The sequence below is a fragment of the Scyliorhinus torazame genome, chromosome 6 (assembly GCF_047496885.1).
Source record: "Scyliorhinus torazame isolate Kashiwa2021f chromosome 6, sScyTor2.1, whole genome shotgun sequence".
Taxonomy (NCBI): domain Eukaryota; kingdom Metazoa; phylum Chordata; class Chondrichthyes; order Carcharhiniformes; family Scyliorhinidae; genus Scyliorhinus; species Scyliorhinus torazame.
This window is the reverse complement of record NC_092712.1, coordinates 2208514-2711013: the sequence shown is the minus strand read 5'-3', so window position 1 is coordinate 2711013 and position 502500 is coordinate 2208514. Positions and strand designations below refer to the sequence as shown.

General features: G+C 55.3%; 1 protein-coding gene across 1 annotated transcript; it reads right to left on the bottom strand.

Moving 5' to 3' along the window:
• Positions 1–72814: 72814 nt before the first annotated feature.
• vps28 (VPS28 subunit of ESCRT-I) lies at positions 72815–322129 on the bottom strand. The gene is made up of 10 exons (XM_072507891.1): positions 322057–322129; positions 258901–258969; positions 257766–257794; positions 252546–252583; positions 218152–218241; positions 206486–206591; positions 205064–205165; positions 201598–201651; positions 79516–79607; positions 72815–73222 (listed from the first exon to the last, which is right to left on the bottom strand). The coding sequence occupies exons 2-10, from the start codon at positions 258935–258937 to the stop codon at positions 73102–73104; spliced, it is 669 nt and encodes a 222-aa protein (XP_072363992.1). The 5' UTR covers positions 258938–258969; positions 322057–322129; the 3' UTR covers positions 72815–73101.
• Positions 322130–502500: the final 180371 nt, after the last annotated feature.

The following is a 502500-nucleotide window of genomic DNA, read 5'->3' as shown; positions in this document are numbered from 1 at the left end:
CTCTCTCAGTGAGCCGTGTGCATGTCTGTGTATCTCTCTCAGTGAGCTGTGTGTGTCTGTGTATGTGTGTCTCTCTCAGTGAGCTGTGTGTCTCTCTCTGTGAGCTGTGTGTCTCTCTCTGTGAGCTGTGTGTCTCTCTCAGTGAGCCGTGTCTGTGTATCTCTCTCAGTGAGCTGTGTGTCTCTCTGTGACCTGTGTGTCTCTCTCTGTGAGCTGTGTCTGTGTCTCTCAGTGAGCTGTGTCTCTCTCTCTGTGACCTGTGTGTCTCTCTCTGTGAGCTGTGTCTGTGTCTCTCAGTGAGCTGTGTGTCTCTCTCTGTGAGCTGTGTGTCTCTCTCAGTGAGCCGTGTGTATGCCTGTGTATCTCTCTCAGTGAGCTGTGTGTGTCTCTCAGTGAGCTGTGTGTGTCTGTGTGTCTCTCTCAGTGAGCTGTGTGTGTCTGTGTGTCTCTCTCAGTGAGCTGTGTGTGTGTCTCTCAATGAGCTGTGTGTCTGTGTGTCTCTCCCTGTGAGCTGTGTGTCTGTGTATCTCTCTGTGAGCTGTGTCTCTCTCTCAGTGAGCTATGTGTCTGTGTGTCTCTCTCAGTGAGCTGTGCCTGTGTGTCTCTCTCAGTGAGCTGTGTCTCTCTCTCAGTGAGCTGTGTGTCTCTCTCAGTGAGCTGTGTGCGTCTGTGTATCTTTCTCAGTGAGCTGTGTCACTCTCTCAGTGAGCTGTGTGTCTGTGTGTCTCTCTCAGTGAGCTGTGTGTGTCTGTGTGTCTCTCTCAGTGAGCTGTGTCTGTGTGTCTCTCTCAGTGAGCTGTGTGTGTCTGCGTGTCTCTCTCAGTGAGCCGTGTGTGTGTCTGTGTATGTGTGTCTCTCTGTGAGCTGTGTGTCTCTCCCAGTGAGCTGTGTGTCTCTCCCAGTGAGCTGTGTATGTCTCTCTCAGTGAGCTGTGTGTGTCTCTCTCAGTGAGCTGTGTGTCTCTCTCTCAGTGAGCTGTGTGTGTCTCTCTCAGTGAGCTGTGTCTGTGTGTCTCTCTCAGTGAGCTGTGTCTGTGTGTCTCTCAGTGAGCTGTGTCTCTCTCTGTGAGCTGTGTCTGTGTCTCTCTCAGTGAGCTGTGTGTCTCTCTCTGTGAGCTGTGACTGTGTCTCTCAGTGAGCTGTGACTGTGTCTCTCAGTGAGCTGTGTGTGTCTGTGTCTGTGAGCTGTGTGTGTCTCTCTCAGTGAGCTGTGTGTGTCTCTCAGTGAGCTGTGTGTCTCTCTCTGTGAGCCGTGTGTATGTCTGTGTATCTCTCTCAGTGAGCTGTGTATCTCTCTCTGTGAGCCGTGTGTATGTCTGTGTATCTCTCTCAGTGAGCTGTGTATCTCTCTCTGTGAGCCGTGTGTATGTCTGTGTCTCTCTCTCAGTGAGCTGTGTGTGTCTCTCAGTGAGCTGTGTGTCTCTGTGTCTGTGTGTGTGTCTCTCTCTCTCTGTGTCTGTGTGTGTGTCTCTCTGTGTGTGGGTGTGTCTCTCTCTGTGTCTCTGTGTGTGTGTGTCTGTGTGTGTCTCTGTGTGTGTGTCTGTGTCTCTGTGTCTGTGTGTGTCTCTCTCTCTGTGTCTCTGTGTGTGTCTCTGTGTGTGTCTGTGTCTCTGTGTCTGTGTGTGTCTCTCTCTCTGTGTCTCTGTGTGTGTCTGTGTGTCTCTCTCTCTGTGTCTCTGTGTGTGTCTGTGTGTCTCTCTCTCTGTGTCTCTGTGTGTGTCTGTGTGTCTCTCTCTCTGTGTCTCTGTGTGTGTCTGTGTGTCTCTCTCTCTGTGTCTCTGTGTGTGTCTCTGTGTGTGTCTGTGTCTCTGTGTCTGTGTGTGTGTCTGTGTCTCTGTGTCTGTGTGTGTCTCTCTCTCTGTGTCTCTGTGTGTGTGTGTGTCTCTGTGTCTCTGTGTCTGTGTGTGTGTCTGTGTCTGTGTGTGTCTCTCTCTCTGTGTCTCTGTGTGTGTGTGTGTCTCTGTGTCTCTGTGTCTGTGTGTGTCTCTCTCCCTGTCTCTCTGTCTCTCTGAGCCCCGCTCTCTCTGTCTCTGCCTGTCTCCCGGGCCGGGTCCGCTCCCCCCGGTCAGTCCCCCTCTCGGCGGGTGTGTCTCAGCCCCCTGTCTCTGTCTCTCTGAGCCTGTGTGTGAGGGTCTCTGTCAGGGTCTGTGTGCCTCTCTCTCCGGTGCCGCTGGTTCCCGGTTCCCAGGGCAACGGACAGGCCGCAATCTCGCGCCTGCGCACTCGCGGCACCGAAACCTCCCTCCCCACCCACGTGACCATTCACCCTGTGCTGTCCCCTGTCCATTCGGCCCATTCACCCTGTGCTGTCCCCTGTCCATTCGGCCCATTCACCCTGTGCTGTCCCCTGTCCATTCGGCCCATTCACCCTGTACTGTCCCCTGTCCATTCGGCCCATTCACCCTGTGCTGTCCCCTGTCCATTCGGCCCATTCACCCTGTGCTGTCCCCTGTCCATTCGGCCCATTCACCCTGTGCTGTCCCCTGTCCATTCGGCCCATTCACCCTGTGCTGTCCCCTGTCCATTCGGCCCATTCACCCTGTGCTGTCCCCTGTCCATTCGGTCCATTCACCCTGTGCTGTCCCCTATCCATTCGGCCCATTCACCCTGTGCTGTCCCCTGTCCATTCGGCCCATTCACCCTGTGCTGTCCCCTGTCCATTCGGCCCATTCACCCTGTGCTGTCCCCTGTCCATTCGGCCCATTCACCCTGTACTGTCCCCTGTCCATTCGGCCCATTCACCCTGTGCTGTCCCCTGTCCATTCGGCCCATTCACCCTGTGCTGTCCCCTGTCCATTCGGCCCATTCACCCTGTGCTGTCCCCCTGTCCATTCGGCCCATTCACCCTGTGCTGTCCCTCTGTCCATTCGGCCCATTCACCCTGTGCTGTCCCCCTGTCCATTCGGCCCATTCACCCTGTGCTGTCCCTCTGTCCATTCGGCCCATTCACCCTGTGCTGTCCCCTGTCCATTCGGCCCATTCACCCTGTGCTGTCCCCTGTCCATTCGGCCCATTCACCCTGTGCTGTCCCCTGTCCATTCGGCCCATTCACCCTGTGCTGTCCCCTGTCCATTCGGCCCATTCACCCTGTGCTGTCCCCTGTCCATTCGGCCCACTCACCCTGTCGTGTCCCCTGGCCATTCGGCCCATTCACCCTATGCTGTCCCCTGTCCATTCGGCCCATTCACCCTGTGCTGTCCCTCTGTCCATTCGGCCAACTCACCCTGTGGTGTCCCCTTTCCATTCGGCCCATTCACCCTGTGCTGTCCCCCTGTCCATTCGGCCCATTCACGCTGTGCTGTCCCCCTGTCCATTCGCCCCATTCACGCTGTGCTGTCCCCCTGTCCATTCGGCCCATTCACCCTGTGCTGTCCCCCTGTCCATTCGGCCCATTCACCCTGTGCTGTCCCCTGTCCATTCGGCCCATTCACGCTGTGCTGTCCCCCTGTCCATTCGGCCCATTCACCCTGTGCTGTCCGACTGTCCATTCGGCCCATTCACGCTGTGCTGTCCCCCTGTCCATTCGGCCCATTCACCCTGTGCTGTCCCCCTGTCCATTTGGCCCATTCACCCTGTGCTGTCCCCTGTCCATTCGGCCCATTCACGCTGTGCTGTCCCTCTGTCCATTCGGCCCATTCACCCTGTGCTGTCCCCTGTCCATTCGGCCCATTCACCCTGTGCTGTCCATTCGGCCCATTCACCCTGTGCTGTCCATTCGGCCCATTCGGCCCATTCACCCTGTGCTGTCCCTCTGTCCATTCGGCCCATTCACACTGTGCTGTCCATTCGGCCCATTCACCCTGTGCTGTCCCTCTGTCCATTCGGCCAACTCACCCTGTGGTGTCCCCTGTCCATTCGGCCCATTCACCCTGTGCTGTCCCTCTGTCCATTCGGCCCATTCACCCTGTGATGTCCTTCTGTCCATTCGGCCCATTCACCCTGTGCTGTCCATTCGGCCCATTAACCCTGTGGTGTCTCCTGTCCATTCGGCCCATTCACGCTGTGCTGTCCCGCTGTCCATTCGGCCCATTCACCCTGTGCTGTCCATTCGGCCAATTCACCCTGTGCTGTCCCTCTGTCCATTCGGCCCATTCACGCTGTGCTGTCCCCTGTACATTCGGCCCATTCACGCTGTGCTGTCCCCTGTCCATTCGGCCCATTCACCCTGTGCTGTCCCCCTGTCCATTCGACCCATTCACCCTGTGCTGTCCATTCGGCCCATTCACCCTGTGCTGTCCATTCGGCCCATTCACCCGGTGCTGTCCCCTGTCCATTCGGCCCATTCACCCTGTGCTGTCCCTCTGTCCATTCGGCCATTCACCCTGTGCTGTCCCCTGTCCATTCTGCCCATTCACCCTGTGCTGCCCCCTGTCCATTCGGCCCATTCACCCTGTGCTGCCCTTCTTTCCATTCGGCCCATTCACCCCGTGCTGACCCTCTGTCCATTCGGCCCACTCACGCTGTGCTGTCCCCCTGTCCATTCGGCCCATTCACCCTGTGCTGTCCCCCTGTCCATTTGGCCCATTCACCCTGTGCTGTCCCCTGTCCATTCGGCCCATTCACGCTGTGCTGTCCCTCTGTCCATTCGGCCCATTCACTCTGTGCTGTCCCCTGTCCATTCGGCCCATTCACCCTGTGCTGTCCATTCGGCCCATTCACCCTGTGCTGTCCATTCGGCCCATTCACCCTGTGCTGTCCATTCGGCCCATTCACCCTGTGCTGTCCATTCGGCCCATTCACCCTGTGCTGTCCATTCGGCCCATTCGGCCCATTCACCCTGTGATGTCCCTCTGTCCATTTGGCCCATTCACCCTGTGCTGTCCCTCTGTCCATTCGGCCAACTCACCCTGTTGTGTCCCCTGTCCATTCGGCCTTTTCACCCTGTGCTGTCCCTCTGTCCATTCGGCCCATTCACCCTGTGCTGTCCTTCTGTCCATTCGGCCAATTCACCCTGTGCTGTCCATTCGGCCCATTCACCCTGTGGTGTCTCCTGTCCATTTGGCCCATTCACGCTGTGCTGTCCCCTGTCCATTCGGCCCATTCATGCTGTGCTGTCCCCTGTCCATTCGGCCCATTCACGCTGTGCTGTCCCCTGTCCATTCGGCCCATTCACGCTGTGCTGTCCCCCTGTCCATTCGGCCCATTCACCCTGTGCTGTGCCCTGTCCATTCGACCCATTCACCCTGTGCTGTTCCCCTGTCCATTCGGCCCATTCACCCTGTGCTGTCCCCTGTCCATTCGGCCCATTCACCCTGTGCTGTCCCTCTGTCCATTTGGCACATTCACCCTGTGCTGTCCCTCTGTCCATTCGGCCCATTCACACTGTGCTGTCCCTCTGTCAATTCGGCCCATTCACACTGTGCTGTCCATTCGGCCCATTCACCCCGTGCTGTCCCTCTGTCCATTCGGCCAACTCACCCTGTGGTGTCCTCTGTCCATTTGGCCCATTCACCCTGTGCTGTCCGTCTGTCCATTCGACCCACTCACCCTGTGCTGTCCCCTGTCCATTCGGCCCATTCACCCTGTGGTGTCTCCTGTCCATTCGGCCCATTCACGCTGTGCTGTCCCCTGTCCATTCGGCCCATTCACGCTGTGCTGTCCCCTGTCCATTCGGCACATTCACGCTGTGCTGTCCCCTGTCCATTCGGCCCATTCCGCTGTGCTGTCCCCCTGTCCACTCGGCCCATTCACCCTGTGCTGTCCCCTGTCCATTCGGCCCATTCACCCTGTGCTGTCCCCCTGTCCATTCGGCCCATTCACCCTGTGCTGTCCCCTGTCCATTCGGCCCATTCACCCTGTACTGTCCCCTGTCCATTCGGCCCATTCACCCTGTGCTGTCCCCTGTCCATTCGGCCCATTCACCCTGTGCTGTCCCCTGTCCATTCGGCCCATTCACCCTGTGCTGTCCCCTGTCCATTCGGCCCATTCACCCTGTGCTGTCCCCTGTCCATTCGGCCCATTCACCCTGTGCTGTCCCCTGTCCATTCGGTCCATTCACCCTGTGCTGTCCCCTATCCATTCGGCCCATTCACCCTGTGCTGTCCCCTGTCCATTCGGCCCATTCACCCTGTGCTGTCCCCTGTCCATTCGGCCCATTCACCCTGTGCTGTCCCCTGTCCATTCGGCCCATTCACCCTGTACTGTCCCCTGTCCATTCGGCCCATTCACCCTGTGCTGTCCCCTGTCCATTCGGCCCATTCACCCTGTGCTGTCCCCTGTCCATTCGGCCCATTCACCCTGTGCTGTCCCCCTGTCCATTCGGCCCATTCACCCTGTGCTGTCCCTCTGTCCATTCGGCCCATTCACCCTGTGCTGTCCCCCTGTCCATTCGGCCCATTCACCCTGTGCTGTCCCTCTGTCCATTCGGCCCATTCACCCTGTGCTGTCCCCTGTCCATTCGGCCCATTCACCCTGTGCTGTCCCCTGTCCATTCGGCCCATTCACCCTGTGCTGTCCCCTGTCCATTCGGCCCATTCACCCTGTGCTGTCCCCTGTCCATTCGGCCCATTCACCCTGTGCTGTCCCCTGTCCATTCGGCCCACTCACCCTGTCGTGTCCCCTGGCCATTCGGCCCATTCACCCTATGCTGTCCCCTGTCCATTCGGCCCATTCACCCTGTGCTGTCCCTCTGTCCATTCGGCCAACTCACCCTGTGGTGTCCCCTTTCCATTCGGCCCATTCACCCTGTGCTGTCCCCCTGTCCATTCGGCCCATTCACGCTGTGCTGTCCCCCTGTCCATTCGCCCCATTCACGCTGTGCTGTCCCCCTGTCCATTCGGCCCATTCACCCTGTGCTGTCCCCCTGTCCATTCGGCCCATTCACCCTGTGCTGTCCCCTGTCCATTCGGCCCATTCACGCTGTGCTGTCCCCCTGTCCATTCGGCCCATTCACCCTGTGCTGTCCGACTGTCCATTCGGCCCATTCACGCTGTGCTGTCCCCCTGTCCATTCGGCCCATTCACCCTGTGCTGTCCCCCTGTCCATTTGGCCCATTCACCCTGTGCTGTCCCCTGTCCATTCGGCCCATTCACGCTGTGCTGTCCCTCTGTCCATTCGGCCCATTCACCCTGTGCTGTCCCCTGTCCATTCGGCCCATTCACCCTGTGCTGTCCATTCGGCCCATTCACCCTGTGCTGTCCATTCGGCCCATTCGGCCCATTCACCCTGTGCTGTCCCTCTGTCCATTCGGCCCATTCACACTGTGCTGTCCATTCGGCCCATTCACCCTGTGCTGTCCCTCTGTCCATTCGGCCAACTCACCCTGTGGTGTCCCCTGTCCATTCGGCCCATTCACCCTGTGCTGTCCCTCTGTCCATTCGGCCCATTCACCCTGTGATGTCCTTCTGTCCATTCGGCCCATTCACCCTGTGCTGTCCATTCGGCCCATTAACCCTGTGGTGTCTCCTGTCCATTCGGCCCATTCACGCTGTGCTGTCCCGCTGTCCATTCGGCCCATTCACCCTGTGCTGTCCATTCGGCCAATTCACCCTGTGCTGTCCCTCTGTCCATTCGGCCCATTCACGCTGTGCTGTCCCCTGTACATTCGGCCCATTCACGCTGTGCTGTCCCCTGTCCATTCGGCCCATTCACCCTGTGCTGTCCCCCTGTCCATTCGACCCATTCACCCTGTGCTGTCCATTCGGCCCATTCACCCTGTGCTGTCCATTCGGCCCATTCACCCGGTGCTGTCCCCTGTCCATTCGGCCCATTCACCCTGTGCTGTCCCTCTGTCCATTCGGCCATTCACCCTGTGCTGTCCCCTGTCCATTCTGCCCATTCACCCTGTGCTGCCCCCTGTCCATTCGGCCCATTCACCCTGTGCTGCCCTTCTTTCCATTCGGCCCATTCACCCCGTGCTGACCCTCTGTCCATTCGGCCCACTCACGCTGTGCTGTCCCCCTGTCCATTCGGCCCATTCACCCTGTGCTGTCCCCCTGTCCATTTGGCCCATTCACCCTGTGCTGTCCCCTGTCCATTCGGCCCATTCACGCTGTGCTGTCCCTCTGTCCATTCGGCCCATTCACTCTGTGCTGTCCCCTGTCCATTCGGCCCATTCACCCTGTGCTGTCCATTCGGCCCATTCACCCTGTGCTGTCCATTCGGCCCATTCACCCTGTGCTGTCCATTCGGCCCATTCACCCTGTGCTGTCCATTCGGCCCATTCACCCTGTGCTGTCCATTCGGCCCATTCGGCCCATTCACCCTGTGATGTCCCTCTGTCCATTTGGCCCATTCACCCTGTGCTGTCCCTCTGTCCATTCGGCCAACTCACCCTGTTGTGTCCCCTGTCCATTCGGCCTTTTCACCCTGTGCTGTCCCTCTGTCCATTCGGCCCATTCACCCTGTGCTGTCCTTCTGTCCATTCGGCCAATTCACCCTGTGCTGTCCATTCGGCCCATTCACCCTGTGGTGTCTCCTGTCCATTTGGCCCATTCACGCTGTGCTGTCCCCTGTCCATTCGGCCCATTCATGCTGTGCTGTCCCCTGTCCATTCGGCCCATTCACGCTGTGCTGTCCCCTGTCCATTCGGCCCATTCACGCTGTGCTGTCCCCCTGTCCATTCGGCCCATTCACCCTGTGCTGTGCCCTGTCCATTCGACCCATTCACCCTGTGCTGTTCCCCTGTCCATTCGGCCCATTCACCCTGTGCTGTCCCCTGTCCATTCGGCCCATTCACCCTGTGCTGTCCCTCTGTCCATTTGGCACATTCACCCTGTGCTGTCCCTCTGTCCATTCGGCCCATTCACACTGTGCTGTCCCTCTGTCAATTCGGCCCATTCACACTGTGCTGTCCATTCGGCCCATTCACCCCGTGCTGTCCCTCTGTCCATTCGGCCAACTCACCCTGTGGTGTCCTCTGTCCATTTGGCCCATTCACCCTGTGCTGTCCGTCTGTCCATTCGACCCACTCACCCTGTGCTGTCCCCTGTCCATTCGGCCCATTCACCCTGTGGTGTCTCCTGTCCATTCGGCCCATTCACGCTGTGCTGTCCCCTGTCCATTCGGCCCATTCACGCTGTGCTGTCCCCTGTCCATTCGGCACATTCACGCTGTGCTGTCCCCTGTCCATTCGGCCCATTCCGCTGTGCTGTCCCCCTGTCCACTCGGCCCATTCACCCTGTGCTGTCCCCTGTCCATTCGGCCCATTCACCCTGTGCTGTTCCCCTGTCCATTCGGCCCATTCACCCTGTGCTGTCCCCTGTCCATTCGGCCCATTCACCCTGTGCTGTCCCGCTGTCCATTTGGCCCATTCACCCTGTGCTGTCCCTCTGTCCATTCGGCCCATTCAACCTGTGCTGTCCATTCGGCCCATTCACCCTGTGCTGTCCCTCTGTCCATTCGGCCCACTCACCCTGTGGTGTCCCCTGTCCATTCGACCCATTCACCCTGTGCTGTCCGTCTGTCCATTCGACCCATTCACCATGTGCTGTCCCTCTGTCCATTCGGCACATTCACCCTGTGCTGTCCATTCGGCCCATTCACCCTGTGGTGTCTCCTGTCCATTCGAACGATTCACCCTGTGCTGTCCCTCTGTCCATTTGGCCCATTCACCCTGTGCTGTCCCTCTGTCCATTCGGCCCATTCACACTGTGCTGTCCATTCGGCCCATTCACCCTGTGCTGTCCCTCTGTCCATTTGGCCCACTCAACCTGTGGTGTCCATTCGGCCCATTCACCCTGTGCTGTCCCTCTGTCCATTCGGCCCATTCACGCTGTGCTGTCCATCTGTCCATTCGGCCCAGTCACCCTGTGCTGTCCCCTGTCCATTCGGCCCATTCACCCTGTGCTGTCCCCTGTCCATTCGGCCCATTCACCCTGTGCTGTCCCACTGTCCATTCGGCCCATTCACCCTGTGCTGCCAATTCGGCCCATTCACCTGTGGTGTCTCCTGTCCATTCGGCCCATTCACGCTGTGCTGTCCCCTGTCCATTCGGCCCATTCACCCTGTGCTGTCCCTCTGTCCATTTGGCCCATTCACCCTGTGCTGTCCCTCTGTCCATTCGGCCCATTCACACTGTGTTGTCCATTCGGCCCATTCACCCTGTGCTGTCCCTCTGTCCATTCGGCCCACTCACCCTGTGGTGTCCATTCGGCCCATTCACCCTGTGCTGTCCCTCTGTCCATTCGGCCCATTCACGCTGTGCTGTCCCTCTGTCCATTCGGCCCATTCACCCTGTGCTGTCCCCTGTCCATTCGGCCCATTAACCCTGTGCTGTCCCCTGTCCATTCGGCCCATTCTCCCTGTGCTGTCCCTCTGTCCATTCGGCCCATTCACCCTGTGCTGTCCCCTGTCCATTCGGCCCATTCACCCTGTGCTGTCCCCTGTCCATTCGGCCCATTCACCCTGTGCTGTCCCTCTGTCCATTCGGCTCATTCACCCTGTGCTGTCCTCTGTCCATTCGGCCCATTCACCCTGTGCTGTCCCCTGTCCATTCGGCCCATTCACCCGGTTCTGTCCCTCTGTCCATTCGGCCCATTCACCCTGTGCTGTCCCCCTGTCCATTCGGCCCATTCACCCTGTGCTGTTCCCCATGTCCATTCGGCCCATTCACCCTGTGCTGTCCCCTGTCCATTCGGCCCATTCCGCTGTGCTGTCCCCCTGTCCACTCGGCCCATTCACCCTGTGCTGTCCCCTGTCCATTCGGCCCATTCACACTGTGCTGTTCCCCTGTCCATTCGGCCCATTCACCCTGTGCTGTCCCCTGTCCATTCGGCCCATTCACCCTGTGCTGTCCCGCTGTCCATTTGGCCCATTCACCCTGTGCTGTCCCTCTGTCCATTCGGCCCATTCACCCTGTGCTGTCCATTCGGCCCATTCAGCCTGTGCTGTCCCTCTGTCCATTCGGCCCATTCACCCTGTGGTGTCTCCTGTCCATTCGGCCCACCAACCCTGAGGTGTCCCCTGTCCATTCGGCCCATTCACGCTGTGCTGTCCCCCTGTCCATTCGGCCCATTCACGCTGTGCTGTCCCCCTGTCCATTCGGCCCATTCACCCTGTGCTGTCCCCCTGTCCATTCGGCCCATTCACCCTGTGCTGTCCCCTGTCCATTCGGCCCATTCACCCTGTGCTGTCCCCTGTCCATTCGGCCCATTCACCCTGTGCTGTCCCGCTGTCCATTTGGCCCATTCACCCTGTGCTGTCCCTCTGTCCATTCGGCCCATTCACCCTGTGCTGTCCATTCGGCCCATTCAGCCTGTGCTGTCCCTCTGTCCATTCGGCCCACTCACCCTGTGGTGTCCCCTGTCCATTCGACCCATTCACCCTGTGCTGTCCGTCTGTCCATTCGACCCATTCACCCTGTGCTGTCCCTCTGTCCATTCGGCACATTCACCCTGTGCTGTCCATTCGGCCCATTCACCCTGTGGTGTCTCCTGTCCATTCGGCCCATTCACCCTGTGCTGTCCCTCTGTCCATTTGGCCCATTCACCCTGTGCTGTCCCTCTGTCCATTCGGCCCATTCACACTGTGCTGTCCATTCGGCCCATTCACCCTGTGCTGTCCCTCTGTCCATTTGGCCCACTCAACCTGTGGTGTCCATTCGGCCCATTCACCCTGTGCTGTCCCTCTGTCCATTCGGCCCATTCACGCTGTGCTGTCCATCTGTCCATTCGGCCCAGTCACCCTGTGCTGTCCCCTGTCCATTCGGCCCATTCACCCTGTGCTGTCCCACTGTCCATTCGGCCCATTCACCCTGTGCTGCCAATTCGGCCCATTCACCTGTGGTGTCTCCTGTCCATTCGGCCCATTCACGCTGTGCTGTCCCCTGTCCATTCGGCCCATTCACCCTGTGCTGTCCCTGTGTCCCATTCACCCTGTGCTGTCCCTCTGTCCATTCGGCCCATTCACACTGTGTTGTCCATTCGGCCCATTCACCCTGTGCTGTCCCTCTGTCCATTCGGCCCACTCACCCTGTGGTGTCCATTCGGCCCATTCACCCTGTGCTGTCCCTCTGTCCATTCGGCCCATTCACGCTGTGCTGTCCCTCTGTCCATTCGGCCCATTCACCCTGTGCTGTCCCCTGTCCATTCGGCCCATTCACCCTGTGCTGTCCCCTGTCCATTCGGCCCATTCACCCTGTGCTGTCCCTCTGTCCATTCGGCCCATTCACCCTGTGCTGTCCCCTGTCCATTCGGCCCATTCACCCTGTGCTGTCCCCTGTCCATTCGGCCCATTCACCCTGTGCTGTCCCTCTGTCCATTCGGCTCATTCACCCTGTGCTGTCCTCTGTCCATTCGGCCCATTCACCCTGTGCTGTCCCCTGTCCATTCGGCCCATTCACCCTGTTCTGTCCCTCTGTCCATTCGGCCCATTCACCCTGTGCTGTCCCCTGTCCATTCGGCCCATTCACCCTGTGCTGTCCCCCTGTCCATTCGGCCCATTCACCCTGTGCTGTTCCCCATGTCCATTCGGCCCATTCACCCTGTGCTGTCACCTGTCCATTCGGCCCATTCACCCTGTGCTGTCCCTCTGTCCATTCGGCCCCTTCACCGTGCTGTCCCCTGTCCATTCGGCCCATTCACCCTGTGCTGTTCCCCCTGTCCATTCGGCCCATTCACCCTGTACTGTCCCCTGTCCATTCGGCACATTCACCCTGTGCTGTCCCTCTGTCCATTCGGCCCATTCTCCCTGTGCTGTCCCCTGTCCACTCGGCCCATTCACCCTGTGCTGTCCCCCTGTCCATTCGGCCCATTCACCCTGTGCTGTCCCCCCTGTCCATTCGGCCCATTCACCGTGTGCTGTCCCTCTGTCCGTTCGGCCCATTCACACTGTGCTGTCCATTCGGCCCATTCACCCTGTGCTGTCCCTCTGTCCATTTGGCCCACTCAACCTGTGGTGTCCATTCGGCCCATTCACCCTGTGCTGTCCCTCTGTCCATTCGGCCCATTCACGCTGTGCTGTCCATCTGTCCATTCGGCCCAGTCACCCTGTGCTGTCCCCTGTCCATTCGGCCCATTCACCTGTGCTGTCCCACTGTCCATTCGGCCCATTCACCCTGTGCTGCCAATTCGGCCCATTCACCTGTGGTGTCTCCTGTCCATTCGGCCCATTCACGCTGTGCTGTCCCCTGTCCATTCGGCCCATTCACCCTGTGCTGTCCCTCTGTCCATTTGGCCCATTCACCCTGTGCTGTCCCTCTGTCCATTCGGCCCATTCACACTGTGTTGTCCATTCGGCCCATTCACCCTGTGCTGTCCCTCTGTCCATTCGGCCCACTCACCCTGTGGTGTCCATTCGGCCCATTCACCCTGTGCTGTCCCTCTGTCCATTCGGCCCATTCACGCTGTGCTGTCCCTCTGTCCATTCGGCCCATTCACCCTGTGCTGTCCCCTGTACATTCGGCCCATTCACCCTGTGCTGTCCCTCTGTCCATTCGGCCCATTCACCCTGTGCTGTCCCCTGTCCATTCGGCCCATTCACCCTGTGCTGTCCCCTGTCCATTCGGCCCATTCACCCTGTGCAGTCCCTCTGTCCATTCGGCTCATTCACCCTGTGCTGTCCTCTGTCCATTCGGCCCATTCACCCTGTGCTGTCCCCTGTCCATTCGGCCCATTCACCCTATTCTGTCCCTCTGTCCATTCGGCCCATTCACCCTGTGCTGTCCCCTGTCCATTCGGCCCATTCACCCTGTGCTGTCCCCCTGTCCATTCGGCCCATTCACCCTGTGCTGTTCCCCCTGTCCATTCGGCCCATTCACCCTGTGCTGTCACCTGTCCATTCGGCCCATTGACCCTGCGCTGTCCCTCTGTCCATTCGGCCCCTTCACCGTGCTGTCCCCTGTCCATTCGGCCCATTCACCCTGTGCTGTTCCCACTGTCCATTCGGCCCATTCACCCTGTACTGTCCCCTGTCCATTCGGCACATTCACCCTGTGCTGTCCCTCTGTCCATTCGGCCCATTCACCCTGTGCTGTCCCCTGTCCATTCGGCCCATTCACCCTGTGCTGTCCCCCTGTCCATTCGGCCCATTCACCTTGTGCTGTCCCCCCTGTCCATTCGGCCCATTCACCGTGTGCTGTCCCTCTGTCCATTCGGCCCACTCACCCTGTGGTGTCCATTCGGCCCATTCACCCTGTGCTGTCCCTCTGTCCATTCGGCCCATTCACGCTGTGCTGTCCCTCTGTCCATTCGGCCCATTCACCCTGTGCTGTCCCCTGTACATTCGGCCCATTCACCCTGTGCTGTCCCTCTGTCCATTCGGCCCATTCACCCTGTGCTGTCCCCTGTCCATTCGGCCCATTCACCCTGTGCTGTCCCCTGTCCATTCGGCCCATTCACCCTGTGCAGTCCCTCTGTCCATTCGGCTCATTCACCCTGTGCTGTCCTCTGTCCATTCGGCCCATTCACCCTGTGCTGTCCCCTGTCCATTCGGCCCATTCACCCTATTCTGTCCCTCTGTCCATTCGGCCCATTCACCCTGTGCTGTCCCCTGTCCATTCGGCCCATTCACCCTGTGCTGTCCCCCTGTCCATTCGGCCCATTCACCCTGTGCTGTTCCCCCTGTCCATTCGGCCCATTCACCCTGTGCTGTCACCTGTCCATTCGGCCCATTGACCCTGCGCTGTCCCTCTGTCCATTCGGCCCCTTCACCGTGCTGTCCCCTGTCCATTCGGCCCATTCACCCTGTGCTGTTCCCACTGTCCATTCGGCCCATTCACCCTGTACTGTCCCCTGTCCATTCGGCACATTCACCCTGTGCTGTCCCTCTGTCCATTCGGCCCATTCACCCTGTGCTGTCCCCTGTCCATTCGGCCCATTCACCCTGTGCTGTCCCCCTGTCCATTCGGCCCATTCACCTTGTGCTGTCCCCCCTGTCCATTCGGCCCATTCACCGTGTGCTGTCCCTCTGTCCATTCAGCCCATTCACCCTGTGCTGTCCCCATCCATTCGGCCCATTCACCCTGCGCTGTTCCCCCTGTCCATTCGGCCCATTCACGCTGTGCTGTTCCCCCTGTCCATTCGGCCCATTCACCCTGTGCTGGCCCTCTGTCCATTCGGCCCATTGGCCCTGTGCTGTCCCTCTGTCCAGTCGGCCCATTCACGCTGTGCTGTCCATTCGGCCCATTCACCCTGTGGTGTCCCCTGTCCATTCGGCCCATTCACGCTGTGCTGTCCCCTGTCCATTCGGCCCATTCACGCTGTGCTGTCCCCTGTCCATTCGGCCCATTCACGCTGTGCTGTCCCCTGTCCATTCGGCCCATTCACGCTGAGCTGTCCTCCTGTCCATTCGGCCCATTCACCCTGTGCTGTCCCCTGTCCATTCGGCCCATTCACCCTGTGCTGTCCCCAGTCAATTCGGCCCATTCAGCCTGTGCTGTCCCCTGTCCATTCGGCCCATTCACCCTGTGCTGTCCCCTGTCCATTCGGCCCACCAACCCTGAGGTGTCCCCTGTCCATTCGGCCCATTCACGCTGTGCTGTCCCCCTGTCCATTCGGCCCATTCACGCTGTGCTGTCCCCCTGTCCATTCGGCCCATTCACCCTGTGCTGTCCCCCTGTCCATTCGGCCCATTCACCCAGTGCTGTCCCCTGTCCATTCGGCCCATTCACGCTGTGCTGTCCGCCTGTCCATTCGGCCCATTCACCCTGTGCTGTCCGTCTGTCCATTCGGCCCATTCACGCTGTGCTGTCCCCCTGTCCATTCGGCCCATTCACCCTGTGCTGTCCCCCTGTCCATTTGGCCCATTCACCCTGTGCTGTCCCCTGTCCATTCGGCCCATTCACGCTGTGCTGTCCCTCTGCCCATTCGGCCCATTCACCCTGTGCTGTCCCCTGTCCATTCGGCCCATTCACCCTGTGCTGTCCATTCGGCCCATTCACCCTGTGCTGTCCATTCGGCCCATTCTCCCTGTGCTGTCCATTCCGCCCATTCGGCCCATTCACCCTGTGATGTCCCTCTGTCCATTTGGCCCATTCACCCTGTGCTGTCCCTCTGTCCTTTCGGCCCATTCACACTGTGTTGTCCATTCGGCCCATTCACCCTGTGCTGTCCCTCTGTCCATTCGGCCAACTCACCCTGTGGTGTCCCCTGTCCATTCGGCCCATTAACCCTGTGCTGTCCCTCTGTCCATTCGGCCCATTCACCCTGTGCTGTCCTTCTGTCCATTCGGCCCATTCACGCTGTGCTGTCCATTCGGCCCATTCACGCTGTGCTGTCCCTCTGTCCATTCGGCCAACTCACCCTGTGGTGTCCCCTGTCCATTCGGCCCATTCACCCTGTGCTGTCCGTCTGTCCATTCGACCCACTCACCCTGTGCTGTCCCCTGTCCATTCGGCCCATTCCCCCTGTGGTGTCTCCTGTCCATTCGGCCCATTCACCCTGTGCTGTCCTTCTGTCCATTCGGCCCATTCACCCTGTGCTGTCCTTCTGTCCATTCGGCCCATTCACGCTGTGCTGTCCATTCGGCCCATTCACGCTGTGCTGTCCCTCTGTCCATTCGGCCAACTCACCCTGTGGTGTCCCCTGTCCATTCGGCCCATTCACCCTGTGCTGTCCCCTGTCCATTCGGCCCATTCACCCTGTGCTGTCCGTCTGTCCATTCGACCCACTCACCCTGTGCTGTCCCCTGTCCATTCGGCCCATTCCCCCTGTGGTGTCTCCTGTCCATTCGGCCCATTCACGCTGTGCTGTCCCCTGTCCATTCGGCCCATTCACCCTGTGCTGTCCCTCTGTCCATTTGGCCCATTCACCCTGTGCTGTCCCTCTGTCCATTCGCCCCATTCACACTGTGCTGTCCATTCGGCCCATTCACGCTGTGCTGTCCCTCTGTCCATTCGGCCCATTCACCCTGTGCTGTCCCCTGTCTATTCGGCCCATTCACTCTGTGCTGTCCCCTGTCCATTCTGCCCATTCACGCTGTGCTGTCCCCTGTCCATTCGGCCCATTCACGCTGTGCTGTCCCCTGTCCATTCGGCCCATTCACGCTGAGCTGTCCTCCTGTCCATTCGGCCCATTCACCCTGTGCTGTCCCCTGTCCATTCGGCCCACTCACCCTGTGCTGTCCCCAGTGAATTCGGTCCATTCACCCTGTGCTGTCCCCTGTACATTCGGCCCATTAAAGCTGTGCTGTCCCTCTGTCCATTCGGCCCATTCACCCTGTGCTGTCCATTCGGCCCATTCACCCTGTGCTGTCCCCTGTCCATTCGGCCCACCAACCCTGAGGTGTCCCCTGTCCATTCGGCCCATTCACGCTGTGCTGTCCCCCTGTCCATTCGGCCCATTCACGCTGTGCTGTCCCCCTGTCCATTCGGCCCATTCACCCTGTGCTGTCCCCCTGTCCATTCGGCCCATTCACCCTGTGCTGTCCCCTGTCCATTCGGCCCATAACGCTGTGCTGTCCCCCTGTCCATTCGGCCCATTCACCCTGTGCTGTCCGTCTGTCCATTCGGCCCATTCAGGCTGTGCTGTCCCCCTGTCCATTCGGCCCATTCACCCTGTGCTGTCCCCCTGTCCATTTGGCCCATTCACCCTGTGCTGTCCCCTGTCCATTCGGCCCATTCACGCTGTGCTGTCCCTCTGTCCATTCGGCCCATTCACCCTGTGCTGTCTCCTGTCTATTCGGCCCATTCACCCTGTGCTGTCTATTCGGCCCATTCACCCTGTGCTGTCCATTCGGCCCATTCTCCCTGTGCTGTCCATTCCGCCCATTCGGCCCATTCACCCTGTGATGTCCCTCTGTCCATTTGGCCCATTCACTCTGTGCTGTCCCTCTGTCCTTTCGGCCCATTCACACTGTGCTGTCCATTCGGCCCATTCACCCTGTGCTGTCCCTCTGTCCATTCGACCAACTCACCCTGTGGTGTCCCCTGTCCATTCGGCCCATTCACCCTGTGCTGTCCCTCTGTCCATTCGGCCCATTCACCCTGTGCTGTCCTTCTGTCCATTCGGCCCATTCACGCTGTGCTGTCCATTCGGCCCATTCACCCTGTGCTGTCCCTCTGTCCATTCGGCCAACTCACCCTGTGGTGTCCCCTGTCCATTCGGCCCATTCACCCTGTGCTGTCCGTCTGTCCATTCGACCCACTCACCCTGTGCTGTCCCCTGTCCATTCGGCCCATTCCCCCTGTGGTGTCTCCTGTCCATTCGGCCCATTCACGCTGTGCTGTCCCCTGTCCATTCGGCCCATTCACCCTGTGCTGTCCCTCTGTCCATTTGGCCCATTCACCCTGTGCTGTCCCTCTGTCCATTCGCCCCATTCACACTGTGCTGTCCATTCGGCCCATTCACGCTGTGCTGTCCCTCTGTCCACTCGGCCCATTCACCCTGTGCTGTCCCCTGTCCATTCGGCCCATTCACGCTGTGCTGTCCCCTGTCCATTCGGCCCATTCACGCTGTGCTGTCCCCCTGTCCATTCGGCCCATTCACCCTGTGCTGTCCATTCGGCCCATTCACCCTATGCTGTCCCTCTGTCCTTTCGGCCCACTCACCCTGTGGTGTACCCTGTCCATTCGGCCCATTCACCCTGTGCTGTCCGTCTCTCCATTCGACCCACTCACCCTGTGCTGTCCCCGGTCCATTCGGCCCATTCACCCTGTGCTGTCCCTCTGTCCATTCGGCCCACTTACCCTATCGTGTCCCCTGTCCATTCGGCCCATTCACCCTATGCTGTCCCCTGTCCATTCGGCCCATTCACCCTGTGCTGTTCCCCCTGTCCATTCGGCCCATTCACGCTGTGCTGTCCATTCGGCCCATTCGCCCTATGCTGTTCCCCTGTCCATTCGGCCCATTCACCCTGTGCTGTCCCCTGTCCATTCGGCCCATTCACCCTGTGCTGTCCCTCTGTCCATTCGGCCCATTCACCCTGTGCTGTCCCTCTGTCCATTCGGCCCATTCACCCTGTGCTGTCCCTCTGTCCATTCGGCCCATTCACCCTGTGCTGTCCATTCGGCCCATTCAAGCTGTGCTGTCCCCTGTCCATTCGGCCCAACCACGCTGTGCTGTCCCCCTGTCCATTCGGCCCCTTCACCCTGTGCTGTCCCCTGTCCATTCGGCCCATTCACCCTGTGCTGTTCCCCTGCCCATTCGGCCCATTCACCCTGTGCTGTTCCCCTGTCCATTCGGCCCATTCACCCTGTGCTGTCCCATGTCCATTCGGCCCATTCACCCTGTGCTGTCCCTCTGTCCATTTGGCCCATTCACCCTGTGCTGTCCCTCTGTCCATTCGGCCCATTCACCCTGTGCTGTCCATTCGGCCCATTCACCCTGTGCTGTCCCTCTGTCCATTCGGCCCACTCACCCTGTGGTGTCCCCTGTCCATTCGGCCCATTCACCCTGTGCTGTCCCTCTGTCCATTCGGCCCATTCACCCTGTGCTGTCCATTCGGCCCATTCACCCTGTGCTGTCCCTCTGTCCATTCGACCCACTCACCCTGTGGTGTCCCCTGTCCATTCGGCCCATTCACCCTGTGCTGTCCCCTGTCCATTCGGCCCATTCACCCTGTGCTGTCCGTCTGTCCATTCGGCCCACTCACCCTGTGGTGTCCCCTGTCCATTCCGCCCATTCACCCTGTGCTGTCCGTCTGTCCATTCGACCCACTCACCCTGTGCTGTCCCCTGTCCATTCGGCCCATTCACCCTGTGCTGTCCCTCTGTCCATTCGGCCCAGTCGCCCTGTGCTGTCCCCTGTCCATTCGGCCCATTCACCCTGTGCTATCCCTCTGTCCATTCGGCACATTCACCCTGTGCTGTCCCCCTGTCCATTCGGCCCCTTCACCCTGTGCTGTCCATTCGGCCGATTCACCCTGTGCTGTCCCTCTGTCCATTCGGCCCATTCACCCTGTGCTGTCCATTCGGCCAATTCACCCTGTGCTGTCCCTCTGTCCATTCGGCCCATTCACGCTGTGCTGTCCCTCTGTCCATTCGGCCCATTCACCCTGTGCTGTCCATTCGGCCAATTCACCCTGTTCTGTCCCTCTGTCCATTCGGACCATTCACGCTGTGCTGTCCCCTGTACATTCGGCCCATTCACGCTGTGCTGTCCGCTGTCCATTCGGCCCATTCACGCTGTGCTGTCCCCTGTCCATTCGGCCCATTCACCCTGTGCTGTCCCCCTGTCCATTCGACCCATTCACCGTGTGCTGTCCATTCGGCCCATTCACCCTGTGCTGTCCATTCGGCCCATTCACCCGGTGCTGTCCCCTGTCCATTCGGCCCATTCACCCTGTGCTGTCCCTCTGTCCATTCGGCCATTCACCCTGTGCTGTCCCCTGTCCATTCTGCCCATTCACCCTGTGCTGCCCCCTGTCCATTCGGCCCATTCACCCTGTGCTGTCCTTCTGTCCATTCGGCCCATTCACCCTGTGCTGACCCTCTGTCCATTCGGCCCACTCACGATGTGCTGTCCCCCTGTCCATTCGGCCCATTCACCCTGTGCTGTCCCCCTGTCCATTTGGCCCATTCACCCTGTGCTGTCCCCCTGTCCATTTGGCCCATTCACCCTGTGCTGTCCCCTGTCCATTCGGCCCCTTCACGCTGTGCTGTCCCTCTGTCCATTCGGCCCATTCACCCTGTGCTGTCCCCTGTCCATTCGGCCCATTCACCCTCTGCTGTCCATTCGGCCCATTCACCCTGTGCTGTCCATTCGGCCCATTCACCCTGTGCTGACCATTCGGCCCATTCGGCCCATTCACCCTGTGATGTCCCTCTGTCCATTTGGCCCATTCACCCTGTGCTGTCCCTCTGTCCATTCGGCCAACTCACCCTGTGGTGTCCCCTGTCCATTCGGCCCATTCACCCTGTGCTGTCCCTCTGTCCATTCGGCCCATTCACCCTGTGCTGTCCTTCTGTCCATTCGGCCCATTCACCCTGTGCTGTCCATTCGGCCCATTCACCCTGTGGTGTCTCCTGTCCATTTGGCCCATTCACGCTGTGCTGTCCCCTGTCCATTCGGCCCATTCATGCTGTGCTGTCCCCTGTCCATTCGGCCCATTCACGCTGTGCTGTCCTCTGTCCATTCGGCCCATTCACGCTGTGCTGTCCCCCTGTCCATTCGGCCCATTCACCCTGTGCTGTCCCCTGTCCATTCGGCCCATTCACCCTGTGCTGTTTCCCTGTCCATTCGGCCCATTCACCCTGTGCTGTCCCCTGTCCATTCGGCCCATTCACCCTGTGCTGTCCCTCTGTCCATTTGGCCCAGTCACCCTGTGCTGTCCCTCTGTCCATTCGGCCCATTCACACTGTGCTGTCCCTCTGTCCATTCGGCCCATTCACACTGTGCTGTCCATTCGGCCCATTCACCCTGTGCTGTCCCTCTGTCCATTCGGCCAACTCACCCTGTGGTGACCCCTGTCCATTCGGCCCATTCACCCTGTGCTGTCCCTCTGTCCATTCGGCCCATTCACGCTGTGCTGTCCATTCGGCCCATTCACCCTGTGCTGTCCCTCTGTCCATTCGGCCAACTCACCCTGTGGTGTCCCCTGTCCATTCGGCCCATTCACCCTGTGCTGTCCGTCTGTCCATTCGACCCACTCACCCTGTGCTGTCTGCTGTCCATTCGGCCCATTCACCCTGTGGTGTCTCCTGTCCATTCGGCCCACCAACCCTGAGGTGTCCCCTGTCCATTCGGCCCATTCACGATGTGCTGTCCCCCTGTCCATTCGGCCCATTCACGCTGTGCTGTCCCCCTGTCCATTCGGCCCATTCACCCTGTGCTGTCCCCCTGTCCATTCGGCCCATTCACCCTGTGCTGTCCCCTGTCCATTCGGCCCATTCACCCTGTGCTGTCCCCTGTCCATTCGGCCCATTCACCCTGTGCTGTCCCGCTGTCCATTTGGCCCATTCACCCTGTGCTGTCCCTCTGTCCATTCGGCCCATTCACCCTGTGCTGTCCATTCGGCCCATTCAGCCTGTGCTGTCCCTCTGTCCATTCGGCCCACTCACCCTGTGGTGTCCCCTGTCCATTCGACCCATTCACCCTGTGCTGTCCGTCTGTCCATTCGACCCATTCACCCTGTGCTGTCCCTCTGTCCATTCGGCACATTCACCCTGTGCTGTCCATTCGGCCCATTCACCCTGTGGTGTCTCCTGTCCATTCGGCCCATTCACCCTGTGCTGTCCCTCTGTCCATTTGGCCCATTCACCCTGTGCTGTCCCTCTGTCCATTCGGCCCATTCACACTGTGCTGTCCATTCGGCCCATTCACCCTGTGCTGTCCCTCTGTCCATTTGGCCCACTCAACCTGTGGTGTCCATTCGGCCCATTCACCCTGTGCTGTCCCTCTGTCCATTCGGCCCATTCACGCTGTGCTGTCCATCTGTCCATTCGGCCCAGTCACCCTGTGCTGTCCCCTGTCCATTCGGCCCATTCACCCTGTGCTGTCCCACTGTCCATTCGGCCCATTCACCCTGTGCTGCCAATTCGGCCCATTCACCTGTGGTGTCTCCTGTCCATTCGGCCCATTCACGCTGTGCTGTCCCCTGTCCATTCGGCCCATTCACCCTGTGCTGTCCCTGTGTCCCATTCACCCTGTGCTGTCCCTCTGTCCATTCGGCCCATTCACACTGTGTTGTCCATTCGGCCCACTCACCCTGTGGTGTCCATTCGGCCCATTCACCCTGTGCTGTCCCTCTGTCCATTCGGCCCATTCACGCTGTGCTGTCCCTCTGTCCATTCGGCCCATTCACCCTGTGCTGTCCCCTGTCCATTCGGCCCATTCACCCTGTGCTGTCCCCTGTCCATTCGGCCCATTCACCCTGTGCTGTCCCTCTGTCCATTCGGCCCATTCACCCTGTGCTGTCCCCTGTCCATTCGGCCCATTCACCCTGTGCTGTCCCCTGTCCATTCGGCCCATTCACCCTGTGCTGTCCCTCTGTCCATTCGGCTCATTCACCCTGTGCTGTCCTCTGTCCATTCGGCCCATTCACCCTGTGCTGTCCCCTGTCCATTCGGCCCATTCACCCTGTTCTGTCCCTCTGTGCATTCGGCCCATTCACCCTGTGCTGTCCCCTGTCCATTCGGCCCATTCACCCTGTGCTGTCCCCCTGTCCATTCGGCCCATTCACCCTGTGCTGTTCCCCATGTCCATTCGGCCCATTCACCCTGTGCTGTCACCTGTCCATTCGGCCCATTCACCCTGTGCTGTCCCTCTGTCCATTCGGCCCCTTCACCGTGCTGTCCCCTGTCCATTCGGCCCATTCACCCTGTGCTGTTCCCCCTGTCCATTCGGCCCATTCACCCTGTACTGTCCCCTGTCCATTCGGCACATTCACCCTGTGCTGTCCCTCTGTCCATTCGGCCCATTCTCCCTGTGCTGTCCCCTGTCCACTCGGCCCATTCACCCTGTGCTGTCCCCCTGTCCATTCGGCCCATTCACCCTGTGCTGTCCCCCCTGTCCATTCGGCCCATTCACCGTGTGCTGTCCCTCTGTCCGTTCGGCCCATTCACACTGTGCTGTCCATTCGGCCCATTCACCCTGTGCTGTCCCTCTGTCCATTTGGCCCACTCAACCTGTGGTGTCCATTCGGCCCATTCACCCTGTGCTGTCCCTCTGTCCATTCGGCCCATTCACGCTGTGCTGTCCATCTGTCCATTCGGCCCAGTCACCCTGTGCTGTCCCCTGTCCATTCGGCCCATTCACCTGTGCTGTCCCACTGTCCATTCGGCCCATTCACCCTGTGCTGCCAATTCGGCCCATTCACCTGTGGTGTCTCCTGTCCATTCGGCCCATTCACGCTGTGCTGTCCCCTGTCCATTCGGCCCATTCACCCTGTGCTGTCCCTCTGTCCATTTGGCCCATTCACCCTGTGCTGTCCCTCTGTCCACTCGGCCCATTCACACTGTGTTGTCCATTCGGCCCATTCACCCTGTGCTGTCCCTCTGTCCATTCGGCCCACTCACCCTGTGGTGTCCATTCGGCCCATTCACCCTGTGCTGTCCCTCTGTCCATTCGGCCCATTCACGCTGTGCTGTCCCTCTGTCCATTCGGCCCATTCACCCTGTGCTGTCCCCTGTACATTCGGCCCATTCACCCTGTGCTGTCCCTCTGTCCATTCGGCCCATTCACCCTGTGCTGTCCCCTGTCCATTCGGCCCATTCACCCTGTGCTGTCCCCTGTCCATTCGGCCCATTCACCCTGTGCAGTCCCTCTGTCCATTCGGCTCATTCACCCTGCGCTGTCCTCTGTCCATTCGGCCCATTCACCCTGTGCAGTCCCCTGTCCATTCGGCCCATTCACCCTATTCTGTCCCTCTGTCCATTCGGCCCATTCACCCTGTGCTGTCCCCTGTCCATTCGGCCCATTCACCCTGTGCTGTCCCCCTGTCCATTCGGCCCATTCACCCTGTGCTGTTCACCCTGTCCATTCGGCCCATTCACCCTGTGCTGTCACCTGTCCATTCGGCCCATTCACCCTGTGCTTTCCCTCTGTCCATTCGGCCCCTTCACCGTGCTGTCCCCTGTCCATTCGGCCCATTCACCCTGTGCTGTTCCCACTGTCCATTCGGCCCATTCACCCTGTACTGTCCCCTGTCCATTCGGCACATTCACCCTGTGCTGTCCCTCTGTCCATTCGGCCCATTCACCCTGTGCTGTCCCCTGTCCATTCGGCCCATTCACCCTGTGCTGTCCCCCTGTCCATTCGGCCCATTCACCCTGTGCTGTCCCCCCTGTCCATTCAGCCCATTCACCCTGTGGTGTCCCCTGTCCATTCGGCCCATTCACGCTGTGCTGTCCCCTGTCCATTCGGCCCATTCACGCTGTGCTGTCCCCTGTCCATTCGGCCCATTCACGCTGTGCTGTCCCCTGTCCATTCGGCCCATTCACGCTGAGCTGTCCTCCTGTCCATTCGGCCCATTCACCCTGTGCTGTCCCCTGTCCATTCGGCCCATTTACCCTGTGCTGTCCCCAGTCAATTCGGCCCATTCACCCTGTGCTGTCCCCTGTCCATTCGGCCCATTCACGCTGTGCTGTCCCTCTGTCCATTCGGCCCATTCACTCTGTGCTGTCCATTCGGCCCATTCACCCTGTGCTGTCCCCTGTCCATTCGGCCCACCAACCCTGAGGTGTCCCCTGTCCATTCGGCCCATTCACGCTGTGCTGTCCCCCTGTCCATTCGGCCCATTCACGCTGTGCTGTCCCCCTGTCCATTCGGCCCATTCACCCTGTGCTGTCCCCCTGTCCATTCGGCCCATTCACCCTGTGCTGTCCCCTGTCCATTCGGCCCATTCACGCTGTGCTGTCCGCCTGTCCATTCGGCCCATTCACCCTGTGCTGTCCGTCTGTCCATTCGGCCCATTCACGCTGTGCTGTCCCCCTGTCCATTCGGCCCATTCACCCTGTGCTGTCCCCCTGTCCATTTGGCCCATTCACCCTGTGCTGTCCCCTGTCCATTCGGCCCATTCACGCTGTGCTGTCCCTCTGCCCATTCGGCCCATTCACCCTGTGCTGTCCCCTGTCCATTCGGCCCATTCACCCTGTGCTGTCCATTCGGCCCATTCACCCTGTGCTGTCCATTCGGCCCATTCTCCCTGTGCTGTCCATTCCGCCCATTCGGCCCATTCACCCTGTGATGTCCCTCTGTCCATTTGGCCCATTCACCCTGTGCTGTCCCTCTGTCCTTTCGGCCCATTCACACTGTGTTGTCCATTCGGCCCATTCACCCTGTGCTGTCCCTCTGTCCATTCGGCCAACTCACCCTGTGGTGTCCCCTGTCCATTCGGCCCATTCACCCTGTGCTGTCCCTCTGTCCATTCGGCCCATTCACCCTGTGCTGTCCTTCTGTCCATTCGGCCCATTCACGCTGTGCTGTCCATTCGGCCCATTCACGCTGTGCTGTCCCTCTGTCCATTCGGCCAACTCACCCTGTGGTGTCCACTGTCCATTCGGCCCATTCACCCTGTGCTGTCCGTCTGTCCATTCGACCCACTCACCCTGTGCTGTCCCCTGTCCATTCGGCCCATTCCCCCTGTGGTGTCTCCTGTCCATTCGGCCCATTCACCCTGTGCTGTCCTTCTGTCCATTCGGCCCATTCACCCTGTGCTGTCCTTCTGTCCATTCGGCCCATTCACGCTGTGCTGTCCATTCGGCCCATTCACGCTGTGCTGTCCCTCTGTCCATTCGGCCAACTCACCCTGTGGTGTCCCCTGTCCATTCGGCCCATTCACCCTGTGCTGTCCCCTGTCCATTCGGCCCATTCACCCTGTGCTGTCCGTCTGTCCATTCGACCCACTCACCCTGTGCTGTCCCCTGTCCATTCGGCCCATTCCCCCTGTGGTGTCTCCTGTCCATTCGGCCCATTCACGCTGTGCTGTCCCCTGTCCATTCGGCCCATTCACCCTGTGCTGTCCCTCTGTCCATTTGGCCCATTCACCCTGTGCTGTCCCTCTGTCCATTCGCCCCATTCACACTGTGCTGTCCATTCGGCCCATTCACGCTGTGCTGTCCCTCTGTCCATTCGGCCCATTCACCCTGTGCTGTCCCCTGTCTATTCGGCCCATTCACGCTGTGCTGTCCCCTGTCCATTCTGCCCATTCACGCTGTGCTGTCCCCTGTCCATTCGGCCCATTCACGCTGTGCTGTCCCCTGTCCATTCGGCCCATTCACGCTGAGCTGTCCTCCTGTCCATTCGGCCCATTCACCCTGTGCTGTCCCCTGTCCATTCGGCCCACTCACCCTGTGCTGTCCCCAGTGAATTCGGTCCATTCACCCTGTGCTGTCCCCTGTCCATTCGGCCCATTCAAGCTGTGCTGTCCCTCTGTCCATTCGGCCCATTCACCCTGTGCTGTCCATTCGGCCCATTCACCCTGTGCTGTCCCCTGTCCATTCGGCCCACCAACCCTGAGGTGTCCCCTGTCCATTCGGCCCATTCACGCTGTGCTGTCCCCCTGTCCATTCGGCCCATTCACGCTGTGCTGTCCCCCTGTCCATTCGGCCCATTCACCCTGTGCTGTCCCCCTGTCCATTCGGCCCATTCACCCTGTGCTGTCCCCTGTCCATTCGGCCCATAACGCTGTGCTGTCCCCCTGTCCATTCGGCCCATTCACCCTGTGCTGTCCGTCTGTCCATTCGGCCCATTCAGGCTGTGCTGTCCCCCTGTCCATTCGGCCCATTCACCCTGTGCTGTCCCCCTGTCCATTTGGCCCATTCACCCTGTGCTGTCCCCTGTCCATTCGGCCCATTCACGCTGTGCTGTCCCTCTGTCCATTCGGCCCATTCACCCTGTGCTGTCTCCTGTCTATTCGGCCCATTCACCCTGTGCTGTCTATTCGGCCCATTCACCCTGTGCTGTCCATTCGGCCCATTCTCCCTGTGCTGTCCAGTCCGCCCATTCGGCCCATTCACCCTGTGATGTCCCTCTGTCCATTTGGCCCATTCACTCTGTGCTGTCCCTCTGTCCTTTCGGCCCATTCACACTGTGCTGTCCATTCGGCCCATTCACCCTGTGCTGTCCCTCTGTCCATTCGACCAACTCACCCTGTGGTGTCCCCTGTCCATTCGGCCCATTCACCCTGTGCTGTCCCTCTGTCCATTCGGCCCATTCACCCTGTGCTGTCCTTCTGTCCATTCGGCCCATTCACGCTGTGCTGTCCATTCGGCCCATTCACCCTGTGCTGTCCCTCTGTCCATTCGGCCAACTCACCCTGTGGTGTCCCCTGTCCATTCGGCCCATTCACCCTGTGCTGTCCGTCTGTCCATTCGACCCACTCACCCTGTGCTGTCCCCTGTCCATTCGGCCCATTCCCCCTGTGGTGTCTCCTGTCCATTCGGCCCATTCACGCTGTGCTGTCCCCTGTCCATTCGGCCCATTCACCCTGTGCTGTCCCTCTGTCCATTTGGCCCATTCACCCTGTGCTGTCCCTCTGTCCATTCGCCCCATTCACACTGTGCTGTTCATTCGGCCCATTCACGCTGTGCTGTCCCTCTGTCCACTCGGCCCATTCACCCTGTGCTGTCCCCTGTCCATTCGGCCCATTCACGCTGTGCTGTCCCCTGTCCATTCGGCCCATTCACGCTGTGCTGTCCCCCTGTCCATTCGGCCCATTCACCCTGTGCTGTCCATTCGGCCCACTCACCCTGTGCTGTCCATTCGGCCCATTCACCCTATGCTGTCCCTCTGTCCTTTCGGCCCACTCACCCTGTGGTGTACCCTGTCCATTCGGCCCATTCACCCTGTGCTGTCCGTCTCTCCATTCGACCCACTCACCCTGTGCTGTCCCCGGTCCATTCGGCCCATTCACCCTGTGCTGTCCCTCTGTCCATTCGGCCCACTTACCCTATCGTGTCCCCTGTCCATTCGGCCCATTCACCCTATGCTGTCCCCTGTCCATTCGGCCCATTCACCCTGTGCTGTTCCCCCTGTCCATTCGGCCCATTCACGCTGTGCTGTCCATTCGGCCCATTCGCCCTATGCTGTTCCCCTGTCCATTCGGCCCATTCACCCTGTGCTGTCCCCTGTCCATTCGGCCCATTCACCCTGTGCTGTCCCTCTGTCCATTCGGCCCATTCACCCTGTGCTGTCCCTCTGTCCATTCGGCCCATTCACCCTGTGCTGTCCCTCTGTCCATTCGGCCCATTCACCCTGTGCTGTCCATTCGGCCCATTCAAGCTGTGCTGTCCCCTGTCCATTCGGCCCAACCACGCTGTGCTGTCCCCCTGTCCATTCGGCCCCTTCACCCTGTGCTGTCCCCTGTCCATTCGGCCCATTCACCCTGTGCTGTTCCCCTGCCCATTCGGCCCATTCACCCTGTGCTGTTCCCCTGTCCATTCGGCCCATTCACCCTGTGCTGTCCCATGTCCATTCGGCCCATTCACCCTGTGCTGTCCATTCGGCCCATTCACCCTGTGCTGTCCCTCTGTCCATTCGGCCCACTCACCCTGTGGTGTCCCCTGTCCATTCGGCCCATTCACCCTGTGCTGTCCCTCTGTCCATTCGGCCCATTCACCCTGTGCTGTCCATTCGGCCCATTCACCCTGTGCTGTCCCTCTGTCCATTCGACCCACTCACCCTGTGGTGTCCCCTGTCCATTCGGCCCATTCACCCTGTGCTGTCCCCTGTCCATTCGGCCCATTCACCCTGTGCTGTCCGTCTGTCCATTCGGCCCACTCACCCTGTGGTGTCCCCTGTCCATTCCACCCATTCACCCTGTGCTGTCCGTCTGTCCATTCGACCCACTCACCCTGTGCTGTCCCCTGTCCATTCGGCCCATTCACCCTGTGCTGTCCCTCTGTCCATTCGGCCCAGTCGCCCTGTGCTGTCCCCTGTCCATTCGGCCCATTCACCCTGTGCTATCCCTCTGTCCATTCGGCACATTCACCCTGTGCTGTCCCCCTGTCCATTCGGCCCCTTCACCCTGTGCTGTCCATTCGGCCGATTCACCCTGTGCTGTCCCTCTGTCCATTCGGCCCATTCACCCTGTGCTGTCCATTCGGCCAATTCACCCTGTGCTGTCCCTCTGTCCATTCGGCCCATTCACGCTGTGCTGTCCCTCTGTCCATTCGGCCCATTCACCCTGTGCTGTCCATTCGGCCAATTCACCCTGTTCTGTCCCTCTGTCCATTCGGACCATTCACGCTGTGCTGTCCCCTGTACATTCGGCCCATTCACGCTGTGCTGTCCGCTGTCCATTCGGCCCATTCACGCTGTGCTGTCCCCTGTCCATTCGGCCCATTCACCCTGTGCTGTCCCCCTGTCCATTCGACCCATTCACCGTGTGCTGTCCATTCGGCCCATTCACCCTGTGCTGTCCATTCGGCCCATTCACCCGGTGCTGTCCCCTGTCCATTCGGCCCATTCACCCTGTGCTGTCCCTCTGTCCATTCGGCCATTCACCCTGTGCTGTCCCCTGTCCATTCTGCCCATTCACCCTGTGCTGCCCCCTGTCCATTCGGCCCATTCACCCTGTGCTGTCCTTCTGTCCATTCGGCCCATTCACCCTGTGCTGACCCTCTGTCCATTCGGCCCACTCACGATGTGCTGTCCCCCTGTCCATTCGGCCCATTCACCCTGTGCTGTCCCCCTGTCCATTTGGCCCATTCACCCTGTGCTGTCCCCTGTCCATTCGGCCCATTCACGCTGTGCTGTCCCTCTGTCCATTCGGCCCATTCACCCTGTGCTGTCCCCTGTCCATTCGGCCCATTCACCCTGTGCTGTCCATTCGGCCCATTCACCCTGTGCTGTCCATTCGGCCCATTCACCCTGTGCTGACCATTCGGCCCATTCGGCCCATTCACCCTGTGATGTCCCTCTGTCCATTTGGCCCATTCACCCTGTGCTGTCCCTCTGTCCATTCGGCCAACTCACCCTGTGGTGTCCCCTGTCCATTCGGCCCATTCACCCTGTGCTGTCCCTCTGTCCATTCGGCCCATTCACCCTGTGCTGTCCTTCTGTCCATTCGGCCCATTCACCCTGTGCTGTCCATTCGGCCCATTCACCCTGTGGTGTCTCCTGTCCATTTGGCCCATTCACGCTGTGCTGTCCCCTGTCCATTCGGCCCATTCATGCTGTGCTGTCCCCTGTCCATTCGGCCCATTCACGCTGTGCTGTCCTCTGTCCATTCGGCCCATTCACGCTGTGCTGTCCCCCTGTCCATTCGGCCCATTCACCCTGTGCTGTCCCCTGTCCATTCGGCCCATTCACCCTGTGCTGTTTCCCTGTCCATTCGGCCCATTCACCCTGTGCTGTCCCCTGTCCATTCGGCCCATTCACCCTGTGCTGTCCCTCTGTCCATTTGGCCCAGTCACCCTGTGCTGTCCCTCTGTCCATTCGGCCCATTCACACTGTGCTGTCCCTCTGTCCATTCGGCCCATTCACACTGTGCTGTCCATTCGGCCCATTCACCCTGTGCTGTCCCTCTGTCCATTCGGCCAACTCACCCTGTGGTGACCCCTGTCCATTCGGCCCATTCACCCTGTGCTGTCCCTCTGTCCATTCGGCCCATTCACGCTGTGCTGTCCATTCGGCCCATTCACCCTGTGCTGTCCCTCTGTCCATTCGGCCAACTCACCCTGTGGTGTCCCCTGTCCATTCGGCCCATTCACCCTGTGCTGTCCGTCTGTCCATTCGACCCACTCACCCTGTGCTGTCTGCTGTCGATTCGGCCCATTCACCCTGTGGTGTCTCCTGTCCATTCGGCCCACCAACCCTGAGGTGTCCCCTGTCCATTCGGCCCATTCACGCTGTGCTGTCCCCCTGTCCATTCGGCCCATTCACGCTGTGCTGTCCCCCTGTCCATTCGGCCCATTCACCCTGTGCTGTCCCCCTGTCCATTCGGCCCATTCACCCTGTGCTGTCCCCTGTCCATTCGGCCCATTCACCCTTTGCTGTCCGTCTGTCCATTCGGCCCATTCACGCTGTGCTGTCCCCCTGTCCATTCGGCCCATTCACCCTGTGCTGTCCCCCTGTCCATTTGGCCCATTCACCCTGTGCTGTCCCCTGTCCATTCGGCCCATTCACGCTGTGCTGTCCCTCTGTCCATTCGGCCCATTCACCCTGTGCTGTCCCCTGTCCATTCGGCCCATTCACCCTGTGCTGTCCATTCGGCCCATTCACCCTGTGCTGTCCATTCGGCCCATTCACCCTGTGCTGTCCATTCGGCCCATTCGGCCCATTCACCCCGTGATGTCCCTCTGTCCATTTGGCCCATTCACCCTGTGCTGTCCCTCTGTCCATTCGGCCCATTCACACTGTGCTGTCCATTCGGCCCATTCACCCTGTGCTGTCCCTCTGTCCATTCGGCCAACTCACCCTGTGGTGTCCCCTGTCCATTCGGCCCATTCACCCTGTGCTGTCCCTCTGTCAATTCGGCCCATTCACCCTGTGCTGTCCTTCTGTCCATTCGGCCCATTCACCCTGTGCTGTCCATTCGGCCCATTCACCCTGTGGTGTCTCCTGTCCATTCGGCCCATTCACGCTGTGCTGTCCCCTGTCCATTCGGCCCATTCATGCTGTGCTGTCCCCTGTCCATTCGGCCCATTCACGCTGTGCTGTCCCCTGTCCATTCAGCCCATTCACGCTGTGCTGTCCCCCTGTCCATTCGGCCCATTCACCCTGTGCTGTCCCCTGTCCATTCGGCCCATTCACCCTGTGCTGTTCCCCTGTCCATTCGGCCCATTCACCCTGTGCTGTCCCCTGTCCATTCGGCCCATTCACCCTGTGCTGTCCCTCTGTCCATTTGGCCCATTCACCCTGTGCTGTCCCTCTGCCCATTCGACCCATTCACACTGTCCTGTCCCTCTGTCCATTCGGCCCATTCACACTGTGCTGTCCATTCGGCCCATTCACCCTGTGCTGTCCCTCTGTCCATTCGGCCAACTCACCCTGTGGTGACCCCTGTCCATTCGGCCCATTCACCCTGTGCTGTCCCTCTGTCCATTCGGCCCATTCACGCTGTGCTGACCATTCGGCCCATTCACCCTGTGCTGTCCCTCTGTCCATTCGGCCAACTCACCCTGTGGTGTCCCCTGTCCATTCGGCCCATTCACCCTGTGCTGTCCGTCTGTCCATTCGACCCACTCACCCTGTGCTGTCCCCTGTCCATTCGGCCCATTCACCCTGTGGTGTCTCCTGTCCATTCGGCCCATTCACGCTGTGCTGTCCCCTGTCCATTCGGCCCATTCACCCTGTGCTGTCCCTCTGTCCATTTGGCCCATTCACCCTGTGCTGTCGCTCTGTCCATTCGGCCCATTCACACTGTGCTGTCCATTCGGCCCATTCACGCTGTGCTGTCCCTCTGTCCATTCGGCCCATTCACCCTGTGCTGTCCCCTGTCCATTCGGCCCATTCACGCTGTGCTGCCCCCTGTCCATTCGGCCCATTCACGCTGTGCTGTCCCCCTGTCCATTCGGCCCATTCACCCTGTGCTGTCCATTCGGCCCATTCACCCTATGCTGTCCCTCTGTCCTTTCGGCCCACTCAACCTGTGGTTACCCTGTCCATTCGGCCCATTCACCCTGTGCTGTCCGTCTCTCCATTCGACCCACTCACCCTGTGCTGTCCCCTGTCCATTCGGCCCATTCACCCTGTGCTGTCCCTCTGTCCATTCGGCCCACTCACCCTGTCGTGTCCCCTGTCCATTCGGCCTATTCACCCTATGCTGTCCCCTGTCCATTCGGCCATTCACCCTGTGCTGTTCCCCCTGTCCATTCGGCCCATTCACGCTGTGCTGTCCATTCGGCCCATTCGCCCTATGCTGTTCCCCTGTCCATTCGGCCCATTCACCCTGTGCTGTCCCTCTGTCCATTCGGCCCATTCACCCTGTGCTGTCCCTCTGTCCATTCGGCCCATTCACCCTGTGCTGTCCCTCTGTCCATTCGGCCCATTCACCCTGTGCTGTCCCTCTGTCCATTCGGCCCATTCACGCTGTGCTGTCCCCTGTCCATTCGGCCCATTCACGCTGTGCTGTCCCCCTGTCCATTCGGCCCATTCACCCTGTGCTGTCCATTCGGCCCATTCACCCTATGCTGTCCCTCTGTCCTTTCGGCCCACTCACCCTGTGGTGAACCCTGTCCATTCGGCCCATTCACCCTGTGCTGTCCGTCTCTCCATTCGACCCACTCACCCTGTGCTGTCCCCGGTCCATTCGGCCCATTCACCCTGTGCTGTCCCTCTGTCCATTCGGCCCACTTACCCTATCGTGTCCCCTGTCCATTCGGCCCATTCACCCTATGCTGTCCCCTGTCCATTCGGCCCATTCACCCTGTGCTGTTCCCCCTGTCCATTCGGCCCATTCACGCTGTGCTGTCCATTCGGCCCATTCGCCCTATGCTGTTCCCCTGTCCATTCGGCCCATTCACCCTGTGCTGTCCCCTGTCCATTCGGCCCATTCACCCTGTGCTGTCCCTCTGTCCATTCGGCCCATTCACCCTGTGCTGTCCCTCTGTCCATTCGGCCCATTCACCCTGTGCTGTCCCTCTGTCCATTCGGCCCATTCACCCTGTGCTGTCCATTCGGCCCATTCAAGCTGTGCTGTCCCCTGTCCATTCGGCCCAACCACGCTGTGCTGTCCCCCTGTCCATTCGGTCCCATCACCCTGTGCTGTCCCCTGTCCATTCGGCCCATTCACCCTGTGCTGTTCCCCTGCCCATTCGGCCCATTCACCCTGTGCTGTTCCCCTGTCCATTCGGCCCATTCACCCTGTGCTGTCCCATGTCCATTCGGCCCATTCACCCTGTGCTGTCCCTCTGTCCATTTGGCCCATTCACCCTGTGCTGTCCCTCTGTCCATTCGGCCCATTCACCCTGTGCTGTCCATTCGGCCCATTCACCCTGTGCTGTCCCTCTGTCCATTCGGCCCACTCACCCTGTGGTGTCCCCTGTCCATTCGGCCCATTCACCCTGTGCTGTCCCTCTGTCCATTCGGCCCATTCACCCTGTGCTGTCCATTCGGCCCATTCACCCTGTGCTGTCCCTCTGTCCATTCGACCCACTCACCCTGTGGTGTCCCCTGTCCATTCGGCCCATTCACCCTGTGCTGTCCCCTGTCCATTCGGCCCATTCACCCTGTGCTGTACGTCTGTCCATTCGGCCCACTCACCCTGTGGTGTCCCCTGTCCATTCCGCCCATTCACCCTGTGCTGTCCGTCTGTCCATTCGACCCACTCACCCTGTGCTGTCCCCTGTCCATTCGGCCCATTCACCCTGTGCTGTCCCTCTGTCCATTCGGCCCAGTCGCCCTGTGCTGTCCCCTGTCCATTCGGCCCATTCACCCTGTGCTATGCCTCTGTCCATTCGGCACATTCACCCTGTGCTGTCCCCCTGTCCATTCGGCCCCTTCACCCTGTGCTGTCCATTCGGCCGATTCACCCTGTGCTGTCCCTCTGTCCATTCGGCCCATTCACCCTGTGCTGTCCATTCGGCCAATTCACCCTGTGCTGTCCCTCTGTCCATTCGGCCCATTCCCGCTGTGCTGTCCCTCTGTCCATTCGGCCCATTCACCCTGTGCTGTCCATTCGGCCAATTCGCCCTGTTCTGTCCCTCTGTCCATTCGGACCATTCACGCTGTGCTGTCCCCTGTACATTCGGCCCATTCACGCTGTGCTGTCCGCTGTCCATTCGGCCCATTCACGCTGTGCTGTCCCCTGTCCATTCGGCCCATTCACCCTGTGCTGTCCCCCTGTCCATTCGACCCATTCACCGTGTGCTGTCCATTCGGCCCATTCACCCTGTGCTGTCCATTCGGCCCATTCACCCGGTGCTGTCCCCTGTCCATTCGGCCCATTCACCCTGTGCTGTCCCTCTGTCCATTCGGCCATTCACCCTGTGCTGTCCCCTGTCCATTCTGCCCATTCACCCTGTGCTGCCCCCTGTCCATTCGGCCCATTCACCCTGTGCTGTCCTTCTGTCCATTCGGCCCATTCACCCTGTGCTGACCCTCTGTCCATTCGGCCCACTCACGATGTGCTGTCCCCCTGTCCATTCGGCCCATTCACCCTGTGCTGTCCCCCTGTCCATTTGGCCCATTCACCCTGTGCTGTCCCCTGTCCATTCGGCCCATTCACGCTGTGCTGTCCCTCTGTCCATTCGGCCCATTCACCCTGTGCTGTCCCCTGTCCATTCGGCCCATTCACCCTGTGCTGTCCATTCGGCCCATTCACCCTGTGCTGTCCATTCGGCCCATTCACCCTGTGCTGACCATTCGGCCCATTCGGCCCATTCACCCTGTGATGTCCCTCTGTCCATTTGGCCCATTCACCCTGTGCTGTCCCTCTGTCCATTCGGCCAACTCACCCTGTGGTGTCCCCTGTCCATTCGGCCCATTCACCCTGTGCTGTCCCTCTGTCCATTCGGCCCATTCACCCTGTGCTGTCCTTCTGTCCATTCGGCCCATTCACCCTGTGCTGTCCATTCGGCCCATTCACCCTGTGGTGTCTCCTGTCCATTTGGCCCATTCACGCTGTGCTGTCCCCTGTCCATTCGGCCCATTCATGCTGTGCTGTCCCCTGTCCATTCGGCCCATTCACGCTGTGCTGTCCTCTGTCCATTCGGCCCATTCACGCTGTGCTGTCCCCCTGTCCATTCGGCCCATTCACCCTGTGCTGTCCCCTGTCCATTCGGCCCATTCACCCTGTGCTGTTTCCCTGTCCATTCGGCCCATTCACCCTGTGCTGTCCCCTGTCCATTCGGCCCATTCACCCTGTGCTGTCCCTCTGTCCATTTGGCCCAGTCACCCTGTGCTGTCCCTCTGTCCATTCGGCCCATTCACACTGTGCTGTCCCTCTGTCCATTCGGCCCATTCACACTGTGCTGTCCATTCGGCCCATTCACCCTGTGCTGTCCCTCTGTCCATTCGGCCAACTCACCCTGTGGTGACCCCTGTCCATTCGGCCCATTCACCCTGTGCCGTCCCTCTGTCCATTCGGCCCATTCACGCTGTGCTGTCCATTCGGCCCATTCACCCTGTGCTGTCCCTCTGTCCATTCGGCCAACTCACCCTGTGGTGTCCCCTGTCCATTCGGCCCATTCACCCTGTGCTGTCCGTCTGTCCATTCGACCCACTCACCCTGTGCTGTCTGCTGTCCATTCGGCCCATTCACCCTGTGGTGTCTCCTGTCCATTCGGCCCACCAACCCTGAGGTGTCCCCTGTCCATTCGGCCCATTCACGCTGTGCTGTCCCCCTGTCCATTCGGCCCATTCACGCTGTGCTGTCCCCCTGTCCATTCGGCCCATTCACCCTGTGCTGTTCCCCTGTCCATTCGGCCCATTCACCCTGTGCTGTCCCCTGTCCATTCGGCCCATTCACGCTGTGCTGTCCCCCTGTCCATTCGGCCCATTCACCCTTTGCTGTCCGTCTGTCCATTCGGCCCATTCACGCTGTGCTGTCCCCCTGTCCATTCGGCCCATTCACCCTGTGCTGTCCCCCTGTCCATTTGGCCCATTCACCCTGTGCTGTCCCCTGTCCATTCGGCCCATTCACGCTGTGCTGTCCCTCTGTCCATTCGGCCCATTCACCCTGTGCTGTCCCCTGTCCATTCGGCCCATTCACCCTGTGCTGTCCATTCGGCCCATTCACCCTGTGCTGTCCATTCGGCCCATTCACCCTGTGCTGTCCATTCGGCCCATTCGGCCCATTCACCCTGTGATGTCCCTCTGTCCATTTGGCCCATTCACCCTGTGCTGTCCCTCTGTCCATTCGGCCCATTCACACTGTGCTGTCCATTCGGCCCATTCACCCTGTGCTGTCCCTCTGTCCATTCGGCCAACTCACCCTGTGGTGTCCCCTGTCCATTCGGCCCATTCACCCTGTGCTGTCCCTCTGTCAATTCGGCCCATTCACCCTGTGCTGTCCTTCTGTCCATTCGGCCCATTCACCCTGTGCTGTCCATTCGGCCCATTCACCCTGTGGTGTCTCCTGTCCATTCGGCCCATTCACGCTGTGCTGTCCCCTGTCCATTCGGCCCATCCATGCTGTGCTGTCCCCTGTCCATTCGGCCCATTCACGCTGTGCTGTCCCCTGTCCATTCAGCCCATTCACGCTGTGCTGTCCCCCTGTCCATTCGGCCCATTCACCCTGTGCTGTCCCCTGTCCATTCGGCCCATTCACCCTGTGCTGTTCCCCTGTCCATTCGGCCCATTCACCCTGTGCTGTCCCCTGTCCATTCGGCCCATTCACCCTGTGCTGTCCCTCTGTCCATTTGGCCCATTCACCCTGTGCTGTCCCTCTGCCCATTCGACCCATTCACACTGTGCTGTCCCTCTGTCCATTCGGCCCATTCACACTGTGCTGTCCATTCGGCCCATTCACCCTGTGCTGTCCCTCTGTCCATTCGGCCAACTCACCCTGTGGTGACCCCTGTCCATTCGGCCCATTCACCCTGTGCTGTCCCTCTGTCCATTCGGCCCATTCACGCTGTGCTGTCCATTCGGCCCATTCACCCTGTGCTGTCCCTCTGTCCATTCGGCCAACTCACCCTGTGGTGTCCCCTGTCCATTCGGCCCATTCACCCTGTGCTGTCCGTCTGTCCATTCGACCCACTCACCCTGTGCTGTCCCCTGTCCATTCGGCCCATTCACCCTGTGGTGTCTCCTGTCCATTCGGCCCATTCACGCTGTGCTGTCCCCTGTCCATTCGGCCCATTCACCCTGTGCTGTCCCTCTGTCCATTTGGCCCATTCACCCTGTGCTGTCGCTCTGTCCATTCGGCCCATTCACACTGTGCTGTCCATTCGGCCCATTCACGCTGTGCTGTCCCTCTGTCCATTCGGCCCATTCACCCTGTGCTGTCCCCTGTCCATTCGGCCCATTCACGCTGTGCTGCCCCCTGTCCATTCGGCCCATTCACGCTGTGCTGTCCCCCTGTCCATTCGGCCCATTCACCCTGTGCTGTCCATTCGGCCCATTCACCCTGTGCTGTCCATTCGGCCCATTCACCCTATGCTGTCCCTCTGTCCTTTCGGCCCACTCACCCTGTGGTTACCCTGTCCATTCGGCCCATTCACCCTGTGCTGTCCGTCTCTCCATTCGACCCACTCACCCTGTGCTGTCCCCTGTCCATTCGGCCCATTCACCCTGTGCTGTCCCTCTGTCCATTCGGCCCACTCACCCTGTCGTGTCCCCTGTCCATTCAGCCTATTCACCCTATGCTGTCCCCTGTCCATTCGGCCATTCACCCTGTGCTGTTCCCCCTGTCCATTCGGCCCATTCACGCTGTGCTGTCCATTCGGCCCATTCGCCCTATGCTGTTCCCCTGTCCATTCGGCCCATTCACCCTGTGCTGTCCCTCTGTCCATTCGGCCCATTCACCCTGTGCTGTCCCTCTGTCCATTCGGCCCATTCACCCTGTGCTGTCCCTCTGTCCATTCGGCCCATTCACCCTGTGCTGTCCCTCTGTCCATTCGGCCCATTCACCCTGTGCTGTCCATTCGGCCCATTCAAGCTGTGCTGTCCCCTGTCCATTCGGCCCAACCACGCTGTGCTGTCCCCCTGTCCATTCGGCCCCTTCACCCTGTGCTGTCCCCTGTCCATTCGGCCCATTCACCCTGTGCTGTCCCTCTGTCCATTCGGCCCATTCACCCTGTGCTGTCCATTCGGCCCATTCACCCTGTGCTGTCCCTCTGTCCATTCGGCCCATTCACCCTGTGGTGTCCCCTGTCCATTCGGCCCATTCACCCTGTGCTGTTCCCCTGTCCATTCGGCCCATTCACCCTGTGCTGTCCCCTGTCCAATCGGCCCATTCACCCTGTGCTGTCCCTCTGTCCATTTGGCCCATTCACCCTGTGCTGTCCCTCTGTCCATTCGGCCCATTCACCCTGTGCTGTCCATTCGGCCCATTCACCCTGTGCTGTCCCTCTGTCCATTCGGCCCATTCACCCTGTGGTGTCCCCTGTCCATTCGGCCCATTCACCCTGTGGTCTCCCTCTGTCCATTCGGGCCATTCACCCAGTGCTGTCCATTCGGCCCATTCACCCTGTGCTGTCCCTCTGTCCATTCGGCCCACTCACCCTGTGGTGTCCCCTGTCCATTCGGCCCATTCACCCTGTGCTGTCCCCTGTCCATTCGGCACATTCACCCTGTGCTGTCCGTCTGTCCATTCGGCCCACTCACCCTGTGGTGTCCCCTGTCCATTCCGCCCATTCACCCTGTGCTGTCCGTCTGTCCATTCGACCCACTCACCCTGTGCTGTCCCCTGTCCATTCGGCCCATTCACCCTGTGCTGTCCCTCTGTCCATTCGGCCCAGTCACCCTGTGCTGTCCCCTGTCCATTCGGCCCATTCACCCTGTGCTATCCCTCTGTCCATTCGGCCCATTCACCCTGTGCTGTCTCCCTGTCCATTCGGCCCCTTCACCCTGTGCTGTCCATTCGGCCAATTCACCCTGTGCTGTCCCTCTGTCCATTCGGCCCATTCACCCTGTGCTGTCCATTCGGCCAATTCACCCTGTGCTGTCCCTCTGTCCATTCGGACCATTCACGCTGTGCTGTCCCCTGTACATTCGGCCCATTCACGCTGTGCTGTCCGCTGTCGATTCGGCCCATTCACGCTGTGCTGTCCCCTGTCCATTCGGCCCATTCACCCTGTGCTGTCCCCCTGTCCATTCGACCCATTCACCCTGTGCTGTCCATTCGGCCCATTCACCCTGTGCTGTCCATTCGGCCCATACACCCTGTGCTGTCCCTCTGTCCATTCGGCCATTCACCCTGTGCTGTCCCCTGTCCATTCTGCCCATTCACCCTGTGCTGCCCCCTGTCCATTCGGCCCATTCACCCTCTGCTGTCCTTCTGTCCATTCGGCCCATTCACCCTGTGCTGACCCTCTGTCCATTCGGCCCACTCACGCTGTGCTGTCCCCCTGTCCATTCTGCCCATTCACCCTGTGCTGTCCCCCTGTCCATTTGGCCCATTCACCCTGTGCTGTCCCCTGTCCATTCGGCCCATTCACGCTGTGCTGTCCCTCTGTCCATTCGGCCCATTCACCCTGTGCTGTCCCCTGTCCATTCGGCCCATTCACCCTGTGCTGTCCATTCGGCCCATTCACCCTGTGCTGTCCATTCGGCCCATTCACCCTGTGCTGTCCATTCGGCCCATTCGGCCCATTCACCCTGTGATGTCCCTCTGTCCATTTGGCCCATTCACCCTGTGCTGTCCCTCTGTCCATTCGGCCAACTCACCCTGTGGTGTCCCCTGTCCATTCGGCCCATTCACCCTGTGCTGTCCCTCTGTCCATTCGGCCCATTCACCCTGTGCTGTCCTTCTGTCCATTCGGCCCATTCACCCTGTGCTGTCCATTCGGCCCATTCACCCTGTGGTGTCTCCTGTCCATTTGGCCCATTCACGCTGTGCTGTCCCCTGTCCATTCGGCCCATTCATGCTGTGCTGTCCCCTGTCCATTCGGCCCATTCACGCTGTGCTGTCCCCTGTCCATTCGGCCCCTTCACCCTGTGCTGTCCATTCGGCCCATTCACCCTGTGCTGTCCCTCTGTCCATTCGGCCCATTCACCCTGTGCTGTCCATTCGGCCAATTCACCCGGTGCTGTCCGCTGTCCATTCGGCCCATTCACGCTGTGCTGTACCCTGTCCATTCGGCCCATTCACCCTGTGCTGTCCCCCTGTCCATTCGACCCATTCACCCTGTGCTGTCCATTCGGCCCATTCACCCTGTGCTGTCCATTCGGCCCATTCACCCGGTGCTGTCCCCTGTCCATTCGGCCCATTCCCCCTGTGCAGTCCCTCTGTCCATTCGGCCATTCACCCTGTGCTGTCCCCTGTCCATTCTGCCCATTCACCCTGTGCTGCCCCCTGTCCTTTCGGCCCATTCACCCTGTGCTGTCCTTCTGTCCATTCGGCCCATTCACCCTGTGCTGACCCTCTGTCCATTCGGCCCACTCACCCTGTGCTGTCCCCTGTCCATTCGGCCCATTCACCCTGTGCTGTCCCTCTGTCCATTCGGCCCATTCACCCTGTGCTGTCCCCTGTCCATGCGGCCCATTCACCCTGTGCTGTCCCCTGTCCATTCGGCTCACTCACCCTGTGCTGTCCGCTGTCCATTCGGCACATTCACCCTGTGCTGTCCCTCTGTCCATTCGGCCCACTCACCCTGTGCTGTCCCCTGTCCATTCGGCCCATTCACCCTGTGCTGTCCCCTGTCCATTCGGCCCATTCACCCGGTGCTGTACCCTGTCCATTCGGCCCACTCACCCTGTGCTGTCCCCGGTCCATTCAGCCCATTCACCGTGTGCTGTTCCTCTGTCCATTCGACCCATTCACCCTGTGCTGTTCCCTGTCCTTTCGGTCCACTCACCCTGTGCTGACCCTCTGTCCATTCGGCCCATTCACCCTGTGCTGTCCCTCTGTCCATTCGGGCCATTCACCCTGTGCTGTCCCTCTGGCCATTCGGCCCATTCACTCTGTGCTGTCCCCCTGTCCATTCGACCCATTCACCCTGTGCTGTCCATTCGGCCCATTCACCCTGTGCTGTCCATTCGGCCCATTCACCCGGTGCTGTCCCCTGTCCATTCGGCCCATTCACCCTGTGCTGTCCCTCTGTCCATTCGGCCATTCACCCTGTGCTGTCCCCTGTCCATTCTGCCCATTCACCCTGTGCTGCCCCCTGTCCATTCGGCCCATTCACCCTGTGCTGTCCTTCTGTCCATTCGGCCCATTCACCCTGTGCTGACCCTCTGTCCATTCGGCCCATTCACCCTGTGCTGTCCCTCTGTCCATTCGGCCCATTCACCCTGTGCTGTCCCCTGTCCATTCGGCCCATTCACCCTGTGCTGTCCCTCTGTCCATTCGGCCCATTCACCCTGTGCTGTCCCCTGTCCATTCGGCACATTCACCCTGTGCTGTCCCCTGTCCATTCGGCCCACTCACCCTGTGCTGTCCCCTGTCCATTCGGCCCATTCACCCTGTGCTGTCCCTCTGTCCATTCGGCCCACTCACCCTGTGCTGTCCCCTGTCCATTCGGCCCATTCACCCTGTGCTGTCCCCTGTCCATTCGGCCCATTTACCCTGTGCAGTCCCCTGTACATTCGGCCCATTCACCCTGTGCTGTCCCTCTGTCCATTCGGCCCATTCACCCTGTGCTGTCCCTCTGTCCATTCGGCCCATTCACCCTGTGCTGTCCCTCTGTCTATTCGGCCCATTCACCGTGCTGTCCCTCTGTCCATTCGGCCCACTCACCCTGTGCTGTCCCCTGTGCATTCGGCCCATTCACCCTGTGCTGTCCCCTGTCCATTCGGCCCATTCACCCGGTGCTGTCCCCTGTCCATTCGGCCCACTCACCCTGTGCTGTCCCCTGTCCATTCAGCCCATTCACCGTGTGCTGTTCCTCTGTCCATTCGACCCATTCACCCTGTGCTGTTCCCTGTCCATTCTGTCCACTCACCCTGTGCTGACCCTCTGTCCATTCGGCCCATTCACCCTGTGCTGTCCCTCTGTCCATTCGGCCCATTCACCCTGTGCTGTCCCTCTGGCCATTCAGCCCATTCACCCTGTGCTGTCACCCTGTCCATTCGACCCATTCACCCTGTGCTGTCCATTCGGCCCATTCACCCTGTGCTGTCCATTCGGCCCATTCAGCCGATCCTGTCCCCTGTCCATTCGGCCCATTCACCCTGTGCTGTCCCCTGTCCATTCGGCCCATTTACCCTGTGCAGTCCCCTGTACATTCGGCCCATTCACCCTGTGCTGTCCCTCTGTCCATTCGGCCCATTCACCCTGTGCTGTCCCTCTGTCCATTCGGCCCATTCACCCTGTGCTGTCCCTCTGTCTATTCGGCCCATTCACCGTGCTGTCCCGCTGTCCATTCGGCCCACTCACCCTGTGCTGTCCCCTGTCCATTCGGCCCATTCACCCTGTGCTGTCCCTCTGTCCATTCGGCCCACTCACCCTGTGCTGTCCCCTGTCCATTCGGCCCATTCACCCTGTGCTGTCCCCTGTCCATTCGGCCCATTTACCCTGTGCAGTCCCCTGTACATTCGGCCCATTCACCCTGTGCTGTCCCTCTGTCCATTCGGCCCATTCACCCTGTGCTGTCCCTCTGTCCATTCGGCCCATTCACCCTGTGCTGTCCCTCTGTCTATTCGGCCCATTCACCGTGCTGTCCCGCTGTCCATTCGGCCCACTCACCCTGTGCTGTCCCCTGTGCATTCGGCCCATTCACCCTGTGCTGTCCCCTGTCCATTCGGCCCATTCACCCGGTGCTGTCCCCTGTCCATTCGGCCCACTCACCCTGTGCTGTCCCCTGTCCATTCAGCCCATTCACCGTGTGCTGTTCCTCTGTCCATTCGACCCATTCACCCTGTGCTGTTCCCTGTCCATTCTGTCCACTCACCCTGTGCTGACCCTCTGTCCATTCGGCCCATTCACCCTGTGCTGTCCCTCTGTCCATTCGGCCCATTCACCCTGTGCTGTCCATTCGGCCCATTCACCCTGTGCCGTCCATTCGGCCCATTCAGCCGATCCTGTCCCCTGTCCATTCGGCCCATTCACCCTGTGCTGTCCCTCTGTCCATTCGACCCATTCACCCTGTGCTGTCCATTCGGCCCATTCACCCTGTGCTGTCCATTCGGCCCATTCAGCCGGTCCTGTCCCCTGTCCATTCGGCCCATTCACCCTGTGCTGTCCCCGGTCCATTCTGCCCATTCACCCTGTGCTGCCCCCTGTCCATTCGGCCCATTCACCCTGTGCTGTCCTTCTGTCCATTCGGCCCATTCACCCTGTGCTGTCCCTCTGTCCATTCGGCCCATTCACCCTGTGCTGTCCCCTGTCCATTCTGCCCATTCACCCTGTGCTGCCCCCTGTCCATTCGGCCCATTCACCCTGTGCTGTCCTTCTGTCCATTCGGCCCATTCACCCTGTGCTGACCCTCTGTCCATTCGGCCCACTCACCCTGTGCTGTCCCCTGTCCATTCGGCCCATTCACCCTGTGCTGTCCCTCTGTCCATTCGGCCCATTCACCCTGTGCTGTCCCCTGTCCATTCGGCCCATTCACCGTGCTGTCCCCTGTCCATTCGGCCCATTCACCGTGCTGTCCTCTGTCCATTCGGCCCATTCACCCTGTGCTGTCCCTCTGTCCATTCGGCCCATTTACCCTGTGCTGTCCCCTGTCCATTCTGCCCATTCACCCTGTGCTGCCCGCTGTCCATTCGGCCCATTCACCCTGTGCTGTCCCCTGTCCATTCGGCCCATTCACCCTGTGCTGTCCCCTGTCCATTCGGCCCACTCACCCTGTGCTGTCCCCTGTCCATTCGGCCCACTCACCCTGTGCTGTCCCCTGTCCATTCGGCCCACTCACCCTGTGCTGTCCCCTGTCCATTCGGCCCATTCACCCTGTGCAGTCCCCTGTACATTCGGCCCATTCACCCTGTGCTGTCCCTCTGTCCATTCGGCCCATTCACCCTGTGCTGTCCCTCTGTCCCTTCAGCCCATTCACCCTGTGTTATCACTGTCCTTTCGGCCCATTCACCCTGTGCTGTCCCCCTGTCCAATCGGCCCATTCACCCTGTGCTGTCCCTTTGGCCCATTCACCCTGTGCTGTCCCTCTGGCCCATTCACCCTGTGCTGTCCCCTGTCCATTCGGCCCATTCACCCTGTGCTGTCCCCTGTCCATTAGGCCCAGTCACCCTGTGCTGTCTCTCCGTCCATTCGGCCCATTCACCCTGTACTGTCCCTCTGTCCATTCAGCCCAGTCACCCTGTGCTGTCCCTCTGTACATTCGGCCCAGTCACCCTCTGCTGTCCCTCTATCCATTCGGCCCATTAACCCTGTGCAGTCCCTCTGTCCATTCGGCCCATTCACCCTGTGCTGTCCCTCTGTCCATTCGGCCCATTCACCCTGTGCTGTCCCCTGTCCATTCGGCCCATTCACCGTGCTGTCCCCTGTCCATTCGGCCCACTCACCCTGTGCTGTCCCCTGTCCATTCGGCCCATTCACCCTGTGCTGTCCCCTGTCCATTCGGCCCACTCACCCTGTGCTGTCCCCTGTCCATTCGGCCCACTCACCCTGTGCTGTCCCCTGTCCATTCGGCCCACTCACCCTGTGCTGTCCCCTGTCCATTCACCCTATGCAGTCCCCTGTACATTCGGCCCATTCACCCTGTGCTGTCCCTCTGTCCATTCGGCCCATTCACCCTGTGCTGTCCCTCTGTCCCTTCAGCCCATTCACCCTGTGTTATCACTGTCCTTTCGGCCCATTCACCCTGTGCTGTCCCCCTGTCCAATCGGCCCATTCACCCTGTGCTGTCCCTTTGGCCCATTCACCCTGTGCTGTCCCTCTGGCCCATTCACCCTGTGCTGTCCCCTGTCCATTCGGCCCATTCACCCTGTGCTGTCCCCTGTCCATTCGGCCCAGTCACCCTGTGCTGTCTCTCCGTCCATTCGGCCCATTCACCCTGTACTGTCCCTCTGTCCATTCAGCCCATTCACCCTGTGCTGTCCGTCTGTCCATTCGGCCCACTCACCCTGTGGTGTCCCCTGTCCATTCCGCCCATTCACCCTGTGCTGTCCGTCTGTCCATTCGACCCACTCACCCTGTGCTGTCCCCTGTCCATTCGGCCCATTCACCCTGTGCTGTCCCTCTGTCCATTCGGCCCAGTCACCCTGTGCTGTCCCCTGTCCATTCGGCCCATTCACCCTGTGCTATCCCTCTGTCCATTCGGCCCATTCACCCTGTGCTGTCTCCCTGTCCATTCGGCCCCTTCACCCTGTGCTGTCCATTCGGCCCATTCACCCTGTGCTGTCCCTCTGTCCATTCGGCCCATTCACCTGTGCTGTCCATTCGGCCAATTCACCCTGTGCTGTCCCTCTGTCCATTCGGACCATTCACGCTGTGCTGTCCCCTGTACATTCGACCCATTCACCCTGTGCTGTCCATTCGGCCCATTCACCCTGTGCTGTCCATTCGGCCCATTCACCCTGTGCTGTCCCCTGTCCATTCGGACCATTCACCCTGTGCTGTCCCTCTGTCCATTCGGCCATTCACCCTGTGCTGTCCCCTGTCCATTCTGCCCATTCACCCTGTGCTGCCCCCTGTCCATTCGGCCCATTCACCCTGTGCTGTCCTTCTGTCCATTCGGCCCATTCACCCTGTGCTGACCCTCTGTCCATTCGGCCCACTCACCCTGTGCTGTCCCCTGTCCATTCGGCCCATTCACCCTGTGCTGTCCCTCTGTCCATTCGGCCCATTCACCCTGTGCTGTCCCTCTGTCCATTCGGCCCACTCACCCTGTGCTGTCCCCTGTCCATTCGGCCCATTCACCCTGTGCTGTCCCTCTGTCCATTCGGCCCACTCACCCTGTGCTGTCCCCTGTCCATTCGGCCCATTCACCCTGTGCTGAGCCTCTGTCCATTCAGCCCACTCACCCTGTGCTGTCCCCTGTCCATTCGGCTCATTTACCCTGTGCAGTCCCCTGTACATTCGGCCCATTCACCCTGTGCTGTCCCTCTGTCCATTCGGCCCATTCACCCTGTGCTGTCCCTCTGCCCATTCGGCCCATTCACCCTGTGCTGTCCCTCTGTCTATTCGGCCCATTCACCGTGCTGTCCCTCTGTCCATTCGGCCCACTCACCCTGTGCTGTCCCCTGTGCATTCGGCCCATTCACCCTGTGCTGTCCCTCTGTCCATTCGGCCCACTCACCCTGTGCTGTCCCCTGTCTATTCGGCCCATTCACCCTGTGCTGTCCCTCTGTCCATTCGGCCCATTCACCCTGTGCTGTCCCTCTGTCCATTCGGCCCATTCACCCTGTGCTGTCCATTCGGCCCATTCAAGCTGTGCTGTCCCCTGTCCATTCGGCCCAACCACGCTGTGCTGTCCCCCTGTCCATTCGGCCCCTTCACCCTGTGCTGTCCCCTGTCCATTCGGCCCATTCACCCTGTGCTGTTCCCCTGCCCATTCGGCCCATTCACCCTGTGCTGTTCCCCTGTCCATTCGGCCCATTCACCCTGTGCTGTCCCATGTCCATTCGGCCCATTCACCCTGTGCTGTCCCTCTGTCCATTTGGCCCATTCACCCTGTGCTGTCCCTCTGTCCATTCGGCCCATTCACCCTGTGCTGTCCATTCGGCCCATTCACCCTGTGCTGTCCCTCTGTCCATTCGGCCCACTCACCCTGTGGTGTCCCCTGTCCATTCGGCCCATTCACCCTGTGCTGTCCCTCTGTCCATTCGGCCCATTCACCCTGTGCTGTCCATTCGGCCCATTCACCCTGTGCTGTCCCTCTGTCCATTCGACCCACTCACCCTGTGGTGTCCCCTGTCCATTCGGCCCATTCACCCTGTGCTGTCCCCTGTCCATTCGGCCCATTCACCCTGTGCTGTCCGTCTGTCCATTCGGCCCACTCACCCTGTGGTGTCCCCTGTCCATTCCGCCCATTCACCCTGTGCTGTCCGTCTGTCCATTCGACCCACTCACCCTGTGCTGTCCCCTGTCCATTCGGCCCATTCACCCTGTGCTGTCCCTCTGTCCATTCGGCCCAGTCGCCCTGTGCTGTCCCCTGTCCATTCGGCCCATTCACCCTGTGCTATCCCTCTGTCCATTCGGCACATTCACCCTGTGCTGTCCCCCTGTCCATTCGGCCCCTTCACCCTGTGCTGTCCATTCGGCCGATTCACCCTGTGCTGTCCCTCTGTCCATTCGGCCCATTCACCCTGTGCTGTCCATTCGGCCAATTCACCCTGTGCTGTCCCTCTGTCCATTCGGCCCATTCACGCTGTGCTGTCCCTCTGTCCATTCGGCCCATTCACCCTGTGCTGTCCATTCGGCCAATTCACCCTGTTCTGTCCCTCTGTCCATTCGGACCATTCACGCTGTGCTGTCCCCTGTACATTCGGCCCATTCACGCTGTGCTGTCCGCTGTCCATTCGGCCCATTCACGCTGTGCTGTCCCCTGTCCATTCGGCCCATTCACCCTGTGCTGTCCCCCTGTCCATTCGACCCATTCACCGTGTGCTGTCCATTCGGCCCATTCACCCTGTGCTGTCCATTCGGCCCATTCACCCGGTGCTGTCCCCTGTCCATTCGGCCCATTCACCCTGTGCTGTCCCTCTGTCCATTCGGCCATTCACCCTGTGCTGTCCCCTGTCCATTCTGCCCATTCACCCTGTGCTGCCCCCTGTCCATTCGGCCCATTCACCCTGTGCTGTCCTTCTGTCCATTCGGCCCATTCACCCTGTGCTGACCCTCTGTCCATTCGGCCCACTCACGATGTGCTGTCCCCCTGTCCATTCGGCCCATTCACCCTGTGCTGTCCCCCTGTCCATTTGGCCCATTCACCCTGTGCTGTCCCCTGTCCATTCGGCCCATTCACGCTGTGCTGTCCCTCTGTCCATTCGGCCCATTCACCCTGTGCTGTCCCCTGTCCATTCGGCCCATTCACCCTGTGCTGTCCATTCGGCCCATTCACCCTGTGCTGTCCATTCGGCCCATTCACCCTGTGCTGACCATTCGGCCCATTCGGCCCATTCACCCTGTGATGTCCCTCTGTCCATTTGGCCCATTCACCCTGTGCTGTCCCTCTGTCCATTCGGCCAACTCACCCTGTGGTGTCCCCTGTCCATTCGGCCCATTCACCCTGTGCTGTCCCTCTGTCCATTCGGCCCATTCACCCTGTGCTGTCCTTCTGTCCATTCGGCCCATTCACCCTGTGCTGTCCATTCGGCCCATTCACCCTGTGGTGTCTCCTGTCCATTTGGCCCATTCACGCTGTGCTGTCCCCTGTCCATTCGGCCCATTCATGCTGTGCTGTCCCCTGTCCATTCGGCCCATTCACGCTGTGCTGTCCTCTGTCCATTCGGCCCATTCACGCTGTGCTGTCCCCCTGTCCATTCGGCCCATTCACCCTGTGCTGTCCCCTGTCCATTCGGCCCATTCACCCTGTGCTGTTTCCCTGTCCATTCGGCCCATTCACCCTGTGCTGTCCCCTGTCCATTCGGCCCATTCACCCTGTGCTGTCCCTCTGTCCATTTGGCCCAGTCACCCTGTGCTGTCCCTCTGTCCATTCGGCCCATTCACACTGTGCTGTCCCTCTGTCCATTCGGCCCATTCACACTGTGCTGTCCATTCGGCCCATTCACCCTGTGCTGTCCCTCTGTCCATTCGGCCAACTCACCCTGTGGTGACCCCTGTCCATTCGGCCCATTCACCCTGTGCTGTCCCTCTGTCCATTCGGCCCATTCACGCTGTGCTGTCCATTCGGCCCATTCACCCTGTGCTGTCCCTCTGTCCATTCGGCCAACTCACCCTGTGGTGTCCCCTGTCCATTCGGCCCATTCACCCTGTGCTGTCCGTCTGTCCATTCGACCCACTCACCCTGTGCTGTCTGCTGTCCATTCGGCCCATTCACCCTGTGGTGTCTCCTGTCCATTCGGCCCACCAACCCTGAGGTGTCCCCTGTCCATTCGGCCCATTCACGCTGTGCTGTCCCCCTGTCCATTCGGCCCATTCACGCTGTGCTGTCCCCCTGTCCATTCGGCCCATTCACCCTGTGCTGTCCCCCTGTCCATTCGGCCCATTCACCCTGTGCTGTCCCCTGTCCATTCGGCCCATTCACCCTTTGCTGTCCGTCTGTCCATTCGGCACATTCACGCTGTGCTGTCCCCCTGTCCATTCGGCCCATTCACCCTGTGCTGTCCCCCTGTCCATTTGGCCCATTCACCCTGTGCTGTCCCCTGTCCATTCGGCCCATTCACGCTGTGCTGTCCCTCTGTCCATTCGGCCCATTCACCCTGTGCTGTCCCCTGTCCATTCGGCCCATTCACCCTGTGCTGTCCATTCGGCCCATTCACCCTGTGCTGTCCATTCGGCCCATTCACCCTGTGCTGTCCATTCGGCCCATTCGGCCCATTCACCCCGTGATGTCCCTCTGTCCATTTGGCCCATTCACCCTGTGCTGTCCCTCTGTCCATTCGGCCCATTCACACTGTGCTGTCCATTCGGCCCATTCACCCTGTGCTGTCCCTCTGTCCATTCGGCCAACTCACCCTGTGGTGTCCCCTGTCCATTCGGCCCATTCACCCTGTGCTGTCCCTCTGTCAATTCGGCCCATTCACCCTGTGCTGTCCTTCTGTCCATTCGGCCCATTCACCCTGTGCTGTCCATTCGGCCCATTCACCCTGTGGTGTCTCCTGTCCATTCGGCCCATTCACGCTGTGCTGTCCCCTGTCCATTCGGCCCATTCATGCTGTGCTGTCCCCTGTCCATTCGGCCCATTCACGCTGTGCTGTCCCCTGTCCATTCAGCCCATTCACGCTGTGCTGTCCCCCTGTCCATTCGGCCCATTCACCCTGTGCTGTCCCCTGTCCATTCGGCCCATTCACCCTGTGCTGTTCCCCTGTCCATTCGGCCCATTCACCCTGTGCTGTCCCCTGTCCATTCGGCCCATTCACCCTGTGCTGTCCCTCTGTCCATTTGGCCCATTCACCCTGTGCTGTCCCTCTGCCCATTCGACCCATTCACACTGTCCTGTCCCTCTGTCCATTCGGCCCTTTCACACTGTGCTGTCCATTCGGCCCATTCACCCTGTGCTGTCCCTCTGTCCATTCGGCCAACTCACCCTGTGGTGACCCCTGTCCATTCGGCCCATTCACCCTGTGCTGTCCCTCTGTCCATTCGGCCCATTCACGCTGTGCTGACCATTCGGCCCATTCACCCTGTGCTGTCCCTCTGTCCATTCGGCCAACTCACCCTGTGGTGTCCCCTGTCCATTCGGCCCATTCACCCTGTGCTGTCCGTCTGTCCATTCGACCCACTCACCCTGTGCTGTCCCCTGTCCATTCGGCCCATTCACCCTGTGGTGTCTCCTGTCCATTCGGCCCATTCACGCTGTGCTGTCCCCTGTCCATTCGGCCCATTCACCCTGTGCTGTCCCTCTGTCCATTTGGCCCATTCACCCTGTGCTGTCGCTCTGTCCATTCGGCCCATTCACACTGTGCTGTCCATTCGGCCCATTCACGCTGTGCTGTCCCTCTGTCCATTCGGCCCATTCACCCTGTGCTGTCCCCTGTCCATTCGGCCCATTCACGCTGTGCTGCCCCCTGTCCATTCGGCCCATTCACGCTGTGCTGTCCCCCTGTCCATTCGGCCCATTCACCCTGTGCTGTCCATTCGGCCCATTCACCCTATGCTGTCCCTCTGTCCTTTCGGCCCACTCAACCTGTGGTTACCCTGTCCATTCGGCCCATTCACCCTGTGCTGTCCGTCTCTCCATTCGACCCACTCACCCTGTGCTGTCCCCTGTCCATTCGGCCCATTCACCCTGTGCTGTCCCTCTGTCCATTCGGCCCACTCACCCTGTCGTGTCCCCTGTCCATTCGGCCTATTCACCCTATGCTGTCCCCTGTCCATTCGGCCATTCACCCTGTGCTGTTCCCCCTGTCCATTCGGCCCATTCACGCTGTGCTGTCCATTCGGCCCATTCGCCCTATGCTGTTCCCCTGTCCATTCGGCCCATTCACCCTGTGCTGTCCCTCTGTCCATTCGGCCCATTCACCCTGTGCTGTCCCTCTGTCCATTCGGCCCATTCACCCTGTGCTGTCCCTCTGTCCATTCGGCCCATTCACCCTGTGCTGTCCCTCTGTCCATTCGGCCCATTCACGCTGTGCTGTCCCCTGTCCATTCGGCCCATTCACGCTGTGCTGTCCCCCTGTCCATTCGGCCCATTCACCCTGTGCTGTCCATTCGGCCCATTCACCCTATGCTGTCCCTCTGTCCTTTCGGCCCACTCACCCTGTGGTGAACCCTGTCCATTCGGCCCATTCACCCTGTGCTGTCCGTCTCTCCATTCGACCCACTCACCCTGTGCTGTCCCCGGTCCATTCGGCCCATTCACCCTGTGCTGTCCCTCTGTCCATTCGGCCCACTTACCCTATCGTGTCCCCTGTCCATTCGGCCCATTCACCCTATGCTGTCCCCTGTCCATTCGGCCCATTCACCCTGTGCTGTTCCCCCTGTCCATTCGGCCCATTCACGCTGTGCTGTCCATTCGGCCCATTCGCCCTATGCTGTTCCCCTGTCCATTCGGCCCATTCACCCTGTGCTGTCCCCTGTCCATTCGGCCCATTCACCCTGTGCTGTCCCTCTGTCCATTCGGCCCATTCACCCTGTGCTGTCCCTCTGTCCATTCGGCCCATTCACCCTGTGCTGTCCCTCTGTCCATTCGGCCCATTCACCCTGTGCTGTCCATTCGGCCCATTCAAGCTGTGCTGTCCCCTGTCCATTCGGCCCAACCACGCTGTGCTGTCCCCCTGTCCATTCGGTCCCATCACCCTGTGCTGTCCCCTGTCCATTCGGCCCATTCACCCTGTGCTGTTCCCCTGCCCATTCGGCCCATTCACCCTGTGCTGTTCCCCTGTCCATTCGGCCCATTCACCCTGTGCTGTCCCATGTCCATTCGGCCCATTCACCCTGTGCTGTCCCTCTGTCCATTTGGCCCATTCACCCTGTGCTGTCCCTCTGTCCATTCGGCCCATTCACCCTGTGCTGTCCATTCGGCCCATTCACCCTGTGCTGTCCCTCTGTCCATTCGGCCCACTCACCCTGTGGTGTCCCCTGTCCATTCGGCCCATTCACCCTGTGCTGTCCCTCTGTCCATTCGGCCCATTCACCCTGTGCTGTCCATTCGGCCCATTCACCCTGTGCTGTCCCTCTGTCCATTCGACCCACTCACCCTGTGGTGTCCCCTGTCCATTCGGCCCATTCACCCTGTGCTGTCCCCTGTCCATTCGGCCCATTCACCCTGTGCTGTACGTCTGTCCATTCGGCCCACTCACCCTGTGGTGTCCCCTGTCCATTCCGCCCATTCACCCTGTGCTGTCCGTCTGTCCATTCGACCCACTCACCCTGTGCTGTCCCCTGTCCATTCGGCCCATTCACCCTGTGCTGTCCCTCTGTCCATTCGGCCCAGTCGCCCTGTGCTGTCCCCTGTCCATTCGGCCCATTCACCCTGTGCTATGCCTCTGTCCATTCGGCACATTCACCCTGTGCTGTCCCCCTGTCCATTCGGCCCCTTCACCCTGTGCTGTCCATTCGGCCGATTCACCCTGTGCTGTCCCTCTGTCCATTCGGCCCATTCACCCTGTGCTGTCCATTCGGCCAATTCACCCTGTGCTGTCCCTCTGTCCATTCGGCCCATTCACGCTGTGCTGTCCCTCTGTCCATTCGGCCCATTCACCCTGTGCTGTCCATTCGGCCAATTCGCCCTGTTCTGTCCCTCTGTCCATTCGGACCATTCACGCTGTGCTGTCCCCTGTACATTCGGCCCATTCACGCTGTGCTGTCCGCTGTCCATTCGGCCCATTCACGCTGTGCTGTCCCCTGTCCATTCGGCCCATTCACACTGTGCTGTCCCCCTGTCCATTCGACCCATTCACCGTGTGCTGTCCATTCGGCCCATTCACCCTGTGCTGTCCATTCGGCCCATTCACCCGGTGCTGTCCCCTGTCCATTCGGCCCATTCACCCTGTGCTGTCCCTCTGTCCATTCGGCCATTCACCCTGTGCTGTCCCCTGTCCATTCTGCCCATTCACCCTGTGCTGCCCCCTGTCCATTCGGCCCATTCACCCTGTGCTGTCCTTCTGTCCATTCGGCCCATTCACCCTGTGCTGACCCTCTGTCCATTCGGCCCACTCACGATGTGCTGTCCCCCTGTCCATTCGGCCCATTCACCCTGTGCTGTCCCCCTGTCCATTTGGCCCATTCACCCTGTGCTGTCCCCTGTCCATTCGGCCCATTCACGCTGTGCTGTCCCTCTGTCCATTCGGCCCATTCACCCTGTGCTGTCCCCTGTCCATTCGGCCCATTCACCCTGTGCTGTCCATTCGGCCCATTCACCCTGTGCTGTCCATTCGGCCCATTCACCCTGTGCTGACCATTCGGCCCATTCGGCCCATTCACCCTGTGATGTCCCTCTGTCCATTTGGCCCATTCACCCTGTGCTGTCCCTCTGTCCATTCGGCCAACTCACCCTGTGGTGTCCCCTGTCCATTCGGCCCATTCACCCTGTGCTGTCCCTCTGTCCATTCGGCCCATTCACCCTGTGCTGTCCTTCTGTCCATTCGGCCCATTCACCCTGTGCTGTCCATTCGGCCCATTCACCCTGTGGTGTCTCCTGTCCATTTGGCCCATTCACGCTGTGCTGTCCCCTGTCCATTCGGCCCATTCATGCTGTGCTGTCCCCTGTCCATTCGGCCCATTCACGCTGTGCTGTCCTCTGTCCATTCGGCCCATTCACGCTGTGCTGTCCCCCTGTCCATTCGGCCCATTCACCCTGTGCTGTCCCCTGTCCATTCGGCCCATTCACCCTGTGCTGTTTCCCTGTCCATTCGGCCCATTCACCCTGTGCTGTCCCCTGTCCATTCGGCCCATTCACCCTGTGCTGTCCCTCTGTCCATTTGGCCCAGTCACCCTGTGCTGTCCCTCTGTCCATTCGGCCCATTCACACTGTGCTGTCCCTCTGTCCATTCGGCCCATTCACACTGTGCTGTCCATTCGGCCCATTCACCCTGTGCTGTCCCTCTGTCCATTCGGCCAACTCACCCTGTGGTGACCCCTGTCCATTCGGCCCATTCACCCTGTGCCGTCCCTCTGTCCATTCGGCCCATTCACGCTGTGCTGTCCATTCGGCCCATTCACCCTGTGCTGTCCCTCTGTCCATTCGGCCAACTCACCCTGTGGTGTCCCCTGTCCATTCGGCCCATTCACCCTGTGCTGTCCGTCTGTCCATTCGACCCACTCACCCTGTGCTGTCTGCTGTCCATTCGGCCCATTCACCCTGTGGTGTCTCCTGTCCATTCGGCCCACCAACCCTGAGGTGTCCCCTGTCCATTCGGCCCATTCACGCTGTGCTGTCCCCCTGTCCATTCGGCCCATTCACGCTGTGCTGTCCCCCTGTCCATTCGGCCCATTCACCCTGTGCTGTTCCCCTGTCCATTCGGCCCATTCACCCTGTGCTGTCCCCTGTCCATTCGGCCCATTCACGCTGTGCTGTCCCCCTGTCCATTCGGCCCATTCACCCTTTGCTGTCCGTCTGTCCATTCGGCCCATTCACGCTGTGCTGTCCCCCTGTCCATTCGGCCCATTCACCCTGTGCTGTCCCCCTGTCCATTTGGCCCATTCACCCTGTGCTGTCCCCTGTCCATTCGGCCCATTCACGCTGTGCTGTCCCTCTGTCCATTCGGCCCATTCACCCTGTGCTGTCCCCTGTCCATTCGGCCCATTCACCCTGTGCTGTCCATTCGGCCCATTCACCCTGTGCTGTCCATTCGGCCCATTCACCCTGTGCTGTCCATTCGGCCCATTCGGCCCATTCACCCTGTGATGTCCCTCTGTCCATTTGGCCCATTCACCCTGTGCTGTCCCTCTGTCCATTCGGCCCATTCACACTGTGCTGTCCATTCGGCCCATTCACCCTGTGCTGTCCCTCTGTCCATTCGGCCAACTCACCCTGTGGTGTCCCCTGTCGATTCGGCCCATTCACCCTGTGCTGTCCCTCTGTCAATTCGGCCCATTCACCCTGTGCTGTCCTTCTGTCCATTCGGCCCATTCACCCTGTGCTGTCCATTCGGCCCATTCACCCTGTGGTGTCTCCTGTCCATTCGGCCCATTCACGCTGTGCTGTCCCCTGTCCATTCGGCCCATCCATGCTGTGCTGTCCCCTGTCCATTCGGCCCATTCACGCTGTGCTGTCCCCTGTCCATTCAGCCCATTCACGCTGTGCTGTCCCCCTGTCCATTCGGCCCATTCACCCTGTGCTGTCCCCTGTCCATTCGGCCCATTCACCCTGTGCTGTTCCCCTGTCCATTCGGCCCATTCACCCTGTGCTGTCCCCTGTCCATTCGGCCCATTCACCCTGTGCTGTCCCTCTGTCCATTTGGCCCATTCACCCTGTGCTGTCCCTCTGCCCATTCGACCCATTCACACTGTGCTGTCCCTCTGTCCATTCGGCCCATTCACACTGTGCTGTCCATTCGGCCCATTCACCCTGTGCTGTCCCTCTGTCCATTCGGCCAACTCACCCTGTGGTGACCCCTGTCCATTCGGCCCATTCACCCTGTGCTGTCCCTCTGTCCATTCGGCCCATTCACGCTGTGCTGTCCATTCGGCCCATTCACCCTGTGCTGTCCCTCTGTCCATTCGGCCAACTCACCCTGTGGTGTCCCCTGTCCATTCGGCCCATTCACCCTGTGCTGTCCGTCTGTCCATTCGACCCACTCACCCTGTGCTGTCCCCTGTCCATTCGGCCCATTCACCCTGTGGTGTCTCCTGTCCATTCGGCCCATTCACGCTGTGCTGTCCCCTGTCCATTCGGCCCATTCACCCTGTGCTGTCCCTCTGTCCATTTGGCCCATTCACCCTGTGCTGTCGCTCTGTCCATTCGGCCCATTCACACTGTGCTGTCCATTCGGCCCATTCACGCTGTGCTGTCCCTCTGTCCATTCGGCCCATTCACCCTGTGCTGTCCCCTGTCCATTCGGCCCATTCACGCTGTGCTGCCCCCTGTCCATTCGGCCCATTCACGCTGTGCTGTCCCCCTGTCCATTCGGCCCATTCACCCTGTGCTGTCCATTCGGCCCATTCACCCTGTGCTGTCCATTCGGCCCATTCACCCTATGCTGTCCCTCTGTCCTTTCGGCCCACTCACCCTGTGGTTACCCTGTCCATTCGGCCCATTCACCCTGTGCTGTCCGTCTCTCCATTCGACCCACTCACCCTGTGCTGTCCCCTGTCCATTCGGCCCATTCACTCTGTGCTGTCCCTCTGTCCATTCGGCCCACTCACCCTGTCGTGTCCCCTGTCCATTCAGCCTATTCACCCTATGCTGTCCCCTGTCCATTCGGCCATTCACCCTGTGCTGTTCCCCCTGTCCATTCGGCCCATTCACGCTGTGCTGTCCATTCGGCCCATTCGCCCTATGCTGTTCCCCTGTCCATTCGGCCCATTCACCCTGTGCTGTCCCTCTGTCCATTCGGCCCATTCACCCTGTGCTGTCCCTCTGTCCATTCGGCCCATTCACCCTGTGCTGTCCCTCTGTCCATTCGGCCCATTCACCCTGTGCTGTCCCTCTGTCCATTCGGCCCATTCACCCTGTGCTGTCCATTCGGCCCATTCAAGCTGTGCTGTCCCCTGTCCATTCGGCCCAACCACGCTGTGCTGTCCCCCTGTCCATTCGGCCCCTTCACCCTGTGCTGTCCCCTGTCCATTCGGCCCATTCACCCTGTGCTGTCCCTCTGTCCATTCGGCCCATTCACCCTGTGCTGTCCATTCGGCCCATTCACCCTGTGCTGTCCCTCTGTCCATTCGGCCCATTCACCCTGTGGTGTCCCCTGTCCATTCGGCCCATTCACCCTGTGCTGTTCCCCTGTCCATTCGGCCCATTCACTCTGTGCTGTCCCCTGTCCAATCGGCCCATTCACCCTGTGCTGTCCCTCTGTCCATTTGGCCCATTCACCCTGTGCTGTCCCTCTGTCCATTCGGCCCATTCACCCTGTGCTGTCCATTCGGCCCATTCACCCTGTGCTGTCCCTCTGTCCATTCGGCCCATTCACCCTGTGGTGTCCCCTGTCCATTCGGCCCATTCACCCTGTGGTCTCCCTCTGTCCATTCGGGCCATTCACCCAGTGCTGTCCATTCGGCCCATTCACCCTGTGCTGTCCCTCTGTCCATTCGGCCCACTCACCCTGTGGTGTCCCCTGTCCATTCGGCCCATTCACCCTGTGCTGTCCCCTGTCCATTCGGCACATTCACCCTGTGCTGTCCGTCTGTCCATTCGGCCCACTCACCCTGTGGTGTCCCCTGTCCATTCCGCCCATTCACCCTGTGCTGTCCGTCTGTCCATTCGACCCACTCACCCTGTGCTGTCCCCTGTCCATTCGGCCCATTCACCCTGTGCTGTCCCTCTGTCCATTCGGCCCAGTCACCCTGTGCTGTCCCCTGTCCATTCGGCCCATTCACCCTGTGCTATCCCTCTGTCCATTCGGCCCATTCACCCTGTGCTGTCTCCCTGTCCATTCGGCCCCTTCACCCTGTGCTGTCCATTCGGCCAATTCACCCTGTGCTGTCCCTCTGTCCATTCGGCCCATTCACCCTGTGCTGTCCATTCGGCCAATTCACCCTGTGCTGTCCCTCTGTCCATTCGGACCATTCACGCTGTGCTGTCCCCTGTACATTCGGCCCATTCACGCTGTGCTGTCCGCTGTCGATTCGGCCCATTCACGCTGTGCTGTCCCCTGTCCATTCGGCCCATTCACCCTGTGCTGTCCCCCTGTCCATTCGACCCATTCACCCTGTGCTGTCCATTCGGCCCATTCACCCTGTGCTGTCCATTCGGCCCATACACCCTGTGCTGTCCCTCTGTCCATTCGGCCATTCACCCTGTGCTGTCCCCTGTCCATTCTGCCCATTCACCCTGTGCTGCCCCCTGTCCATTCGGCCCATTCACCCTCTGCTGTCCTTCTGTCCATTCGGCCCATTCACCCTGTGCTGACCCTCTGTCCATTCGGCCCACTCACGCTGTGCTGTCCCCCTGTCCATTCTGCCCATTCACCCTGTGCTGTCCCCCTGTCCATTTGGCCCATTCACCCTGTGCTGTCCCCTGTCCATTCGGCCCATTCACGCTGTGCTGTCCCTCTGTCCATTCGGCCCATTCACCCTGTGCTGTCCCCTGTCCATTCGGCCCATTCACCCTGTGCTGTCCATTCGGCCCATTCACCCTGTGCTGTCCATTCGGCCCATTCACCCTGTGCTGTCCATTCGGCCCATTCGGCCCATTCACCCTGTGATGTCCCTCTGTCCATTTGGCCCATTCACCCTGTGCTGTCCCTCTGTCCATTCGGCCAACTCACCCTGTGGTGTCCCCTGTCCATTCGGCCCATTCACCCTGTGCTGTCCCTCTGTCCATTCGGCCCATTCACCCTGTGCTGTCCTTCTGTCCATTCGGCCCATTCACCCTGTGCTGTCCATTCGGCCCATTCACCCTGTGGTGTCTCCTGTCCATTTGGCCCATTCACGCTGTGCTGTCCCCTGTCCATTCGGCCCATTCATGCTGTGCTGTCCCCTGTCCATTCGGCCCATTCACGCTGTGCTGTCCCCTGTCCATTCGGCCCCTTCACCCTGTGCTGTCCATTCGGCCCATTCACCCTGTGCTGTCCCTCTGTCCATTCGGCCCATTCACCCTGTGCTGTCCATTCGGCCAATTCACCCTGTGCTGTCCGCTGTCCATTCGGCCCATTCACGCTGTGCTGTACCCTGTCCATTCGGCCCATTCACCCTGTGCTGTCCCCCTGTCCATTCGACCCATTCACCCTGTGCTGTCCATTCGGCCCATTCACCCTGTGCTGTCCATTCGGCCCATTCACCCGGTGCTGTCCCCTGTCCATTCGGCCCATTCCCCCTGTGCAGTCCCTCTGTCCATTCGGCCATTCACCCTGTGCTGTCCCCTGTCCATTCTGCCCATTCACCCTGTGCTGCCCCCTGTCCTTTCGGCCCATTCACCCTGTGCTGTCCTTCTGTCCATTCGGCCCATTCACCCTGTGCTGACCCTCTGTCCATTCGGCCCACTCACCCTGTGCTGTCCCCTGTCCATTCGGCCCATTCACCCTGTGCTGTCCCTCTGTCCATTCGGCCCATTCACCCTGTGCTGTCCCCTGTCCATGCGGCCCATTCACCCTGTGCTGTCCCCTGTCCATTCGGCTCACTCACCCTGTGCTGTCCGCTGTCCATTCGGCACATTCACCCTGTGCTGTCCCTCTGTCCATTCGGCCCACTCACCCTGTGCTGTCCCCTGTCCATTCGGCCCATTCACCCTGTGCTGTCCCCTGTCCATTCGGCCCATTCACCCGGTGCTGTACCCTGTCCATTCGGCCCACTCACCCTGTGCTGTCCCCGGTCCATTCAGCCCATTCACCGTGTGCTGTTCCTCTGTCCATTCGACCCATTCACCCTGTGCTGTTCCCTGTCCTTTCGGTCCACTCACCCTGTGCTGACCCTCTGTCCATTCGGCCCATTCACCCTGTGCTGTCCCTCTGTCCATTCGGGCCATTCACCCTGTGCTGTCCCTCTGGCCATTCGGCCCATTCACTCTGTGCTGTCCCCCTGTCCATTCGACCCATTCACCCTGTGCTGTCCATTCGGCCCATTCACCCTGTGCTGTCCATTCGGCCCATTCACCCGGTGCTGTCCCCTGTCCATTCGGCCCATTCACCCTGTGCTGTCCCTCTGTCCATTCGGCCATTCACCCTGTGCTGTCCCCTGTCCATTCTGCCCATTCACCCTGTGCTGCCCCCTGTCCATTCGGCCCATTCACCCTGTGCTGTCCTTCTGTCCATTCGGCCCATTCACCCTGTGCTGACCCTCTGTCCATTCGGCCCATTCACCCTGTGCTGTCCCTCTGTCCATTCGGCCCATTCACCCTGTGCTGTTCCCTGTCCATTCGGCCCATTCACCCTGTGCTGTCCCTCTGTCCATTCGGCCCATTCACCCTGTGCTGTCCCCTGTCCATTCGGCACATTCACCCTGTGCTGTCCCCTGTCCATTCGGCCCACTCACCCTGTGCTGTCCCCTGTCCATTCGGCCCATTCACCCTGTGCTGTCCCTCTGTCCATTCGGCCCACTCACCCTGTGCTGTCCCCTGTCCATTCGGCCCATTCACCCTGTGCTGTCCCCTGTCCATTCGGCCCATTTACCCTGTGCAGTCCCCTGTACATTCGGCCCATTCACCCTGTGCTGTCCCTCTGTCCATTCGGCCCATTCACCCTGTGCTGTCCCTCTGTCCATTCGGCCCATTCACCCTGTGCTGTCCCTCTGTCTATTCGGCCCATTCACCGTGCTGTCCCTCTGTCCATTCGGCCCACTCACCCTGTGCTGTCCCCTGTGCATTCGGCCCATTCACCCTGTGCTGTCCCCTGTCCATTCGGCCCATTCACCCGGTGCTGTCCCCTGTCCATTCGGCCCACTCACCCTGTGCTGTCCCCTGTCCATTCAGCCCATTCACCGTGTGCTGTTCCTCTGTCCATTCGACCCATTCACCCTGTGCTGTTCCCTGTCCATTCTGTCCACTCACCCTGTGCTGACCCTCTGTCCATTCGGCCCATTCACCCTGTGCTGTCCCTCTGTCCATTCGGCCCATTCACCCTGTGCTGTCCCTCTGGCCATTCAGCCCATTCACCCTGTGCTGTCACCCTGTCCATTCGACCCATTCACCCTGTGCTGTCCATTCGGCCCATTCACCCTGTGCTGTCCATTCGGCCCATTCAGCCGATCCTGTCCCCTGTCCATTCGGCCCATTCACCCTGTGCTGTCCCCTGTCCATTCGACCCATTTACCCTGTGCTGTCCCCTGTCCATTCGGCCCATTCACCCTGTGCTGTCCCCTGTCCATTCGGCCCACTCACCCTGTGCTGTCCGCTGTCCATTTGGCCCATTCACCCTGTGCTGTCCCTCTGTCCATTCGGCCCACTCACCCTGTGCTGTCCCCTGTCCATTCGGCTCATTCACCCTGTGCTGTCCCCTGTCCATTCGGCCCATTCACCCGGTGCTGTACCCTGTCCATTCGGCCCACTCACCCTGTGCTGTCCCCTGTCCATTCAGCCCATTCACCGTGTGCTGTTCCTCTGTCCATTCGACCCATTCACCCTGTGCTGTTCCCTGTCCTTTCGGTCCACTCACCCTGTGCTGACCCTCTGTCCATTCGGCCCATTCACCCTGTGCTGTCCCTCTGTCCATTCGGCCCATTCACCCTGTGCTGTCCCTCTGGCCATTCGGCCCATTCACCCTGTGCTGTCCCCCTGTCCATTCGACCCATTCACCCTGTGCTGTCCATTCGGCCCATTCACCCTGTGCTGTCCATTCGGCCCATTCACCCGGTGCTGTCCCCTGTCCATTCGGCCCATTCACCCTGTGCTGTCCCTCTGTCCATTCGGCCATTCACCCTGTGCAGTCCCCTGTCCATTCTGCCCATTCACCCTGTGCTGCCCCCTGTCCATTCGGCCCATTCACCCTGTGCTGTCCTTCTGTCCATTCGGCCCATTCACCCTGTGCTGACCCTCTGTCCATTCGGCCCATTCACCCTGTGCTGTCCCTCTGTCCATTCGGCCCATTCACCCTGTGCTGTCCCCTGTCCATTCGGCCCATTCACCCTGTGCTGTCCCTCTGTCCATTCGGCCCATTCACCCTGTGCTGTCCCCTGTCCATTCGGCCCACTCACCCTGTGCTGTCCCCTGTCCATTTGGCCCATTCACCCTGTGCTGTCCCTCTGTCCATTCGGCCCACTCACCCTGTGCTGTCCCCTGTCCATTCGGCCCATTCACCCTGTGCTGTCCCCTGTCCATTCGGCCCATTTACCCTGTGCAGTCCCCTGTACATTCGGCCCATTCACCCTGTGCTGTCCCTCTGTCCATTCGGCCCATTCACCCTGTGCTGTCCCTCTGTCCATTCGGCCCATTCACCCTGTGCTGTCCCTCTGTCTATTCGGCCCATTCACCGTGCTGTCCCGCTGTCCATTCGGCCCACTCACCCTGTGCTGTCCCCTGTCCATTCGGCCCATTCACCCTGTGCTGTCCCTCTGTCCATTCGGCCCACTCACCCTGTGCTGTCCCCTGTCCATTCGGCCCATTCACCCTGTGCTGTCCCCTGTCCATTCGGCCCATTTACCCTGTGCAGTCCCCTGTACATTCGGCCCATTCACCCTGTGCTGTCCCTCTGTCCATTCGGCCCATTCACCCTGTGCTGTCCCTCTGTCCATTCGGCCCATTCACCCTGTGCTGTCCCTCTGTCTATTCGGCCCATTCACCGTGCTGTCCCGCTGTCCATTCGGCCCACTCACCCTGTGCTGTCCCCTGTGCATTCGGCCCATTCACCCTGTGCTGTCCCCTGTCCATTCGGCCCATTCACCCGGTGCTGTCCCCTGTCCATTCGGCCCACTCACCCTGTGCTGTCCCCTGTCCATTCAGCCCATTCACCGTGTGCTGTTCCTCTGTCCATTCGACCCATTCACCCTGTGCTGTTCCCTGTCCATTCTGTCCACTCACCCTGTGCTGACCCTCTGTCCATTCGGCCCATTCACCCTGTGCTGTCCCTCTGTCCATTCGGCCCATTCACCCTGTGCTGTCCATTCGGCCCATTCACCCTGTGCCGTCCATTCGGCCCATTCAGCCGATCCTGTCCCCTGTCCATTCGGCCCATTCACCCTGTGCTGTCCCTCTGTCCATTCGACCCATTCACCCTGTGCTGTCCATTCGGCCCATTCACCCTGTGCTGTCCATTCGGCCCATTCAGCCGGTCCTGTCCCCTGTCCATTCGGCCCATTCACCCTGTGCTGTCCCCTGTCCATTCTGCCCATTCACCCTGTGCTGCCCCCTGTCCATTCGGCCCATTCACCCTGTGCTGTCCTTCTGTCCATTCGGCCCATTCACCCTGTGCTGTCCCTCTGTCCATTCGGCCCATTCACCCTGTGCTGTCCCCTGTCCATTCTGCCCATTCACCCTGTGCTGCCCCCTGTCCATTCGGCCCATTCACCCTGTGCTGTCCTTCTGTCCATTCGGCCCATTCACCCTGTGCTGACCCTCTGTCCATTCGGCCCACTCACCCTGTGCTGTCCCCTGTCCATTCGGCCCATTCACCCTGTGCTGTCCCTCTGTCCATTCGGCCCATTCACCCTGTGCTGTCCCCTGTCCATTCGGCCCATTCACCGTGCTGTCCCCTGTCCATTCGGCCCATTCACCGTGCTGTCCTCTGTCCATTCGGCCCATTCACCCTGTGCTGTCCCTCTGTCCATTCGGCCCATTTACCCTGTGCTGTCCCCTGTCCATTCTGCCCATTCACCCTGTGCTGCCCGCTGTCCATTCGGCCCATTCACCCTGTGCTGTCCCCTGTCCATTCGGCCCATTCACCCTGTGCTGTCCCCTGTCCATTCGGCCCACTCACCCTGTGCTGTCCCCTGTCCATTCGGCCCACTCACCCTGTGCTGTCCCCTGTCCATTCGGCCCACTCACCCTGTGCTGTCCCCTGTCCATTCGGCCCATTCACCCTGTGCAGTCCCCTGTACATTCGGCCCATTCACCCTGTGCTGTCCCTCTGTCCATTCGGCCCATTCACCCTGTGCTGTCCCTCTGTCCCTTCAGCCCATTCACCCTGTGTTATCACTGTCCTTTCGGCCCATTCACCCTGTGCTGTCCCCCTGTCCAATCGGCCCATTCACCCTGTGCTGTCCCTTTGGCCCATTCACCCTGTGCTGTCCCTCTGGCCCATTCACCCTGTGCTGTCCCCTGTCCATTCGGCCCATTCACCCTGTGCTGTCCCCTGTCCATTAGGCCCAGTCACCCTGTGCTGTCTCTCCGTCCATTCGGCCCATTCACCCTGTACTGTCCCTCTGTCCATTCAGCCCAGTCACCCTGTGCTGTCCCTCTGTACATTCGGCCCAGTCACCCTCTGCTGTCCCTCTATCCATTCGGCCCATTAACCCTGTGCAGTCCCTCTGTCCATTCGGCCCATTCACCCTGTGCTGTCCCTCTGTCCATTCGGCCCATTCACCCTGTGCTGTCCCCTGTCCATTCGGCCCATTCACCGTGCTGTCCCCTGTCCATTCGGCCCACTCACCCTGTGCTGTCCCCTGTCCATTCGGCCCATTCACCCTGTGCTGTCCCCTGTCCATTCGGCCCACTCACCCTGTGCTGTCCCCTGTCCATTCGGCCCACTCACCCTGTGCTGTCCCCTGTCCATTCGGCCCACTCACCCTGTGCTGTCCCCTGTCCATTCACCCTATGCAGTCCCCTGTACATTCGGCCCATTCACCCTGTGCTGTCCCTCTGTCCATTCGGCCCATTCACCCTGTGCTGTCCCTCTGTCCCTTCAGCCCATTCACCCTGTGTTCTCACTGTCCTTTCGGCCCATTCACCCTGTGCTGTCCCCCTGTCCAATCGGCCCATTCACCCTGTGCTGTCCCTTTGGCCCATTCACCCTGTGCTGTCCCTCTGGCCCATTCACCCTGTGCTGTCCCCTGTCCATTCGGCCCATTCACCCTGTGCTGTCCCCTGTCCATTCGGCCCAGTCACCCTGTGCTGTCTCTCCGTCCATTCGGCCCATTCACCCTGTACTGTCCCTCTGTCCATTCAGCCCATTCACCCTGTGCTGTCCGTCTGTCCATTCGGCCCACTCACCCTGTGGTGTCCCCTGTCCATTCCGCCCATTCACCCTGTGCTGTCCGTCTGTCCATTCGACCCACTCACCCTGTGCTGTCCCCTGTCCATTCGGCCCATTCACCCTGTGCTGTCCCTCTGTCCATTCGGCCCAGTCACCCTGTGCTGTCCCCTGTCCATTCGGCCCATTCACCCTGTGCTATCCCTCTGTCCATTCGGCCCATTCACCCTGTGCTGTCTCCCTGTCCATTCGGCCCCTTCACCCTGTGCTGTCCATTCGGCCCATTCACCCTGTGCTGTCCCTCTGTCCATTCAGCCCATTCACCTGTGCTGTCCATTCGGCCAATTCACCCTGTGCTGTCCCTCTGTCCATTCGGACCATTCACGCTGTGCTGTCCCCTGTACATTCGACCCATTCACCCTGTGCTGTCCATTCGGCCCATTCACCCTGTGCTGTCCATTCGGCCCATTCACCCTGTGCTGTCCCCTGTCCATTCGGACCATTCACCCTGTGCTGTCCCTCTGTCCATTCGGCCATTCACCCTGTGCTGTCCCCTGTCCATTCTGCCCATTCACCCTGTGCTGCCCCCTGTCCATTCGGCCCATTCACCCTGTGCTGTCCTTCTGTCCATTCGGCCCATTCACCCTGTGCTGACCCTCTGTCCATTCGGCCCACTCACCCTGTGCTGTCCCCTGTCCATTCGGCCCATTCACCCTGTGCTGTCCCTCTGTCCATTCGGCCCATTCACCCTGTGCTGTCCCTCTGTCCATTCGGCCCACTCACCCTGTGCTGTCCCCTGTCCATTCGGCCCATTCACCCTGTGCTGTCCCTCTGTCCATTCGGCCCACTCACCCTGTGCTGTCCCCTGTCCATTCGGCCCATTCACCCTGTGCTGAGCCTCTGTCCATTCAGCCCACTCACCCTGTGCTGTCCCCTGTCCATTCGGCTCATTTACCCTGTGCAGTCCCCTGTACATTCGGCCCATTCACCCTGTGCTGTCCCTCTGTCCATTCGGCCCATTCACCCTGTGCTGTCCCTCTGCCCATTCGGCCCATTCACCCTGTGCTGTCCCTCTGTCTATTCGGCCCATTCACCGTGCTGTCCCTCTGTCCATTCGGCCCACTCACCCTGTGCTGTCCCCTGTGCATTCGGCCCATTCACCCTGTGCTGTCCCTCTGTCCATTCGGCCCACTCACCCTGTGCTGTCCCCTGTCTATTCGGCCCATTCACCCTGTGCTGTCCCCTGTCCATTCGGCCCATTCACCCGGTGCTGTCCCCTGTCCATTCTGCCCATTCACCCTGTGCTGCCCCCTGTCCATTCGGCCGATTCACCCTGTGCTGTCCTTCTGCCCATTCGGCCCATTCACCCTGTGCTGTCGCTCTGTCCATTCGGCCATTCACCCTGTGCTGTCCCCTGTCCATTCTGCCCATTCACCCTGTGCTGCCCCCTGTCCATTCGGCCCATTCACCCTGTGCTGTCCTTCTGCCCATTCGGCCCATTCACCCTGTGCTGACCCTCTGTCCATTCGGCCCACTCACCCTGTGCTGTCCCCTGTCCATTCGGCCCATTCACCCTGTGCTGCCCCCTGTCCATTCGGCCGATTCACCCTGTGCTGTCCTTCTGCCCATTCGGCCCATTCACCCTGTGCTGTCCCTCTGTCCATTCGGCCATTCACCCTGTGCTGTCCCCTGTCCATTCTGCCCATTCACCCTGTGCTGCCCCCTGTCCATTCGGCCCATTCACCCTGTGCTGTCCTTCTGCCCATTCGGCCCATTCACCCTGTGCTGACCCTCTGTCCATTCGGCCCACTCACCCTGTGCTGTCCCCTGTCCATTCGGCCCATTCACCCTGTGCTATCCCTCTGTCCATTCGGCCCATTCACCCTGTGCTGTCCCCTGTCCATTCTGCCCATTCACCCTGTGCTGCCCCCTGTCCATTCGGCCCATTCACCCTGTGCTGTCCTTCTGTCCATTCGGCCCATTCACCCTGTGCTGACCCTCTGTCCATTCGGCCCACTCACCCTGTGCTGTCCCCTGTCCATTCAGCCCATTCACCCTGTGCTGTCCCTCTGTCCATTCGGCCCATTCACCCTGTGCTGTCCCCTGTCCATTCGGCCCATTCACCGTGCTGTCCCCTGTCCATTCGGCCCACTCACCCTGTGCTGTCCCCTGTCCATTCGGCCCATTCACCCTGTGCTGTCCCCTGTCCATTCGGCCCACTCACCCTGTGCTGTCCCCTGTCCATTCGGCCTACTCACCCTGTGCTGTCCCCTGTCCATTCGGCCCACTCACCCTGTGCTGTCCCCTGTCCATTCGCCCCATTCACCCTGTGCAGTCCCCTGTACATTCGGCCCATTCACCCTGTGCTGTCCCTCTGTCCATTCGGCCCATTCACCCTGTGCTGTCCCTCTGTCCCTTCAGCCCATTCACCCTGTGTTATCACTGTCCTTTCGGCCCATTCACCCTGTGCTGTCCCCCTGTCCAATCGGCCCATTCACCCTGTGCTGTCCCTTTGGCCCATTAACCCTGTGCTGTCCCTCTGGCCCATTCACCCTGTGCTGTCCCCTGTCCATTCGGCCCATTCACTCTGTGCTGTCCCCTGTCCATTAGGCCCAGTCACCCTGTGCTGTCTCTCCATCCATTCGGCCCATTCACCCTGTACTGTCCCTCTGTCCATTCAGCCCAGTCACCCTGTGCTGTCCCGTCCATTCGGCCCATTCACCGTGCTGTCCCCTGTCCATTCGGCCCACTCACTCTGTGCTGTCCCCTGTCCATTCGGCCCATTCACCCTGTGCTGTCCCCTGTCCATTCGGCCCACTCACCCTGTGCTGTCCCCTGTCCATTCGGCCCACTCACCCTGTGCTGTCCCCTGTCCATTCGGCCCACTCACCCTGTGCTGTCCCCTGTCCATTCGGCCCATTCACCCTGTGTAGTCCCCTGTACATTCGGCCCATTCACCCTGTGCTGTCCCTCTGTCCATTCGGCCCATTCACCCTGTGCTGTCCCTCTGTCCCTTCAGCCCATTCACCCTGTGTTATCACTGTCCTTTCGGCCCATTCACCCTGTGCTGTCCCCCTGTCCAATCGGCCCATTCACCCTGTGCTGTCCCTTTGGCCCATTCACCCTGTGCTGTCCCTCTGGCCCATTCACCCTGTGCTGTCCCCTGTCCATTCGGCCCATTCACCCTGTGCTGTCCCCTGTCCATTAGGCCCAGTCACCCTGTGCTGTCTCTCCGTCCATTCGGCCCATTCACCCTGTACTGTCCCTCTGTCCATTCAGCCCAGTCACCCTGTGCTGTCCCTCTGTACATTCGGCCCAGTCACCCTCTGCTGTCCCTCTATCCATTCGGCCCATTCACCCTGTGCAGTCCCTCTGTCCATTCGGCCCATTCACCCTGTGCTGTCCCTCTGTCCATTCGGCCCATTCACCCTGTGCTGTTCCTCTGTCTATTCGGCCCATTCACCGTGCTGGCCCTCTGTCCATTCGGCCCACTCACCCTGTGCAGTCCCTCTGTCCATTCGGCCCATTCACCCTGTGCTGTCCCTCTGTCCATTCAGCCCATTCACCCTGTGCTGTCCCTCTGTCTATTCGGCCCATTCACCGTGCTGGCCCTCTGTCCATTCGGCCCACTCACCCTGTGCTGTCCCTCTGTCCATTCGGCCCATTCACCCTGTGCTGTCCACTGCCACTTTCAGTGATCGGTGGACATGCACGCCCCGATCTCTCTGCCGGTCAGTACTCGCAAGAGTTCAACAATTTACGATGTAAATCCTACCTGCATCGGACCTTCCAAAGTGCGTTACCTCACACTTGTCCGGATTAAACTCCATCTGCCATTTCTCCGCCCAAGACTCCAACCAGTTTATACGGCATGCTTGCCTTCATTGGCCAGGGCATTAAGTATAAAAATTGGCAAGTCATGTTGCAGCTGTATAGAACCTTAGTTAGGCCACACTTGGAGTATAGTGTTCAATTCTGGTCGCCACACTACCAGAAGGATGTGGAGGCTTTAGAGAGGGTGCAGAAGAGATTTACCAGAATGTTGCCTGGTATGGAGGGCATTAGCTATGAGGAGCGATTGAATAAACTCGGTTTGTTCTCACTGGAACGAAGGAGGTTGAGGGGAGACCTGATAGAGGTATACAAAATTATGAGGGGCATAGACAGAGTGGATAGTCAGAGGCTTTTCCCCAGGGTAGAGGGGTCAATTACTAGGGGGCATAGGTTTAAGGTGTGAGGGGCAAGGTTTAGAGTAGATGTACGAGGCAAGTTTTTTTTACACAGAGGGTAGTGGGTGCCTGGAACTCGCTACCGGAGGAGGTGGTGGAAGCAGGGACGATAGGGACATTTAAGGGGCATCTTGACAAATACATGAATAGGATGGGAATCGAGGGATACGCACCCAGGAAGTGTAGAAGATTGCAGTTTAGTCGGGCAGCATTGTCGGCACGGGCTTGGAGGGCCGAAGGGCCTGTTCCTGTGCTGTATTTTTCTTTGTTCTTTGTTTATTCTGCTGTATCCTCTGACAATCCTCTTCACTATCCGTAACTCCAACAATCTTTGTGTTGTCTGCCAACTTACTAATCAGACCAGCTACATTTTCTTCCGAATCATTTATGTACACCACGAACAACAAAGGCCCCTGAAATGATCCTTGTGGAACGCCGCTAGTCACAGCCTTCCATTCAACAAAGCACCTTCCACTGCTACCCTGTCTTCTGTGCCCAAGCCAGTTCTGTGTCCAACTTGCCAGCTCTCCTCTGATCCCGTCAGTGTGTGCTGTCTCCCCATGGAACTTTTGTACAGTCTACCATGAAAATGAAATGAAATGAATGAAATGAAAATCGCTTATTGTCATAAGTAAGCTTCAAATTAAGTTACTGTGAAACGCCCCTAGTCGCCACATTCCGGCGCCTGTTCGGGGAGGCTGGTACGGGAATGAGTTACCTTGTCAAAGGCTTTACTGAAGTCCATGTAAACAACATCTACTGCCTTTCCCGCATCTGTCATCTTTATCACTTCCTCGAAAAACTTGATCAAATTAGTGAGGCACGACCTCCCCTTCACAAAACCATGCTGTCCATCACGGAGAAGTCCATTTGTTTCCAAATGTGAGTAAATCCTGCCTCTTAAGAATAGTTTCCAATAATTTCCCTACCACTGCCTTGGGAACTCTGCAGGTTCGACCTGGATCAGAATTTCCGGAAAAGGGCCAGACCCATTCAAGTGAAAATACAGTGTGCTGGGCAATGCCTTGAATTGGGGATTTGGTTTAATTGGATTTTGTTATTGAATTGGAACAGCTAAGGGGGAATTCAATAAGTGAAATCAATTACTGTAGCTGGGGGTGTCTTTATGGTTGTAATTGATAAAAATTCTTGCTGTCTTTATATATTATATATGTTAACAACATTCTTCGAATAAACCTTGTTTTGATTGAAGGGTCCAGTTGGTCTGACGAATCACAGCTGCAGTGAAGGCCTTTGTGCTGATCAGAGCCAAATTCAACATAAAGGTTGTCAGTCAGGTGAACTTCATAACACACTTTGGAGTTTGTAAGCCTTGGCCCTTAACAGGAGTCATCACACTGTCCATGGGGAGACTTCACACTGTCCATGGGGAGACATCACACTGTCCATGGGGAGACTTCACACACTGTCCATGGGGAGACATCACCATGTCCACGGGGAGACATCTCACTGTCCATGGGGAGACATCACACTGTCCACGGGGAGACATCTCACTGTCCACGCGGAGACATCACACTGTCCATGAGGAGACATCACACTGTCCATGGGGAGACATCACACTGTCCATGAGGAGACATCACACTGTCCATGGGGAGACATCACACTGTCCATGAGGAGACATCACACTGTCCATGCGGAGACATCACACTGTCCATGAGGAGACATCACACTGTCCATGGGGAGACATCACACTGTCCATGGGGGGACATCACAATGTCCATGGGGAGACATCACACTGTCCATGGGGAGACTTCACACTGTCCATGGGGAGACTTCACACTGTCCATGGGGAGACGTCACACTGTCCATGGGGAGACGTCACACTGTCCATGGGGAGACATCACACTGTCCATGGGGAGACATCACACTGTCCATGGGGAGACATCACACTGTCCATGGGGAGACATCACACTGTCCATGGGGAGACATCACACTGTCCATGGGGAGACATCACACTGTCCATGGGGAGACTTCGCACTGTCCATGGGGAGACTTCGCACTGTCCATGGGGAGACTTCACACTGTCCATGGGGAGACTTCACACACTGTCCATGGGGAGACTTCACACACTGTCCATGGGGAGACATCACACTGCCCATGGGGAGACATCACACTGCCCATGGGGAGACATCACACTATCCATGGGGAGACATCACACTGTCCATGGGGAGACATCACACTGTCCATGGGGAGACTTCACACTGTCCATGGGGAGACTTCACACTGTCCATGGGGAGACTTCACACTGTCCATGGGGAGACTTCACACACTGTCCATGGGGAGACTTCACACACTGTCCATGGGGAGACTTCACACTGTCCATGGGGAGACATCACACTGTCCATGGGGAGACTTTACACACTGTGTTGCCTTCTCTCTGGATTGATTTCTTGGTCCAAAGATCTGCAGGTTAGGTGGATTGGTTGTGCTAAATTGTCCCTTAGTGTGCAAGAGGTTAGGTGGGGTTATGTGGTTCCGGGGATAGGGTGCCTGGGTTTAGGTCGGGTGCTCTATCAGAGCATTGGTGCAGACTCGATGGGCCAAATGAAATGAAATGAATGAAAATCGCTTATTGTCACAAGTAGGCTTTAAATGAAGTTACTGTGAAAAGCCCCTAGTCGCCACATTCCGGCGCCTGTTCGGGGAGGCTGTTACGGAAATTGAACCGTGCTGCTGGCCTGCCTTGGTCTGCTTTCAAAGCCAGCGATTTAGCCCAGTGTGCTAACCAGCCCCTGCTTGTGCACTGTAAAGTCTCTGATTCTAACACCCAGCTGAAATCACTACATTGGTATTCAACGCTGTCCACTGTGTTAAATATCCGGAGGTATTTCAGGAATTTTCCTCATGGATGTTTAAATTTCTTACATGATTTATTCAGCAAGTGAGAACGGAAGCAGCAAATTCAGTGTTGTGGAGCTCGGACTGTTGCCAACACAAGTTGCTGACTCACAAAAGGTGGCGTCATTATTCAACCACAAACTAAATTTAGAGAAATCACCTGACACCAAACAGGTATAATCACAACGCAGATATTTACTAAACATCAGCTGTTCTCAGAGTGGGAAAAATGAGAAATAAACAGAAGGACAATGAGCTACCATTTTATTCAGAGAATTAAAAGCAATCGTACATGGGCCAGAAACAGGGAGCAGATCTATCAGATAGTGGCTACAATATCATCACAGAGGCACAGAAACATGAACATTTGCATTGCCCACAGGAAACACAGAAAGAAGGAGCAGTTTGTGAGAGAGTTACATTCAGTCTGAAAAGCCCATCAAATGACTGGTGGATTTGAAGAAACTGTTAGTGTGGGTGTGAAAGGAGGATCCACTGGGCCCTTCTCCACGTCAGCACCGCACGAGGAGCTCACTAGGAAGAGTGCAGAAACCTGTTGAACGAGTTGTACGCAGACTCCAAGTCAAACAACATCTGTCGCACCTGGTTATCATCCAGTTCATCGGAGGCTGACATCCCCGTCAGCTTCTGTAACCTGCAAACCACCACAACACATTGGAATCAAGTCCCACATTCCAAACCACTGGAAATCACTTCCCATTCTCTGTGAGACTGCGGTGAGTCAGTGCTCATTTAGTGTTGGGGTGTTCCACCATCGAGCTCTCTCCCCAGAGCCCTGTATCAATCTGGAGCTGGAGTTGGAAGAACTTCGGATCATTCGGGAGGCAGAAGGGGTCATAGATAGCAGCTTCAGGGAATTAGTTACACCAAAGATTGGAGATAGGTGGGTAACTGTAAGAGGGACTGGGAAAAAACAGTCAGTGCAGGGATCCCCTGCGGTCGTTCCCCTGAGAAACAAGTATACCGCTTTGGATACTTGTGGGGGGGGGGGGACTTATCAGGGGTAAGCCATGGGGTACGGGCCTCTGGCACGGAGTCTGTCCCTGTTGCTCAGAAGGGAAGGGGGGAGAGGAGCAGAGCATTAGTAATTGGGGACTCTATAGTCAGGGGCACAGATAGGAGATTTTGTGGGAGCGTGAGAGACTCACGTTTGGTATGTTGCCTCCCAGGTGCAAGGGTACGTGATGTTTCGGATCGTGTTTTCCGGGTCCTTAGGGGGGAGGGGGAGCAGCCCCAAGTCGTGGTCCACATTGGCACTAACGACATAGGTAGGAAAGGGGACAAGGATGTCAGGCAGGCTTTCAGGGAGCTAGGATGGAAGCTCAGAACTAGAACAAACAGAGTTGTTATCTCTGGGTTGTTGCCCGTGCCACGTGATAGTGAGATGAGGAATAGGGAGAGAGAGCATTTAAACACGTGGCTACAGGGATGGTGCAGGCGGGAGGGATTCAGATTTCTGGATAACTGGGGCTCTTTCTGGGGAAGGTGGGACCTCTACAGACAGGATGGTCTACATCTGAACCTGAGGGGCACAAATATCCTGGGGGGGAGATTTGTTAGTGCTCTTTGGGGGGGTTTAAACTAATGCAGCAGGGGCATGGGAACCTGGATTGTAGTTTTAGGGTAAGGGAGAATGAGAGTATAGAGGTCAGGAGCACAGATTTGACGTCGCAGGAGGGGGCCAGTGTTCAGGTAGGTGGTTTGAAGTGTGTCTACTTCAATGCCAGGAGTATACGAAACAAGGTAGGGGAACTGGCAGCATGGGTTGGTACCTGGAACTTCGATGTTGTGGCCATTTCGGAGACATGGATAGAGCAGGGACAGGAATGGATGTTGCAAGTTCCGGGGTTTAGGTGTTTTAGTAAGCTCAGAGAAGGAGGCAAAAGAGGGGGAGGTGTGGCGCTGCTAGTCAAGAGCAGTATTACGGTGGCGGAGAGGATGCTAGATGGGGACTCTTCTTCCGAGGTAGTATGGGCTGAAGTTAGAAACAGGAAAGGAGAGGTCACCCTGTTGGGAGTTTTTTTATAGGCCTCCTAATAGTTCTAGGGATGTAGAGGAAAGGATGGCGAAGATGATTCTGGATATGAGCGAAAGTAACAGGGTAGTTATTATGGGCGACTTTAACTTTCCAAATATAGTTAGAGTACAATAGATGGGTCGTTTTTTGTACAGTGTGTGCAGGAGGGTTTCCTGAAACAATATGTTGACAGGCCAACAAGAGGCGAGGCCACGTTGGATTTGGTTTTGGGTAATGAACCAGGCCAGGTGTTGGATTTGGAGGTAGGAGAGCACTTTGGGGACAGTGACCACAATTCGGTGACGTTTACGTTAATGATGGAAAGGGATAAGTATACACCGCAGGGCAAGATTTATAGCTGGGGGAAGGGCAATTATGATGCCATTAGACGTGACTTGGGGGGGATAAGGTGGAGAAGTAGGCTGCAAGTGTTGGGCACACTGGATAAGTGGGGCTTGTTCAAGGATCAGCTACTGCGTGTTCTTGATAAGTATGTACCGGTCAGACAGGGAGGAAGGCGTCGAGCGAGGGAACCGTGGTTTACCAAGGAAGTGGAATCTCTTGTTAAGAGGAAGAAGGAGGCCTATGTGAAGATGAAGTGTGAAGTTTCGGTTGGGGCGATGGATAGTTACAAGGTAGCGAGGAAGGATCTAAAGAGAGAGCTAAGACCAGCAAGGAGGGGACATGAGAAGTATTTGGCAGGAAGGATCAAGGAAAACCCAAAAGCTTTCTATAGGTATGTCAGGAATAAGCGAATGACTAGGGAAAGAGTAGGACCAGTCAAGGACAGGTTTGGGAAATTGTGTGTGGAGTCTGAAGAGATAGGCGAGATACTAAATGAATATTTTTCGTCAGTATTCACTCAGGAAAAAGATAATGTTGTGGCGGAGAATGCTGAGCCCCAGGCTAATAAAATAGATGGCATTGAGGTACGTAGGGAAGAGGTGTTGGCAATTCTGGACAGGCTGAAAATAAAATAAGTCACCGGGACCTGATGGGATTTATCCTAGGATTCTCTGGGAGGCCAGGGAAGAGATTGCTGGACCTTTGGCTTTGATTTTTATGTCATCATTGGCTACAGGAATAGTGCCAGAGGACTGGAGGACAGCAAATGTGGTCCCTTTGTTCAAAAAGGGGAGCAGAGACAACCCCGGCAACTATAGACCGGTGAGCCTCACGTCTGTAGTGGGTAAAGTCTTGGAGGGGATTATAAGAGACAAGATTTATAATCATCTAGATAGGAATAATATGATCAGGGATAGTCAGCATGGCTTTGTGAAGGGTAGGTCATGCCTCACAAACCTTATTGAGTTCTTTGAGAAGTTGACTGAACAGGTAGACGAGGGTAGAGCAGTTGATGTGGTGTATATGGATTTCAGCAAGCATTTGATAAGGTTCCCACGGTAGGCTATTGCAAAAAATACGGAGGCTGGGGGTTGAGGGTGATTTAGAGATGTGGATCAGAAATTGGCTAGCTGAAAGAAGACAGAGGGTGGTGGTTGATGGGAAATGTTCAGAATGGAGTACAGTCACAAGTGGAGTACCACAAGGATCTGTTCTGGGGCCGTTGCTGTTTGTCATTTTTATCAATGACCTAGAGGAAGGCGCAGAAAGGTGGGTGAGTAAATTTGCAGACGATACTAAAGTCGGTGGTGTTGTCGATAGTGTGGAAGGATGTAGCAGCTTACAGAGGGATATAGATAAGCTGCAGAGCTGGGCTGAGAGGTGGCAAATGGAGTTTAATGTAGAGAAGTGTGAGGTGATTCACTTTGGAAGGAATAACAGGAATGCAGAATATTTGGCTAATGTTAAAGTTCTTGAAAGTGTGGATGAGCAGAGGGATCTAGGTGTCCATGTACATAGATCCCTGAAAGTTGCCACCCAGGTTGATAGGGTTGTGAAGAAGGCCTATGGAGTGTTGGCCTTTATTGGTAGAGGGATTGAGTTCCGGAGTCGGGAGGTCATGTTGCAGCTGTACAGAACTCTGGTCCGGCCGCATTTGGAGTATTGCGTACAGTTCTGGTCACCGCATTATAGGAAGGACGTGGAGGCTTTGGAGCGGGTGCAGAGGAGATTTACCAGGATGTTGCCTGGTATGGAGGGAAAATCTTATGAGGAAAGGCTGATGGACTTGAGGTTGTTTTCGTTGGAGAGAAGAAGGTTAAGAGGAGACTTAATAGAGGCATACAAAATGATCAGGGGGTTGGATAGGGTGGACAGTGAGAGCCTTCTCCCGCGGATGGATATGGCTGGCACGAGGGGACATAACTTTAAACTGAGGGGTAATAGATATAGGACAGAGGTCAGAGGTAGGTTCTTTACGCAAAGAGTAGTGAGGCCGTGGAATGCCTTACCTGCTACAGTAGTGAACTCGCCAACATTGAGGACATTTAAAAGTTTATTGGATAAACATATGGATGATAATGGCATAGTGTAGGTTAGATGGCTTTTGTTTCGGTGCAACATCGTGGGCCGAAGGGCCTGTACTGCGCTGTATTGTTCTATGTTCTATAATGCCAAACTAATCCCACTGCCCCGCTCTCTCCCCATAGCCCTGTATCAATCACAAACTAATCCCACTGCCCCGCTCTCTCCCCAGAGCCCTGTATCAATCCCAAACTAATCCCACTGCCCCGCTCTCACCCCATAGCCCTGTATCAATCCCAAACTAATCCCACTGCCCACTCTCTCTCCATAGCCCTGTATCAATCCTAAACTAATCCCACTGCCCACTCTCTCCCCATAGCCCTGTATCAATCCCAAACTAATCCCACTGCCCCGCTCTCCCCCCATAGCCCTGTATCAATCCCAAACTAATCCCACTGCCCCGCTCTCACCCCATAGCCTTGTATCAATCCCAAACTAATCCCACTGTCCCACTCTCTCCCCAGAGCCCTGTATCAACCCCAAACTAATCCCACTGCCCCACTCTCTCCCCATAGCCCTGTATCAATCCCAAACTAATCCCACTGCCCCGCTCTCACCCCATAGCCCTGTATCAATCCCAAAATAATCCCACTGCCCCACTCTCTCCCCAGAGCCCTGTATCAATCCCAAACTAATCCCACTGCCCCACTCTCTCCCCATAGCCCTGTATCAATCCCAAACTAATCCCACTGCCCCACTTCCCCCCCATAGCCCTGTATCAATCCCAAACTAATCCCACTGCCCCGCTCTCTCCCCATAGCCCTGTATCAATCCCAAACTAATCCCACTGCCCACTCTCTCCCCATAGCCCTGTATCAATCCCAAACTAATCCCACTGCCCCACTCTCTCCCCAGAGCCCTGTATCAATCCCAAACTAATCCCACTGCCCCACTCTCTCCCCATAGCCCTGTATCAATCCCAAACTAATCCCACTGCCCCACTTCCCCCCCATAGTCCTGTATCAATCCCAAACGAATCCCACTGCCCCGCTCTCTCCCCACAGCCCTGTATCAATCCCAAACTAATCCCACTGCCACGCTCTCACCCCATAGCCATGTATCAATCCCAAACTAATCCCACTGCCCCGCTCTCTCCCCAGAGCCCTGTATCAATCCCAAACTAATCCCATTGCCCCACTCTCTCCCCATAGCCCTGTATCAGTCCCAAACTAATCCCATTGCCCCACTCTCTCCCCATAGCCCTGTATCAATCCCAAACTAATCCCACTGCCCCACTCTCCCCATAGCCCTGTATCAATCCCAAACTAATCCCATTGCCGCACCCTCTCCCCATAGCCCTGTATCAATCCCAAACTAATCCCACTGCCCCGCTCACTCCCCATAGCCCTGTATCAATCCCAAATTAATCCCACTGTCCCGCTCTCTCCCCATAGCCCTGTATCAATCCCAAACTAATCCCACTGCCCCGCTCTCTCCCTATAGCCCTGTATCTATCCCAAACTAATCCCACTGCCCCGCTCTCTCCCCATAGCCCTGTATCAATCCCAAACTAATCCCACTGCCCCACTCTCTCCCCCGACCCCTGTAACAATCCCAAACTAATCCCACTGCCCCATTCTCTCCCCATAGCCCTGTATCAATCCCAAACTAATTCTACTGCCCCATTCTCTCCCCATAGCCATGTATCAATCCCAAACTAATCCCACTGCCCCGCTCTCTCCCCATAGCCCTGTATCAAACCCCAAACTAATCCCACTGCCCCGCTCTATCCCCATAGCCCTGTATCAATCCCAAACTAATCCCACTGCCCCGCTCACTCCCCATAGCCCTGTATCAATCCCAAACTAATCCCACTGCCCCGCTCTCTCCCGATAGCCCTGTATCAATCCCAAACTAATCTCACTGCCCCGCTCTCTCCCCACAGCCCTGTATCAATCCCAAACTAATCCCACTGCCCCATTCTCTCCCCATAGCCCTGTATCAATCCCAAACTAATACCACTGCCCCACACTCTCCCCATAGCCCTGTATCAATCCCAAACTAATCCCACTGCCCCGCCCTCTCCCCATAGCCCTGTATCAATCACAAACTAATCCCACTGTCCTGCTCTCTCCCCATAGCCCTGTATCAATCCCAAACTAATCCCATTGCCCCGCCCTCTCCCCATAGCCCTGTATCAATCCCCAAACTAATCCCACTGTCCCGCTATCTCCCCATAGCCCTGTATCAATCACAAACTAATCCCATTGCCCCGCTCTCTCCCCATAGCCCTGTATCAATCACAAACTAATCCCACTGCCCCGCTCTCCCCCGATATGGGGGGGGGGGGGGGGGGGGGGGAGAGGGGGATCAGGGTATTGAACTTGATGATCAGCCATGATCAGAATGAATGGAGGAGAAGGCTCGAAGGGCCGAATGGCCTCCTCCTGCTCCTATTGTCTATGCATCTCTCTGTGCATGTTTCTTTCTATATCCTATTTAAATTGATGATCATTAACCAGGAATTCACTATCAAAACTCACCACTGATTGACTCTCTCCTTTCCCTCGAAGTCCGCTGGCAGATTGCTCATCCGATTCATCGTCTCCATGAGTTCCCTGAGATCGGGCTGGATCTGAGGAAGTAGTTAGGTTTAGGAAGATAGGTACACAGATAACATATCTCTAATGGTTTGAATGTAGGTGAATCAGAGAATCCCTACATTCGGCCCATCGAGCCTGCACCAACCCTGCAAATGAGCATTCTACCCATACGCCCCTCTCCCGTATTCCATTAACCCCATAACCTAAATTGCACATCCCTGGATCCAAGGGGCTGGTTTAGCACACTGGGCTAAATCGCTGGCTTTGAAAGCAGACCAAGGCAGGCCAGCAGCACGGTACAATTCCCGTACCAGCCTCCCTGAACAGGTGCCGGAATGTGGCGACTAGAGGCTTTTCACAGTAACTTCATTTGAAGCCTACTTGTTACAATAAGCAAATTTCATTTTCATTTCACAACGGGACAATTTATCATGGCCAATGCACATCTTTGGACTGTGGGAGGAAACCGGAGCACCCGGAGGAAACCCAGGCAGACACGGGCAGAATGTGCAGACTCCACACAGTCACCCGGGGCTGAAATTGACTGCGGGTTCCTGGCGAACCACTGTGCCACCGATAACAGAGAATCAACAATGAAAACAGCACGGGAGGTGAGTGAGCCGGGACATTGAAAACAGCGCGGGAGGAGAGACAGCCGGGACATTGAAAACAGCGCGGGAGGAGAGACAGCCGGGACAGTGAAAAGGGCGCAGGAGGAGAGACAGCCGGGACAGTGAAAACAGCGCGGGAGGAGAGAGAGCCGGCACAGTGAAAACAGCGCGGGAGGAGAGACAGCCGGGACATTGAAAACAGCGCGGGAGGAGAGACAGCCGGGACATTGAAAACAGCGCGAGTGGAGAGTGAGCCGGGACATTGAAAACAGCGCGGGAGGAGAGAGAGCCGGGACATTGAAAACAGCGCGGAAGGAGAGAGAGCCGGGACAATGAAAACAGCGCGGGAGGAGAGACAGCCGGGACATTGAAAACAGCGCGGGAGGAGAGACAGCCGGGACAGTGAAAAGGGCGCGGGAGGAGAGACAGCCGGGACAGTGAAAACAGCGCGGGAGGAGAGAGAGCCGGCACAGTGAAAACAGCGCGGGAGGAGAGACAGCCGGGACATTGAAAGCAGCGCGGGAGGAGAGACAGCCGGGACAGTGAAAACAGCGCGGGAGGAGAGACAGCCGGGACACTGAAAACAGCGCGAGTGGAGAGAAGCCGGGACATTGAAAACAGCGCGAGAGGAGAGAGAGCCGGGACATTGAAAACAGCGCGGAAGGAGAGAGAGCCGGGACAATGAAAACAGCGCGGGAGGAGAGACAGCCGGGACATTGAAAACAGAGCGGGAGGAGAGAGAGCCGGCACAGTGAAAACAGCGCGGGAGGAGAGAGAGCCGGGACATTGAAAACAGCGCGGGAGGAGACAAGCCGGGACAGTGAAAAGAGCGCGGGAGGAGAGAATGCCGGGACAGTGAAAACAGCGTGGGAGGAGAGACAGCCGGGACATTGAAAACAGCGCGGGAGGAGAGTGAGCCGGGACAGTGAAAACAGCGCGGGAGGAGAGAATGCCGGGACAGTGAAAACAGCGTGGGAGGAGAGACAGCCGGGACATTGAAAACAGCGCAGGAGGAGAGTGAGCCGGGACAGTGAAAACAGCGCGGGAGGAGAGTGAGCCGGGACAGTGAAAACAGCGCGGGAGGAGAGTGAGCCGGGACAGTGAAAACAGCGCAGAAGGAGAGACAGCCGGGACATTGAAAACAGCGCGGGAGGAGAGAGAGCCGGGACATTGAAAACAGCGCGGGAGGTGAGTGAGCCGGGACATTGAAAACAGCGTGGGAGGAGAGAGAGCCGGGACAGTAAAAACAGCGCGGGAGGAGAGAGAGCCGGGACATTGAAAACAGCGCGGGAGGAGAGAGAGCCGGCACAGTGAAAACAGCGCGAGAGGAGAGAGAGCCGGGACATTGAAGACAGCGTGGGAGGAGAGAGAGCCGGGACATTGAAAACAGCGCGGGAGGAGAGACAGCCAGGACATTGAAAACAGCGCGGGAGGAGAGACAGCCGGGACATTGAAAACAGCGCGAGAGGAGAGACAGCCGGGACATTGAAAACAGCGCGAGAGGAGAGACAGCCGGGACATTGAAAACAGCGCGAGTGGAGAGACAGCCGGGACATTGAAAACAGCGCGGGAGGAGAGACAGCCAGGACATTGAAAACAGCGCGAGTGGAGAGAGAGCCGGGACAGTGAAAAGAGCGCGAGTGGAGAGACAGCCGGGACATTGAAAACAGCGCGAGTGGAGAGAGAGCCGGGACATTGAAAACAGCGCGAGAGGAGAGAGAGCCAGGACATTGAAAACAGCGCGAGAGGAGAGTGAGCCGGGACAGTGAAAACAGCGCAAGAGGAGAGACAGCTGGGACAGTGAAAACAGCGCGGGAGGAGAGTGAGCCGGGACAGTGAAAACAGCGCAAGAGGAGAGACAGCTGGGACAGTGAAAACAGCGCGAGAGGAGAGACAGCCGGGACATTGAAAACAGCGCGGGAGGAGAGAGAGCCAGGACATTGAAAACAGCGCGAGAGGAGAGACAGCCGGGACAGTGAAAACAGCGCGGGAGGAGAGTGAGCCGGGACAGTGAAAACAGCGCAAGAGGAGAGACAGCTGGGACAGTGAAAACAGCGCGAGAGGAGAGACAGCCGGGACATTGAAAACAGCGCGGGAGGAGAGAGAGCCAGGACATTGAAAACAGCGCGAGAGGAGAGACAGCCGGGACAGTGAAAAGAGCGCGAGAGGAGAGAGAGCCGGCACAGTGAAAACAGCGCGAGAGGAGAGAGAGCCGGGACAATGAAAACAGCGCGGGAGGAGAGAGAGCCGGGACAATGAAAACAGCGCGGGAGGAGAGACATCCGGGACATTGAAAACAGCGCGAGAGGTGAGTGAGCCGGGACAGTGAAAACAGCGCGGGAGGAGAGACAGCCGGGACATTGAAAATAGCGCGGGAGGAGAGACAGACAGGACAGTGAAAACAGCGCGGGAGGAGAGTGAGCCGGGACAGTGAAAATAGCGCAGAAGGAGAGAGAGCCGGGACAGTGAAAACAGCGCGGGAGCAGAGAGAGAGCCGGGACATTGAAAACAGCGCGGGAGGAGAGACAGCCGGGACAGTGAAAACAGCGCGGGAGGAGAGTGAGCCGGGACAGTGAAAATAGCGCAGAAGGAGAGACAGCCGGGACATTGAAAACAGCGCGGGAGGAGAGACAGCCGGGAGATTGAAAACAGCGCGGGAGGAGAGAGAGCCGGGACATTGAAAACAGCGCGGAGGAGAGACAGCCGGGACAGTGAAAAGAGCGCGGGAGGAGAGACAGCCGGGACATTGAAAACAGCGCGGGAGGAGAGAGAGCCGGCACAGTGAAAACAGCGCGAGAGGAGAGAGAGCCGGGACATTGAAAACAGCGCGGGAGGAGAGAGAGCCGGGACATTGAAAACAGCGCGGGAGGAGAGACAGCCAGGACATTGAAAACAGCGCGGGAGGAGAGACAGCCGGGACATTGAAAACAGCGCGGGAGGAGAGACAGCTGGGACAGTGAAAACAGCGCGAGAGGAGAGAGAGCCGGCACAGTGAAAACAGCGCGAGAGGAGAGACAGCCAGGACATTGAAAACAGCGCGGAAGGAGAGAGGGCCGGGACAATGAAAACAGCGCTGGAGGAGAGACAGCCGGGACATTGAAAACAGAGCGGGAGGAGAGAGAGCCGGCACAGTGAAAACAGTGCGGGAGGAGAGACAGCCAGGACATTGAAAACAGCGCGGGAGGAGAGACAGCCAGGACATTGAAAACAGCGCTGGAGGAGAGACAGCCGGGACATTGAAAACAGCGCGAGAGGAGAGACAGCCGGGACATTGAAAACAGCGCGAGAGGAGAGAGAGCCGGGACATTGAAAACAGCGCGGGAGGAGAGACAGCCGGGACATTGAAAACAGCGCGAGAGGAGAGACAGCCGGGACAGTGAAAAGAGCGCGAGAGGAGAGAGAGCCGGCACAGTGAAAACAGCGCGAGAGGAGAGAGAGCCGGGACAATGAAAACAGCGCGGGAGGAGAGAGAGCCGGGACAATGAAAACAGCGCGGGAGGAGAGACAGCCGGGACATTGAAAACAGCGCGGGAGGAGAGACAGCCGGCACAGTGAAAACAGCGCGAGAGGAGAGACAGCCAGGACATTGAAAACAGCGCGGAAGGAGAGAGGGCCGGGACAATGAAAACAGCGCTGGAGGAGAGACAGCCGGGACATTGAAAACAGAGCGGGAGGAGAGAGAGCCGGCACAGTGAAAACAGTGCGGGAGGAGAGACAGCCAGGACATTGAAAACAGCGCGGGAGGAGAGACAGCCGGGACATTGAAAACAGCGCGAGAGGAGAGAGAGCCGGGACATTGAAAACAGCGTGGGAGGAGAGACAGCCGGGACATTGAAAACAGCGAGAGAGGAGAGTGAGCCGCGACAATGAAAACAGCGCGGGAGGAGAGACAGCCGGGACATTGAAAACAGCGCGGGAGGAGAGTGAGCCGGGACAATGAAAACAGCGCGGGAGGAGAGACAGCCGGGACATTGAAAACAGCGCGGGAGGAGAGAGAGCCGGGACATTGAAAACAGCGCGGGAGGAGAGACAGCCGGGACATTGAAAACAGCGCGGGAGGAGAGACAGCCGGGACATTGAAAACAGTGCGGGAGGTGAGTGAGCCGGGATAGTGAAAACAGCGCAGGAGGAGAGACAGCCGGGACATTGAAAACAACGCGGGAGGAGAGACAGCCGGGACATTGAAAACAGCGCGAGAGGAGAGAGAACCGGGACATTGAAAACAGCGCGGGAGGAGAGAGAGCCGGGACATTGAAAACAGCGCGGGAGGAGAGACAGCCGGGACATTGAAAACAGCGCGGGAGGAGTGTGAGCCGGGACATTGAAAACAGCGGGAGAGGAGAGAGAGCCGGGACAGTGAAAACAGCGCGGGAGGAGAGTGAGCCGGGACAGTGAAAACAGCGCAGAAGGAGAGACAGCCGGGACATTGAAAACAGCGCGAGAGGTGAGACATCCGGGACATTGAAAACAGCGCGAGAGGAGAGAGAGCAGGGACAGTGAAAACAGCGCAGATGAGAGACATCCGGGACATTGAAAACAGCGCGAGAGGAGAGAGAGCAGGGACAGTGAAAACAGCGCAGATAAGAGACAGCCGGGACATTGAAAACAGCGCGGGAGGAGAGAGAGCAGGGACAGTGAAAACAGCGCGGGAGGAGAGAGAGCAGGGACAGTGAAAACAGCGCGGGAGGAGAGACAGCCGGCACATTGAAAACAGCGCGAGAGGAGAGAGAGCCGGGACATTGAAAACAGCGCGGGAGGAGACACAGCCGGGACGAGAGACCGCCGCCACATTGAAAACAGCGCGGGAGGAGAGACAGCCGGGACAGTGAAAATAGCGCGGGAGGAGAGACAGCCGGGACATTGAAAACAGCGCGGGAGGAGAGACAGCCGGGACAGTGAAAACAGCGCGGGAGGAGAGACAGCCGGGACAGTGAAAACAGCGCGAGAGGAGAGACACCCGGCACAGTGAAAACAGCGCGGGAGGAGAGAGAGCCGGGAATTTGAAAACAGCGCGGGAGGAGAGAGAGCCGGGACATTGAAAACCGGGCGGGAGGAGAGAGAGCCGGGACATTGAAAACAGCGCGAGAGGAGAGACAGCCGGGACAGTGAAAACAGCGCGGGAGGAGAGACAGCCGGGACAGTGAAAACAGCGCGAGAGGAGAGAGAGCCGGGACAGTGAAAACAGCGTGGGAGGAGAGACAGCCGGGAATTTGAAAACAGCGCGGGAGGAGAGAGCCGGGACAGTGAAAACAGCGCGGGAGGAGAGAGAGCCGGGACATTGAAAACAGCGCGGGAGGAGAGACAGCCGGGACAGTGAAAACAGCGCGGGAGGAGAGTGAGCCGGGACATTGAAAACAGCGCGGCAGGAGAGAGCCGGGACAGTGAAAACAGCGCGGGAGGAGAGAGAGCCGGGATATTGAAAACAGCGCGGGAGGAGAGAGAGCCGGGACATTGAAAACAGCGCGGGAGGAGAGACAGCCGGGACAGTGAAAACAGCGCGGGAGGAGAGAGAGCCGGGATATTGAAAACAGCGCGGGAGGAGAGACAGCCGGGACATTGAAAACAGCGCGGGAGGAGAGTGAGCCGGGACAGTGAAAACAGCGCGAGAGGTGAGACAGCCGGGACAGTGAAAACAGCGCGGGAGGAGAGACAGCCGTGACAGTGAAAACAGCGCGGGGGGAGAGAGAGCCGGGACAGTGAAAACAGCGCGGGAGGAGTGTGAGCCGGGACATTGAAAACAGCGGGAGAGGAGAGTGAGCCGGGACAGTGAAAACAGCGCAGAAGGAGAGACAGCCGGGACATTGAAAACAGCGCGGTAGGAGAGTGAGCCGGGACAGAGAAAACAGCGCGAGAGGAGAGACAGCCGGGACAGTGAAAAGAGCGCGAAAGGAGAGAGAGCCGGCACAGTGAAAACAGCGCGAGAGGAGAGAGAGCCGGGACAATGAAAACAGCGCGGGAGGAGAGAGAGCCGGGACAATGAAAACAGCGCGGGAGGAGAGACAGCCGGGACATTGAAAACAGCGCGGGAGGAGAGACAGCCGGGACATTGAAAACAGCGCGAGAGGTGAGTGAGCCGGGACAGTGAAAACAGCGCGGGAGGAGAGTGAGCCGGGACAGTGAAAACAGCGCGGGAGGAGAGACAGCCGGGACATTGAAAATAGCGCGGGAGGAGAGTGAGCCGGGACAGTGAAAATAGCGCAGAAGGAGAGAGAGCCGGGACAGTGAAAACAGCGCGGGAGCAGAGAGAGAGCCGGGACATTGAAAACAGCGCGGGAGGAGAGACAGCCGGGACAGTGAAAACAGCGCGGGAGGAGAGTGAGCCGGGACAGTGAAAATAGCGCAGAAGGAGAGACAGCCGGGACATTGAAAACAGCGCGGGAGGAGAGACAGCCGGGAGATTGAAAACAGCGCGGGAGGAGAGAGAGCCGGGACATTGAAAACAGCGTGGGAGGAGAGACAGCCGGGACATTGAAAACAGCGAGAGAGGAGAGTGAGCCGCGACAATGAAAACAGCGCGGGAGGAGAGACAGCCGGGACATTGAAAACAGCGCGGGAGGAGAGTGAGCCGGGACAATGAAAACAGCGCGGGAGGAGAGACAGCCGGGACATTGAAAACAGCGCGGGAGGAGAGAGAGCCGGGACAATGAAAACAGCGCGGGAGGAGAGACAGCCGGGACATTGAAAACAGCGCGGGAGGAGACAAGCCAGGACAGTGAAAACAGCGCGGGAGGAGAGACAGCCGGGACATTGAAAACAGTGCGAGAGGAGAGAGAGCCGGGACATTGAAAACAGCGCGGGAGGAGAGAGAGCCGGGACATTGAAAACAGCGCGGGAGGAGAGACAGCCGGGACATTGAAAACAGTGCGGGAGGTGAGTGAGCCGGGATAGTGAAAACAGCGCAGGAGGAGAGACAGCCGGGACATTGAAAACAACGCGGGAGGAGAGACAGCCGGGACATTGAAAACAGCGCGAGAGGAGAGAGAACCGGGACATTGAAAACAGCGCGGGAGGAGAGAGAGCCGGGACATTGAAAACAGCGCGGGAGGAGAGACAGCCGGGACATTGAAAACAGCGCGGGAGGAGTGTGAGCCGGGACATTGAAAACAGCGGGAGTGGAGAGAGAGCCGGGACAGTGAAAACAGCGCGGGAGGAGAGTGAGCCGGGACAGTGAAAACAGCGCAGAAGGAGAGACAGCCGGGACATTGAAAACAGCGCGAGAGGAGAGAGAGCAGGGACAGTGAAAACAGCGCAGATGAGAGACATCCGGGATATTGAAAACAGCGCGAGAGGAGAGAGAGCAGGGACAGTGAAAACAGCGCAGATAAGAGACAGCCGGGACATTGAAAACAGCGCGGGAGGAGAGAGAGCAGGGACAGTGAAAACAGCGCGGGAGGAGAGAGAGCAGGGACAGTGAAAACAGCGCGGGAGGAGAGACAGCCGGCACATTGAAAACAGCGCGAGAGGAGAGAGAGCCGGGACATTGAAAACAGCGCGGGAGGAGACACAGCCGGGACGAGAGACCGCCGCCACATTGAAAACAGCGCGGGAGGAGAGACAGCCGGGACAGTGAAAATAGCGCGGGAGGAGAGACAGCCGGGACATTGAAAACAGCGCGGGAGGAGAGACAGCCGGGACAGTGAAAACAGCGCGGGAGGAGAGACAGCCGGGACAGTGAAAACAGCGCGAGAGGAGAGACACCCGGCACAGTGAAAACAGCGCGGGAGGAGAGAGAGCCGGGAATTTGAAAACAGCGCGGGAGGAGAGAGAGCCGGGACATTGAAAACCGGACGGGAGGAGAGAGAGCCGGGACATTGAAAACAGCGCGAGAGGAGAGACAGCCGGGACAGTGAAAACAGCGCGGGAGGAGAGACAGCCGGGACAGTGAAAACAGCGCGAGAGGAGAGAGAGCCGGGACAGTGAAAACAGCGTGGGAGGAGAGACAGCCGGGAATTTGAAAACAGCGCGGGAGGAGAGAGCCGGGACAGTGAAAACAGCGCGGGAGGAGAGAGAGCCGGGACATTGAAAACAGCGCGGGAGGAGAGACAGCCGGGACAGTGAAAACAGCGCGGGAGGAGAGTGAGCCGGGACATTGAAAACAGCGCGGCAGGAGAGAGCCGGGACAGTGAAAACAGCGCGGGAGGAGAGAGAGCCGGGATATTGAAAACAGCGCGGGAGGAGAGAGAGCCGGGACATTGAAAACAGCGCGGGAGGAGAGACAGCCGGGACAGTGAAAACAGCGCGGGAGGAGAGTGAGCCGGGACATTGAAAACAGCGCGGCAGGAGAGAGCCGGGACAGTGAAAACAGCGCGGGAGGAGAGAGAGCCGGGATATTGAAAACAGCGCGGGAGGAGAGACAGCCGGGACATTGAAAACAGCGCGGGAGGAGAGTGAGCCGGGACAGTGAAAACAGCGCGAGAGGTGAGACAGCCGGGACAGTGAAAACAGCGCGGGAGGAGAGACAGCCGTGACAGTGAAAACAGCGCGGGGGGAGAGAGAGCCGGGACAGTGAAAACAGCGCGGGAGGAGTGTGAGCCGGGACATTGAAAACAGCGGGAGAGGAGAGTGAGCCGGGACAGTGAAAACAGCGCAGAAGGAGAGACAGCCGGGACATTGAAAACAGCGCGGTAGGAGAGTGAGCCGGGACAGAGAAAACAGCGCGAGAGGAGAGACAGCCGGGACAGTGAAAAGAGCGCGAAAGGAGAGAGAGCCGGCACAGTGAAAACAGCGCGAGAGGAGAGAGAGCCGGGACAATGAAAACAGCGCGGGAGGAGAGAGAGCCGGGACAATGAAAACAGCGCGGGAGGAGAGACAGCCGGGACATTGAAAACAGCGCGGGAGGAGAGACAGCCGGGACATTGAAAACAGCGCGAGAGGTGAGTGAGCCGGGACAGTGAAAACAGCGCGGGAGGAGAGTGAGCCGGGACAGTGAAAACAGCGCGGGAGGAGAGACAGCCGGGACATTGAAAATAGCGCGGGAGGAGAGTGAGCCGGGACAGTGAAAATAGCGCAGAAGGAGAGAGAGCCGGGACAGTGAAAACAGCGCGGGAGCAGAGAGAGAGCCGGGACATTGAAAACAGCGCGGGAGGAGAGACAGCCGGGACAGTGAAAACAGCGCGGGAGGAGAGTGAGCCGGGACAGTGAAAATAGCGCAGAAGGAGAGACAGCCGGGACATTGAAAACAGCGCGGGAGGAGAGACAGCCGGGAGATTGAAAACAGCGCGGGAGGAGAGAGAGCCGGGACATTGAAAACAGCGCGGGAGGAGAGACAGCCGGGACAGTGAAAAGAGCGCGGGAGGAGAGACAGCCGGGACATTGAAAACAGCGCGGGAGGAGAGAGAGCCGGCACAGTGAAAACAGCGCTAGAGGAGAGAGAGCCGGGACATTGAAAACAGCGCGGGAGGAGAGAGAGCCGGGACATTGAAAACAGCGCGGGAGGAGAGAGAGCCGGGACATTGAAAACAGCGCGGGAGGAGAGACAGCCGGGACAGTGAAAACAGCGCGGGAGGAGAGAGAGCCGGGACATTGAAAACAGCGCGGGAGGAGAGACAGCCGGGACATTGAAAACAGCGCGGGAGGAGAGTGAGCCGGGACAGTGAAAACAGCGCGAGAGGTGAGACAGCCGGGACAGTGAAAACAGCGCGGGAGGAGAGACAGCCGTGACAGTGAAAACAGCGCGGGGGGAGAGAGAGCCGGGACAGTGAAAACAGCGCGGGAGGTGAGTGAGCCGGGACATTGAAAACAGCGGGAGAGGAGAGTGAGCCGGGACAGTGAAAACAGCGCCGGAGGAGTGTGAGCCGGGACATTGAAAACAGCGGGAGAGGAGAGTGAGCCGGGACAGTGAAAACAGCGCAGAAGGAGAGACAGCCGGGACATTGAAAACAGCGCGGTAGGAGAGTGAGCCGGGACAGAGAAAACAGCGCGAGAGGAGAGACAGCCGGCACAGTGAAAACAGCGCGAGAGGAGAGAGAGCCGGGACAATGAAAACAGCGCGGGAGGAGAGAGAGCCGGGACAATGAAAACAGCGCGGGAGGAGAGACAGCCGGGACATTGAAAACAGCGCGGGAGGAGAGACAGCCGGGACATTGAAAACAGCGCGGGAGGTGAGTGAGCCGGGACAGTGAAAACAGCGCGGGAGGAGAGTGAGCCGGGACAGTGAAAACAGCGCGGGAGGAGAGACAGCCGGGACATTGAAAATAGCGCGGGAGGAGAGACAGACAGGACAGTGAAAACAGCGCGGGAGGAGAGTGAGCCGGGACAGTGAAAATAGCGCAGAAGGAGAGAGAGCCGGGACAGTGAAAACAGTGCGGGAGCAGAGAGAGAGCCGGGACATTGAAAACAGCGCGGGAGGAGAGACAGCCGGGACAGTGAAAACAGCGCGGGAGGAGAGTGAGCCGGGACAGTGAAAATAGCGCAGAAGGAGAGACAGCCGGGACATTGAAAACAGCGCGGGAGGAGAGACAGCCGGGAGATTGAAAACAGCGCGGGAGGAGAGACAGCCGGGACATTGAAAACAGCGCGGGAGGAGAGACAGCCGGGACAGTGAAAAGAGCGCGGGAGGAGAGACAGCCGGGACATTGAAAACAGCGCGGGAGGAGAGAGAGCCGGCACAGTGAAAACAGCGCGAGAGGAGAGAGAGCCGGGACATTGAAAACAGCGCGGGAGGAGAGAGAGCCGGGACATTGAAAACAGCGCGGGAGGAGAGACAGCCAGGACATTGAAAACAGCGCGGGAGGAGAGACAGCTGGGACATTGAAAACAGCGCGGGAGGAGAGACAGCCGGGACAGTGAAAACAGCGCGAGAGGAGAGAGAGCCGGCACAGTGAAAACAGCGCGAGAGGAGAGACAGCCAGGACATTGAAAACAGCGCGGAAGGAGAGACAGCCAGGACAGTGAAAACAGCGAGAGAGGAGAGTGAGCCGGGACATTGAAAACAGCGCGGGAGGAGAGACAGCCGGGACATTGAAAACAGCGCGGGAAGAGAGACAGCCGGGACAGTGAAAACAGCGCGAGAGGAGAGACAGCCGGGACAGTGAAAACAGCGAGAGAGGAGAGTGAGCCGGGACATTGAAAACAGCGCGGGAGGAGAGAGAGCCGGGACAATGAAAACAGCGCTGGAGGAGAGACAGCCGGGACACTGAAAACAGAGCGGGAGGAGAGAGAGCCGGCACAGTGAAAACAGTGCGGGAGGAGAGACAGCCGGGACAGTGAAAACAGCGCTGGAGGAGAGACAGCCAGGACATTGAAAACAGCGCTGGAGAGACAGCCGGGACATTGAAAACAGCGCGAGAGGAGAGACAGCCGGGACATTGAAAACAGCGCGGGAGGAGAGACAGCCAGGACATTGAAAACAGCGCTGGAGGAGAGACAGCCGGGACATTGAAAACAGCGCGAGAGGAGAGACAGCCGGGACATTGAAAACAGCGCGAGAGGAGAGAGAGCCGGGACATTGAAAACAGCGCGGGAGGAGAGACAGCCGGGACATTGAAAACAGCGCGAGAGGAGAGACAGCCGGGACAGTGAAAAGAGCGCGAGAGGAGAGAGAGCCGGCACAGTGAAAACAGCGCGAGAGGAGAGACAGCCGGGACATTGAAAACAGCGCGGGAGGAGAGACAGCCGGGACATTGAAAACAGCGCGGGAGGAGAGTGAGCCGGGACAATGAAAACAGCGCGAGAGGAGAGAGAGCCGGCACAGTGAAAACAGCGCGAGAGGAGAGACAGCCGGGACAGTGAAAACAGTGCGGGAGGAGAGACAGCCGGGACATTGAAAACATTGCGGGAGGAGAGACAGCCGGGACATTGAAAACAGCGCGAGAGGAGAGACAGCCGGGACAGTGAAAACAGTGCGGGAGGAGAGACAGCCGGGACATTGAAAACAGTGCGGGAGGAGAGACAGCCGGGACATTGAAAACAGCGCGAGAGGAGAGACAGCCGGCACAGTGAAAACAGCGCGAGAGGAGAGACAGCCGGGACAGTGAAAACAGTGCGGGAGGAGAGACAGCCGGGACATTGAAAACAGCGCGAGAGGAGAGAGAGCCGGCACAGTGAAAACAGCGCGAGAGGAGAGACAGCCAGGACATTGAAAACAGCGCGGGAGGAGAGAGAGCCGGGACAATGAAAACAGCGCTGGAGGAGAGACAGCCGGGACATTGAAAACAGAGCGGGAGGAGAGAGAGCCGGCACAGTGAAAACAGTGCGGGAGGAGAGACAGCCAGGACATTGAAAACAGCGCGGGAGGAGAGACAGCCAGGACATTGAAAACAGCGCTGGAGGAGAGACAGCCGGGACATTGAAAACAGCGCGAGAGGAGAGAGAGCCGGGACATTGAAAACAGCGTGGGAGGAGAGACAGCCGGGACATTGAAAACAGCGAGAGAGGAGAGACAGCCAGGACAGTGAAAAGAGCGCGAGTGGAGAGACAGCCGGGGCATTGAAAACAGCGCGAGTGGAGAGAGAGCCGGGACAATGAAAACAGCGCGGGAGGAGAGACAGCCGGGACATTGAAAACAGCGCGGGAGGAGAGTGAGCCGGGACAAAGAAAACAGCGCGGGAGGAGAGACAGCCGGGACATTGAAAACAGCGCGGGAGGAGAGACAGCCGGGACATTGAAAACAGCGCGGGAGGAGACAAGCCAGGACAGTGAAAACAGCGCGGGAGGAGAGACAGCCGGGACATTGAAAACAGTGCGAGAGGAGAGAGAGCCGGGACAAAGAAAACAGCGCGGGAGGAGAGAGAGCCGGGACAATGAAAACAGCGCGGGAGGAGAGACAGCCGGGACATTGAAAACAGCGCGGGAGGAGACAAGCCAGGACAGTGAAAACAGCGCGGGAGGAGAGACAGCCGGGACATTGAAAACAGTGCGAGAGGAGAGAGAGCCGGGACATTGAAAACAGCGCGGGAGGAGAGAGAGCCGGGACATTGAAAACAGCGCGGGAGGAGAGACAGCCGGGACATTGAAAACAGTGCGGGAGGTGAGTGAGCCGGGATAGTGAAAACAGCGCAGGAGGAGAGACAGCCGGGACATTGAAAACAACGCGGGAGGAGAGACAGCCGGGACATTGAAAACAGCGCGAGAGGAGAGAGAACCGGGACATTGAAAACAGCGCGGGAGGAGAGAGAGCCGGGACATTGAAAACAGCGCGGGAGGAGAGACAGCCGGGACATTGAAAACAGCGCGGGAGGAGTGTGAGCCGGGACATTGAAAACAGCGGGAGAGGAGAGAGAGCCGGGACAGTGAAAACAGCGCGGGAGGAGAGTGAGCCGGGACAGTGAAAACAGCGCAGAAGGAGAGACAGCCGGGACATTGAAAACAGCGCGAGAGGTGAGACATCCGGGACATTGAAAACAGCGCGAGAGGAGAGAGAGCAGGGACAGTGAAAACAGCGCAGATGAGAGACATCCGGGACATTGAAAACAGCGCGAGAGGAGAGAGAGCAGGGACAGTGAAAACAGCGCAGATGTGGGACAGCCGGGACATTGAAAACAGCGCGGGAGGAGAGAGAGCAGGGACAGTGAAAACAGCGCGGGAGGAGAGAGAGCAGGGACAGTGAAAACAGCGCGGGAGGAGAGACAGCCGGGACATTGAAAACAGCGCGAGAGGAGAGAGAACCGGGACATTGAAAACAGCGCGGGAGGAGAGAGAGCCGGGACATTGAAAACAGCGCGGGAGGAGAGACAGCCGGGACATTGAAAACAGCGCGGGAGGAGTGTGAGCCGGGACATTGAAAACAGCGGGAGAGGAGAGAGAGCCGGGACAGTGAAAACAGCGCGGGAGGAGAGTGAGCCGGGACAGTGAAAACAGCGCAGAAGGAGAGACAGCCGGGACATTGAAAACAGCGCGAGAGGTGAGACATCCGGGACATTGAAAACAGCGCGAGAGGAGAGAGAGCAGGGACAGTGAAAACAGCGCAGATGAGAGACATCCGGGACATTGAAAACAGCGCGAGAGGAGAGAGAGCAGGGACAGTGAAAACAGCGCAGATGTGGGACAGCCGGGACATTGAAAACAGCGCGGGAGGAGAGAGAGCAGGGACAGTGAAAACAGCGCGGGAGGAGAGAGAGCAGGGACAGTGAAAACAGCGCGGGAGGAGAGACAGCCGGCACATTGAAAACAGCGCGAGAGGAGAGAGAGCCGGGACATTGAAAACAGCGCGAGAGGAGAGACAGCCGGGACAGTGAAAATAGCGCGGGAGGAGAGACAGCCGGGACATTGAAAACAGCGCGGGAGGAGAGACAGCCGGGACAGTGAAAACAGCGCGGGAGGAGAGACAGCCGGGACAGTGAAAACAGCGCGGGAGGAGAGACTGCCGGGACAGTGAAAACAGCGCGGGAGGAGAGACAGCCGGGACAGTGAAAACAGCGCGGGAGGAGTGAGAGCCGGGACATTGAAAACAGCGCGAGCGGAGAGACAGCCGGGACAGTGAAAACAGCGGGAGAGGAGAGAGAGCCGGGACAGTGAAAACAGCGCGGGAGGAGAGTGAGCCGGGACAGTGAAAACAGCGCAGAAGGAGAGACATCCGGGACATTGAAAACAGCGCGGTAGGAGAGTGAGCCGGGACAGAGAAAACAGCGCGAGAGGAGAGACAGCCGGGACAGTGAAAACAGCGCGGGGGGAGAGAGAGCCAGGACAGTGAAAACAGCGCGGGAGTAGAGACAGCCGGGACATTGAAAACAGTGCGGGAGGAGAGAGAGCCGGGACAGTGAAAACAGCGCGGGAGGAGAGACTGCCGGGACAGTGAAAACAGCGCGAGAGGAGAGACTGCCGGGACATTGAAAACAGGGCGGGAGGAGAGAGAGTCGGGACAGTGAAAACAGCGCGGGAGCAGAGACAGCCGGGACAGTGAAAAGAGCGCGGGAGGAGAGACAGCCGGGACATTGAAAACAGCGCGGGAGGAGAGAGAGCCGGCACAGTGAAAACAGCGCGAGAGGAGAGAGAGCCGGGACATTGAAAACAGCGCGGCAGGAGAGACTGCCGGGACATTGAAAACAGCGCGAGAGGAGAGAGAGCCGGGACATTGAAAACAGCGCGAGTGGAGAGTGAGCCGGGACATTGAAAACAGCGCGGGAGGAGAGAGAGCCGGGACATTGAAAACAGCGCGGAAGGAGAGAGAGCCGGGACAATGAAAACAGCGCGGGAGGAGAGACAGCCGGGACATTGAAAACAGCGCGGGAGGAGAGACAGCCGGGACAGTGAAAAGGGCGCGGGAGGAGAGACAGCCGGGATAGTGAAAACAGCGCGGGAGGAGAGAGAGCCGGCACAGCGAAAACAGCGCGGGAGGAGAGACAGCCGGGACATTGAAAGCAGCGCGGGAGGAGAGACAGCCGGGACAGTGGAAACAGCGCGGGAGGAGAGACAGCCGGGACATTGAAAACAGCGCGAGTGGAGAGAAGCCGGGACATTGAAAACAGCGCGGAAGGAGAGAGAGCCGGGACAATGAAAACAGCGCGGGAGGAGAGAGAGCCGGCACAGTGAAAACAGCGCGGGAGGAGAGAGAGCCGGGACATTGAAAACAGAACGGGAGGAGAGAGAGCCGGGACATTGAAAACAGCGCGGGAGAGAGAGAGAGCCGGGACATTGAAAACAGCGCGGGAGGAGAGAGAGCCGGCACAGTGAAAACAGCGCGGGAGGAGACAAGCCGGGACAGTGAAAAGAGCGCGGGAGGAGAGAATGCCGGGACAGTGAAAACAGCGTGGGAGGAGAGACAGCCGGGACATTGAAAACAGTGCGGGAGGAGAGAGAGCCGGGACATTGAAAACAGCGCGGGAGGAGAGACAGCCGGGACATTGAAAACAGCGCAGGAGGAGAGTGAGCCGGGACAGTGAAAACAGCGCGGGAGGAGAGTGAGCCGGGACAGTGAAAACAGCGCGGGAGGAGAGTGAGCCGGGACAGTGAAAACAGCGCAGAAGGAGAGACAGCCGGGACATTGAAAACAGCGCGGGAGGAGAGACAGCCGGGAGATTGAAAACAGCGCGGGAGGAGAGAGAGCCGGGATAGTGAAAACAGCGCAGGAGGAGAGACAGCCGGGACATTGAAAACAACGCGGGAGGAGAGACAGCCGGGACATTGAAAACAGCGCGAGAGGAGAGAGAACCGGGACATTGAAAACAGCGCGGGAGGAGAGAGAGCCGGGACATTGAAAACAGCGCGGGAGGAGAGACAGCCGGGACATTGAAAACAGCGCGGGAGGAGTGTGAGCCGGGACATTGAAAACAGCGGGAGAGGAGAGAGAGCCGGGACAGTGAAAACAGCGCGGGAGGAGAGACAGCCGGGACATTGAAAACAGCGCGAGAGGTGAGACATCCGGGACATTGAAAACAGCACGAGAGGAGAGAGAGCAGGGACAGTGAAAACAGCGCAGATGAGAGACATCCGGGACATTGAAAACAGCGCGAGAGGAGAGAGAGCAGGGACAGTGAAAACAGCGCAGATGAGAGACAGCCGGGACATTGAAAACAGCGCGGGAGGAGAGAGAGCAGGGACAGTGAAAACAGCGCGGGAGGAGAGAGAGCAGGGACAGTGAAAACAGCGCGGGAGGAGAGACAGCCGGCACATTGAAAACAGCGCGAGAGGAGAGAGAGCCGGGACATTGAAAACAGCGCGGGAGGAGACACAGCCGGGACGAGAGACCGCCGCCACATTGAAAACAGCGCGGGAGGAGAGACAGCCGGGACAGTGAAAATAGCGCGGGAGGAGAGACAGCCGGGACATTGAAAATAGCGCGGGAAGAGAGACAGCCGGGACAGTGAAAACAGCGCGGGAGGAGAGACAGCCGGGACAGTGAAAACAGCGCGAGAGGAGAGACACCCGGCACAGTGAAAACAGCGCGGGAGGAGAGAGAGCCGGGAATTTGAAAACAGCGCGGGAGGAGAGAGAGCCGGGACATTGAAAACCGGGCGGGAGGAGAGAGAGCCGGGACATTGAAAACAGCGCGAGAGGAGAGACAGCCAGGACAGTGAAAACAGCGCGCGAGGAGAGACAGCTGGGACAGTGAAAACAGCGCGAGAGGAGAGAGAGCCGGGACAGTGAAAACAGCGTGGGAGGAGAGACAGCCGGGAATTTGAAAACAGCGCGGGAGGAGAGAGCCGGGACAGTGAAAACAGCGCGGGAGGAGAGAGAGCCGGGACATTGAAAACAGCGCGGGAGGAGAGACAGCCGGGACAGTGAAAACAGCGCGGGAGGAGAGAGAGCCGGGACATTGAAAACAGCGCGGGGGGAGAGAGAGCCAGGACAGTGAAAACAGCGCGGGAGGAGACACAGCCGGGACGAGAGACCGCCGCCACATTGAAAACAGCGCGGGAGGAGAGACAGCCGGGACAGTGAAAATAGCGCGGGAGGAGAGACAGCCGGGACATTGAAAATAGCGCGGGAAGAGAGACAGCCGGGACAGTGAAAACAGCGCGGGAGGAGAGACAGCCGGGACAGTGAAAACAGCGCGAGAGGAGAGACACCCGGCACAGTGAAAACAGCGCGGGAGGAGAGAGAGCCGGGAATTTGAAAACAGCGCGGGAGGAGAGAGAGCCGGGACATTGAAAACCGGGCGGGAGGAGAGAGAGCCGGGACATTGAAAACAGCGCGAGAGGAGAGACAGCCAGGACAGTGAAAACAGCGCGCGAGGAGAGACAGCTGGGACAGTGAAAACAGCGCGAGAGGAGAGAGAGCCGGGACAGTGAAAACAGCGTGGGAGGAGAGACAGCCGGGAATTTGAAAACAGCGCGGGAGGAGAGAGCCGGGACAGTGAAAACAGCGCGGGAGGAGAGAGAGCCAGGACATTGAAAACAGCGCGGGAGGAGAGACAGCCGGGACAGTGAAAACAGCGCGGGAGGAGAGAGAGCCGGGACATTGAAAACAGCGCGAGAGGAGAGAGAGCCGGGACATTGAAAACAGCGCGGGAGGAGAGACAGCCGGGACAGTGAAAACAGCGCGGGAGGAGAGAGAGCCGGGACATTGAAAACAGCGCGGGAGGAGAGACAGCCGGGACATTGAAAACAGCGCGGGGGAGGAGAGTGAGCCGGGACAGTGAAAACAGCGCGAGAGGTGAGACAGCCGGGACAGTGAAAACAGCGCGGGAGGAGAGACAGCCGGGACAGTGAAAACAGCGCGGGGGGAGAGAGAGCCGGGACAGTGAAAACAGCGCGGGAGGAGAGACAGCCGGGACATTGAAAACAGTGCGGGAGAGAGAGAGAGCCGGGACAGTGAAAACAGCGCGGGAGGAGAGACTGCCGGGACAGTGAAAACAGCGCGGGAGGAGAGACTGCCGGGACAGTGAAAACAGCGCGGGAGGAGTGAGAGCCGGGACATTGAAAACAGCGCGAGCGGAGAGACAGCCGGGACAGTGAAAACAGCGGGAGAGGAGAGACAGCCGGGACAGTGAAAACAGCGCGGGAGGAGAGTGAGCCGGGACAGTGAAAACAGCGCAGAAGGAGAGACAGCCGGGACATTGAAAACAGCGCGGTAGGAGAGTGAGCCGGGACAGAGAAAACAGTGCGAGAGGAGAGACAGACGGGACAGTGAAAACAGCGCGGGGGGAGAGAGAGCCGGGACAGTGAAAACAGCGCGGGAGGAGAGACAGCCGGGACATTGAAAACAGTGCGGGAGGAGAGAGAGCCGGGACAGTGAAAACAGCACGGGAGGAGTGACTGCCGGGACAGTGAAAACAGCGCGAGAGGAGAGACTGCCGGGACATTGAAAACAGGGCGGGAGGAGAGAGAGTCGGGACAGTGAAAACAGCGCGGGAGGAGAGACAGCCGGGACATTGAAAACAGCGCGGGAGGAGAGAGAGCCGGCACAGTGAAAACAGCGCGAGAGGAGAGAGAGCCGGGACATTGAAAACAGCGCGGCAGGAGAGACAGCCGGGACATTGAAAACAGCGCGAGAGGAGAGAGAGCCGGGACATTGAAAACAGCGCGAGTGGAGAGTGAGCCGGGACATTGAAAACAGCGCGGGAGGAGAGAGAGCCGGGACATTGAAAACAGCGCGGAAGGAGAGAGAGCCGGGACAATGAAAACAGCGCGGGAGGAGAGACAGCCGGGACATTGAAAACAGCGCGGGAGGAGAGACAGCCGGGACAGTGAAAAGGGCGCGGGAGGAGAGACAGCCGGGATAGTGAAAACAGCGCGGGAGGAGAGAGAGCCGGCACAGTGAAAACAGCGCGGGAGGAGAGACAGCCGGGACATTGAAAGCAGCGCGGGAGGAGAGACAGCCGGGACAGTGAAAACAGCGCGGGAGGAGAGACAGCCGGGACATTGAAAACAGCGCGAGTGGAGAGAAGCCGGGACATTGAAAACAGCGCGAGAGGAGAGAGAGCCGGGACATTGAAAACAGCGCAGAAGGAGAGAGAGCCGGGACAATGAAAACAGCGCGGGAGGAGAGAGAGCCGGCACAGTGAAAACAGCGCGGGAGGAGAGAGAGCCGGGACATTGAAAACAGAACGGGAGGAGAGAGAGCCGGGACATTGAAAACAGCGCGGGAGAGAGAGAGAGCCGGGACATTGAAAACAGCGCGGGAGGAGAGAGAGCCGGCACAGTGAAAACAGCGCGGGAGGAGAGAGAGCCGGGACATTGAAAACAGCGCGGGAGGAGACAAGCCGGGACAGTGAAAAGAGCGCGGGAGGAGAGAATGCCGGGACAGTGAAAACAGCGTGGGAGGAGAGACAGCCGGGACATTGAAAACAGTGCGGGAGGAGAGAGAGCCGGGACATTGAAAACAGCGCGGGAGGAGAGACAGCCGGGACATTGAAAACAGCGCAGGAGGAGAGTGAGCCGGGACAGTGAAAACAGCGCGGGAGGAGAGTGAGCCGGGACAGTGAAAACAGCGCGGGAGGAGAGTGAGCCGGGACAGTGAAAACAGCGCAGAAGGAGAGACAGCCGGGACATTGAAAACAGCGCGGGAGGAGAGACAGCCGGGAGATTGAAAACAGCGCGGGAGGAGAGAGAGCCGGGACATTGAAAACAGCGCGGGAGGTGAGTGAGCCGGGACATTGAAAACAGCGTGGGAGGAGAGAGAGCCGGGACAGTAAAAACAGCGCGGGAGGAGAGAGAACCGGGACAGTGAAAACAGCGCGGGAGGAGAGACAGCCAGGACATTGAAAACAGCGCGAGTGGAGAGAGAGCCGGGACATTGAAAACAGCGCGAGTGGAGAGAGAGCCGGGACATTGAAAACAGCGCGAGTGGAGAGAGAGCCGGGACATTGAAAACAGCGCGGGAGGAGAGACAGCCGGGACAGTGAAAAGAGCGCGAGTGGAGAGACAGCCGGCACAGTGAAAACAGCGCGAGAGGAGAGAGAGCCGGGACATTGAAAACAGCGCGGGAGGAGAGACAGCCGGGACAGTGAAAACAGCGCGAGAGGAGAGACAGCTGGGACAGTGAAAACAGCGCGAGAGGAGAGACAGCCGGGACATTGAAAACAGCGCGGGAGGAGAGAGAGCCGGGACATTGAAAACAGCGCGAGAGGAGAGACAGCCGGGACAGTGAAAAGAGCGCGAGAGGAGAGAGAGCCGGCACAGTGAAAACAGCGCGAGAGGAGAGAGAGCCGGGACAATGAAAACAGCGCGGGAGGAGAGAGAGCCGGGACAATGAAAACAGCGCGGGAGGAGAGACATCCGGGACATTGAAAACAGCGCGGGAGGAGAGACAGCCAGGAGATTGAAAACAGCGCGGGAGGACATCCGGGACATTGAAAACAGCGCGAGAGGTGAGTGAGGCGGGACAGTGAAAACAGCGCGGGAGGAGAGTGAGCCGGGACAGTGAAAACAGCGCGGGAGGAGAGACAGCCGGGACATTGAAAATAGCGCGGGAGGAGAGACAGCCGGGACAGTGAAAACAGCGCGGGAGGAGAGTGAGCCGGGACAGTGAAAATAGCGCAGAAGGAGAGACAGCCGGGACATTGAAAACAGCGCGGGAGGAGAGACAGCCGGGAGATTGAAAACAGAGCGGGAGGAGAGACAGCCGGGACAGTGAAAAGAGTGCGGGAGGAGAGACAGCCGGGACATTGAAAACAGCGCGGGAGGAGAGAGAGCCGGCACAGTGAAAACAGCGCGAGAGGAGAGAGAGCCGGGACATTGAAAACAGCGCGGGAGGAGAGAGAGCCGGGACATTGAAAACAGCGTGGGAGGAGAGACAGCCAGGACATTGAAAACAGCGCGGGAGGAGAGACAGCCGGGACATTGAAAACAGCGCGGGAGGAGAGACAGCCGGAACAGTGAAAACAGCGCGAGAGGAGAGAGAGCCGGCACAGTGAAAACAGCGCGAGAGGAGAGACAGCCGGGACAGTGAAAACAGCGAGAGAGGAGAGTGAGCCGGGACATTGAAAACAGCGCGGAAGGAGAGAGGGCCGGGACAATGAAAACAGCGCTGGAGGAGAGACAGCCGGGACATTGAAAACAGAGCGGGAGGAGAGAGAGCCGGCACAGTGAAAACAGTGCGGGAGGAGAGACAGCCGGAACATTGAAAACAGCGCGGGAGGAGAGACAGCCAGGACATTGAAAACAGCGCTGGAGGAGAGACAGCCGGGACATTGAAAACAGCGCGAGAGGAGAGAGAGCCGGGACATTGAAAACAGCGCGGGAGGAGAGACAGCCGGGACATTGAAAACAGCGCGGGAGGAGAGAGAGCCGGGACAATGAAAACAGCGCGGGAGGAGAGAGAGCCGGGACATTGAAAACAGCGCGGGAGGAGAGAGAGCCGGGACATTGAAAACAGCGCGGGAGGAGAGACAGCCGGGACATTGAAAACAGTGCGGGAGGTGAGTGAGCCGGGATAGTGAATACAGCGCAGGAGGAGAGACAGCCGGGACATTGAAAACAACGCGGGAGGAGAGACAGCCGGGACATTGAAAACAGCGCGAGAGGAGAGAGAACCGGGACATTGAAAACAGCGCGGGAGGAGAGAGAGCCGGGACATTGAAAACAGCGCGGGAGGAGAGACAGCCGGGACATTGAAAACAGCGCGGGAGGAGTGTGAGCCGGGACATTGAAAACAGCGGGAGAGGAGAGAGAGCCGGGACAGTGAAAACAGCGCGGGAGGAGAGTGAGCCGGGACAGTGAAAACAGCGCAGAAGGAGAGACAGCCGGGACATTGAAAACAGCGCGAGAGGTGAGACATCCGGGATATTGAAAACAGCGCGAGAGGAGAGAGAGCAGGGACAGTGAAAACAGCGCAGATGAGAGACATCCGGGACATTGAAAACAGCGCGAGAGGAGAGAGAGCAGGGACAGTGAAAACAGCGCAGATGAGAGACAGCCGGGACATTGAAAACAGCGCGGGAGGAGAGAGAGCAAGGACAGTGAAAACAGCGCGGGAGGAGAGACAGTCGGCACATTGAAAACAGCGCGAGAGGAGAGAGAGCCGGGACATTGAAAACAGCGCGGGAGGAGACACAGCCGGGACGAGAGACAGCAGCCACATTGAAAACAGCGCGGGAGGAGAGACAGCCGGGACAGTGAAAATAGCGCGGGAGGAGAGACAGCCGGGACATTGAAAACAGCGCGGGAGGAGAGAGAGCCGGAACAGTGAAAACAGCGCGGGAGGAGAGACAGCCGGGACAGTGAAAACAGCGCGAGAGGAGAGACACCCGGCACAGTGAAAACAGCGCGGGAGGAGAGAGAGCCGGGACATTGAAAACAGCGCGGGAGGAGAGACAGCCGGGACATTGAAAACAGCGCGGGAGGAGTGTGAGCCGGGACATTGAAAACAGCGGGAGAGGAGAGAGAGCCGGGACAGTGAAAACAGCGCGGGAGGAGAGTGAGCCGGGACAGTGAAAACAGCGCAGAAGGAGAGACAGCCGGGACATTGAAAACAGCGCGAGAGGTGAGACATCCGGGACATTGAAAACAGCGCGAGAGGAGAGAGAGCAGGGACAGTGAAAACAGCGCAGATGAGAGACATCCGGGACATTGAAAACAGCGCGAGAGGAGAGAGAGCAGGGACAGTGAAAACAGCGCAGATGAGAGACAGCCGGGACATTGAAAACAGCGCGGGAGGAGAGAGAGCAAGGACAGTGAAAACAGCGCGGGAGGAGAGACAGTCGGCACATTGAAAACAGCGCGAGAGGAGAGAGAGCCGGGACATTGAAAACAGCGCGGGAGGAGACACAGCCGGGACGAGAGACAGCAGCCACATTGAAAACAGCGCGGGAGGAGAGACAGCCGGGACAGTGAAAATAGCGCGGGAGGAGAGACAGCCGGGACATTGAAAACAGCGCGGGAGGAGAGAGAGCCGGGACAGTGAAAACAGCGCGGGAGGAGAGACAGCCGGGACAGTGAAAACAGCGCGAGAGGAGAGACTGCCGGGACATTGAAAACAGCGCGAGAGGAGAGAGAGCCGGGACATTGAAAACAGCGCGAGTGGAGAGTGAGCCGGGACATTGAAAACAGCGCGGGAGGAGAGAGAGCCGGGACATTGAAAACAGCGCGGAAGGAGAGAGAGCCGGGACAATGAAAACAGCGCGGGAGGAGAGACAGCCGGGACATTGAAAACAGCGCGGGAGGAGAGACAGCCGGGACAGTGAAAAGGGCGCGGGAGGAGAGACAGCCGGCACAGCGAAAACAGCGCGGGAGGAGAGACAGCCGGGACATTGAAAGCAGCGCGGGAGGAGAGACAGCCGGGACAGTGGAAACAGCGCGGGAGGAGAGACAGCCGGGACATTGAAAACAGCGCGAGTGGAGAGAAGCCGGGACATTGAAAACAGCGCGGAAGGAGAGAGAGCCGGGACAATGAAAACAGCGCGGGAGGAGAGAGAGCCGGCACAGTGAAAACAGCGCGGGAGGAGAGAGAGCCGGGACATTGAAAACAGAACGGGAGGAGAGAGAGCCGGGACATTGAAAACAGCGCGGGAGAGAGAGAGAGCCGGGACATTGAAAACAGCGCGGGAGGAGAGAGAGCCGGCACAGTGAAAACAGCGCGGGAGGAGACAAGCCGGGACAGTGAAAAGAGCGCGGGAGGAGAGAATGCCGGGACAGTGAAAACAGCGTGGGAGGAGAGACAGCCGGGACATTGAAAACAGTGCGGGAGGAGAGAGAGCCGGGACATTGAAAACAGCGCGGGAGGAGAGACAGCCGGGACATTGAAAACAGCGCAGGAGGAGAGTGAGCCGGGACAGTGAAAACAGCGCGGGAGGAGAGTGAGCCGGGACAGTGAAAACAGCGCGGGAGGAGAGTGAGCCGGGACAGTGAAAACAGCGCAGAAGGAGAGACAGCCGGGACATTGAAAACAGCGCGGGAGGAGAGACAGCCGGGAGATTGAAAACAGCGCGGGAGGAGAGAGAGCCGGGATAGTGAAAACAGCGCAGGAGGAGAGACAGCCGGGACATTGAAAACAACGCGGGAGGAGAGACAGCCGGGACATTGAAAACAGCGCGAGAGGAGAGAGAACCGGGACATTGAAAACAGCGCGGGAGGAGAGAGAGCCGGGACATTGAAAACAGCGCGGGAGGAGAGACAGCCGGGACATTGAAAACAGCGCGGGAGGAGTGTGAGCCGGGACATTGAAAACAGCGGGAGAGGAGAGAGAGCCGGGACAGTGAAAACAGCGCGGGAGGAGAGTGAGCCGGGACAGTGAAAACAGCGCAGAAGGAGAGACAGCCGGGACATTGAAAACAGCGCGAGAGGTGAGACATCCGGGACATTGAAAACAGCACGAGAGGAGAGAGAGCAGGGACAGTGAAAACAGCGCAGATGAGAGACATCCGGGACATTGAAAACAGCGCGAGAGGAGAGAGAGCAGGGACAGTGAAAACAGCGCAGATGAGAGACAGCCGGGACATTGAAAACAGCGCGGGAGGAGAGAGAGCAGGGACAGTGAAAACAGCGCGGGAGGAGAGAGAGCAGGGACAGTGAAAACAGCGCGGGAGGAGAGACAGCCGGCACATTGAAAACAGCGCGAGAGGAGAGAGAGCCGGGACATTGAAAACAGCGCGGGAGGAGACACAGCCGGGACGAGAGACCGCCGCCACATTGAAAACAGCGCGGGAGGAGAGACAGCCGGGACAGTGAAAATAGCGCGGGAGGAGAGACAGCCGGGACATTGAAAATAGCGCGGGAAGAGAGACAGCCGGGACAGTGAAAACAGCGCGGGAGGAGAGACAGCCGGGACAGTGAAAACAGCGCGAGAGGAGAGACACCCGGCACAGTGAAAACAGCGCGGGAGGAGAGAGAGCCGGGAATTTGAAAACAGCGCGGGAGGAGAGAGAGCCGGGACATTGAAAACCGGGCGGGAGGAGAGAGAGCCGGGACATTGAAAACAGCGCGAGAGGAGAGACAGCCGGGACAGTGAAAACAGCGCGCGAGGAGAGACAGCTGGGACAGTGAAAACAGCGCGAGAGGAGAGAGAGCCGGGACAGTGAAAACAGCGTGGGAGGAGAGACAGCCGGGAATTTGAAAACAGCGCGGGAGGAGAGAGCCGGGACAGTGAAAACAGCGCGGGAGGAGAGAGAGCCGGGACATTGAAAACAGCGCGGGAGGAGAGACAGCCGGGACAGTGAAAACAGCGCGGGAGGAGAGAGAGCCGGGACATTGAAAACAGCGCGGCAGGAGAGAGCCGGGACAGTGAAAACAGCGCGGGAGGAGAGAGAGCCGGGACATTGAAAACAGCGCGAGAGGAGAGAGAGCCGGGACATTGAAAACAGCGCGGGAGGAGAGACAGCCGGGACAGTGAAAACAGCGCGGGAGGAGAGAGAGCCGGGACATTGAAAACAGCGCGGGAGGAGAGACAGCCGGGACATTGAAAACAGCGCGGGGGAGGAGAGTGAGCCGGGACAGTGAAAACAGCGCGAGAGGTGAGACAGCCGGGACAGTGAAAACAGCGCGGGAGGAGAGACAGCCGGGACAGTGAAAACAGCGCGGGGGGAGAGAGAGCCGGGACAGTGAAAACAGCGCGGGAGGAGAGACAGCCGGGACATTGAAAACAGTGCGGGAGAGAGAGAGAGCCGGGACAGTGAAAACAGCGCGGGAGGAGAGACTGCCGGGACAGTGAAAACAGCGCGGGAGGAGAGACTGCCGGGACAGTGAAAACAGCGCGGGAGGAGTGAGAGCCGGGACATTGAAAACAGCGCGAGCGGAGAGACAGCCGGGACAGTGAAAACAGCGGGAGAGGAGAGAGAGCCGGGACAGTGAAAACAGCGCGGGAGGAGAGTGAGCCGGGACAGTGAAAACAGCGCAGAAGGAGAGACAGCCGGGACATTGAAAACAGCGCGGTAGGAGAGTGAGCCGGGACAGAGAAAACAGTGCGAGAGGAGAGACAGACGGGACAGTGAAAACAGCGCGGGGGGAGAGAGAGCCGGGACAGTGAAAACAGCGCGGGAGGAGAGACAGCCGGGACATTGAAAACAGTGCGGGAGGAGAGAGAGCCGGGACAGTGAAAACAGCGCGAGAGGAGAGACTGCCGGGACATTGAAAACAGGGCGGGAGGAGAGAGAGTCGGGACAGTGAAAACAGCGCGGGAGGAGAGACAGCCGGGACATTGAAAACAGCGCGGGAGGAGAGAGAGCCGGCACAGTGAAAACAGCGCGAGAGGAGAGAGAGCCGGGACATTGAAAACAGCGCGGCAGGAGAGACAGCCGGGACATTGAAAACAGCGCGGTAGGAGAGTGAGCCGGGACAGAGAAAACAGTGCGAGAGGAGAGACAGACGGGACAGTGAAAACAGCGCGGGGGGAGAGAGAGCCGGGACAGTGAAAACAGCGCGGGAGGAGAGACAGCCGGGACATTGAAAACAGTGCGGGAGGAGAGAGAGCCGGGACAGTGAAAACAGCGCGAGAGGAGAGACTGCCGGGACATTGAAAACAGGGCGGGAGGAGAGAGAGTCGGGACAGTGAAAACAGCGCGGGAGGAGAGACAGCCGGGACATTGAAAACAGCGCGGGAGGAGAGAGAGCCGGCACAGTGAAAACAGCGCGAGAGGAGAGAGAGCCGGGACATTGAAAACAGCGCGGCAGGAGAGACAGCCGGGACATTGAAAACAGCGCGAGAGGAGAGAGAGCCGGGACATTGAAAACAGCGCGGGAGGAGAGAGAGCCGGGACATTGAAAACAGCGCGGAAGGAGAGAGAGCCGGGACAATGAAAACAGCGCGGGAGGAGAGACAGCCGGGACATTGAAAACAGCGCGGGAGGAGAGACAGCCGGGACAGTGAAAAGGGCGCGGGAGGAGAGACAGCCGGGATAGTGAAAACAGCGCGGGAGGAGAGAGAGCCGGCACAGTGAAAACAGCGCGGGAGGAGAGACAGCCGGGACATTGAAAGCAGCGCGGGAGGAGAGACAGCCGGGACAGTGAAAACAGCGCGGGAGGAGAGACAGCCGGGACATTGAAAACAGCGCGAGTGGAGAGAAGCCGGGACATTGAAAACAGCGCGAGAGGAGAGAGAGCCGGGACATTGAAAACAGCGCGGAAGGAGAGAGAGCCGGGACAATGAAAACAGCGCGGGAGGAGAGAGAGCCGGCACAGTGAAAACAGCGCGGGAGGAGAGAGAGCCGGGACATTGAAAACAGAACGGGAGGAGAGAGAGCCGGGACATTGAAAACAGCGCGGGAGAGAGAGAGAGCCGGGACATTGAAAACAGCGCGGGAGGAGAGAGAGCCGGCACAGTGAAAACAGCGCGAGAGGAGAGAGAGCCGGGACAATGAAAACAGCGCGGGAGGAGAGAGAGCCGGGACAATGAAAACAGCGCGGGAGGAGAGACATCCGGGACATTGAAAACAGCGCGGGAGGAGAGACAGCCAGGAGATTGAAAACAGCGCGGGAGGACATCCGGGACATTGAAAACAGCGCGAGAGGTGAGTGAGGCGGGACAGTGAAAACAGCGCGGGAGGAGAGTGAGCCGGGACAGTGAAAACAGCGCGGGAGGAGAGACAGCCGGGACATTGAAAATAGCGCGGGAGGAGAGACAGCCGGGACAGTGAAAACAGCGCGGGAGGAGAGTGAGCCGGGACAGTGAAAATAGCGCAGAAGGAGAGACAGCCGGGACATTGAAAACAGCGCGGGAGGAGAGACAGCCGGGAGATTGAAAACAGAGCGGGAGGAGAGACAGCCGGGACAGTGAAAAGAGTGCGGGAGGAGAGACAGCCGGGACATTGAAAACAGCGCGGGAGGAGAGAGAGCCGGCACAGTGAAAACAGCGCGGGAGGAGAGAGAGCCGGGACATTGAAAACAGCGTGGGAGGAGAGACAGCCAGGACATTGAAAACAGCGCGGGAGGAGAGACAGCCGGGACATTGAAAACAGCGCGGGAGGAGAGACAGCCGGAACAGTGAAAACAGCGCGAGAGGAGAGAGAGCCGGCACAGTGAAAACAGCGCGAGAGGAGAGACAGCCGGGACAGTGAAAACAGCGAGAGAGGAGAGTGAGCCGGGACATTGAAAACAGCGCGGAAGGAGAGAGGGCCGGGACAATGAAAACAGCGCTGGAGGAGAGACAGCCGGGACATTGAAAACAGAGCGGGAGGAGAGAGAGCCGGCACAGTGAAAACAGTGCGGGAGGAGAGACAGCCGGAACATTGAAAACAGCGCGGGAGGAGAGACAGCCAGGACATTGAAAACAGCGCTGGAGGAGAGACAGCCGGGACATTGAAAACAGCGCGAGAGGAGAGAGAGCCGGGACATTGAAAACAGCGCGGGAGGAGAGACAGCCGGGACATTGAAAACAGCGCGGGAGGAGAGAGAGCCGGGACAATGAAAACAGCGCGGGAGGAGAGAGAGCCGGGACATTGAAAACAGCGCGGGAGGAGAGAGAGCCGGGACATTGAAAACAGCGCGGGAGGAGAGACAGCCGGGACATTGAAAACAGTGCGGGAGGTGAGTGAGCCGGGATAGTGAATACAGCGCAGGAGGAGAGACAGCCGGGACATTGAAAACAACGCGGGAGGAGAGACAGCCGGGACATTGAAAACAGCGCGAGAGGAGAGAGAACCGGGACATTGAAAACAGCGCGGGAGGAGAGAGAGCCGGGACATTGAAAACAGCGCGGGAGGAGAGACAGCCGGGACATTGAAAACAGCGCGGGAGGAGTGTGAGCCGGGACATTGAAAACAGCGGGAGAGGAGAGAGAGCCGGGACAGTGAAAACAGCGCGGGAGGAGAGTGAGCCGGGACAGTGAAAACAGCGCAGAAGGAGAGACAGCCGGGACATTGAAAACAGCGCGAGAGGTGAGACATCCGGGACATTGAAAACAGCGCGAGAGGAGAGAGAGCAGGGACAGTGAAAACAGCGCAGATGAGAGACATCCGGGACATTGAAAACAGCGCGAGAGGAGAGAGAGCAGGGACAGTGAAAACAGCGCAGATGAGAGACAGCCGGGACATTGAAAACAGCGCGGGAGGAGAGAGAGCAAGGACAGTGAAAACAGCGCGGGAGGAGAGACAGTCGGCACATTGAAAACAGCGCGAGAGGAGAGAGAGCCGGGACATTGAAAACAGCGCGGGAGGAGACACAGCCGGGACGAGAGACAGCAGCCACATTGAAAACAGCGCGGGAGGAGAGACAGCCGGGACAGTGAAAATAGCGCGGGAGGAGAGACAGCCGGGACATTGAAAACAGCGCGGGAGGAGAGAGAGCCGGAACAGTGAAAACAGCGCGGGAGGAGAGACAGCCGGGACAGTGAAAACAGCGCGAGAGGAGAGACACCCGGCACAGTGAAAATAGCGCGGGAGGAGAGAGAGCCGGGACATTGAAAACAGCGCGGGAGGAGAGACAGCCGGGACATTGAAAACAGCGCGGGAGGAGTGTGAGCCGGGACATTGAAAACAGCGGGAGAGGAGAGAGAGCCGGGACAGTGAAAACAGCGCGGGAGGAGAGTGAGCCGGGACAGTGAAAACAGCGCAGAAGGAGAGACAGCCGGGACATTGAAAACAGCGCGAGAGGTGAGACATCCGGGACATTGAAAACAGCGCGAGAGGAGAGAGAGCAGGGACAGTGAAAACAGCGCAGATGAGAGACATCCGGGACATTGAAAACAGCGCGAGAGGAGAGAGAGCAGGGACAGTGAAAACAGCGCAGATGAGAGACAGCCGGGACATTGAAAACAGCGCGGGAGGAGAGAGAGCAAGGACAGTGAAAACAGCGCGGGAGGAGAGACAGTCGGCACATTGAAAACAGCGCGAGAGGAGAGAGAGCCGGGACATTGAAAACAGCGCGGGAGGAGACACAGCCGGGACGAGAGACAGCAGCCACATTGAAAACAGCGCGGGAGGAGAGACAGCCGGGACAGTGAAAATAGCGCGGGAGGAGAGACAGCCGGGACATTGAAAACAGCGCGGGAGGAGAGAGAGCCGGGACAGTGAAAACAGCGCGTGAGGAGAGACAGCCGGGACAGTGAAAACAGCGCGAGAGGAGAGACACCCGGCACAGTGAAAACAGCGCGGGAGGAGAGAGAGCCGGGAATTTGAAAACAGCGCGGGAGGAGAGAGAGCCGGGACATTGAAAACCGGGCGGGAGGAGAGAGAGCCGGGACATTGAAAACAGCGCGAGAGGAGAGACAGCCGGGACAGTGAAAACAGCGCGGGAGGAGAGACAGCCGGGACAGTGAAAACAGCGCGAGAGGAGAGAGAGCCGGGACAGTGAAAACAGCGTGGGAGGAGAGACAGCCGGGAATTTGAAAACAGCGCGGGAGGAGAGAGCCGGGACATTGAAAACAGCGCGGGAGGAGAGACAGCCGGGACAGTGAAAACAGCGCGGGAGGAGAGAGAGCCGGGACATTGAAAACAGCGCGGCAGGAGAGAGCCGGGACAGTGAAAACAGCGCGGGAGGAGAGAGAGCCGGGACATTGAAAACAGCACGGGAGGAGAGAGAGCCGGGACATTGAAAACAGCGCGGGAGGAGAGACAGCCGGGACAGTGAAAACAGCGCGGGAGGAGAGAGAGCCGGGACATTGAAAACAGCGCGGGAGGAGAGACAGCCGGGACATTGAAAATAGCGCGAGTGGAGAGTGAGCCGGGACATTGAAAACAGCGCGGGAGGAGAGACAGCCGGGACAGTGAAAACAGCGCGGGGGGAGAGAGAGCCGGGACAGTGAAAACAGCGCGGGAGGAGTGTGAGCCGGGACATTGAAAACAGCGGGAGAGGAGAGTGAGCCGGGACAGTGAAAACAGCGCGGGAGGAGAGTGAGCCGCGACAGTGAAAACAGCGCAGAAGGAGAGAGAGCAGGGACAGTGAAAACAGCGCGGGATGAGAGACAGCCGGCACATTGAAAACAGCGCGAGAGGAGAGAGAGCCGGGACATTGAAAACAGCGCGGGAGGAGACACAGCCGGGACAGTGAAAATAGCGCGGGAGGAGAGACAGCCGGGACATTGAAAACAGCGCGGGAGGAGAGAGAGCCGGGACAGTGAAAACAGCGCGGGAGGAGAGACAGCCGGGACAGTGAAAACAGCGCGAGAGGAGAGACACCCGGCACAGTGAAAACAGCGCGGGAGGAGAGATAGCCGGGACATTGAAAACAGCGCGGGAGGAGAGAGAGCCGGGAATTTGAAAACAGCGCAGGAGGAGAGAGAGCCGGGACATTGAAAACCGGGCGGGAGGAGAGAGAGCCGGGACATTGAAAACAGCGCGAGAGGAGAGACAGCCGGGACAGTGAAAACAGCGCGGGAGGAGAGACAGCCGGGACAGTGAAAACAGCGCGAGAGGAGAGAGAGCCGGGACAGTGAAAACAGCGTGGGAGGAGAGACAGCCGGGAATTTGAAAACAGCGCGGGAGAGGAGAGCCGGGACAGTGAAAACAGCGCGGGAGGAGAGAGAGCCGGGACATTGAAAACAGCGCGGGAGGAGAGACAGCCGGGACAGTGAAAACAGCGCGGGAGGAGAGAGAGCCGGGACATTGAAAACAGCGCGGCAGGAGAGAGCCGGGACAGTGAAAACAGCGCGGGAGGAGAGAGAGCCGGGACATTGAAAACAGCGCGGGAGGAGAGAGAGCCGGGACATTGAAAACAGCGCGGGAGGAGAGACAGCCGGGACAGTGAAAACAGCGCGGGAGGAGAGAGAGCCGGGACATTGAAAACAGCGCGAGTGGAGAGTGAGCCGGGACAGTGAAAACAGCGCGGGAGGTGAGTGAGCTGGGACAGTGAAAACAGCGCGGGAGGAGAGACAGCCGGGACAGTGAAAACAGCGCGGGGAGAGAGAGAGCCGGGACAGTGAAAACAGCGCGGGAGGAGTGTGAGCCGGGACATTGAAAACAGCGCGGGGGGAGAGTGAGCCGCGACAGTGAAAACAGCGCAGAAGGAGAGACAGCCGGGACATTTAAAACAGCGCGGTAGGAGAGTGAGCCGGGACAGAGAAAACAGCGCGGGAGGAGAGTGAGCCGCGACAGTGAAAACAGCACAGAAGGAGAGACAGCCGGGACATTGAAAACAGCGCGGTAGGAGAGTGAGCCGGGACAGAGAAAACAGCGCGAGAGGAGAGACAGCCGGGACAGTGAAAACAGCGCGGGGGGAGAGAGAGCCGGGACAGTGAAAACGGCGCGGGAGGAGAGACAGCCGGGACATTGAAAACAGTGCGGGAGGAGAGAGAGCCGGGACAGTGAAAACAGCGCGAGCGGAGAGACAGCCGGGACATTGAAAACAGCGCGGGAGTAGAGAGAGCCGGCACAGTGAAAACAGCGCGGGAGGAGAGACAGCCGGGACATTGAAAACAGCGCGAGTGGAGAGAAGCCGGGACATTGAAAACAGCGCGAGAGGAGAGAGAGCCGGGACATTGAAAACAGCGCGGAAGGAGAGAGAGCCGGGACAATGAAAACAGCGCGGGAGGAGAGAGAGCCGGCACAGTGAAAACAGCGTGGGAGGAGAGAGAGCCGGGACATTGAAAACAGAACGGGAGGAGAGAGAGCCGGGACATTGAAAACAGCGCGGGAGAGAGAGAGAGCCGGGACATTGAAAACAGCGCGGGAGGAGAGAGAGCCGGCACAGTGAAAACAGCGCGGGAGGAGAGAGAGCCGGGACATTGAAAACAGCGCGGGAGGAGACAAGCCGGGACAGTGAAAAGAGCGGGGGAGGAGAGAATGCCGGGACAGTGAAAACAGCGTGGGAGGAGAGACAGCCGGGACATTGAAAACAGTGCGGGAGGAGAGAGAGCCGGGACATTGAAAACAGCGCGGGAGGAGAGACAGCCGGGACATTGAAAACAGCGCAGGAGGAGAGTGAGCCGGGACAGTGAAAACAGCGCGGGAGGAGAGTGAGCCGGGACAGTGAAAACAGCGCAGAAGGAGAGACAGCCGGGACATTGAAAACAGCGCGGGAGGAGAGACAGCCGGGAGATTGAAAACAGCGCGGGAGGAGAGAGAGCCGGGACATTGAAAACAGCGCGGGAGGAGAGAGAGCCGGGACATTGAAAACAGCGCGGGAGGTGAGTGAGCCGGGACATTGAAAACAGCGTGGGAGGAGAGAGAGCCGGGACATTGAAAACAGCGCGGGAGGAGAGACAGCCGGGACATTGAAAACAGTGCGGGAGGTGAGTGAGCCGGGATAGTGAAAACAGCGCAGGAGGAGAGACAGCCGGGACATTGAAAACAACGCGGGAGGAGAGACAGCCGGGACATTGAAAACAGCGCGAGAGGAGAGAGAACCGGGACATTGAAAACAGCGCGGGAGGAGAGAGAGCCGGGACATTGAAAACAGCGCGGGAGGAGAGACAGCCGGGACATTGAAAACAGCGCGGGAGGAGTGTGAGCCGGGACATTGAAAACAGCGCAGAAGGAGAGACAGCCGGGACATTGAAAACAGCGCGAGAGGTGAGACATCCGGGACATTGAAAACAGCGCGAGAGAAGAGAGAGCAGGGACAGTGAAAACAGCGCAGATGAGAGACATCCGGGACATTGAAAACAGCGCGAGAGGAGAGAGAGCAGGGACAGTGAAAACAGCGCAGATGAGAGACAGCCGGGACATTGAAAACAGCGCGGGAGGAGAGAGAGCAGGGACAGTGAAAACAGCGCGGGAGGAGAGAGAGCAGGGACAGTGAAAACAGCGCGGGAGGAGAGACAGCCGGCACATTGAAAACAGCGCGAGAGGAGAGTGAGCCGCGACAGTGAAAACAGCGCGGGAGGAGAGAGAGCAGGGACAGTGAAAACAGCGCGGGAGGAGAGACAGCCGGCACATTGAAAACAGCGCGAGAGGAGAGAGAGCCGGGACATTGAAAACAGCGCGGGAGGAGACACAGCCGGGACGAGAGACCGCCGCCACATTGAAAACAGCGCGGGAGGAGAGACAGCCGGGACAGTGAAAATAGCGCGGGAGGAGAGACAGCCGGGACATTGAAAACAGCGCGGGAAGAGAGACAGCCGGGACAGTGAAAACAGCGCGGGAGGAGAGACAGCCGGGACAGTGAAAACAGCGCGAGAGGAGAGACACCCGGCACAGTGAAAACAGCGCGGGAGGAGAGAGAGCCGGGAATTTGAAAACAGCGCGGGAGGAGAGAGAGCCGGGACATTGAAAACCGGGCGGGAGGAGAGAGAGCCGGGACATTGAAAACAGCGCGAGAGGAGAGACAGCCGGGACAGTGAAAACAGCGCGCGAGGAGAGACAGCTGGGACAGTGAAAACAGCGCGAGAGGAGAGAGAACCGGGACAGTGAAAACAGCGCGGGAGGAGAGACAGCCGGGAATTTGAAAACAGCGCGGGAGGAGAGAGCCGGGACAGTGAAAACAGCGCGGGAGAGAGAGAGAGCCGGGACATTGAAAACAGCGCGGGAGGAGAGACAGCCGGGACTGTGAAAACAGCGCGGGAGGAGAGAGAGCCGGGACATTGAAAACAGCGCGGCAGGAGAGAGCCGGGACAGTGAAAACAGCGCGGGAGGAGAGAGAGCCGGGACATTGAAAACAGCGCGGGAGGAGAGAGAGCCGGGACATTGAAAACAGCGCGGGAGGAGAGACAGCCGGGACAGTGAAAACAGCGCGGGAGGAGAGAGAGCCGGGACATTGAAAACAGCGCGGGAGGAGAGACAGCCGGGACATTGAAAACAGCGCGGGAGGAGAGTGAGCCGGGACAGTGAAAACAGCGCGAGAGGTGAGACAGCCGGGACAGTGAAAACAGCGCGGGAGGAGAGACAGCCGTGACAGTGAAAACAGCGCGGGGGGAGAGAGAGCCGGGACAGTGAAAACAGCGCGGGAGGAGTGTGAGCCGGGACATTGAAAACAGCGGGAGAGGAGAGTGAGCCGGGACAGTGAAAACAGCGCAGAAGGAGAGACAGCCGGGACATTGAAAACAGCGCGGTAGGAGAGTGAGCCGGGACAGAGAAAACAGCGCGAGAGGAGAGACAGCCGGGACAGTGAAAACAGCGCGGGGGGAGAGAGAGCCGGGACAGTGAAAACAGCGCGGGAGGAGAGACAGCCGGGACATTGAAAACAGTGCGGGAGAGAGAGAGAGCCGGGACAGTGAAAACAGCGCGGGAGGAGAGACTGCCGGGACAGTGAAAACAGCGCGGGAGGAGAGACTGCCGGGACAGTGAAAACAGCGCGGGAGGAGTGAGAGCCGGGACATTGAAAACAGCGCGAGCGGAGAGACAGCCGGGACAGTGAAAACAGCGGGAGAGGAGAGAGAGCCGGGACAGTGAAAACAGCGCGGGAGGAGAGTGAGCCGGGACAGTGAAAACAGCGCAGAAGGAGAGACAGCCGGGACATTGAAAACAGCGCGGTAGGAGAGTGAGCCGGGACAGAGAAAACAGTGCGAGAGGAGAGACAGCCGGGACAGTGAAAACAGCGCGGGGGGAGAGAGAGCCGGGACAGTGAAAACAGCGCGGGAGGAGAGACAGCCGGGACATTGAAAACAGTGCGGGAGGAGAGAGAGCCGGGACAGTGAAAACAGCGCGGGAGGAGAGACTGCCGGGACAGTGAAAACAGCGCGAGAGGAGAGACTGCCGGGACATTGAAAACAGGGCGGGAGGAGAGAGAGTCGGGACAGTGAAAACAGCGCAGAAGGAGAGACAGCCGGGACATTGAAAACAGCGCGGTAGGAGAGTGAGCCGGGACAGAGAAAACAGCGCGAGAGGAGAGACAGCCGGGACAGTGAAAACAGCGCGGGGGGAGAGAGAGCCGGGACAGTGAAAACAGCGCGGGAGGAGAGACAGCCGGGACATTGAAAACAGTGCGGGAGAGAGAGAGAGCCGGGACAGTGAAAACAGCGCGGGAGGAGAGACTGCCGGGACAGTGAAAACAGCGCGGGAGGAGAGACTGCCGGGACAGTGAAAACAGCGCGGGAGGAGTGAGAGCCGGGACATTGAAAACAGCGCGAGCGGAGAGACAGCCGGGACAGTGAAAACAGCGGGAGAGGAGAGAGAGCCGGGACAGTGAAAACAGCGCGGGAGGAGAGTGAGCCGGGACAGTGAAAACAGCGCAGAAGGAGAGACAGCCGGGACATTGAAAACAGCGCGGTAGGAGAGTGAGCCGGGACAGAGAAAACAGTGCGAGAGGAGAGACAGCCGGGACAGTGAAAACAGCGCGGGGGGAGAGAGAGCCGGGACAGTGAAAACAGCGCGGGAGGAGAGACAGCCGGGACATTGAAAACAGAGCGGGAGGAGAGAGAGCCGGGACAGTGAAAACAGCGCGGGAGGAGAGACTGCCGGGACAGTGAAAACAGCGCGAGAGGAGAGACTGCCGGGACATTGAAAACAGGGCGGGAGGAGAGAGAGTCGGGACAGTGAAAACAGCGCGGGAGCAGAGACAGCCGGGACAGTGAAAAGAGCGCGGGAGGAGAGACAGCCGGGACATTGAAAACAGCGCGGGAGGAGAGAGAGCCGGCACAGTGAAAACAGCGCGAGAGGAGAGAGAGCCGGGACATTGAAAACAGCGCGGCAGGAGAGACAGCCGGGACATTGAAAACAGCGCGAGAGGAGAGAGAGCCGGGACATTGAAAACAGCGCGAGTGGAGAGTGAGCCGGGACATTGAAAACAGCGCGGGAGGAGAGAGAGCCGGGACATTGAAAACAGCGCGGAAGGAGAGAGAGCCGGGACAATGAAAACAGCGCGGGAGGAGAGACAGCCGGGACATTGAAAACAGCGCGGGAGGAGAGACAGCCGGGACAGTGAAAAGGGCGCGGGAGGAGAGACAGCCGGGATAGTGAAAACAGCGCGGGAGGAGAGAGAGCCGGCACAGTGAAAACAGCGCGGATGGAGAGACAGCCGGGACATTGAAAGCAGCGCGGCAGGAGAGACAGCCGGGACAGTGAAAACAGCGCGGGAGGAGAGACAGCCGGGACATTGAAAACAGCGCGAGTGGAGAGAAGCCGGGACATTGAAAACAGCGCGAGAGGAGAGAGAGCCGGGACATTGAAAACAGCGCGGAAGGAGAGAGAGCCGGGACAATGAAAACAGCGCGGGAGGAGAGAGAGCCGGCACAGTGAAAACAGCGCGGGAGGAGAGAGAGCCGGGACATTGAAAACAGAACGGGAGGAGAGAGAGCCGGGACATTGAAAACAGCGCGGGAGAGAGAGAGAGCCGGGACATTGAAAACAGCGCGGGAGGAGAGAGAGCCGGCACAGTGAAAACAGCGCGGGAGGGGAGAGAGCCGGGACATTGAAAACAGCGCGGGAGGAGACAAGCCGGGACAGTGAAAAGAGCGCGGGAGGAGAGAATGCCGGGACAGTGAAAACAGCGTGGGAGGAGAGACAGCCGGGACATTGAAAACAGTGCGGGAGGAGAGAGAGCCGGGACATTGAAAACAGCGCGGGAGGAGAGACAGCCGGGACATTGAAAACAGCGCAGGAGGAGAGTGAGCCGGGACAGTGAAAACAGCGCGGGAGGAGAGTGAGCCGGGACAGTGAAAACAGCGCGGGAGGAGAGTGAGCCGGGACAGTGAAAACAGCGCAGAAGGAGAGACAGCCGGGACATTGAAAACAGCGCGGGAGGAGAGAGAGCCGGGAGATTGAAAACAGCGCGGGAGGAGAGAGAGCCGGGACATTGAAAACAGCGCGGGAGGTGAGTGAGCCGGGACATTGAAAACAGCGTGGGAGGAGAGAGAGCCGGGACAGTAAAAACAGCGCGGGAGGAGAGAGAACCGGGACATTGAAAACAGCGCAGGAGGAGAGAGAGCCGGCACAGTGAAAACAGCGCGAGAGGAGAGAGAGCCGGGACATTGAAGACAGCGTGGGAGGAGAGAGAGCCGGGACATTGAAAACAGCGCGGGAGGAGAGACAGCCAGGACATTGAAAACAGCGCGGGAGGAGAGACAGCCGGGACATTGAAAACAGCGCTGGAGGAGAGACAGCCGGGACATTGAAAACAGCGCGAGAGGAGAGACAGCCGGGACATTGAAAACAGCGCGAGAGGAGAGACAGCCGGGACATTGAAAACAGCGCGAGTGGAAAGAGAGCCGTTACAGTGAAAACAGCGCGGGAGGAGAGACAGCCAGGACATTGAAAACAGCGCGAGTGGAGAGAGAGCCGGGACATTGAAAACAGCGCGAGTGGAGAGAGAGCCGGGACATTGAAAACAGCGCGAGTGGAGAGAGAGCCGGGACATTGAAAACAGCGCGGGAGGAGAGACAGCCGGGACAGTGAAAAGAGCGCGAGAGGAGAGAGAGCCGGCACAGTGAAAACAGCGCGAGAGGAGAGAGAGCCGGGACAATGAAAACAGCGCGGGAGGAGAGAGAGCCGGGACAATGAAAACAGCGCGGGAGGAGAGACAGCCGGGACATTGAAAACAGCGCGGGAGGAGAGAGAGCCGGGACAGTGAAAACAGCGCGGGAGGACATCCGGGACATTGAAAACAGCGCGAGAGGTGAGTGAGCCGGGACAGTGAAAACAGCGCGGGAGGAGAGACAGCCGGGACATTGAAAACAGCGCGGGAGGAGAGACAGCCGGGAGATTGAAAACAGCGCAGGAGGAGAGTGAGCCGGGACATTGAAAACAGCGCGGGAGGAGAGACAGCCGGGAGATTGAAAACAGCGCAGGAGGAGAGTGAGCCGGGACATTGAAAACAGCGCGGGAGGAGAGACAGCCGGGACATTGAAAACAGCGCGGGAGGAGAGACAGCCGGGACATTGAAAACAGCGCGGGAGGAGAGTGAGCCGGGACAGTGAAAATAGCAGCGCGGGAGGAGAGAGAGCCGGGACATTGAAAATAGCGCAGAAGGAGAGACAGCCGGGACATTGAAAACAGCGCGGGAGGAGAGACAGCCGGGAGATTGAAAACAGCGCGGGAGGAGACAAGCCGGGACAGTGAAAAGAGCGCGGGAGGAGAGAATGCCGGGACAGTGAAAACAGCGTGGGAGGAGAGACAGCCGGGACATTGAAAACAGTGCGGGAGGAGAGAGAGCCGGGACATTGAAAACAGCGCGGGAGGAGAGACAGCCGGGACATTGAAAACAGCGCAGGAGGAGAGTGAGCCGGGACAGTGAAAACAGCGCGGGAGGAGAGTGAGCCGGGACAGTGAAAACAGCGCGGGAGGAGAGTGAGCCGGGACAGTGAAAACAGCGCAGAAGGAGAGACAGCCGGGACATTGAAAACAGCGCGGGAGGAGAGACAGCCGGGAGATTGAAAACAGCGCGGGAGGAGAGAGAGCCGGGACATTGAAAACAGCGCGGGAGGTGAGTGAGCCGGGACATTGAAAACAGCGTGGGAGGAGAGAGAGCCGGGACAGTAAAAACAGCGCGGGAGGAGAGAGAACCGGGACATTGAAAACAGCGCGGGAGGAGAGAGAGCCGGCACAGTGAAAACAGCGCGAGAGGAGAGAGAGCCGGGACATTGAAGACAGCGTGGGAGGAGAGAGAGCCGGGACATTGAAAACAGCGCGGGAGGAGAGACAGCCAGGACATTGAAAACAGCGCGGGAGGAGAGACAGCCGGGACATTGAAAACAGCGCTGGAGGAGAGACAGCCGGGACATTGAAAACAGCGCGAGAGGAGAGACAGCCGGGACATTGAAAACAGCGCGAGAGGAGAGACAGCCGGGACATTGAAAACAGCGCGAGTGGAAAGAGAGCCGGGACAGTGAAAACAGCGCGGGAGGAGAGACAGCCAGGACATTGAAAACAGCGCGAGTGGAGAGAGAGCCGGGACATTGAAAACAGCGCGAGTGGAGAGAGAGCCGGGACATTGAAAACAGCGCGAGTGGAGAGAGAGCCGGGACATTGAAAACAGCGCGGGAGGAGAGACAGCCGGGACAGTGAAAAGAGCGCGAGAGGAGAGAGAGCCGGCACAGTGAAAACAGCGCGAGAGGAGAGAGAGCCGGGACAATGAAAACAGCGCGGGAGGAGAGAGAGCCGGGAATTTGAAAACAGCGCGGGAGGAGAGAGAGCCGGGACATTGAAAACCGGGCGGGAGGAGAGAGAGCCGGGACATTGAAAACAGCGCGAGAGGAGAGACAGCCGGGACAGTGAAAACAGCGCGCGAGGAGAGACAGCTGGGACAGTGAAAACAGCGCGAGAGGAGAGAGAACCGGGACAGTGAAAACAGCGCGGGAGGAGAGACAGCCGGGAATTTGAAAACAGCGCGGGAGGAGAGAGCCGGGACAGTGAAAACAGCGCGGGAGAGAGAGAGAGCCGGGACATTGAAAACAGCGCGGGAGGAGAGACAGCCGGGACTGTGAAAACAGCGCGGGAGGAGAGAGAGCCGGGACATTGAAAACAGCGCGGCAGGAGAGAGCCGGGACAGTGAAAACAGCGCGGGAGGAGAGAGAGCCGGGACATTGAAAACAGCGCGGGAGGAGAGAGAGCCGGGACATTGAAAACAGCGCGGGAGGAGAGACAGCCGGGACAGTGAAAACAGCGCGGGAGGAGAGAGAGCCGGGACATTGAAAACAGCGCGGGAGGAGAGACAGCCGGGACATTGAAAACAGCGCGGGAGGAGAGTGAGCCGGGACAGTGAAAACAGCGCGAGAGGTGAGACAGCCGGGACAGTGAAAACAGCGCGGGAGGAGAGACAGCCGTGACAGTGAAAACAGCGCGGGGGGAGAGAGAGCCGGGACAGTGAAAACAGCGCGGGAGGAGTGTGAGCCGGGACATTGAAAACAGCGGGAGAGGAGAGTGAGCCGGGACAGTGAAAACAGCGCAGAAGGAGAGACAGCCGGGACATTGAAAACAGCGCGGTAGGAGAGTGAGCCGGGACAGAGAAAACAGCGCGAGAGGAGAGACAGCCGGGACAGTGAAAACAGCGCGGGGGGAGAGAGAGCCGGGACAGTGAAAACAGCGCGGGAGGAGAGACAGCCGGGACATTGAAAACAGTGCGGGAGAGAGAGAGAGCCGGGACAGTGAAAACAGCGCGGGAGGAGAGACTGCCGGGACAGTGAAAACAGCGCGGGAGGAGAGACTGCCGGGACAGTGAAAACAGCGCGGGAGGAGTGAGAGCCGGGACATTGAAAACAGCGCGAGCGGAGAGACAGCCGGGACAGTGAAAACAGCGGGAGAGGAGAGAGAGCCGGGACAGTGAAAACAGCGCGGGAGGAGAGTGAGCCGGGACAGTGAAAACAGCGCAGAAGGAGAGACAGCCGGGACATTGAAAACAGCGCGGTAGGAGAGTGAGCCGGGACAGAGAAAACAGTGCGAGAGGAGAGACAGCCGGGACAGTGAAAACAGCGCGGGGGGAGAGAGAGCCGGGACAGTGAAAACAGCGCGGGAGGAGAGACAGCCGGGACATTGAAAACAGTGCGGGAGGAGAGAGAGCCGGGACAGTGAAAACAGCGCGGGAGGAGAGACTGCCGGGACAGTGAAAACAGCGCGAGAGGAGAGACTGCCGGGACATTGAAAACAGGGCGGGAGGAGAGAGAGTCGGGACAGTGAAAACAGCGCAGAAGGAGAGACAGCCGGGACATTGAAAACAGCGCGGTAGGAGAGTGAGCCGGGACAGAGAAAACAGCGCGAGAGGAGAGACAGCCGGGACAGTGAAAACAGCGCGGGGGGAGAGAGAGCCGGGACAGTGAAAACAGCGCGGGAGGAGAGACAGCCGGGACATTGAAAACAGTGCGGGAGAGAGAGAGAGCCGGGACAGTGAAAACAGCGCGGGAGGAGAGACTGCCGGGACAGTGAAAACAGCGCGGGAGGAGAGACTGCCGGGACAGTGAAAACAGCGCGGGAGGAGTGAGAGCCGGGACATTGAAAACAGCGCGAGCGGAGAGACAGCCGGGACAGTGAAAACAGCGGGAGAGGAGAGAGAGCCGGGACAGTGAAAACAGCGCGGGAGGAGAGTGAGCCGGGACAGTGAAAACAGCGCAGAAGGAGAGACAGCCGGGACATTGAAAACAGCGCGGTAGGAGAGTGAGCCGGGACAGAGAAAACAGTGCGAGAGGAGAGACAGCCGGGACAGTGAAAACAGCGCGGGGGGAGAGAGAGCCGGGACAGTGAAAACAGCGCGGGAGGAGAGACAGCCGGGACATTGAAAACAGAGCGGGAGGAGAGAGAGCCGGGACAGTGAAAACAGCGCGGGAGGAGAGACTGCCGGGACAGTGAAAACAGCGCGAGAGGAGAGACTGCCGGGACATTGAAAACAGGGCGGGAGGAGAGAGAGTCGGGACAGTGAAAACAGCGCGGGAGCAGAGACAGCCGGGACAGTGAAAAGAGCGCGGGAGGAGAGACAGCCGGGACATTGAAAACAGCGCGGGAGGAGAGAGAGCCGGCACAGTGAAAACAGCGCGAGAGGAGAGAGAGCCGGGACATTGAAAACAGCGCGGCAGGAGAGACAGCCGGGACATTGAAAACAGCGCGAGAGGAGAGAGAGCCGGGACATTGAAAACAGCGCGAGTGGAGAGTGAGCCGGGACATTGAAAACAGCGCGGGAGGAGAGAGAGCCGGGACATTGAAAACAGCGCGGAAGGAGAGAGAGCCGGGACAATGAAAACAGCGCGGGAGGAGAGACAGCCGGGACATTGAAAACAGCGCGGGAGGAGAGACAGCCGGGACAGTGAAAAGGGCGCGGGAGGAGAGACAGCCGGGATAGTGAAAACAGCGCGGGAGGAGAGAGAGCCGGCACAGTGAAAACAGCGCGGATGGAGACAAAGCCGGGACATTGAAAGCAGCGCGGCAGGAGAGACAGCCGGGACAGTGAAAACAGCGCGGGAGGAGAGACAGCCGGGACATTGAAAACAGCGCGAGTGGAGAGAAGCCGGGACATTGAAAACAGCGCGAGAGGAGAGAGAGCCGGGACATTGAAAACAGCGCGGAAGGAGAGAGAGCCGGGACAATGAAAACAGCGCGGGAGGAGAGAGAGCCGGCACAGTGAAAACAGCGCGGGAGGAGAGAGAGCCGGGACATTGAAAACAGAACGGGAGGAGAGAGAGCCGGGACATTGAAAACAGCGCGGGAGAGAGAGAGAGCCGGGACATTGAAAACAGCGCGGGAGGAGAGAGAGCCGGCACAGTGAAAACAGCGCGGGAGGGGAGAGAGCCGGGACATTGAAAACAGCGCGGGAGGAGACAAGCCGGGACAGTGAAAAGAGCGCGGGAGGAGAGAATGCCGGGACAGTGAAAACAGCGTGGGAGGAGAGACAGCCGGGACATTGAAAACAGTGCGGGAGGAGAGAGAGCCGGGACATTGAAAACAGCGCGGGAGGAGAGACAGCCGGGACATTGAAAACAGCGCAGGAGGAGAGTGAGCCGGGACAGTGAAAACAGCGCGGGAGGAGAGTGAGCCGGGACAGTGAAAACAGCGCGGGAGGAGAGTGAGCCGGGACAGTGAAAACAGCGCAGAAGGAGAGACAGCCGGGACATTGAAAACAGCGCGGGAGGAGAGAGAGCCGGGAGATTGAAAACAGCGCGGGAGGAGAGAGAGCCGGGACATTGAAAACAGCGCGGGAGGTGAGTGAGCCGGGACATTGAAAACAGCGTGGGAGGAGAGAGAGCCGGGACAGTAAAAACAGCGCGGGAGGAGAGAGAACCGGGACATTGAAAACAGCGCAGGAGGAGAGAGAGCCGGCACAGTGAAAACAGCGCGAGAGGAGAGAGAGCCGGGACATTGAAGACAGCGTGGGAGGAGAGAGAGCCGGGACATTGAAAACAGCGCGGGAGGAGAGACAGCCAGGACATTGAAAACAGCGCGGGAGGAGAGACAGCCGGGACATTGAAAACAGCGCTGGAGGAGAGACAGCCGGGACATTGAAAACAGCGCGAGAGGAGAGACAGCCGGGACATTGAAAACAGCGCGAGAGGAGAGACAGCCGGGACATTGAAAACAGCGCGAGTGGAAAGAGAGCCGTTACAGTGAAAACAGCGCGGGAGGAGAGACAGCCAGGACATTGAAAACAGCGCGAGTGGAGAGAGAGCCGGGACATTGAAAACAGCGCGAGTGGAGAGAGAGCCGGGACATTGAAAACAGCGCGAGTGGAGAGAGAGCCGGGACATTGAAAACAGCGCGGGAGGAGAGACAGCCGGGACAGTGAAAAGAGCGCGAGAGGAGAGAGAGCCGGCACAGTGAAAACAGCGCGAGAGGAGAGAGAGCCGGGACAATGAAAACAGCGCGGGAGGAGAGAGAGCCGGGACAATGAAAACAGCGCGGGAGGAGAGACAGCCGGGACATTGAAAACAGCGCGGGAGGAGAGAGAGCCGGGACAGTGAAAACAGCGCGGGAGGACATCCGGGACATTGAAAACAGCGCGAGAGGTGAGTGAGCCGGGACAGTGAAAACAGCGCGGGAGGAGAGACAGCCGGGACATTGAAAACAGCGCGGGAGGAGAGACAGCCGGGAGATTGAAAACAGCGCAGGAGGAGAGTGAGCCGGGACATTGAAAACAGCGCGGGAGGAGAGACAGCCGGGAGATTGAAAACAGCGCAGGAGGAGAGTGAGCCGGGACATTGAAAACAGCGCGGGAGGAGAGACAGCCGGGACATTGAAAACAGCGCGGGAGGAGAGACAGCCGGGACAGTGAAAACAGCGCGGGAGGAGAGTGAGCCGGGACAGTGAAAATAGCAGCGCGGGAGGAGAGAGAGCCGGGACATTGAAAATAGCGCAGAAGGAGAGACAGCCGGGACATTGAAAACAGCGCGGGAGGAGAGACAGCCGGGAGATTGAAAACAGCGCGGGAGGAGACAAGCCGGGACAGTGAAAAGAGCGCGGGAGGAGAGAATGCCGGGACAGTGAAAACAGCGTGGGAGGAGAGACAGCCGGGACATTGAAAACAGTGCGGGAGGAGAGAGAGCCGGGACATTGAAAACAGCGCGGGAGGAGAGACAGCCGGGACATTGAAAACAGCGCAGGAGGAGAGTGAGCCGGGACAGTGAAAACAGCGCGGGAGGAGAGTGAGCCGGGACAGTGAAAACAGCGCGGGAGGAGAGTGAGCCGGGACAGTGAAAACAGCGCAGAAGGAGAGACAGCCGGGACATTGAAAACAGCGCGGGAGGAGAGACAGCCGGGAGATTGAAAACAGCGCGGGAGGAGAGAGAGCCGGGACATTGAAAACAGCGCGGGAGGTGAGTGAGCCGGGACATTGAAAACAGCGTGGGAGGAGAGAGAGCCGGGACAGTAAAAACAGCGCGGGAGGAGAGAGAACCGGGACATTGAAAACAGCGCGGGAGGAGAGAGAGCCGGCACAGTGAAAACAGCGCGAGAGGAGAGAGAGCCGGGACATTGAAGACAGCGTGGGAGGAGAGAGAGCCGGGACATTGAAAACAGCGCGGGAGGAGAGACAGCCAGGACATTGAAAACAGCGCGGGAGGAGAGACAGCCGGGACATTGAAAACAGCGCTGGAGGAGAGACAGCCGGGACATTGAAAACAGCGCGAGAGGAGAGACAGCCGGGACATTGAAAACAGCGCGAGAGGAGAGACAGCCGGGACATTGAAAACAGCGCGAGTGGAAAGAGAGCCGGGACAGTGAAAACAGCGCGGGAGGAGAGACAGCCAGGACATTGAAAACAGCGCGAGTGGAGAGAGAGCCGGGACATTGAAAACAGCGCGAGTGGAGAGAGAGCCGGGACATTGAAAACAGCGCGAGTGGAGAGAGAGCCGGGACATTGAAAACAGCGCGGGAGGAGAGACAGCCGGGACAGTGAAAAGAGCGCGAGAGGAGAGAGAGCCGGCACAGTGAAAACAGCGCGAGAGGAGAGAGAGCCGGGACAATGAAAACAGCGCGGGAGGAGAGAGAGCCGGGACAATGAAAACAGCGCGGGAGGAGAGACAGCCGGGACATTGAAAACAGCGCGGGAGGAGAGAGAGCCGGGACAGTGAAAACAGCGCGGGAGGAGAGACAGCCAGGAGATTGAAAACAGCGCGGGAGGAGAGACAGCCAGGAGATTGAAAACAGCGCGGGAGGACATCCGGGACATTGAAAACAGCGCGGGAGGAGAGACAGCCGGGACAGTGAAAACAGCGCGGGAGGAGAGTGAGCCGGGACAGTGAAAATAGCGCAGAAGGAGAGACAGCCGGGACATTGAAAACAGCGCGGGAGGAGAGACAGCCGGGAGATTGAAAACAGAGCGGGAGGAGAGACAGCCGGGACAGTGAAAAGAGCGCGGGAGGAGAGACAGCCGGGACATTGAAAACAGCGCGGGAGGAGAGAGAGCCGGCACAGTGAAAACAGCGCGAGAGGAGAGAGAGCCGGGACATTGAAAACAGCGCGGGAGGAGAGAGAGCCGGGACATTGAAAACAGCGTGGGAGGAGAGACAGCCAGGACATTGAAAACAGCGAGAGAGGAGAGACAGCCGGAACAGTGAAAACAGCGCGGGAGGAGAGACAGCCGGAACAGTGAAAACAGCGCGAGAGGAGAGAGAGCCGGCACAGTGAAAACAGCGCGAGAGGAGAGACAGTCGGGACAGTGAAAACAGCGAGAGAGGAGAGTGAGCCGGGACATTGAAAACAGCGCGGAAGGAGAGAGGGCCGGGACAATGAAAACAGCGCTGGAGGAGAGACAGCCGGGACATTGAAAACAGAGCGGGAGGAGAGAGAGCCGGCACAGTGAAAACAGTGCGGGAGGAGAGACAGCCAGGACATTGAAAACAGCGCGGGAGGAGAGACAGCCGGGACATTGAAAACAGCGCGGGAGGAGAGACAGCCGGGATAGTGAAAACAGCGCAGGAGGAGAGACAGCCGGGACATTGAAAACAACGCGGGAGGAGAGACAGCCGGGACATTGAAAACAGCGCGAGAGGAGAGAGAACCGGGACATTGAAAACAGCGCGGGAGGAGAGAGAGCCGGGACATTGAAAACAGCGCGGGAGGAGAGACAGCCGGGACAGTGAAAACAGCGCGGGAGGAGAGACAGCCGGGACATTGAAAACAGCGCGAGTGGAGAAGCCGGGACATTGAAAACAGCGCGAGAGGAGAGAGAGCCGGGACATTGAAAACAGCGCGGAAGGAGAGAGAGCCGGGACAATGAAAACAGCGCGGGAGGAGAGAGAGCCGGCACAGTGAAAACAGCGCGGGAGGAGAGAGAGCCGGGACATTGAAAACAGAACGGGAGGAGAGAGAGCCGGGACATTGAAAACAGCGCGGGAGAGAGAGAGAGCCGGGACATTGAAAACAGCGCGGGAGGAGAGAGAGCCGGCACAGTGAAAACAGCGCGGGAGGAGAGAGAGCCGGGACATTGAAAACAGCGCGGGAGGAGACAAGCCGGGACAGTGAAAAGAGCGCGGGAGGAGAGACAGCCGGGACAGTGAAAAGGGCGCGGGAGGAGAGACAGCCGGGATAGTGAAAACAGCGCGGGAGGAGAGACAGCCGGGACATTGAAAGCAGCGCGGGAGGAGAGACAGCCGGGACAGTGAAAACAGCGCGGGAGGAGAGACAGCCGGGACATTGAAAACAGCGCGAGTGGAGAGAAGCCGGGACATTGAAAACAGCGCGAGAGGAGAGAGAGCCGGTACATTGAAAACAGCGCGGCAGGAGAGAGCCGGGACATTGAAAACAGCGCGGAAGGAGAGAGAGCCGGGACAATGAAAACAGCGCGGGAGGAGAGAGAGCCGGGACATTGAAAACAGCGCGGGAGGAGAGAGAGCCGGCACAGTGAAAACAGCGCGGGAGGAGAGAGAGCCGGGACATTGAAAACAGTGCGGGAGGAGAGAGAGCCGGGACATTGAAAACAGCGCGGGAGGAGAGACAGCCGGGACATTGAAAACAGCGCAGGAGGAGAGTGAGCCGGGACAGTGAAAACAGCGCGGGAGGAGAGTGAGCCGGGACAGTGAAAACAGCGCGGGAGGAGAGTGAGCCGGGACAGTGAAAACAGCGCAGAAGGAGAGACAGCCGGGACATTGAAAACAGCGCGGGAGGAGAGACAGCCGGGAGATTGAAAACAGCGCGGGAGGAGAGAGAGCCGGGACATTGAAAACAGCGCGGGAGGTGAGTGAGCCGGGACATTGAAAACAGCGTGGGAGGAGAGAGAGCCGGGACAGTAAAAACAGCGCGGGAGGAGAGAGAACCGGGACATTGAAAACAGCGCGGGAGGAGAGAGAGCCGGCACAGTGAAAACAGCGCGAGAGGAGAGAGAGCCGGGACATTGAAGACAGCGTGGGAGGAGAGAGAGCCGGGACATTGAAAACAGCGCGGGAGGAGAGACAGCCAGGACATTGAAAACAGCGCTGGAGGAGAGACAGCCGGGACATTGAAAACAGCGCGAGAGGAGAGACAGCCGGGACATTGAAAACAGCGCGAGTGGAAAGAGAGCCGGGACAGTGAAAACAGCGCGGGAGGAGAGACAGCCAGGACATTGAAAACAGCGCGAGTGGAGAGAGAGCCGGGACATTGAAAACAGCGCGAGTGGAGAGAGAGCCGGGACATTGAAAACAGCGCGAGTGGAGAGAGAGCCGGGACATTGAAAACAGCGCGGGAGGAGAGACAGCCGGGACAGTGAAAAGAGCGCGAGAGGAGAGAGAGCCGGCACAGTGAAAACAGCGCGAGAGGAGAGAGAGCCGGGACAATGAAAACAGCGCGGGAGGAGAGAGAGCCGGGACAATGAAAACAGCGCGGGAGGAGAGACAGCCGGGACATTGAAAACAGCGCGGGAGGAGAGAGAGCCGGGACAGTGAAAACAGCGCGGGAGGAGAGACAGCCAGGAGATTGAAAACAGCGCGGGAGGAGAGACAGCCAGGAGATTGAAAACAGCGCGGGAGGACATCCGGGACATTGAAAACAGCGCGAGAGGTGAGTGAGCCGGGACAGTGAAAACAGCGCGGGAGGAGAGACAGCCGGGACATTGAAAATAGCGCGGGAGGAGAGACAGCCGGGACAGTGAAAACAGCGCGGGAGGAGAGTGAGCCGGGACAGTGAAAATAGCGCAGAAGGAGAGACAGCCGGGACATTGAAAACAGCGCGGGAGGAGAGACAGCCGGGAGATTGAAAACAGAGCGGGAGGAGAGACAGCCGGGACAGTGAAAAGAGCGCGGGAGGAGAGACAGCCGGGACATTGAAAACAGCGCGGGAGGAGAGAGAGCCGGCACAGTGAAAACAGCGCGAGAGGAGAGAGAGCCGGGACATTGAAAACAGCGCGGGAGGAGAGAGAGCCGGGACATTGAAAACAGCGTGGGAGGAGAGACAGCCAGGACATTGAAAACAGCGAGAGAGGAGAGACAGCCGGAACAGTGAAAACAGCGCGGGAGGAGAGACAGCCGGAACAGTGAAAACAGCGCGAGAGGAGAGAGAGCCGTCACAGTGAAAACAGCGCGAGAGGAGAGACAGTCGGGACAGTGAAAACAGCGAGAGAGGAGAGTGAGCCGGGACATTGAAAACAGCGCGGAAGGAGAGAGGGCCGGGACAATGAAAACAGCGCGGGAGGAGAGACAGCCGGGACATTGAAAACAGAGCGGGAGGAGAGAGAGCCGGCACAGTGAAAACAGTGCGGGAGGAGAGACAGCCAGGACATTGAAAACAGCGCGGGAGGAGAGACAGCCAGGACATTGAAAACAGCGCTGGAGGAGAGACAGCCGGGATAGTGAAAACAGCGCAGGAGGAGAGACAGCCGGGACATTGAAAACAACGCGGGAGGAGAGACAGCCGGGACATTGAAAACAGCGCGAGAGGAGAGAGAACCGGGACATTGAAAACAGCGCGGGAGGAGAGAGAGCCGGGACATTGAAAACAGCGCGGGAGGAGAGACAGCCGGGACATTGAAAACAGCGCGGGAGGAGTGTGAGCCGGGACATTGAAAACAGCGGGAGAGGAGAGAGAGCCGGGACAGTGAAAACAGCGCGGGAGGAGAGTGAGCCGGGACAGTGAAAATAGCGCGAGTGGAGAGTGAGCCGGGACAGTGACAACAGCGCGGGAGGTGAGTGAGCTGGGACAGTGAAAACAGCGCGGGAGGAGAGACAGCCGGGACAGTGAAAACAGCGCGGGGGGAGAGAGAGCCGGGACAGTGAAAACAGCGCGGGAGGAGTGTGAGCCGGGACATTGAAAACAGCGGGAGAGGAGAGTGAGCCGGGACAGTGAAAACAGCGCGGGAGGAGAGTGAGCCGCGACAGTGAAAACAGCGCAGAAGGAGAGAGAGCAGGGACAGTGAAAACAGCGCGGGATGAGAGACAGCCGGCACATTGAAAACAGCGCGAGAGGAGAGAGAGCCGGGACATTGAAAACAGCGCGGGAGGAGACACAGCCGGGACAGTGAAAATAGCGCGGGAGGAGAGACAGCCGGGACATTGAAAACAGCGCGGGAGGAGAGAGAGCCGGGACAGTGAAAACAGCGCGGGAGGAGAGACAGCCGGGACAGTGAAAACAGCGCGAGAGGAGAGACACCCGGCACAGTGAAAACAGCGCGGGAGGAGAGATAGCCGGGACATTGAAAACAGCGCGGGAGGAGAGAGAGCCGGGAATTTGAAAACAGCGTGGGAGGAGAGAGAGCCGGGACATTGAAAACCGGGCGGGAGGAGAGAGAGCCGGGACATTGAAAACAGCGCGAGAGGAGAGACAGCCGGGACAGTGAAAACAGCGCGGGAGGAGAGACAGCCGGGACAGTGAAAACAGCGCGAGAGGAGAGAGAGCCGGGACAGTGAAAACAGCGTGGGAGGAGAGACAGCCGGGAATTTGAAAACAGCGCGGGAGGAGAGAGCCGGGACAGTGAAAACAGCGCGGGAGGAGAGAGAGCCGGGACATTGAAAACAGCGCGGGAGGAGAGACAGCCGGGACAGTGAAAACAGCGCGGGAGGAGAGAGAGCCGGGACATTGAAAACAGCGCGGCAGGAGAGAGCCGGGACAGTGAAAACAGCGCGGGAGGAGAGAGAGCCGGGACATTGAAAACAGCGCGGGAGGAGAGAGAGCCGGGACATTGAAAACAGCGCGGGAGGAGAGACAGCCGGGACAGTGAAAACAGCGCGGGAGGAGAGAGAGCCGGGACATTGAAAACAGCGCGAGTGGAGAGTGAGCCGGGACAGTGAAAACAGCGCGGGAGGTGAGTGAGCTGGGACAGTGAAAACAGCGCGGGAGGAGAGACAGCCGGGACAGTGAAAACAGCGCGGGGAGAGAGAGAGCCGGGACAGTGAAAACAGCGCGGGAGGAGTGTGAGCCGGGACATTGAAAACAGCGCGGGAGGAGAGAGAGCCGGGACAGTGAAAACAGCGCGAGCGGAGAGACAGCCGGGACAGTGAAAACAGCGCGGGAGTAGAGAGAGCCGGCACAGTGAAAACAGCGCGGGAGGAGAGACAGCCGGGACATTGAAAACAGCACGTGAGGAGAGAGAGTCGGGACAGTGAAAACAGCGCGGGAGCTGAGTGAGCCGGGACAGTGAAAAGAGCGCGGGAGGAGAGACAGCCGGGACAGTGAAAACAGCGCGGGAGGTGAGAGAGCCGGGACATTGAAAACAGCGCGGGAGGAGAGAAAGCCGGGACAGTGAAAAGAGCGCGGGAGGAGAGACAGCCGGGAAATTGAAAACAGCGCGGGAGGAGAGAGAGCCGGGACATTGAAAACAGCGCGGGAGGAGAGACAGCCGGGACATTGAAAACAGCGCGAGAGGAGAGAGAGCCGGGAAATTGAAAACAACGCGGGAGGAGAGAGAGCCGGGACAGTGAAAACAGCGCGAGAGGAGAGAGAGCCGGGACATTGAAAACAGCGCGGGAGGAGAGACAGCCGGGACAGTGAAAAGAGCGCGAGTGGAGAGACAGCCGGGACATTGAAAACAGCGCGAGAGGAGAGAGAGCCGGCACATTGAAAACAGCGCGGGAGGAGAGACAGCCGGGACATTGAAAACAGCGCGGGAGGAGAGAGAGCCGGCCCAGTGAAAACAGCGCGGGAGGAGAGAGAGCCGGGACATTGAAAACAGCGCGGGAGGAGAGACAGCCGGGACATTGAAAACAGCGCGGGAGGAGAGACAGCCGGGACATTGAAAACAGCGCAGGAGGAGTGTGAGCCGGGACATTGAAAACAGCGGGAGAGGAGAGTGAGCCGGGACAGTGAAAACAGCGCGGGAGGAGAGTGAGCCGGGACAGTGAAAACAGCGCAGAAGGAGAGACAGCCTGGACATTGAAAACAGCGCGGGAGGAGAGACAGCCGGGAGATTGAAAACAGCACGGGAGGAGAGAGAGCCGGGACATGGAAAACAGCGCGGGAGGAGAGACATCCGGGACATTGAAAACAGCGTGAGAGGAGAGTCAGCCGGGAAATTGAAAACAGCGCGGGGGGAGAGTGAGCCGGGACAGTGAAAACAGCGCAGAAGGAGAGACAGCCGGGACATTGAAAACAGCGCGGGAGGAGAGACAGCCGGGACAGTGAAAACAGCGCGGGAGGAGAGACAGCCGGGGTCAGTGAAAACAGCGCGGGAGCTGAGTGAGCCGGGACATTGAAACCAGCGCGGGAGGAGAGTGAGCCGGGACATTGAAAACAGCGCGGGAGGAGAGACAGCCGGGACATTGAAAACAGCGCGGGAGGAGAGACAGCCGGGACAGTAAAAACAGCGCGGGAGCAGAGTGAGCCGGGACAGTGAAAACAGCAGCGCGGGAGGAGAGAGAGCCGGGACATTGAAAACAGTGCGGGAGGAGAGAGAGCAGGGACATTGAAAACAGCGCGGGAGGAGAGAGAGCCGGCACAGTGAAAACAGCGTGGGAGGAGAGAGAGCCGGGACATTGAAAACAGAACGGGAGGAGAGAGAGCCGGGACATTGAAAACAGCGCGGGAGAGAGAGAGAGCCGGGACATTGAAAACAGCGCGGGAGGAGAGAGAGCCGGCACAGTGAAAACAGCGCGGGAGGAGAGAGAGCCGGGACATTGAAAACAGCGCGGGAGGAGACAAGCCGGGACAGTGAAAAGAGCGGGGGAGGAGAGAATGCCGGGACAGTGAAAACAGCGTGGGAGGAGAGACAGCCGGGACATTGAAAACAGTGCGGGAGGAGAGAGAGCCGGGACATTGAAAACAGCGCGGGAGGAGAGACAGCCGGGACATTGAAAACAGCGCAGGAGGAGAGTGAGCCGGGACAGTGAAAACAGCGCGGGAGGAGAGTGAGCCGGGACAGTGAAAACAGCGCAGAAGGAGAGACAGCCGGGACATTGAAAACAGCGCGGGAGGAGAGACAGCCGGGAGATTGAAAACAGCGCGGGAGGAGAGAGAGCCGGGACATTGAAAACAGCGCGGGAGGAGAGAGAGCCGGGACATTGAAAACAGCGCGGGAGGTGAGTGAGCCGGGACATTGAAAACAGCGTGGGAGGAGAGAGAGCCGGGACATTGAAAACAGCGCGGGAGGAGAGACAGCCGGGACATTGAAAACAGTGCGGGAGGTGAGTGAGCCGGGATAGTGAAAACAGCGCAGGAGGAGAGACAGCCGGGACATTGAAAACAACGCGGGAGGAGAGACAGCCGGGACATTGAAAACAGCGCGAGAGGAGAGAGAACCGGGACATTGAAAACAGCGCGGGAGGAGAGAGAGCCGGGACATTGAAAACAGCGCGGGAGGAGAGACAGCCGGGACATTGAAAACAGCGCGGGAGGAGTGTGAGCCGGGACATTGAAAACAGCGCAGAAGGAGAGACAGCCGGGACATTGAAAACAGCGCGAGAGGTGAGACATCCGGGACATTGAAAACAGCGCGAGAGAAGAGAGAGCAGGGACAGTGAAAACAGCGCAGATGAGAGACATCCGGGACATTGAAAACAGCGCGAGAGGAGAGAGAGCAGGGACAGTGAAAACAGCGCAGATGAGAGACAGCCGGGACATTGAAAACAGCGCGGGAGGAGAGAGAGCAGGGACAGTGAAAACAGCGCGGGAGGAGAGAGAGCAGGGACAGTGAAAACAGCGCGGGAGGAGAGACAGCCGGCACATTGAAAACAGCGCGAGAGGAGAGTGAGCCGCGACAGTGAAAACAGCGCGGGAGGAGAGAGAGCAGGGACAGTGAAAACAGCGCGGGAGGAGAGACAGCCGGCACATTGAAAACAGCGCGAGAGGAGAGAGAGCCGGGACATTGAAAACAGCGCGGGAGGAGACACAGCCGGGACGAGAGACCGCCGCCACATTGAAAACAGCGCGGGAGGAGAGACAGCCGGGACAGTGAAAATAGCGCGGGAGGAGAGACAGCCGGGACATTGAAAACAGCGCGGGAAGAGAGACAGCCGGGACAGTGAAAACAGCGCGGGAGGAGAGACAGCCGGGACAGTGAAAACAGCGCGAGAGGAGAGACACCCGGCACAGTGAAAACAGCGCGGGAGGAGAGAGAGCCGGGAATTTGAAAACAGCGCGGGAGGAGAGAGAGCCGGGACATTGAAAACCGGGCGGGAGGAGAGAGAGCCGGGACATTGAAAACAGCGCGAGAGGAGAGACAGCCGGGACAGTGAAAACAGCGCGCGAGGAGAGACAGCTGGGACAGTGAAAACAGCGCGAGAGGAGAGAGAACCGGGACAGTGAAAACAGCGCGGGAGGAGAGACAGCCGGGAATTTGAAAACAGCGCGGGAGGAGAGAGCCGGGACAGTGAAAACAGCGCGGGAGAGAGAGAGAGCCGGGACATTGAAAACAGCGCGGGAGGAGAGACAGCCGGGACTGTGAAAACAGCGCGGGAGGAGAGAGAGCCGGGACATTGAAAACAGCGCGGCAGGAGAGAGCCGGGACAGTGAAAACAGCGCGGGAGGAGAGAGAGCCGGGACATTGAAAACAGCGCGGGAGGAGAGAGAGCCGGGACATTGAAAACAGCGCGGGAGGAGAGACAGCCGGGACAGTGAAAACAGCGCGGGAGGAGAGAGAGCCGGGACATTGAAAACAGCGCGGGAGGAGAGACAGCCGGGACATTGAAAACAGCGCGGGAGGAGAGTGAGCCGGGACAGTGAAAACAGCGCGAGAGGTGAGACAGCCGGGACAGTGAAAACAGCGCGGGAGGAGAGACAGCCGTGACAGTGAAAACAGCGCGGGGGGAGAGAGAGCCGGGACAGTGAAAACAGCGCGGGAGGAGTGTGAGCCGGGACATTGAAAACAGCGGGAGAGGAGAGTGAGCCGGGACAGTGAAAACAGCGCAGAAGGAGAGACAGCCGGGACATTGAAAACAGCGCGGTAGGAGAGTGAGCCGGGACAGAGAAAACAGCGCGAGAGGAGAGACAGCCGGGACAGTGAAAACAGCGCGGGGGGAGAGAGAGCCGGGACAGTGAAAACAGCGCGGGAGGAGAGACAGCCGGGACATTGAAAACAGTGCGGGAGAGAGAGAGAGCCGGGACAGTGAAAACAGCGCGGGAGGAGAGACTGCCGGGACAGTGAAAACAGCGCGGGAGGAGAGACTGCCGGGACAGTGAAAACAGCGCGGGAGGAGTGAGAGCCGGGACATTGAAAACAGCGCGAGCGGAGAGACAGCCGGGACAGTGAAAACAGCGGGAGAGGAGAGAGAGCCGGGACAGTGAAAACAGCGCGGGAGGAGAGTGAGCCGGGACAGTGAAAACAGCGCAGAAGGAGAGACAGCCGGGACATTGAAAACAGCGCGGTAGGAGAGTGAGCCGGGACAGAGAAAACAGTGCGAGAGGAGAGACAGCCGGGACAGTGAAAACAGCGCGGGGGGAGAGAGAGCCGGGACAGTGAAAACAGCGCGGGAGGAGAGACAGCCGGGACATTGAAAACAGTGCGGGAGGAGAGAGAGCCGGGACAGTGAAAACAGCGCGGGAGGAGAGACTGCCGGGACAGTGAAAACAGCGCGAGAGGAGAGACTGCCGGGACATTGAAAACAGGGCGGGAGGAGAGAGAGTCGGGACAGTGAAAACAGCGCAGAAGGAGAGACAGCCGGGACATTGAAAACAGCGCGGTAGGAGAGTGAGCCGGGACAGAGAAAACAGCGCGAGAGGAGAGACAGCCGGGACAGTGAAAACAGCGCGGGGGGAGAGAGAGCCGGGACAGTGAAAACAGCGCGGGAGGAGAGACAGCCGGGACATTGAAAACAGTGCGGGAGAGAGAGAGAGCCGGGACAGTGAAAACAGCGCGGGAGGAGAGACTGCCGGGACAGTGAAAACAGCGCGGGAGGAGAGACTGCCGGGACAGTGAAAACAGCGCGGGAGGAGTGAGAGCCGGGACATTGAAAACAGCGCGAGCGGAGAGACAGCCGGGACAGTGAAAACAGCGGGAGAGGAGAGAGAGCCGGGACAGTGAAAACAGCGCGGGAGGAGAGTGAGCCGGGACAGTGAAAACAGCGCAGAAGGAGAGACAGCCGGGACATTGAAAACAGCGCGGTAGGAGAGTGAGCCGGGACAGAGAAAACAGTGCGAGAGGAGAGACAGCCGGGACAGTGAAAACAGCGCGGGGGGAGAGAGAGCCGGGACAGTGAAAACAGCGCGGGAGGAGAGACAGCCGGGACATTGAAAACAGAGCGGGAGGAGAGAGAGCCGGGACAGTGAAAACAGCGCGGGAGGAGAGACTGCCGGGACAGTGAAAACAGCGCGAGAGGAGAGACTGCCGGGACATTGAAAACAGGGCGGGAGGAGAGAGAGTCGGGACAGTGAAAACAGCGCGGGAGCAGAGACAGCCGGGACAGTGAAAAGAGCGCGGGAGGAGAGACAGCCGGGACATTGAAAACAGCGCGGGAGGAGAGAGAGCCGGCACAGTGAAAACAGCGCGAGAGGAGAGAGAGCCGGGACATTGAAAACAGCGCGGCAGGAGAGACAGCCGGGACATTGAAAACAGCGCGAGAGGAGAGAGAGCCGGGACATTGAAAACAGCGCGAGTGGAGAGTGAGCCGGGACATTGAAAACAGCGCGGGAGGAGAGAGAGCCGGGACATTGAAAACAGCGCGGAAGGAGAGAGAGCCGGGACAATGAAAACAGCGCGGGAGGAGAGACAGCCGGGACATTGAAAACAGCGCGGGAGGAGAGACAGCCGGGACAGTGAAAAGGGCGCGGGAGGAGAGACAGCCGGGATAGTGAAAACAGCGCGGGAGGAGAGAGAGCCGGCACAGTGAAAACAGCGCGGATGGAGAGACAGCCGGGACATTGAAAGCAGCGCGGCAGGAGAGACAGCCGGGACAGTGAAAACAGCGCGGGAGGGGAGACAGCCGGGACATTGAAAACAGCGCGAGTGGAGAGAAGCCGGGACATTGAAAACAGCGCGAGAGGAGAGAGAGCCGGGACATTGAAAACAGCGCGGAAGGAGAGAGAGCCGGGACAATGAAAACAGCGCGGGAGGAGAGAGAGCCGGCACAGTGAAAACAGCGCGGGAGGAGAGAGAGCCGGGACATTGAAAACAGAACGGGAGGAGAGAGAGCCGGGACATTGAAAACAGCGCGGGAGAGAGAGAGAGCCGGGACATTGAAAACAGCGCGGGAGGAGAGAGAGCCGGCACAGTGAAAACAGCGCGGGAGGGGAGAGAGCCGGGACATTGAAAACAGCGCGGGAGGAGACAAGCCGGGACAGTGAAAAGAGCGCGGGAGGAGAGAATGCCGGGACAGTGAAAACAGCGTGGGAGGAGAGACAGCCGGGACATTGAAAACAGTGCGGGAGGAGAGAGAGCCGGGACATTGAAAACAGCGCGGGAGGAGAGACAGCCGGGACATTGAAAACAGCGCAGGAGGAGAGTGAGCCGGGACAGTGAAAACAGCGCGGGAGGAGAGTGAGCCGGGACAGTGAAAACAGCGCGGGAGGAGAGTGAGCCGGGACAGTGAAAACAGCGCAGAAGGAGAGACAGCCGGGACATTGAAAACAGCGCGGGAGGAGAGAGAGCCGGGAGATTGAAAACAGCGCGGGAGGAGAGAGAGCCGGGACATTGAAAACAGCGCGGGAGGTGAGTGAGCCGGGACATTGAAAACAGCGTGGGAGGAGAGAGAGCCGGGACAGTAAAAACAGCGCGGGAGGAGAGAGAACCGGGACATTGAAAACAGCGCAGGAGGAGAGAGAGCCGGCACAGTGAAAACAGCGCGAGAGGAGAGAGAGCCGGGACATTGAAGACAGCGTGGGAGGAGAGAGAGCCGGGACATTGAAAACAGCGCGGGAGGAGAGACAGCCAGGACATTGAAAACAGCGCGGGAGGAGAGACAGCCGGGACATTGAAAACAGCGCTGGAGGAGAGACAGCCGGGACATTGAAAACAGCGCGAGAGGAGAGACAGCCGGGACATTGAAAACAGCGCGAGAGGAGAGACAGCCGGGACATTGAAAACAGCGCGAGTGGAAAGAGAGCCGTTACAGTGAAAACAGCGCGGGAGGAGAGACAGCCAGGACATTGAAAACAGCGCGAGTGGAGAGAGAGCCGGGACATTGAAAACAGCGCGAGTGGAGAGAGAGCCGGGACATTGAAAACAGCGCGAGTGGAGAGAGAGCCGGGACATTGAAAACAGCGCGGGAGGAGAGACAGCCGGGACAGTGAAAAGAGCGCGAGAGGAGAGAGAGCCGGCACAGTGAAAACAGCGCGAGAGGAGAGAGAGCCGGGACAATGAAAACAGCGCGGGAGGAGAGAGAGCCGGGACAATGAAAACAGCGCGGGAGGAGAGACAGCCGGGACATTGAAAACAGCGCGGGAGGAGAGAGAGCCGGGACAGTGAAAACAGCGCGGGAGGACATCCGGGACATTGAAAACAGCGCGAGAGGTGAGTGAGCCGGGACAGTGAAAACAGCGCGGGAGGAGAGACAGCCGGGACATTGAAAACAGCGCGGGAGGAGAGACAGCCGGGAGATTGAAAACAGCGCAGGAGGAGAGTGAGCCGGGACATTGAAAACAGCGCGGGAGGAGAGACAGCCGGGAGATTGAAAACAGCGCAGGAGGAGAGTGAGCCGGGACATTGAAAACAGCGCGGGAGGAGAGACAGCCGGGACATTGAAAACAGCGCGGGAGGAGAGACAGCCGGGACAGTGAAAACAGCGCGGGAGGAGAGTGAGCCGGGACAGTGAAAATAGCAGCGCGGGAGGAGAGAGAGCCGGGACATTGAAAATAGCGCAGAAGGAGAGACAGCCGGGACATTGAAAACAGCGCGGGAGGAGAGACAGCCGGGAGATTGAAAACAGCGCGGGAGGAGACAAGCCGGGACAGTGAAAAGAGCGCGGGAGGAGAGAATGCCGGGACAGTGAAAACAGCGTGGGAGGAGAGACAGCCGGGACATTGAAAACAGTGCGGGAGGAGAGAGAGCCGGGACATTGAAAACAGCGCGGGAGGAGAGACAGCCGGGACATTGAAAACAGCGCAGGAGGAGAGTGAGCCGGGACAGTGAAAACAGCGCGGGAGGAGAGTGAGCCGGGACAGTGAAAACAGCGCGGGAGGAGAGTGAGCCGGGACAGTGAAAACAGCGCAGAAGGAGAGACAGCCGGGACATTGAAAACAGCGCGGGAGGAGAGACAGCCGGGAGATTGAAAACAGCGCGGGAGGAGAGAGAGCCGGGACATTGAAAACAGCGCGGGAGGTGAGTGAGCCGGGACATTGAAAACAGCGTGGGAGGAGAGAGAGCCGGGACAGTAAAAACAGCGCGGGAGGAGAGAGAACCGGGACATTGAAAACAGCGCGGGAGGAGAGAGAGCCGGCACAGTGAAAACAGCGCGAGAGGAGAGAGAGCCGGGACATTGAAGACAGCGTGGGAGGAGAGAGAGCCGGGACATTGAAAACAGCGCGGGAGGAGAGACAGCCAGGACATTGAAAACAGCGCGGGAGGAGAGACAGCCGGGACATTGAAAACAGCGCTGGAGGAGAGACAGCCGGGACATTGAAAACAGCGCGAGAGGAGAGACAGCCGGGACATTGAAAACAGCGCGAGAGGAGAGACAGCCGGGACATTGAAAACAGCGCGAGTGGAAAGAGAGCCGGGACAGTGAAAACAGCGCGGGAGGAGAGACAGCCAGGACATTGAAAACAGCGCGAGTGGAGAGAGAGCCGGGACATTGAAAACAGCGCGAGTGGAGAGAGAGCCGGGACATTGAAAACAGCGCGAGTGGAGAGAGAGCCGGGACATTGAAAACAGCGCGGGAGGAGAGACAGCCGGGACAGTGAAAAGAGCGTGAGAGGAGAGAGAGCCGGCACAGTGAAAACAGCGCGAGAGGAGAGAGAGCCGGGACAATGAAAACAGCGCGGGAGGAGAGAGAGCCGGGACAATGAAAACAGCGCGGGAGGAGAGACAGCCGGGACATTGAAAACAGCGCGGGAGGAGAGAGAGCCGGGACAGTGAAAACAGCGCGGGAGGAGAGACAGCCAGGAGATTGAAAACAGCGCGGGAGGAGAGACAGCCAGGAGATTGAAAACAGCGCGGGAGGACATCCGGGACATTGAAAACAGCGCGGGAGGAGAGACAGCCGGGACAGTGAAAACAGCGCGGGAGGAGAGTGAGCCGGGACAGTGAAAATAGCGCAGAAGGAGAGACAGCCGGGACATTGAAAACAGCGCGGGAGGAGAGACAGCCGCGAGATTGAAAACAGAGCGGGAGGAGAGACAGCCGGGACAGTGAAAAGAGCGCGGGAGGAGAGACAGCCGGGACATTGAAAACAGCGCGGGAGGAGAGAGAGCCGGCACAGTGAAAACAGCGCGAGAGGAGAGAGAGCCGGGACATTGAAAACAGCGCGGGAGGAGAGAGAGCCGGGACATTGAAAACAGCGTGGGAGGAGAGACAGCCAGGACATTGAAAACAGCGAGAGAGGAGAGACAGCCGGAACAGTGAAAACAGCGCGGGAGGAGAGACAGCCGGAACAGTGAAAACAGCGCGAGAGGAGAGAGAGCCGGCACAGTGAAAACAGCGCGAGAGGAGAGACAGTCGGGACAGTGAAAACAGCGAGAGAGGAGAGTGAGCCGGGACATTGAAAACAGCGCGGAAGGAGAGAGGGCCGGGACAATGAAAACAGCGCTGGAGGAGAGACAGCCGGGACATTGAAAACAGAGCGGGAGGAGAGAGAGCCGGCACAGTGAAAACAGTGCGGGAGGAGAGACAGCCAGGACATTGAAAACAGCGCGGGAGGAGAGACAGCCGGGACATTGAAAACAGCGCGGGAGGAGAGACAGCCGGGATAGTGAAAACAGCGCAGGAGGAGAGACAGCCGGGACATTGAAAACAACGCGGGAGGAGAGACAGCCGGGACATTGAAAACAGCGCGAGAGGAGAGAGAACCGGGACATTGAAAACAGCGCGGGAGGAGAGAGAGCCGGGACATTGAAAACAGCGCGGGAGGAGAGACAGCCGGGACAGTGAAAACAGCGCGGGAGGAGAGACAGCCGGGACATTGAAAACAGCGCGAGTGGAGAAGCCGGGACATTGAAAACAGCGCGAGAGGAGAGAGAGCCGGGACAATGAAAACAGCGCGGGAGGAGAGAGAGCCGGCACAGTGAAAACAGCGCGGGAGGAGAGAGAGCCGGGACATTGAAAACAGAACGGGAGGAGAGAGAGCCGGGACATTGAAAACAGCGCGGGAGAGAGAGAGAGCCGGGACATTGAAAACAGCGCGGGAGGAGAGAGAGCCGGCACAGTGAAAACAGCGCGGGAGGAGAGAGAGCCGGGACATTGAAAACAGCGCGGGAGGAGACAAGCCGGGACAGTGAAAAGAGCGCGGGAGGAGAGACAGCCGGGACAGTGAAAAGGGCGCGGGAGGAGAGACAGCCGGGATAGTGAAAACAGCGCGGGAGGAGAGACAGCCGGGACATTGAAAGCAGCGCGGGAGGAGAGACAGCCGGGACAGTGAAAACAGCGCGGGAGGAGAGACAGCCGGGACATTGAAAACAGCGCGAGTGGAGAGAAGCCGGGACATTGAAAACAGCGCGAGAGGAGAGAGAGCCGGGACATTGAAAACAGCGCGGAAGGAGAGAGAGCCGGGACAATGAAAACAGCGCGGGAGGAGAGAGAGCCGGCACAGTGAAAACAGCGCGGGAGGAGAGAGAGCCGGGACATTGAAAACAGTGCGGGAGGAGAGAGAGCCGGGACATTGAAAACAGCGCGGGAGGAGAGACAGCCGGGACATTGAAAACAGCGCAGGAGGAGAGTGAGCCGGGACAGTGAAAACAGCGCGGGAGGAGAGTGAGCCGGGACAGTGAAAACAGCGCGGGAGGAGAGTGAGCCGGGACAGTGAAAACAGCGCAGAAGGAGAGACAGCCGGGACATTGAAAACAGCGCGGGAGGAGAGACAGCCGGGAGATTGAAAACAGCGCGGGAGGAGAGAGAGCCGGGACATTGAAAACAGCGCGGGAGGTGAGTGAGCCGGGACATTGAAAACAGCGTGGGAGGAGAGAGAGCCGGGACAGTAAAAACAGCGCGGGAGGAGAGAGAACCGGGACATTGAAAACAGCGCGGGAGGAGAGAGAGCCGGCACAGTGAAAACAGCGCGAGAGGAGAGAGAGCCGGGACATTGAAGACAGCGTGGGAGGAGAGAGAGCCGGGACATTGAAAACAGCGCGGGAGGAGAGACAGCCAGGACATTGAAAACAGCGCTGGAGGAGAGACAGCCGGGACATTGAAAACAGCGCGAGAGGAGAGACAGCCGGGACATTGAAAACAGCGCGAGTGGAAAGAGAGCCGGGACAGTGAAAACAGCGCGGGAGGAGAGACAGCCAGGACATTGAAAACAGCGCGAGTGGAGAGAGAGCCGGGACATTGAAAACAGCGCGAGTGGAGAGAGAGCCGGGACATTGAAAACAGCGCGAGTGGAGAGAGAGCCGGGACATTGAAAACAGCGCGGGAGGAGAGACAGCCGGGACAGTGAAAAGAGCGCGAGAGGAGAGAGAGCCGGCACAGTGAAAACAGCGCGAGAGGAGAGAGAGCCGGGACAATGAAAACAGCGCGGGAGGAGAGAGAGCCGGGACAATGAAAACAGCGCGGGAGGAGAGACAGCCGGGACATTGAAAACAGCGCGGGAGGAGAGAGAGCCGGGACAGTGAAAACAGCGCGGGAGGAGAGACAGCCAGGAGATTGAAAACAGCGCGGGAGGAGAGACAGCCAGGAGATTGAAAACAGCGCGGGAGGACATCCGGGACATTGAAAACAGCGCGAGAGGTGAGTGAGCCGGGACAGTGAAAACAGCGCGGGAGGAGAGACAGCCGGGACATTGAAAATAGCGCGGGAGGAGAGACAGCCGGGACAGTGAAAACAGCGCGGGAGGAGAGTGAGCCGGGACAGTGAAAATAGCGCAGAAGGAGAGACAGCCGGGACATTGAAAACAGCGCGGGAGGAGAGACAGCCGGGAGATTGAAAACAGAGCGGGAGGAGAGACAGCCGGGACAGTGAAAAGAGCGCGGGAGGAGAGACAGCCGGGACATTGAAAACAGCGCGGGAGGAGAGAGAGCCGGCACAGTGAAAACAGCGCGAGAGGAGAGAGAGCCGGGACATTGAAAACAGCGCGGGAGGAGAGAGAGCCGGGACATTGAAAACAGCGTGGGAGGAGAGACAGCCAGGACATTGAAAACAGCGAGAGAGGAGAGACAGCCGGAACAGTGAAAACAGCGCGGGAGGAGAGACAGCCGGAACAGTGAAAACAGCGCGAGAGGAGAGAGAGCCGTCACAGTGAAAACAGCGCGAGAGGAGAGACAGTCGGGACAGTGAAAACAGCGAGAGAGGAGAGTGAGCCGGGACATTGAAAACAGCGCGGAAGGAGAGAGGGCCGGGACAATGAAAACAGCGCGGGAGGAGAGACAGCCGGGACATTGAAAACAGAGCGGGAGGAGAGAGAGCCGGCACAGTGAAAACAGTGCGGGAGGAGAGACAGCCAGGACATTGAAAACAGCGCGGGAGGAGAGACAGCCAGGACATTGAAAACAGCGCTGGAGGAGAGACAGCCGGGATAGTGAAAACAGCGCAGGAGGAGAGACAGCCGGGACATTGAAAACAACGCGGGAGGAGAGACAGCCGGGACATTGAAAACAGCGCGAGAGGAGAGAGAACCGGGACATTGAAAACAGCGCGGGAGGAGAGAGAGCCGGGACATTGAAAACAGCGCGGGAGGAGAGACAGCCGGGACATTGAAAACAGCGCGGGAGGAGTGTGAGCCGGGACATTGAAAACAGCGGGAGAGGAGAGAGAGCCGGGACAGTGAAAACAGCGCGGGAGGAGAGTGAGCCGGGACAGTGAAAATAGCGCGAGTGGAGAGTGAGCCGGGACAGTGACAACAGCGCGGGAGGTGAGTGAGCTGGGACAGTGAAAACAGCGCGGGAGGAGAGACAGCCGGGACAGTGAAAACAGCGCGGGGGGAGAGAGAGCCGGGACAGTGAAAACAGCGCGGGAGGAGTGTGAGCCGGGACATTGAAAACAGCGGGAGAGGAGAGTGAGCCGGGACAGTGAAAACAGCGCGGGAGGAGAGTGAGCCGCGACAGTGAAAACAGCGCAGAAGGAGAGAGAGCAGGGACAGTGAAAACAGCGCGGGATGAGAGACAGCCGGCACATTGAAAACAGCGCGAGAGGAGAGAGAGCCGGGACATTGAAAACAGCGCGGGAGGAGACACAGCCGGGACAGTGAAAATAGCGCGGGAGGAGAGACAGCCGGGACATTGAAAACAGCGCGGGAGGAGAGAGAGCCGGGACAGTGAAAACAGCGCGGGAGGAGAGACAGCCGGGACAGTGAAAACAGCGCGAGAGGAGAGACACCCGGCACAGTGAAAACAGCGCGGGAGGAGAGATAGCCGGGACATTGAAAACAGCGCGGGAGGAGAGAGAGCCGGGAATTTGAAAACAGCGTGGGAGGAGAGAGAGCCGGGACATTGAAAACCGGGCGGGAGGAGAGAGAGCCGGGACATTGAAAACAGCGCGAGAGGAGAGACAGCCGGGACAGTGAAAACAGCGCGGGAGGAGAGACAGCCGGGACAGTGAAAACAGCGCGAGAGGAGAGAGAGCCGGGACAGTGAAAACAGCGTGGGAGGAGAGACAGCCGGGAATTTGAAAACAGCGCGGGAGGAGAGAGCCGGGACAGTGAAAACAGCGCGGGAGGAGAGAGAGCCGGGACATTGAAAACAGCGCGGGAGGAGAGACAGCCGGGACAGTGAAAACAGCGCGGGAGGAGAGAGAGCCGGGACATTGAAAACAGCGCGGCAGGAGAGAGCCGGGACAGTGAAAACAGCGCGGGAGGAGAGAGAGCCGGGACATTGAAAACAGCGCGGGAGGAGAGAGAGCCGGGACATTGAAAACAGCGCGGGAGGAGAGACAGCCGGGACAGTGAAAACAGCGCGGGAGGAGAGAGAGCCGGGACATTGAAAACAGCGCGAGTGGAGAGTGAGCCGGGACAGTGAAAACAGCGCGGGAGGTGAGTGAGCTGGGACAGTGAAAACAGCGCGGGAGGAGAGACAGCCGGGACAGTGAAAACAGCGCGGGGAGAGAGAGAGCCGGGACAGTGAAAACAGCGCGGGAGGAGTGTGAGCCGGGACATTGAAAACAGCGCGGGAGGAGAGAGAGCCGGGACAGTGAAAACAGCGCGAGCGGAGAGACAGCCGGGACAGTGAAAACAGCGCGGGAGTAGAGAGAGCCGGCACAGTGAAAACAGCGCGGGAGGAGAGACAGCCGGGACATTGAAAACAGCACGTGAGGAGAGAGAGTCGGGACAGTGAAAACAGCGCGGGAGCTGAGTGAGCCGGGACAGTGAAAAGAGCGCGGGAGGAGAGACAGCCGGGACAGTGAAAACAGCGCGGGAGGTGAGAGAGCCGGGACATTGAAAACAGCGCGGGAGGAGAGAAAGCCGGGACAGTGAAAAGAGCGCGGGAGGAGAGACAGCCGGGAAATTGAAAACAGCGCGGGAGGAGAGAGAGCCGGGACATTGAAAACAGCGCGGGAGGAGAGACAGCCGGGACATTGAAAACAGCGCGAGAGGAGAGAGAGCCGGGACATTGAAAACAACGCGGGAGGAGAGAGAGCCGGGACAGTGAAAACAGCGCGAGAGGAGAGAGAGCCGGGACATTGAAAACAGCGCGGGAGGAGAGACAGCCGGGACAGTGAAAAGAGCGCGAGTGGAGAGACAGCCGGGACATTGAAAACAGCGCGAGAGGAGAGAGAGCCGGCACATTGAAAACAGCGCGGGAGGAGAGACAGCCGGGACATTGAAAACAGCGCGGGAGGAGAGAGAGCCGGCCCAGTGAAAACAGCGCGGGAGGAGAGAGAGCCGGGACATTGAAAACAGCGCGGGAGGAGAGACAGCCGGGACATTGAAAACAGCGCGGGAGGAGAGACAGCCGGGACATTGAAAACAGCGCAGGAGGAGTGTGAGCCGGGACATTGAAAACAGCGGGAGAGGAGAGTGAGCCGGGACAGTGAAAACAGCGCGGGAGGAGAGTGAGCCGGGACAGTGAAAACAGCGCAGAAGGAGAGACAGCCTGGACATTGAAAACAGCGCGGGAGGAGAGACAGCCGGGAGATTGAAAACAGCACGGGAGGAGAGAGAGCCGGGACATGGAAAACAGCGCGGGAGGAGAGACATCCGGGACATTGAAAACAGCGTGAGAGGAGAGTCAGCCGGGAAATTGAAAACAGCGCGGGGGGAGAGTGAGCCGGGACAGTGAAAACAGCGCAGAAGGAGAGACAGCCGGGACATTGAAAACAGCGCGGGAGGAGAGACAGCCGGGACAGTGAAAACAGCGCGGGAGGAGAGACAGCCGGGGTCAGTGAAAACAGCGCGGGAGCTGAGTGAGCCGGGACATTGAAACCAGCGCGGGAGGAGAGTGAGCCGGGACATTGAAAACAGCGCGGGAGGAGAGACAGCCGGGACATTGAAAACAGCGCGGGAGGAGAGACAGCCGGGACAGTAAAAACAGCGCGGGAGCAGAGTGAGCCGGGACAGTGAAAACAGCAGCGCGGGAGGAGAGAGAGCCGGGACATTGAAAACAGTGCGGGAGGAGAGAGAGCAGGGACATTGAAAACAGCGCGGGAGGAGAGTGAGCCGGGACAGTGAAAACAGCGCGGGAGGTGAGTGAGCCAGGACAGAGAAAACAGCGCGAGTGGAGAGACAGCCGGGACATTGAAAACAGCGCGGTAGGAGAGACAGCCGGGACATTGAAAACAGCGCGGGAGGAGAGACAGCCGGGACAGTAAAAACAGCGCGGGAGCTGAGTGAGCCGGGACAGTGAAAACAGCGCGGGAGGTGAGTGAGCCGGGACAGTGAAAACAGCGCGAGAGGTGAGTGATCCGGGACACTGAAAACAGCGCGAGTGGAGAGACAGCTGGGACAGTGAAAACAGCGCGAGAGGAGAGACAGCCGGGACATTAAAAACAGCGCGGGAGGAGAATGAGCCGGGACAGTGAAAACAGTGCGGGAGGAGAGACAGCCGGGATAGTGAAAACAGCGCGAGAGGAGAGACAGCCGTGACAGTGAAAACAGCGCGGGAGGAGAGACAGCCGGGACAGTGAAAACAGCGCGGGAGGAGAGAGAGCCGGGACAGTGAAAACAGCGCTGGAGGAGAGATAGCCGGGACATTGAAAACAGCGCGGGAGGTGAAAGAGCCGGGACATTGAAAACCGGGCAGGAGGAGAGAGAGCCGGGACATTGAAAACAGCGCGGGAGGAGAGAGAGCCGGGACATTGAAAACAGCGTGGGAGGAGAGAGAGCCGGGACATTGAAAACAGTGCGAGAGGAGAGAGAGCCGGGACATTGAAAACAGCGCGAGTGGAGAGAGAGCCGGGACATTGAAAACAGCGCGGGAGGAGAGAGAGCCGGGACATTGAAAACAGCGCGGGAGGAGAGAGAGACGGGACATTGAAAACAGTGCGGGAGGAGAGAGAGCCGGGACATTGAAAACAGCGCGGGAGGGGAGAGAGCCGGGACATTGAAAACAGTGCGGGAGGAGAGAGAGCCGGGACATTGAAAACAGCGCGGGAGGAGAGACTGCCGGGACAGTGAAAACAGCGCGGTAGGAGAGAGAGCGGGACATTGAAAACAGCGCGAGTGGAGAGACAGCCGGGACAGTGAAAACAGCGCTGGAGGAGAGAGAGCCGGGACATTGAAAACATCGCGAGAGGAGAGAGAGCCCGGACATTGAAAACAGCGCGGGAGGAGAGAGAGCCGGGACATTGAAAACAGCGCGAGTGGAGAGACAGCCGGGACAGTGAAAACAGCGCGAGTGGAGAGAGAGCCGGGACAATGAAAACATCGCGAGAGGAGAGACAGGCGGGACAGTGAAAACAGCGCCGGAGGAGAGAGAGCCGGGACAGAGAAAACACGCGAGAGGAGCGACTGCCGGGACAGTGAAAACAGCGCGGGAGGAGAGTGAGCCGGGACAGTGAAAACAGTGCGGGAGGAGAGACAGCCGGGACATTGAAAACAGCGCGAGTGGAGAGACAGCCGGGATAGTGAAAACAGCGCGAGAGGAGAGACAGCCGGGACAGTTAAAACAGCGCGGGAGGAGAGACAGCCGGGACAGTGAAAACAGCGCGAGAGGAGAGACAGCCGGGACAGTGAAAACAGCGCGGGAGGAGAGACAGCCGGGACAGTGAAAACAGCGCGGGAGGAGAGAGAGCCGGGACAGTGAAAACAGCGCGGGAGGAGAGAGAGCCGGGACAATGAAAACAGCGCGGGAGGTGAGTGAGCCGGGACATTGAAAACCGGGCAGGAGGAGAGAGAGCCGGGACATTGAAAACATCGCGAGAGGAGAGAGAGCCGGGACATTGAAAACAGCACGGGAGGAGAGAGAGCCGGGACATTGAAAACAGCTCGGGAGGAGAGACAGCCGGGGCAGTGAAAACAGCGCGGGAGGAGAGAGAGCCAGGACATTGAAAACAGCGCGGGAGGAGAGACAGCCGGGACAGTGAAAACAGCGCGAGAGGAGAGAGAGCCGGGACATTGAAAACAGCGCGAGAGGAGCGACTGCCGCGACAGTGAAAACAGCGCGGGAGGAGAGAGCCGGGACATTGAAAACAGCGCGAGTGGAGAGACAGCTGGGACAGTGAAAACAGCGCGAGAGGAGAGACAGCCGGGACAGTGAAAACAGTGCCGGAGGAGAGAGAGCCGGGACATTGAAAACATCGCGAGAGGAGAGAGAGCCCGGACATTGAAATCAGCGCGGGAGGAGAGAGAGCCGGGACATTGAAAACAGCGCGGGAGGAGAGACTGCCGGGACAGTGAAAACAGCGCGAGAGGAGAGACTGCCGGGACAGTGAAAACAGCGTGGGAGGAGAGAGAGCCGGGACAGTGAAAACAGCGCGAGTGGAGAGACAGCCGGGACAGTGAAAACAGCGCGAGAGGAGAGACAGCCGGGACAGTGAAAACAGCGCGAGAGGAGAGACAGCCGGGACATTGAAAACAGCTCGGGAGGAGAGACACCCGGGACAGTGAAAACAGCGCGGGAGGAGAGACAGGCGGGACAGTGAAAACAGCGCCGGAGGAGAGAGAGCCGGGACAGGGAAAACACGCGAGAGGAGCGACTGCCGGGACAGTGAAAACAGCGCGAGTGGAGAGACAGCCGGGACATTGAAAACAGCGCGAGAGGTGAGACAGCCGGGACAGTGAAAACAGCGCGGGAGGTGAGTGAGCCGGGACAGTGAAAACAGCGCGGGAGGAGAGACAGCCGGGACAGTGAAAACAGCACGGGAGGAGAGACAGCCGGGACATTGAAAACAGCTCGGGAGGAGAGAGAGCCGGGACAGTGAAAACAGCGCGGGAGGAGAGAGAGCCAGGACATTGAAAACAGCGCGGGAGGAGAGACAGCCGGGACAGTAAAAACAGCTCGGGAGGAGAGACAGCCGGGGCAGTGAAAACAGCGCGGGAGGAGAGAGAGCCAGGACATTGAAAACAGCGCGGGAGCTGAGTGAGCCGGGACAGAGAAAACAGCGCGAGAGGTGAGTGAGCCGGGACAGTGAAAACAGCGCCGGAGGAGAGAGATCCGGGACATTGAAAACAGCGCGAGAGGAGCGACTGCCGCGACAGTGAAAACAGCGCGGGAGGAGAGAGCCGGGACATTGAAAACAGCGCGAGTGGAGAGACAGCTGGGACAGTGAAAACAGCGCGGGAGGAGAGAGAGCCCGGACAGTGAAAACAGCGCGAGAGGAGAGAGAGCCGGGACATTGAAAACATCGCGAGAGGAGAGAGAGCCGGGACATTGAAAACAGCGCGAGTGGAGAGACAGCCAGGACATTGAAAACAGCGCGGGAGGAGAGACAGCCGGGACATTAAAAACAGCGCGGGAGGAGCGTGAGCCAGGACAGTGAAAACAGCGCGGGAGGAGAGACAGCCGGGACAGTGAAAACAGCGCGAGTGGAGAGACAGCCGGGATAGTGAAAACAGCGCGGGAGGAGAGACAGCCGGGACAGTGAAAACAGCGCGGGAGGAGAGACAGCCGGGACAGTGAAAACAGCGCGGGAGGAGAGAGAGCCGGGACAGTGAAAACAGCGCGGGAGGTGAGAGAGCCGGTACATTGAAAACCGGGCGGGAGGAGAGAGAGCCGGGACATTGAAAACATCGCGAGAGGAGAGAGAGCCGGGACATTGAAAACAGCGTGAGAGGAGAGTCAGCCGGGAAATTGAAAACAGCGCCGGAGGAGAGAGAGCCGGGACATTGAAAACAGCGCGGGGGGGAGAGTGAGCCGGGACAGTGAAAACAGCGCAGAAGGAGAGACAGCCGGGACATTGAAAACAGCGCGGGAGGAGAGACAGCCGGGACAGTGAAAACAGCGCGGGAGGAGAGACAGCCGGGGTCAGTGAAAACAGCGCAGGAGGAGAGACAGCCGGGACAGTAAAAACAGCGCGGGAGCAGAGTGAGCCGGGACAGTGAAAACAGCAGCGCGGGAGGAGAGAGTGCCGGGACATTGAAAACAGTGCGGGAGGAGAGAGAGCCGGGACATTGAAAACAGCGCGGGAGGAGAGACTGCCGAGACAGTGAAAACAGCGCGGGAGGAGAGACTGCCGGGACAGTGAAAACAGCGCGGGAGGAGAGACAGCCGGGACATTGAAAACAACGCGGGAGGTGAGTGAGCCAGGACAGAGAAAACAGCGCGAGTGGAGAGACAGCCGGGACATTGAAAACAGCGCGGGAGGAGAGAGAGCCGGGACAGTGAAAACAGCGCCGGAGGAGAGACAGCCGGGACAGTGAAAACAGCGCCGGAGGAGAGACAGCCGGGACAGTGAAAACAGCCCGGGAGGTGAGTGAGCCGGGACATTGAAAACAGCGCGGGAGGAGAGACAGCCGGGACATTGAAAACAGCGCGAGTGGAGAGAGAGCCGGGACAGTGAAAACAGCGCGAGTGGAGAGAGAGCCGGGACAGTGAAAACAGCGCGGTAGGAGAGACAGCCGGGACAGTAAAAACAGCGCGAGAGGAGCGACTGCCGGGACAGTGAAAACAGCGCGAGTGGAGAGACAGCCGGGACATTGAAAACAGCGAGGGAGCTGAGTGAGCCGGGACAGTGAAAACAGCGCGGGAGCTGAGTGAGACGGGACTGTGAAAACAGCGCGGGAGGAGAGAGAGCCGGGACATTGAAAACAGCGCGGGAGGAGAGACAGCCGGGACATTGAAAACAGCGCGGGAGGAGAGAGAGCCGGGACAGTGAAAACAGCGCGGGAGGAGAGACAGCCGGGACAGTGAAAACAGCGCGAGTGGAGAGACAGCCGGGACAGTGAAAACAGCGCGGGAGGAGAGAGAGCCGGGACATTGAAAACAGCGCGAGAGGAGAGACAGCCGGGGCAGTGAAAACAGCGCGGGAGGAGAGAGATCCGGGACATTGAAAACAGCGCGAGAGGAGCGACTGCCGCGACAGTGAAAACAGCGCGGGAGGAGAGAGCCGGGACATTGAAAACAGCGCGAGTGGAGAGACAGCTGGGACAGTGAAAACAGCGCGAGAGGAGAGACAGCCGGGACATTAAAAACAGCGCGGGAGGAGAGTGAGCCGGGACAGTGAAAACAGTGCGGGAGGAGAGACAGCCGGGACATTGAAAACAGCGCGAGTGGAGAGACAGCCGGGACATTGAAAACAGTGCGGGAGGAGAGACAGCCGGGAATTTGAAAACAGCGCGAGAGGAGAGAGAGCCGGGACAGTGAAAACAGTGCGGGAGGAGAGACAGCCGGGAATTTGAAAACAGCGCGGGAGTAGAGAGAGCCGGGACATTGAAAACAGCGCGGGAGGAGAGAGAGCCGGGACAGTGAAAACAGCGCGAGAGGAGAGACAGCCGGGACAGTGAAAACAGCGTGGGAGGAGAGAGAGCCGGGACATTGAAAACAGCGCGGGAGGAGAGAGAGCCGGGAGATTGAAAACAGCGCGGGAGGAGAGACAGCCGGGACATTGAAAACAGCGCGGGAGGTGAGAGAGCCGGGACATTGAAAACCGGGCGGGAGGAGAGACAGCCGGGACAGTGAAAACAGCGCGGGAGGAGAGAGAGCCGGGACAGTGAAAACAGCGCTGGAGGAGAGATAGCCGGGACATTGAAAACAGCGCGGGAGGTGAGAGAGCCGGGACATTGAAAACCGGGCGGGAGGAGAGAGAGCCGGGAGATTGAAAACAGCGCGGGAGGAGAGACAGCCGGGACAGTGAAAACAGCGCGGGAGGAGAGAGAGCCAGGACATTGAAAACAGCGCGGCAGGAGAGAGCCGGGACAGTGAAAACAGCGCGGGAGGAGAGAGAGCCGGGACATTGAAAACAGCGCGGGAGGAGAGACAGCCGGGACAGTGAAAACAGCGCGGGAGGAGAGAGAGCCGGGACATTGAAAACAGCGCGAGTGGAGAGTGAGCCGGGACAGTGAAAACAGCGCGGGAGGAGAGACAGCCGGGACAGTGAAAACAGCGCGGGGAGAGAGAGAGCCGGGACAGTGAAAACAGCGCGGGAGGAGTGTGAGCCGGGACATTGAAAACAGCGCGGGGGGAGAGTGAGCCGCGACAGTGAAAACAGCGCAGAAGGAGAGACAGCCGGGACATTGAAAACAGCGCGGTAGGAGAGTGAGCCGGGACAGAGAAAACAGCGCGGGAGGAGAGTGAGCCGGGACAGAGAAAACAGCGCGAGAGGAGAGACAGCCGGGACAGTGAAAACAGCGCGGGGGGAGAGAGAGCCGGGACAGTGAAAACAGCGCGGGAGGAGAGACAGCCGGGACATTGAAAACAGCGCGGGAGGAGAGAGAGCCGGGACAGTGAAAACAGCGCGAGCGGAGAGACAGCCGGGACAGTGAAAACAGCGCGGGAGTAGAGAGAGCCGGCACAGTGAAAACAGCGCGGGAGGAGAGACAGCCGGGACATTGAAAACAGCACGTGAGGAGAGAGAGTCGGGACAGTGAAAACAGCGCGGGAGCTGAGTGAGCCGGGATAGTGAAAAGAGCGCGGGAGGAGAGACAGCCGGGACAGTGAAAACAGCGTGGGAGGTGAGAGAGCCGGGACATTGAAAACAGCGCGGGAGGAGAGACAGCCGGGACAGTGAAAAGAGAGCGGGAGGAGAGACAGCCGGGACATTGAAAACAGCGCGGGAGGAGAGAGAGCCGGGACATTGAAAACAGCGCGGGAGGAGAGACAGCCGGGACATTGAAAACAGCGCGAGAGGAGAGCCGGGACAATGAAAACAGCGCGCGGGAGGAGAGAGAGCCGGGACAGTGAAAACAGCGCGAGAGGAGAGAGAGCCGGGACATTGAAAACAGCGCGGGAGGAGAGACAGCCGGGACAGTGAAAAGAGCGCGAGTGGAGAGACAGCCGGGACATTGAAAACAGCGCGAGAGGAGAGAGAGCCGGCACATTGAAAACAGCGCGGGAGGAGAGACAGCCGGGACATTGAAAACAGCGCGGGAGGAGAGAGAGCCGGCCCACTGAAAACAGCGCGGGAGGAGAGAGAGCCGGGACATTGAAAACAGCGCGGGAGGAGAGACAGCCGGGACATTGAAAACAGCGCGGGAGGAGAGACAGCCGGGACATTGAAAACAGCGCAGGAGGAGTGTGAGCCGGGACATTGAAAACAGCGGGAGAGGAGAGTGAGCCGGGACAGTGAAAACAGCGCGGGAGGAGAGTGAGCCGGGACAGTGAAAACAGCGCAGAAGGAGAGACAGCCGGGACATTGAAAACAGCGCGGGAGGAGAGACAGTCGGGAGATTGAAAACAGCACGGGAGGAGAGAGAGCCGGGACATTGAAAACAGCGCGGGAGGAGAGACATCCGGGACATTGAAAACAGCGTGAGAGGAGAGACAGCCGGGACATTGAAAACAGCGCGGGAGGAGAGACAGCCGGGGTCAGTGAAAACAGCGTGGGAGGAGAGAGAGCCGGGACATTGAAAACAGCGCGGGAGGAGAGAGAGCCGGGAGATTGAAAACAGCGCGGGAGGAGAGACAGCCGGGACATTGAAAACAGCGCGGGAGGTGAGAGAGCCGGGACATTGAAAACCGGGCGGGAGGAGAGACAGCCGGGACAGTGAAAACAGCGCGGGAGGAGAGAGAGCCGGGACAGTGAAAACAGCGCTGGAGGAGAGATAGCCGGGACATTGAAAACAGCGCGGGAGGTGAGAGAGCCGGGACATTGAAAACCGGGCGGGAGGAGAGAGAGCCGGGAGATTGAAAACAGCGCGGGAGGAGAGACAGCCGGGACAGTGAAAACAGCGCGGGAGGAGAGAGAGCCAGGACATTGAAAACAGCGCGGCAGGAGAGAGCCGGGACAGTGAAAACAGCGCGGGAGGAGAGAGAGCCGGGACATTGAAAACAGCGCGGGAGGAGAGACAGCCGGGACAGTGAAAACAGCGCGGGAGGAGAGAGAGCCGGGACATTGAAAACAGCGCGAGTGGAGAGTGAGCCGGGACAGTGAAAACAGCGCGGGAGGAGAGACAGCCGGGACAGTGAAAACAGCGCGGGGAGAGAGAGAGCCGGGACAGTGAAAACAGCGCGGGAGGAGTGTGAGCCGGGACATTGAAAACAGCGCGGGGGGAGAGTGAGCCGCGACAGTGAAAACAGCGCAGAAGGAGAGACAGCCGGGACATTGAAAACAGCGCGGTAGGAGAGTGAGCCGGGACAGAGAAAACAGCGCGGGAGGAGAGTGAGCCGCGACAGTGAAAACAGCGCAGAAGGAGAGACAGCCGGGACATTGAAAACAGCGCGGTAGGAGAGTGAGCCGGGACAGAGAAAACAGCGCGAGAGGAGAGACAGCCGGGACAGTGAAAACAGCGCGGGGGGAGAGAGAGCCGGGACAGTGAAAACAGCGCGGGAGGAGAGACAGCCGGGACATTGAAAACAGCGCGGGAGGAGAGAGAGCCGGGACAGTGAAAACAGCGCGAGCGGAGAGACAGCCGGGACAGTGAAAACAGCGCGGGAGTAGAGAGAGCCGGCACAGTGAAAACAGCGCGGGAGGAGAGACAGCCGGGACATTGAAAACAGCACGTGAGGAGAGAGAGTCGGGACAGTGAAAACAGCGCGGGAGCTGAGTGAGCCGGGATAGTGAAAAGAGCGCGGGAGGAGAGACAGCCGGGACAGTGAAAACAGCGTGGGAGGTGAGAGAGCCGGGACATTGAAAACAGCGCGGGAGGAGAGACAGCCGGGACAGTGAAAAGAGAGCGGGAGGAGAGACAGCCGGGACATTGAAAACAGCGCGGGAGGAGAGAGAGCCGGGACATTGAAAACAGCGCGGGAGGAGAGACAGCCGGGACATTGAAAACAGCGCGAGAGGAGAGCCGGGACAATGAAAACAGCGCGCGGGAGGAGAGAGAGCCGGGACAGTGAAAACAGCGCGAGAGGAGAGAGAGCCGGGACATTGAAAACAGCGCGGGAGGAGAGACAGCCGGGACAGTGAAAAGAGCGCGAGTGGAGAGACAGCCGGGACATTGAAAACAGCGCGAGAGGAGAGAGAGCCGGCACATTGAAAACAGCGCGGGAGGAGAGACAGCCGGGACATTGAAAACAGCGCGGGAGGAGAGAGAGCCGGCCCACTGAAAACAGCGCGGGAGGAGAGAGAGCCGGGACATTGAAAACAGCGCGGGAGGAGAGACAGCCGGGACATTGAAAACAGCGCGGGAGGAGAGACAGCCGGGACATTGAAAACAGCGCAGGAGGAGTGTGAGCCGGGACATTGAAAACAGCGGGAGAGGAGAGTGAGCCGGGACAGTGAAAACAGCGCGGGAGGAGAGTGAGCCGGGACAGTGAAAACAGCGCAGAAGGAGAGACAGCCGGGACATTGAAAACAGCGCGGGAGGAGAGACAGTCGGGAGATTGAAAACAGCACGGGAGGAGAGAGAGCCGGGACATTGAAAACAGCGCGGGAGGAGAGACATCCGGGACATTGAAAACAGCGTGAGAGGAGAGACAGCCGGGACATTGAAAACAGCGCGGGAGGAGAGACAGCCGGGGTCAGTGAAAACAGCGCGGGAGCTGAGTGAGCCGGGACATTGAAACCAGCGCGGGAGGAGAGTGAGCCGGGACATTGAAAACAGCGCGGGAGGAGAGACAGCCGGGACATTGAAAACAGCGCGGGAGGAGAGACAGCCGGGACAGTAAAAACAGCGCGGGAGCAGAGTGAGCCGGGACAGTGAAAACAGCAGCGCGGGAGGAGAGAGAGCCGGGACATTGAAAACAGTGCGGGAGGAGAGAGAGCAGGGACATTGAAAACAGCGCGGGAGGAGAGACTGCCGGGACAGTGAAAACAGCGCGGTAGGAGAGACAGCCGGGACATTGAAAACAACGCGGTAGGTGAGTGAGCCAGGACAGAGAAAACAGCGCGAGTGGAGAGACAGCCGGGACATTGAAAACAGCGCGGGAGGAGAGACAGCCGGGACATTGAAAACAGCGCGGGAGGAGAGACAGCCGGGACAGTAAAAACAGCGCGGGAGCTGAGTGAGCCGGGACAGTGAAAACAGCGCGGGAGGTGAGTGAGCCGGGACAGTGAAAACAGCGCGGGAGGTGAGTGAGCCGGGACAGTGAAAACAGCGCGGGAGGTGAGTGAGCCGGGACAGTGAAAACAGCGCGAGAGGTGAGTGATCCGGGACATTGAAAACAGCGCGAGAGGAGCGACTGCCGCGACAGTGAAAACAGCGCGGGAGGAGAGAGCCGGGACACTGAAAACAGCGCGAGTGGAGAGACAGCTGGGACAGTGAAAACAGCGCGAGAGGAGAGACAGCCGGGACATTAAAAACAGCGCGGGAGGAGAATGAGCCGGGACAGTGAAAACAGTGCGGGAGGAGAGACAGCCGGGACATTGAAAACAGCGCGAGTGGAGAGACAGCCGGGATAGTGAAAACAGCGCGAGAGGAGAGACAGCCGGGACAGTGAAAACAGCGCGGGAGGAGAGAGAGCGGGGACAGTGAAAACAGCGCTGGAGGAGAGATAGCCGGGACATTGAAAACAGCGCGGGAGGTGAGAGAGCCGGGACATTGAAAACCGGGCAGGAGGAGAGAGAGCCGGGACATTGAAAACAGCGCGGGAGGAGAGAGAGCCGGGACATTGAAAACAGCGCGGGAGGAGAGAGAGCCGGGACATTGAAAACAGTGCGAGAGGAGAGAGAGCCGGGACATTGAAAACAGCGCGAGTGGAGAGAGAGCCGGGACATTGAAAACAGCGCGGGAGGAGAGAGAGCCGGGACATTGAAAACAGCGCGGGAGGAGAGAGAGCCGGGACATTGAAAACAGTGCGGGAGGAGAGAGAGCCGGGACATTGAAAACAGCGCGGGAGGGGAGAGAGCCGGGACATTGAAAACAGTGCGGGAGGAGAGAGAGCCGGGACATTGAAAACAGCGCGGGAGGAGAGACTGCCGGGACAGTGAAAACAGCGCGGGAGGAGAGAGAGCGGGACATTGAAAACAGCGCGAGTGGAGAGACAGCCGGGACAGTGAAAACAGCGCCGGAGGAGAGAGAGCCGGGACATTGAAAACATCGCGAGAGGAGAGAGAGCCCGGACATTGAAAACAGCGCGGGAGGAGAGAGAGCCGGGACATTGAAAACAGCGCGAGTGGAGAGACAGCCGGGACAGTGAAAACAGCGCGAGTGGAGAGAGAGCCGGGACAATGAAAACATCGCGAGAGGAGAGACAGGCGGGACAGTGAAAACAGCGCCGGAGGAGAGAGAGCCGGGACAGAGAAAACACGCGAGAGGAGCGACTGCCGGGACAGTGAAAACAGCGCGGGAGGAGAGTGAGCCGGGACAGTGAAAACAGTGCGGGAGGAGAGACAGCCGGGACATTGAAAACAGCGCGAGTGGAGAGACAGCCGGGATAGTGAAAACAGCGCGAGAGGAGAGACAGCCGGGACTGTGAAAACAGCGCGGGAGGAGAGACAGCCGGGACAGTGAAAACAGCGCGAGAGGAGAGACAGCCGGGACAGTGAAAACAGCGCGGGAGGAGAGACAGCCGGGACAGTGAAAACAGCGCGGGAGGAGAGAGAGCCAGGACATTGAAAACAGCGCGGGAGCTGAGTGAGCCGGGACAGTGAAAACAGCGCGGGAGGAGCGACTGCCGCGACAGTGAAAACAGCGCCGGAGGAGAGAGCCGGGACATTGAAAACAGCGCGAGTGGAGAGACAGCTGGGACAGTGAAAACAGCGCGGGAGGAGAGAGAGCCCGGACAGTGAAAACAGCGCGAGAGGAGAGAGAGCCGGGACATTGAAAACATCGCGAGAGGAGAGAGAGCCCGGACATTGAAAACAGCGCGAGAGGAGAGAGAGCCGGGACATTGAAAACAGCGCGAGTGGAGAGACAGCCAGGACATTGAAAACAGCGCGGGAGGAGAGACAGCCGGGACATTAAAAACAGCGCGGGAGGAGCGTGAGCCAGGACAGTGAAAACAGCGCGGGAGGAGAGACAGCCGGGACAGTGAAAACAGCGCGAGTGGAGAGACAGCCGGGATAGTGAAAACAGCGCGGGAGGAGAGACAGCCGGGACAGTGAAAACAGCGCGGGAGGAGAGATAGCCGGGACATTGAAAACAGCGCGGGAGGTGAGAGAGCCGGGACATTGAAAACCGGGCAGGAGGAGAGAGAGCCGGGACATTGAAAACATCGCGAGAGGAGAGAGAGCCGGGACATTGAAAACAGCGCGAGAGGAGAGACAGCCGGGACATTGAAAACAGCACAGGAGGAGAGAGAGCCGGGACATTGAAAACAGCTCGGGAGGAGAGACAGCCGGGGCAGTGAAAACAGCGCGGGAGGAGAGAGAGCCAGGACATTGAAAACAGCGCGGGAGGAGAGACAGCCGGGACAGTGAAAACAGCGCGAGAGGAGAGAGAGCCGGGACATTGAAAACAGCGCGAGAGGAGCGACTGCCGCGACAGTGAAAACAGCGCGGGAGGAGAGAGCCGGGACATTGAAAACAGCGCGAGTGGAGAGACAGCTGGGACAGTGAAAACAGCGCGAGAGGAGAGACAGCCGGGACAGTGAAAACAGTGCCGGAGGAGAGAGAGCCGGGACATTGAAAACATCGCGAGAGGAGAGAGAGCCCGGACATTGAAAACAGCGCGGGAGGAGAGAGAGCCGGGACATTGAAAACAGCGCGGGAGGAGAGACTGCCGGGACAGTGAAAACAGCGCGAGAGGAGAGACTGCCGGGACAGTGAAAACAGCGTGGGAGGAGAGAGAGCCGGGACAGTGAAAACAGCGCGAGTGGAGAGACAGCCGGGACAGTGAAAACAGCGCGAGAGGAGAGACAGCCGGGACAGTGAAAACAGCGCGAGAGGAGAGACAGCCGGGACATTGAAAACAGCTCGGGAGGAGAGACAGCCGGGACAGTGAAAACAGCGCGGGAGGAGAGACAGGCGGGACAGTGAAAACAGCGCCGGAGGAGAGAGAGCCGGGACAGGGAAAACACGCGAGAGGAGCGACTGCCGGGACAGTGAAAACAGCGCGAGTGGAGAGACAGCCGGGACATTGAAAACAGCGCGAGAGGTGAGACAGCCGGGACAGTGAAAACAGCGCGGGAGGTGAGTGAGCCGGGACAGTGAAAACAGCGCGGGAGGAGAGACAGCCGGGACAGTGAAAACAGCACGGGAGGAGAGACAGCCGGGACATTGAAAACAGCTCGGGAGGAGAGAGAGCCGGGACAGTGAAAACAGCGCGGGAGGAGAGAGAGCCAGGACATTGAAAACAGCGCGGGAGGAGAGACAGCCGGGACAGTAAAAACAGCTCGGGAGGAGAGACAGCCGGGGCAGTGAAAACAGCGCGGGAGGAGAGAGAGCCAGGACATTGAAAACAGCGCGGGAGCTGAGTGAGCCGGGACAGAGAAAACAGCGCGAGAGGTGAGTGAGCCGGGACAGTGAAAACAGCGCGGGAGGAGCGACTGCCGCGACAGTGAAAACAGCGCGGGAGGAGAGAGCCGGGACATTGAAAACAGCGCGAGTGGAGAGACAGCTGGGACAGTGAAAACAGCGCGGGAGGAGAGAGAGCCCGGACAGTGAAAACAGCGCGAGAGGAGAGAGAGCCGGGACATTGAAAACATCGCGAGAGGAGAGAGAGCCCGGACATTGAAAACAGCGCGAGAGGAGAGAGAGCCGGGACATTGAAAACAGCGCGAGTGGAGAGACAGCCAGGACATTGAAAACAGCGCGGGAGGAGAGACAGCCGGGACATTAAAAACAGCGCGGGAGGAGCGTGAGCCAGGACAGTGAAAACAGCGCGGGAGGAGAGACAGCCGGGACAGTGAAAACAGCGCGAGTGGAGAGACAGCCGGGATAGTGAAAACAGCGCGGGAGGAGAGACAGCCGGGACAGTGAAAACAGCGCGGGAGGAGAGACAGCCGGGACAGTGAAAACAGCGCGGGAGGAGAGAGAGCCGGGACAGTGAAAACAGCGCTGGAGGAGAGATAGCCGGGACATTGAAAACAGCGCGGGAGGTGAGAGAGCCGGTACATTGAAAACCGGGCGGGAGGAGAGAGAGCCGGGACATTGAAAACATCGCGAGAGGAGAGAGAGCCGGGACATTGAAAACAGCGTGAGAGGAGAGTCAGCCGGGAAATTGAAAACAGCGCCGGAGGAGAGAGAGCCGGGACATTGAAAACAGCGCGGGGGGAGAGTGAGCCGGGACAGTGAAAACAGCGCAGAAGGAGAGACAGCCGGGACATTGAAAACAGCGCGGGAGGAGAGACAGCCGGGACAGTGAAAACAGCGCGGGAGGAGAGACAGCCGGGGTCAGTGAAAAAAGCGCGGGAGGAGAGACAGCCGGGACAGTAAAAACAGCGCGGGAGCAGAGTGAGCCGGGACAGTGAAAACAGCAGCGCGGGAGGAGAGAGAGCCGGGACATTGAAAACAGTGCGGGAGGAGAGAGAGCCGGGACATTGAAAACTGCGCGGGAGGAGAGACTGCCGAGACAGTGAAAATAGCGCGGGAGGAGAGACTGCCGGGACAGTGAAAACAGAGCGGGAGGAGAGACAGCCGGGACATTGAAAACAACGCGGGAGGTGAGTGAGCCAGGACAGAGAAAACAGCGCGAGTGGAGAGACAGCCGGGACATTGAAAACAGCGCGGGAGGAGAGACAGCCGGGACATTGAAAACAGCGCGGGAGGAGAGACAGCCGGGACAGTAAAAACAGCGCAGGAACTGAGTGAGCCGGGACAGTGAAAACAGCGCGGGAGGAGAGTGAGCCGGGACAGTGAAAACAGCGCGGGAGGTGAGTGAGCCGGGACAGTGAAAACAGCGCGAGAGGTGAGTGAGCCGGGACAGTGAAAACAGCGCCGGAGGAGAGAGCCGGGACAGTGAAAACAGCGCGAGTGGAGAGACAGCCGGGATAGTGAAAACATTGCGAGAGGAGAGACAGCCGGGAGAATGAAAATAGAGCGGGAGGAGAGACAGCCGGGACAGTGTAAACAGCGCGGGGGGAGTGACAGCCGGGACATTGAAAACAGCGCGAGAGGAGAGACAGCCGGCACAGTGAAAACAGCGCGGGAGGAGAGAGAGCCGGGACAGTGAAAACAGCGCGAGTGGAGAAACAGCCGGGACAGTGAAAACAGCGCGAGAGGAGAGAGAGCCGGGACATTGAAAACATCGCGAGAGGAGAGACAGCCGGGACATTGAAAACAGCGCCGGAGGAGAGAGAGCCAGGACAGGGAAAACACGCGAGAGGAGCGACTGCCGGGACAGTGAAAACAGCGCGGGAGGAGAGACAGCCGGGACAGAGAAAACAGCGCGAGTGGAAAGACAGCCGGGACATTGAAAACAGCGCGAGAGGAGAGACAGCCGGGACAGAGAAAACAGCGCGAGTGGAAAGACAGCCGGGACATTGAAAACAGCGCCGGAGGAGAGACAGCCGGGACATTGAAAACAGCACGGGAGGAGAGACAGCCGTGACAGTGAAAACAGCGCCGGAGGAGAGACAGCCGGTACAGTGAAAACAGCCCGGGAGGTGAGTGAGCCGGGACATTGAAAACAGCGCGGGAGGAGAGACAGCCGGGACATTGAAAACAGCGCGGTAGGAGAGACAGCCGGGACAGTAAAAACAGCGCGAGAGGAGCGACTGCCGGGACAGTGAAAACAGCGCGAGTGGAGAGACAGCCGGGACATTGAAAACAGCGCGGGAGCTGAGTGAGCCGGGACAGTGAAAACAGCGCGGGAGCTGAGTGAGACGGGACTGTGAAAACAGCGCGGGAGGAGAGAGAGCCGGGACATTGAAAACAGCGCGGGAGGAGAGACAGCCGGGACATTGAAAACAGCGCGGGAGGAGAGAGAGCCGGGACAGTGAAAACAGCGCGGGAGGAGAGACAGCCGGGACAGTGAAAACAGCGCGGGAGGAGAGAGAGCCGGGACATTGAAAACAGCGCGGGAGGTGAGAGAGCCGGGACATTGAAAACAGCGCGAGTGGAGAGACAGCCGGGACAGTGAAAACAGCGCGGGAGGAGAGAGAGCCGGGACATTGAAAACAGCGCGAGAGGAGAGACAGCCGGGGCAGTGAAAACAGCGCGGGAGGAGAGAGAGCCTGGACAGTGAAAACAGCGTGAGAGGAGAGTCAGCCGGGAAATTGAAAACAGCGCCGGAGGAGAGAGAGCCGGGACATTGAAAACAGCGCGGGGGGAGAGTGAGCCGAGACAGTGAAAACAGCGCAGAAGGAGAGACAGCCGGGACATTGAAAACAGCGCGGGAGGAGAGACAGCCGGGACAGTGAAAACAGCGCGGGAGGAGAGACAGCCGGGGTCAGTGAAAACAGCGCGGGAGGAGAGACAGCCGGGACAGTAAAAACAGCGCGGGAGCAGAGTGAGCCGGGACAGTGAAAACAGCAGCGCGGGAGGAGAGAGAGCCGGGACATTGAAAACAGTGCGGGAGGAGAGAGAGCCGGGACATTGAAAACAGCGCGGGAGGAGAGACTGCCGAGACAGTGAAAACAGCGCGGGAGGAGAGACTGCCGGGACAGTGAAAACAGCGCGGGAGGAGAGACAGCCGGGACATTGAAAACAACGCGGGAGGTGAGTGAGCCAGGACAGAGAAAACAGCGCGGGAGGAGAGAGAACCGGGACATTGAAAACAGCGCGGGAGGAGAGACAGCCGGGACATTGAAAACAGCGCGGGAGGAGAGAGAGCCGGGACAGTGAAAACAGCGCAGGAACTGAGTGAGCCGGGACAGTGAAAACAGCGCGGGAGGTGAGTGAGCCGGGACAGTGAAAACAGCGCGAGAGGTGAGTGAGCCGGGACAGTGAAAACAGCGCCGGAGGAGAGAGCCGGGACAGTGAAAACAGCGCGAGTGGAGAGACAGCCGGGATAGTGAAAACATTGCGAGAGGAGAGACAGCCGGGAGAATGAAAATAGAGCGGGAGGAGAGACAGCCGGGACAGTGTAAACAGCGCGGGGGTAGTGACAGCCGGGACATTGAAAACACGCGAGAGGGGCGACTGCCGGGACAGTGAAAACAGCGCGGGAGGAGAGTGAGCCGGGACAGTGAAAACAGTGCGGGAGGAGAGACAGCCGGGACATTGAAAACAGCGCGAGTGGAGAGACAGCCGGGATAGTGAAAACAGCGCGAGAGGAGAGACAGCCGGGACAGTGAAAACAGCGCGGGAGGAGAGACAGCCGGGACAGGGAAAACACGCGAGAGGAGCGACTGCCGGGACAGTGAAAACAGCGCGGGAGGAGAGACAGCCGGGACAGAGAAACCAGCGCGAGTGGAAAGACAGCCGGGACATTGAAAACAGCGCGAGAGGAGAGACAGCCGGGACAGAGAAAACAGCGCGAGTGGAAAGACAGCCGGGACATTGAAAACAGCGCCGGAGGAGAGACAGCCGGGACATTGAAAACAGCACGGGAGGAGAGACAGCCGGGACAGTGAAAACAGCGCCGGAGGAGAGACAGCCGGGACAGTGAAAACAGCCCGGGAGGTGAGTGAGCCGGGACATTGAAAACAGCGCGGGAGGAGAGACAGCCGGGACATTGAAAACAGCGCGGTAGGAGAGACAGCCGGGACAGTAAAAACAGCGCGAGAGGAGCGACTGCCGGGACAGTGAAAACAGCGCGAGTGGAGAGACAGCCGGGACATTGAAAACAGCGCGGGAGCTGAGTGAGCCGGGACAGTGAAAACAGCGCGGGAGCTGAGTGAGACGGGACTGTGAAAACAGCGCGGGAGGAGAGAGAGCCGGGACATTGAAAACAGCGCGGGAGGAGAGAGAGCCGGGACAGTGAAAACAGCGCAGGAACTGAGTGAGCCGGGACAGTGAAAACAGCGCGGGAGGTGAGTGAGCCGGGACAGTGAAAACAGCGCGAGAGGTGAGTGAGCCGGGACAGTGAAAACAGCGCCGGAGGAGAGAGCCGGGACAGTGAAAACAGCGCGAGTGGAGAGACAGCCGGGATAGTGAAAACATTGCGAGAGGAGAGACAGCCGGGAGAATGAAAATAGAGCGGGAGGAGAGACAGCCGGGACAGTGTAAACAGCGCGGGGGGAGTGACAGCCGGGACATTGAAAACAGCGCGAGAGGAGAGACAGCCGGCACAGTGAAAACAGCGCGGGAGGAGAGAGGGCCGGGACAGTGAAAACAGCGCGAGTGGAGAAACAGCCGGGACAGTGAAAACAGCGCGAGAGGAGAGAGAGCCGGGACATTGAAAACATCGCGAGAGGAGAGACAGCCGGGACAGTGAAAACAGCGCCGGAGGAGAGAGAGCCAGGACAGGGAAAACACGCGAGAGGAGCGACTGCCGGGACAGTGAAAACAGCGCGGGAGGAGAGACAGCCGGGACAGAGAAAACAGCGCGAGTGGAAAGACAGCCGGGACATTGAAAACAGCGCGAGAGGAGAGACAGCCGGGACAGAGAAAACAGCGCGAGTGGAAAGACAGCCGGGACATTGAAAACAGCGCCGGAGGAGAGACAGCCGGGACATTGAAAACAGCACGGGAGGAGAGACAGCCGGGACAGTGAAAACAGCGCCGGAGGAGAGACAGCCGGGACAGTGAAAACAGCCCGGGAGGTGAGTGAGCCGGGACATTGAAAACAGCGCGGGAGGAGAGACAGCCGGGACATTGAAAACAGCGCGGTAGGAGAGACAGCCGGGACAGTAAAAACAGCGCGAGAGGAGCGACTGCCGGGACAGTGAAAACAGCGCGAGTGGAGAGACAGCCGGGACATTGAAAACAGCGCGGGAGCTGAGTGAGCCGGGACAGTGAAAACAGCGCGGGAGGAGAGAGAGCCGGGACATTGAAAACAGCGCGGGAGGAGAGACAGCCGGGACATTGAAAACAGCGCGGGAGGAGAGAGAGCCGGGACAGTGAAAACAGCGCGGGAGGAGAGACAGCCGGGACAGTGAAAACAGCGCGGGAGGAGAGAGAGCCGGGACATTGAAAACAGCGCGAGAGGAGAGACAGCCGGGGCAGTGAAAACAGCGCGGGAGGAGAGAGAGCCTGGACAGTGAAAACAGCGCCGGAGGAGAGAGATCCGGGACATTGAAAACAGCGCGAGAGGAGCGACTGCCGCGACAGTGAAAACAGCGCGGGAGGAGAGAGCCGGGACATTGAAAACAGCGCGAGTGGAGAGACAGCTGGGACAGTGAAAACAGCGCGAGAGGAGAGACAGCCGGGACATTAAAAACAGCGCGGGAGGAGTGTGAGCCGGGACAGTGAAAACAGTGCGGGAGGAGAGACAGCCGGGACATTGAAAACAGCGCGAGTGGAGAGACAGCCGGGACATTGAAAACAGTGCGGGAGGAGAGACAGCCGGGAATTTGAAAACAGCGCGAGAGGAGAGAGAGCCGGGACAGTGAAAACAGTGCGGGAGGAGAGACAGCCGGGAATTTGAAAACAGCGCGGGAGTAGAGAGAGCCGGGACATTGAAAACAGCGCGGGAGGAGAGAGAGCCGGGACAGTGAAAACAGCGCGAGAGGAGAGACAGCCGGGACAGTGAAAACAGCGTGGGAGGAGAGAGAGCCGGGACATTGAAAACAGCGCGGGAGGAGAGAGAGCCGGGAGATTGAAAACAGCGCGGGAGGAGAGACAGCCGGGACATTGAAAACAGCGCGGGAGGTGAGAGAGCCGGGACATTGAAAACCGGGCGGGAGGAGAGACAGCCGGGACAGTGAAAACAGCGCGGGAGGAGAGAGAGCCGGGACAGTGAAAACAGCGCTGGAGGAGAGATAGCCGGGACATTGAAAACAGCGCGGGAGGTGAGAGAGCCGGGACATTGAAAACCGGGCGGGAGGAGAGAGAGCCGGGAGATTGAAAACATCGCGGGAGGAGAGACTGCCGGGACAGTGAAAACAGCGCGGGAGGAGAGAGAGCCGGGACAGTGAAAACAGCGCGAGAGGAGAGACTGCCGGGACAGTGAAAAGAGCGCGGGAGGAGAGAGAGCCGGGACATTGAAAACAGCGCGAGTGGAGCGACAGCCGGGACAGTGAAAACAGCGCCGGAGGAGAGAGAGCCGGGACAGTGAAAACAGCGCAAGAGGAGCGACTGCCGGGACGGTGAAAACAGCGTGGGAGGAGAGTCAGCCGAGACATTGAAAACAGCGCGGGAGGAGAGACAGCCGGGACAGTGAAAACAGCGCGAGTGGAGAGACAGCCGGGAAATTGAAAACAGCGCCGGAGGAGAGAGAGCCGGGAAATTGAAAACAGCGCGGGGGGAGAGTGAGCCGAGACAGTGAAAACAGCGCAGAAGGAGAGACAGCCGGGACATTGAAAACAGCGCGGGAGGAGAGACAGCCGGGACAGTGAAAACAGCGCGGGAGGAGAGACAGCCGGGGTCAGTGAAAACAGCGCGGGAGGAGAGACAGCCGGGACAGTAAAAACAGCGCGGGAGCAGAGTGAGCCGGGACAGTGAAAACAGCGTGAGAGGAGAGTCAGCCGGGAAATTGAAAACAGCGCCGGAGGAGAGAGAGCCGGGACATTGAAAACAGCGCGGGGGGAGAGTGAGCCGAGACAGTGAAAACAGCGCAGAAGGAGAACCAGCCGGGACATTGAAAACAGCGCGGGAGGAGAGACAGCCGGGACAGTGAAAACAGCGCGGGAGGAGAGACAGCCGGGGTCAGTGAAAAGAGCGCGGGAGGAGAGACAGCCGGGACAGTAAAAACAGCGCGGGAGCAGAGTGAGCCGGGACAGTGAAAACAGCAGCGCGGGAGGAGAGAGAGCCGGGACATTGAAAACAGTGCGGGAGGAGAGAGAGCCTGGACAGTGAAAACAGCGCCGGAGGAGAGAGATCCGGGACATTGAAAACAGCGCGAGAGGAGCGACTGCCGCGACAGTGAAAACAGCGCGGGAGGAGAGAGCCGGGACATTGAAAACAGCGCGAGTGGAGAGACAGCTGGGACAGTGAAAACAGCGCGAGAGGAGAGACAGCCGGGACATTAAAAACAGCGCGGGAGGAGAGTGAGCCGGGACAGTGAAAACAGTGCGGGAGGAGAGACAGCCGGGACATTGAAAACAGCGCGAGTGGAGAGACAGCCGGGACATTGAAAACAGTGCGGGAGGAGAGACAGCCGGGAATTTGAAAACAGCGCGAGAGGAGAGAGAGCCGGGACAGTGAAAACAGTGCGGGAGGAGAGACAGCCGGGAATTTGAAAACAGCGCGGGAGTAGAGAGAGCCGGGACATTGAAAACAGCGCGGGAGGAGAGAGAGCCGGGACAGTGAAAACAGCGCGAGAGGAGAGACAGCCGGGACAGTGAAAACAGCGCGGGAGGAGAGAGAGCCGGGACATTGAAAACAGCGCGGGAGGAGAGAGAGCCGGGAGATTGAAAACAGCGCGGGAGGAGAGACAGCCGGGACATTGAAAACAGCGCGGGAGGTGAGAGAGCCGGGACATTGAAAACCGGGCGGGAGGAGAGACAGCCGGGACAGTGAAAACAGCGCGGGAGGAGAGAGAGCCGGGACAGTGAAAACAGCGCTGGAGGAGAGATAGCCGGGACATTGAAAACAGCGCGGGAGGTGAGAGAGCCGGGACATTGAAAACCGGGCGGGAGGAGAGAGAGCCGGGAGATTGAAAACATCGCGGGAGGAGAGACTGCCGGGACAGTGAAAAGAGCGCGGGAGGAGAGAGAGCCGGGACATTGAAAACAGCGCGAGTGGAGCGACAGCCGGGACAGTGAAAACAGCGCCGGAGGAGGGAGAGCCGGGACAGTGAAAACAGCGCAAGAGGAGCGACTGCCGGGACGGTGAAAACAGCGTGGGAGGAGAGTCAGCCGAGACATTGAAAACAGCGCGGGAGGAGAGACAGCCGGGACAGTGAAAACAGCGCGAGTGGAGAGACAGCCGGGAAATTGAAAACAGCGCCGGAGGAGAGAGAGCCGGGACATTGAAAACAGCGCGGGGGGAGAGTGAGCCGAGACAGTGAAAACAGCGCAGAAGGAGAGACAGCCGGGACATTGAAAACAGCGCGGGAGGAGAGACAGCCGGGACAGTGAAAACAGCGCGGGAGGAGAGACAGCCGGGGTCAGTGAAAACAGCGCGGGAGGAGAGACAGCCGGGACAGTAAAAACAGCGCGGGAGCAGAGTGAGCCGGGACAGTGAAAACAGCGTGAGAGGAGAGTCAGCCGGGAAATTGAAAACAGCGCCGGAGGAGAGAGAGCCGGGACATTGAAAACAGCGCGGGGGGAGAGTGAGCCGAGACAGTGAAAACAGCGCGGGAGGAGAGACAGCCGGGACAGTGAAAACAGCGCGGGAGGAGAGACAGCCGGGGTCAGTGAAAACAGCGCGGGAGGAGAGACAGCCGGGACAGTAAAAACAGCGCGGGAGCAGAGTGAGCCGGGACAGTGAAAACAGCAGCGCGGGAGGAGAGAGAGCCGGGACATTGAAAACAGTGCGGGAGGAGAGAGAGCCGGGACATTGAAAACAGCGCGGGAGGAGAGACTGCCGAGACAGTGAAAACAGCGCGGGAGGAGAGACTGCCGGGACAGTGAAAACAGCGCGGGAGGAGAGACAGCCGGGACATTGAAAACAACGCGGGAGGTGAGTGAGCCAGGACAGAGAAAACAGCGCGGGAGGAGAGAGAGCCGGGACATTCAAAACAGCGCGGGAGGAGAGACAGCCGGGACATTGAAAACAGCGCGGGAGGGAGAGAGCCGGGACAGTGAAAACAGCGCAGGAACTGAGTGAGCCGGGACAGTGAAAACAGCGCCGGAGGAGAGAGCCGGGACAGTGAAAACAGCGCGAGTGGAGAGACAGCCGGGATAGTGAAAACATTGCGAGAGGAGAGACAGCCGGGAGAATGAAAATAGAGCGGGAGGAGAGACAGCCGGGACAGTGTAAACAGCGCGGGGGGAGTGACAGCCGGGACATTGAAAACAGCGCGAGAGGAGAGACAGCCGGCACAGTGAAAACAGCGCGGGAGGAGAGAGAGCCGGGACAGTGAAAACAGCGCGAGTGGAGAAACAGCCGGGACAGTGAAAACAGCGCGAGAGGAGAGAGAGCCGGGACATTGAAAACATCGCGAGAGGAGAGACAGCCGGGACAGTGAAAACAGCGCCGGAGGAGAGAGAGCCAGGACAGGGAAAACACGCGAGAGGAGCGACTGCCGGGACAGTGAAAACAGCGCGGGAGGAGAGACAGCCGGGACATTGAAAACAGCGCGGGAGGAGAGACTGCCGGGACAGTGAAAACAGCGCGAGAGGAGAGACTGCCGGGACAGTGAAAACAGCGTGGGAGGAGAGAGAGCCGGGACAGTGAAAACAGCGCGAGTGGAGAGACAGCCGGGACAGTGAAAACAGCGCGAGAGGAGAGACAGCCGGGACAGTGAAAACAGCGCGAGAGGAGAGACAGCCGGGACATTGAAAACAGCTCGGGAGGAGAGACAGCCGGGACAGTGAAAACAGCGCGGGAGGAGAGACAGGCGGGACAGTGAAAACAGCGCCGGAGGAGAGAGAGCCGGGACAGGGAAAACACGCGAGAGGAGCGACTGCCGGGACAGTGAAAACAGCGCGAGTGGAGAGACAGCCGGGACATTGAAAACAGCGCGAGAGGTGAGACAGCCGGGACAGTGAAAACAGCGCGGGAGGTGAGTGAGCCGGGACAGTGAAAACAGCGCGGGAGGAGAGACAGCCGGGACAGTGAAAACAGCACGGGAGGAGAGACAGCCGGGACATTGAAAACAGCTCGGGAGGAGAGAGAGCCGGGACAGTGAAAACAGCGCGGGAGGAGAGAGAGCCAGGACATTGAAAACAGCGCGGGAGGAGAGACAGCCGGGACAGTAAAAACAGCTCGGGAGGAGAGACAGCCGGGGCAGTGAAAACAGCGCGGGAGGAGAGAGAGCCAGGACATTGAAAACAGCGCGGGAGCTGAGTGAGCCGGGACAGAGAAAACAGCGCGAGAGGTGAGTGAGCCGGGACAGTGAAAACAGCGCGGGAGGAGCGACTGCCGCGACAGTGAAAACAGCGCGGGAGGAGAGAGCCGGGACATTGAAAACAGCGCGAGTGGAGAGACAGCTGGGACAGTGAAAACAGCGCGGGAGGAGAGAGAGCCCGGACAGTGAAAACAGCGCGAGAGGAGAGAGAGCCGGGACATTGAAAACATCGCGAGAGGAGAGAGAGCCCGGACATTGAAAACAGCGCGAGAGGAGAGAGAGCCGGGACATTGAAAACAGCGCGAGTGGAGAGACAGCCAGGACATTGAAAACAGCGCGGGAGGAGAGACAGCCGGGACATTAAAAACAGCGCGGGAGGAGCGTGAGCCAGGACAGTGAAAACAGCGCGGGAGGAGAGACAGCCGGGACAGTGAAAACAGCGCGAGTGGAGAGACAGCCGGGATAGTGAAAACAGCGCGGGAGGAGAGACAGCCGGGACAGTGAAAACAGCGCGGGAGGAGAGACAGCCGGGACAGTGAAAACAGCGCGGGAGGAGAGAGAGCCGGGACAGTGAAAACAGCGCTGGAGGAGAGAGAGCCGGGACATTGAAAACATCGCGAGAGGAGAGAGAGCCGGGACATTGAAAACAGCGTGAGAGGAGAGTCAGCCGGGAAATTGAAAACAGCGCCGGAGGAGAGAGAGCCGGGACATTGAAAACAGCGCGGGGGGAGAGTGAGCCGGGACAGTGAAAACAGCGCAGAAGGAGAGACAGCCGGGACATTGAAAACAGCGCGGGAGGAGAGACAGCCGGGACAGTGAAAACAGCGCGGGAGGAGAGACAGCCGGGGTCAGTGAAAAAAGCGCGGGAGGAGAGACAGCCGGGACAGTAAAAACAGCGCGGGAGCAGAGTGAGCCGGGACAGTGAAAACAGCAGCGCGGGAGGAGAGAGAGCCGGGACATTGAAAACAGTGCGGGAGGAGAGAGAGCCGGGACATTGAAAACTGCGCGGGAGGAGAGACTGCCGAGACAGTGAAAATAGCGCGGGAGGAGAGACTGCCGGGACAGTGAAAACAGAGCGGGAGGAGAGACAGCCGGGACATTGAAAACAACGCGGGAGGTGAGTGAGCCAGGACAGAGAAAACAGCGCGAGTGGAGAGACAGCCGGGACATTGAAAACAGCGCGGGAGGAGAGACAGCCGGGACATTGAAAACAGCGCGGGAGGAGAGACAGCCGGGACAGTAAAAACAGCGCAGGAACTGAGTGAGCCGGGACAGTGAAAACAGCGCGGGAGGAGAGTGAGCCGGGACAGTGAAAACAGCGCGGGAGGTGAGTGAGCCGGGACAGTGAAAACAGCGCGAGAGGTGAGTGAGCCGGGACAGTGAAAACAGCGCCGGAGGAGAGAGCCGGGACAGTGAAAACAGCGCGAGTGGAGAGACAGCCGGGATAGTGAAAACATTGCGAGAGGAGAGACAGCCGGGAGAATGAAAATAGAGCGGGAGGAGAGACAGCCGGGACAGTGTAAACAGCGCGGGGGGAGTGACAGCCGGGACATTGAAAACAGCGCGAGAGGAGAGACAGCCGGCACAGTGAAAACAGCGCGGGAGGAGAGAGAGCCGGGACAGTGAAAACAGCGCGAGTGGAGAAACAGCCGGGACAGTGAAAACAGCGCGAGAGGAGAGAGAGCCGGGACATTGAAAACATCGCGAGAGGAGAGACAGCCGGGACATTGAAAACAGCGCCGGAGGAGAGAGAGCCAGGACAGGGAAAACACGCGAGAGGAGCGACTGCCGGGACAGTGAAAACAGCGCGGGAGGAGAGACAGCCGGGACAGAGAAAACAGCGCGAGTGGAAAGACAGCCGGGACATTGAAAACAGCGCGAGAGGAGAGACAGCCGGGACAGAGAAAACAGCGCGAGTGGAAAGACAGCCGGGACATTGAAAACAGCGCCGGAGGAGAGACAGCCGGGACATTGAAAACAGCACGGGAGGAGAGACAGCCGTGACAGTGAAAACAGCGCCGGAGGAGAGACAGCCGGTACAGTGAAAACAGCCCGGGAGGTGAGTGAGCCGGGACATTGAAAACAGCGCGGGAGGAGAGACAGCCGGGACATTGAAAACAGCGCGGTAGGAGAGACAGCCGGGACAGTAAAAACAGCGCGAGAGGAGCGACTGCCGGGACAGTGAAAACAGCGCGAGTGGAGAGACAGCCGGGACATTGAAAACAGCGCGGGAGCTGAGTGAGCCGGGACAGTGAAAACAGCGCGGGAGCTGAGTGAGACGGGACTGTGAAAACAGCGCGGGAGGAGAGAGAGCCGGGACATTGAAAACAGCGCGGGAGGAGAGACAGCCGGGACATTGAAAACAGCGCGGGAGGAGAGAGAGCCGGGACAGTGAAAACAGCGCGGGAGGAGAGACAGCCGGGACAGTGAAAACAGCGCGGGAGGAGAGAGAGCCGGGACATTGAAAACAGCGCGGGAGGTGAGAGAGCCGGGACATTGAAAACAGCGCGAGTGGAGAGACAGCCGGGACAGTGAAAACAGCGCGGGAGGAGAGAGAGCCGGGACATTGAAAACAGCGCGAGAGGAGAGACAGCCGGGGCAGTGAAAACAGCGCGGGAGGAGAGAGAGCCTGGACAGTGAAAACAGCGTGAGAGGAGAGTCAGCCGGGAAATTGAAAACAGCGCCGGAGGAGAGAGAGCCGGGACATTGAAAACAGCGCGGGGGGAGAGTGAGCCGAGACAGTGAAAACAGCGCAGAAGGAGAGACAGCCGGGACATTGAAAACAGCGCGGGAGGAGAGACAGCCGGGACAGTGAAAACAGCGCGGGAGGAGAGACAGCCGGGGTCAGTGAAAACAGCGCGGGAGGAGAGACAGCCGGGACAGTAAAAACAGCGCGGGAGCAGAGTGAGCCGGGACAGTGAAAACAGCAGCGCGGGAGGAGAGAGAGCCGGGACATTGAAAACAGTGCGGGAGGAGAGAGAGCCGGGACATTGAAAACAGCGCGGGAGGAGAGACTGCCGAGACAGTGAAAACAGCGCGGGAGGAGAGACTGCCGGGACAGTGAAAACAGCGCGGGAGGAGAGACAGCCGGGACATTGAAAACAACGCGGGAGGTGAGTGAGCCAGGACAGAGAAAACAGCGCGGGAGGAGAGAGAACCGGGACATTGAAAACAGCGCGGGAGGAGAGACAGCCGGGACATTGAAAACAGCGCGGGAGGAGAGAGAGCCGGGACAGTGAAAACAGCGCAGGAACTGAGTGAGCCGGGACAGTGAAAACAGCGCGGGAGGTGAGTGAGCCGGGACAGTGAAAACAGCGCGAGAGGTGAGTGAGCCGGGACAGTGAAAACAGCGCCGGAGGAGAGAGCCGGGACAGTGAAAACAGCGCGAGTGGAGAGACAGCCGGGATAGTGAAAACATTGCGAGAGGAGAGACAGCCGGGAGAATGAAAATAGAGCGGGAGGAGAGACAGCCGGGACAGTGTAAACAGCGCGGGGGTAGTGACAGCCGGGACATTGAAAACACGCGAGAGGGGCGACTGCCGGGACAGTGAAAACAGCGCGGGAGGAGAGTGAGCCGGGACAGTGAAAACAGTGCGGGAGGAGAGACAGCCGGGACATTGAAAACAGCGCGAGTGGAGAGACAGCCGGGATAGTGAAAACAGCGCGAGAGGAGAGACAGCCGGGACAGTGAAAACAGCGCGGGAGGAGAGACAGCCGGGACAGGGAAAACACGCGAGAGGAGCGACTGCCGGGACAGTGAAAACAGCGCGGGAGGAGAGACAGCCGGGACAGAGAAACCAGCGCGAGTGGAAAGACAGCCGGGACATTGAAAACAGCGCGAGAGGAGAGACAGCCGGGACAGAGAAAACAGCGCGAGTGGAAAGACAGCCGGGACATTGAAAACAGCGCCGGAGGAGAGACAGCCGGGACATTGAAAACAGCACGGGAGGAGAGACAGCCGGGACAGTGAAAACAGCGCCGGAGGAGAGACAGCCGGGACAGTGAAAACAGCCCGGGAGGTGAGTGAGCCGGGACATTGAAAACAGCGCGGGAGGAGAGACAGCCGGGACATTGAAAACAGCGCGGTAGGAGAGACAGCCGGGACAGTAAAAACAGCGCGAGAGGAGCGACTGCCGGGACAGTGAAAACAGCGCGAGTGGAGAGACAGCCGGGACATTGAAAACAGCGCGGGAGCTGAGTGAGCCGGGACAGTGAAAACAGCGCGGGAGCTGAGTGAGACGGGACTGTGAAAACAGCGCGGGAGGAGAGAGAGCCGGGACATTGAAAACAGCGCGGGAGGAGAGAGAGCCGGGACAGTGAAAACAGCGCAGGAACTGAGTGAGCCGGGACAGTGAAAACAGCGCGGGAGGTGAGTGAGCCGGGACAGTGAAAACAGCGCGAGAGGTGAGTGAGCCGGGACAGTGAAAACAGCGCCGGAGGAGAGAGCCGGGACAGTGAAAACAGCGCGAGTGGAGAGACAGCCGGGATAGTGAAAACATTGCGAGAGGAGAGACAGCCGGGAGAATGAAAATAGAGCGGGAGGAGAGACAGCCGGGACAGTGTAAACAGCGCGGGGGGAGTGACAGCCGGGACATTGAAAACAGCGCGAGAGGAGAGACAGCCGGCACAGTGAAAACAGCGCGGGAGGAGAGAGGGCCGGGACAGTGAAAACAGCGCGAGTGGAGAAACAGCCGGGACAGTGAAAACAGCGCGAGAGGAGAGAGAGCCGGGACATTGAAAACATCGCGAGAGGAGAGACAGCCGGGACAGTGAAAACAGCGCCGGAGGAGAGAGAGCCAGGACAGGGAAAACACGCGAGAGGAGCGACTGCCGGGACAGTGAAAACAGCGCGGGAGGAGAGACAGCCGGGACAGAGAAAACAGCGCGAGTGGAAAGACAGCCGGGACATTGAAAACAGCGCGAGAGGAGAGACAGCCGGGACAGAGAAAACAGCGCGAGTGGAAAGACAGCCGGGACATTGAAAACAGCGCCGGAGGAGAGACAGCCGGGACATTGAAAACAGCACGGGAGGAGAGACAGCCGGGACAGTGAAAACAGCGCCGGAGGAGAGACAGCCGGGACAGTGAAAACAGCCCGGGAGGTGAGTGAGCCGGGACATTGAAAACAGCGCGGGAGGAGAGACAGCCGGGACATTGAAAACAGCGCGGTAGGAGAGACAGCCGGGACAGTAAAAACAGCGCGAGAGGAGCGACTGCCGGGACAGTGAAAACAGCGCGAGTGGAGAGACAGCCGGGACATTGAAAACAGCGCGGGAGCTGAGTGAGCCGGGACAGTGAAAACAGCGCGGGAGGAGAGAGAGCCGGGACATTGAAAACAGCGCGGGAGGAGAGAGAGCCGGGACAGTGAAAACAGCGCGGGAGGAGAGACAGCCGGGACAGTGAAAACAGCGCGGGAGGAGAGACAGCCGGGACAGTGAAAACAGCGCGGGAGGAGAGAGAGCCGGGACATTGAAAACAGCGCGAGAGGAGAGACAGCCGGGGCAGTGAAAACAGCGCGGGAGGAGAGAGAGCCTGGACAGTGAAAACAGCGCCGGAGGAGAGAGATCCGGGACATTGAAAACAGCGCGAGAGGAGCGACTGCCGCGACAGTGAAAACAGCGCGGGAGGAGAGAGCCGGGACATTGAAAACAGCGCGAGTGGAGAGACAGCTGGGACAGTGAAAACAGCGCGAGAGGAGAGACAGCCGGGACATTAAAAACAGCGCGGGAGGAGTGTGAGCCGGGACAGTGAAAACAGTGCGGGAGGAGAGACAGCCGGGACATTGAAAACAGTGCGGGAGGAGAGACAGCCGGGAATTTGAAAACAGCGCGAGAGGAGAGAGAGCCGGGACAGTGAAAACAGTGCGGGAGGAGAGACAGCCGGGAATTTGAAAACAGCGCGGGAGTAGAGAGAGCCGGGACATTGAAAACAGCGCGGGAGGAGAGAGAGCCGGGACAGTGAAAACAGCGCGAGAGGAGAGACAGCCGGGACAGTGAAAACAGCGTGGGAGGAGAGAGAGCCGGGACATTGAAAACAGCGCGGGAGGAGAGAGAGCCGGGAGATTGAAAACAGCGCGGGAGGAGAGACAGCCGGGACATTGAAAACAGCGCGGGAGGTGAGAGAGCCGGGACATTGAAAACCGGGCGGGAGGAGAGACAGCCGGGACAGTGAAAACAGCGCGGGAGGAGAGAGAGCCGGGACAGTGAAAACAGCGCTGGAGGAGAGATAGCCGGGACATTGAAAACAGCGCGGGAGGTGAGAGAGCCGGGACATTGAAAACCGGGCGGGAGGAGAGAGAGCCGGGAGATTGAAAACATCGCGGGAGGAGAGACTGCCGGGACAGTGAAAACAGCGCGGGAGGAGAGAGAGCCGGGACAGTGAAAACAGCGCGAGAGGAGAGACTGCCGGGACAGTGAAAAGAGCGCGGGAGGAGAGAGAGCCGGGACATTGAAAACAGCGCGAGTGGAGCGACAGCCGGGACAGTGAAAACAGCGCCGGAGGAGAGAGAGCCGGGACAGTGAAAACAGCGCAAGAGGAGCGACTGCCGGGACGGTGAAAACAGCGTGGGAGGAGAGTCAGCCGAGACATTGAAAACAGCGCGGGAGGAGAGACAGCCGGGACAGTGAAAACAGCGCGAGTGGAGAGACAGCCGGGAAATTGAAAACAGCGCCGGAGGAGAGAGAGCCGGGAAATTGAAAACAGCGCGGGGGGAGAGTGAGCCGAGACAGTGAAAACAGCGCAGAAGGAGAGACAGCCGGGACATTGAAAACAGCGCGGGAGGAGAGACAGCCGGGACAGTGAAAACAGCGCGGGAGGAGAGACAGCCGGGGTCAGTGAAAACAGCGCGGGAGGAGAGACAGCCGGGACAGTAAAAACAGCGCGGGAGCAGAGTGAGCCGGGACAGTGAAAACAGCGTGAGAGGAGAGTCAGCCGGGAAATTGAAAACTGCGCCGGAGGAGAGAGAGCCGGGACATTGAAAACAGCGCGGGGGGAGAGTGAGCCGAGACAGTGAAAACAGCGCAGAAGGAGAGACAGCCGGGACATTGAAAACAGCGCGGGAGGAGAGACAGCCGGGACAGTGAAAACAGCGCGGGAGGAGAGACAGCCGGGGTCAGTGAAAAGAGCGCGGGAGGAGAGACAGCCGGGACAGTAAAAACAGCGCGGGAGCAGAGTGAGCCGGGACAGTGAAAACAGCAGCGCGGGAGGAGAGAGAGCCGGGACATTGAAAACAGTGCGGGAGGAGAGAGAGCCTGGACAGTGAAAACAGCGCCGGAGGAGAGAGATCCGGGACATTGAAAACAGCGCGAGAGGAGCGACTGCCGCGACAGTGAAAACAGCGCGGGAGGAGAGAGCCGGGACATTGAAAACAGCGCGAGTGGAGAGACAGCTGGGACAGTGAAAACAGCGCGAGAGGAGAGACAGCCGGGACATTAAAAACAGCGCGGGAGGAGAGTGAGCCGGGACAGTGAAAACAGTGCGGGAGGAGAGACAGCCGGGACATTGAAAACAGCGCGAGTGGAGAGACAGCCGGGACATTGAAAACAGTGCGGGAGGAGAGACAGCCGGGAATTTGAAAACAGCGCGAGAGGAGAGAGAGCCGGGACAGTGAAAACAGTGCGGGAGGAGAGACAGCCGGGAATTTGAAAACAGCGCGGGAGTAGAGAGAGCCGGGACATTGAAAACAGCGCGGGAGGAGAGAGAGCCGGGACAGTGAAAACAGCGCGAGAGGAGAGACAGCCGGGACAGTGAAAACAGCGCGGGAGGAGAGAGAGCCGGGACATTGAAAACAGCGCGGGAGGAGAGAGAGCCGGGAGATTGAAAACAGCGCGGGAGGAGAGACAGCCGGGACATTGAAAACAGCGCGGGAGGTGAGAGAGCCGGGACATTGAAAACCGGGCGGGAGGAGAGACAGCCGGGACAGTGAAAACAGCGCGGGAGGAGAGAGAGCCGGGACAGTGAAAACAGCGCTGGAGGAGAGATAGCCGGGACATTGAAAACAGCGCGGGAGGTGAGAGAGCCGGGACATTGAAAACCGGGCGGGAGGAGAGAGAGCCGGGAGATTGAAAACATCGCGGGAGGAGAGACTGCCGGGACAGTGAAAAGAGCGCGGGAGGAGAGAGAGCCGGGACATTGAAAACAGCGCGAGTGGAGCGACAGCCGGGACAGTGAAAACAGCGCCGGAGGAGGGAGAGCCGGGACAGTGAAAACAGCGCAAGAGGAGCGACTGCCGGGACGGTGAAAACAGCGTGGGAGGAGAGTCAGCCGAGACATTGAAAACAGCGCGGGAGGAGAGACAGCCGGGACAGTGAAAACAGCGCGAGTGGAGAGACAGCCGGGAAATTGAAAACAGCGCCGGAGGAGAGAGAGCCGGGACATTGAAAACAGCGCGGGGGGAGAGTGAGCCGAGACAGTGAAAACAGCGCAGAAGGAGAGACAGCCGGGACATTGAAAACAGCGCGGGAGGAGAGACAGCCGGGACAGTGAAAACAGCGCGGGAGGAGAGACAGCCGGGGTCAGTGAAAACAGCGCGGGAGGAGAGACAGCCGGGACAGTAAAAACAGCGCGGGAGCAGAGTGAGCCGGGACAGTGAAAACAGCGTGAGAGGAGAGTCAGCCGGGAAATTGAAAACAGCGCCGGAGGAGAGAGAGCCGGGACATTGAAAACAGCGCGGGGGGAGAGTGAGCCGAGACAGTGAAAACAGCGCGGGAGGAGAGACAGCCGGGACAGTGAAAACAGCGCGGGAGGAGAGACAGCCGGGGTCAGTGAAAACAGCGCGGGAGGAGAGACAGCCGGGACAGTAAAAACAGCGCGGGAGCAGAGTGAGCCGGGACAGTGAAAACAGCAGCGCGGGAGGAGAGAGAGCCGGGACATTGAAAACAGTGCGGGAGGAGAGAGAGCCGGGACATTGAAAACAGCGCGGGAGGAGAGACTGCCGAGACAGTGAAAACAGCGCGGGAGGAGAGACTGCCGGGACAGTGAAAACAGCGCGGGAGGAGAGACAGCCGGGACATTGAAAACAACGCGGGAGGTGAGTGAGCCAGGACAGAGAAAACAGCGCGGGAGGAGAGAGAGCCGGGACATTCAAAACAGCGCGGGAGGAGAGACAGCCGGGACATTGAAAACAGCGCGGGAGGGAGAGAGCCGGGACAGTGAAAACAGCGCAGGAACTGAGTGAGCCGGGACAGTGAAAACAGCGCCGGAGGAGAGAGCCGGGACAGTGAAAACAGCGCGAGTGGAGAGACAGCCGGGATAGTGAAAACATTGCGAGAGGAGAGACAGCCGGGAGAATGAAAATAGAGCGGGAGGAGAGACAGCCAGGACAGTGTAAACAGCGCGGGGGGAGTGACAGCCGGGACATTGAAAACAGCGCGAGAGGAGAGACAGCCGGCACAGTGAAAACAGCGCGGGAGGAGAGAGAGCCGGGACAGTGAAAACAGCGCGAGTGGAGAAACAGCCGGGACAGTGAAAACAGCGCGAGAGGAGAGAGAGCCGGGACATTGAAAACATCGCGAGAGGAGAGACAGCCGGGACAGTGAAAACAGCGCCGGAGGAGAGAGAGCCAGGACAGGGAAAACACGCGAGAGGAGCGACTGCCGGGACAGTGAAAACAGCGCGGGAGGAGAGACAGCCGGGACAGAGAAAACAGCGCGAGTGGAAAGACAGCCGGGACATTGAAAACAGCGCCGGAGGAGAGACAGCCGGGACATTGAAAACAGCACGGGAGGAGAGACAGCCGGGACAGTGAAAACAGCGCCGGAGGAGAGACAGCCGGGACAGTGAAAACAGCGCCGGAGGAGAGAGATCCGGGACATTGAAAACAGCGCGAGAGGAGCGACTGCCGCGACAGTGAAAACAGCGCGGGAGGAGAGAGCCGGGACATTGAAAACAGCGCGAGTGGAGAGACAGCTGGGACAGTGAAAACAGCGCGAGAGGAGAGACAGCCGGGACATTAAAAACAGCGCGGGAGGAGAGTGAGCCGGGACAGTGAAAACAGTGCGGGAGGAGAGACAGCCGGGACATTGAAAACAGCGCGAGTGGAGAGACAGCCGGGACATTGAAAACAGTGCGGGAGGAGAGACAGCCGGGAATTTGAAAACAGCGCGAGAGGAGAGAGAGCCGGGACAGTGAAAACAGTGCGGGAGGAGAGACAGCCGGGAATTTGAAAACAGCGCGGGAGTAGAGAGAGCCGGGACATTGAAAACAGCGCGGGAGGAGAGAGAGCCGGGACAGTGAAAACAGCGCGAGAGGAGAGACAGCCGGGACAGTGAAAACAGCGCGGGAGGAGAGAGAGCCGGGACATTGAAAACAGCGCGGGAGGAGAGAGAGCCGGGAGATTGAAAACAGCGCGGGAGGAGAGACAGCCGGGACATTGAAAACAGCGCGGGAGGTGAGAGAGCCGGGACATTGAAAACCGGGCGGGAGGAGAGACAGCCGGGACAGTGAAAACAGCGCGGGAGGAGAGAGAGCCGGGACAGTGAAAACAGCGCTGGAGGAGAGATAGCCGGGACATTGAAAACAGCGCGGGAGGTGAGAGAGCCGGGACATTGAAAACCGGGCGGGAGGAGAGCCGGGAGATTGAAAACATCGCGGGAGGAGAGACTGCCGGGACAGTGAAAACAGCGCGGGAGGAGAGAGAGCCGGGACAGTGAAAACAGCGCGAGAGGAGAGACTGCCGGGACAGTGAAAAGAGCGCGGGAGGAGAGAGAGCCGGGACATTGAAAACAGCGCGAGTGGAGCGACAGCCGGGACAGTGAAAACAGCGCCGGAGGAGAGAGAGCCGGGACAGTGAAAACAGCGCAAGAGGAGCGACTGCCGGGACGGTGAAAACAGCGTGGGAGGAGAGTCAGCCGAGACATTGAAAACAGCGCGGGAGGAGAGACAGCCGGGACAGTGAAAACAGCGCGAGTGGAGAGACAGCCGGGAAATTGAAAACAGCGCCGGAGGAGAGAGAGCCGGGACATTGAAAACAGCGCGGGGGGAGAGTGAGCCGAGACAGTGAAAACAGCGCAGAAGGAGAGACAGCCGGGACATTGAAAACAGCGCGGGAGGAGAGACAGCCGGGACAGTGAAAACAGCGCGGGAGGAGAGACAGCCGGGGTCAGTGAAAACAGCGCGGGAGGAGAGACAGCCGGGACAGTAAAAACAGCGCGGGAGCAGAGTGAGCCGGGACAGTGAAAACAGCGTGAGAGGAGAGTCAGCCGGGAAATTGAAAACAGCGCCGGAGGAGAGAGAGCCGGGACATTGAAAACAGCGCGGGGGGAGAGTGAGCCGAGACAGTGAAAACAGCGCGGGAGGAGAGACAGCCGGGACAGTGAAAACAGCGCGGGAGGAGAGACAGCCGGGGTCAGTGAAAACAGCGCGGGAGGAGAGACAGCCGGGACAGTAAAAACAGCGCGGGAGCAGAGTGAGCCGGGACAGTGAAAACAGCAGCGCGGGAGGAGAGAGAGCCGGGACATTGAAAACAGTGCGGGAGGAGAGAGAGCCGGGACATTGAAAACAGCGCGGGAGGAGAGACTGCCGAGACAGTGAAAACAGCGCGGGAGGAGAGACTGCCGGGACAGTGAAAACAGCGCGGGAGGAGAGACAGCCGGGACATTGAAAACAACGCGGGAGGTGAGTGAGCCAGGACAGAGAAAACAGCGCGGGAGGAGAGAGAGCCGGGACATTCAAAACAGCGCGGGAGGAGAGACAGCCGGGACATTGAAAACAGCGCGGGAGGGAGAGAGCCGGGACAGTGAAAACAGCGCAGGAACTGAGTGAGCCGGGACAGTGAAAACAGCGCCGGAGGAGAGAGCCGGGACAGTGAAAACAGCGCGAGTGGAGAGACAGCCGGGATAGTGAAAACATTGCGAGAGGAGAGACAGCCGGGAGAATGAAAATAGAGCGGGAGGAGAGACAGCCGGGACAGTGTAAACAGCGCGGGGGGAGTGACAGCCGGGACATTGAAAACAGCGCGAGAGGAGAGACAGCCGGCACAGTGAAAACAGCGCGGGAGGAGAGAGAGCCGGGACAGTGAAAACAGCGCGAGTGGAGAAACAGCCGGGACAGTGAAAACAGCGCGAGAGGAGAGAGAGCCGGGACATTGAAAACATCGCGAGAGGAGAGACAGCCGGGACAGTGAAAACAGCGCGGAGGAGAGAGAGCCAGGACAGGGAAAACACGCGAGAGGAGCGACTGCCGGGACAGTGAAAACAGCGCGGGAGGAGAGACAGCCGGGACAGAGAAAACAGCGCGAGTGGAAAGACAGCCGGGACATTGAAAACAGCGCGAGAGGAGAGACAGCCGGGACAGAGAAAACAGCGCGAGTGGAAAGACAGCCGGGACATTGAAAACAGCGCCGGAGGAGAGACAGCCGGGACATTGAAAACAGCACGGGAGGAGAGACAGCCGGGACAGTGAAAACAGCGCCGGAGGAGAGACAGCCGGGACAGTGAAAACAGCCCGGGAGGTGAGTGAGCCGGGACATTGAAAACAGCGCGGGAGGAGAGACAGCCGGGACATTGAAAACAGCGCGGGAGGAGAGAGAGCCGGGACAGTAAAAACAGCGCGAGAGGAGCGACTGCCGGGACAGTGAAAACAGCGCGAGTGGAGAGACAGCCGGGACATTGAAAACAGCGCGGGAGCTGAGTGAGCCGGGACAGTGAAAACAGCGCGGGAGCTGAGTGAGACGGGACTGTGAAAACAGCGCGGGAGGAGAGAGAGCCGGGACATTGAAAACAGCGCGGGAGGAGAGACAGCCGGGACATTGAAAACAGCGCGGGAGGAGAGAGAGCCGGGACAGTGAAAACAGCGCGGGAGGAGAGACAGCCGGGACAGTGAAAACAGCGCGAGTGGAGAGACAGCCGGGACAGTGAAAACAGCGCGGGAGGAGAGAGAGCCGGGACATTGAAAACAGCGCGAGAGGAGAGACAGCCGGGGCAGTGAAAACAGCGCGGGAGGAGAGAGAGCCTGGACAGTGAAAACAGCGCCGGAGGAGAGAGATCCGGGACATTGAAAACAGCGCGAGAGGAGCGACTGCCGCGACAGTGAAAACAGCGCGGGAGGAGAGAGCCGGGACATTGAAAACAGCGCGAGTGGAGAGACAGCTGGGACAGTGAAAACAGCGCGAGAGGAGAGACAGCCGGGACATTAAAAACAGCGCGGGAGGAGAGTGAGCCGGGAGAGTGAAAACAGTGCGGGAGGAGAGACAGCCGGGACATTGAAAACAGCGCGAGTGGAGAGACAGCCGGGACATTGAAAACAGTGCGGGAGGAGAGACAGCCGGGAATTTGAAAACAGCGCGAGAGGAGAGAGAGCCGGGACAGTGAAAACAGTGCGGGAGGAGAGACAGCCGGGAATTTGAAAACAGCGCGGGAGTAGAGAGAGCCGGGACATTGAAAACAGCGCGGGAGGAGAGAGAGCCGGGACAGTGAAAACAGCGCGAGAGGAGAGACAGCCGGGACAGTGAAAACAGCGTGGGAGGAGAGAGAGCCGGGACATTGAAAACAGCGCGGGAGGAGAGAGAGCCGGGAGATTGAAAACAGCGCGGGAGGAGAGACAGCCGGGACATTGAAAACAGCGCGGGAGGTGAGAGAGCCGGGACATTGAAAACCGGGCGGGAGGAGAGACAGCCGGGACAGTGAAAACAGCGCGGGAGGAGAGAGAGCCGGGACAGTGAAAACAGCGCTGGAGGAGAGATAGCCGGGACATTGAAAACAGCGCGGGAGGTGAGAGAGCCGGGACATTGAAAACCGGGCGGGAGGAGAGAGAGCCGGGAGATTGAAAACATCGCGGGAGGAGAGACTGCCGGGACAGTGAAAACAGCGCGGGAGGAGAGAGAGCCGGGACAGTGAAAACAGCGCGAGAGGAGAGACTGCCGGGACAGTGAAAAGAGCGCGGGAGGAGAGAGAGCCGGGACATTGAAAACAGCGCGAGTGGAGCGACAGCCGGGACAGTGAAAACAGCGCCGGAGGAGAGAGAGCCGGGACAGTGAAAACAGCGCAAGAGGAGCGACTGCCGGGACGGTGAAAACAGCGTGGGAGGAGAGTCAGCCGAGACATTGAAAACAGCGCGGGAGGAGAGACAGCCGGGACAGTGAAAACAGCGCGAGTGGAGAGACAGCCGGGACATTGAAAACAGCGCGGGAGGTGAGTGAGCCGGGACAGTGAAAACAGCGCCGGAGGAGAGAGAGCCGGGACAGTGAAAACAGCGCGAGAGGAGCGACTGCCGGAGAGTGAAAACAGCGCGGGAGGTGAGACAGCCGGGACAGTGAAAACAGCGCGAACCGGGACATTGAAAACAGCGCGAGAGCAGAGACAGTCGGGACATTGAAAACAGGGCGAGAGGAGAGACAGTTGGGGGATTTGAAAAGCGCAAGAGATGCGAGTCGGAGCAGACATTTTAAAAGCGCAGGAGCTGCGAGTCGGAGCGGAGGTTTAAAAACGCGGGAGCTGCGAGTCAGAGCGGAGATTTATAAAGCGCGGGAGCTGAGAGTCGGAGCAGAGATTTAAAAAGCGCGGGAGCTGCGAGTCGGGGCGGAGATTTAAAAAGAGCGGGAGCTGCAAGTCGGGGCGGAGATTTAAAAAGCGCGGGAGCTGCGAGTCAGAGCGGAGATTTAAAAAGCGCGGGAGCTGCGAGTCGGAGTGGAGATTTAAAATGAGCGGGAGCTGCGAGTCGGAGCGGAGATTTAAAAAGAGCTGGAGCTGCGAGTCAGAGCGGAGATTTAAAAAGAGCCGCAGCTGCGAGTCGGAGCGGAGATTTAAAAAGAGCGGGAGCTGAGAGTCGGAGCGGAGATTTAAAAAGAGCTGGAGCTGCGAGTCGGAGCGGAGATTTAAAAAGAGCCGGAGCTGCGAGTCGGAGCGGAGATTTAAAAAGAGCCGGAGCTGCGAGTCGGGGCTGAGATTTAAAAAGTGCGGGAGCTGCGAGTCGGAGCGGAGATTTAAAAAGCGCGGGAGCTGCGAGTCGGAGCGGAGATTTAAAAAGAGCGGGAGCTGCGAGTCGGAGCGGAGATTTAAAAAGAGCGGGAGCTGCGAGTCGGAGCGGAGATTTAAAAAGCACGGGAGCTGCGAGTCGCGGCGGAGATTTAAAAAGAGCGGGAGCTGCAAGTCGGCCGGAGATTTAAAAAGCGCGGGAGCTGCGAGTCAGAGCGGAGATTTAAAAAGCGCGGGAGCTGCGAGTCAGAGCGGAGACTTAAAAAGAGCTGGAGCTGCGAGTCAGAGCGGAGATTTAAAAAGCGCGGGAGCTGCGAGTCGGAGCGGAGATTTAAAAAGCGCGGGAGCTGCGAGTCGGAGCGGAGATTTAAAATGAGCGGGAGCTGCGAGTCGGAGCGGAGATTTAAAAAGAGCTGGAGCTGCGAGTCAGAGCGGAGATTTAAAATGTGCGGGAGCTGCGAGTCGGAGCGGAGATTTAAAAAGAGCTGGAGCTGCGAGTCAGAGCGGAGATTTTAAAAGAGCCGCAGCTGCGAGTCGGAGCGGAGATTTAAAAAGAGCGGGAGCTGAGAATCGGAGCGGAGATTTAAAAAGAGCTGGAGCTGCGAGTCGGAGCGGATATTTAAAAAGAGCCGGAGCTGCGAGTCGGGGAGGAGATTTAAAAAATGCGGGAACTGCGAGTCGGAGCGGAGATTTAAAAAGCGCGGGAGCTGCGAGTCGGAGCGGAGATTTAAAAAGAGCGGGAGCTGCGAGCCGGAGCGGAGATTTAAAAAGCGCGGGAGCTGCGAGTCAGAGCGGAGATTTAAAAAGCGCGGGAGCTGCGAGTCGGAGCGGAGATTTAAAATGAGCGGGAGCTGCGAGTCGGAGCGGAGATTTAAAAAGAGCTGGAGCTGCGAGTCGGAGCGGAGATTTAAAATGAGCGGGAGCTGCGAGTCGGAGCGGAGATTTAAAAAGAGCTGGAGCTGCGAGTCGGAGCGGAGATTTAAAAAGAGCTGGAGCTGCGAGTCGGAGCGGAGATTTAAAAAGAGCGGGAGCTGCGAGTCGGAGCAGAGATTTAAAATGAGCGGGAGCTGCGAGTCGGAGCGGAGATTTAAAAAGAGCTGGAGCTGCGAGTCGGAGCGGAGATTTAAAAAGCGCGGGATCTGCGAGTCGGAGCGGAGGTTTAAAAAGAGCGGGAGCTGCGAGTCGGAGCAGAGATTTAAAATGAGCGGGAGCTGCGAGTCGGAGCGGAGATTTAAAAAGAGCTGGAGCTGCGAGTCAGAGCTGAGGTTTAAAAAGCGCGGGATCTGCGAGTCGGAGCGGAGGTTTAAAAAGAGCGGGAGCTGAGAGTCGGAGCAGAGATTTAAAAAGAGCCGGAGCTGAGAGTCGGAGCAGAGATTTAAAAAGAGTGGGAGCTGCGAGTCGGAGCGGAGATTTAAAAAGAGCCGGAGCTGCGAGTCGGAGCAGAGATTTAAAAAGAGTGGGAGCTGCGAGTCGGAGCGGAGTTTTAAAAAGAGCCGGAGCTGCGAGTCGGAGCGGAGATTTAAAAAGAGCGGCAGCTGCGAGTCGGAGCGGAGATTTAAAAAGCGCGGGAGCTGCGAGTCGGAGCGGAGACTTAAAAAGCGCGGGAGCTGAGAGTCGGAGCGGAGATTTAAAAAGCGCGGGAGCTGAGAGTCGGAGCGGAGATTTAAAAAGAGTGGGAGCTGCGAGTCAGAGCGCAGATTTAAAAAGCGCGGGAGCTGCGAGTCGGAGCGGAGATTTAAAATGAGCGGGAGCTGCGAGTCGGAGCGGAGATTTAAAAAGAGCTGGAGCTGCGAGTCAGAGCGGAGGTTTAAAAAGCGCGGGAGCTGCGAGTCGGAGCGGAGGTTTAAAAAGAGCAGGAGCTGCGAGTCGGAGCAGAGATTTAAAAAGAGCGGGAGCTGAGAGTCGGAGCAGAGATTTAAAAAGAGCCGGAGCCGAGAGTCGGAGCAGAGATTTAAAAAGAGTGGGAGCTGCGAGTCGGAGCGGAGATTTAAAAAGAGCCGGAGCTGCGAGTCGGAGCGGAGATTTAAAAAGAGCGGGAGCTGCGAGTCGGAGCGTAGATTTAAAAAGAGCGGTAGCTGCGAGTCGGAGCGGAGATTTAAAAAGCGCGGGAGCTGCGAGTCGGAGCGGAGACTTAAAAAGCGCGGGAGCTGAGAGTCGGAGCGGAGATTTAAAAAGCGCGGGAGCTGAGAGTCGGAGCGGAGATTTAAAAAGCGCGGGAGCTGAGAGTCGGAGCGGAGATTTAAAAAGAGTGGGAGCTGCGGGTCAGAGCGGAGATTTAAAAAGAGCGGGAGCTGCGAGTCGGAGCGGAGATTTATAAAGATCGCGGCCTAGTTTCGGGAGCCGTTGAGAGGAGGAGGAGCAGTCTCTGTCAGGGAGAGAACCTGAGAACATCTGAGACCCTCAGAAGGTAAGTAAGTGATTTTTACTCATTTTTACTTTTATACCTTTTCAAATTGTGTGTGTCGGGGGAAACTGAAGTGACATCACAGAAAAGCTGTGACCTGAGTGGCTGGTTGGGAATCTACACTAAATTTAAAAAATTAAGCATTGGTAACTAATTAAACATAATGACTTAATTATAATTTAGAGGGGTATCTAAGCCAGAGATCGGAGAGTACTATATTTAGCTTTCGCATTTCTATTAGAAATCTAGTGCTAGAAAACAGATCGTTAACGGTAACTTAAAAACATTTTTTTTTAGAAAAACTTTTAATTTTAATTTACTAATTAATTGACGCAATGTCAGTTAGAGGGGTGCAGTACTCTGACTGTGAGATGTGGCAGGTCCGGGAGGCTTCCAGCATCCCGGATGGCTTCATCTGCAGAAAGTGCACCCAACTGGAGCTCCTCACAGACCGCATGGTTCGGTTGGAGCAGCAATTGGATGCACTTAGGAGCATGCAGGTGGCGGAAAGCGTCATAGATCACAGTTATATAAATGTGGTCACACCCAAGGTGCAGGCAGAGAAATGGGTGACCACCAGAAAGGGCAGGCAGTCAGTGCAGAAATCCCCTGTGGTTGTCCCCCTCGAACAGGTATACCCCTTTGGATACTGTCGGGGGGGATAGCCTATCAGGGGAAAACAGCAGCAGCCAGAGCAGTGGCACCACGGCTGGCTCTGATGTTCAGAAGGGAGGGTCAAAGCGCAGAAGAGCAATAGTAACAGGGGACTCTATAGTCAGGGGCACTGATAGGTGCTTCTGTGGATGTGAAAGAGACTCCAGGATGGTATGTTGCCTCCCTGGTGCCAGGGTCCAGGATGTCTCAGAACGGGAAGAGGTCATTGTACATATTGGTACTAACGACATAGGCAGGAAGGAGCATGAGGTCCTGCAGCAGGAGTTCAGGGAGCTAGGCAGAAAGTTAAAAGACAGGACCTCTAGGGTTGTAATCTCGAGATTACTCCCTGTCCCAAGTGCCAGTGAGGCTAGAAATAGGAAGATAGAGCAGCTAAACACGTGGCTAAACAGCTGGCGTAGGAGGCAGGGTTTCCGTTATCTGGACCACTGGGAGCTCTTCCGGGGCAGGTGTGACCTGTATAAGGACGGGTTGCATCTAAACTGGAGAGGCATAAATATCCTGGCCGCGAGGTTTGCTAGTGTCACACGGGAGGGTTTAAACTAGTATGGCAGGGGGGTGGGCACGGGAGCAATAGGTCAGAAGGTGAGAGCATTGAGGGAGAACTAGGGAATAGGGACAGTGTGGCTCTGAGGCAGAGCAGACAGGGAGAAGTTGCTGAACACAGCGGGTCTGGTGGCCTGAAGTGCATATGTTTTAATGCAAGAAGTATTACGGGTAAGGCAGATGAACTTAGAGCTTGGATTAGTACTTGGAACTATGATGTTGTTGCCATTACAGAGGTTGAGGGAAGGGCAGGATTGGCAGCTAAACGTTCCAGGATTTAGATGTTTCAGACGGGATAGAGGGGGATGTAAAAGAGGTGGCGGAGTTGCGCTACTGGTTAGGGAGAATATCACAGCTGGACTACGGGAGGGCACCTCAGAGGGCAGTGAGGATATATGGGTAGAGATCAGGAATAAGAAGGATGCAGTCACAATTTTGGGGGTTTACTACAGGCCTCCCAACAGCCAGCGGGAGATAGAGGAGCAGATAGGTAGACAGATTTTGGAAAAGAGTAAAAACAACAGGGTTGTGGTGATGGGAGACTTCAACTTCCCCAATATTGACTGGGACTCACTTAGTGCCAGGGGCTGAGACGGGGCGGAGTTTGTAAGGAGCATCCAGGAGGGCTTCTTAAAACAATATGTGGACAGTCCAACGAGGGAAGGGGAGGTACTGAAAATGAAAATGAAATGAAAATCACTTATTGTCACAAGTAGGCTTCAAATGAAGTTACTGTGAAAAGCCCCTAGTCGCCACATTCCGGCGCCTGTTCGGGGAGGCTGATACGGGAATTGAACCGTGCTGCTGGCCTGACTTGGTCTGCTTTCAAAGCCAGCGATTTAGCCCTGTGCTAAACAGCCCATACTGGACCTGGTATTGGGGAATGAGCCTGGCCAGGTGGTAGATGTTTCAGTAGGGGAGCATTTCGGGAACAGTGACCACAATTCAGTAAGTTTTAAAGTACTGGTGGACAAGGATAAGAGTGGTCCTAGGATGAATGTGCTAAATTGGGGGAAGGCTAATTATAACAATATTAGGCGGGAACTGAAGAACATAGATTGGGGGCGGATGTTTGAGGGCAAATCAACATCTGACATGTGGGAGGCTTTCAAGTGTCAGTTGAAAGGAATTCAGGACCGGCATGTTCCTGTGAGGAAGAAGGATAAATACGGCAATTTTCAGGAACCTTGGATAACGAGAGATATTGTAGGCCTCGTCAAAAAGAAAAAGGAGGCATTTGTCAGGGCTAAAAGGCTGGGAACTGACGAAGCCTGTGTGGAATATAAGGAAAGTAGGAAGGAACTTAAGCAAGGAGTCAGGAGGGCTAGAAGGGGTCACAAAAAGTAATTGGCAAATAGGGTTAAGGAAAATCCCAAGGCTTTTTACACGTACATAAAAAGGAAGAGGGTAGCCAGGGAAAGGGTTGGCCCACGGAAGGACAGGCAAGGGAATCTATGTGTGGAGCCAGAGGAAATGGGCGAGGTACTAAATGAATACTTTGCATCAGTATTCACCAAAGAGAAGGAATTGGTAGATGTTGAGTCTGGAGCTGCCCATCATAATTTTGTAGACCTCTATCAGGTCGCCCCTCAACCTCTGTCGTTCCAGTGAGAACAAACAGAGTTTATTCAACCGCTCCTCATAGCTAATGCCCTCCATACCAGACATCCTGGTAAATCTCTTCTGCACCCTCTCTAAAGCCTCCACATCCTTCTGGTAGTGTGGCGACCAGAATTGAACACTATACTCCAAGTGTGGCCTAACTAAGGTTCTATACAGCTGCAACATGACTTGCCAATTCTTATACTCAATACCCCGGCCAATGAAGGCTAGCATGCCGTATGCCTTCTTGACTACCTTCTCCACCTTGGGTGGTGCCTCTTTCAATGACCTGTGGACCTGTACTCCTAGAGCTCTCTGACTGTCAATACTCTTGAGGGTCCAGTCCTTTGGTATTCTGTCATTCCGTAATCCAGAAAGTACCAAAATCCAGAAATGGTTAGGTCCCGAGCAATCCATGGTGTGGCTGGGTGACAGGCAGGGTGCTGAGGGGGGGGGGCTGCCAGGGAGAAGGGGGGTTGGGGCGTGACTGGGGCGCAGGATGGGGGCGCAGTAGGCATGACGAGGGAGCCGGAAGGGGAGGCGTGACAGGGTGCTGGAGGGAGGGAAGGGTGATGGGGGCGCAGTAGGCGTAATGGGGGAGCCGGAGGGGGGCGGGGATGCTCAATTCTCACAGTTCTCAGCAATGCTGTTTATAAATCTGGACATGGACTTCCGGTTGCAGCTATGCGGAGCTACGCCGCACAAATCGGCAGCTCCCGCGAAGACGGACATTCGGGCTCGATAGAAGAGCCCCAACGGAACTTTTCATATAGCCAACCCGTGGGGAAGAGAGGAGAGAGATCCCCCACTAACCTGTATGGACCGGACCCACAGCGAAACGGCCAAAAAAATGGCACTGGAGCAGCGGGAGAAGAGGGGGAAAACAAACAAAATGGCGGCGGCCGGGGACAAAGAGGAGATGCAGGAATTCATCAAGTGCTGCTTCGAGGAGCTGCGCAAGGAGATGGTGGCGCCTATACTGGCAATAATTGAAGGACTTGGGGCAACCCAGAAAGCCCAAGAGGTGAAGATCCAGGAGATCCAGGAAAAAGTGAGTGAGAACAAAGACGAGCTCTTGGGCCTGGCGGTGACAGTGGAGCGGCACGAGGCGCTGCACAGGATGTGGGCGGGAAGACTCGAAGACCTGGAGAACAGATCAAGGAGAAACAATCTGAGGATCCTGGGTCTCCCAGAAGGAGTGGAGGGGGCCGACGCCACAGCATATGTGGGCACAATGATCGGGGCGCTGATGGGCACGGAGGCCCCCCCCGGGGTTGCTGGAGCTGGAAGGGGCGCAACGGGTGAGGAAGCCCAAGGCAAACGAGCCGCCAAGGGCGATGGTGGTGAGATTTCACCGGTTCACAGACAGAGGGTCCTGAAATGGGCCAAGAAGGAGCGGAGCAGCAAGTGGGACAATGCGGAGATCAGAATATACCCGGACTGGAGCAGGGAGGTCGCTAAGCGGAGAGCGGGTTTCAACCGGGCCAAAGCGGTGCTGCATCGGAAAGGAGTGAAATTTGGAATGTTGCAGCCAGCGCGACTGTGGGTCACATCTAACGGCCAACACCACTACTTTGAAACGCCCGAAGAGGCGTGGACTTTTATACTAGCTGAAAAATTGGACTCTAATTGAGGGTTTGTGAGGGTGGGGGATATTTGAGGGTTGAAGTATGATGGCGGTTGTATATAGGGGGGCAAGCACGCGCAGGTAATGTTATATGGGCTGGGGATGAGAGACAAGGCCGCGACAGAAGCTGCGTCGGGGAGGGCTGGGCAGGCTCTGGAAAGCGCGGGGTTTTTCTCCCGCGCGCGGGAAGAAAGGAGGGAGGGGGAACGTAGGAACGTCTACTGATGGGGAGATTCCCACACAGGGGGGTCAAAGGGATGGCGGGGGAAGCCGGGGTCAGCAGGCGTCAGCTGACTTACGGGAGCGATATGGGGGGGGGGGGGAGCAAAAAAGCTAGACAGGGATCTAGCGCGGGAGGGGGAAACAGGGTTGCTGCTGCACTGGCCGAAAGGGAATGGGACACAGAAGAGGTGGCCGGGAGGGAGGTCCCCCGGTTGGGGGTCTGGAGGGTGAGGGAGACTCGGACGTGGGTGGTGTTGGTAAATGTATACGCCCCGAACTGGGATGATGCTGGATTCATGAAGCGCATGTTGGGGCGCATCCCGGACCTGGAGATAGGAGGCCTGATAATGGGAGGGGACTTCAATACGGTGCTGGATCCAGCACTGGACCGCTCCAGATCAAGGACGGGAAAGAGGCCGGCAGCAGCCAGGGTGCTCAAGGGGTTTATGGACCAGATGGGGGGGGGGGGGGGAGTGGACCCATGGCGGTTTGCAAGGCCGCAGGCCAGGGAATTTTCTTTCTTCTCCCATGTACACAAAGCCTACTCCCGGATAGACTTCTTTGTGCTGGGCAGGGCGCTCATCCCGAGGGTGGAGGGGACGGAGTATTCGGCCACAGCCGTTTCGGACCATGCCCCGCACTGTGTGGAAGTGGGGCTGGGAGAGGAGAGGGACCAACGCCCGCTGTGGCGGTTGGATGTGGGACTGCTGGCAGATGAGGTGGTGTGTGGGAAGGTAAGGGGGTGTATTGAAAGGTACTTGGAGGCCAACGACAACGGGGAGGTGCGGGTGGGGGTGGTATGGAAGGCGTTGAAGGCGGTGATCAGGGGAGAGCTAATCTCCATCAGGGCTCATAGGGAGAAGACACAGTCGATTTCGGCGGGAGAACAGCTGGTGAGTCAGTTTCAGCGGGAGCAGTGCGGAAGTGTCTGCTGGGAGGTAAGTCTGTCCTTTAAAAGCACTTGTCTTTGCAGGGGCAGGCCAGTCGATTTCGGCGGGAGAACAGCTGGCGAGTCAGTTTCAGCGGGAGCAGTGCGGAAGTGGCTGCTGGGAGGTAAGTCTGTCCTTGTCCTGTCCACTTGTCTTTGCAGGGGCAGGCCAGTCGATTTCGGCGGGAGTGGAGCTGGCTGGTTAGTCAATTTCAGCAGGAGCTGAGAATTTTTAAAAAAAAATTTTTAAATTAGTGTTTTAGGCGGGAACAGGAAGTCGACCCGCGGACGTCTGGGAAGACCCTCACCAATAAATTCTGGTGGAGAGGAAACCCGAGACACTACACGTGTAGTGTCTCCCACCCGCCCTCCTCCTCTAACCTAATAATAAAACCCATTGGTCTGAGGTAAGTACCATGTTTTATTATATTATTATTATTTTTTATAAAAAATTTAATTTAGTTGCTAGCCAGGTCTTGGTAGAAAGTTAGAGGAATGGCAGGGAAGGGAGTGCAATGTTCCTCCTGCAGGATGTTTGAGGTGAGGGATGCAGTTAGTGTCCCTGCTGATTTTACCTGCAGGAAGTGCTGCCATCTCCAGCTCCTCCAAGACCGAATTAGGGAACTGGAGCTGGAGTTGGAAGAACTTCGGATCATTAGGGAGGCAGAAGGGGTCATAGATAGCAGCTTCAGGGAATTAGTTACACCAAAGATTGGAGATAGGTGGGTAACTGTAAGAGGGACTGGGAAAAAGCAGTCAGTGCAGGGATCCCCTGCGGTCGTTCCCCTGAGAAACAAGTATGCCGCTTTGGATACTTGTGGGGGGGACGACTTACCAGGAGTAAGCCATGGGGTACGGGCCTCTGGCACGGAGTCTGTCCCTGTTGCTCAGAAGGGAAGGGGGGAGAGGAGCAGAGCATTAGTAATTGGGGACTCTATAGTCAGGGGCACAGATAGGAGATTTTGTGGGAGCGTGAGAGACTCACGTTTGGTATGTTGCCTCCCAGGTGCAAGGGTACGTGATGTCTCGGATCGTGTTTTCCGGGTCCTTAGGGGGGAGGGGGAGCAGCCCCAAGTCGTGGTCCACATTGGCACTAACGACATAGGTAGGAAAGGGGACAAGGGTGTCAGGCAGGCTTTCAGGGAGCTAGGATGGAAGCTCAGAACTAGAACAAACAGAGTTGTTATCTCTGGGTTGTTGCCCGTGCCACGTGATAGTGAGATGAGGAATAGGGAGAGAGAGCATTTAAACACGTGGCTACAGGGATGGTGCAGGCGGGAGGGATACAGATTTCTGGATAACTGGGGCTCTTTCTCGGGAAGGTGGGATCTCTACAGACAGGATGGTCTACATCTGAACCTGAGGGGCACAAATATCCTGGGGGGGGAGATTTGTTAGTGCTCTTTGGGGGGGTTTAAACTAATGCAGCAGGGGTATGGGAACCTGGATTGTAGTTTTAGGGTAAGGGAGAATGAGAGTATAGAGGTCAGGAGCACAGATTTGACGTCGCAGGAGGGGGCCAGTGTTCAGGTAGGTGGTTTGAAGTGTGTCTACTTCAATGCCAGGAGTATACGAAACAAGGTAGGGGAACTGGCAGCATGGGTTGGTACCTGGGACTTTGATGTTGTGGCCATTTCGGAGACATGGATAGAGCAGGGACAGGAATAGATGTTGCAGGTTCCGGGATTTAGGTGTTTTAGTAAGCTCAGAGAAGGAGGCAAAAGAGGGGGAGGTGTGGCGCTGCTAGTCAAGAGCAGTATTAAGGTGGCGGAGAGGATGCTAGATGGGGACTCTTCTTCCGAGGTAGTATGGGCTGAAGTTAGAAACAGGAAAGGAGAGGTCACCCTGTTGGGAGTTTTTTTATAGGCCTCCTAATAGTTCTAGGGATGTAGAGGAAAGGATGGCGAAGATGATTCTGGATAAGAGCGAAAGTAACAGGGTAGTTATTATGGGAGACTTTAACTTTCCAAATATTGACTGGAAAAGATATAGTTCGAGTACATTAGATGGGTCGTTTTTTGTAGTGTGTGCAGGAGGGTTTCCTGAAACAATATTTTGACAGGCCAACAAGAGGCGAGGCCACGTTGGATTTGGTTTTGGGTAATGAACCAGGCCAAGTGTTGGATTTGGAGGTAGGAGAGCACTTTGGGGACAGTGACCACAATTCGGTGACGTTTACGTTAATGATGGAAAGGGATAAGTATACACCGCAGGGCAAGAGTTATAGCTGGGGGAAGGGCAATTATGATGCCATTAGACGTGACTTGGGGGGGATAAGGTGGAGAAGTAGGCTGCAAGTGTTGGGCACACTGGATAAGTGGGGCTTGTTCAAGGATCAGCTACTGCGTGTTCTTGATAAGTATGTACCGGTCAGGCAGGGAGGAAGGCGTCGAGCGAGGGAACCGTGGTTTACCAAGGAAGTGGAATCTCTTGTTAAGAGAAAGAAGGAGGCCTATGTGAAGATGAGGTGTGAAGTTTCAGTTGGGGCGATGGATAGTTACAAGGTAGCGAGGAAGGATCTAAAGAGAGAGCTAAGACGAGCAAGGAGGGGACATGAGAAGTATTTGGCAGGAAGGATCAAGGAAAACCCAAAAGCTTTCTATAGGCATGTCAGGAATAAGCGAATGACTAGGGAAAGAGTAGGACCAGTCAAGGACAGGGATGGGACATTGTGTGTGGAGTCTGAAGAGATAGGCGAGATACTAAATGAATATTTTTCGTTAGTATTCACTCAGGAAAAAGATAATGTTGTGGAGGAGAATGCTGAGCCCCAGGCTAATAGAATAGATGGCATTGAGGTACGTAGGGAAGAGGTGTTGGCAATTCTGGACAGGCTGAAAATAGATAAGTCCCCGGGACCTGATGGGATTTATCCTAGGATTCTCTGGGAGGCCAGGGAAGAGATTGCTGGACCTTTGGCTTCGATTTTTATGTCATCATTGGCTACAGGAATAGTGCCAGAGGACTGGAGGACAGCAAATGTGGTCCCTTTGTTCAAAAAGGGGAGCAGAGACAACCCCGGCAACTATAGACCGGTGAGCCTCACGTCTGTAGTGGGTAAAGTCTGGAGGGGATTATAAGAGACAAGATTTATAATCATCTAGATAGGAATAATATGATCAGGGATAGTCAGCATGGCTTTGTGAAGGGTAGGTCATGCCTCACAAACCTTATTGAGTTCTTTGAGAAGGTGACTGAACAGGTAGATGAGGGTAGAGCAGTTGATGTGGTGTATATGGATTTCAGCAAAGCGTTTGATAAGGTTCCCCACGGTAGGCTATTGCAGAAAATACGGAGGCTGGGGATTGAGGGTGATTTAGAGATGTGGATCAGAAATTGGCTAGCTGAAAGAAGACAGAGGGTGGTGGTTGATGGGAAATGTTCAGAATGGATTACAGTCACAAGTGGAGTACCACAAGGATCTGTTCTGGGGCCGTTGCTGTTTGTCATTTTTATCAATGACCTAGAGGAAGGCGCAGAAGGGTGGGTGAGTAAATTTGCAGACGATACTAAAGTCGGTGGTGTTGTCGATAGTGTGGAAGGATGTAGCAGGTTACAGAGGGATATAGATAAGCTGCAGAGCTGGGCTGAGAGGTGGCAAATGGAGTTTAATGTAGAGAAGTGTGAGGTGATTCACTTTGGAAGGAATAACAGGAATGCGGAATATTTGGCTAATGGTAAAGTTCTTGAAAGTGTGGATGAGCAGAGGGATCTAGGTGTCCATGTACATAGATCCCTGAAAGTTGCCACCCAGGTTGATAGGGTTGTGAAGAAGGCCTATGGAGTGTTGGCCTTTATAGGTAGAGGGATTGAGTTCCGGAGTCGGGAGGTCATGTTGCAGCTGTACAGAACTCTGGTACGGCCGCATTTGGAGTATTGCGTACAGTTCTGGTCACCGCATTATAGGAAGGACGTGGAGGCTTTGGAGCGGGTGCAGAGGAGATTTACCAGGATGTTGCCTGGTATGGAGGGAAAATCTTATGAGGAAAGGCTGATGGACTTGAGGTTGTTTTCGTTGGAGAGAAGAAGGTTAAGAGGAGACTTAATAGAGGCATACAAAATGATCAGGGGGTTGGATAGGGTGGACAGTGAGAGCCTTCTCCCGCGGATGGATATGGCTGGCACGAGGGGACATAACTTTAAACTGAGGGGTAATAGATATAGGACAGAGGTCAGAGGTAGGTTCTTTACGCAAAGAGTAGTGAGGCCGTGGAATGCCCTACCTGCTACAGTAGTGAACTCGCCAACATTGAGGGCATTTAAAAGTTTATTGGATAAACATATGGATGATAATGGCATAGTGTAGGTTAGAGGGCTTTTGTTTCGGTGCAACATCGTGGGCCGAAGGGCCTGTACTGCGCTGTATTGTTCTATGTTCTATGTTCTAAGACAGAGGGCATGGAAAGGGAGAGGTTAGTGGGGGAGATTTTGCGAGTGGACAGGAGATACGCAGAGGCTCCGGAGGAAAGATTACTTAGGGAAAGGCGACGGCTCCAGATGGAGTTTGATCTGTTTACCACAGGGAAGGCGGAGGCAAAGTGGAGGAAGGCGCAGGGGGTGACCTACGAGTACGGGGAAAAGGCCAGTCGGATGCTGGCACACCAGCTCTGTAAGAGGGCGGCAGTGAGAGAAATAGGGGGAGTCAAAGATGGTGGGGGAGCCATGGCCCAGGGTGCAACGGAAATAAACAAGGTATTCAGGGCCTTCTATTAAGAGCTGTACAGATCCCAGCCCCCGGGGAGGGGGGGGGGGGAAGAGAAAGAGGGGATGAGAAGATTCCTGGACCAACTGCGGTTCCCGAGGGTGGAGGAGCAAGAGGTGGCTGGTTTGGGGGCACCAATCGGGTTGGAGGGGCTGAGCAAGGGTTTGGGGAGCATGCAGGCGGGGAAGGCCCCGGGGCTGGACGGGTTCCCGGTGGAGTTCTATAGAAAGTATGCGGACCTGTTGGCCCCGCTACTAGTGAGGACCTTTAACGAGGCAAGCGAGGAGGGGACCCTGCCCCCGACAATGTCGGAGGCGACAATTTCCTTGATCCTAAAGAGGGACAAGGACCCACTGCAATGTGGATCGTACAGGCTGATTTCGCTCCTTAATGTGGACGCTAAGCTATTGGTAAAAGTGCTGGCCACGAGGATTGAGGACTGTGTCCCGGGGTAATCCACGAGGACCAGACGGGATTTGTAAAGGGCAGGCAATTAAATACGAATGTGCGGCGGCTCTTAAACGTGATAATGATGCCATCGGAGGAGGGTGAGGCGGAGATAGTGGCAGCCATGGACGCGGAAAAGGCCTTTGACCGAGTAGAGTGGGAGTACCTCTGGGAAGTGTTGCGTAGGTTTGGGTTCGGGGTAGGGTTTATTAGCTGGGTTAAGCTCCTTTACAGCGCCCCGATGGCAAGTGTAGTGACGAACCGGCGGAGCTCGGAGTACTTTCGACTGTACCGAGGGACGAGACAGGGGTGCCCCCTGTCCCCCCTGTTGTTTGCATTGGCGATCGAACCCTTGGCCATATCACTGAGGGAGTCTAATAAATGGAGGGGGGTGGTCCACGGGGGAGAAGAGCATCGGGTGTCGCTATACGCGGACGACCTGCTGCTGTACGTGGCGGACCCAATGGAGGGGATGGTGGAGGTCATGCAGACTTTGAGGGAGTTTGGGGAGTGCTCGGGCTATAAGCTCAATGTAGGGAAGAGTGAGCTTTTTATACTACAGGCGGGGGACCAAGAAAGAGGGATAGGGGACCTACCGCTGAGGAGGGCGGAGGGGAGTTTTCGGTATCTAGGGATCCAGATAGCCAGGAGCTGGGGGGCCCTACACAAATTGAATCTGGCGAGGTTGGTGGACCAAATGAAGGTGGACTTCAAAAGATGGGACATGTTGCCGCTCTCGTTGGCGGGTAGAGTGCAGTCGGTCAAAATGGTGGTCCTTCCGAGGTTTCTGTTTGTGTTCCAGTGCCTCCCCATCGTGATCACCAAGGGCTTTTTCAAGAGAGTAGGTAGGAGTATTATGGGGTTTGTGTGGGTGAACAAAACCCAGAGGGAAAGGAGAGGGTTCCTGGAACGCAGTAGGGACCGAGGAGGGCTGGCGCTGCCAAACCTGGGGAGCTACTACTGGGCAGCAAATGTGGCGATGATCCGCAAGTGGGTTATGGGGGGAGAGGGGGCGGCATGGAAGAGGATGGAGATGGCGTCCTGTAAAGGAACGAGCCTGGGGGCGTTGGTGACGGCACCGCTGCCGCTCTCGCCGACAAAGTACACCACGAGCCCGGTGGTGGCGGCAACGTTAAGGATCTGGGGCCAGTGGAGACGGCATGGGGTGCAGTGGGAGCCTCGGTGTGGTCCCCGATCAGGGGTAACCACCGGTTTGTCCCGGGGAAGATGGACGGGTTCCAGGGCTGGCACCGGGCGGGGATTAGACGAATGGGGGACCTGTTCATCGACGGGACGTTTGTGAGCCTAGGGGCACTGGAGAACAAGTTTGAGCTACCCCCGGGAAAAGCATTCAGACATATGCAGGTGAGGGCTTTTGTGAGGCGACAGGTCAGGGAATTCCCGCTGCTCCCGACACGGGAAATTCAAGACAGGGTGATCTCGGGTGTATGGGTCGGGGAGGGCAAGGTTTCGGCAATACACCAGGAGTTGAAAGAGGGGGAAGCGCTAGCAGAAGAGTTGAAGGGTAAATGGGAGGAGGAGCTGGGGGAGGAGATCGAGGAAGGTCTGTGGGCTGACGCCCTGGGTAGGGTTAATTCCTCCTCATGTGCAACATCGTGGGCCGAAGGGCCTGTACTGCGCTGTATCGTTCTATGTTCTATGTGCCAGGCTCAGCCTGATACAATTTAAGGTGGTCCACAGAGCGCACTTGACGGGGGCGTTGTTGAGCAGGTTCTTTGGGGTAGAGGACAGATGTGGAAGGTGCTCAGGGAGCCCGGCGAATCACGTCCATATGTTTTGGTCGTGCCCGGCACTGGAGGGGTTCTGGAGAGGAGCGGCGGGAGCAATATCTCAGGTGGTGAAAGTCCGGGTCAAGCCAAGCTGGGGGCTAGCAATATTTGGAGTAGTGGACGAGCCGGGAGTGCAGGAGGAGAAAGAGGCCGGCATTCTGGCCTTTGCGTCCCTAGTAGCCCGGCGAAGGATCTTGCTAATGTGGAAGGAGGCGAAGCCCCCTAGCCTGGAGGCCTGGATAAATGATATGGCTGGGTTCATAAAGTTGGAGAGGATTAAGTTCGCCTTGAGAGGGTCTGCGCAGGGGTTCTACAGGCGGTGGCAACCGTTCCTAGACTATCTCGCGGAGCGTTAGAGGATGGTCGGTCAGCAGCAGCAGCAACCCGACAGGGGGGGGGGGGGGGGGGGAGAGAACCCGAGATTTCTTGAGGGGACGGAGGAGCGGGGGATAACATGGAGGGTGGGGGAAACTGGCACGAACAGGCGAGAGCCAGTGTATAAAGCTATGTAAATATATCATCTTACCATGTATATATTGTGTAGAAGATTGTAAGTTTAGTCGGGCAGTATGGTCGGCACGGGCTTGGAGGGCCGAAGGGCCTGTTCCTGTGCTGTACATTTCTTTGTTGTTCTTTGTTATCTTGCTCAGGGCGATTTTGTGTTATTTTGTTACCGGGGGGGGGGGGGTTTATTGTTTGTAAGGGGAAAAAAATGTTTTGTTAAAAAACTTTAATAAATATATTTTAAAAATAAAAATAAAAATCTGGACATGAACTCATGACCAGCCACCCTTGACCCAGTTGCTACCTGAACCCAGTCACCTCTGACCCTGTTGCTCTCCGAAGTTAGTCTAACCTTAGTGGCCGAGCCTCATTTTCCCCTGACTGTGTTGTTGGGAACATATCCACAAACCTCCCAGAATACCTTGTTCAGCAACATCACCTCACCTCATCCATGGCTCGGATCTCGAGACGCAGTTTATCCATGACCGTAATGAAAAGCTGTGGAGAGAGGGAAACACATCGAGTCAGAGAGAATGCAGAGCCAGGGAGAGGGAAAGATGGACACGGAGTTAATGGTCACTCCTGTGCTGATGGAAACGGAGTTAATGGTCACTCCTGTGCTGATGGACACGGGGTTAATGGTCACTCCTGTGCTGATGGACACGGGGTTAATGGTGACTCCTGTGCTGATGGACACGGAGTTAATGCTCACTCCTGTGCTGATGGACACGGAGTTAATGGTCACTCCTGTGCTGATGGACAGTGAATTAATGGTCACTCCTGTGCTGATGGACACGGAGTTAATGGTCACTCCTGTGCTGATGGACACGGAGTTAATGGTCACTCCTGTGCTGATGGACACGGAGTTAATGGTCACTCCTGTGCTGATGGACACGGAGTTAATGGTCACTCCTGTGCTGATGGACACGAAGTTAATGGTCACTCCTGTGCTGATGGACAGTGAGTTAATGGTCACTCCTGTGCTGATGGACACGGGGTTAATGGTCACTCCTGTGCTGATGGACACGGAGTTAATGGTCACTCCTGTGCTGATGGACACGGGGTTAATGGTCACTCCTGTGCTGATGGACACGGAGTTAATGGTCATTCCTGTGCTGATGGACACGGGGTTAATGGTCACTCCTGTGCTGATGGACACAGAGATAATGGTCACTCCTGTGCTGATGGACACGGAGTTAATGGTCACTCCTGTGCTGATGGACACGGAGTTAATGGTCACTCCTGTGCTGATGGACATGGGGTTAATGGTCACTCCTGTGCTGATGGACACGGAGTTAATGGTCACTCCTGTGCTGATGGACACGGAGTTAATGGTCACTCCTGTGCTGATGGACACGGAGTTAATGGTCACTCCTGTGCTGATGGACACGGAGTTAATGGTCACTCCTGTGCTGATGGACACGGAGTTAATGGTCACTCCTGTGCTGATGGACACGGAGTTAATGGTCACTCCTGTGCTGATGGACACGGAGTTAATGGTCACTCCTGTGCTGATGGACACGGAGTTAATGGTCACTCCTGTGCTGATGGACACGGAGTTAATGGTCACTCCTGTGCTGATGGACACGGAGTTAATGGTCACCCCTGTGCTGATGGACACGGGGTTAATGGTCACCCCTGTGCTGATGGACACGGAGTTAATGGTTACTCCTGTGCTGATGGACACGGAGTTAATGGTCACTCCTGTGCTGATGGACACGGGGTTAATGGTCACTCCTGTGCTGATGGACACGGGGTTAATGGTCATTCCTGTGCTGATGGACACGGGGTTAATGGTCACTCCTGTGCTGATGGACACGGAGTTAATGGTCACTCCTGTGCTGATGGACATGGGGTTAATGGTCACTCCTGTGCCGATGGACACGGAGTTAATGGTCACTCCTGTGCTGATGGACACGGAGTTAATGGTCACTCCTGTGCTGATGGACACGGAGTTAATGGTCACTCCTGTGCTGATGGACACGGAGTTAATGGTCACTCCTGTGCTGATGGACACGGAGTTAATGGTCACTCCTGTGCTGATGGACACGGAGTTAATGGTCACTCCTGTGCTGATGGACACGGAGTTAATGGTCACTCCTGTGCTGATGGACACGGGGTTAATGGTCACTCCTGTGCTGATGGACACGGAGTTAATGGTCACTCCAGTGCTGATGGACACGGAGTTAATGGTCACTCCTGTGCTGATGGACACGGGGTTAATGGTCACTCCTGTGCTGATGGACACGGGGTTAATGGTCATTCCTGTGCTGATGGACACGGGGTTAATGGTCACTCCTGTGCTGATGGACACGGAGATAATGGTCACTCCTGTGCTGATGGACACGGAGTTAATGGTCACTCCTGTGCTGATGGACACGGAGTTAATGGTCACTCCTGTGCTGATGGACATGGGGTTAATGGTCACTCCTGTGCTGATGGACACAGAGATAATGGTCACTCCTGTGCTGATGGACACGGAGTTAATGGTCACTCCTGTGTTGATGGACACGGAGTTAATGGTCACTCCTGTGCTGATGGACACGGAGTTAATGGTCACTCCTGTGCTGATGGACACGGAGTTAATGGTCACTCCTGTGCTGATGGACACGGAGTTAATGGTCACTCCTGTGCTGATGGACACGGAGTTAATGGTCACTCCTGTGCTGATGGACACGGGGTTAATGGTCACTCCTGTGCTGATGGACACGGAGTTAATGGTCACTCCTGTGCTGATGGACACGGAGTTAATGGTCACTCCTGTGCTGATGGACACGGAGTTAATGGTCACTCCTGTGCTGATGGACACGGAGTTAATGGTCACTCCTGTGCTGATGGACACGGGGTTAATGGTCACTCCTGTGCTGATGGACACGGAGTTAATGGTCACTCCAGTGCTGATGGACACGGAGTTAATGGTCACTCCTGTGCTGATGGACACGGGGTTAATGGTCACTCCTGTGCTGATGGACACGGGGTTAATGGTCATTCCTGTGCTGATGGACACGGGGTTAATGGTCACTCCTGTGCTGATGGACACGGAGATAATGGTCACTCCTGTGCTGATGGACACGGAGTTAATGGTCACTCCTGTGCTGATGGACACGGAGTTAATGGTCACTCCTGTGCTGATGGACATGGGGTTAATGGTCACTCCTGTGCTGATGGACACAGAGATAATGGTCACTCCTGTGCTGATGGACACGGAGTTAATGGTCACTCCTGTGTTGATGGACACGGAGTTAATGGTCACTCCTGTGCTGATGGACACGGAGTTAATGGTCACTCCTGTGCTGATGGACACGGAGTTAATGGTCACTCCTGTGCTGATGGACACGGAGTTAATGGTCACTCCTGTGCTGATGGACACGGAGTTAATGGTCACTCCTGTGCTGATGGACACGGAGTTAATGGTCACTCCTGTGCTGATGGACACGGGGTTAATGGTCACTCCTGTGCTGATGGACACGGAGTTAATGGTCACTCCTGTGCTGATGGACACGGGGTTAATGGTCACTCCTGTGCTGATGGACATGGGGTTAATGGTCACTCCTGTGCTGATGGACATGGGGTTAATGGTCACTCCTGTGCTGATGGACACAGAGATAATGGTCACTCCTGTGCTGATGGACACGGAGTTAATGGTCACTCCTGTGTTGATGGACACGGAGTTAATGGTCACTCCTGTGCTGATGGACACGGAGTTAATGGTCACTCCTGTGCTGATGGACACGGAGTTAATGGTCACTCCTGTGCTGATGGACACGGAGTTAATGGTCACTCCTGTGCTGATGGACACGGAGTTAATGGTCACTCCTGTGCTGATGGACATGGGGTTAATGGTCACTCCTGTGCTGATGGACATGGGGTTAATGGTCACTCCTGTGCTGATGGACAGGGTCAGCCTCACCGACACGATGTCTGCAATACAGCGATTCAGATTGCCCTTGTCATCTTTGATTGTGATTGGACGATCCTCCTTAATCCTCTCCATCGCCAATGGACAATCCAGCTGGAAATTAAGATGAAAAAATTCAAACCGGTCCAGCAAATCGCTCCCAGTCTGCCGATCAGACCCCACACACTCCCAATACGACCAATCAGACCCCACACACTCCCAATACGACCAATCAGACCCCACACACTCCCAATACGACCAATCAGGCCCTTACCCACTTCCCATCCAATCACAACCCATCCCCCAATTACCCAACAGCCCTTCACATTGACCAACCCCCCACTGACTCGACACCCCCTCCCCCACCCACACAACCCCCCCACAACCACACCCACCCATCCCCCCCCCACTGACTCGACACCCCCTCCCCCACCCACACAACCCCCCACAACCACACCCACCCATCCCCCCCACTGACTCGACACCCCCTCCCCCATCCACACAACCCCCCCACAACCACACCCACCCACCCCCCCCACTGACTCGACACCCCCTCCCCCATCCACACAACCCCCCCACAACCACACCCACCCATCCCCCCCCACTGACTCGACACCCCCTCCCCCACCCACACAACCCCCCCACAACCACACCCACCCATCCCCCCCCCCACTGACTCGACACCCCCTCCCCCACCCACACAACCCCCCACAACCCCCCCCATCCCCCCCACTGACTCGACACCCCCTCCCCCACCCACACAGCCCCCCCACAACCACACCCACCCATCCCCCCACTGGCTCGACACCCCCTCCCCCACCCACGCAACCCACCCACGCAACCCCCCCTCCCCCACCCACGCAACCCCCCCTCCCCCACCCACACACCCATCCCCTAGATCCCCCACTGACTCGACACCCCCTCCCCATCACCCACACAACCACACACATCCATCCCCCACTACACAAACCCACCCACTCACCCCCATCCACACCCCCACAAAGCCACACACACCCATCCCCTAGACCTCCTCGCACTGACTCGACATCCCCACACACTCACCCACAGAATCCCCCACCCACACAACCACACCCACCCATCATCCAGATCCCCCCACTGACAAGACACCCCCTCCCCCACCCACAACTACACACACACACACCCATCCACACGCCCACCCCCACCCACACACACCCATCCTCCAGACACCCCCCCCACTGACTTGACACCCCCCCCACCCCCATCTACACAACAACCTCCCGACCCCCACAACCCCATCCCCACAACCACACCCCCATCCCACAGACCCCCCCCACTGACTCGACACACCCACACATCCCCACCCCCATCCCACAACCACCCCCATCCCCCACAACCTCCCCCATCCACCACAACCACCCCCACCCCCCAACAACCACACCCACCCTTACTTACCCTGTACTTTCTACAGAACTCATCAATGGTGGTGATATCGGAGCCCTGAACCTGTTTAAATGCTGCTTTGTATTGAACGAGCAGACGGGAGCAAGCCGCTGTGTACCTGTAATGGAAGGCCCCAGACTGTTAGCAGTACAGGGACACAGTGTATCACAGATTGTAAGTTTCAAGTGAGTAAGACAAGGCTGAATGGCCTCTATTTTAATGCCAGGAGTATTACAGGTAAAACGGATGAGTTAAGGGCGAGGATTGACACGTGGAATTGTGATATAGCAGCCATCACGGAGACGTGTTTGGGGGAGAGGCAGGATTGGCAGCTTAACATCCCGGGATACAGAATCTTCATGTTGAAAAGAGGAGGAGGAGGCATTGCATTATTAGTTAAGGAGGCAGTTACTGCAGTAAGGAGAGATGAAAAATTGGAGGGCGCATCAAATAAAGCTTTGTGTGTAGATGTTAGGAATAAAAAAGGGATAACTAGGTTGCAAGGTGTTTATTATAATAATAATAATCTTTATTAGTGTCATAAGTAGGCTCAGTCGCCACATTCCGGCACCTGTTCGGGTTCACAGAGGGAGAATTCAGAATGTCCAAATTACCTAACAGCATGTCTTTCGGGACTTGTGGGAGGAAACCCACGCAGACATGGAGAGAACGTGCAGACTCCACACAGACAGTGACCCAAGCCGGGAATCGAACCGGAGACCCTGGAGTTGTGAAGAAACAGTGCTAACCACTGTGCTACCTTGCCACCCATATAGACCCCCAGAAAGTCAGGGGGATATTGAGGGGCAAATATGTGCGCAATTCGCAGAGGTGTGTAAAAATAATAACAGGGTAATTCATTATATTAGGTGATTTCAACTTTCCGAACATTAATTGGGATCGGCATCCAAAAGGTTTTGGATTGGGGGGGAAGAGTGAATTTAACAAAAAAGGCAGGATCTGGCCAAGGTAGATTAGAAAGAGTTACTTGTTGGGAAATCTACAGAAGAGCAGCGGGGGGTGTTCTGAAGGGAAATGGGGAGGGTACAGGCACAATATGTCCCTCTAGGGTAATAGGAAGGTGTAACAAACCCAGAGAACCATGGATGACCAGAGACATTCAGGATGCGAAGAGAAGGAAGAGAGAGGCTTTTAGCAGGTACAAGGGGAGCAAATCAACAGAGGCATTAGTGGAGTCCGGATGAATTGTGTCCCAGGCTGCTGTGGGAGGCGAGGGACCCAAACTTTTAATTCCTCTCTGGCCTCGGGGGAGATTCCAGAGGACTGGGGAACAGCTAATGTGGTCCTGATGTTTAAGAACGGTTGTAGAGACAAGCCAGGGGACTACAGACCAGAGAGTCTCACATCAGTGGTGGGGAAACTATTGGAGAAGATTCTGAAGGAGAGAATCTATCTCCACTTGGAGAGACAAGGTTTGATCAGGAATAGTCAGCATGGCTGTGTCAGAGGGAGGTCATGCCTAACAAATTTGATTGAATTTTGAGAGCATGTGACCAGGTGTGTAGATGAGGGTAGTGCAGTTGATGTAGTTTACATAGATTTCAGCAAAGCCTTTGACAAGGCCCCACATGGGAGATATAAAGAAGGCAAATGTACCTGGGATACAGGGGAACCTGAGCAGGTGGATTCAAAGCTGGCTGAGCTGTAGGAGACAGAGGGTGATGACAGACGGCTGCGTTAGTGACTGGAAGACAGTATCCAGTGGGGTACCACAGGGATCTGTGCTGGGTCCCCTATTGTTCATCATTTATATAAACGACAGATGACTATGTGGGGGGGCAGGATCAGTAAGTTTGCGATGACACAAAGATTGGCCGGGTGGGTAACAGTGAGAGCGAGTGTCTTGGGTTACAGGAAGATATCGACGGGATGGTCAAATGGGCAGAAACGTGGCAGCTGGAATTTAACCCTGAAAAGTGAGAGGTGTTACACCATGGAAGGAGCAATTTAACAAGGAAGTATTCAATGAAAGGTCTGACACTGGGAAGTTCAGAGCAACAAAGGGACCTTGGCGTGTTTGTCCACAGATCTCTGAAGGCAGAAGGGACAGGTCAAGGAGACACAGCCTGAGTGAGTGAGACACAGACAGAGTGAGAATTTGGTAATTTGGTGCAGTGAGGTAACCAGGAAAGGTAAGTGGTTAATCTAATTTTGCTGTTTTTCAGTTAAAAGTGCAGTGTAGATTAGTGTCTGATTGGCTGAAGCTGCCCCCACCCTAATTGCTGAGAGGCAGTTATCTGGCAGTCACCTGAGGCCTGTTAAGGGGCACAAAGGTACACATTGTATTCTTCTCTTTGATGTTTTAGTGTGAGTCATCCTAAGGTCTGTATAAAAGACAGACAGAAAGCGCACTTAGTAAGCGTTGCGCTGGTCAAAGAGACACAGCCTGAGTGAGTGAGACACAGACAGAGTGAGAATTTGGTAATTTGGTGCAGTGAGGTAATTCGATGAAGAGTGGGAGAAGGTGCTTTTCCCCGACTGTTTTGTTCTCTCTCTTCGGGCCTAATTTCGGGAGCCGTTCGGAGGAGGAGGAGCAGTCTCTGTCAGTATAAAAACCTAACGGTAACTTCCTGTTTTCCAGGTTTTTTTTCCAAAAGTGACGTCAGAGGGAAGCTGTGATCTGATTGGTTGATAGCAAATCTGCCCCAAATCTAAAAAAAAACACAGCTAAACTCGTAAACTTAAATTAAACTAATTAATTAATTAGTGATGGTTGGTCAGGTGATGTCCTTGAGCTGCTTGATGTGGGAGCTGGCAAATTCCATTGCGAGCTGCAGCGACCACATCTGCAGTAAGTGTTGGCTGCTCCAAGAGCTCCGGTTCAGAATTGATCAGCTGGAGTCTGAGCTTCAAACACTGAGGCACATCCAGGAGGGGGAGACTTACCTGGACACTGTGTTTCAGGAGGCAGTCACACCTGCCAGAGTAAGTAGTTTAAATCCTGCCAGTGGCCAGGGACAGCAGGGTGTGACTGCAAGTCAGGCAGGTAAAGGGAACCAGCAGTCAGGAACTCAGAAGCCTCAGCCCTTGACCCTGTCCAACAGGTATGAGGCACTTGCTCCCTGTGTGGATGGCGAACAGGGTTGCAGGAAGGATGAGTCAGCTGACCAAGGCACCATGGTTCAGCAGGCCATTCAAGGGGAGGGAGTAAATAGGCAAGTTGTAGTTGTAGGGGATTCTATTATCAGGGGGATAGATAGTATCCTTTGTGAGCAGGATAAAGAGTCCCGCATGGTATGTTGCCTGCCCGGTGCTAGGGTGCGGGACATCTCTGACCCGCTTGAAAGGATACTGGAGAGGGAGGGGGTGGATCCAGTTGTTGTGGTCCATGTCGGTACCAACAACATAGGCAAGTCTAGAAAAGAGGACCTGTTTAGAGATTATAAAGAGCTAGGATTCAAATTAAAAAACAGGTCCTCAAAGGTCATAATCTCCGGATTACTGCCCAAGCCACGTGCAAATTGGCATAGGGAGGCAAGAATAAGAGAAGTTAACACATGGCTGAAAGAGTGGTGTGGGAAAGAGGGGTTCTTTTTCATGGGACACTGGCATCAGTTTTGGGACAGGGGGGACCTATACCGTTTGGATGGTCTCCACCTGAACCGAGCTGCGACCAGTGTTCTGGCGAAAAGAATAAATAGGGTGGTCAATAGGACTTAAACTAGAGATTGAGGGGGTGAGGGAAAGTCAGGGAACCAAGAGGTGAAGTAATCAGTGGGAAGCGTAGCTGCTTAGGAATACAAAAAAGCACGAAAAGACAGAACTCAGGAGAGGTTACGATAGTCCCCATCCCACAAAATATGACACAATGTATGGAAAGGCTCAGTAAACCAAGGTCCACCACACTAAGAAAACAAAAAGGGACGGTCAATAGAGAATTAAAGGTGCTATATTTAAATGCACGCAGTGTACGGAACAAGGTAGATGAGCTTGTGGCCCAGATTGTGACTGGCAGGTATGATGTGGTAGGCATCACAGAGACGTGGTTGCAGGGGGTTCGGGACTGGCATTTAAACATCCAGGGATTCACAACCTATCGAAAAGACAGAGAGGTGGGCAGAGGGGGCGGGGTTGCCTTGTTAATTAGGAATGAAATTAAATCAATAGCACTAAACGACATAGGGTCAGATGATGTGGAGTCTGTGTGGGTAGAGTTGAGGAACCACAAAGGCAAAAAAAACATAATGGGAGTTATGTACAGGCCTCCTAACAGTGGTCAGGACCAGGGGCACAAAATGCACCACAAAATAGAAAGTGCATGTCAGAAAGGCAAGGTCACAGTGATCATGGGGGACTTCAATATGCAGGTGGACTGGGTAAATAATGCTGCCATTGGACCCAAGGAAAGGGAATTCATTGAATGTTTACAGGAGGGCTTTTTGGAACAGCTTGTGATGGAGCCCACGAGGGTACAGGCCATTCTGGACTTAGTGTTATGTAATGAGCCAGACTTGATTAAAGATCTTAAAGTAAGGGAACACTTCGGAGGCAGTGATCATAATATGGTCGAATTCAATCTCCAATTTGAAAGAAAGAAGGTAGAATCAGATGTAAAGGTGTTACAGTTAAATAAAGGTAACGACAGGGGCATGAGGGAGGAACTGACGAAAATCGACTGGGAGCAGAGCCTAGTGGGAAAGACAGTAGAACAGCAATGGCAGGAGTTTCTGGGAGTAATTGAGGACACAGTGCAGAGGTTCATCCCAAAGAAAAGAAAGGTTATCAGAGGGTGGATTAGGCAGCCATGGCTGACAAAGGAAGTTAGGGAATGCATCAAAGCAAAAGGGAAAGCCTATAACGTGGCAAAGAGTAGTGGGAAGTCAGAAGATTGGGAGGGCTACAAAAACAAACAGAGGATAACAAAGAGAGAAATAAGGAAAGAGAGGATCAAATATGGAGGTAGGCTCGCCAGTAACATTAGGAATGATAGTAAAAGTTTCTTTAAATACATTAAAAACAAACGGGAGGCAAAAGTAGACATTGGGCTGCTCCAAAATGACGCTGGTAATCTAGTGATGGGAGACAAGGAAATAGCTGAGGAACTAAATAAGTACTTTGCATCAGTCTTCACAGTAGAAGACATGAGTAATATCCCAACAATTCCGGAGAGTCAGGGGGCAGAGTTGAATATGGTAGCCATCACAAAGGAGAAAGTACAAGAGAAACTAAGAGGTCTAAAAATTGATAAATCTCTGGGCACAGATGGGCTACATCCTAGAGTTCTAAAGGAGATAGCTGAAGAAATAGTGGAGGCGTTAGTTATGATCTTTCAAAAGTCACTGGAGTCAGGGAAAGTCCCAGAGGATTGGAAAATCGCTATTGTAACCCAACTGTTCAAGAAGGGAACAAGGAAAAAGATGGAAAATTATAGGCCAATTCGCCTCACCTCGGTTGTTGGCAAGATTCTAGAATCCATTGTTAAGGATGAGATTTCTAAATCCTTGGAAGTGCAGGGTCAGATTAGGACAAGTCAGCATGGATTTAGTAAGGGGAGGTCGTGCCTGACAAACCTGTTAGAGTTCTTTGAAGAGATAACAAATAGGTTAGACCAAGGAGAGCCAATGGATGTTATCTACCTTGACTTCCAAAAGGCCTTTGATAAGGTGCCTCACGGGAGACTGCTGAGTAAAATAAGGGCCCATGGTATTCGAGGCAAGGTACTAACATGGATTGACGATTGGCTGTCAGGCAGAAGGCAGAGAGTTGGGATAAAAGGTTCTTTTTCGGAATGGCAACCAGTGACGAGTGGTGTCCCACGGGGTTCATTGTTGGGGCCACAGCTGTTCTCTTTATATATTAACGATCTAGATGACGGGACTGGGGGCATTCTGGCTAAGTTTGCCGTAGATACAAAGATAGGTGGAGGGGCAGGTAGTATGGAGGAGGTGGGGAGGCTGCAGAAAGATTTAGACAGTTTAGGAGAGTGGTCCAAGAAATGGCTGATGAAATTCAACGTGGGCAAGTGCGAGGTCTTGCACTTTGGAAAAAAGAATAGAGGCATGGACTATTTTCTAAATGGTGACAAAATTCATAATGCTGAAGTGCAAAGGGACTTGGGAGTCCTAGTCCAGGATTCTCTAAAGGTTAACTTGCAGGTTGAGTCCGTAATTAAGAAAGCAAATGCAATGTTGTCATTCATCTCAAGAGGCTTGGAATATAAAAAGCAGGGCTGTGCTTCTGAAGCTTTATAAAGCATTAGTTAGGCCCCATTTAGAATACTGTGAGCAATTTTGGGCCCCACACCGCAGGAAGGACATACTGGCACTGGAGCGGGTCCAGCGGAGATTCACACAGATGATCCCAGGAATGGTAGGCCTAACATACGATGAACGTCTGAGGATCCGGGGATTATATTCATTGGAGTTTAGGAGGTTGAGGGGAGATCTAATAGAAACTTACAAGATAATGAATGGCTTAGATAGGGTGGACGTAGGGAAGTTGTTTCCATTAGCAGGGGAGACTAGGACCCGGGGGCACAGCCTTAGAATAAAAGGGAACATAGAACATAGAAAATACAGCACAGAACAGGCCCTTCGGCCCACGATGTTGTGCTGAACCTTTGTCCTAGATTAATCATAGATTATCATTGAATCTACAGTGCAGAAGGAGGCCATTCGGCCCCCTGAGTCTGCACCAGCTCTTGGAAAGAGCACCCTACCCAAACTCAACACCTCCATCCAACACCAAGGACAATTTGGACATTAAGGGCAATTTATCATTGGCCAATTCACCTAACCCGCACATCTTTGGACTGTGGGAGGAAACCGGAGCACCCGGAGGAAACCCACGCAGACACGGGGAGGACGTGCAGACTCCGCACAGACAATGACCCAAGCCAAAATCGAACCTGGGACCATGGATCTGTGAAGCAATTGTGCTATCCACAATGCTACCGTGCTGCCCTTAAGAACAAATAAATCTACACTATATCATTTTCCCGTAATCCATGTACCTATCCAACAGCTGCTTGAAGGTCACTAATGTTTCCGACTCAACTACTTCCACAGGCAGTGCATTCCATGCCCCCACTACTCTCTGGGTAAAGAACCTACCTCTGATATCCCTCCTATATCTTCCACCTTTCACCTTAAATTTATGTCCCCTTGTAATGGTGTGTTCCACCTGGGGAAAAAGTCTCTGACTGTCTACTCTATCTATTCCCCTGATCATCTTATAAACCTCTATCAAGTCGCCCCTCATCCTTCTCTGCTCTAATGAGAAAAGGCCTAGCACCCTCAACCTTTCCTCGTAAGACCTACTCTCTATTCCAGGCAACATCCTGGTAAATCTTCTTTGCACCTTTTCCAGAGCTTCCACATCCTTCCTAAGATGAGGCGACCAGAACTGTACACAGTACTCCAAATGTGGCCTTACCAAAGTTTTGTACAGCTGCATCATCACCTCACGGCTCTTAAATTCAATCCCTGTTAATGAACGCGAGCACACCATAGGCCTTCTTCACAGCTCTATCCACTTGAGTGGCAACTTTCAAAGATGTATGAACATAGACCCCAAGGTCTCTCTGCTCCTCCACAATGCCAAGAACTCTACCGTTAACCCTGTATTCCGCATTCATATTTGTCCTTCCAAAATGGACAACCTCACACTTTTCAGGGTTAAACTCCATCTGCCACTTCTCAGCCCAGCTCTGCATCCTATCTATGGCTCTTTGCAGCCGACAACAGCCCTCCTTACTATCCACAACTCCACCAATCTTCGTATCGTCTGCAAATTTACTGACCCACCCTTCAACTCCCTCATCCAAGTCATTAATGAAAATCACAAACAGCAGAGGACCCAGAACTGATCCCTGCGGTACACCACTGGTAACTGGGATCCAGGCTGAATATTTGCCATCCACCACCACTCTCTGACTTCTATCGGTTAGCCAGTTCGTTATCCAACTGGCCAAATTTCCCACTATCCCATGCCTCCTTACTTTGTGCAGAAGCCTACCATGGGGAACTTTATCAAATGCCTTACTAAAATCCATGTACACTACATCCACTGCTTTACCTTCATCCACATGCTTGGTCACCTCCTCAAAGAATTCAATAAGATTTGTAAGGCAAGGCCTACCCCTCACAAATCCGTGCTGACTATCCCTAATCAAGCAGTGTCTTTCCAGATGCTCAGAAATCCTATCCTTCAGTACCCTTTCCATTACTTTGCCTACCACCGAAGTAAGACTAACTGGCCTGTAATTCCCAGGGTTATCCCTAGTTCCTTTTTTGAACAGGGGCACGACATTCGCCACTCTCCAATCCCCTGGTACCACCCCTGTTGACAGTGAGGACGAAAAGATAATTGCCAACGGCTCTGCAATTTCATCTCTTGCTTCCCATAGAATACTCCCATAGTCACTTTAGAACAGAGATGAGGAGAAATTTCTTCAACCAGAGAGTGGTGGGTCTGTGGAATTCATTGCCACAGAGGGCGGTGGAGGCCGGGACGTTGAGTGTCTTTAAGACAGAAGTTGATAAATTCTTGATTTCTCGAGGAATTAAGGGCTATGGAGAGAGAGCGGGTAAATGGAGTTGAAATCAGCCATGATTGAATGGTGGAGTGGACTCGATGGGCTGAATGGCCTTACTTCCACTCCTATGTCTTATGGTCTTATGGTTAATAGGGGGGTGAAAAAGGCATGTGGGTCACTCGCTTTTATCAATCGGGGCATAGATTACAAAAGCAGGGGGGTCATGTTGGAGTTGTATCGAACTTTGGTGAGGCCACAGCTGGAGCACTGTGTGCAGTTCTGGTCACCACATTACAGGAAGGATGTGATTGCACTGGAGGGGGTGCAGAGGAGATTCACCAGGATGTTGGTGGGATGGAACATTTCAGTTATGAAGAGAGGTTGGATACGCTTGGGTTGTTTTCTCTGGAGCGGAGAAGACTGAGCCGTGACCTGATCGAGGTGGACAAGATTCTGAGGGGCACGGACAGGGTGGATAGGGAGCAGCTGGTCCCCTGAGTTGAAGGGTCAGTTACGAGGGGGCACAAGTTCAAGGTGAGGGGTGGGAGGTTTAGGGGGGATTTGAGGAAAAACCTTTTTACCCAGAGGGTGGAGGGGGTCTGGAACGCACGGCCTGGGAGGGGGGTAGAGGCGGGTCTGGAACGCACAGCCTGTGAGGGGGGTAGAGGCGGGTCTGGAACGCACGGCCTGGGAGGGGGGTAGAGGCGGGTCTGGAACGCACGGCCTGGGAGGGTGGGAGAGGCGGGTTGCCTCACATCCTTTAAAAAGTACCTGGACGAGCACTTGGCACGTTGTAACATTCGAGGCTGTGGGCCAAATGCTGGCAAATGCACGGTGACACAGTGGTTAGCACTGCTGCCTCACAGCGCCAGGGTCTCAGGTTCGATTCCCGGCTTGGGTCACTGTCTGTGCGGAGTCTGCACGTTCTCCCCGTGTCTGCGTGGGTTTCCTCCGGGTGCTCCGGTTTCCTCCCACAGTCCCAAAAGAATGAAAATTAAAATGAAAATCGCTTATTGGCACAAGTAGGCTTCAAATGAAGTTACTGTGAAAAGCCCCTAGTCGCCACACTCCGGTGCCTGTTCGGGGAGGCTGGTACGGGAATCGAACCATGCTGCTGGCCTGCCTTGGTCTGCTTTCAAAGCCAGCGATTTAGCCCTGTGCTAAACAGCCCCTATGTGCTGTTACGGAATTTGGACATTTTGAATTCTCCCTCTGTGTACCCGAACAGGCGCCGGAATGTGGCGACTTGGGGATTTTCACAGTAACTTCATTGCAGTGTTAATGTAGCCTATTTGTGACAATAAAGATAATTTAAAAAATAAAATAAAAATGGGATTAGGTAGGTAGACAGGTCAGGTGTTTTTCATGTGTTGGTGCAGACTCGGTGGGCACCGTGTGATTCTCATATCACAGTGAATGGGAGAGACTGCCAGGTTCAGACCCCACTCGCGTCCCTTTCTCCCAGTCGCTGGAGTTCTCTTTGTGCCTCTCCTGTGCTCCCACCCACTCTAAACTGCTGAAAAATACTTGTCATTGCACAAAGTGCTGTTTCCCTGGTCTACAATCAACATTTGGCAGACAACCTGCATTAACCAATGCTCACGCAAACCCTCAAACATCAACCTGCCCCACCCTGCTGCCACCCAGCCACACAGGGCCGACCAGCCGATCCCTCTCCCCACCCCTCCCAGTGTGTATTCCCAGTGCGATCCCTCTCCCCACCCCTCCCAGTGTGTATTCCCAGTGCGATCCCTCTCCCCACCCCTCCCAGTGTGTATTCCCAGTGCGATCCCTCTCCCCACCCTTCCCAGTGTGTATTCCCAGTGCGATCCCTCTCCCCACCCCTCCCAGTGTGTATTCCCAGTGCGATCCCTCTCCCCGCCCCTCCCAGTGTGTATTCCCAGTGCGATCCCTCTCCCCACCCCTCCCAGTCTGTATTCCCAGTGCGATCCCTCTCCCCACCCCTCCCAGTGTGTATTCCCAGTGCGATCCCTCTCCCCACCCCTCCCAGTGTGTATTCCCAGTGCGATCCCTCTCCCAGTGTGTATTCCCAGTGCGATCCCTCTCCCCACCCCTCCCAGTGTGTATTCCCAGTGCGATCCCTCTCCCCACCCCTGTCAGTGTGTATTCCCAGTGCGATCCCTCTCCCCGCCCCTCCCAGTGTGTATTCCCAGTGCGATCCCTCTCCCCACCCCTCCCAGTGTGTATTCCCAGTGCGATCCCTCTCCCCACCCCTCCCAGTGCGATCCCTCTCCCCACCCCTCCCAGTGTGTATTCCCAGTGCGATCCCTCTCTCCGCCCCTCCCAGTGTATTCCCAGTGCGATCCCTCTCCCCACCCCTCCCAGTGCGATCCCTCTCCCCACCCCTGTCAGTGTGTATTCCCAGTGCGATCCCTCTCTCCGCCCCTCCCAGTGTATTCCCAGTGCGATCCCTCTCCCCACCCCTCCCAGTGCGATCCCTCTCCCCACCCCTCCCAGTGTGTATTCCCAGTGCGATCCCTCTCCCCACCCCTCCCAGTGTGTATTCCCAGTGCGATCCCTCTCCCCACCCCTCCCAGTGTGTATTCCCAGTGCGATCCCTCTCCCCGCCCCTCCCAGTGTGTATTCCCAGTGCGATCCCTCTGCCCACCCCACCCAGTGTGTATTCCCAGTGCGATCCCTCTCCCCACCCCTCCCAGTGTGTATTCCCAGTGCAATCCCTCTCCCCGCCCCTCCCAGTGTGTATTCCCAGTGCGATCCCTCTCCCCACCCCTCCCAGTGTGTATTCCCAGTGCGATCCCTCTCCCCACCCCTCCCAGTGTGTATTCCCAGTGCGATCCCTCTCCCCACCCCTCCGTGTGTATTCCCAGTGCGATCCCTCTCCCCACCCCTCCCAGTGTGTATTCCCAGTGCGATCCCTCTCCCCACCCCTCCCAGTGTGTATTCCCAGTGCGATCCCTCTCCCCACCCCTCCCAGTGTGTATTCCCAGTGCGATCCCTCTCCCCACCCCTCCCAGTGTGTATTCCCAGTGCGATCCCTCTCCCCACCCCTCCCAGTGTGTATTCCCAGTGCGATCCCTCTCCCCATCCCTCCCAGTCTGTATTCTCAGTGCGATCCCTCTCCCCACCCCTCCCAGTGTGTATTCCCAGTGCGAACCCTCTCCCCACCCCTCCCAGTGTGTATTCCCAGTGCGATACTCACTCAGTCGGGGTGACACAATCCTTAATGTAGGTTTTCTCCAGTGCCTGAAGTGTCTTCACTACAGCAAACAGTTCAGCCATGTTATCAAATCTGGAATAGATGCACAGTGTTAACACGGGGTACACACCCATTGGGTACATGTGACCCTGCCGAGTGCACACACATTGTCCATCACCTGAAGCTTGATTAGGAGTCACGTGGAAGCTTAACTGATATGTGAGTCAGCCCAGCCCAATTTAAGTAAAGAGTTTCCAAGTGCACTCATAGTGAGCTTTGCACACAAGCACAGGCAGGGCGAGGCGCAGACGGGCAGGGCGAGGCGCAGACGGGCAGGGCGAGGCGCAGACGGGCAGGGCGAGGCGCAGACGGGCAGGGCGAGGCGCAGACGGGCAGGGCGCGGCGCAGACGGGCAGGGCGCGGCGCAGACGGGCAGGGCGCGGCGCAGACGGGCAGGGCGCGGCGCAGACGGGCAGGGCGCGGCGCAGACGGGCAGGGCGCGGCGCAGACGGGCAGGGCGCGGCGCAGACGGGCAGGGCGCGGCGCAGACGGGCAGGGCGCGGCGCAGACGGGCAGGGCGCGGCGCAGACGGGCAGGGCGCGGCGCAGACGGGCAGGGCGCGGCGCAGACGGGCAGGGCGCGGCGCAGACGGGCAGGGCGCGGCGCAGACGGGCAGGGCGCGGCGCAGACGGGCAGGGCGCGGCGCAGACGGGCAGGGCGCGGCGCAGACGGGCAGGGCGCGGCGCAGACGGGCAGGGCGCGGCGCAGACGGGCAGGGCGCGGCGCAGACGGGCAGGGCGCGGCGCAGACGGGCAGGGCGCGGCGCAGACGGGCAGGGCGCGGCGCAGACGGGCAGGGCGCGGCGCAGACGGGCAGGGCGCGGCGCAGACGGGCAGGGCGCGGCGCAGACGGGCAGGGCGCGGCGCAGACGGGCAGGGCGCGGCGCAGACGGGCAGGGCGCGGCGCAGACGGGCAGGGCGCGGCGCAGACGGGCAGGGCGCGGCGCAGACGGGCAGGGCGCGGCGCAGACGGGCAGGGCGCGGCGCAGACGGGCAGGGCGCGGCGCAGACGGGCAGGGCGCGGCGCAGACGGGCAGGGCGCGGCGCAGACGGGCAGGGCGCGGCGCAGACGGGCAGGGCGCGGCGCAGACGGGCAGGGCGCGGCGCAGACGGGCAGGGCGCGGCGCAGACGGGCAGGGCGCGGCGCAGACGGGCAGGGCGCGGCGCAGACGGGCAGGGCGCGGCGCAGACGGGCAGGGCGCGGCGCAGACGGGCAGGGCGCGGCGCAGACGGGCAGGGCGCGGCGCAGACGGGCAGGGCGCGGCGCAGACGGGCAGGGCGCGGCGCAGACGGGCAGGGCGCGGCGCAGACGGGCAGGGCGCGGCGCAGACGGGCAGGGCGCGGCGCAGACGGGCAGGGCGCGGCGCAGACGGGCAGGGCGCGGCGCAGACGGGCAGGGCGCGGCGCAGACGGGCAGGGCGCGGCGCAGACGGGCAGGGCGCGGCGCAGACGGGCAGGGCGCGGCGCAGACGGGCAGGGCGCGGCGCAGACGGGCAGGGCGCGGCGCAGACGGGCAGGGCGCGGCGCAGACGGGCAGGGCGCGGCGCAGACGGGCAGGGCGCGGCGCAGACGGGCAGGGCGCGGCGCAGACGGGCAGGGCGCGGCGCAGACGGGCAGGGCGCGGCGCAGACGGGCAGGGCGCGGCGCAGACGGGCAGGGCGCGGCGCAGACGGGCAGGGCGCGGCGCAGACGGGCAGGGCGCGGCGCAGACGGGCAGGGCGCGGCGCAGACGGGCAGGGCGCGGCGCAGACGGGCAGGGCGCGGCGCAGACGGGCAGGGCGCGGCGCAGACGGGCAGGGCGCGGCGCAGACGGGCAGGGCGCGGCGCAGACGGGCAGGGCGCGGCGCAGACGGGCAGGGCGCGGCGCAGACGGGCAGGGCGCGGCGCAGACGGGCAGGGCGCGGCGCAGACGGGCAGGGCGCGGCGCAGACGGGCAGGGCGCGGCGCAGACGGGCAGGGCGCGGCGCAGACGGGCAGGGCGCGGCGCAGACGGGCAGGGCGCGGCGCAGACGGGCAGGGCGCGGCGCAGACGGGCAGGGCGCGGCGCAGACGGGCAGGGCGCGGCGCAGACGGGCAGGGCGCGGCGCAGACGGGCAGGGCGCGGCGCAGACGGGCAGGGCGCGGCGCAGACGGGCAGGGCGCGGCGCAGACGGGCAGGGCGCGGCGCAGACGGGCAGGGCGCGGCGCAGACGGGCAGGGCGCGGCGCAGACGGGCAGGGCGCGGCGCAGACGGGCAGGGCGCGGCGCAGACGGGCAGGGCGCGGCGCAGACGGGCAGGGCGCGGCGCAGACGGGCAGGGCGCGGCGCAGACGGGCAGGGCGCGGCGCAGACGGGCAGGGCGAGGCGCAGACGGGCAGGGCGAGGCGCAGACGGGCAGGGCGAGGCGCAGACGGGCAGGGCGAGGCGCAGACGGGCAGGGCGAGGCGCAGACGGGCAGGGCGAGGCGCAGACGGGCAGGGCGAGGCGCAGACGGGCAGGGCGAGGCGCAGACGGGCAGGGCGCGGCGCAGACGGGCAGGGCGCGGCGCAGACGGGCAGGGCGCGGCGCAGACGGGCAGGGCGCGGCGCAGACGGGCAGGGCGCGGCGCAGACGGGCAGGGCGCGGCGCAGACGGGCAGGGCGCGGCGCAGACGGGCAGGGCGCGGCGCAGACGGGCAGGGCGCGGCGCAGACGGGCAGGGCGCGGCACAGACGGGCAGGGCGCGGCACAGACGGGCAGGGCGCGGCACAGACGGGCAGGGCGCGGCACAGACGGGCAGGGCGCGGCACAGACGGGCAGGGCGCGGCACAGACGGGCAGGGCGCGGCACAGACGGGCAGGGCGCGGCACAGACGGGCAGGGCGCGGCACAGACGGGCAGGGCGCGGCACAGACGGGCAGAGCGCGGCACAGACGGGCAGAGCGCGGCACAGACGGGCAGAGCGCGGCACAGACGGGCAGAGCGCGGCACAGACGGGCAGAGCGCGGCACAGACGGGCAGAGCGCGGCACAGACGGGCAGAGCGCGGCACAGACGGGCAGAGCGCGGCACAGACGGGCAGAGCGCGGCACAGACGGGCAGAGCGCGGCACAGACGGGCAGAGCGCGGCACAGACGGGCAGAGCGCGGCACAGACGGGCAGAGCGCGGCACAGACGGGCAGAGCGCGGCACAGACGGGCAGAGCGCGGCACAGACGGGCAGAGCGAGGCACAGACGGGCAGAGCGAGGCACAGACGGGCAGAGCGAGGCACAGACGGGCAGAGCGAGGCACAGACGGGCAGAGCGAGGCACAGACGGGCAGAGCGAGGCACAGACGGGCAGAGCGAGGCACAGACGGGCAGAGCGAGGCACAGACGGGCAGAGCGAGGCACAGACGGGCAGAGCGAGGCACAGACGGGCAGAGCGAGGCACAGACAGGCAGAGCGAGGCACAGACAGGCAGAGCGAGGCACAGACGGGCAGAGCGAGGCACAGACGGGCAGAGCGAGGCACAGACGGGCAGAGCGAGGCACAGACGGGCAGAGCGAGGCACAGACGGGCAGAGCGAGGCACAGACGGGCAGAGCGAGGCACAGACGGGCAGAGCGAGGCACAGACGGGCAGAGCGAGGCACAGACGGGCAGAGCGAGGCACAGACGGGCAGAGCGAGGCACAGACAGGCAGAGCGAGGCACAGACAGGCAGAGCGAGGCACAGACAGGCAGAGCGAGGCACAGACAGGCAGAGCGAGGCACAGACAGGCAGAGCGAGGCACAGACAGGCAGAGCGAGGCACAGACAGGCAGAGCGAGGCACAGACAGGCAGAGCGAGGCACAGACAGGCAGAGCGAGGCACAGACAGGCAGAGCGAGGCACAGACAGGCAGAGCGAGGCACAGACAGGCAGAGCGAGGCACAGACAGGCAGAGCGAGGCACAGACAGGCAGAGCGAGGCACAGACAGGCAGAGCGAGGCACAGACAGGCAGAGCGAGGCACAGACAGGCAGAGCGAGGCACAGACAGGCAGAGCGAGGCACAGACAGGCAGAGCGAGGCACAGACAGGCAGAGCGAGGCACAGACAGGCAGAGCGAGGCACAGACAGGCAGAGCGAGGCACAGACAGGCAGAGCGAGGCACAGACAGGCAGAGCGAGCACGGACAGGCAGAGCGAGGCACAGACAGGCAGGGCGAGGCACAGACAGGCAGGGCGAGGCACAGACAGGCAGGGCGAGGCACAGACAGGCAGTTTGAAGCAGTGGGAATTCAGTGTTTTTTCTCCTTGGTTTGTAATTTTTGAATCTTCAGAGGGGGGTCTAGGCCTGCTGCAGCTGAGGCTACGTGGGAGAGAGCTGATTGGTAAGCAGTGGGTAAGGTTGGTAAGTCTTTACAACTTTCAATCAATTACAGTTTGAAAATAGGTATTATGGGTTTTAATCTGGCTCTACTGCCAGGGTCCGTGATGTCTCGGATCATGTTTTCGGGATCCTTAAGGGGGAGGGGGAGCAGCCCCAAGTTGTGGTCCACATAGGCACCAACGACATAGGTAGGAAAAGGGGATGTAAGGCAGGAATTCAGGGAGCCAGGGTGGAAACTTAGATCGAGGACAAACAGAGTTATTATCTCTGGGTTGTTACCCGTGCCACATGATAGCGAGACGAGGAATAGGGAGAGAGAGGAGTTGAACACGTGGCTACAGGGATGATGCAGGAGGGAGGGTTTCAGATTTCTGGATAATTGGTGCTCATTCTGGGGTCGGTGGGATCTCTACAAACGGGATGGTCTACACCTGGACCAGAGGGGGACCAATATCCTGGGGGGGAAAATTTGCTAATGCTCTTCGGGAGGGTTTAAACTAGTTTAGCAGGGGCTTGGGAACCTGAATTGTCGCTCCAGTATACAGGAGGTTGAGAGTAGTGAGGTCATGAGTAAGGTTTCAAAGTTGCAGGACTGTACCGGCAGGCAGGAAGGTGGTTTAAAGTGTGTCTTCTTCAATGCCAGGAGCATCCGGAATAAGGTGGGTGAACTTGCGGCATGGATTGGTACCTGGGACTTCGATGATGTGGCCATTTCGGAGACATGGATACAGCAGGGACAGGAATGGTTGTTGCAGGTTCCGGGGTTTAGATATTTCAGTAAGCTCAGGGAAGGTGGTAAAAGAGGGGGAGGGGTGGCATTGTTAGTCAAGGACAGTATTACGGTGGCAGAAAGGACGTTTGATGAGGACTCGTCTACTGAGGTAGTATGGGCTGCGGTTAGAAACAGGAAAGGAGAGGTCACCCTGTTTTTAAAAAATATATATTTATTAAAGTTTTTTAACACAATTTTTCTCCCTTACAAACAATAACCCCCCACCTTCGTAACAAAAAAAAAAAACGAGAAATCGCGCAGAGCGAGATATATACCTGGCAAAATGATATATTTACACAGCTTTGTACACTGGCCCTCACCCGTACATGCCAGTTTCCCCAACCCTTCATGTTATCTCTTGCTCATCCACCCTCACAGGTAGTCCCCCCTTTCCCGCCCCCCTCCCCCAAGGTTGCTGCTGCTGCTGACCGACCTTCCTCTAACGCTCCGCGAGATAGTCTAGGAACGGTTGCCACCACCTGTAGAACCCCTGCACAGACACTCTCAAGGCGAACTTAATCCTCTCCAACTTTATGAACCCAGCCATATCATTTATCCAGGCCTCCATGCTGGGGGGCTTCACGTCTTCCACATTAGCAAGATCCTTCGCCGGGCTACTAGGGACGCAAAGGCCAGAATGCCGGCCTCTTTTGCCTCCTGCACTCGCGGTTCGTCCACTACTCCAAATATTGCTAGCCCCCAGCTTGGCTTGACCCGGACTTTCACCACCTGAGATATTGCTCCCGCCACTCCTCTCCAGAACCCCTCCAGTGCCGGCATGACCAAAACATATGGACATGGTTCGCCGGGCTCCTGAGCACCTTCCACATCATTGGATTTCAGCGGGAGCGGTGGGCAAGTGATTTCTGGGAGTTAAGTTTCTCCTTTAAAAACACTTACCTCCACAGGAGCAGGCCAGTCGATTTCAGCGGGAGCGGTGGGCAAGTGATTTCTGGGAGTTAAGTTTCTCCTTTAAAAACACTTACCTCCACAGGAGCAGGCCAGTCGATTTCAGCGGGAGCGGTGCGCAAGTGATTTCTGGGAGGTAAGTTTCTCCTTTAAAAAAACAACACTTGTTTCCGGGTGCGGCGATGACCAGCTGAGTCGCACGTTTCGGCAGCTCCCTGTGAAACGGACTTTTGGCTCTTGATAGGAGCCCCAACGGCAATTTTAACGGCTGAAAACACCGTGCGGTAAACCAGAAGGGTGTTCCCCCTGGACACGGATGGAAAAAGGAGAGGAAAGTGGCCGGATTGCAGCGGATCCTTTGGAACAACGGCAAGGAAGGCAAGCAGAAACCAAGATGGCGTCGGAAGGTGGCAGTTTCATATGGGGCCCTGAACAACAAGAGTTTTTGAACGCTGCGTGGAGGAGATAAAAAAGGAAATGAAGAAAGAGTTGTTGGCCCCGATATTACAGGCGATTGAAGGGCTGAAAGAGAACAAAAGACCCAGGAGCAGGAGCTTCGGGTCGTGAAGGCGAAAGCAGCAGAGAATGAAAACGACATACAGGGCCTGGTGGTGAAGTCGGAGATACAGGAGGCACACCAGAAACGATCTGTGGAGAGGTTGGAGGCACTGGAAAATAACGCAAGGAGGAACAACTTGAGGATTCTTGGCCTTCCTGAAGGTGTGGAGGGGGCGGACGTCGGGGCATATGTGAGCACGATGCTGCACTCGTTAATGGGAGTGGAGGCCCGACGGGTCCGTTGGAGGTGGAGGGAGCATACCGAGTTATGGTGCGAGGACCGAGAGCAGGAGAAGCTCCCAGAGCCATAGTGGTGAGATTTCTCCGTTTTAAGGATAGAGAAATGGTCCTTAGATGGGCGAAGAAAACTCGGTGTAGTAAATGGGAGAACGCGGTGATCCGCGTCTATCAAGATTGGAGTGCGGAGGTGGCGAGAAGGAGGGCGAGCTTTAATCGGGCCAAAGCGGTACTTCACAAAAAAAAGATAAAGTTTGGAATGCTGCAACCGGCAAGACTGTGGGTCACATATCAAGGGAGGCACCACTACTTTGAGACGGCGGATGAAGCGTGGACTTTTATTGTAGAAGAAAAATTGGAATGATTGGACTACGAAAATGAACGTTTGGACAAAGTGGTGGGACGAGTGGGGGGGGGGGGGCGAAGAGGGATTGTATGATTAATCCTGCGGTATGGTAACTTTTCTTTCTCCCACAGGTGGTGATGGGGGAGGTGGGGAGGGAGAGGAGATGGGGCGTTGGCCATGGGAGGCGGGGCCGAGGGAGAGGCGCGGGCTTGGTTCCCGCGCTATGATAATTATGGCGGGAATAGAGAAGCAGGAAGGAGGGGGCGCCGCACGGGGCGAGCCGTGATCACGGGGGGAAGCCGAGGTCAGCCAGAGTTTGCTGACTTCTGGGAGCAACATGGGGGGAGTAATTACGCTAGCGGGGGGTCTAGCGGGGGGGGGGGGGGGGGGGGAGGGGGGAATTACTGGGTTGCTGCTGCTGGGGAAAGGGGGGAGTGGGTGCGGGAAAGGATGGGCGGGGGGGCACCGTCTGGGAGAAATACAGCCGCGTGGGAACTGGGCGAGAAGCTGGAAAAAGATGATGGCTAACCGGCAAGGGGGGGGGGGGGTGGGAAGCCCCCCAACTCGGCTGATCACGTGGAACGTGAGGGGGCTTAACGGGCCGATAAAGAGGGCACGAGTACTCGCACACCTTAAGAAACTTAAAGCAGATGTGGTCATGTTACAGGAAACGCACCTGAAACTGATAGATCAGGTTAGGTTGCGCAAAGGATGGGTAGGGCAGGTGTTCCATTCGGGGCTGGATGCGAAAAACAGGGGGGTGGCTATATTAGTGGGGAAGCGGGTAATGTTCGAGGCAAAGACTATAGTGGCGGATAACGGGGGCAGATACGTGATGGTGAGTGGCAAATTACAGGGAGAGATGGTGGTGTTGGTAAACGTGTATGCCCCGAATTGGGACGATGCCAATTTTATGAGGCGAATGCTAGGACGCATCCCAGACCTAGAGACCGGAAAGCTGATAATGGGGGAGACTTTAACACGGTGTTGGAACCAAGGCTGGATAGGTCGAAGTCCAGGACTGGTAGGAGGCCGGCAGCAGCCAAGGTGCTTCAGGATTTTATGGAGCAGATGGGAGGGGTGGACCCGTGGAGATTCAGTAGACCTAGGAGTAAGGAGTTCTCGTTTTTCTCCTATGTCCATAAAGTCTATTCACGCATAGACTTTTTTGTGTTGGGTAGGGCATTGATCCCGAGGGTGAGGGGAACGGAATATACGGCTATAGCCATTTCGGATCATGCCCCACACTGGGTAGACTTGGAGATAGGGGAGGAAACAAGAGGGCGTCCACCTTGGAGAATGGATATGGGACTAATGGCGGATGAGGGGGTGTGCTTAAGGGTGAGGGGATGCATTGAAAAGTACTTGGAACTCAATGACAATGGGGAGGTTCAGGTGGGAGTGGTCTGGGAGGCGTTGAAGGCGGTGGTTAGGGGGGAGCTGATATCAATAAGGACACATAAAGGGAAGCAGGAGAGTAAGGAACGGGAGCGGTTGTTGCAAGAACTTTTGAGGGTGGACAGACAGTATGCGGAAGCACCGGAGGAGGGACTGTACAGGGAAAGGCAAAGGCTGCATGTGGAATTTGACTTGCTGACCACAGGCACTGCAGAGGCACAATGGAGGAAGGCGCAGGGTGTACAGTATGAATATGGAGAGAAGGCGAGCAGATTGCTGGCACACCAATTGAGGAAAAGGGGAGCAGCGAGGGAAATAGGGGGGGTGAGAGACGAAGATGGAGAGACGGAGCGGGGAGCGGAGAGAGTGAATGAAGTGTTTAAGTCATTTTATAAAAAATTGTATGAAGCTCAACCCCCGGATGGGAGGGAGAGAATGATGGAGTTTTTGGATCGGCTGGAAATTCCCAAGGTGGAAGAGCAGGAAAGGATGGGATTGGGAGCACAGATCACGGTAGAAGAAGTGATGAAAGGAATTAGGAACATGCAGACGGGAAAGGCCCCGGGACCGGACGGATTCCCAGTTGAATTTTACAGAAAATATTTGGACTTGCTCGCCCCGCTACTGACGAGGACCTTCAACGAGGCAAAGGAAAGGGGACAACTGCCCCCGACTATGTCAGAAGCAACGATATCGCTTCTTTTAAAGAAGGAAAAGGATCCGCTACAATGCGGGTCCTACAGACCAATCTCCCTCCTCAATGTAGATGCCAAGGTCTTGGCCAAGGTAATGGCAATGAGAATAGAGGAATGTGTCCCGGGGGTGGTTCATGAGGACCAAACTGGGTTTGTGAAGGGGAGACAGCTGAACACGAACATACGGAGGTTGTTAGGGGTAATGATGATGGCCCCACCAGAGGGTGAAACGGAGATAGTAGTGGCGATGGATGCCGAGAAAGCATTTGATAGAGTGGAGTGGGATTATCTGTGGGAGGTGTTGAGGAGATTTGGGTTCGGAGAGGGGTATGTTAGATGGGTGCAGCTGTTGTATAGGGCCCCAGTGGCGAGTGTGGTCACGAATGGACGGGGATCGGCATATTTTCGGCTCCATAGAGGGACAAGGCAGGGATGTCCTCTGTCCCCGTTACTGTTTGCACTGGCGATTGAGCCCCTGGCGATAGCGCTGAGAGGTTCCAAGGGATGGAGGGGAATACTTAGGGGAGGAGAAGAACACCGGGTATCTTTATATGCGGATGATCTGCTACTATATGTGGCGGATCCAGCGGAGGGGATGCCAGAAATAATGCGGATACTTGGGGAGTTTGGGGATTTTTCAGGGTATAAATTGAACATGGGAAAGAGTGAGCTGTTTGTGGTGCATCCAGGGGAGCAGAGTAGAGAAATAGAAGACCTACCGTTGAGGAAGGTAACAAGAGACTTTCGTTATCTGGGGATCCAGATAGCTAAGAATTGGGGCACATTGCACAGGCTAAATTTGACGCGGTTGGTGGAACAGATGGAGGAAGATTTCAAGAGATGGGATATGGTAGCATTGTCAATGGCAGGGAGGGTGCAGGCAGTTAAGATGGTGGTCCTCCCGAGATTCCTTTTTGTGTTTCAGTGTCTCCCGGTGGTGATCACGAAGGCTTTTTTCAAAAGGATAGAAAAGAGTATCATGGGTTTTGTTTGGGCCGGGAAGACTCCGAGAGTGAGGAAGGGATTCTTACAGCGTAGTAGGGATAGGGGGGGGCTGACACTACCGAGCCTAAGTGAGTATTATTGGGCCGCTAATATTTCAATGGTGAGTAAGTGGATGGGAGAGGAGGAAGGAGCGGCGTGGAAGAGATTAGAGAGGGCGTCCTGTAGGGGGACCAGCCTGCAGGCTATGGTGACAGCCCCATTGCCGTTCTCACCAAGGAACTATACCACGAGTCCGGTGGTGGTAGCTACACTGAAGATTTGGGGACAGTGGAGACGACATAGGGGAAAGACCGGAGCACTGGGGGGTCCCCGATAAGAAACAACCATAGGTTTGCCCCGGGGGGAATGGATGGGGGATATGGAATGTGGCAAAGAGCAGGTATAACGCAATTGAAAGATCTATTTGTGGATGGGAAGTTTGCGAGTCTGGGAGCGCTGACCGAGAAATATGGGTTGCCCCAAGGGAATGCATTCAGGTACATGCAATTGAGGGCTTTTGCGAGGCAGCAGGTGAGGGAATTCCCGCAGCTCCCGACACAAGAGGTGCAGGACAGAGTCATCTCAAAGAAATGGGTGGGGGACGGTAAGGTGTCGGATATATATAGGGAAATGAGAGACGAAGGGGAGACTATGATGGACGAACTAAAAGGGAAATGGGAAGAAGAGCTAGGGGAGGAGATTGAGGAGGGGATGTGGGCAGATGCCCTAAACAGGGTAAACTCGTCGTCCTCGTGCGCCAGGCTAAGCCTGATTCAGTTTAAGGTATTACACAGGGCACATATGACTGGAACACGGCTCAGTAAATCTTTTGGGGTGGAGGATAGGTGTGCGAGGTGCTCGAGAAGCCCAGCGAATCATACCCATATGTTTTGGTCATGCCCGGCACTACAGGGGTTTTGGATGGGGGTGACAAAGGTGCTTTCGAAAGTAGTAGGAGTCCGGGTCGAACCAAGCTGGGGGTTGGCTATATTTGGGGTTGCACAAGAGCCGGGAGTGCAGGAGGCGAAAGAGGCCGATGTTTTGGCCTTTGCGTCCCTAGTAGCCCGGCGCAGAATATTGCTAATGTGGAAAGAAGCCAAGCCCCCGGGGGTGGAGACCTGGATAAATGATATGGCGGGGTTCATAAAGTTAGAGCGGATTAAGTTCGTCCTAAGGGGGTCGGCTCAAGGGTTTACTAGGCGGTGGCAACCGTTCGTCGAATATCTTGCGGAAAGATAGATAGGGGAGAACAAAGAAGGCAGCAGCAGCGGCCCAGGACTTGGGGGGGGGGGGGGGGTGTGGCCTGAGACAAGGCAGTTGCCAATTAGGGCTAGTTTTTATTTTTTGTTATTTAATATTTATTTATTTGTTGTTGTTTTTGTTTAAATTTAAAAAAGGTCATTATTATCTGTATTGTTACAATGTTGTGTAAAGGATGCACAATGTACTGTGTTGGTTGACCAAAAATTTTCAATAAAATATTATTTAAAAAAAAACAACACTTATTTTCTGTTTTATTTTTTTCGACCCGCGGACTTCTCGGAAGACCCCCCCCCCAACCAATAAATTCTGGTGGAGAGGAAACCCGAGACACTACACGTGTAGTGTCTCCCACCCACCCTCCTCCTCTAACCTAATAATAAAACCCATTGGTGTGAGGTAAGTGCCATATTATATTATTATTAGCATTATTATATTATATTATTAGCATTGCGCAGGTCAAGGAGACACAGCCGGAGTGAGAGAGATACAGACAGTGAGAATTTGCTAGTTTGGTGCAGTGAGGTAACCAGGAAAGGTAAGTGGTTAATCTAATTGTGCTGTTTTTCAGTTAAAAGTGCAGGGTAGTGTCTGATTGGCTGAAGCTGCCCCCACCATAAACTTAAATTAAATTAATTAATTAGTGATGGCTGGTCAGGTGATGTGCTTGAGCAGCTTGATGTGGGAGCTGGCAGATCCCATTGCGAGCTGCAGCGACCACATCTGCAGTAAGTGTTGGCTGCTCCAAGAGCTCCGGCTCAGAGTTGATGAGCTGGAGTCTGAGCTTCAAACACTGAGGCACATCCGGGAGGGGGAGACTTACCTGGACACTGTGTTTCAGGAGGCAGTCACACCTGTCAGAGTAAGTAGTTTAAATCCTGCCAGTGGCCAGGGACAGCAGGATGTGACTGCAAGTCAGGCAGGTAAAGGGAAACAGCAGTCAGGAACTCAGGAGCCTCAGCCCTTGACTCTGTCCAACAGGTATGAGGCACTTGCTCCCTGTGTGGATGGCGAACAGGGCTGCAAGAAGGATGAGTCAGCTGACCAAGGCACCATGGTTCAGCAGGCCATTCAAGGGGAGGGAGTAAATAGGCGAGTTGTAGTTGTAGGGGATTCTATTATCAGGGGGATAGATAGTATCCTTTGTGAGCAGGATAAAGAGTCCCGCATGGTATGTTGCCTGCCCGGTGCTCGGGTGCGGGACATCTCTGACCGGCTTGAAAGGGTACTGGAGAGGGAGGGGGAGGATCCAGTTGTTGTGGTCCATGTCGGTGCCAACAACATAGGCAAGTCTCGGAAAGAGGACCTGTTTAGAGATTATAAAGAGCTAGGATTCAAATTAAAAAACAGGTCCTCAAGGGTCATAATCTCCGGATTACTGCCCGAGCAACGTGCAAATTGGCATAGGGAGGCAAGAATAAGGGAAGTTAACACGTGGCTGAAAGAGTGGTGTGGGAAAGAGGGGTTCCTTTTCATGGGACACTGGCATCAGTTTTGGGACAGGGGGGACCTATACCGTTGGGATGGTCACCACCTGAACCGAGCTGGGACCAGTGTTCTGGCGAAAAGAGTAAATAGGGTGGTCAATAGGACTTTAAACTAAAGATTGGGGGGGGGGGGGGGAAGGGAAAGTCAGGGAAGTAATCAGTGGGAAGCGTAGCTGCTTAGGAATACAAAAAAGCACGAAAAGACAGAACTCAGGAGAGGTTACAATAGTCCCCATCCCACAAAATATGACACAGTGTATGGAAAGGCTCAGTAAACCAAGGTCCACCAGACTAAGAAAACAAAAAGGTACGGTCAATAGAGAATTAAAGGTGCTATATTTAAATGCGCGCAGTGTACGGAACAGTAGATGAGTTTGTGGCCCAGATTGTGACTGGCAGGTATGATGTGGTAGGCATCACAGAGATGTGGTTGCAGGGGGTTCAGGACTGGCATTTAAACATCCAGGGATTCACAACCTATCGAAAAGACAGAGAGGTGGGCAGAGGGGGCGGGGTTGCCTTGTTAATTAGGAATGAAATTAAATCAATAGCACTAAACGACATAGGGTCAGATGATGTGGAGTCTGTGTGGGTAGAGTTGAGGAACCACAAAGGCAAAAAAAACATAATGGGAGTTATGTACAGGCCTCCTAACAGTGGTCAGGACCAGGGGCACAAAATGCACCACAAATTGGAAAGTGCATGTCAGAAAGGCAAGGTCACAGTGATCATGGGGGACTCCAATATGCAGGTGGACTGGGTAAATAATGCTGCCAGTGGACCCAAGGAAAGGGAATTCATTGAATGTTTACAGGAGGGCTTTTTGGAACAGCTTGTGATGGAGCCCACGAGGGGACAGGCCATTCTGGACTTAGTGTTATGTAATGAGCCAGACTTGATTAAAGATCTTAAAGTAAGGGAGCACTTCGGAGGCAGTGATCATAATATGGTCGAATTCAATCTCCAATTTGAAAGAAAGAAGGTAGAATCAGATGTAAAGGTGTTACAGTTAAATAAAGGTAACTACAGGGGCATGAGGGAGGAACTGACGAAAATCGACTGGGAGCAGAGCCTAGTGGGAAAGACAGTAGAACAGCAATGGCAGGAGTTTCTGGGAGTAATTGAGGACACAGTACAGAGGTTCATCCCAAAGAAAAGAAAGGTTATCAGAGGGGGGATTAGGCAGCCATGGCTGACAAAGGAAGTTAGGGAATGCATCAAAGCAAAAGAGAAAGCCTATAATGTGGCAAAGAGTAGTGGGAAGTCAGAAGATTGGGAGGGCTACAAAAACAAACAGAGGATAACAAAGAGAGAAATAAGGAAAGAGAGGATCAAATTTGAAGGTAGGCTAGCCAGTAACATTAGGAATGATAGTAAAAGTTTCTTTAAATACATTAAAAACAAACGGGAGGCAAAAGTAGACATTGGGCCGCTCCAAAATGACGCTGGTAATTTTGTGATGGGAGACAAGGAAATAGCTGAGGAACTGAATAAGTACTTTGCGTCAGTCTTCACAGTAGAAGACATGAGTAATATCCCAACAATTCCAGAGAGTCAGGGGACAGAGTTGAATATGGTAGCCATCACAAAGGAGAAAGTGCTAGAGAGACTAAGAGGTCTAAAAATTGATAAATCTCTGGGCCCAGATGGGCTACATCCTAGAGTTCTAAAGGAGATAGCTGAAGAAATAGTGGAGGCGTTAGTTATGATCTTTCAAAAGTCACTGGAGTCAGGGAAAGTCCCAGAGGATTGGAAAATCGTTGTTGTAACCCCCCTGTTCAAGAAGGGAACAAGGAAAAAGATGGAAAATTATAGGCCAATTCGCCTAACCTCGGTTGTTGGCAAGATTCTAGAATCCATTGTTAAGGATGAGATTTCTAAATTCTTGGAAGTGCAGGGTCGGATTAGGACAAGTCAGCATGGATTTAGTAAGGGGAGGTCTTGCCTGACAAACCTGTTAGAGTTCTTTGAAGAGAAATAGGTTAGACCAAGGAGAGCCAATGGATGTTATCTATCTTGACTTCCAAAAGGCCTTTGATAAGGTGCCTCACGGGAGACTGCTGAGTAAAATAAGGGCCCATGGTATTCGAGGCAAGGTACTAACATGGATTGACGATTGGCTGTCAGGCAGAAGGCAGAGAGTTGGGATAAAAGGTTCTTTTTCAGAATGGCAACCGGTGACGAGTGGTGTCCCGCAGGGTTCAGTGTTGGGGCCACAGCTGTTCTCTTTATATATTAACGATCTAGACGACGGGACTGAGTGCATTCTGGCTAAGTTTGCCGATGATACAAAGATAGGTGGAGGGGCAGGTTGTATGGAGGAGGTGGGGAGGCTGCAGAAAGATTTAGACAGTTTAGGAGAGTGGTCCAAGAAATGGCTGATGAAATTCAACGTGGGCAAGTGCGAGGTCTTGCACTTTGGAAAAAAGAATAGAGGCGTGGACTATTTTCTAAACGGTGACAAAATTCATAATGCTGAAGTGCAAAGGGACTTGGGAGTCCTAGTCCAGGATTCTCTAAAGGTAAACTTGCAGGTTGAGTCCGTAATTAAGAAAGCAAATGCAATGTTGTCATTCATCTCAAGAGGCTTGAAATATAAAAGCAGGGATGTACTTCTGAAGCTTTATAAAGCATTAGTTAGGCCCCATTTAGAATACTGTGAGCAATTTTGGGCTCCACACCTCAGGAAGGACATACTGGCACTGGAGCGGGTCCAGCGGAGATTCACACGGATGATCCCAGGAATGGTAGGCCTAACATACGATGAACGTCTGAGGATCCTGGGATTATATTCATTGGAGTTTAGGAGGTTGAGGGGAGATCTAATAGAAACTTACAAGATAATGAATGGCTTAGATAGGGTGGATGTAGGGAAGTTGTTTCCATTAACAGGGGAGACTAGGACCTGGGGGCACAGCCTTAGAATAAAAGGGAGTCACTTTAGAACAGAGATGAGGAGAAATTTCTTCAGCCAGAGTGGTGGGTCTGTGGAATTCATTGCCACAGAGGGCGGTGGAGGCCGGGACGTTGAGTGTCTTTAAGACAGAAGTTGATAAATTCTTGATTTCTCGAGGAATTAAGGGCTATGGAGAGAGAGCGGGTAAATGGAGTTGAAATCAGCCATGATTGAATGGTGGAGTGGACTCGATGGCCGAATGGCCTTACTTCCACTCCTATGTCTTATGGCCTTATGGTCCGAAACGGCTATAGCCGAATACTCCGTCCCCTCCACCCTCGGGATGAGCGCCCTACCCAGAACAAAGAAATCTATCCGGAAGTAGGCTTTGTGTACATGGGAGAAGAAAATTCCCTGGCCTGCGGCCTTGCAAACCGCCATGGGTCCACTCCCCCCATCTGATCCATAAACCCCCTAAGTACCTTGGCCGCCGCCGGCCTCTTTCCAGTCCTTGATTTGGAGCGGTCTAGTGCTGGATCCAACACCGTATTGAAGTCCCCTCCCATCATCAGGCCTCCTATCTCCAGGTCCGGAATGCGCCCCAACATGCGCTTCATGAATCCTGCATCATCCCAGTTCGGGGCGTATACGTTTACCAACACCACCCACATCCCTTGCAGCCTACCGCTCACCATTACATATCGCCCTCCATTGTCCGCTACAATAGTCTTGGCCTCAAATGACACCCGCTTTCCCACCAATATTGCCACCCCTCTATTCTTCACGTCCAGTCCTGAGTGGAATACCCGTCCTACCCATCCCTTTCTTAGCCTGACCTGGTCCGCCACCTTCAGGTGTGTCTCTTGGAGCATGGCCACGTCTGCCTTCAGTCCCTTTAAGTGCGCGAACACTCGAGCCTTCTTCACCGGCCCATTCAGGCCCCTCACGTTCCACGTTATCAGCCGGATTGGAGGGGCTCTCGCCCCCCCCCCCACGCCCCGCCGACTAGCCATCTCCTTTTCTGGGCCAGTCCCGTGTCCACGCCTCCCTCACCCTCCAGTCCCCCAGAGGGGGGACCCCCGTCCCGACCACCTCTTCTGTGTCCCATTCCCTTTCGGCCAGTGCAGCAGCAACCCTTTTCCCCCCCCTCCTTCCCCCCCCTCCCCCCCCGCTAGACCCCTGTCTAGCTTTTTTGCTCCCCCCCATGTCACTCCCGTAAGTCAGCTGACGCCTGCTGACTCTGGCTTCCCCCGCCGTCCCATTGACCTCCCCGCGTGGGAGTCTCCCAATCCACATACATTCCTTCGTCCCCTTCCCGCCTTTCTTCCCGCGCGCGGGAAAACACCCCGCACTTTCCAAAGCCCGCTCCGCCCCCTCTGGCGCAGCTCCTGTCACGGCCTTGTCTCTCTCCCCCAGCCCATGTAACATTTCCTGCGCGTGATTGACCCCCTATATACAACAACCATCACACATCAAACCCCAAAACATCCCCTCCACCCTCACAAACCCTCAGTTAGAGTCCAACTTTTCGGCTAGTACAAAGGTCCACGCCTCTTCAGATGTTTCGAAGTAATAGTGTTGGTCCTTGTATGTGACCCACAGTCGCGCTGGCTACAGCATTCCGAATTTCACTTCTTTCTGGTACAACACCGCTTTGGCCCGGTTGAAACCCGCTCTCCGCTTTGCAACCTCCGTGCTCCAGTCCGGGTATATTCGGATCTCTGCATTGTCCCACTTACTGCTCTGCTCATTCTTGGCCCATCTCAGGACCCACTCTCTGCCCGTGAACCGGTGGAACCTCACCACCATCGCCCTTGGCGGCTCATTTGCCCAGGGCCTCTTCGCCAGCACCCGATGTGCCCCGTCCAACTCCAGCGGCCTCGAAGGGGCCTTCGTGCCCATCATCGCCTCGAGCATCGTGCTCGCGTATGCCCCGGCATCAGCCGCCCTCCACTCCCTCAGGGAGACCCAGGATTCGCAGATTCTTTCTCCTCGACCTGTTCTCCAGGTCTTCCGAGTCTTCCTGCCCACCTCTTGTGTAGCGCCTCATTCTGCTCCACTCTCACCGCCAGGCCCACGAGCTCGTCCTCGTTCTGACTGACTCTTTTCTGTACCTCCTGGATCTTAGCTTCGTGGGCCTTCTGGGTGATCCCGAGTCCTTCAATTGCCGAAAGCATAGGCGCCAACATCTCTTTGCGCATCTCCTCGCGCTGCTCCTCGAAGCAGCGCTTGATGAACTCCTGCAGCTCCCCTTTGTCCCTGGCCGCCGCCATTTTGTTTTCTTTCCCTCGCTTCTCCCGTTGCTCCAGTGCCGCTCCTTTGGCCGTTACACTTCTGGTCCGTTTCATAGAAGTTGGCAGTGTTCGCTTCACCAGTCTGCCCCAAAAAGTCTATGGAAACTCCTGAAAAAGGTCTGAGAGTCCGTTCCAGACGGGAGCTGCCGAATGCACGACCTACTCCTCCATGGCCGCCACCGGAAGCCTCGTCCCTGCTTCTTCAATGGCCTTGGTAGATCTTTTCACAGTTGTTCCCTCTGCTGCTAGAATTCACCTTTGATCCCGTCAAGTCAGATTGCAGCTTTAAGCTTGCCCTTCCCCCGCCTGCATGCTGGAAGAGGCCTTTGTCTATCCCTGCAGCTCAAGCCAAATCTTTTACTGTTTCTGCCGGGTCTGGTAGCCAAAAGACATAACATTCCTGGGGGACACTGTCAGGGGAATGCTGCAGTCTTCTTCCCACACCGGGAAATGTCAAACAAATGCTGTGGGGGCCCTGTAAAAGAGCCCAAAAGTTTGTTCCAAGCGGGAGCTACCGAATATACGGCCTAGCTCTGCATAGCCGCACCCGGAAGTCGAGGTCACCCTGTTAGCTGTTTTCTATAGGCCTCCGAAAAGTTCCAAAGATGTAGAGGAAAGGATTGCAAAGATGATTCTGGACAGGAGCGAAAGCAACAGGGTAGTTGTTATGGGGGGACTTTCCAAATATTGACTGGAAACGCTATAGTTCGAGTACTTTAGATGGGTCCGTTTTGTCCAATGTGCGCAGGAGGGTTTCCTGACACAGTATGTAGATAGGCCAACGAGAGGCGAGGCCATATTGGATTTGGTACTGGGTAATGAACCAGGGCAGGTGTTAGATTTGGAGGTAGGTGAGCACTTTGGTGATAGGGACCACAATTCGATTACGTTTACTTTAGTGATAGAACATAGAACGATACAGCGCAGTACAGGCCCTTCGGCCCACGATGTTGCACCGAAACAAAAGCCATCTAACCTACACTATGCCATTATCATCCATATGCTTATCCAATAAACTTTTAAATGCCCTCAATGTTGGCGAGTTCACTACTGTTGCAGGTAGGGCATCCCACGGCCTCACCCCTCTTTGCGTAAAGAACCTACCTCTGACCTCTGTCCTATATCTATTACCCCTCAGTTTGAAGCTATGTCCCCTCGTGCCAGCCATTTCCATCTGCGGAAGAAGGCTCTCACTGTCCACCCTATCTAACCCCCTGATCATTTTGTATGCCTCTATTAAGTCTCCTCTTAACCTTCTTCTCTCCAACGAAAACAACCTCAAGTCCAGCAGCCTTTCCTCATAAGATTTTCCCTCCATACCAGGCAACATCCTAGTAAATCTCCTCTGCACCCTCCCAAAAACCTCCACGTCCTTCCGATAACGCGGTGACCAGAACTGTACGCAATACTCCAAATGCGGCCGTACCAGAGTTTTGTATAGCTGCAACATGACCTCATGACTCCGGAACTCAATCCCTCTACCAATAAAGGCCAACACTCCATAGGCCTTCTTCACAACCCTATCAACCTGGGTGGCAACTTTCAGGGATCTATGTACATGGACACCTAGATCCCTCTGCTCATCCACACTTCCAAGAACCGTTGGGGATTAGTGACCATAATATGGTAGAATTCTTTATCAAGGTGAATAGTGAGGTAGTTGATTCTGAGACCAGGTTCCTGGACCTAAGTAAAGGTAACTATGATGGTATGAGGCATGAGCTGGCTATGACGGACTGGGAAACATTACTGAAAGGAAGGAGATGTGTGACTTTAACTTCCCAATATTGACTGGGACTCACTTAGTGCTAGGGGCTTGGACGGGGCAGAGTTTGTAAGGAGCATCCAGGAGGGCTTCTCAAAACAATATGTAGATAGTCATCCAGCAGAGGGCAGCAGAGCGGAGCCGCTAATTGGCTGTTGCGGGGAAAATTTGCATCAGTGCATTGTGATCACTCTATCCAGAAGGTGTACCTGAGCAAGACACCCTCTGTGTTCAAGTGAAGGCAAGCATCCAGCAGAGGGCAGCAGAGCGGAGCCGCTGATTGGCTGTTGCGGGGACAATTTGCATCAGTGCATTGCGGTCACTGTATCCAGAAGGTGTACCTGAGCAAGACACCCTCTGTGTTAAAGTGAAGGCAAGCATCCAGCAGAGGACAGCAGAGATGAGCCGCTGAATGGCTATTGCGGGGGAAAAATTGCATTGCAGTCACTGTATCCAAAAGGTGGTTTGTGAAGGAGCTGTTGTCAAGTGACAGTTAAACCCCAACCACGTCTTCAGTGTTTCCCTCCCTACCTCCTCCTCTAACCAAAAAAAAACAATTACTGTAAGGATCCCAGCCGAGTAAAGATCAAGAGGGAGACTCGAGGGCAGGTAGAAGTAGAAAGAAGTTGAACCGTGAGATCACAGCCTGCAGGAAAGTGATTGGCTGGTGAATGGTAAGTAGTTTTTCTTTTCCCTGAGGTGTGTTGATAAGGTAAGGTTTTTCTACTTCGATTTTGTTTATCATGTGATTGGTAACAATTTCTCTTTTTTTTTCCTTTTTCATTTATCTATTATTTGATAATATAGTTGGACTAAGTTAAGCTTAAGATTAAAAATGGCAGGAGATCTCAGACCCGTGTTATGCTCCTCTTGCTCAATGTGGGAGCTCAGGGGCGTGGAAGATGTCACTGGCTCCTTCACGTGCGGGACGTGTGTCCAGCTGCAGCACTTGTTAGACCACATGACGGCTCTGGAGCTGCGGATGGACTCACTTTGGAGCATCCGCGGTGCTGAGGAGGTCGTGGATAGCACGTTTAGCGAATTGGTCACACCACAGATTAGGATTGCTGAGGGAGAAAGGGACTGGGTGACCAAAAGACAGAGAAAAAGCAGGAAGGCTGTGCAGGTGTCCCCTGCGGTCATCTCCCTCCAAAACAGGTATACCGTTTTGGATACTGTTGGGGGAGATGGCTCACCTTGGGAAGGCAGCAGTAGCCAGGTTCATGGCACCGTGGCTGGCTCTGCTGTACAGAAGGGCGGGAAAAAGAGTGGAAGGGCTATAGAAGGCCAACAAGCAGAATTTAGGGAGTTAGGAGCCAAGTTAAAAAGTCAGACCTCAGAGGTAGTAATCTCAGGATTGCTACCAGTGCCATGTGGTAGTCAGAGTAGAAATGAAAGAATAGGCAGGATGAATGCGTGGCTAGAGAGATGGTGCAGGAGGGAGGGGTTCAGATTTTTGGGGCATTGGGACCGGTTCTGGGGGAGGTGGGACTACTACAAATTGGACGGTCTACGTCTGGGCCGGACTGGAACCAATGTCCTTGGGGGTGTTTGCTAATGCTGTTGGGGAGGGTTTAAACTAATGTGGCAGGGGGATGGGAACCAAATGAGGAGGTTAGTGGAGAGTAAGGAGGCAGTAACTAAAGCCTGTAAGGAACTAGATCATTAATTCAGCGTGACTAAGGGGAAGAGTAGGCAGGGAGCAGATGATGAACGCAAAGGGACAGGTGGTCTGAGGTGCCTTTGTTTTACTGCAAGAAGTGTAGCAGCTAAGGCAGATGAACTTAGGGCTTGGATTAGTACCTGGGAGTATGATGTTATTGCAATTACTGATATTTGGTTGAGGGAAGGGCATGATTGGCAACTAAATATCCCAGTGTCTTCAGACGGGATAGAGAGGGGGTTAAAGGGGGTGGAGGAGTTGCATTACTGGTCAGAGAGGATATCACAGCTGTGATTAAGGAGGGCACTATGGAGGACTCGAGCAGTGAGGCGATATGGGCAGAGCTCAGAAATAGGAAGGGTACGGTAACAATGTTGGGGCTGTACTACAGACCTCCCAACAGCGAGCGTGAGATAGAGGTACAAATATGTAAACAGATTATGTAAAGATGTAGGAGCAACAGGGTGATAGGAGATTTTAATTTCCCCAACATTGACTGGGATACACTTAGTGTCAGAGGTCTATTTACCAACGACATAGGTAGGAAAAGGGGTGTGGAGGTAATAAACAAGTTGAGGGAGTTAGGCTGGAAGTTAAAAGCCAGGACAGACAGAGTTGTCATCTCTGGTTTGTTGCCGGTGCCACGTGATAGCGAGGCTAGGAATAGGGAGAGAGTGCAGTTGAACACGTGGCTGCAGGAATGGTGTAGGAGGGAGGGCTTCGGGTATTTGGATAATTGGAGCGCATTCTGGGGAAGGTGGGACCTGTACAAGCAGGACGGGTTGCATCTGAACCAGAGGGGCACCAATATCCTGGGAGGGAGGTTTTCTAGTACTCTTCGGGAGGGTTTAAACTAATTTGGCTGGGGAATGGGAACCGGATTTGTAGTCCAGCAACTAAGGTAGCCAATATTCAGGACGCCAAAGCGTGTAATGAGGCAGTGGGGAAGGGAACACTGACAAAGGAGAGTACTTGCAGGCACGGAGATGGGTTGAAGTGTGTATACTTCAACGCAAGAAGCATCAGGAATAAGGTGGGTGAACTTAAGGCATGGATCGGTACTTGGGACTATGATGTGGTGGCCATCACAGAAACTTGGATAGAAGAGGGGCAGAAATGGTTGTTGGAGGTCCCTGGTTATAGATGTTTCAATAAGATTAGGGATGGTGGTAAAAGAGGTGGGGGGGTGGCATTATTAATTAGAGATAGTATAACAGCTGCAGAAAGGCAGTTCGAGGAGTATCAGCCTACTGAGGTAGTATGGATTGAAGTCAGAAATAGGAAAGGAGCAGTCACCTTGTTAGGAGTTTTCTATAGGCCCCCCAATAGTAGCAGAGATGTGGAGGAACAGATTGCGAAACAGATTTTGGAAAGGTGCAGAAGTCATAGGGTAGTAGTCATGGGCGACTTTAACTTCCCAAATATTGAGTGGAAACTCTTTAGATCAAATAGTTTGGATGGGGTGGTGTTTGTGCAGTGTGTCCAGGAAGCTTTTCTAACACAGTATGTAGATTGTCCGACCAGAGGAGGGGCAATATTGGATTTAGTACTGGGTAATGAACCAGGGCAAGTGATAGATTTGTTAGTGGGGGAGCATTTTGGAGATAGTGACCACAATTCTGTGACTTTCACTTTAGTAATGGAGAGGGATAGGTACGTGCAACAGGGCAAGGTTTACAATTGGGGGAAGGGTAAATACGATGTTGTCAGACAAGAATTGAAGTGCATAAGTTGGGAACATAGGCTGGCAGGGAAGGACACAAGTGAAATGTGGAACTTGTTCAAGGAACAGGTGCTACGTGTCCTTGATATGTATGTCCCTGTCAGGCAGGGAAGAGATGGTCGAGTGAGGGAACCATGGTTGACAAGAGAGGTTGAATGTCTTGTTAAGAGGAAAAAGGTGACTTATGTAAGGCTGAGGAAACAAGGTTCAGACAGGGCATTGGAGGGATACAAGATAGCCAGGAGGGAACTGAAGAAAGGGATTAGGAGAGCTAAGAGAGGGCATGAACAATCTTTGGCGGGTAGGATCAAGGAAAACCCCAAGGCCTTTTACACATATGTGAGAAATATGAGAATGACTAGAGCGAGGGTAGGTCCGATCAAGGACAGTAGCGGGAGATTGTGTATTGAGTCTGAAGAGATAGGAGAGGTCTTGAACGAGTACTTTTCTTCTGTATTTACAAATGAGAGGGGCGATATTGTTGGAGAGGACAGTGTGAAACAGATTGGTAAGCTCGAGGAAATACTTGTTAGGAAGGAAGATGTGTTGGGCATTTTGAAAAACTTGAGGATAGACAAGTCCCCCGGGCCTGACGGGATATATCCAAGGATTCTATGGGAAGCAAGAGATGAAATTGCAGAGCCGTTGGCAATGATCTTTTCGTCCTCACTGTCAACAGGGGTGGTACCAGGGGATTGGAGAGTGGCGAATGTCGTGCCCCTGTTCAAAAAAGGGACTAGGGATAACCCTGGGAATTACAGGCCAGTTAGTCTTACTTCGGTGGTAGGCAAAGTAATGGAAAGGGTACTGAAGGATAGGATTTCTGAGCATCTGGAAAGACACTGCTTGATTAGGGATAGTCAGCACGGATTTGTGAGGGGTAGGTCTTGCCTTACAAATCTTATTGAATTCTTTGAGGAGGTGACCAAGCATGTGGATGAAGGTAAAGCAGTGGATGTAGTGTACATGGATTTTAGTAAGGCATTTGATAAAGTTCCCCATGGTAGGCTTATGCAGAAAGTAAGGAGGCATGGGATAGTGGGAAATTTGGCCAGTTGGATAACGAACTGGCTAACCGATAGAAGTCAGAGAGTGGTGGTGGATGGCAAATATTCAGCCTGGATCCCAGTTACCAGTGGCGTACCGCAGGGATCAGTTCTGGGTCCTCTGCTGTTTGTGATTTTCATTAATGACTTGGATGAGGGAGTTGAAGGGTGGGTCAGTAAATTTGCAGACGATACGAAGATTGGTGGAGTTGTGGATAGTAAGGAGGGCTGTTGTCGGCTGCAAAGAGACATAGATAGATAGGATGCAGAGCTGGGCTGAGAAGTGGCAGATGGAGTTTAACCCTGAAAAGTGTGAGGTTGTCCATTTTGGAAGGAGAAATATGAATGCGGAATACAGGGTTAACGGTAGAGTTCTTGGCAATGTGGAGGAGCAGAGAGATCTTGGGGTCTATGTTCATACATCTTTGAAAGTTGCCACTCAAGTGGATAGAGCTGTGAAGAAGGCCTATGGTGTGCTCGCGTTCATTAACAGAGGGACTGAATTTAAGAGCCGTGAGGTGATGATGCAGCTGTACAAAACTTTGGTAAGGCCACATTTGGAGTACTGTGTACAGTTCTGGTCACCTAATTTTAGGAAGGATGTGGAAGCTTTGGAAAAGGTGCAAAGAAGATTTACCAGGATGTTGCCTGGAATGGAGAGTAGGTCTTACGAGGAAAGGTTGAGGGTGCTAGGCCTTTTCTCATTAGAACAGAGAAGGATGAGGGGCGACTTGATAGAGGTTTATAAGATGATCAGGGGAATAGATAGAGTAGACAGTCAGAGACTTTTTCCCCGGGTGGAACAAACCATTACAAGGGGACATAAATTTAAGGTGAAAGGTGGAAGATATAGGAGGGATATCAGAGGTAGGTTCTTTACCCAGAGAGTAGTGGGGGCATGGAATGCACTGCCTGTGGAAGTAGTTGAGTCGGAAACATTAGGGACCTTCAAGCAGCTATTGGATAGGTACATGGATTACGGTAAAATGATATAGTGTAGATTTATTTGTTCTCAAGGGCAGCACGGTAGCATTGTGGATAGCACAATTGCTTCACAGCTCCAGGGTCCCAGGTTCGATTCCGGCTTGGGTCACTGACTGTGCGGAGTCTGCACGTCCTCCCCGTGTCTGCGTGGGTTTCCTCCGGGTGCTCCGGTTTCCTCCCACAATCCAAAGATGTGCGGGTTAGGTGAATTGGCCAATGATAAATTGCCCTTAATGTCCAAATTGCCCTTGGTGTTGGGTGAAGGTGTTGAGTTTGGGTAGGGTGCTCTTTCCAAGAGCCGGTGCAGACTCAAAGGGCCGAATGGCCTCCTTCTGCACTGTAAATTCAATGATAATCTATGATTAATCTAGGACAAAGGTTCGGCACAACATCATGGGCCGAAGGGCCTGTTCTGTGCTGTATGTTCTATGTTCTATGTCTAGATGGAGCAGAATTCATAAGGAGCATCCAGGAGAGTTTTTTAGAGCAGTATGTAAATAGTCCAACTCGGGAAGGGGCCATACTGGACCTGGTATTGGGGAATGATCCCGGCCAGGTGGTTGAAGTTTCAGTCGGTGATTACTTTGGGAATAGTGATCACAATTCCGTAAGTTTTAGAATACTCATGGACAAAGACGAGAGTGGTCCTCAAGGAAGAGTGCTAAATTGGGGAAAGGCCAAATATAACAAAATTCGGCAGGAGCTAGGGAATGTGGATTGGGAGCAGCTGTTTCAGGGTAAATTCACATTTGAAATGTGGGAGTCTTTTAAGGAAAGGTTGATTAGAGTACAGGACAGACATGTCCCTGTGAAAATGAGGGATAGAAATGGCAAGATTAGGGAACCATGGATGACGGGTGGAATTGTGACAGGAGCTAAGATGAAAAAGGAAGCATACATAAGATCTAGGCGACTTAAAACTGATGAAGCTTTGGAGGAATATCGGGAAAGTAGGACCAATCTCAAAGGCGCAATAAAGAGGGCTAAAATGGGTCATGAAATATCTTTGGCTAACAGGGTTAAGGAAAATCCCAAAGCCTTTTATTCGTATATAAGGAGCAAGAGGGTAACTAGAGAAAGGATTGGCCCACTCAAAGACAAAAGAGGGAATTTATGCGTGGAGTCAGAGGAAATGGGTGAGATTCTTAATGAGTACTTTGCATCGGTATTCACCGAGGAGAGGGACACGACGGATGTTGAGGTTAGGGATAGATGTTTGATTCCTCGAGGTCAAGTCGGCATAAGGAGGATGTGTTGGGTATTCTAAAAGGCATTAAGGTGGACAAGTCCCCAGGTCCGGATGGGATCTATCCCAGGTTACTGAGGGAAGTGAGAGGGGAAATAGCTGGGGCCTTAACTGATATCTTTGCAGCATCCGTGAACATGGGTGAGGTACCGGAGGACTGGAGAATTGCTAATGTTGTCCCCTTGTTTAAGAAGGGTAGCAGGGATAATCCAGGGAATTATAGACCTGTGAGCTTGACGTCAGTGGTAGGGAAGCTTCTGGAGAAGATACGGAGGGATCGGATCTATTCACATTTGGAAGAAAATGGGCTTATCAGTGATAGGCAACATGGTTTTGTGCAGGGAAGGTCATGTCTTACCAACTTAATAGAATTCTTTGAGGAAGTGACAAAGTTGATTGATGAGGGAAGGGCTGTAGATGTCATATACATGGACTTCAGTAAGGCTTTGATAAGGTTCCCCATGGTAGGCTGATGGAGAAAGTGAAGTCTCATGGGGTCCAGGGTGTACTAGCTAGATGGATAAAGAACTGGCTGGGCAACATGAGACAGAGAGTAGTAGTGGAAGGGAGTTTCTCAAAATGGAAAACTGTGACCAGTGGTGTTCCACAGGGATCCGTGCTCGGACCACTGTTGTTTGTGATCTACATAAATGATCTGGAGGAAGGTATAGGTGGTCTGATTAGCAAGTTTGCAGATTACACTAAGATTGGGGGAGTAGCAGATAGTGAAGGGGACTGTCAGAGAATACAGCAGAATATAGGTAGATTGGAGAGTTGGGCGGAGGAATGGCAGACGGAGTTCAATCCGGGCAAGTGCGAGGTGATGCATTTTGGAAGATCCAATTCAAGAGCGAACAATACGGTCAATGAAAAAGCCCTGGGGTAAATTGGTGCACAGAGAGATCTGGGAGTTCAGCTCCATTGTACCCTGAAGGTGGCTGCGCAGGTCGATAGAGTGGTCAAGAAGGCATACGGCATGCTTTCCTTGATCGGACGGGGTATTGAGTACAAGAGTCGGCAGGTCATGTTACAGTTGGATAAGACTTTGGTTCGTCCACATTTGGAATACTGCGTACAGTACTGGTCACCACATTACCAAAAGGATGTGGATGCTTTGGCGAAGGTGCAGAGGAGGTTCACCAGGATGTTGCCTGGTATGGAGGGCGCTAGCTATGAAGAGAGGTTGAGTAGATTAGGATTATTTTCATTAGAAAGACAGAGGTTGAGGGGGGACATCATTGAGATCTACAACATCATGAGAGGTATTGACAGAGTGGATAGATAGCAAGAAGCTTTTTCCCCCAGAGTGGGGGACTCAATTACTTGGGGTCACAAGTTCAAGGTGAGAGGGGACAAGTTAAAGGGAGATATGCATGGAAAGTTTTTTACGCAGAGGGTGGTAGGTGCCTGGAACGCATTGCCAGCGGAGGTGGTAGAGGCGGGCACGATAGCATCATTTAAGATGTATCTGGACAGATACATGAATGGGCAGGTGGCAGAGGGATACAGATCCTTAGAAAATAGGCGACAGTTTTAGATAGAGGATCTGGATCGGCGCAGGCTTGGAGGGTCGAAGGGCCTGTTCCTGTCCTGTAATTTTTCTTTGTTCTTAGTCCAACTAGGGAAGGGGCTGCACTAGACCTGGTATTGGGGAATGAGCCCGGCCAGGTGGTAGTGGAGGGGAGCATTTCGGGAACAGTGACCACAATTCAGTAAGTTTTAAAGTGCTGGTGGACAAGGATAAGAGTGGTCCTAGGGTGAATGTGCTAAATTTGGGGAAGGCTAATTGCAACAATATTAGGTGGGAACTGAAGAACCTAGATTGGGGGCAGATGTTTGAGGGTAAATCAACATCTGACATGTGGGAGGCTCTCAAATGTCAGTTGAAAGGAATTCAGGACAAGCATGTTCCTGTGAGGAAGAAGGATAAATACGGCAAATGTCGGGAACCTTGGATGACGAGAGATATTGTAGGCCTCGTCAAGAAAAAGGCGGCATTTGTCAGGGCTAAAAGGCTGGGAACAGACGAAGCCTGTGTGGAATATAAGGAAAGTAGGAAGGAACTTAAGCAAGGAGTCAGGAGGGCTAAAAGGGGTTGCGAAACGTCATTGGCAAATAGAGTTAAGGAAAATCCCAAGGCTTTTTACACGTACATAAAAAGCAAGAGGGTAGCAAGGGAAAGGGTTGGCCCACTGAAGGACAGGCAAGGGAATCTATGTGTGGAGCCACAGGAAATGGGCAAGGTACTAAATGAATACTTTGCATCAGTATTCACCAAAGAGAAGGAATTGGTAGATGTTGAGTCTGGAGAAGGGTGTGTAGATAGCCTGGGTCACATTGAGATCCAAAAAGACGAGGTGTTAGGCGTCTTGAAAAATATTAAGGTAGATAAGTCCCCAGGGCCTGATGGGATCTACCCCAGAATACTGAAGGAGGCTAGAGAGGAAATTGCTGAGGCCTCGACAGAAATCTTTGGATCCTCACTGTCTTCAAGTGATGTCCCGGAGGACTGGAGAATAGCCAATGTTGTTCCTTTGTGTAGGAAGGGAAGCAAGGATAATCCAGGGAACTACAGGCCGGTGAGCCTTACTTCAGTGGTAGGGAAATTACTGGAGAGAATTCTTCGAGACAGGATCTACTCGTATTTGGAAGCAAGTGGACGTATTAGCGAGAGGCAGCACGGTTTTGTGAAGGGGAGGTCGTGTCTCACTAACTTGATAGAGTTTTTCGAGGAGGTCACAAAGATGGCTGATGCAGGTAGGGCAGTGGATGTTGTCTATATGGACTTCAGTAAGGCCTTTGACAAGGTCCCTCATGGTAGACTAGTACAAAAGGTGAAGTCACACGGGATCAGGGGTGAGCTGGCAAGATGGATACAGAACTGGCTCGGTCATAGAAGGCAGAGAGTAGCAATGGAAGGGTGTTTTTCTGATTGAAGGGCTGTGACCAGTGGTGTTCCGCAGGGTTCAGTGCTGGGACCTTTGCTGTTCGTAGTATATATAAATGATTTGGAGGAAAATGTAACTGGTCTGATTAGTAACTTTGCGGACAACTCAAAGGTTGGTGGAATTGCGGATAGCGATGAGGGCTGTCAGAGGATACAGCAGGATTAAGATCGTTTGGAGACTTGGGCGGAGAGATGGCAGATGGAGTTTAATCTGGAAAAATGTGAGGTAATGCATTTTGGAAGGTCTAATACAGGTAGAGAATATACAGTGAATGGAGAACCCTCAAGAGTATTGACAGTCAGAGAGATCTAGGTGTACAGGTCCACAGGTCACTGAAAGGGGCAACACAGGTGGAGAAGGTGGTCAAGAAGGCATACAGCATGCTTGCCTTCATTGGCCGGGGCATTGAGTATAAGAATTGGCAAGTCATGTTGCAGCTGTATAGAACCTTAGTTAGGCCACACTTGGAGTATAGTGTTCAATAGGTGGTGAAGCAGGGACGATAGTGACGTTTAAGGGGCATCTTGACAAATACATGAATAAGATGTGAATAGAGGGATACGGACCCTGGAAGTGTAGAAGATTGTAGTTTAGTCGGGCAGCATGGTCGGCACAGGCTTGGAGGGCCGAAGGGCCTGTTCCTGTGCTGTACTTTTCTTTGTTCTTTGTTTGTCCTTTCAGAGCGGACAGGCAATGGCAGCATTCATGGAACGACTAGGTGAACTCCAAAAGTTGTTTATTCCTATTTGTTGCAAGAGTGGATCGGGAACTGTGGCCAAACCATGGCTCACAAGGGAAATTAGAGATAGTATTAGATTCAATGAAGAGGCATAAAATTAGCAAGAAAAAGCAATAGACCTGAGGATTGGGAACAGTTTAAAATTCAGCAAAGGCAGATCAAGGGATTGATTAAGGGGAAAGTACAATTTGAGAGTAAACTAGTGGGGAACATAAAAACTGACTGTAAAAGTTTCTTTGGTATGTAAAGAGAAAAAGATTAATAAAAACTAATGCAGGCCCCTTACAGTCATAAACGGGGGATTTCATAACAGCGAACAAAGAAATGGCTGAGGAACTAAATTCGTACTTTGCTCCTGTCTTCGCAAAGGAAGACATGAATAAAGTACCGGAAGTTCTGAGAAACACAAGATTCAGTGAGGAGCTGAAGGAAATTAGGATTTGTAAAGAAATGGATTTGGGGAAATTAATGGGATTGAAGGTGGATAAATCTCCAGGGCCGGATAATCTTCATCCCAGAGTACTTAAGGAAGTAGCCCGAGAAACAGATCCATTTTCCAAAATTCGTTGGACTCTGGAATGGTTCCTACAGAATGGAGGGTAGAGAATGTAACACCGCTACTCAAAAAGGGAGGGAGAGAGAAAACAGGGAACTATAGACCAGTGAACATAATGTTGGTCGTAGGGAAGTTGCTGGAGTCCATTATGGCTGAGGAACTAAATTCGTACTTTGTTTCTGTCTTCACAAAGGAAAACACAATTCTGGTTGCCACACTACCAGAAGGATGTGGAGGCTTTGGAGAGGGTGCAGAAGAGATTTACCAGGATGTTGCCTGGTATGGAGGGCATTAGCTATGCGGAGAGGCTGAATAGACTCGGACTGTTTTCATTGGAACGACGGAGGTTGAGGGGTGACCTGATAGAGGTCTACAAGATTATGAGGGGCATGGATAGAGTGGATGGGCAGGCACTCTTTCCCAGGGTGGAGGGGTCAGTCACCAGGGGGCATAGGTTTAAGGTCCTTGGGGCAAAGTGTAGAGGAGACGTGCGAGGCAGGTTTTTTATGCAGAGGGTGGTGAATGCCTGGAACGCGTTGCCAGGGGAGGTTGTGGATATATAGATACATAGAGGATAGGAGCAGGAGGAGGCCTTTTGGCCCTTCGAGCCTGCTCCGCCATTCATCACGGCTGAGCATCCAACTCAATAGCCTAATCCTGCTTCCTCCCCATAGCCTTTGGTCCCGTTCTCCCCGAGTGCTACATCCAGCCGCCTCGTGAACATATTCAAGTGGAAACAGATACATTAACGGCGTTCAAAAGGCATCGCGACAAACACACGGATAGGACGGGGATAGAGGGACACGGCACAAGGAGGTGCTGAGGGCTTTGGCAAAGGTTGGTATCATGGCTGGTACAGGCTTGGAGGGCCGAAGGGCCTGTTCCTGTGCTGGATTGTTCTTTGAAGACATGAGTTCTGAGAAACACAGGTTTTAGTGAGGAGCTGAAGGATATTAGTATTGCTAAAGAAATGGTTTTGGGGAAATTAATGGGATTGAAGATGGACAAATCTCCAGGGCCAGATAATCTTCATTCCAGAATACTTGAGAAAGTGGCTCTGGAAATAATAGATCCATTGGTGGTCATTTTTCAAATTCTTTGCACTCTGGATTGGTTCCTACAGATTGGAGGGTAGATAATGTAACCCCGCTATTCAAAAAGAGAGGGAGAGAGAAAACAGGGAACTATAGACCAGTGAGCCTAACGTCGGTAGTGGGGAAGTTGCTGGAGTCCATTATCAAGGATTTTATTGCACAGCATTTGGAAAGCAGTGGTGTAATCAGACAGTCAGTATGGATTTACGAAAGGGAAATCATGTTCGACAAATCTACTGGAATTCTTTGAAGATGTAACTAGTAGTGACCAGGGAGAACCAGTGGATGTGGTTTATTTAGACTTTCAGAAGGCTTTCGACAAGGTCTCACATAGCAGATTAATATGTAAAGTTAAAGTGCATTGGATTACGGGTAGTGTCGAGATGGATACTAAGCAGGTTAGCAGACAGGAAGCAAAGAGTTGGAATAAATGGGTCATTTTCTGATTGGCAGGCAGTGACTAGTGGGATACCGCAGGGATCTGTGCTGGACCCTAACTGTTCACATTATACATTAATGATTTGGACGAGGAAACTAAATGTATTATCTCTGAATTTGCAGATGATACAAAGTTGGGTGGGAGGGTGAGCTGTGAGGAGGATGCAGAGATGCTTCAGCGGGATTTGGACAGGCTGAGTGAGTGGCCACATGCATGGCAGATGCAGCATAATGTGGATAAATGTGAGGTTATCCGCTTCGGCCGCAAAAATCGTAAGGCAGATTATTATTTGAATGGGTGTAAATTGAGAGGCGGATACTCAGCGAGATCTTGGTGTCCTCGTGCTTCAGTCGCTGAAAGTAAGCTCGCAGGTACAGCGGCAGTAAAGAAGGCAAATGGAACCAAGCTTGCCAACCCCACATTGATTCTGTATACATCTCCCGCTGCCTCAGGAAGGCAGACAGCAAGAGGAGAGACTAAGTCGGTTCGGATTATATTCATTGGGGTTCAGAAGAGTGAGAGGGGATCTCATCGAAACTTACAAAATTCTAATTGAATTAGACAGGGTAGATTCAGAAAGAATGTTCCCGATGGTGGGGGAGTCCAGAACTAGGGGCCATAGTTTGAGGAGAAGGGTAAACCTTTTAGGACTGATGCGAGGACCGCAGTCTCACGGCGCCGAGGTCCCAGGTTCGATCCCGGCTCTGGGTCACTGTCCGTGTGGAGTTTGCACATTCTCCCAGTGTCTGCGTGGGTTTTGCCCCCACAACTCAAAGATGTGCAGGTTAGGTGGATTGGCCACGCTAAATTGCCCCTTAATTGGAAAAAATGAATTGGGTACTCGAAATTATAAAAAAAAGTGAGGAGACATTTCTCACCCAGAGTGTGGCGAATCTGTGGAATTCGCTACCACAGAAAGTAGTTGAGACCAAAACGTTGTGTAATTTGAAGGAGGAATTAGATTTCGCTCTTGGGGCTAAAGGAATCAAGGGATATGTGGGGAAGGCAGGATCAGGGTATTGAACTTGATGATCAGCCATGATCATAATGAATGGCAGAGCAGGCTCAAATGGCCTCTTCCTGCTTCTATTTTCTATGTGTACATGTGACCCTGTCTGGTACGCACCCGTCCTGTACGTGTGACCCTGTCTGGCATGTACATGTGACCTTGTACACTCTGCCACATTCTCCGTGGAGCTGATCCTGTTGTTTGATGCAAGTGACTCTGACTATGAAATGGATGAATTAAAGAAGTTGTTAACGCTGCTCCCCGCTCCGGTAGATGACCCTCAGACCCCTCCCCATTGAATAATAATATAATAATCGCTTATTGTCACAAGTAGGCTTCAATGAGGTTACTGTGAAAAGCCCCTAGTCGCCACATTCCGGTGCCTGTTCGGGGAGGCTGGTACGGGAATTGAACCGTGCTGCTGGCATTGAGCTGCATTAGAAGCCAGCTGTTTAGCCCACTGTGCTAAACCAGCCCCTAATTAGGGTTAGGGTTGACCTTCCTAAACCTTATTTCTGGATTTTCCAGCCTCTTAATATGAACCCTGACCCCCTCCTGTCAGAATTTTATAACTTGCAATTAAATCACACGTTATCCCTCTACACGCTTGGGAATAAAAGCCTTGATTACTCAATCCCTCCTCAGAGGACAATCCCATTATCCCAAATAAATCTCAAGTGAACCTTGAATCATTCCCACCTACATCCATTTGATGCTTTTCCCAACCACCAGACATCTGGAAGGGTTTGACAATGTTCTGAAGTGTGGTCGGTTGTAACGCTGGAAATGCACAAGGACACGTTTGTGTTTCCTTGGAAACGGAAGGCAGGGTTGTGCGTCATACTATCCCGGAGCGCTCTCGGCGAGGCCGTGCACACTTACAGATTTGCTCCAGTTTGCTCTCACTTCAGCTACCACTCGCTCACCCTGGCTCTGCGTGGCCTGCCTGTGTAATCACAACCATGTCAAAAGCAGCATTACTCACTTTTCCCGCTCCCGGGCGTTTTTGTATAACTTGACTTCCTGAAAAAAATAGAATTAGAATTCAGACTGGATGAATCAGCAACAATGAAACCCCAACCGATGCACAAGATCCAACGGCGCAGAAGGCATTTGATAAGGTGCCACATCCGAGGTTATTGAGGAAAATGAAATCTCAGAGTGTAGGGGGTAACACGGAGTGAAGGTTAGCTAACAGAAAACTGTGGCAGCACAGTGGTTAGCTCTGCTGCTTCACAGCACCAGGGTCCCAGGTTCGATTCCCGCTTGGGTCACTGTCTGTGCGGAGTCTGCACGTTCTCCCCGTGTCTGTGTGGGTTTCCTCCGGGTGCTCCGGTTTCCTCCCACAGTCCCAAAGGACGTGTTGTTCGGTGAATTGGACATTCTGAATTCTCCTTCTGTGTACCCGAACAGGCGCCGGAATGTGGCGACAAGGGGCTTTTCACAGTGACTTCATTGCAGGGTTAATGTAAACCTACTTGTGACGATAAAGATTATTTTTTCATAGAATTTACGGTGCAGAAAGAGGCCACCTGGCCCATCGAGTGTGAACTGGCCCATTATAAATGTATTTTCTGGTTGGCAGGATGTGATGAGCGATGTGCCACAGGGATCACTCTATGGCCACAAATTTTTATGTAAATTTATGTAAATGATTTGGATGAAGGAACTGACTGAGAGGTAGGAGAGTAAATGGTGACGAGGACGTAAGTGAGTGGGAAAAGATCTGGCAAATGGGGGAAAATAGGAAATTGTCCATTTTGGCAGGAAGAATAAAAAGCTTATTATCTAAATGGTGCGAGATTGCAGAGTTCTGAGTTACAGAGGGATCTGGGTGTTCTAGTGTATGAATCACAAAAGGTTAGTATACAAATACAGCAAGTAATAAAATGTTAATGTTTACTGTGAGGGGAAATTGATTGTAAAAGTAGGGAGGTTATGCCTCAGTTGTACAGGGTATCCTTTAATGTGGCAACCAGAATTGCAGAGTACTCACCAAAGTTTTGTACAACTCCATCATGACCTCCCTGCTCTTATAATCTTATGCCTCGATTGATAAAAGCGAGTGTCCATAAGCCTTTTTCATCACCCTATTAACCTGCCCTTCTGCCTCGAGAGATCTGTGGACAAACTCGCCAAGGTCCCTTGGTTCCTCAGGATTTCCCAGTGTCAGACCTTTCATTGAATATTTCCTGTCAAATTGCTCCCTCCAAAGTGTAACACCTCTCACTTTTCAGGGTTAAATTCCAGCTGCCACGTTTCTGCCCATTTGACCATCCCGTCGATATCTTCCTGTAACCCAAGACACTCGCTCTCACTGTTACCCACCCGGCCAATCTTTGTGTCATCGCAAACTTACTGATCCTGCCCCCCACATAGTCATCTGTCGTTTATATAAATGATGAACAATAGGGGGCCCAGCACAGATCCCTGTGGTACCCCACTGGACACTGGCTCCCAGTCACTAACGCAGCCGTCTGTCATCACCCTCTGTCTCTCACAACTAAGCCAATTTTGAATCCACCTAATCAAATTACTCTGTATCTCATGTATATTACCATCCCATGTGCCTTCTTTACAGGGTTTCCATGTGGGGCCTTGTCAAAGGCTTTGCTGAAATCCATGTAAACTACATCAACTACACTACCCTCATCTACACACCTGGTCACGTGCTCAAAAAATTCAATCGGATTTGTTAGGCGTGACCTCCCTCTGACACAATTCATCTGGAACTGGAAATATGTCCACTTTTAATCCCGCCAACACCTCCAATACCTCGTCACTCCCTATGTCAGTTTGTTCAAGGACCTCACAGTCTCTCTCCCTAAGTTCCATACCTCTTCATTCTTTAGGGTGAAGACAGATGTGAAATATTTGTTTAACACCCTACCAATGTCCTTTGGCTCCACCCACAGATTTCCCCCATAGTATCTAATGGGACCTATCTTTCCCTGGATGTAAATAATTATGGCCCCAATATCATCCCTATGGCACTCTAGTTACAGGTTGCCATCCTGAAAATGCCTCTCTGATGCCCAACTCTGTCTTCTATTAGTGAGATAATCCTCTTTCCGTGCTAATGTGCTACCCCCAACACCGTGGGCTCTGATTAAGTAGCCTTTCGCGCGGTACCTTATGGAACGCTTTTTGGAAATCCAAGTATACTACATCTACCGGTTCCCCTTTATCTACCTTGCTTGTTACTACCTTAAAGAATTCTAATAAATCTGTCAGGCATGAATTCCCCTTCATGAAGCCATGCTGAATCTAGTTGATTACGTTATGCATGTCTAAAAGCTCTACTATTACATCCTTTTTAACATTTTTCCAATGATAGACGTTAAGCTAACTGGCCTATAGTTATCTGTTTTTTATCTCCCTCCTTTTTCCATTAAGGATGTTACATTGGTAGTTTTCCAATCCTCTGGGACTTTTCCAGAATTTAAGGGTTCTTGAAGATAATTAGCAGTGAATCCACTATCTCTGTAGCTGCTTCCTTTAATGTGCTGAATGCAATCAATCAGGTCCTGGGCACTTATTGACCTTTTGCCCCATTAGATTCCCTCGTAATTATTCTCTAGTAATCGTTATTTTATTTATTTCTACCTCCCGTTCTGCCCCTTGATTATTTAGTTTTGGATTGTGATTAGTGTTTTCCACTGTGAAGACTGATGGAGTATTTGCCTTTCTGCTATTTCCTGGATATTTCCCCAGTCTCATTCCCGACGGGGCCGGTGTTCACTTTGGCCTCTCTTCCTTTTTATAGATTTTAAGCAGCTAATTTTTATATGGATTGGATTTGTTTATTGTCACGTGTACCGAGGTACAGTGAAAAGTATTTTTCTGCCAGCAGCTCAAACAGATCATGAAGTACATGAAAATAAAATTTAAAAAAATACATAATAGGGCAACACAAGGTACACCGGCATCGGGTGGAGCATACAGGGGAATAATAAGTGACAGGCAAATAAATCAAGGCCAGATTCAAACAGGGCCACAGTGAAAAATATTGGGAGTGGGACAAGTAATGTTAAAACGACAAGCCTTAACGCACGCAAAATTCGCAATGAAGTGGATGAGCTATTCCCACAAATAGATGCAAACGGGTATGATATATTCAGGATTTGCAAGGAGTAATTTAAGAAGGAAGTATACTATGAAAGGTCTGACACTGGGAAGTTCCGAAGAACAAAGAGACTTTGGCGTGTTTGTCCACAGATCTCTGAAGGCAGACGGGCAGGTTAATAGGGAGGTGAAAATGGCATCGGGGACACTCGCTTTTATCAATCGTGGCATGGATACAAAAACAGGGAGGTCACGTTGGAGTTGTGTAGAACTTTGGTGAGGCCACAGCTGGAGCACTGTGTGGAGTTCTGGTCACCACATTACAGGAAGGATGTGATTGCACTGGAGGGGGTGCAGAGGAGATTCACCAGGATGTTTCTGGGATGGTACATTTCAGTTATGAAGAGAGGTTGGGTCGGCTTGGGTTGTTTTCTCTGGAGCAGAGAAGACTGAGGGGCGACCTGATCGAGGTGGACAAGATTCTGAGGGGCATGGACAGGGTGGATAGGGAGCAGCTGTTCCCCTTAGTTGAAGGGTCAGTTACGAGGGGGACACAGGTTCAAGGTGAAGGGTGGGAGGTTCAGTGGGATTTGAGGAAAAACATTTTTACCCAGAGGGTGGTGAGGGTCTGGAACGCACGGCCTGGGAGGGGGGTAGAGGCGGGTCTGGAACGCACGGCCTGGGAGGGGGGTAGAGGCGGGTCTGGAACGCACGGCCTGGGAGGGTGGGAGAGGCGGGTTGCCTCACATCCTTTAAAAAGTACCTGGATAAGCACTCGGCACGTCTGAACATTCAAGGCTATGGGCCAAGTGCTGGCAAATAGGATTAGGATTGGCAGGTCAGGTGCCTTTCATGCAGTGGTGCAGATTAGATGGGCCGAAGAGCCTTTTCTGCGCTGTAGTTTTCTGTGATTCTGTGACTAACATACGAGGAGAGATTGAATCGGTTAGGATTGTATTCGCTGTAGTTCAGAAGAATGAGGGGGGATTTCATGGAAACAGGACTGGACTGGAAGGATATTGAAAATGAAATGAAATGAAACGAAAATCACTTATTGTCACAAGTAGGCTTCAATGAAGTTACTGTGAAAAGCCCCTAGTCGCCACATTCCGGCGCCTGTTCGGAGAGGCTGGTACGGGAATTGAACCGTGCTGCTGGCCTGCCTTGGTCTGCTTTCAAAGCCAGCGATTTAGCCCAGTGCTATACAGCCCGACATCCGGATATTCCGGATGGTGGGTGTGTCCTGAACCAGGGGGCACAGTCTGAGGATACGGGGAGACCATTCAGGACAGAGATGAGGAGACATTTCTTCACCCAGAGAGTGGTCGGCCTGTGGAATTCGCTACCACAGGAAGTAGTTGAGTCCAAAACATTGTCTGTTTACAAGAAGCAGTTAGATATCGCACTGAGGGCGAAGGGGATCAAAGGATCTGGGGAAAGCGGGATTAGGCTATTGAGTTGGATGGTCAACCATGATCATAATGAATGGCGGAGCAGACTTGATGGACCGAATGGCCTCCTCTTGTTCCTATTTGCTAAGCCTCCAATAGCAACACCTCGCACATCCCCACCCCACACTATCTACTGTGCTTTCACTCCCTCAGCACCCAACCATTGCTCCTCTCAACCCCCTTCCAACATCCTGACACCGCCACTCTTCTCCCAACACTGTGGCCCCTCCCTAACACCAACCCCCCTAAAGCTGTGGCCCCCTCACAACAGCGTAGCCCCTCCGCAACACCATCAGCCCCCCCCCGCCCCCCCACCTGGACACGGTGCTAATATCTATCGGCTCTGTTTGAGGAATGTGGAAAACCTTGTCGTTTAAGGTAACAAGGTGAAGAGATCTTGGATATTGATCAGTGACTTAAATCAGCCAGCACTGAGCGTCTATATTAGAATGGAGAAGTATTTTCTGTGGCAAGTAATAAGCCGGTGTCTCAGTGTATTCTTCACAAAGGCTTGGGGATTCCACTGAAGAGAGTGTTTTTCCCTCCCACCCCTCCCCAACACTGTGCTGTACCCCCACCCAGCCGTGTACCCACCCAGCCAAACAAACACCCACCCATATCCCTCTCCGAACACACCCACCTCCCATCACCCTGACCCTCCATCAACAGCACTGTCAATGACTGCTCACCTCGTACAGTTCCGGTTTGTTCCCTTGACCTGAAAATACACAAGAACACAAAGGCTGAGTCTTCAGCGATCAAATCATCAACCAGCTGTTGGAGCGTTCCCCAGGACTGAGTTATCAAAAGCACACCCTCGAGGGTAAAAACTGAGGATTGCACAACATTCAATCTCCTCAGATAATGAAGCAGTCCGTGTCCAAATGCAGCAAGACCTGGACAATATCCGGGCTCGGGGCTGACAAGATGCAGGTTACATTTGTGCCACACAAGTGCCAGACAATGGCCATCTCCTACAAGAGAGGATCTAACCATCGCCCCGTGACATTCAATGGCATTCCCATCGCTGAATCCCCACTATCAACATCCTGGGGGTTACCATTGATCAGAAACTGAACTGGACCCAGCCACAATAATACTGTGGCTACCAGGGCAGGTCAAAGGCTAGGAAGCCTACAGTGAGTAACTCACCTCCTGACCCCCCCCCCCCAAAGCCTGTCCACCATTGACAAGGTACAAGTCAGGAGTGTAATGGAATACTCTCTACTTGCCTGGATGAGTTCAGGTCCAACAACACTCAAGACGCTCGACACTTCCAGGACAAAACACCCCACCCAACTTAAACATTCAAACCCTGCACCACCGACGCACAGTGACAGCCGTGTGTACCATCTACAAGATGCACTGCAGTAACTCACCAAGGTTCCTCAGACAGCACCTTCCAAACCCACGACCACTACCATCTAGAAGCACAAGAGCAGCAGATACCTGGGAACCCCACCACCTGGAGGGTCCCCTCCAAGTCACTCACCACCCTGACTGGGAAATATATCGCTGTTCCTTCACTGTCGCTGGGACAACATCCTGGAACTCCCTCGCTAACAGCACAGTGGGTGTACCTACACCTCAGGGACTGCAGCGATTGAAGAAGGCAGCTCACCCCCACCTTCTGAAGGGTAACTAGGGATGGGCAATAAAGACAGGTCTAACCAGCGATGCTCATCTCCCTGTGAATGAATTAACGCCATCTTGTGTTGCCGCCATTTGCCGCTGGGTGTGATGTGAGCTAGTCCCAGTGGTGTGGGGGGTTTTTGTTGCGGAGTGTGTCCCAGAGACAGAAGAGCGATTGTTTAATAACCTCACCTCCAACAGCAGCATTTGCTGCGATGCCTTGAAACATTTTGTCTGGAAAACGTTCTCTTCCCGTGTAACCTGTATCAGAAAGAGAAATATCAGAGTCTGCGACCTGGGCAGCACCCAACACGTAAACCCCACCCAGCCCAGCTTCCATTCAGAGTTTACAGCACAGAACGAAGCCACTTGGCCCAGCGTGTCCACACCAGTTAACAAAGATCAGACAACATTAATCCCATTTTCCAGTGTTTGCCTGTAGCCCTGGAGATGGCAAGGTGGTGAATTCCTCAATGCTTCTTAAACATTCGGAGAGTTTCTGCCTCCACCACCCTTTCAGCGAGTTCCAGACTCCCACCCCCCTCAAGGTGAAAATGTTCCTCTTCAGATCCCCTCTTACCTTAAATCTCTGCCCCTCCCCGGTTATTGATCCCCCACCAATGGAAGCGGTGCCTTCCTATCCACCCTTTCTATGCCCCTCATAATCCTGTACCGCTCAATCAGGTCCCCTCTCAACCTTCGCTGCTCCAAGGAAAACAGCCCCAGCCTATCCAATCTTCCCTCACAGCTCAGAGCCTCCAGCCCAGACAGCATCCTGGTAAACCTCCTCTGCACCCTCTCCAGTCACATCCTTTCTATAATGTGGCTTCCTATCAATGTACGGTATAGTAGCACAGTGGTTAGCACTGTTGCTTCACAGCGACAGGGTCTCAGGTTCGATTCCTGGCTTGGGTCACTTTCTGTGCGGAGTCTGCACATCCTCCCCGTGTCTGCGTGGGATTCCTCCGGGTGCTCCGGTTTCCTCCCACAAGTCCCGAAAGACGTGCTGTTAGGTGAATTGGACATTCTGAATTCTCCCTCCGTGGACCCGAACAGGCGCCGGACGAGGGGATTTTCACAGTAACTTCATTACAGTGTTAATGTCATAGATCATAGAATTTACAGTGTAGAAGGAGGCCATTCGGCCCATCGAGTCTGCCCCAGCTCCTGGAAAGAGCACCCTACCCAAGGTCAACACCTCCACCCTATCACCACAACCCAGTAACCCCACCCTACACTAAGGACAATTTTGGACACTAAGGGCAATTTATCATGGCCAATCCACCTAACCCGCACATCTTTGGACTGTGAGGGGAAACCGGAGCACCCGGAGGAAACCCACGCACACACGGGGAGGATGTGCAGACTCCGCACAGACAGTGACCCAAGCCGGAATCGAACCTGGGACCCTGGAGCTGTGAAGTAATTGTGCTATCCACAATGCTACCGTGCTGCCTACTTGTAAGCCTACTTGTGACAATAACGATTATTAATTATGTGTCATCCCCAAACTTCTTGATCAAACCCTCTATCCAAATCATTGATGTACACCCCAGGCCCCCGGCACTGAGCCCTGTGGAAGCCCACTGGAAGCAGACTTCCCGTCACAGAAACACCCCTCCGCTTCCTAGCTCTCAGCCAATTCTGACCCCAATGGGCCACTTTGCTGTGGATCCCATGAGCCTTTACTTTCTTGACCAGTCTGCCGTGAGGAACCTTATCAAAAGCCTTGCTAAAGTCCACACTGAAAACAAATGCATGACCCTCATCAACACTCCTGTGCAGCACTCCCTCAGTACTGACCCTCTGACAGTGCAGCACTCGCTCAGTACTGACCCTCTGACAGTGCGGCACTCCCTCAACACTGACCCTCTGACAGTGTGGCGCTCGCTCAGTACTGACCCTCTGACAGTGCAGCACTCCCTCAGCACTGACCCTCTGACAGTGCAGCGCACCCTCAGTACTGACCCTCTGACAGTGCAGCACTCCCTCAGTACTGACCCTCTGACAGTGCGGCACTCTCTCAATAGTGACCCTCTGACAGTGCAGCACTCCCTCAGTACTGACCGTCTGACAGTGCGGCACTCCCTCAATACTGACCCTCTGACAGTGCAGCACTCCCTCAGTACTGACCCTCTGACAGTGCGGCACTCCCTCAGTACTGACCCTCTGACAGTGCGGCACTCCCTCAGTACTGACCCTCTGACAGTGCGGCACTCCCTCAGCACTGACCGTCTGACAGTGCAGCACACCCTCAGTACTGACCCGCTGACAGTGCAGCACTCCCTCAGTACTGACCCTCTGACAGTGCGGCACTCCCTCAATACTGACCCTCTGACAGTGCGGCACTCCCTCAATACTGACCCTCTGACAGTGCAGCACTCCCTCAGTACTGACCCTCTGACAGTGCGGCACTCCCTCAGTACTGACCCTCTGACAGTGCGGCACTCCCTCAGTCCTGACCCTCTGACAGTGCGGCACTCCCTCAGTACTGACCCTTTGACAGTGCAGCACTCCCTCAGTACTGATCCTCTGACAGTGCAGCACTCCCTCAGTACTGACCCTCTGACAGTGCAGCACTCCCTCAGCACTGACCCTCTGACAGTGCAGCACTCCCTCACTACTGACCCTCTGACAGTGCAGCACTCCCTCAGTACTGACCCTCTGACAGTGCGGTGCTCCCTCAGTACTGACCCTCTGACAGTGCAGCACTCCCTCAGTGCTGACCCTCTGACATTATGGTTCTCCCTCAGTACTGACCCTCTGACAGTGCGGTGCTCGCTCAGTACTGACCCTCTGACAGTGCAGCACTCCCTCAGTACTGATCCTCTGACAGTGCGGCTCTCCCTCAGTACTGACCCTCCCACAGTGTCGCACTCCCTCAGTACTGACCCTCTGACAGTGCGGTGCTCCCTCAGTACTGACCCTCTGACAGTGCAGCTCTCCCTCAGTACTGACCCTCTGACAGTGCAGCGCTCCCTCAGTACTGACCCTCTGACAGTGCGGCACTCCCTCAGTACTGACCCTCTGACAGTGCAGCGCTCCCTCAGTACTGACCCTCTGACAGTGCGGCACTCCCTCAGTACTGACCCTCTGACAGTGCAGCACTCCCTCAGTACTGACCCTCTGACAGTGCAGCACTACCTCAGTACTGACCCTCTGACAGTGCGGCGCTCCCTCAGTACTGACCCTCTGACAGTGCAGCACTCCCTCAGTACTGACACTGACAGTGAGGCACTCCCTCAGTACTGACCCTCTGACAGTGCGGCACTCCCTCAGTACTGACCCTCTGACAATGCAGCACTCCCTCAGTACTGACCCTCTGACAGTGCGGCGCTCCCTCAGTACTGACCCTCTGACAGTGCGGCACTCCCTCAGTACTGACCCTCTGACAGTGCGGCACTCCCTCAGTACTGACCCTCTGACAGTGCAGCACTCCCTCCATACTGACCCTCTGACAGTGCAGCACTCCCTCGGTACTGACCCTCTGACAGTGCAGCACTCCCTCAGTACTGACCCTCTGACAGTGCAGCTCTCCCTCAGTACTGACCCTCCGACAGTGCAGCTCTCCCTCAGTACTGACCCTCTGACAGTGCGGCACTCCCTCAGTACTGACCCTCTGACAGTGCAGCACTCCCTCAGTACTGACCCTCTGACAGTGCAGCACTCCCTCAGTACTGACACTCTGACAGTGCAGCACTCCCTCAGTACTGACCCTCTGACAGTGCGGCACTCACTCAGTACTGACCCACTGACAGTGCAGCACTCCCTCAATACTGACCCTTTGACAGTGCGGCACTCCCTCAGTACTGATCCTCTGACAGTGCGGCACTCCCTCAGTACTGACCCTCTGACAGTGCGGCACTCCCACAGTACTGACCCTCTGACAGTGCAGCACTCCCTCAGTACTGACCCACTGACAGTGCAGCACTCCCTCAATACTGACCCTTTGACAGTGCGGCACTCCCTCAGTACTGACCCTCTGACAGTGCAGCACTCCCTCAGTACTGACTCTCTGATAGTGCAGCACTCCCTCAGTACTGACCCTCTGACAGTGCGGTGCTCCCTCAGTACTGACCCTCTGACAGTGCGGTGCTCCCTCAGTACTGACCCTCTGACAGTGCAGCACTCCCTCAGTACTGACCCTCTGAGAGTGCAGCACTCCCTCAGTACTGACCCTCTGACAGTGCGGCACTCCCTCAGTACTGACCCTCTGACAGTGCGGCACTCCCTCAGTACTGACCCTCTGACAGTACGGCACTCCCTCAGTACTGACCCTCTGACAGTGCGGCACTCCCTCAGTACTGACCCTCTGACAGTGCAACACTCCCTCAGTACTGACCCTCTGACAGTGCAGCACTCCCTCAGTACTGACCCTCTGAGAGTGCAGCACTCCCTCAGTACTGACCCTCTGACAGTGCGGCACTCCCTCAGTACTGACCCTCTGACAGTGCGGCACTCCCTCAGTACTGACCCTCTGACAGTACGGCACTCCCTCAGTACTGACCCTCTGACAGTGCGGCACTCCCTCAGTACTGACCCTCTGACAGTGCAACACTCCCTCAGTACTGACCCTCTGACAGTGCAGCACTCCCTCAGTACTGACCCTCTGACAGTGCGGTGCTCCCTCAGTACTGACCCTCTGACAGTGCGGTGCTCCCTCAGTACTGACCCTCTGACAGTGCAGCACTCCCTCAGTACTGACCCTCTGACAGTGCGGCTCTCCCACAGTACTGACCTCTGACAGTGCGGCACTCCCTCAGTACTGACCCCCTGACAGTGCGGCACTCCCTCAGTACTGACCCTCTGACAGTACGGCACTCCCTCAGTACTGACCCTCTGACAGTGCGGCACTCCCTCAGTACTGATCCTCCCACAGTGTAGCACTCCCTCAGTACTGACCCTCTGACAGTGCAGCACTCCCTCAGTACTGACCCTCTGACAGTGCGGTGCTCCCTCAGTACTGACCCTCTGACAGTGCGGTGCTCCCTCAGTACTGACCCTCTGACAGTGCGGCATTCCCTCAGTACTGACCATCTGACAGTGCAGCACTCCCTCAGTACTGACCCTCTGACAGTGCGGCTCTCCCTCAGTACTGACCCTCTGAAAGTGCAGCACTCCCTCAGTACTGACCCTCTGACAGTGCAGCACTCCCTCAGCACTGACCCTCTGACAGTGCAGCACTCCCTCAGCACTGACCCTCTGACAGTGCAGCACTCCCTCAGTACTGACCCTCTGACAGTGCGGTGCTCCCTCAGTACTGACCCTCTGACAGTGCAGCACTCCCTCAGTGCTGACCCTCTGACATTGCGGTTCTCCCTCAGTACTGACCCTCTGACAGTGCGGTGCTCCCTCAGTACTGACCCTCTGACAGTGCAGCACTCCCTCAGTACTGACACTCTGACAGTGCGGCTCTCCCTCAGTACTGACCCTCAGACAGTGCAGCACTCCCTCAGTACTGACCCTCTGACAGTGCGGCACTCCCTCAGTACTGACCCTCTGACAGTGCGGCACTCCCTCAGTACTGACCCTCTGACAGTGCGGCACTCCCTCAGTACTGACCCTCCCACAGTGTAGCACTCCCTCAGTACTGACCCTCTGACAGTGCGGTGCTCCCTCAGTACTGACCCTCTGACAGTGCAGCTCTCCCTCAGTACTGACCCTCTGACAGTGCTGCTCTCCCTCAGTACTGACCCTCTGACAGTGCAGCACTCCCTCAGTACTGACCCTCTGACAGTGCAGCACTCCCTCAGTACTGACCCTCTGACAGTGCGGCGCTCCCTCAGTACTGACCCTCTGATGGTGTGGCGCTCCCTCAGTACTGACCCTCTGACGGTGCAGCGCTCCCTCAGTACTGACTCTCTGACAGTGCAGCACTCCCTCAGTACTGACCCTCTGACAGTGCAGCACTCCCTCAGTACTGACCCTCTGACAGTGCAGCACTCCCTCAGTACTGACCCTCTGACAGTGCAGCACTCCCTCAGTACTGACCCTCTGACAGTGAGGCACTCCCTCAGTACTGACCCTCTGACAGTGCGGCACTCCCTCAGTACTGACCCTCTGACAGTGCGGCACTCCCTCAGTCCTGACCCTCTGACAGTGCGGCACTCCCTCAGTACTGACCCTCTGACAGTGCAGCACTCCCTCAGTACTGATCCTCTGACAGTGCAGCACTCCCTCAGTACTGACCCTCTGACAGTGCAGCACTCCCTCAGCACTGACCCTCTGACAGTGCAGCACTCCCTCAGTACTGACCCTCTGACAGTGCAGCACTCCCTCAGTACTGACCCTCTGACAGTGCGGTGCTCCCTCAGTACTGACCCTCTGACAGTGCAGCACTCCCTCAGTGCTGACCCTCTGACATTGCGGTTCTCCCTCAGTACTGACCCTCTGACAGTGCGGTGCTCCCTCAGTACTGACCCTCTGACAGTGCAGCACTCCCTCAGTACTGACCCTCTGACAGTGCGGCTCTCCCTCAGTACTGACCCTCAGACAGTGCAGCACTCCCTCAGTACTGACCCTCTGACAGTGCGGCACTCCCTCAGTACTGACCCTCTGACAGTGCGGCACTCCCTCAGTACTGACCCTCCCACAGTGTCGCACTCCCTCAGTACTGACCCTCTGACAGTGCGGTGCTCCCTCAGTACTGACCCTCTGACAGTGCAGCTCTCCCTCAGTACTGACCCTCTGACAGTGCTGCTCTCCCTCAGTACTGACCCTCTGACAGTGCAGCGCTCCCTCAGTACTGACCCTCTGACAGTGCGGCACTCCCTCAGTACTGACCCTCTGACAGTGCAGCACTCCCTCAGTACTGACCCTCTGACAGTGCAGCACTCCCTCAGTACTGACCCTCTGACAGTGCGGCGCTCCCTCAGTACTGACCCTCTGACGGTGCGGCATTCCCTCTGCACTGACCCTCTGACAGTGCAGCGCTCCCTCAGTACTGACCCTCTGACAGTGCAGCGCTCCCTCAGTACTGACCCTCTGACAGTGCAGCACTCCCTCAGTACTGACCCTCTGTCAGTGCAGCACTCCCTCAGTACTGACCCTCTGACAGTGCAGCACTCCCTCAGTACTGACCCTCTGACAGTGCAGCACTCCCTCAGTACTGACCCTCTGACAGTGCAGCACTCCCTCAGTACTGACACTGACAGTGAGGCACTCCCTCAGTACTGACCCTCTGACAGTGCGGCACTCCCTCAGTACTGACCCTCTGACAATGCAGCACTCCCTCAGTACTGACCCTCTGACAGTGCGGCGCTCCCTCAGTACTGACCCTCTGACAGTGCGGCACTCCCTCAGTACTGACCCTCTGACAGTGCGGCACTCCCTCAGTACTGACCCTCTGACAGTGCAGCACTCCCTCCATACTGACCCTCTGACAGTGCAGCACTCCCTCAGTACTGACCCTCTGACAGTGCGGCACTCCCTCAGTACTGACTCTCTGACAGTGCAGCACTCCCTCAGTACTAAACCTCTGACAGTGCAGCGCTCCCTCAGCACTGACCCTCTGACAGTGCAGCACTCCCTCAGTACTGACCCTCTGACAGTGCAGCACTCCCTCAGTACTGACCCTCTGACAGTGCAGCACTCCCTCAGTACTGACCCTCTGACAGTGCGGCATTTCCTCAGTACTGACCCTCTGACAGTGCGGCACTCCCTCACTACTGACCCTCTGACAGTGCAGCACTCCCTCAGTACTGACCCTCTGACAGTGCGGCACTCCCTCAGTACTGACCCTCTGACAGTGCGGCACTCCCTCAGTACTGACCCTCCCACAGTGTCGCACTCCCTCAGTACTGACCCTCTGACAGTGCGGTGCTCCCTCAGTACTGACCCTCTGACAGTGCCGCTCTCCCTCAGTACTGACCCTCTGACAGTGCTGCTCTCCCTCAGTACTGACCCTCTGACAGTGCAGCGCTCCCTCAGTACTGACCCTCTGACAGTGCGGCACTCCCTCAGTACTGACCCTCTGACAGTGCAGCACTCCCTCAGTACTGACCCTCTGACAGTGCAGCACTCCCTCAGTACTGACCCTCTGACAGTGCGGCGCTCCCTCAGTACTGACCCTCTGACGGTGCGGCATTCCCTCTGCACTGACCCTCTGACAGTGCAGCGCTCCCTCAGTACTGACCCTCTGACAGTGCAGCGCTCCCTCAGTACTGACCCTCTGACAGTGCAGCACTCCCTCAGTACTGACCCTCTGTCAGTGTAGCACTCCCTCAGTACTGACCCTCTGACAGTGCAGCACTCCCTCAGTACTGACCCTCTGACAGTGCAGCACTCCCTCAGTACTGACCCTCTGACAGTGCAGCACTCCCTCAGTACTGACACTGACAGTGAGGCACTCCCTCAGTACTGACCCTCTGACAGTGCGGCACTCCCTCAGTACTGACCCTCTGACAATGCAGCACTCCCTCAGTACTGACCCTCTGACAGTGCGGCGCTCCCTCAGTACTGACCCTCTGACAGTGCGGCACTCCCTCAGTACTGACCCTCTGACAGTGCGGCACTCCCTCAGTACTGACCCTCTGACAGTGCAGCACTCCCTCCATACTGACCCTCTGACAGTGCAGCACTCCCTCAGTACTGACCCTCTGACAGTGCAGCTCTCCCTCAGTACTGACCCTCCGACAGTGCAGCTCTCCCTCAGTACTGACCCTCTGACAGTGCGGCACTCCCTCAGTACTGAGTCTCTGACAGTGCAGCACTCCCTCAGTACTAAACCTCTGACAGTGCGGCGCTCCCTCAGCACTGACCCTCTGACAGTGCAGCACTCCCTCAATACTGACCCTTTGACAGTGCGGCACTCCCTCAGTACTGATCCTCTGACAGTGCGGCACTCCCTCAGTACTGACCCTCTGACAGTGCGGCACTCCCTCAGTACTGACCCTCTGACAGTGCGGCACTCACTCAGTACTGACCCTTTGACAGTGCGGCACTCCCTCAGTACTGACCCTCTGACAGTGCAGCACTCCCTCAGTACTGACCCACTGACAGTGCAGCACTCCCTCAATACTGACCCTTTGACAGTGCGGCACTCCCTCAGTACTGACCCTCTGACAGTGCAGCACTCCCTCAGTACTGACTCTCTGACAGTGCGGTGCTCCCTCAGTACTGACCCTCTGACACTGCGGTGCTCCCTCAGTACTGACCCTCTGACAGTGCAGCACTCCCTCAGTACTGACCCTCTAAGAGTGCAGCACTCCCTCAGTACTGACCCTCTGACAGTGCGGCACTCCCTCAGTACTGACCCTCTGACAGTGCGGCACTCCCTCAGTACTGACCCTCTGACAGTACGGCACTCCCTCAGTACTGACCCTCTGACAGTGCGGCACTCCCTCAGTACTGACCCTCTGACAGTGCAACACTCCCTCAGTACTGACCCTCTGACATTGCAGCACTCCCTCAGTACTGACCCTCTGACAGTGCGGTGCTCCCACAGTACTGACCCTCTGACAGTGCGGTGCTCCCTCAGTACTGACCCTCTGACAGTGCAGCACTCCCTCTGACAGTGCGGCTCTCCCTCAGTACTGACCCTCTGACAGTGCGGCACTCCCTCAGTACTGACCCCCTGACAGTGCGGCACTCCCTCAGTACTGACCCTCTGACAGTACGGCACTCCCTCAGTACTGACCCTCTGACAGTGCGGCACTCCCTCAGTACTGATCCTCCCACAGTGTAGCATTCCCTCAGTACTGACCCTCTGACAGTGCAGCACTCCCTCAGTACTGACCCTCTGACAGTGCGGTGCTCCCTCAGTACTGACCCTCTGACAGTGCGGTGCTCCCTCAGTACTGACCCTCTGACAGTGCGGCACTCCCTCAGTACTGACCATCTGACAGTGCAGCACTCCCTCAGTACTGACCCTCTGACAGTGCGGCTCTCCCTCAGTACTGACCCTCTGACAGTGCAGCACTCCCTCAGTACTGACCCTCTGACAGTGCAGCACTCCCTCAGCACTGACCCTCTGACAGAGCAGCACTCCCTCAGTACTGACCCTCTGACAGTGCGGTGCTCCCTCAGTACTGACCCTCTGACAGTGCAGCACTCCCTCAGTGCTGACCCTCTGACATTGCGGTTCTCCCTCAGTACTGACCCTCTGACAGTGCGGTGCTCCCTCAGTACTGACCCTCTGACAGTGCAGCACTCCCTCAGTACTGACACTCTGACAGTGCGGCTCTCCCTCAGTACTGACCCTCTGACAGTGCGGCACTCCCTCAGTACTGACCCTCTGACAGTGCGGCACTCCCTCAGTACTGACCCTCTGACAGTGCGGCACTCCCTCAGTACTGACCCTCCCACAGTGTAGCACTCCCTCAGTACTGACCCTCTGACAGTGCGGTGCTCCCTCAGTACTGACCCTGTGACAGTGCAGCTCTCCCTCAGTACTGACCCTCTGACAGTGCTGCTCTCCCTCAGTACTGACCCTCTGACAGTGCAGCACTCCCTCAGTACTGACCCTCTGACAGTGCAGCACTCCCTCAGTACTGACCCTCTGACAGTGCGGCGCTCCCTCAGTACTGACCCTCTGACGGTGTGGCGCTCCCTCAGTACTGACCCTCTGACGGTGCAGCGCTCCCTCAGTACTGACTCTGACAGTGCAGCACTCCCTCAGTACTGACCCTCTGACAGTGCAGCACTCCCTCAGTACTGACCCTCTGACAGTGCAGCACTCCCTCAGTACTGACCCTCTGACAGTGCAGCACTCCCTCAGTACTGACCCTCTGACAGTGAGGCACTCCCTCAGTACTGACCCTCTGACAGTGCGGCACTCCCTCAGTACTGACCCTCTGACAGTGCAGCACTCCCTCAGTACTGACCCACTGACAGTGCGGCACTCCCTCAGTACTCACCCTCTGACAGTGCGGCGCTCCCTCAGTACTGACCCTCTGACAGTGCAGCACTCTCTCAGTACTGACCCTCAGACAGTGCAGCACTCCCTCAGTACTGACCCTCTGACAGTGCGACACTCCCTCAGCACTGACCCTCTGACAGTGCGGCACTCGCTCAGTACTGACCCTCTGAAAGTGCACCACTCCCTCAGTACTGACCCTCCGACAGTGCGACACTCCCTCAGTACTGACCCTCTGACAGTGCATCACTCCCTCAGTACTGACCCTCTGACAGTGCGGCACTCCCTCAGTACTCACCATCTGACAGTGCAGCACTCCCTCAGCACTGACCCTCTGACAGTGCGGCACTCCCTCGGTACTGACCCTCTGACAGTGCAGCACTCCCTCAGTACTCACCCTCTGACAGTGCAGCACTCCCTTAGTACTGACCCTCTGACAGTGCGGCACTTCCTCAGTACTGACCCTCTGACAGTGCGGCACTCCCTCAGTACTGACCCTCTGACAGTGCGGCACTCCCTCAGTCCTGACCCTCTGACAGTGCGGCGCTCGCTCTGTACTGACCCTCTGACGGTGTGGCGCTCCCTCAGTACTGACCCTCTGACGGTGCAGCGCTCCCTCAGTACTGACTCTCTGACAGTGCAGCACTCCCTCAGTACTGACCCTCTGACAGTGCAGCACTCCCTCAGTACTGACCCTCTGACAGTGCAGCACTCCCTCAGTACTGACCCTCTGACAGTGAGGCACTCCCTCAGTACTGACCCTCTGACAGTGCGGCACTCCCTCAGTACTGACCCTCTGACAGTGCAGCACTCCCTCAGTACTGACCCTCTGACAGTGCGGCTCTCCCTCAGTACTGACCCTCTGTCGGTGCAGCACTCCCTCAGTACTGACCCTCTGACAGTGCGGCACTCCCTCAGTACTGACGCTCTGACAGTGCGGCGCTCCCTCAGTACTGACCCTCAGACAGTGCAGCACTCCCTCAGTACTGTCCCTCTGACAGTGCAGTACTCCCTCAGTACTGACCCTCTGACAGTGCAGCACTCCCTAAGTACTGACCCTCTGACAGTGCAGCACTCCCTCAGTACTGACCCTCTGACAGTGCGGCACTCCCTCAGTACTGACCCTCTGACAGTGCGGCACTCCCTCAGTAATGACCCTCTGACAGTGCGGCACTCCCTCAGTACTGACGCTCTGACAGTGCGGCACTCCCTCAGTACTGACCCTCTGACAGTGCAGCACTCCCTCAGTACTGACCCACTGACAGTGCGGCACTCCCTCAGTACTGACCCTCTGACAGTGCAGCGCTCCCTCAGTACTGACCCTCTGACAGTGCAGCACTCTCTCAGTACTGACCCTCAGACAGTGCAGCACTCCCTCAGTACTGACCCTCTGACAGTGCGACACTCCCTCAGCACTGACCCTCTGACAGTGCGGCGCTCCCTCAGTACTGACCCTCTGACAGTGCGGCGCTCCCTCAGTACTGACCCTCTGACAGTGCAGCACTCTCTCAGTACTGACCCTCAGACAGTGCAGCACTCCCTCAGTACTGACACTCTGACAGTGCGACACTCCCTCAGCACTGACCCTCTGACAGTGCGGCACTCGCTCAGTACTGACCCTCTGACAGTGCACCACTCCCTCAGTACTGACCCTCCGACAGTGCGACACTCCCTCAGTACTGACCCTCTGACAGTGCGGCACTCCCTCAGAACTGACCCTCTGACAGTGCGGCACTCCCTCAGTACTGACCCTCTGACAGTGCGGCACTCCCTCAGTACTGACCCTCTGACAGTGCATCACTCCCTCAGTACTGACCCTCTGACAGTGCGGCACTCCCTCAGTACTGACCCTCTGACAGTGCGGCACTCCCTCAGTACTGACCCTCTCACAGTGCGGCACTCCCTCAGTACTCACCATCTGACAGTGCAGCACTCCCTCAGCACTGACCCTCTGACAGTGCAGCACTCCCTCAGTACTGACCCTCTGACAGTGCACCACTCCCTTAGTACTGACCCTCTGACAGTGCAGCACTTCCTCAGTACTGACCCTCTGATAGTGCATCACTCCCTCAGTACTGACCCTCTGACAGTGCGGCACTCCCTCGGTACTGACCCTCTGACAGTGCAGCACTCCCTCAGTACTGACCCTCTGACAGTGCAGCACTCCCTCAGTACTGACCCTCTGACAGTGCGGCACTTCCTCAGTACTGACCCTCTGACAGTGCGGCACTCCCTCAGTACTGACCCTCTGACAGTGCAGCACTTCCTCAGTACTGACCCTCTGATAGTGCATCACTCCCTCAGTACTGACCCTCTGACAGTGCGGCACTCCCTCAGTACTGACTCTCTGACAGTGCAGCACTTCCTCAGTACTGACCCTCTGACAGTGCAGCACTCCCTCAGTACTGACCCTCTGACAGTGCAGCACTCCCTCAGTACTGACCCTCTGACAGTGCGGCACTCCCTCAGTACTGACCCTCGGACAGTGCGGGGCTCCCTCAGTACTGACCCTCTGACAGTGCAGCACTCCCTCAGTACTGACCCTCTGACAGTGCGGCTCTCCCTCAGTACTGACCCTCTGACAGTGCTGCACTTCCTCAGTACTGACCCTCTGACAGTGCGGCACTCCCTCAGTACTGACCCTCTGACAGTGCAGCACTCCCTCAGTACTGACCCTCTGACAGTGCAGCACTCCCTCAGTACTGACCCTCTGACAGTGCGGCACTCGCTCAGTACTGACCCTCTGACAGTGCGGCATTTCCTCAGTACTGACCCTCTGACAGTGCAGCACTCCCTCAGTACTGACCCCCTGACAGTGCGGCACTCCCTCAGTACTGACCCTCTGACAGTGCAGCACTCCCTCAGTACTGACCCCCTGACAGTGCAGCACTCCCTCAGTACTGACCCTCTGACAGTGCGGCACTCCCTCAGTACTGACCCTCTGACAGTGCAGCACTCCCTCAGTACTGACCCTCTGACAGTGCGGCACTCCCTCAGTACTGACTCTCTGACAGTGCAGCACTTCCTCAGTACTGACCCTCTGACAGTGCGGCACTCCCTCAGTACTGACCCTCTGACAGTGCAGCACTTCCTCAGTATTGACCCTCTGACAGTGCGGCACTCACTCAGTACTGACCCTCTGACAGTGCGGCACTCACTCAGTACTGACCCTCTGACAGTGCGGCACTCCCTCAGTACTGACTATCTGACAGTGCAGCACTCCCTCAGTACTGACCCTGACAGTGCAGCACTCCCTCAGTACTGACCCTCTGACAGTGCAGCACTCCCTCAGTACTGACCCTCTGACAGTGCGGCACTCCCTCAGTACTGACCCTCTGACAGTGCGGCACTCCCTCAGTACTGACCACCTGACAGTGCGGCACTCCCTCAGTACTGACCCTCTGACAGTGCGGCACTCCCTCAGTACTGACCCTCTGACAGTGCAGCACTCCCTCAGTACTGACCCTCTGACAGTGCAGCACTCCCTCAGTACTGACTCTCTGACAGTGCGGCACTCCCTCAGCACTGACCCTGACAGTGCGGCACTCCCTCAGCACTGACCCTCTGACAGTGCAGCACTCCTTCAGTACTGACCCTCTGACAGTGCAGCACTCCCTCAGTACTGACCCTCTGACAGTGCAGCACTCCCTCAGTACTGACCCTCTGACAGTGCAGCACTCCCTCAGTACTGACCCTCTGACAGTGCAGCACTCCCTCAGTACTGACCCTCTGACAGTGCAGCACTCCCTCAGTACTGACCCTCTGACAGTGCAGCACTCCCTCAGTACTGACCCTCTGACAGTGCAGCACTCCCTCAGTACTGACCCTCTGACAGTGCAGCACTAACTCAGTACTGACCCTCTGACAGTGCAGCACTCCCTCAGTACTGACCCTCTGACAGTGCAGCACTCCCTCAGTACTGACCCTCTGACAGTGCGGCACTCCCTCAGTACTGACCCTCTGACAGTGCAGCACTCCCTCAGTACTGACCCTCTGACAGTGCGGCACTCCCTCAGTACTGACCCTCTGACAGTGCGGCACTCCCTCAGTACTGACCCTCTGACAGTGCAGCACTCCCTCAGTACTGACACTCTGACAGTGCGGCTCTCCCTCAGTACTGACCCTCTGACAGTGCGGCACTCCCTCAGTACTGACCCTCTGACAGTGCGGCACTCCCTCAGTACTGACCCTCTGACAGTGCGGCACTCCCTCAGTACTGACCCTCCCACAGTGTAGCACTCCCTCAGTACTGACCCTCTGACAGTGCGGTGCTCCCTCAGTACTGACCCTGTGACAGTGCAGCTCTCCCTCAGTACTGACCCTCTGACAGTGCTGCTCTCCCTCAGTACTGACCCTCTGACAGTGCAGCACTCCCTCAGTACTGACCCTCTGACAGTGCAGCACTCCCTCAGTACTGACCCTCTGACAGTGCGGCGCTCCCTCAGTACTGACCCTCTGACGGTGTGGCGCTCCCTCAGTACTGACCCTCTGACGGTGCAGCGCTCCCTCAGTACTGACTCTGACAGTGCAGCACTCCCTCAGTACTGACCCTCTGACAGTGCAGCACTCCCTCAGTACTGACCCTCTGACAGTGCAGCACTCCCTCAGTACTGACCCTCTGACAGTGCAGCACTCCCTCAGTACTGACCCTCTGACAGTGAGGCACTCCCTCAGTACTGACCCTCTGACAGTGCGGCACTCCCTCAGTACTGACCCTCTGACAGTGCAGCACTCCCTCAGTACTGACCCACTGACAGTGCGGCACTCCCTCAGTACTCACCCTCTGACAGTGCGGCGCTCCCTCAGTACTGACCCTCTGACAGTGCAGCACTCTCTCAGTACTGACCCTCAGACAGTGCAGCACTCCCTCAGTACTGACCCTCTGACAGTGCGACACTCCCTCAGCACTGACCCTCTGACAGTGCGGCACTCGCTCAGTACTGACCCTCTGAAAGTGCACCACTCCCTCAGTACTGACCCTCCGACAGTGCGACACTCCCTCAGTACTGACCCTCTGACAGTGCATCACTCCCTCAGTACTGACCCTCTGACAGTGCGGCACTCCCTCAGTACTCACCATCTGACAGTGCAGCACTCCCTCAGCACTGACCCTCTGACAGTGCGGCACTCCCTCGGTACTGACCCTCTGACAGTGCAGCACTCCCTCAGTACTCACCCTCTGACAGTGCAGCACTCCCTTAGTACTGACCCTCTGACAGTGCGGCACTTCCTCAGTACTGACCCTCTGACAGTGCGGCACTCCCTCAGTACTGACCCTCTGACAGTGCGGCACTCCCTCAGTCCTGACCCTCTGACAGTGCGGCGCTCGCTCTGTACTGACCCTCTGACGGTGTGGCGCTCCCTCAGTACTGACCCTCTGACGGTGCAGCGCTCCCTCAGTACTGACTCTCTGACAGTGCAGCACTCCCTCAGTACTGACCCTCTGACAGTGCAGCACTCCCTCAGTACTGACCCTCTGACAGTGCAGCACTCCCTCAGTACTGACCCTCTGACAGTGAGGCACTCCCTCAGTACTGACCCTCTGACAGTGCGGCACTCCCTCAGTACTGACCCTCTGACAGTGCAGCACTCCCTCAGTACTGACCCTCTGACAGTGCGGCTCTCCCTCAGTACTGACCCTCTGTCGGTGCAGCACTCCCTCAGTACTGACCCTCTGACAGTGCGGCACTCCCTCAGTACTGACGCTCTGACAGTGCGGCGCTCCCTCAGTACTGACCCTCAGACAGTGCAGCACTCCCTCAGTACTGACCCTCTGACAGTGCAGTACTCCCTCAGTACTGACCCTCTGACAGTGCAGCACTCCCTAAGTACTGACCCTCTGACAGTGCAGCACTCCCTCAGTACTGACCCTCTGACAGTGCGGCACTCCCTCAGTACTGACCCTCTGACAGTGCGGCACTCCCTCAGTAATGACCCTCTGACAGTGCGGCACTCCCTCAGTACTGACGCTCTGACAGTGCGGCACTCCCTCAGTACTGACCCTCTGACAGTGCAGCACTCCCTCAGTACTGACCCACTGACAGTGCGGCACTCCCTCAGTACTGACCCTCTGACAGTGCAGCGCTCCCTCAGTACTGACCCTCTGACAGTGCAGCACTCTCTCAGTACTGACCCTCAGACAGTGCAGCACTCCCTCAGTACTGACCCTCTGACAGTGCGACACTCCCTCAGCACTGACCCTCTGACAGTGCGGCGCTCCCTCAGTACTGACCCTCTGACAGTGCGGCGCTCCCTCAGTACTGACCCTCTGACAGTGCAGCACTCTCTCAGTACTGACCCTCAGACAGTGCAGCACTCCCTCAGTACTGACACTCTGACAGTGCGACACTCCCTCAGCACTGACCCTCTGACAGTGCGGCACTCGCTCAGTACTGACCCTCTGACAGTGCGGCACTCCCTCAGTACTGACCCTCTGACAGTGCGGCACTCCCTCAGTACTGACCCTCTGACAGTGCATCACTCCCTCAGTACTGACCCTCTGACAGTGCGGCACTCCCTCAGTACTGACCCTCTGACAGTGCGGCACTCCCTCAGTACTGACCCTCTCACAGTGCGGCACTCCCTCAGTACTCACCATCTGACAGTGCAGCACTCCCTCAGCACTGACCCTCTGACAGTGCAGCACTCCCTCAGTACTGACCCTCTGACAGTGCACCACTCCCTTAGTACTGACCCTCTGACAGTGCAGCACTTCCTCAGTACTGACCCTCTGATAGTGCATCACTCCCTCAGTACTGACCCTCTGACAGTGCGGCACTCCCTCGGTACTGACCCTCTGACAGTGCAGCACTCCCTCAGTACTGACCCTCTGACAGTGCAGCACTCCCTCAGTACTGACCCTCTGACAGTGCGGCACTTCCTCAGTACTGACCCTCTGACAGTGCGGCACTCCCTCAGTACTGACCCTCTGACAGTGCAGCACTTCCTCAGTACTGACCCTCTGATAGTGCATCACTCCCTCAGTACTGACCCTCTGACAGTGCGGCACTCCCTCAGTACTGACTCTCTGACAGTGCAGCACTTCCTCAGTACTGACCCTCTGACAGTGCAGCACTCCCTCAGTACTGACCCTCTGACAGTGCAGCACTCCCTCAGTACTGACCCTCTGACAGTGCGGCACTCCCTCAGTACTGACCCTCGGACAGTGCGGGGCTCCCTCAGTACTGACCCTCTGACAGTGCAGCACTCCCTCAGTACTGACCCTCTGACAGTGCGGCTCTCCCTCAGTACTGACCCTCTGACAGTGCTGCACTTCCTCAGTACTGACCCTCTGACAGTGCGGCACTCCCTCAGTACTGACCCTCTGACAGTGCAGCACTCCCTCAGTACTGACCCTCTGACAGTGCAGCACTCCCTCAGTACTGACCCTCTGACAGTGCGGCACTCGCTCAGTACTGACCCTCTGACAGTGCGGCATTTCCTCAGTACTGACCCTCTGACAGTGCAGCACTCCCTCAGTACTGACCCCCTGACAGTGCGGCACTCCCTCAGTACTGACCCTCTGACAGTGCAGCACTCCCTCAGTACTGACCCCCTGACAGTGCAGCACTCCCTCAGTACTGACCCTCTGACAGTGCGGCACTCCCTCAGTACTGACCCTCTGACAGTGCAGCACTCCCTCAGTACTGACCCTCTGACAGTGCGGCACTCCCTCAGTACTGACTCTCTGACAGTGCAGCACTTCCTCAGTACTGACCCTCTGACAGTGCGGCACTCCCTCAGTACTGACCCTCTGACAGTGCAGCACTTCCTCAGTATTGACCCTCTGACAGTGCGGCACTCACTCAGTACTGACCCTCTGACAGTGCGGCACTCACTCAGTACTGACCCTCTGACAGTGCGGCACTCCCTCAGTACTGACTATCTGACAGTGCAGCACTCCCTCAGTACTGACCCTGACAGTGCAGCACTCCCTCAGTACTGACCCTCTGACAGTGCAGCACTCCCTCAGTACTGACCCTCTGACAGTGCGGCACTCCCTCAGTACTGACCCTCTGACAGTGCGGCACTCCCTCAGTACTGACCACCTGACAGTGCGGCACTCCCTCAGTACTGACCCTCTGACAGTGCGGCACTCCCTCAGTACTGACCCTCTGACAGTGCAGCACTCCCTCAGTACTGACCCTCTGACAGTGCAGCACTCCCTCAGTACTGACTCTCTGACAGTGCGGCACTCCCTCAGCACTGACCCTGACAGTGCGGCACTCCCTCAGCACTGACCCTCTGACAGTGCAGCACTCCTTCAGTACTGACCCTCTGACAGTGCAGCACTCCCTCAGTACTGACCCTCTGACAGTGCAGCACTCCCTCAGTACTGACCCTCTGACAGTGCAGCACTCCCTCAGTACTGACCCTCTGACAGTGCAGCACTCCCTCAGTACTGACCCTCTGACAGTGCAGCACTCCCTCAGTACTGACCCTCTGACAGTGCAGCACTCCCTCAGTACTGACCCTCTGACAGTGCAGCACTCCCTCAGTACTGACCCTCTGACAGTGCAGCACTAACTCAGTACTGACCCTCTGACAGTGCAGCACTCCCTCAGTACTGACCCTCTGACAGTGCAGCACTCCCTCAGTACTGACCCTCTGACAGTGCGGCACTCCCTCAGTACTGACCCTCTGACAGTGCAGCACTCCCTCAGTACTGACCCTCTGACAGTGCGGCACTCCCTCAGTACTGACCCTCTGACAGTGCGGCACTCCCTCAGTACTGACCCTCTGACAGTGCAGCACTGTCTCAGTACTGACCCTCTGACAGTGCGGCTCCCTCAGTACTGACCCTCTGACAGTGCAGCACTAACTCAGTACTGACCCTCTGACAGTGCGGCACTCCCTCAGTACTGACCCTCTGACAGTGCGGCACTCCCTCAGTACTGACCCTCTGACAGTGCAGCACTCCCTCAGTACTGACCCTCTGACAGTGCAGCACTCCCTCAGTACTGACCCTCTGACAGTGCAGCACTCCCTCAGTACTGACCCTCTGACAGTGCAGCACTCCCTCAGTACTGACCCTCTGACAGTGCAGCACTCCCTCAGTACTGACCCTCTGACAGTGCAGCACTAACTCAGTACTGACCCTCTGACAGTGCGGCACTCCCTCAGCACTGACCCTCTGACAGTGCGGCACTCCCTCAGTACTGACGCTCTGACAGTGCGGCACTCCCTCAGTACTGACCGTCTGACAGTGCAGCACTTCCTCAGTACTGACCCTCTGACAGTGCGGCACTCACTCAGTACTGACCCTCTGACAGTGCGGCACTCCCTCAGTACTGACTATCTGACAGTGCAGCACTCCCTCAGTACTGACCCTGACAGTGCAGCACTCCCTCAGTACTGACCCTCTGACAGTGCAGCACTCCCTCAGTACTGACCCTCTGACAGTGCGGCACTCCCTCAGTACTGACCCTCTGACAGTGCGGCACTCCCTCAGTACTGACCACCTGACAGTGCGGCACTCCCTCAGTACTGACCCTCTGACAGTGCGGCACTCCCTCAGTACTGACCCTCTGACAGTGCAGCACTCCCTCAGTACTGACCCTCTGACAGTGCGGCACTCCCTCAGTACTGACCCTTTGACCGTGCGGCGTTCCCTCAGTACTGACCCTCTGACAGTGCAGCACTCCCTCAGTACTGACTCTCTGACAGTGCGGCACTCCCTCAGCACTGACCCTAGCAGTGCGGCACTCCCTCAGCACTGACCCTCTGACAGTGCAGCACTCCTTCAGTACTGACCCTCTGACAGTGCAGCACTCCCTCAGTACTGACCCTCTGACAGTGCAGCACTCCCTCAGTACTGACCCTCTGACAGTGCAGCACTCCCTCAGTACTGACCCCCTGACAGTGCGGCACTCCCTCAGTACTGACCCTCTGACAGTGCAGCACTCCCTCAGTACTGACCCTCTGACAGTGCAGCACTCCCTCAGTACTGACCCTCTGACAGTGCAGCACTCCCTCAGTACTGACCCTCTGACAGTGCAGCACTAACTCAGTACTGACCCTCTGACAGTGCAGCACTCCCTCAGTACTGACCCTCTGACAGTGCGGCACTCCCTCAGTACTGACCCTCTGACAGTGCGGCACTCCCTCAGTACTGACCCTCTGACAGTGCAGCACTCCCTCAGTACTGACCCTCTGACAGTGCGGCACTCCCTCAGTACTGACCCTCTGACAGTGCAGCGCTCCCTCAGTACTGACCCTCTGACAGTGCGGCACTCCCTCGGTACTGACCCTCTGACAGTGCAGCACTCCCTCAGTACTGACCCTCTGACAGTGCAGCACTCCCTCAGTACTGACCCTCTGACAGTGCGGCACTTCCTCAGTACTGACCCTCTGACAGTGCGGCACTCCCTCAGTACTGACCCTCTGACAGTGCAGCACTTCCTCAGTACTGACCCTCTGATAGTGCATCACTCCCTCAGTACTGACCCTCTGACAGTGCGGCACTCCCTCAGTACTGACTCTCTGACAGTGCAGCACTTCCTCAGTACTGACCCTCTGACAGTGCAGCACTCCCTCAGTACTGACCCTCTGACAGTGCAGCACTCCCTCAGTACTGACCCTCTGACAGTGCAGCACTCCCTCAGTACTGACCCTCTGACAGTGCGGCACTCCCTCAGTACTGACCCTCGGACAGTGCGGGGCTCCCTCAGTACTGACCCTCTGACAGTGCAGCACTCCCTCAGTACTGACCCTCTGACAGTGCGGCTCTCCCTCAGTACTGACCCTCTGACAGTGCTGCACTTCCTCAGTACTGACCCTCTGACAGTGCGGCACTCCCTCAGTACTGACCCTCTGACAGTGCAGCACTCCCTCAGTACTGACCCTCTGACAGTGCAGCACTCCCTCAGTACTGACCCTCTGACAGTGCGGCACTCGCTCAGTACTGACCCTCTGACAGTGCGGCATTTCCTCAGTACTGACCCTCTGACAGTGCAGCACTCCCTCAGTACTGACCCCCTGACAGTGCGGCACTCCCTCAGTACTGACCCTCTGACAGTGCAGCACTCCCTCAGTACTGACCCCCTGACAGTGCAGCACTCCCTCAGTACTGACCCTCTGACAGTGCGGCACTCCCTCAGTACTGACCCTCTGACAGTGCAGCACTCCCTCAGTACTGACCCTCTGACAGTGCGGCACTCCCTCAGTACTGACTCTCTGACAGTGCAGCACTTCCTCAGTACTGACCCTCTGACAGTGCGGCACTCCCTCAGTACTGACCCTCTGACAGTGCAGCACTTCCTCAGTATTGACCCTCTGACAGTGCGGCACTCACTCAGTACTGACCCTCTGACAGTGCGGCACTCACTCAGTACTGACCCTCTGACAGTGCGGCACTCCCTCAGTACTGACTATCTGACAGTGCAGCACTCCCTCAGTACTGACCCTGACAGTGCAGCACTCCCTCAGTACTGACCCTCTGACAGTGCAGCACTCCCTCAGTACTGACCCTCTGACAGTGCGGCACTCCCTCAGTACTGACCCTCTGACAGTGCGGCACTCCCTCAGTACTGACCACCTGACAGTGCGGCACTCCCTCAGTACTGACCCTCTGACAGTGCGGCACTCCCTCAGTACTGACCCTCTGACAGTGCAGCACTCCCTCAGTACTGACTCTCTGACAGTGCGGCACTCCCTCAGCACTGACCCTGACAGTGCGGCACTCCCTCAGCACTGACCCTCTGACAGTGCAGCACTCCTTCAGTACTGACCCTCTGACAGTGCAGCACTCCCTCAGTACTGACCCTCTGACAGTGCAGCACTCCCTCAGTACTGACCCTCTGACAGTGCAGCACTCCCTCAGTACTGACCCTCTGACAGTGCAGCACTCCCTCAGTACTGACCCTCTGACAGTGCAGCACTCCCTCAGTACTGACCCTCTGACAGTGCAGCACTCCCTCAGTACTGACCCTCTGACAGTGCAGCACTCCCTCAGTACTGACCCTCTGACAGTGCAGCACTAACTCAGTACTGACCCTCTGACAGTGCAGCACTCCCTCAGTACTGACCCTCTGACAGTGCAGCACTCCCTCAGTACTGACCCTCTGACAGTGCGGCACTCCCTCAGTACTGACCCTCTGACAGTGCAGCACTCCCTCAGTACTGACCCTCTGACAGTGCGGCACTCCCTCAGTACTGACCCTCTGACAGTGCAGCGCTCCCTCAGTACTGACCCTCTGACAGTGCGGCACTCCCTCAGTACTGACCCTCTGACAGTGCAGCACTGTCTCAGTACTGACCCTCTGACAGTGCGGCTCCCTCAGTACTGACCCTCTGACAGTGCAGCACTAACTCAGTACTGACCCTCTGACAGTGCGGCACTCCCTCAGTACTGACCCTCTGACAGTGCGGCACTCCCTCAGTACTGACCCTCTGACAGTGCGGCACTCCCTCAGTACTGACCCTCTGACAGTGCAGCACTCCCTCAGTACTGACCCTCTGACAGTGCAGCACTCCCTCAGTACTGACCCTCTGACAGTGCAGCACTCCCTCAGTACTGACCCTCTGACAGTGCAGCACTCCCTCAGTACTGACCCTCTGACAGTGCAGCACTCCCTCAGTACTGACCCTCTGACAGTGCAGCACTAACTCAGTACTGACCCTCTGACAGTGCGGCACTCCCTCAGCACTGACCCTCTGACAGTGCGGCACTCCCTCAGTACTGACGCTCTGACAGTGCGGCACTCCCTCAGTACTGACCCTCTGACAGTGCAGCACTTCCTCAGTACTGACCCTCTGACAGTGCGGCACTCACTCAGTACTGACCCTCTGACAGTGCGGCACTCCCTCAGTACTGACTATCTGACAGTGCAGCACTCCCTCAGTACTGACCCTGACAGTGCAGCACTCCCTCAGTACTGACCCTCTGACAGTGCAGCACTCCCTCAGTACTGACCCTCTGACAGTGCGGCACTCCCTCAGTACTGACCCTCTGACAGTGCGGCACTCCCTCAGTACTGACCACCTGACAGTGCGGCACTCCCTCAGTACTGACCCTCTGACAGTGCGGCACTCCCTCAGTACTGACCCTCTGACAGTGCAGCACTCCCTCAGTACTGACCCTCTGACAGTGCGGCACTCCCTCAGTACTGACCCTTTGACCGTGCGGCGTTCCCTCAGTACTGACCCTCTGACAGTGCAGCACTCCCTCAGTACTGACTCTCTGACAGTGCGGCACTCCCTCAGCACTGACCCTAGCAGTGCGGCACTCCCTCAGCACTGACCCTCTGACAGTGCAGCACTCCTTCAGTACTGACCCTCTGACAGTGCAGCACTCCCTCAGTACTGACCCTCTGACAGTGCAGCACTCCCTCAGTACTGACCCTCTGACAGTGCAGCACTCCCTCAGTACTGACCCCCTGACAGTGCGGCACTCCCTCAGTACTGACCCTCTGACAGTGCAGCACTCCCTCAGTACTGACCCTCTGACAGTGCAGCACTAACTCAGTACTGACCCTCTGACAGTGCAGCACTCCCTCAGTACTGACCCTCTGACAGTGCGGCACTCCCTCAGTACTGACCCTCTGACAGTGCAGCACTCCCTCAGTACTGACCCTCTGACAGTGCGGCACTCCCTCAGTACTGACCCTCTGACAGTGCAGCGCTCCCTCAGTACTGACCCTCTGACAGTGCGGCACTCCCTCAGTACTGACCCTCTGACAGTGCAGCACTGTCTCAGTACTGACCCTCTGACAGTGCAGCACTGTCTCAGTACTGACCCTCTGACAGTGCGGCTCCCTCAGTACTGACCCTCTGACAGTGCAGCACTAACTCAGTACTGACCCTCTGACAGTGCGGCACTCCCTCAGTACTGACCCTCTGACAGTGCGGCACACCCTCAGTACTGACCCTCTGACAGTGCAGCACTCCCTCAGTACTGACCCTCTGACAGTGCAGCACTCCCTCAGTACTGACCCTCTGACAGTGCAGCACTCCCTCAGTACTGACCCTCTGACAGTGCAGCACTCCCTCAGTACTGACCCTCTGACAGTGCAGCACTCCCTCAGTACTGACCCTCTGACAGTGCAGCACTAACTCAGTACTAACCCTCTGACAGTGCGGCACTCCCTCAGCACTGACCCTCTGACAGTGCGGCACTCCCTCAGTACTGACGCTCTGACAGTGCAGCACTGTCTCAGTACTGACCCTCTGACAGTGCAGCACTAACTCAGTACTGACCCTCTGACAGTGCGGCACTCCCTCAGCACTGACCCTCTGACAGTGCGGCACTCCCTCAGCACTGACCCTCTGACAGTGCGGCACTCCATCAGTACTGACCCTCTGACAGTGCGGCACTCCCTCAGTACTGACCCTCTGACAGTGTAGCACTCCCTCAGTACTGACCCTCTGACAGTGCAGCACTCCCTCAGTACTGACCCTCCGACAGTGCAGCAATCCCTCAGTACTGACCCTCTGACAGTGCAGAACTCCCTCAGTACTGACCCTCTGACAGTGCAGCAATCCCTCAGTACTGACCCTCTGACAGTGCAGCAATCCCTCAGTACTGACCCTCTGACAGTGCAGCACTCCCTCAGTACTGACCCTCTGACAGTGCAGCAATCCCTCAGTACTGACCCTCTGACAGTGCGGCACTCCCTCAGTACTGACCCTCTGACAGTGCGGCACTCCCTCAGTACTGACCCTCTGACAGTGCAGCACTCCCTCAGTACTGACCCTCTGACAGTGCGGCACTCCCTCAGTACTGACCCTCTGACAGTGCAGCAATCCCTCAGTACTGACCCTCTGACAGTGCAGCACTCCCTCAGTACTGACCCTCTGACAGTGCAGCAATCCCTCAGTACTGACCCACTGACAGTGCAGCACTCCCTCAGTACTGACCCTCTGACAGTGCGGCACTCCCTCAGTACTGACCCTCTGACAGTGCAGCACTCCCTCAGTACGGACCCTCTGACAGTGCGGCACTCCCTCAGTACGGACCCTCTGACAGTGCGGCACTCCCTCAGTACGGACCCTCTGACAGTGCAGCACTCCCTCAGTGCTGACCCCCCGACAGTGCAGCACTCCCTCAGTACGGACCCTCTGACAGTGCGGCACTCCCTCAGTACTGTCCCTCTGACAGTGCGGCACTCCCTCAGTACAGACCCTCTGACAGTGCGGCACTCCCTCAGTACTGACCCCCTGACAGTGCAGCACTTCCTCAGTACTGACCCCCTGACAGTGCAGCACTCCCTCAGTACTGACCCTCTGACAGTGCGGCACTCCCTCAGTACTGACCCTCTGACAGTGCAGCACTCCCTCAGTACTGACCCTCCGACAGTGCGGCACTCCCTCAGTACGGACCCTCAGACAGTGCGGCACTCCCTCAGTACTGACCCTCTGACAGTGCGGCACTCCCTCAGTACTGACCCTCTGACAGTGCAGCACTCCCTCAGTACTGACCCTCCGACAGTGCGGCACTCCCTCAGTACGGACCCTCTGACAGTGCAGCACTCCCTCAGTACTGACCCTCCGACAGTGCTGCACTCCCTCAGTACTGACCCTCTGACAGTGCGGCACTCCCTCAGTACTGACCCTCTGACAGTGCAGCACTCCCTCAGTACTGACCCTCCGACAGTGCGGCACTCGCTCAGTACTGACCCTCCGACAGTGCGGCACTCCCTCAGTACTGACCCTCTGACAGTGCAGCACTCCCTCAGTACTGACCCTCCGACAGTGCGGCACTCCCTCAGTACGGACCCTCTGACAGTGCGGCACTCCCTCAGTACTGACCCTCCGACAGTGCGGCACTCCCTCAGTACTGACCCTCTGACAGTGCGGCACTCCCTCAGTACTGACCCTCTGACAATGCGGCACTCCCTCAGTACCGACCCTCTGACAGTGCAGCACTCCCTCAGTACTGACCCTCTGACAGTGCAGCACTCCCTCAGTACTGACCCTCTGACAGTGCGGGGCTCCCTCAGTACTGACCCTCTGACAGTGCAGCACTCCCTCAGTACTGACCCTCTGACAGTGCAGCACTCCCTCAGTGCTGACCCTCTGACAGTGCAGCACTCCCTCAGTACTGACCCTCTGACAGTGCAGCACTCCCTCAGTACTGACCCTCTGACAGTGCGGGGCTCCCTCAGTGCTGACCCTCTGACAGTGCAACACTCCCTCAGTACTGACCCTCTGACAGTGCAGCACTCCCTCAGTGCTGACCCTCTGACAGTGCAGCACTCCCTCAGTACTGACCCTCTGACAGTGCAGCACTCCCTCAGTACTGACCCTCTGACAGTGCAACACTCCCTCAGTACTGACCCTCCGACAGTGCGGCACTCCCTCAGTACAGACCCTCTGACAGTGCGGCACTCCCTCAGTACTGACCCTCCGACAGTGCGGCACTCCCTCAGTACTGACCCTCTGACAGTGCGGCACTCCCTCAGTACTGACCCTCTGACAGTGCGGCACTCCCTCAGTACTGACCCTCTGACAGTGCAGCACTCCCTCAGTACTGACCCTCTGACAGTGCGGGGCTCCCTCAGTGCTGACCCTCTGACAGTGCAGCACTCCCTCAGTACTGACCCTCTGACAGTGCGGGGCTCCCTCAGTGCTGACCCTCTGACAGTGCAGCACTCCCTCAGTACTGACCCTCTGACAGTGCGGGGCTCCCTCAGTGCTGACCCGCTGACAGTGCGGCGTTCCCTCAGTACTGACCCTCTGACAGTGCAACACTCCCTCAGTACTGACCCTCTGACAGTGCAGCACTCCCTCAGTACTGACCCTCTGACAGTGCGGCACTCCCTCAGTACTGACCCTCTGACACTGCGGCACTCCCTCAATACTGACCCTCTGACAGTGCAACACTCCCTCAGTACTGACCCTCTGACAGTGCAGCACTCCCTCAGTACTGACCCTCTGACAGTGCAACACTCCCTCAGTACTGACCCTCTGACAGTGCAGCACTCCCTCAGTACTGACCCTCTGACACTGCGGCACTCCCTCAATACTGACCCTCTGACAGTGCAGCACTCCCTCAGTACTGACCCTCTGACAGTGCGGCACTCCCTCAGTACTGACCCTCTGACAGTGCGGCACTCCCTCAGTACTGACCCTCTGACAGTGCAGTACTCCCTCAGTACTGACCCTCTGACAGTGCGGCACTCCCTCAGTACTGACTCTCTGACAGTGCGGCGCTCCCTCAGTACTGACCCTCTGACAGTGCAGCACTCCCTCAGTACTGACTCTCTGACAGTGCGGCGCTCCCTCAGTACTGACCCTCTGACAGTGCAGCACTCCCTCAGTACTGACCCTCTGACAGTGCGGCACTCCCTCAGCACTGACCCTCTGACAGTGCGGCATTCCCTCAGTACTGACTCTCTGACAATGCAGCACTCCCTCAGTACTGACCCTCTGACAGTGCAGTACTCCCTCAGTACTGACTCTCTGACAGTGCAGCACTCCCTCAGTACTGACCCTCTGACAGTGCGACACTCCCTCAGTACTGACCCTCTGACAGTGCAGCACTCCCTCAGTACTGACCCTCTGACAGTGCGGCACTCCCTCAGTACTGACCCTCTGACAGTGCGGCACTCCCTCAGTACTGACCCTCTGACAGTGCAGCACTCCCTCAGTACTGACCCTCTGACAGTGCGGCACTCCCTCAGTACTGACCCTCTGACAGTGCGGCACTCCCTCAGTACTGACTCTCTGACAGTGCGACACTCCCTCAGTACTGACCCTCTGACAGTGCGACACTCCCTCAGTACTGACCCTCTGACAGTGCAGCACTCCCTCAGTACTGACCCTCTGACAGTGCAGCACTCCCTCAGTACTGACCCTCTGACAGTGCAGCGCTCCCTCAGTACTGACCCTCTGACAGTGCAGCACTCCCTCAGTACTGACCCTCTGACAGTGAGGCACTCCCTCAGTACTGACCCTCTGACAGTGCAGCACTCCCTCAGTACTGACCCTCTGACAGTGAGGCACTCCCTCAGTACTGACCCTCTGACAGTGCGGCACTCCCTCAGTACTGACCCTCTGACAATGCGGCACTCCCTCAGTACTGACCCTCTGACAGTGCGGCACTCCCTCAGTACTGACCCTCTGACAGTGCAGCACTCCCTCAGTACTGACCCTCTGACAGTGCGGCACTCCCTCAGTAATGACCCTCTGACAGTGCGGCACTCCCTCAGTACTGACCCTCTGACAGTGCAGCACTCCCTCAGTACTGACCCTCTGACAGTGAGGCACTCCCTCAGTACTGACCCTCTGACAGTGCGGCACTCCCTCAGTACTGACCCTCTGACAATGCGGCACTCCCTCAGTACTGACCCTCTGACAGTGCGGCACTCCCTCAGTACTGACCCTCTGACAGTGCAGCACTCCCTCAGTACTGACCCTCTGACAGTGCGGCACTCCCTCAGTACTGACCCTCTGACAGTGCAGCACTCCCTCAATACTGACCCTCTGACAATGTCGAACTCCCTCAGTACTGACCCTCTGACAGTGCAGCATTCCCTCAGTACTGACCCTCTGACAGTGCGGCACTCCCTCAGAACTGACCCTCTGACAGTGCAGCACTCCCTCAGTACTGACCCTCTGACAGTGCAGCACTCCCTCAGTACTGACCCTCTGACAGTGCAGCACTCCCTCAGTACTGACCCTCTGACAGTGCGGCACTCCCTCAGTACTGACCCTCTGACAGTGCAGCACTCCCTCAGTACTGAGCCTCTGACAGTGCGGCACTCCCTCAGTGCTGACCCTCTGACAGTGCGGCACTCCCTCAGTACTGACCCTCTGACAGTGCGGCACTCCCTCAGTACTGACCCTCTGACAGTGCAGCACTCCCTCAGTACTGACCCTCTGACAGTGCGGCACTCCCTCAGTACTGACCCTCTGACAGTGCGGCACTCCCTCAGTACTGACCCTCTGACAGTGCAGCACTCCCTCAATACTGACCCTCTGACAATGTCGAACTCCCTCAGTACTGACCCTCTGACAGTGCAGCATTCCCTCAGTACTGACCCTCTGACAGTGCGGCACTCCCTCAGAACTGACCCTCTGACAGTGCAGCACTCCCTCAGTACTGACCCTCTGACAGTGCAGCATTCCCTCAGTACTGACCCTCTGACAGTGCGGCACTCCCTCAGTACTGACCCTCTGACAGTGCAGCACTCCCTCAGTACTGACCCTCTGACAGTGCAGCACTCCCTCAGTACTGAGCCTCTGACAGTGCGGCACTCCCTCAGTACTGAGACTCTGACAGTGCGGCACTCCCTCAGTACTGACCCTCTGACAGTGCAGCACTCCCTCAGCACTGACCCTCTGACAGTGCAGCACTCCCTCAGCACTGACCCTCTGACAGTGCAGCACTCCCTCAGCACTGACCCTCTGACAGTGCAGCACTCCCTCAGTACTGACCCTCTGACAGTGCGGCACTCCCTCAGTACTGACCCTCTGACAGTGCGGCACTCCCTCAGTACTGACCCTCTGACAGTGCAGCACTCCCTCAGTACTGACCCTCTGACAGTGCGGCACTCCCTCAGTACTGACCCTCTGACAGTGCAGCACTCCCTCAGTACTGACCCTCTGACAGTGCGGCACTCCCTCAGTACTGACCCTCTGACAGTGCGGCACTCCCTCAGTACTGACCCTCTGACAGTGCGGCACTCCCTCAGTACTGACCCTCTGACAGTGCGACACTCCCTCAGTACTGACCCTCTGACAGTGCAGCACTCCCTCAGTACTGACCCTCTGACAGTGCAGCACTCCCTCAGTACTGACCCTCTGACAGTGCAGCGCTCCCTCAGTACTGACCCTCTGACAGTGCAGCACTCCCTCAGTACTGACCCTCTGACAGTGAGGCACTCCCTCAGTACTGACCCTCTGACAGTGCAGCACTCCCTCAGTACTGACCCTCTGACAGTGAGGCACTCCCTCAGTACTGACCCTCTGACAGTGCGGCACTCCCTCAGTACTGACCCTCTGACAATGTGGCACTCCCTCAGTACTGACCCTCTGACAGTGCGGCACTCCCTCAGTACTGACCCTCTGACAGTGCAGCACTCCCTCAGTACTGACCCTCTGACAGTGCGGCACTCCCTCAGTAATGACCCTCTGACAGTGCGGCACTCCCTCAGTACTGACCCTCTGACAGTGCAGCACTCCCTCAGTACTGACCCTCTGACAGTGAGGCACTCCCTCAGTACTGACCCTCTGACAGTGCGGCACTCCCTCAGTACTGACCCTCTGACAATGCGGCACTCCCTCAGTACTGACCCTCTGACAGTGCGGCACTCCCTCAGTACTGACCCTCTGACAGTGCAGCACTCCCTCAGTACTGACCCTCTGACAGTGCGGCACTCCCTCAGTACTGACCCTCTGACAGTGCAGCACTCCCTCAATACTGACCCTCTGACAATGTCGAACTCCCTCAGTACTGACCCTCTGACAGTGCAGCATTCCCTCAGTACTGACCCTCTGACAGTGCGGCACTCCCTCAGAACTGACCCTCTGACAGTGCAGCACTCCCTCAGTACTGACCCTCTGACAGTGCGGCACTCCCTCAGTACTGACCCTCTGACAGTGCGGCACTCCCTCAGTACTGAGCCTCTGACAGTGCGGCACTCCCTCAGTACTGACCCTCTGACAGTGCGGCACTCCCTCAGTACTGACCCTCTGACAGTGCGGCACTCCCTCAGTACTGACCCTCTGACAGTGCAGCACTCCCTCAGTACTGACCCTCTGACAGTGCGGCACTCCCTCAGTACTGACCCTCTGACAGTGCGGCACTCCCTCAGTACTGACCCTCTGACAGTGCAGCACTCCCTCAATACTGACCCTCTGACAATGTCGAACTCCCTCAGTACTGACCCTCTGACAGTGCAGCATTCCCTCAGTACTGACCCTCTGACAGTGCGGCACTCCCTCAGAACTGACCCTCTGACAGTGCAGCACTCCCTCAGTACTGACCCTCTGACAGTGCAGCATTCCCTCAGTACTGACCCTCTGACAGTGCGGCACTCCCTCAGTACTGACCCTCTGACAGTGCAGCACTCCCTCAGTACTGACCCTCTGACAGTGCAGCACTCCCTCAGTACTGAGCCTCTGACAGTGCGGCACTCCCTCAGTACTGAGACTCTGACAGTGCGGCACTCCCTCAGTACTGACCCTCTGACAGTGCAGCACTCCCTCAGCACTGACCCTCTGACAGTGCAGCACTCCCTCAGCACTGACCCTCTGACAGTGCAGCACTCCCTCAGTACTGACCCTCTGACAGTGCGGCACTCCCTCAGTACTGACCCTCTGACAGTGCGGCACTCCCTCAGTACTGACCCTCTGACAGTGCAGCACTCCCTCAGTACTGACCCTCTGACAGTGCGGCACTCCCTCAGTACTGACCCTCTGACAGTGCAGCACTCCCTCAGTACTGACCCTCTGACAGTGCGGCACTCCCTCAGTACTGACCCTCTGACAGTGCGGCACTCCCTCAGTACTGACCCTCTGACAGTGCGGCACTCCCTCAGTACTGACCCTCTGACAGTGCAGCACTCCCTCAGTACTGACCCTCTGACAGTGCGGCACTCCCTCAGTACTGACCCTCTGACAGTGCGGCACTCCCTCAGTACTGACCCTCTGACAATGTCGAACTCCCTCAGTACTGACCCTCTGACAGTGCAGCATTCCCTCAGTACTGACCCTCTGACAGTGCGGCACTCCCTCAGAACTGACCCTCTGACAGTGCAGCACTCCCTCAGTACTGACCCTCTGACAGTGCAGCACTCCCTCAGTACTGACCCTCTGACAGTGCAGCACTCCCTCAGTACTGACCCTCTGACAGTGCAGCACTCCCTCAGTACTGACCCTCTGACAGTGCAGCACTCCCTCAGTACTGAGCCTCTGACAGTGCGGCACTCCCTCAGTACTGACACTCTGACAGTGCGGCACTCCCTCAGTACTGACCCTCTGACAATGTCGAACTCCCTCAGTACTGACCCTCTGACAGTGCAGCATTCCCTCAGTACTGACCCTCTGACAGTGCGGCACTCCCTCAGTACTGACCCTCTGACAGTGCGGCACTCCCTCAGTACTGACCCTCTGACAATGTCGAACTCCCTCAGTACTGACCCTCTGACAGTGCAGCACTCCCTCAATACTGACCCTCTGACAGTGCGGCACTCCCTCAGTACTGACCCTGTGACAGTGCAGCACTCCCTCAGTACTGACCCTCTGACAGTGCAGCATTCCCTCAGTACTGACCCTCTGACAGTGCAGCGTTCCCTCAGTACTGACCCTCTGACAGTGCGGCACTCCCTCAGTACTGACCCTCTGACAATGTCGAACTCCCTCAGTACTGACCCTCTGACAGTGCGGCACTCCCTCAGTACTGACCCTCTGACAATGTCGAACTCCCTCAGTACTGACCCTCTGACAGTGCGGCACTCCCTCAGTACTGACCCTCTGACAGTGCGGCACTCCCTCAGTACTGACCCTCTGACAGTGCGGCACTCCCTCAGTACTGACCCTCTGACAATGTCGAACTCCCTCAGTACTGACCCTCTGACAGTGCAGCACTCCCTCAATACTGACCCTCTGACAGTGCGGCACTCCCTCAGTACTGACCCTGTGACAGTGCAGCACTCCCTCAGTACTGACCCTCTGACAGTGCAGCATTCCCTCAGTACTGACCCTCTGACAGTGCAGCACTCCCTCAATACTGACCCTCTGACAGTGCGGCACTCCCTCAGTACTGACCCTCTGACAGTGCGGCACTCCCTCAGTACTGACCCTGTGACAGTGCGGCACTCCCTCAGTACTGACCCTCTGACAGTGCAGCACTCCCTCAATACTGACCCTCTGACAGTGCAGCACTCCCTCAATAGTGACCCTCTGACAGTGCAGCACTCCCTCAATACTGACCCTCTGTCAGTGCAGCGCTCCCTCAGTACTGACCCTCTGATAGTGCGGCACTCCCTCAGTACTGACCCTCTGACAGTGCAGCACTCCCTCAATACTGACCCTCTGACAGTGCGGCACTCCCTCAGTACTGACCCTCTGACAGTGCGGCACTCCCTCAGTACTGACCCTGTGACAGTGCAGCGTTCCCTCAGTACTGACCCTCTGACAGTGCGGCACTCCCTCAGTACTGACCCTCTGACAGTGCGGCACTCCCTCAGTACTGACCCTCTGACAGTGCGGCACTCCCTCAGTACTGACCCTCTGTCAGTGCAGCGCTCCCTCAGTACTGACCCTCTGACAGTGCGGCACTCCCTCAGTACTGACCCTCTGACAGTGCAGCACTCCCTCAGTACTGACCCTGTGACAGTGCGGCACTCCCTCAGTACTGACCCTCTGACAGTGCAGCACTCCCTCAATACTGACCCTCTGACAGTGCAGCACTCCCTCAATAGTGACCCTCTGACAGTGCAGCACTCCCTCAATACTGACCCTCTGTCAGTGCAGCGCTCCCTCAGTACTGACCCTCTGATAGTGCGGCACTCCCTCAGTACTGACCCTCTGACAGTGCGGCACTCCCTCAGTACTGACCCTCTGATAGTGCGGCACTCCTTCAGTACTGACCCTCTGACAGTGCGGCACTCCCTCAGTACTGACCCTCTGACAGTGCGGCACTCCCTCAGTACTGACCCTCTGACAGTGCGGCACTCACTCAGTACTGACCCACTGACAGTGCGGCACTCCCTCAGTACTGACCCTCTGACAGTGCGGCACTCCCTCAGTACTGACCCTCTGACAATGTCGAACTCCCTCAGTACTGACCCTCTGACAGTGCGGCACTCCCTCAATACTGACCCTCTGTCAGTGCAGCGCTCCCTCAGTACTGACCCTCTGATAGTGCGGCACTCCCTCAGTACTGACCCTCTGACAGTGCGGCACTCCCTCAGTACTGACCCTCTGATAGTGCGGCACTCCTTCAGTACTGACCCTCTGACAGTGCGGCACTCCCTCAGTACTGACCCTCTGACAGTGCGGCGCTCCCTCAGTACTGACCCTCTGACAGTGCGGCACTCACTCAGTACTGACCCACTGACAGTGCGGCACTCCCTCAGTACTGACCCTCTGACAGTGCGGCACTCCCTCAGTACTGACCCTCTGACAATGTCGAACTCCCTCAGTACTGACCCTCTGACAGTGCGGCACTCCCTCAGTACTGACCCTCTGACAGTGCGGCACTCCCTCAGTACTGACCCTCTGACAGTGCGGCACTCCCTCAGTACTGACCCTCTGACAATGTCGAACTCCCTCAGTACTGACCCTCTGACAGTGCAGCACTCCCTCAATACTGACCCTCTGACAGTGCGGCACTCCCTCAGTACTGACCCTGTGACAGTGCAGCACTCCCTCAGTACTGACCCTCTGACAGTGCAGCATTCCCTCAGTACTGACCCTCTGACAGTGCAGCACTCCCTCAATACTGACCCTCTGACAGTGCGGCACTCCCTCAGTACTGACCCTCTGACAGTGCGGCACTCCCTCAGTACTGACCCTGTGACAGTGCAGCGTTCCCTCAGTACTGACCCTCTGACAGTGCGGCACTCCCTCAGTACTGACCCTCTGACAGTGCGGCACTCCCTCAGTACTGACCCTCTGTCAGTGCAGCGCTCCCTCAGTACTGACCCTCTGACAGTGCGGCACTCCCTCAGTACTGACCCTCTGACAGTGCAGCACTCCCTCAGTACTGACCCTGTGACAGTGCGGCACTCCCTCAGTACTGACCCTCTGACAGTGCAGCACTCCCTCAATACTGACCCTCTGACAGTGCAGCGCTCCCTCAATAGTGACCCTCTGACAGTGCAGCACTCCCTCAATACTGACCCTCTGTCAGTGCAGCGCTCCCTCAGTACTGACCCTCTGATAGTGCGGCACTCCCTCAGTACTGACCCTGTGACAGTGCAGCACTCCCTCAGTACTGACCCTCTGACAGTGCGGCACTCCCTCAGTACTGACCCTCTGATAGTGCGGCACTCCTTCAGTACTGACCCTCTGACAGTGCGGCACTCCCTCAGTACTGACCCTCTGATAGTGCGGCACTCCTTCAGTACTGACCCTCTGACAGTGCGGCACTCCCTCAGTACTGACCCTCTGACAGTGCGGCACTCCCTCAGTACTGACCCTCTGATAGTGCGGCACTCCTTCAGTACTGACCCTCTGACAGTGCGGCACTCCCTCAGTACTGACCCTCTGACAGTGCGGCACTCCCTCAGTACTGACTCTCTGACAGTGCGGCACTCCCTCAGTACTGACCCTCTGACAGTGCGGCACTCCTTCAGTACTGACCCTCTGATAGTGCGGCACTCCTTCAGTACTGATCCTCTGACAGTGCAGCACTCCCTCAGTACTGACCCTCTGACAGTGCGGCACTCCCTCAGTACTGACCCTCTGACAGTGCAGCACTCCCTCAGTACTGACCCTCTGACAGTGCAGCACTCCCTCAGTACTGACCCTCTGACAGTGCAGCACTCCCTCAGTACTGACCCTCTGACAGTGCGGCTCTCCCTCAGTACTGACCCTCTGACAATGCGGCACTCCCTCAGTACTGACCCTCTGACAGTGCGGCACTCCCTCAGTACTGACCCTCTGACAGTGCAGCACTCCCTCAGTACTGACCCTCTGACAGTGCGGCACTCCCTCAGTAATGACCCTCTGACAGTGCGGCACTCCCTCAGTACTGACCCTCTGACAGTGCAGCACTCCCTCAGTACTGACCCTCTGACAGTGAGGCACTCCCTCAGTACTGACCCTCTGACAGTGCGGCACTCCCTCAGTACTGACCCTCTGACAATGCGGCACTCCCTCAGTACTGACCCTCTGACAGTGCGGCACTCCCTCAGTACTGACCCTCTGACAGTGCAGCACTCCCTCAGTACTGACCCTCTGACAGTGCGGCACTCCCTCAGTACTGACCCTCTGACAGTGCAGCACTCCCTCAATACTGACCCTCTGACAATGTCGAACTCCCTCAGTACTGACCCTCTGACAGTGCAGCATTCCCTCAGTACTGACCCTCTGACAGTGCGGCACTCCCTCAGAACTGACCCTCTGACAGTGCAGCACTCCCTCAGTACTGACCCTCTGACAGTGCAGCACTCCCTCAGTACTGACCCTCTGACAGTGCAGCACTCCCTCAGTACTGACCCTCTGACAGTGCGGCACTCCCTCAGTACTGACCCTCTGACAGTGCAGCACTCCCTCAGTACTGAGCCTCTGACAGTGCGGCACTCCCTCAGTACTGACCCTCTGACAGTGCGGCACTCCCTCAGTACTGACCCTCTGACAGTGCGGCACTCCCTCAGTACTGACCCTCTGACAGTGCAGCACTCCCTCAGTACTGACCCTCTGACAGTGCGGCACTCCCTCAGTACTGACCCTCTGACAGTGCGGCACTCCCTCAGTACTGACCCTCTGACAGTGCAGCACTCCCTCAATACTGACCCTCTGACAATGTCGAACTCCCTCAGTACTGACCCTCTGACAGTGCAGCATTCCCTCAGTACTGACCCTCTGACAGTGCGGCACTCCCTCAGAACTGACCCTCTGACAGTGCAGCACTCCCTCAGTACTGACCCTCTGACAGTGCAGCATTCCCTCAGTACTGACCCTCTGACAGTGCGGCACTCCCTCAGTACTGACCCTCTGACAGTGCAGCACTCCCTCAGTACTGACCCTCTGACAGTGCAGCACTCCCTCAGTACTGAGCCTCTGACAGTGCGGCACTCCCTCAGTACTGAGACTCTGACAGTGCGGCACTCCCTCAGTACTGACCCTCTGACAGTGCAGCACTCCCTCAGCACTGACCCTCTGACAGTGCAGCACTCCCTCAGCACTGACCCTCTGACAGTGCAGCACTCCCTCAGTACTGACCCTCTGACAGTGCGGCACTCCCTCAGTACTGACCCTCTGACAGTGCGGCACTCCCTCAGTACTGACCCTCTGACAGTGCAGCACTCCCTCAGTACTGACCCTCTGACAGTGCGGCACTCCCTCAGTACTGACCCTCTGACAGTGCAGCACTCCCTCAGTACTGACCCTCTGACAGTGCGGCACTCCCTCAGTACTGACCCTCTGACAGTGCGGCACTCCCTCAGTACTGACCCTCTGACAGTGCGGCACTCCCTCAGTACTGACCCTCTGACAGTGCGACACTCCCTCAGTACTGACCCTCTGACAGTGCAGCACTCCCTCAGTACTGACCCTCTGACAGTGCAGCACTCCCTCAGTACTGACCCTCTGACAGTGCAGCGCTCCCTCAGTACTGACCCTCTGACAGTGCAGCACTCCCTCAGTACTGACCCTCTGACAGTGAGGCACTCCCTCAGTACTGACCCTCTGACAGTGCAGCACTCCCTCAGTACTGACCCTCTGACAGTGAGGCACTCCCTCAGTACTGACCCTCTGACAGTGCGGCACTCCCTCAGTACTGACCCTCTGACAATGTGGCACTCCCTCAGTACTGACCCTCTGACAGTGCGGCACTCCCTCAGTACTGACCCTCTGACAGTGCAGCACTCCCTCAGTACTGACCCTCTGACAGTGCGGCACTCCCTCAGTAATGACCCTCTGACAGTGCGGCACTCCCTCAGTACTGACCCTCTGACAGTGCAGCACTCCCTCAGTACTGACCCTCTGACAGTGAGGCACTCCCTCAGTACTGACCCTCTGACAGTGCGGCACTCCCTCAGTACTGACCCTCTGACAATGCGGCACTCCCTCAGTACTGACCCTCTGACAGTGCGGCACTCCCTCAGTACTGACCCTCTGACAGTGCAGCACTCCCTCAGTACTGACCCTCTGACAGTGCGGCACTCCCTCAGTACTGACCCTCTGACAGTGCAGCACTCCCTCAATACTGACCCTCTGACAATGTCGAACTCCCTCAGTACTGACCCTCTGACAGTGCAGCATTCCCTCAGTACTGACCCTCTGACAGTGCGGCACTCCCTCAGAACTGACCCTCTGACAGTGCAGCACTCCCTCAGTACTGACCCTCTGACAGTGCAGCACTCCCTCAGTACTGACCCTCTGACAGTGCAGCACTCCCTCAGTACTGACCCTCTGACAGTGCGGCACTCCCTCAGTACTGACCCTCTGACAGTGCGGCACTCCCTCAGTACTGAGCCTCTGACAGTGCGGCACTCCCTCAGTACTGACCCTCTGACAGTGCGGCACTCCCTCAGTACTGACCCTCTGACAGTGCGGCACTCCCTCAGTACTGACCCTCTGACAGTGCAGCACTCCCTCAGTACTGACCCTCTGACAGTGCGGCACTCCCTCAGTACTGACCCTCTGACAGTGCGGCACTCCCTCAGTACTGACCCTCTGACAGTGCAGCACTCCCTCAATACTGACCCTCTGACAATGTCGAACTCCCTCAGTACTGACCCTCTGACAGTGCAGCATTCCCTCAGTACTGACCCTCTGACAGTGCGGCACTCCCTCAGAACTGACCCTCTGACAGTGCAGCACTCCCTCAGTACTGACCCTCTGACAGTGCAGCATTCCCTCAGTACTGACCCTCTGACAGTGCGGCACTCCCTCAGTACTGACCCTCTGACAGTGCAGCACTCCCTCAGTACTGACCCTCTGACAGTGCAGCACTCCCTCAGTACTGAGCCTCTGACAGTGCGGCACTCCCTCAGTACTGAGACTCTGACAGTGCGGCACTCCCTCAGTACTGACCCTCTGACAGTGCAGCACTCCCTCAGCACTGACCCTCTGACAGTGCAGCACTCCCTCAGCACTGACCCTCTGACAGTGCAGCACTCCCTCAGTACTGACCCTCTGACAGTGCGGCACTCCCTCAGTACTGACCCTCTGACAGTGCGGCACTCCCTCAGTACTGACCCTCTGACAGTGCAGCACTCCCTCAGTACTGACCCTCTGACAGTGCGGCACTCCCTCAGTACTGACCCTCTGACAGTGCAGCACTCCCTCAGTACTGACCCTCTGACAGTGCGGCACTCCCTCAGTACTGACCCTCTGACAGTGCGGCACTCCCTCAGTACTGACCCTCTGACAGTGCGGCACTCCCTCAGTACTGACCCTCTGACAGTGCAGCACTCCCTCAGTACTGACCCTCTGACAGTGCGGCACTCCCTCAGTACTGACCCTCTGACAGTGCGGCACTCCCTCAGTACTGACCCTCTGACAATGTCGAACTCCCTCAGTACTGACCCTCTGACAGTGCAGCATTCCCTCAGTACTGACCCTCTGACAGTGCGGCACTCCCTCAGAACTGACCCTCTGACAGTGCAGCACTCCCTCAGTACTGACCCTCTGACAGTGCAGCACTCCCTCAGTACTGACCCTCTGACAGTGCAGCACTCCCTCAGTACTGACCCTCTGACAGTGCAGCACTCCCTCAGTACTGACCCTCTGACAGTGCAGCACTCCCTCAGTACTGAGCCTCTGACAGTGCGGCACTCCCTCAGTACTGACCCTCTGACAGTGCGGCACTCCCTCAGTACTGACCCTCTGACAATGTCGAACTCCCTCAGTACTGACCCTCTGACAGTGCAGCATTCCCTCAGTACTGACCCTCTGACAGTGCGGCACTCCCTCAGTACTGACCCTCTGACAGTGCGGCACTCCCTCAGTACTGACCCTCTGACAATGTCGAACTCCCTCAGTACTGACCCTCTGACAGTGCAGCACTCCCTCAATACTGACCCTCTGACAGTGCGGCACTCCCTCAGTACTGACCCTGTGACAGTGCAGCACTCCCTCAGTACTGACCCTCTGACAGTGCAGCATTCCCTCAGTACTGACCCTCTGACAGTGCAGCGTTCCCTCAGTACTGACCCTCTGACAGTGCGGCACTCCCTCAGTACTGACCCTCTGACAATGTCGAACTCCCTCAGTACTGACCCTCTGACAGTGCGGCACTCCCTCAGTACTGACCCTCTGACAATGTCGAACTCCCTCAGTACTGACCCTCTGACAGTGCGGCACTCCCTCAGTACTGACCCTCTGACAGTGCGGCACTCCCTCAGTACTGACCCTCTGACAGTGCGGCACTCCCTCAGTACTGACCCTCTGACAATGTCGAACTCCCTCAGTACTGACCCTCTGACAGTGCAGCACTCCCTCAATACTGACCCTCTGACAGTGCGGCACTCCCTCAGTACTGACCCTGTGACAGTGCAGCACTCCCTCAGTACTGACCCTCTGACAGTGCAGCATTCCCTCAGTACTGACCCTCTGACAGTGCAGCACTCCCTCAATACTGACCCTCTGACAGTGCGGCACTCCCTCAGTACTGACCCTCTGACAGTGCGGCACTCCCTCAGTACTGACCCTGTGACAGTGCGGCACTCCCTCAGTACTGACCCTCTGATAGTGCGGCACTCCCTCAGTACTGACCCTCTGACAGTGCAGCACTCCCTCAATACTGACCCTCTGACAGTGCGGCACTCCCTCAATACTGACCCTCTGACAGTGCGGCACTCCCTCAGTACTGACCCTGTGACAGTGCAGCGTTCCCTCAGTACTGACCCTCTGACAGTGCGGCACTCCCTCAGTACTGACCCTCTGACAGTGCGGCACTCCCTCAGTACTGACCCTCTGACAGTGCGGCACTCCCTCAGTACTGACCCTCTGTCAGTGCAGCGCTCCCTCAGTACTGACCCTCTGACAGTGCGGCACTCCCTCAGTACTGACCCTCTGACAGTGCAGCACTCCCTCAGTACTGACCCTGTGACAGTGCGGCACTCCCTCAGTACTGACCCTCTGACAGTGCAGCACTCCCTCAATACTGACCCTCTGACAGTGCAGCACTCCCTCAATAGTGACCCTCTGACAGTGCAGCACTCCCTCAATACTGACCCTCTGTCAGTGCAGCGCTCCCTCAGTACTGACCCTCTGATAGTGCGGCACTCCCTCAGTACTGACCCTCTGACAGTGCGGCACTCCCTCAGTACTGACCCTCTGATAGTGCGGCACTCCTTCAGTACTGACCCTCTGACAGTGCGGCACTCCCTCAGTACTGACCCTCTGACAGTGCGGCACTCCCTCAGCACTGACCCTCTGACAGTGCGGCACTCCCTCAGTACTGACCCTCTGACAGTGCGGCGCTCCCTCAGTACTGACCCTCTGACAGTGCGGCACTCACTCAGTACTGACCCACTGACAGTGCGGCACTCCCTCAGTACTGACCCTCTGACAGTGCGGCACTCCCTCAGTACTGACCCTCTGACAATGTCGAACTCCCTCAGTACTGACCCTCTGACAGTGCGGCACTCCCTCAGTACTGACCCTCTGACAGTGCGGCACTCCCTCAGTACTGACCCTCTGACAGTGCGGCACTCCCTCAGTACTGACCCTCTGACAGTGCGGTACTCCCTCAGTACTGACCCTCTGACAGTGCAGCATTCCCTCAGTACTGACCCTCTGACAGTGCAGCACTCCCTCAGTACTGACCCTCTGACAGTGCGGCACTCCCTCAGTACTGACCCTCTGACAGTGCGGCACTCCCTCAGTACTGACCCTCTGACAGTGCGGCACTGCCTCAGTACTGACCCTCTGACAGTGCAGCACTCCCTCAATACTGACCCTGTGACAGTGCGGCACTCCCTCAGTACTGACCTTCTGACAGTGCGGTACTCCCTCAGTACTGACCCTCTGACAGTGCAGCATTCCCTCAGTACTGACCCTCTGACAGTGCAGCACTCCCTCAGTACTGACCCTCTGACAGTGCGGCACTCCCTCAGTACTGACCCTCTGACAGTGCGGCACTGCCTCAGTACTGACCCTCTGACAGTGCTGCACTCCCTCAATAGTGACCCTCTGACAGTGCGGCACTGCCTCAGTACTGACCCTCTGACAGAGCGGCACTCCCTCAGTACTGACCCTCTGACAGTGCAGCACTCCCTCAGTACTGACCCTCTGACAGTGCGGCACTGCCTCAGTACTGACACTCTGATAGTGCAGCACCCCCTCAGTACTGACCCTCTGACAGTGCAGCACTCCCTCAGTACTGACCCTCTGACAGTGCGGCACTCCCTCAGTACTGACCCTCTGACAGTGCGGCGCTCCCTCAGTACTGACCCTCTGACAGTGCGGCACTCCCTCAGTACTGACCCTCTGACAGTGCGGCACTCCCTCAGTACTGACCCTCTGACAGTGCGGCACTCCCTCAGTACTGACCCTCTGACAGTGCGGCACTCCCTCAGTACTGACCGTCTGTGGGCCTCAGTCCGCGGGTCTGGGGTGAAACACTCCCCTGAAGGAGTCGCGCTCGGACACCGGGACACAAACCCCGCCGCCCCGCTCACCCTGACCCCCGGCCACACTCACCCGGTCCCGGCGCCGCTCCTTCTTCTCCCCTCCCGGTACAGCGACCCCCACGGCCTGGTGCGGAATGGCACCTCTCCCCCTCCCGCGTCAGCGGCCCCCGCGGTCTGGAGCGGAACGGCACCTCTCCCCCTCCCGATACAGCGACCCACGCGGTCCGGAGTGGAACGGCACCTCTCCCCCTCCCGATACAGCGACCCACGCGGTCCGGAGCGGAACGGCACCTCTCCCCCTCCCGATACAGCGACCCACGCGGTTCAGAGCGGAATGGCATCTCTCCCCCTCCCGCGTCAGCGACCCACGCGGTCCGGAGTGGAATGGCATCTCTCCCCCTCCCGCGTCAGCGACCCCCGCGGTCCGGAGCGGAACGGCACCTCTCCCCCTCCCGATACAGCGACCCACGCGGTCCGGAGCGGAATGGCACCTTCCCCCTCCCGATACAGCGACCCCCGCGGCCGGAGCGGAGCCGCAGCCCGTACTCCCAAACTGCCCCGCGAGCCGGCCCCGCCCTCAACCGGCAACGGCTTTCCCGCCCTTGGTTTCCCCTGAGTCCCTCATTCTTCCCTCAGTCTCACTCTTCCCTCACCCTCATCCATCTCTCCTCACCCTTCCCTCACTCCTTCCGTCACTCCCTTACTCTTTCCTCACTCCCTCACTCTTTCCTCACTCCCTCACTCTTCACTCACTCCCTCACTCTTCCCTCACTCTTTCCTCACTCCTTCCCTCACTCTTTCCTCACTCCCTCACTCTTCACTCACTCCCTCACTCTTTCCTCACTCCTTCACTCACTCCCTCACTCTTCCCTCACTCTTTCCTCACTCCTTCCCTCACTCTTTCCTCACTCCCTCACTCTTCACTCACTCCCTCACTCTTTCCTCACTCCTTCCCTCACTCCCTCACTCTTCCCTCACTCCTTGCCCCCTCATCCTCACACCTTATCCCTTCTGTCCCTCATCTTTGTTCCTCCGCACCCCCTCCTTCCCTCTCCCCTCCCATCTATCCCTCCCCCTATCTCCCATTAGAGTATGAGAGGAGCCTAGCAGGAAATGTAAAAATGTGTAGCAAGAGTTTCTGCGGATATTTAAGAAGGGAAAGAGTAGATTGACGTGAGTGTCGGTCCCTGCCTGTATGACAGCAGAGAGTTAAACGTTGATGTAGGGAAATAGCAGATGAATTGAACAAAGTTTGCTTCTGTCTTCATGAAAGTTGTTGCAAAAAACATTCCTGTAACAGCTGTACATCAAGCAGTGGAATAGAGCGGTGTAATTATAATCACTGCAAAAACCGATGGAGCCGTGCCAACTACACTGGAGTTCTTTGAAGGAGTATTTGTCAAATTGGATCCAGAATTGGCTGGGTGGCAGGAAGCAGAGGGTGATGGTCGAGGGGTGTTTTTCTGACTGGAAGCCTGTGTCCAGTGGGGTCCCGCGCGGATCAGTGTTGGGGCCTTGCTGTTTGTGGTTTATCTAAATGATTTTGATAAGAATGTAGGAGGGTTGATCAGTAAGTTTGCGGATGATACGAAAATGGTGGGGTGGTAAATAGTGAGGACGATAGCCTTCGACTACAGGAGGATACAGATGGGCCAGTGGCAGGCTGGAAGATTGGGAAACTTTCAAAAATAAACAAAAGGCTACTAAAAAAGTAATAAAAAGAGTTAAGGTAAATTACAAAAGAAAGCTAGCGCAAAATATCAAAAAGGATCGAAAAAGCTTTGATAAAGTACATGAAAAGGAAGAGAGTCGCTAAAGTCAATGTTGCTCCATTGGAAGATGAAACCGGAGATTTAATAGCGGGGAACACAGAAATGGCAAAGATGCTAAATCAATATTTGGCCTCAGTTTTCACGGTGGAGGACACGAGTCCCATTCCTGTTGGAATGGGCAATTCAGAGGTAATAGAAAGGGAGGAACTTGGAACAATCAGCATCAATATGGAAACGGTACTCAACAAACTATTGGGATTAGGGGCGGCATGGTAGCACAGTGGTTAGCACTGCTGCCTCACGGTGCTGAGGATCCGGGTTGGATCCCGGGGTCGCTGTTCGTGTGGAGTTTGCACATTCTCCCTGGGTCTGTGGGTCTCGCCCCCGTGATCCAGGGATGTGCGGGTTGGGTGGATTTGCCACGCTAAATTGCCCCTTAATTGGAAAAAAATAATTGGGTACTCTAAATTTATAAAAAGATAAAAACCCAAACTATTGGGATTGAGGGCAGACAAGTCACCTGGGCTGATGGCCAACATCCTCGAGTGTTAAGGAAATGGAACCATTGGTTATAATATTCCAAAATTCCCTGGACACGTGAAAAGTTCTTGTAGATTGGAAAAATGCTAATGTAACGCCCTTATTCAAAAAGGGAGGGAGGCAGAATGTGCTAAATTACAGACCAGTTAGTTTAACATCTGTTGTTGGAAAATTGTTAGAATCCATTATTAAGGAAGTAATATCAGTACATTTGGAAAGTCAAAATCAGAGTCAGCATGGTTTAGGAAGGGGAAATTGTGTTTGACTAATTTGGTAGAGTTCTTCGAAGATGTAACAAGCAAAGTGGATAATGGGGATCCGGTAGATGTTGTATATCTGGACTGTAGGCGTCTGATAAGGTGCAGCACAGAAGGTTAATACACAAGGTTAGATCACATGGGATAATCTTTATTATTGTCACAAGTAGGCTTACATTAACACTGCAATGAAGCTACTGTGAAAATTAGGGGTAATTTATTAGCTTGGCTAGAAGACTGACTGACGGACAGGAGACAGACAGTCGGGGTGGGTCTTTTTCTGGATGGCAAGATGTAACTAGTGGGGTGCCACAGGGTTCAGTCCTTGGGCCCCAGCTATTTACAATCTATATTTACAATCCCTTGGATACAGGGATAGAGGTTCTAGAGCCAAATTTGCAGGCGTCACAAAAGTAGGTGGAACAGTAAGTTGCAATGAGAAAATACGAACCTTACAAATGGATATAGATAGATTAGGAGAGTGGGACAAAATGTGACAGATGGAGTTTAACATGTATAAGTCATGGGAGTCATCCATTTAGGTCATAAAAATGGAAAGGCAACTTATTATCTAAATGGGGAGAGATTTCGTGGAGCTCCGATGCAGAGGGATCTGGGTGTCCTTGTGCATGAGTCACAGAAAACAAGCATTGCAGGTACAGCAAATAATAAGGAAAGCAAATGGAATGTTGGCATTTATAGCTAAAGGAATTGAGTATATAGGAATAGAGGACTCGTCAACACTAAGGGCATTCAAATGGTCATTGGATAGACATATGGACGATAAGGGAATAGTGTAGATGGGCTTTAGAGTGGTTTCACAGGTCGGCGCAACATCGAGGGCCGAAGGGCCTGTACTGCGCTGTAATGTTTTATGTTCTATAAAGATAAGGAAGTGTTGCTGCAACTGCACAAGGCATTGGTAAGACTGCACCTGGAGTATTGTGCACAGTTTTGGTCCCCTTCTCTGAGGAAAGATGTAGTGGCATTGAAGGCAGTTCAGAGGAGGTTCACGAAATTGATTCCAGAGATGAGGGGTTTGTCGTATGAGGAGAGATGAAAAATTAAATGAAAATCGCTTATTGTCACAAGTAGGCTTCAAATGAAGTTAGTGTGAAAAGCCCCTAGTCGCCACATTCGCCAGATTGAACAGTTTAGGCCGAGACTCTCGAGTGTAAGAATGAGGGGAGATCTAATCGAGGTATACAAGACGCTAAAAGGTCTGGAGAAAGTAGACGTGGAGCTGATGCTTCCTCGTGTGGGACAATCTAAAACCAGAGGTCATAATCTCAGGATAAGAGGTAGCAAATTTAAAACAGATTTAAGGAGAAACTACTTCTGCCAAAGGGTTGTGAACCTGTGGAAGTCGCTACCCCAGAGTGCAGTGCATGCTGGGACACTGAGTAAATTTAAGGAGGAGTTAGACAGATTTTTAATTGGTAATGGGTTGAAGGGTTATGGAGACCGGGCAGGAGGTGGAGTTGAGGCCAGGATGGGATCAGCAATGATCATATTGAACGGTGGAGTGAGGTTGAGGGGCTGAATTGACTGCTGCTGCTCCTAGTTCCTCTGTTCTAAGAAAAAAACTATTCTGTCTAATTCCACCTTCCAGCTCTTGGTCTGTAGCCCTTTGGGTAACAGCACCTCCAGCACAAACCTGGTGTTCTTGATTAATAAGGGGTTAGGGGTTATGGGGAGAAGGCAGGAGAATGGGGATGAGAAACATATCAGCCAGGATCAAATGGTGGAGCAGACTCGATGGGCCGAGTGGCCTAATTCTGCTCCTATGTCTTCTGGTCTTCTGGATGTGATAGCACTGGAAAGGGTGCAGAGGAGATTTACCAGGATGTTGCCTGGGCTGGAGAGTGTTAGTTATGTCGAGAGATTGGATAGACTTGGATTGTTTTCCTTGGAGCAGAGACTGAGGGGGGACAGGATTGAGATGTATAAAATTACGAGGGGCATAGATAGAGTGGACAGGAAGAAACTTTTCCCCTTGGTGAAGGGATCAATGACCGGGGGCAGAGATTTAAGGTGAGGGGCAGGAGGGTTGGAGGGGATGTGAGGAAAACCTTTTCACCCAGAGAGTGGGGGGAGTCTGGAACTCGCTGCCTGAAAGGGGGGTGGAGGCAGAGACCCGCAGAACATTTCAGAAGTATTTCGATGGGCACTTGCCATCCCAGGGCAGACACGGCTATGGGCCAAGTGCTGGGAAACGGGGTTAGAATAGTTAGGTGGTTGTTTTTGACCGACGCCGAGGCGAAGGGCTGAAAGGTCTTTACTCTGCAGTATGACTCTGAGTAACTTGAGTTTTGGACAAAGGGGAGTCTGTAGACGTGCTGGAATTGGATTTCAAGCAGGCTCCGGTTTTGTCCCAGAGTCTAAAGATGTGCAGGTTTGGTGGATTGGCCATGATCAATTGCCCGTAGTGTCCAAAAGAGGTTGGTTGGGGTTACGGGAATAAGGTGGAGGTGTGGGCTTAAGTGGGGTGCTCTTTCCAACGGCCGGTGCAGACTCGATGGGCCAACCGGCCTCCTTCTGCACTGTAAATTCTATGTCTATGTCTATGAGACAAAGAGAATGCACAACGAGGTCTTTCTCTGCTTGGCAGAATGTGGCGAGTGGAGGAAGGGTCTGTGTTGGGGAGCGGAGGGAGGGACTATGTTGGGGAGTGGAGGGAGTGTCTGTGTTGGGGAGCGGACGGAGGGTCTGTGTTGGGGAGCGGACGGAGGGTCTGTGTTGGGGAGCGGAGGGAGGGTCTGTGTTGGGGAGCGGAGGGAGGGTCTGTGTTGGGCAGCGGACGGAGGGTCTGTTGGGGAGCGGAGGGAGGGTCTGTGTTGGGGAGCGGAGGGAAGGTCTGTGTTGGGCAGCGGACGGAGGGTCTGTTGGGGAGCGGAGGGAAGGTCTGTGTTGGGGAGCGGAGGGAGGGTCTGTGTTGGGGAGCGGAGGGAGGGTCTGTGTTGGGCAGCGGACGGAGGGTCTGTTGGGGAGCGGAGGGAAGGTCTGTGGTGGGGAGCGGAGGGAAGGTCTGTGTTGGGGAGTGGAGGGAGGGTCTGTGTTGGGCAGTGGAGGGAGGGTCTGTGTTGGGGAGCGGAGGGAGGGTCTGTGTTGGGGAGCAGACGGAGAGTCTGTGTTGGGGAGTGGAGGGAGGGTCTGTGTTGGGGAGTGGAGGGAGGGTCTGTGTTGGGGAGCGGCGGGAGGGTCTGTGTTGGGGAGCGGCGGGAGGGTCTGTGTTGGGGAGCGGATGGAGGGTCTGTGTTGGGAGCGGAGGGAGGGTCTGTGTTGGGGAGCGGAGGGAGGGACTATGTTGGGGAGTGGAGGGAGTGTCTGTGTTGGGGAGCGGACGAAGGGTCTGTGTTGGGGAGCGGACGGAGGGTCTGTGTTGGGGAGCGGAGGGAGGGTCTGTGTTGGGGAGCGGAGGGAGGGTCTGTGTTGGGCAGCGGACGGAGGGTCTGTTGGGGAGCGGAGGGAGGGTCTGTGTTGGGGAGCGGAGGGAAGGTCTGTGTTGGGCAGCGGACGGAGGGTCTGTTGGGGAGCGGAGGGAAGGTCTGTGTTGGGGAGCGGAGGGAGGGTCTGTGTTGGGGAGCGGAGGGAGGGTCTGTGTTGGGCAGCGGACGGAGGGTCTGTTGGGGAGCGGAGGGAAGGTCTGTGGTGGGGAGCGGAGGGAAGGTCTGTGTTGGGGAGTGGAGGGAGGGTCTGTGTTGGGCAGTGGAGGGAGGGTCTGTGTTGGGGAGCGGAGGGAGGGTCTGTGTTGGGGAGCAGACGGAGAGTCTGTGTTGGGGAGTGGAGGGAGGGTCTGTGTTGGGGAGTGGAGGGAGGGTCTGTGTTGGGGAGCGGCGGGAGGGTCTGTGTTGGGGAGCGGCGGGAGGGTCTGTGTTGGGGAGCGGATGGAGGGTCTGTGTTGGGAGCGGAGGGAGGGTCTGTCGGGGAGTGGAGGGGGGTCTGTGTTGGGGACTGGAGGGCTGGCCTGTGTTGGGGGAGGGTCTCTGTTGGGGAGCGGAGGGAGCGTCTGTGTTGGTGAGTGGAGGGAGGGTCTGTGTTGGGGGGAGGGTCTGTGTTGGGGAGTGGAGGGAGGGTCTGTTGGGGAGCGGACGGAGGGTCTGTTGGGGAGCGGAGGGAGGGTCTGTGTTGGGGAGCGGAGGGAGGGTCTGTGTTGGGGAGCGGAGGGAGGGTCTGTGTTGGGGAGTGGAGGGAGGGCCTGTGTTGGGGAGCGGACGGAGGATCTGTGTTGGGGAGCGGAGGGAGGGTCTGTGTTGGGGAGCGGAGGGAGGGTCTGTGTTGGGGAGTGGAGGGAGGGTCTGTGTTGGGGAGCGGACGGAGGATCTGTGTTGGGGAGTGGGGAGAGGGTCTGTGTTGGGGAGCGGAGGGAGGGTCTGTGTTGGGGAGTGGAGGGAGTGTCTGTGTTGGGGAGCGGAGGGAGGGTCTGTGTTGGGGAGTGGAGGGAGGGTCTGTGTTGGGGAGCGGACGGAGGATCTGTGTTGGGGAGTGGGGAGAGGGTCTGTGTTGGGGAGCGGAGGGAGGGTCTGTGTTGGGGAGCGGAGGGAGGGTCTGTGTTGGGGAGCGGAGGGAGGGTCTGTGTTGGGGAGCGGAGGGAGGGTCTGTGTTGGGGAGCGGAGGGGGGGTCTGTTGGGGCCTCAACTTTTTACAATTCATATCAGTCAGTTCAATGAGAGGAATGAAGACATGGGAGTGAAATGTACAGATCACACACTGATAGGTTGGAAAGAATGTTTTGAAGAGGACAACAGGGGGTTGCAGATGAAGATGGGTTGAGTAAGTTAGCAAATGTTTGGCAAATGGAGTATCGTGTGGGACAATGTGGAGTTGTCCATTGTGGCAGAAATAATAAAAAAGCATTGAGTATTTTTTAAATAGAACATCTGCAGAGTTTAGTCTGCATGTGCAGCATATCGTCCAGAAGGCTAATGGAATGCTATAAATTATTACGAGAGGAATTGGCCATGAAAGTAAGTTATGATTCAGTTATACAGGGTGTGGGTGAGTCCACATCTCAAATACGCTGTACAGTTTTGGTCTTATATAAGGATGGATGTGAATGTATTGGGGGCGGCTCAGAGGAGGGTCAGTGGATTGATACCTGGAATGAGCAGCTTGTCTGATGAGGAATGGTTGGACAGACTGGACTGTTTCCACTGGAGTTTAGAAGAGTGAGGGGATTTGTTATGCTCTCGGTGTAACATAAGTGGCTTCCTTGTGGTGCATTTGACAAAGGAAGGTTCAGACGTGGAGATAACTTCAACACGTTTATTAAACTATTTACACTTCTATTACTCGGGTTCGACACTACTGCTAATCCTACTATAGCTACCCAGACTGACTAACCAGTTGCTGCAATCCACGTGGTGGGTGTAATATTGAATCAACCCTGTGTCTGTTCTTACTCACTGACTGCCTCCACTGGAAAGAGGCAGATCATGTGTGTGGTGTCCTTTATATATGGGTTGGTGTAATGCCCCCCTGTGGTCGTGTCACCTCCGTGTGCATCGTGAATGTCCATTGGTCATCCCCTATCTAACTGATCTATTGGCTGAGTGAGTGTGTGTGATGTTTTTGGTGCTCCCTCTAGTGTCTAGCTAGCCTACGTGTATTTACATTGATGCCCATCACCACATGAGGGGTAAGTTTACAAAAAAAATTTAGAGTACCCAATTCATTTTTTCCAATTAAGGGGCAATTTAGCGTGGTCAATCCACCTACCCTGCACATCTTTGGGTTGTGGGAGCGAAACCCACACAGACACAGGGAGAATGTGCAAACAGCGACCCAGAGCCGAGATCGAACCTGGGACCGCGGTGCTGTGAGGCAGCAGTGCTAACCACTGCGCCACCGTGCCGCCCTGAGTGAGGGGTGAGTTAAATGCAGTTTGTAAGATCCTCAATGGTTTTGACAAGGTGGATGTGGAAAGGATGTTTCCTCTTGTGGGTAAATCTAGAACTAGTGAGCACTGGTTTCAAATTGGGGATCGCCGTTTTCGGACAGAGTTGAGGAGAATCTCTTTCTCTCAGAGGATTGAGACACCTTGGAATGCTCAGCCTCAGGAGGAGCTGGAGCCGGGATCACTGGGTATTTATCAGGCCGAGGGAGATAGACTCTGGTTGAGCAAGGAGCATAGTTGGGAATGTGGAACTCAACACAAACAGATCAGCCATGATCAGATTGAATAGTGAACCAGGCTCGAGGGGCTGAATGGCCTCCTGCTTCTATTTCCTATGTTCCTTTTGCCCCTCACCCACTCCCTCCTCCCTCCCTCACACCCTTTCTCCCCCCCCCCCCTTTTCTCCCCAGATCTGAGTGCCCCTCCCAAGACGCGAGTTTGTCGCTGGGAGTGTGAGGGTGCAGAGGGGGATCCCACTGCCTCCCTCGCTCCTGCTCATAAAGGCTCGTGAGAGCAGCGTTTCTGCTCCGAGGATCAGTCCCCATTTGAGCCCCTGAAGTAGACATCAAAGTGACTCATTTTGGACCTTGTATTTGACCAATGGAGAGGGCGGGACCCAGCATCCAGCGATGTCGCCACGCCAGTGCTGGGGCTGGGCGGGGCAGGTGTGGGACTCTCCATCCTTTGCTGCCTTCTCTGCTCCCCCCGATTGGCTGGCAGTCGTCGGAGTGAGATTTCCACCCTGCTGGAGCTTGTTCTGAGAAGCCTGAACGTGTCGGTAAGTGTCTGATGACCTGATAATAAACGGTTACTCGGTCGTACCGACCTTGAATATTGCTGAGAAGACAAGTGTTGCTGTAGTTTTTCATCTCTCAAAAATCAGGACAAAGAATATCAAATGCTGAAAGATACGAGCATTTATCCGACAGGAGGAAATGGTGCTGATTGCTCGCTCAAACTTTGTCTCTTATTTCCAACAAGCTGAAAGATTCTCTCATTTCACTGCAGCCAATAGTGCTGGTCAGCAAGTCAACTCTGACTGGCCAAGGCCATTGCCGTGGAGAGAACAACTTGATAGTGTTGACATGGCGAGAGAGAGACTGGGTGGGAGTTTCTACCACCCCGTCAACAGAAGGTGCAAACAGCAGGAGACCCCATTGACAGCAGCAGGTCCTGTACAGCCCACTGACCAATGACGGGCTTCCTGGACAGCTGCAGAAGAGGAGGCCACGGAGGGCATGGAAATTCCCACCAGGAAACCATCAGGATTATTTCTGGGACATTGAGACCAACACAAGTTGGGTGCATTCCTGTGCTTGCCCACATGTAACCTACTGTCCACCGGGAACACACCTCTCTGAGACCACCACCGATCACACCCCTCTGAGACCACCGCTGATCACACCTCTCTGAGACCACCACCGATCACACCCCTCTGAGACCACCACTGATCACACCCCTCTGAGACCACCGCCGAACACACCCCCCTGAGACCACCACCGATCACCCCCCCTGAGACCACCACCGATCACACCCCTCTGAGACCACCACCGATCACACCCCTCTGAGACCACCACCACCGATTGCATTCCCACTGATACAGGACTCTAAATCAATCCATACACTCAACTCAAATCCCGTATCCCGACTGGAACACACTCCACAACATTCAAACTGACATCTCCCCACGTCCCTCCCTCAAACTGACCCCCCACGTCCCTCCCTCAAACTGACACCTCCCCACGTCCCTCCCTCAAACTGACCCCCCACGTCCCTCCCTCAAACTGACCCCACCACGTCCCTCCCTCAAACTAACACCTCCCCACGTCCCTCCCTCAAACTGACACCTCCCCACGTCCCTCCCTCAAACTGACACCTCCCCACGTCCCTCCCTCAAACTGACACCTCCCCACGTCCCTCCCTCAAACTGACACCTCCCCACGTCCCTCCCTCAAACTGACACCTCCCCACGTCCCTCCCTCAAACTGACACCTCCCCACATCCCTCCCTCAAACTGACAGCACCCCACGTCCCTCCCTCAAACTGACACCTCCCCACATCCCTCCCTCAAACTGACAGCACCCTCCCCACGTCCCTCCCTCAAACTGACACCTCCCCACGTCCCTCCCTCAAACTGACACCTCCCCACATCCCTCCCTCAAACTGACAGCACCCTCCCCACATCCCTCCCTCAAACTGACACCTCCCCACGTCCCTCCCTCAAACTGACACCTCCCCACGTCCCTCCCTCAAACTGACACCTCCCCACATCCCTCCCTCAAACTGACAGCACCCTCCCCACGTCCCTCCCTCAAACTGACAGCACCCCACGTCCCTCCCTCAAACTGACACCTCCCTACATCCCTCCCTCAAACTGACAGAACCCCCACGTCCCTCCCTCAAACTGACACCTCCCCACGTCCCTCCCTCAAACTGACAACTCCCCACGTCCCTCCCTCAAACTGACACCTCCCCACGTCCCTCCCTCAAACTGACACCTCCCCACATCCCTCCCTCAAACTGACAGCACCCTCCCCACATCCCTCCCTCAAACTGACACCTCCCCACGTCCCTCCCTCAAACTGACACCTCCCCACGTCCCTCCCTCAAACTGACACCTCCCCACATCCCTCCCTCAAACTGACAGCACCCTCCCCACGTCCCTCCCTCAAACTGACAGCACCCCACGTCCCTCCCTCAAACTGACACCTCGCTACATCCCTCCCTCAAACTGACAGAACCCCCACGTCCCTCCATCAAACTGACACCTCCCCACGTCCCTCCCTCAAACTGACACCTCCCCACGTCCCTCCCTCAAACTGACACCTCCCCACAACCCTCCCTCAAACTGACACCTCCCCACATCCCTCCCTCAAACTGACACCTCCCCACATCCCTCCCTCAAACTGACACCTCCCCACGTCCCTCCCTCAAACTGACAGCACCCTCCCCACGTCCCTCCCTCAAACTGACACCTCCCCACGTCCCTCCCTCAAACTGACACCTCCCCACGTCCCTCCCTCAAACTGACACCTCCCCACGTCCCTCCCTCAAACTGACAGCACCCCACGTCCCTCCCTCAAACTGACAGAACCCCCACGTCCCTCCCTCAAACTGACACCTCCCCACGTCCCTCCCTCAAACTGACACCTCCCCACGTCCCTCCCTCAAACTGACACCTCCCCACGTCCCTCCCTCAAACTGACACCTCCCCACGTCCCTCCCTCAAACTGACACCTCCCCACATCCCTCCCTCAAACTGACACCTCCCCACGTCCCTCCCTCAAACTGACACCTCCCCACGTCCCTCCCTCAAACTGACACCTCCCCACGTCCCTCCCTCAAACTGACACCTCCCCACGTCCCTCCCTCAGACTGACACCTCCCCACGTCCCTCCCTCAAACTGACACCTCCCCACGTCCCTCCCTCAAACTGACACCTCCCCACATCCCTCCCTCAAACTGACAGAACCCCCACGTCCCTCCCTCAAACTGACACCTCCCCACGTCCCTCCCTCAAACTGACAGCACCCCACGTCCCTCCCTCAAACTGACACCTCCCCACGTCCCTCCCTCAGACTGACACCTCCCCACGTCCCTCCCTCAAACTGACACCTCCCCACATCCCTCCCTCAAACTGACACCTCCCCACGTCCCTCCCTCAGACTGACACCTCCCCACATCCCTCCCTCAAACTGACACCTCCCCACGTCCCTCCCTCAAACTGACACCTCCCCACGTCCCTCCCTCAAACTGACACCTCCCCACGTCCCTCCCTCAAACTGACACCTCCCCACATCCCTCCCTCAAACTGACACCTCCCCACGTCCCTCCCTCAAACTGACACCTCCCCACGTCCCTCCCTCAAACTGACACCTCCCCACGTCCCTCCCTCAAACTGACACCTCCCCACGTCCCTCCCTCAAACTGACACCTCCCCACATCCCTCCCTCAAACTGACAGCACCCCACGTCCCTCCCTCAAACTGACACCTCCCCACATCCCTCCCTCAAACTGACAGCACCCTCCCCACGTCCCTCCCTCAAACTGACACCTCCCCACATCCCTCCCTCAGACTGACACCTCCCCACGTCTCTCCCTCAAACTGACACCTCCCCACGTCTCTCCCTCAAACTGACAGAACCCCCACGTCCCTTCCTCAAACTGACACCTCCCCACGTCCCTCCCTCAAACTGACACCTCCCCACGTCCCTCCCTCAAACTGACACCTCCCCACGTCCCTCCCTCAAACTGACACCTCCCCACATCCCTCCCTCAAACTGACAGCACCCTCCCCACGTCCCTCCCTCAAACTGACACCTCCCCACATCCCTCCCTCAAACTGACACCTCCCCACGTCCCTCCCTCAAACTGACACCTCCCCACGTCCCTCCCTCAAACTGACACCTCCCCACATCCCTCCCTCAAACTGACACCTCCCCACGTCCCTCCCTCAAACTGACAGCACCCCACGTCCCTCCCTCAAACTGACCCCCCACGTCCCTCCCTCAAACTGACACCTCCCCACATCCCTCCCTCAAACTGACACCTCCCCACGTCCCTCCCTCAAACTGAAACTCCCCACATCCCTCCCTCAAACTGACACCTCCCCACGTCCCTCCCTCAAACTGAAACTCCCGCACTTCTCTCATTCCGCATCTCCTGGTTTACTGCAAAATAAATAACCACAACCCGGTAACTGATGCGAGTTCTGAATCACTCATTTATGGGATGTGGGCGTCGCTGGTTAGACCAGCATTTATTGCCCGTTGCTAGTTGCCCGTCAGAATGTGGTGGTGAGCTGCCTTCTTGAACCTTGAGGTGTAGGTACACCTATTGTGCTGTGAGGGAGGGAGTTCCAGGATGTTGCCCCAGAGACCATGAACGAACACATGTATTTCCCAGTCAGGGTGGTGAGTGACTTGGAGGGGAACCTCCAGGTGGTGGGGTTCCCAGGTATCTGCTGCTCTTGTCCTTCTAGATGGGAGTGGTCGTGGGTTTGGAAGGTGCTGCTGTAGGAACCTTGGTGAGTTACTGCAGTGCATCTTGTAGATGGTACACACGGCTGCCACTGTGCGTCGGTGGTGGAGGGTTTGAGTGTTTGTGGAAAGGGGGAGCAGTCAAGCGGCTGCTTTGTCCTGGATGGTGTTGAGCTTCTTGGGTGTTGTTGGAGCTGCGCTCATCCAGGCAAGTGGAGAGTATTCCATCACACTTGTTATGGGCCAGGGTTTAGAGAACCCCAAAGTGTATCATGGAGTTCACCTGACCCACAACTTTTACTAGATTGTGGTATGGGGAGCACACGGCCCACTCTACAGGTGTGGTACAGCAGAAATGGAAAAATAGTTTTAAAGCAAAAACAATGTTTATTCTATGAACTCAAGTTAACCTTTTTACAACATACAGTGAACATCTTAGCAACCATTAATTCACATACAACCCCCAAAGAATACAACACTAAGTAATCCTTAAGCTGTCCTTTTTTACATCCAGAAGACTGAAGAAACCCCTTTTAACAGAAGCACATTAGGTTTACATTCACGACTGAGAACATTTATAATTCTGAATTCACGAAATGATCAAGAGATAGTCTTTTCATGGCAGAGAGATCAACAGTACACCTGCTCTGTCTGGCTTCAGCTCCAACACTGAAAACAAAACTAAAACACACCCTGCAGCAAACTGCCTAAAACGAAAGTAAAAAGCTGACAGACAGCCCAGCTCCACCCACACTCTGACATCACTGATAAACACCCATTTCTTAAAGGTACTCCCACATAACACCTCCCCCCAAGATGGTTTCATTTTTCACCTTTTCACTATCCTTTAAGAAATGCACACAGTAAATATACTTTTTCGTTTAAAAAAAAACAACGCACGTAAACAGGTATTATAAAAGAGTCCTTTTTTTTTTCTTCTTCGTGCAACTGAAACCCTTCTCGATTGACAGTCTCTTTGAACAAGAAGGTCTCTGCACAATCCGTCCATTTCTCTCCGCCTCGGCATTTCTCTTTAAAGTCAGATACTTTAGTTCAATCTGATCACAGAGTCCCTTGTAATTCTCCAACACAGGAGCATTGGTTACCACAGCTTTCAGGCCGTAAAATGCCTGTTGAAAGTCCGCTGTCCATCGAAATTTTTGACGTTTCTTCAGCAAGTCCATCAGTGGAGCAATCACGCTACAAAAACTTTTCACAAAGGTTCGATCAAATCCACTCATACCAAGAAATCGCATTATTTCCCTTTGTCTTGAGGCTATTGGAAACTCCCCAATAGCTGTTGTCTTCACATCCCGTGGGACCAATCGACCCTGTCCGATTGTATGGCCAAGGAAAGTGACCTGGGCTTTTCCAAATTCACTTTTGGCTAGGTTTATCACCAAACTCGCCTCCTGAAGTCGATCGAATAACTCCATCAGATGTTTTAAATGTTCTGTCCATGTCTGGCTGAAAATTACCAGATCGTCGATGTATACCACACAATTGGGTAATCCTGAAAGGACTTTGTTAGTTAACCGTTGAAATGTGGCTGGGGCGTTTCTCATGCCAAATGGCATCACTTTGAATTGGTTTTTTGTCATGTGAGAGTACCTTTAAGAAATGGATGTTGAAGCAATGTACCTTTAAGGAATGGAGTTGATCATATTGCTGAAGTGATGTCACAGGGGGAGGGGGAGCTGAGCTCACTTCTGCTTTTGGTTTCAGTTTTGCTGAGAGCAGCTGGAAAGTGCCTGGCTGGTTTTGCTGAGAGCAGTTTAAAAGTGCCTGGCTGTTTTGCTGTGAGCTGATTAAAAGGAGAAAGCCAGTTTGAGACAGCAGCTTGAGAAGTTCTGGTTTGCTGTGAGCTGCTTGAAGGGAGAAAGCCAGTTTGAAAAAGCAGCTTGGGTGTGTCTGTGTGTTTCCAGAGAGCTGCAGGAAGAAAGGCAAGGTGCTGGATCTGAAGTCAACCAAGCTAATATATCTCTGCCATAAAACAGAAAATATATATATTCTGTGACCTGGTGTGTTACTGTTTTGAAGTTTGAAGCCTTTTGGATGTTTGAAGGAACATTTTGAGGGATTATTTAGTGTTGTATTATGTTCGGGGTTATCTTTGAAGTAAGGGGAGTTAAGAGATCCAATGTTTATTTAATAGGTTCATTTGAGTTCATGGAATAAACATTGTGTTAAAACTCACGTGTCCATAATTGTAATCCCACCCCTGGGGAACAAGCCGTGTGCTAGGAAAAGCAAACATCCATCAAAGGGGGAGGTTGGTTGAACTCCATGATACATTTTGGAGTTCTGAAAACACCTCACCCATAACAATATACCATCTGGAGTCATAAAAGCTGAAATCTCCTTCGCCTTTTCGGACAAAGGTACCTGCCAGTAACCTTTCAGTAAATCCAGTTTGGAAATAAAATCTGATTGTCCCACTTTCTCAATGCAATCCTCCAAACGTGGGATAGGATAAGAGTCCGTTGTTGTAACTGCATTAACCTTTCTATAGTCCACACACAACCGTTGGGTACTGTCTGGTTTAGGTACCATCAATATGGGGGAGCTCCATTGGCTGCAACCCACTTCAATTATGCCATTTTTAAGCATACTCTCAATCTCTTTGTTAACCTGTGCCAATTTTAAAGGGTTAAGTCGATATGGATGTTGTTTGACTGGAACAGCATTTCCCACATCTACATCATGTATAGCCATTTTAGTACTTCCCAATTTATCTCCACAAACTTGCCCATGTGATATCAATAACTCCTTCAGGTCAGTCCGTTTTTCTCTGGAAGGTAACTCAACAATTTATCCCAATTTTTAAGAACATCTTCATTTTCCAATTTAATTTGAGGTATGTCAAATTCACAGTCATCTGGATTTGGTTCGTCACTTTGAGTTAGAATCATTAAAACCTCCTCCTTTTCCTCTCCTTCCCTCTCAAAGTACCTTTTAAGCAGATTCACATGACACACTCGGTGAGTCTTCCTTCTATCTGGTGTTTTTGCGACATAATTCACCTCACTTAATTTCCTTTCAATCTGATAAGGTCCACAAAACCTAGCTTTTAAAGGTTCACCTACCACTGGTAACAACACTAAAACTTTATCTCCATTGGCAAATACTATGAACTTTGGATTTCTTGTCCGCTACCCAATTCATCACATTTTATGCAACTTTTAAATGTTGTCTAGCCAATTCACCTGCTCCATTTAATCGTTCCCTATAATTTGACACGTAATCCAATAATGTATGTTCCGATTTCTCACCCACAAATTTATCCTTAATCAATTTAAGTGGTCCTCTTACCTCATGACCAAAAATTAGTTCAAAAGGACTGAATTTGATTGACTCATTAGGTGCATCCCTAACTGCAAACAGTACGAATGGAATGCCTTTATCCCAATCTTCTGGGTAATCTTGACAATAAGACAACATTGTCTTTAATGTTGATGCCATCTTTCTAACGCTCCCTGCGATTCTGGATGGTACACAGTTGATTTAAATTGTTTTATTCCTAAGCTATCCATAACTTCTTTGAATAACCGTGAGGTAAAATTTGATCCTTGATCCGATTGTATTTCTGTGGGTAATCTATAGTAAAAAAATTAAGTAACTCCTCCACAATCTTTTTAGCTGTAATATTACGTACTGGAATGGCCTCTGGAAACCCAGTAGACACATCCATTATCGTCAAAAGATATTGATTCACACTTTTAGTTTTAGGAAGCGGTCGCACACAATCAATTATGACCCTCGTAAAAGGTTCCTCAAATGCTGGAATGGGTATTAAGGGCGCTGGTTTTAACACTGCTTGAGGTTTCCCTATCACTTGACATGTGTGACATGATTGACAAAATTTAACTACATCTTTATGTAGTCCAGGCCAATAAAAATGTTTTTGTATTTTAGCTTGAGTTTTCCTTATTCCCAAATGACCTCCCACTGGTACCTCATGTGCAACTCGCAACACCTCCTTTCTATACCCTATCGGCAATACTACTTGATGAACTTCTGCCCACTTTTCATCCGCCTGCATATGTACAGGTCTCCATTTTCTCATCAAGACATCACTTTTACGGTAATAACACTCTGGTATACACGCAGATTCCTCTTCCGTGTATGCTTTCTGATACATCCGTTTTATTTCTACATCTTTCTGTTGTAACTCTGCCAATTTTCCTGAACTAAAAATATCCGCCTCATCCTCCACCTGTTCTTGTTCTTTTTCAACCATCTGATCAAAAATCGTTTCTGATAATTGTACTTCAACTTCATCTTCACTCTTTGATTTCTCCTCTTGTTGAACATGTGACTTTGCGACCTTGTTACTACACAATCCGGAAAAATCCCAGGATATTCGTCCTTCAACACTTCAGTTGTCTGATTTTCCACTGGCTTATCAATCACAGTAGGCATCACTCCCACCTGTGATCCAGCTATATCATTGCCCAAGATAAACTGTATTCCTGAACAAAATAGTTTCTCTATTACTCCTACTACCACTTCACCACTCTTCACTGGACTTTCCAACCTTACCTTATACAATGGAACGCTACTCCTCTTACCCTGAATTCCACATATTACCACCTTTTCTGGCAACATTCTTCCCAAACTACATAACTCCTCATCTCTTACCATTAAAGATTGACTAGCTCCCATATATCTTAAAATTGTGACTTCTTTACCTGCTCCTCCTGATACACATGAGTAAACTTTACCCACACAAGTAAATTCTTTAAAGAGATCTGGCACCTTCTTATCAATCACCTCTTGATCAGGTTGTACAATCTTTTGCACCTCCTTCACTTCACTTGGGCTTTCCTTTTCCACTTTAACAAACCCCACTGCCTTATCCTGTTTTACCACATCAGCCTTCCCAGTGCTTTTCTTCAACCCCCAACACTGTGACTTTACATGGCCTAATTGATTACAGTGAAAACATTTGAAACTTTTCATGTCTCTTCCACCCTCCTGGATTTCTTTTTTAGTCCGCGGTACACTCCCCTTATTATCTCCCATCAGATCACCTTTACCTCGACCACTTGAGTATTTCTCATGTCCCCAGTTTCTACCCCTCACAGACTGAAACTGATGTCGGAAACCAAGCTTTGATTTATGAACTAATTCATAATCATCTGCCATTTCTGCTCCTAATCTCACAGTTTTAACCCTCTGCTCTTCCACATGAGTTCTCACTACATCAGGAATTGAACATTTAAACTCCTCCAAAAGTAAATTTCTCTGAGAGCTTTATACATTTGGTCTATTTTCAAAGCCCTTATCCACCTATCAAAATTACTCTGTTTGAGCCTTTCAAACTCCATGTATGTTTGACCAAATTCTTTCCCTAAATTTCTAAACCTTTGTCTGTAGGCTTCAGGTTCATATGCACCGAAGATGGATTTTTTTCACCTCCTCATACGTCCCAGATACCTCCTCCAGTAGTGATGCAAACACTTCACTAGCCCTACCTATCAGCTTTGTTTGAATCAGTAATACCCACTTGTCCTGTGGCCATTTCATTTTTTTAACTACCTTCTCAAATGAAATGAAAAAGGCTTCTACTTCCTTCTCGTCAAACCTTGGCAATGCTTGGACATATTTAAATAGATCCCCACCAAGCCTTTGACTATGACGCTCTTTCTCACTATCCTCATCACCATCATCCAACTGTACGTTTCCCTTTACGCCTGCCAATTTTAACTGACTGTCATGTTTCATGGCCATTTTCTGAAGTTCAAACTCTCTCTCGTTATCTTTTTCCCTGATCTGTAACTCCCTTTCTCTTTCTTTTTCCTTTCTATCTCTTTCGTATTCAAGCTGCTTTAATTCTTTCTCATGTTCCATTTGATTAATTTGCAAATTAATTTTTGCCATTTCCAATGAGTCAGACTGTATCTCAGGCAACTTTAAATGCTTAGCCACCGCCATAATTACCTAATCTTTTCACATTTTGTCAGGCAATGTTAACTGCAATGTTTTTGCCAAAACTAGCAGTCTGCTTTTAGTCTCTGTCCATAAGGTATTGTGTGTGACCGTCTCCACCCCCAAAAACTTCAGAGCCTCCGAAAGAGCCATTTTCCACAACACACTCCCTACTTAAACTAAAATACCACACCTGAAAAGCAACCACAATATGCTCACCCCTCACTGTCTTTAAATTCACTAAGCCAATCCAATAGATAGACTTTTATCCCGGACGAGCTCCCAATTTGTTATGGGCCAGGGTTTAGAGAACCCCAAAGTGTATCATGGAGTTCACCTGACCCACAACTTTTAATAGAATGTGGTATGGGGAGCAGACGGCCCACTCTACAGGTGTGGTACAGCAGAAATGGAAAAATAGTTTTAAAGCAAAACAATGTTTATTCTATGAACTCAAGTTAACCTTTTTACAACATACAATAAACATCTTAGCAACCATCAATTCAAATACAACCCCCAAAGAATACAACACTAAGTAATCCTTAAGCTGTCCTTTTAACATCCAGAAGACTTAAGATACCCCTTTTAAATGAAGCACATTAGGTTTACATTCACTACTGAGAACATTTATAATTCTGAATTCACGAAATGATCAAGAGATAGTCTTTTCATGGCAGAGAGATCAACAGTACACCTGCTCTGTCTGGCTTCCGCTCCAACACTGAAAACAAAACTAAAACACACCCTGCAGCAAACAGCCTAAAAAGAAAGTAAAAAGTTGACAGACAGCCCAGCTCCACCCACACTCTGACATCACTGATAAACACCCATTTCTTAAAGGTACTCTCACATGACACACTCCTGACCTGTGCCTTGTAGATGGTAGACAGGCTTTGGGGGGGTTCAGGAGGTGAGTTACTCACCGTTGGATTCCTGGCCTTTGACCTGTCCTGGTAGCCACAGTATTAATGCGGCTGGGTCCAGTTCAGTTTCTGATCAATGGTAACCCCCAGGATGTTGATAGTGGGGTATTCAGCGATGGGAATGCCATTGAATGCCAAGGGGCGGTGGTTAGATCCTCTATTGTAGGAGATGGTCATTGCCTGGCATTTGTTGGTATGAATGTGTTGAAATCCCAGTTTCAACATTCCCTGTACAACGTGGCCAACCCTCAATCACTTGAAGACCATTGATGGAAGATGTGTCCTCGTGCTGCAACAGAAGGAACAGCTCCAATTGTCACCGTGGAAAGAGGATAAAGAGACTTAGATTGTGAGGGAGGGAAAGAGGAGGCGAGGGAGGGAGTGAAAGAGGCGGACTGAGAGAGGAAGAGGAGGTACGAGAGAGAGGAAAGAAATGGACAGCGAGAGGAAGAGCGAGAGAGAAGGAATGTGTGGTGGGACTAGTTCACTGGTAGGTGGAATGTTTTCCTTATGACTGTTTTCAGTTCTGTGCCCATAAACTGGTTGATAGGATACAGATGTATGTGCCCCTCAAAGTAAATGAGATCCAGATGTTTGTCTGCTTCGCACTCTTGTTGCCCACTGAGTCCAAAGGAATTTTCCATTTCGGAAAGCAGTAAATTAAGCTTGGAAATCATGTCTTTGCATTTCGTTCTAATTGCAAACTGAAGTTGGAGTGGTTGGACTGAGTGTTCGCGATAGTTGGTGGAATCTCTGCAATGTCGGGCCCTGGTTTGATTTGACACTAACTGAACAAAGTGAGTCACACATGGAGAGAATGTTTGTGTGCGTGAGATGCGTTTCTTTTTTATTTGTGAATGGATTGTGGGCGTCGCTGGCTAGATCAGCATTTATTGCCGATCCCTAACTGCCCTTGTTCAGTGGGCATTCCAGTGTCAACCACATTACTGTGGGTCTGGAGTCACATGTAGGCCAGACCAGGGAAGGACGTCAGATTTCCTTCCTTAAGGGACATTAGTGAACCTGATGGGTTTTAGCGACAATCGACAATAGTTTCATGGTCATCATCAGACTTTTAATTCCAGATTTTTATTGAACTCAAATTTTACCATCTGCCGTGGTGGGATTTGGATGCAGGAGTATTACCCAGGGTCTCTGGATTCCTAGTCCACTGACGATACCGCTGTGGCACCACCTTCCTAAATTGGCCTGTGGAAGATTATCCACTCATTCTATTTTTCTTTGAATAATTTCCCTGCTCCATATTCCAGCTTCAGGGAATTAGTTACACCAAAGATTGGAGATAGGTGGGTAACTGTAAGAGGGACTGGGAAAAAGCAGTCAGTGCAGGGACCCCCTGCAGTCGTTCCCCTGAGAAACAAGTATACCGCTTTGGATACTTGTGGGGGGGGGGGGGGGCTTACCACCATGGGGTACAGGCTTCTGGCACGGAGTCTGTCCCTGTTGCTCAGAAGAGAAGGGGGGAGAGGAGCAGAGCATTAGTAATTGGGGACTCGATAGTCAGGGGCACAGATAGGAGATTTTGTGGGAGCGAGAGAGACTCACGTTTGGTGCGAGAGAGACTCACGTTTGGTATGTTGCCTCCCAGGTGCAAGGGTACGTGATGTCTCGGATCGTGTTTTCCGGGTCCTTAGGGGGGAGGGGGAGCAGCCCCAAGTCGTGGTCCACAGTGGCACTAACGACATAGGTAGGAAAGGGGACAAGGATGTCAGGCAGGCTTTCAGGGAGCTAGGATGGAAGCTCAGAACGAGAACAAACAGAGTTGTTATCTCTGGGTTGTTGCCCGTGCCACGTGATAATGAGATGAGGAATAGGGAGAGAGAGCAATTAAACACGTGGCTACAGGGATGGTGCAGGCAGGAGGGATTCAGATTTCTGGTTAACTGGGGCTCTTTCTGGGGAAGGTGGGACCTCTACAGACAGGATGGTCTACATCTGAACCTGAGGGGCACAAATATCCTGGGGGGGAGATTTGTTAGTGCTCTTTGGGGGGGTTTAAACCAATGCAGCAGGGGCATGGGAACCTGGATTGTAGTTTTAGGGTACGGGAGATTGAGAGTATAAAGGTCAGGAGCACAGATTTGACTTCGCAGGAGGGGGCCAGTGTTCAGGTAGGTGGTTTGAAGTGTGTCTACTTCAATGCCAGGAGTATACGAAATAAGGTAGGGGAACTGGCAGCATGGGTTGGTACCTGGGACTTCGATGTTGTGGCCATTTCAGAGACATGGATAGAGCAGGGACAGGAATGGTTGTTGCAGGTTCCGGGGTTTAGGTGTTTTAGTAAGCTCAGAGAAGGAGGCAAAAGAAGGGGAGGTGTGGCGCTGCTAGTCAAGAACAGTATTACGGTGGCGGAGAGGATGCTAGATGGGGACTCTTGTTCCGAGGTAGTATGGGCTGAGGTTAGAAACAGGAAAGGAGAGGTCACCCGGTTGGGAGTTTTCTATAGGCCTCCAAATAGTTCTAGGGATGTAGAGGAAAGGATGGCGAAGATGATTCTGGATAAGAGCGAAAGTAACAGGGTAGTTATTATGGGAGACTTTAACTTTCCAAATATTGACTGGAAAAGATATAGTTTGAGTACATTAGATGGGTCGTTTTTTGTACAATGTGTGCAGGAGGGTTTCCTGACACAATATGTTGATAGGCCAACAAGAGGCGAGGCCACATTGGATTTGGTTTTGGGTAATGAACCAGGCCAGGTGTTAGATTTGGAGGTAGGTGAGCACTTTGGGGACAGTGACCACAATTCGGTGACGTTTACGTTAGTGATGGAAAGGGATAAGTATACCCCGCAGGGCAAGAGTTATAGCTGGGGGAAGGGCAATTATGATGCTATTAGACATGACTTGGGAGGGGTAAGTTGGAGAAGTAGGCTGCAAGTGTTGGGCACACTGGATAAGTGGAGCTTGTTCAAGGAACAGCTACTGCGTGTTCTTGATAAGTACGTACCGGTCAGGCAGGGAGGAAGGCGTCGAGCGAGGGAACCGTGGTTTACCAAAGAAGTGGAATCTCTCGTTAAGAGGAAGAACATAGAACATAGAACAATACAGCGCAGTACAGGCCCTTCGGCCCACGATGTTGCACCGAAACAAAAGCCATCTAACCTACACTATACCATTATCATCCATATGTTTATCCAATAAACTTTTAAATGCCCTTAATGTTGGCGAGTTCACTACTGTAGCAGGTAGGGCATTCCACGGCCTCACTACTCTTTGCGTAAAGAACCTACCCCTGACCTCTGTCCTATATCTATTACCCCTCAGTTTAAGGCTATGTCCCCTCGTGCTAGCCATTTCCATCCGCGGGAGAAGGCTCTCACTGTCCACCCTATCTAACCCTCTGATCATTTTGTATGCCTCTATTAAGTCTCCTCTTAACCTTCTTCTCTCTAACGAAAACAACCTCAAGTCCATCAGCCTTTCCTCATAAGATTTTCCCTCCATACCAGGCAACATCCTGGTAAATCTCCTCTGCACCCGCTCCAAAGCCTCCACGTCCTTCCTATAATGCGGTGACCAGAACTGTACGCAATACTCCAAATGCGGCCGTACCAGAGTTCTGTACAGCTGCAACATGACCTCCTGACTCCGGAACTCAATCCCTCTACCAATAAAGGCCAACACTCCTTCACCACCCTATCAACCTGGGTGGCAACTTTCAGGGATCTATGTACATGGACACCTAGATCCCTCTGCTCATCCACACTTTCAAGAACTTTTCCATTAGCCAAATATTCCGCATTCCTGTTATTCCTTCCAAAGTGAATCACCTCACACTTCTCTACATTAAACTCCATTTGCCACCTCTCAGCCCAGCACTGCAGCTTATCTATATCCCTCTGTAACCTGCTACTTCCTTCCTCACTATCGACAACACCACCGACTTTAGTATCGTCTGCAAATTTACTCACCCACCCTTCTGCGCCTTCCTCTAGGTCATTGATAAAAATGACAAACAGCAACGGCCCCAGAACAGATCCTTGTGGTACTCCACTTGTGACAGAACTCCATTCTGAACATTTCCCATCAACCACCACCCTCTGTCTTCTCTCAGCTAGCCAATTTCTGATCCACATCTCTAAATCACCCTCAATCCCCAGCCTCCGTATTTTCTGCAATAGCCTACCGTGGGGAACCTTATCAAACGCTTTGCTGAAATCCATATACACCACATCAACTGCTCTACCCTCGTCTACCTGTTCAGTCACCTTCTCAAAGAACTCAATAAGGTTTGTGAGGCATGACCTACCCTTCACAAAGCCATGCTGACTATCCCTGATCATATTATTCCTATCTAGATGATTATAAATCTTGTCTCTTATAATGCCCTCCAAGACTTTACCCACTACAGACGTGAGGCTCACCGGTCTATAGTTGCCGGGGTTGTCTCTGCTCCCCTTTTTGAACAAAGGGACCACATTTGCTATCCTCCAGTCCTCTGGCGGATAGCAAATGGGAGGCCTATGTGAAGATAAGGTGTGAAGTTTCAGTTGGGGCGCTTGATAGTTACAAGGTAGCAAGGAAGGATCTAAAGAGAGAGCTAAGACGAGCAAGGAGGGGACATGAGAAGTATTTGGCAGGTAGGATCAAGGAAAACCCAAAAGCTTTCTATATAGGTATGTCAGGAATAAAAGAATGACTAGGGTAAGAGTAGGGCAAGTCAAGGACAGGGATGGGAAGTTGTGTGTGGAGTCTGAAGAGATAGGCGAGATACTAAATGAATATTTTTCGTCAGTATTCACTCTGGAAAAGAGAATGTTGTGGAGGAGAATGCTGAGACCCAATCTATTAGAATAGATGACATTGAGGTACGTAGGGAAGAGGTGTTGGCAATTCTGGACAGGCTGAAAATAGATAAGTCCCGGGGGCCCGATGGGATTTATCCTAGGATAATCTGGGAAGCCAGGGAAGAGATTGCTGAGACTTTGGCTTTGATTTTTATGTCATCATTGGCTACAGGAATATTGCCAGAGGACTGGAGGACAGCAAATGTGGTCCCTTTGTTCAAAAAGGGGAGCAGAGACAACCCCGGCAACTATAGACCAGTGAGCCTCACGTCTGTTGTGGGTAAAGTCTTGGAGGGGAGTATAAGAGACAAGATTTGTAATCATCTAGATAGGAATAATATGATTAGGGATAGTCAGCATGGCTTTGTGAAGGGTAGGTCATGCCTCACAAACCTTATTGAGTTCTTTGAGAAGGTGACTGAACAGGTAGACGAGGGTAGAGCAGTTGATGTGGTGTATATGGATTTCAGCAAAGCGTTTGATAAGGTTCCCCACGGTAGGCTAGTGCTGAAAATACGGAGGCTGGGGATTGAGGGTGATTTAGAGATGTGGATCAGAAATTGGATAGCTGAAAGAAGACAGAGGGTGGTGGTAGATGGGAAATGTTCAGAATGGAGTTCAGTTACAAGTGGCGTACCACAAGGATCTGTTCTGGGGCCGTTGCTGTTTGTCATTTTTATAAATGACCTAGAGGAGAGCGCAGAAGGGTGGGTGAGTAAATTTGCAGATGACACTAAAGTCGGTGGTGTTGTCGGCAGTGCGGAAGGATGTTGCAGGTTACAGAGGGACATAGATAAGCTGCAGAACTGGGCTGAGAGGTGGCAAATGGAGTTTAATGTAGAGAAGTGTGAGGTGATTCACTTTGGAAGGAATGTTGCCTGGTATGGAGGGAAAATATTATGAGGAAAGGCTGATGACTTGAGGTTGTTTTCGTTAGAGAGAAGAAGGTTAAGAGGAGACTTAATAGAGGCATACAAAATGATCAGGGGGTTAGATAGGGTGGACAGTGAGAGCCTTCTCCCGCGGATGGAAATGGCTAGCACGAGGGGACATAGCCTTAAACTGAGGCGTAATAGATAAAGGTCAGAGGTAGGTTCTTTACGCAAAGAGTGGTGAGGCCGTGGAATGCCCTACCTGCAACAGTAGTGAACTCGCCAACATTGAGGGCATTTAAAAGTTTATTGGATAAGCATATGGATGATAATGGCATAGTGTAGGTTAGATGACTTTTGTTTTTTGACTTCTCATGTCGTTGCAACATCGTGGGCCGAAGGGCCTGTACTGCGCTGTATCGTTCTATGTTCTGTGTTCATTATCCTTCTCAGAACCATTTCTTTCTTTCCAAACCTTGGTCGAAATTCTCCGGAAACGGCGTGATGTCCGCCGACTGGCGCCCAAAAGGGCGCAAATCAGACGGGCATCACGCCGCCCCAAAGGCGCGGAATGCTCCGCATCTTTGGGGGCCGAGCCCCAACCTTGAGGGGCTAGGACGGCACCAGACGAATTTCCGCCCCGCCAGCTGGCGGAAAAGGCCTTTGGTGCCCCGCCAGCTGGCGCGGAAATGACATCTCCGGGCGGCGCATGCGCGGGAGCGTCAGCCGCTGACAGCTTCCCACGCATGCGCAGTGGAGGGAGTCTCTTCATGGTGGAGACCGTGGCGGAGGCGGAAGGGAAAGAGTGCCCCCACGGCACAGACCTGCCCGCGGATCGGTGGGCCCCGATCGCGGGCCAGGCCACCGTGGGGGCACCCCCCGGGGCCAGATCGCCCCGGGACCCCGGAGCCCGCCCGCGCCGCCTTGTCCCGCCGGTAAGGTAGGTGGTTTAATTAACGCCGGCGGGACAGGCATTTTAGCGGTGGGACTTCGGCCCATACGGGCCGGAGAATCGAGCGGGGGGGGGGGGCCCGCCAACCGGCGCGGTGCGATTCCCGCCCCCGCCGAATCTCTGGTGCCGGAGACTTCGGCAACCAACGGGGGCGGGATTCACGCCAGCCCCCGGCGATTCTCCGACCCGGCGGGGGGTCGGAGAATTTCGCCCCTTGTCTCAGTCTTAGGTGTTAAAACCTTCCCATCTTTAAACAACTCCCTTATTAATTACACATTAAACCTTCATTATCTCCAACAATCCTCATCAAACTCTCAGCGTTAGCTAAAAAATTGTTCATTGTTACCTCATCAGTCCCTAATCGGGTCCTTATCATTTCCTCATCTTATGAAAACCCTAATCATCCACCTTCTTCCTCATTTTCAGAAGGAATTGATCACTAATTAATTCACCTCCTTTGCTCTTTGCTTCCTTGAGCTTGAAGAGGCACTGTGGCCTTAAAAGGATGTGGGTTAATCTGCTGTTTGCTTGGTGTCACTTCACAGTCCTTGCTGTCCTCGTCCTGAATAACTGAAGCCATATATGAAGTATATTCTCCTTCACAACAGGCATGCTCTGGGAAATATTTGCATCTGAAGTGGATGGCAATGGGTTTACTGCAAGAGGCGGTAACAAGTAACTTTCAGAAAAGTCCAAGCCACTTTCTTCTTCCAATTTGCTGTCATCTTTTCTAGCTTGGAAGAATTACTTGATGGGCCGAATAGCCTCCTTCTGCACTGTAAATTCTATGAAAAAAAAAAAAAATTTGTTTAAGATCAGTTAGTGACAGGTCTATTCGATAGCAGTTGTTTATCATTTCTTCATAATCAGAATCCAATCTGATTCATAGAAACATCGAAGATAGGAGCAGGAGGAGGCCTTTTGGTCCTTCGAGCCTGCTCCGCCATTCATCACGATCATGGCTGACCATCCAACTCAATAGCCTAATCCTGTTTTCTCCCCATAATTCTTGATCCCATTCACTTCAAGTGCTATATCCAGCCGCCTCTTGTATGTATTCAATGTCTTGCCTCAACTACTTCCTGTGATAATGAATTCCACAGGCTCACCACTCTCTGGGTGAAGAAATGTCTCCTCATCTCTCGTCCTAGAATGCCTACCCCGAATCCTCAGACTGTGACCGCTGATTCTGGACGCACCCACTATCGGGAACATCTTCCCTGCACCTACCCTGTCTAGTCCTGTTAGAATTTTATAAATCTCCATGAGACTTTCCCCTCATTCTTCTGACCTCCAGCCAAAACAATCCTAACCTAGTCAATCTCCCCCCATATGTCAGTCCCACCATCCCCAGAATCAGTCTGATCAATGTCAGCAGAATCAGATTCACTGCCATTGTCATTTGGTGTGTGATTAATATCTTTCAACATTTCTTTCTTGAGTTATTTAATTCCCAATGAGTTTTCCGAATTCCCATCTGTCCTGCCATTGATATCTCATGTGCTATCTGCATTACTTCCCTTGGGCTCTCTGTGATCATGGATGAAGCTACCACCTTCACTCCTACCAAACTATTTCCCAATACTACTCCGTCCACTGGGAATTTCTTAACCACTCTGACAACTACTCGATCTAACACTAAATCACACTCCAATTGTACTTTATACAATGGAACCAGGATATCATCTCCACTTATCCCATTCATGAATACCTTCGCTTTCAGTGAACTCTCTGGAGGGAAAACCAAATCCTTCTCCAGTAAGAGAATTTGAGTAGCCCCCGTGTCCCCTCAGATAGTTCTGGGTTTAGCTACATCAGTTGAGGAAAATGGGCTCATCTTCCCCTCAGACAAAAACGCTGCATACCTTTCCTCATCCTCCCTCGTCACACCTGCTCCCACAGCAGTGTTTACCTCAGGCCTCCTAAGTCCAGTTAAAGCTACAGTCTGTCCTGTAGCATTCTTCATTTTCACTTTTGTTTCCTTTTCAGAATCCTTATAAACCCCACCAATACCATGGGCTTTCCGTGGAAAATCCAACATGCTGAACAAACATGTCCCACCTTGTTACAGTGGTAACACCTTGGCCTTCGACTCTCACCCCACCCTCAGTACCTTCCTTCCTGGTCCGAGGAGGGGATCCCGCAGCATTCCCAGCTTTCAATTCAAAAATAAGGGTGTGTTGGAACAAATCTTTAACTCTATGGATCAGGAGGGGATGGAAGAAATCATGAGGATTCTAGGGGAATTTGGCCGGTTTTCGGGGTATAAGCTTAATATGGGAAAGAGTGAGATATTTGTGGTCCAGGCGATGGGACAGGAGAGGCGACTGGGAGAGCTGCCGTTTAGGTTAGTAAAGGGAAGCTTTAGGTACCTAGGCATCCAAGTGGCGCGGGAATGGGACCGGCTGCATAAATTGAATCTGGCCCAGCTGGTGGACCAAATGAAGCACGATTTTCGGAGATGGGACGCGCTTCCTTTGTCTCTGGCTGGGAGGGTGCAAACGGTGAAAATGACGGTCCTCCCGAGATTCCTATTTGTATTTCAGATTATATTCCATCTTTATTCCGTGGTCCTTTTTTAAGCAGGTCAACAGAATGACCACGGGCTTCGTCTGGGTGGGCAAGACCCCGCGAGTAAGGAAGGTAATGCTTGAGCGGAGTCGGGGAGAGGGCGGACTGGCGCTGCCAAATTTTAGCAACTATTACTGGGCGGCGAATATAGCCATGATCAGGAAGTGGGTGGTGGGGGAGGGGTCGGCATGGGAGCGTATGGAGGCAGCTTCATGTAAGGGCACCAGTTTGGGGGCGTTGGTAACTGCGCCTCTGCCATTCCCGCTGGCACGGTACTCCACTAGTCCAGTGGTGGTGGCGGCCCTGAGAGTTTGGTGCCAGTGGAGGCGGCATGTGGGAGCAGAGGGAGCATCGGTCTGGGCCCCAATCTGTGATAATCACCGGTTTGCCCAGGGGTGTATGGATGGGGGGTTCCGGTTATGGCGGAGAACGGGGATTGAGAGGATGGGGGATATGTTCATAGAGGGGAGCTTTCCGAGTATGAGGGCGCTGGAGGAGAAGTTTGGGTTGGCGAGGGGAAACAAATTCAGGTATCTGCAGGTGCGGGACTTCCTTCGTAAACAGGTGTCAACCTTCCCGCTCCTACCGCTAAGGGGGATTCAGGACAGGGTAGTTTCCAGTGGGTGGGTAGGAGAAGGGAGCATCTCGGATATTTATAAGGAGCTTATGGGGTCGGAGGAGATGCAGACCGAGGAGCTGAAGCGCAAGTGGGAGGAGGAGCTGGGAGGAGAGATAGAGGATGGTCTATGGGCGGACGCGTTGAGTAGAATCAACACGTCTGCAACATGTGCCAGGCTCAGCCTGATACAATTTAAGGTTGTTCACCGGGCCCACATGACAATGGCCCGGATGACAGTGGACAGGGGTTTAGCACAGGGCTAAATCGCTGGCTTTGAATGCAGACCAAGGCAGGCCAGCAGCACGGTTCAATTCCTGTACCAGCCTCCCCGAACAGGTGCCGGAATGTGACGACTAGGGGCTTTTCACAGTAACTTCATTTGAAGCCTACTTGTGACAATAAGCGATTTTCATTTCATTTTCATTTCATTTCATTTTTCATGAGCAGATTCTTTGGGGTGAAGGACAGGTGCGCAAAATGTGCGGGAGGACCGGCGAACCATGTCCACATGTTTTGGACATGTCCAAAGCTTAGGGGATTTTGGCAGCGGTTTGTGGACGTCATGTCCATGGTGTTAATAACAAGGGTGGCGCAGAGTCCGGAGGTGGCGATTTTCAGGGTGTCAGAAGTCCGGGGAATCCAGGAGGAGAAAGAGGCAGACGTTCTGGCCTTTGCTTCCCTGGTAGCCCGGAGACGGATACTATTAGCATGGAGGGACTCAAAGCCCCCAAAATTGGAGACCTGGCTATCGGACATGGCTAGCTTTCTCTGTCTGGAGAAAATCAAGTTCGCCTTGCGAGGGTCACTGTTAGGGTTCGCCCGGCAACCGTTCATCGACTTCTTTGCGGGAAATCAATCATCAGCGGTCAGGGGGGGTAGTTTAGATTGGAGTAGGGGGTCAATAAGGGTGGGACCTGCACAAGAGGTAAATGGCTTTTGCACTATGTTTATGGTTTCATGTATATTGTTTATTTTGTTGTTGTCACTATACCAAAAATACCTCAATAAAATGTTTCTTAAAAACAAACTCTATGGATCAGCTCATCGTCATCAGCCACTATGGCTGCTTATCTCACGGTCATCATCCATTAGTCTTCAACATGGGTTCTTATCATAGAAGGTAGGGAATTCTTAAATTCCTCTAAGAGAATGATCTCTCTCAGAGCCTCACAAGTAGCTGCAACTCCCAATACTCGTAGCCAAACAATCAAAATTGTTCTGCTGAACCATAGCGAATTCAGCGTACGTCTGTCTGTCTGTCTCTTTCTGCTCCAATTCATTCCCATCCAGAATAGCCTTTTTTGCCACCTCATAATCCTTAGACTCCCACTCTGACAGGGAAGCATAAACCTCCTGTGCCCGCCCCGTCAATTTACTCTGCATGGGTAATGTCTACTTTTCTCTCGGCCACTCCATTTGGGTTGTTATTTTCTCAAAAGTCCTAAAAAAATAAGGTTTCTTCCTCCTTCTTCTCATTGAATTTTGGGAGGGGCTGTTTCAATGTAAACACATTGCCACTGGGTTCCGTTCGAAGGTGAAGCTCCCCTCTAGTTCCTGGCAACACTAATTTCCAGTGCCTTAAGCTGGAGCGCTCTCTCTTTTGCATTTCCCTCTCTTTCTATTTCCAACCTCTTCATTTCAATCTCCATTTCCTTTTCTTTTTGCTGCATCTCCATTTCTTTTTCTATTTTTAAAAATTCCTTCTCATGCTCGAACTCCAGCCACTTCTCTCCAGCTCAATTTCCTCACCAGAAAATACTTGATGGTATTTCTGGCATAGAACAAAGAACAAAGAAAAGTACAGCACAGGAACAGGCCCTACGGCCCTCCAAGCCCGTGCCGACCATGCTGCCCGTCTAAACTAAAATCTTCTACACTTCCTGGGTCCGTATCCCTCTATTCCCATCCTATTCATGTATTTGTCAAGATGCCCCTTAAACGTCACTATCGTCCCTGCTTCCACCACCACCTCCGGCAGCGAGTTCCAGGCACCCACTACCCTCCATGTAAAAAAACTTGCTTCGTACATCCCTTCTAAACCTTGCCCCTCTCACCTTAAACCTTTGCCCCCTAGTAATTGACCCCTCTACTCTGTGAAAAAGTCTCTGACTATCCACCCTGTCTGTGCCCCTCATAATTTTGTAGACCTCTATCAGGTCGCCCCTCAACCTCCTTCGTTCCAGTGAGAACAAACCAAGTTTATTCAACCGCTCCTCATAGCTAATGCCCTCCATACCAGGCAACATCCTGGTAAATCTCTTCTGCACCCTCTCTAAAGCCGCCACATCCTTCTGGTAGTGTGGCGACCAGAATTGAACACTATACTCCAAGTGTGGCCTAACTAAGGTTCTATACATCTCTTTCAAATTTAAACTCTGAGCAATCACGTCAGTTACCTCCACCTTCCTCACTCCAGCTGGTACCTCTATTTCTAATTCGACAAGCTTGTCTTTTCGAAGCCCTTTTAAATAAACCAGAGACAAGTCGTCCCACCTGAAGAAAGCCCTGAGCAGCTTCCAGAGCCATCCTGTTATATCACCATAAACCCGGTGTCTCTGTTTGATTTATACTGTAACCCAAGCTTCGCTGTCTACAGTTCCAAAGACCCTAGACACGAGCCCCCAACTTTTGTTCCAACACCTTGGGCTAGAGCACGGTCAATTCCAGCCCCACCTCCTCTGGAGTCCCAACACAAGTGAATTAACCAATAGTTCTTATAAAAATACCCAAAGTCTTTGGTCCTTGGCTGTAAGGTAATTAGTCATCAGGTTTGTAAACACAATTACTGTTTATTTATAACAAGCACTGTAAGGAAATATGCAGCAAATACAACTGGTTAACTGTTATCCAATTCCTAATTCCCCCATTTTAATTGCCTCCACTCTCTATATACACACATACAAGACAGACAAACACAGAGGGGAGGAGAGGGGTGAAAATAACAGGTAAAAGGAAAAAGCCTTTGTTTCAGACGGTGTCTTTAATCATACCCTTCTTCAGAGTTAGCTTTCAGATCCAGGTCTCTGTTTACAGCTGTGATGGTTTCATTGTAGATTCATTCATTCAGGTCTCTGCAGGTTCAGAAATACATAAACTCACAGCCTTTCTGGAGAGAGAGGGAGCATGTCCTTGCCCCTGTGTGTCCACGTCTCAACTCTGCTTTCCTTCGGTCTCTGGAATTCATCCCACTCAGGCAGAATCCAATCACCACCTGTCACCGGGCAGAATACAGCCTTTGTCCAATTCACTGGCCACCAACCTATCAGTCGAGCTGAGTCCCACCCCATCTCTCGGGTGCTGAAAAGTCTGGGTCTTGTCCAAAGCTAGCCTCATTTACTATATTGCCACTTATTGAATCCCCCCCTCCCAACCCCCCCCCCCCCCCCCCCCCCCCCCCGCCTCTGCTTGACTTAAGAGTCTAAGTCCATTAAGCATCCCTGCATCAAATTAATAACAGCGAAAATCAAGAAAGGGGAAATAAGGGAATGAGCAGGAAAGGATGCTGACCGATGATAAACTGCTAGCCATCGCCACCCCAGCCCCGTCGATGCTGACAGGGGTGTGTTGGATACTTTGCTTCCTGAAGTCAATGACCAGCTTTTTAGTTTTGCTGGCATTGAGGGAGAGATTGTTGTCGCTGCACAACTCCACTAGATTCTCTATCTCCCTCCTGTATTCTGAATCATCGTTGTTCGAGATACAACCCATTACGGTCGTGTCATCAGCAAACTTGCAGATGGAGTTGGAGCCATATTTTGCCACACAGTCGTGAGTGGAAAGTGAATATAGTAGGGGCTAAGTAAGCAGCCATGCGGGGCCCCAGTATTGAGGACTATCATCAAGGAGGTGTTGTTGTTTATTTCTTTTTTTTAAAACGTATTTTATCACAAGCATGTACCAAAGCAGGTTACAGCAAATAAACACCCCGGGAAACATACTTCCCAACAATCAACTATACAGTCTGTACAGATTTTTCCCCTTTTTCACCCCCCCTCCCCCAACCCCCTGCGACAAATAGCTCCTCAAACACGGTCACAAACATCCCCCACCTCCTCTCAAACTCCCATGCTGAGCCCCTTAACTCATACGTTATCTTCTCCAACCGCAGGTCACCTAACCAAGCTGCTACCCCCGACGGCGATGCCGGCCGTCACTCCAGCAAAATTCGCTGGCATGCAATCAGAGAGGCGAAGGCCACAACATCGGCCTTCCTCTTCTCCATGAGCTCCTCCTTCTCTGAAACCCAAATATTGCCACCAAAGGGTCCGGGTCCACCTCCTCCTCCACTATCCTGGCTAAGACTGCGAACGCTCCCGGCCAGAATCTTCCCAATTTTTCTCAACCCCAAAACATGTGCGCATGATTCGCTGGCCCCCACCCACACTCATCTGCTACCCTCTGAAAGAACCCACTCATTCTCGCCCGAGTCATATGCACCCTGTGCACCACCTTAAACTGGATCAGGCTCAACTCATCCTTGCACAAGAGGAGGTCCCGTTTACCCTTCGCAGTGCCTCACGCCATACGCCCCAATTGATCTCCCCTCCCAACTCTGCTTCCCATTTCTCCTTGATCTTTACCACCCGCTCACCTCCCTGCGTCCCCAGCCACGTGTGTATATCTTCACCGTGGACTGCACCACTGGGCTCCCTGAATACCTATTCGGAGCCATTGGCAATGCTGCCGTCACCGTAGCCCTCAAACTAGACCCCTGACAAGATTCCTCCTCCATCCTAACCCACTCTACCCCTTCTCCTTCCCGCCACCGCCGCACCTTGTCCATATTCGCCATCCAATAATAATGAAGCAAATTTGGTAACGCCAACCCCCCCTGCTGCCTCTGCCTCTGTAACAGGGTCCTCCCCACCCTCTGCACCTTCCCCACCCATACAAAGTCCGAGATGATCGCGTCCACTTTCCGAAAAAAGGCCTTTGGTATAAAGATTGGGAGAGTCTGAAAGATAAATAAGAATCTCGCCAGAGTATTCATTTTCACCACTTGGACCCTCCCCGCCAGCATCAAGTACAGTGTACCCCACTTCCTAAGATCCTCCCTGGCTTCCTCCACCAGCTTCGTTAAGTTCCACTTATGGAGCCCCGTCCATTCCCTCGTTACCTGAATCCCCAAATACCTAAACCTATCCCTCACTACCTTAAATGGCATCCCCCCTAAATTAGCCTGCTGTGCCAGCTCACTCACCGGGAATACCTTGCTTTTCCCTACGTTCAGCGTGTACCCGAGAACCCTCCAAACGTCCTCAACAGGTCCATAATCCTTCCCATACTCTCCAATGGATCTGAAACATACAGCAAAAGGTCATCGGCATAGAGCGACACCCGATGCTCCCTCTGTCCCGTCATAATCCACCATCACTCTGCTGACCCCCTGAGAGCCATCGCCAATGGCTCTATGGCCAGCGCAAACAGCAGCGGCGACAGCGGGCACCCCTGCCTCGTACCCCTGTGTAAGTCAAAGCTTTGTGAGCTCATATAATTCGTCCTCACCCTCGCTCTTGGCGCCACATACAGCAACCGCACCCATGCCAGAAATCTCGGCCCAATCCCGAACCTTCCCAAAACGTCGAACAAGTTCAGATTTCTGGATAATTGGGGCTCATTCTGGGGTCGGTGGGACCTCTACAAACGGGATGGTCTACACCTGGACCAGAGGGGTACCAATATCCTGGAGGGGAAATTTGCTTATGGTCTTCGGGAGGGTTTAAACTAGTTCAGCAGGGGCTTGGGAACCTGAATTGTAGCTCCAGTATACAGGAGGTTGTAAGTAGTGAGGTCATGAGTAGGGTTTCAAAATTGCAGGAGTGTACCGGCAGGCAGGAAGGTGGTTTAAAGTGTGTCTTCTTCAATGTCAGGAGCATCCGGAATAAGGTGGGTGAACTTGCGGCATGGGTTGGTACCTGGGACTTCGATGTTGTGGCCATTTCGGAGACATGGATAGAGCAGGGACAGGAATGGTTGTTGCAGGTGCCGGGGTTTAGATATTTCAGTAAGCGCAGGGAAGGTAGTAAAAGAGGGGGAGGGGTGGCATTGTTAGTCAAGGACAGTATTACGGTGGCAGAAAGGACGTTTGATGAGGACTCGTCTACTGAGGTAGTATGGGCTGCGGTTAGAAACAGGAAAGGAGAGGTCACCCTGTTAGGGGTTTTCTAATGGCCTCCGAAAAGTTCCAGAGATGTAGTGGAAAGGATTGCAAAGATCCCACCAAGGCAGGTCAAAGACTAGGAATCTTACGGTGAGTAACTCACCTCCTGACCCCCCAAAGCCTGTCCATCATCCACGAGACACAAGTCAGGAGTGTGAGGTAATGCATTTTGGTGCATCTAACATAGAGGGGAAATATCCCATAAATAGCAAAACTCTTGGGAATATAGAAAGTCAGAGAGATCTGGGCGTGCAGGTCCACAGATCTTTTAAAGTGGCAATGTAAGTGGAAAAGGTAGTCAAGAAAGCATAAGAAATGCTTGCCTTCATTGGATGGGGCATCAAGTATATAAACTGGCAAGTCATGCTGCAGTTGTTTCGAACCTTGGTAAGGCTGCACTTGGAATATTGCGCACAATTCTGGTCGCCACACTACCAGAAGGATGTGGAGGCTTTGGAGAGGGTGCAGAGGAGGTTCATCAAGATGTTGCCTGGTCTGGGGGGTGTTAGCTATGCGGAGAGGCTGACTGTTTTCATTAGAACGATGGAGGTTGAGGGGTGACCTGATAGAGGTCTACAAGATTATGAGGGGCATGGATAGAGTGGATGGGCAGGCACTCTTTCCCAGGGTGGAGGGGTCAGTCACCAGGGGTCATAAGTTTAAGATCAGTGGGGCAAAGTTTAGAGGAGATGTGTGAGGCAGGTTTTTTACGCAGAGGGTGGTGAGTGCCTGGAACGCGTTGCCAGGGGAGGTTGTAGAAGCAGATACATTAATAGCATTCAAAAGGCATCTTGACAAACACATGGATAGGATGGGTATAGAGGGTTACAGCACAAGGAAGTGCTGAGGGCTTTGGCCAAGGCTGGTATCATTACAGGCTTGGAGGGTCAAAGGGCCTGTACTGCGCTGTATTGTTCTATTGTTCTTTGTAATGGAATATTCTCCACTTGCCTGGATGATGCAGCTCCAATAATACTCAAGAAACTGGGCAGCCCACGTGATTGCTCCCCCTTTCAAATATTAACTTGATCAAGTTTTTTGAGGAAGTGACAAAGATGATTGATGAGGGAGGGTGGTGGATGTTGTTTACATGGACTTCAGTAAAGCCTTTGACAAGGTCCCCCATGGCAGACTGGTACAAAAGGTGAAGTTCACACGGATCAGAGGTGAGCTGGAAAGATGGATATAGAACTGGCTAGGTCACAGAAGACAGAGGGTAGCAATGGAAGGGTGCGTTTCTAAATGGAAGGTTTTGAGTACTGGCTGGTGTTCCACAGGGGTCAGTGCTGGGACCTTTGCTGTTTGTGGTATATATAAACGATTTGGAGGAAAATGTAACTGGTCTGATGAGTAAGTTTGCGGACGACACAAAGGCTGGTGGAAATGCAGATAGCGATGAGGACTGTCAGAGGATACAGCAGGATATAGATCAGTTGGAAACTTGGGCGGAGAGATGGCAGATGGAGTTTAATCTGGACAGATGTGAGGTAATGCATTTTGAAGGTCTAATACAGGTGGGAAATATACAGTAAATGGCAGAACCCTTAGGAGAATTGCCAGGCAGAGGGATCTGGGTGTACAGGTCCACAAATCATTGAAAGTGGCAACACAGGTGGAGAAGGTAATCAAGAAGGCATACAGTGTGCTGGCCTTCATGGGTCGGGGCATTGATATAAAAATTGGCAAGTCATGCTACAGTTGCACAGAACCTTAGTTAGGCCACACTTGGAATTTTGCATACAATTCTGGTCACCACACTACCAAAAGGATGTGGAGGCCTTGGAAATGGTACAGAAGAGGTTTACCAGGATGCTGCCTGGTCTGGAGAGTATCAGCTATGAAAAGAGGTTGGATAAATTTGGTTTGTTTTCACTAGAGCAACAGAGGTTGAGGGTCGACCTGATAGAAGTCTACAAGATTATGAGGGGCATGGACAGAGTTGATAGTCAGCTTTTTCCCAGAGTGGAAGTGCCAATTACACGGGGATAGAGGTTTAAGGTGCGAAGGGCAAAGTTTAAAGGAGATGTGCGAGGGAAGCTTTTTTAAACAGAGGGTAGTGGGTGCCTGGCACTCGCTGCCGGGGGAGGTGGTGGAAACAGGTATGATAGTGAAGTTTAAAGGGCTTCTTCACAAATGCATGAATAGGATGGGAATAGAGGGATACGGACCCTGGAAGGATAGGGGGTTTTAGTTCAGACAGGCAGCATGGTCAGCACAGACTTGGAGGGCCGAAGGACCTGTTCTTGTGCTATACGTTTCTTTGTTCACTCCCTCTATCACCAATGCACAGTAGCAGCGATACTATCTACAAGATGCACAGCAGGAACTCATCAAGACTTCTCAGGCAAACCCACAACCTCTACAATCTAGAAGGACAAGAGCAGCAGATACCTGGGAATCCCACCACCTGGAGGTTCCCCTCCAAGTCACTCACCACCCTGACTTGGAAATATATCAGCCATTCCTTCACTGTCACTGGGTCAGATTCCTGGAACTCTAGGGCAGCACGGTGACACAGTGGTTAGCACTGCTGCCTCAACGCGCCGAGGACCCGGGTCACTGTCCGTGTGGAGTTTGTACATTCTCCCTGTGTCTGCGTGGGTCTCACCCCCACAATCCAACGATGTGCAGGTTGGGTGGATTGGCCACGCTAAATTGTCCCTTAATTGGAAAAAAACTAATTAGGTACGGCTAAATTTATTTTTTTAAATGTTGAAAAAGATTCCTGGAACTCCCTTCCTAGAAGCACAGTGGGTGTACCTACACCACGTGGACTGCAACAGTTCAAGAAGGAGGCTCACCACCCACCTTCGCAAGGGCAATTAGGGATGGGCAATAAATACTGGGCCCAGCCAGCGACGCCCACATTCAATAAGTGAATTTAAAAAATAATTTATCCTGGTTGGATACAACTGAGTGGCTGAGGATCCGGAGTCACATGTAGGCCAGACCTGATAACGTCAGCAGATTTCCTTCCCTAAAGGACACTACAAAAACTATGGTTATCATTAGACTTCCAGATGCCGTGGTAGAATTTGATCCCCTCCAGCCCAGAACCTCTGTATTATTAACCCAGGCCAATACCACTGTGCCAACACCCCCAATATTATCACTCTCACCAAAATGCTCTTGCCTGTCATGCCTTCCACCAATTTCCAAAAAAACAACCACGGAACCACACCCTCTCTCACTGGAATAAAAACAGAAAATGCTGGAAAATTTCTGCAGGTTTGGCAGCATCTGTGGTGAGAAACAGTTAACGTTTCGAGTCCAGAAAACTCTTCTTCAGACGATTCCTGTTAAACTTGCTACACGCTGGCCAAAACGTTCTCCTGAATTCACCTGAAGAATTCTGCTCCCTCGATTCCTTTCACACTGAAACTATCCCAGTTAATAGATGGATTGGCCATGCTAAATTGTCCAAGAAGGTTGGGTGAGGTTACAGGGATAGGGTGTGGGCTTGGGTAGAGTGCTCTTTCCAAGGTGCAGACTCATGGGCCAAATGGCCGCCTCCTGCACTGTAAATTCTATGATTCTATGAATATCGGGGTGGTTAAAACCCCCGACTTACTGCCTGACTGTTTCTGCACCTCTCAGAGATTCACTGACATATTTACTCTTCAACCTCCCTCTGACTGGGGGTCTGTGGCTCACCCCCGGCAGGGTGACTGCCCCTTGCTGTTTCTAAGCTCTATTGAAATGGCCTCAATTGATGAAGTTTCTCACACATCATCCCTCCTCACAGCTGTAATTGCTTCTCTAACCAAAATTGCAACTGTGCCCTCCCTTTTTATCCCGGTGTCTGGTGCGTCTGAAACCACTGTAACCAGCAACGTTGAGCTGCCATCCCTGTTCCTCTTTAAGCCGGGTTTCTGTAATAACTCTGATATTAAACTGCCACGTTTCTGTCTGTGCTCTCAGCTTGTCTCGTTGATTTGGTTTCTCTTTACATTGAAGTACCTAACTTTCAGCACTGACAAACTCTCATCCTGGTTACCCACCCACAGGATTTTCTATCCTGGCTACCCACCCACAGTGGTCGACAGGTCTTGAAACCGTGTCCAACCCATCTCCCGCTCCTCTGCCCTCAACCCCTCTCCTCCCTCCCAGAACCAGGATAGGGTCCTTCTTGTCCTCACTTTTCACCCCACCAGTCTCCGCAATCAAAGAATTATCCTCTGCCAGTTCCGCCAACTCCAGCATGATGCCACCACCAAACGCATCTTCCCCTCACTCCCCCTGTCAGCATTTTACAGGGACCGTTCCCTCTGCGATACCCTGGTCCCCTCATCCATCACCCCGACACCTCACCCTCTTCCCACGGCACCTTCCCATGCAATCGCAGACGGTGGAACTCCTGCCCCTTTACCTCTTCCCTGCTCACCATCCTAGGGCCTGAACACTCTTTTCAAGTGAGGCAGAGCTTCACATGCACCTCCTTCAATCTGGCCTATTGTATTTGCTGCACCCAGTGCGGTCTACTCTACATTGGAGAGACTAAACGCAGACTGGGTGACCGCTTTGCAGAACACCTCCGGCCCGTCTGCAAGCAGGACCCAGACCTTCCTGTCGCTGCCATTTCAACTCCCCGTCCTGCCCTCACGTCCACATGTCCGTGCTTGGCCTGCTGCAATGTTCCAGTGAAGCCCAGCACAAACTGGAGGAACAGCACCTCATCTACCGATTGGGCACGTTCCAGCCTTCCGGAGTTAACATTGAGTTCAACAACTTCAGACTGTGAACTCTCTCCTCCACCTTCACCAACTTTTTATTTCTATCCATTTATTTTTATTCTCATATCTTCCATTGATCCGTTTTTCGCTCACCATTGTTCCCCCTTCACTCCACTCCACTTTGGCCATCTGTTCCTAGTTACCCTTTGACACACTGCTCACTTTTATTCTGCCATTGCCACATTCTCTCTGGATCTGTAAAGACTTAATTACCTGCAAATTATCACATTCGAAGCATTGTCTTGCGTCTTTGACTTTGTCTATATAAATGTTTCTGGAACCTACCACTTCATTCACCTGAGGAAGGAGCTGTGCGCCGAAAGCTAGTGATTCGGAACAAACCTGCTGGACTTTAACCTGGTAAGAAGATTTCTTACTGTGCTCACCCCAGTCCAACGCCGGCATCTCCACATCAGCCTCGAAACGTTAGCTCTGTTCTCTCTCCACAGATGCTGTCAGACCTGCTAAGATTGCCCAGTATTTTCTGCTTTTGTTTTCATTTTCTATGTTTTCATTCCTCCATTTTCCAGACCCACTCACTGATTTTCTGCTTTCCAGAACTGTCTCTAATCTTTCCCCATCTGAGTCCACAGCTGGACAGCTGGTTAGGGATGCAGAGCGAGCTAAGCCTGATTCAGTTTAAGGTATTACACAGGGCACATATGACTGGAGCACGGCTCAGTAAATTTTTTGGGGTGGAGGATAGGTGTGCGAGGTGCTCGAGAAGCCCAGCGAATCATACCCATATGTTTTGGTCATGCCCGGCACTACAGGGGTTTTGGATGGGGGTGACAAAGGTGCTTTCGAAAGTAGTAGGAGTCCGGGTCGAACCAAGCTGGGGGTTGGCTATATTTGGGGTTGCACAAGAGCCGGGAGTGCAGGAGGCGAAAGAGGCCGATGTTTTGGCCTTTGCGTCCCTAGTAGCCCGGCGCAGAATATTGCTAATGTGGAAAGAAGCCAAGCCCCCGGGGGTGGAGACCTGGATAAATGATATGGCGGGGTTCATAAAGTTAGAGCGGATTAAGTTCGTCCTAAGGGGGTCGGCTCAAGGGTTTACTAGGCGGTGGCAACCGTTCGTCGAATATCTTGCGGAAAGATAGATAGGGGAGAACAAAGAAGGCAGCAGCAGCAGCCCAGGACTTGGGGCGTGGGGTGTGGGGGGGGGGGGGGGGGGGGGTGGCCTGAGACAAGGCAGTTGCCAATTAGGGCTAGTTTTTATTTTTTGTTATTTAATATTTATTTATTTGTTGTTGTTTTCTTTTGTTCTTGTTTAAATAAAAAAGGTCATTATTATCTGTATTGTTATAATGTTGTGTAAAGGATGCACAATGTACTGTGTTGGTTGACCAAAAATTTTCAATAAAATATTATTTAAAAAAAAAAGGGATGCAGAGCGAGGCCAGCAGTGTGGGTTCAGTCCCCGTACCGGGCTGGGGGGCTGGTTAGTGATGCAGAGCGAGGCAGCAGCGTGGGTTCAATCCCCCTACCGGGCTGGGGGGCTGGTTAGTGATGCAGCGCGAGTAGCAGCCTGGGTTCAATCCCCGTACCGGGCTTGTTAGTGATGCAGAGCGAGGCAGCAGCGTGGGTTCAGTCCCCGGACCGGGCTGGGGGGTGATGCAGAGCGAAGCAGCAGCGTGGGTTCAGTCCCCGTACCGATCTGGGGGGCTGATGGGGTGATGCAGAGCGAGGCAGCAGCGTGGGTTCAGTCCCCGTACCGGGCTGGGGGGCTGGGGGGTGATGCAGAGCGAGGCAGCAGCGTGGGTTCAATCCCCGTACCGGGCTGGGGGGTGATGCAGAGCGAGGCAGCAGCGTGGGTTCAATCCCCGTACCGGGCTGGGGGGCTGGGGGGTGATGCAGAGCGAGGCAGCAGCGTGGGTTCAATCCCCGTACCGGGCTGGTTAGTGATACAGAGCGAGGCAGTAGCGTGGGTTCAGTCCCCGTACCGGGCTGGGGGGTGATGCAGAGCGAGGCAGCAGCGTGGGTTCAGTCCCCGTAACGGGCTGGGGGGCTGGAGGGTGATGCAGAGTGTGGTCGTATATATTGGGGGTCATGTGGGACTGGAAGCCCTAATGTCATTGGCTGACAGATCCCGGGTCCTGGTTGGCCGTTGACCTCAAGCTCCGCCCTGAAGGCGGAGTATAAGAAGCCGGAGTCTTCCCCCGCAGGCCAGTTTACTATCGAGCTGTGGGGGAACAGACACGCTTAATAAAGCCTCGTCGACTTCACTCTAATCGTCTCACGGAGTCTTTGTGCGCTACAATTTATTAAGCGTGCCTAAAAAGGACTATGGAGCTCAGGATCATTCCGGAATGCCTGAGGATCAGCCCCCACGCAGTGAACGCGGCAGCAGCCTTCAAGCACTGGCAGACTTGCTTCGAGGCCTACCTCAGAACGACCACCGGCCGAGTCTCAGAAGACCAAAAACTGCAGGTCCTGCACTCGAGGGTGAGCACGGAGATTTTCTCCCTCATCGAAGACTCGGACGATTTCCAGACGGCCTTCGCATCACTGAAAAGTCTCTACGTTCGCCCAGTTAACCAAATCTACGATCGCTACGAACTCGCAACGAGACGGCAAGCTCCCGGAGAATCGATGGACGAGTTCTACGCCGCGCTGCTGATTTTGGGACGAGCCTGCAGCTGCCCGTCGGTAAACGCAAACGAACACACGGACATGTTAATGCGCGACGCTTTTGTGGCAGGTATGCAATCCTCCCAAATCCGCCAAAGACTTCTAGAAAAAGAGTCGCTAGGACTCTCAGAGGCACGGGCCCTGGCAGCCTCCCTAGACGTGGCCGCGCGTAATACCCGCGCCTATGGCCCCGACCGCGCGGCAACCCATTGGGCCCCGTACGTACCCGTCGCGCCAAACCCCCTACCCCCCCCCCCCCCACAGGCTTGCGCGGTCCAAACGCCGAGTCGCACCGGGGGCGCCCGCTGTTATTTCTGCGGCCAGGCGAAACACCCCCCGGCAGCGCTGCCCGGCCCGCGCAGCCATCTGCAAAAGCTGCGGGAAAAAGGGCCATTATGCGGTGGTGTGCCGGTCCCGCGAGGTCGCCGCTGTCCCGGGAGCACAGGGAGCCCTGCAAGCAGTCTACGCGCCCCAACCCCCCCAGCACGCCATGTGCGACCCGCAGGCGCAGCCGCTCTGGGTCCCGACCACCGCGGTCCCGGGAGAACTGGGAGCCCTGCACGCCGCCTACGCCCCCCAACCCCCCTCCCCGCAGCCCATGTATGACCCGCCGCCGGCGCTACCGCTTTGGGTCCCGACTAACACTCTCCACGGAGAGGAGGGAGTTTTCCGCGTCCCTAATGCCACCCTAACCCCCACCGCGCGCCCCACGCCTGACCCGCCGGCGCCACCTACTTGGGCCCCGACCACCGCTGTCCCCGGTGAGGGAGCTCCGCGCGGTCCCAGCGCTCGCGGCCCCACGCCTGACCCGCCGCCGCCGCCGCCGACTTGGGCCCCGACCACCGCTGTCCCCGGTGAGGGAGCTCCGCGCGGTCCTAGCGCTCGCGGTCCTAGCGCTCGCGGTGAGGGAGCTCCGCGCGGTCCTAGCGCTCGCGGTCCTAGCGCTCGCGGTCCTAGCGCTCCCCAGCCCCCCCCAGCACACCATGTGCGACCCGCAGACGCCACCATTTTGGGTCCCGGCCACCACGAGGGGAGGAGGAGCGCCGATGTGCGACCCGCAGACGCCGCCATTTTGGGTCCCGGCCACCACGAGGGGAGGAGGGGCGCCGCCATCTTGGACCGCCCCAGACCTGTACGACGCGTGGGGGCGGCCATTTTGTCCACCCCCGCCGCCATCTTGTGACCCCCCAGCCATGTGGGATGTATGGGGGCGGCCATATTGTTCATCCCCGACGCCATCTTGGACGGCAACAACGGACCCCACTCCACTACTACAACCACAGCTCGCTTCGATTATGCTCGATCAAGCTCGGCCCCGGACACTCCAGACGACGACGACAACGGTACTAATAAACGGCCACGAGACGCCATGCCTAGTCGACTCCGGGAGCACGGAAAGCTTTATACACCCCAACACGGTAAGACGCTGTTCCTTAACCACCTATCCCAGCGCACAAAAGATTTGCCTAGCTGCAGGATCCCACTCCGTACAGATCCAGGGATTCTGCATAGTTACCCTAACGGTGCAGGGGAGGGAGTTCAAAAACTACAAACTAAACGTCCTTCCCCAACTCTGTGCCCCCACCTTGCTGGGATTAGATTTCCAATGCAATCTACAGAGCCTTACGTTCAAATTCGGCGGCCCCATACCCCCACTCACTATCTGCGGCCTCGCTACCCTCAAGGTGCAACCCCCGTCCTTGTTTGCGAACCTCACCCCGGATTGCAAACCCGTCGCCACTAGGAGCAGACGGTACAGCGCCCAGGACCGGACCTTCATTCGGTCCGAAGTCCAGCGGCTACTAAAGGAGGGCATAATCCAGGCCAGCAATAGTCCCTGGAGAGCGCAGGTGGTAGTAGTGAAGACAGGGGAGAAACAAAGGATGGTCATTGACTATAGCCAGACCATGAACAGGTACACACAACTAGACGCGTACCCTCTCCCCCGGATATCCGACATGGTCAATCGGATTGCCCAATATAAAGTCTTCTCCACCGTGGACCTCAAGTCCGCCTACCATCAGCTCCCCATCCGCCCAAGTGACCGCAAGTACACAGCCTTCGAGGCAGACGGGCGATTATACCATTTCCTACGGGTCCCTTTTGGCGTCACAAACGGGGTCTCGGTCTTCCAACGGGAGATGGACCGAATGGTTGACCAACATGGGTTGCGGGCCACGTTCCCGTATCTCGACAATGTAACCATCTGCGGCCACGATCAGCAGGACCACGACGCCAACCTCCAAAAATTCCTCCAGACCGCCAAAGCCTTGAACTTCACGTACAACGAGGACAAGTGCGTTTTTAGCACCGACCGGCTAGCCATTCTGGGCTACGTAGTGCGCAATGGGATAATAGGCCCCGACCCCGAACGTATGCGCGCACTCATGGAATTTCCCCTCCCGCACCGCCCAAAAGCCCTGAAACGCTGCTTGGGGTTCTTTTCGTACTACGCCCAGTGGGTCCCCCAGTACGCAGACATGGCCCGCCCCCTAATACAGACCATGACCTTCCCTCTGTCGACAGAGGCTTGCCAGGCCTTCAGCCGCATCAAAGCGGATATCGCAAAGGCCACGATGCGCGCCATCGACGAGTCCCTCCCCTTCCAGGTCGAGAGTGACGCCTCCGACGTAGCTCTAGCGGCCACCCTTAACCAAGCGGGCAGACCCGTGGCCTTTTTCTCCCGGACCCTCCACGCCTCAGAAATCCGCCACTCTTCAGTAGAAAAGGAAGCCCAAGCCATAGTGGAAGCTGTGCGACATTGGAGGCATTACCTGGCCGGCAGGAGATTCACTCTCCTCACTGACCAACGGTCGGCAGCCTTCATGTTCGATAGTGCACAGCGGGGCAAAATAAAAAACGACAAAATCTTAAGGTGGAGGATCGAGCTCGCCACCTTCAACTATGAGATTTTGTATCGTCCCGGAAAGCTGAACGAGCCGTCCGATGCCCTATCCCGCGGCACATGTGCCAACGCACAAATTAACCGCCTCCAAACCCTCCACGAGGACCTCTGCCACCCGGGGGGTCACTCGGTTTTACCACTTCATCAAGTCCCGCAATCTCCCATACTCTTTAGAGGAGGTCCGTACAGTCACAAGGGACTGCCACATCTGCGCGGAATGCAAGCCGCATTTTTTCAGGCCAGATGGAGCACACCTGATTAAGGCTTCCCGCCCCTTTGAACGCCTCAGTCTCGATTTCAAAGGGCCCCTCCCCTCCACCGACCGCAACGCATATTTCCTTAATGTAGTGGACGAATACTCCCGCTTCCCTTTTGCCATTCCCTGTTCTGACATGACCGCGGCCACAGTCATTAAAGCCCTGAACAGCATCTTCACACTGTTCGGTTACCCCGCATACGTCCACAGCGACAGGGGGTCCTCTTTCATGAGTGACGAGCTGCGCCAGTTCCTGCTCAGCAAGGGCATAGCCTCAAGCAGGACGACCAGCTACAACCCCCGGGGGAACGGGCAAGTAGAAAGGGAGAACGGCACGGTCTGGAAGGCCGTCCTACTGGCCCTACGGTCCAGGGACCTCCCAGTTTCACGGTGGCAGGAGGTCCTCCCGGACGCTCTCCATTCCATCCGGTCGTTATTATGTACGAGCAATAATCAAACGCCTCATGAGCGTCTCCTTGTCGTCCCTAGGAGGTCCTCCTCTGGAACGTCGCTGCCGACCTGGCTGGCGGCCCCAGGACCCATCCTGCTCCGAAAGCATGTGCGGGCACATAAGGCGGACCCGTTGGTCGAAAGGGTTCCCCTCCTCCACGCGAACCCCCAGTACGCCTATGTGGAGTACCCCGACGGCCGACAGGACACGGTCTCCCTACGGGATCTGGCGCCCGCCGGCAACACGCACACCCCCCCGACACCATCACCCCAACCCCCCCCTTCCTACCACCGCCGCACCCCGCGACCGCCCCCTTCCCAGGAGGATCGGTCCCCCTCCCCTCAGCACCGACCGAGAATCAAGCCCGAGCTGAAACCGTACGGCTCCTGGAGGCGACAACACTGGTACAAGCACCACCACCACCGCCGGGGCCGAGGCGATCGACACGGACGACCAGACCGCCCGACCGACTCGTGGCGTCAATGTAAAACAAATATGGACTGTTCACAAGAACATTTTGCTTTTCTTCCTATACACTCTGTATATAGTTGCAACAGGACGAAATTGTCCAATACTGTATTGCCATGTGAATGATTTGTCCTCCCAGGACCAGCCCTGTAAACCCTTACCACCATACGAAGCATCACCCCGCCGGGTTCATTTTAGACAAGGGGTGAATGTGGTAGTATGTATTGGGGGTCATGTGGGACTGGAAGCCCTAATGTCATTGGCTGACAGATCCCGGGTCCTGGTTGGCCGTTGACCTCAAGCTCCGCCCTGAAGGCGGAGTATAAGAAGCCGGAGTCTTCCCCCGCAGGCCAGTTTACTATCGAGCTGCGGGGGAACAGACACGCTTAATAAAGCCTCATCGACTTCACTCTATTCGTCTCACGGAGTCTTTGTGCGCTACACAGAGCGAGGCAGCAGTGTGGGTTCAGTCCCCGTACCGGGCTGGGGGGCTGGGGGGTGATGCAGAGCGAGGCAGCAGCGTGGGTTCAGTCCCCGTACCGGGCTGGGGGGTGATGCAGAGCGAGGCAGCAGCGTGTGTTCAGTCCCCGTACCGGGCTGGGGGGGTGATGCAGAGCGAGGCAGGAGCGTGGGTTCAGTCCCCGTACCGGGCTGGGGGGTGATGCAGAGCGAGGCAGCAGCGTGGGTTCAGTCCCCGTACCAGGCTGGGGGGTGATGCAGAGCGAGGCAGCAGCGTGGGTTCAGTCCCCCTCCGGGCTGGGTGGTGATGCAGAGCGAGGCAGCAGCGTGGGTTCAATCCCCGTACCGGGCTGGGTGGTGATGCAGAGCGAGGCAGCAGCGTGGGTTCAGTCCCCGTACCGGGCTGGGGGGCTGGGGGGTGATGCAGAGCGAGGCAGCAGCGTGGGTTCAGTCCCCGTACCGGGCTGGGGGGCTGGGGGGTGATGCAGAGCGAGGCAGCAGTGTGGGTTCAGTCCCCGTACGGGGCTGGGGGGTGATGCAGAGCGAGGCAGCAGCGTGGGTTCAGTCCCCGTACCGGGCTGGGTGGTGATGCAGAGTGAGGCAGCAGCGTGGGTTCAGTCCCCGTACCGGGCTGGGGGGTGATGCAGAGTGAGGCAGCAGCGTGGGTTCAGTCCCCGTACCGGGCTGGGGGGTGATGCAGAGTGAGGCAGCAGCGTGGGTTCAATCCCCGTACCGGGCTGGGTGGTGATGCAGAGTGAGGCAGCAGCGTGGGTTCAGTCCCCGTACCGGGCTGGGGGGTGATGCAGAGCGAGGCAGTAGCGTGGGTTCAGTCCCCGTACCGGGCTGGGGGGCTGGGGGGTGATGCAGAGCGAGGCAGCAGCGTGTGTTCAATCCCCGTACCGGGCTGGGGGGCTGGGGGGTGATGCAGAGCGAGGCAGCAGCGTGGGTTCAATCCCCGTACCGGGCTGGGTGGTGATGCAGAGCGAGGCAGCAGCGTGGGTTCAGTCCCCGTACCGGGCTGGGGGGTGATGCAGAGCGAGGCAGCAGCGTGGGTTCAGTCCCCGTACCGGGCCGTGTGGTGATACAGAGCGAGGCAGCAGCGTGGGTTCAATCCCCGTACCGGGCTGGGGGGGCTGGGTGGTGATGCAGAGCGAGGCAGCAGCGTGGGTTCAGTCCCCGTACCGGGCTGGGTGGTGATGTAGAGCGAGGCAGCAGCGTGGGTTCAATTCCCGTACCGGGCTGGGGGGCTGGGGGGTGATGCAGAGCGAGGCAGCAGCGTGGGTTCAGCCCCCGTACCGGGCTGGGGGGTGATGCAGAGCGAGGCAGCAGCGTGGGTTCAGTCCCCGTACCGGGCTGGGGGGCTGGGGGGTGATGCAGAGCGAGGCAGCAGCGTGGGTTCAATCCCCGTACCGGGCTGGGGGGTGATGCAGAGCGAGGCAGCAGCGTGGGTTCAGTCCCCGTACCGGGCTGGGTGGTGATGCAGAGCGAGGCAGCAGCGTGGGTTCAATCCCCGTACCGGGCTGGGGGGTGATGCAGAGCGAGGCAGCAGCGTGGGTTCAGTCCCCGTACCGGGCCGTGTGGTGATACAGAGCGAGGCAGCAGCGTGGGTTCAGTCCCCGTACCGGGCTGGGGGCGTGATGCAGAGCGAGGCAGCAGCGTGGGTTCAATCCCCGTACCGGGCTGGGGGGTGATGCAGAGCGAGGCAGCAGCGTGGGTTCAGTCCCCGTACCGGGCTGGGGGGTGATGCAGAGCGAGGCAGCAGCGTGGGTTCAGTCCCCGTACCGGGCTGGGGGGGTGATGCAGAGCGAGGCAGCAGCGTGGGTTCAGTCCCCGTACCGGGCTGGGTGGTGATGCAGAGCGAGGCAGCAGCGTGGGTTCAATCCCCGTACCGGGCTGGGGGGGTGATGCAGAGCGAGGCAGCAGCGTGGGTTCAGTCCCCGTACCGGGCTGGGGGGGCTGGGGGGTGATGCAGAGCGAGGCAGCAGCGTGGGTTCAGTCCCCGTACCGGGCTGGGGGGTGATGCAGAGCGAGGCAGCAGCGTGGGTTCAGTCCCCGTACCGGGCTGGGTGGTGATGCAGAGCGAGGCCAGAATCGACATATCTCCTGTACACCTGTAAAATTTCACCTACCAGCCTGTCCAACTCCGTCCGTTCAGTCTTCCCCCTGTGAGCCCGAATCGAGATGAATTCCCCCCGACAACCGCCTTCAGTGCCTCCCACACCACCCCTGCCGAGATCTCACCCGTATCATTACTCTTTATGTACCCCCAAATGGCCTCCCTCACTCGCTCACACACCTCATCCTCCGCTAATAGTCCTACATCTAACCTCCATTGCGGCGGCCTGGCCTTTCCTTTGCTCACTCACAGGTCTACCCAATGTGGCGCATGGTCTGACACCACAATTGCTGAATTTCAGTATCCACCACCTCCGCCAGCAGCGTTTTGTCCAGCACGAAAAAGTCTATCCTAGAGTACACCTTGTGCATATGGGAGTAGAATGAAAACTCCTTACTCCTTGGCCACCTGAATCTCCATGGATCCACCCCTCCCATGCGCTCCATAAACTCCCGCAGCTCTTTCGCCATTGCTGACACCTTTCCAGATCTGGGACTCGACGGTCCAGTCTCGGATCCAAGACCGTGTTGAAATCCCCCCCCATAATCAGTCGGTGCGAGTCCAGGCCCGGAATCTTCCCTAGCAACCTCCTAGCCAACTCAACATCATCCCAGTTTGGGGCGTATATATTCACCAGCACCACAGCCACTCCCTCCAGCTTCCCGCTAACCATAATAGATCAAACCCCGGGTCTGCCTCTATCTTCCCCACCTCGAATGCCACCTTTTTGTTGACCAGATTTGCCACCCCCTTTGTTTTAAAGTCCAATCCCGAGTGAAACACCTGCCCGACATATCCCTTCCTCAATCTAACCTGGGGCGAAATTCTCCCGAAACGGCGCGATGTCCGCCGACTGGCGCCCAAAACGGCGCCAATCAGACGGGCATCGCGCTGCCCCAAAGGTGCGGAATGCTCCGCATCTTTGGGGGCCGAGCCCCAACATTGAGGGGCTAGGCTGGCGCCGGAGGAATTTCCGCACCGCCAGCTGGCGGAAACGGCCTTTGTTGCCCCGCCAGCTGGCGCGGAAATGACATCCCTGGGCGGCGCGGGAGCGTCTGCGGCCGCTGACAGTTTCCCGCGCATGCGCAGTGGAGGGAGTCTCTTCCGCCTCCGCCATGGTGGAGACCGTGGCGAAGGCGGAAGGAAAAGAGTGCCCCCACGGCACAGGCCCGCCCGCAGATCGGTGGGCCCCGATTGCGGGCCAGGCCACCGTGGGGGCACCCCCCGGGGTCAGATCGCCCCGCGCCCCCCCCAGGACCCCGGAGCCCACCCACGCCGTCTTGTCCCGCCGTTCAAAAGGTGGTTTAATCCACGCCGACGGGACAGGCAATTTATCGGCGGGACTTCGGCCCATCCGGGCCGGAGAATCTAGCGGGGGGGGGCCCGCCAACCGGCGCGGCGCGATTCCCGCCCCCGCCGAATATCCGGTGCCAGAGACTTCGGCAACCGGCGGGGGCGGGATTCACGGCAGCCCCCGGCGATTCTCCAACCCGGCGGGGGGTCGGAGAATGACGCCCCTGGTGTCCCAAATTTAAGTGTGTCTACCCCCCCCCCCCCCCCCTTACATTGGTCTTCAGTTCACCCCCCACTATGCTTCCGTGAACTTGCCCTCCCAGCTAGCCTGGCAGCCCCCACCCCTGGCACCTAGCATCCTACCCCCTACTGGTTCCCCTCCCCCTCTCTTAATGCAAACTCCCAAAACAATGGCAAGAAGCAAAATCAAACAAACAGTCCCTCCCAAGATCCAAGCACAAAGGCCCACCCCTCCTCCCTTAACAAAGTATTATCTAGTCAACTAACCTCAGACAGAACCGAATGAAAAACGGAAAAAGAATGAATCTATATATACAGAGCCTCAAACGTTGTTCCAAACATCACAAATTAAACTTTGAAAGTTTAAAGTTTTTGAAAAACATAGCTCAGTTCCCCACAGTCAGAGTTCAAGGTCTTCATTCTCCCCTCAGTTTATTGTCTTTCATAAAGTCCACCACGTCCTCCGGCGAGCCAAAGTACAGCTCCCGACACTCATAGATCACCCATAGACGAGTCGGGTAAAGCAGACCAAACTTTATTCCTTTCGCATACAGGGCCAACTTGACTTTATTAAAACTCACCCTCCTCTTTGCGAGTCCTGGTACACCCGGATCTCGGCATCTTCCCACATGCACCGCTTCGTCTGCCTGGCCCATTTCTTGTCTAGGAACCGATGTAGTCGTACCACCAAGTGCCCTGTGGGCCCGGTCCACCTCCAACAGCTTGGCGAACGAGCCTTCCCCCATCAGCTTCTCCAGCATCTTCCCCACATACACACCAGCATCCGATCCTTCTTTTCCCTCCGGCAGACCCACGATCCAGATGTTCTGCCTCCGTGAACGGTTCTCCAAGTCCTCCACTTTCTCCAACAGTCGCTTCTGCTGGTCCTGCAGCATCCCGATCTCCGCTGCCATTGAGGTGGACTGCTCCTCATGATCCCCCGCCTGCTCCTCCAATCTTTGGATCGCCTGTCCCTGGGTCAACCACCACCTTGATCGAGCCCACAGCCCGGGTCGGGTCCTCCGCACACTCCTTACGTTGTTGGGAGAACTTCTCATTCAAGAAGCTCACCGACCGGTCCGGCGACCACTGAGCCGGCGAGGCCAAACCTGCGCATTCACCATTGCCACACTCAAAATCTGGTCCTCACTCGCCACCAACTTCGGATTCCTCCTTTTCCGTTTTTTCCTGGGGCGCAGCTCCATAAACTAGGGATCCCCTGCTTCTGTTCCTGCTTCTACACCTTTACTTCACAAAATTCCTACAACAAACCAACGTAAAGGCCACAAAAAGACCAACATGAGCGGGAGCTGCCAAATGTGCGACGCTCACTCCATGGCCGCCACTGGAAGTCCTCCCCTTTCGATGTTTATAACCATGCAGTCCAACTGTTTAATTACATTAGTCTCACCCCTACACACACACACACACAGACCCACACCCACGCACACTCACTCACTCACTCACACACTCTCACTCACACACACTCTCACACATTCTCACACACACACAGACCCACACTCACTCACACACACTCACACAGACCCACGCACACTCACTCACACACACTCACTCACACACACTCACTCACACACACACTCTCACACAGACCCACACACACTCACTCATACACACACTCACAGACCCACACACACCCACGCACACTCACTCACACACTCACTCACACGCAGACCCACGCACCCTCACACACACAGACACACTCACACACTCACACTTTCACATAAGCTCTGACACATACTCACACACTCACCCATTCATACTCAGCCACACACACATATACATACACACACATACTCACTCACTCACACACACGCCTGTTTCACATTATACCACAGTGATTAAAATTTTTTTTTTAGAGTACCCAATTCTTTTTTTTCCTAATTAAGGGGCAATTTAGTGTGGCCAATCCACCTACCCTGCACATGTTTGGGTTGTGGGGGTAAAACCCACGCAGACAACAAAGAACAAAGAAATGTACAGCACAGGAACAGGCCCTTCGGCCCTCCAAGCCCGTGCCGACCATACTGCCCGACTAAACTACAATCTTCTACACTTCCTGGGTCCGTATCCTTCTATTCCCATCCTATTCATATATTTGTCAAGATGCCCCTTAAATGTCCCTATCGTCCCTGCTTCCACTACCTCCTCCGGTAGCGAGTTCCAGGCACCCACTACCCTCTGCGTAAAAAACTTGCCTCGTACATCTACTCTAAACCTTGCCCCTCTCACCTTAAACCTATGCCCCCGAGTAATTGACCCCTCTACCCTGGGGAAAAGCCTCTGACTATCCACTCTGTCTATGCCCCTCATAATTTTGTATACCTCTATCAGGTCGCCCCTCAACCTCCTTCGTTCCAGTGAGAACAAACCGAGTTTATTCAATCGCTCCTCATAGCTTATGCCCTCCATACCAGGCAACATTCTGGTAAATCTCTTCTGCACCCTCTCTAAAGCCTCCACATCCTTCTGGTAGTGTGGCGACCAGAATTGAACACTATACTCCAAGTATGGCCTAACTAAGGTTCTATACAGCTGCAACATGACTTGCCAATTCTTATGCTCAATGCCCCGGCCAATGAAGGCAAGCATGCCGTATGCCTTCTTGACTACCTTCTCCACCTGTGTTGCCCCTTTCAATGACCTGTGGACCTGTACTCCTAGATCTCTTTGACTTTCAATACTCTTGAGGGTTCTACCATTCACTGTATATTCCCTACCTGCATTAGCCCTTCCAAAATGCATTACCTCACATTTGTCCGGATTAAACTCCATCTGCCATCTCTCCGCCCAAGTCTCCAGACAATCTAAATCCTGCTGTATCCTCAGACAGTCCTCATCGCTATCCGCAATTCCACCAACCTTTGTGTCGTCTGCAAACTTACTAATCAGACCAGTTACATTTTCCTCCAAATCATTTATATATACTACAAACAGCAAAGGTCCCAACACTGATCCCTGTGGAACACCACTGGTCACAGCGCTCCAATTAGAAAAGCATCCCTCCATTGCTACCCTCTGCCTTCTATGGCCTAGCCAGTTCTGTATCCACCTTGCCAGTTCACCCCTGATCCCGTGTGACTTCACCTTTTGTACTAGTCTACCATGAGGGACCTTGTCAAAGGCCTTACTGAAGTCCATATAGACAACATCTACTGCCCTACCTGCATCAATCATCTTAGTGACCTCCTCGAAAAACTCTATCAAGTTAGTGAGACACGACCTCCCCTTCACAAAACCGTGCTGCCTCTCACTAATACGTCCATTTGCTTCCAAATGGGAGTAGATCCTGTCTCGAAGAATTCTCTCCAGTAATTTCCCTACCACTGAAGTAAGGCTCACCGGCCTGTAGTTCCCGGGATTATCCTTGCTACCCTTCTTAAACAGAGGAACAACATTGGCTATTCTCCAGTCCTCCGGGACATCCCCTGAAGACAGCGAGGATCCAAAGATTTCTGTCAAGGCCTCAGCAATTTCCTCTCCAGCCTCCTTCAGTATTCTGGGGTAGATCCCATCAGGCCCTGGGGACTTATCTACCTTAATATTTTTTAAGACACCCAACACCTCTTCTTTTTGGATCTTAATGTGACCCAGGCTATCTACACACCCTTCTCCAGACTCAACATCTACCAATTCCTTCTCTTTGGTGAATACTGATGCAAAGTATTCATTTAGTACCTCGCCCATTTCCTCTGGCTCCGCACATAGATTCCCTTGCCTATCCTTCAGTGGGCCAACCTACTTTCCTTCCTACTTTCCTTATATGCCACACAGGCTTCGTCTGTTCCCAGCCTTTTAGCCCTGACAAATGCCTCCTTTTTCTTTTTGACGAGGCCTACAATATCACTCGTCATCCAAGGTTCCCGAAAATTGCCGTATTTATCTTTCTTCCTCACAGGAACATGCCTGTCCTGTATTCCTTTCAACTGACACTTGAAAGCCTCCCACATGTCAGATGTTGATTTGCCCTCAAACATCCGCCCCCAATCTATGTTCTTCAGTTCCCGCCTAATATTGTTATAATTAGCCTTCCCCCAATTTAGCACATTCATCCTCGGACCACTCTTATCCTTGTCCACCAGTACTTTAAAACTTACTGAATTGTGGTCACTGTTACCAAAATGCTCCCCTACTGAAACATCTACCACCTGGCCGGGCTCATTCCCCAATACCAGGTCCAGTACCGCCCCTTCCCTAGTTGGACTGTTTACATATTGTTTTAAGAAGCCCTCCTGGATGCTCCTTACAAACTCCGCCCCGTCTAAGCCCCTGGCACTAAGTGAGTCCCAGTCAATATTGGGGAAGTTGAAGTCTCCCATCACCACAACCCTGTTGTTTTTACTCTTTTCCAAAATCTGTCTACCTATCTGCTCCACTATCTCCCGCTGGCTGTTGGGAGGCCTGTAGTATACCCCCAACATTGTGACTGCACCCTTCTTATTCCTGATCTCTACCCATATAGCCTCACTGCCCTCTGAGGTGTCCTCTCGCAGTATAGCTGTGATATTCTCCCGAACAAGTAGCGCAACTCCGCCTCCCCTTTTACATCCCCCTCTATCCCGCCTGAAACATCTAAATCCTGGAACGTTTAGCTGCCAATCCTGCCCTTCCCTCAACCAGGTCTCTGTAATGGCAACAACATCATAGTTCCAAGTAGTAATCCAAGCTCTAAGTTCATCTGCCTTACCCGTAATGCTCCTTGCATTAAAACATATGCACTTCAGGCCACCAGACCCGCTGTGTTCAGCAACTTCTCCCCGTCTGCTCTGCCTCAGAGCCACACTGTCCCTATTCCCTACTTCTCCCTCAATGCTCTCACCTTCTGACCTATTGCTCCCGTGCCCACCCCCCTGCCATACTAGTTTAAACCCTCCCGTGTGACACTAGCAAACCTCGCGGCCAGGATATTTATGCCTCTTCGGTTTAGATGCAACCAGTCCATCTTATACAGGTCACACCTGCCCCGGAAGAGCTCCCAGTGGTCCAGATAACGGAAACCCTCCCTCCTACACCAGCTGTTTAGCCACGTGTTCGTCTGCTCTATCTTCCTATTTCTAGCCTCACTGGCACGTGGCACAGGGAGTAATCCCGAGATTACAACCCTCGAGGTCCTGTCTTTTAACTTTCTGCCTAGCTCCCTGAACTCCTGCTGCAGGACCTCATGCCCCTTCCTGCCTATGTCGTTAGTACCAATATGTACAACGACCTCTGCCTGTTTGCCCTCCCCCTTCAGGATTCCCTCTACCCGTTCGGAGACATCCTGGACCCTGGCACCAGGGAGGCAACATACCATCCTGGAGTCTCTTTCACGTCCACAGAAGCGCCTATCTGTGTCCCTGACTATAGAGTCCCCTATTACTATTACTCTTCTGCGCTTTGACCCTCCCTTCTGAACATCAGAACCAGCCGTGGTGCCACTGCTCTGGCTGCTGCTGTTTTCCCCTGATAGGCTATCCCCCCTGACAGTATCCAAAGGGGTATATCTGTTCGAGAGGGGGACAACCACAGGGGATTCCTGCACTGACTGCCTGCCCTTTCTGGTGGTCACCCATTTCTCTGCCTGCACCTTGGGTGTGACCACATTTACATAACTGCGATCTATGATGCTTTCCGCCACCTGCATGCTCCTAAGTGCATCCAATTGCTGCTCCAACCGAACCATGCGGTCTGTGAGGAGCTGCAGTTGGGTGCACTTTCTGCAGATGAAGCCATCCGGGACGCTGGAAGCCTCCCGGACCTGCCACATCTCACAGTCAGAGCACAGCACCCCTCTAACTGACATTGCGTCAATTAATTAAAATTAAAATTTGTCTTTTTTTTTAAATACTTTTTTTTTAAATTGCAAAGTTACTGTCAACTATCTGTTTCCTAGTACTAGATTTCTAATGGAAATGCGATAGCTAACTATAATACTCGCCGATCTCTGGCTTAGATATCCTCTAAATTATAATTAAGTTATTATGTTTAATTAGTTCCCAAATACTCAATTTTTTTTTTAATTTAGGTTAGAATCCCAACCAGCCACTCAGGTCACAGCTTTTCTGTGATGTCACTTCAGTTTCCCCCCGACACACAATTTGAAAAAAGGTATAAAAGTAAAAATCACTTACTTACCTTCTTGCCTTCTGAGTGTCTGAGATGTTCTCAGGTTCTCTCGCTGACAGAGACTGCTCCTCCACCTCCGATCCTTGACCTGCACAATGCTAATAATATAATAATATAATATGGCACTTACCTTACACCAATGGGTCTTATTATTAGGTTAGAGGAGGAGGGCGGGTGGGAGACACTACACGTGTCGTGTCTCGGGTTTCCTCTCCACCAGAATTTATTGGTTGGGGGGGGGGGGGGGACTTGCCAGAGGTCGAACTTCTGGTTCCCGCCTTATATAAAAACAAATAAAACAGAAAAGAAGAACAGACACGGGACCAGGCAAGGCTTTTTAAATTCACTACTCACCTCCCAGAAGGCCCCTGCGCACCGCTGCCGCCGAAATCCAAAGGGCTGCTCCTGTAAAGGTAAGAGTTTTTAAATTCACTACTCACCTCCCAGAAGGCCCCTGCGCACCGCTGCCGCCGAAATCCAAAGGGCTGCTCCTGTAAAGGCAAGGCTTTTTAAAGTAAGTACTCACCTCCCAGAAGGCCCCTGCGCACCGCTGCCGCCAAAATCCAAAGGGCTGCTCCTGTAAAGGTAAGGTTTTTAAATACACTACTCACCTCCAAGAAGGCCCCTGCGCACCGCTGCCGCGGTGGAGAATGTGCAAACTCTGCACGGACAGTGACTCAGAGCCGGGATCGAACCCGGGTCCTCAGTGCCGTGAGGTATCAGCGCTAACCACTGCGCCACTGTGCCACCCCGTGAGACAGCAGTGCTAACCACTGTGCCACCCCGTGAGGCAGCAGTACTAACCACTGTGCCACCCCGTGAGGCAGCAGTACTAACCACTGTGTCAACTTGCCACCCCGTGAGGCAGCAGTGCTAACCACTGTGCCACTGTGCTGCCCTGCGCTGTGAGGCAGCAGTGCTAATCACTCTGTCACCGTGCGGCCCTGCGCTGTGAGGCAGCAGTGCTAACCACTGTGCCACCGTGCCACCCTGTGAGGCAGCAGTGCTAACCACTGTGCCACCCTGTGAGGCAGCAGTGCTAACCACGGTGCCACTGTGCTGCCCTGTGCTGTGAGGCAGCAGTGCTAACCACTGTACCACTGTGCCACCCTGTGAGGCAGCAGTGCTAACCACGGTGCCACTGTGCCACCCTGTGAGGCAGCAGTGCTAACCACTGTGCCACCCTGTGAGGCAGCAGTGCTAACCACGGTGCCACTGTGCCACCCTGTGAGGCAGCAGTGCTAACCACTGTGCCACCCTGTGAGGCAGCAGTGCTAACCACGGTGCCACCCATGTTAAGAAAATATGATATTTCTTTACATGGTGCTTGGATAGTGATTACTTGTGATTGAGATAAACCCTGTAGGTTTGAGGTTTCTCCTCCACAAGTTATTGGATCAACTCATTGGATTAACAAAAACAGTCTTGATACTTGCGAGAGCGACGTTTAGGCTATGTAGAGCAGTGGGTGACACTGTATCCCTGAAGATCGCTCAGTAATCCTCAATCAGCATTTTCACTGTACAAAAGGGACTCTTGAGTTTCTGTGGGACAGATTCCTTCACAATTTCCTGTTTCCTGATTCATGTGGATTTTCATGGCCATGGGACTGACTGTTTAGATCCTGGTGTTTAGTTTGAAATGATAAGGCGGTGGTGAGTGTAGTAGTTAGTGCCGCACATGGCTTTCATTACACATACATCCTGCCAGTCCCTTAGGAAGACAGAAAACTGTGTTGGTAATTATGAGTTCATGTTCAGCACATCTTCTGCAAGAGGAGATCATTTCTGTTACTACTGCTAACCCCGTTTTTTCCCAATGACCCCATCCCACACCTGGTGATCTGCATAACTCTTGTGGTGAAGTCAGCAACTTAGGAACATAGGGATTAGGAGCAGAAGTCGGCAATTTAGCCCTTCGAGCCTGCTCCGCCATTCAATCAAATCCTGACTGATCTCTTCCTGTCTCAAATCCACCTCCCACCTGTTCCCAGATCCCTTTAACCCATTTTTAAAAATCAGAAATATATCTATTTCCTTCTTGAAACCAGCGGTGCGCAGGGGCCTTCTTGGAGGTGAGTAGTGAATTTAAAAGCACTTACCTTTACAGGAGCAGCCCTTTGGATTTCGGCGGCAGCGGTGCGCAGGGGCCTTCTTGGAGGTGAGTAGTGAATTTAAAAGCACTTACCTTTACAGGAGCAGCCCTTTGGATTTCGGCGGCAGCGGTGCGCAGGGGCCTTCTTGGAGGTGAGTAGTGAATTTAAAAGCACTTACCTTTACAGGAGCAGCCCTTTGGATTTCGGCGGCAGCGGTGCGCAGGGGCCTTCTTGGAGGTGAGTAGTGAATTTAAAAGCACTTACCTTTACAGGAGCAGCCCTTTGGATTTCGGCGGCAGCGGTGCGCAGGGGCCTTCTTGGAGGTGAGTAGTGAATTTAAAAGCACTTACCTTTACAGGAGCAGCCCTTTGGATTTCGGCGGCAGCGGTGCGCAGGGGCCTTCTTGGAGGTGAGTAGTGAATTTAAAAGCACTTACCTTTACAGGAGCAGCCCTTTGGATTTCGGCGGCAGCGGTGCGCAGGGGCCTTCTTGGAGGTGAGTAGTGAATTTAAAAGCACTTACCTTTACAGGAGCAGCCCTTTGGATTTCGGCGGCAGCGGTGCGCAGGGGCCTTCTTGGAGGTGAGTAGTGAATTTAAAAGCACTTACCTTTACAGGAGCAGCCCTTTGGATTTCGGCGGCAGCGGTGCGCAGGGGCCTTCTTGGAGGTGAGTAGTGAATTTAAAAGCACTTACCTTTACAGGAGCAGCCCTTTGGATTTCGGCGGCAGCGGTGCGCAGGGGCCTTCTTGGAGGTGAGTAGTGAATTTAAAAGCACTTACCTTTACAGGAGCAGCCCTTTGGATTTCGGCGGCAGCGGTGCGCAGGGGCCTTCTGGGAGGTGAGTAGTGAATTTAAAAGCACTTACCTTTACAGGAGCAGCCCTTTGGATTTCGGCGGCAGCGGTGCGCAGGGGCCTTCTTGGAGGTGAGTAGTGAATTTAAAAGCACTTACCTTTACAGGAGCAGCCCTTTGGATTTCGGCGGCAGCGGTGCGCAGGGGCCTTCTTGGAGGTGAGTAGTGAATTTAAAAGCACTTACCTTTACAGGAGCAGCCCTTTGGATTTCGGCGGCAGCGGTGCGCAGGGGCCTTCTTGGAGGTGAGTAGTGAATTTAAAAGCACTTACCTTTACAGGAGCAGCCCTTTGGATTTCGGCGGCAGCGGTGCGCAGGGGCCTTCTTGGAGGTGAGTAGTGAATTTAAAAGCACTTACCTTTACAGGAGCAGCCCTTTGGATTTCGGCGGCAGCGGTGCGCAGGGGCCTTCTTGGAGGTGAGTAGTGAATTTAAAAGCACTTACCTTTACAGGAGCAGCCCTTTGGATTTCGGCGGCAGCGGTGCGCAGGGGCCTTCTGGGAGGTGAGTAGTGAATTTAAAAGCACTTACCTTTACAGGAGCAGCCCTTTGGATTTCGGCGGCAGCGGTGCGCAGGGGCCTTCTTGGAGGTGAGTAGTGAATTTAAAAGCACTTACCTTTACAGGAGCAGCCCTTTGGATTTCGGCGGCAGCGGTGCGCAGGGGCCTTCTTGGAGGTGAGTAGTGAATTTAAAAGCACTTACCTTTACAGGAGCAGCCCTTTGGATTTCGGCGGCAGCGGTGCGCAGGGGCCTTCTTGGAGGTGAGTAGTGAATTTAAAAGCACTTACCTTTACAGGAGCAGCCCTTTGGATTTCGGCGGCAGCGGTGCGCAGGGGCCTTCTTGGAGGTGAGTAGTGAATTTAAAAGCACTTACCTTTACAGGAGCAGCCCTTTGGATTTCGGCGGCAGCGGTGCGCAGGGGCCTTCTGGGAGGTGAGTAGTGAATTTAAAAGCACTTACCTTTACAGGAGCAGCCCTTTGGATTTCGGCGGCAGCAGTGCGCAGGGGCCTTCTTGGAGGTGAGTAGTGAATTTAAAAGCACTTACCTTTACAGGAGCAGCCCTTTGGATTTCGGCGGCAGCGGTGCGCAGGGGCCTTCTTGGAGGTGAGTAGTGAATTTAAAAGCACTTACCTTTACAGGAGCAGCCCTTTGGATTTCGGCGGCAGCGGTGCGCAGGGGCCTTCTTGGAGGTGAGTAGTGAATTTAAAAGCACTTACCTTTACAGGAGCAGCCCTTTGGATTTCGGCGGCAGCGGTGCGCAGGGGCCTTCTTGGAGGTGAGTAGTGAATTTAAAAGCACTTACCTTTACAGGAGCAGCCCTTTGGATTTCGGCGGCAGCGGTGCGCAGGGGCCTTCTGGGAGGTGAGTAGTGAATTTAAAAGCACTTACCTTTACAGGAGCAGCCCTTTGGATTTCGGCGGCAGCGGTGCGCAGGGGCCTTCTTGGAGGTGAGTAGTGAATTTAAAAGCACTTACCTTTACAGGAGCAGCCCTTTGGATTTCGGCGGCAGCGGTGCGCAGGGGCCTTCTTGGAGGTGAGTAGTGAATTTAAAAGCACTTACCTTTACAGGAGCAGCCCTTTGGATTTCGGCGGCAGTGGTGCGCAGGGGCCTTCTTGGAGGTGAGTAGTGAATTTAAAAGCACTTACCTTTACAGGAGCAGCCCTTTGGATTTCGGCGGCAGCGGTGCGCAGGGGCCTTCTTGGAGGTGAGTAGTGAATTTAAAAGCACTTACCTTTACAGGAGCAGCCCTTTGGATTTCGGCGGCAGCGGTGCGCAGGGGCCTTCTTGGAGGTGAGTAGTGAATTTAAAAGCACTTACCTTTACAGGAGCAGCCCTTTGGATTTCGGCGGCAGCGGTGCGCAGGGGCCTTCTTGGAGGTGAGTAGTGAATTTAAAAGCACTTACCTTTACAGGAGCAGCCCTTTGGATTTCGGCGGCAGCGGTGCGCAGGGGCCTTCTTGGAGGTGAGTAGTGAATTTAAAAGCACTTACCTTTACAGGAGCAGCCCTTTGGATTTCGGCGGCAGCGGTGCGCAGGGGCCTTCTTGGAGGTGAGTAGTGAATTTAAAAGCACTTACCTTTACAGGAGCAGCCCTTTGGATTTCGGCGGGAACCGGAAGTTCGACCTCTGGCAAGCCCCCCCCCCCCCCCCCAACCAATAAATTCTGGTGGAGAGGAAACCCGAGACACTACACGTGTAGTGTCTCCCACCCACCCTCCTCCTCTAACCTAATAATAAGACCCATTGGTGTAAGGTAAGTGCCATATTTTATTATTATATTATTAGCATTGTGCAGGTCAAGGATTGGAGGTGGAGGAGCAGTCTCTGTCAGCGAGAGAACCTGAGAACATCTCAGAAGGTAAGCAAGTGATTTTTACTTTTATACCTGTTTTTCAAATTGTGTGTGTCGGGGGGAAACTGAAGTGACATCACAGAAAAGCTGTGACCTGAGTGGCTGGTTGGGATTCTAACCTAAATTTTTTTGAGTATTTGGGAACTAATTAAACATAATAACTTAATTATAATTTAGAGGATATCTAAGCCAGAGATCGGAGAATATTATAGTTAGCTATCGCATTTCTATTAGAAATCTAGTGCTAGGAAACAGATAGTTGACAGTAACTTTGAAATTTAAAAAAAGTATTTATAAAAAAAAAAAAAGACAAATTTTAATTTTAATTAATTGACGCAATGTCAGTTAGAGGGGTGCTGTGCTCTGACTGTGAGATGTGGCAGGTCCGGGAGGCTTCCAGCGTCCCGGATGGCTTCATCTGCAGAAAGTGCACCCAACTGCAGCTCCTCACAGACCGCATGGTTCGGTTGGAGCAGCAATTGGATGCACTTAGGAGCATGCAGGTGGCGGAAAGCGTCATAGATCGCAGTTATGTAAGTGTGGTCACACCCAAGGTGCAGGCAGAGAAATGGGTGACCACCAGAAAGGGCAGGCAGTCAGTGCAGGAATCCCCTGTGGTTGTCCCCCTCTCGAACAGATATACCCCTTTGGATACTGTCGGGGGGGATAGCCTATCAGGGGAAAACAGCAGCAGCCAGAGCAGTGGCACCACGGCTGGCTCTGATGTTCAGAAGGGAGGGTCAAAGCGCAGAAGAGTAATAGTTATAGGGGACTCTATAGTCAGGGGCACAGATAGGCGCTTCTGTGGACGTGAAAGAGACTCCAGGATGGTATGTTGCCTCCCTGGTGCCAGGGTCCAGGATGTCTCCGAACGGGTAGAGGGAATCCTGAAGGGGGAGGGCAAACAGGCAGAGGTCGTTGTACATATTGGTACTAACGACATAGGCAGGAAGGGGCATGAGGTCCTGCAGCAGGAGTTCAGGGAGCTAGGCAGAAAGTTAAAAGACAGGACCTCGAGGGTTGTAATCTCGGGATTACTCCCTGTGCCACGTGCCAGTGAGGCTAGAAATAGGAAGATAGAGCAGACAAACACGTGGCTAAACAGCTGGTGTAGGAGGGAGGGTTTCTGTTATCTGGACCACTGGGAGCTCTTCCGGGGCAGGTGTGACCTGTATAAGATGGACGGGTTGCATCTAAACCGGAGAGGCATAAATATCCTGGCCGCGAGGTTTGCTAGTGTCACACGGGAGGGTTTAAACTAGTATGGCAGGGGGGTGGGCACGGGAGCAATAGGTCAGAAGGTGAGAGCATTGAGGGAGAAATAGGGAATAGGGACAGTGTGGCTCTGAGGCAGCGCAGACGGGGAGAAGTTGCTGAACACAGCGGGTCTGGTGGCCTGAAGTGCATATGTTTTAATGCAAGGAGCATTACGGGTAAGGCAGATGAACTTAGAGCTTGGATTACTACTTGGAACTATGATGTTGTTGCCATTACAGAGACCTGGTTGAGGGAAGGGCAGGATTGGCAGCTAAACGTTCCAGGATTTAGATGTTTCAGGCGGGATAGAGGGGGATGTAAAAGGGGAGGCGGAGTTGCGCTACTTGTTCAGGAGAGTATCACAGCTATACAGCGAGAGGACACCTCAGAGGGCAGTGAGGCTATATGGGTAGAGATCAGGAATAAGAAGGGTGCAGTCACAATGTTGGGGGTATACTACAGGCCTCCCAACAGCCAGCGGGAGATAGAGGAGCAGATAGGTAGACAGATTTTGGAAAAGAGTAAAAACAACAGGGTTGTGGTGATGGGAGACTTCAACTTCCCCAATATTGACTGGGACTCACTTAGTGCCAGGGGCTTAGACGGGGCAGAGTTTGTAAGGAGCATCCAGGAGGGCTTCTTAAAACAATATGTAAACAGTCCAACTAGGGAAGGGGCGGTACTGGACCTGGTATTGGGGAATGAGCCCGGCCAGGTGGTAGATGTTTCAGTAGGGGAGCATTTCGGTAACAGTGACCACAATTCAGTAAGTTTTAAAGTACTGGTGGACAAGGATAAGAGTGGTCCGAGGATGAATGTGCTAAACTGGGGGAAGGCTAATTATAACAATATTAGGCGGGAACTGAAGAACATAGATTGGGGGCGGATGTTTGAGGGCAAATCAACATCTGACATGTGGGAGGCTTTCAAGTGTCAGTTGAAAGGAATACAGGACAGGCATGTTCCTGTGAGGAAGAAAGATAAATACGGCAATTTTCGGGAACCTTGGATGACGAGTGATATTGTAGGCCTCGTCAAAAAGAAAAAGGAGGCATTTGTCAGGGCTAAAAGGCTGGGAACAGACGAAGCCTGTGTGGCATATAAGGAAAGTAGGAAGGAACTTAAGCAAGGAGTCAGGAGGGCTAGAAGGGGTCATGAAAAGTCATTGGCAAATAGGGTTAAGGAAAATCCCAAGGCTTTTTACACTTACATAAAAAGCAAGAGGGTAGCCAGGGAAAGGGTTGGCCCACTGAAGGATAGGCAAGGGAATCTATGTGTGGAGCCAGAGGAAATGGGCGAGGTACTAAATGAATACTTTGCATCAGTATTCACCAAAGAGAAGGAATTGGTAGATGTTGAGTCTGGAGAAGGGGGTGTAGATAGCCTGGGTCACATTGTGATCCAAAAAGACGAGGTGTTGGGTGTCTTAAAAAATATTAAGGTAGATAAGTCCCCAGGGCCGGATGGGATCTACCCCAGAATACTGAAGGAGGCTGGAGAGGAAATTGCTGAGGCCTTGACAGAAATCTTTGGATCCTCGCTGTCTTCAGGGGATGTCCCGGAGGACTGGAGAATAGCCAATGTTGTTCCTCTGTTTAAGAAGGGTGGCAGGGATAATCCCGGGAACTACAGGCCGGTGAGCCTTACTTCAGTGGTAGGGAAATTACTGGAGAGAATTCTTCGAGACAGGATCTACTCCCATTTGGAAGCAAATGGACGTATTAGTGAGAGGCAGCACGGTTTTGTGAAGGGGAGGTCGTGTCTCACTAACTTGATAGAGTTTTTCGAGGAGGTCACTAAGATGATTGATGCAGGTAGGGCAGTAGATGTTGTCTATATGGACTTCAGTAAGGCCTTTGACAAGGTCCCTCATGGTAGACTAGTACAAAAGGTGAAGTCACACGGGATCAGGGGTGAACTGGCAAGGTGGATACAGAACTGGCTAGGCCATAGAAGGCAGAGGGTAGCAATGGAGGGATGCTTTTCTAATTGGAGGGCTGTGACCAGTGGTGTTCCACAGGGATCAGTGCTGGGACCTTTGCTCTTTGTAGTATATATAAATGATTTGGAGGAAAATGTAACTGGTCTGATTAGTAAGTTTGCAGACGACACAAAGGTTGGTGGAATTGCGGATAGCGATGAGGACTGTCTGAGGATACAGCAGGATTTAGATTGTCTGGAGACTTGGGCGGAGAGATGGCAGATGGAGTTTAACCTGGACAAATGTGAGGTAATGCATTTTGGAAGGGCTAATGCAGGTAGGGAATATACAGTGAATGGTAGAACCCTCAAGAGTATTGAAAGTCAAAGAGATCTAGGAGTACAGGTCCACAGATCACTGAAAGGGGCTACACAGGTGGAGAAGGTAGTCAAGAAGGCATACGGCATGCTTGCCTTCATTGGCCGGGGCATTGAGTATAAGAATTGGCAAGTCATGTTGCAGCTGTATAGAACCTTAGTTAGGCCACACTTGGAGTATAGTGTTCAATTCTGGTCGCCACACTACCAGAAGGATGTGGAGGCTTTAGAGAGGGTGCAGAAGAGATTTACCAGAATGTTGCCTGGTATGGAGGGCATAAGCTATGAGGAGCGATTGAATAAACTCGGTTTGTTCTCACTGGAACGAAGGAGGTTGAGGGGCGACCTGATAGAGGTATACAAAATTATGAGGGGCATAGACAGAGTGGATAGTCAGAGGCTTTTCCCCAGGGTAGAGGGGTCAATTACTAGGGGGCATAGGTTTAAGGTGAGAGGGGCAAAGTTTAGAGTAGATGTACGAGGCAAGTTTTTTACGCAGAGGGTAGTGGGTGCCTGGAACTCACTACCGGAGGAGGTAGTGGAGGCAGGGACGATAGGGACATTTAAGGGGCATCTTGACAAATATATGAATAGGATGGGAATAGAAGGATACGGACCCAGGAAGTGTAGAAGATTGTAGTTTAGTCGGGCAGTATGGTCGGCACGGGCTTGGAGGGCCGAAGGGCCTGTTCCTGTGCTGTACATTTCTTTGTTCTTTGTTCTTTGTATTTAATGATTCATATTCCACCGCACTATGGGGCAGCGAGTTCCACAAATTCATCATCCTCTGCGAGAAGTCGTTCCTCCTCATCTCAGTTCTAAATCTATTGCCTGCCAACCTATATAGGAGAGGGTGGAAGTATGGGCTTGGGTGGGGCGCTCTTTCCAAGGGCCGGTGCAGACTTGATGGGCTGAATGGCTTCCTTCTGCACTGTAAATTCTATAATTCTATCTCTGTGACCTCTCGTTCTAGAGTGCAAGAATGATTAGCTCATCTGACTTTAGCACAGTAGCAGTCAAGGAGTGGAGGTTATTATATAACTGATTGGCTTCATCAGGTTAATTGGGGCGTATAGACTGAGTGTTGCTTCAGGGGGAAGTTTAACTGACATCAGATGATCATGAACGCTCCAGGGAAGTTAAGTCAGCTTACTGATCAGATGGTCATAACAGCAAAGCCTGCTCCATCTTTGTGCTGTCCTTTTCCACGTGTGACCTGCTCTGATTTCTTGGAGTTGACCCTCCTCTGGTAGAGCAGTCTCGCTGAGGGTGGTGATCTGGACATTGTACCGAGCCAGCTCTTTAGTGACAGGAGCAGTTCTTGCCTCAGGTTTTCAGCTACTGCATTATCTGTGAGGGTGTGCGTGCCCCATGTCTGTGAGGGTGTGCGTGCCCCATGTCTGTGAGGGTGTGCGTGCCCCATGTCTGTGAGGGTGTGCGCGCTCCATGTCTGTGAGGGTGTGCGCGCTCCATGTCTGTGAGGGTGTGCGTGCTCCATATCTGTGAGGGTGTGCGTGCCCCATGTCTGTGAGGGTGTGCGTGCCCCATGTCTGTGAGGGTGTGCACGCTCCATGTCTGTGAGGGTGTGCGTGCCCCATGTCTGTGAGCGTGTGCGTGCCCCATGTCTGTGAGGGTGTGCACGCTCCATGTCTGTGAGGGTGTGCGCGCTCCATGTCTGTGAGGGTGTGCACGCTCCATGTCTGTGAGGGTGTGCGTGCTCCATGTCTGTGAGGGTGTGCGTGCCCCATGTCTGTGAGGGTGTGCGCGCTCCATGTCTGTGAGGGTGTGCGCGCTCCATGTCTGTGAGGGTGTGCGTGCCCCATGTCTGTGAGGGTGTGCGTGCCCCATGTCTGTGAGGGTGTGCGCGCTCCATGTCTGTGAGGGTGTGCGCGCTCCATGTCTGTGAGGGTGTGCACGCTCCATGTCTGTGAGGGTGTGCGCGCTCCATGTCTGTGAGGGTGTGCGTGCTCCATGTCTGTGAGGGTGTGCACGCTCCATGTCTGTGAGGGTGTGCACGCTCCATGTCTGTGAGGGTGTGCGTGCTCCATGTCTGTGAGGGTGTGCTCGCTCCATGTCTGTGAGGGTGTGCGCGCTCCATATCTGTGAGGGTGTGCGCGCTCCATGTCTGTGAGGGTGTGCACGCTCCATGTCTGTGAGGGTGTGCACGCTCCATGTCTGTGAGGGTGTGCACGCTCCATGTCTGTGAGGGTGTGCGTGCTCCATGTCTGTGAGGGTGTGCACGCTCCATGTCTGTGAGGGTGTGCACGCTCCATGTCTGTGAGGGTGTGCACGCTCCATGTCTGTGAGGGTGTGCACGCTCCATGTCTGTGAGGGTGTGCGTGCCCCATGTCTGTGAGGGTGTGCACGCTCCATGTCTGTGAGGGTGTGCACGCTCCATGTCTGTGAGGGTGTGCACGCTCCATGTCTGTGAGGGTGTGCGCGCTCCATGTCTGTGAGGGTGTGCGCGCTCCATGTCTGTGAGGGTGTGCACGCTCCATGTCTGTGAGGGTGTGCGTGCCCCATGTCTGTGAGGGTGTGCACGCTCCATGTCTGTGAGGGTGTGCACGCTCCATGTCTGTGAGGGCGTGCGTGCCCCATGTCTGTGAGGGTGTGCGCGCTCCATGTCTGTGAGGGTGTGCGCGCTCCATGTCTGTGAGGGTGTGCGTGCCCCATGTCTGAGAGGGTGTGCGTGCTCCATGTCTGTGAGGGTGTGCACGCTCCATGTCTGTGAGGGTGTGCGCGCTCCATGTCTGTGAGGGTGTGCACGCTCCATGTCTGTGAGGGTGTGCGTGCTCCATGTCTGTGAGGGTGTGCGTGCTCCATGTCTGTGAGGGTGTGCACGCTCCATGTCTGTGAGGGTGTGCACGCTCCATGTCTGTGAGGGTGTGCGTGCCCCATGTCTGTGAGGGTGTGCGTGCCCCATGTCTGTGAGGGTGTGCGCGCTCCATGTCTGTGAGGGTGTGCGCGCTCCATATCTGTGAGGGTGTGCACGCTCCATGTCTGTGAGGGTGTGCGCGCTCCATGTCTGTGAGGGTGTGCACGCTCCATGTCTGTGAGGGTGTGCACGCTCCATGTCTGTGAGGGTGTGCGCGCTCCATGTCTGTGAGGGTGTGCGTGCCCCATGTCTGTGAGGGTGTGCGTGCCCCATGTCTGTGAGGGTGTGCGCGCTCCATGTCTGTGAGGGTGTGCGCGCTCCATGTCTGTGAGGGTGTGCACGCTCCATGTCTGTGAGGGTGTGCGTGCTCCATGTCTGTGAGGGTGTGCACGCTCCATGTCTGTGAGGGTGTGCGCGCTCCATGTCTGTGAGGGTGTGCACGCTCCATGTCTGTGAGGGTGTGCACGCTCCATGTCTGTGAGGGTGTGCATGCTCCATGTCTGTGAGGGTGTGCACGCTCCATGTCTGTGAGGGTGTGCACGCTCCATGTCTGTGAGGGTGTGCACGCTCCATGTCTGTGAGGGTGTGCACGCTCCATGTCTGTGAGGGTGTGCATGCTCCATGTCTGTGAGGGTGTGCATGCTCCATGTCTGTGAGGGTGTGCATGCTCCATGTCTGTGAGGGTGTGCGTGCTCCATGTCTGTGAGGGTGTGCACGCTCCATGTCTGTGAGGGTGTGCACGCTCCATGTCTGTGAGGGTGTGCACGCTCCATGTCTGTGAGGGTGTGCACGCTCCATGTCTGTGAGGGTGTGCACGCTCCATGTCTGTGAGGGTGTGCATGCTCCATATCTGTGAGGGTGTGCGTGCTCCATGTCTGTGAGGGTGTGCACGCTCCATGTCTGTGAGGGTGTGCATGCTCCATATCTGTGAGGGTGTGCGTGCTCCATGTCTGTGAGGGTGTGCACGCTCCATGTCTGTGAGGGTGTGCACGCTCCATGTCTGTGAGGGTGTGCACGCTCCATGTCTGTGAGGGTGTGCACGCTCCATGTCTGTGAGGGTGTGCACGCTCCATGTCTGTGAGGGTGTGCACGCTCCATGTCTGTGAGGGTGTGCACGCTCCATGTCTGTGAGGGTGTGCATGCTCCATGTACCAATGGTGACTTGTGAACTTTTACTTTTTTGAGATTGCCTTATGACAGCTGTGCCTTGATTTATTTTTCCTTTAAATTTATGGAGTACCTAATTCTTTTCTTCCAATTAAGGGGCAATTCAGCGTGGCCAATCCACCTAACCTGCACATCTTTGGGTTGTGGGGGTGAAACCCACGCTGACACGTGGAGAATGTGCAAACTCCACACAGACAGTGACCTGGGGTCGGGAACGAACCCGGGTCCTCTACGGTGTGAGGCCGCAGTGCTAACCACTGTGCCGCCCCGTGAGGCAGCAGTGCTAACCAATGTGCCGCCATCCCGCCCCGTGAGGCAGCAGTGCTAACCACTGTGCCACCGTGCCATCCCGTGAGGCAGCAGTGCTAACCACTGTGCCACCGTGCCATCCCGTGAGGCAGCAGTGCTAACCACTGTGCAACCGTGCCACCCTGTGAGGCAGCAGTGCAAATCACTGTGTCACCGAGCCACCCCGTGAGGCAGCAGTGCTAACCACTGTGCAACCGTGCCACCCTGTGAGGCAGCAGTGCAAATCACTGTGTCACCGAGCCACCCCGTGAGGCAGCAGTGCTAACCACTGTGCAACCGTGCCACACTGTGAGGCAGCAGTGCTAACCACTGTGCCACCCTGTGAGGCAGCAGTGCTAACCACTGTGTCACCGTGCCGCCCCGTGAGGCAGCAGTGCTAACCACTGCACCACCATGTCACCCCTAACTGCGCCTTGCTGACCAGGGAGGTGAAGCAGAGAATATTGAGCGCTCTTTTTCTAGTCCTCATGCTCGGGAGGTCAGCAGTGACTCCAGGTCACCCGTGTGCAGGTTTGTGACTCCAGGTCACCCGTGTGCAGGTTTGTGACTCCAGGTCACCCGTGTGCAGGTTTGTGACTCCAGGTGCAGTCACAATGTTGGGGGTTTACTACAGGCCTCCCAACAGCCAGCGGGAGATGGAGGAGCAGATAGGTAGACAGATTTTGGAAAAGAGTAAAAACAACAGGGTTGTGGTGATGGGAGACTTCAACTTCCCCAATATTGACTGGGACTCACTTAGTGCTAGGGGCTTAGACGGGGCGGAGTTTATAAGGAGCATCCAGGAGGGTTTCTGAATGAAATGAAAATTGCTTATTGTCACAAGTAGGCTTCAAATGAAGTTACTGTGAAAAGCCCCTAGTCGCCACATTCCGGCACCTTTCGGGGAGGCTGGTACGGGCTGGTCTTAAAACAATATGCAGATAGCCCAACTAGGGAAGGGGCTATACTAGACCTGGTATTGGGGAATGTGCCCGGTCAGTTGGTAGAAGTTTTAGTAGGGGAGCATTTCGGCAAAAGTGACCACAATTCAGCAAGTTTTAAAGTGCTGTTGGACAAGGATAAGAGTGGTCCTAGGGTGAATGTGCTAAATTGGGGGAAGGCTAATTATAACAATATTAGGCGGGAACTGAAGAACCTAGATTGGGGGCGGATGTTTGAGGGTAAATCAACATCTGACATGTGGGAGGCTTTCAAGTATCAGTTGAAAGGAATTCAGGATCGGCATGTTCCTGTGCGGAAGAAGGATAAATACGGCAAATTTCGGGAACCTTGGATAACAAGAGATATTGTATGCCTCGTCAAAAAGAAAAAGGAGGCATTTGTCAGGGCTAGAAGGCTGGGAACAGACGAAGCCTGCGTGGAATATAAGGAAAGTAGGAAGGAACTTAAGCAAGGAGTCAGGAGGGCTAAAAGGGGTCACGAAAAGTCATTGGCAAATAGGGTTAAGAAAATCCCAAGGCTTTTTACATGTACATAAAAAGCAAAAGGGTAGCCAGGGAAAGGGTTGGCCCACTGAAGGACAGGGGAGGGAATCTATGTGTGGAGCCAGAGGAAATGGGCGAGGTACTAAATGAATACTTTGCATCAGTATTCACCAAAGAGAAGGAATTGGTGGATGTTGAGTCTGGAGAAGGGTGTGTAGATAGCCTGGGTCACATTGTGATCCAAAAAGACGAGGTGTTGGGCGTCTTGAAAAATATTAAGGCAGATGTGGTATTATCGGTATTACGGTACCTGACAGGTTAAAGCACCATTGGTGGAAACTGTATGCTTTCTATTGGTAGAATGTATGATAGCTCCGCCCTGATAGGTGGCGTATAAGAACCCGTGCCGCCCCAGCAGCCTTCATTCTGTACCTGACCTGCTGGGGGAAACATCTAGCTTATTAAAGCCTTCAGTTGGGCTACAACCTCGCTTTAGTGGTCATTGATCGTGCATCAGTAGATCAGTCGCCAGTGCCTGATGGGATCTATCCCAGAATACTGAAGGAGGCTAGAGAGGAAATTGCTGAGGCCTTGACAGAAATCTTTGGATCCTCACTGTCTTCAGGTGATGTCCCGGAGGACTTTAAGGGAGGGTTTAAACTAGTATGGCAGGGGGGTGGGCACGGGAGCAATAGGTCAGAAGGTGAGAGCATTGAGAGAGAACTAGGGAATAGGGACAGTGTGGCTCTGAGGCAGAGCAGACGGGGAGAAGCTGCTGAACACAGCGGGTCTGGTGGCCTGAAGTGCATATGTTTTAATGCAAGGAGCATTACGGGTAAGGCAGATGAACTTAGAGCTTGGATTAGTACTTGGAACTATGATGTTGTTGCCATTACAGAGACCTGGTTGAGGGAAGGGCAGGATTGGCAGCTAAACGTTCCAGGATTTAGATGTTTCAGGCGGGATAGAGGGGGATGTAAAAGGGGAGGCGGAGTTGCGCTACTTGTTCGGGAGAATATCACAGCTGTACTGCAAGAGGACACCTCAGAGGGCAGTGAGGCTATATGGGTAGAGATCAGGAATAAGAAGGGTGCAGTCACAATGTTGGGGGTATACTACAGGCCTCCCAACAGCCAGCGGGAGATAGAGGAGCAGATAGGTAGACAGATTTTGGAAAAGAGTAAAAACAACAGGGTTGTGGTGATGGGAGACTTCAACTTCCCCAATATTGACTGGGACTCACTTAGTGCCAGGGGCTTAGACGGGGCGGAGTTTGTAAGGAGCATCCAGGAGGGCTTCTTAAAACAATATGTAGACAGTCCAACTAGGGAAGGGGCGGTACTGGACCTGGTATTGGGGAATGAGCCCGGCCAGGTGGTAGATGTTTCAGTAGGGGAGCATTTCGGTAACAGTGACCACAATTCAGTAAGTTTTAAAGTACTGGTGGACAAGGATAAGAGTGGTGGTCCAAGGATGAATGTGCTAAATTGGGGGAAGGCTAATTATAACAATATTAGGCGGGAACTGAAGAACATAGATTGGGGGCGGATGTTTGAGGGCAAATCAACATCTGACATGTGGGAGGCTTTCAAGTGGCAGTTGAAAGGAATACAGGACCGGCATGTTCCTTTGAGGAAGAAAGATAAATACGGCAATTTTCGGGAACCTTGGATGACGAGTGATATTGTAGGCCTCGTCAAAAAGAAAAAGGAGGCATTTGTCAGGGCTAAAAGGCTGGGAACAGACGAAGCCTGCGTGGAATATAAGGAAAGTAGGAAGGAACTTAAGCAAGGAGTCAGGAGGGCTAGAAGGGGTCACGAAAAGTCATTGGCAAATAGGGTTAAGGAAAATCCCAAGGCTTTTTACACGTACATAAAAAGCAAGAGGGTAGCCAGGGAAAGGGTTGGCCCACTGAAGGATAGGCAAGGGAATCTATGTGTGGAGCCAGAGGAAATGGGCGAGGTACTAAATGAATACTTTGCATCAGTATTCACCAAAGAGAAGGAATTGGTGGATGTTGAGTCTGGAGAAGGGGGTGTAGATAGCCTGGGTCACATTGTGATCCAAAAAGACGAGGTGTTGGGTGTCTTAAAAAATATTAAGGTAGATAAGTCCCCAGGGCCTGATGGGATCTACCCCAGAATACTGAAGGAGGCTGGAGAGGAAATTGCTGAGGCCTTGACAGAAATCTTTGGATCCTCGCTGTCTTCGGGGGATGTCCCGGAGGACTGGAGAATAGCCAATGTTGTTCCTCTGTTTAAGAAGGGTAGCAAGGATAATCCCGGGAACTACAGGCCGGTGAGCCTTACTTCAGTGGTAGGGAAATTACTGGAGAGAATTCTTCGAGACAGGATCTACTCCCATTTGGAAGCAAATGGACGTATTAGTGAGAGGCAGCACGGTTTTGTGAAGGGGAGGTCGTGTCTCACTAACTTGATAGAGTTTTTCGAGGAGGTCACTAAGATGATTGATGCAGGTAGGGCAGTAGATGTTGTCTATATGGACTTCAGTAAGGCCTTTGACAAGGTCCCTCATGGGCACATCGCAGGATTAGTACATAAAACTCCTCTTTCCCCCCTTTGTAACACCCCTCTTTGCCCCCCACATTCGCCCCACCACTTTGTTCAAACGTTCTTTTTAATAACCCGCTCATTCCAGTTTTTCTTCCACAATAAAAGTCCACGCTTCATCCGCCATCTCAAAGTAGTGGTGCCTCCCTCGATATGTGACCCACAGTCTTGCCGGTTGCAGCATTCCAAATTTTATCTTCTTTTTATGAAGCACCGCCTTGGCCCGATTAAAGCTCGCCCTCCTTCTCGCCACCTCCGCACTCCAGTCTTGATAAACGCGGATCACCGCGTTCTCCCATTTATTGCTCCGAGTTTTCTTTGCCCATCTAAGGACCATTTCTCTGTCCTTAAAATGGAGGAATCTCACCACTATGGCTCTGGGAATTTCTCCTGCTCTCGGCCCTCGCGCCATCACTCGGTATGCTCCCTCCACCTCCAACGGACCCGCCGGGGCCTCCGCTCCCATTAACGAGTGCAGCATCGTGCTCACATATGCCCCGACGTCCGCTCCCTCCACACCTTCAGGAAGACCAAGAATCCTCAGGTTGTTCCTCCTTGCGTTGTTCTCCAGTGCCTCCAACCTTTCCACACATCGTTTCTGATGTGCCTCATGCGTCTCCGTCTTCACCACCAGGCCCTGTATGTCGTCCTCATTCTCGGCTGCCTTTGCCTTCACGACCCGAAGCTCCCGCTCCTGGGTTTTTTGTTCCTCCTTTAGCCCTTCAATCGCCTGTAATATCGGGGCCAACAGCTCTTTCTTCATTTCCTTTTTGAGCTCTTCCACACAGCATTTCAAGAACTCTTGTTGTTCAGGGCCCCATGTTAAACTGCCACCTTCCGACGCCATCTTGGTTTTTGCTTGCCTTCCTTGCCGCTGTTCTAAAGGATCCACTGCAATCCGGCCTCTTTCTCCTCCTTTTTTCATCCGTGTCCAGGGGGGATTACCTTCTGGTATACCGCACAGTGTTTTTAGCCGTCAAAATTGCCGTTGGGGCTCCTATCAAGAGCCCAAAAGTCCGTTTCACCGGGAGGTGCCGAAACGTGCGACTCAGCTGGTCATCGCCGCACCCGGAAGTCCTCTCCTGCTTTTAAACCTCCGGCTCCTCTCCTGCTTTTAAACCTCCGGCTCCTCTCCCGCTTTTAAATCTCCGGCTCCTCTCCTACTTTTAAATCTCCGGCTCCTCTCCCTCTCTTAAATCTCCGGCTCCTCTCCTGCTTTAAAATCTCCGGCTCCTCTCCCGCTTTTAAATCTCCGGTTCCTCTCCCGCTTTTCAACCTCCGGCTCCTCTCCCGCGCTTTTAAATCTCCGGCTCCTCTCCCGTGCTTTTAAATCTCCGGCTCCTCTCACGCTTTTACATCTCCGGCTCCTCTCCTGCTTTTAAACCTTCGGCTCCTCTCCCGCTTTTAAAACTCCGGCTCCTCTCCCGCGCTTTTAAACCTCCGGCTTCTTTCCTGCTTTTAAAACTCCGGCTCCTCTCCCGCTTTTAAATCTCTGGCTCGTCTCCCGCTTTTAAATCTCCGGCTCCTCTCCCGCTTTTAAAACTCCGGCTCCTCTCCCGCTTTTAAATCTCCGGCTCCTCTCCCGCGCTTTTAAACCTCCGGCTCCTCTCCCGCTTTTATACCTCTGGCTCCTCTCCCGCTTTTAAATCTCCGGCTCCTCTCACGCGCTTTTAAATCTCCGACTCCTCTCCCGCTTTTAAACCTCCGGGTTCTCTCCCGCTTTTAAATCTCCGGCTCCTCTCCTGCTTTTAAATCTCCGGCTCCTCTCCCGTGCATTTAAATCTCCGGCTCCTCTCCCGTGCTTTTAAATCTTTGGTTCCTCTCCTGCTTTTAAACCTCCGGCTCCTCTCCCGCTTTTAAATCTCCGGCTCCTCTCCCGCGCTTTAAAATCTCCGGCTCCTCTCCCGCTTTTAAATCTCCGGCTCCTCTCCCGCTTTTAAAACTCCGGCTCCTCTCCCGCTTTTTAATCCCCAGCTCCTCTCCCGCTTTTAAATCTCCGGCTCCTCTCCTGCTTTTAAATCTCCGGCTCCTCTCCCGCACTTTTAAACCTCCGGCTTCTTTCCTGCTTTTAAAACTCCGGCTCCTCTCCCGCTTTTAAACCTCCGGCTCCTCTCCCGCTTTTAAATCTCTGGCTCGTCTCCCGCTTTTAAATCTCCGGCTCCTCTCCCGCACTTTTAAACCTCCGGCTTCTTTCCTGCTTTTAAAACTCCGGCTCCTCTCCCGCTTTTAAACCTCCGGCTCCTCTCCCGCTTTTAAATCTCCGGCTCCTCTCCCGCGCTTTTTTTTTTTTTTTTTAAATAATATTTTATTGAAAATTTTTGGTCAACCAACACAGTACATTGTGCATCCTTTACACAACATTATAACAATACAGATAATAATGACCTTTTTTATTTAAACAAGAACAAAAGAAAACAACAACAAATAAATAAATATTAAATAACAAAAATAAAAACTAGCCCTAATTGGCAACTGCCTTGTCTCAGGCCACACCCCCCCCCCCCCCCCCCCCCACCCCCCAAGTTCTGGGCTGCTGCTGCTGCCTTCTTTGTTCTCCCCTATCTATCTTTCCGCAAGATATTCGACGAACGGTTGCCACCGCCTTGTAAACCCTTGAGCCGACCCCCTTAGGACGAACTTAATCCGCTCTAACTTTATGAACCCCGCCATATCATTTATCCAGGTCTCCACCCCCGGGGGCTTGGCTTCTTTCCACATTAGCAATATTCTGCGCCGGGCTACTAGGGACGCAAAGGCCAAAACATCGGCCTCTTTCGCCTCCTGCACTCCCGGCTCTTGTGCAACCCCAAATATAGCCAACCCCCAGCTTGGTTCGACCCGGACTCCTACTACTTTCGAAAGCACCTTTGTCACCCCCATCCAAAACCCCTGTAGTGCCGGGCATGACCAAAACATATGGGTATGATTCGCTGGGCTTCTCGAGCACCTCGCACACCTATCCTCCACCCCAAAAAATTTACTGAGCCGTGTTCCAGTCATATGTGCCCTGTGTAATACCTTAAACTGAATCAGGCTTAGCCTGGCGCACGAGGACGACGAGTTTACCCTGTTTAGGGCATCTGCCCACATCCCCTCCTCAATCTCCTCCCCTAGCTCTTCTTCCCATTTCCCTTTTAGTTCGTCCATCATAGTCTCCCCTTCGTCTCTCAATTCCCTATATATATCCGACACCTTACCGTCCCCCACCCATTTCTTTGAGATGACTCTGTCCTGCACCTCTTGTGTCGGGAGCTGCGGGAATTCCCTCACCTGCTGCCTCGCAAAAGCCCTCAATTGCATGTACCTGAATGCATTCCCTTGGGGCAACCCATATTTCTCGGTCAGCGCTCCCAGACTCGCAAACTTCCCATCCACAAATAGATCTTTCAATTGCGTTATACCTGCTCTTTGCCACATTCCATATCCCCCATCCATTCCCCCCGGGGCAAACCTATGGTTGTTTCTTATCGGGGACCCCCCCAGTGCTCCGGTCTTTCCCCTATGTCGTCTCCACTGTCCCCAAATCTTCAGTGTAGCTACCACCACCGGACTCGTGGTATAGTTCCTTGGTGAGAACGGCAATGGGGCTGTCACCATAGCCTGCAGGCTGGTCCCCCTACAGGACGCCCTCTCTAATCTCTTCCACGCCGCTCCTTCCTCCTCTCCCATCCACTTACTCACCATTGAAATATTAGCGGCCCAATAATACTCACTTAGGCTCGGTAGTGCCAGCCCCCCCCTATCCCTACTACGCTGTAAGAATCCCTTCCTCACTCTCGGAGTCTTCCCGGCCCAAACAAAACCCATAATACTCTTTTCTATCCTTTTGAAAAAAGCCTTCGTGATCACCACCGGGAGACACTGAAACACAAAAAGGAATCTCGGGAGGACCACCATCTTAACTGCCTGCACCCTCCCTGCCATTGACAATGCTACCATGTCCCATCTCTTGAAATCTTCCTCCATCTGTTCCACCAACCGCGTCAAATTTAGCCTGTGCAATGTGCCCCAATTCTTAGCTATCTGGATCCCCAGGTAACGAAAGTCTCTTGTTACCTTCCTCAACGGTAGGTCTTCTATTTCTCTACTCTGCTCCCCTGGATGCACCACAAACAGCTCACTCTTTCCCATGTTCAATTTATACCCTGAAAAATCCCCAAACTCCCCAAGTATCCGCATTATTTCTGGCATCCCCTCCGCTGGATCCGCCACATATAGTAGCAGATCATCCGCATATAAAGATACCCGGTGTTCTTCTCCTCCCCTAAGTATTCCCCTCCATCCCTTGGAACCTCTCAGCGCTATCGCCAGGGGCTCAATCGCCAGTGCAAACAGTAATGGGGACAGAGGACATCCCTGCCTTGTCCCTCTGTGGAGCCGAAAATATGCCGATCCCCGTCCATTCGTGACCACACTCGCCACTGGGGCCCTATACAACAGCTGCACCCATCTAACATACCCCTCTCCGAACCCAAATCTCCTCAACACCTCCCACAGATAATCCCACTCCACTCTATCAAATGCTTTCTCGGCATCCATCGCCACTACTATCTCCGTTTCACCCTCTGGTGGGGCCATCACCATTACGCCTAACAACCTCCGTATGTTCGTGTTCAGCTGTCTCCCCTTCACAAACCCAGTTTGGTCTTCATGAACCACCCCCGGGACACATTCCTCTATTCTCATTGCCATTACCTTGGCCAAGACCTTGGCATCTACATTGAGGAGGGAGATTGGTCTGTAGGACCCGCATTGTAGCGGATCCTTTTCCTTCTTTAAAAGAAGCGATATCGTTGCTTCTGACATAGTCGGGGGCAGTTGTCCCCTTTCCTTTGCCTCGTTGAAGGTCCTCGTCAGTAGCGGGGCGAGCAAGTCCAAATATTTTCTGTAAAATTCAACTGGGAATCCGTCCGGTCCCGGGGCCTTTCCCGTCTGCATGTTCCTAATTCCTTTCACCACTTCTTCTACCGTGATCTGTGCTCCCAATCCCATCCTTTCCTGCTCTTCCACCTTGGGAATTTCCAGCCGATCCAAAAACTCCATCATTCTCTCCCTCCCATCCGGGGGTTGAGCTTCATACAATTTTTTATAAAATGTCTTGAACACTTCATTCACTCTCTCCGCTCCCCGCTCCGTCTCTCCATCTTCGTCTCTCACCCCCCCTATTTCCCTCGCTGCTCCCCTTTTCCTCAATTGGTGTGCCAGCAATCTGCTCGCCTTCTCTCCATATTCATACTGTACACCCTGCGCCTTCCTCCATTGTGCCTCTGCAGTGCCTGTGGTCAGCAAGTCAAATTCCACATGCAGCCTTTGCCTTTCCCTATACAGTCCCTCCTCCGGTGCTTCCGCATACTGTCTGTCCACCCTCAAAAGTTCTTGCAACAACCGCTCCCGTTCCTTACTCTCCTGCTTCCCTTTATGTGTCCTTATTGATATCAGCTCCCCCCTAACCACCGCCTTCAACGCCTCCCAGACCACTCCCACCTGAACCTCCCCATTGTCATTGAGTTCCAAGTACTTTTCAATGCATCCCCTCACCCTTAAGCACACCCCCTCATCCGCCATTAGTCCCATATCCATTCTCCAGGGTGGACGCCCTCTTGTTTCCTCCCCTATCTCCAAGTCTACCCAGTGTGGGGCATGATCCGAAATGGCTATAGCCGTATATTCCGTTCCCCTCACCCTCGGGATCAATGCCCTACCCAACACAAAAAAGTCTATGCGTGAATAGACTTTATGGACATAGGAGAAAAACGAGAACTCCTTACTCCTAGGTCTACTGAATCTCCACGGGTCCACCCCTCCCATCTGCTCCATAAAATCCTTAAGCACCTTGGCTGCTGCCGGCCTCCTACCAGTCCTGGACTTCGACCTATCCAGCCTTGGTTCCAACACCGTGTTAAAGTCTCCCCCCATTATCAGCTTTCCGGTCTCTAGGTCTGGGATGCGTCCTAGCATTCGCCTCATAAAATTGGCATCGTCCCAATTCGGGGCATACACGTTTACCAACACCACCATCTCTCCCTGTAATTTGCCACTCACCATCACGTATCTGCCCCCGTTATCCGCCACTATAGTCTTTGCCTCGAACATTACCCGCTTCCCCACTAATATAGCCACCCCCCTGTTTTTCGCATCCAGCCCCGAATGGAACACCTGCCCTACCCATCCTTTGCGCAACCTAACCTGATCTATCAGTTTCAGGTGCGTTTCCTGTAACATGACCACATCTGCTTTAAGTTTCTTAAGGTGTGCGAGTACTCGTGCCCTCTTTATCGGCCCGTTAAGCCCCCTCACGTTCCACGTGATCAGCCGAGTTGGGGGGCTTCCCCCCCCCCCCCCCCCTTGCCGGTTAGCCATCATCTTTTTCCAGCTTCTCGCCCAGTTCCCACGCGGCTGTATTTCTCCCAGACGGTGCCCCCCCGCCCATCCTTTCCCGCACCCACTCCCCCCTTTCCCCAGCAGCAGCAACCCAGTAATTCCCCCCTCCCCCCCCCCGCTAGACCCCCCGCTAGCGTAATTACTCCCCCCATGTTGCTCCCAGAAGTCAGCAAACTCTGGCTGACCTCGGCTTCCCCCCGTGATCACGGCTCGCCCCGTGCGGTGCCCCCTCCTTCCTGCTTCTCTATTCCCGCCATAATTATCATAGCGCGGGAACCAAGCCCGCGCCTCTCCCTCGGCCCCGCCTCCCATGGCCAACGCCCCATCTCCTCTCCCTCCCCACCTCCCCCCATCACCACCTGTGGGAGAAAGAAAAGTTACCATACCGCAGGATTAATCATACAATACAATCCCTCTTCGCCCCCCCCCCCCCCCACTCGTCCCACCACTTTGTCCAAACGTTCATTTTCGTAGTCCAATCATTCCAATTTTTCTTCTACAATAAAAGTCCACGCTTCATCCGCCGTCTCAAAGTAGTGGTGCCTCCCTTGATATGTGACCCACAGTCTTGCCGGTTGCAGCATTCCAAACTTTATCTTTTTTTTGTGAAGTACCGCTTTGGCCCGATTAAAGCTCGCCCTCCTTCTCGCCACCTCCGCACTCCAATCTTGATAGACGCGGATCACCGCGTTCTCCCATTTACTACACCGAGTTTTCTTCGCCCATCTAAGGACCATTTCTCTATCCTTAAAACGGAGAAATCTCACCACTATGGCTCTGGGAGCTTCTCCTGCTCTCGGTCCTCGCACCATAACTCGGTATGCTCCCTCCACCTCCAACGGACCCGTCGGGGCCTCCACTCCCATTAACGAGTGCAGCATCGTGCTCACATATGCCCCGACGTCCGCCCCCTCCACACCTTCAGGAAGGCCAAGAATCCTCAAGTTGTTCCTCCTTGCGTTATTTTCCAGTGCCTCCAACCTCTCCACAGATCGTTTCTGGTGTGCCTCCTGTATCTCCGACTTCACCACCAGGCCCTGTATATCGTTTTCATTCTCAGCTGCTTTCGCCTTCACGACCCGAAGCTCCTGCTCCTGGGTCTTTTGTTCCTCTTTCAGCCCTTCAATCGCCTGTAATATCGGGGCCAACAACTCTTTCTTCATTTCCTTTTTTATCTCCTCCACGCAGCGTTTCAAAAACTCTTGTTGTTCAGGGCCCCATATGAAACTGCCACCTTCCGACGCCATCTTGGTTTCTGCTTGCCTTCCTTGCCGTTGTTCCAAAGGATCCGCTGCAATCCGGCCACTTTCCTCTCCTTTTTCCATCCGTGTCCAGGGGGAACACCCTTCTGGTTTACCGCACGGTGTTTTCAGCCGTTAAAATTGCCGTTGGGGCTCCTATCAAGAGCCCAAAAGTCCGTTTCACAGGGAGCTGCCGAAACGTGCGACTCAGCTGGTCATCGCCGCACCCGGAAGTCCTCTCCCGCGCTTTTAAACCTCCGGCTCCTCTCCCGCTTTTATACCTCCGGCTCCTCTCCCGCTTTTAAATCTCCGGCTCCTCTCACGCGCTTTTAAATCTCCGACTCCTCTCCCGCTTTTAAACCTCCGGGTTCTCTCCCGCTTTTAAATCTCCGGCTCCTCTCCCGCTTTTAAATCTCCGGCTCCTCTCCCGTGCTTTTAAATCTCCGGCTCTTCTCCCGCTTTTAAATCTCCGGCTCCTCTCCCGCACTTTTAAACCTTCGGCTCCTCTCCCGCTTTTAAAACTCCGGCTCCTCTCCCGCGTTTTTAACCTCCGGCTTCGCTCCGGCTTTTAAAACTCCGGCTCCTCTCCCGCTTTTAAAACTCCGGCTCCTCTCCTGCTTTTAAATCTGTGGCCCCTCTCTTGCTTTTAAATCTCCGGCTCCTCTCCCGCTTTTAAATCTCAGGCTCCTCTCCCGCACTTTTAAACTTTCGGCTCCTCTCCCGCTTTTAAATCTCCGGCTCCTCTCCCGCTTTTAAATCTCCGGCTCCTCTCCCGCTTATAAATCTCCGGCTCCTCTCCTGCTTTTAAATCTCCGGCTCCTCTCCTGCTTTTAAATCTCCGGCTCCTCCCCTGCTTTTAAATCTCCGGCTCCTCTCCCGCTTATAAATCTCCGGCTCCTCTCCTGCTTTTAAATCTCCGGCTCCTCTCCCGCTTATAAATCTCCGGCTCCTCTCCTGCTTTTAAACCTCCGGCTCCTCTCCCGCGCTTTTATATCTCCGGCTCCTCTCCCGCGCTTTTAAATCACCGGCTCCTCTGCCGCGCTTTTAAATCTCTGGCTCCTCTCCTGCTTTTAAATCTCCGGCTCCTCTCCCGTGCTTTTAAATCTCCGGCTCCTCTCCTGCTTTTAAATCTCCGGCTCCTCTCCCGCTTATAAATCTCCGGCTCCTCTCCTGCTTTTAAATCTCCGGCTCCTCTCCTGCTTTTAAATCTCCGGCTCCTCTCCCGCTTATAAATCTCCGGCTCCTCTCCTGCTTTTAAACCTCCGGCTCCTCTCCCGCGCTTTTATATCTCCGGCTCCTCTCCCGCGCTTTTAAATCACCGGCTCCTCTCCCGCGCTTTTAAATCTCTGGCTCCTCTCCTGCTTTTAAATCTCCAGCTCCTCTCCCGTGCTTTTAAATCTCCGGCTCCTCTCCTGCTTTTAAATCTCCGGCTCCTCTCCCGCTTATAAATCTCCGGCTCCTCTCCTGCTTTCAAATCTCCGGCTCCTCTCCCGCGCTTTTAAATCTCTGTCTCCTCTCCCGTGCTTTTAAATCTCCAGCTCCTCTCCCGCTTTTAAATCTCCGGCTCCTCTCCCGCGCTTTAAAATCTCCGGCTCCTCTCCCGCTTTTAAATCTCCGGCTCCTCTCCCGCTTTTAAAACTCCGGCTCCTCTCCCGCTTTTTAATCCCCAGCTCCTCTCCCGCTTTTAAATCTCCGGCTCCTCTCCTGCTTTTAAATCTCCGGCTCCTCTCCCGCACTTTTAAACCTCCGGCTTCTTTCCTGCTTTTAAAACTCCGGCTCCTCTCCCGCTTTTAAACCTCCGGCTCCTCTCCCGCTTTTAAATCTCTGGCTCGTCTCCCGCTTTTAAATCTCCGGCTCCTCTCCCGCACTTTTAAACCTCCGGCTTCTTTCCTGCTTTTAAAACTCCGGCTCCTCTCCCGCTTTTAAACCTCCGGCTCCTCTCCCGCTTTTAAATCTCCGGCTCCTCTCCCGCGCTTTTAAACCTCCGGCTCCTCTCCCGCTTTTATACCTCCGGCTCCTCTCCCGCTTTTAAATCTCCGGCTCCTCTCACGCGCTTTTAAATCTCCGACTCCTCTCCCGCTTTTAAACCTCCGGGTTCTCTCCCGCTTTTAAATCTCCGGCTCCTCTCCCGCTTTTAAATCTCCGGCTCCTCTCCCGTGCTTTTAAATCTCCGGCTCTTCTCCCGCTTTTAAATCTCCGGCTCCTCTCCCGCACTTTTAAACCTTCGGCTCCTCTCCCGCTTTTAAAACTCCGGCTCCTCTCCCGCGTTTTTAACCTCCGGCTTCGCTCCGGCTTTTAAAACTCCGGCTCCTCTCCCGCTTTTAAAACTCCGGCTCCTCTCCTGCTTTTAAATCTGTGGCCCCTCTCTTGCTTTTAAATCTCCGGCTCCTCTCCCGCTTTTAAATCTCAGGCTCCTCTCCCGCACTTTTAAACATTCGGCTCCTCTCCCGCTTTTAAATCTCCGGCTCCTCTCCTGCTTTTAAATCTCCGGCTCCTCTCCCGCTTATAAATCTCCGGCTCCTCTCCTGCTTTTAAATCTCCGGCTCCTCTCCTGCTTTTAAATCTCCGGCTCCTCTCCTGCTTTTAAATCTCCGGCTCCGCTCCCGCTTATAAATCTCCGGCTCCTCTCCTGCTTTTAAATCTCCGGCTCCTCGCCTGCTTTTAAATCTCCGGCTCCTCTCCCGCTTATAAATCTCCGGCTCCTCTCCTGCTTTTAAACCTCCGGCTCCTCTCCCGCGCTTTTATATCTCCGGCTCCTCTCCCGCGCTTTTAAATCACCGGCTCCTCTCCCGCGCTTTTAAATCTCTGGCTCCTCTCCTGCTTTTAAATCTCCGGCTCCTTTCCCGTGCTTTTAAATCTCCGGCTCCTCTCCTGCTTTTAAATCTCCGGCTCCTCTCCCGCTTATAAATCTCCGGCTCCTCTCCTGCTTTCAAACCTCCGGCTCCTCTCCTGCGCTTTTAAATCTCTGTCTCCTCTCCCGTGCTTTTAAATCTCCAGCTCCTCTCCCGCATTTAAATCTCCGGCTCCTGTCCTGCTTTTAAACCTCCGGCTCCGCTCCCGCTTTTAAATCTCCGGCTCCTCTCCCGCTTTTAAATCTCCGGCTCCTCTCCTGCTTTTAAACCTCCGGCTCCTCTCCCGCTTTTAAATCTCCGGCTCCTCTCCCACGCTTTTAAATCTCCGGCTCCTCTCCCGCTTTTAAATCTCCGGCTCCTCTACCGCTTTTAAAACTCCGGCTCCTCTCCCGCGCTTTTAAATCTCCGGAAGCTCTCCCGTGCTTTTAAATCTCCGGAAGCTCTCCCGTGCTTTTAAACCTCCGGCTCCTGTCCCGCTTTTTAATCCCCCGCTCCTCTCCCGCTTTTACATCTCCGGCTCCTCTCCCGCTTATAAATCTCCGGATCCTCTCCCACGATTTTAAATCTCTGGCTCCTCTCCCGCTTTTAAATCTGTGGCTCCTCTCCCGCTTTTAAATCTCCGGCTGCTGTCCCGCTTTTAAATCTCCGGCACCTCTCCCGCGCTTTTAAATCTCCGGCTCCTCTCCCGCTTTTAAATCTCCGGCTCCTCTCCCGCTTTTAAATCTCCGGCTCCTCTCCCGTGCTTTTAAACCTCCGGCTCCTCTCCCGCTTTTAAATCTCCAGCTCCGCTCCCGGTTATAAATCTCCGGATCCTCTCCCACGATTTTAAATCTCCGGCTCCTCTCCCGCTTTTAAATCTGTGGCTCCTCTCCCGCTTTTAAATCTCCGGCTCCTCTCCCGCGCTTTTAAATCTCCGACTCCTCTCCCGCTTTTAAACCTCCGGCTTCTCTCCCGCGCTTTAAAACCTCCGGCTCCTCTCCCGCTTTTAAATCTCCGTCTCCTCTCCTGCTTTTAAATCTCCGTCTCCTCTCCCTCCCTTAAATCTCCGGCTCCTCTCCTTTTAAATCTCTGGCTCCTCTCCTGCTTTTAAATCTCCGGCTCCTCTCCCGCTTTTAAATCTCCGGCTCCTCTCCCGCACTTTTAAACCTCCGGCTCCTCTCCCGCTTTTATACCTCCGGCTCCTCTCCCGCTTTTAAATCTCCGGCTCCTCTCACGCGCTTTTAAATCTCCGACTCCTCTCCCGCTTTTAAATCTCCGGCTCCTCTCCCGCACTTTTAAACCTTCGGCTCCTCTCCCGCTTTTAAAACTCCGGCTCCTCTCCCGCGTTTTTAACCTCCGGCTTCGCTCCGGCTTTTAAAACTCCGGCTCCTCTCCCGCTTTTAAAACTCCGGCTCCTCTCCTGCTTTTAAATCTGTGGCCCCTCTCTTGCTTTTAAATCTCCGGCTCCTCTCCCGCTTTTAAATCTCAGGCTCCTCTCCCGCACTTTTAAACTTTCGGCTCCTCTCCCGCTTTTAAATCTCCGGCTCCTCTCCCGCTTTTAAATCTCCGGCTCCTCTCCCGCTTATAAATCTTCGGCTCCTCTCCTGCTTTTAAATCTCCGGCTCCTCTCCTGCTTTTAAATCTCCGGCTCCTCTCCTGCTTTTAAATCTCCGGCTCCTCTCCCGCTTATAAATCTCCGGCTCCTCTCCTGCTTTTAAATCTCCGGCTCCTCTCCCGCTTATAAATCTCCGGCTCCTCTCCTGCTTTTAAATCTCCGGCTCCTCTCCCGCTTATAAATCTCCGGCTCCTCTCCTGCTTTTAAACCTCCGGCTCCTCTCCCGCGCTTTTATATCTCCGGCTCCTCTCCCGCGCTTTTAAATCACCGGCTCCTCTCCCGCGCTTTTAAATCTCTGGCTCCTCTCCTGCTTTTAAATCTCCGGCTCCTCTCCCGTGCTTTTAAATCTCCGGCTCCTCTCCTGCTTTTAAATCTCCGGCTCCTCTCCCGCTTATAAATCTCCGGCTCCTCTCCTGCTTTTAAATCTCCGGCTCCTCTCCTGCTTTTAAATCTCCGGCTCCTCTCCCGCTTATAAATCTCCGGCTCCTCTCCTGCTTTTAAACCTCCGGCTCCTCTCCCGCGCTTTTATATCTCCGGCTCCTCTCCCGCGCTTTTAAATCACCGGCTCCTCTCTCGCGCTTTTAAATCTCTGGCTCCTCTCCTGCTTTTAAATCTCCAGCTCCTCTCCCGTGCTTTTAAATCTCCGGCTCCTCTCCTGCTTTTAAATCTCCGGCTCCTCTCCCGCTTATAAATCTCCGGCTCCTCTCCTGCTTTCAAACCTCCGGCTCCTCTCCCGCGCTTTTAAATCTCTGTCTCCTCTCACGTGCTTTTAAATCTCCAGCTCCTCTCCCGCTTTTAAATCTCCGGCTCCTCTCCCGCGCTTTAAAATCTCCGGCTCCTCTCCCGCTTTTAAATCTCCGGCTCCTCTCCCGCTTTTAAAACTCCGGCTCCTCTCCCGCTTTTTAATCCCCAGCTCCTCTCCCGCTTTTAAATCTCCGGCTCCTCTCCTGCTTTTAAATCTCCGGCTCCTCTCCCGCACTTTTAAACCTCCGGCTTCTTTCCTGCTTTTAAAACTCCGGCTCCTCTCCCGCTTTTAAACCTCCGGCTCCTCTCCCGCTTTTAAATCTCTGGCTCGTCTCCCGCTTTTAAATCTCCGGCTCCTCTCCCGCACTTTTAAACCTCCGGCTTCTTTCCTGCTTTTAAAACTCCGGCTCCTCTCCCGCTTTTAAATCTCCGGCTCCTCTCCCGCGCTTTTAAACCTCCGGCTCCTCTCACGCTTTTATACCCCCGGCTCCTCTCCCGCTTTTAAATCTCCGGCTCCTCTCACGCGCTTTTAAATCTCCGACTCCTCTCCCGCTTTTAAACCTCCGGGTTCTCTCCCGCTTTTAAATCTCCGGCTCCTCTCCCGCTTTTAAATCTCCGGCTCCTCTCCCGTGCTTTTAAATCTCCGGCTCTTCTCCCGCTTTTAAATCTCCGGCTCCTCTCCCGCACTTTTAAACCTTCGGCTCCTCTCCCGCTTTTAAAACTCCGGCTCCTCTCCCGCGTTTTTAACCTCCGGCTTCGCTCCGGCTTTTAAAACTCCGGCTCCTCTCCCGCTTTTAAAACTCCGGCTCCTCTCCTGCTTTTAAATCTGTGGCCCCTCTCTTGCTTTTAAATCTCCGGCTCCTCTCCCGCTTTTAAATCTCAGGCTCCTCTCCCGCACTTTTAAACTTTCGGCTCCTCTCCCGCTTTTAAATCTCCGGCTCCTCTCCCGCTTTTAAATCTCCGGCTCCTCTCCCGCTTATAAATCACCGGCTCCTCTCCTGCTTTTAAATCTCCGGCTCCTCTCCCGCTTATAAATCTCCGGCTCCTCTCCTGCTTTTAAACCTCCGGCTCCTCTCCCGCGCTTTTATATCTCCGGCTCCTCTCCCGCGCTTTTAAATCACCGGCTCCTCTCTCGCGCTTTTAAATCTCTGGCTCCTCTCCTGCTTTTAAATCTCCAGCTCCTCTCCCGTGCTTTTAAATCTCCGGCTCCTCTCCTGCTTTTAAATCTCCGGCTCCTCTCCCGCTTATAAATCTCCGGCTCCTCTCCTGCTTTCAAACCTCCGGCTCCTCTCCCGCGCTTTTAAATCTCTGTCTCCTCTCACGTGCTTTTAAATCTCCAGCTCCTCTCCCGCTTTTAAATCTCCGGCTCCTCTCCCGCGCTTTAAAATCTCCGGCTCCTCTCCCGCTTTTAAATCTCCGGCTCCTCTCCCGCTTTTAAAACTCCGGCTCCTCTCCCGCTTTTTAATCCCCAGCTCCTCTCCCGCTTTTAAATCTCCGGCTCCTCTCCTGCTTTTAAATCTCCGGCTCCTCTCCCGCACTTTTAAACCTCCGGCTTCTTTCCTGCTTTTAAAACTCCGGCTCCTCTCCCGCTTTTAAACCTCCGGCTCCTCTCCCGCTTTTAAATCTCTGGCTCGTCTCCCGCTATTAAATCTCCGGCTCGACTCCCGCACTTTTAAACCTCCGGCTTCTTTCCTGCTTTTAAAACTCCGGCTCCTCTCCCGCTTTTAAACCTCCGGCTCCTCTCCCGCTTTTAAATCTCCGGCTCCTCTCCCGCGCTTTTAAACCTCCGGCTCCTCTCACGCTTTTATACCTCCGGCTCCTCTCCCGCTTTTAAATCTCCGGCTCCTCTCACGCGCTTTTAAATCTCCGACTCCTCTCCCGCTTTTAAACCTCCGGGTTCTCTCCCGCTTTTAAATCTCCGGCTCCTCTCCCGCTTTTAAATCTCCGGCTCCTCTCCCGTGCTTTTAAATCTCCGGCTCTTCTCCCGCTTTTAAATCTCCGGCTCCTCTCCCGCACTTTTAAACCTTCGGTTCCTCTCCCGCTTTTAAAACTCCGGCTCCTCTCCCGCGTTTTTAACCTCCGGCTTCGCTCCGGCTTTTAAAACTCCGGCTCCTCTCCCGCTTTTAAAACTCCGGCTCCTCTCCTGCTTTTAAATCTGTGGCCCCTCTCTTGCTTTTAAATCTCCGGCTCCTCTCCCGCTTTTAAATCTCAGGCTCCTCTCCCGCACTTTTAAACTTTCGGCTCCTCTCCCGCTTTTAAATCTCCGGCTCCTCTCCCGCTTTTAAATCTCCGGCTCCACTCCCGCTTATAAATCACCGGCTCCTCTCCTGCTTTTAAATCTCCGGCTCCTCTCCTGCTTTTAAATCTCCGGCTCCTCTCCTGCTTTTAAATCTCCGGCTCCTCGCCTGCTTTTAAATCTCCGGCTCCTCTCCCGCTTATAAATCTCCGGCTCCTCTCCTGCTTTTAAACCTCCGGCTCCTCTCCCGCGCTTTTATATCTCCGGCTCCTCTCCCGCGCTTTTAAATCACCGGCTCCTCTCCCGCGCTTTTAAATCTCTGGCTCCTCTCCTGCTTTTAAATCTCCGGCTCCTCTCCCGTGCTTTTAAATCTCCGGCTCCTCTCCTGCTTTTAAATCTCCGGCTCCTCTCCCGCTTATAAATCTCCGGCTCCTCTCCTGCTTTCAAACCTCCGGCTCCTCTCCCGCGCTTTTAAATCTCTGTCTCCTCTCCCGTGCTTTTAAATCTCCAGCTCCTCTCCCGCTTTTAAATCTCCGGCTCCTGTCCTGCTTTTAAACCTCCGGCTCCGCTCCCGCTTTTAAATCTCCGGCTCCTCTCCCGCTTTTAAATCTCCGGCTCCTCTCCTGCTTTTAAACCTCCGGCTCCTCTCCCGCTTTTAAATCTCCGGCTCCTCTCCCACGCTTTTAAATCTCCGGCTCCTCTCCCGCTTTTAAAACTCCGGCTCCTCTCCCGCGCTTTTAAATCTCCGGAAGCTCTCCCGTGCTTTTAAATCTCCGGAAGCTCTCCCGTGCTTTTAAACCTCCGGCTCCTCTCCCGCTTTTTAATCCCCCGCTCCTCTCCCGCTTTTACATCTCCGGCTCCTCTCCCGCTTATAAATCTCCGGATCCTCTCCCACGATTTTAAATCTCTGGCTCCTCTCCCGCTTTTAAATCTGTGGCTCCTCTCCCGTGCTTTTAAATCTCCAGCTCCTCTCCCGTTTTTAAATCTCCGGCTGCTGTCCTGCTTTTAAACCTCCGGCTCCTCTCCTGCTTTTAAATCTCCGGCTCCTCTCCCGCGCTTTTAAATCTCCGGCTCCTCTCCCGCTTTTAAACCTCCGGCTCCTCTCCCGCTTTTAAACCTCCGGCTCCTCTCCCGTGCTTTTAAATCTTTGGTTCCTCTCCTGCTTTTAAACCTCCGGCTCCTCTCCCGCTTTTAAATCTCCGGCTCCTCTCCCGCGCTTTAAAATCTCCGGCTCCTCTCCCGCTTTTAAATCTCCGGCTCCTCTCCCGCGCTTTAAAATCTCCGGCTCCTCTCCAGCTTTTAAATCTCCGGCTCCTCTCCCGCTTTTAATCCCCAGCTCCTCTCCCGCTTTTAAACATCCGGCTCCTCTCCCGCTTTTAAATCTCCAGCTCCTCTCCCGTGCTTTTAAATCTCCGGCTCCTCTCCCGCTTTTAAACCTCCGGCTCCTCTCCCGTGCTTTTAAATCTTTGGTTCCTCTCCCGCTTTTAAATCTCCGTCTCCTCTCCTGCTTTTAAATCTCCGTCTCCTCTCCCTCCCTTAAATCTCCGGCTCCTCTCCTTTTAAATCTCTGGCTCCTCTCCTGCTTTTAAATCTCCGGCTCATCTCCCGCTTTTAAATCTCCGGCTCCTCTCCCGCTTTTAAATCTCCGGCTCCTCTCCCGCTTTTAAATCTCCGTCTCCTCTCCCTCTCTTAAATCTCTGGATCCTCTCCCGCTTTTAAATCTCCGGCTCCTCTCCTGCTTTTAAATCTCCGGCTCCTCTCCCGCGCTTTTAAATCTCCGGCTCCTCTCCCGCTTTTAAACCTCCGGCTCCTCTCCCGCTTTTAAACCTCCGGCTCCTCTCCCGCGCTTTTAAATCTCCGGCTCCTCTCCCGCTTTTAAACCTCCGGCTCCTCTCCTGCTTTTAAACCTCCGGCTCCTCTCCCGCTTTTAAATCTCCGGCTCCTCTCCCGCGCTTTAAAATCTCCGGCTCCTCTCCCGCTTTTAAATCTCCGGCTCCTCTCCCGCGCTTTAAAATCTCCGGCTCCTCTCCAGCTTTTAAATCTCCGGCTCCTCTCCCGCTTTTAAACATCCGGCTCCTCTCCCGCTTTTAAATCTCCAGCTCCTCTCCCGTGCTTTTAAATCTCCGGCTCCTCTCCCGCTTTTAAACCTCCGGCTCCTCTCCCGTGCTTTTAAATCTTTGGTTCCTCTCCCGCTTTTAAATCTCCGGCTCCTCTCCCGCTTTTAAATCTCCGGCTCCTCTCCCGCTTATAAATCTCCGGCTCCTCTCCTGCTTTTAAACCTCCGGCTCATCTCCCGCGCTTTTATATCTCCGGCTCCTCTCCCGTGCTTTTATATCTCCGGCTCCTCTCCTGCTTTTAAATCTCCGGCTCCTCTCCCGTGCTTTTAAATCTCCGTCTCCTCTCCTGCTTTTAAATCTCCGGCTCCTCTCCCGCTTATCAATCTCCGGCTCCTCTCCTGCTTTCAAACCTCCGGCTCCTCTCCCGCGCTTTTAAATCTCCAGCTCCTCTCCCGTGCTTTTAAATCTCCAGCTCCTCTCCCGCTTTTAAATCTCCGGCTCCTCTCCCGCTTTTAAATCTCCGGCTCCTCTCCCGCGCTTTAAATCTCCGGCTCCTGTCCTGCTTTTAAATCTCCGGCTCCTCTCCCGCGCTTTTAAATCTCCGGCTCCTCTCCCGCTTTTAAATCTACGGCTCCTCTCCCGCTTTTAAAACTCCGGCTCCTCTCCCGCGCTTTTAAATCTCCGGAAGCTCTCCCGTGCTTTTAAACCTCCGGCTCCTCTCCCGCTTTTTAATCCTCAGCTCCTCTCCCGCTTTTACATCTCCGGCTCCTCTCCCGCTTATAAATCTCCGGATCCTCTCCCGCTGATAAATCTCCGGCTCCTCTCCCGCTTTTACATCTCCGGCTCCTCTCCCGCTTATACATCTCCGGCTCCTCTCCCGCTTATAAATCTCCGGATCCTCTCCCGCTTTTGAACCTCCGCCTCCTCTCCCTGCTTTTAAAACTCCGGCTCCTCTCCCGCTTTTAAATCTCCGGCTCCTCTCCTGCTTTTAAATCTCCGGCTCCTCTCCTGCTTTTAAATCTCCGGCTCCTCTCCCGCACTTTTAAACCTTCGGCTCCTCTCCCACTTTTAAAACCCCTGCTCCTATCCCGGCTTTTAATCCTCCGGCATCCCTCCCGCTTTCAAAACTCCGGCTCCTCTCCCGCTTTTAAATCACCGGCTCCTCTCCTGCTTTTAAATCTCCGGCTCCTCTCCTGCTTTTAAATCTCCGGTTCCTCTCCCGCTTTTAAATCTCCGGCTCCTCTCCTGCTTTTAAATCTCCGGCTCCTCTCCTGCTTATAAATCTCCGGCTCCTCTCCCGCGCTTTTAAACCTCCGGCTCCTCTCCTGCTTTTAAATCTCCGGCTCCTCTCCTGCTTATAAATCTCCGGCTCCTCTCCCGCGCTTTTAAATCTCCGGCCCCTCTCCCGCTTTGAAATCTCCGGCTCCTCTCCCGCTTATAAATCTCCGGATCCTCTCCCACGATTTTAAATCTCCGGCTCCTCTCCCGCTTTTAAATCTCCGGCTCCTCTCCCGCTTTTAAAACTCCGGCTCCTCTCCCGCGCTTTTAAATCTCCGGAAGCTCTCCCGTGCTTTTAAACCTCCGGCTCCTCTCCCGCTTTTAAATCTCCGGCTCCTCTCCTGCTTTTAAATCTCCGTCTCCTCTCCCTCTCTTAAATCTCCGGTTCCGCTCCCGCTTTTAAATCTCCGGCTCCTCTCCTGCTTTTAAATCTCCAGCTCCTCTCCTGCTTTTAAACCTCCGGCTCCTCTCCCGCGCTTTTAAATCTCAGGCTCCTCTCCCGTGCTTTTAAATCTCAGGCTCCTCTCCTGCTTTTAAACCTCCGGCTCCTCTCCCGCGCTTTTAAATCTCCGGCTCCTCTCCCGCTTTTAAATCTCCGGCTCCTCTCCCGCTTTTAAATCTCAGGCTCCTCTCCCGTGCTTTTAAATCTCCGGCTCCTCTCCCGCTTTTAAATCTCCGGCTCCTCTCCCGTGCTTTTAAATCTTTGGTTCCTCTCCTGCTTTTAAACCTCCGGCTCCTCTCCCGTGCTTTTAAATCTCTGGCTCCTCTCCCGCTTTTAAATCTCCGGAAGCTCTCCCGTGCTTTTAAACCTCCGGCTCCTCTCGCGCTTTTAAATCTCCGGCTCCTCTCCTGCGCTTTAAAATCTCCGGCTCCTCTCCCGCTTTTAAATCTCCGGCTCCTCTCCCGCTTTTACATCTCCGGCTCCTCTCCTGCTTTTAAATCTCCGGCTCCTCTCCTGCTTTTAAATCTTTGGCTCCTCTCCTGCTTTTAAACATCCGGCTCCTCTCCCGCTTTTAAATCTCCAGCTCCTCTCCTGCTTTTAAATCTCCGGCTCCTCTCCTGCTTTTAAATCTCCGGCTCCTCTCCCGCTTATAAATCTCCGGCTCCTCTCCTGCTTTTAAACCTCCGGCTCCTCTCCCGCGCTTTTAAATCTCCGGCTCCTCTCCCGCTTTTAAATCTCCGGCTCCTCTCCCGCTTTTAAATCTCCAGCTCCTCTCCCGCTTTTAAATCTCCGGCTCCTCTCCTGCTTTTAAATCTCCGGCTCCTCTCCCGTTTTTAAACCTCCGGCTCCTCTCCTGCTTTTAAACCTCCGGCTCCTCTCCCGCGCTTTTAAATCTCCAGCTCCTCTCCCGCTTTTAAATCTCCGGCTGCTGTCCTGCTTTTAAACCTCCGGCTCCTCTCCCGTGCTTTTAAATCTTTGGTTCCTCTCCTGCTTTTAAATCTCCGGCTCCTCTCCTGCTTTTAAACCTCCGGCTCCTCTCCCGCGCTTTTAAATCTCCGGCTCCTCTCCCGCTTTTTAATCCCCAGCTCCTCTCCCGCTTTTACATCTCCGGCTCCTCTCCCGCTTATAAATCTCCGGATCCTCTCCCACAATTTTAAATCTCCGGCTCCTCTCCCGCTTTTAAATCTCCGGCTCCTCTCCCGCTTTTAAATCTCCGGCTCCTCTCCCGCTTTTAAAACTCCGGCTCCTCTCCCGCGCTTTTAAATCTCTGGCTCCTCTCCTGCTTTTATATCTCCGGCTCCTCTCCCGCTTTTAAATCTCCGGCTCCTCTCCTACTTTTAAATCTCCGGCTCCTCCCCCTCTCTTAAATCTCCGGATCCGCTCCCGCTTTTAAATCTCCGGCTCCTCTCCTGCTTTTAAATCTCCGGCTCCTCTCCCGCGCTTTTAAATCTCCGGCTCCTCTCCCGTGCTTTTAAACCTCCGGCTCCTCTCCCGCGCTTTTAAATCTCCGGCTCCTCTCCTGCTTTTAAACCTCCGGCTCCTCTCCCGTGCTTTTAAATCTTTGGTTCCTCTCCTGCTTTTAAACCTCCGGCTCCTCTCCCGCGCTTTTAAATCTCCGGCTCCTCTCCTGCTTTTAAATCTCCGGCTCCTCTCCCGCTTTTAAACCTCCGGCTCCTCTCCCGCTTTTAAATCTCCGGCTCCTCTCCCGCGCTTTTACATCTCCGGCTCCTCTCCCGCTTTTAAATCTCCGGCTCCTCTCCCGCTTTTAAATCTCCGGCTCCTCTCCTGCTTTTAAACATCCGGCTCCTCTCCCGCTTTTAAATCTCCAGCTCATCTCCTGCTTTTAAATCTCCGGCTCCTCTCCCGCTTATAAATCTCCGGCACCTCTCCTGCTTTTAAACATCCGGCTCCTCTCCCGCTTTTAAATCTCCAGCTCCTCTCCCGCTTTTAAATCTCCGGCTCCTCTCCCGCTTTTAAATCTCCGGCTCCTCTCCCGGTTTTAAATCTCCGGCTCCTCTCCCACGCTTTTAAATCTCCAGCTGCTCTCCCGGTTTTAAATCTCCGGCTCCTCTCCCACGCTTTTAAATCTCCAGCTCCTCTCCCGGTTTTAAATCTCCGGCTCCTCTCCCGCTTTTAAAACACCGGCTCCTCTCCCGCGCTTTTAAATCTCCGGAAGCTCTCCCGTGCTTTTAAACCTCCGGGTTCTCTCCCGCTTTTTAATCCCCAGCTCCTCTCCCGCTTTTAAATCTCCGGCTCCTCTCCCGCTTATAAATCTCCGGATCCTCTCCCACGATTTTAAATCTCCGGCTCCTCTCCCGCTTTTAAATCTCTGGCTCCTCTCCCGCGCTTTTAAATCTCCGACTCCTCTCCCGCTTTTAAACCTCCGGCTTCTCTCCCGCGCTTTTAAATCTCCGTCTCCTCTCCCGCTTTTAAACCTCCGGCTCCTCTCGCGCTTTTAAATCTCCGGCTCCTCTCCTGCTTTTAAACATCCGGCTCCTCTCCCGCTTTTAAATCTCCAGCTCCTCTCCTGCTTTTAAATCTCCGGCTCCTCTCCCGCTTTTAAATCTCCAGCTCCTCTCCCGCTTTTAAATCTCCGGCTCCTCTCCCGCTTTTAAATCTCCGGCTCCTCTCCCGGTTTTAAATCTCCGGCTCCTCTCCCACGCTTTTAAATCTCCAGCTGCTCTCCCGGTTTTAAATCTCCGGCTCCTCTCCCACGCTTTTAAATCTCCAGCTCCTCTCCCGGTTTTAAATCTCCGGCTCCTCTCCCGCTTTTAAAACACCGGCTCCTCTCCCGCGTTTTAAATCTCCGGAAGCTCTCCCGTGCTTTTAAACCTCCGGGTTCTCTCCCGCTTTTTAATCCCCAGCTCCTCTCCCGCTTTTAAATCTCCGGCTCCTCTCCCGCTTATAAATCTCCGGATCCTCTCCCACGATTTTAAATCTCCGGCTCCTCTCCCGCTTTTAAATCTCTGGCTCCTCTCCCGCGCTTTTAAATCTCCGACTCCTCTCCCGCTTTTAAACCTCCGGCTTCTCTCCCGCGCTTTTAAATCTCCGGCTCCTCTCCCGCTTTTAAAACACCGGCTCCTCTCCCGCGCTTTTAAATCTCCGGAAGCTCTCCCGTGCTTTTAAACCTCCGGGTTCTCTCCCGCTTTTTAATCCCCAGCTCCTCTCCCGCTTTTAAATCTCCGGCTCCTCTCCCGCTTATAAATCTCCGGATCCTCTCCCACGATTTTAAATCTCCGGCTCCTCTCCCGCTTCTAAATCTCTGGCTCCTCTCCCGCGCTTTTAAATCTCCGACTCCTCTCCCGCTTTTAAACCTCCGGCTTCTCTCCCGCGCTTTTAAATCTCCGTCTCCTCTCCCGCTTTTAAATCTCCGGCTCCTCTCCTGCTTTTAAATCTCCGTCTCCTCTCCTGCTTTTAAACCTTCGGCTCCTCTCCCGCTTTTAAATCTCCGGCTCCTCTCCTGCTTTTAAATCTCCGTCTCCTCTCCTGCTTTTAAATCTCCGTCTCCTCTCCCGCTTTTAAATCTCCGGCTCCTCTCCTGCTTTTAAATCTCCGGCTCCTTTCCTGCTTTTAAATCTCCGTCTCCTCTCCCGCTTTTAAATCTCCGGCTCCTCTCCTGCTTTTAAATCTCCGTCTCCTCTCCCTCTCTTAAATCTCCGGTTCCTCTCCCGCTTATATCTCTGGCTCCTCTCCTGCTTTTAAATCTCCGGCTCCTCTCCCGCTTTTAAATCTCCGGCTCCTCTCCTACTTTTAAATCTCCGTCTCCTCTCCCTCTCTTAAATCTCCGGATCCTCTCCCGCTTTTAAATCTCCGGCTCCTCTCCTGCTTTTAAATCTCCGGCTCCTCTCCCGCGCTTTTAAATCTCCGGCTCCTCTCCCGCTTTTAAATCTCCGGCTCCTCTCCTGCTTTTAAACCTCCGGCTCCTCTCCCGCGCTTTTAAATCTCCGGCTCCTCTCCCGCTTTTAAATCTCCGGCTCCTCTCCTGCTTTTAAATCTCCGGCTCCTCTCCCGCGCTTTTAAATCTCCGGCTCCTCTCCCGTGCTTTTAAATCTCCGGCTCCTCTCCCGCTTTTAAATCTTTGGTTCCTCTCCTGCTTTTAAACCTCCGGCTCCTCTCCCGCTTTTAAATCTCCGGCTCCTCTCCCGCGCTTTAAAATCTCCGGCTCCTCTCCCGCTTTTTAATCCCCAGCTCCTCTCCCGCTTTTAAACCTCCGGCTCCTCTCCCGCTTTTAAATCTCCGGCTCCGCTCCCGCGCTTTAAAATCTCCGGCTCCTCTCCCGCTTTTACATCTCCGGCTCCTCTCGCGCTTTTAAAACTCCAGCTCCTCTCCCGCTTTTAAATCTCCGGCTCCTCTCCCGCTTTTAAAACTCCGGCTCCTCTCCCGCTTTTAAATTTCCGGCTCCTCTCCCGCTTTTTAATCCCCAGCTCCTCTCCCGCTTTTAAACCTCCGGCTCCTCTCCCGCTTTTAAACATCCGGCTCCTCTCCCGCTTTTAAATCTCCGGCTCCTCTCCTGCTTTTAAATCTCCGGCTCCTCTCCCGCTTTTAAATCTCCGGCTCCTCTCCTGCTTTTAAATCTCCGGCTGCTGTCCTGCTTTTAAACCTCCGGCTCCTCTCCCGCTTTTAAATCTCCGGCACCTCTCCCGCGCTTTTAAATCTCCGGCTCCTCTCTTCTTTTAAATCTCCGGCTCCTCTCCCGCGCTTTTAAATCTCCGGAAGCTCTCCCGTGCTTTTAAACCTCCGGCTCCTATCCCGCTTTTTAATCCCCAGCTCCTCTCCCGCGCTTATAAATCTCCGGCTCCTCTCCTGCTTTTAAACCTCCGGCTCCTCTCCCGCGCTTATAAATCTCCGGCTCCTCTCCCGCTTTTAAATCTCCGGCTCCTCTCCTGCTTTTAAATCTCCGGCACCTCTCCCGCTTTTAAATCTCCGGCTCCTCTCCTGCTTTTAAACCTCCGGCTCCTCTCCCGCTTTTTAATCCCCAGCTCCTCTCCCGCTTTTACATCTCCGGCTCCTCTCCCGCTTATAAATCTCCGGATCCTCTCGCGCTTATAAATCTCCGGCTCCTCTCCTGCTTTTAAACCTCCGCCTCCTCTCCCGCGCTTTTAAATCTCCGGCTCCTCTCCCGCGCTTTTAAATCTCCGGCTCCTCTCCTTCTTTTAAATCTCTGGCTCCTCTCCCGCTTTTAAACCTCCGGCTCCTCTCCCGCTTTTAAATCTCCGGCTCCTCTCCCGCGCTTTTAAATCTCCGGAAGCTCTCCCGTGCTTTTAAATCTCCGGCTCCTCTCCCGCGCTTTTAAATCTCCGGAAGCTCTCCCGTGCTTTTAAATCTCCGGCTCCTCTCCCGCTTTTAAATCTCCGGCTCCTCTCCCGCTTTTAAATCTCCGGCTCCTCTCCCGCTGATAAATCTCCGGCTCCTCTCCCGCTTTTAAATCTCTGGCGCCTCTCCCGCTTTTAAACCTCCGGCTTCTCTCCCGCGCTTTTAAATCTCCGTCTCCTCTCCCGCTTTTGAATCTCCGGCTCCTCTCCTGCTTTTAATTCTCCGTCTCCTCTCCCTCTCTTAAATCTCCGGTTCCTCTCCTTTTAAATCTCCTTCTCCTCTCCCTCTCTTAAATCTCCGGATCCTCTCCCGATTTTAAATCTCCGGCTCCTCTCCCGCGCTTTTAAATCGTCGGCTCCTCTCCCGTGCTTTTAAATCTCCGGCTCCTCTTCCGCTTTTAAATCTCCGGCTCCTCTCCCGTGCTTTTAAATCTTTGGTTCCTCTCCTGCTTTTAAAACTCCGGCTCCTTTCCCGCTTTTAAATCTCCGGCTCCTCTCCCGCGCTTTAAAATCTCCGGCTCCTCTCCCGCTTTGAAATCTCCGGCTCCTCTCCCGCTTTTACATCTCCAGCTCCTCTCCTGCTTTTAAATCTCCGGCTCCTCTCCCGCTTTTAAATCTCCGGCTCCTCTCCTGCTTTTAAACATCCGGCTCCTCTCCCGTGCTTTTAAATCTTTGGCTCCTCTCCCGTGCTTTTAAATCTCCGGCTCCTCTTCCGCTTTTAAATCTCCGGCTCCTCTCCCGCTTTTAAATCTCCGGCTCCTCTCCTGCTTTTAAATCTCCGGCTCCTCTCCTGCTTTTAAACCTCCGGCTCCTCTCCCGCGCTTTTAAATCTCCAGCTCCTCTCCTGCTTTTAAATCTCCGGCTCCTCTCCCGCTCTTTTAAATCTCCGGCTCCTCTCCTGCTTTTAAATCTCCGGCTCCTCTCCCGTGCTTTTAAATCTCCGGCTCCTCTCCTGCTTTTAAACATCCGGCTCCTCTCCCGCTTTTAAATCTCCGGCTCCTCTCCCGCTCTTTTAAATCTCCGGCTCCTCTCCCGCTCTTTTAAATCTCCGGCTCCTCTCCTGCTTTTAAACCTCCGGCTCCTCTCCCGCGCTTTTAAATCTCCGGCTCCTCTCCCGCTTTTAAATCTCCGGCTCCTCTCCCGTGCTTTTAAATCTTTGGTTCCTCTCCTGCTTTTAAACCTCCGGCTCCTCTCCCGCGCTTTTAAATCTCCGGCTCCTCACCCGCTTTTTAATCCCCAGCTCCTCTCCCGCTTTTACATCTCCGGCTCCTCTCCCGCTTATAAATCTCCGGATCCTCTCCCACGATTTTAAATCTCCGGCTCCTCTCCCGCTTTTAAATCTCCGGCTCCTCTCCCGCTTTTAAATCTCCGGCTCCTCTCCCGCTTTTAAATCTCCGGCTCCTCTCCTACTTTTAAATCTCCGTCTCCTCTCCCTCTCTTAAATCTCCGGATCCTCTCCCGCTTTTAAATCTCCGGCTCCTCTCCTGCTTTTAAATCTCCGGCTCCTCTCCCGCGCTTTTAAATCTCCGGCTCCTCTCCCGCTTTTAAATCTCCGGCTCCTCTCCTGCTTTTAAACCTCCGGCTCCTCTCCCGCGCTTTTAAATCTCCGGCTCCTCTCCCGCTTTTAAATCTCCGGCTCCTCTCCTGCTTTTAAATCTCCGGCTCCTCTCCCGCGCTTTTAAATCTCCGGCTCCTCTCCCGTGCTTTTAAATCTCCGGCTCATCTCCCGCTTTTAAATCTTTGGTTCCTCTCCTGCTTTTAAACCTCCGGCTCCTCTCCCGCTTTTAAATCTCCGGCTCCTCTCCCGCGCTTTAAAATCTCCGGCTCCTCTCCCGCTTTTTAATCCCCAGCTCCTCTCCCGCTTTTAAACCTCCGGCTCCTCTCCCGCTTTTAAATCTCCGGCTCCGCTCCCGCGCTTTAAAATCTCCGGCTCCTCTCCCGCTTTTACATCTCCGGCTCCTCTCGCGCTTTTAAAACTCCAGCTCCTCTCCCGCTTTTAAATCTCCGGCTCCTCTCCCGCTTTTAAAACTCCGGCTCCTCTCCCGCTTTTAAATCTCCGGCTCCTCTCCCGCTTTTTAATCCCCAGCTCCTCTCCCGCTTTTAAACCTCCGGCTCCTCTCCCGCTTTTAAACATCCGGCTCCTCTCCCGCTTTTAAATCTCCGGCTCCTCTCCTGCTTTTAAATCTCCGGCTCCTCTCCCGCTTTTAAATCTCCGGCTCCTCTCCTGCTTTTAAATCTCCGGCTGCTGTCCTGCTTTTAAACCTCCGGCTCCTCTCCCGCTTTTAAATCTCCGGCACCTCTCCCGCGCTTTTAAATCTCCGCCTCCTCTCCCGCTTTTAAATCTCCGGCTCCTCTCCCGCGCTTTTAAATCTCCGGAAGCTCTCCCGTGCTTTTAAACCTCCGGCTCCTATCCCGCTTTTTAATCCCCAGCTCCTCTCCCGCGCTTATAAATCTCCGGCTCCTCTCCTGCTTTTAAACCTCCGGCTCCTCTCCCGCTTTTAAATCTCCGGCACCTCTCCCGCTTTTAAATCTCCGGCTCCTCTCCTGCTTTTAAATCTCCGGCACCTCTCCCGCTTTTAAATCTCCGGCTCCTCTCCTGCTTTTAAACCTCCGGCTCCTCTCCCGCTTTTTAATCCCCAGCTCCTCTCCCGCTTTTACATCTCCGGCTCCTCTCCCGCTTATAAATCTCCGGATCCTCTCGCGCTTATAAATCTCCGGCTCCTCTCCTGCTTTTAAACCTCCGCCTCCTCTCCCGCGCTTTTAAATCTCCGGCTCCTCTCCCGCGCTTTTAAATCTCCGGCTCCTCTCCTTCTTTTAAATCTCTGGCTCCTCTCCCGCTTTTAAACCTCCGGCTCCTCTCCCGCTTTTAAATCTCCGGCTCCTCTCCCGCGCTTTTAAATCTCCGGAAGCTCTCCCGTGCTTTTAAATCTCCGGCTCCTCTCCCGCTTTTTAATCCCCAGCTCCTCTCCCGCTTTTAAATCTCCGGCTCCTCTCCCGCTCTTTTAAATCTCCGGCTCCTCTCCCGCTCTTTTAAATCTCCGGCTCCTCTCCTGCTTTTAAACCTCCGGCTCCTCTCCCGCTTTTAAATCTCCGGCTGCTGTCCTGCTTTTAAACCTCCGGCTCCTCTCCCGCGCTTTTAAATCTCCGGCTCCTCTCCCGCTTTTAAATCTCCGGCTCCCCTCCCGTGCTTTTAAATCTTTGGTTCCTCTCCTGCTTTTAAACCTCCGGCTCCTCTCCCGCGCTTTTAAATCTCCGGCTCCTCTCCCGCTTTTTAATCCCCAGCTCCTCTCCCGCTTTTACATCTCCGGCTCCTCTCCCGCTTATAAATCTCCGGATCCTCTCCCACGATTTTAAATCTCCGGCTCCTCTCCCGCTTTTAAATCTCCGGCTCCTCTCCCGCTTTTAAATCTCCGGCTCCTCTCCTACTTTTAAATCTCCGTCTCCTCTCCCTCTCTTAAATCTCCGGATCCTCTCCCGCTTTTAAATCTCCGGCTCCTCTCCTGCTTTTTAATCTCAGGCTCCTCTCCCGCGCTTTTAAATCTCCGGCTCCTCTCCCGCTTTTAAATCTCCGGCTCCTCTCCTGCTTTTAAACCTCCGGCTCCTCTCCCGCGCTTTTAAATCTCCGGCTCCTCTCCCGCTTTTAAATCTCCGGCTCCTCTCCTGCTTTTAAATCTCTGGCTCCTCTCCCGCGCTTTTAAATCTCCGGCTCCTCTCCCGTGCTTTTAAATCTCCGGCTCATCTCCCGCTTTTAAATCTTTGGTTCCTCTCCTGCTTTTAAACCTCCGGCTCCTCTCCCGCTTTTAAATCTCCGGCTCCTCTCCCGCGCTTTAAAATCTCCGGCTCCTCTCCCGCTTTTTAATCCCCAGCTCCTCTCCCGCTTTTAAACCTCCGGCTCCTCTCCCGCTTTTAAATCTCCGGCTCCGCTCCCGCGCTTTAAAATCTCCGGCTCCTCTCCCGCTTTTACATCTCCGGCTCCTCTCGCGCTTTTAAAACTCCAGCTCCTCTCCCGCTTTTAAATCTCCGGCTCCTCTCCCGCTTTTAAAACTCCGGCTCCTCTCCCGCTTTTAAATCTCCGGCTCCTCTCCCGCTTTTTAATCCCCAGCTCCTCTCCCGCTTTTAAACCTCCGGCTCCTCTCCCGCTTTTAAACATCCGGCTCCTCTCCCGCTTTTAAATCTCCGGCTCCTCTCCTGCTTTTAAATCTCCGGCTCCTCTCCCGCTTTTAAATCTCCGGCTCCTCTCCTGCTTTTAAATCTCCGGCTGCTGTCCTGCTTTTAAACCTCCGGCTCCTCTCCCGCTTTTAAATCTCCGGCACCTCTCCCGCGCTTTTAAATCTCCGCCTCCTCTCCCGCTTTTAAATCTCCGGCTCCTCTCCCGCGCTTTTAAATCTCCGGAAGCTCTCCCGTGCTTTTAAACCTCCGGCTCCTATCCCGCTTTTTAATCCCCAGCTCCTCTCCCGCGCTTATAAATCTCCGGCTCCTCTCCTGCTTTTAAACCTCCGGCTCCTCTCCCGCTTTTAAATCTCCGGCACCTCTCCCGCTTTTAAATCTCCGGCTCCTCTCCTGCTTTTAAATCTCCGGCACCTCTCCCGCTTTTAAATCTCCGGCTCCTCTCCTGCTTTTAAACCTCCGGCTCCTCTCCCGCTTTTTAATCCCCAGCTCCTCTCCCGCGTTTACATCTCCGGCTCCTCTCCCGCTTATAAATCTCCGGATCCTCTCGCGCTTATAAATCTCCGGCTCCTCTCCTGCTTTTAAACCTCCGCCTCCTCTCCCGCGCTTTTAAATCTCCGGCTCCTCTCCCGCGCTTTTAAATCTCCGGCTCCTCTCCTTCTTTTAAATCTCTGGCTCCTCTCCCGCTTTTAAACCTCCGGCTCCTCTCCCGCTTTTAAATCTCCGGCTCCTCTCACGCGCTTTTAAATCTCCGGAAGCTCTCCCGTGCTTTTAAATCTCCGGCTCCTCTCCCGCTTTTTAATCCCCAGCTCCTCTCCCGCTTTTAAATCTCCGGCTCCTCTCCCGCTTTTACATCTCCGGCTCCTCTCCCGCTGATAAATCTCCGGCTCCTCTCCCGCTTTTAAATCTCTGGCGCCTCTCCCGCTTTTAAACCTCCGGCTTCTCTCCCGCGCTTTTAAATCTCCGTCTCCTCTCCCGCTTTTGAATCTCCGGCTCCTCTCCTGCTTTTAAATCTCCGTCTCCTCTCCTGCTTTTAAATCTCCGGTTCCTCTCCTTTTAAATCTCCGTCTCCTCTCCCTCTCTTAAATCTCCGGATCCTCTCCCGCTTTTAAATCTCCGGCTCCTCTCCCGCGCTTTTAAATCGCCGGCTCCTCTCCCGTGCTTTTAAATCTCCGGCTCCTCTTCCGCTTTTAAATCTCCGGCTCCTCTCCTGCTTTTAAACCTCCGGCTCCTCTCCCGTGCTTTTAAATCTTTGGTTCCTCTCCTGCTTTTAAACCTCCGGCTCCTTTCCCGCTTTTAAATCTCCGGCTCCTCTCCCGCGCTTTAAAATCTCCGGCTCCTCTCCCGCTTTTAAATCTCCGGCTCCTCTCCCGCTTTTAAAACTCCTGCTCCTCTCCCGCTTTTAAATCTCCGGCTCCTCTCCCGCTTTTACATCTCCAGCTCCTCTCCTGCTTTCAAACCTCCGGCTCCTCTCCCGTGCTTTTAAATCTCCGGCTCCTCTCCTGCTTTTAAACATCCGGCTCCTCTCCCGCTTTTAAATCTCCAGCTCCTCTCCTGCTTTTAAATCTCCGGCTCCTCTCCTGCTTTTAAATCTCCGGCTCCTCTCCCGCTTATAAATCTCCGGCTCCTCTCCTGCTTTTAAACCTCCGGCTCCTCTCCCGCGCTTTTAAATCTCCAGCTCCTCTCCCGCTTTTAAATCTCCGGCTGCTGTCCTGCTTTTAAACCTCCGGCTCCTCTCCCGCTCTTTTAAACCTCCGGCTCCTCTCCCGCTCTTTTAAATCTCAGGCTCCTCTCGCGCTTTTAAATCTCCGGCTCCTCTCCCGTGCTTTTAAATCTCCGGCTCCTCTCCTGCTTTTAAACATCCGGCTCCTCTCCCGCTTTTAAATCTCCGGCTCCTCTCCCACGCTTTTAAATCCCCAGCTCCTCTCCCGCTTTTAAATCTCCGGCTCCTCTCCCGCTCTTTTAAATCTCCGGCTCCTCTCCCGCTCTTTTAAATCTCCGGCTCCTCTCCTGCTTTTAAACCTCCGGCTCCTCTCCCGCTTTTAAATCTCCGGCTCCTCTCCCACGCTTTTAAATCTCCGGCTCCTCTCCCGCTCTTTTAAATCTCCGGCTCCTCTCCCGCTCTTTTAAATCTCCGGCTCCTCTCCCGTGCTTTTAAATCTCCGGCTCCTCTCCCGCTCTTTTAAACATCTGGCTCCTCTCCCGCTTTTAAATCTCCGGCTCCTCTCCCACGCTTTTAAATCTCCGGCTCCTCTCCCGCTCTTTTAAATCTCCAGCTCCTCTCCCGCTTTTAAATCTCCGGCTCCTCTCCCGCTTTTAAACCTCCGGCTCCTCTCCCGCGCTTTTAAATCTCCGGCTCCTCTCCCGCTCTTTTAAATCTCCGGCTCCTCTCCCGCTCTTTTAAATCTCCGGCTCCTCTCCCGTGCTTTTAAATCTCCGGCTCCTCTCCCGCTTTTAAACATCCGGCTCCTCTCCCGCTTTTAAATCTCCGGCTCCTCTCCCACGCTTTTAAATCTCCGGCTCCTCTCCCGCTCTTTTAAATCTCCGGCTCCTCTCCCGCTCTTTTAAATCTCCGGCTCCTCTCCCGTGCTTTTAAATCTCCGGCTCCTCTCTCGCTTTTAAATCTCCGGCTCCTCTCCCACGCTTTTAAATCTCCGGCTCCTCTCCCGCTTTTTAATCCCCAGCTCCTCTCCCGCTTTTAAATCTCCGGCTCCTCTCCCGCTCTTTTAAATCTCCGGCTCCTCTCCCGCTCTTTTAAATCTCCGGCTCCTCTCCTGCTTTTAAACCTCCGGCTCCTCTCCCGCTTTTAAATCTCCGGCTGCTGTCCTGCTTTTAAACCTCCGGCTCCTCTCCCGCACTTTTAAATCTCCGGCTCCTCTCCCGATTTTAAATCTCCGGCTCCTCTCCCGTGCTTTTAAATCTTTGGTTCCTCTCCTGCTTTTAAACCTCCGGCTCCTCTCCCGCGCTTTTAAATCTCCGGCTCCTCTCCCGCTTTTTAATCCCCAGCTCCTCTCCCGCTTTTACATCTCCGGCTCCTCTCCCGCTTATAAATCTCCGGATCCTCTCCCACGATTTTAAATCTCCGGCTCCTCTCCCGCTTTTAAATCTCCGGCTCCTCTCCCGCTTTTAAATCTCCGGCTCCTCTCCCGCTTTTAAATCTCCGGCTCCTCTCCTACTTTTAAATCTCCGTCTCCTCTCCCTCTCTTAAATCTCCGGATCCTCTCCCGCTTTTAAATCTCCGGCTCCTCTCCTGCTTTTAAATCTCCGGCTCCTCTCCCGCGCTTTTAAATCTCCGGCTCCTCTCCCGCTTTTAAATCTCCGGCTCCTCTCCTGCTTTTAAACCTCCGGCTCCTCTCCCGCGCTTTTAAATCTCCGGCTCCTCTCCCGCTTTTAAATCTCCGGCTCCTCTCCTGCTTTTAAATCTCCGGCTCCTCTCCCGCGCTTTTAAATCTCCGGCTCCTCTCCCGTGCTTTTAAATCTCCGGCTCATCTCCCGCTTTTAAATCTTTGGTTCCTCTCCTGCTTTTAAACCTCCGGCTCCTCTCCCGCTTTTAAATCTCCGGCTCCTCTCCCGCGCTTTAAAATCTCCGGCTCCTCTCCCGCTTTTTAATCCCCAGCTCCTCTCCCGCTTTTAAACCTCCGGCTCCTCTCCCGCGCTTTTAAATCTCCGTCTCCTCTCCCGCTTTTGAATCTCCGGCTCCTCTCCTGCTTTTAAATCTCCGTCTCCTCTCCCGCTTTTGAATCTCCGGCTCCTCTCCTGCTTTTAAATCTCCGTCTCCTCTCCTGCTTTTAAATCTCCGGTTCCTCTCCTTTTAAATCTCCGGCTCCTCTCCTACTTTTAAATCTCCGTCTCCTCTCCCTCTCTTAAATCTCCGGATCCTCTCCCGCTTTTAAATCTCCGGCTCCTCTCCCGCGCTTTTAAATCGCCGGCTCCTCTCCCGTGCTTTTAAATCTCCGGCTCCTCTTCCGCTTTTAAATCTCCGGGTCCTCTCCTGCTTTTAAACCTCCGGCTCCTCTCCCGTGCTTTTAAATCTTTGGTTCCTCTCCTGCTTTTAAACCTCCGGCTCCTTTCCCGCTTTTAAATCTCCGGCTCCTCTCCCGCGCTTTAAAATCTCCGGCTCCTCTCCCGCTTTTAAATCTCCGGCTCCTCTCCCGCTTTTAAAACTCCTGCTCCTCTCCCGCTTTTAAATCTCCGGCTCCTCTCCCGCTTTTACATCTCCAGCTCCTCTCCTGCTTTCAAACCTCCGGCTCCTCTCCCGTGCTTTTAAATCTCCGGCTCCTCTCCTGCTTTTAAACATCCGGCTCCTCTCCCGCTTTTAAATCTCCAGCTCCTCTCCTGCTTTTAAATCTCCGGCTCCTCTCCTGCTTTTAAATCTCCGGCTCCTCTCCCGCTTATAAATCTCCGGCTCCTCTCCTGCTTTTAAACCTCCGGCTCCTCTCCCGCGCTTTTAATTCTCCAGCTCCTCTCCCGCTTTTAAATCTCCGGCTGCTGTCCTGCTTTTAAACCTCCGGCTCCTCTCCCGCTCTTTTAAACCTCCGGCTCCTCTCCCGCTCTTTTAAATCTCAGGCTCCTCTCGCGCTTTTAAATCTCCGGCTCCTCTCCCGTGCTTTTAAATCTCCGGCTCCTCTCCTGCTTTTAAACATCCGGCTCCTCTCCCGCTTTTAAATCTCCGGCTCCTCTCCCACGCTTTTAAATCCCCAGCTCCTCTCCCGCTTTTAAATCTCCGGCTCCTCTCCCGCTCTTTTAAATCTCCGGCTCCTCTCCCGCTCTTTTAAATCTCCGGCTCCTCTCCTGCTTTTAAACCTCCGGCTCCTCTCCCGCTTTTAAATCTCCGGCTCCTCTCCCACGCTTTTAAATCTCCGGCTCCTCTCCCGCTCTTTTAAATCTCCGGCTCCTCTCCCGCTCTTTTAAATCTCCGGCTCCTCTCCCGTGCTTTTAAATCTCCGGCTCCTCTCCCGCTCTTTTAAACATCTGGCTCCTCTCCCGCTTTTAAATCTCCGGCTCCTCTCCCACGCTTTTAAATCTCCGGCTCCTCTCCCGCTCTTTTAAATCTCCAGCTCCTCTCCCGCTTTTAAATCTCCGGCTCCTCTCCCGCTTTTAAACCTCCGGCTCCTCTCCCGCGCTTTTAAATCTCCGGCTCCTCTCCCGCTCTTTTAAATCTCCGGCTCCTCTCCCGCTCTTTTAAATCTCCGGCTCCTCTCCCGTGCTTTTAAATCTCCGGCTCCTCTCCCGCTTTTAAACATCCGGCTCCTCTCCCGCTTTTAAATCTCCGGCTCCTCTCCCACGCTTTTAAATCTCCGGCTCCTCTCCCGCTCTTTTAAATCTCCGGCTCCTCTCCCGCTCTTTTAAATCTCCGGCTCCTCTCCCGTGCTTTTAAATCTCCGGCTCCTCTCCCGCTTTTAAATCTCCGGCTCCTCTCCCACGCTTTTAAATCTCCGGCTCCTCTCCCGCTTTTTAATCCCCAGCTCCTCTCCCGCTTTTAAATCTCCGGCTCCTCTCCCGCTCTTTTAAATCTCCGGCTCCTCTCCTGCTTTTAAACCTCCGGCTCCTCTCCCGCTTTTAAATCTCCGGCTGCTGTCCTGCTTTTAAACCTCCGGCTCCTCTCCCGCGCTTTTAAATCTCCGGCTCCTCTCCCGCTTTTAAATCTCCGGCTCCTCTCCCGTGCTTTTAAATCTTTGGTTCCTCTCCTGCTTTTAAACCTCCGGCTCCTCTCCCGCGCTTTTAAATCTCCGGCTCCTCTCCCGCTTTTTAATCCCCAGCTCCTCTCCCGCTTTTACATCTCCGGCTCCTCTCCCGCTTATAAATCTCCGGATCCTCTCCCACGATTTTAAATCTCCGGCTCCTCTCCCGCTTTTAAATCTCCGGCTCCTCTCCCGCTTTTAAATCTCCGGCTCCTCTCCCGCTTTTAAATCTCCGGCTCCTCTCCTACTTTTAAATCTCCGTCTCCTCTCCCTCTCTTAAATCTCCGGATCCTCTCCCGCTTTTAAATCTCCGGCTCCTCTCCTGCTTTTAAATCTCCGGCTCCTCTCCCGCGCTTTTAAATCTCCGGCTCCTCTCCCGCTTTTAAATCTCCGGCTCCTCTCCTGCTTTTAAACCTCCAGCTCCTCTCCCGCGCTTTTAAATCTCCGGCTCCTCTCCCGCTTTTAAATCTCCGGCTCCTCTCCTGCTTTTAAATCTCCGGCTCCTCTCCCGCGCTTTTAAATCTCCGGCTCCTCTCCCGTGCTTTTAAATCTCCGGCTCATCTCCCGCTTTTAAATCTTTGGTTCCTCTCCTGCTTTTAAACCTCCGGCTCCTCTCCCGCTTTTAAATCTCCGGCTCCTCTCCCGCTTTTTAATCCCCAGCTCCTCTCCCGCTTTTAAACCTCCGGCTCCTCTCCCGCTTTTAAACATCCGGCTCCTCTCCCGCTTTTAAATCTCCGGCTCCTCTCCTGCTTTTAAATCTCCGGCTCCTCTCCCGCTTTTAAATCTCCGGCTCCTCTCCTGCTTTTAAATCTCCGGCTGCTGTCCTGCTTTTAAACCTCCGGCTCCTCTCCCGCTTTTAAATCTCCGGCACCTCTCCCACGCTTTTAAATCTCCGGCTCCTCTCCCGCTTTTTAATCCCCAGCTCCTCTCCCGCTTTTAAATCTCCGGCTCCTCTCCCGCTCTTTTAAATCTCCGGCTCCTCTCCCGCTCTTTTAAATCTCCGGCTCCTCTCCTGCTTTTAAACCTCCGGCTCCTCTCCCGCTTTTAAATCTCCGGCTGCTGTCCTGCTTTTAAACCTCCGGCTCCTCTCCCGCGCTTTTAAATCTCCGGCTCCTCTCCCGCTTTTAAATCTCCGGCTCCTCTCCCGTGCTTTTAAATCTTTGGTTCCTCTCCTGCTTTTAAACCTCCGGCTCCTCTCCCGCGCTTTTAAATCTCCGGCTCCTCTCCCGCTTTTTAATCCCCAGCTCCTCTCCCGCTTTTACATCTCCGGCTCCTCTCCCGCTTATAAATCTCCGGATCCTCTCCCACGATTTTAAATCTCCGGCTCCTCTCCCGCTTTTAAATCTCCGGCTCCTCTCCCGCTTTTAAATCTCCGGCTCCTCTCCCGCTTTTAAATCTCCGGCTCCTCTCCTACTTTTAAATCTCCGTCTCCTCTCCCTCTCTTAAATCTCCGGATCCTCTCCCGCTTTTAAATCTCCGGCTCCTCTCCTGCTTTTAAATCTCCGGCTCCTCTCCCGCGCTTTTAAATCTCCGGCTCCTCTCCCGCTTTTAAATCTCCGGCTCCTCTCCTGCTTTTAAACCTCCGGCTCCTCTCCCGCGCTTTTAAATCTCCGGCTCCTCTCCCGCTTTTAAATCTCCGGCTCCTCTCCTGCTTTTAAATCTCCGGCTCCTCTCCCGCGCTTTTAAATCTCCGGCTCCTCTCCCGTGCTTTTAAATCTCCGGCTCATCTCCCGCTTTTAAATCTTTGGTTCCTCTCCTGCTTTTAAACCTCCGGCTCCTCTCCCGCTTTTAAATCTCCGGCTCCTCTCCCGCGCTTTAAAATCTCCGGCTCCTCTCCCGCTTTTTAATCCCCAGCTCCTCTCCCGCTTTTAAACCTCCGGCTCCTCTCCCGCTTTTAAATCTCCGGCTCCGCTCCCGCGCTTTAAAATCTCCGGCTCCTCTCCCGCTTTTACATCTCCGGCTCCTCTCGCGCTTTTAAAACTCCAGCTCCTCTCCCGCTTTTAAATCTCCGGCTCCTCTCCCGCTTTTAAAACTCCGGCTCCTCTCCCGCTTTTAAATCTCCGGCTCCTCTCCCGCTTTTTAATCCCCAGCTCCTCTCCCGCTTTTAAACCTCCGGCTCCTCTCCCGCTTTTAAACATCCGGCTCCTCTCCCGCTTTTAAATCTCCGGCTCCTCTCCTGCTTTTAAATCTCCGGCTCCTCTCCCGCTTTTAAATCTCCGGCTCCTCTCCTGCTTTTAAATCTCCGGCTGCTGTCCTGCTTTTAAACCTCCGGCTCCTCTCCCGCTTTTAAATCTCCGGCACCTCTCCCGCGCTTTTAAATCTCCGCCTCCTCTCCCGCTTTTAAATCTCCGGCTCCTCTCCCGCGCTTTTAAATCTCCGGAAGCTCTCCCGTGCTTTTAAACCTCCGGCTCCTATCCCGCTTTTTAATCCCCAGCTCCTCTCCCGCGCTTATAAATCTCCGGCTCCTCTCCTGCTTTTAAACCTCCGGCTCCTCTCCCGCTTTTAAATCTCCGGCACCTCTCCCGCTTTTAAATCTCCGGCTCCTCTCCTGCTTTTAAATCTCCGGCACCTCTCCCGCTTTTAAATCTCCGGCTCCTCTCCTGCTTTTAAACCTCCGGCTCCTCTCCCGCTTTTTAATCCCCAGCTCCTCTCCCGCTTTTACATCTCCGGCTCCTCTCCCGCTTATAAATCTCCGGATCCTCTCGCGCTTATAAATCTCCGGCTCCTCTCCTGCTTTTAAACCTCCGCCTCCTCTCCCGCGCTTTTAAATCTCCGGCTCCTCTCCCGCGCTTTTAAATCTCCGGCTCCTCTCCTTCTTTTAAATCTCTGGCTCCTCTCCCGCTTTTAAACCTCCGGCTCCTCTCCCGCTTTTAAATCTCCGGCTCCTCTCCCGCGCTTTTAAATCTCCGGAAGCTCTCCCGTGCTTTTAAATCTCCGGCTCCTCTCCCGCTTTTTAATCCCCAGCTCCTCTCCCGCTTTTAAATCTCCGGCTCCTCTCCCGCTTTTACATCTCCGGCTCCTCTCCCGCTTTTAAATCTCTGGCGCCTCTCCCGCTTTTAAACCTCCGGCTTCTCTCCCGCGCTTTTAAATCTCCGTCTCCTCTCCCGCTTTTGAATCTCCGGCTCCTCTCCTGCTTTTAAATCTCCGTCTCCTCTCCCTCTCTTAAATCTCCGGATCCTCTCCCTCTTTTAAATCTCCGGCTCCTCTCCCGCGCTTTTAAATCGCCGGCTCCTCTCCCGTGCTTTTAAATCTCCGGCTCCTCTTCCGCTTTTAAATCTCCGGCTCCTCTCCTGCTTTTAAACCTCCGGCTCCTCTCCCGTGCTTTTAAATCTTTGGTTCCTCTCCTGCTTTTAAACCTCCGGCTCCTTTCCCGCTTTTAAATCTCCGGCTCCTCTCCCGCGCTTTAAAATCTCCGGCTCCTCTCCCGCTTTTAAATCTCCGGCTCCTCTCCCGCTTTTAAAACTCCTGCTCCTCTCCCGCTTTTAAATCTCCGGCTCCTCTCCCGCTTTTACATCTCCAGCTCCTCTCCTGCTTTCAAACCTCCGGCTCCTCTCCCGTGCTTTTAAATCTCCGGCTCCTCTCCTGCTTTTAAACATCCGGCTCCTCTCCCGCTTTTAAATCTCCAGCTCCTCTCCTGCTTTTAAATCTCCGGCTCCTCTCCTGCTTTTAAATCTCCGGCTCCTCTCCCGCTTATAAATCTCCGGCTCCTCTCCTGCTTTTAAACCTCCGGCTCCTCTCCCGCGCTTTTAAATCTCCAGCTCCTCTCCCGCTTTTAAATCTCCGGCTGCTGTCCTGCTTTTAAACCTCCGGCTCCTCTCCCGCTCTTTTAAACCTCCGGCTCCTCTCCCGCTCTTTTAAATCTCAGGCTCCTCTCGCGCTTTTAAAACTCCGGCTCCTCTCCCGTGCTTTTAAATCTCCGGCTCCTCTCCTGCTTTTAAACATCCGGCTCCTCTCCCGCTTTTAAATCTCCGGCTCCTCCCCCACGCTTTTAAATCTCCGGCTCCTCTCCCGCTCTTTTAAATCTCCGGCTCCTCTCCCGCTCTTTTAAATCTCCGGCTCCTCTCCCGTGCTTTTAAATCTCCGGCTCCTCTCCCGCTTTTAAATCTCCGGCTCCTCTCCCACGCTTTTAAATCTCCGGCTCCTCTCCCGCTCTTTTAAATCTCCAGCTCCTCTCCCGCTTTTAAATCTCCGGCTCCTCTCCCGCTTTTAAACCTCCGGCTCCTCTCCCGCGCTTTTAAATCTCCGGCTCCTCTCCCGCTTTTAAATCTCCGGCTCCTCTCCCGTGCTTTTAAATCTTTGGTTCCTCTCCTGCTTTTTAACCTCCGGCTCCTCTCCCGCGCTTTTAAATCTCCGGCTCCTCTCCCGCTTTTTAATCCCCAGCTCCTCTCCCGCTTTTACATCTCCGGCTCCTCTCCCGCTTATAAATCTCCGGATCCTCTCCCACGATTTTAAATCTCCGGCTCCTCTCCCGCTTTTAAATCTCCGGCTCCTCTCCCGCTTTTAAATCTCCGGCTCCTCTCCCGCTTTTAAATCTCCGGCTCCTCTCCTACTTTTAAATCTCCGTCTCCTCTCCCTCTCTTAAATCTCCGGATCCTCTCCCGCTTTTAAATCTCCGGCTCCTCTCCTGCTTTTAAATCTCCGGCTCCTCTCCCGCGCTTTTAAATCTCCGGCTCCTCTCCCGCTTTTAAATCTCCGGCTCCTCTCCTGCTTTTAAACCTCCGGCTCCTCTCCCGCGCTTTTAAATCTCCGGCTCCTCTCCCGCTTTTAAATCTCCGGCTCCTCTCCTGCTTTTAAATCTCCGGCTCCTCTCCCGCGCTTTTAAATCTCCGGCTCCTCTCCCGTGCTTTTAAATCTCCGGCTCATCTCCCGCTTTTAAATCTTTGGTTCCTCTCCTGCTTTTAAACCTCCGGCTCCTCTCCCGCTTTTAAATCTCCGGCTCCTCTCCCGCGCTTTAAAATCTCCGGCTCCTCTCCCGTTTTAATCCCCAGCTCCTCTCCCGCTTTTAAACCTCCGGCTCCTCTCCCGCTTTTAAATCTCCGGCTCCGCTCCCGCGCTTTAAAATCTCCGGCTCCTCTCCCGCTTTTACATCTCCGGCTCCTCTCCCGCTTTTAAAACTCCGGCTCCTCTCCCGCTTTTAAATCTCCGGCTCCTCTCCCGCTTTTTAATCCCCAGCTCCTCTCCCGCTTTTAAACCTCCGGCTCCTCTCCCGCTTTTAAACATCCGGCTCCTCTCCCGCTTTTAAATCTCCGGCTCCTCTCCTGCTTTTAAATCTCCGGCTCCTCCCCCGCTTTTAAATCTCCGGCACCTCTCCCGCGCTTTTAAATCTCAGGCTCCTCTCCCGCTTTTAAATCTCCGGCACCTCTCCCGCGCTTTTAAATCTCCGGCTCCTCTCCCGCTTTTAAATCTCCGGCACCTCTCCCGCGCTTTTAAATCTCCGGCTCCACTCCTGCTTTTCAATCTCCGGCTCCTCTCCCGCGCTTTTAAATCTCCGGAAGCTCTCCCGTGCTTTTAAACCTCCGGCTCCTATCCCGCTTTTTAATCCCCAGCTCCTCTCACGCGCTTATAAATCTCCGGCTCCTCTCCTGCTTTTAAACCTCCGGCTCCTCTCCCGCTTTTAAATCCCCGGCTCCTCTCCTGCTTTTAAATCTCCGGCTCCTCTCCTGCTTTTAAACCTCCGGCTCCTCTCCCGCTTTTAAATCTCCGGCTCCTCTCCCGCGCTTTTAAATCTCCGGCTCCTCTCCCGCTTTTAAATCTCCGGCTCCTCTCCCGCTTTTAAATCTCCGGCTCCTCTCCTGCTTTTAAATCTCCGGCTCCTCTCCCGCATTTAAATCTCCGGGTCCTCTCCTGCTTTTAAATCTCCGGCTCCTCTCCCGCTTTTAAATCTCCGGCTCCTCTCCTGCTTTTAAATCTCAGGCTCCTCTCCCGCTTTTAAATCTCCGGCTCCTCTCCTGCTTTTAAACCTCCGGCTCCTCTCCCGCTTTTAAATCTCCGGCTCCTCTCCCGCGCTTTTAAATCTCCGGCTCCTCTCCCGCTTTTAAATCTCCGGCTCCTCTCCCGCTTTTAAATCTCCGGCTCCTCTCCTGCTTTTAAATCTCCGGCTCCTCTCCCGCTTTTAAATCTCCGGCTCCTCTCCCGCTTTTACATCTCCGGCTCCTCTCCCGCTTATAAATCTCCGGCTCCTCTACTGCTTTTAAACCTCCGCCTCCTCTCCCGCGATTTTAAATCTCCGGCTCATCTCCCGCGCTTTTAAATCTCCGGCTCCTCTCCTTCTTTTAAATCTCTGGCTCCTCTCCCGCTTTTAAACCTCCGGCTCCTCTCCCGCTTTTAAATCTCCGGCTCCTCTCCCACGCTTTTAAATCTCCGGCTCCTCTCCCGCTTTTAAATCTCCGGCTCCTCTCCCGCTTTTAAAACTCCGGCTCCTCTCCCGCGCTTTTAAATCTCCGGAAGCTCTCCCGTGCTTTTAAATCTCCGGCTCCTCTCCCGCTTTTTAATCCCCAGCTCCTCTCCTGCTTTTAAATCCCCGTCTCCTCTCCCTCTCTTAAATCTCCGGTTCCTCTCCTTTTATATCTCCGGCTCCTCACCCGCTTTTAAATCTCCGGCTCCTCTCCTACTTTTAAATCTCCGTCTCCTCTCCCTCTCTTAAATCTCCGGATCCTCTCCCGCTTTTAAATCTCCGGCTCCTCTCCCGCGCTTTTAAATCGCCGGCTCCTCTCCCGCTTTTAAATCTCCGGCTCCTCTCCCGCTTTTAAATCTCCGGCTCCTCTCCTGCTTTTAAATCTCCGGCTCCTCTCCTGCTTTTAAATCTCCGGCTCCTCTCCTGCTTTTAAACCTCCGGCTCCTCTCCCGCTTTTAAATCTCCGGCTCCTCTCCCGCGCTTTTAAATCTCCGGCTCCTCTCCCGCTTTTAAATCTCCGGCTCCTCTCCCGCTTTTAAATCTGCGGCTCCTCTCCTGCTTTTAAATCTCCGGCTCCTCTCCCGCTTTTAAATCTCCGGCTCCTCTCCTGCTTTTAAATCTCCGGCTCCTCTCCCGCTTTTAAATCTCCGGCTCCTCTCCTGCTTTTAAATCTCCGGCTCCTCTCCCGCTTTTAAATCTCCGGCTCCTCTCCCGCGCTTTTAAATCTCCGGCTCCTCTCCCGCTTTTAAATCTCCGGCTCCTCTCCCGCGCTTTTAAATCTCCGGCTCCTCTCCTGCTTTTAAATCTCCGGCTCCTCTCCCGCTTTTAAATCTCCGGCTCCTCTCCTGCTTTTAAATCTCCGGCTCCTCTCCCGCTTTTAAATCTCCGGCTCCTCTCCCGCTTTTACATCTCCGGCTCCTCTCCCGCTTATAAATCTCCGGATCCTCTCGCGCTTATAAATCTCCGGCTCCTCTCCTGCTTTTAAACCTCCGCCTCCTCTCCCGCGCTTTTAAACATCCGGCTCCTCTCCCGCTTTTAAATCTCCGGCTCCTCTCCTGCTTTTAAATCTCCGGCTCCTCTCCCGCTTTTAAATCTCCGGCTCCTCTCCTGCTTTTAAATCTCCGGCTGCTGTCCTGCTTTTAAACCTCCGGCTCCTCTCCCGCTTTTAAATCTCCGGCACCTCTCCCGCGCTTTTAAATCTCCGCCTCCTCTCCCGCTTTTAAATCTCCGGCTCCTCTCCCGCGCTTTTAAATCTCCGGAAGCTCTCCCGTGCTTTTAAACCTCCGGCTCCTATCCCGCTTTTTAATCCCCAGCTCCTCTCCCGCGCTTATAAATCTCCGGCTCCTCTCCTGCTTTTAAACCTCCGGCTCCTCTCCCGCTTTTAAATCTCCGGCACCTCTCCCGCTTTTAAATCTCCGGCTCCTCTCCTGCTTTTAAATCTCCGGCACCTCTCCCGCTTTTAAATCTCCGGCTCCTCTCCTGCTTTTAAACCTCCGGCTCCTCTCCCGCTTTTTAATCCCCAGCTCCTCTCCCGCTTTTACATCTCCGGCTCCTCTCCCGCTTATAAATCTCCGGATCCTCTCGCGCTTATAAATCTCCGGCTCCTCTCCTGCTTTTAAACCTCCGCCTCCTCTCCCGCGCTTTTAAATCTCCGGCTCCTCTCCCGCGCTTTTAAATCTCCGGCTCCTCTCCTTCTTTTAAATCTCTGGCTCCTCTCCCGCTTTAAAACCTCCGGCTCCTCTCCCGCTTTTAAATCTCCGGCTCCTCTCCCGCGCTTTTAAATCTCCGGAAGCTCTCCCGTGCTTTTAAATCTCCGGCTCCTCTCCCGCTTTTTAATCCCCAGCTCCTCTCCCGCTTTTAAATCTCCGGCTCCTCTCCCGCTTTTACATCTCCGGCTCCTCTCCCGCTTTTAAATCTCTGGCGCCTCTCCCGCTTTTAAACCTCCGGCTTCTCTCCCGCGCTTTTAAATCTCCGTCTCCTCTCCCGCTTTTGAATCTCCGGCTCCTCTCCTGCTTTTAAATCTCCGTCTCCTCTCCCTCTCTTAAATCTCCGGATCCTCTCCCTCTTTTAAATCTCCGGCTCCTCTCCCGCGCTTTTAAATCGCCGGCTCCTCTCCCGTGCTTTTAAATCTCCGGCTCCTCTTCCGCTTTTAAATCTCCGGCTCCTCTCCTGCTTTTAAACCTCCGGCTCCTCTCCCGTGCTTTTAAATCTTTGGTTCCTCTCCTGCTTTTAAACCTCCGGCTCCTTTCCCGCTTTTAAATCTCCGGCTCCTCTCCCGCGCTTTAAAATCTCCGGCTCCTCTCCCGCTTTTAAATCTCCGGCTCCTCTCCCGCTTTTAAAACTCCTGCTCCTCTCCCGCTTTTAAATCTCCGGCTCCTCTCCCGCTTTTACATCTCCAGCTCCTCTCCTGCTTTCAAACCTCCGGCTCCTCTCCCGTGCTTTTAAATCTCCGGCTCCTCTCCTGCTTTTAAACATCCGGCTCCTCTCCCGCTTTTAAATCTCCAGCTCCTCTCCTGCTTTTAAATCTCCGGCTCCTCTCCTGCTTTTAAATCTCCGGCTCCTCTCCCGCTTATAAATCTCCGGCTCCTCTCCTGCTTTTAAACCTCCGGCTCCTCTCCCGCGCTTTTAAATCTCCAGCTCCTCTCCCGCTTTTAAATCTCCGGCTGCTGTCCTGCTTTTAAACCTCCGGCTCCTCTCCCGCTCTTTTAAACCTCCGGCTCCTCTCCCGCTCTTTTAAATCTCAGGCTCCTCTCGCGCTTTTAAAACTCCGGCTCCTCTCCCGTGCTTTTAAATCTCCGGCTCCTCTCCTGCTTTTAAACATCCGGCTCCTCTCCCGCTTTTAAATCTCCGGCTCCTCCCCCACGCTTTTAAATCTCCGGCTCCTCTCCCGCTCTTTTAAATCTCCGGCTCCTCTCCCGCTCTTTTAAATCTCCGGCTCCTCTCCCGTGCTTTTAAATCTCCGGCTCCTCTCCCGCTTTTAAATCTCCGGCTCCTCTCCCACGCTTTTAAATCTCCGGCTCCTCTCCCGCTCTTTTAAATCTCCAGCTCCTCTCCCGCTTTTAAATCTCCGGCTCCTCTCCCGCTTTTAAACCTCCGGCTCCTCTCCCGCGCTTTTAAATCTCCGGCTCCTCTCCCGCTTTTAAATCTCCGGCTCCTCTCCCGTGCTTTTAAATCTTTGGTTCCTCTCCTGCTTTTTAACCTCCGGCTCCTCTCCCGCGCTTTTAAATCTCCGGCTCCTCTCCCGCTTTTTAATCCCCAGCTCCTCTCCCGCTTTTACATCTCCGGCTCCTCTCCCGCTTATAAATCTCCGGATCCTCTCCCACGATTTTAAATCTCCGGCTCCTCTCCCGCTTTTAAATCTCCGGCTCCTCTCCCGCTTTTAAATCTCCGGCTCCTCTCCCGCTTTTAAATCTCCGGCTCCTCTCCTACTTTTAAATCTCCGTCTCCTCTCCCTCTCTTAAATCTCCGGATCCTCTCCCGCTTTTAAATCTCCGGCTCCTCTCCTGCTTTTAAATCTCCGGCTCCTCTCCCGCGCTTTTAAATCTCCGGCTCCTCTCCCGCTTTTAAATCTCCGGCTCCTCTCCTGCTTTTAAACCTCCGGCTCCTCTCCCGCGCTTTTAAATCTCCGGCTCCTCTCCCGCTTTTAAATCTCCGGCTCCTCTCCTGCTTTTAAATCTCCGGCTCCTCTCCCGCGCTTTTAAATCTCCGGCTCCTCTCCCGTGCTTTTAAATCTCCGGCTCATCTCCCGCTTTTAAATCTTTGGTTCCTCTCCTGCTTTTAAACCTCCGGCTCCTCTCCCGCTTTTAAATCTCCGGCTCCTCTCCCGCGCTTTAAAATCTCCGGCTCCTCTCCCGTTTTAATCCCCAGCTCCTCTCCCGCTTTTAAACCTCCGGCTCCTCTCCCGCTTTTAAATCTCCGGCTCCGCTCCCGCGCTTTAAAATCTCCGGCTCCTCTCCCGCTTTTACATCTCCGGCTCCTCTCCCGCTTTTAAAACTCCGGCTCCTCTCCCGCTTTTAAATCTCCGGCTCCTCTCCCGCTTTTTAACCCCCAGCTCCTCTCCCGCTTTTAAACCTCCGGCTCCTCTCCCGCTTTTAAACATCCGGCTCCTCTCCCGCTTTTAAATCTCCGGCTCCTCTCCTGCTTTTAAATCTCCGGCTGCTGTCCTGCTTTTAAACCTCCGGCTCCTCCCCCGCTTTTAAATCTCCGGCACCTCTCCCGCGCTTTTAAATCTCAGGCTCCTCTCCCGCTTTTAAATCTCCGGCACCTCTCCCGCGCTTTTAAATCTCCGGCTCCTCTCCCGCTTTTAAATCTCCGGCACCTCTCCCGCGCTTTTAAATCTCCGGCTCCACTCCTGCTTTTCAATCTCCGGCTCCTCTCCCGCGCTTTTAAATCTCCGGAAGCTCTCCCGTGCTTTTAAACCTCCGGCTCCTATCCCGCTTTTTAATCCCCAGCTCCTCTCCCGCGCTTATAAATCTCCGGCTCCTCTCCTGCTTTTAAACCTCCGGCTCCTCTCCCGCTTTTAAATCCCCGGCTCCTCTCCTGCTTTTAAATCTCCGGCTCCTCTCCTGCTTTTAAACCTCCGGCTCCTCTCCCGCTTTTAAATCTCCGGCTCCTCTCCCGCGCTTTTAAATCTCCGGCTCCTCTCCCGCTTTTAAATCTCCGGCTCCTCTCCCGCTTTTAAATCTCCGGCTCCTCTCCTGCTTTTAAATCTCCGGCTCCTCTCCCGCTTTTAAATCTCCGGGTCCTCTCCTGCTTTTAAATCTCCGGCTCCTCTCCCGCTTTTAAATCTCCGGCTCCTCTCCTGCTTTTAAATCTCAGGCTCCTCTCCCGCTTTTAAATCTCCGGCTCCTCTCCTGCTTTTAAACCTCCGGCTCCTCTCCCGCTTTTAAATCTCCGGCTCCTCTCCCGCGCTTTTAAATCTCCGGCTCCTCTCCCGCTTTTAAATCTCCGGCTCCTCTCCCGCTTTTAAATCTCCGGCTCCTCTCCTGCTTTTAAATCTCCGGCTCCTCTCCCGCTTTTAAATCTCTAACTCCTCTCCCGCTTTTACATCTCCGGCTCCTCTCCCGCTTATAAATCTCCGGCTCCTCTACTGCTTTTAAACCTCCGCCTCCTCTCCCGCGATTTTAAATCTCCGGCTCATCTCCCGCGCTTTTAAATCTCCGGCTCCTCTCCTTCTTTTAAATCTCTGGCTCCTCTCCCGCTTTTAAACCTCCGGCTCCTCTCCCGCTTTTAAATCTCCGGCTCCTCTCCCACGCTTTTAAATCTCCGGCTCCTCTCCCGCTTTTAAATCTCCGGCTCCTCTCCCGCTTTTAAAACTCCGGCTCCTCTCCCGCGCTTTTAAATCTCCGGAAGCTCTCCCGTGCTTTTAAATCTCCGGCTCCTCTCCCGCTTTTTAATCCCCAGCTCCTCTCCTGCTTTTAAATCCCCGTCTCCTCTCCCTCTCTTAAATCTCCGGTTCCTCTCCTTTTATATCTCCGGCTCCTCTCCCGCTTTTAAATCTCCGGCTCCTCTCCTACTTTTAAATCTCCGTCTCCTCTCCCTCTCTTAAATCTCCGGATCCTCTCCCGCTTTTAAATCTCCGGCTCCTCTCCCGCGCTTTTAAATCGCCGGCTCCTCTCCCGCTTTTAAATCTCCGGCTCCTCTCCCGCTTTTAAATCTCCGGCTCCTCTCCTGCTTTTAAATCTCCGGCTCCTCTCCTGCTTTTAAATCTCCGGCTCCTCTCCTGCTTTTAAACCTCCGGCTCCTCTCCCGCTTTTAAATCTCCGGCTCCTCTCCCGCGCTTTTAAATCTCCGGCTCCTCTCCCGCTTTTAAATCTCCGGCTCCTCTCCCGCTTTTAAATCTCCGGCTCCTCTCCTGCTTTTAAATCTCCGGCTCCTCTCCCGCTTTTAAATCTCCGGCTCCTCTCCTGCTTTTAAATCTCCGGCTCCTCTCCCGCTTTTAAATCTCCGGCTCCTCTCCTGCTTTTAAATCTCCGGCTCCTCTCCCGCTTTTAAATCTCCGGCTCCTCTCCCGCGCTTTTAAATCTCCGGCTCCTCTCCCGCTTTTAAATCTCCGGCTCCTCTCCCGCGCTTTTAAATCTCCGGCTCCTCTCCTGCTTTTAAATCTCCGGCTCCTCTCCCGCTTTTAAATCTCCGGCTCCTCTCCTGCTTTTAAATCTCCGGCTCCTCTCCCGCTTTTAAATCTCCGGCTCCTCTCCCGCTTTTACATCTCCGGCTCCTCTCCCGCTTATAAATCTCCGGATCCTCTCGCGCTTATAAATCTCCGGCTCCTCTCCTGCTTTTAAACCTCCGCCTCCTCTCCCGCGCTTTTAAATCTCCGGCTCCTCTCCCGCGCTTTTAAATCTCCGGCTCCTCTCCTTCTTTTAAATCTCTGGCTCCTCTCCCGCTTTTAAACCTCCGGCTCCTCTCCCGCTTTTAAATCTCCGGCTCCTCTCCCACGCTTTTAAATCTCCGGCTCCTCTCCCGCTTTTAAATCTCCGGCTCCTCTCCCGCTTTTAAATCTCCGGAAGCTCTCCCGTGCTTTTAAATCTCCGGCTCCTCTCCCGCTTTTTAATCCCCAGCTCCTCTCCCGCTTTTAAATCTCCGGCTCCTCTCCCGCTTTTACATCTCCGGCTCCTCTCCCGCTGATAAATCTCCGGCTCCTCTCCCGCTTTTAAATCTCTGGCGCCTCTCCCGCTTTTAAACCTCCGGCTTCTCTCCCGCGCTTTTAAATCTCCGTCTCCTCTCCCGCTTTTAAACCTCCGGCTCCTCTCCCGCTTTTGATTCTCCGGCTCCTCTCCTGCTTTTAAATCTCCGTCTCCTCTCCCTCTCTTAAATCTCCGGCTCCTCTCCTTTTAAATCTCTGGCTCCTCTCCTACTTTTATATCTCCGGCTCCTCTCCCGCTTTTAAATCTCCGGCTCCTCTCCTTTTAAATCTCCGGCTCCTCTCCTGCTTTTAAATCACCGGCTCCTCTCCCGCGCTTTTAAATCTTTGGCTCCTCTCCTACTTTTAAATCTCCGTCTCCTCTCCCGCGCTTTAAAATCTCCGGCTCCTCTCCCGCTTTTAAATCTCCGGCTCCTCTCCCGCTTTTAAAACTCCTGCTCCTCTCCCGCTTTTAAATCTCCGGCTCCTCTCCCGCTTTTAAATCTCCGGCTCCTCTCCTGCTTTTAAATCTCCGGCTCCTCTCCCGCTTTAAAATCTCCGGCTCCTCTCCCGCTTTTAAAACTCCTGCTCCTCTCCCGCTTTTAAATCTCCGGCTCCTCTCCCGCTTTTAAATCTCCGGCTCCTCTCCCGCTTTTACATCTCCAGCTCCTCTCCTGCTTTTAAACCTCCGGCTCCTCTCCTGCTTTTAAATCTCCGGCTCCTCTCCTGCTTTTAAATCTCCGGCTCCTCTCCTGCTTTTAAATCACCGGCTCCTCTCCCGCGCTTTTAAATCTTTGGCTCCTCTCCTGCTTTTAAATCTCCGGATCCTCTCCCGCGCTTTTAAATCTTTGGCTCCTCTCCTGCTTTTAAATCTCCGGCTCCTCTCCCGCTTTTAAATCTTTGGCTCCTCTCCAGCTTTTAAATCTCCGGCTCCTCTCCCGCTTTTACATCTCCAGCTCCTCTCCTGCTTTTAAATCTCCGGCTCCTCTCCCGCTTTTAAATCTCCGGTTCCTCTCCTTTTAAATCTCCGGCTCCTCTCCCGCTTTTAAATCTCCGGCTCCTCTCCTGCTTTTAAATCTCCGGCTCCTCTCCCTCGCTTAAATCTCCGGCTCCTCTCCTGCTTTTAAATCTCCGGCTCCTCTCCTGCTTTTAAATCTCCGGCTCCTCTCCCGCTTTTAATTCTCCGGCTCCTGTCCTACTTTTAAATCTCCGGCTCCTCTCCCTCGCTTAAATCTCCGGCTCCTCTCCCGCTTTTAAATCTCCGGCTCCTCTCCCGCTTATAAATCTCTGGCTCCTCTCCCGCTTTTAATTCTCCGGCTCCTGTCCTACTTTTAAATCTCCGGCTCCTCTCCCTCGCTTAAATCTCCGGCTCCTCTCCTGCTTTTAAATCTCCGGCTCCTCTCCTGCTTTTAAATCTCCGGCTCCTCTCCTGCTTTTAAACCTCCGGCTCCTCTCCCGCGCTTTTAAAACTCCGGCTCCTCTCCCGTGCTTTTAAATCTCCGGCTCCTCTCCCGTGCTTTTAAATCTCCGGCTCCTCTCCCGCTTTTAAATCTCCGGCTCCTCTCCCGCTTTTAAATCTCCGGCTCCTCTCCCGCTTTTAAATCTCCGGCTCCTCTCCCGCTTTTAAATCTCCGGCTCCTCTCCCGCTTTTAAATCTCCGGCTCCTCTCCCGCTTTTAAACCTCCGGCTCCTCTCCCGCTTTTAAATCTCCGGCTCCTCTCCCGCTTTTAATTCTCCGGCTCCTGTCCTACTTTTAAATCTCCGGCTCCTCTCCCTCGCTTAAATCTCCGGCTCCTCTCCTGCTTTTAAATCTCCGGCTCCTCTCCTGCTTTTAAATCTCCGGCTCCTCTCCTGCTTTTAAACCTCCGGCTCCTCTCCCGCGCTTTTAAATCTCCGGCTCCTCTCCCGTGCTTTTAAATCTCCGGCTCCTCTCCCGCTTTTAAATCTCCGGCTCCTCTCCCGCTTTTAAATCTCCGGCTCCTCTCCCGCTTTTAAATCTCCGGCTCCTCTCCCGCGCTTTTAAATCTCCGGCTCCTCTCCCGTGCTTTTAAATCTCCGGCTCCTCTCCTGCTTTTAAACATCCGGCTCCTCTCCCGCTTTTAAATCTCCGGCTCCTCTCCCGCTTTTAAATCTCCGGCTCATCTCCCGCTTTTAAACATCCGGCTCCTCTCCCGCTTTTAAATCTCCGGCTCCTCTCCCGTGCTTTTAAATCTCCGGCTCCTCTCCCGCTTTTAAATCTCCGGCTCCTCTCCTGCTTTTAAACATCCGGCTCCTCTCCCGCTTTTAAATCTCTGGCTCCTCTCCCGCTTTTAATTCTCCGGCTCCTGTCCTACTTTTAAATCTCCGGCTCCTCTCCCTCGCTTAAATCTCCGGCTCCTCTCCTGCTTTTAAATCTCCGGCTCCTCTCCTGCTTTTAAATCTCCGGCTCCTCTCCTGCTTTTAAATCTCCGGCTCCTCTCCTGCTTTTAAACCTCCGGCTCCTCTCCCGCGCTTTTAAAACTCCGGCTCCTCTCCCGTGCTTTTAAATCTCCGGCTCCTCTCCCGCTTTTAAATCTCCGGCTCCTCTCCCGTGCTTTTAAATCTCCGGCTCCTCTCCCGCTTTTAAATCTCCGGCTCCTCTCCCGCTTTTAAATCTCCGGCTCCTCTCCCGCTTTTAAATCTCCGGCTCCTCTCCCGCTTTTAAATCTCCGGCTCCTCTCCCGCTTTTAAATCTCCGGCTCCTCTCCCGCTTTTAAACCTCCGGCTCCTCTCCCGCGCTTTTAAATCTCCGGCTCCTCTCCTGCTTTCAAACCTCCGGCTCCTCTCCCGTGCTTTTAAATCTTTGGCTCCTCTCCTGCTTTTAAATCTCCGACTCCTCTCCCGCTTTTAAACCTCCGGCTTCTCTCCTGCGCTTTTAAATCTCTGGCTCCTCTCCCGCTTTTAAATCTCCGGCTCCTCTCCTGCTTTTAAATCTCCGGTTCCTCTCCCGCGCTTTTAACTCTCCGGCTCCTCGCCTTTTAAATCTCCGGCTCCTCTCCTACTTTTAAATCTCCGGCTCCTCTCCCGCGCTTTTAAACCTCCGGCTCCTCTCCCGTGCTTTTAAATCTTTGGCTCCTCTCCTTCTTTTAAAACTCCGGCTCCTCTCCCGCGCCTTTAAATCTCCGGAAGCTCTCCCGTGCTTTTAAACCTCCGGCTCCTCTCCCGCTTTTTAATCCCCAGCTCCTCTCCCACTTTTAAATCTTCGGCTCCTCGCCCGCTTATAAATCTCCGGATCCTCTCCCGCGATTTTAAATCTCCGGCTCCTCTCCCGCTTTTTAATCTCTGGCTCCTCTCCCGCGATTTTAAATCTCCGGCTCCTCTCCCGCTTTTTAATCTCTGGCTCCTCTCCCGCTTTAAAATCTCCAGCTCCTCTCCCGCTTTTAAATCTCTGGCTCCTCTCCTGCTTTTAAATCTCCGTCTCCTCTCCCGCTTTTAAATCTCCGGCTCCTCTCCCACTTTTAAATCTCCGGCTCCTCTCCCGCTTTTAAATATCCCGCTCCTCTCCCGCTTTCAAATCTCCGGTTCCTCTCCCGCTTTTAAATCTCTGGCTACTCTCCCGCGCTTTTAAATCTCCGGCTCCTCTCCCGTGCTTTTAAATCTCCGACTCCTCTCCCGCTTTTAAATCTCCGGCTCCTATGGTAGTATCAGGTATTTCGGTATCGAGGGGCTGTGGACCATTGGGTAAGCCTAGCAGCTTACCATTGGCTGTTTGGTATGTGGCTCCGCCCTGACAGGTGGGGTATAAGAACAGGTGCCGTCCCAGCTGCCCTCATTCTGTACCGAAGCTGCTGGGGAACAGACCTAGTCTATTAAAGCCTTCAGTTATGATACAACCTCGTCTTCGAGTCTAATTGATCGTGCATCACTTTAATAGACTACTCTTGAGCTGAAAGAATGGATCTTCGAATCAAGCCTGAGTGTCTACAACTCAGCCCCCACGCGGAGATCTCGGCTGCGATTTTTAAGAGCTGGCTGGCGTGCTTTAAAGGCTACCTCGAGACGGCCGGAGGCACCCCCTCAGGAGAACAGAAACTGCATCTCCTGCACTCAAGGGTAAGCCCGGGGATCTTCACCCTCATCAATGAGGCGGAGGACTTCGATGCTGCGATCAAACTGTTAAAAGGACATTATATCCGCCCTGTCAATCAGGGCTACGCTCGTCACCTGCTTGCAACTAGACGGCAAAGCCCCTGGGGAATCACTGGAGGACTTCTACCGTGCGCTACTGGTGCTGGACAGAAACTGTGGCTGCCCGCACGTTTGGGGCAGCGAGCACATGGAACTTCTAATCCGGGATGCCTTCGTAGCAGTTATGAGCTCTTCAGAGATCCGACAAAGACTTAGAAAAGGACACCCCGGGACTGAGAGAGGCACGGGCCCTGGCAGGGTCCATGGATGTTGCCTCCAGAAACACGCAGTCCTATGCGCCCTACCGCACAGCAGCCCCCTGGGCTGCGTGGCAACCCGCAGCGGCAGCCCCACTGACCTTTCCCATGTCCCCGCAGTCCTGCGCTGAAAGACGGCCCGCTAGCTCCGTTGGGCCCCGTTGCTTCTTCTGAGGGCAGGCGAAGCACCCCCGCCAGCGCTGCCCAGCCCGCACCTCCACCTGCAAAGGGTGCGGCAAGAAGGGCCATTTTATGTGGGTCTGCCAAGCACGAGCCGTGGCCGCGGTCTCCAACGACTCCGGACCGCCGCGGCAACCTTCCCTTCGGGCCCTAGGCACCCAGCACTCACCGCCACCCCCCTATCCGAGGACCACGCCCAATCCACGACCGCAGCCATCTTGCCCCTCGGACGCCACGCTGGACGGATGGGCGCCGCCATTTTATCCATCCCCGCCGCCAATTTGTACATCCCCGACCGCCATGTGCTACCCATGGGAGACGCCATCTTGGATGGGGCCCAGGCCCCAGCACGGCCGACTACATGCTGCCTGATCACAGACCACAACTGCTCCAACTGGCCTCGGTGACACTGGACCAAAATCGACCTCGGACACTCGCAACAGCAACGACGACGATCATCATCAACGGCCACGAGACGTTATGCCTGATCGACTCTGGGAGCACGGAAAGCTTTATACACCTCGCCACGGTAAGGCGCTGTTCACTTGTTACCCACCCTGTAGACCAAAGAATCTCCCTGGCCTCCGGGTCACACTCAGTGGAGATAAAGGGGTTCTGCCTAGCAAACCTCACTGTCCAAGGCAGGAAATTCAACAATTTCCGCCTTCATGTCCTGCCGCACCTCTGCGCGGCTACCCTCCTGGGGTTGGATTTCCAATGTAACTTGCAAAGCCTCACTTTTACATTCGGCGGCCCTATAGCCCCCCTTACTGTCTGCGGCCTCGCGACCCTTAAGGTCGACCCGCCTTCCCTGTTTGCGAACCTCACCCCGGATTGCAAACCCGTTGCCACCAGGAGCAGACGGTACAGTGCCCAGGACCGGACCTTCATCAGGTCAGAGGTCCAAAGGCTACTGAGGGAAGGGGTCATTGAAGCTAGCAACAGTCTCTGGAGAGCTCAAGTAGTGGCAGTAAAGACTGGGGAGAAACATAGGATGGTCATTGACTACAGCCAGACCATCAACAGGTTTACGCAACTGGATGCGTACCCTCTCCCCCGCATATCCGACCTGATGAACCGGATCGCGCAATACAAGGTCTTCTCCATGGTGGATCTCAAGTCCGCCTACCATCAGCTACCCAGCCGCACTAGTGACCGCAAGTACACTGCCTTCGAAGCAGATGGGCGGCTCTACCAATTTGTAAGGGTTCCCTTTGGTGTCACTTGTAGCGCACAAAGACTCCATGAGACGAATAGAGTGAAGTCGATGAGGCTTTATTAAGCGTGTCTGTTCCCCCGCAGCTCGATAGTAAACTGGCCTGCGGGGAAGACTCCGGCTTCTTATACTCCGCCTTCAGGGCGGAGCTTGAGGTCAACGGCCAACCAGGACCCGGGATCTGTCAGCCAATGACATTAGGGCTTCCAGTCTCACATGACCCCCAATACATACTACCACATTCACCCCTTGTCAAAAATGAACCCGGCGGGATGATGCTTCGTATGGTGGTGAGGGTTTACAGGGCTGGTCCTGGGAGGATAAAACATTCACATGGCAATACAGTATTGGACAATTTTGTCCTGTTGCAACTATTTACAGAGGGTATAGGAATAAAAGCAAAATGTTCTTGTGAACAGTCCATATTTGTTTTACATCGACACCACGAGTCGGTCGGGCGGTCTGGTCGTCCGTGTCGATCGCCTCGGCCCCGGCGGTGGTGGTGGTGCTTGTACCAGTGTTGTCGCCTCCAGGAGCCATACGGTTTCAGCTGTCGGTGCAAAAGGGAGGGGGACCGATCCTCCTGGGAAGGGGGCGGTCGCGGGGTGCGGCGGTGGCAGGAAGGGGGGGGTTGGGTTGATGGTGTCGGGGGGGTGTGCGTGTTGCCGGCGGGCGCCAGATCCCGCAGGGAGACCGTGTCCTGTCGGCCGTCGGGGTACTCCACGTAGGCGTACTGGGGGTTTGCGTGGAGGAGGTGAACCCTTTCGACCAACGGGTCCGCCTTATGTGCCCGCACATGCTTTCGGAGCAGGATGGGTCCTGGGGCCGCCAGCCAGGTCGGCAGCGACGTTCCAGAGGAGGACCTCCTAGGGAAGACAAGGAGACGCTCGTGAGGCGTTTGATTAGTGCTCGTACATAATAACGACCGGATGGAATGGAGAGCGTCCGGGAGGACCTCCTGCCACCGTGAAACTGGGAGGTCCCTGGACCGTAGGGCCAGTAGGACGGCCTTCCAGACCGTGCCGTTCTCCCTTTCTACTTGCCCGTTCCCCCGGGGGTTGTAGCTGGTCGTCCTGCTTGAGGCTATGCCCTTGCTGAGCAGGAACTGGCACAGCTCGTCACTCATGAAAGAGGACCCCCTGTCGCTGTGGACGTATGCGGGGTAACCGAACAGTGTGAAGATGCTGTTCAGGGCTTTAATGACTGTGGCCGCGGTCATGTCAGAGCAGGGAATGGCAAAAGGGAAGCGGGAGTATTCGTCCACTACATTAAGAAAATATGCGTTGCGGTCAGTGGAGGCGAGGGGCCCTTTGAAATCGAGACTGAGGCGTTCAAAGGGGCGGGAAGCCTTAATCAGGTGCGCTCCATCTGGCCTGAAAAAATGCGGCTTGCATTCCGCGCAGATGTGGCAGTCCCTTGTGACTGTACGGACCTCCTCTAAAGAGTATGGGAGATTGCGGGACTTGATGAAGTAGTAAAACCGAGTGACCCCCGGGTGGCAGAGGTCCTCGTGGAGGGTTTGGAGGCGGTTAATTTGTGCGTTGGCACATGTGCCGCGGGATAGGGCATCGGATGGCTCGTTCAGCTTTCCGGGACGGTACAAGATCTCATAGTTGAAGGTGGAGAGCTCGATCCTCCACCTTAAGATCTTGTCATTTTTAATTTTGCCCCGCTGTGCATTATCGAACATGAAAGCTACCGACCGTTGGTCAGTGAGGAGAGTGAATCTCCTGCCGGCCAGGTAATGCCTCCAATGTCGCACAGCTTCCACTATGGCTTGGGCTTCCTTTTCCACTGAGGAGTGGCGGATTTCTGAGGCGTGGAGGGTTCGGGAGAAAAAGGCCACGGGTCTGCCCGCTTGGTTAAGGGTGGCCGCTAGAGCTACGTCGGAGGCGTCGCTCTCGACCTGGAAGGGGAGGGACTCGTCGATGGCGCGCATCGTGGCCTTTGCGATATCCGCTTTGATGCGGCTGAAGGCCTGGCAAGCCTCTGTCGACAGAGGGAAGGTCGTGGTCTGTATTAGGGGGCGGGCCTTGTCTGCGTACTGGGGGACCCACTGGGCGTAGTACGAAAAGAACCCCAAGCAGCGTTTCAGGGCTTTTGGGCAGTGCGGGAGGGGAAATTCCATGAGTGCGCGCATACGTTCGGGGTCGGGGCCTATTATCTCATTGCGTACTATGTAGCCCAGAATGGCTAGCCGGTCGGTGCTAAAAACGCACTTGTCCTCGTTGTACGTGAGGTTCAAGGCTTTGGCGGTCTGGAGGAATTTCTGGAGGTTGGCGTCGTGGTCCTGCTGATCGTGGCCGCAGATGGTTACATTGTCGAGATACGGGAACGTGGCCCGCAACCCATGTTGATCAACCATTCGGTCCATCTCCCGTTGGAAGACCGAGACCCCGTTTGTGACGCCAAAAGGGACCCGTAGGAAATGGTATAATCGCCCGTCTGCCTCGAAGGCTGTGTACTTGCGGTCACTTGGGCGGATGGGGAGCTGATGGTAGGCGGACTTGAGGTCCACGGTGGAGAAGACTTTATATTGGGCAATCCGATTGACCATGTCGGATATGCGGGGGAGAGGGTACGCGTCTAGTTGTGTGTACCTGTTGATGGTCTGGCTGTAGTCAATGACCATCCTTTGTTTCTCCCCTGTCTTGACTACTACCACCTGCGCTCTCCAGGGACTATTGCTGGCCTGGATTATGCCTTCCTTTAGTAGCCGCTGGACTTCGGACCGAATGAAGGTCCGGTCCTGGGCGCTGTACCGTCTGCTCCTAGTGGCGACGGGTTTGCAATCCGGGGTGAGGTTCGCAAACCAGGACGGGGGTTGCACTTTGAGGGTTGCGAGGCCGCAGATAGTGAGTGGGGGTATGGGGCCGCCGAATTTGAACGTAAGGCTCTGTAGATTACATTGGTAATCTAATCCCAGCAAGGTGGGGGCACAGAGTTGGGGAAGGACGTTAAGTTTGTAGTTTTTGAACTCCCTCCCCTGCACCGTAAGGGTAACTATGCCGAATCCCTGGATCTGTACGGAGTGGGATCCTGCAGCTAGGCAAATCTTTTGTGCGCTGGGATAGGTGGTCAAGGAACAGCGTCTTACCGTGTCGGGGTGTATAAAGCTTTCCGTGCTCCCGGAGTCGACTAGGCATGGCGTCTCGTGGCCGTTTATTAGGACGTTGTCGTCGTCGTCTGGAGTGTCCGGGGCCGAGCCTGATCGAAGCGAGCCGTGGTTGTAGTAGTGGAGTGGGGTCCGTTGTTGCCGTCCAAGATGGCGTCGGGGATGAACAAAATGGCCGCCCCCATACATCGCACGTGGCTGGGGGTCACAAGATGGCGGTGGGGGTGGACAAAATGGCCGCCCCCATGCGTCGTACAGGTCTGGGGCGGTCCAAGATGGCGGCGCCCCTCCTCCCCTCGTGGTGGTCGGGACCCAAAATGGCGGCGTCTGCGGGTCGCACATGGTGTGCTGGGGGGGGCTGGGGAGCGCTAGGACCGCGAGCGCTAGGACCGCGCGGAGCTCCCTCACCGCGAGCGCTAGGACCGCGAGCGCTAGGACCGCGCAGAGCTCCCTCACCGGGGACAGCGGTGGTCGGGGCCCAAGTCGGCGGCGCCGGCGGGTCAGGCGTGGGGCCGCGAGCGCAAGGACCGCGCGGAGCTCCCTCACCGGGGGACAGCGGCGGTCGGGGTCCAAGTAGGTGGCGCCGGCGGGTCAGGCGTAGGGCGCGGGACGGGGGTTAGGGTGGCGTTAGGGACGCGGAAAACTCCCTCCTCTCCGTGGAGAGTGTTGGCCGGGACCCAAAGCGGTAGCGCCGGCGGCGGGTCATACATGGGCTGCGGGGAGGGGGGTTGGGGAGCGTAGGCGGCGTGCAGGGCTCCCAGTTCTCCCGGGACCGCGGTGGTCGGGACCCAGAGCGGCTGCGCCTGCGGGTCGTACATGGCGTGCTGGGGGGGTTGGGGCGCATAGACTGCTTGCAGGGCTCCCTGTGCTCCCGGGACGGCGGCGACCTCGCGGGACCGGCACACAACCGCATAATGGCCCTTTTTCCCGCAGCTTTTGCAGATGGCTGCGCGGGCCGGACAGCGCTGTCGGGGGTGTTTCGCCTGGCCGCAGAAATAACAGCGGGCGCCCCCGGTGCGACTCGGCGTTTGGACCGCGCAAGCCTGTGGGGTGTCCGGGGGAGGGGTTAGGGGGTTTGCCGCGACGGGTACGTACGGGGCCCAATGGCCTGCCGCGCGGTCGGGGCCGTAGGCGCGGGTATTACGCGCGGCCACGTCTAGGGAGGCTGCTAGGGCCCGTGCCTCTGAGAGTCCTAGCGACTCTTTTTTTAGAAGTCTTTGGCGGATTTGGGAGGATTGCATACCTGCCACAAAAGCGTCGCGCATTAACATGTCCGTGTGTTCGTTTGCGTTCACCGACGGGCAGCTGCAGGCTCGTCCCAAAATCAGCAGCGTGGCGTAGAATTCGTCCATCGATTCTCCGGGAGCTTGCCGTCTCGTCGCGAGCTGGTAGCGAGCGTAGATTTGGTTAACTGGGCGAACGTAGAGACTTTTCAGTGATGCGAAGGCCGTCTGGAAATCGTCCGAGTCTTCGATGAGGGAGAAAATCTCCGTGCTCACCCTCGAGTGCAGGACCTGCAGTTTTTGGTCTTCTGAGACTCGGCCGGTGGTCGTTCTGAGGTAGGCCTCGAAGCAAGTCTGCCAGTGCTTGAAGGCTGCTGCCGCGTTCACTGCGTGGGGGCTGATCCTCAGGCATTCCGGAATGATCCTGAGCTCCATAGTCCTTTTTAGGCACGCTTAATAAATTGTAGCGCACAAAGACTCCATGAGACGAATAGAGTGAAGTCGATGAGGCTTTATTAAGCGTGTCTGTTCCCCAGCAGCTCGATAGTAAACTGGCCTGCGGGGGAAGACTCCGGCTTCTTATACTCCGCCTTCAGGGCGGAGCTTGAGGTCAACGGCCAACCAGGACCCGGGATCTGTCAGCCAATGACATTAGGGCTTCCAGTCCCACATGACCCCAAATACATACTACCACATCACTAATGGGGTCTCGGTCTTCCAACGCGAGATGGACCGAATGGTTGACCGGTACGGCTTACGCACAACGTTCCCGTATCTTGATAACGTCACCATCTGCGGCCATGACCAACAGGACCATGACACCAACCCCGGAAATTTCTCCAGACCTTAAAAATCCTTAACTTAACATACAATAAGGATAAATGCGTCTTTAGCACCGACCGCCTAGCCATTCTCGGCTACTTAGTGCGAAATGGAGTTATAGGCCCCGACCCTGAACGCATGCGCCACCTTATGCCCCAAGGCCCTGAAGAGCTGCCAATGGTTTTTCAGCTATTACGCACAGTGGGTCCCCAACTACGCAGACAAAGCCCGACCCCTAATCCAGTCCACAACCTTCCCCCTGTCGATGGAGAACCGCCAGGCCTTCTGCCGCATCAAAGCAGACATTGCAAAGGCCACAATGCGCGCCATCGACGAGTCCCTCCCCTTCCAGGTCGAGAGCGATGCGTCCGACGTAGCTCTGGCCGCCACTCTCAACCAAGCGGGCAGACCCGTGGCCTTCTTCTCCCCTACCCTCCATGTTTCAGAAATTTGCCATTCCTCGGTCAAAAAAGAGGCACAAGCCATAATAGAAGCTGTGCGATATTGGAGGCATTACCTCGCCGGCAGGAGATTCACTCTCCTCACTGACCAACGGTCGGTAGCGTTCATGTTTGATAATGCACAGCGGGGCAAGATAAAGAACGACAAGCACTTGCGGTGGAGGATAGAACTCTCCACCTGCAACTACGAGATCTTGTACCGTCCTGGGAAGCTAAACGAGCCTCCCGATGCCCTGTCCCGCGGCACGTGTGCCACCGCGCAAGTGGACTGCCTCCGAGCCCTCCACGAGGACCTCTGCCACCCGGGGGTCACTCGCTTTTTCCACTTCATTAAGGCCCGCAACCTGCCCTACTCCATCGAGGAGGTCAGGACAGTCACCAGGGACTGCCAAATCTGCGCGGAGTGCAAACGGTTCTTATACCCCGCCTGTCAGGGCGGAGCTACATACCAAGCAGCCAATGGTAAACTCCTATGTTTAACCAATGGTCTACAGCCTCTCGGGTACTACAATACCTGATAATACCACAGTCCGGCTCCTCTCCCGCGCTTTAAATCTCCGGCTCCTCTCCTGCTTTTAAATCTCCAGCTCCTCTCCCGCTTTTAAATCTCCGGCTCCTCTCCTGCTTTTAAATCTCCGGCTTGTCTCCTGCTTTTAAATCTCCGGCTTGTCTCCTGCTTTTAAATCTCCGGCTCCTCTCCCGCTTTTAAATCTCCGGCTCCTCTCCCGCTTTTAAATCTCTGGCTCCTCTCCCGCTTTTAAATCTCTGGCTCCTCTCCCGCGCTTTAAATCTCCGGCTCCTCTCCCGCGCTTTTAAATCTCCGGCTCCTCAATTCCTGCTCAGCAAGGGCATCGCCTCAAGCAGGACGACCAGTTACAACCCCCGGGGAAACGGGCAGGTAGAGTGGGAGAACGGAACGGTCTGGAAAACCGTCCTACTGGCCCTACGGTCCAGGAATCTCCCAGTCTCCCGCTGGCAGGAAGTCCTCCCGGAGGCCCTCCACGCCATCCGGTCACTGCTCTGTACAACTACCAATCAGACACCTCATGAACGTCTCCTTATCTTCCCCAGGAAGTCCTCCTCCCGGACCTAGTGCCCAGCCTGGCTAGCGACACCCGGACCCATCCTGCTTCGGAAGCACGTGCGGCCGCACAAGTCGGACCCGTTGGTAGAGAGGGTCCACCTGCTGCACGCTCACCCCCAGTACGGTTACGTGGCGTTCCCTGACGGCCGGCAAGATACAGTCTCCCTCCGGGACCTGCCGCCCGCCGGAACTCCACGCACACCCGAACCATTGCCCCCACCCCCTCTCCCCCCACAGCACCTCACTGGGGGATCGGTCCTCCCGCCGCTCCTACCTAGGCCATCCCACCCACTGACGCCCCCTACAGGTGCCCCCCTCTCGTGTCAACCATTTGCCCCACCAGCGCCGCCTAGGGGTGACAAAGCTGCCATGGACGACAAAGACACGCTCCCGGAGTCGCAGACGCCCGGACCCCCACCAGAACCACCACAGAGGCTCAGACGATCCAGGAGGACGACCAGGCCACCCAACCGACTGATTGCTTCACTGTAACTGTAACTGTACATGAACACTGACTATATATATATATCTTCCACACTTGTAAATACTCACGGTACCTCCATATCTGATCATACCATGTTCAATGCAATTGTAACCACTGGCTACCACCCCCGCCGGACTCTTTTTTAACAGGGGGTGAATGTGGTAGTATCAGGTATTGCGGTACCCGAGAGGCTGTAGACCATTGGGTAAGCTTACCATTGGCTGTTTGGTATGTGGCTCCGCCCTGACAGGTGGGGTATAAGAACCGGTGCCGTCCCAGCTGCCCTCATTCTGTACCGAAGCTGCTGGGGAACAGACCTAGTCTATTAAAGCCTTCGGTTATGTTACAACCTCGTCTTCGAGTCTAATTGATCATGCATTAGCTCCTATCCCGCTTTTAAATCTCCGGCTCCTCTCCCGCGCTTTTAAACCTCCGGCTCCTCTCCCGCTTTTAAACCTCCGGCTCCTCTCCCGCTTTTAAACCTCCGGCTCCTCTCCCGCTTTTAAATCTCCGGCTCCTCTCCCGCTTTTAAACCTCCGGTTCTTCTCCCGCTTTTAAATCTCTGGCTCCTCTCCCGCTTTTAAATCTCTGGCTCCTCTCCCGCTTTTAAATATCCCGCTCCTCTCCCGCTTTAAAATCTCCGGCTCCTCTCCCACTTTTAAATCTCTGGCTCCTCTCCCGCTTTTAAATCTCTGGCTCCTCTCCCGCTTTAAAATCTCCAGCTCCTCTCCCGCTTTTAAATCTCTGGCTCCTCTCCTGCTTTTAAATCTCCGTCTCCTCTCCCGCTTTTAAATCTCCGGCTCCTCTCCCACTTTTAAATCTCCGGCTCCTCTCCCGCTTTTAAATATCCCGCTCCTCTCCCGCTTTCAAATCTCCGGTTCCTCTCCCGCTTTTAAATCTCTGGCTACTCTCCCGCGCTTTTAAATCTCCGGCTCCTCTCCCGTGCTTTTAAATCTCCGGCTCCTCTCCCGCTTTTAAATCTCTGGCTCCTCTCCCGCTTTTAAATCTCCGGCTCCTCTCCCGCTTTTAAATCTCTGGCTCCTCTCCCGCTTTTAAATCTCTGGCTACTCTCCCGCGCTTTTAAATCTCCGGCTCCTCTCCTGCTTTTAAATATCCCGCTCCTCTCCCGCTTTAAAATCTCCGGCTCCTCTCCCGCTTTTAAATCTCCGTCTCCTCTCCCGCTTTTAAATCTCCGGCTCCTCTCCTGCGCTTTCCCATAGCGAACATATTTAGCCTCATGTTTGCCAGCTCTTGCAGCGCCATGAAACACATGGTATCGAACGCCACTGGGGTACGATTAGGGACCTCAGCGGGGAAAGCGTGGCCAAGGCCTCACATAGCCCCGTTTTGTGCAGTGAGGAGCTCCGCTTGCCGGAACTCCTCAGTGTAGCGAGAGAAAATTACGTCCCAATTTCTGGGGCGCAGTGATCCCCAAACCCTCCGCCAAGCCCCAAAACACTATGGGAGGGTCCCCGTGCCGCCCCCCCAACTTCTGCGCAGGTCATACCCGACCTAATCGCCACCCCTCAAAAACATGCCAGTTTGGCAATAACCCTGTCAGCTGTCAGTGCCACCTCGGCACCTTGGAAGTGCCAGGCGAGCACCAGCAGTGCCCGAGTACAACCCTGCCTAAAGGGCATGCACCTGGGGCCTCCAGTACCCTGGGAGACCCCCACCAGTGCCGTTCCATCTGGTCCCTGTTTGTGGAGACCAGTACTGAACGGTGCTCGACCGAGGTCTCCGGGGCGAAGTGGATAGATCCCAACGCCTCGTGTACCTCGGGGGGAATCTGCACATGAAAGTGAGACCAGCTGACTTGTTCTAATACGCAGCTTCGCCTCAATGTTCGTTCTTCCGAGGCGTTGGGAGCTGGTAGATTCAGCGAGAGGAGTGATACACGATCAATTACTGCAAAGACGAGGTTAAAGCATAACTGAAGGCTTTAATAGACTAGAACTGTTCCCCAGCAGCTCAGGTACAGAATGAGGGCTGCTGGGACGGCACTGGTTCTTAAACCCCGCCTATCTGCGCAGAGCTACATACTATACAGCCAATGGTAAATCCCCAGGTTTGACCAATGGAACCTCAGCCTCTCGGGCGCTGCAATACCTGATAATACCACATTCACCCCCTGTTAAAAAAGAGTCCGGAGTGGGTGGTGGCCAGCGGCTACAACTGTATTCAACATGGTATGATCAGATATGGAGGTACCGTCATACCTCCTTACAGTGTTGAGAGGATATTTACAGTCATGGCAGATATATACAGTCAGTGTTTATTATTTACAGTTACAGGTCGGTTAAGGTTAAGATGAAGCAATCAGTTGGTCGGGTGCCCTGGTCGTCCTCTGGGATTGTCTGAGCCTCGGTGGTGATTCCGGTGGGGGTCCAAGCGTCTGTGACGCCGGGAGCGTGGCTTCGGCCTCCATGGCAGCTTTGTCACCCCTTGACGGCGCTGGTGGGGAAAGCGGTTGACCTGGGAGAGTGGCGCCTGTATAGGGGGCGTCGGTGGGTGGGCGGGCCCAGGCCGGAGCGGCGGGAGGACTGACCCTCCTGTGAGGTGCTGGGGGGGGGGGGGGGGGTTGGGGTGCGAGTGGGGTTACAGCAGGCGCCAGGTCCCGTAGGGAGACCGTATCTTGTCGGCCGTCAGGGAACGCCACGTAGGCGTACTGTGCGTTAGCGTGCAGCAGATGGACCCTCTCGACCAGCGGGTCCGACTTGTGTGCCCGCACATGTTTTCGGAGCAGGATGGGTCCGGGTGTCGCTAGCCAGGTCGGGAGCGCGGTCCCGGAGGAGGACTTCCTGGGGAAGACAAGGAGACGTTCATGAGGTGTCTGATTGGTGGTCGTACAGAGCAGCGACCGGATGGAGTGGAGACCCTCCTGGAGGACTTCTTACCAGCAGGAGACTGGGAGATCCCTGGACCGTAGGGCCAGTAGGACGGTCTTCCAGACCGTTCCGTTCTCCCTCTCTACCTGCCCGTTTCCCCGGGGGTTGTAACTGGTCGTCCTGCTTGAGGCGATGCTCTTGCTGAGCAGGAATTGACGCAGTTCGTCGCTCATAAAGGAGGACCCCCTATCACTGTGTATGTACGCGGGGAAACCGAACAGTGCAAAGATACCATGGAGGGCCTTGACAGTGGTGGCGGTCATGTCTGGGCAGGTCGATGGCGAAGGGGAACCGGGAGTACTCGTCAATCACGTTCAGGAAGTACGTGTTGCGGTCGGTGGAGGGGAGGGGGCCTTTGAAGTCCATGCTGAGGCATTCAAAGGGATGGGAAGCCTTTATCAGGTGCGCCCTCTCTGGCCGGTAGAAGTGCGGTTTGCACTCCGCGCAGATTTGGCAGTCCCTGGTGACTGTCCTGACCTCCTCGATGGAGTAGGGCAGGTTGCGGGTCTTTACAAAGTGGAAAAAGCGAGTGACCCCCGGGTGGCAGAGGTCCTCGTGGAGGGCTCGGAGGCGGTCCACTTGTGCGGTGGCACATGTGCCACGGGACAGGGCATCAGGAGGCTCATTTAGCTTCCCGGGACGATACAAGATCTCGTAGTTGTAGGTGGAGAGTTCTATCCTCCACCGCAAGATCTTGTCGTTTTTTATCTTGCCCCGCTGTGCATTATCGAACATGAACGCCACCGACCGTTGGTCAGTGAGGAGAGTGAATCTCCTGCTGGCCAGGTAATGCCTCCAGTGTCGCACAGCTTGGGCCTCCTTTTCGACTGAGGAGTGGCGGATTTCCGAAGCATGGAGGGTACGGGAGAAGAAGGCCACGGGCCTGCCCGCTTGGTTGAGGGTGGCCGCCAGAGCTACGTCGGACGCATCGCTCTCGACCTGGAAGGGGAGGGACTCGTCGATGGCGTGCATCGTGGCCTTTGCAATGTCTGCTTTGATGCGGCTGAAGGCCTGGTGGGCCACCATCGACAGGGGGAAGGTTCTGGACTGGATCAGGGGCCGGGCTTTGTCTGCGTAGTTAGGGACCCACTGGGCGTAGTAGTTAAAAAAGCCGAGGCAGCACTTCAGGGCCTTGGGGCAGTTAGGGAGGGGGAACTCCATAAGGGGGCGCATGCATTCAGGGTCAGGGCCTATAACTCCAATTCGCACTACGTAGCCTAGGATGGCTAGTCGGTCGGTGCTAAACACGCATTTATCCTTATTATACGTTAAGTTAAGGATTTTAGCGGTCTGGAGAAATTTTCAGATGGTGTCGTGCTCCGGCTGGTCATGGCCGCAGATGGTGACGTTATCGAGATACGGTAACGTTGCGCGTAAGCCGTACCGGTCAACCATTCAGTCCATCTCGCATTGGAAGACCGAGACCCCATTAGTGACACCGAAGGGAACCCTCAAAAAATGATAGAGCCGCCCATCTGCTTCGAAGGCAGTGTACTTGCGGTCACTAGTGTGGATGGGAAGCTGGTGGTAGGCGGACTTAAGATCCACCGTGGAGAATACCTTGTATTGTGCGATCCGGTTCACCAGGTCGGATATGCGGGGGAGAGGGTACACATCCAGCTGCGTAAACCTGTTGATGGTCTGACTGTAGTCAATGACCATCCTATGTTTCTCCCCAGTCTTTACCGCCACTACTTGGGCTCTCCAGAGACTGTTGCTAGCTTCAATGACCCCTTCCCTCAGTAGCCTTTGGACGTCCGACCTAATGAAGGTCCGGTCCTGGGCACTGTACCGTCTGCTCCTGGTGGCGATGGGTTTGCAATCCGGGGTGAGGTTCGCAAACAGGGAAGGCGGGTCGACCTTAAAGGTCGCGAGGCCGCAGACAGTAAGGGGGGTACAGGGCCGCCGAATTTGAAGGTCAGACTTTGCAGGTTACATTGGAAGTCCAACCCCAGGAGTGTAGCCGCGCAGAGGTGCGGAAGGACATAAAGGCGGAAATTGTTGAATTTCCTTCCTTGGACTGTGAGGTTTGCTAGGCAGAACCCCTTTATCTCCACTGAGTGGGAACTGGAGGCCAGGGAGATTCTTTGATTTACAGGGTGGGTAAAAAGTGAACAGCGCCTTACCGTGTCGGGGTGTTTAAAGCTCTCTGTGCTCCCAGAGTCGATCAGGCAGGACGTCTCATGGCCGTTGATGAAGACCGTCGTCGTTGCTGTTGAGAGTGTTCGATGTCGAGTTTGGTCCAGAGTCACCGAGGCCAGACGCAGTAGCTGTGAATTTTGATCGGGCAGTGTGTAGTCGGCCAGGCTGGGGTCCTGGGGCCCCATCCAAGATGGCGTCTCCCATGGGTCGCACAGCTTCTACTATGGCTTGGGCCTCCTTTTTGACTGAGAAGTGGCGGATTTTGGCCCTTATACCCCGCCTATCTGGGCGGAACTACATGCTATACAGCCAATGGTAAACCCCCAGGTTTGACCAATGGAACCTCAGCCTCTCGGGTGCTGCAATACCTGATAATACCACAAGGAGTCTCCCGGCTTCTATTGGCCACGCTGTGCTGCGTTGAGCTCCTTTATGTGCACGCCTGGCCGTTCGATTCCGCTCCCTGTTTCTCGCTCCACAGATACTGCGGAGCTTATCCAGCATTTTCAACCTTTGTTACCAGAGGGTGTGTGACAGATAGATGATGGATGACAGATGGTAAAAAGTTGATGAACAGGACTTGGATTAGATTGGATTTGGTTATTGTTACGTGTACCGAGGTACAGTGAAAAGTATTGTTCTGCGGGCAGCTCAAACAGATCATTCCGTACATTAAAAAACTCATGGGACACATACGATAAATACACAATGTAAATACATAGACACGGGTGTGGTGAATGTATTCACCTAAGTATGAACTGTCTGTATAGTGCTGTGAACTATGACTGGAAATGATAATACGGTCTACTTCCAGGTACTGTACTGGAACCCCGGTGGCTCCGCCTCTGGCTCCGCCCTCATCGGGGGATATATAGACCGGCCACCTGTGGGTGGCATTCGTTTGTGCAACAGATACTGGCAGGCAAGTTCCTGGATAATGAAGCCTAGTATTCACTCGTTCTCACGGTCTCACAGTGAATTGACGGTATCACAATTTCAGTGAAGCGTACAGGAATAGCTATGAGGAGCGGTTGAATAAACTCGGTTTGTTCTCACTGGAACGAAGGAGGTTGAGGGGAGACCTGATAGAGGTCTACAAAATTATGAGGGGCATAGACAGAGTGGATAGTCAGAGGCTTTTCCCCAGGGTAGAGGGGTCAATTACTAGGGGGCATAGGTTTAAGGTGAGAGGGGCAAGGTTTAGAGTAGATGTCCGATGCAAGTTTTTTACACAGAGGGTAGTGGGTGCCTGGACCGCGCTGCCAGAGGAGGTGGTGGAAGCAGGGACGATAGTGACATTTAAGGGGCATCTTGACAAATACATGAATAGGATGGGAATAGAGGGATACGGACCCTGGAAGTGTAAAAGATTTTAGTTTAGACGGGCAACATGGTCGGCACGGGCTTGGAGGGCCGAAGGGCCTGTTCCTGTGATGTACTTTTCTTTGTTCTTTGAGTGTAGTGCTACTCAGTAGAGAAGATGTGTAAAGAGATCAGTTCTGTCCATTCGGATCATTTAGGAGTCTGGTGACAGTGGGGAAGAAGCTGTTTTTGAGTCTGTTCGTGCGTGTTCTCAGACTTCTGTATCTCCTGCCCAATGGGAGAAGTTGGAAGAATGAGTAGGTCGGGTGGGGGGAGTCTTTGATTATACTGCCTGCTTTCCCCAGGCAGCGGGAGGTGTAGATGGAGTCAATGGATGGGAGGCAGGTTTGGGTAATGGACTGGGAGGTGTTCACGACTCTCTGAAGTTTCTTACGGTTCTGGGCCGAGCAGTTGCCATACCAGGCTGTGATGCAGCCCGATAGGATGCTTCTCTGGTGCACCTGTAAAAATTGGTAAGAGTCAGTGTGGACAAGCCAAATTTCCTTAGTTCCCTGAGGAAGTATAGGCGCTGTTGTGCTTTCTTGGTCGTAGCATCGATGTGAGTGAACCAGGACAGATTGTTGGAGATGTACACATCTAGGAATTTGAAACTGTCAACCATCTCCACTTCAGCCCCGTTGATGCAGACAGGAGTGTGTACGACACTTAGAATGTATTGAGTTGATTGGGGAGGGGTGCGTGCTGCCGGATGTGCTTTGTAGCGGGTTATGTTGTTTGAGTGTTGCCACAACCCACCAGAGTCCGTGTCGTTAGTCTGTGACTCTAGCTTAGTCTGGTATTGTCTCTTGGCATCCCTGATGGCTTTGCGGAGGTCGTATCTGGATTTCTTATATCGGTCAGGGTCACCTGGCCTTGAAGAGGGAGTGAATCTCCCGATTAAACCATGGGTTCCGGTTGTGGAACGCACGTATTACCTTCTTTGGCACTTGTCTGTCACAGGGGTGGCATACACGTTTAAGTTGGTTGCTGAGTTCTTGAATTTGGACCAATCCACTGACTCCAAGCAGTCGGGTAGGAGCTCATTGACTGTGATTCCACAGATGCCCCAGGATGTGTGGAATTTAGATAAATCAGTAATATTCCAAATTCCTCACCACAGAACTCCAGCTGTGCCCTCTCAGTCTCTACAGAGTGTTTTTTAAAAAAAATATATTTTATTGAAATTTTTTTCCAAACAACAATTTTTCCCTCTTACAAAGCAAACGAAACAATAACAAAACAGAAATTTTTAACAATACACAGGTAACAAAACCCCATTGTCTATTGACCTAAACTAAACTAAACCCCCCCCCCTCCCCCTGGGTTTGCTTCTGCTGGTCATCTGTCTTCCCTCTAACGTTCCCCTAGGTAGTCGAGAAATGGCTGCCACCGCCTGGTGAACCCTTGAGCCGATCCTCTCAGGGCAAACTTTATCTGCTCCAGTTTAATGAACCCCGCCATATCATTTACCCAGGCCTCCAGTCCGGGGGGTTTCGCCTCCTTCCACATGAGTAGGATCCTGCGCCGGGCTACTAGGGACGCAAAGGCCACAACGTCGGCCTCTTTCGCCTCCTGCACTCCCGGCTCTTCCGCAACTCCAAATAGAGCTAACCCCCAGCCTGGTTTGACCCGGGCCTTCACCACCTGCGAAATCACTCCCGTCACTCCCTTCCAATACCCTTCCAGTGCCGGGCACGCCCAAAACATATGTGCGTGGTTTGCCGGGCTCCCGCCACACCTCCCACATTTGTCCTCCACTCCAAAGAACCTGCTCAATCTTGCCCCCGTTATGTGTGCTCTATGTAGCACCTTAAATTGAATCAGGCTAAGCCTGGCGCATGAGGAAGAGGAATTTACCCTGCTTAGGGCATCAGCCAACATACCCTCCTCTATCTCCTCCCCTAATTCTTCTTCCCACTTTCCTTTTAGTTCGCCCACCGACTCCTCCCCCTCTTCCCTCATCTCTCTATAAATCTCTGACACCTTGCCCTCTCCGACCCACACCCCTGAAAGCACCCTGTCCTGTATCCCCTGTGTCGGGAGCAACGGAAATTCCCTCACCTGTTGTCTAGTAAACGCCCTCACCTGCATATATCGCAAGAAATTTCCCCGGGGCAACTTATACTTTTCCTCCAATGCTCCCAAGCTCGCAAAAGTCCCATCTATAAATAAATCTCCCACCTTCCTAATTCCCAACTGGTACCAGCTCTGAAATCCTCCATCCATTCTTCCTGGGGCGAACCTATGGTTGTTCCTGATAGGGGACCCCACCAGGGCTCCCCGCACCCCTCTCTGTCGCCTCCACTGTCCCCAGATATTCAGTGTTGCCGCCACCACCGGGTTCGTGGTAAACTTTTTAGGTGAGAACGGTAGCGGCGCCGTCACCAGCGCCTCTAAACTCGTCCCTTTACAGGACTTTCTCTCCAGTCTTTTCCACGCCGCTCCCTCACCCTCCATCATCCATCTACGTATCATTGCCACATTGTTGGCCCAATAGTAATCACCCAAGTTCGGTAGTGCCAATCCTCCTCTGTCCCTCCTACGCTGAAGGAACCCCCTCCTTACTCTCGGAACTTTCCCTGCCCACACAAAGCTCGTGATGCTCCTATCTATTTTATTAAAAAAGGTCTTGGTGATTAGTATAGGGAGACATTGAAATACAAATAAGAACCTCGGGAGGACCATCATCTTAATTGCTTGCACCCTGCCCGCCAGCGATAGAGGCTGCATGTCCCACCTCTTGAAGTCCTCCTCCATTTGTTCTACCAGCCGTGTCAGATTAAGTCTGTGCAAGGTTCCCCAGCTCCTAGCGATCTGAATCCCCAGGTATCGGAAGTTTCTTTCCACTTTCCTTAGCGGTAAGCCTTCTATCTCTCTACTCTGGTCCCCTGGATGTATCACAAATAATTCACTCTTCCCCATGTTTAGCCTATACCCCGAGAATTCCCCGAACCCCCTCAAAATTCGCATAACCTCTATCATTCCCCCCACTGGGTCCGACACCTATAACAATAGGTCATCTGCGTATAACGAGACTCGGTGTTCTTCTCCCCCTCTAATCACCCCTCTCCATTTCCTTGAGTCTCTCAACGCCATGGCCAGAGGTTCAATTGCCAACGCGAACAACAATGGAGACAGCGGGCATCCCTGTCTTGTTCCCCTATATAATCGGAAATACTCCGATCTATGTCGACCTGTAACTACGCTTGCCGTTGGAGCCCCATAAAGAAGTCTAACCCAGCTAATAAACCCGTTCCCAAACCCAAACCTCCTTAACACTTCCCATAAATACTCCCACTCCACCCTATCAAATGCCTTCTCTGCGTCCATTGCCGCCACTATCTCTGCCTCCCCCTCCACTGGGGGCATCATTATCACCCCTAATAGTCGTCGCACGTTAACATTCAGTTGTCTCCCTTTTACGAACCCTGTCTGGTCTTCGTGCACCACCCCCGGGACACAGTCCTCTATCCTCGCTGCCAGTACCTTTGCCAGCAATTTGGCGTCCACGTTCAATAGTGAAATAGGTCCATAGGACCCGCACTGCAACGGATCTTTGTCCCTCTTCAAAATTAGCGATATCGTCGCCTCCGACAACGTCGGGGGTAGAGTCCCCCCTTCCCTGGCCTCATTGAACGTCCTCGCCATCAACGGGGCCAACAAGTCCACATATTTTCTGTAATATTCCACCGGGAACCCGTCTGGCCCCGGGGCCTTCCCTGCTTGCATGCTTCCCAGTCCCTTAATCACCTCGTCCACCTCAATCGGCGCCCCCAGGCCTGCCACCTCCTGCTCCTCCACTTTCGGGAACCTCAATTGGTCCAGGAACTGCCGCATCCCCTCCTCTCCCTCTGGGGGTTGAGACCTATACAGTTCCTCATAGAAGGTCTTGAACACCTCATTTATCTTTCCTGCCCTTCGCACCGTGTCTCCCCTTTCGTCTCTAATTCCTCCTATCTCCCTCGCTGCTGCCCTCTTTCGCAATTGATGCGCCAACAGGCGACTAGCCTTTTCCCCATATTCATACCTCCTCCCCTGTGCCTTCCTCCACAGTACCTCCGCCTTTCTGGTGGTCAGAAGGTCAAACTCCGTCTGGAGTCGTCTCCTCTCCCTGTACAATTCCTCCTCCGGGGTCTCTGCAAATTCCCTGTCCACCCTTAAAATCTCCCCCAGTAATTGTCATGATATTCAAACACACACATCATGATAGACACACCAACAGACAAATCAGAACACACAACACCACAACCAATGACAGAAAGATATAAAAGCACAGACACGACCCCCGGTGGTCAGTATTAGCTGCAGAGGAGAACCAGGACACATCTATTGCCAAACACACTCAGGGAGACAGCACGTGCAGAGTATCCAGAACGAACTGTATTATAAGAGTTATAATAAAATAGAGTTGTACCACATACAACTGTGTTGGCTCATCTGTGCACCAGAGCACCCAACACCACATGGTACAGGAGTGGATCGATACCTGCCGGCATACCTCAGTGTACACAGACAACCAGCAGTGCCCAGGCATGATGTACGAGCTCCCGGTTCCGCAGGCGCTCCAGTGCTACGGCGATCTCCGCGAAAACTGGCGGCGATTCCGGCAAATGTTCGAATTGTTCCTGGTGGCAGCTGAACTCCAAGACCTGGATGATAGCGAAAAAATTGAATTTCTCCTCACCATCGCCGGTGCAAGGGCAAGAGAAATATTCACAAGGTTCAGGTTCTTCAGGAGGCAGCAAAGGTACGATTACCAGGCAGTCCTGGGCAAATTCTCCAAGTACTGTGAAGAAAACGCAATCCAATCGGCAAGTAAAGGTAAGAAAAGCTGCAGTACTCACCTCGTGGCTGGGATCCCGGGGCCCGAATTCCCAGAAGCCAAAATCCCGGGCCTGAGAGAAGGCTGGGTCGAGGTCGGCGGCCATCTTGCTAAAGGTATAACGCTAGCACAGTTGCGCGAGCAGTGCGCAGAACCGGAAGTATCGTTTGCGCATGCGCAGTCAAGAAAACGGCCATCGGTAAAGGAACAGCGATCTGAGCATGCGCAGTCGCTTCCTACGTGCTACATACCGAGCGTCAGGATGTCAGAGGCCCCAGACTGCACCAATTTAAAAGGGAAACGTCCCAAATCAAAAAAACAAAAATCTGTTAAAGCTGTAAAACAACCTTCCCTCACCTGGAATGACAGCACAGTGCCGCAAATTGACCCAGGAGATGAATTTGACCTCCGAAGAACCCTCCGACAAGCAGTTACCTACGCACAAGCCGATGATTCCGACCTTGAATACTTCGATGACGATCTTTACAGTGTTTCCGGACCTCGCGAGCCCAATGATAGCTCCGTGGTCCTATATGACTATGACTCGGACGAACCTTTCGTGTTGCACATTGGCGGCCCCCACATTGAATCCGACGCAGATGCGGATTCATTTTTCGGATTTGAGGATCTTCAATCCAGCAGATATGACGTTCCAACTTATCAGTACCGGATGATGCTGCAGCCTGACATTAACAGACAGGGAGCGGTGCAAGCACACGGAGAGTGCCCTGCTGCCACACAGAGCGTGGTCCACGTCCCGCTCAATGTTCCCGACTCTATGAAAGAAGACATGCAAGACTCCAGAGTGCAGTCCTCGCATGAACCAGAAGTGACTCCAGTGTCACAAGCCTCCACAGAGAGCTCGTGGACAGCCTCCACGATAGAAGCAACGCAAGACTCCAGAGCGCAGTCCTTGCACGAACAAGAAGTGACTCCAGTGTCACAAGCCTCCACAGAGAGCTCGTGGACGGACTCCACGATGGAAGGAACGCAAGACTCCAGAGCGCAGTCCTTGCAGGAACAAGACCATGAGGGTCTAGCAACCTCTCCTGACCAACCAGCGGCAGACGATGCAAGTCTGCCATGCTCACGTGAACAGCAAGAAGGCTATAACAGCCTACCATGCTCCACTACACAGCAGCATGAACATGACGGTCTCTCATGCTACAATGAAGGGCACAGCGCTGAAGACTGTTCAAGCCCAACTGAAGACAAGCCAAAGGAATCGCCTCGTCCAAGCCCGAAGAAAAAAGGTTTATGCGCTGACCTTCAGGATCATTATAGCCGAACAGAGATTAATAATGCTGCACGGCCACAGAAGGATGCTGAGGATTTGCTAACGAAATTAATTGAATGTTTAACTTGCAAGGAGCAGACTGAGAATTGCCAGTGTTTTAGTACGGATCAAAAAAATGGACAAGACATTGATCCTCAGGTAATGGAAATAACACAACCTGAATCATATCTACAGCAGGGACAAATGTCTCCCTTCAACACAACACCGCAAAATCCCAACTTCGGAGACCAGCAGTTAGTCAGTAATGACTCTTCAAACCTTGAGGGGAACATTAATTGCATTGAACCTATACACGCTCCACTGATTATTGAGCAGAACATTGGAGCAAGAATCCTGAGGACACCGACATTGAGTAGCCAGATAACGAATTTAAAACCCACAGCAGTTTCAAGTGAACCAAGTGTGCTTTCCACTAATGGTGAAGATGCAGATAAGGTCGACCCGATTATCCATTGTACCACACTAACCCCAGTGATTAAGCAGTTATGTATGGGGAGTATAATGTGGGCAATTGAGAACAGTAAAAGAGAGACTGTGACCATGCCAGTCCCAGCAAAATCAGACCCAGAGACCATGAAGGCATGTACATTAGACAAAGATACATATGAGGCACCTGAGAAGAAAAGTGAAACGGAATGTTCTTTGGAAAATAGTACAATGTCGATAGAAACATTGGATCCTATATTCGAGACCATACCTATGGGAGAATTTGGGGGTAATAAACAAGGTTCTGCAATGTCTGGGGGAAGATTTAAAATTCCAAAGAAGAAAAGCCCAAATGAAGGACAACGGCAAGACAATGACAGTCCACCGACATGGTGTGCACCACCAGATGAAAACTCTGACAATTTACCCAACCCTAGTGAACAGCAAGCTGCTAATGAGGATCTATCCACGGGATGTGAGACGAGTGACGACAGCATCCCACTTCCCATGCAAAAGGTGCAAGGTGACAGACCTCGCCTAGTGCGTACCGAGGCACTCGACGATCACGGTGGGACCACTGACGACTGCGGTGGCAGCGCACCGCTTCCACCCTCGATGGCTCGACCCTCTCCACTGGTTGGTGCATTCCTGCATGTTCCGACTCCAGAAGTGCAGCTTCAGGGAATCTCGGCTGCCTCCAGTGAACCTGTTGGGACTCCGGACGGGGGGCATCGACGGAAGGCAGACCGGACTCCAGATGGGGAGCAGCCAAGCGCCGACTCTGATTCGCGCACGCCAGACCTTGCTCCGGACGGGCGGTGTCGCGGCCTCGGTGATGGCACGCTCAGGGTGACGGCGGATGCCACGGCGACAGGGAATGGATCGCGTGGCAGTCCCACTGGGTCGGCAGTGGCAACCAGCACCGGCGGTCCAAGATGGACACACCAATTCGCGCCATCGCCAGACGTTGATGCGAGCAACAATTCTCTCTCCAAGGCGACATGCTTCGACGTTTCTCTGCGGAGTCGCCCTTCCGGCACAGCAGGTGGCCGGAACCAGCGTACACGGTCTCGGCCAACTTCCACATCTGGCACAGTCATCGCCTTGCATGATATTAGTGATGGTGCCACTTCGATGGCAACGACCCATCGGCTACAAGATGCCGTCCACCACAAACATAAAAAGAAAAAGGCACCACTAACAAAGATGTTGAATGTTATATTTGCACGAATGAAAAAAACCAAGCACTGCACGAAGTACAACAAATGGTAAAGTAGAGACTTCGGCAACAGCATCACCTCCAACAGTCCAAGGTGAACCAGTGTGACCCCAAATCTCCACAGCTGAACCGGCTTGAGGACCAGCCCATTCTTGAGGCGGTCACCCATTAGACTGGACTTATAACGCTGTTCATACGTTCAAAAAGTCAAACACTTCTGTATTATAACCTGTTGTTGTTTATTGTTCCAGATATCGTCTGACCAGACCAATGTTCAAGTTTTTTTTTTTTTTCTCTCGCATCCAAGTTTTGTTATGGTACAACCTTGTTAGTGTGACGCACCCGACATCGCCCCATGTAAATAGTTACGTCATATACACACGCTGTACATAACACACACACACACTCTTCGATGCACTCACGACACAATTATATTTATAACCACGTAGGCACATATCTTTGTAAAAAGGGGGGATGTCATGATATTCAAACACACACATCATGATAGACACACCAACAGACAAATCAGAACACACAACACCACAACCAATGACAGAAAGATATAAAAGCACAGACACGACCCCCGGTGGTCAGTATTAGCTGCAGAGGAGAACCAGGACACATCTATTGCCAAACACACTCAGGGAGACAGCACGTGCAGAGTATCCAGAACGAACTGTATTATAAGAGTTATAATAAAATAGAGTTGTACCACATACAACTGTGTTGGCTCATCTGTGCACCAGAGCACCCAACACCACAGTAATCTTTCCCATTCCTTGGCCTCTGTTTTCCTTTTGTGGGCCCCAATAGAGATCAGCTCTCCTCTGACCACCGCTTTTAATGCTTCCCAGACCACTCCCACAGGGACCTCGCCGTCGTCATTGACCACCAGGTATCTCTCAATACACCCCCGCACTCTTGCACACACTCCCTCATCCGCCATCAGTCCCACATCTAATCGCCAGAGTGTTCTCTGCTCCCTGTCCTCTCCTACTTCCAGGTCCACCCAATGTGGGGCATGATCCGAAACCACTATGGCTGAGTACTCCGCTTCTTCCACCCTAGAGATCAACGACCTTCCCAAAACAAAAAAATCTATCCAGGAGTACACTTTATGGACATGGGAGAAGAAGGAAAACTCCCTAGCCCTAGGTCTACGAAATCGCCATGGATCCACTCCCCCCATTTGGTCCATAAACCCCTTAAGTACCTTGGCCGCTGCCGGCCTTCTTCCGGTCCTTGAGCTGGATCTATCTAGCCCCGGGTCCAGCACCGTATTAAAGTCCCCTCCTAAAATCAAGTTTCCTGCCTCCAGGTCCGGTATACGCCCCAGCATCCGTCTCATGAATCCCGCATCCTCCCAATTTGGGGCATACACATTAACCAACACGACCTCCATTCCCTCCAGCCTACCACTCACCATTACATATCTACCTCCGCTATCTGCTACGATGTTCTTTGCTTCAAATGCTACCCGTTTCCCCACCAAAATGGCCACCCCTCTGTTCTTTGCATCCAGTCCTGAGTGGAACACCTGTCCCACCCATCCTTTCCTTAGCCTAACTTGGTCCGCCACCTTTAGGTGCGTCTCTTGGAGCATAACCACGTCTGCCCTTAGTCCTTTCAAATGCGCGAGCACTCGGGCCCTTTTTATCGGTCCGTTCAGGCCTCTCACGTTCCACGTGATCAGCCTCACTAGGGGGCTACCTGGCCCCCTCCCGTGTCGACTAGCCATTACCTTCTCTAGGCCAGTCCCATATCCCGCCTCCGCGCTCCCGCTCGCTCCCCCAGCGTCACCATCCCCGCCCACCCACTCTTTAGCCATTTCCTTTTGGATTTCCACAGCAGCAACCCAGTTGTCCCCCCCCCCCCCTGCTAGATCCCTATCTAGCATGATTGCTCCCCCCATATCACTTCCGTAAGTCAACTGACCCCGGCTACTCCTGCTCACTCCTCGACCTCCCCCGTGTGGGGGAACTCCCATCCGCCTTGTGCCTGTCTTCCCGCCTTATTCTTTCTGGCGCGGGAACATCCCTTTACCTGACCCGCCTCTTATTGCGCAGCTCCCTTTCCCCTCCCCCTCTCCTTCCCCATTCTCCGACTATGTCCCGTCTTTCCCCCCTCACCGGCGCCCACATTTCCCCAATGTCTCCCCCCTTCCCTGTTTACTTCTCAATTAACTTCCACCGTAACATTAACAATAACAATAACAATAACATTTCCTGCAGCGTCAGTCCCTCAGTTCCGGTCCAATTTCTCTTCTTTGATGAAGGACCATGCTTCCTCCGCCGTCTCGAAATAATAGTGTCTCTCCTGATACGTGACCCATAGTCTTGCCGGCTGCAGCATCCCAAACTTCACCTTCCTTTTATGCAACACCTCTTTGGCTCGGTTGAAGCTCGCCCTCCTTCTCGCCACCTCCGCACTCCAATCCTGGTATACCCGTACCACAGCATTCTCCCATCTGCTACTCCGCACCTTTTTAGCCCATCTCAGGACCTCTTCTCTGACCTTAAGGCGGTAAAATCGCACGATTATCGCCCTCGGTGGTTCTCCCGCTTTTGGTCTTCTCGCCGGAATCCGATTTGCCCACTCCACCTCCATGGGGCCCGCAGGGGCGTCAGCACCCATCAGTGAGCTCAGCATCTTACTTGCGTACTCTCCACAGTCCACTCCTTCCACACCCTCAGGGAGACCTAGTATCCAAAGATTCTTCCTTCGCGCTCCGTTTTCTAGGGCCTCGATCCTATCAGTACACTTTTTATGAAGTGCCTCGTGCGTCTGAGTCTTAACCGCCAGGCCCAGGATCTCGTCCTCAATATCTGTCACCTTCTGCTCCACCACGCGGAGCTCTGTCTCCTGGGTCTTTAATGTCTCCTTGAGCCCCTCAATTGCCTGTAGCAACGGGGTCAGCACCTCCCTCTTCAGCAGCTCCACGCACCGTCTCACAATTTCATGCTCAGGCCCCCATGTCGCCTGCGCTTTCTCCGCCGCCATCTTGTACTTCTCTCTTTCTGACCCTTTGGTCGACGATTCCTCGTGCTGCAGCCGCCGCCGCCAGTTTTTTCCTCCTTCGTTTGGGGGGACTCCCTTCTCACACACCCCACACCGGGTTGCATCGTCGAAAAATTCCCCGTTGGGGCTCTTAAAAGAGCCCGAAGGTCCGTCGGAGCTGGAGCCGCCGAAGCGTGCGGCTAGCTAGGCATCACCGCAACCGGAAGTGAGAGTGTTTTTTTTTATTTGTTCCTGTGACGTGGGCATCGCTGGCTGTGCCAGAATTTATTGTCCATCCCGAATGGTCCTTCCAGAGGATATTTCAGAGTCAACCACAGTGCTGTAGGTCAACAAAAGAACAAAGAACAATACAGCACAGGAACAGGCCCTTCGGCCCTCCAAGCCTGCGCAGACCATGGTACCTGCCTAAACTAAAACCGTCTGCACTTACGGAGTCCGTATCCTTCCATTCTCACCCTATTCATATATTTGTCCAGATGTCCCTTAAATGCCGCTATCGTACCTGCTCCCACCCCCTCCCCAGGCAGCACGGTCCATATAATTACCACCCTCGGTGTAAAAAATCTTTTCTCGCACATCTGTTCTAAACTTTTCCCCACGCACTTTAAACCTATGTCCCCGAGTACTTGACTCTCCTACCCGAGGAAAGAGCATCTGACTATCCATTCTGTCTATGCCACTCTTAATCTTGTAGACCTCTGTCAGGTCACCTCTCAACCTCCATCATTCCAGTGAGAACAGACCGAGTTTATCTAACCTCTCCTCATAGCTAATGCCCTCCCGACCAGGCAACATCCCAGTAAACCGCTTCTGTACCCTCTCCAAAGCATCCACATCCTCCTGGTAGTGTGGCGACCAGAATTGTACACAATATTCCAAATGAGGCCTAACTAAGGTCCTGTACAGCTGCAACATGACTTGCCAGTTTTTATACTCAATGCCCCGACCGATGAAGGCCAGCCTGCCGGATGCCTTCTTGACCACCTTCTCCAAGTGTTGCCACTTTCACTGCTCGGTGGACATGCCCAGATCGCTCTGCCTGTCGATACTCGCAAGTGTTCTACCATTTACTCTGTAAATCCGACATGCATTGGACCTTCCAAAGTGCATTACCTCACACTTGTCCGGATTAAACTCCATCTGCCATTTCTCCGCCCAAGACTCCAACCAGTTTATATCCTGCTGTATCCTCTGACAATCCTCTTCACTATCCGCAACTCCACCAATTTTTGTGTCATTTTCGAACTTACTAATCAGACCAGTTACATTTTCTTCCAAATCATTTATATACACCACGAACAACAAAGGCTCCAGAACTGATCCCTGTGGAACGCCGCTAGTCACAGCCTTCCATTCAAAAAAGCACCTTCTACTTCTACCCTCGGTCTTCTGTGCCCAAATCAGTTCTGTATCCAACTTGCCAGCTTTCCTCTGATCCCATGTGACTGGAGTCACATGTAGACCAGACCGGGTGAGGACAGCAGATTTCCTACCCTAAAGGACAATAATGAACCAGATGGGTTTTTACAACAATCCATTCATAGTCATCATTAGACTTTTATTTCCAGATTTTTATTCAAATTTCACCAACAGAAGTGGTGAGATTTGAACCGTAGTCCCCAGAGCATTACTCAGTGGTTAGAAGCAAATTACTGCGGATGCTGGAATCTGAAACGAAAGAGAAAATGCTGGAAAATCTCAGCTAGTCTGGCAGCATCTGTAGGGAGAGAAAAGAGCTAACGTTTCGAGTCCAATGACTCTTTGTCAAAGCTGACTCAGTGGTTAGCATTGTTACTTCACAATGCCAGGTACCCAGGTTCAGTTCCGGCTTGGGTCACTGTCTGTGCGGAGTCTGCACGTTCTCCCCGTGTGTGCGTGGGTTTCCTCCGGGTGCTCCGGTTTCCTCCACAGTGCAAAGATGTGCAGGTTAGGCGGATTGGCCATGATAAATTGCCCCTTAGTGTCCAGAAAAAAGATTAGGTGGATTACGGGGATAGGGTGGAGGTGCGGGCTCAAGTAGGGTGCTCTTTTCAAGGGCCGGTGCAGACTCGATGGGCCAAATGGCCTTCTTCTGTACTGTAAATTCTATGATTCTCTGATCACGCTTGGTCTCTGGAACGTTCGTCCAGAGACTACAACACCGTTTCCCACCATTGGAGGGATGGGGTAGCTGGTGAAGCTGGAAACAAGTCCTGGGAATAGTGAGAGGACTGAGAGCAGATACCTGGGAGCCCCACCACCTGGAGGTTTCCCTCCAAGTCACTCACCACCCTGACTTGGAAATAAATCGTCATTTATCTCTGTCGCTGGGCCAACATCCTGGAACTCCCTCCCTAACAGCACAGTGGGTGTACCTACATCACAGGAAGTGTAGCGGTTCAAGAAGGCAGCTCACCAGCACCATGGCAACTCGGGATGGGCACTAAATGCTGGCCTAACCAGCGACACACACATCATGTAAAAAAAGAATAATTAGCTTCAGTGAGACGATCAGTCCAATCCTCTGATTCTGCTGATCTTGTTTCACTATTTACCTCATTATTCTGTTAGACCGGCATCTTTAAGAATCACAGTGAGCCTGACAGAAGCTGAAAGGGTTAATGTTGAAGGCAATATGCTGGGGCGGTGCCTCATGCTCTGGCTCCATCCCTCTGTTTTCTCTCCAAATATTTGCAAGGAACAGGCTCCAATATTCCACGTGGACCAGGCGGATATCTGCTGACTTCTCTGCAAGCTTCAATCTCTTTCTCACTCCCCTCCTCTGACACAGTAGTACAGAAAGGGTTAACGTGCAGTGGGGTGGGGAGACTGGAGCTGCCTGGTGACTGTCCGGAGAATGTCTGTCACTCTCCCCGGTATTGTACTCGATTCTGAGTGGATACAGTTCCTCTGGGTCTCTGGCCTTGTCTCCTTCACACTGACACTCTGGCTCATCTTTCTGTTCTGTGGATTGAGGAGTCATCGCCAGGAACACATCTGGATTAACACCTGGACAGGTAAGTGTGAGAGAGGGGGTTGAGGGGCAGAGGAAACGAGGGAGGGAGGGAAGGATGGAGGGAGGAAGGGAGTGGCAGAGGGAAGAGAAGCATCAACAATGTGAGTGAGGGGGAGTGTGAAGCCAGCGGCGAATGAAAACAGAGGGTCTTTGTACAGAGAATAATGTTCACTTTAAACATTAACGATGAGGTAAATTCTGCCAGCTGTTGATCGGGTTAGAAGTGGGCCCCAGATGGAACCTGCAGTTAGACTTTGACAACAGGAGGAGGCCTCACAGACCCGGCAGTGAATGTTGATCAATGAGCTACCAACAGGAAAGTTAGGAGGCTGAGCACAGAGCTGGCTGATAATTCTCCCAGCTCCTCTCCCTGTCACAGATACCCCCAAATTCACACGCCGAGTGTGAGTGACTTCCGTCTTCTAACCAGCCTTACCGGCCCACCATTCAGAAACACCCAAAATCGATAACTCTGATCCCTCTCCCCCCGTGGCAGGACCCAGATACATTGTCCAGTGAATCGCCGCTTTCATAAAAAGACACACAAAGAACAGGCTAAGATCCCGAGGGATTGACCAATCATCAGAACAAACTCCAGCAAAATGTCACACCCTCCTACTACACTAACTATTCTCCACATTCCCAGGGCAGGTTCAGCACAGAGTTAGATACAGGGTAAAGCCCCCTCACACTGTCCCCATCAAACCAAGGTTCCTTAGGCAGCGCCTTCCAAACCCGCGACCGCTACCAGCTCGGAGGACAAGAGCAGCAGATATCTGGGAACCCCACCACCTGGAGTTCCCCACCAAGCCACTCACCACCCTGACTTAGAATACATTGCTGTGGCTTCACTGTCACTGGGGCAACATCCTCAACTCCCTCCCTAACAGCACAGTGGGTGTACCTACACCACATGGACTGCAGCGGTTTCAAGAAGGCAGCTCACCCCCACCTTCTGAAGGGCAACTAGTTTTTAAATAATAATAAATGCTGGCCTGACCATCAATGCCCACATCCCGTAAATGAAATGAAAATTAAATGAAGATCGCTTATTGTCACAAGTAGGCTTCAAATGAAGTTACTGTGAAAAGCCCCTAGTCGCCACATTCCGGCGCCTGTTCAGGGGAGGCTGGTACGGGAATTGAACCGTGCTGCTGGCCTGCCTTGGTCTGCTTTCAAAGCCAGCGATTTAGCCCTGTGCTAAACCAGCCCCTAAATGAATTAAATAGTGACTCCCAGGACAGGTACAGCACGGGGTTAGATACAGAGTAAAGCTCCCTCTGCACTGACCCCATCAAATACTCCCAGGACAGGTACAGCACGGGGTTAGATACAGAGTAAAGCTCCCTCTGCACTGTCCCCATCAAACTCTCCCATGACAGGTACAGCACGGGGTTAGATACAGAGTGAAGCTCCCCCTACACTGTCCCCATCAAACACTCCCAGGACAGGTACAGCACGGGGTTAGATACAGAGTAAAGCTCCCTCTGCACTGTCCCCATCAAACACTCCCAGGACAGGTACAGCACGGGGTTAGATACAGAGTAAAGCTCCCTCTACACTGTCCCTATCAAACACTCCCAGGACAGGTACATTACGGGGTTAGATACAGAGTAAAGCTCCCTCTACACTGTCCCCATCAAACTCCCAGGACAGGTACAGCACGGGGTTAGATACAGAGTAAAGCTCCCTCTACACAGTCCCCATCAAACACTCCCAGGACAGGTACAGCACGGGGTTAGATACAGAGTAAAGCTCCCTCTACACTGTCCCCATCAAACACTCCCAGGACAGGTACAGCACGGGGTTAGATACAGAGTAAAGCTCCCTGTACACTGTCCCCATCAAACACTCCCAGGACAGGTACAGCACGGGGTGAGATACAGAGTAAAGCTCCCTCTACTCTGTCCCCATCAAACACTCCCAGGACAGGGACAGCACGGGGTTAGAGACAGAGTAAAGCTCCCTCTACACTGTCCCCATCAAACACTCCCAGGACAGGTACAGCACAGGGTTAGATATAGAGTAAAGCTCACTCTACACTGTCCCCATCAAACACTCCCAGGACAGGTGCAGCATGGGGTTAGATACAGAGTAAAGCTCCCTCTTCACTGTCCCCATCAAACACTCCCAGGACAGGTACAGCATGGGGTTAGATACAGAGTAAAGCTCCCTCTGCACTGTCCCCATCAAACTCTCCCAGGACAGGTACAGCATGGGGTTAGATACAGAGTAAAGCTCCCTATACACAGAGGATGCCATTCGGCCCATTATATTGGTGCCGGCTCTCTGCTAATCGCCTTGTCCTAGTTCTTTGTCTTTTCCGCAGAGGCCTGCAAATTAGTTCTCCTTTGATCATTTTCTCATTCTCTTTGGAAAGAATGATTCAATTCACAACACTCGTCGGCAACACATTCCAGACCTTAACCACTTGCTCCATTGGTCGGAAAGCAATTTGTCAGGAGGGTAGAAAGAGGTTGCATCAGGATTGAATTTGACAAGGTCCCTCATGGCAGACTGGTACAAAAGGTGAAGTCACACGGGATCAGGGGTGAGCTGGCAAGGTGGATACAGAACTGGCTAGGTGAAAATTGATGTTGAAATTGGAATTCAATAAAAATCTGGAATTAAAAGTCGAATGATGATCATGAAACCATTGTCGATTGTTGTAAAAAAACATCTGGGTCACTAATGTCCTTCAAGGAAGGAAATCTGCCGTCCTTACCCGGCCTGACCCACATGTGACTCCAGACCCATAGTGATGTGGTTGACTATTAACTGCCCCCCTCTGAAATGGGCTAGGAAGCCACTCAATTCAAGGGGCAATTATGGATGAGCAACTTTTGCTGGCTCAGCCCAGCGACGCCCAAATCCCATGAATGAATAAAAGAAGGGATGTGAAGAGAAAGATTGGTGAGCCCTTACAGTCAGAAATACGCAAATTTATAATCATCAAATCGCCACAGTGCAGAAGGAAGCCATTTGGCCCATTGAGTCTGCGTCAACCCTCTGAAAGGGCCCCCGACCTAGGCCCACTTCTTGACCCATCTTCAGAACCCGATCTAATCTTTTGGACACAAAGGGGTAATTTAGCATGATCAATCCACCTAACCTGCACATCTTTGTGTGCACATAATGGGGAACAAAGACATGGCTGAGCAGTTAAACACATACGATGAGGACTGTCGGAGGATACAGCAGGATTTAGATTGTCTGGAGACTTGGGCGGAGAGATGGCAGATGGAGTTTAATCCGGACAAATGTGAGGTAATGCATTTTGGAAGGTCTAATGCAGGTAGGGAATATACAGTGAATGGTAGAACCCTCAAGAGTATTGAAAGTCAAAGAGATCTAGGAGTACAGGTCCACAGGTCATTGAAAGGGGCAACACAGGTGGAGAAGGTAGTCAAGAAGGCATACGGCATGCTTGCCTTCATTGGCCGGGGCATTGAGTATAAGAATTGGCAAGTCATGTTGCAGCTGTATAGAACCTTAGTTAGGCCACACTTGGAGTACAGTGTTCAATTCTGGTCGCCACACTACCAGAAGGATGTGGAGGCTTTAGAGAGGGTGCAGAAGAGATCTACCAGAATGTTGCCTGGTATGGAGGGCATTGGCTATGAGGAGCGGTTGAATAAACTCGGTTTGTTCTCACTGGAACGAAGGAGGTTGAGGGGAGACCTGATAGAGGTATAAAAAATTATGAGGGGCATAGACAGAGTGGATAGTCAGAGGCTTTTCCCCAGGGTAGAGGGGTCAATTACTAGGGGGCATAGGTTTAAGGTGAGAGGGGCAAGGTTTAGAGTAGATGTACGAGGCAATTTTTTAACGCAGAGGGTAGTGGGTGCCTGGAACTCGCTACCGGAGGAGGTGGTGGAAGCAGGGACGATAGTGATATTTAAGGGGCATCTTGACAAATACATGAATAGGATGGGAATAGAAGGATACGGACCCAGGAAGTGTAGAAGATTGTAATTTAGTCGGGCAGCATGGTCGGCACGGGCTTGGAGGGCCGAAGGGCCTGTTCCTGTGCTGTACATTTCTTTGTTCTTTGTTGTTTGTACTTTGGTTCTGACTTCACAAATGAATACACAAATCAGGGGCGAAATTCTCCCCAAACGGCGCGATGTCGGCCGACTGGCACCCAAAACGGCGCCAATCAGTCGGGCATCGCGCCGCCCCGAAGGTGCGGAATGCTCCGCATCTTTGGGGGCTGAGCCCCAACATTGAGGGGCTAGGCCGACGCCAGAGGGATTTCCGCCCCGCCAGCTGGCGGAAACGGCCTTTGTTGCCCCGCCAGCTGGCGCGGAAATGACATATCGGGGCAGCGCATGCGCGGGAGCGTCAGCGGCCGCTGACAGTTTTCCGCGCATGCGCAGTGGAGGGAGTCTCTTCCGCCTCTGCCATGGTGGAGACCGTGGCGGAGGCGGAAGGGAAAGAGTGCCCCCACGGCACAGGCCCGCCCGCGGATCGGTGGGCCCCGATCGCGGGCCAGGCCACCGTGGGGGCACCCCCCCGGGGCCAGATCGCCCCGTGCCCCCCCCAGGACCCCGGAGCCCACCCACGCCGCCTTGTCCCGCCGTTCAAAAGGTGGTTGAATCCACGCCGGCGGGACAGGCAATTTATCGGCGGGACTTCGGCCCATCCGGGCTGGAGAATCCAGCGGGGGGGCCCGCCAACCGGCGCGGCGCGATTCCCGCCCCTGCCGAATATCCGGTACTGGAGACTTCGGCAACCGGCGGGGGCGGGATTCACGGCAGCCCCCGGCGATTCTCCAATCCGGCGGGGGGTTGGAGAATGACGCCCCGATACCAGAAATGTTGCAAATGCAGGATTTAGTGAGAGAGAGAAACTGAAGGTGATCAATATCAGTGGAGAAATGGTGATGGGGAAATTGATAGGATTGAAGGCTGAGAAATCCCCAGGGCCTGACAATCTATATCCCAGAGTACTGAAGGAAGTGGCCCTAAAACACAATCTATTCCCCTTACAATTGAATCCCCTATAACTCCCCTCTGCAGCAGAGCCAACTGTGGTGCACATGTTTGTCTGTTGCTGCTTTCCCCGAGAGATCATTTCATTCAACAGTATCCAAAGCGGTATATATGTTTTGTAGGGGAATGGCCACAGGAGATTCCTGCACTGCCTATCTTGCTCTCTTGCTCTGCCAGGTGGCCACCCATTCCCTTCCTGCCTGTGGAGTCTGAGCCTGCGGTGCGACCACCTCTCTATATGTGCTATCCCAGATACTCTCCACCTCGCAGATGCCCCATGGTGTCCCCAGGTGCCGCTCCAAGTTTCAACATGATTAGGGGTAGCATATTGAGAGAGATGGAACCTGGTTGGCTGATAGGAAACAAAGTGTAGGATTAAATGTGTCTTTTTTAAAATGGGTACCGCAGGGATCGGTGCTGGGACCCCAGCTATTCACAATATATATTAATGATTTAGATGACGGAATGAAATGTAATATCTTCAAATTTGCAGAAGACACAAAGTTGGGTGGGAGGGTGAGCTGTGAGGAGGCTGCAGAGATCCTTCAATGTGATTTGGACAAGTTGAGTGAGTGGGTAAATGAATGGCAGAAGCAGTATAATGTGGATAAATGTGAGATTATCCACTTTGCTAGGAAAAACTTGAAGGCAGATTATTGTTTGAATGGCCATAAATTAGGAGAGGGGTTTGGAGAGGCGAGGTTTGCCGATGACACGAAGGTTGGGCGAGTTGTAGATAGTGTTGAGGGCTGTTGCAGGTTACAGCAGGACATTGACAGGATGCAGAGCTGGGCTGAGAAGTGGCAGATGGATTCAACCTTGATAACTGTGAAGTGATTCATTTTGGAAGGTCGATTTTGAATGCTGAATACAGGGTTAAAGGCAGGATTGTTGGCAGTGTGGGGAAACAGAGGGATCTTGGGGTCCACGTACATAGATCTCTCAAAGTTACCACCCAGGTTGATAGGGTTGTTAAGAAGGCGTATGGTGTGTTGGCTTTCATTAACAGGGGGATTGAGTTTAAGAGCCGTGAATTTTCACTGCAGCTTTATAAAACCCTGGTTAGACCACACTTGGAATATTGTGTCCTCATTATAGGAAGGATGTGGATGCTTTGGAGAGGGTGCAGAGGAGATTTACCAGGATGCTGCCTGGACTGGAGGGCATGTCTTATGAAGAAAGGTTGAGGGAGCTGGGGCTTTTCTCACTGGAGCGAAGAAGGCAGAGAGGTGACGTGATAGAGGTGTACAAGGTGATGAGAGGCATGGATAGAGTGGATAGCCAGAGACTTTTCCCCAGGGTGGAAATGGCTGTCACGAGGGGGACATAATTTTAAGGTGATTGGAGGAAGGTATAGGGGAGATGTCATTGGCAAATAGGGTTAAGGAAAATCCCAAGGCTTTTTACACGTACATAAAAAGCAAGAGGGTAGCCAGGGAAAGGGTTGGCCCACTGAAGGATAGGCAAGGGAATCTATGTGTGGAGCCAGATGAAATGGGCGAGGTACTAAATGAATACTTTGCATCAGTATTCACCAAAGAGAAGGAATTGGTAGATGTTGAGTCTGGAGAAGGGGGTGTAGATAGCCTGGGTCACATTGTGATCCAAAAAGACGAGGTGTTGGGTGTCTTAAAAAATATTAAGGTAGATAAGTCCCCAGGGCCTGATGGGATCTACCCCAGAATACTGAAGGAGGCTGGAGAGGAAATTGCTGAGGCCTTGACACAAATATTTGGATCCTCGCTGTCTTCAGGGGATGTCCCGGAGGACTGGAGAATAGCCAATGTTGTTCCTCTGTTTAAGAAGGGTAGCAAGGATAATTCCGGGAACTACAGGCCGGTGAGCCTTACTTCAGTGGTAGGGAAATTACTGGAGAGAATTCTTCGAGACAGGATCTACTCCCATTTGGAAGCAAATGGACGTATTAGTGAGAGGCAGCACGGTTTTGTGAAGGGGAGGTCATGTCTCACTAACTTGATAGAGTTTTTCGAGGAGGTCACTAAGATGATTGATGCAGGTAGGGCAGTAGATGTTGTCTATATGGACTTCAGTAAGGCCTTTGACAAGGTCCCTCATGGTAGACTAGTACAAAAGGTGAAGTCACACGGGATCAGGGGTGAACTGGCAAGGTGGATACAGAACTGGCTAGGCCATAGAAGGCAGAGGGTAGCAATGGAGGGATGCTTTTCTAATTGGAGGGCTGTGACCAGTGGTGTTCCACAGGGATCAGTGCTGGGACCTTTGCTCTTTGTAGTATATATAAATGATTTAGAGGAAAATGTAACTGGTCTGATTAGTAAGTTTGCAGACGACACAAAGGTTGGTGGAATTGCGGATGGCGATGAGGACTGTCTGAGGATACAGCAGGATTTAGATTGCCTGGAGACTTGGGCGGAGAGATGGCAGATGGAGTTTAATCTGGACAAATGTGAGGTAATGCATTTTGGAAGGGCTAATGCAGGTAGGGAATATACAGTGAATGGTAGAACCCTCAAGAGTATTGAAAGTCAAAGAGATCTAGGAGTACAGGTCCACAGGTCACTGAAAGGGGCAACACAGGTGGAGAAGGTAGTCAAGAAGGCATACGGCATGCTTGCCTTCATAGGCCGGGGCATTGAGTATAAGAATTGGCAAGTCATGTTGCAGCTGTATAGAACCTTAGTTAGGCCACACTTGGAGTATAGTGTTCAATTCTGGTTGCCACACTACCAGAAGGATGTGGAGGCTTTAGAGAGGGTGCAGAAGAGATTTACCAGAATGTTGCCTGGTATGGAGGGCATTAGCTATGAGGAGAGGTTGAATAAACTTGGTTTGTTCTCACTGGAACGAAGGAGGTTGAGGGGCGACCTGATAGAGGTATACAAAATTATGAGGGGCATAGACAGAGTGGATAGTCAGAGGCTTTTCCCCAGTGTAGAGGGGTCAATTACTAGGGGGCATAGGTTTAAGGTGAGAGGGGCAAGGTTTAGAGTAGATGTACGAGGCAAGTTTTTTACGCAGAGGGTAGTGGGTGCCTGGAACTCACTACCGGAGGAGGTAGTGGAAGCAGGGACGATAGGGACATTTAAGGGGCATCTTGACAAATATATGAATAGGATGGGAATAGAAGGATACGGACCCAGGAAGTGTAGAAGATTGTAGTTTAGTCGGGCAGCATGGTCGGCACGGGCTTGGAGGGCCGAAGGGCCTGTTCCTGTGCTGTACATTTCTTTGTTCTTTGTTTGTTGGTTCTTTACACAGAGAGTGGTTGGTGTGTGGAATGCACTGCCAGCAGAGGTGGTGGAGTCAGAGTCATTCGGGACATTTAAGCGACTCTTGGACAGACACATGGACAGCAGTAAATTGAAGGGGTGTAGGTTAGGTTGATCTTAGATTAGGATAACTGGTCGGCACAACATCGTGGGCTGAATGGCTTGTGCTGTGCTGTACTGTTCTATGTTCAATGAATAGTCAGCATGGCCTTGTCAGAGGGAGGTCATGCCTAACAGATTTGATATAATTTTTTGAGCATGTACAGTTATAAGTGTCTAGTTCTGTATGTGTCCAGATGAGGGTAGTGCACATAGAGTCACAGAGGTTTACAACATGGAAACAGGCCCTTCAGCCCAGCTTGTCCATGCCACCCAGTTTCTGTCACTAAGCTAGTCCTAATTGCCCACATTTGCCCATATCCCTCTACACCCAGCTTTCCAAAATAACTGTCTAAATGCTTTTTAAAAGACAAAATTGTACCCATCTCTACCACTGCCTCTGGCAGCTCGTTCCAGACACTCACCACCCTCTGTGTGAAAAACTGTCCCTCTGGACCCTTTTGTATCTCCATGATTCAGGGGAAACCATTTCGGACAGAGATGAGGAGATATTTCTTCACCCAAAGAGTGGTGAGCCTGTAGAATTCATTACCACAGGAAGCCGTTGATGCTAAAACATTGTCAAGAGGTGGCTGGATATAGCACTTGGGGAGAATGGGATCAAAGGCTATGGGGAGAAAGCAGGATTAGGCTATTGAGTTGGATGATCAGCCATGATGGTGATGAATGGCGGAGCAGGCTCGAAGGGCCAAAAGGCCTCCTCCTGCTCCTACCTTCTCTGTATCTATGTATCCCCTCTGACCTTAAACCTTTGCTCTCTAGTTCTAGACTCCTCTACCTTTGGGAAAAGATGTTGACGATCTACCTAATCCATGCCCCTCATTAACATAAGAACATAAGAACAAGGAGCAGGAGTCGGCCATCTGGCCCCTCGAGCCTGCTCCACCATTCAATGAGATCATGGCCGATCTTTTGTGGACTCAGCTCCACTTTCCCGCCTGAACACCAGAACCCATTATTCAAAGAAGAAAGAAAAGTACAGCACAGGAACAGGCCCTTTGGCCCTCCAAGCCTACGCCGACCATGCTGCCCGTCTAAACTAAAATCTTCTACGCTTCCTGGGTCCGTATCCCTCTATTCCCATCCTAATCATGTATTTGTCAAGATGCCCCTTAAACGTCACTATCGTCCCTGCTTCACCACCACCTCCGGCAGCGTGTTCCAGGCACCCACTACCCTCCATGTAAAAAAACTTGCCTCATACATCTCCTCTGAACCTTGCCCCTCGCACCTAAACCTATGCCCCCTAGTAATTGGCCCCTCTACCCGGGAAAAGTCTCTGACTATCCACTCTGTCTATGCCCCTCATAACTTTGTCGACCTCTATCAGGTCGCCCCTCAACTTCCTTTGTTCCAGTGAGAACAAACTGAGTTTATTCAACCTCTCCTCATAGCTAATGCCCTCCATACCAGGCAACATCCTGGTAAATCTCTTCTGCACCCTCCCTAAAGCCTCCACATCCTTCTGGTAGTGTGGCAACCAGAATTGAACACTATACTCCAAGTGTGGCCTAAGAAAGGTTCTATACAGCTGCAACATGACTTGCCAATTTTTATACTCAATGCCCTGGCCAATGAAGGCAAGCATGCCGTATGCCTTCTTGACCACCTTCTCCACCTGTGTTGCCCCTTTCAGTGACCTGTGAACCTGGACACCTAGATCTCTCTGACTGTCAATACTCTTGAGGGTTCTACCATTCATTGTATATTCCCTACCTGTCTTAGACCTTCCAAAATGCATTACCTCACATTTGTCCGGATTAAACTCCATCTGCCATCTCTCCGCCCAAGTCTCCAAACAATCTAAAACCTGCTGTGTATCCTCTGACAGTCCTCATCGCAATCCGCAATTCCACCAACCTTTGTGTCGTCTGCAAACTTACTAATCAGACCAGTTACATTTTCCTCCAAATCATTTATATATACTATGAGCAGTAAAGATCCCAGCACTGATCCCTGCGGAACACCACTAGTCACAGCCCTCCAATTAGAAAAGCATCCTTCCATTGCTACTCTCTGCCTTCTATGACCTAGCCAGTTCTGTATCCATCTTGCCAGCTCACCTTTGATCCTGTGTGACTTTACCTTTTGTACAGTCTGCCATCAGGGACCTTGTCAAAGACCTTAATTAAGTCCATATAGACACCATCCACTGCCCTACCTGCATCAATCATATTTGTCACCTCCTCAAAAAACTATCAAATTCGTGAGACACGATCTTCCCTTCACAAAACAGTGCTGCCTTTAATTCCTTTATTCTTCAAAAAACGATCTATCTTTATCTTGAAAACATACATTTAATGAAGGAGCCTCAACTGCTTCACTGGGCAAGGAATTCCATAGATTCACAACTCTTTGGGTGAAGAAGTTCCTCCTCAGCTCAGTCCTAAATCTACTTCCCCTTATTTTGAGGCTATGCCCCCTAGTTCTGCTTTCACCTGCCAGTGGAAACAACCTGCCCGCATCTATCCTATCTATTCCCTTCATAATTTTATATGTTTCTCTCAGATCCCCCGCATCCTTCTAAATTCCAATGAGTACAGTCCCAGTCTACTCGAACTCTCCTCGTAATCCAACCCCTTCAGCTCTGGGATTAACCTAGTGAATCTCCTCTGCACACCCTCCAGCGCCAGTACATCCTTTCTCAGGTGAGGAGACCAAAACTGAACACAATACTCCAGGTATGGTCTCACTAACACCTTATACAGTTGCAGCATAACCTCCCTAGTCTTAAACTCCATCCCTCTAGCAATGAAGGACAGAACTCCATTCGCCTTCTTAATCACCTCTTGCACCTGTAAACCAACTTTTTTGCGACTCATGCACTAGGACACCCAGGTCCCTCTGCACAGCGGCATGTTTTAATATTTTATGATTTGAATAATAATCGCTTTTGCTGTTATTCCGACCAAAATGGATAACCTTACATTTGTCAACATTGTACTCCATCTACCAGACCCTAGCCCATTCACTTAGCCTATCCAAATCCTTCTGCAGACTTCCAGTATCCTCTGCACTTTTTGCTTTACCACTCATCTTAGTGTCGTCTGCAAACTTGGACACATTGCATTTGGTCCCCAACTCCAAATCATCTGTGTAAATTGTGAACAATTGTGGGCCCAACACTGATCCCTGAGGGACACCACTAGCTACTGATTGTCAACCAAAGAAACACCCATTAATCGCCACTCTTTGCTTTCTGTTAATTAACCTATCCTCTATCCATGCTACTACTTTCCCCTTAACACCATGCATCCTTATCTTATGCAGCAGCCTTTTGTGTGACACCTTGTCAAAAGTTTTCTGGAAATCCAGATGTACCACATCCATTGGCTCCCCATTATCTACCGCACTGTTAATGTCTTCAAAAAATTCCACTAAATTAGTTTGGCAGGAATTGCCCTTTATGAACCCATGCTGCGTCTGCCCAATGGGACAATTTCCATCCAGATGCCTCGCTATTTCTTCCTTGATGATAGATTCCAGCATCTTCCCTACTACCAAAGTTAAGCTCACTGGCCTATAATTACCCACTTTCTGCCTACCTCCTTTTTTAAACAGTGGTGTCACGTTTGCTCATTTCCAATCCGCCGGGACCACCCCAGAGTCTAGTGAATTTTGGGTAAATTATCACTAGTGCATTTGCAATTTCCTTAGCCATCTTTTTAGGCACTCTGGGATGCATTCCATCAGGGCCAGGAGACTTGTCTACCTTTAGCCCCATTAGCTTGCCCATCACTACCTCCTTAGTGATAACAATCGTCTCAAGGTCCTCTTCTGTCATAGCCTCATTTCCATCAGTCACTGGCATGTTATTTGTGTCTTCCACTGTGAAGACCGACCCAAAAAACCTGTTCAGTTCCTCAGCCATTTCCTCATCTCCCATTATTAAATCTCCCTTCTCATCCTCTGAAGGACCAATATTTACCTTAGCCACTCTTTTTTGTTTCATATATTTGTAGAAACTTTTACTATCTGTTTTTATATTTTATAACTTTTGCTGAGCACTGTGAAAAATCACTTGGAATGTTCCCCACTGTTCCTCAACTGTTTCACCATAAAGTCTTTCCTCACAGTCTACCGTAGCTAGTTCTTCTCTCATCCCATTGTAATCTCCTTTATTTAAGCACAAAACACTAGTGTTTGATTTTACCTTCTCACCCTCCATCTGTATTTTAAATTCCACCATATTGTGATCGTTCCTTCCGAGAGGATCCCTAACTATGAGATCATTAATCAATCCTGTCTCATTACACAGGACCAGATCTAGGACCGCTTGTTCCCTCATAGGTTCCATCACATACTGTTCGAGGAAACTATCGTGGATACATTCTATAAACTCCTCCTCAAGGCTGCCTTGATCGACCTGGTTAAACCAATCGACATGTAGATTAAAATCCCCCATTATAACTTTGTACCATTTCTACATACATCCGTTATTTCTTTGTTTTTTAAAATAAATTTAGTGTACCCAATTCATTTTTTTCCAATTAAGGGGCAATTTAGCGTGTTCAATCCACCTAGCCTGCACATCTTTGGGTTGTGGGGGCGAAACCCACGCAAACACGGGGAGAATGTGCAAACTCCACACGGACAGTGACCCAGAGCCGGGATCGAACCTGGGACCTCGGTGCCGTGAGGCAACAGGGCTAACCCACTGCGCCACCGTGCTGTCCCAGTTTTTTCTTTGTTTATTGCTCGCCCCCCTGTAATATTACTATTTGGTGTCCTACAGACTACTCCTATCAGTGACTTTTTCGCCTTACTATTCCTGATTTCCACCCAAATTGATTCAACCTTATCCTCCATAGCACCGATGTCATCCCTTACTATTGCCCGGATGTCATCCTTAAATAACAGAGCTACACCACCTCCCTTACCATCCACTCTGTCAACATAGAACATAGAACAGAGAAAATACAGCACAGAACAGGCCCTTCGGCCCACGATGTTGTGCCGAACCTTTGTCCTAGATTAATCATAGATTATCATTGAATTTACAGTGCAGAAGGAGGCCACCCAGCCCCCCGAGTCTGCACCGGCCCCTGGAAAACTGTCCTTCCGAATAGATTGATACCCTTGGATATTTAACTCCCAGTCGTGACCATCCTTTAACCATGTTTCAATAATGGCCACTAAATCATCGTCATTCACGATGATTTGTGCCATCAACTCATTTATCTTATTGTTATGTACAGGCCTCCTAACAGTGGTCAGGACCAGGGGCACAAAATGCACCACGAAATAGAAAGTGCATGTCAGAAAGGCAAGATCACAGTGATCATGGGGGACTTTAATATGCAGGTGGACTGGGTAAATAATGCTGCCAGTGGACCCAAGGAAAGGGAATTCATTGAATGTTTACAGGAGGGCTTTTTGGAACAGCTTGTGATGGAGCCCACGAGGGGACAGGCCATTCTGGACTTAGTGTTATGTAATGAGCCAGACTTGATTAAAGATCTTAAAGTAAGTGAACACTTAGGAGGCAGTGATCATAATATGGTAGAATTCAATCTCCAATTTGAAAGATAGAAGGTAGAATCAGATGTAAAGGCGTTACAGTTAAATAAAGGTAACTACAGGGGCATGAGGGAGGAACTGACGAAAATCGACTGGGAGCAGAGCCTAGTGGGAAAGACAGTAGAACAGCAATGGCAGGAGTTTCTGGGAGTAATTGAGGACACAGTACAGAGGTTCATCCCAAAGAAAAGAAAGGTTATCAGAGGGGGGATTAGGCAGCCATGGCTGACAAAGAAAGTTAGGGAATGCATCAAAGCAAACGAGAAAGCCTATAATGTGGCAAAGAGTAGTGGGAAGTCAGAAGATTGGGAAGGCTACAAAAACAAACAGAGGATAACAAAGAGAGAAATAAGGAAAGAGAGTATCAAATTTGAAGGTAGGCTAGCCAGTAACATTAGGAATGATAGTAAAAGTTTCTTTAAATACATTAAAAACAAACGGGAGGCAAAAGTAGACATTGGGCCGCTCCAAAATGACGCTGGTAATCTAGTGATGAGAGACAAGGAAATAGCTGAGGAACTAAATAAGTACTTTGCGTCAGTCTTCACAGTAGAAGACATGAGTAATATCCCAACAATTCAGGAGAGTCAGGGGGCAGAGTTGAATATGGTAGCCATCACAAAGGAGAAAGTGCTAGAGAAACTAAGAGGTCTAAAAATTGATAAATCTCTGGGCACAGATGGGCTACATCCTAGAGTTCTAAAGGAGATAGCTGAAGAAATAGTGGAGGTGTTAGTTATGATCTTTCAAAAGTCACTGGAGTCAGGGAAAGTCCCAGAGGATTGGAAAAAGAAGGGAACAAGGAAAAAGATGGAAAATTATAGGCCAATTCGCCTAACCTCGGTTGTTGGCAAGATTCTAGAATCCATTGTTAAGGATGAGATTTCTAAATTCTTGGAAGTGCAGGGTCGGATTAGGACAAGTCAGCATGGATTTAGTAAGGGGAGGTCGTGCCTGACAAACCTGTTAGAGTTCTTTGAAGAGATAACAAATAGGTTAGACCAAGGAGAGCCAATGGATGTTATCTATCTTGACTTCCAAAAGGCCTTTGATAAGGTGCCTCACGGGAGACTGCTGAGTAAAATAAGGGCCCATGGTATTCGAGGCAAGGTACTAACATGGATTGACGATTGGCTGTCAGGTAGAAGGCAGAGAGTTGGGATAAAAGGTTCTTTTTCGGAATGGCAACCAGTGACGAGTGGTGTCCCGCAGGGTTCAGTGTTGGGGCCACAGCTGTTCTCTTTATATATTAACGATCTAAATGACGGGACTGAGGGCATTCTGGCTAAGTTTGCCGATGATACGAAGATAGGTGGAGGGGCAGGTAGTATGGAGGAGGTGGGGAGGCTGCAGAAAGATTTAGACAGTTTAGGAGAGTTGTCCAAGAAATGGCTGATGAAATTCAACGTGGGCAAGTTCGAGGTTTTGCACTTTGGAAAAAAGAATAGAGGCGTGGACTATTTTCTAAACGGTGACAAAATTCATAATGTTGAAGTGCAAAGGGACTTGGGAGTCCTAGTCCAGGATTCTCTAAAGTTAAACTTGCAGGTTGAGTCCGTAATTAAGAAAGCAAATGCAATGTTGTCATTCATCTCAAGAGGCTTGGAATATAAAAGCAGGGATGTACTTCTGAAGCTTTATAAAGCATTAGTTAGGCCCCATTTAGAATACTGTGAGCAATTTTGGGCCCCACACCTCAGGAAGGACATACTGGCACTGGAGCGGGTCCAGCGGAGATTCACACGGATGATCCCAGGAATGGTAGGCCTAACATACGATGAACGTCTGAGGATCCTGGGATTATATTCATTGGAGTTTAGGAGGTTGAGGGGAGATCTAATAGAAACTTACAAGATAATGAATGGCTTAGATAGGGTGGATGTAGGGAAGTTGTTTCCATTAGCAGGGGACCCAGGGGCACAGCCTTAGAATAAAAGGGAGTCACTTTAGAACAGAGATATGGAGAAATTTCTTCAGCCAGAGAGTGGTGGGTCTGTGGAATTCATTGCCACAGAGGGTGATGGAGGCCGGGACGTTGAGTGTCTTTAAGACAGAAGTTGATAAATTCTTCATTTCTCGAGGAATTAAGGGCTATGGAGAGAGAGCGGGTAGATGGAGTTGAAATCAGCCATGATTGAATGGTGGAGTGGACTCGATGGGCCGAATGGCCTTACTTCCGCTCCTATGTCTTATGGTCTTATTCCGAATATTACGAGAATTCAGGTAAAGTACCCTTATGTTGGCTTTTATACCTTTGTTTTGAAAATGAAATGAAATTTTTTGTTGTGAGCAGGGCGCTGATTGCGAAAGTAGAGGATACCGAGTACTCGGCGATAGCCATTTCGGACCACGCCCCGCATTGGGTGGACTTGGAGATGGGGGAGGAGAGGGACCAGCACCCGTTGTGGCGCTTGAAGGTGGGGCTGATGGCGGACGAGGAGGTGAGCGAGCGGGTCCGAAGAAGCATAGAGAGATACCGAGAGGCCAATGATAACGGGGAGGTCTGAGTGGGGATGGTCTGGGAGGCGCTGAAGGCGGTGGTTAGGGGAGAGCTGATCTCCATTAGGGCCCACAAGGAGAGGAGAGAGCAGAAGGAGTGGGAGAGGCTGGTGGGGGAGATGGTGAGGGTAGACAGGAGGAATGCGGAGGTGCCTGAGGAGGGATTGTTGAGGAAGAGGCATAGCCTCCAGGCCGAATTCGACCTGTTGACCACCAGGAAGGCGGAGGTGCAGTGGAGAAAGGCCCAGGGGGCGATTTATGAATATGGGGAAAAGGCAAGTCGGATGCTGGCGCATCAGCTTCAGAAGCGGGACGCAGCTAGGGAGATCGGGGGAGTTAAGGATAGGGGGGGGAAGTGTGGTGCGGAGTGGGGTTGGCATCAATGGGGTCTTCAGGGACTTTTATGAGGAACTGTATCGGTCCGAGCCCCCACTGGAGGAGGGAGGGATGGGCCGCTTTCTGGACCAACTGAAGTTCCCGAAGGTGGAGGAGGGACTGGTGGTGGGATTAGGGCCCTGATTGGGTTGGAGGAGCTGGCCAAAGGGATAGGGAGCATGCAGGCGGGGAAGGCACCGGGGCCGGACGGTTTCCCGGTCGAATTTTACAAAAAAATATGTGGACCTTTTGGGCCCGTTGCTGGTTAGGACCTTCAATGAGGCAAGGGAGGACAGGACTTTGCCCCCGACGATGTCCCGGGCACTGATCTCCTTGATCCTGAAGCGGGACAAGGATCCCCTGCAGTCTGGGTCTTACAGGCCAATTTCATTGTTAAATGTAGATGCCAAGGTGCTGGCGAAAGTCTTAGCCACGAGAATTGAGGATTGTGTGCCGCAGGTCGTCTACGAAGATCAGACGGGGTTCGTGAAGGGGAGGCAGTTGAACGCGAATGTGCGGAGGCTCCTTAATGTTATTATGATGCCAGTGAGGGAGTGGGAGGCAGAGACAGTGGTGGCGATGGACGCTGAGAAGGCCTTCGATAGGGTAGAGTGGGGGTACTTGTGGGAGGTGCTGAAGAGGTTTGGGGAGGGGTTCGTCAGGTGGGTTAGGCTGATGTACAAGGTCCCGATGGCGAGTGTGGCCACGAACAAGAGGAGGTCTGAGTACTTTCGGTTGCATCGATGGAGGGTTTTCGGGGTGGCACAGGGCAGGGATAAGAAGGTTGGGGGACCTGTTTGTGGATGGGAAGTTCGCGAGCCTGGGTGAGCTGGAGGAGAAGTACGGGCTCCCCCCGGGAAACGCCTTCAGGTATCTACAGGTAAGGGCGTTTGCCAGACGGCAAGTGGTGGAATTCCTGCTGCTGCCGCCATGCACGGTACAGGACAGGGTGCTCTCGGGGTCGTGGGTGGAGACGGGAAGATCTCGGCAACATACCAGGTGGTGCAGGAGGTGGAGGAGGCCTCGATGGAGGTGCTTAAAGGTAAGTGGGAGGAGGAGTTGGGGGAGGAGATCGAGGAGGGGACATGGGCAGATGTCCTAGGGAGGGTTAACTCTTTCTCTTCGTGCGCGAGGCTCAGCCTCATACAGGTGTTGCACAGGGCACACGTGACCAGGACAAGGATGTGCCGGTTCTTTGGGGGTGAGGACAGGTGTGTTAGGTGCTCAGGGAGCCCAGCAAACCACACCCATGTGTTCTGGGCATGCCCAGCGCTGGAGGAATTTTGGAAGGGCGGAGCGAGGACGGTGTCGAGGGTGGTAGGATCCAGGGTCAAACCGGGCTGGTGGCTCGCAATATTTGGGGTTGCAGGGGAGCCGGGAGTGCAGGAGGCGAAAGAGGCCGATATTCTGGCCTTTGCGTCCCTGGTAGCCCGGCGAAGGATTCTTCATCAGTGGAAGGGTGCGAGGCCCCCAAGCATGGAATCCAGGATCAACGATATGGCGGGGTTCATTAAATTGGAGAGGGTGAAATTTGCCTTAAGGGGATCGGTGCAAGGGTTTTTCAGGCAGTGGCAACCGTTCTTGGACTTCCTGGCAGAACGGTAGACAATGGTCAGCAGCAGCAACCCGGGGGGGGCTCCTATTTTATTTTTGTTTGTCTATACGGGGGGATCTGAGGGGCTGTATATATTTGCTGTGTTTGCTGTGTTTCGGCGGGTGTTAATATATTATTTATGTATAGGGGGGAGGGGGCACTGGGTTGTTTTGTTTTGTATTTAATTCTATTGGATTCCTTTTACATTTTGTTGTTGATATTTTGTGAAAACTTTAATAAAAATTATTTTTTTTTAGAAAGAAGGCAAATGCACATGGGAAACAGGATGATTTGATAAGGTGGATTCAAAGCTGGCTGAGCTGTAGGAGACAGAGGGTGATGACAGACGGCTGCGTTAGTGACTGGAAGACAGTGACCAGTGGAGTACCACAGGGATATGTGCTGGGCCCCCTATTGTTTGTCATTTATATGGAGAAGGTTCTGAAGGTGGATAAATCACCTGGAACGGGTGGACTACCCCCAGGGTCCTGAAAGAGAGAGCTCAGGAGATTGTGGAGACATTGGTGATGATCTTTCAGGAATGACTGGAGGCAGGAAGGGTCCCAGCGGACTGGAAAGTGGCTAATGTAACACAGCTGTTTAAGAAGGGAGACAGGAAATTATCGGCCGTTTGGCAGACTTCAGTCATTGGGAACATTTTAGAGTCTGTTATTAAAGATGAGATCGCGGAGTACTTGGAAGTGCACGGTAAAATAGGACTGAGTCAGCACGGCTTCGTCAAGGGGAGGTCGTGTCTGACAAATCTGTTAGTTCTTTGAGGAAGTAACAAGGAAGTTAGACAACGGAGAACCAGTGGACGTGATTTATTTAGATTTCCAGAAGGCCTTTGACAAGGTGCTGCATAGGAGACTTAAATAAGTTCGGAGCCCATGGTGTTCAGGGTAAGATCCTGGCATGGATAGAGGATTGGCTGACTGGCAGAGGGCAGAGAGTGGTGACAAAGGGGTATTTTTCAGGATGGCAGCTGGTGACTAGTGGTGTGCCTCAGGGGTCAGTGCTGGGACCATAGCTTTTCACAATATACATTAATGATCTGGAAGAAGGAACTGAAGGCACTGTTGCTAAGTTTGCAGATGATACAAAGATCTGTAGAGGGACAGGTAGTGTTGAGGAAGCAGAGGGGGCTGCAGAAAGATTTGGACAGGCTAGGAGAGTGGGCAATGAAGTGGCAAATGGAATACAATGTGGAAAAGTGTGAGGTTCTGCACTTTGGAAGGAGGAATTTAGGTATAGACTATTTTCTAAATGGGGAAATGCTTCGGAAATCAGAAGCACAAAGGGACTTGAAAGGTTAATGTGCAGGTTCAGTCGACACTTAGGAAGGCAAATGCAATGTTAGCATTCATGTCAAGAGGGCTAGAATACAAGACCAGGGATGTACTTCTCAGGCTGTATAAGGCTCTGGTCAGACCTCATTTGGAGTATTGTGAGCAGTTTTGGGCCCCGTATCTAAGGGAGGATTTGTTGGTCTTGGAAAGGGTCCAGAGGAGGTTCACAAGAATGATCCCTGGAATGAAGAACTTGTCGTATGAGGAACGTTTGAGGACTCTGGGTCTGTACTCGTTGGAGTTTAGAAGGATGAGGGGGGATCTTATTGAAACTTACAGGATACTGCGAGGCCTGGATAGAGTGGACGTGGAGAGAATGTTTCCACTAGTAGGATAAACTAGAAGCAGAGGACACAATCTCAGACTAAAGGGACGATCCTTTAAAACAGAGATGAGGAGGAATTTCTTCAGCCAGAGAGTGGTGAATCTGTGGAACTCTTTGCCGCAGAAGGCTGTGGAGGCCAAATCACTGAGTGTGTTTAAGACAGAGACAGATAGGTTCTTGATTAATAAGGGGGTCAGAGGTTATGGGGAGAAGGCAGGAGAATAGGGATGAGAAAATATCAGCCATGATTGAATGGTGGAGCAGACTCGATGGGCCGAGTAGCCTAATTCTGCTCCTATAGAACATAGAACATAGAACAATACAGCGCAGTACAGGCCCTTCGGCCCACGATGTTGCACCGAAACAAAAGCCATCTAACCTACACTATGCCATTATCATCCATATGTTTATCCAATAAACTTTTAAATGCCCTCAATGTTGGCGAGTTCACTACTGTAGCAGGTAGGGCATTCCACGGCCTCACTACTCTTTGCGTAAAGAACCTACCCCTGACCTCTGTCCTATATCTATTACCCCTCAGTTTAAGGCTATGTCCCCTCGTGCCAGCCATTTCCATCCGCGGGAGAAGGCTCTCACTGTCCACCCTATCTAACCCCCTGATCATTTTGTATGCCTCTATTAAGTCTCCTCTTAACCTTCTTCTCTCCAACGAAAACAACCTCAAGTCCATCAGCCTTTCCTCATAAGATTTTCCCTCCATACCAGGCAACATCCTGGTAAATCTCCTCTGCACCCGCTCCAAAGCCTCCACGTCCTTCCTATGTCTTATGGTCTTTATGGACACTGCCACCCTGGGTGGAGGGGGATATGAAGGGTGGGGGAGGGTGCTGGGCAGGTAAGAAGGGGCCTCTGGGAGTTTGGGAGAGTGACGGGTGGGGGTCTTAGAAAGGAGGGGGTGCTGCAAGGGGGCTTGGGTGGTGGCGCTCAATAGGGGGGGGGTACTCTCAGGGACTCCATAGCGGGTTGTCCTCACTTAGGGGGGTGTGGAGTAATGTCCATGTGTATGAGGGGTGACATTGCCCATGGGTTGGGTATGTGGGGGACCCACAAGCTCACTTGGAGATCGGGGAACCCTTTCAAAATGGCGGCCTGATCTCTGCGTTCAGCTCCTCAGTGCTAAAGAAATTCGAAGAGTGGGTTAAACCGGCGAGAAACTCCTCACGGCCCCAAATCGTGACTCAGTGTCATTGAATAGTGGTGAGAAACTCGACGGCAGAGCCGGCGGGAACTCCCTGAAAAACCCGACACAAATTAACTCAGAAAACTTTCCGTTAGATCGCAGCCATTCTCTTTAAAATTATGTGTTTTTTATTTTCTAGCTGGCACCGAGGAGAGAAGATTGAAGAGCAGGAGGAAGGTCGAGGTAAAGTTCCGATTTACAGACTGGCCTGTGAAATATAGAACATAGAACAGTACAGAACAGGCCCTTCGGCCCTCGATGTTGTGCCGAGCATTGTCCGAAACCAAGATCAAGCTATCCCACTCCCTGTCATTCTGGTGTGCTCCATGTGCCTATCCAATAACCGCTTGAAAGTTCCGAAAGTGTCCGACTCCACTATCACAGCAGGCAGTCCATTCCACACCCTAACCACTCTCTGAGTAAAGAACCTACCTCGGACATCCCTCCGATATCTCCCACCCTGAACCTTATAGTTATGCCCCCTTGTAACAGCTACATCCACCCGAGGAAACAGTCTCTGTACGTCCACTCTATCTATCCCCCTCATTATCTTATAAACCTCTATTAAGTCGCCTCTTATCCTCCTCCGCTCCAAAGAGAAAAGCCCGAGCTCCCTCAACCTTTCCTCATAAGACCTACCCTCCAATCCAGGCAGCGTCCTGGTAAATCTCCTTTCCACCCTTTGCAATGCTACCACATCCTTCCCATAATGAGGTGACCAGAACTGCACACAATACTCCAAATGTGGTCTCACCAGGGTCATGTACAGTTGCAGCATAACCCCGCGGCTCTTAAACTCAAGCCCCCCGTTAATAAACGCTAACACACCATAAGCCTTCTTCACGGCTCTATCCACTTGAGTGGCAACCTTCACAGATCTGTGGACATGAACCCCAAGATCTCTCTGTTCCTCCACATTCTTCAGACCCCTGCCGTTGACCCTGTAATCCGCATTCAAATTTTTTCTACCAAAATGAATCACCTCACACTTATCAGGGTTAAACTCCATCTGCCATTTTTCGGCCCAGCTCTGCATCCTATCAATGTCTCTTTGCAGCCTACAACAGCCCTCCACATCATTCACTACTCCACCAATCTTGGTGTCATCAACAAATTTACTGACCCACCCTTCAGCCCCCTCCTCTAAGTCATTGATAAAAATCACAAATAGCAGAGGACCCAGCACTGATCCCTGTGGTACACCGCTGGTAACTGGGCTCCAGTCTGAAAATTTTCCATCCACCACCACCCTCTGTCTTCTATGTGATAGCCAGTTACTTATCCAATTGGCCAAATTTCCCTCTATCCCACACCTCCTTACTTTCTTCATGAGCCGACCATGGGGAACCTTATCAAACGCCTTACTAAAATCCATGTATACGACATCAAATGCTCGACTTGAAAAATAAATGAAAATCGCTTCTTGTCACAAGTAGGCTTCAAATGAAGTTACTGTGAAAAGCCCCTAGTCGCCACATTCCGGCGCCTGTTCGGGGAGGCTGGTATGGGAATCGAACCGTGCTGCTGGCCTGCCTTGGTCTGCTTTAAAAGCCAGCGATTTAGCCCAGTGTGCTAAACCAGCCCCTTTCATCTACACATTTAGTTACCTCCTCAAAGAATTCAATCAAATTTGTGAGGCAAGACCTACCCTTCACGAATCCGTGTCGACTATCCCGGATTAAGCTGCATCTTTCCAAATGGTCATAAATCCTATCCTTCAGGACCTTTTCCATTATCTTCCTGACTACCGAAGTAAGACTAACTGGCCTATAATTACCAGGGTCATTCCTATTCCCTTTCTTGAACAGAGGAACAACATTCGCCACTCTCCAGTCCTCTGGCACTATCCCCGTAGACAGCGAGGACCCAAAGATCAAAGTCAAAGGCTCTGCAATCTCATCCCTTGCCTCCCAAAGAGTCCTTGGGTATATCCCATCTGGCCCAGGGGACTTGTCGACCCCCCAGTTTTTCAAAATTTCTAATACATCCTTCCTCAGGACATTAACTTCCTCCAGCCTACCCACCTGAATCACACTCTCATACTCAAAAATATGGCCCCTCTCCTTTGTGAACACTGAAGAAAAGTATTCATTCAACGCCTCTCCTATTTCTTCTGACTCCATGCACAAGTTCCCATTGCTGTCCTTGACCGGCCCTACCCTCACCCTGGTCATTCTTTTATTTTTCACATAAGAGTAAAAAGCCTTGGGGTTTTCCTTGATCCGACCCGCCAAGGACTTCTCATGCCTCTCCTAGCTCTCCTAAGCCCTTTTTTCAGCTCATTCCCTGCTACCTTGTAACCCTCAAGCGACCCTACTGAACCTTGTTTTCTCATCCTTACATACTCTTCCTTTTTCCTCTTGACAAGACATTCAACCTCTTTTGTGAACCATGGTTCCCTCACACGGCCATTTCCTCCCTGCCTGACAGGGACATGCCTGTCAAGGACATGCAGTATTTGTTCCTTGAACAAGCTCCACTTTTAATTTGTGCCTTTCCCTGACAGTTTCTGTTCCCATCTTGTGCTCCCTAATTCTTGCCTAATCGCATCATAATTACCCCTCGCCCAATTATAAACCTTGCCCTGCCGTATGGCCCTATCCCTCTCCATTGCAATAGTGAAAGACACCGAATTGTGGTCACTATCTCCAAAGTGCTCTCCCACAAACAAATCTATACTTGGCCCGGTTCATTACCCAGTACCAAATCCAATGTGGCACCACTCTTGTCGGCCTATCCACATATTGTGTCAGGAAACCCTCCTGCACACACTGTACAAAAACTGCCCCATCCGAACTGTTCGACCTATAGAGGTTCCAATCAATATTTGGAAAGTTAAAGTCACCCATGACAACTACCCTGAGACCTCCACACCTATCCATAACCTGATTTGCAATTTCTTCCTCCACATCTCTATTACTATTTGGGGGCCTATAGAAAACCCCTAACAATGTGACCGCTCCTTTCCTATTTCTAACTTCGGCCCATATTACCTCAGTAGGCAGATCCCTTTCAAACTACCTTTCTGCAGCCGTCAAACTATTCTTGATTAACAATGCTATTCCTCCACCTCTTTCACTACAAAGAACAAAGAACAAAGAAATGCACAGCACAGGAACAGGCCCTTCGGCCCTCCAAGCCCGTGCCGACCATGCTGCCCGACTAAACTACAATCTTCTACACTTCCTGGGTCCGTATCCCTCTATTCCCATCCTATTCATGTATTTGTCAAGATGCCCCTTAAATGTCACTATCGTCCCTGCTTCCACCACCTCCTCCAGTAGCGAGTTCCGGGCACCCACTACCCTCTGTGTAAAAAACTTCCGTCGTACATCTACTCTAAACCTTGCCCCTCTCACCTTAAACCTATGCCCCCTAGTAATTGACCCCTCTACCCCGGGGTAAAGCCTCTGACTATCCACTCTGTCTATGCCCCTCATACTTTTGTAGACCTCTATCAGGTCGCCCCTCAACCTCCTTCGTTCCAGTGAGAACAAACCGAGTTTATTCAACCGCTCCTCATAGCTAATGCCCTCCATACCAGGCAACATTCTGGTAAATCTCTTCTGCACCCTCTCTAAAGCCTCCACATCCTTCTGGTAGTGTGGTGACCAGAATTGAACACTATACTCCAAGTGTGGCCTAACTAAGGTTCTATGCAGCTGCAACATGACTTGCCAATTCTTATACTCAATGCCCCGGCCAATGAAGGCAAGCATGCCGTATGCCTCCTTGACTACCTTCTCCACCTGTGTTGCCCCTTTCAGTGACCTGTGGACCTGTACTCCTAGATCTCTTTGACTTTCAATACTTTTGAGGGTTCTACCATTCACTGTATATTCCCTACCTGCATTAGACCTTCCAAAATGCATTACCTCACATTTGTCCGGATTAAACTCCATCTGCGATCTCTCCGCCCAAGTCGCCAAACAATCTAAATCCTGCTGTATCCTCCGACAGTCCTCATCGCTATCCGCAATTCCACCAACCTTTGTGTCGTCTGCAAACTTACTAATCAGACCAGTTACACTTTCCTCCAAATCATTTATATATACTACAAACAGCAAAGGTCCCAGCACTGATCCCTGTGGAACACCACTGGTCACAGCCCTCCAATTAGAAAAGCATCCTTCCATTGCTACTCTCTGCCTTCTATGACCTAGCCAGTTCTGTATCCACCTTGCCAGTTCACCCCTGATCCCGTGTGACTTCACCTTTTGTACTAGTCTACCATGAGGGACCTTGTCAAAGGCCTTACTGAAGTCCATATAGACAACATCTACTGCCCTACCTGCATCAATCATCTTAGTGACCTCCTCGAAAAACTCTATCAAGTTAGTGAGACACGACCTCCCCTTCACAAAACTGTGCTGCCTCTCACTAATACGACCACTTGCTTCCAAATGGGAGTAGATCCTGTCTCGAAGAATTCTCCCCAGTAATTTCCCTACCACTGAAGTAAGGCTCACCGGCCTGTAGTTCCCTGGATTATCCTTGCTACCCTTCTTAAGTATAAGAATTGGCAAGTCATGTTGCAGCTGTATAGAACCTTAGTTAGGCCACACTTGGAGTATAGTGTTCAATTCTGGTCGCCACACTACCAGAAGGATGTGGAGGCTTTAGAGAGGGTGCAGAAGAGATTTACCAGAATGTTGCCTGGTATGGAGGGCATAAGCTATGAGGAGCGATTGAATAAACTCGGTTTGTTCTCACTGGAACGAAGGAGGTTGAGGGGCGACCTGATAGAGGTATACAAAATTATGAGGGGCATAGACAGAGTGGATAGTCAGAGGCTTTTCCCCAGGGTAGAGGCGTCAATTACTAGGCGGCATAGGTTTAAGGTGAGAGGGGCAAGGTTTAGAGTAGATGTACGAGGCAAGTTTTTTACGCAGAGGGTAGTGGGTGCCTGGAACTCACTACCGGAGGAGGTAGTGGAAGCAGGGACGATAGGGACATTTAAGGGGCATCTTGACAAATATATGAATAGGATGGGAATAGAAGGATACGGACCCAGGAAGTGTAGAAGATTGTAGTTTAGTCGGGCAGTATGGTCGGCACGGGCTTGGAGGGCCGAAGGGCCTGTTCCTGTGCTGTACATTTCTTTGTTCTTTGTTTGTTCTTAAACAGAGGAACAACATTGGCTATTCTCCAGTCCTCCGGGACATCCCCTGAAGACAGTGAGGATCCAAAGATTTCTGTCAAGGCCTCAGCAATTTCCTCTCCAGCCTCCTTCAGTATTCTGGGGTAGATCCCATCAGGCCCTGGGGACTTATCTACCTTAATATTTTTTAAGACACCGAACACCTCGTCTTTTTGGATCTCAATGTGACCCAGGCTATCTACACCCCCTTCTCCAGACTCAACATCTACCAATTTCTTCTCTTTGGTTCCCTACTCTTCTCTTCCCTACTCTTACTGAAACATCTATACCCCGGAACTTCCAACAACCATTCCTGTCCCTGTTCTAACCATGGGCGCGATTCTCCACTCCCACGCCGGTTGGGAGAATCGCCTGGGCCGCCAAAATTTCTGGGACGCCGGTCCGACGCCCTCCCACGATTCTCCCAAGCGGCGGGAACGGGCCAGTCGAGTTTCGCAGGCCGGAGAATCGCCGGAGACACCGAAAATGGCGATTCTCCGGCACCCCCGCTATTCTGAGGCCTGGATGGGCCGAGCGGCCAGGCCAAAGCGGCGGGTTCCCCCGGCGCCCTCCACACCTGGTCGCTGCAGTCGTGGGCGGTGCGTGAACGCTGGGGGGGCGGCCTGTGGGGGGGCGAGGGGGGATCCTGCACCGGGCTTCACCTGGAATGTGGGGTGGCCCGCGATCGGTGCCCACCGATCGTCGGGCTGTCTTCTCTGAAGGAGGACCTCCTTCCTTCCGCGGCCCCGCAAGATCCGTCCCCCATCTTCTTGTGGGGCGGAGTCAGGGCCTGAATGGGTGGGACCGGGGTCGTTCCGCGCCATCTGAACCTCGACGGCGTTCACGACGGTGCGGCCACTTCGGCGTGGGAGTGGAGAATCCCGCCCCATGTCTCCGTAATGGCCACAACATCGTAGTCCCAAGTACCAATCCACGCTCCAAGTTCACCTACCTTATTACTGGTCTGATTAATAAGTTTGCAGACGACACAAAGGTTGGTGGAATTGCGGATAGCGATGAGGACTGTCGGAGGATACAGCAGGATTTAGATTGTTTGGAGACTTGGGCGGAGAGATGGCAGATGGAGTTTAATCCGGACAAATGTGAGGTAATGCATTTTGGAAGGTCTAATGCAGGTAGGGAATATACAGTGAATGGTAGAACCCTCAAGAGTATTGAAAGTCAAAGAGATCTAGGAGTACAGGTCCACAGGTCACTGAAAGGGGCAACACAGGTGGAGAAGGTAGTCAAGAAGGCATACGGCATGCTTGCCTTCATTGGCCGGGGCATTGAGTATAAGAATTGGCAAGTCATGTTGCAGCTGTATAGAACCTTAGTTAGGCCACACTTGGAGTATAGTGTTCAATTCTGGTCGTCACACTACCAGAAGGATGTGGAGGCTTTAGAGAGGGTGCAGAAGAGATTTACCAGAATGTTGCCTGGTATGGAGGGCATTAGCCATGAGGAGCGGTTGAATAAACTCGGTTTGTTCTCACTGGAACGAAGGAGGTTGAGAGGCGACCTGATAGAGGTCTACAAAATTATGAGGGGCATAGACAGAGTGGATAGTCAGAGGCTTTTCCCCAGGGTAGAGGGGTCAATTACTAGGGGGCATAGGTTTAAGGTGAGAGAGGCAAGGTTTAGAGTAGATGTCCGATGCAAGTGTTTTACGCAGAGGGTAGTGGGTGCCTGGAACTCGCTACCGGAGGAGGTGGTGGAAGCAAGGACGATAGTGATATTTAAGGGGCATCTTGACAAATACATGAATAGGATGGGAATAGAGGAATACGGACCCAGGAAGTGTAGAAGATTGTAGTTTAGTCGGGCAGCATGGTCGGCACGGGCTTGGAGGGCCGAAGGGCCTGTTCCTGTGCTGTACATTTCTTTGTTCTTTGCTTGTTCTTTGTTCTTATTCCGGATGCTCCTTGCATTGAAGTAGACACACTTCAACCCACCTTTCTGTCTGCCGGTACACTCCTGCGACCTTGATACCCTCCTCAGTACCTCACTACTCTCGACACTGGCTTCTGGACTACAGCTTGTTTTCCCAGCCCCCTGACAATTAGTTTAAACCCCCTGAAGAGCCATAGCACATTTCCCTCCCAGGATATTGGTGCCCCTCTGGTTCAGGTGCAAACCGTCCTGTTTGTACAGGTCCCACCTTCCCCAGAATGTGCTCCAATTATCCACGTACCTGAAACCCTCCCTCCTACACCATCCCTGCAGCCACGTGTTTATCTGCACTCTCTCCCTGTTCCTCACCTCACTAGCACGTGGCACCGGCAACAAACCAGAGATGACAACATGGTTTGTCCTGGCTCTCAGCTTCCACCCCAGCTCCCTAAAATCCTGTTTTAAATCCCCGTCCCTTCTCTGACCTATGTCGTTGGTACCGATGTGTACCACGACTTGTGACTGCTCCCCCTCCCCTTTAAGGATTCTGAAAACACGGTCCGAGATGTCACGGACCCTGGCACCCGGGAGGCAACATACCATCCGTGAGTCTCTTTCGCTGCCACAGAACCGTCTATCTGTCCCTCTAACTATCGAGTCCCCAATAACTATTGCTCTCCTCTCCCTCCTTCCCTTCTGACCACAGGGATGGACTCAGTGCTGGAGATCCGGTCACCGTGACTTACCCCTGGTAGGTCGTCCCCCTCAACAGTATCCAAAGCGGCATACTTGTTACTGAGGGGAACGACCACAGGGGATCCCTGCACTGACTGCTTCCTCCCAGCCCCTCTCACCGTCACCCATCTACCTTGATTCTTCGGAGTAACTACATCCCTGAAGCTACTATCTATCACCACCTCTGCCTCCCGAATGACCCGAAGTTCATCCAGCTCCAGCTCCAGTTCCCTAACGCGGTTTCTGAGGAGCTGGAGATGGGTGCACTTCCCACAGGTGAAATCAGCAGGGACACTGAAGGCGTCCCTCACCTCAAACATTCTGCAGGAGGAACATTGCACTGCCTTCCCTGCCATCCCCTCTAGATAAAAAAAGAAAAAGAAAGAAAGAGCTTACCTGTTATTCACTCTACCCCTTAGGTTAAAGGAGCTGGAAGGGAGGGGGACACTACAAGTATAGTGTCTCGGGTTTAGAAACTGCCCAACTTAAATACAGATAAAAATAAAACACTTAACCAGCAACCACTGCGCCCCACACGAGAACAGCAATCAGCTGTTATGGGACTGCACAAACAATTTAAATCTTTACTACTTACCCAGCAGTCACTCTGTCCTCACTCCGACCAGATTCAGCTGGAAACTCCCAACAGTAAATTTTTTTAAAATTTACTCCCCTTCTCAGCAAACACTCACTCAGCAACCACTGCGCCCCGCACGGTAACACCTCAGGGAAAAGAAAAACTACTTACCAGTCACCAGTCAATCACTTACCTGCAGGCTGTGATGTCACAGTTCAACTTCTTTCTACTTCTACCTGCCCTCGAGTCTCCCTCTTGATCTTTACTCGGCTGGGTTCCTTACAGTGATTGTCTTTTTTTTTGGTTAGAGGTGGAGGTAGGGAGGGAAACACTGAAGAAGAGTTTCGGGTTTAACTGTCACTTGACAAGAGCTCCTCCACAAACCACCTTCAAGATACGGTGACCGCAATGCACTGATGCAAATTTTCCCCGCAACAGCCAATCAGCAGCTCCACTCTACTGCCCTCTGCTGGATCTGGTCAGCAACATTCCGAAAGCCATTGATCAAACCCAAAGTGTGGCCCCCACCAGACAGATAAAAACAGCTTCACTGGCGTCACTGGTTTGGGTAATATTCAGTGTGGAGTATGATGCACTATTAATTACGACAAGACAAGAGTAGAATGTAATCAAGGCTTTATTACACAGAGATGTGTGGCCTCCTACAGCAGCTTATGAAATAGCTGCTGTTCAGAGAGCACACACATTTATACTCCGCCTGGTGGGCAGAACCAGCAGGCAGGAATCTACCCCCGTTTCTGTAGGACAGGGGCCTTACCGTAATACCCATATATACAACACAATACAACAGTGGTGACTACCACAGAGTAGAGGATATTTACTGTGCTAATTGTGTGATGGGGGCCTTCCCCCATGACTGAAGCACATGTGCTGAACTCGCTCAGTGACTGGCTGTTCAAACCTGTGGAAAAGGCCTTTGCTGCTGCTCCTGCTCAGTGAGATTAGGCAGAGTTTACGGATTAGTTAATGTTCATTTCTGAGTGTTTCCTGAGTAGATCATATGGTCTGATCAGAAAGACAGTTGGTTGTTCTGCTGATCCTGTTACAGCCAACCAGATTGAGAGTTTGACTGCAGTCCTTTGGGTGTGGTATCGGAGCAGGCGAGGAAGAGGGAGCGGGAGCGAGGGAGAGGGAGCGAGGGAGAGGGACACAGAGGGAGCGAGGGAGAGGGACACAGAGGGAGAGGGACACAGAGGGAGAGGGAGCGAGGGAGAGCGACACAGAGGGCGAGTGAGCGAGGGCGAGTGAGCGAGGGAGAGGGACACAGAGGGAGAGGGAGCGAGGGAGAGGGAGCGAGGGAGAGGGACAGGGAGCGAGGGAGCGAGTGAGAGGGAGCGATGGAGAGGGACACAGAGGGAGAGGGACACAGAGTGCGAGGGAGAGGGAGCGAGGGAGAGGGAGCGAAGGAGAGGGAGCGAGGGAGAGGGACACAGAGGGAGAGGGACACAGGGCGAGGGAGAGGGAGTGAGGGAGAGGGAGCGAGGGAGAGGGACACAGAGAGCGAGGGAGCGAGGGAGAGGGTCACAGAGGGCGAGGGGGCGAGGAAGCGAGGGAGAGGGAGCGAGGGAGAGGGAGCGAGGAAGAGGGAGCGAGGGAGAGGGACACAGAGGGTGAGGGACACAGAGGGTGAGGGAGAGGAAGCGAGGGAGAGGGAGCGAGGGAGAGGGACACAGAGGGCGAGGGAGCAAGGGAGAGGGACACAGAGGGTGAGGGAGAGGGTCACAGAGGGCGAGGGAGAGGGAGCGAGGGCAAGGGAGCGAGGGAGAGGGACACAGAGGGCGAGGGAGCGAGGGAGAGGGACACAGAGGGAGAGAGAGCAAGGGAGAGGGACACAGAGGGAGAGGGACACAGAGGGTGAGGGAGCAAGAGAGAGGGAGCGAGAGAGAGGGAGCGAGGGAGAGGGACACAGAGGGAGAGGGAGCGAGGGACAGAGACACACAGAGGGAGAGGGACACAGAGGGAGAGGGAGCGAGGGAGAGGGAGCGAGGGAGAGGGACAGGGAGCGAGGGAGTGAGGGAGAGGGAGCGAGTGAGAGGGAGCGATGGAGAGGGACACAGAGGGAGAGGGACACAGAGTGCGAGGGAGAGGGAGCGAGGGAGAGGGAGCGAAGGAGAGGGAGCGAGGGAGAGGGACACTGAGGGAGAGGGACACAGGGCGAGGGAGAGGGAGTGAGGGAGAGGGAGCGAGGGAGAGGGAGCAAGGGAGAGGGACACAGAGAGTGAGGGAGCAAGGGAGAGGGACACAGAGGGTGAGGGAGAGGGTCACAGAGGGCGAGGGGGCAAGGAAGCGAGGGAGAGGGAGCGAGGGAGAGGGAGCGAGGAAGAGGGAGCGAGGGAGAGGGACACAGAGGGTGAGGGACACAGAGGGCGAGGGAGCGAGGGAGAGGAAGCGAGGGAGAGGGAGCGAGGGAGAGGGACACAGAGGGCGAGGGAGCAAGGGAGAGGGAGCGAGGGCGAGGGAGCGAGGGAGAGGGACACAGGGCGAGGGAGCGAGGGACACAGAGGGAGAGAGAGCAAGGGAGAGGGACACAGAGGGAGAGGGACACAGAGGGTGAGGGAGCAAGAGAGAGGGAGCGAGAGAGAGGGAGCGAGGGAGAGGGACACAGAGGGAGAGAGAGCAAGGGAGAGGGACACAGAGGGAGAGGGACACAGAGGGTGAGGGAGCAAGAGAGAGGGAGCGAGAGAGAGGGAGCGAGGGAGAGGGACACAGAGGGAGAGGGAGCGAGGGAGAGGGAGTGAGGGAGAGGGAACGAGGGAGAAGGACACAGAGGGAGAGGGAGCGACGGAGAGGGACACAGAGGGAGAGGGAACGAGGGAGAGGGACACAGAGGGCGAGGGAGTGAGGGCGAGGGACACAGAGGGAGAGGGACACAGAGGGAGAGGGACACAGAGGGAGAGGGACACAGAGCGCGAGTGACCGAGGGAGAGGGACACAGAGGGCGAGGGAGAGGGAGCGAGGGAGATGGACACAGAGGGAGAGGGACACAGAGGGAGAGGGACACAGAGGGCGAGGGAGCGAGGGAGAGGGACACAGAGGGCGAGGGTGCGAGGGAGAGGGACACAGAGGGCGAGGGAGCGAGGGAGAGGGACACAGAGGGAGAGGGACACAGAGGGAGAGGGACACATGGCGAGGGAGCGAGGGAGAGGGACACAGGGGGTGAGGGAGTGAGGGAGACGGAGCGAGGGAGACGGAGCGAGGGAGAGGGACACAGAGGGCGAAGGAGCGAGGGAGAGGGACACAGCGGGAGAGGGAGCGAGGGAGAGGGAGCGAGGGAGAGGGACAGGGAGCGAGGGAGTGAGGGAGAGGGAGCGAGTGAGAGGGAGCGATGGAGAGGGACACAGAGGGAGAGGGACACAGAGTGCGAGGGAGAGGGAGCGAGGGAGAGGGAGCGAAGGAGAGGGAGCGAGGGAGAGGGACACAGGGCGAGGGAGAGGGAGTGAGGGAGAGGGAGCGAGGGAGAGGGAGCAAGGGAGAGGGACACAGAGAGTGAGGGAGCAAGGGAGAGGGACACAGAGGGTGAGGGAGAGGGTCACAGAGGGCGAGGGGGCGAGGAAGCGAGGGAGAGGGAGCGAGGGAGAGGGAGCGAGGAAGAGGGAGCAAGGGAGAGGGACACAGAGGGTGAGGGACACAGAGGGCGAGGGAGCGAGGGAGAGGAAGCGAGGGAGTGGGAGCGAGGGAGAGGGACACAGAGGGCGAGGGAGCAAGGGAGAGGGAGCGAGGGCGAGGGAGCGAGGGAGAGGGACACAGGGCGAGGGAGCGAGGGACACAGAGGGAGAGAGAGCAAGGGAGAGGGACACAGAGGGAGAGGGACACAGAGGGTGAGGGAGCAAGAGAGAGGGAGCGAGAGAGAGGGAGCGAGAGAGAGGGAGCGAGGGAGAGGGACACAGAGGGAGAGAGAGCAAGGGAGAGGGACACAGAGGGAGAGGGACACAGAGGGTGAGGGAGCAAGAGAGAGGGAGCGAGAGAGAGGGAGCGAGGGAGAGGGACACAGAGGGAGAGGGAGCGAGGGAGAGGGAGTGAGGGAGAGGGAACGAGGGAGAAGGACACAGAGGGAGAGGGAGCGACGGAGAGGGACACAGAGGGAGAGGGAACGAGGGAGAGGGACACAGAGGGCGAGGGAGTGAGGGCGAGGGACACAGAGGGAGAGGGACACAGAGGGAGAGGGACACAGAGGGAGAGGGACACAGAGCGCGAGTGACCGAGGGAGAGGGACACAGAGGGCGAGGGAGAGGGAGCGAGGGAGATGGACACAGAGGGCGAGGGAGCGAGGGAGAGGGACACAGAGGGAGAGGGACACAGAGGGAGAGGGACACATGGCGAGGGAGCGAGGGAGAGGGACACAGGGGGTGAGGGAGTGAGGGAGACGGAGCGAGGGAGACGGAGCGAGGGAGAGGGACACAGAGGGCGAAGGAGCGAGGGAGAGGGACACAGAGGGAGAAGGAGCGAGGGAGAGGGACACAGAGCGCGAGGGAGCGAGGGAGAGGGACACAGAGGGAGAGGGACACAGAGAGAGGGTCACAGAGGGCGAGGGAGTGAGGGCGAGGGACACAGAGGGAGAGGGACACAGAGCGTGAGTGAGCGAGGGAGAAGGACACAGAGGGCGAGGGAGCGAGGGAGAGTGAGCGAGGGAGATGGACACAGAGGGAGAGGGACACAGAGGGTGAGGGAGTGAGGGAGAGGGACACAGAGGGCGAGGGAGCGAGGGAGACGGGCACAGAGGGAGAAGGAGCGAGGGAGAGAGACACAGAGGGAGAGGGACACTGAGGGCGAGGGAGAGGGAGCGAGGGAGAGGGTCACAGAGGGTGAGTGACACAGAGGGAGAGGGAGTGAGGGAGAGGGACACAGAGGGAGAGGGACACAGAGGGCGAGGGAGAGGGAGCGAGGGCGAGGGATACAGAGGGGGAGGGAGTGAGGGAGAGGGAGCGAAGGGGAGGGAGTGAGGGAGAGGGAGCGAGGGAGAGGGAGCGAGGGACACAGAGAGCGAGGGAGAGGGAGCGAGGGAGAGGGACACAGAGGGGGAGAGGGAGCGAGGGAGAGGGAGTGAGGGCGAGGGAGCGAGGGAGAGGGAGCGATGGCGAGGGAGCGAGGGTGAGGGACACAGTGGGAGCGGGAACGAGGGAGAGGGACACAGAGGGAGAGGGAGCGAGGGAGAAGGACGCAGAGGGAGAGGGAGCGAGGGAGAGGGACCAGAGGGAGAGGGAACGAGGGAGAGGGACACCGAGGGAGAGGGAGCGAGGGAAAGGGACACAGAGGGAGAGGGAGCGAGGGAGAAAGACACAGAGGGAGAGGGAGCGACGGAGAGGGACACAGAGGGAGAGGGAACGAGGGAGAGGGACAGAGAGGGAGCGAGGGAGAGGGACACAGAGGGCGAGGGAGAGGGACCAGAGGGAGAGGGAGCGAGGGAGAGGGACACAGAGAGAGAGGGAGCGAGGGAGAGGGAATGAGGGAGAAGGACACAGAGGGAGAGGGACACAGAGGGAGAGGGAGCGAGGGAGAGGGAAACAGAGGGAGAGGGAGCGAGGGAGAGGGAGCGAGGGAGAGGAACACAGAGGGAGAGGGAGCGAGAGAGAGGGAGCGAGGGAGAGGGACACAGAGGGCGAAGGAGTGAGGGAGAGGGACACAGAGGGAGAGGGAGCGAGGGAGAGGGAGCGATGGAGAGGGACACAGAGGGAGTGGGACCGAGGGAGAGGGAATGAGGGAGAGGGACACAGAGGGAGAGGGACACAGAGGGAGAGGGAGCGAGGGAGAAGGACACAGAGTGAGAGGGAGCGAGGGGGAGGGAGTGAGGGAGAGGGAGCGAGGGACACAGAGAGCGAGGGAGAGGGAGCTGGGGAGAGGGACACAGAGGGCGAGAGGGAGCGAGGGAGAGGGAGTGAGGGCGAGGGAGAGGGAGCGAGGGCGAGGGAGCGAGGGAGAGGGACACAGAGGGAGAGGGAGCGAGGGAGAAGGACACAGAGGGAGCGGGAACGAGGGAGAGGGACACAGAGGGAGAGGGAACGAGGGAGAGGGACACAGAGGGAGAGGGAGCGAGGGAGAAGGACACAGAGGGAGAGGGAGCGAGGGAGAGGGACCAGAGGGAGAGGGAATGAGGGAGAGGGACACCGAGGGAGAGGGAGAGGGACACAGAGGGAGAGGGAGCGAGGGAGAAGGACACAGAGGGAGAGGGAGCGACGGAGAGGGACACAGAGGGAGAGGGAACGAGGGAGAGGGAGCGAGGGAGAGGGACACAGAGGGCGAGGGAGCGAGGGAGAGGGACCAGAGGGAGAGGGTGCGAGGGAGAGGGACACAGAGGGAGAGGGAGCGAGGGAGAGGGAATGAGGGAGAAGGACACAGAGGGAGAGGGACACAGAGGGAGAGGGAGCGAGGGAGAGGGAAACAGAGGGAGAGGGAGCGAGGGAGAGGAACACAGAGGGAGAGGGAGCGAGAGAGAGGGAGCGAGGGAGAGGGACACAGAGGGCGAAGGAGTGAGGGAGAGGGACACAGAGGGAGAGGGAGCGAGGGAGGGGGAGCGATGGAGAGGGACACAGAGGGAGAGGGACCGAGGGAGAGGGAATGAGGGAGAGGGACACAGAGGGAGAGGGACACAGAGGGACAGGGAGCGAGGGAGAGGGAGCGAGGGAGAGGGACCAGAGGGAGAGGGAGCGAGGGAGAGGGACACAGAGGGCGAGGGAGCGAGGGAGAGGGAGCGATGGAGAGGGACACAGAGGGACCGAGGGAGAGGGAATGAGGGAGAGGGACACAGAGGGAGAGGGACACAGAGGGAGAGGGAGCGAGGGATAGGGAGCGAGGGAGAGCGAAACAGAGGGAGAGGGAGCGAGGGGGAGGGAGCGAGGGAGAGGAACACAGAGGGAGAGGGAGCGAGGGAGAGGGAGCGAGGGAGAGGAACACAGAGGGCGAAGGAGTGAGGTCGAGGGACACAGAGGGAGAGGGAGCGATGGAGAGGGAGCGAGGGAGAGGGAAACAGAGGGAGAGGGAGCGAGGGGGAGGGAGCGAGGGAAAGGGACACAGAGGGAGAGGGAAACAGGGAGAGGGAGCGAGGGGGAGGGAGCGAGGGAGAGGGAAACAGAGGGAGAGGGAGCAAGGTGGAGGGAGTGAGGGAGAGGGACACAGAGGGAGAGGGAGCGAGGGAGAGGGAGCGAGGGAGAGGGACACAGAGGGAGAGGAATCGAGGGAGAGGGAGCGAGGGAGAGGGAGCGAGGGAGTGGGACACAGAGGGAGAAGGAGCGAGGGCGAAGGAGTGAGGGAGAGGGACACAGAGAGCGAGGGAGAGGGAGCGAGGGAGAGGGACACAGAGGGAGACGATCAACATGAGGATAATGATGTTGCAGAGGGAGAAGATGGTGAGGTGGGGACGCGGAGTGGAGGAGGGGGGATGACAATGAAGGAAGGGAATATGGGAGGGGTTGGTAAGAGGAGGGCGGAGGGGAGAGGAAAAGGGGGAATGATAATGTGGGCAAGGGGAGGAGGGGGAGGGCAGGGAGTGATGGGGGAGTGGAGGAGGGGGAGTGGAGGAGGGGGAGTGGAGGAGGGGGAGGGGAAGTGGAGGCGGGAATGATGATAAGGGGAGGGGATGTTGGGGAGGGAAGGAGGGACAGGGATAAGGGGAGGGGATGTTGGGGAGGGAAGGAGGGACAGGGAATGACAGAGAAGGCAGAGGAGGAGGGATTGTGATTAGGAGAGGGAGGGGTTGGTTTGTGGGAGAAGGGGGCGTAAGATAATGAGAGGGAGGGGGTGATGAGGGGGAGGGGTGATGAGGGGGCTGATGAGGGGGAGGGGGTCATGAGGGGGAGGGGGTGATGATGGGGAGTGAGTGATGAGGGGGAGGGGTGATGAGGGGGAGGGGGTGATGATGGGGAGGGGGTGATGAGGGGGAGAGGGTGATGAGGGGGAGGGAGGGAGAGGGACACAGAGGGCGAAGGAGTGAGGGAGAGGGACACAGAGGGAGAGGGAGCGAGGGAGAGGGACACAGAGGGAGAGGGAGCGAGGGAGAGGGAGCGAGGGAGAGGGACACAGAGGGAGAGGGAGTGAGGGAGAGGGAATGAGGGAGAGGGACACAGAGGGAGAGGGAGCGAGGGAGAGGGACCAGAGGGAGAGGGAGCGAGGGAGAGGGACACAGAGGGCGAGGGAGAGGGAGTGAGGGAGAGGGAATGAGGGAGAGGGACACAGAGGGAGAGGGACACAGAGGGAGAGGGAGCGAGGGAGAGGGAGCGAGGGAAAGGGAAACAGAGGGAGAGGGAGCGAGGGGGAGGGAGCGAGGGAGAGGGACATAGAGGGAGATAGACACAGAGGGAGAGGGACACAGAGGGAGAGGGAGCGAGGGAGAGGGAGCGAGGGAGAGGGACACAGAGGGCGAGGGAGCGAGGGAGAGGGAGCGAGGGAGAGGAACACAGAGGGAGAGGGAGCGAGGGAGAGGGACACAGAGGGAGAGGGAGTGAGGGAGAGGGAATGAGGGAGAGGGACACAGAGGGAGAGGGACACAGAGGGAGAGGGAGCGAGGGAGAGGGAGCGGAGGGAAAGGGAAACAGAGGGAGAGGGAGCGAGGGGGAGGGAGCAAGGGAGAGGGACACAGAGGGAGATAGACACAGAGGGAGAGGGACACAGAGGGAGAGGGAGCGAGGGAGAGGGACACAGAGGGCGAGGGAGCGAGGGAGAGGGAGCGAGGGAGAGGAACACAGAGGGAGAGGGAGCGAGGGAGAGGGAGCGAGGGAGAGGAACACAGAGGGCGAAAGAGTGAGGGAGAGGGACACAGAGGGAGAGGGAGCGAGGGAGAGGGAGCGAGGGAGAGGGAAACAGAGGGAGAGGGAGCGAGGGGGAGGGAGCGAGGGAGAGGGAAACAGAGGGAGAGGGAGCGAGGGAGAGAGGGAGAGGGAGAGGGACACAGAAGGAGGGGGAGCGAGGGAGAGGGAGCGAGGGAGAGGGAAACAGGGAGAGGGAGCGAGGGGGAGGGAGCGAGGAAGAGGGACACAGAGGGATAGGGAGCGAATGAGAGGGAGCGAGGGAGAGGGACACAGAGAGCGAGGGAGAGGGAGCGAGGGAGAGGGACACAGAGGGAGACGATCAACAGGAGGATAATGATGTTGCAGAGGGAGAAGATGGTGAGGTGGGGACGCGGAGTGGAGGAGGGGGGATGACAATGAAGGAAGGGAATATGGGAGGGGGAGTGGAGGAGGTGGAGGGGTTGGTAAGAGGAGGGCGGAGGGGAGAGGAAAAGGGGGAATGATAATGAGGGCAAGGGGAGGAGGGGGAGGGCAGGGAGTGATGAGGGGGAGGGGATGATGAGGGGGAGGGGTGATGAGGGGGAGGAGTGATGAGGGGGAGGGTGTGATGAGGGGGAGGGGGTGATGAAGGGGAGGGGGTGATGAGGAGGAGGGAAAGATAATGAGGGTGAAGGGGTGATGAGCGGGAGGGGGTGATGATGAGGGGGAGGGGGTGTTGATGAGGGGGAGGGGATGTCGGTGAGGGGGGGTGATGATGAGGGGGAGGGGTGATGAGGGGGAGGGGGTGATGAGGGGGAGGGGGTGATGAGGGGGAGAGGGTGATGAGGGGGAGGGGGTGATGAGGGGGAGGGGGTGATGAGGAGCAGGGCAAGATAATGAGGGGGAGGGGGTGATGAGCGGGATGGGATGATGAGGGGGAGGGAAAGATAATGAGGGGGAGGGGGTGATGAGGGGGAGGGGGTGATGATGAGGGGGAGGGGGTGTTTATGAGGGGGAGGGGGTGTCAGTGAGGGTGAGGGGGTGATGATGAGGGGGAGGGGGTGTTGATGAGGGGGAGGGGGTGATGATGAGGGGGAAGGGGTGGTGGTGAGGGGGAGGGGGGTATGATGAGGAGGGGGTGATGAGGGGCAGGGTGGTGATGAAGAGGAGGGGGTGATGATGAGGGGGAGGGGTGTTGATGCGGGGAGGGGGTATGAGGAGGAGGGGGTGTTGATGAGGGGGAGAGGGTGATGAGGGGCAGGGGGTGATGAGGGGCAGGGGGTGATGAGGGGGAGGGGATGATGAGGGGGAGGGGGTGATGAGGGGGAGGGGGTATGAGGAGAAGGGGGTGTTGATGAGGGGGAGGGGGTGATGATGAGGGGGAGGGGGTGATGATGAGGGGGAGGGGGGATGAGGAGGAGGGGGTGTTGATGAGGGGGAGGGGGCGATGATGAGGGGGAGGGGGTGATGAGGGGCAGGGTGGTGATGAGGGGCAGGGGGTGATGAGGAGGGGGTATTGATGAGGGGAAGGGGGTGATGATAAGGGGCGGGGGTTTTGATGAGGGGGAGGGGGTGTCGGTGAGGGGGAGGGGGTGATGATGAGGGGGAGGGGGGATGAGGGGGAGGGGGTGATGATGAGGGGGAGGGGGTGATGAGGGGCAGAGGGTGATGATGGTAAGGGGGGGGTGATGAGGGGCAGGAGGTGATGATGAGGGGCAGGGGGTTATGAGGAGGAGGGGGTATGAGGAGAAGGGGGTGTTGATGCGGGGGAGGGGGTGTCGGTGAGGGGGAGGGGGTGTTGATGAGGGGGAGGGGGTGATGAGGGGCAGGGGTGATGATGAGGGGGAGGGGGTATGAGGAGAAGGCGGTGTTGATGTGTGGGGGGAGGGGGTGTCGGTGAGGGGGATGGGGTGATGAGGGGCAGGGGGTGATGAGGGGCAGGAGGGGGCGATGAGGAGAAGGGGGGATGAGGAGAAGGGGGTGTTGATGTGGGGGAGGGGGTGTCGGTGAGGGGGAGGGGGGTGATGATGAGGGGGAGGGGGGATGAGGAGGGTGGGTGATGAGGGGCAGGGGGTGATGATGATGAGGGGGAGGGGGGATGAGAAGAAGGGGGTGTTGATGTGGGGGAGGGGATGTCGGTGAGGGGGATGGGGTGATGATGAGGGGGAGGGGGCATGAGGGGGAGGGGTGATGATGAGGGGGAGGGGGTGTCGGTGAGGGGGAGGGGGTGATGAGAGGGAGGGGGATGAGGGGGGGTGATGAGGGGCAGGGCGTGATGATGATGAGGGGGAGGGGGTTATGAGGAGGAGGGGGTATGAGGAGAAGGGGGTGTTGATGCGGGAGAGGGGGTGATGATGAGGGTGAGGGGGTGATAAGGGGCAGGGGATGATGATGATGAGGGGGAGGGGGTGATGAGGGGCAGGGGGTGATGATGATGAGGGGGAGGGGTGATGATGAGGGGGAGGGTGTGATGATGAGGGGGGGTGATGATGATGAGGGGGAAGGGGGTGATGATGAGGGGGAGGGGGTGATGATGAGGGGGGTGATGATGATGAGGGGGAGGGGGTGATGATGAGGGGGAGGGGGTGATGAGGGGCAGGGGTGATGATGAGGGGGGTGATGATGATGAGGGGCAGGGTGTGATGATGAGGGGGAGGGGGTGATGAGGGGCAGGGGGTGATGATGAGGGGGGTGATGATGATGAGGGGCAGGGTGATGATGATGAGGGGGAGGGGGTGATGATGAGGGGGAGGGGGTGATGAGGGGCAGGGGTGATGATGAGGGGGAGGGGGTGATGAGGGGCAGGGGGTGATGATGATGAGGGCAGGGTGATGATGATGAGGGGCAGGGGGTGATGATGAGGGGGAGGGGGTGATGAGGGCAGGGGGTGATGATGAGGGGGAGGGGGTGATGAGGGGCAGGGGGTGATGATGATGAGGGGCAGGGGGTGATGATGAGGGGGAGGGGGGGGATGAGGGGCAGGGGGTGATGATGATGAGGGGCAGGGGGTGATGATGATGAGGGGCAGGGGGTGATGAGGGGCAGGGGGTGATGATGATGAGGGGGAGGGGTGATGACGGGCAGGGGGTGATGATGATGAGGGGCAGGGGGTGATGAGGAGGAGGGGGTGAGTCCAGACTCATTGATCTTTGATTTTTCCGCAGTTACTCTGTTGTGTTCTGACCCTCAGCGTCAGTAATTTATTGTGTTCTGTACCAGACCAGTTGATGTGTTGGCCTTGGCTCTCCCAGCCTTTTTGTTGTGTTCTTTTGGCAGAGTTGAGGGGGGTTCTGTGCAGAATGACGAGCCTGCCCATTGATTGGATGCTGCTGGTTCTATCTGAGTGCGTTCACATTGTCGATTCTGGGAACTGGGGCCATGTGTGAAAGCTGGGGGACAGTCTGTTTGAATGATGTGGGGACAGTGTTCACTGCACACAACACTGGACAAGGAGCTTGGGGGAGAGCTAGTTAACAAACACTGACGCTTTGTCCAACTCCAGAGAGTCTGGGAGCTCAAAGTCAGCTTTCATTGTGCACACAGAGAGCGACATTCTTTATAATTCAGTTCCATTTTACACTTGCCAACTCAAATCACCAGCCCAATGCCAGGGGAACAGGAGGTCCCCAACAGCACAGTGGGTGTGAAACTGACTGATGGAGTCACAGCGAGTGTAACCGAGCAGAGAGCTGTGTCCTGATCCAGCAATCAGCTTGGACCCTCTCCTCACATTCCGTGGGTACCATTTCTGTCACTTTCAATGTTCATTGGGTTCTGGTCATTCAGACACACGGGTTTTAGAAATGGATTGGTGCTGTTATATTCCTGATGTTCAGCAGGCTCAGGAATGTAGTAAATAGTGCGGAGCGTGGTAACTGATTCCGGGGGAAAGACTCGCTCCTGAATTAGGCATTGTGATCCCAGACCCACAGCAATGTGGGAGACCCCACACCCACAGCAATGTGGGAGACCCCAGACCCACAGCAATGTGGGAGACCCCAGACCCACAGCAATGTGGGAGACCCCACACCCACAGCAATGTGGGAGACCCCACACCCCACAGCAATGTGGGAGACCCCAGACCCACAGCAATGTGGGAGACCCCAGACCCACAGCAATGTGGAGACCCCACACCCACAGCAATGTGGGAGACCCACACCCACAGCAATGTGGGAGACCCCAGACCCACAGCAATGTGGGAGACCCCAGACCCTCAGCAATGTGGAGACCCCACACCCACAGCAATGTGGGAGACCCCCAGACCCACAGCAATGTGGGAGACCCCAGACCCACAGCAATGTGGGAGACCCCACACCCACAGCAATGAGGGACATAGATAAGCTGCAGCGTTGGGCTGAGAGGTGGCAAATGGAGTTTAATGCAGAAAAGTGTGAGGTGATTCATTTTGGAAGGAATAACAGGAAGACTGCGTACTGGGCTAATGGTAAGATTTCCTTGGCAGTGTGGATGAGCAGAGCGATCTCGGTGTCCATGTACATAGATCCCTGAAAGTTGCCACTCAGGTTGAGAGGGTTGTTAAGAAGGTGTACGATGTGTTAGCTTTTATTGGTAGAGGGATTGAGTTTAGGAGCCATGAGGTCACATGTTGCAGCTGTACAACACTCTGGTGCGGCCGCATTTGGAGTATTGCGTGCAATTCTGGTTGTTGCATTACAGGAAGGATGTGGAAGCATTGGAAAGGGTGCAGAGGAGATTTACCAGAATGTTGCCTGGTATGGAGGGAAGATCTTATGAGGAAAGGCTGAGGGACTTGAGGCTGTTTTCGTTAGAGAGAAGAAGGTTAAGACGTGACTTAATTGAGGCATACAAGATGATCAGAGGATTGGATAGGGTGGACAGTGAGAGTCTTTTTCCTCGGATGGTGATGTCTAGCACGAGGGGACATAGCTTTAAATTGAGGGGAGATAGATATAAGACAGATGTCAGAGGTAGGTTCTTTACTCAGAGAGTAGTAAGGGCGTGGAATGCCCTGCCTGCAACAGTAGTGGACTCGCCAACACTAAGGGCATTCAAATGGTCATTGGATAGACATATGGACGATAAGGGAATAGTGTAGATGGGCTTTAGAGTGGTTTCACAGGTCGGTGCAACATCGAGGGCCGAAGGGCCTGTACTGCGCTGTAATGTTTTATGTTCTATGTTCTACCCCACACCCACAGCAATGTGGGAGACCCCACACCCACAGCAATGTGGGAGACCCCACACCCACAGCAATGTGGGAGACCCCACACCCACAGCAATGTGGGAGACCCCACACCCACAGCAATGTGGGAGACCCCACACCCACAGCAATGTGGGAGACCCCACACCCACAGCAATGTGGGAGACCCCACACCCACAGCAATGTGGGAGACCCCAGACCCACAGCAATGTGGGAGACCCCACACCCACAGCAATGTGGGAGACCCCACACCCACGGCAATGTGGGAGACCCCAGACCCACAGCAATGTGGGAGACCCCACACCCACAGCAATGTGGGAGACCCCACACCCACAGTGATGCCCACATCCCAGCAATGAATAAAAGAACCAGGCAATGGCAGGGGAGCGAGACAAATACTTTGCGCCAGTCTTCAGGATGGAAAACACCAATAACATTCCACAAATACCGACCGGGATTCTCCGTGCACCGACACCGAAATCGGGAGAGGTGATTGGCGGAAAATCGGTCGTGAAGTCAAAATCATGGCGGCCGCCAATTTTCAATGCTGTGTCGCGTCGATAGGGGCGTCCGTGCGTTCCACTCCGTACGTACTGTAAACGCCAGCAGGCCGGACCATTCTCCCGGGTCGGGGCATCGCGGGAATTCACGACGGCTCTGTTCACTCGTGCTTTTAAAAATCGGAAAACAGGTGCCATGGCTGGCAAGAGAGGGAGGGGAGGGAGAGGCTGCTGGACCTGCCGCTGGCAGGGTGGGGGCTGGGGGCCTTCCGCCAAGCCTGTTGGGGGGTGCAGCATGGGGTGAGAGGGTGACTAGGGAGTGGGCCGTGGGACGGAGGTGGGATGAGGGTGGAACACCAGAGCGGTGAGCGCTGCTTGGACTGCGGTCCTCGGACCAGGCCCACGAACAAGGTCCGCCCTTCTCCACCCCCCCACTCCCTCTCCGCGGCCAGACCAGCCCATCCCTCACACCCATCTGACAAAGCACCAAGGCAGTTTGTAACGTTGTGCACCGGTGTTTAATGTGACTATATATTGTTATACTGTGCTCTGCACCCGTGCCAACTTAACTGGTGTCTGGTTTTCTGGCCTTATGGTCCCTAACACTACATCTAGGTGGGTTCCCAGAGTGGTACAGCAGAGTTGGAGGCGGCCTGCTGTGACTCCTGCCCTGTGACCTTGGGACCCCTGTGGTGCACGTCTCCTGGGGCGACCCGGCCTAATGGGTTCGGCTGCTGCTCGGGCGTCCTGCGTGGCGTGGTGCCGCCCTGTTCTGCCCGCTGCCCACCATATGCGCCAGGGACAGGACGGGGGAGTCCGAGGTGTTGAGCTGTTCCAGCACCTCGCCTGCGGGAGTCACCAGCATGGTTTCGATCACCTCCTCCTCCCTCGGGGTATCAAATGGCCACTGGACTACTCAATGGGACGGGGGTGCGAGTGGAGAAATTCCCTGAGGCTCCCACCACCTGCGGTTGCCAGTACTGGATGCCCACGCCCACCCTGACCAGGGTGCTTGTGGCTATGGAGCACAGGGAGCGGACCATCGCCCTCTGGGACAGGTTCACCTCCCTCTGGACAGGTCCACCTCCCTCTGGGCAGGTCCACCTCCCTCTGGACAGGTCCACCTCCCTCTGGACAGGTCCACCTCCCTCTCTCTCCATCTCCCTCCCCACAGGGGGCCAGCACAGCCCTGGAGCGGTTCATGGGCGCCGCGCCAGCCCGGCATGCGCAGGGGACTTCTTCAGCGCGCCGGCCCCGATGCAACATGGCGTTGGGGTTCAGGGGCCGGCCACGCAACAAAGTAGGCCCGGGGGGGAGAGGCCGGCCCGCCAATCAGTGAGCCCCGATCGCGGACCGGGCCCCATCGGAGGCCCCCCCCGGTGAAGGAGCGCTGTTCACCGTCCCACAGGACGCCCCCGGACCCTTCGTGCAGAGTTCCCCCCCCCGGTCGCAGC

Coding starts and splice junctions, on each gene's coding strand:
- vps28 (XM_072507891.1), bottom strand. CDS start 258,937: ATGTTTCAAGGCATCGCAGCAAATGCTGCTGTTGGAG. Junction 252,584..257,765: donor ACAAACCGGAACTGTACGAG/GTGAGCAGTCAT, acceptor TATTTTTTTCAG/GAAGTCAAGTTATACAAAAA. Junction 79,608..201,597: donor AGATCCGAGCCATGGATGAG/GTGAGGTGATGT, acceptor CTACTTCCTCAG/ATCCAGCCCGATCTCAGGGA.